The sequence below is a fragment of the Armigeres subalbatus genome, chromosome 2 (assembly GCF_024139115.2).
Source record: "Armigeres subalbatus isolate Guangzhou_Male chromosome 2, GZ_Asu_2, whole genome shotgun sequence".
In the NCBI taxonomy this organism is placed as follows: Eukaryota; Metazoa; Arthropoda; class Insecta; order Diptera; family Culicidae; genus Armigeres; species Armigeres subalbatus.
Window position 1 is genome coordinate 86,766,006 of NC_085140.1, and position 576,716 is coordinate 87,342,721.

General features: G+C 41.8%; 2 protein-coding genes and 1 long non-coding RNA gene across 9 annotated transcripts; 2 read left to right on the forward strand and 1 right to left on the reverse strand.

Moving 5' to 3' along the window:
* Positions 1-1,187: 1,187 nt before the first annotated feature.
* LOC134209733 (terminal nucleotidyltransferase 5C) lies at positions 1,188-290,068 on the reverse strand. Of its 7 annotated transcripts, none has more exons than XM_062685746.1 (4): positions 289,939-290,068; positions 289,746-289,851; positions 288,421-289,025; positions 1,188-3,544 (listed from the first exon to the last, which is right to left on the reverse strand). In XM_062685746.1, exons 3-4 carry the CDS (start codon positions 288,454-288,456, stop codon positions 1,655-1,657), a joined length of 1,926 nt encoding a protein of 641 aa, XP_062541730.1. In that variant the 5' UTR covers positions 288,457-289,025; positions 289,746-289,851; positions 289,939-290,068; the 3' UTR covers positions 1,188-1,654. The 7 variants fall into 7 exon arrangements, with proteins under 7 accessions (XP_062541730.1, XP_062541729.1, XP_062541727.1 ...); XM_062685745.1 differs by having other exon boundaries at positions 288,421-289,159; XM_062685743.1 differs by having other exon boundaries at positions 288,421-289,851.
* LOC134214679 (uncharacterized) lies at positions 215,631-216,934 on the forward strand. The gene is made up of 4 exons (XR_009979874.1): positions 215,631-215,843; positions 215,903-215,979; positions 216,037-216,104; positions 216,166-216,934. It is a non-coding gene; the product is annotated as an uncharacterized LOC134214679 (long non-coding RNA).
* Positions 290,069-343,496: 53,428 nt separating the features above from the next.
* LOC134214680 (uncharacterized) lies at positions 343,497-345,031 on the forward strand. Its single transcript, XM_062694002.1, has 3 exons — positions 343,497-343,754; positions 343,819-344,536; positions 344,592-345,031. The coding sequence occupies exons 1-3, from the start codon at positions 343,661-343,663 to the stop codon at positions 344,953-344,955; spliced, it is 1,176 nt and encodes a 391-aa protein (XP_062549986.1). The 5' UTR covers positions 343,497-343,660; the 3' UTR covers positions 344,956-345,031.
* The last annotated feature ends 231,685 nt before the right edge of the window (positions 345,032-576,716 follow it).

Below are 576,716 nucleotides of genomic sequence, written 5' to 3' on the forward strand. Positions count from 1 at the left end.
CACCAAACAGTTACGAAATTAATTGAATTTAGCAACGCATTGTGACTTCCGGGCACAAAGCGGTCGGTTCGGAACTTGCCAAACTGAAACCCTCCGCTTGCGTCCATAAAACTGCTGCCCTACAAAATGGAAACACACAAACCGAACTGCACGCACTCAACCAGCGATGTTTGGTCCGGTGAACTGAATTAATTTCATCATTTCCTTGCCATTGGAAACCAATTTCTTTAGTGCTGCAGTTTTCCTATTCGATTGAAGTCCTTGAGTTTGTACGACACCCATTATGCAATCGATAGTAAAAAAAAAAACTCCCATCAAAACCATACAAACAACCGTCGGATCAATTTTTGTTTTCAACACCGCAGTAACAAACTACAAACAATGGCGTCAATAGTGCGTGGATCGAAACGCTATTTCAAGATTTTTTTTTTCTACACTGTCTTCCTGGCTGTAAATAACTGTTGCTTCTGATGCTAAAGCCAAACGTGCATTGGTCGACGGCGACATTAGAAGGTTAAAACTTGCTTATCTTGTTGAACACCTAGTTTAAAAATTGCTTAGTTAGTGCCGTCGCCGGAAAGATTCAATCACCGCGTATGAGCTCTTTCGACAAATATAATTGTGTTGTTTTGTTTTTGTTTTGCTTGTTTGTTCACGGTTAGACTGTTAATCGTTTTGGTTTTAAATCGAATAAATTGATACAGACATTCACACATCGATACGCACACCGGAGAGGAAAAACAAATACGAATGTTTAATGCATTTTACAAGTGATTAATTGATATTGTGTGTGGAATATACATTTTGTTTTCTTCTTTTCTTGCTGTCACGAACGCATTCTCATAAATCATCACGTCAACGCACATTCTCACCCGTGTATTCATAAGTTTTTTTTTCTAAAGAGTTTTTGATGCTTCTACAGATTTGTACATTGTTTCGTATTTTGGTTGACATAAGTAGATTACATTCGACTTCAAACGAGCATACGCCATGTAAGGTGAGCAAATATGGCGTTTTTTTTATCACAAAGCATCGGTGTTTTCGTGTAAACAAATAGACATTCAAGTTCACTGGGAAGAAGGTTTGTGGGCAATTTTGAAGGGGCGATTAAATATTGCTTTACATCTGTCATTTTACATCCGATTGACGCCACTGTTTGGTTGCACTGTATCGATGGATTGAAAGTGTTTGTGTTGTCATTCGAAAAGCAGAAAGTGTTTTATTTCAGTGTTCATCAATTTGGGATAAACTTAAAACGGACGCAATTTACTTGTGATTGTGTGATTACACATTTTTCGACTCTACGATTGGTAGATCTCGGGAAGGAGGAGAACATGGGGTATGCTTACTGTCCTAATAATCATCTATCCGACACTAAAATATTAGTAAAGTAACGATCGTTGATGTTGTTGTCTGCATTGTAAACGTTGTTGTTGCTGCTGATGACGGTGCTGCCGGTGCAGCAGACGGACGAAGATGTCGACGGTGGCGATGTGTGCGACTGCGGTTCGAACGTAGCCACGATCGGTGTAGTGGTGACGCTGATAATCGATCCCACTAGGAGTGGTGTCGCCGAGTTGTTACAGTTGATGTTATTATTGATGTTGTTGTTGCTGCTGCTGCTGTTGTTGCTGTCGGGATCTGCAGCTCTTGATCACGTCGTCAGCCACGTGGCATTGCACGTGCAGAGCGTCGTCGGGATTACTGGAGCGTAGTAGATTCCGTTGGCGTAGAGTAGACCGGCTGGTTGTGGAGCAAGCGAGATGGTCTGCTGCTGAGGTTGAGTTTGCCCAGGTTGAGGAGGCTGCTGCTGCATCATGGCCTGCGGATGCTGCAGCTGCAGGGTTTGCGTCTGTTGCACGGCCTGCGCGTGGTGGTGGTGAATGACAGTCTGCTGAACTGGTGAGAGTTGTTGGGGCTGTAAGCTCAGTTGTGAGAGTTGTGTCTGGAGTGGCTGCAGTGACATTTGGGTGTGTTGCGGCACCGTACTCGTGGTTGTAATTATGGTTGCTTGTGGGTTCTGCGGATGGTCGCGGTAGAGTACCTGCATGGCCAACGTTTCGATTAACATCAGCGTCTGACGACGCTCGTGCCCCATTAGACAGACCGTACTCTGCTCAACGACATCGTATAAATGCATCAGGTACTGGTACTGTAGATGTTCCTCCACTTCGCCCCAGAAGTGGTTCCTCAGATAACTTTCCAGCTTGATTTTCTGCTGGTCAATGTCCGGAAAGTCGATGAAGAACCGTGAGCACATGTAACGCTCCAGCGTCTTGATCTTCTGTTGATCAACCGGCATATAATTCCTCACCAGCAAGTTGCAATACTTGAGCAGTCCACCACCTCGGATCTCCTCCGGTTGCCTCGTCGATATTAGCTTCTTCTGCAGATGATATAGAGCTTCCTGGAAATCGCCATACACCGACTCTCCAACGACGGTTGGGTAGAAATTCTCCGTAATCATGGGCTTTTCAGTACAGTCGTAGAACAGCAGCAACGAGTCCAGCACAATCTGGAACGAATCGACGCTAAACTCGAACTGTCGACGCATTGTATCGACAAACTTCAGCTCGACGTTCTTGTGCCCGGGCGAGTTACCCAGCGAGATCAGACTCCAGCGATCACCATCATTGTTATTATTCACCTTCACCATCTTGCCAACATAGGCTTCCTTGAGCGAACACTGCGTTATCCTCCGTCGAACCACACCTTCTGGTAACAGATCCAACAGCGACGAAAGAACGGCTGACTTGACGCGGTCAAAGTGCCGATTTGAGCTAAACTCCACAGCAAAGATCAAGTCCAGATCATTGTATGGCTGTGCTTCCGAAGCCAGCACGTGACTAGCGGCGCCTCCATTCAGGCGAATATCCTTCACGATCATACCGGCCCCACCGGAACCAATATCGGCTTCCAACTTCTCCCGTACGATGTTAACCAGATCCGTCAATTTGACCTCCAAGGTCGGGAAATTCCCGCGGCCGTGGATCGCCACGGGCTCATTCATAACATCGTTCAACTTCTTGACCTGCTCGAAAGACAGTACCGCTAGCCGTTGGGCCGAATTGTCCAGATTTTCGTACGACGATCCATTCTCGGATCCAGCCGACGACAGTCCCGATGAAGTGGACGCCGCCGAGGAGACGGCTGATGACGAGGAAGCCGACGAGTAGGAAGAAGACGAACAGGAAGCTAGCGAGCTGTTGGAACGCGGCGAAGGCGGTGGCGATACGAAGCCCGCATCGGAGTGGGCGTAGTTCAGTGACGTGTAGCTGCCATTGGCGTTGGTGTTGCTGTTGTGGTGGTGGTGGTTGTGGTTGTGGTTGTGGTGCGAGTGATGGCTCTGATTGTATTTTTGCGCCGACTGATGATGGTGATGGTGGTGCTGATGCTGCTGGGACTGCTGCTGTTGCTGTTGTTGTTGATGATGGTGGTATGAGTAGGTGGAGTTGTTGTTGTTGCTGCTGCCGTTCTGAGTCTGTACGTGATAGCCTTCCATGATCCGCCCGTTGTACGAGTCGGGAACTTTCAAAGTTCCACACTGAAAGAAAGCAGAGAAAAAATAATGCGGTTAGAACTCGGAAAAGGTCGAAAATTATTTAGACAAAATGTGCAAAAATGACTAAGTAAGTGCTGAAGATGTTTCAGAGCCAATCAAAACATGATTTTTATTTGTAGCAGTCAGTAGAAAACGGTCTCACAGTTGAGGTCAAAATACGTACCTGAAAAGATAGCAAAACGTAGTGGAATTAAATGGAAAGTACTAAACTCGTCTTAGACAGTTGAAGACATTCCACTAAAAGAGCTTGAATAATTTTTCTAACTCAAGTAGGTTATAACTGTAATAGGCTTTAGATTACACATGTGCATCCCGATCTCCAACCTTCACGATTATCACCTCCGCAACACCTGTACACAAACCACAACCGGTTTAAATTTGATCCACTTCGGGAGGTGTGTCGCCTAGCGCATCGCTGGCCACGAAAGCGAATGAATACTATTTACCAACGTTTCACTTTCAGTTTATTGCGTCGTACCCAGTCCCGAAGGAGGATGCAAATTTGGCTCAATGTCCAAAATCTTTCGCGCGCAGAAACGCAATTCGCGAAAGACCTTGAAGCGGAGGAGCCTTCCGTCGTCGTTCGCATTCACGCTGATCAGAATTTCCTCGAACGTGCTAACTACGGTTGCTGTTTCGCTGTCTCATCAAGTGTTGCGCTGCGCGTCATTGGTGGTGTGCGTCTTATCCCGTCCGCCCGGCACCTAATTGATTTGTGGCGACTTCCTCCGGCATGGCACTTTTGGGTTATTTCGGTGAGGTGGTTTCGCTTGTTACGAACTAATTTTGAGGCAGTTTTGTTTTTGGAAATGAGTTATTTCGGTGACCCATGGGAACCACAATTAGTCCAAGGTCGGTTGCCTCAAACCAGCCCACGGTGTGTGATTCTCAATTAGTTAGCGGTGGTCGTGGGTATGATCGGATATGGCCCAAGACGGAGGTGCCTAGAAGAAGGAGGCACACTTCGAAGGCCGATCAAATTGGAATTACATGGAATTGGATCGGGTTCGATGTGGTTTAATGAATATCTAATGAAGCGGCTGCGGTTAGGTGTTCGATTTCATCATTGCCTCTCGGAGTGGTGCGGTGCTAAACACATTGTTCGAAAATGCCGGGAGTTTGTTCGTCAGAATGTGTGTGCTATTGAGAGATGGAGTGATGCAATAAATTCAAGCATGGTGCTAAATCGAGTAATTCTATGAGGAAACAAAATGCGGCACTGGGTTTTAACACCGGACTGAAACACGCTTCCGTAGCATTGATGGCATGCGAAAATAAGGAATTATTTAGTATTGTTTTCTTATTTTGCATTGCTACGGACTACTTGACTTTTGATTGCATAAGAAGCTCGAACGAATACAAATGAATGTTAATATTGTGATTTGACCTTCTTTTAATGATATTCTTGAATTATTTTCGTAGGTATTATCTTATCTACAGCATGAGAAAGGTACCTTCACCTCTTTGAGTTTTTCTTAACTCATACTGAAATAACGAGGCTGGTAATAGTTCTCTAAATGTATCCAATGCTTTGCAATCGATGATGACATTGTAGACATAAACAGAATCAAGACTCGTAATAATAGCCTTGAGATTTAGAAAATATTCGTAAATTTTGTCTGCAAACATTGTTTATTAGGTTCGGGGAATGCAAAGGTTTGCTCCAAAATTAATTCCCGCATCTGATAGGAAGGTTTGGTTTGTTGGATCATACATACAGGTTTTTTAGGATGCGAAAGGACTTGTTTTAGCAGGAATCTGCTTATCAAAGTTTGTCTACTTAATCTAATATTTGAAGTAACCAAAGAGGAGCAAGATTTTCCTGTAAATGTCTTCATATGTTATCGAACCCAAAAAGTATGATACACAACTGAGCCTACAAAATAATTGAGAGAAAGCAGCCAAAAATATTAACATCGAACAAAAATATCATCGAGACAGTCAAAAAGAGAATAAAACCGTGGATGACGAATGCCACTAGGCCGATCATACGATAAGACCGACTCCCATCTGACCGAAAGTCATTTGGCAGAATAGGTCATTTGGTCGAACATGTCATTTGGCCGAATAGGTCATTTGGTCGAATAGGTCATTCAGCCGAATATGATATTTGGCCATATGCGTCATTCGGCCGAATAGGCCGTTTTACGTCTCACTTCTCAACCATCATTCCTCACTTCTCACAGCAAAAGTGAGAAATATAAAATTAGAAATAATAAGTGAGAAGAGAGGCGTCTCTATACTTACTTCAATTTCCACACTTTTCACAGTTAGAAGTGATAAGTGAGAAGAGACGTGTCACTAATCATTTCTCACTTATCACTGTGAAAAGTGAGTAGACACCTTACTTCTCACTTCGCACTACTTACGTTTTCCAGTGATAAATGAGAAATGATAAGTGAGAAGTAAAAGACTACTCACTAATCATTTCTCACTTATCACTATGAAAAGTGATTAGTGCGAAGTCAGATGTAAGACATCTCACTGCTCACAGCAGACGTCTCGATTCTCACTAATAATTTCTCTCTTCTCATTTCTCACTGTGAAAAGTGAGTAGTGCGAAGAGAGGAGTGAGACGTCTCATTTCTAACTTCGCACCTCAAGAAACGTTTTACTTCTCACTAATCATTTCTCATTTCTTACTGTGAAAAGTGAAAAGTGCTAGTGATTAGTGCGACGTCTCACTTCTCACTCTCCATTTCTCACTTAATACTTCTCACTGTGAAAAGTGGGAAGAACGAAGTAAGAAGAGAGACGTTCGCAGTGAGAAGTGAGAAATAATAATTTAGAAGTGAGGCCTCAAATGACTTATTCGACCAAATGACCTGTTCAGCTAAATGACATATTCGGCCAAATGATCGGCGGCCTAATGGTATATTCGGCCGTAGCACAGCCATCGTGCGGTATTTGTCATCCGTATTGCGAGTTTTTGTGAGTAATTTCCTTCAGTCGAATTCAACCACCGCCACCAGCTTGTGCACTTGCTTCAGACATTCTGTACTTGTGACCAACACTAGATGATACTCATCAAACAAAACCACCAGATGTCACTCAACTGAACCACCGTTGCCCAGAGCCCGCCGAGAAGTTGTTCGGGAGAAGTCGTGCCCATCGTCAAAATCACCGACCCATCTCGACGAAATTCCACAAAAATGAACCGAGGCCGTTATTACGATTTCTTAGCGAGATCCAACAAAGCCCAGTTCAATATAATTAATGATCAAATCTAATCATAAAACTAGCATCTGACATCAAATTTAAACCTAAGTTCTAAGATTCCAATTTTTGAATTAATTCTGGTAATTAAGCTCCAGATCCAATCATCAATTTAACTCGTTAAATCTAATCGCAAATTGAATCTGCAAAACAATCTAACAATCCAAGCAATCCAATCTACCAGAATATCTGAATCCAAATTCTTTATATACATCCAGGTTTTTTTTTACACGGTTTGGATTTAGTCGTTTAAGACCTTCAGCGTCAATGAATCAATGAGTTAACCCCAGTTAATCAGACATATCAACTCTTCAGCTCCAACCGACATTTCACAGGAGTCTTGTGGAATCAGTCACCGATGAGTCGTTAGCCTCGAGCTCAAGATGGCTACTCTGGTCCACGGACGAGGATTCCAGAGGGTGAGGCCACGTACCGAACCTCTTGATGCTCGTTAGTCAATCAAGCGAGACGAATCGCAGGTCTCGTTGGCTACACGAGCGTGTCGATTGGATTTTTCCACAATAATCGAGCTGTCGGATAGCATACTCTGGAGAGCAAACATCAACATTCCAAGGACAGGCTAGCCCCGTGTCAGAGCGCCCTCCACGGGTGGAGTGGCACGACCAAGAAAACCGTGAAGTCCAGACGCAAAGCGTTTTGTGCTCTGAGAAGGGCTGATGAGTGTCTCTTTCCCGACAGCCCCAAGCCAAACCATTCGGGAGGCGACAGATAAATCGTGGACGACAACAACCAAACTGTGAAGGTGCATCGGATAAAGGCGAAGTAAATGCATCACTGATCATCGACGACGTAACTAAGCGCGATCCGGCTTGTTGCAGATGCCCTGGCGGACCTTTAACTGCAGTCGATACTGAAGTGTCTACCAGCCGCAGGAAGGATAGCACTACTTGAGGCCCTACGGGCATAAATAAGGAGTGGATATCCTGCACCCTCCCCAAACAATGGAAATCTTGCTTGGTAGTCCCCATCTCGAAAAACCATGCATCGACTAGTGACACTAGTAGCTACCGATGAAAGAGGCTTAACAACGTGATAGTGAACATCATGGAGTGAATGAAGAATAGGCAACTGACTGAGTTTCACGATAGTACCAGTAGACTGAATAATAGGAAACATACGCTCCGCTCTGGTTATGAAATTAGCACCTACTTTACAGAGCTTGGTCAGATCCTCAATGCGACGATCATGAGGCCATCACAGGGAGTTGGCTTCGATGGATATATCAAAGGCTTATAACCGATCGTGGAGGCCTAGTGTTTAAAAAAAACTGAAGCTTTGCGAGATTTCCGGTAACCTTCTCTAGTTTGTAGAAAACTTCCTTAGATCGCTCCTTCCCAGCTGTGAGCCTTATCATCAAAAACAGCGAAGGAGACAAGCAGAGTCCTTCAAGAGACGCTTTTCCTATCCGCGAAGAAGGTCTTCGTTAAGCTACCAAAGGGCATGTTCATATTGATATACGCTGACGACATCCTCTGAATAGTGACCAGGAAACAATAGGATACCAAATACCCGCCGGTAAACATCGTTGGGACCATCATTCCCACTGAAAGGACCGTCAAATTTCTGGAAGTTATTACTGACTAGGGATCCTATATTAAGAGATGTGCGAATACTTTTCCAGACGATTTAGCAACGCTGTTACTTTCGTAAACAAACGCTGCCAGCACTTGCCGCAGTGAAAAATGTTTAGGCTTGCACATGACTTTACATTCGAAGACACTTTTTGATTATTTTATCTATCCTCTAGCAGTGCATTTTCGCTAAAATTAAAGAGCAATACGAATGAACACGATATAAGCTGAGACGAGACCTGCAAAGAGGAAAAAATGTAACTTCAGCTGCTGCCAGTCAACTGCTGTCACGAACTGTCAGGTGCAACCAGCAGCTTTTTAAGTGAAAGTATTGGTATCCCAAATAAAATATTCCACATCATTTTTGTTTTACCAAGACTTTTTTACTTTAACGAGTATTCCAAACCTTCCGTTTAGCTTGTTAATAATCAGTAATAAACCTGTGTTTTGTTCCCGGTATAAAAATGCTTATGAAAATGAATTAACTATTTCGTGAATTGGATACACTTTTATTGTGCTCAGAAGGGTCCACCTGGGGCTTAGGTGAAACAGTCAAGTAAACAGTTGAAACTCGATGGTCAACTGTGATGAAAAGAAGAACAAGTGTCAAAACAAGAGAAAAGAAGCAGCGTCTTTGCAGGTCTCGTCTCAGGATATAAGGCATCAACTAGACAACTTTTTCTTACGAAAGCAAAACAAATTGTTTATTCGATAAAACTTTTCATAAAATCTATTTCACCAAAATCGCAATACCTTTCGATCTGCAACAATAACGATGTTCATTTGGCTCAGATTTTGACAGTTCTCAGTGTTCGATTGGCTCAAGATGGCCGCTTTCGCATATCTCTGAATGTAGGATCCCTATTACTGACAGGCATCTGACTATCCGCGATCATTTCAACCGGATCCAGAACGGTTGTCAGACGAGAGTAAACATGCTGAAAAGCATCAATCGTCGGCGCCCTCGAAGTGATCGAGCCAAACGCTGGATAGTTGCCTAGGCTTTGTGAAGCAGGCGTACGTCTGTTCCGATATAAAGCTACCATAGCAAGATATTTGGAAAAAAAACTCAAAGGTGCAGCCCAATCGGGTTGTACGCAAATGTGACGTTGAACTACGTAGCTGTATGTAATGTACAGGTTTTCGACTATTCTATGCGATGAGACCAAACCAAGCGTTTTTCAATCTGCTTTTGTTGTTTATCCTATGCTCCTGAGATTGAATGAGCATTACGAAAACTGGTGATGTATATAATTTTTGGACCAACATTTGAAAAGGAAGATAAAAATAAAATTTTCAAATAATCGAGGATGAACAACACGCTCACGATCAAAGCGTTCACATATTCAAATTATCAATTGATAAGAACTTGTTAGAGAATAAGAATCGTTCGATAATTGTATCTCGATTGGAAGCATTGGTAAATGCTACTTTTGAACTTGTTTTCCTACATAACACCAAAACACAATGCCAAACATCCGATTGAACTTCATTGCTGACATTAAATTGGTATTACATTTAATAACATTTGGTTTAAAATTTGAAAAGCACAACACTGGCAGATAGTGTACAGCTGCAACCTTCGCCGACGCAAACTGCAACGAGACTAAGCACCCGTCACTAAGTCTGTCTAAGCCCCTGGTGGCTCATTACAAATAAAGCCCATCGCGAAAGCTGGGCTGTCAACGGCGTTTGGTGGTCATTCTATGCAGGAAGTCGGAGTCTCTACAAAGAAGTTTGACAGTTTATTGATAATAATTATTATTCCTTCACGTGAGTTGCGTCGGACTTAGCGTTTACTCCTGCAGACACCTACGAATCAGCAAAAACGAGCCAAAGAAAGTTTACCAGAACGCATTCACTGCAGCAGCGAAGAAGATTCGGGTCCGCCACGTTAGGCATAATGGACGTTAGGCATAACGGACGTTAGACATAATGTATGTTAAGCCTGACGTCCATCATGCCTAACATACTTATGCCTAACGTATGTATTCCTCACGTACTTACTAACGTACCTAACGCCCCAAGCTTTCGAGCGAAAACGCACGTTTAAGTTAGCAGAAACGAACTGCACCAGCTAAAAGCCCTGCAATGGCGGACATAAGAAGCTTTCAGTTAATAACTAAAGAAATGCTAATAGATTGCAAATAGAATAGTTGAAAGCAGGCCAAGGTCCAGTTGGAATGTAGTGCTATGGAAGAAGAAGTTTGCGATGCACTTACGAGATTGACTGATTCACCGAAACCGAGTGCTAAACTGTTAGCAAATTTTTAATAGTAAATATTATCATACATAGATATTATAACACACTAGAGTCAGTTTTTACGCAGAGGAAATAGGCCGCGTAAATTAAAATAACGTGAAAGAACGCGTAAATCCCAAAATATGTCTGAATGAACCGCGGAAATCCAGAAATTCGAATAAAAAAATCGCATAAAAAGCGATGTCTGTAAAAATAACCGCGTAAAAGACGACTTCAGTGTACATCGGGTATGAAGCGTTGACTCATCCTTGATCGAATGGACCAAGAAAATTGAAAATCCATGCAGAAACGGGTGAGATATTAACGATCAAAGTCTATCATATTTTCGTGACGTTTTTCAATTTTTTGCAATCGTAAAGTGTACCCCAATATAGAAAAGACAGACGTAGTTCTGTGTGTGTGTGTCATCCTCTATCCCTCACCCAGCTGGGGCGTTGGTCAAGTAGTACTACGAATAATTTGATCATATCGCATGTTCCGTAATGGTGCCCTTTTTGTTATGAAGACTAGTACTACAAAAAGGAATCACTTATGAGGCAAGGAACCTCAGGAAGTGTAGGGAATGGGCTGTACTAGTTGTTCATAACAGGTACAGCAAAACATCACAAGGACGCCCTTATTCGCACTAACTACTCAGGGAGTAGAAGGTCAAGAAGAGCCACCGTTGCTAACCAAAGCGTGAACCGGATATCTGGGACTCCCACAATATCCGCGGCAATAGTAGCAAACGATGCCCTGTGCGTATTTAGTAGTCAATGATATGATTTATGAAGCATCAAAAACATAATAGGGTAAGATGGTGTAATTCACCCCGCGGGTGATTAGGGGGTCTTTCATACCTTATTACCCTAAAATAGAATAATTAGAACTGACTCACCAATGAAATTTATCCTTTCGTTGTTAGCAGCTTCGGAAGAACTGCCAAATGGTGTCATTCAGCCATCTTAATCGAGACACATCCCCGAGCCGACATCCCGTCTTTGGAAGCATGCGCTGAATCCGAATACGTCTTTGAACATGTTGAGGAAGTCTCGATACCCAACGATGGCAGCTGACTGCAGATCATCATCATGGGCACTGCTTCTCCAGAGGACTAACGTCTGGATTTTGCGTCCAGAAATTCTAGCACGTTGGAATTCTAGCTTGGAATCCGGCGTTGCTTATCACGAGTGCAATCAATTCGGCTTCAGAAAAGACAGACGTAGTTCTACGTCAAAAAAACCAAGGCAGACAGCAACATCTGTAATCCCAAAGTAGACTTCGCACTAAAAACCACGGCCCAATTCGAAGCTCGAACCCTTTTTGGGAGTAAACAGTAAACAATTACGCAGCATCAAAAATTCGATTTACCGTCGATTCGTCTCCAATTCGGCTGTCCTACTGTCGACGATAGCATCCCACACATGTGTGGCAGTGAAATTGTACTTGGTGTGATTATGAAAAGGCAATATCTAATGAATTAGAAAGCATCAAAGTAGGCTTGACATGAACAACAACGGAGAGCCACCAAAATATCAACCAAAGCTATCGTGGTACTTTGCCGTCAGTCAAAGGCATGTGGTCGTGGTCAACTATCACAGACTGGAGTGACAGTTTTTCCAGCAGACTTTCCGCTCTCCTAGCAGCATGACAATCTCCATTTTATGTGGCTTTCTGTTGTTGTTCCTGTCAAGCCTACTTTGATGCTTTCAAATCCCTTAGATATTACCTTTTCATAATTCACACCTGGGACATTCACACCAAGTACAATAGGGCACTGCACGGACTGCTTTGTCTCTTTCTCACTGCAAAGAAATTTGAAAACAACAAGGCCAGTAAACGTCAAATTCCCTGAAGAAAGAGATTCGTTCGTGCAGTGCCCTATTCCACTGCCACACACTACTTGCAGATACCCTTTTGTGCAGGCGAACTTCGGATAGCAACCTCACACTGTTGTTGGTTCCTGTCCATTAGATCTGTTCACCATTTTCAAAAGTATTCCAGATTCAAAGTGCCACCCCTCTATTTCAATCTACTCGGTGCCTTGAACCGTGAACCTCTTGATCTGCAGGCCCTGACAGTACCGCATAGCTCACTCTAGATCCATACCAGTGGGTCGAGAATACTGGATGACATTGCTCATAAATCATGGTCAACTTTGTTTTAGCATGGGGGAATGGTCTTGCTTGACTACCCTGTTCAAACGTTGATTATTTCATGAAAACTAAATTACTACATGCCGAAGATTTTCTTTCAGAATAAAGTGATGTATGGACGAAACTTTCGCAGCATTCGAAGGAAATGGAAGAAAAAATTGAATTGGACACATATTGAAAATTTATACTACCCCCAGAAGCACCTACAATTATTTTTCTGGTTTTCAGGCATTTTTTTCAGCTAAATCTAATAAAAAATCATAGAATAAGCCTTCTAAACATCCAAAATCAATGATAAAGTGGTAGATAATAGTTTATAGAAACTATCAACGACTAATCCTTTTATTATGTGGAGTTAAATTGATGCATTCAGACGACATTTCTACGAAAAAGTCTGAAAAATCACAAATCTCGTTTGATGCACCTCTAAATCTCCATGGATTTGGCTGAAAATTGGTCAGGAGACTCCATTTAAGATACTCATTGAAATAGAGGGGTGGCACTTTGAATCTGGAATACTTTTGAAAATAATGAACAGGTCTACTGTCCATAGTGGTATCCGGCACAACGAGGAAAATATAAATTATAAAATTCCTGTCCCGTCTTTCAAGTTGACAGAACCACTATTAACATCGAGAACCCCGCGATGTCCCTGCGAAATGTCTCGGTCGACGAAAGAAAACTCATAAATTTTTAAATTGATATTTGCCTCTTCTACACAATAGAAATGGACGAAGCCTTCTTCTTCTTATTGGCATTACATTCCCAAACTGGGACAGAGCCGCCTCGCAGCTTAGTGTTCATTAAGCACTTCCACAGTTATTAACTGCGAGGTTTCTAAGCCAGGTTACCATTTTTGCATTCGTAGGGGAAACTGGACACACATGATCCCCGGGGACACATGATCCCCCCCTGTTTTCTCGAAAACTAATCACATTTTTATACCAGTGATATGTTCAAATGAATCCGTTAGATAGAATATTGAATCTGAGTAACATTTGATATTAGTTACTTTATGTATATGAGTTTTAGAGAGGTTTTATTATTTAAGCGTTATCAATCCTTTTTTTTTTTTTTTTGAAGGAAAAAAGTTTAATAACTTTGAATATTTCCAATCCAACCGTACCAAAATTTTTACTGGACAAAGTTTTATTATTGTAGAATTGAATAAATTCTTTCAATTAACTATTGCTTATTTTCCATTGAATACAAAAATAAAACAAGATAAATACTCAACATGGACACACTTGATCCCCCACAGTTTGGACACACTTGATCCCGATATTGCATATATTAAGGCGTTTGTTGTATACCGTCGCATATTATTGTATTGTATGTAACTAATTAATTTGTTAAAATTCTTTTCTAGTTAAAAAGTATAAATAAATTTAATTTCCCTTTAATTTTGTCAATCAGACAATACACGCGCAATTTGAATTTCTCAATAGGCTTATTTCATTAACCAGAAAAAAGTGTAGTTGAACATGAACATACTTAGTTTTGATTAGTTTTATTAAATGCATTTTAACATTATTTTCAATGAAAAAGAGTGTAAATTAAGCTTTGAAAATACTCAACAAATCACAGGGCTTAAAATCAGTATTGTTCGATCTGGTATTAATTTTTTTTCCGTTTGAACTAGGAGAAGTTTGCTTACAATCACCATTTATTTGTAAATCTTCTTAAAGAATTTTTAATAATAGGCTCATTCAACATCTTTTGGTCAGTCGTTTAAGAGAAATCGCATTTGTGTAATAATAACACGCACTACAAAAATGATGATGCGTGACAGTACCATATTGATGTATGAAGTCATCATCCTGGTATGATCACGGTTGTGGTATTGATAGTAGTCTGGCGATCTCGATGTACCGTCGTCGGGAGAGGCAATGGGTCAAATAGGGGTGAGAATGGGTCACTGTTTCAGCTACTTAGAATGCTTGTAGAATAGATTGAATGCATCTGAGGACAAGAAGACCAAAATATAAAAGTCCTTTTTGAACAATTTTGCTCTACTACCTCTAGACTGCCAGTGAGAACGATGACCCATTCTCACCCCCAGACCCATTGTCACCCCCGATGGCGGTATCACACTATTTTTTTATTGGTCTCAAAACAGGTACTCAAGGATATTTACCATTGGCCATGGCATTTGCAGTGTGGCCAATTTTCAGAGATTTAATAGAATAATTAGATTCTAAAATTACAAAGATATATTTATGTATTGATCAACCATTTTTGGTATCATAACTGTATCAATCACAAAGAGAGATCCTCTTGGGAACATCATGGTTGTCGTGATATGACTATAGTCTTACTGTCTTTTAGTGGAGTGAATGGTTTGCAGATAAATCATCATCACCATGCAAATTTTGTTGCTATAGCAGACATTCTATCTGTCACTATTACTCTATTTGAGAACTAAAATACTTGCCTTGCTTAATACTAACAATATTTAATTTTCGCACGACTGATATTAAGGCAGACTATGAAGAATTGTTAGGATTTGAGACTAGACCAATTCAACCTTTCATTAGACTTGGAAGAACCTAAATATGTTCAGCTCATACAGGGATCAATTTCCCCATATATGGGGATCAAGTCTCCCGCAAGTTTTGAAAATGCCAAATTTTCTATCTTTTGGCAAAATCGATTTTTTGGTAACTTTCAATGACAAATAATTGCTTCCAATGACGTTTTTGAATAGCTTATTAAATTCTTTATCAAGTCCTCCAAGAAGCGTGCAAATCTGTGCATGTTACATTGAGAAATATCCTAAACAAAAAGTGGGGATCATGTGTGTCCAGTTTCCCCTATATCATGAGGCTAACACGATGATACTTTTATGCCCAGGGAAGTCGAGACAATTTCCAATCCAAAAATTGCCTAGCCGGCACCGGGAATCGAACCCAGCCACCCTCAGCATGGTCTTGCTTTGTAGCCGCGCTTCTTACCGCACGGCTAAGGAGGGCCCCTATGGACCCCGAAGCCTATGGACCTCGATTTACGTTGAATCAACAAACTAAGCTAAGACATCCACGGATTTTACACCACTTTTTTTGCGATGGATCCTTTATGGTCTGAAAGTTTCTAAATATAATAAAGAATAAAAAACGCTCCAACACGTGAAATTAATCTTTCAGAAATAATTTCGATCTTACTTTTAAATTCCAACTCAAATTGAAATCTGCCAAACAAAAATCATCCTATCGCCGTGATGTCAGTGGAGTTAACTTCGACAGTTATTCATGAATATCCCTCCAAATTTAATTTTGGGGTTCAACCTCCAAACTGTGTCTCGGTTTCCGATCTTCAAATTCAATAATTAAAACTCAATAAACAATTCCTTTTTAAATTTGAATGCCTAAGTGTAATCTGCAAATACAATCACCTCAATTCGTCAAATTCATATCAATGTGATAAATTTGATTAACCTGTGTGAGTATGCGAATTAATCTACACAACCATTCTCCGATTCATAGGATGGAAACCAATCTTCACATCTCATCACTTCAAAACTCGTTTTATGACAAACGGAGACATTCCATTGAAAGCTTTAAAAAAATATTCCACTTAATCTTTATATCCAACTACCAATCCGAAACGGTAAAGACAGTAGCCATCGGGAAAGTAAGGGCACTGCATGTAATATTCGTCGCGAACAGGAGAAAAAAAATCTGTTTGATATTCGGTGGATCGTATAACGCTTGTATTGCGCTTTGATCTTCCATAGTTTGCAGTAGCACTCGGGCGCGTCGTTTCGGTCGCCCAAAACGCGATTCTCCACAGTTTGCATGCGCCACAGGGAGTGCTTTTTTCTCGTCGCAAAGGTATTCAATTAGTATTTTATGGCATAGATCCCCTATAAATGTAAATATATGAACCATATTAATCTCTTTTGTAGCTAAAACGATATCCTATCCCAAGACAATCGTGGAGATGCAGAGTATACACTCGGTCTATAGTAGCACCGAGAGTCGCACTAACAGTTCTTCCCTTCCTATATGACCATAAGGACGTGGCCGGCGCAATTTTGCAAGTTCTAGTCAACCACGGAGTAGCAACTACGAATTGTGCGGTCATGCTTGCTTAATTACCTATCCGAAACTGTAAATTAAATACCCTAACAAAAATCCCCCAATCTAATCACAAACCAAAATCTACGTAACATTTTTTTAAGATCAATTACTACATTAAAATACCAGATTAGCTCTGAAAGTTTAATCTCAACGATGTAGTATCACAGAAAGTAGATAATACAGTTGTTAATGAAAATCTTAATTTCTATGCTCCTACTCGTCAATTGAGGGATAGATATCTGTTTTATATTAACAACCAAAGAACTAAGGGTCTGTCTCATTTGGAGATGTTCATCCAAGAATTCCCTGGAGTTTAGGCCTTGAAATCCACACACGTAACGAATGGCTTGTTATCTCGTATTGAAAATAGTTCATGCCCCTTTGAACTATTTAACCAAATGAAAAACGCCTTCTATAGCTATTGCTATTCCGGAGGTCCAAAAAATTCTATGATGTAGGTCTCGGATATTGACGCGTAACTAAAAATCTCTTTTTTTCATGGTGTATGCTCTTTTTAATCCATACGCTTGGAGCCACCTTCAATAACCGTTCCGTTCCAGGTCATTCAAGGAAAACTTGAAGTATGGGTCTTAAACACTTAGCTAAAGAACAGTTTTCTTCCCTGGAGCACATGACATAAGTTCTATGCGCATAACCAGGAGTATCTAATAAATTAAAAAAAAAATGGTCGATGCTTTTATGATCCATAGAAAAAAAATACACCTTAAACTATTGTTACATCCTAGTTCAATCAAGAATTATCTGAAGTATGGGCTTTCAGCTCCTTGAGAGCTGTTAGCCTTTTTTGATCGTTTATGCTGATTGTGATCCATAGAATTGAATTGAATGAGTGTTCAACAATTGTTTTTTTTTGACGTAGGACTACGTCTGTCTTTTCTATATTGGGGTACACTTTACGATTGCGAAAATCAGGGACCGTCACGAAAATATGATAGACTTAAAACTTAAATATCTCAGCCGTTTCTCGATGGATTTTCATTTTGTTGGACCATTCGATCAAGAATGAGTCAACGCTTCTTTGTATTTATATGAAAATAGTGATTTTCAACTATTTATTGTCGAAAATTGATGAAAAGTTTAGAAATAGGTAAACCAACCAATCACGTACATGCATCACTAGCACAGACATCAAAAATCAATCACTTGCGGGTTTGGATCTAATCCTCAGTTTGAACAAGATTTCACGCAGAGCGGACGCATCAAAGCGATCGCAGCGGAGCGGACACAGCATCACGGAGGCGCTGGTAACATTTTCAACGGAAATCCATCGCATTGGTGGTGGTCTTCGGTGTGTTGCTGCAGATCATTCAACCTCAACGAACCAGCATTTTATATGAAGAAAGGGTTGACTATAAAAATAGCACTGTTGCGATCCCGTGCCGCCAGTGGCGATGCTTTTATTACATTATTGGGAAAGCGCATTGGGGAAAGAAAATTGGTTCTTCTCAGGACTAGCATTTTCTGAACAGAAAGGTTTAATTGCAAAAATGGACTGTTTCGATGGCATCGGCGTTTGGCGTGGAAACTTGGTTTCTGTTAGTGATTGCATCCATTCAACTTTACGGGCTTAATTTATTGAATACAAGAAAGCTGCTTTCCGGCGCGCTACCCATTTTGATCGGGATTCCGCAAAGAGCGCACACTACGAAAAGGCATGTAACATTATGTCATTTAAGACCGACATATGCAAGCGAACCAAAAGACGCTTTATTGCGTTCAAATTAATTTTTACAAGGCTCTGAAAATGTGTATCCTAAATTTTATACGGGTAAAAAAACTAGTGTATGTAGCAAAAATGGTAATGCCCAGCATGTGCAATCTAACACCAGATCTTGTGAGTGGGAGTCCCGTTCGATACCACTCTACCATTCCTGCTGCTTGGCAGAAGGGAGATCGCCCAACAGAGTGCGATTGATCGAATGCGAATCAATCGAACTCTGCTGTGCCAAAGGCTTGCTTGGCTAAAGCATTTGATGAGTTTGATTGCCTTACGTAAGCGGTCGCGTGTACTTAGACGACTAATGACGGTGAAAGACCGACACTTGATTACAATTAATTGCATATTATTCGGCAACTCGGCCGTACGAAAACCATTTTTTTTGTTAAATATCTTGGCTGTGCATATGCACAGCACATGTTTCGAAATGGACAAATTGATATGAAATTTGCGAAAAAGAATCCACGTGTCTTGGAGGGACTCGAACCCTCAACCTCCTACTCTCTAGATAGGCGTGATAACCCCTACACAACAAGACCACTTAAAGGTCACAACAAGACCACTCAAAGGTCACTCGGATTCTGATGGCTTTTCCGCAAACGTGACCGACTTGTAAGTATTATTGTATAATTTTTATCCGCTCACAAATTCAAAAATAAATTTGAACAGTTTTCTTGTTCGTTAGCCAATTGATGAAGAAATTTGTTAATCGTATAATTGATGCTTGTTATCATTAGTTTTCTGAAAGGGGTCGTACACTTATTACGTAAGCAATTTTTCTGGGTTTTTCGACCCCCCCTTCCCCCCATGTAAGATTTTTTTCATACAAATGAATTTTTATTTATATGGAGCGTAAGATATTGACCGACCCCTCTCCCCCCCTAAGTGCTTACGTAATATGTGTACGGCCCCAAAGGACGTTTTAGTTGAGTAGTTATTCGACGAATAGGCTCTTGCACCCTCACAGCAAAAGCGCACACGCAAATGACCTGCGCGCCCGCTCAACTCAATGAACTTGAAACCGCTTTACCCGGGTCACACTGAATGGGCGCCGCAATCCGATCGATTGCGTAATGTTGTCGCTGTCGTTAATTACGGGCTAAAAACCTGTCGGACAATCTGGCTTACTGGTTCACTTGATTGGAACTGGATCACCCTTGGAGCTGCTACACTGACTGCTGGCACTGGAACTGGCTGGTTGGATCGAATTAACCGGCTATTGATTGGTCGGTTCAGGCGCCCACCGACGACCGACTCCGGTGACCCAGTCTGACTGTCGTCGTCGTCTCCGTCGTTGGTGTCCGGTTTGTGTGTGTGTGCTTTGGCTGACTTTACTTGGGATCCGGTGTCATACATAATGTAGATTGGCTGTTGTCGGTCGGCTTCCATGCTCAACACTTCCCCGCCTTGGTTGGGTTGGATTCTCGAATCGATTCGGGCTTCCCTAGAGCCTATAACGACGCGTGTGCTAGAATTGTGGAGGGGTCTATTAAAGTAGGGTATTATTACTTTTCTATGAATTATGCATGGGGAAAAGGGTTGCCGCATGAAGCAGGATGGAAGATTCGAAAAGGTCTTCAGTTCTCCAAAACGAAATTTATTAACAAGCCTTTGTCAATTTAATTGAGCTCGATTGCGCGGAAGCGCCTGCCAACGGCCAAATATATCTGAACTAGCGCGAATGAGGCATTCGACACGTGTTCCGAGCGGCGGCATTGGGCTGAAATTCTGAGAACCGAAAACATACCGAATCGTGCTTATTACACATTTGTGAGGGCCATTCCGCGGAGACGTGACTTTGAAACTTTGATCGTTCTTTTGAGCGTTCCCGCTTGGGGGGGCCAAATCCCAACCCAAATGGATTGAATATTGTCATCGTCGCAGTCGAGTCGCCCGGCTGGGGTTGCTGCTGGAATTGATTGCGTTTAAAGGCCCCCCCGATGATGAAGACAAGGACACGTCTGCGACTACCGGATCCGTCTGTGTTGTTGGGCCTCCTCGATGCTGGCTGCGCCGTCAGACGTAGATCAATCAATTTGTTACATTGCGACCATGTCATCGACGACGACGATGGTATTTGATTCGGTCCAATTTCATTTTCGATTGACATTCGAAGGACGAATGTGTGTTTGATGCCACGATTCGGTCAGTGTGAGTCTAATTTATGTGTGAATGGAGAAGCTAATATCCGCATCTTGGGGATATTTGCTAAACTTAATTGCGCTTTGGAAAACATCCGTTTCAGAAGCGGTCAGGTTTCCTTTGGGAACGGTCATTATTAAAGCCTCAAGCGAAAAGTTGAAAATGCGCGACTTTTCATACACACATAGACGACGATTGTTAATAACCAAATAACATGAGATGTTGATTATTAACTTCGGTATCATAATTGAGATTAATTTCTCCGACGTCGAAATGTAATCCACCAAATGGTCTTATGGAGTCCGTTTGACGCGATGTTATTCTGCATTTTCTTAAAGTAAGCTTTATCACTTGACCCATTGCGTTAAACGCGTCAATTTGTGTAAAATCTCGTTTTCGTACATAATTTGCCGTACCAGGTCTCAAAGGATTATGTCTTACATGGCTTAGGAATAGATGGACTTATTATGTGAGGGCACAACATTTACATTTACATCTTCCTGCAACACTTTGCATCTGCCAAACGCCTGGGTCCTTAGTTCGTGATAAAACTTTCGTTCTTGAAGCTTGTACCGAACACATTGCAACAACGCTCAAGTGATTTTTCATACACCAATAACAAAATTCTGAAATTTCTGAAATTTAGCGAAAAGTTCCTGAATTTCAAATATGAAGTGAATTTATAGATTATTTATATATTATTATATATAATTTAAAAAAAGTTGAGCACAAATGAGTTGAAAGATACTTCATACTTTTTCAAAAGAATTAAAGATGTGTCAGGCGCACGGAAACGTTTTTGAATTACCAAGGAAAATTAATCTCAATCAAGAGTAATAATTTCACGAGTTCGATCACTATAATCGATCAATCAATCAACTTTGGGAGTTTCCAAAACAATGTAGAACTATTGCAATTAAAATGAAAATTCGGACTCCCAAGGAAAAATGTACCGTATGTATTTCCTCGGGAAATTCTTCTGAACTTACTCAAAAAAGATCTGAAAATTCTTCTGGAATCTTCGGGAAAAATTTCTGCAATGAAGCGGAAAAGTCCACTGATTTCAACCAAAAAATTTTATGGTTTTCGCGAGATGTTTTTTTGTTTAGGGGAAGTGTTTAGTGCCTAATTTGGCCAACCCTGGAAAATGCATATTTTCCAAAAACTATCGCTTAGTTTCAACAGCAAAGAAGCATAAGGGATATATCTCCTGTTAAAGCTAGTGAAACCCTCGGAAATTGCTTTATTTTATGCGAGAAACCGTCCAAATCAGGAACATGGCTGAAACTGGTACAGTCACCCTAATTTGAAAAGGAATTCTTCCTAATTGCCCCCATAATTTCGGTCATTCGGTCAAAAATTTTGTTCGTCATTTGGCAAACAAGCAGATTGGTCAAAACGTTTAGCAGCAAGGGCCATTTGTCCGAAAATGTCATTTTGTCGAGCGAGTCGTTTGGTCGAAAATGTCGTTTGGTCGAGGAATAATGAATTTGAAAATTTTAATGACAATTTAGAAGTGAGAACCACTTATTATTGTCCAAAGTGAAATGTGAGAAATGCATTGATAAATGAGAAATAGAAAAATAGGAGTGAGAAATGGCAAGTAAAAAGAGAGACAGCTTACTTCCCGAGCAGCACACGTGTTGCACAACAGTTTCTGTGACTCTAATGTAACCGAAATTAGTCGCATTTAAGTTGCTGAACCAAATCGCTGTGCTGCTAGGGTTTTCATTTTTTATAAGCAGTGAGAAATGAGAAGTGCTATTTTTTCCACTTCCCACAACTAATGTATCACTTCATGATAATCACTTGGTAGTTCTCATTTCTCACTTCTCATTCCCAATATTCGCTGCAAGAAGTTAGGAATAAGAATTGGAAAATGAGAAGTTACAAGTGGGACATGAGAAGTGAGAAGTGTTATACCTGGAATTTCTCTTCTCATTATATATAGAAATAAGATGTGAGAAGTGAAAAGTGATACATTTCACTTCTCACTAGCTATTTCTCACTTCTCATTCCTCATTTCTCATTTTTCACTTCTCTTTTCTCGCAGTAAAACGTAAGTGAGAAATGATGAGTGAGAGGTAATAAGTGAGATATAAAACTTCTTAATTCTCACATTTCAGAATCATCTACAGTCAAACTTCCATGAGTCGTTTTCTTTGACTTGATACTGACTCAGGCAAGTAAGTCATGCCATATTAGGTAATAGTATCTGGGTCCCTTCGAGAAGCTTTTCAAAGGTTTTCTATTCCACATCTCGATATTTGACTGAACACCCCGTTTGATTTTGACTACATTCAGTTTTGGTAACAAAGCCATTCGATTTTGGCAGCACAATCTATTTTTTATTTTTTTTGGTAATGGTTTGCACCCTTTATTAAAGAGATTTTCAGCCCAGTGCTGGCTCCCCAGTCAACACATAATCGTATATGATGCAACATAAGATGTTAAAGTGGAAGCGATATACGTACACATTGTATGGGGAAGTACCTACATGGCCTCCACTTTAACATCGTATATGACATCCTATACGAACTTGTGTTGACTGGGTCATCGCTTTGAAATTGTTTATAAACCGCGTAAAGTCATTTTCCGCCTAAAAATCTAGCGTGAAAAAGAATTACGTTGAAAAAATCGGGATTTTTTTTTCAATAAAAATGCTTAGATCCTTAAATCCACGTAAAAAAAGTGTCACAGTTTGTACAGTGCATAATAAGTAAAAAAAAAAATGCAGTAAAATAAACTCTCCCCAACTCGATATTTCACCTTACTCGAAGAAATTCAAAGTCCCTAGAATCTAGCATACTGCTTTCGCTCCGTAAGTCGATTTTATAAGTCAAAGTAATTTTCCAATGCGTTTTCACCTCGCTAACTCAATGTTGTCAAAAACGGTTGATTTGCACGACATGCAGGGTGACATAAGTGAAAATAAATTTAGATTGTGAGTAGTGAAAAGTGAGAAGTTGGAGTGAAAAATGCGAAGTGAGAAGTGGAAAGTAAGCAATAAAAAGTGAAAAGCGAGAAAAGGAAAGTGATAAGTGGAAAATGAGAAGTACAATCAAAATTTCATGAGACGATATTGAAGGGATAATCGACTCAAGGAAATATCGAGAAGTGGTATAGAAAATCCTTAGAAAGCTCTTGGAGGGACCATTACAGTAACCCAGAAAATATATTTTTATGTGGCATAATTTGCTTCCATGAGTCGATATCGAGTCATAGAACAACGACTCATGGAGGTTTGACTGTATAAAGCAAGAAGTGAGAAGTCGAAATTGAGAATTGTGAAGTGAGAAGTGAATCGAGCAGTGGTAAGTGAAAAGTGAGAAGTAAGTAGTAAGAAGTGAAAAGTATGAAGTGAAAAGATAGAAGTGAGAAGTAAGAAGTGAGAAGCAAGAAGTGAAAAGTAGTGCTAAGTGTTAAGCGAGATTTGTTCTACCTTATTCCCTCTTCCTTCCACTTTCTTTCTTTTTCCTCTTTCTTTCAACTTTATCTTATTTCTTTTTCTTGTTTCCCTCTTCCTTAGAAATGGAAAATGAGAAGTAGGAAGTAAGAAATGAGAAATGAGAACTGAAGACCAGGAGTTAGAACTGAGGATCGAGGAATGAGAAGTGAAAAGTAAATAGTGAGATGTGAGAATTGAAAAATTGTGAAATAAATCCTTTCCAATTTCTTTAGTTTATCTACCTCTTTTCTTCTTCTGTCTTCTTCCTTTACCTATTTGCTTGATCTTCCTTATTCTCTCCTCCTTTTACACCCTTCCTCCTTCTTTCAATGTTCACCCTCTTCAATTTTTTTCTTCTTTGTTTCCTCCCTCTTCCTTCTACTTTTTTCAGTTTTCATCTTTATTTCTTCTCCTATCTCCTTAATTCCTTCTATCTCTCTTCTTCTTCCTTATTCGTTCATCCCTTTCACTATTCCATCATCTTTCTTCTTACTTTTCCTTCGTCTTTCTTTCTTCTTACTTCTTTTTGTTTACTTCTTCTTTCTGTCTTATATCTCACCACTCACATCTCGCTTCGTGCATCCCAATTATCCTTCGCTCTCACTACTCATTTCCTACTTCTCACTTCGCAATTTTCGCATCTCACTTCTCACTTCTCATTTTCACTTGCCTTCGAACACTTCATTTCTCACTTCTCAGTTCTCACTGTTCACTGTTTACTTCGAACATCTGACTTCTCCCTTCACATAATAAAGAACCCTAATGGCATAGTTCTGGCTGATTTAGTTACCGCAACTTATATGTGACTCAAATTAGGTATATATGAATCATAAAACCTCTTATATGGCAAGTGTGCTGCTCGGGAAACAATATTCACTATTCGGCTAAATGACGTTTGGCCAAATAACTTTTCCGGCCAAATAACCTTCAACCATATTTTTACTTGCTATGAAAAGTATTTAATATTTTGAGATAAAAAAATTAATATATTCTCTATCACGCGCCTCCCTAATTCGATGGTACCTTCAATATCGAGTAAGGGACAGTTTACTGTATCATAAAAAAAACAAGTCCACTCAATTTTGGCAACATTCGTTTTCGCCAACATGTTGCCAAAATCGAATGGGGTCTGTATTACTTACATCTCCCTTCTCACTTTGCACATTTTACCATTCATAGTGATGAGTGAGACGTAACACTTCTCATTTCTCACTTCACTTCTTTATTATCATTATTTGCTTTACACATTCATTATTGTGTGACAAAACACCCTTTTTTGGTCATATGACTCGTTTAGCAAACGACATTTTCGGTCGTATGACTTGTTCGGCCAAGCGGCATTTTTGGTCGGGGAACTTGTTAGGCCAATTGGCTCTTTCTGCCAATCGATAGTTCAGACCAAACAGCATTTTCGGTTAAAAAACTTTTTCGGTTAAATGACAGGTCCAGTTGAACGACAATTTCGGCTATATGTCCCGTTCGTATATGGTAACGCCAATTGACATTTGCGGCCATATGACCCATTCGGCTCTACGGCATTTTGGCCAAATGTCTTGTTCGGCCATGATGCCTGGTTGGTTGAACTACTTTATCGGCTAAACGTCTTATTCAAAAAAATCCCTTCTGCCAAACGTTCAATACGTCTGATTGGAATTCGGCTTTAATCTTACGACTTTAATCTTACGACAAAGGTTGATGACTTCGTTTGACCTAACGACAATTCGACCAAGTGACATTCGGCTAAATGGCTTTCGGCCGATTGATTTTAGGCCAAACAATTCTTTCCCCTTCGTTCCAATATGTCACACTTTTCAGAATTTCTCCAGTCCCTAAGCGTGACGAAACAAATTCGATTGTTTTTGAAAAAATAATCATTCAGGTAAATTTTAAAGCACGATGTGTTAAATTATTATGTTTTATATATTTTATGCCCTTCCCTTCTTTTTTTAGTCCTTTTTCTTCTTCTCCTCCTTGGCGTTATATTCCCCATAAGAAACGAAGAAATGTTTTATGCAATTTGCAATTGACTATCAATTCGAAAAAAAACATTATCGTCCTTTACCCTCTGTTGCATTACGTGATTGAACAGGCCCTTTAAAAAGTGGGGATAAATTTTGTTTTTCATACTTAACCAAAAATAATTTACAGACCCCATCAGATTTTGGCAACAAACCATTCGATTTTCGCAGCACATTTTTGTAACTGAGTAACATTCTCGCTGAGACCGGGCCACTACTTGCACAAGATTCTTAAAAATGCCTAAATGTATGTTCATTCAAAAGCTTTCAGCGAGTATATTGTGGATCCGAGTTAAATTCTTTAGAAAGATGGACCCCTCGTTATTTATACACGAAATCACTTTTATGGACCCCTCGATTTTAGTCAATTCTTGACTCACCAAAACTGTCATAACTCCAACATTTCTCAACCGATCTTAGAGATCAGCATATCGTTGGAAAGAGGAAGAGTGTGCAATAATAAAAATGGAGGCAGCCATATCGAATTACAATACAAAATATTACAAAATTTTCCCCAAAATATTTTGTTTTTCCTTAAAAAAGATCAATGAAAAAAAATTAAAAAAAAATCTGTATTTAAATCTACAAGAATTGAATGAGTATCATAGCTCTGCATCCGACTGCAAATCACTGTTTTTCGATGTTTCTGCATACATTTTTGCATATAAACATCCAACGAGTTTAGCACCGCCCAAACGTTCACCGATTTCGCTGAAATTTTGTCCAGAGCATCAGGGCATCAAATGGAACTGAATAAGAGGGTGGCTCATGAAGTTTCTTTTTGAGCCACACTAGGGGCCATCTATGGAAAAATATTCAATTTTATTGCTTACTAGTCAACCCGGCAGGCGTTGTCCTGCATATTAGGCAAAAATACGCGTTGTGAACTGCCCATGTGAAATTTCCATACGAATCTTAGTTTTAGTTTTTCACGATTTACTCAACCTTATTCGTGACTTTTGCATGAGGAAATATCATATAAACCCGTCGGAAACGATAACCAACATTCTTGCTGAAGGAACGAAGAAAATCCATCCAGCCGTTTTCGAGTTATGTGGATACGAACACAGACCATTTCATTTTTATTATATAGAAGATTATGGAAATTTTCATATTTTTTTCATTGCTCTTTATTATTTTTTTTTTCGTCGAAAGTTTTTATTTTTTTTGTAGAAAAAAAAATGTGGAAAATTTTGTGTTGATTGTTTATTGCTAATATTGATTTGTATTGTATTGTATTGGAAATTTTGTATTTTTTTCTAAGGAGGAACATTTTCATTTCTTTATGTAAAATACTTATTTAAAATAGCAATTTTTGCTTTTTGAAGTGCTAATTTATTTTTGTTTTGTAGATTTTTTTCAATTGTTTGTAGCAATTTTGTATTATTTGTAGAAATATTATATATTGGTAATTTCCTATTTATTATGCAAAATTTCTATTCTTTTAGGGGGTTTTTAATTTCGTCTAAAAAAATCGCGTGAAAATTTTTTTTTAAAGAGATTTCAAAATTCGCATTAAAAACTGAGTCTTGTGGTAAGTGAAGAAATGTTAATATCATTGAAACCCATTTGATTTTGGAAACATAAATGTACCGAACGTGTTGTATAAATTAATTAATTAAATAATTGATAAATTACAATAAATGTACCGAACGTTAAAATCAAAAGGCATCTGTCTTCTTCTTCTTCTTATTGGCATTACATCCCCACACTGGGACAGGGCCGCCTCGCAGCTTAGTGTTCATTAAGCACTTCCACAGTTATTAACTGCGAGGTTTCTAAGCCATGTTACCATTTTTGCATTCGTATATCATGAGGCTAACACGATGATACTTTTATGTCCAGGGAAGTCGAGACAATTTCCAATCCGTAAATTGCCGAGGCCGGCACCGGGAATCGAACCCAGCCACCCTCAGCATGGTCTTGCTTTGTAGCCTCGTGTCTTACCGCACGACTAAGGAGGGCTAAAAGCATCTGTATTTTTATAATTTTTGCTGCTCACATGGCATACAGCTTTGAGATCTAGCTTTTAATCATGCAATCAACAAGTAAAAATAGGTCCAAAAGCTGAATTATACAACCTGAAGGTTTACGGCAAGTACTAATGCAATCCGTCTGTTGTCTAATACCCGTCATAGTACCGAAATTTAATAAAAGCAACATTAGTTTGTTCAACTTCGCCATGTCAACAACGTCATCTAGAGTTTTAATATGATGAAAATATATCAGAAGTGAATGACAGAAATCGTACCACGTAGGAACACAATTCGAAGAAATTCATTGCGTAATTTTAGCGCACTTGGATTCCCACCGTGGTCGTCAGAACCGCCGTAAACTGTCGAGTCATGGATTCGGCAAGACTCACGATTAAGCGTGACGCTCGCTGGTAGGTAGTTGACGATGCTTTCGTAGTTGCTATTAATGATAGCTGTCGAACCTTCTCCGTCATGTCCTCCGAGAAGGGCCGCGGCGTCGCGACCGGTTGGTTGGATGCGAGCCGAGTCAGTCAGTGTGGGTATTTATCATACATAAGGTATCTGGCTGCGGTCAGAGGCCTGGGTGCGGTCTGAGGCCTGCCTGCCTTCTCGCGCTTAAGCCAATTATCGTAATCACCGTGCTGTGAATAATGGATTAAGTAACTCTTTCGGGGTAGGCAAATATGTACCGACTCGTTGACTGACTAAACACAAAGAACTGGAAAGGGTCTTTGTTCTGATGAAGCTGTTCGTAATGCATGTAACATGTTTATTCAACCCGGTTGGTATGAAATTCTTTTATGAAATAAAGAACTATGCTTAATTTTAATAATATTTGAAAAGACTCTACGATGGATGATTATTCAGAGAAGTTGATAAACCAAACCTGAAGATTTTATGTATAGTGTTTAAGCTATCTCTCATTAGGATTCACATCTATGCTTTAATTGATTTGAATATCCTTTTCCTATAATGGTTACTATTGCAATGTATATAAAACTAGTTGACCTGGCAGACGTTGTCCTGCACAGTAGGCGAGAATGCGCGTTATGAACTGCTCATGCGAAATTCCCATACGAACTTTAGTTTTAGTTTTTCATGATTTTCTCAACCTTACTCGTGATTTTTGCATTAAAAAATATCATATTAACCCGTCGGAGACTATAACGAACATATCTGCTGAAGGAATGAACAAAATCCTTCTATCCGTTTTCGACTTATGCGGATACGATCACAGATCATTTAATTTTTATTATATAGAAAAAGGTAATTATTACGAAAATCAAAAACAATAGAATTGTTAATTTATTGATTATTACTACAATACCAAATCCAAAGAGAGGAGTTTATTGCGAACTTAGAACTTTCTATTTGATTAACCATCGGTTACAATCAAGAATCCACAAAATTGTAAACTTTATCCATGAAAACACAGAAGCAAAATTTTCATGACATCATGAATCATTTTATTGTTTCGGGGAATGAATCAGTTCCCATGTCATCGGTGTAATAGGCATCCACTTCCCAAATATCTATTATGTCATCTATTATATTCAGTAAAATAGTCCTAAGACAATAAACTAGAGTCAAACACGCAAAATAAAAATAATTACGATCGAAATCTATCAACAGGTGTGCGCTCACCTTTTCGAGCCATTCAACATGCGACAATATAGACCGTTGGCTGCTGCGGTAGCCACGGTGGTATCACAAACGAGCAAGTTGTCATGCAACGCAAGGGGCGTAACGCCTCTATAGTGTAGTCGAGTGAGCTGTCAATCAACCAAAGCAACCCTGGCGCGCTGGTTGACATTGAACTTGGAACTCCATCCGATAGCCGAGTGCTCTCACAACCGAAGGAGGGGCGGGGGACCCGTGGGTCACGTGTGTCTACTTCTGCGAACTCTAATCCGGGGTGTCCGGTGGTGACAGATTTGGAGCAGCACTTCAACACTTTCGTTTCTTTGGTGGACGAGACAGGTTTCATGGAAGGAAAACAAATGTACCGTGGCGAGGCGATAGGTAAATGGAATGGCAGTGTTTGCTGAACAACGGACGAAGACGATAATTTATGGGAATACCCCGAACGATAAGAAATGTGTTCCTCGGAATGTTTGCTATAATAAAAATCTTAGATTGATCCACCTAGCAGTGAAGGTGTCGGTCAATTTTTAAAAACTAAGCATCAAAAAAGTTTCGAGTTACATCCATCGGAACACAACCTCACGTCCCTTTGGGACTTCTATCAAAACATCAAATGACCATATACCCTTGCCATGCATCTCAGAGTGCACGAAAAAAAGACAAATACGGGACCCAAACTGCAAAGTAGACAACATTAGCTCGGATGTTTCTGTTGGAACGATGGTTCGCACTTCCAAGAATTGTTCGCCCCCCACACACTGTTTGATGATCTGAATTGAATTCTTGATACGGCGTGGAGTGGAACGCAAATAATTGGAGAATCCATGGCACCACGAATTTACTGCTCCGAATGTGTTTCTCGGAATCTATACGATTTGAAATAATGAGATGGAAGTAAGATACCGATACACATTACCACCATCATGTTCGGTTAGGAAGTAAATTGAATCAGCATCCGTGGAATCTATCATTTCGAGTACGTTTTTGGTTTAGCAAGATTGATGAAATGTGCTGTTTGTTACGTAGAAATTTTCTTTAAAAGAGATTACGGTTAGGTATTAATGGTACACCGTAGTTAAAAGGCATCAAAGTTTTTAATTACCATGTAAATCAACTGCTACGATTGGACGACAACCGCAAATATGTCTGTTTGAAACTATAATGTTAATAGAGAAAATAACCTCTTGGCCCAAGGTTATACTACCCTGGGGCACTCCAGAAGGGTTAGAGAAAATAACAGTTTCTGCGCTTCCTATTTTGACACATATCATACGATCGATGAGAGATGTATTGCGCATCTTTTCAAAATTTTCCATTTTGCGGATTCCGCAAAGTTATTCCGCAGCTGTCAAAGTTCTACCGCCAGCTTGAAAATCTTCGAAACACTGAAACAAAATCCAGATATTTGGTGTTGTCATCGTAGAATGCCATGCAAAAAATCTGAGTAAAAGTATGAAGTGACATTTGCGGTAGTTTTTAAGTTGAACCGTAAAAGGGAAAGTTATCTCTGGAACAGCAATATCAAACCAGGAAACCACATTGTGTGAACTTCCATGCTTTGTCAGTCTATGCTATGATCAACTATATGAAACGATGGCTGCTTTGAGATTGGTGTAGATTGCATCCACTTGTTCATGTTACGAAGCCAGTGCGACACTAACTCGACTAAATTAGGAATTGACGTTGATCTTTTGGAACAAAATTGCAACTGAGATGTCGTGATATATTGTTTTTTTATAGCTTGCGAACAAAGCATTGCAAGCTAAGAATAAATTCGATCAGGCAGGAGTCACCAACTTACGTACTCGATGTTCTCTTCGGAAATAGAGAAGGAATATAATCAGGTGTAACAGTTTCAAATGCATGGTTTCGGCGTTTTAAATGCAGATTCAATATATAACCTACTCTTTTATCTGCAAAGACTGAAACTCGACAACACAAATCGACAAAATTTAGTCACAAAATGGCCGTCGAATCCTACAATTCACATTTATCTGCACATGTCAGAGGTCAACGATCCTGAATTGAATCATCAATTGATGTAAAACCACATTTCTTCTTCGTCGAGAGCGTAGCTATTTCCATAGGATGATGAATACGTTTGTAATCTCAATCCTCCGTACCTAAAACTGATGACGAATATGACGTAAAATATTTTTTTTGCTTAAATTAGGTCGATACAAATATTTAAAAACAATTGAGTCTCCCCCCTCGTTTTTATGACCAAAAATATTTTGAGGGGGCAAAAAAAATTCGGACAATTTTGAGGATTTTTAATACATTCTTTAACAAATCCGGGCAGTGAGTGCGTGATTTCTCGTGTTTCGGACAGCAGAACGATCGCGCGATCGGCCGGAATCTTGTGTTCTGCATTGCGCGGCCGGTAATAAAAATCAGTTCAGTGCGTGATTTCTTGTGTTTCTGATTCTCCAGTAATCAGAGCGATCTGCCGGTCGTCGAAATAAAGTTTTGCTTTGTGCGAAAAGCAAAACGATCGGCTGGTCACCGAAATTTTCATCTGCATTGCGCGGCCGGTAATAAGATTAGCCATCGAACAAGTAAGTGCAGTGCGTGTTTCAGTCGTCGGGAAAGAAATAAAATATCTATCTCGTGTTCGGTGGCTCATGCTAATGTTACGCGCGTTCGAAAAAAAAGCGCGTTCTTCAATAGTTTGCTGTAGCCATCGAGCAAGTGAGTACAGAATGCTGCGCTTCCATGCGATCGTCCAAAACGCGAATCTCCTCAGTTTACATATGCCACCGGGCGTGCATGTTTTAACTTTTAACTCGAATTAGTGTTGTTTCCCATCCCATAGATCGTATCGCTTACCATAGTGAATCCAGATAAATTATCCTTTGTAACTAAAACGATATCCTATCCCAAGACAATCGTGGAGATGCAGAGGTATACTCGGTCTCTAGTAGCAACGAGAGTCGGACTAACAATCCTTCCATTCCTATATGACCGTGAGGACGTGGCCGGCGCCGTTATTTATGTTCTCTGTACAATTTCGCAAGTTCAGTCAATCACGGAGTAGCAACTACGAATTGTACGGTCATAATGCTCATGCTCATGCTCACGCTCATTCTTTAACAAATCCGGGCAGTTTCATTGATTTTTTCCATTTTAATATTTATTTTTTTACTGACCCCCCTCCCCTTCCCTTGACCTTTTGGAGACCAGTAGGACATAATTTAAATAAAATATTTGTAACGGCCTTACTAGTTTTTTTATTTAATTCATTGATCTTTAGACAGGATAGGATAGACCCAAATTCGATAAGTTATTATCACATGATCCAGGTCTTCCAAATGTTTCATGAAGTCTAGGCTTTCAGAGCTCCACGCATAAACTAACATCTATAGCTATTTTTGATATAGTTGGTGCTCTCATCATCATCAGACATCAATATTCCTAGTCCAAACATCAATATTCTTCAATCAAATTGGACATGCCTTCAACATGCTCCATTCCAGGCCATCCAAGAATTCGAAGAACTGGAGTACAGGCCTGAAGATAAATACAATTAACTAAAAATCTGCTTGCTCCTTTCAGAAAAGCAACATGCTCTTAGTGAACATTTGAACCAAATTGGATACCACTTGAATGCATGTTCCATTTGAAGCCATTCAAGAATTCCAAGAATTACAAGTACAGGCCTTAAATTCAATAAGAAAAATCTATTTGCTCCTTTTGAAAATGCAACATGCTGATCGTTTCAACCAAGTAGATTCCATTCAACGCCAAAGTTCTAAGAGCTGGAGAACAGGCCTTAAGATCAATACGCATAACGATCTTTTTTTGTAGGAATTCAACGGTGCTTTAAGTTATTGTTTAAATTAAGTAGGATTTGGAGTAAGCGTGATGACCACAAGGCCTAAACTCCAGTTAAATTTTGAATGAACTAAAAAAACTCAACGGTGCAGCCCAATCGGGTTGTACGCAAAGGTGACGTAGGTCTACGTAGCAATTCGAAATTGATGGTATTTGCCATAATAATTTGTGTCGTTTTATTAACATCGAGCAAACTGCTCGGAGGCCAACTGAATCAAGAACTCGAATAGTTGTTCCAGTTGGATGGACTTTGAGTCTCTAACCGTGGAATAACCATGACTCGTCGGCCGCTGAAGCCACTCGACTGGCTTTCAGTCGGGGACATCACAATCCTTTTTTTGCCACGTACGCTTACATCGCTGGCGAAAACCAATCGTTGCAAATAAATACATTTGCGTTTGGTTTCACGCCACTTGTGATTCTGCTTATTTCTCCTTTATTTCGGCCATTTTTGAGGATGGTGTCCTCCATAAAGGTCTTTATACAAAAGAAGGTTGATCCGACAATCCGATATGAACTTTCTTCGAAGTGCAAAACTCAATCGTAACTAGCAAATTTGATAGCGCGGCGGAGGGAGATGATGCAATTAATTTGAACGGATGGAATCATTAAAAGCAACCAAACTACCACGCTAAACCCGATGTCGCCGAAACAGTCCATTTGTGCTCAGTCCAACTCTTTCTTTCCATAAAATGCTGGTCCTGAGAAGAACCAATTTTCTTTTCCCAACGCGCTTTTACAATAACTAACTGCATCCATACGCTTGTCGGCACCTTGCGTTGAAATTGTCTGACCGCCACTCGTTGAATTTTCTCTAAGCTTCCACCATTTGGAATAAGTTTTCTGCATTGCCACTGCTACTCACGTCTTCGTGCTGCTGTGTCCGCTCCGCTGCATCAAATTTTGTCGAACCGCTCATTCCGCTTTTTCCGCGGAGTCCCGATCAAAATGGCTCGCGCGTGCCGGATAACAGCTTTCTTGTATTCAATAAACTAAGCCCGTTAGCCCCGCCCCTTTGTGATCTGTATGGGTGTAAATATAATGTGCACTCATAACGATTAATGAAGGGGCGGGGCTTATGGAATTTCTTCATTAGATATAAGAAAGCTGCTATCCGGTGCGCGCGAGCCATAATGATGGGGATTCCACAGACAATGTCGGAGAATGTTATTTGCCACTGCCTTGTAAGCGGGAAAAAATGCAACAAAAATAAATAAGAGATTTAAAAAAATAGATTTTACGTAAAACAAATCAAAACAAGGCACGTTACAGTTTACAAATATGCAAGAAAGGCAAAATATTTTTCACGCTAATCACGCCATGATCTAACACATGAGATTCAAAATAATTATTACCAATGGCTTTGTCGTCATTTTTCAACGAATTATAACTGAAAATCCATTTTCCACTCGAAACGTTTGCGGAAAAGCCATCAGAATCCGAGTGACCTTTGAGTGGTCTTGTTGTGACCTTTAAGTGGTCTTGTTGTGTAAGGGTTATCACGCATATCTAGAGAGTAGGAGGTTGAGGGTTCGAGTCTCTCCAAGACACGTGGATTCTTTTTCGCAAATTTCATATCAATTTGTCCATTTCGAAACATGTGCTGTGCATATGCACAGCCAAGATATTTAACAAAAAATGGTTTTCGTACGGCCGAGTTGCCGAATAATATGCAATTAATTGTAATCAAGTGTCGGTCTTTCACCGTCATTAGTCGTCTGAGTACACGCGACCGCTTACGTAAGGCAATCAAACTCATCAAATGCTTTAGCCAAGCAAGCCTTTGGCACAGCAGAGCTGCTTCATACACTAGTTTTTTTTGGCCGTATAAAATTTAGGATACACATTTTCAGAGCCTTGTAAAAATTAATTTGAACGCAATAAAGCGTCTTTTGGTTCGCTTGCATATGTCGGTCTTAAATGACATAATGTTACATGACTTTTTCGTAGTGTGCGCTCTTTGCGGAATCCCGATCAAAATGGGTAGCGCGCCGGAAAGCAGCTTTCTTGTATTCAATAAATTAAGCCCGTAAAGTTGAATGGATGCAATCACTAACAGAAACCAAGTTTCCACGCCAAACGCCGATGCCACCGAAACAGTCCATTTTTGCGATTAAACCTTTCTGTTCAGAAAATGCTAGTCCTGAGAAGAGCCAATTTTCTTTCCCCAATGCGCTTTCCCAATAATGTAATAAAAGCATCGCCACTGGCGGCACGGGATCGCAACAGTGCTATTTTTATAGTCAACCCTTTCTTCATATAAAATGCTGGTTCGTTGAGGTTGAATGATCTGCAACAACACACCGAAGACCACCACCAATGCGATGGATTGTGATGCTATGTCCGCTCCGCTGCGATCGCTTTGATGCGTCCGCTCTGCGTGAAATCTTGTTCAAACTGAGGATTAGATCCAAACCCGCAAGTGATTGATTTTTGATGTCTGGCTAGTGATGCATGTACGTGATTGGTTGGTTTACCTATTTCTAAACTTTTTATCAATTTTCGACAATAAATAGTTGAAAATCACTATTTTCATATAAATACAAAGAAGCGTTGACTCATTCTTGATCGAATGGTCCAACAAAAATGAAAATCCATCGAGAAACGGCTGAGATATTAAAGTTTTAAGTCTATCATATTTTCGTGACGGTCCCTGATTTTCGCAATCGTAAAGTGTACCCCAATATAGAAAAGACAGACGTAGTCCTACGTCAAAAAATCCCGCCCTATAATTTTGACCAAGCCCGGTACGTTTGCTTGTCTGTGATAAAACGAAGGGTTTATACCTGTCAGGTAACATTTTGAATATTATTAAGATTATGTATTTGGTTTAAAATATTTTGATCGACTTATTTGCTTTTTGCCTTTCTCGTATACAAAGTATACACAGCAAATAATTTTGAAAATTCAACGACGTGTAAAATTGCAGCTTATCCCATCAAACGAATTAGCATTCGAAATTCAATAAAATTTTATTGAATTTTACAAGCAAGCACCGTTTACATTTATTTCGATTTAAAAGAATAGTGAGATCGATTGAATGTTACGTTTATTTGCATGCTCCAAATATGTGCATGAAAATACATTTAAAATCACAACATATTTTTATCTGTGTACGTAAAGAAAGGCTATATGTTCGCTCTACAAACGAACTTTTTATAGAAGTTTTGGAGACCCATAGTATTATATGTATACCAATCGACTCAGCTCGACGAATTGAGGTGATGTCTGTGTGTGCGTGTGTGTGTATGTGTGTGTGTATGTGTGTGCGCAAAATAATCTCACTCATTTTTCAGGCATTTATCTTTAACGGATTTTCTCGCAACAAGTTGCATTCGACGCGGAATCTTGTCCCATTGTTTCGTATTGAAAATTGGCTCATTCGGACTATGTGCTTCGGAATTGTGGCCAAAATATATTTCTTTATAAGAAAAAATCTCACTCACTTTTTAGGCACTTACTCTTAGCTGATTTACTCGCAACAAGTTTCATTCGACGTAGAATCTTGCCCAATTATTTCGCATTGAAAATTGGCCCAATCGGACTATGGGTTTCGAAGATATGTCCAAAATTCATTTTCAAAATCTCACTCATTTTAGTCACATATGTACCCTCAGCCGATTTGCTCGCAAGAAGTTGCATTCGATGCAGAATCCGGTCCCATTGTTTGCTGTTGAAAATTGGCTGGATCGGACTATAGGCTCAGAAGTTATGGTCAATACACTTTTTTTGACCAAAAGTGCGTAGAAATTACTCACTCGAAAGAAGCGAGAAAGGCACCATCACCGCTAGGTGGATTAATCTGTTTTTTTTTTTAATTTCAGCCAAACGGCATTCGGCCAAATGGCATGACAAAGTCTTAATATTGGAATGCTCGAAAGTGTTTTAGACGTACAGAATCTACCACACCCAAAAACAAATCCCACAATTATTGTATAAAATCTTAGCAAAGACAATTTTGCAAAGTTTTAATACAAGGCTTTTATTTGGAGTGTAAGGAGTGTCCTTAACGTCAATTTCCGGCTTCTGCTCATTGAGCAAGGTCAGACAATGACCATATTGCATATGTTTCGGGCCATTCCAACAAAGTCGTCAATCTTGAATCTTGATATGGTGGCAACACAGAGAAACAGACGTCTCACTTAGAACAAAATGCAATCAAAATCATCGTCACGAAAACATTGTCGCCCAATGCTAAAATCCCGGTATTGGTCAAGCGGCAACCAGATGGCGGTAGTGTGCAAACGTCAAACACAAGCAAAATCGATGAAAGCGCCATCGGTGGCCGATTGACCACCTACAAAAAGTTAAATAAACCGTTAAAAAGGTGTACGATGGAACATACGTTGAGTGAGACGTCTGTTTCTCTGTGGTGGCAAACTTCGATTTCCGGATGCTACTTTACGACAATAAAAATGTCAATACTGATCGATTTTAGGAATAAATAGTTTTAAAAACCAGAAATTCTTTGTCTTTCGTTGCAATATTTGCAACACCATACGTACGCCAATATTGAAGAATGACATAAAAAATTTGGGGTTGTATACAAGACACGACCGCTCGACGTAAACTACGTAAAACCAAATATAGTACACTGAACCAACTATGCCGCTCTATATAGAAGAGAAGGAACCATCCCACGACAATACTACCCAGCTTAGCAACATCTTCCACTCTATGAAGGAGTAGGGACTCCACTGTCTAGCGGCTGGGCCACCCCATTCATACAACCCAGTTCAATAATAGATAATACCCTAAAAGTAGGCAAGGATTGGGACGCGCTGTATAAGGGATGCATGATGCATGAAAGAACTAAAATTTTCAATAGTTTAGCGTTGATAATCAATAGTTTCAATACTACTAGCAAATTGGTGGAAAGTTTACGAATCGATTGATATATAAATCATTAAAATCCATTGAAAGATAAAGGACCTATTAGTGTTACAAATCTTACATGATTTCGTGACGGTCTCCAGTTTTGAAATTCTCATTTGACATCCTGTATCAGAGTCTTCCCCTTAGACGTAGTTTACGTCAAAATAGAAAATTATGGTGTCTAGACTTTTGTTGATCAAACAAAGACACCTAATCTAACAAATAAATGCAGTTAGGCCGTTACAAATTTAAATAATGTCCTACTGGTCTCTATATGGTCAAGGGAGGGGGGATGGGTTTTTCAATAAAAAATAAATTTTCAAATGGAAAAAAACCAATAAAACTCCTCAGATTTGTTGAAGAATGTTTTGGAAATTCTCAAAATTGTTATTTTTGGGCAAAAAAACGAGGGCGGGGGAGACATAATTGTTTTCAAATATTTGTATCGATCTAATCTATATAATAAAAATGAAATGGTCTGTGTTCGTATCCGCATAACTCGAAAACGGCTGGCTGGATTTTATTCATTCCTTCAGCAGGTATGTTGGTTACCGTTTCCGACGGGTTTATATGATATTTCCTCATGCGAAAATTATTAGTAAAGTTGAGTAAATCGTGAAAAACTAAAATTCGTATGGACATTTCGCATGGGCAGTTCACCGCGCGTTTTCGCCTACTATGCAGGACAACGTCTGCTGGGTCGACTAGTATTGAATAATTAGCAAATAAAATAAGGTACATTTTTTTTAAATCAGCGTAATACATTCAGCGCTTGTGAATTCATTTTGCACCTGAATGTTGTGTATGTTGAATGACAAAAATGGTGTAAAAAACTACAAAATGCATCGTTACTATCATCACTAGTTTAAAAAAATATATTTTTTTCTGCTAACATCCTTGTATCACCCAGCAAACTACGCATTGCATAAAAGCATGTATTCAAAACTACCCGGAAAGAGAATTGATACACTGCGATATTGGCTTATTAGAATTTGTAATCAATAGTCATTCTAGCCTAGAGCCTCATAACCGCACTCAGCTCGAAATTGGAAAATCGATCGACCCCTCAGACGAAGCGAGGACGACGATGCGACGAGACGCCATAACTAGTTCCAAGAAATTGAACCACCAGCGGCAACACCAGTTCAGTTGTGCGGGGTAATTGATATAATTGAACTCCTTCCTGTATTTACAATTGTTGTTTTATGTTTACTTGCGATTTGCACAATGGGCAGCAGTACTCTCCCCGACCTTTTTTTCTGTTTCTAGTTGCGTTGGCCGTGGGTGTTCCGAGACGATGCGACGCTACGCGGCATGCTGAATACTAGAGGCGATACGATTACTTAGCGATCGCAATAGGGAAAAGCGGTGTACAATGTAAACCTGTTTCGACGTTTTTTCATGTAGCATTTATTGTTCTGTTAATACTGTAAATGACCTTTACTGCCGCTAACCGCAAGTCAATCTTATCTGTATAGCGGCAGTTTATGTATTTACCAAAATATTTAAATGTTCTCACATTGTGTGAAAATTATTTATCGAAAAAGAAAATTATTTTCGTCTTCTTGCTCCATCGAGATACCAAACCAATCTACTCTACGCACACATCATCATCATCATCTACGTCGTCTTCCCCGCCGCTCCGTTTCCTGGGTTTATTTTTGGCATGGCAAACTTTTGAAAGGGCCCTCGCGAGATTGACGCACAAGAGCAGCTACATATGTGTTCAATTCGTTTCGCGAATCAATCGATGGATCGATTTGAAATTGAAGGCTTTTTTATTGTTTTGTTCGGTTTGTCGAAATCGAGACATAATCATCCCCCAGCCCGAATGAGCCAAGTCATCTCCGCTCACGTTCAAATGAATCGAGTGAAAGGAAGGCGTACCTCGAATTTCGTCATGATATAGATTTCCTACATGCTAATTAAGATCATCTTTTGGTTCGGAAGCTTGAAGTTTCAAACTATTCGACTTCTCGTCGGCTCTAGAGTACAGGCTTTGCAAAAGAGATGTATCTTTTTGATGTGGAGTCTCAGCCTCTATAAATTAAAACTGTTTGAGACTTTGCTTGAATATTTCTCTAAACTAAAAAGCAAAGAGATCAGCTATAATTTTAAAAGAACAAATATATTTTACGAACGGTCAAATTAGGAAGTGAAAAAACCGTCACATTCACACCTCTTGCACTTTCCGGTCGACCTTTGATCCAGTTTCGAAAAACAACTCCGAACCACAAATCACTCAAGACCGTCAACATTCTGTGGGTACGTCCGCCCAGGCATTCGGCCTCCCGAACCGGATACAAAAAAGCGACCAGTTCGACGACGACAACGCTGGCTGCTGAGACGTTGTCGGTCCTTGAGCAACAAATAATAACCATCATCGGTACACTGTCGGACTCATGTTCATGTACTTCTCCGCTTCGCCCCGCGAGAAGGTGTTCCCCCTCTTGGTGGGTCGATCCAACAACCGATTCGCTCGAAACTGTGGTTGTTATTAATGGGTTACTTCAGGCGACCCGTCTCTGCTGCCTGTTTGCACACTGTGTCGTCGTCGTCGGTGCAGCAAAGGAGGTAGAACCGCATGATGATGGATGGCTATCGTCGGGCCGAGTCGCACGCGTGCTCGGTCTCCCTTGTTCTTGGAGGGTGCCGTCGCGCTGTCACAGCAGAAGTAAGTAAATTGAATTTCGATACACTTGGCCCAGGTGGGGTCCCCGCAGTAACGGGAAGCTGAAGCACAGTGAACGGATGGAGGAGCTCTGTTTGCTCTATATTTTGTGGTTTACCATGAGAGCAAGGTGAGCTCTATTGATGGTCTAACATTGGTGGACGCATTCCTGTTCATTTGTATAAGATCAGAGTGCAGGGTGCCAGACTATTCAGTAGGTATGGTTTGTTGGTTATATTTTTTATAGTTTCTCGATTACGTATTATGTAAACTAAAATTTGATTCTAATTCAATTAGAATTCATACAAAGTTAAAGTATAATTTAGAAAGCACTAGCTTGAAATTGGATCAACTAATTTAATATTCGAATCTGTTCAAGGTATGACTTTATTATTAGCTTTCAAACAAAGCTAAACTAATTATATAAAAAACACACAACATAATCTTTGTGGCAATTCAAAAAAATCTCTCCTTAGAGAATCCTTACAGGGATTCAAGCAGAATCCATACAGGGATGCGTTCAAAATCTCTGTATGGATTCAAGCAGATTTTTTACAAGTATTCAAGCAAAACCTTTCTGGGATTCCAAGAAAATCCCTACGAAGGATTCCTCCGAATATTCCCAAAGAATCCCTGTGGGGTTCAAACAGGGGATTCGAACTAAATTTTTGCGAAGATACAAACATTATCTCTAGATGGCAACGATTATAACGATTACAACGATTACGAATCTGAGCAGAGTCGTTATGAAGATGTGAGCTTAATTTCTAATGGGATTTTTACGCTATCCTTACGCAAAATTTGGCAGATTTTTTACGGAGATTCGTGCAGAATCCCTACTGAAATGGAAGAGGAATCCCTACAAGGATTCATGCGAACATAATAAGAAAAATCAAGCAGAGTTCCTATACAGATTCAAAAACAGATCCTACTAAGATTCGTGCAGAATCCCTAAGTGAAATCGAGCAGAATCATGAAATGGACTTAAGCTTAAGCACTCTGTATCAGATTCCCAGCAGACTCAAGCAGAATCCCAACGGGGAGTCTGGCAGAATATTTATAGGAATTGAGGCAGAATTCCGCTATTCGAGCACTTTTCCTAGCAGAACCACACAAGAGATTCGAGCAGAATCTGTACAGGAATTCGAGTAGTATCCCCTCAGATATTTGAGCAGAATCCCCTCAATGATTCGAGCAGAATCCTCTAAGGGACTCGAGTAGAATCATCTAAGGTATTCGAGCAGAATCTCCTTCAGGGATCAAAGCAGAATCCCCTCAAGGATTCGAGCAAAATCTTCTCTAAATATTCGAACAGAAACTTCTTCAGGGATTCGAGCAGAATCCCCTCTGGCATTCGAGCAGAATCCCCTCAGGACTTCAAACCGAATCCTCTAAGGGATTCGAGCAGAATTCCTTCAGAGATTCGAGCAGAAACCCCTCAGAGATTCGAGCAGAATCCATCCAAGAAATCGAGCAGAATCCCCTGAGGAATTATAACAGAATCCCCTCAAGAATTCGAACAAAACCCCTCGGAGATTGGAGCAGATTCCCCTCAGAGATTCGAGCAGAATACCCTCAGAGATTCAACAGAATCCCTTAAGGGATTCGAGTAGAATCCCTAGAGGGATTTAGCAGAATTTCTACAAGAGATTGAGTAGAATCCCTTCAGGGATTCGAGTAGAATTCCTTCAGGGATTCGAGTAGAATTTCTTCAGGGTTTCGAATAAAATTCCGTCAGGGATTCGAGTAGAATTCCTTTAGGGATTCGAGTAGAATTCCTTCAGGGATTCGAGTAGAATTCCTTCAGGAATTCGAGTAGAATTCCTTCGTGGATTCGTGTATAATCTCTTCAAGGATTCGAGTAGAATTCCTTCAGGGATTCGAGCAGAATCCCTCCAAGTATTTGAGAAGAATCTCCTCAACGATTCGAGTAGAATCCCTACAGGGATTTAGCAGAATTTCTACAGGAGATTGAGTAGAATCTCTTCAGGGATTCGAGTAGAATTCCTTCAGATATTCGAGTAGAATTCCTTCAGGAATTCGAGTAGAATTAGTTCAGGGATTCGAGTATAATTCCTTCAGGGAGTCGAGCAGAATCCTTCCAAGTATTTGAGTATCAACGATTCGAGCAGAATCCCCTGGGGGATTCGAGCAGAATCCTTTCAGGGATTCGAGCAGAATTCCACCAGGGATTGAACAGAATCCCACCAGGGCTTCGAGTAGAATCCTACCAGGGATTTGACCAGAATTCCTTCTGCTATTTGAGCAGAATGCCTTCTGGTATTTTAGCAAAATTTCCTAAGGGCTTCAAGCAGAATCCACAAAGGGAGAACAAAAGAGAAATACCTCCAGAGATTCGAGCAGAATCTTTCCATGGATTCGAGCAAAATCCCTTCCGAGATTCAAACAGAATCGCTTCAGTGATTCGAGCAAAATTCCTTCAGGGATTCAAGCAGAAACACTTCAGAGATTCGAGCAGAATCCTTACAGGGATTCAAGCAAAACCCCTACAGCGATACGAGCAGAATCTCTACAAGGATTCAAGCAGAATCCTAATGGGGATTCGAGCAGAATCTCTATTGAGATTCAAGCAGAATCTCTGCAGGGATTCGAGCAGAATCCCCAAAAGGATTCGAGCAGAATCTCCATAGGGGAGTGAGCAAAATCCCTACAAGAATTCGAGCAGAATCTCTATAGAGATTCAAGCAGAATTTCTTCATGGACTCGAGAAAAATTTCTTCAGGGATTCGAGCAGAATCCCTTCCGAGATTCGAGCAGAATCCCTTCAGAGATTCAGGCAGAATCCCTCGAGGGATTCGAGCAGAACCCTATAGAAATTCGAGCAAAACCCTATAAGAATTCGAGAAGAATCCTCACAGGGCGCACTCAGGAATTCGTGCAGAACCCCCTCCGGGATTTGAGAAGAACCCCATAGGAATTCGAGCAGAACCCCACAGAGCGCACTCAGAAATTCGTGCAAAACGCCCTCCAGGATACGAGCAGAATCCCCTACGAGATTTGAGTGAAATCACCCTCGGGATTGGAGCAGAATCCCCCTCGGCATTGGAGCAAAATCCCCTCCGGGGTGCCAGCAGAATCCCCTCCAGAATTGCAGCAGCATCCCGTCCATGGCTGCTGCAGAATCCCCTCAAGGATTGGAGCAAATTCCCTTCAGGCATTCGAGCAGAATCCCTTCAGGGATCCGAGCAGAATATCCTCAGGGATTCAAGCAGAATCCGTTCAGGGATTCGAGCAGAATCCGTTCAGGGATTTGAGCAGAGTCCGTTCAGGAATTCAAGCAGAATCCACTCAGGGATTCAAGCAGAATCCACTCAGGGATTTGATCAGAATCTACTCAGGAACTCGAACAGAATTCCCTCAGGGATTCGAACAGAACGCCTTCAGGGATTCGAACAGAATCCCCTCAGGGATTCGGACAGAATCCCCTCAGGGATTCGAACAGAATCCCCTCAGGGATTCTAACAGAAACCCCCAGGGATTCGAACAGAATCCCTTCAGGGATTCAAGCAGAATCCCCTCAGGGATTCAAGCAGAATTCCCTCAGGGATGCAAGCAGAATCTTCTCAGGGATTCAAGCAGAATCCCCTCAGGGATTCAAGCAGAATTACCTCAGGGATGCAAGCAGAATCTTCTCAGGGATTCAAGCAGAATCCCCTCAGGGATTCAAGCAGAATCAAGCAGAATCCCCTGAAGAATTCGGGCAGAATCCCCTTAGGGATTCGTGGAGAATCTCCTTAGGGATTCTAGGAGAATCCCTTTAGGGATTCGAGGAGAATCCCTTTAGGGTTCCGAGGAGAATCCCTTCAGGGATTCGAGCAGAATCCGTTCAGGGATTCGAGCAGAATCCCCTCAGGGATTCAAGCAGAATTCCCTCAGGGATTCCAGTGGAATTCCCTCAGGGATTCGAGCAGAATTCCCTCAGGGATTAGAGCAGAATTCCCTCAGGGATTCGATCAGAATTCCTTCAGGGATTCGAGCAGAATTCCCTCAGGGATTCGAGCAGAATTCCCTCAAGGATTCGAGCAGAATTCGACTCGGACTCATGGACTCAAGTAGAATCCATCCAGGGATTCGAGCAAAATTCCCTCAGGGATTTGAGCGGAATCCTGAGTGGATTCTCCACAGGGATTCGAGCAGAATATTCTCAGAGATTTGAGCAGAATTCCCTCAGAGATTCGAGCAGAATTCTCTTTGAGATTCGAGTAGAATTCCTTCAGAAATTCGAGCAGAATTCCCTCAGGGATTCGAGCAGAATTTTCTCAGAGACTCAAGCAGAATTTTCTCAGTGATTCGGTCAGAATTCCTTCAGAGATTCGAGCATAAAGCTCTCAGGGATTCAAACAGAATCCCTTTTGGGATGCGAGCTGAATCCCCTCAGGGATTCGAGCAGAATCCATTCAAGGATTCGAGCAGAATCCATTCAAGGATTCGAGCAGAATCCATTCAGCGATTCGAGCAGAATCCCTTCAGGAATTCGAGCACAATCCCCTCAAGGATTCGAGCAGAATCCTTCCATGGATTCGAGCAGAATTTCTACATGTATTTGAGCAGGACATCCTTTAGGGGTTCGAGCAGAATCTCTTCAGGGGTTCGAGCAGATTCCCTCAGGGATTTGAGCGCAATCCTGAGTGGATTCTCCACAGGGATTCGAGCAGAATTTCATCAGAGATTCGAGCAGAATTCCCTTAGAGATTCGAGCAGAATTCCTTCAGAAATTGAGCAGAATTCCTTCAGAAATTGAGCAGAATTCCTTCAGGAATTCGAGCAGTATTTTGCTCAGAGACTCAAGCAGATTTCTTCCAGGGATTCGGGCAGAATTCTTCAGGAGTTCGAGCAAAAGCCACTCAGGGATTCAAACAGAATCCCTTTTGGGATGCGAGCTGAATCCTCTCAGGGATTCGAGCAGAATCCACTCAGGGATTCGAGCAGAATCCACTCAGGGATTCGAGCAGAATCCACTCAGGGATTCGAGCAGAATCCACTCAGGGATTCGAGCAGAATCCACTCAGGGATTCGAGCATAATCCACTCAGGGATTCCAGCAGAATCCACTCAGGGATTCGAGCAGAATCCACTCAGGGATTCGAGCAGAATTCTCTCAGAGATTCGAGCAGAATTACTTCAGAAATTGAGCAGAATTCCTTCAGGGATTTGAACAGAATTTTGCTTAGAGACTCGAGCAGAATTTTTCCAAGAATTCGGGCAGAATTTCTTAAGGGGTTCGAGCAAAAATCCCTCAGAGATTCAAACAGAATCCCTTTTGGGATGCAAGCTGAATCCTCTCAGGGATTCGAGCAGAATCTACTCAGGGATTCGAGCAGAATGCTCTCAGGAATTTGAGCAGAATCCACTCCGGAATTCGAGCAGAATCCTCTCAGGGATTCGAGCAGAATCCCCTCAAGGATTCGAGCAGAATCCTTCCATGGATTCGAGCAGAATTCCTACATGTATTTGAGCAGGATATCCTTCAGGGGTTCGAGAAGAATCTCTTCAGGGGTCCGAGCAGAATCCCTCCAGGGGTTTGAGCAGAATCGCTTCAGGGACTCGAGCAGAATTCTCTCAGATATTGGCGATGCGTTCCTCAAGGGATTCAAGCATAATCCTCTCAGGGACTCAAGCAGAATTCCATAAGGGATTCGAGCAGAACCCCTACAGAGCAGGATCTCTTCAGGGATTCGAGAAAAATCCCTTCAGGGATTCGAGCAGAATCTTCACAGGGATTTGAGCAGAACCTCATAGAGATTCGAGCAGAATCCCTACAGGGATTCGAGCAGTAGAACCCACATGAAACATCTCAGTGATTTTAGCAGATTCCCCTCAGGGATTCGAGCAGAATCTTCTCAAGGATTCAAACAAAATTCCTACCTCTGAATTTTTATTAGGGATTCAAATGAAATCTCTGCAGGGATGTGATCGGAACTCCTGCGAACATTCGAATGTAATTCCTGCGGAAACTCGAACTTTAGATTCGAGCAGCATCCTTTCGAAGATTCCAACAGAATCACGAACAGAATCGAACCGATGCGAAAGGTGAAGCAAATTCAGTGTTTCATGTCATGATATCATGCACTTGATGAAACCAAACCCTTTATCCTGATATAACACACTTGATTATGTTTTTCATGAGTGCAAAAGTTTGCCATTCCAAGCCTTTAATTTCACCCTTCAATTTTTAATTACAAAATTGGTAATTTATCACATACCTACAAACCTTTTTGACGATCTACGATTGCATTTGCATATTTCCCACATTGGTTGATTATCCCATAATAACCATCCGTACCGTATCGACACGTTTTGCTGATAGACACTTGATGGTATGCACTCCCAAAATAATCCAAACTAAATCGAATATAATATAAACAATTTTGGAAGAAATTGTATACAGAAGTCACATTTTGAACATAACATAAATGAGCTATAAATTTCAGAATGAATAATAAATAATGTAATAAATAATATCATAACAATTTTATTAAGTAAATAATAGTCTGTTCCATTGTCAAACTAAATATAAAGAGTGCAAGCTCAGAAAATTCTAACGTGCTGTAACGAAATCTCATTCATCTGCATTGTTTCTAGGAATAAAAGTCCCTGAAACATAACAAAAATTGGGTTTGAAGTAATTCAATCTGCCGTGTGGATTATTTTCAGCGTGCTTCCTCTAACGGGCCTCGCAGCTTTTATGCTCCCTCCCATCATTCCCGCGCACGACGCTACAGCCACCGTCGTTCCCCCAACTCACCGACGAATATGATTAGCCATAATTATGCTGCATATGGGTTGCTTGTTGCAGCAAATTTGCATAAGTACATACCGTCGCGGCGGATCGGATGGACGGACACCGATCGTTTGCACAATTTATGTAAAACTAACCTTTCATCCCCGTGCCTATGGTAGCTTGCGGCGGTGCGAGGGGACGATACATACGGTGGGAAAATTATTATCCATCAAAATGGAAAGTGTCGGGAAGGTGTTTACCGCGCCGCATCATTTGTCGGAATTCTTTGATTGAAAGGTGATGAAGCTGGGTGGGAAACAGCAAAATTAGGAAAACCTCATTGAAGGTTAAAAAGTAGTAAGCTTAAATCGGCTGCCTTATTAGTCATTCGATGACTAATTCATGAATTTTTGTAAAAAGATTCTACAGTGCTACAGTTTTAAAAAATTAGTTTGATTTGAAAAGATTTAGAACATTTAGCTTGCATGGAAATTGTAAAAGTTTTATCTCCAGTTGAAAATCCACAAATTAGGGTGAAGTTCTTAAATCTTTTGTATTACCATAATCAGTTCAAAATTGACTAAAAAATGTCACTTAAGTATCATTTACTTCGTTATTTTAATGCATCGGTGTTGTTATTTTAGACGAATCGTGGTCAACGAACGCCTCTGTTTCTTCAAACGAAATAAGTAGTAATTAACACTGATTATGCACGAGCCACAATAGACATGAACTGATTGCACCAAACGACAAACTCCTACTTCCCATCGCCTCAATTCCAAGAGCCCCATCGGTCCCGTTGGTCGATCGCAAAGCGTAATGAAGGCGTACCTCCGTCGAACGAATCGCATGCAACTCCGTTCGCCCATAGATCTCCGGAAGCAATCCACCGCGCGCACCCGTCACGAACCCAACTGGCCCAATTTCCAACGAGGCGACGAACCAACGACGACCAACAAGACCCATCGCGATCGCGTTCGGTTTCGGTGGCGCTTTACCCAGTCCCACTAATTGGACCGGTGCGGTGCGGTGGTGCATTGGCTCGCAAAGTTGTGCAGCTAATGGCTGGAAAACGGGAATCAGCTCGAACGGGATTCGCAATGAGGCGCATGTCGGTCGAGTCGAATCGCATTCGGTGGAAGCTAGGTTAGAAAGGTGATTACTGCCAGCCAGCCAGCTGAGCGTCGGAAAATGGGAAGCATTTTGATTAGGTTGCAGCGAACGTATCCGTTGGTGTGTGATGTGGAGTATTGTAACAAGGGTTGCATCCACGAATCTGATCGCATGGTGCAGCAAATACTGGAATGCGTCGGTGTTAAATGACCTTGATTTTGCCGAAAATAATCAGAGTGGACAGAGTTTCGCGTTAAATTTTCGTATTCATTGCCTGCCAGACGTGAATTAAATCTCGTATTTGGAAAGATGAGCTTGCAAATTACACAAAATTGTTTGCAAACGAAAACTTCAATTTAAATTTGAGTCACAATATGCTATTATTAATATCCGTCATTCATCATTCATCAATCCTCAGCAAATTGCATGACTCACTCATTATATAATCCGCATCTTCTTTCAATTCTGACCCCCCTGGTTGCTTTCGTTACGTCAATCCGCACTAATAAGCCCCCACTACAAATAACCTTCCACATACGTACGGGTACGACAGATAACGACCAATCAGAAAATAATGATAATAGACGGTGAATCATACCTGAGCTGATCTGGCCGATGGCGTCTGTTCTCTGTGCGCTAAAAGAAATGACTGGATGACCGGTGCGGAACAAATCGATTTTATAATTGAACCCTCCACGGCACGAATGCCCGGCGCCGTCAACGTTGGCGATGCAAATACCAACTGTGAATTAGTTTGTGACAACCGACTCGAAGGGGAAGCCGTTTGATTGATTGTTGCGGATCGAACAGAATAGTGTGGCTCCCGAAGGCTTAAAGGCCAATTTGAACCACCACCGGAAGCGTGGCTGTGTTCAATCGATTATATTTACCTGCAAAGAGAATAAAAGTAAGAAAGGTGTATTAGATATGGTTGGGAATCAAGGTTGAGAATAAAAATTACCACAAATAAACATATCTATTTTTGTGTTGATGCAGACGAAAACATTCTTCGGTTTTCGAACTCAAGTTTGACAACTTTTGCCCTTCAATGCAGTTACAACAACTAAATCATGCTTGATCAAAGTAAGCATATTCAGAACCTAGGATGTCAGAACTTTCTCCCTGAAGAGGATAAGGAGTTTTAAATGACTTATTGGCAGTGGCTGATTTTCTACCCGCCGCTGTCACATCCAGGCGCTATAGTATATGCGCAAAATAGCCAGCAAGAGTTAACCGCCAGAAATTTGTATGGCGAAAGTCATCTAACGCGGGTTTTCTCAAAATAAGAAACTTTTCATGAAAAACTATTTGGTACCAATTATGTAGGAAGGTGTCCGCTACCATGCCTACCAAATATTTTTTTGATGAAAGTGCTTAATTTTGAGAAATCGAACCTTAGATGCCTTTCGCCACACTGATTTCAGAAAGTTAACTCCTAGTGTGCCGCTGTAAGCACGCTCAAAGCAGGCGATTCATTGGTATTCGCCATTTAAGTCAGTATCATAAGACACATGGCAATATTTATATTTCACGTTTAAAAAAAGCATGGAAAAAATTGTGTTATTGCTTCATTTATTCATCTCAAGAAACTGCTTCACTGCACAAGATCGCATGTTTTGTAACATTTGATGTACATATTCGCCGACCATTTTCAAATGATGTTCTAGATTTAACCACTCTCAAAGAAAACTCTAGCGGGTGTCAGAATAAAATGTCGACAAACTTTGAGTCTCCTATGAAATATCCTATACGACTTTCAAAGAGATATTTTGACAAACTTCTAAGGAAAAAATCTATTTTCGAGATAATCAGCTCATGGCTATCTTAAACAAGAAAGTTGATCAGAACAATGTTTAGAACCCAAAAACCAAAAAACGCCAGAATGGAATTCCAAATAAAATACGAAAAAAATCCTAATAAGAATGAGCTTGAGCTTGAGCTTGATTGACTGCTCGTAGTTGCTACTCCATTATGACCAGATCATCTGTTCTTGCACAGGGAACCAACAGATGTTTGCTTAGGACTAGCACACATCTTCAATGTACAAGTACTGGTGATCTCATTTGTTAGGCCATACTGGCGCCTGCCACGTCAGAATGCAAGTCAATGTAGGGAAGGGGGAGGAAATGATGATGCAATCACTCGCCCGAATATACCTCTGCACTTGCCACGAGTTCATGCGGAATTTGTTGGAGTTTCTGGGTTAGGTTGGAGAGGCAGAGGTCCGTCTTGGTTAACGAGCTGCCAATGTGATAGATAGGAGAAAGGTAACTGATGGAATTTCTAATTGGATGTAGGAAACGAGCTCTATAGTTCATTTCCAATTCTAGCAGATTACTGTTAAAATACTCAAGTTGAAGGTATAGGAATAGTAATGGAAACGGTATGGAAGTCCATTTCCAGTTCTAGCTATTGCTAGAACATGAGAAATAAAGAGAAAGATACAAAGTAGGAGAATGGAACGGACCTGGGATTGAACCCACGACCTCCTGCGTATGAGGCAGAAGCAGTAGCCATATGACTACCAAGCCCGCTTCGAAAAAAAATCCTAATAAGAATTCCAAAAAATAGAGAAAATTGCAAAAAAATGTCGTAATTCTAAAGTTTTCAATCGGAAAATCGAGGACATTTGTAGATCATAAATATTTCTCTCGAACAATCGTTACAAAAAAAACTTTCTCTGAAAACCAGTTACGAAATTTTAAAAAAAATCCTTGGAGAATTCGAAAGAATTTACCTTCGGAAATTCGAAAAAATAGAACCTCGGAAATTCGAAAGAATTTTCTTTCGGAAATTCAAAAGAAATTACCTTCCAAAGTTCGAAGGAATTTCCCTTAGAGAATTCGAATGAAAACTCTTTTTGGGAATTCGAAAAAGTTATCTACCAAAATTCCAATGAATTTTTTTCCAAGAATTTGAAAGCTTTTCCTTTTTGAAATCAGAATGAATTTCCCTTCGGAAATTCAAATGAATTTCCCTTCGGAAATTCGGGAGAATTTCCCTTCGGAAATTCGGAAGAATTTCCCTTCGGAAATTCGGAAGAATTTCCCTTCGGAAATTGAATGAATTTCCTTCGAAATTGAATGAATTTCCTTCGAAGTCGAATGAATTTCCTTCGAAATTCGAAGGAATTTCCTTCGGAAATTCGAAGGAATTTCCTTCGAAATTCGAAGGAATTTCCTTCGGAAATTCGAAGGAATTTCCTTCGAAATTCAAAGAATTTCCTTCGAAATTCAAAGGAATTTCCTTCGAAATTCGAAGGAATTTCCTTCGAAATTCGAAGGAATTTCCTTCAAATTCGAAGGAATTTCCTTCGAAATTCGAAGGAATTTCCTTCGGAAATTCGAAGAATTTCCTTCAAATTCGAAGGAATTTCCTTCGAAATTGAAGGAATTTCCTTCGGAATTGAAGGAATTTCCTTCGAAATTCGAAGGAATTTCCTTCGGAAATTCGAAGGAATTTCCTTCGAAATTCGAAGGAATTTCCTTCGAAATTCGAAGGAATTTCCTTCGAAATTCGAAGGAATTTCCTTCGAAAATTCGAAGGAATTTCCTTCGAAAATTCGAAGGAATTTCCTTCGAAATTCGAAGGAATTTCCTTCGGAAATTCGAAGGAATTTCCTTCGAATTCGAAGGAATTTCCTTCGAAATTCGAAGGAATTTCCTTCGAAATTCGAAGGAATTTCCTTCGAAATTCGAAGGAATTTCCTTCGGAAATTCGAAGGAATTTTCCTTCGGAAATTGGAAGGAATTTCCTTCGGAAATTCGAAGGAATTTCCTTCGAATTCGAAGGAATTTCCATTCGGAAATTCGAAGGAATTTCCTTCGAAATTCGAAGGAATTTCCTTCGAAATTCGAAGGAATTTCCTTCGAAATTCGAAGGAATTTCCTTCGGAAATTCGAAGGAATTTCCTTCGAAATTCGAAGGAATTTCCTTCGGAAATTCGAAGGAATTTCCTTCGGAAATTCGAAGAATTTCCTTCGAAATTGAAGAATTTCCTTCGGAAATTCGAAGAATTTCCTTCGGAAATTCGAAGGAATTTCCTTCGGAAATTCGAAGGAATTTCCTTCGGAAATTCGAAGGAATTTCCTTCGGAAATTCGAAGGAATTTCCTTCGGAAATTGAAGGAATTTCCTTCGAAATTCGAAGGAATTTCCTTCGAATTCGAAGGAATTTCCTTCGGAAATTCGAAGGAATTTCCTTCGGAAATTCGAAGGAATTTCCTTCGGAAATTCGAAGGAATTTCCTTCGGAAATTCGAAGGAATTTCCCTTCGGAAATTCGCAGGAATTTCCCTTCGGAAATTCGAAGGAATTTCCCTTCGGAAATTGAATGAAAACTCTTTTTGGGAATTCGAAAAAGATTCCAAATGATTCCAAAATTCCAATGAATTTTTTTCCAAGAATTTGAAAGCTTTCCCTTTTCAAAATCAGAATGAATTTCCCTTCGGAAATTCAAATGAATTTCCCTTCGGAAATTCGAAGGAATTTCCCTTCGGAAATTCGAATGAATTTCCCTTCGGAAATTCGAATGAATTTCCCTTCGGAAATTCGAATGAATTTCCCTTCGGAAATTCGAATGAATTTCCCTTCGGAAATTCGAATGAATTTTCCTTCGGAAATTCGAATGAATTTCCCTTCGGAAATTCGAATGAATTTCCCTTCGGAAATTCGAATGAATTTCCCTTCGGAAATTCGAATGAATTTCCCTTCGAAAATTCGAATGAATTTCCCTTCGGAAATTCGAATGAATTTCCCTTCGGAAATTCGAATGAATTTCCCTTCGGAAATTCGAATGAATTTCCCTTCGGAAATTCGAAGGAATTTCCCTTCGGAAATTCGAAGGAATTTCCCTTCGGAAATTCGAAGGAATTTCCCTTCGGAAATTCGAAGGAATTTCCCTTCGGAAATTCAAAGGAATTTCCCTTCGGAAATTCAAAGGAATTTCCCTTCGGAAATTCGAAGGAATTTCCTTCGAAATTCGAAGGAATTTCCTTCGAAATTCGAAGGAATTTCCTTCGAAATTCGAAGAATTTCCCTTCGGAAATTCGAAGAATTTCCTTCGAAATTCGAAGGAATTTCCTTCGGAAATTCGAAGGAATTTCCTTCGAAATTCGAAGGAATTTCCTTCGAAATTGAAGGAATTTCCTTCGAAAATTCAGAATTTCCTTCGGAAATTCGAAGGAATTTCCTTCGAAATTCGAAGGAATTTCCTTCGAAATTCGAAGGAATTTCCTTCGAAATTCGAAGGAATTTCCTTCGAAATTCGAAGGAATTTCCTTCGGAAATTCGAAGGAATTTCCTTCGAAATTCGAAGGAATTTCCTTCGAAATTCGAAGAATTTCCTTCGGAAATTCGAAGGAATTTCCTTCGGAAATTCGAAGGAATTTCCTTCGAAATTCGAAGGAATTTCCTTCGAAATTCGAAGGAATTTCCTTCGAAATTCGAAGAATTTCCTTCGAAATTCGAAGGAATTTCCTTCGGAAATTCGAAGGAATTTCCTTCGAAATTCGAAGGAATTTCCTTCGAAATTCGAAGAAATTTCCCTTCGGAAATTCGAAGGAATTTCCATTCGGAAATTCGAAGAAATTTCCTTCGAAATTCGAAGGAATTTCCTTCGAAATTCGAAGGAATTTCCTTCGGAAATTCGAAGAATTTCCTTCGAAATTCGAAGGAATTTCCTTCGAAATTCGAAGGAATTTCCTTCGAATTCGAAGGAATTTCCTTCGAAATTCGAAGGAATTTCCTTCGGAAATTCGAAGGAATTTCCTTCGAAATTCGAAGGAATTTCCTTCGAAATTCGAAGGAATTTCCTTCGGAAATTCGAAGGAATTCCTTCGAAATTCGAAGGAATTTCCCTTCGAAATTGAAGGAATTTCCTTCGGAAATTCGAAGGAATTTCCTTCGAAATTCGAAGAATTTCCTTCGAAATTCGAAGAATTTCCTTCGGAAATTCGAAGGAATTTCCTTCGAAATTCGAAGAATTTCCTTCGGAAATTCGAAGGAATTTCCTTCAAATTCGAAGGAATTTCCTTCGGAAATTCGAAGGAATTTCCTTCGAAATTGAAGGAATTTCCTTCGGAAATTCGAAGGAATTTCCTTCGAAATTCGAAGAATTTCCTTCGAATTCGAAGGAATTTCCTTCGAATTCGAAGAATTTCCTTCGAATTCGAAGGAATTTCCTTCGGAAATCGAAGAATTTCCTTCGGAAATTCGAAGAATTTCCTTCGAATTCGAAGGAATTTCCTTCGGAAATTCGAAGATTTCCTTCGAAATCGAAGGAATTTCCCTTCGGAAATTCGAAGAATTTCCTTCGGAAATTGAAGGAATTTCCTTCGAAATTCGAAGAATTTCCTTCGAAATCGAAGGAATTTCCTTCGAAATTCGAAGATTTCCTTCGAAATTCGAAGGAATTTCCTTCGGAAATTCGAAGGAATTTCCTTCGGAAATTCGAAGGAATTTCCTTCGAAATTCGAAGGAATTTCCCTTCGAAATTGAAGGAATTTCCTTCGAAATTGAAGGAATTTCCTTCGAAGGAATTTCCTTCGGAAATTGAAGGAATTTCCTTCGAAATTGAAGGAATTTCCTTCGGAAATTCGAAGGAATTTCCTTCGGAATTCGAAGGAATTTCCTTCGGAAATTGAAGAATTTCCTTCGAAATTCGAAGAATTTCCTTCGGAAAATCGAAGGAATTTCCTTCGAAATTCGAAGGAATTTCCTTCGAATTCGAAGGAATTTCCTTCAAATTCGAAGGAATTTCCTTCGGAAATTCGAAGGAATTTCCTTCGAAATTCGAAGGAATTTCCTTCGAAATTCAAGGAATTTCCTTCGAAATTCGAAGGAATTTCCCTTCGAAATTGAAGGAATTTCCTTCGGAAATTCGAAGGAATTTCCTTCGAAATTCGAAGGAATTTCCCTTTTGAAATTCAAGGAATTTCCCTTTCGAAATTCGAAGAATTTCCTTCGAAATTCGTAGGAATTTCTTCGAAATTCGTAATTTCCTTCGAAATTGCAGGAATTTCCTTCGAAATTCGTAGGAATTTCCTTCGAAATTGTAGGAACTTCCTTCGAAATTCGAAGGAATTTCCTTCGGAATTCGAAGGAATTTCCTTCGAAATTGAAGGAATTTCCTTCGGAAATTCGAAGGAATTTCCTTCGAAATTCGAAGGAATTTCTCTTCGGAAATTGAATGAATTTCCTTCGGAAATTCGAAGGAATTTCCTTCGAAATTGAAGGAATTTCCTTCGGAATTCGAAGGAATTTCCTTCGGAAATTGAAGGAATTTCCTTCGAAATTCGAAGAAATTTCCTTCGGAAATTCGAAAGAATTTCCTTCGAAATTGAAATAATTTCCTTCGGAAATTCGAAATAATTTCCTTCGGAAATTCGAAAGAATTTCCCTTCGGAAATTCGAAACTGAACTGAACTGGATTTTCTGGAAGGTAAATGGTTCCGATCATACTTCATCTAGTTCATTAGCAACCCTGTAACCAGAGACCGGCGGAGTGAAAAACTGTCGAAATGGCAACACATGAAAATGTATTAAATCATAAAAATAGTATTGGCATCACATGAACTTTTTGTTTGCTTCTTATTGATGCAAAATCTAAACAAGTCCAATTCGAACCGCTTTTCACCTTTCTATTGGAAACAAGATGGCGTCTTTGCCGATCTCTTATTGTAGGATTTCCAATCTACATTGAGTATAAATATAGATAACATGAAAAGATCTCACCAGATTATCAGCAACAGCTTCAAGCACATAACAATTTCAACATGGTCGAACAAGACCAACAACATTATGATCATTCGCGAAAGAACTTCCGTTGGTTCTCAGCATTCATCCGCGTGGCACAGTACGAACCAAAGCCAGCCAAAATGATTTTTGAGGTTCAGACCTCGCGTGAAAAGTTCAACACGTCATTTACTTCGATCTCCCAACATTCCAAATTGACAAAACTGTAATTAAAAAAGATTTTGAAAACTATCCTGCATAAATATTTATGAATATTAGAATTAACAGTATTCTGACACATATAAAATTTAAAATTTTGACCATTGGAAGTAGATCAATTTTTTAGATCAGTTTTTTTTTTTGACAATTTCATAAGGGAAATGATCAAATAAAATTTCTGCTCACTCTTGAGGTAAACTTATTTTGAAACAAATTTTAAAATAAATGGTAAATTGTGTGAGCTCAAAAAGTTTCGCTATTTTTTGTCATACCTAATCGATTTTCCCACATCATTCCCATTGTCATACCTTGCAATGGATTCTTGCAAGTTTAAATCAATATAAATTGAAAATATCTTTGGTATTTTGAACTTAACACGGCTAGTGAATTCAATAGGGTTATTAAACTATCGAATCTTTTATTTATTTTTATACTTTATACCAGTTCAAAAATGAACCACAAAAGCAAAGTATTATTTATTTCTAACGAAGAGCAAATGTTTCACGACAGTTTCAAAAAAGCCGACTTCTTACCTGTTTCTGTATGGAAAACCCCATGCTATTCAGTGATGAGGGTTTTTTTTTTATCCCAATGATCGACACTTAATCCCGATTTAACACTGATTAAGAAAACCCGAAAACACTCATAAATTTAAATTTATAATCGGAATTTCCTAACCGCTTTCCTGTGTTCTAAATTTCACCATTCGTAACGAGCAGTCATGACCCCCTCGTCGGGACGGGTCATTAAACGAGATTCCATCTTATCGCATGACTGACCACAGGGCGGGTGGGGAGAATCCACTTGACAGATTAGAATGCTCCGTGTACTTACTTCGTCTATTCACCGCAAAATAACAAAACAAACAACACGATGTGATCGGACCGTCAAGTGTTTGTAAACAACCACAGCGCGAGTGATTTTTACTGCCACTTGATAATCTCACGAGTTTAGGAATGCGACAAGCGTGTCGTCGGAATTTCCCATCCAATACAAGAAACGAACCGTAGGCACGGTCAAGTTCTGCAGCGTGAGGGGTCACACACTTGGAATCCATAACGTGATATGATTAGAGCCCTGGGGCGTACAAAAATAAACACGATGCCAATATAGTCGGTAGCTCATATCGTGCACTTTGTACGCTTGCGACCACTATTTCTGTTCCCCTTGGTTTAAAAATAGTGCAAACAATGCGCCATCATCGCCCGGGATGATGGCATGTGACAACGGTTTACACGTGACAAATTGGATTACGGTTACCTATCCTACCCGTGTGTGCGCGCGGACTGGACAACTGGACGGAGTTTAACAGCACTTTACCTTTACAGCACAGGTTGCAAAATGCTGTGCCGCCAATTCCGTGAAGAGTTGTTTGCTCTGAACGCAGCTTTCCGGTAACGGACCGGCTTTATTACGTAAATTGTTACGTCGCAGATGAGGCATTCTTCAGCAGATTAAACAAGCTGTAACCAGCACCATTCGGTGCCATTCTGGAAAACATGACCTTGGCCATTAACATGGTACTTTTGCCACCTCTGCTGACATAATTGAATACAATGAAATGTATTTCAGGTGATTACACGTTCGCCGAAGGATTGGCAAATGAGTAGACAGAACAGAATATTTTCCTTTGATGAAAAGTTGCCTTATTTTATTCCAGTCTCATCCAGTAGCGAAAAGGCGATGTGCCACGCTGATTCACATTTCTCAACCTTGACCACAACCTCGTTGCCGCCCGAGGCGCAGTTCAACAAATTCCAAGGAATAGAGACCATCGCTCGCTTGTGCCTCTATTTTGGACACTCAACACGCATATAATTTGTAACGTAGAAACACAACCATCGAACGTCCAGCAAGACTGTAGACATTAGTAACGTTCGCGTCCATTCATGCGAACCGACGCACGTTCCCCGTCATTCGTCACTGGCTTCATTGAATTTCGTTGCTTTCTGGGTCGCGCACCCAAGATTCAATAGCGGAGAGTGTGAGGGTATGCAAATAACTAAGAATTGCACTGGCGTCTTGCCCATCGAATGAACTGCTGCGAACGTTTACGCTTTTGCTACTTCTATTCACCATCATCATCATCATCACCACCAGAATTACATTCATCTAGCAAAGGTCCGCCGTCGTTGTTAGTCGGGCAAGGCCCGCTTTTTTCTTCTACTTCGCTAGATAAGGTGAGTTTTGTGCCAGAAGCGATTGTTTGTTCAACAAAAAACAGCAATCGCAACGGTGTGATACTTTCCGCTTCGTGTTGTTTACGAGTTGAACTAAGCAAAATGCGACGAAAGTCGGAATGGGAATTATGTAAAAGCGGAGAATATCATAACAACTATGTCAACTTGGACTTTGTGTTCACATCACATCAAGACTGAAGAGTCTATTTCCTACATAGGTTGTCCAACTGTAGGTTGCAAGTGAAATGGGTTTGAACTCAGAAATAAAGGTCACAGAACTCAATTAGATGAGGCTAAGAACAAAAGGTCAATAGTATGTATGTTGTTTGAATTACGAGTCCATTATCCCAATATCTGATCAAAATTCAGAATTAAATCGTAGACCAAAACTAGTATTTAATTATTGAATTGATGTACTATTCTCGAATTGTAGAACAGAGACATAAAATATTCTAAACTAAACAAACTACTAAACTAAACAGGTTGTTACATTGAGGAATGTAGTGCCATCGTGTTTGCATATTATAAGATAATTAATTTAATCACTTATGTCACTGGTTTTGAACAAAACTGGCGAGACTAAAAATATTAAAATTGTCCAGAATCTTGAGAGAAAATTTCTCACTTAACTTTTCAAAAGGACCTAAGTAACATTTTTTCCATGAATTAATTTGAATAGCGCAATCAACAGAGAAACATGAAAGCTTTTGATTGTAGTACTCAAATTAATTCATGAAAAAAATGTTACTTAGGTCCTTTTGAAAAGTTAAGCGAGATTTCACTTCACTACTTCTGACTCCAACGTCAGCCACTCTATGACTTACTTTCCATGCAAATACATTTTTGCCTTCTACGAGACGCCTTACATGCAAATAAAATGTTTGCATCGACGAACATTTGTGATTCTGCTACCGACGACAATTTTCTGCCGCCTTCAAATGATTATGTTTTACACTTTGAAGAAAGTTCGCCTCAGCTTCTACCTTTTCTTAAATTAAATGATGTATCTGGTGTCCGATTAGCTTAATCTCCTTTTTATATCTTATGTAAAATTTCTGGTCCTGAAAACGACCGATTACCTTTTAACACCGCAAATACCAACCTATGCAAAAAGCGTGGATGGGCAACTTTGTCCCGAGGTGTTTTTAGTCCAATTGTCATGATTCTTTCCAGTTACAATCTGTAGGATATCAGGACTTCGTTAGTGACAACAGATTGCAAATCCATGAATTGGCCGCTGAGAACCAGCCGGAAAGATCCGTTCCACGCTTTTTGCAACACTTACAAGTCATACCGCACTGCGTGTTTGAAAGCCGTTCGAATTGAATCCATAAAACATTTTATGCCGAATGAAAATTAAATTATATTTTATCATTATGTGTTTCTAAAAATGCAGTTTGTAAAAAATGAGCAAAAACAAATTTTTCTTATACCGAGAAAACGGGGTTGGGAATTTGATGATTTGAGCAGTTGATGAGATATCCCTGGGGGAAACGAAGTTGGATCGCGGCGCAAGTGCGCTGCCAGGCTGAAAACCTGAACTGATAAATAATGACAAGTAATGACGATATATCAAACTTAAGAATTTAGGATTCAGGAATTGGATTTAGATTGATTTATTTATCGGCTTTATCGATCAGTCCTACTCAACCCTAGCGGCACAATCCAGACAAATCTGGTTGACAAACATCAGCCACATTACAATGTTCTCATTTATCCACATTAAATCCTACATTCAATTATATTTTTAACTCTATGATGTCTCGACTGTTAAATATAAGTGATGGGATTCGGCTTTACAGTCTCAAAATTGTTCAAACAATAATGTTTTAACTGCCCGACGTTTCGGCTGTGTTTGGCAGCCTTCTTCTGGGGGAAATTAGAAAACAGTAAAACTAATTTCCCCCAGAAGAAGGCTGCCAAACACAGCCGAAACGTCGGGCAGTTAAAACATTATTGTTTGAACAATTTCGAGACTGTAAAGCCTAATCCCATCATTCAATTATATTAGTTATCGTTTTTCTGAATACAGAGAAAACAGAAAGGATATGGGCAAGACAGGACCGGCCGACGTAAACTAAACAGGTTGGTACATTGAGGAATGTAGTGCCATCGTGTTTGAATGTTATAAGATAATTAATTTGATCACTTATGTCACAATCACCAACAGCAACAAAACCAAAATCAGAATCTTGCGAGGAAATTTCACTTCACTGCTGCTGACTGCCAACTGCCAACGAGACGCCATACATGCAAATAAAATGTTTGCATTGTCTCCATCCGACGAACGTTTGTGATTCTGCTACCGACGAAAATTTTCTGCCGCCGCCGAATGTTTTACACTTTAAAGAAAGCTCGCCTTAGCTTCTACCTTTACTTAAATTAAATGATGTTTCTGATGTCCGATTAGCTTTATCTCCTTTTCCTATAAATCCCAATTCATGTCAGACTCGATTATCTGGAGTATCGTTTTTTTTTTTTCAATCCGGATAATCGAATTCTCCGAATAACCGAGTCACCAGAATAAATCTGAAACTAAACAACAAGAAACTTTTGTTTTATTTTATTTGCAGTGGTGTAGCTAAAATTTATTTAAGAAAAACCCTGATTAATCCACCTAGCGGTATCGGTGACTTTCTAGTGTGTTTGCCATAACTTTTGAGCCCATAGTTCGATCCAGCAAATTTTCAATAAGAAATTATAAGAAGGATTCCAATTTGAATGCAACTTGTAGGTTGAGAATAAGTGCCAAAGATAGCTACACTATTTACGCGCTTTTTCTACAACAAATAGAAGTTTGGCGATTATTTCTGAACCCAAAGCTTGATCTAGTCAATTTCCAAAAGAATGCGATGAAACTTTCAAGTCCAAAGTCTGATCCATCAAATTTTCAAAAGGAAACAATGTTTCAATAGGAAACAGGATTTCCCATTGAATGCAACCAGTTGGAAGCAAATCGGATAAGCACCAAAAAAAAATGGGTTAGATTTTGTGCACTCCTCAATTCACTGACCATAGACTGGTCTTTACAATATCTATCTGGTGGCAATCGTGTTTCCGTTTGTTGCTTAAGATTTTCCCGTGGAAATTCATAAGAACTTCCGTGTAGCTTCAAACATATTTCCGGTGGAAACTCAAAAGAAACTTGAACTGAAATTTCTTGAAAATGCAGACCTAAATTGCTAGTGAAAATTCATATAAAAAAATACAAGAGATTCAGACGAATTTCTGAATAGGAAATAAAAGGAATTTTCCCTAGAAATTAGGAAGATCTTCTAATGAACATTCAGAAAAATTTCCAAACTATTCAGAAAAACTTTTCCTTAATTTTGAAAAAATTCAAGATAAAGTTGAAGATTTCCTCTGGTAGTTGGGGTCGCCGTGGATACAACAGACAATTTAGTTTTTCTGATGTTGTTAACTAAACCTAAGCTCTGCTTACCTAAATGGAATGTCTATAAATTACATAAGTGTGACAATCCATACACAATTTTATGATGATTGATTTAAAAAGAGTGCTTTTTGCGTTACGAAATTAATGGATTATACCTTGAGGGGGAATATTCTGTAGATAACTTTTCTTAGAAAACCTCCTTTTGTAAGAACATCGGTGCTGAAAACGCTTTTCTACTTAACTTACACATGGAACATGACTCATATTCCGAACACTAATATTTTAGCACCCTAAAACTAATAATCTCATCGGTTTGTCGTTCGGAGGACCAAGATTGCAAAATAATGCAAGATCCTATGAAGAAAACTACGCGAATATGGTTCAAATGGCCGTTTAAATGCGAGTGTTTGCGTCATGTTCGGAATTTGAGTCAGAACGGTACCCGTTAAATTGTATATACTGTCAGTGACAGTCTGTCACCCAGGCATTGAAAGCATAAGTGAAGCGGACGAGCATTGATTTGACTCAATCATAGCATCCTATGCCAGTGAGTGACCAGCCTTGCTCAGATAGATACCAAACAACGATTATGAGCAATCGTTGCTGTGTAAACAATGAGCAATAGGGCACTGCACGGACTGCTTTGTCTCTTTTTCGCTGCAAAGAAATTAGAAAACAACAAGGCCAGTAAGTGTCAAATTTTATGAAGAATGAAAGAGAAAGAGATTTTTCCGTGCAGTGCCCTATAGAGTTCACCAAGCCAAACTTGGTGTGGTATCCATGGAGGACTACGATTGCGACTTGAGCATTTGCGTTACGCTTGCTCTACTAGAACAAAATTAAAACATCAAAACACATCAGGTGTTCTGCTTTATTCACTCTACTTTCAAGTGGCTGGGATGGAGGAGAGAAAGTATGAAAGCCTCCCATGTAGTGTATTAGAGTTCAATTCTCATAGCAAAGTAAATTTTCCTAATGTCTGAAAAGATTTTTCTAACAGCGTATCGCAACAACACTCATTGTTAGTTTACCAAGTGATTTGCCTCGCTCAGTTGTCTCCCATTGTTGAGCGATGAAGATCTTTAAACATTGAATCAACGAACGCCAAATTTCAATGATCTAGAAAGCATCATCGATTAGGCCTTTGATCTGATTTTTTTCAATGCCTGCAGTGTCACCCAAAGTGACGCACCTGGTTTGTCGATTTGGATCGATGCCTTCTGGACCCTGAAGCTGCGGCACGTTCCCTCGTTTTTTAATAAATCAGAGAGAAACATTTGTTCCGGAGACGAGCCAGCCTCGGGCTGAAAGTCTCCTTAATAAAGAAACAAAAAAAAAAAAAAGGGAAACATCCATCACGGGTCGAAGAATTCAATACGCACCGGAACAAACTTAACGCCTGGCCTACATCAGCTCACCTGTTTTCAGTTTACTGCAGCTATCTGCATGGCGTTGTGTTATTTAAGTCTCCTTGAATGACAGTCCCCATCAGGAAGCGAAGTATGCATATAAAAAGGGGCCATTGACGTCTTTGACCGCTTGCAGGACTTTTGAATTGCCTTAGCCTAACTTGTTGAAAGGATCATTCCAGTTTTAGCACAAAAACCAGTCACTCTACCGCTCTCAGTTCATGGTTTTTATCATGATTATAAAATAGAATTTTTGATAACAATGATTGCAAGGATTGGAAGGATTGGAAGGCAAGGAAATGATCCTGGCATTTTATAGGGGAACTGTTCCGATTTCCATCTCACTGTACATATATCAATCTCATCGCTAAACAAAGAAATACGGCACCAAATTCTTCGCTTCTTTTTGTCAACATGCGTGCTCACTGCTGAAAAAAATCACAAAAATAATAGAGAAACCAAATTCATTTCCATTGCTTTGTTTTTGATGGGATGGAAATTGGAGCTATGAGATGAAGTGGCGAACCGTTCCCCTATTTATTCCTCGTTCCCTGATCGAAAAACGATATTTAGCACAGGTAACCCCGGGTAATCAGTAGTTTCTGAGACCAGTCAGAGCTGTGAATGGCTCATTTTATATTCATACTTCGCTTCCTGGTCGAAAACCATTAGAAAGAGCCTTCGAATGACTGGTTTTGGTGCTGAAACTAAAATGTCCCTTCCACAGGTTCCCTGGGGCCAATCCGTAGGTCCAGGAAGCGAACAGAGCCGTCAATGGACCATTTTATACTCATTCTTTGCTTCCTGATCGAAAACCATGAAAAAGAGCCGTCGAATGACTGATTTTGGTGCTGAAACTAAAATGTTCCACAGGTTCCCCGGAGCCAATCCGTAGGAGCCCACTACGGGACGTCAAAATCGTCATCGGTGTCATGATCGGACCGGATAGTCTGCACACCGTATCGAATGACAACGGCCAACGATGCATAAACTTTGCAGCCTCCCGCGGAATGGTAGTCCGAAGCACCTTCTTTCCCACCCAAAATATCCACAAGGCCACATGGAGATCACCTAACCAGGAAACGGAAAGCCAAATCGACCACGTTCTAATCGACGGTAAATTCTTCTCCGACATCACGAACGTCCGCACTTATCGCAGTGCGAATATTGAATCCGACCACTACCTCGTTGCAGTATGCCTGCGCTCAAAGCTCTCGACGGTGTACAAGACGCGTCGCAGCCGGACGCCGCGGCTTAACATTGGGCGGCTACAAGACGGTAGACTAGCACAAAAATACGCGCAGCAGCTGTAAATGGCACTCCCAACGGAAGAGCAGCTAGGCAGCGTCTCTTGAAGATGGCTGGAGAGATATTCGATCCGCCATTGGTAGCACCGCAACCGCTGCACTTGGCACGGTGCCCCCGGATCAGAGAAACGACTGGTATGACGGCGAATGTGAGCAGTTAGTAGAACAGAAGAATGCAGCATGGGCGAGATTGCTGCAACACCGCACGAGGGCGAACGAGGCACGATATAAACAGGCGCGGAACAGACAAAACTCGATTTTCCGGAGGAAAAAGCGTCAGCAGGAAGATCGAGACCGTGAAGAGACGGAGCAACTGTACCGCGCTAATAACACACGAAAGTTCTATGAGAAGTTGAACCGTTCACGTAAGGGCCACGTGCCACAGCCCGATATGTGTAAGGACATAAACGGGAACCTTCTTACAAACGAGCGTGAGGTGATCCAAAGCACCTGAATGGCGATGTGGCGGTATGGTGTTGGACCTGGAAGATGACGGTATGGTGTTGGACCTGAGAGCAAGACATAATTCTACCGGCTCCGGATCTCCAGGAAATACAGGAGGAGATTGGCCGGCTGAAGAACAACAAATACCCTAGGGTTGACCAACTACCAGGAGAGCTATTTAAACACGGTGGTTAGGCACTGGCTAGAGCGCTGCACTGGGTCATTACCAAGATTTGGGAGGATGAAGTTTTGCCGCAGGGGTGGATGGAAGGTGTCGTGTGTCCCATCTACAAAGAGGGCGATAAGCTGGATTGTAGCAACTACCGCGCAATCACATTGCTGAACGCCGCCTACAAGGTAATCTCCCAAATTGTATGTTGTCGACTAGCACCAATTGCAAGGGAGTTCGTGGGGCAGTACCAGGTGGGTTTTATGGACGAACGCTCCACCACGGACCAGGTGTTCGCCATTTGCCAAGTACTGCAGAAATGCCGCGAATACAACGTGCCCACACATCTATTCATCGACCTCAAAGCCGCATATGATACAATCGATCGGGACCAGCTATGGCAGCCAATCTAATGCACGAACACGGATTTCCGGATTAACTGACACGGTTGATCAAGGCGACGATGGATCGGGTGATGTGCGTAGTTCGAGTTTCAGGCATTCTCGAGTCCTTTCGAAACCCGCAGAGGGTTACGGCAAGGTGATGGTCTTTTGGAAGGGGTAATACGAAGAGCAGGGATTAACACGAGTGGTACAATTTTCAATAAGTCCGTCCAGCTATTTGGCTTCGCCGACGTCATAGATATTATGGCACGTAACTTTGAGAAGATAGAGGAAGCCTACATCAGACTGAAGAGGGAAGCCAAGCGGATCGGACTAGTCATCAACACGTCGAAGACGAAGTACATGATAGGAAGAGGTTCAAGAGAAGACAATGTGAGCCACCCACCGCGAGTCGAGCATCGGTGGTGACGAAATCGAGGTGGTAGAAGAATTTGTGTACTTGGGCTCACTGGTGACCGCCGAAAATGATACTAGCAGAGAAATTCGGAGACGCATAGTGGCTGGAAATCGTACATACTTTGGACTCCGCAAGACGCTCCGATCGAATAGAGTTCGCCGCCGTACCAAACTGACAATCTACAAAACGCTCATTAGACCGGTGGTCCTCTACGTACACGAGACCTGGACGATGCTCGTGGAGGACCAACGCGCACTTGGAGTTTTCGAAAGGAAAGTGCTGCGTACCATCTATGGTGGGGTGCAGATGGCGGACGGTACGTGGAGGAGGCGAATGAACCACGAATTGCATCAGCTGTTGGGAGAACCATCCATCGTTCACACCGCGAAAATCGGACGACTGCGATGGGCCGGGCACGTAGCCAGAATGTCGGACAGTAACCCGGTGAAAATGGTTCTCGACAACGATCCGACGGGCACAAGAAGGCGAGGTGCGCAGCGGGCAAGGTGGATCGATCAGGTGGAAGATGACTTGCGGACCCTCCGTAGACTTCGTGGTTGGCGACGTGTAGCCATGGACCGAGCCGAATGGAGAAGACTCTTATATACCGCACAGGCCACTTCGGCCTTAGTCTGAATAAATAATAACGATCGACAGCAGAATCATCTCCAGTCGCCACCGTACACTTGTATTGGACAAGGTATACAGGTAGAGCATCGTTATCTCCCTATCGCATCGTCCATTATCAGCGTGTGTGATAAGGAAAGCAGAGAGTAGATTTTCGGAGGTCAACCGATCTGATGGTCTACCAAAACGATCATCGTTGGAAGAAGGTCTCTCCGGCACCCAAGAGAACGTCGGCAGTCGCAACTAGATCACGGTCCGGGATAGATTACGTCCTGTATTCAGAAGGTCGATGCTTCTTAATTATATAGCTATAAGTGTAGATTAGAATAAATAAAGTCTGTCAAGTGTATAGACTAGTGCTTAATTATCGACAGAATAAATGTGTTTCAATGTATTTCATGTTGCTAACGTTGGAAGGAACTATTGTGCTACTTCGAAAACAGGAAAAGGCAATTTGGGGCAAATTTTGCCAGAACCATCGCCTGAATGAACGCACGTTCCTTTCCATCCACTTCTGCGGTGGAATTCTTCCTCCCTTATCTTGGAGCGCTGTAACCTGTACCTCATCATCGTGTTTAAGTAGCTCTTCTGGTAGTTAATCAACTCCATGGGTTCTTTAGTTTTCAGCCGGCCAATACCATTTTGATTTTTCCTGGAGATCCGGTGGTTCGTCATAATACCGTCATTGTTGTTTGCCACATCGTAACTTAGGTGCTCTTCGCACTGGCGTCGCCAGCTATTGTTATTTAGTGGGGCACCACTTGGCGCAAGAACAATAGCCTATGAGAACAATGGCGTGATTGCATCGTGTGATGCCGCACCTCTGTTTCCGCCAGTGGCTCTTCGTAGTGCTGCTGTCTCCTATGGATAACCGAACGCTCGGGCGTAAGAAGATTTCCATTTTTGTCAGGCTGTGACATGTGGCCCTTTCGTGAATGGATTAACTTATCATAGACTAGTCGTTATAAGCGCGGTCCAGTTGCGGGGTTGCTGCGGCCTGCTGACACTGGAGCTATCGTTAAGGAGAGATAGTGAGCGATAATATTTGGATATTACTTGCCAGATTTCAAGATTTCTTCAGTGGATAGTCGAGCCACGGATTCGGATTTTTGATCGGATCGCCTGATCCGGGAATACTGACCAGGTGCTAGCCGACTGTTCTCCGGCAACATTGGTTTTTACTGCGCACGTGGTTTGCCTTCGACGCTGATGTTTTTTTGATTTCTCTGGTCGAACGGGTCTTCTAGGGCCAGATAAGGTCTTCGTGATCCGGTATTGCTTGGCAGACGTCCTGGCTTCCGGAACGGGCAATTCTTGGTAGACGACCTGGTTTTTCACGTTCAGTCGCTTACTCACGGAAGAGGAGCTCATAGGATATTAAGCAATAATGAGCGAGGGCGTATACCCACCGGGCCTCACTACCGCTCGGACCGCCAAAACGAAAACTATCGTTAGCGCATTGATGGAGTTGCGCGTTGGCCACCAGTGACGGACCCGCCAATTCACCATTCACTCTCAGGAGCTACTGAAGAATAGTAAAAATCTTTCTGTCTGTTTTCACGGTCGTGTTACTACACTACTCCGCACTAGTGGGTGTATGAGTATCCGGGCCTTTCTTGCCTTTATCAGTAATTTTTTACCTTAATTCCTACTTTCATCTCTTTTTCTTTCTTCATCTCCCCTTTCCACTCTCTAACAGCTCTCCATATTGTTCCACTCTCTAACAGTTCACCATATTGTTCCAATCAGGCGGTATCAAAGTGCTAAGCGAAAAGTGAATAATGAGGGGTGAAAAGAAAAAAGTGAGGCGTCTCGCTTCTGGCTCCTCTTTTCTCACTTTTCACTTCGCAATTCCAACTTGTAAAAATAAGAAGTGTGAAATGAGGATTGACGAGTGTGAAGTGAAAAGTGAGATGTGAAAAATGAGGAGTCAGAAGTTAAACGTCTCCCTTCTTATTTCTCACTCATCATTATTCACTTATGGTTTCTCAATTCTTATTTCGTACTTTCACTCTTAAGGGGGGGGGTTTAAAAATCTACGTTTGTCTACGATGCGGGACGGGGGTTATACAGAGTCAACGTAGGCTTTTTCTTGTGAGAGATTGTGGTAGAATCAGTGTTTTAACGTTGACTTTCCAGTCTAAATTAATTAGGACTGCTAGTTTGGCGTAAACCGACGTTTCGATTCCAAGTATTTTTTTTTATTTGATATTCTACGGATTTTTCACTAGAAACTCATGAATATTTGCATTGAAAGTTCCTCGGGCTTGTACAAATTTGAACCGGTGTGGAAAAATATAGGTAAGCGGCATGACAGATTTTAAATAGCACTAGCGCTGATGCAAAAATGTCCGGGGCTGCGTGATGTAAAAAATTGTCGGCAGCGCGGCGGCGCACGCCTCTGAGAGGCATCGAATTCACCGGAAATTCCGCTATGTAGTTGACTTCAAGCTCTGGTTTCAGCAGTCATTGACAGAGGATTAAATACGATTCTATTTAAAAAAAAATGTTAAAAATCCATAACATTTAGTCCATATTGAACAAAGATTTGTAGTTCGTTCGTGAACGGCCATATTTTCCCATTGTTCTTTGTAACAATTGGATCTTTTTATATGTGGCGAATTTATCATGAATGGTATATGTACGTACAATGAATAATTTTAGTTTTGATGCGTTCCGTCATTAATTCTCCATCTATTTATTTGTGAACAGCCGAAAATGTAATAAGGGAAATCCATCTGTATCGATCAAATCCAACAAAAGGATCAACAAGCTTGAACGCCCATAAAACAAGAAATCCGGTTCGGTAGCATTGTTGAGTGTGAAGGCCTTGGGCGTAGCCCCACATCGTCATCGCCACCACAATTCAAGGTCGCTGAAATTGAAAACTGGTTGCGTGGTGAAGTGGTTCACTTGCCGTTGCCGACTCACTATCAGTGGTGTAGCTTATGCAGATTGTGGGGCTCTACATTATCCCATTTGGAACTAAACCAAAAGTTGTGTACAACAATGGCAAGGGTCTCTATCGTACAATCTCTGCATATGATTCAATGCGGAAATAAATGCTAAATATACTTTGAAAACTCTTATATTTAGCAAAAAAAAAGTTTTCTAAGCCCTTCTAATGTCACATATCATAGGAAGTTATATCAACTCTCCTCTGACTACTCCAGTGCGTCCGACATCGAGTCCAGTGTGACATTCTCATTTTGCTTGTGCTTTCTTGTGTGCGTCTTCCTGACTCTTTCATGATCAGCATTATAAGACGAATTTTTCACAGAGGTATCGGTTTCTTGTTTTTTTTTCGGCACATACATAGGTCGGTATTCCCGCCCAATTTGGTTGATAATTTAGGAGCCATAAATTGGAATTGGATACATTTTATGGATTGGTTGGGCTGAGGTAATTTTGTTGCTCGTCGAGTTTGGTTTGGGCACGGCATTGAAAGTGAAAATACCTTGGAGTTCGTCCAACCGTGGCTGTCTGGAGCCTGCTCAATACGATCAAGATTGGGATTCCTTTCGGAGGGGAATTACCTGAAATGGAAACAAAGAAATATGCGTGAGTCTAGGAAGCCAATTCAATTTCACACAAGTATTGTTTCTTATTACACAGATGACTAATCCACTGGGGGGGTGTAATCGACCGGAAACATAACAAGTCGTCGTCGTCGTCTTTCGGTTCGCAATAGATTTGTCGTCGAGTAACTTTGTCACATGTGCGGTAATACCCCATCGACTGACTGACTGGCATTCGAGATGTGTAGGACCCGGACGGGATGTTTGTAGAGGAAAGCAGTCTACTTACGCAGCATCCAGCGAGCAACAATTTCCATTTTAGGCAAATCTTCTTTTTCATCTTGCCGATCGTTATTACGACAGCCGACGAAAGGCTTCCTGTATGTACTGGGAAGTTTGGACTAAGCGCGATTCAGACTGGCTTACGCGGGATTGTGATTGGGACGGCAGCTGATGTGGAAAGCACGTGCCGTGGATCGATGTCCGGACAGATACGAGGAAAGACATGAATTTACATACACGATGATGATCAAACCAGAAGAGAGTGCTAAGAGCCATAGAAGTGCTAATATTTTATACGATGGATGGTTCCGTTTAGATGGAATAAACCGAAGATCCCAGTATGAATCATCATCATAAAAATTAACATTTGAAACGTGTTTTTTTGTTGACGCACGCGTTTGAAACAGAGACTTTTTTGTTCAGTTGCTGCAGGTGGAAAATCTCATCAAAATACTAAGCATTCATTTACATAAAAGCTAGTAGAACTAATGAATGTAAATTTTTTTTTTAAGTTTCATTCGACCAGACCAGAAATCCTGAACAAATGTTGTGCTCCATGGTGCACACAAATGCATCGAATTCTGATTTTCAAAGGACTTGTAACTTGTCCATTCCTAAATTTGGACTTTAGGAAAAAATGTTTAGTCCTACGAATATTTTCGTAATTTTCATTAAGGACTTTCCCAATAATTGGTGATAGGTTCCCTTCACAATCTCTATGAAGCTGTTTGCAAAGAGTTTGAGTAATCCTATCCCATAGCGGGAAGTACGAAAAGATCCACAATTTGATAATCTGCAGCCAAAGTTTTTTCTCGAACTCACTTCCAATTGAGCTTTCTAAACCAAGACGAGATCCCCCAGCATTGATTTATCCCTTTCAAACGTTATTGAAGTCAATTTAATTCTAATAAACCAATGGAATGTGCAACATCTCGGTGATAGTTATACGGACAAGTCCATCTTAGCAAATCGGTTATCTTATTCCTAATCCAAACGTTGTTGCTGATATTGTGTACCTGTAGGTACGTTATTTATAACCATAACAAACACAAAGCAAGAATCGAACCAAGTGCAAACCCGTTCGACTGATGCCATCACAGCCGGTCATAAGCCTCGCGGCATCACATTTGTCGTTCGATCAGTAGTCCCGAGTAGATGGACACTAATGTTAGATTACTTTGAATGATAGAAATTGGAAAACATTTTTTTCAAATGACAATCATATTGTCTGAAACCTCCAATATAAGTAAGGAGATGTGAACAGATTTGTTTCGAAGTATGATAAACTAGCAAGTTTCTGTCACTCAGGATTTTTAGTAGGAATTTTCATGAATGAATGCCTTTGTTTTCGAAAAAAAAAATAGCTGTAAAACGCTAAGAAGTGGTCTTCACCGTGCATGATTTGAAGAATAGTTCTGGATGCAGAATCCGTTAATACTTTGTTATTGTACAAAGAAAGATGAAAAACAAATTATAAATATTTTTCCAAGCTTCACCCTTTTTCACTCGGGTTAGAATCACTGGAGCTGTAACAACTTAATCAGATTTTCCCTCGCACTGCAACTGCTCTCGGCTTGGCTTGGCGTGGTTACAGAAGGTAAAACGCGCGTCTTAGCAGTCGTCTGTGTGATGGAACGTGAAAACAGCTGATTTCTGCAGCAGTAGCAGCAGCTTTTGGAGTGGAATGCTGTTGCTCGAATGTGCTTACATAAGTCGCATTGAAGCGGCGCGGCGACGGCGATGATAGACTGGAGGATCGTTCTTTGACTGGAGCTGTTGAGGACGACGGATGACGAACGTTTGGCCCCGCTGCAGAAGACGCGTGTTCGCGTGGATGGTTTTGTTCGACGAGGGGAAAACAATTATGGAAATGTTGGATAATGACAAGCATTTGGAATGGTTAAATGGATGGAGGGGGATGATGCCTAAATGGCAGTTGTCTCTTCCATTCGTGCTGTTAAATAACTTCGATTGGCTACGACTAAGATGATGATATGCGGTTTCATCACGTTCTCGATTTGGTGCATAACGTATTTGAACAAATATGAAACGTTTTTGCTCCGAAAGTAGGTATTCGTTGAATTTCTTAATATACAGATGTTGACATTGTGCTAGTGGAATTCGCTAGTAAAGACTGAGCACTAGTAGAAAGTTTAATCTCAGCACTTTTTCTTGTTACGGGACTCGGTATAAAAAATGTTCCAGAAAATCCAGAGTTTAAAAACAGTTTTTTTTGCAATTCCTGGTCACAATACTTGGTTTACAGTTGGCGTTTGAGTGATAAAACTGGGTGCTATAATGGAAAACCAGCATTAGAACATTAGTTACCTGACCACATTTAGCTAAATTGGCTTGGGTGAGTGTTCAAACAGTGTATTCTCTGTGTTACGTAATAAATGAAATCATTTGATGGGCACGACATCAAATTCTCCAAAGGCAGGTTTATCTATCGCCTTATGGTCTGTCGAACACACCATGGGGCACGATAACATGGAATCTGTTTGTTTTCTGCAGCAACATGATTTTTTGGCAAGATTGGTCATGTTAAGTAAATAAAATTGTAGCATTTTGGTACAGATTTATCATATATAAGCTCATTTTTCGTTGTTGCAAAAAATAGCTCGGCAAGCCTCGTTGGATAAACGTACAACTTGTGCTGAAAATCATCATCTTTTTGCAACTAGTTGCATAAACTACTAAATTCAGTACTTCATTATTTTATACCAATTATAATAACTGCATTATTGATCAATCAACAATGGTAATCATTGGACTTCTCTCGCACAAATGTAAAAAATGATAGACAAAACGTGTTGATGTCCAAGTCGAATTATAGAGGTTTGATTTCCAGAATATCGAATATAGTTAACTGTGTATAGTCTGTATTTCAAAATTGACCGAAAAACCCTACATTTGTAGCGATTTATTAGCATTTGAACTTTGAACTATGGTACAGGTTGCTGCTATTCAGAAACAAGTACAAGAGTTGTTCACAGTGGAATTAAGACAGAAAATCGATATTTTGCTGGTCAGTAAACTCGATCATTGAAATCAATTCCCATTTCCTCACAGTCAGCATGACCTATACTTGGTATAAAACACTAGCGGGATGATCGTAGACGGGATGTATCCACTACTGCGAATAACGGAACAAGGACTAACGATGTTTGTGAATTCCATCTTTCTCTACCTTCTATTGTGCAAGTAGACCTGTGCGCTGGTCTTATAATCGGCGGCGGCGGCGGCGGCGTGAACCGGCGTGGATGAAAAAATCAATGGCAAAAAAAATCAATTTTAACGCGGATTTTTGAATTCACGTGGTTTTGATTCACACCGTACGAATCGCCCGTATAAAAATCGACTTCAGTGGATTAAAATTGAAATATTCTATGTTTGTCGATCATCAAACAGCACATTCCATAGTAAATTACCAGCGACACTAATAAGTACCTGATCTCAAAATGTTATTTAAATTAAAATTATTTTATCATTCTCTGATTTTGATGAATCAAAATTTAACAACGAATCCTGCTTCACTTTTCGTATCCCTTGAGCAGTATTGAGAATTAGACTTCGGTGTCATAGGACTAATTTGTTAATATTTTTTCCAAAAGTTTTCCCAATTCAGGATTTTGATAAACTCCAGTCGATTTACTTCTCAATATATCTAAATTTCAGAAAAATTCTAACTACTATTCTTTGAGTTACATATACAATTGGGCAATGTTTGAGCGGCTGCGTATCTAGTATATTTAGAGAATTTGCAGGGCTACTTCGTTAATCTGGTGTGACCCTTAGATCCTGGAAGGGCATTCACGATGGAATCCACTAATGACAACCACAATGGACAGTTTACTCCCCACCTCGCGTTTTTGAATGCACAAATCTCAATCGATGATCAACATAACTAAAATGAGCTCTGGCTGAATATAACTTGGGCACGATGATCAACCAAATTGAATATTTTTCTTAAAAGTTGGTAAAATATGCCAAAAATGTTCTTCGTGGAATTCCTGAAGGGATTTCCGGAGGAAACTACATTTTTTTCTTTTGTAATATAAGAAATTCTGCGGAAACTCCATGAAGGCATTTTTTCAAAAACCATTAAGGCTCTCGTTGGGAAATTCCTTTAGTAATACCACAGGTAAAACCGTAGAGCAGCAGTTCTCAACCTTGGGTATATGTACCCCTGGGGGTACCTTCACTGGTCCTAGGGGGTCCCTCGGGCAAAAATGCATAATGGCGGACGTATTTCAATTCCAATCGGGGCTTATTGAAAAAGTTTTGATAATTGTGTATATTTTATTTCAAAACTGTGTCTTGTACATAATATGCATGGCGATCAGTAAATCAAAGCCAATTGAACCCTGCCCTCCTAAACCAGAACAGCGTATGAAGGGTTGCTGAACGAAAAAAAAAAACAATTGTCCTCAAAGCAAATTAAAAAAAAATTTATTGCAATCTACCTGATCTAAACAAAATGTTAACGAATATTTTAGAAACATGGTTTTGAACCAAAATCTAGAATCTACAGGTTAGGAAGCCTCCGTTTGAGAGGCATGAAGGCATCTTCATTTAAAGAACAGCTCGGTTGCTTTGTGGCAAGAGAATAAGAAGCATTCTTCTACGCTTACCGGAAGCCTTCTTCAGAGCGGCTCGAATGCCTCCTTTCAAGATGTTCAGAAGCCATCCCAGTCACAACAAGATTGTATATATTGCCGAATAAGATGCTAAGGTGGAGGCGATATAAGTACTTCCCCCCATACAACATGTACGTATATCGGCTTCACTCTAGCATCTTATGTTGAATCATATACGATTTTGTGTTGACTGGGTTTTTTCAAAAGGTTCGGAAGCCTCCTTTCAAGAGGCCTTTGTCTTCTCCCAAGAGACCCGGATGCCTCGTTTTAAGAGATTCGGAAACCTTTTTTCAAAAATCTCTGAAGGATCCTTTCAAGAGGGTCGGAAGCCTTTTTCAAAAAAACTTGGAAGCCTTCATTCAAGAGGCTCGGAAGGTTCTTTTCAAAAGGCTCTTTTCAAGAGGCTCGGAAGCCTCCATTGAAGAGGCTCGGAAGCCTTCTTTCAAGAGGCTTGGAAGCCTCCTCTCAAGAAGCTCGAAAACCTTCTTTCAAAAGGCTCGAAAGCCTCCTTTCAAGAGGCCTGGAAGCCTCGTTTTAAGCAGTCCGGAAGCCTACTTTCAAGAGCCTCGGATACCTCCCTTCAAGAGGCTCGGAACTCTTCTTCCAAGTGGGTTGGAAGCATACTTTCAAGAGGTTCAGAAGCATCCTTTAAAAATGCATAGGAAGCCTCCTTTTAAGTAGCTCAAAAGCCACCATTCAAGATGCTCGAAAGCCTCTTTATAAGGGGCTCAGAAGCCTCTTATCAAAAGGTGCGGAAGCATACTTTCAGAAGCTCCTTTCAAGAGGCTCGGAAGCCTTCTTTCAAAAATCTCGGACGGCTCTTTTTAAGAAGCTCGAAAGCCTGACGTAATCCCGAAGTAAATTTTAAGAAATATCCGAAGGAATTTCCGAAGAACTTTCTGGAATTCGTTTACGGAGGAGTTTTTGTAGAACTTTTTGAAGCAATTTCCTTAGGAATTCCTAGACGAATCTTCCAAGGAATCTCTGGAAGAAATTGCGAATAAATTACTGAGAAAAATTCCAAAGGAATTCTTGGAGAAACCATAGAATTACATCACAAAAACCAGTAGGCATTTTCTCTGAAATTCTATTAGGATTTTCTCCGTAATTTCCTTTGAGAATTCCTTCGGAAATTCCATCATAAAACCCTTCAAAAATACCTTTATCGATTCCTCTATTTTACCTTCAAAAAATATTTTAGAAAGTTCCTTTAGGAATTATTTTCAAAAATCCATTCAGATTCTCTTTTGGGAATCCCTTCAAAAGTTTATTTGGAAATTTCTGCACTAAACCCAATACAAATTTCTTCAAAAAGGCCTCCAAAAACTTATTTGTGGATTCCTCCAGAATTTTATTTCTTAAATAACAAAAAAAAGTACCGCCCGGAATTCATTCGGATATTCCTCCAGGGACTTCTTTAAAAGATTATTCGTATAACCTCCAAGATTTCTTTCGGAAATTTCTCCAGATTTTTTTTTATGAAATTTATTGAAATTGTTTGCGACGTTGTTACTTATTGAATTTTCGAAATAAAAAATCCAAAAATAAACAACAAACAAACAAATACTTAAGGCAAGATGAAGGTATTTTTGAAGAAATTCCTGCAGGAAGTACCTGAAGAATTCCCGAAGATTTTTTTAAAGGAGTTGCTGGAAGAAGTTCTGAAGAAATTCCTCAGGCAAAATTTGAATTATTTCCTTATGAATATCTAGAAAAACATTTTCCAGCGAATCATGAAATAAATGCCGAAACAATTTCAAAAGGAAAAATTTTCGAAGAAATTCTCAACAAAATTCCAAAGAAATTCTTAAAAGAACGAATGGAATATTTTAAGGAATTCCTTAAGGAATTGCTAAGGAAACATCCAAAGGAATTTCTCCAGAGAGAGAAATTCCAGTCTCCGAAGGAGATTGTAGGAATTCGTGGAAAAAAATCCGAAAGCATTCCTTAAGCAATTTCCGAAAGAAATTCGTAAAGGATTTTCTAAAGAAATCCGTAATGAAAATTCTTAAGGAATTTTCAGAGAAATTTTGTAAAGAATCTCCAAGGAAATACCCAAAAAAATTAGGAAGAATTCCTAAAGTAACCTTCTAAGGCTTTTTAAAAGGAACTTTTCGGAGGAATATCTGAAGGAATTATCAAATAAATTTCTTGATTTATTTCCGAACTAATTTCTGGAGTATTTTTCGAAGAAATTCATAAATGAATGTTTGAACGATACTTCTTCGAATATTCTCCGAAATTCCAGGAATTTCACAATAAGGCTTTTATAATACAGTATTAAATAATTTCAAGACAATAAAATTAGATTTAGAACTTTTCGTTATGTGCCCGACTAAATGAGGCCTTGGCTTAACGCATTTCAAAGATCAGATTAACAATTAGTGTATTCTAAATTAATGATTTTGTGTGTGTTACTTCTACGTGAAGTTAAACGATTTACAATGATATGGAAATGCTAATATCATCTTCCAAACTTAGACGCACATGTTCATGATAGAATTAGAGGCGAAAGTATGATAGTTCCGTTAGGATACGGCAGGCATGAAGAATGTTTTATAGAAGTCGATTTGAAAGCGAGCGGAGGGCAATATTTGTGATGGCACATTTCACACGACCTTCCTTCTGCCAAGCTCCCGTATGAAGGGGGAGGGAAGAATATCAGTGTGGAAGCCAGTGGAGATATATCAGCTTCCACTATTGCATAACACCAAGAATCAGCGATTTCGCAAACACACGAATCCAGTCTTTCGGAATAAAAACACTATCTACTGCTGCCGATTCAGGGCAACCTTAGACAAGTATCAAGATTTCTTCCTTTCTTCGAGATACATGTTTTAAAGACGTTCGCCATTCCAAGCAGATACTAATGGAGCTACGAGTGAAGTATCTAGCAGATAATAGTGAACATGGAAAATATTCATGTTTTGTTTGGAAACATATGCCGAAAGCCACCTGACCGTAAGTCATCGGCAGAAAATGTCATTTAGGCGAAATGAGCTTACGCCCAAACTTGTATCGCCGAAATGGTCCTTTGGCAGAAATGGCCGAAAATGTCGTTTGGCCGAACAACAGATTGCTTGAGCATGAGCATGATTAACCGACCACGGTTGCTACTTCGTTATTGGCAGGTCTGCTGCAATTACGCAGAAAACCAATAGATGATGTTTGGGGTAATGCCATCTTCATTGTGTATGAACTGGTTTCCCGAAATTGAACAATACCGGCGCCGGCCGTGTGCGAATGCAAATTTAGGGAATAGGTAGGGTGACGCTTTGATGGAAACCGACGAGCCATCCGACTTCCACAATAAATCACTGAGATACTGGATAAATGATGTGGGGTGGGTAGCACGGTTAGTTTTGATAAACGGACGCCGGTTGTAGCGTGTAGTTTGATCTAGATTAAACAAAAACACAATTGAACGCACACTATAAGCAATTGACTTATCGATCGCACAAAGCAGAACAAAATAATTCGATTAGGTCGATTGGCTGAATATGTCTTTTGGCCTAAAACGCCGTTTAGCCAAAATAGTCATTTATGAGATTTGATGGAAAATGTCATTTAACCGAAAATGTCGTTTGGCCGAACAGGTAATTTAGCCGAAAAGGTCAATTGGTCGAAAAGGTCATTTAGTCGTGAATGCCGTTTGGCCAAAAAAATCATACGACCGTAAATTTCTGGGTCATAACTAAAATATCGTTTGGCCGAACAATAGTGAATGTGGAAAATGTGAAGTGATAAATAATAATTGAAATAAGAAATCAGTAAAGAGTAGTGAAAAATGACGAGTAAAAAGTGATACGTCTTGCTTCTTACTTCTCACTCCTCATTTTTCACTTCTGCCTATCGGGAAAAGCGTGAAAGGTGAGGTGTGAAGTGAAAAATAAGTGAGACGACTCATTGCTTGTTTCTCATATCTCTTATAGCGATCCTAAACGCCATGCAATTATCGAAATCATTTTTCTTCTACATTTAGTAAATTTTTTCCAAATTTGTTTGGGAAATGAGAAGTGAGATGTCTCACAATTTGTTACAATTTTAGCACAAAAATAACAAATTTGTAACGGAATCTGATACAAAGTATATTGTTCACTATGCAGTTGGAAATTGTGACAGGTCTTGACAGATCTCCATATTGTGAATAACAATCGGAATTTTTTATTTTTGTCTGAACGTGATTATTTTTCAAGAACAAAACTAAGCCTATTACAAATAAGGCAACCCTTTCAAATTATATCAGCGTTGTGATAACTATGGCTGGAAGACTTCGCTAAATCCATTTTAATTGCCCACTTTTGGGAAATTCTATGTTAAGCATATTATGATAAAACCTTGTTACAAGAAAAAGACTAAAGGGTGTATTCGATGAAAATTGCACTCCGGAAATCTCCTATAACTTTTGAACCGTATGAGTAAAAAAATCCGTAAATTTGAGCAAATACTATTCATAGTGTGTTGTTTATATCTGAAAAGCTTCATAGTTATTCATACAGTGGTTCCAATCAAGTCGTCGGAACAAAAAATATCCATGAAAAAAGGTTGTGAACCTACAATCAAAATCCGGAGGCGTCCCCCGATCGATGGCTGAAAGCTTGGGATTACAAATACAACTTTATCTCGTGTAATAAGAGCCTTCAAGGAGCGTCTGAGTGTCCAAAGGAAGGATGATGGTGGTCCAATGGACAATAAATTGGCCAGGAAAGTGATACAACAGTTCGAGAAGTTTCCAAACATATCCATTCAAGATGTCGCTCACAAGTCCAAAGTATCGGTTGGTTTTGTGCAGAAAACCTTGAAGCGTGCTGGGTTACATGTTTACAAGGTGCAAAAAGCCCCAAACCGAAATGAAAAGCAAAACACCACTGCAAAAATTCGTGCCCGGAAACTTTACACGAAGTGTCTCACCAAATCGTGGTGCATGAATGTTGAAACTTACATCAAGTCAAGGCTGACTTCCGTCAACTTCCTGGACGAGAATATTTCAATGTCAAGTTAAGTTCGATGTTCCGGATGATGTAAGAAAGAAGAAGTTATCAAAATTGATAAAGAAGTTCCTTATCTGGCAGATGATCTGCGGATGTGGTGTAGTAAGCCCTCCAGTACGATTCACATCAAAGAGCAATTCATAAGAAAGCGCAAAGTATTCACTCTGTTTTGGCCTGATCTGGCGTCTACGCTCGAGAGATATGAGCCCACCAAATTCACCAGAACTTCGTCAATTGAAAAATTCTGGGCAATTATGAAGACGAAACTTCGTAAACATCCCACAATAATAAAAACAGAGCTGGAGTTGGTTGAAGATTTGGGTAATTACAACAAATTTTTTTAGAAAAACGATTGCGCAAAATTTGATGGGTTGAGTGAAAAGGGAGGTGCGCGCATTCGATTAAAACAAATGATTTAAATCATTTCATTCGTTGAAAATTACAAGAAAATCCGATAATCGGTTAAATTTTGGTGAGTAAATAATGTTTTCAAAAAGTATCAAAAATTCAACCGGTCAGCCCAGCACTACAATTCTTATGCTAAAATAAGTCTCCTGTCAAATTTTCAGCTAACTCGGATAAAATTTCGAGGTGGCTCAAGTCGATTTAGTGTTTTTGAGCTAATTTCAATTTTGAAAAAAATCTAACAAGAGACATAAACGTCGAAAACTATCGCAACAACCTCTATATGGAAGCTTTTGGTGTGCTCTACAAGTCTTGTGAACATTGCGATTCGTTCCGTTTACGTTTTGACCATGTTAAAGTGATTTTTAAGATTTTAAGCGCATAAAAATAGTGTTTCCCCCAAAAGTCGTTGTTTTACAAAATTCTTGAGTTTATGACAAATGATTGCTAGTTTATTATATTATTATTCCTCTTTTTTCCCTGGAAAGTTGAGTAATATAATTGCCCATGTGCGATTTACCGTTAAATTCTTTAAAATCAGAAGCTGAACATTTGTCATAAATTTGCACGCTGAGATTTCTTGTAACAAGTTGTTCAAACAAAGAAGCTTCGACATATATGCAGACATATGGTGAAATTAACAAAATTTGGAAGTCGTTTGTTGTAAGCATCAAATATCATATGACTTGATTTATGTTTTCTGTATACCGTGGTAAGTAGTTTAGTATTTGAAACACCCGGGCAAAGCCGGGCATTTTTTGGTAGTTATAAATACCACAATGTGTTAAATTGTGTTCCATTTTTGTTATGCTTTTCTAGTCGGGAGCAAGCGGAAAGTAAGTAAAGTGAGGAATAAAACGTCTCAATTCTCACTTCTAACTATTAATTTCTTACTTCTTATTTCTTCCTTCTCACTCTGCATTTCTTGCTTACCACACATAGAAGTGAGAAGTAAAGATTATTGATACGTCTCACTTTTCATTTCTCCCATTTTACATACAACTTTTTATTTCCAACAACACACTTGGAGAGAAGGAAAAAATGCGAACGAAGAAGTGAAACTTGAAATGGTCAAATAACATTATCGGTCATATGATCTGTTCGACCAAAAGAGATTTTCAGCCGTATGACCCATTCGATCAAACGACATTTAGGCTAGATATCCCCTTTTGTGATTTTAACCAAATGATCAGGTGACCATTTCCCGCAAAGATGCAGTTTAATCCGGAGATCGCAGAATTCCTCTAGGCATGACCAGCTACATAGAGCTAACAATCTAGGAATATTTTCCAACGGTAAACAGTTCGTGACATTTCTGCAAATCGTCCCGTTAATGTCTCTTAGCTTTTAAAATCTTACTGTTTGTGTGACGACTATTTCGATAGTATTTTAGTAAATAACGGCTACTCAGTAGAGTGTCCCATAAAACATTATATTTGAAAAGTCATGCTCCTCAAGCTCATCTGCAGCATTACTGTAAAACAACCCAAAATTTAAAAAAAGAGTTGTTGCTGTTTTTAGCACTTCTTGTCATATATTGGCTATATTCGCCACATTTAAAACTTCTTGTTGATTTATTTGTGCACCTTAATGAGCATCATTCATGGTAATTCGACAGATATTACCTCAAAAACCATTAAAATGAAAAAAAATCCTATTTTTTTTCAATAATTTTCGTAGAAATTCACCTCGTGTTCGAAAAATAATTTACTTCTCGAAGATTGTCAACACTTATTCAAAATTATTTTTAAAAGAAAAGTATTTGTGGAAGAATTTTTTAGTAAATCTTAAAAACCATGAGTATTTGCTAATCTATTGAAATTACTCAAACAATGCTTCATAACGCATGATCAAAAAATATGTTACGAATAAGAGACAATTTCCCGCGAAATTTATCGGTCATATGATAGCATAACACTAACCGAATTCCCCAATTCCCGCACGATAGTCAATACTGTCCACAGAAAAAAAAAATTTCATTTCAATGTGGCGAATGTGGTCAATAAATGTCAATTAACGCTTAAAACAGATCTTTTTCCTTCGAAAAATGCTCTGTTGGAACCTCTGAACATTTTTTTCGAATGCTCCAGGTGTGATTATCTTTCATTTGAGGCTTGAGCACCATGACTCTTCAAACATTGTGTTAGACAGTATTAAATTTAGCAAAACGAGTACTTATATTATTTACCCGACGTTGCGACACGGTGAATATGTCTTTGCAATGGAGAAAAATACTGCCAGATTAGGTGGCTATTAGTTATGAATTTTCATTCGAGAATTTTCAGTGGCTAGCTCAAATCGATTAATAAAAGCGGGCATATCACTAATCAGTTTAGTTCCAGGTTTACCACAGTTCGAACAAAACCTGTGAATTTTCGTTCAAGTCGATATAACAAATTGACCTCCGTGTTCAACAACATAAAGTTATAGGTTGAATTAAATTTACACGTGCTGTAATTTCTTGGTTCATATTTTTAATGGAAAATAAAAAATAGGGCCAACACAGGGAATCGAACCTCAGTTCGCAGGATGAGAGCCCCTCTAATGACATTTTGGGTTTATGCTGGTTTCATGACACTCTTGAAGAGTAAATTATGGTCTTCAAGAGCGTTATAAAACTTATAATGTTACTTGGGCCATCTTGTTAGCCACTAGTGTACTTCTTGGAAGCGAGCCGATCCAGGTATAACAGGTTAAGTGTTCTGGTGATTCAATTACTTTTCATCAGACTAAATGATAGCATAAGTTCACATGACACGGAATCTCTTTCGAGACCGAAATGTTGAAGGTTGAGGTTGCTGATAGCATCACAGATTTCTCGTCGGAAAGGCAAAAAAACGAGGTCAGCGATGAAATAATCATTTTGGTTGATGCTACTATGAATAAAACAAAAGATATTTTAGTTACTAGATAAAGATTGTCGCTGTCGTCGCTGTCCGGAACATCTTTTGTTGGCGAAGATAGGGGAGCTAAATGTCAAAGAAGGAAAACCCATACGATTTGACAGGTATGTACCACACATGTTCCGGACAGCAGAACAAAGGGAACCGAAGCGACAATCTTTATCTAGTAACTAAAATATCTTTTAATAAAACAGGTGCCAGCTACGGTTTTCACGAAATGCAGTGAAGTTTGTTTTGATTTGTTTTGACAGCCACGTACTCGCTCACCAAGTTTTCCGATAGAATCATGTAAAATTAAGATGTTTTCAATTGAAATTTCAATGATTTTATCATTTACATCACAGAAATTTAAAATTATGATCTGGTTCATATTTTGTTTCCGAATTTTACATTCGAATTCCGTAGTGGCTAATTTTCGTATTATTTTAACGCCGGCAGAGGTAACACGGTCTCTAAGTGACAAAGAGCAGGGATCGTATTTCTCACTCATTCTCATGAGTAAAGAATCCTCACTCAAGCAGATTTTCGCTGAGAAATCGATTTGCAGGAAAAGGTCTAATAATCATTTTTCTCTCCATATCCATGCCGCGAAAAGTTGATTTGCTCGTTATCTCACTTCTTTCATCTTTTTCGTACCAACACCGATTGTGAAAAGAGTAGCCTTTATGGAACAAACAACCTAACTTCTATATGCAGTCGAAATGGTGGTATGGCTAGAATGACCGCATCTCAACGCCATTTTTGTCGATGGTCTAGGTTCGAATCCCGTTCCGGTAATAATATTTTTATAATCCTTAATTTTTAATTCTCGCAAAAAGTGACATAAAAATAAAAATGATGAAACGAAAAAAGGATTTCATCAAGTAGGCATGATTTTCGTTTATCTTCCAGGTTCGTTCTAGAGAAAAGAGGTGTGAGGGAAAGATGTGTTTCACCACAAACTACGAAAAAAAGATTCTAATTCGACGAAAAATAGGAAGCCTGAAAGATCACTTATTATTAATAATTTCTCATTCCAATCTGTTTATAAGGGGTGGATGCATGGAAATCTGTCTCACTTTTATTTTTAATCGTTAAAAGTTTCATAAAAATTTATTCAGGTTAATATTGGCGTGGCAACGTTTAAACGACTTATTATCCACTTGTGTGTAAATTAATATTTGCGCTTGGTCATAAGGTCGAACGATCATTAGGCCATGAGAAGTGAGAAGTGGATTTTGAAAAGTGAGAAATGAAAAGTGAAAATGAGATAAGAGAGTGACAAGTGAATAGTGAGAAGTGGAAAGCGAAAAGTGGGTAGTGAGAAGTGAGAAATTAAAATTGAGAAAGGAAAAGTGAAAAGTGAGAAGTGAGATGTTAGACTTCTACTTAGAAGCGAGAAGTTGGAAGCAAGATGTGAGTAGTGAGAAGCGAGAAATGATAAGTGAAAAGAAACGAAATGAGAAGTAAGAACACAGAATTAACTTCTCACTTCTTTCTTCTCAATCGGCATAAAGACCATTGGGCCCAATGACCAGTCGGCCTAATGGCCTGATAACAAATTATGCGCGAACAACATGACAGATTTTTCCACTTTGGTCAATGTTTCAAACATAGTTTTTTTTAGTTTTTTTCATAGCCAATTCAAAATCCATCAAAAAAATTAGTTTCACGAGGAAGACAAAAAGATGCAGATGAAAAAAATATGCAACTTTGGGCAGCAAAGAAAATGCGGTTAGTCTAATCAAAATTGTGCAAATCTTAATCCCATTAACAAAATCATTAGCGTTTGTAATCTGGCACGAAGTTGAAATCATCTCTTTCTGAATTACTAAATTTCATAACTTTCGTAGCTAATAACAAAAATGAAAAAAAAAAATCTCTCTAACAAAGAAAAAAATATTTATGCAAATAACAACTACAAAATATTTCAGTCGGTATCTTACAATGTTAGAAGCATGATTCACAGTTAATAACGTTTTCCGTGGAACTGATGGGATTACATGAGTAATTCAGTAGCTTTAAGCTGTGATCCGAACTCAAGAAAAAGGTTGGACACGGGTTGTAAATGATGACCAATGACAAAACGCAATTGAAAAGCGAACTTGATGATTAGAAGTCATCTATTGTTAACAGTATTTTTTTAAAGATATTACTAGATGGCGTGGATTTAATTTAATCACAAAAAATATATATTTCAAAATTATTACATATTTCAATAAATCTCCTGAAAGGTACAAAACAAATCTGAGTTACGGGGTTCAACATTCGTAGCTATGTAATGATCTGAGACCAGTTTTTGACCACGAAGCGTGTTCAATGTCCAATGTCCATACCGATTAAAAAAGATTATCACTTAAACTGACACAAATAAATATCGCCTGTAATCTAAGGATTACCTAGCATAAGGATGAAAAGAAACCAACGCTCCAATTCATACTAGCAAAAACCTATGATGAATCACAAGGAATTAATAGAAGATAGTGGTTTTTGCCATTCTCGTACAGCAAAGTTGTATCGAAAGGTTATCATTTCACTCTAGAAACATATTTTTCATAGAAGGTTTTGACATCCATAGAATCAGCTCGATGAGCTGAATAAACGTCTGTCTGTCCGTGTGCATGTATGGCGGTGTGTGTGTGTGTGTGTGTGCATATCAAGTATGCATAGAACGTTACCAACTTTTCATCAAGCTTTCCTTCCGATTTCCACGCAACAGTTGCATTCGACAGGGAGCAAAGTGTAGTTAATCACTATTAGATTTGATAGCAAACGGTCATGGTGCTATGGGATAAATGGTGTATCGGACCATCTGGGCCAAATGCGAGAAATGCAGTTGTCACTACCAGGGTAATTAAGTTGGTTTTGATTCAATGTTTCAATCATATTTTGGAATGCGCTAAAACTATGACAGCTGCTGACGACCTTTGCGAGAACCGTAGGATGGAATATTTAGGAATAAACACGATATCATTCTAAGAAAATTATTTTGAGCTTTTTAGTGGAATGTCTTCACTTGTCATAAGACGAGTTTGTACAATCCCATGTAATTCCACCACTTAATTGTACCTTGACAGATACGTATTTCGACCTCAACAGGTACAATTAAGTGGTGGAATTAAATGGGATTGTACAAACTCGTCTTATGACGAGATCATTATGAAAATTACGACCGACCGGAGAATCTTAAAATGATTATAAGTTTTGGTATAGCTCTATGTTAGTATCTGTATTTTCTATAACATAACCAATGTTGCAGAAATTTTTCAAGCAAACAAGTTGGTAGAAACACTGATTATTTCCTGCATGATATTCTCCTAATAGAACATTCTTCATCCGTAGAAGTGCAATGTACCAATAAATCTTTTCCAACAGCTGTTGGTTTAACCTCCTACGTTGCACGCTGGCTTACGAAAACAAAGGCTGAGCTTATAACGATAACGAGTGTTCGTGATTAGGTACCGGCTTGATTACTGGACCCAGTGGCGGAAATTTTACTTGGATCATAAAAGTAAATCCCAATTAATGTCACTTTGCCTTCAATTTGATTGCTTACACAATTCCGTGATCAAGTGGTGTAAGCGTACGCACATTGCCCTATCAAACTTGGTATTACCGGTGGTGACGTCAAACGTTTGCTGAATCGTACGATAGCTGTTTCATTGGTACAAACGATGATCTAATAACGGTGGACAACAGTTGAAAAAAATATCGGGAGATGCAAAGGTAGTTCACGACCATAAAAATCAAATTGTGACTTCCGCTCGTTGATTCGGTTGAGAAATTCCGAGTTTTTTTGGTAAAAACATTGGGCCTTTCCGACCTGGAAGGTCACTTGTGCAATTTCCTACAGTAAGTTGAGCTCAATGATAATGAAATATCAATTATGTAGAATAGGCTACTGAAACTAGTGCTATAACTTTGGTATTAATGGAATTCAATCGAAGAAATGTTAGGCAGAGTTGTTGAAAAAACCTGCACATTAGAAGTCCACTTTAGAATACATTTTGGAATACAGTAACTGAAATAAATTATTGATAAACTACTAAATGATTGAAAGCAGATTTCAAAATGATTGAAAACTTCTAATTTGTTCAGAGCATGGTTCAGAATAAGTGATATTGAAAATCTGATATTTTTTGAAGACCCAGGGGCCAATCTATTAAAAGTGTTTATCGTCATCTGAACCTACAGAAACGGAGACGCATGGTGCCCTATTTTTTGACTATATTGACAGGATCTGACCCCACGCGATTTTGGCGTTGGAACAGCAACAGGTTCCACTAAGCTAGATTAGTTAAATGCCGCCTCCGACGCAACGTCACCCAGACGGCTCGTATGCAAAAGATGACGCACAAGTTCAAAGCAAATATATCGTTCGTCTGTTGTTGCAACACGTTCACGTACGAGCCCACCAGAATATATCGCTTCGAACATGCAAGGGCCGCTGATAACTGCTTCAACCAGCAGCCGCCAGCAGCACAGCGATATCGCCAGCAACAACAACAAAACAGCTGATAAAACAGTCGTGGTGGCTTGGGTCGTGAGATAAGTGGGTAATTGTTGAGCTGGCGGCTTGGAAACAGCTGTTTGGACTTGAACTTGACCGGATGAATGGAAACGATGGAGAGTTGGCAGGGAAATTGCGTCAGTTATACACGTTAAAACGTGTATTTTGAGCAGAAATATGAAAATTGTAAGCTTTTCTCGTTCATGCAACGAGTTTGATGCAGAATTGTATCAATATTTATTTATAACGTTTAATTACAGAAACTTCAAGTGATTCTCAGAAATTTATTGATTTTCTATTCCGACCAGTCCCGAGCGAAAGGAATTGCTGTCATTCCTGGAGAAAATTCACGTGCGCTCACTAAGAGGGTTTATTTCTATACTACGCGCGGAAACGTGACACACTCGACGAATTTTTATGTCGATTGCTCCTCTGTCTGATGGGACCTTTTGGTGCAGTCATCATTGGCGGCACGTTCTTTTGGTGGCCACTTGACTTGATCGATATCACATCCGCTACATTACAGTATTTAAGATACATTATTAGGTGCATTTGTGATTTGAGCTTGAACTCATTTTAGGAGGCATTTAAACTTGTGATTTTTTTTAGATTTTTTGAAAAAGTTACACTAGTTATTTACAATTGGATTAGTTGCGTTTTCAATATGCTTGCCGGACTTGCCAAAGAAAAAAAAAACAAAAATTCAAGCAGATGGATGGAAACCATCTGGATCTACTGTTTTGACTCAAATCCCGAACAAGACTCATATTCTGAACACCAACGCTAAAGCACTCCAAAACTGAAATTTCCATCAGTTTTACGTACGGATTTTCAAGATTACAAACGAATTCCATATCCTATGGAGAAAAATATACCTACAAATAAAGTTTAAATGGCATTTTTAAAACGAGTATTCGGAATATGAGTCATGTTCGGGATTTGAGTCTAAAAGGCAAAAAACCTGGGTGTACTGCATATCCAGGATTTCAACCAAAGAATGGAAATTTCGACTGGTATTCCAAATTTTAATTATTTGAATGACACTAACCGCTAGAACTTGAGTGTATTCAGTGGAATATCAATGTGTATCAATTTTCATCGGACTGTTTCGGTTCGGATTTAAGTCGCATTTTAGCAGTGTTGTGTTGTTTTTGTAATCGGTTTTTATATCTGGGTGTGATTGATTAACAGTGGACATTTTCGTGTTTCGGTTGAGGCAGCGGTGAATAGTATTGAGAGTAATATCGCGTTGTTAGTGTACCGTCCAGCCTCTGTTGTGGTTACTGTACCCAATTTTTGAGCGACCGTATTTCTGTTACAAACTGATAAACAACGTAGCTAGAGAATCTCCACCGTCGAAATGGACAGAAGGTCGAAAGGACAAAAGGTCGAAAGGACAAAAGATAGAAAGGGACAAAAGGTCAAAAAGGACAAAAGGTCGAAAATGATAAAAGGTCGATCAAGAAAAAGTAAATAACAAGTTTTGTGTATTCCAAAGGAATTTGTGAAATGCATTTAACTTCAAGCAGAAATAACACACTTATCTCATTAATCAAAGTTGAAGAATGAGCAATTTTCAAAGAAGGATTAATTACTATGAAACAATATTATGAATATCTAGATAGTTCTGTTAGAGATAAAATAGATTGTTGAATTTGGAAATGAATAAAACTTGTATAGATCGAGACAGAGTTGTTCTATACAGTTGGCAAAAAATTGTCCTTTTATTTTTCACTATTTTTAACAAATAAATAAAATTCATTCAATGAGTGCAAATAATAGATGGATATCTAGGTTTTCTAAATGTCATTTAAATCTGTTAAAACAGTGCACGCCTCAGCCACGCAGACGCGTGTATTTAAAATACATCTGCGTGTAATACACGCCGGTGTATTTGATGTGCGACATGCGCCATTTTGACAAATCGAAGTGACATTTAGAAAACTAAAATATCCATCTATTAGTTGTTCTGCCAACTGTGTAGGCCAACTCTGATGCGAGATTGATTCTCTCCGTTTCAGTTTGTTGTCATTTTCGACCTTTTGTCCCTTTCGCCTTCGAGTTTTTTTGTTTCTCCTTTTGTCCCATTCGACGTTTTGTCCCGTTCGACCTATTGTCATTTCGACCTTTTGTCCTTTTCGACCTTTTGTCCCTTCGACCTTTTGTCTTTCGACGTTTTGTCTTTCGACCTTTTGTCCTTTCGACCTTTTGTCTTTCGACCTTTTTTCCCTAACCTCAAAAAGCAACTGGCTAGACAAGGAAACGCATCTCGCCATCGACTCCGGCTAGTTGTCGACAACCCTCTCGCAACCACCTTCAAAAATGCGTCATGACGATGACGCGGCTACCAATCAGCAGCTTGGTGGTACTAAGATGGTGACTGAAGCCAGTGTAATCACTGTTCCTGAACCCGTCGAGTTGTTTTGGGTCTACCTCTCTCGTATCCATCCAAGCGTAGAACGAAAAGTGGTAGAAAAAAATGGTCAAGAAATGTCTGCCGGGTACAGATACTGTTATGGCCGTCCCGCTGGTACGACTAGGAGCCGACACGAGTCGTATGACCTTTATCTCGCACAAAATCGGAATCGATCCAAAGTTCCGCAAAATGGCTTTAAATATCGATACATGTCCGAAGGGAATTCTGTTCCGTTACTTCAAGGATCGATACTCAAAAAACTTTTGGCTACCCCGTCTGGACACTCCTACGATCGTGATCTCCGACGAAATTGGAACACCGCCGTTTTTGAGCCCTGCGTCTATTTCGAGCTACGTTTTTGGAGCTAGCTACGAAGTTTTTCGCAACACGACGACTAGCAGGGAAACTACCGTGTACATCTGTGTACATCTCTCCGGATCGGACTCGCGACTTGGATCTCATTAACACACACTGCCGATCTGTGTCTTCTGCTTCAGATATGGCCGCGGCTTGTGATGAGATTGTGATTTTGGGCGACTTCAACCTTACGAGCATTGCATGGACTCCTATTCACAACGGCTTCTTCCGTCCGGATGTGGAAAACTCCACGTTCCATGCAGGTGCCGTTAAACTTCTGATGGATAACTACAGTATCCCTACACTATCAAATCATCGGCGATGTTAACAAGGCCACTCAAATCCCACTATGTGAGGCTCAACCACGAATATAAGCGGATCAGTCGTTATCGTTTCCTACGCTATCAAAGAGTAAATGTACAGCGCAAAGAGACTGAATTTCCATCGTCCATGGTATTCAAAAATGAATCTGCAAGCACCCAACAAGGTATATGCAATCTGTCTGTTTGAAGCAGAGCTTAAAATATTCATCTTCATGAAGCAACTTCGGTCCGAATTTTGACAAACATCGCATGAATATTCAAAACATAGAATGACATAGTTAGACGACTACTCCACGAACTCATTCATTCGACTGTCACTGAATGTGTTTACTATGTGCAGAAAAAAACATTATTATCATTGTTTATGTTGATGTTTACCGCTGAAAGTGCCTCGCGGATGAAAATCGGATTCAGTCCTGTGTGATAAATCACCTTACTCATTTGAAACTTGTTCAGATTTCAGACAATTTGTCAATTGATATGTGATATGTGCATAAATATTCAATGACTAATATTCAACTGAATATTGACTGTCCAGAGCCGACTATGAATGTATCGGAAGTGAACTGACAAATGAAGAAAAATGGACTTCACTAAAAAATTTCGATTATTTTACACTCTGGTTCGAAGACAAACAACTGCCTGTTGAAGTCGTGACTAACGCTGTCAGCAACGTCCCATTAGCGAATCCATAGCAAGATGATAATGAGGTGAATATCGAAACTATCTCAAGAGCGATATCTAAGCTTAAGGCTTCATCTAAGCCTGATTCTGGCGGTGTTCCATCGATGAATCTCAAAAAGAGTATCACCTGTTTGATTGGATCCCTTCTTCTGTTATTTCAACTTTCTCTATCCAGCGGTACATTCCCATCTTGATGGGATACTGCAGAAATGTTTCCGGTCTACAAAAAGGAAAGCTATAGCGTTATGTAGACAACTACCGGAACTACATCGCTTAGTGCAATAGCGAAGCTTTTTGAGCTGGTTATCATAGACCCGCTGAAAACCCGCTGGACCCAATGCAAACAATAGCTGTGTTAGTTAATTCAACAATCGCCTTTGACAAACTTGATTCGCGCATTAGCACAGTTCTTGTTGCATAAAAACTCGGCTTGTTGACAACTTAGGTGCCAAAATTGAAATTAATTTCAATACCTTATTCAAACTGTCCCAAGCGTTGATATTTGTTTCCAAAGATGTATTTTCAGGTATTTAAATATTAATTTAATTCTAAATTGTTTTTCTAGGCTGATTAATGATGTTGATTCGTGATTAAAAATCCTGTTAGTGCTGGATAAATATATGTTCTTGAAACATTCACGAAACAAATGAGATGGCATCTGGTGTTCGTACTAGAACTCTTCCGGAACTATCTTCAGCAAAGGGGAAGGGTCATTTGGCCGAAACCCATTCGGCCGAATGTCACTAGGCCGAAACCCATCTGGCCGAAAGTAATTTGGCCGGAAGGGTCGTTTGGCCGAAAGGGTCATTTGGCCGAAAGGGTCATTTGGCCGAAAGGGTCATTTGGCCGAAAGGGTCATTTGGCCGAAAGGGTCATTTGGCCGAAAGGGTCGTTTGGCCGAATAGGACATTTGGCCGAATAGGTCATTTAGCCGAATAGTTCTTTTGAAAAGCGAAAAATTAGGAATGAGAAGCGGGACGTCTCACTTCTCATCCTTCATTTTTCGCTTTTCACTGTAAAAAGTGAGAAGCGCGAAATGAGTAGTGAAACGTCTCATTACCCCCTTCGCACTACTCAGTTTCCACAATGAGAAGTGAGACGTTTCTTTTCTCATTCTTCTTCTTATTGGTATTACATCCCCACACTGGGACAGAGCCGCCTCGCAGCTTAGTGTTCATTAAACACTTCCACAGTTATTAACTGTGAGGTTTCTAAGCCAAGTTACCATTTTTGCATTCGTATATCATGAGGCTAGCACGATGATACTTTTATGCCCAGGGAAGTCGAGACAATTTCCAATCCAAAATTGCCTAGACCGGCACCGGGAATCGAACCCAGCCACCCTCAGCATGGTCTTGCTTTGTAGCCGCGCGTCTTACCTTTTCTCACTCCTCATTTCTTATTTCTCGATGTCAAAAATGTCACTTCTCACCGTGTAAAGTGGGTAATGTGAAGTTGGTATTTAAACGTCTCATTACTCATTTCGCGCTTCTTACTTTTTACAGTGAGAAAAGAAAAATGAAGAGTGAGAAGTGAGAAGTCTCCCTTCTCATTCCTTACTTCTCACTTTTCAAATGAACTATTCGGCTAAATGACCCTTTCGACCAAATGTCCTATCCAGCCAAATGACCTATTCGGCCAAATGACCTATTCGGCCAAATGACCCTTTCGGCCAAATGACCCTTTCGGCCAAACGACCCTTTCGGCCAAACGACCTTTTCGGCCTAATGACCCTTTCGGCCAAATGACCCTTTCGGCCAAATGACCCTTTCGGCCAAATGACCTTTTCGGCCAAATGACCCTTTCGGCCAAATGACCCTTTCGGCCAAACGACCCTTTCGGCCAAACGACCCTTTCGACCAAACGACCTTTTCGGCCTAATGACCCTTTCGGCCAAATGACCCTTTCGGCCAAATGACCCTTTCGGCCAAATGACCCTTTCGGCCAAAAGACCCTTCCGGCCAAACGACCCTTCCGGTCAAATGACCCTTACGGCCAAAAGACCCTTTCGGCCAAACGACTCTTTCGGTCGAATGACCCTTTCGGCCAAATGACCCATTCGGCCAAATGACTTTCAGCCTAATGGTCTGTGCGGCCAAATGGTATATTCGGCCAAACAACTTTCGGCCTAGTGGCATTCGGCCGAATGGGTTTCGGCCAAATGACCCTTCCCCGTTCCGAATATTTTTGAAGATGCCGAAGTTTTATTTTCCGTCATATTTCCATTGGGTTTTTTTTTCATTCTATCGTTTTTTGTTCTTTGCCTTTGAATTGCTTTGAAAATTCCGCAAACAATTCCTTCAAGAATTCTAACAAGTATTTTTGTCAGGAATTCATCATGAAATTCCCCAGAAAATAGTCATTGATAACCGTATGAAACCATTCTAGAGAAATGAAAACAAACAGGAACCCAATTGAGAAATCCTTAAGAAATTCCTCGAGGAATGCATTTGACAACCTATGCTGTTTTTTTTTTCGGAAATCCATTCGTAAATTCCGCATCCAAATCTCTTAAAAAAATTACTTCGAACTATTTGGAGAATTTTGGAGTCCACTTATTCCTTCGGGAAATGTTCTAAATAGTCCCCTAGAGATTCTCCAAATGTTATGAACTCTTTTGGGAGTAGCTTAATAAATTTCTTTGGGAATTTCCAAGGATATTTCCACATATTTCCTTGTGTCTGCGGAAGAACTCTCAGTAAAAGTAATATTCCCAATCCAATTCTATTAGAATTCTCGATGCCGTACAGAGACTCGTTCCACAAATCCAAGGAATATCATACGGGAATTCCGACAGGAAGTCCACCGCGAAGTCCACCGAAGTATGGAATTAAAGGCAAATTTTTTTGATTAAAATCTAGAGCGTTTCAATGTTCCTCATGGAATTTCTTAGTAAATAACACAGGGAATTTGTTCAAGAAATTTTCCCGAAGGGATTCTCGAATCAATTACCGGGGGAATACCCGAAAGAATTCCCGATGAAATTCCAGGACGAATATCCGAAAGATTCACAGGACGTCCGAAAGGAATTCTCAGACGAATCATTGCAGCCATTCCAGACAGATTCTCGAAGACATTCTCGGACAAATTCCCGACCAAATTCCAAAAGCAATTTCTAGGAAAATTTGCGAACAAATACCCGAAGGATTTCTCAAGCAATTCCCGGAGGAATTCCCGTAGAAATTAAAAGATTAATTCCCATGAGTATTCTTGAAAGGAATCTTGGAAGGAATATGTAGAGAAATTTCTGGAAGAACTCTCAAAGGAATTCCTGTAAAAACTCTTGGAAAGATTTCCGGGAAAATCCCGAAAATTCTGGTAGGAATTCCAGAAAGAATTCTTGGAGAAATTGGCACAAAGATTCCCGGAGGAATTTCCAAAGGAACACCAGAAAAACAAAATTGCAAAAAGAATTCCCGAAACGAATTTCTGGAGGAATTCCCAAAGAACTTTTTGGAAGAATTCGCAAAGGAATTCGCGCAGGAAGTCCCAAAATTCTCGAGGGAGTAACCGGAGGAACTTTCAAAGATATTTGAGAAGGAAAAGGAATTTTTAGAGAATTCCAGAAAAAAAAACGAGAAAATGAAATTCCATATTCTCAAAGGGTTTTCCGGAGGGATTCTCAAAGCATTTCCTGGAAGAAATCTGATTCTTTTTCCCAAGGAATTCTTGAAGGAGTTTTCAAAGGAATTTCCAAAGAAATTCGCAAAAGAACTCTAGGAGGAATTTCTCAACAAACAATTTTAGCTGAATAAGCTAGTTTTCAGCTGAAGAAGAATATTGGAGTGGAGATATATCAGATTCCACACTGATACTCTTCCCTCCCCCTTCATACGGGAGCTTGGCAGAAGGAAGGTCGTGCGATATGTGCCATCACAAATATTGCCCTCCGCTCGCTTTCAAATCGACTTCTATAAAAACATTCTTCATGCCTGCCGTATCCTAACGGAACTATCAATTCTATACTTTCGCCTCTAATGCTATCATGAACATGTACGTCCTAGTTTGGAAGATGATATTAGCATTTCCATATCATTAGAATATTTTTGGTTGAATAAGCGCTCTACTAGCTTCAAATGTTTGTTTGGAATTCCAAAAAGTATTCCCGGAGGAATTCCCAAAGAAATTCCTGAAGTTTTTGGAAAGGACTACCTTGAGGAATTTCAAAGAAATTCCCAGAGAAGATCCCAAAAAAAAAGGAGAAAATTCCAGACAAATTTTCGAATAAACTCCCAGGGAAGTTCCCGAATGTATTCATGTAGAATTTTTGAAGGAATTTCAAGGAATGCCATGATGGGTTTCCTTAAAAACTACTGGACAAATTCCTAAAGGAATTCTCGGGGGATTTTCCAAATAAGTTGCCGGAGCAAAAGAATTCGTGTATGAAATCCCAAAGGAACTGTCGGAGGAATACTCAAATGAATTCACAAAAGAATTTCCGAAGAATTCCGGAGGGAACAACCGGAAGAATTTTCAAAGGAATTTCTAGAGGAATTTCCGGAAAAAAAATCTGAAAATGAATTCCATCGAAAATTCCTTCACGAATTCCTCCGTAACTTCCTTCGGGAATTCTTCCGGAAATTTCTCCGGGGTGTCTTTTGGTAAATCCTTCAAGAATACTTTCGGGAATACCGAAAATTCGCTCGGAAATCCCTCCAGAAATAATTTTGGGATGTCCTTCGGGAATTCATTCCTCCGCAAATTCCATTTGCAACTTTCCCGGGAATTGCTTCGGAAATTCTTCCGAAAAGTTCTTCGGGAAGTACTTCGGGAATTCCTTCGGGAGTTCATCCGGGAACACCTTCGTAATTACCTCCGATAAATCGTTCAGGAATTCCTAAGGGAATTCTTTGGGAAATCCTTCGGGAATCGGGAATTTCTTCGGCAATATTTCCGGAAATTTCTTCAAGAATTCTTCAGGGAAGTCCTTCGGGAATTCCTCCGTGAAATCCTTTGGGAATTCCTCTGCGACTTCCTTTGAGAGTTCCTCTGGTGGTTCCTTTGTGAATTCCTCCGGAAATTTCTCCAAAAATATCTTCGAGAATTTGCTTTGTAACCTCTAAGTGAATTCACGGCCAGAAGTTTCACAGCAGGCCGTTCAACGACCACTAACTTGTTGTGCCCAACGTCGTACGTCACGGATAGCATGCTCGCTCACACTCAAACGAACGTGATTTACACGTATCTCTCTGCAGCATTAGATAAGCTGAACCACAAATTGCTAATACCAAGCATGACAGATTTGGAGTCAGTGGAAATCTCCTCGATTGGTTTTGATCATATATGACCGAACGCCATCTGGTGGTTGGTTTGGGCGATTTGAGCGAACGACCCGCTCAAATGTCTAAATCCATCGTGAAAGTGAATTTAATGAACTCCTGCACAGGTCGAACAAAAGTTCATTTTGCGTTCATTATGCGACCAGCTCAAACGTCATAATTTCTTGGAGGAGTTCATTTTGCGATAGTCTATTAGGGTCACAAAAAAATCTTTTGATGTACACCATAAATAAACAAATAAACAAATGTTCAGTGTATACTCTTTGTTATTTACAGCTTTGTTTTACACGTCGTTTAACTAAAATAATTTGACTATTGAAAGTCAATCTCAATTTAAAATATTAAGTTTGATCCACTTATATCATGTTTATTATGTTGGTCTTTATTAACCACCAGTCATTTATAAAATCTGAGCTATTTTTATTGTTCTTCATGCTGTGTTTCTCTATTACTGACTATGTTTATTTGCTCATAACATATTACCTATTTGGTCATTCGACCTTCTCCTGAATTGCCCTTATTTGATTTATTATTCAATACAAACAGTATGGAGTGAACTTGATAAGCATTTTTTAATCGGCAACAATCATGTCGTAAAAAGCTAAATGACAGCTAATTGATATATGGAGCAAATTACCATCAAAAATGGCATCCGTCTATGGGGAACTGCCTTCTTAAAAATAAAAATTACATCAGCAAAGCCGCCAAGCCCAATCCATTTGTGATTTATAGCCCCCGAAAAGCTGCCACTTGTTCACCGTTTGCGTTGCCGACACAAACGACCCAGTTCACGAGGCTCATAATTTTATTTGGCGTACGCTGATTCTCAGTGAGACTCCCACACTCCTAATAAATCCTTCCCCCTTCGCCGCCGTCGCGTCGTCGTCAACGTCTGTGGAACAATTTGCCTATATTTCCATTTCCTTTCCAAATTAGGCGTACTTGAGAGCACACTCAATATCTGCCAAATAGTCGCCAACGCAACAATAATGGTAGCACACCTGTGTCCTGCCTGCGTCCGGATCATGAGACGATTTGGCTCACTGCGTAAGAGCTGTTCGAAGCATTATCGAACGAAACACACACAATTGTTCAACTGATATTGCACAAAGCCCATTCAGATCTTCATCAAAGATCTGTCCCGAACTGAAATTACATTCCTCGGTGACTCGGTCAGTTCAACTCCAAATTGCGTCCACTTGACGTCCACTATACTTCGCACGACGGGGACACAGTTGATTTGCATTATCTTCACGTCGTCGTGTCGGTCGGTTCACATATTTCTGAATCACCCCTTGTCACATTCCGAGCCTAATGATGAGACTTCCAGACGAAACCCACCACTACTATGCAGAAGGTAGCCGGCACCAGCTCCACCCGTTGCACCAGAACTGGAAGATGTCCGTTGTTTGACTTTGGAAGCACACAGCTCTGTAGTATTTGGGCGTGTTAGTTGCGTTTGAAGGTGGCGAGGAAAGCCAAAATTGGATCCGTCGTAGCACAGTGGGAAACTTACGATCAAGTGGGTGGTCAAAATAATCATGCTTGCACCGATAATAGATAACAGATCCAAAAGTAATGAAACTAATGAATCATAATTTGTTAGGGTCGGATAACCCTTCATGTATTCTTCAGATTATTCTGATTTGCTACAAAATGGTCTGACCTCTAGCTGGTTCAATGTATAAAGTTAGAACATTTCTCTAGTTCTTGACTACTTGAATCTGTTTACTGTATTCCGATAACTACATTTAATAACGAAATGATATTCGAGAAGTGGTGCTACGATTCCAAGTTTTTTTTTCACCAAAAACGCCCTAACTGTGCGTCGTCGTAAGGGTACTTAGTTGTCGTCTGCCCCGCGTGCGAATGACAGTCAGCTCGATTAAATGACTATTATTCGATCGCGTGTGGAGAATAACAAATGGCCCCAGCTATGGAGTCAGCCATTCAGGCAGTCGGCCAGTCAGTCAGTCACTCCGGCATTAAGCCGGTGGGAGGCCCATTGAACTAGTTTTCTCACACCGACTGACTGGATATTCGGAGACAGGCAAATCGCTCATACCCGGTGTCAGGTCGACAAATGGAAATCGTGGAGGTGGGTTTTCGGTCGGTTACTAAAAGCATGTTAATTTGACGTGAGAAATTGTGACGAGGTTATGTCACTGGATGATTGGGAAGTTAAGTGACATCGCAGGTGTGTGCTTTCGGTGATTGTAGTAATGTGGCTCGTAAAAGTGATATTTTTGAACCGTTGCCTTATTCGATAGGAGGAGGCCGCGTTCTGATTCGAGACTTGAACGGTCTATTAATAAGGGATATTAATGAGCTTAGGTTATTGGGGTCGATAAAATGTTTTTGTGGTTATTCGAGGAGGCAGTGATTTCATTAGATCTTTTCAAATTCTTTCAGTGATTCCTTTCGTAATCTTAAATAAATTCTATTCTATTGCGGCGATTAAGTTTGAACGTCTTCAAGAGTATTGACAGAAGGAAACGTATCAGAATGCATCCAGGAATTCAGTTTCAATCCTCCCATAGATCCCAATTTTTCAATAAAATTTCTGCTGTTGATACGAATTCATTCAAATTATTTGTTCGAATCTCACCAAGATCTTAGTTGGAAATTGTTCAAAAAATCCGTTGGAATCCTATCAAGGATTTAATTCGCATCACTTGAAAGTTTCGTGCGAATCTATTCAGGGGGTTTTAACAAATCTGTTCAGAAATTAATTTACAATCCATCTATAAATTTCTCCACAATTCTTCAGATTCTGTTACAATTCTGTTACAATTTTTTAAGTAATTTTGTACAAATCCCTCAATTTTTAAGGCATTTTCATGAACTAGATTACCTAAGCCGTAATGATAAATGAGAGTTTGAAGCATTATTGATTCCTTCCCAATGATTTTCGATGGCTGTAACAGAATAGTTGGAAGATCTTGATCAAATTCTTTTGAAGTCCTACTATCTTTATGACAACCTTTTTAAATAAAATTGTTAGAACCAAACCAGTTGATAGTTGATAGTAGCCCATCAAGTATCAAGCAAGTATCTTGTGTGGCAAGTATAATGATGGATAAACTATTCCCAGGGAGTTGAGAATGTTTCCCAACCTCAACCTTTGCTCGCAAGGCTAGCTGAAGACCTGTTCTTTAAGGCCCCCCTTCGAAAGATCTGGATTTTAAATCACTCTGAAACATTCTTCCAGTTTTTATTGTGAATTTTCTTGTGAATGCTCTCTTTTTTTCTCCAAAGTTTGGAAAAAAAAATATTTTTTAGAGTTTTAATACAAGTTCTTCGTCATGAATTTTAAACTGCAAGCAAATCAAAATGGATAAAAGCTCGATCAATGTTCGATCCCAATTTTTTACCCCAAAATTGTTTTTAATTCTTCCAAAATTATAAAAATGGATAAAATGTTGGATCAATGTTCGATCCCAAGTTTTTTTTCCTAAAATAAAATTGTTTTTAAATTTTGGCAGGTTTTTGGCAGGCATTGACAGGTTTTTTCCTATTATTATGTAAGGTGATTTTTTTTAAACTCGAATTCTATTATTCTATTAGAATTCTTTTAGAGATTTCTTTCGAAATCCTCCATTAACTTCATTTGAATTCCAGCAGCAATCACACTTGAACTTTATCAAAGATGTAGACAGAAATCTTTCAAAGATCCTGATCGAATCCTTAAAAATATATCATCGGAGTGTATCCAAGTATCCTCTTGAAAATGTTGGTCGAATGCTTTTTTCTATCAATAATTCTGTCAGAATTCTTTCCTCCGTCAGGAATTCCTCCGGAAGTTCCGTCAGGAATTCCTCCGGAAGTTCCGTGAGGAATTCCTCCGGAAGTTCCGTGAGGAATTCCTCCGGAAGTTCCGTGAGGAATTCCTCCGGAAGTTCCGTGAGGAATTCCTCCGGAAGTTCCGTCAGGAATTCCTCCGGAAGTTCCGTCAGGAATTCCTCCGGAAGTTCCGTCAGGAATTCCTCCGGAAGTTCCGTCAGGAATTCCTCCGGCAGTTCCGTCAGGAATTCCTCCGGAAGATCCGTCAGGAATTCCTCCGGAAGTTCCGTCAGGAATTCCTCCGGAAGTTCCGTCAGGAATTCCTCCGGAAGTTCCGTCAGGAATTCCTCCGGAAGTTCCGTCAGGAATTCCTCCGGAAGTTCCGTCAGGAATTCCTCCGGAAGTTCCGTGAGGAATTCCTCCGGAAGTTCCGTCAGGAATTCCTCCGGAAGTTCCGTCAGGAATTCCTCCGGAAGTTCCGTCAGGAATTCCTCCGGAAGTTCCGTCAGGAATTCCTCCGGAAGTTCCGTCAGGAATTCCTCCGAAAGTTCCGTCAGGAATTCCTCCGAAAGTTCCGTCAGGAATTCCTCCGGAAGTTCCGTCAGGAATTCCTCCGGAAGTCCCGTCAGGAATTCCTCCGGAAGTTCCGTCAGGAATTCCTCCGGAAGTTCCGTCAGGAATTCCTCCGGAAGTTCCGTCAGGAATTCCTCCGGAAGTTCCGTCAGGAATTCCTCCGGAAGTTCCGTCAGGAATTCCTCCGGAAGTTCCGTCAGGAATTCCTCCGGAAGTTCTGTTAGGAATTCCTCCGGAAGTTCCATAAGGAATTCTTCCGAAAGTTCCATTAGGAATTCTTCCGGAAGTTCCATTAGGAATTCCTCCGGAATTTTCATCAGGAATTATCCCGGAAGTTCCGTCAGGAATTCTTCCGGAAGTTCCGTCAGGAATTTCTCTGGAAGTTCCGTCAGGAAATCCGTCAGGAATTCCTCCGGAAATCCGTCAGGAATTCCTTTGGAAGAACCATTAGGAATTCCTGAAGAACAGCACCCGGTCTTCAGGAATTTCTTCGGAAGTTCCTTCAGGGACTCCTTCGGATGTTCCTACCAAAAATTTCTTCGGGAGCTCGTCCAAGAGCTCTTCCAAGAATTCCTTCCAGAGTATTCTACGGGAATACTCTCTTCTCTTTAGCTCAAAATTTCCACTAGGGGGTACTCCAAAAATTTCCCCGGAATTACTTCCGAAATTCACCTGATTTTTTTTTTAAGATTCTTCTTAGAATATCTACAAAAATTATGCGGAAATTCCTTTTTAGAATCCATCTGTAAATCATTCAAGAATTTCTCTCGCAATTTTCACGGAAATTTCTCCAGCAATTTCTGCGGACTATTCCCGAATATCTCTAGGTGCTACCCCTCTCACCCATAACCATTTTGCCAAATCACTCAAATCCCAGGTACGACTCCAACTCGACGACTAAATTCCGGAATTCGACATTCGGAAAGGATAAGTGGTGAAATTTCAGAAAGATTGAACAAATTTTGGGTCGATTTTCCGATGGGCATCAAAAAAATATCCAAAGAATTCTTAGAAGAGTTTCTGAAGAAAATCATGAAAGACTGAACTTAATGCGGACCAAAATACTGAAAGAATTCATTTGGTAAAATCCGAATTTTTATTTTCTATGAGCATTTCCTCAAATGCTTGAAGAACAATTCCCACATTGGAAACAAGATTTTTAAGTTTCCGGCCAAACGTAAGTTGTATAGCAAGGGATCTGATGGCCATGTTGGCCGGCAAAGACGTTTTCCCACCACGTTTTTTGCACTAGAATACAACTCTCAACACTAACATTCCTGTCCTTTTCCTGGACTTGGCCGGTGCTGTTCTTGTTCCAGATTTCTTCTGTTAAACCAGTCCAGTTCTGATGAATCACGGAGTAGCAACTATTGACATGTACAGTCAGTTTAAGATAAGCCAAGCTTAGCCAATTCTACAAGGATTCTGTTTGAATTATTGTATGGTTTCAATCTGTTTTCCATCTCATGATCGGAGTTATGATTATGGATATGCATTTGCTGGAAATCTTTATAGTATTTAGATTCACTGCAAATATAAATTTCGAAAGCTCGAACACATCTGCAAAATGATTCTTTTGCTTCCAGTCATTTTGTTCGTAGCTCATTTATTATGATTCTATTAAAATATTTTGTTGCAATATTTTCGAGTAGGAAGTGACTTCCACAACAAATATTATTCAAAGCTTTCTAAGGAATCTTTTTCTGTTTTTTTCTTTCTCAGAATTCTATATAAATCCCTTCTTTTGAGTTCTCAATACCAAAAATGGAATAGATTTTGATATTTGTTTCCATTTGTTCTTGTCCATTTTGCCCATTTATGCTTATCCAGAGGTTTTAACAAAATCCATTCAAATATCTTAAACGAATGCATTCGTGGATTATACATTAATCTTTCCGTGCTGCCAGGGATTTCTTGATAGATTTTTTTGAGATTTTCTGTTCGATATGATATTTTGTTCGAATACTTGTTAAGATTTCATTTGAATCTATCCAAGATTGGAATATTTTACTTCGTCCTGCAATTTTGTTTGAATTCCAGTACTGGTTGTGTTCGAGTCCATAAAGAATTTTTTTTTCGAATCTCGACGTTACAAATTCTATTTCCCGAGACGAGCCAGGCTAGGACTGAAAGTCTTATAAGTAAAGACATAGAAAATCTATTTGAATTCATTAATAAGGAGTTTGGCTGAAGGCATTCAGTCAATTGGCCAAATGAGACGTTTGGCCGATAATTCCATTTAGCCGATACATAGAGGGGCTTGGCGGAACAGATCATTTGGTCGGACACGTTGTATTACCGAAGTTGTATTACCGTTTAGCCGAACGGATTATTTGAGCAGCGAACGAGTCATAAGATCAAAAATGACATTTGTCTGAAAATCTCAGTTGGCCGAAAATATCGTTTGGCTAAAAGAAATGCCGTATGCCCAAAAGGCGATGTCCCACTTCCAGCGTTGTAAAATGTCATTTGCATTCGTTTGTATAATTTTCCCAGAACTTTTTTCAGAAGGTAGCTATCAATTCATGTTGTATGACGAACTTATAGCGGTTAAATGGGCCTACAACTTTGTCTAACGAGACTTTGCTGTAAATATGTAATCAAAATGTCATTCAAATGACATTATGTCAAATGACACGTGACATTTTGGAGAGTTTTCACTCTCCAGCCTTTGATGTTATACTTAGAGCAATGTACCCTTGGACAAAAATATAACCCTACTCAAGCGTTATGAGTACATTCAAAATTATGGAAGAAATTTTGCTTCTAAAGAAAGTTATGAACAAATTAGTCAAATGACATGCAGATGACATTTTACAAGCCTGCCCACTTCTCACTCCTCATTTTATACCGTGAGAATTGAGAAATATTTGCAAACGACATTTACGGCCGTATGACGCGTTCGACCAAACGACCATTTCGGTCATACGGCGTTTTCTGGCAAATGACTAGTTTGACCTAATGACATCTTTGGCCAAATGACATTTGCGGCCACATGACGCTAACGAAATTTTCGGCCGTGTGACTTGTTCGCTCATAAAGTCATTTTTGTTCAGCCAAATAACATATTCGTCGAGTGGCTTTCGGCTAAACGACCCTTCCCCATTAATATCATGCTTTAAAATGCTTAAGATAACCGTTTTCTTACAAAACACTATCATTTCAAATCAAAAAGTTGGATAAGGTTTTGTTATTCGATTACATTGGTTCTTTCGGAGTTTTAAAATTGGATTCTATCCCAATTCAGTTGTACAAAGGTGTTTGGCAGAAATCATTGATCATTGATCGAAACCCCAAAAAAAGCCAACGTAATGCATCCGGGAAGATTTCCATCATTATTTTTTTTAATGAAACTTTTCTGCGCTCCTAGCGAATGATTTTCTGAGACTGTTCTGCGAATCTATTTCTAAATAAAGAAAAAATGTACCGAGCTATCGGCAACCGTTATCAAGATCTCGACAATCAATCAATTTTGCCGGATTTCGAAGCTCAATTTTCCCCAAGCATTCTATTCATGTGACCTCAGTGTTTCTGTTCGAATCTCAAATTCTTCCTCAAAAATTCGCTTGGAAGGTTCTATCACCATTGCCGTAATTCCTCTGCGTGTGAATGTTCCCTCCGCCCTCTTCACTTTAACGTTCGTCAAACCACACCAACCCTCACCAATAGAAAGAGAAATTTTGCGTTTGACACACTTTTAACCACCACTTGATGGCGCACCGGACAGAGATGTTTCGATTTTTTTTTACCATTGTACGTATTGAGTCTCATGTTGATGATGATGGGCGCTCATTAACGGGGGGCCCGTATTTCGACACCTCACCACCACCGCAGTACCGCCCGTGGCCAATTGATGTGCGTTTTTCCTCGCCTCACTTTTCGTCACGTCTTGTAGACGCCATCGGCCGGGCCATCAATTTTCGTTTAGCACCCACTTCGAAAAGCGGGCGTTGCCAATGGCGGCGTTTCCATCGGTTTGTACACACAAAGTATTCGGTAGCCGGACGCTTTTCACTGTTTGCGAGGAAACACTTTGAATTGTGGTGTTCGGTTTAGGTTTCTGTTTTCATCGACAGCCACGTATCAAGTGTTGTGGGTTTTGCGAGGTTCGAGTGTTTCGGAATTCATATCGGTATGGATCATTAATCGAAGAGATCGGCTTGATTTAAAGTGAGACAAACGATTGAACAGCTCGTTTTACCGATGAGTACATAATTGATGGACTGATTCATGAGCTAAATGGTGATAATTGGTATTTTATGGACTATTTTAGGCGTGAAATAGTAACATGAGAACTTTACAGCTGTTTAAATTATTGACATCATTCAACAAGGAGTTAAAATGTGTGTTTTTTTATTTATTTATTTTTTCAAAATATGACATTATTGTTTAATTTAAAACTCCAAAGTACAAAAAATGTTCAATTTACGTTTGCTTCAAGATAATGGATATGTTTTACCTAATCGTCAAAATGAATATTGGAAGCATGTTGGCTCATTTACATTAACCGCCATTTAATTGCTTCGACATCTTGGTATCCGAATTTCCATACGCTGCAATAAACTTCAAGAATTTACCCAACAACTCCGTATCAGTCATCGACAAACATCGTTAAAGCTTCGAGCTCTATTTACATACACTCAAACCTGGCTGAACCGCGTGCTGATGTGCATCACTTAATGTAGGTGGCACACGGCGACACACCGCTTGGTCAACGACGACCACACGTCTGCTGTGAGTGATAATCAGATTCGCCCGGTCGGGTCGTTGTTGTGGTGTTCCGAGATTTGCAAACAATGTCGTCGCACGCGGGAGAAAAAAAATCAAACTCGGCTGTGACCTGCATCTCGGCCATTCAGTAGGGAGGGTGGACTCATCCTCCAGTGCCAGCGCCAGTGCGACGATGGCGGATGCTGCGCGCGGTAGTTAGTCAATCAGTCAGCCAGTGGAGCGCACTCTTAATTGGGGATAATCGGACTTAATTAGACGAGCAATTTCTCATATATCCGAGGATACCGAACTAGAACTGACTTAGGAATTCGCACGAGTCAATTCAATGAAGGCGCTTCGGTAGACCAAAGATTGTTTGCCGGTTCTGCCCCATCTGTTGGACAGTTGAAGATGAAGGACGAACAAAACTAATCAGTGAACCTGGTTCGGTAGTCGGTAGCTGTCAAATTGAGTGAAGACTTATAGAAATCAAAATGGATAAAGGCTTCTGAAATGATTCAAATTAACGTGTCTTAATAGTGTTTTTACAAACGAATACCTACATCGAAGGGTTTGTTTTTATTAAGAGAACATATTGTAAGGTTTTTAATGTGGATACCTCAAATGTGTCGGAAGAAACCCTTAGGGTATCGAAAATCAATTTTCCTTATTTTCAACTTAATTCATGAAAACATTCGAAAATCCCGAAATAAAATAGACAATTATTGTATAAAATCTGGGCATATACAATTCCGTAAGCTTTTTATACAAATATTGTATTAAAATAATACAAATCTGTATTATTTTAATACAATATTTGTATAAAAAGCTTACAGAATTGTATATGCCCAATTATTTTACAGTTTCTGTAGGGTTCTTATGCAGAACTGTATTAAAATCTGCCATCCCCTGGTTGGGTGTACCATGAAAATGTTAATAATTTTAAATCATTGCCAACAGATCGAAGATCCGGGTCGAAACGTTGGCAGTGATTTAAAATTATCAACATTTTCATGTGACAGGTTAGGCAAAATACCCGCTGGAACCTAGCAACCTTAGATATAAACAGAATTATCAAGAGTTTTGAAAAATGCTTATAGAGACATTCGGAGGAACTCGCCAAAAACGACCGAAAACCCACGAAAGGATTTGTGCAGAATCCTTGGAGTTATCTGAATAGAAATTAAGATAACTCAAACAAAATTACCAGAGCTTTTCTATGATTTTGAAGGCGAATAATCGTTTGTTCGAAAGTAATTTGGCTGAAAGCCTTTTGCTCAAATGATAATCGGTGATAATCATCTAGCCACACACGGCCGAATAGCTTATTTGGCCAAAAATGCCGTTTGGCCGAAATTAAAATTAAAAATTTTCCACGAAAATATAGTTTTGAATTTCCGAAGGAAGGTCTTTGGAATTTCAAAAGAATTTTTTTACGGGAACTGTTCATAATTTTTATGGGAAGTTTTAAGGAATTTCAAACAGGTATTCTTTGGAATTTCCACGGGAATTTTTAGAAGTTCCGCGGGTTATTTTTTCTCAGATGGACGTAATTGATTTTTGAAACAGCGAGTATGCTGTTCATTCAAACTATTTTGGTTAACTTATGTGCCCAGCAGAAAAAATAGATTAAGATCTATCTGGTAGTCACGTCAAATGTGCGAAATATGCAGAATTGAGAAAGTACTAACCGTTTCAAAACTAAAAGTTTAATACAGTCACGCATATTTGAAAAAAGTTCCCAGAATTGTTAAAAATGTGGTATTCAATGTGAAAATTTCCAAGGAAAATTCATCGAATACTCCAAAGGAACACACTTTAAAACACACTGAAAAACTTTTTTAGATTAGTGTTAGGTCACTCGGCACTTAAAGCTAATGAATTGGTAGTTCTCTAGACACATTGATCTGAGGAAAGCTTCTCAAAGTCTACAACTTGTTCTTAACTTTATTACCGTGACTTTCAGCCCGAGGCTGGCTCGTCTCGATATTAGCATAAAAAGTTTTTGTCACAACTTTATTTATCACACACCGAAAAAAAAAATCTTGGTGATCCGTCAACATTCCCACTTCCTAAACTCGTTATCGAATAATCGTAAAATATTTCGAAAACGAGGTATGTATATTGATTCATTAAAATATTACACTACTTCCACAATGCCATTTAAAATTGTTCAAACTTTTGAAGATGTAGAGGCGTGTTTGAGTGTAATTCCCAGCAAGTGGGGAAATGAATGGCGCCCTGCATTGGCCGAAAACACATCTAGTAGCGAAGTTATCACTAGACGAGCAGTCGGTACCTGGAAGCAACTGGGAAAAACTTAATTGCATAAAGAAACGAGAGTTTTCCTCCCGAACTGAAGCATATACTGAGATGGAGAAGATGGAAGGGAGCTTGGGATTTTAACATGCTCGCAGAAGTACAGAATCAATCACAAAAAAGCATTCCGGCATCGTCTAATTCTTCTGAGCAAATTGTGTTGTTGAATACAGCAGAAAGGGTAAGTAATTGAGGTTATGTCATCGCAATTTATTCTGGCTATCAAATTATATTTTTATATGGTTGATGAACCAAATGTACAGTTGGAAACTGTAGTCGAATTAGGTCCTTAAATTATTTATGTTGAAACTGGTGTGACTCTCGGAGGTTTGGAATCAAATGATTTGGTAGCAACTATTATTGCGAATCAGAAGCAAATTCTTAAAAATCAAGCAAAAATCATGCAGACCGTAGAAAAAGCGGTTACTCAGGTTTTCTACATGTCACAGGCCATCAATGAAGGAGCAATGGTTCAAAATACATCGACAACCGAATATATGGAAGAAGGATCGAGCCGTCACATTGGACACACATTGGAGTACCGTCTAAGACGAGTTAAGTAACCTCCATTTAATTCCACCAATTATTTCGATATCTTTGCAGATACGTATTTCGACCACAACTGTGTAGTCGTCTTCAGTGTCTCGTACATGACTCGACATACTCGTCTTAGACGGTTAAATACATTCCACTAAAAAGAGCTTAAAATATTTTTTTTGCAATTCCTGATCATAATACCTGGTTTACAGTTTGTCTTTGAATGGCCTAAAAAGGCCTACATTACCATACCAACTAAATGGGTGCTTTAACTCAAATGAGTTGCATAAAGTTCATTATAGCACTCAAATGGGTGATATAATGAAAAACCAACATCAGAACAGTAATTACATGACTACATTTTGCTGAATTTTCTTGGGTAAGTGCTCAAATAGTGTATTCTTGGCGCCTTGTAACAAATTAAATAGTTTGATGAACATGACGTTAACATTTTCCAAAAGCAAGTTCAACTTTGCTTCTTGGCTTGTCGAACTATGCAATGTGGCACGATAACATGAAATCTGATTGCTCTCTGCAGCAACATGATTAATTGGTAAGAATGATCATGAGGATTAAACTAAACTATACAATTTTGGTACAGATTTATCATTTTAAAGCCCATTTTTCGTCATTGCAAAAAATAGCGTGTGCAACTCGTTGCAAAACTCGATTTTTTCAGCACTCGTAGTATTTATCCAACTCGGCAAGCCTCGTTGGATAAACATACAACTCGTGCTGAAAAAATCATCTTTTTGCAACTAGTTGCACAAACTACTATTTTTTCCGACTTTGAAGTAGTTAGATACGATGTCAGAATCTTCCAGTGTAATGAACCTAGGAGCACGCGCGCAGGACATGCGACTTCCGGCTCCGAATCTCCAGGAAATCCAGGAGGAGATCGGCCGGCTGAAAAACAATAAAGCCCCTGGAGTTGACCAACTACCAGGAAAGCTGTTTAAACACGGTGGTGAAGCACTGGCTAGAGCGCTGCATTGGGTGATTACCAAGGTTTGGAAGGATGAGGTTCTGCCGCAGGAGTGGATGGAAGGTGTCGTGTGTCCCATCTACAAAAAGGGCGATAAGCTGGATTGTAGCAACTACCGCGCAATCACGTTGCTGAACGCCGCCTACAAGGTACTCTCTCAAATTTTATGCCGTCGACTAACACCAATTGCAAGAGAGTTCGTGGGGCAGTACCAGGCGAGATTTATGGGTGAACGCTCTACCACAGACCAGGTGTTCGCCATATGTCAGGTATTGCAGAAATGCCGCGAATACAACGTGCCCACACATCATCTATTTATCGACTTCAAAGCCGCATATGATACAATCGATCGGGACCAGCTATGGCAGCTAATGCACGAAAACGGATTTCCGGATAAACTGATACGGTTGATCAAGGCGACGATGGATCGGGTGATGTGCGTAGTTCGAGTTTCAGGGACATTCTCGAGTCCCTTCGAAACCCGTAGAGGGTTACGGCAAGGTGATGGTCTTTCGTGTCTGCTATTCAACATCGCTTTGGAGGGAGTAATACGAAGGGCAGGGATTGACACGAGTGGTACGATTTTCACGAAGTCCGTCCAGTTATTTGGTTTCGCCGACGACATTGATATCATGGCACGTAACTTTGAGAGGATGGAGGAAGCCTACATCAGACTGAAAAGCGAAGCTAAACGGATTGGACTAGTCATCAACACGTCGAAGACGAAGTAAATGATAGGAAGAGGCTCAAGAGAGGTCAATGTAAGCCACCCACCACGAGTTTCTATCGGTGGTGACGAAATCGAGGTGGTTGAAGAATTCGTGTACTTGGGCTCACTGGTGACCGCCGATAACGATACCAGCAGAGAAATTCGGAGACGCATAGTGGCTGGAAATCGTACGTACTTTGGACTCCGCAAGACGCTCCGATCGAATAGAGTTCGCCGCCGTACCAAACTGACTATCTACAAAACGCTTATAAGACCGGTAGTTCTCTACGGACACGAGACCTGCACGATGCTCGTGGAGGACCAACGCGCACTGGGAGTTTTCGAAAGGAAAGTGTTGCTTACCATCTATGGTGGGTGGCAGATGGCGGACGGTACAAGGAGGAGGCGAATGAACCACGAGTTGCATCAGCTGTTGGGAGAACCATCCATCGTTCACACCGCGAAAATCGGAAGACTGCGGTGGACCGGGCACGTAGCCAGAATGTCGGACAGTAATCCGGTGAAAATGGTTCTCGACAATGATCCGACGGGAACAAGAAGGCGAGGTGCACAGCGGGCAAGGTGGATCGATCAGGTGGAGGACGACTTGCGGACCCTTCGCAGACTGCGTGGTTGGCGAAGCGCAGCCATGAACCGAGCTGAATGGAGAAGTCTTTTATGTGCAGCACAGGCCACTCCGGCCTTAGTCTGATGATAAATAAATAAATCTTCCAGTGAAGAGGAAACTGGCGAAAAGGATTGAAATTCTATAAGAAGTTTAGTGCTTTATTTTTGAAACTGGTTGTGCTAGCAGACAAAGATTTCTCTGAAATGGACTGCGATAACCTTTTTTCAAGAGGATTATCGAAATATTAAGCAAAAAGTAGTGGCCAATAGAACGACTTGGAAACACCTTAACCGTCCCAAAAATCTAAAATATAAGGATAAAAAATCTAACAATATATTGGAACCAAGTGAGGGTCCATCGAATAATGTTTCATCTTCTATCGAGTAATTATTAGTGTTTTCAACGATTTAAATTGTGTTCGATTTTAATACAGGGCTTATTCAATTGAAGCAAATGAACACCTGCAAGTTGTTGAATATACATTTTATTGAGCACAATAAAAAAACAGTTCAAATTTTAGTATCATAGCGAATGGAGTAGCGCAATAAAAACAAAATCGTCTCTTCCTGGTATAAGAACGCCAACCATCTGACATTTTATGCTGCAAATGCCATACAATTTAGCAGGAGTCATATTTAATGAAATAACTTTAATATTTAATAATGAGGATCTAATAGGTGTCTCCAAGAGCAAATTTAAATGTTTCAATGGACTGCAGCTTCATTATTATCGACAGCATATTTCATTTCCACATTTTTTTTTAAATACCACTCATTTGTGCTATCATTTTTTAGACAACATCCATTGAATTCTACGTGTGAAAACCTAGTTTCAATGTTAGTTTCGTTAGTCTTGTTTTCTTTCAATATAAACCTTTTTAATTCAGGACTTGAAGATTTTCTTGGCAAATCATGTTCTGTAAATTCATAAATTTCATTAACCCTTCTCGCTATCTGAGACAACGCATGGCGTCCCGATCGAATTAAGGTTTTTATCTGATACAATTTACTTTCAAAGGAATACGCACTGAAATTTGTCAAAATACCAAAACACATCACGTCATCTACCAAATGACTAAGATTGTGAACATTGCTTGTTATGTAACCTTCGCCATGAATATCTCCGTAATATTCAACGTAACGCAACAGTAGTGTATGTGCCAAGTCTAGTAAATGAGAATACTATGCTCGTTCGATGAACAAAAAGTGACTGCACAGAATAATAATAGAAAATGTTCGTAAACTGCAGAAGATAAATATGACTTCAAAATTACTATTGATATGTAATGCAAAAACGTCCTATATCCTAATCCTTTTCAATGTGCCGGGTAATTTAATCCCGAACTTCTCTATGGGTTTCCGCTGGCATTTTTAGCTGTTGAAGCAGAACAGACAATTCAGAAACATCTTTAGCACACCATTTCGTATTGTAATTTCCGAACTTCCTATCATGCCACTCGATCAAGCACTTTTTCATGATTTCTAGGTCGATCAAGTGTAGCGAATCACCTAAAGGGAAGTCGTCGATCATATCGATTGGCAGTCGTAGTAGTGGCGAATCTTGCTTATGATGAGATCCATACCTACATCATGTCTCGAAAACCTACAACAGTCCCCTTATTACACGACCTAGGATGGTTTCCTTAGTCCCTTCAATCTACATACACTTGGGCTGTCTACATCTCTATAATCTCCCTATTTCGACATCTCTCTATCTCGATGTGTTCTGATCATATTTTGTTCATCATTTACTCTCCTTATGTCGATATGTTCAAATTTATAGGCTACTAGACCATCTTTGGACAATGACAAACACATCAACAACAGGAAATGACATTTGTTTTGTTGTCGTTTTTCATGGCAACGGGCTTTTTTGGATCTAGTACCTACCCATTTAATTTTTTTTCTCAATTCTTCGATCTCTCCCTATCTCGATGGTCCCTTAAATATCGAGATGTGGAGAGGCGGCTGTAGTTGCAATGCGAAATGTATGAATACTCCCCAACTGTAGTGCATTTTAGGCTCCCTTTTTGCGAATTAAAATCATCCTGTAACATGTTTCCCCGATAGCGAACACACTCTCCGTGGGAGTATTAAATATTTTCAGATAGTTTTTAATAGTTTTGCGCTTGAAATGACCACTGTTTTCCATTTTTCTCCTCTTATCAGACATATTGACATTTTGCACGCAAGATGGCTTTTTAATAATGATTCCGTGAGGATTGTCCTTAACACCCAAAAGGCCAAGCTCTTCCAGAAGGTAATTTTGAAATTGAAAAAATCGTAACTTTGTTCGCTTTTTACCGATCAATGTGAAATTTCGAGGCAAGGTCCAGTTTTTATTCTAGTTTCGATACCACTTAGAGTGGTGTCCAGATTCCGTATGGTTTTGGAATTATTCCAGATTCCGTTGGGGTACCCCCGATATGGCATTTTACAAACTTTTACCAAAAACAAAGCTATGCTAAATACGGTTCTATTAAGGATTTTTCAGATTTTTTGAAGTGCTTATAAGCGTCTCCAGGATATCCTCAAATGCCCCCGGGGACGCCGTAGAAGAGGACATTTTAGTTTTTAGCCCAAAACATGTCATGTAACAGCTCTTTCTTCATGATTCCTCACAAATAATCTTCTGGTACGTGTGAAAAGTCTGTAAGACCTCATTGGCCACTTCCAGAACCTCATGGAGTGCCCCGGGGGGACCTTCAGGAATGGGCATTTTCATTTGTTGACCCAAACTTGTCATGCGACTGCTCTATCTTCTTGATTTCTCATGAATAGCATTCTGGTGATTCCATAAAGGGCGATTGACCTCACTTGCCACTTCCAGAATATTACATGGTGCCCCGGGGGAACCTGTAGAAGAGGACATTTCCTACTTTAGACCATACGTATCGTGCGACAGCTCTATCTTCATGGACATTCACAAATAAAGTTCTGGTAAGGCTGTAAATTGTAACACAACTCATTGCCCACTCCCGGAACACCACTACAGGTGCCACCGGAGCAGATATGAACATTTTCATTTTTGCATTAAAACATGTCATGCGACGGCTCTATCTTCATGGTTTCTCACGAATAATCATCTGAAGATCTTATAAAGGACAATTGGCCTCAACTGCCACTTCCGGAATATCACGGAGTACCCGATGGGACCTGCATAAGGAGACATTATGCGATAGCTGTATCTTCAAGGCTTCTCGCGAATCATTCTCTAATGGTTCTATAAAGGACAATTTACCTCACTGGTCACTTCCGGATTATCACTGAATATTTGAAATATCGATAATTATTTGAAGCGACAGTAAGATTGTTTTAAAACAGGATTCCTTCAGAAGTAATTATTTCATTACAGTTGTGTAGCGACAAGCGAAAGGCGACTCGACAATATTTTTATTTCAAAAGAGGTTGTAACAAATGTTTTATTGACTGCTTACATTATATTACTTGCAATTACAAAACACATTTCGATGGTTGAATTTGACAAGAAACTAATTCTAGAGATTGTTTGGAAACGACTTGATTTTGAAAATTATTTGTGATTATTGAATATTTTAAACAAAAATTACTAAAACCAAAAAACATAGAAATTATTACTTGGGGATCTCTGAGCCTTCTACTAAAAGTTCGGGTTTGGAGCAGTCTACCATATGTTCTACCATACACCTTGATGTTCTACCATACGACATAATTGGCCAAACAACTTTCGGGTTTGTGGCTGAATGAAAATAGTTTTCGTCTGAATGACTTTCGGCAAAATAGCCGTTCCTATCTTTGGCCGGAATTCAATTGACGGATACCATTTGATCGGATGCCACTTGGCCAAAAATCATCTTTCCGAATTACATTTAACCGAAACGTTTATTGAAAAAAAGATTTGACCGAAAATGTCAAGCGATATATGGCCGGACTGGTAATTTTCCCGAACAGATCATTTGGCCAAAAGTGCTGTTTGATTGAAATGGTCGTTCGGCCGAATAGGTTATTTGACTAAATATATGGCTAGAAATTGCAGCCCGTTCGGCCAAATAGCTTTTATGCTAAACGACCAATGCGGAAAATGGAATTTCCGGCTTAATGATATTCGGCCAAACGACACTTTCGGCCAAATGACCTATTGGCTAGACGGCTTTTGCGGCCAAACTACTTGTTCAGTCGAACGACATTTTCTGCCGTTTGTCCATTTCAGCCTAATGATATGTTCGGCCAGATGGTTTTCGGCCTTAGGGTTTGTTCGAACAAACAACATATTTAGCCAAACAGCGCTTCCATGTTGAAAAATTGGACTTGAGCGTGAAATTCTTTAGAGTTTATAGTGAAAGTTCTTTTTAGCATTTACAGAAATTTCAACGAAATGTTTCCACGGGAAATTCGGCGAACTTCTAAAAATGTCAGTCTACGTGAAAAATTGTAAAACAGCTGCGTGACATATTTTAAAAAGCGGCGCACCGATGAAAAATGTCTAAGGCGGCGTAATGTCAAAAACCGTCAGCAGCATCGTGGCACGGCGGCGCATAGCTGTAGTCGTTGGGCAGTCATTTGGTCGAAAATGTCATTCTGCCGAATAGGTCATATGGACGAAACTGTCCTTTGGTCGAGAATATCATTTGGTCGAATAGATCATACGACTATAAATGTCGTTTTTTGGACGGGTCATATGGCCAAACATGTTCTCAGGCCGAACAATAATTAATGTAAGAAGCAGTACAGTAATTTCTCATTTTTAATAAGAGATGTCCCAGGGATTGAACTTATCATTTCATTATCATTTAGTATTCAACCAATAACTCATTTCAGAGTCGGAATTCCGAAAAGTGTCGTATGGCGGACTTCTAGCGCTGATTCCCCTCTACAACTTTGTCTAAGGGTACATTTCTCTATGTCTAATATTCACCGCGGGAAACGCTAGTATCATTTTATATACTAAATGATAATAACACCTATTATCATTTAGTATATTGAGCGTTCCTAGCGTTTCACGCTGTTAATATTTCTAGATTGCTTTGAGAATAGGTCGTATGTGCAAAAGAGAGGCTCTCTTTGTTCACGCTCTCTTTCGCTTGTACATAAGCTAGTTTTGCATATTTTGCCACATTTTCACTTCAGAACGCTAGACAAAGCTATAATCTTTAGATATCTGCCAAGAAATCTGAAGTAAACTTTATTATAGATCTGTAATAATCGAAAGAGAATGGAGGCAAAGAGAGACTCTCTTTTGCACATACGACCTTTTCTCAAAGCACTCTAGATTTGACATAGAGCAATGCACCCTTAGACAAAGTTGTAGAGGAGAATCAGCTCTAGAAGTCCGCCATACAACACTTTTCGGAATTCCGCCTCTGGAATGAGTTATTGGCTGAATACTAAATGATATTGAAATGATAAGTTTAATCCCTGGATGTCACGCGATGTTTACATATCTGGCCCTTTCAAATTGTATTGAAACGCGAAGGGTGAATAGCATGCCACAAAAATCTCAAAAAATATTTGTTCCGTGACAGTTCATGAAAGTGTGCAATATCTGCTTTATTTTTGTGTTTATTTTCACTTTCAATTCGGTGAATTAAAGAAGTATGATTAATTTATCGACTAGTTACTATTTTTCGCATGTATACATGTATACATAACATGTATACATACATAGATGTATCTATTAAAATAACTTAGAAATTTAAATTTTAAAATAAAGCACAACATCTTTTCATCACTGCCTTTCATGCGAAATTGATCAAAGTACCCAAGATTCTTTCATTTGGTCGCCTGAAATAGAAAAAGGCGCTTTGCTCTGTGTCTTATGACGATCACGACCTTTTCCAGTACTGGTAGGAAGTGAGAAGAAATAAAAATAAGAAGTGACACGTTTCAGTATTCACTTCCCACTGTTCATTTTTCTCTTCTCACTTCTCATTTCTCACTTTTCAATTTTCACACTGAAAAGTGATGAGTAGCGAGAAGTGAAAAAAGAAACGACCCATTTCTCTCAGAAGAAATAAGAAGCAAGAAATAACGAGTCAAAATATTTTTTTTTTGTGTCTTTATTAAAGAGACTTTCAGCCCGAGGCTGGCTCGTCTCCGGAGAAACGAGTCAAAATATAAGAAGTCTCCTTTTCGTTTCTCACTTGTTCACTGTGGAACATAAAAATTACTAAATGGAAAGTGAGAAGTAACACAAACACAAAATCGTATATCACAGCGAAAAAAAGTACAAAGTGGATGCCACCACTTTTACACCAAATGACATATTTTGCCAAATGAATATTTCGACCAAATAACCAGTCCAACCTAAAGGGAGCGTGCTTGATAGGCATATGGCTATCGCTTCCGCCTCATATGCAGGACTCAGGAGGCCATGGGTTCATGCTAGTCCCAAGCAAACATCTGTTGGTCCTCTGTGTAAGAACAGCTGACCTGGCCATAATAGAGTAGCAACTACGGGCGGCAAATCGAGCTTAAGGTCACTCCTGACGAAATCCAAGTTCCATAGTGCTCGCGTTTTCGGGGGCACATCACTCGATTCAGAGGCGGCGCATAACTGTCATTTTCGTTGAATTAGCTTTGCTGCGTCGCAGCATGCGTGAAATAATTAAAATGACAGTTGTGCGTTGCTTCCGTATCGAGTGGTGTGCCCCCGAAAACGTGAGCACTTTTAATCGGAATGACCTTAAGCTCAAATCACCAGTTCGGCCGTATGTCTTTTTAAGCCACATGGCATTTTCGGCCAAATGATTGACACCTAGATAGGGTTTGGACTATCGGTTTGGCTTAGTGATTTTCAGCCAAATGGCGTTTAGCCGAATTATTTTCGATATGACGGTCCGATGTTGAACACAACGCTCGGATTTGAATAGAATTCTTTCAGGAATTATGTTATTCAAGTAGAAAATTCCCAAATTCTAGTGAAATCCACAGAAAAGTGCCTGCAGAATTTACAGAAGTATTCGTTAGGAAATCTTGACATAATCCTCAGGGATGTTGGGAAAGAATCTTCAAAAAGAATCCAACGGAATTTTTAGAGGGATATATACCGTGATTGATGATTCTGGTGCAACACCCAACCATTCTTTATCACCCCAAAACATAACATCCATCTACCTAATACAGTAATATCCCGATTGTGTCACCCCCTGGTGAATTTTGGGGTGATAAAAGGTATGTGACAAAATTGGAAAAAAAATATTTTCATTTTTTTTTATTCATTCCACAAATATGAATCATTTTATGCCTTGGAAAGGCCAAATGCGTGAACGGTACCCGTTATTTCTTGTCGAAATTGCCTCCAGAATATTTCCCAGGTACTCAGAAGTCGTTCGTAATAAACTACAGGCTTCTTCTTCTTATTGGCATTACATCCCACACTGGGACAGAGCCGCCTCGCAGCTTAGTGTTCATTAAGCACTTCCACAGTTATTAACTGTGAGGTTTCTAAGCCAAGTTACCATTTTTGCATTAGTATATCATGAGGCTAACAAGATGATACTTTTATGCCCAGGGAAGTCGAGACAATTTCCAATCCGAAAATTATCTAGACCGGCGCCGGGAATTGAACCCAGCCACCCTCAGCATGGTCTTGCTTTGTAGCCGCGCATCTTACCACACGGCTAAGGAGGGCCCCAATAAACTACAGGCGGTGAATGTTATTTCATGAAAATCAATGTTGTTTTTGGTATTATTTACGAAAATAAAAAGAATGACAAATTTTTTTGGGGTGACAAAATCGGGTCGAAAACGTGACAAAATCGGGACGTGATAAAATCGGGTCGAAAACGTGATAAAATCGGGGGTAGACAAAACCGGGGGTAGACAAAATCGGGTCAGTACTGTATTTCCAAAATTCGATCCATTGATATGCAGAAAATAAAGACGAACAAAAATCGATCAATGCTATTAAACCCATATGATCCTAAGTGCACAATTCTAGAGACGATTCCAACAAAACTCGGATAAAATGTATAGAAAAAAATTTAAATTACATTATTGGAAAAAAAACATTTATTTCGTGGAAGTTGAAACGATATCTTCGAACAGGTAAAAGCCCCAAGAAGAAATGTTCGAGCAGCCCGTAGTGAACACTTGCTCTTGCTACAATTAGGACAAACTAATTGAGCGAATGCAGACTAAGTCTTTGTAGAAATTTGAATAAAAATTTCGAAGGGTTCGAGCAGTATCAAAAGAATTCTTAAAGAATTCGAAGGTTTGAACGTCAAATCGTCATAGAAGCGTGAAAAAATCTATTAACAGATTTGTACAGAATTCTTGGTATCAGCGTGTTTAAGAAACTATCTCTGCAAAGATTCGGATTCTAATATAATTCCCACAATTATTGGGTTTTAGCAGGACAGAATGTCTGAAGAGATTTAATCAAATATAAGAGATTCGAAGGAAATCCTCAAAGATTTGAGTAAAATTTATCAATCAATTATTATGAAACAAAAGTAGTAGAATTCTAAAAGAATCGCAGGCAGATTAGACTAGCACAAATAGATAAGAAGAACTCAGATACCATCTCCGCTCAAGTAGCGCAATCGTACATGTTTAATAAAAAAAAAATACATGAATGAACGATTGTGTCCAGTAGTTGTAATAAAAACTGAAAATCGCAAGAGGTCGTGCTTCCTACGAAAAACTAAAACGCACACATAATAGCAGCACAGACATGTAGAAGTAATTCTGATCTGAAAGCTGTAATACTCTACCTTAGGCCAAATGTTAGTTGGTCAAACGTCAAACGTGAAAAATGTAACATGAATACCGTATGTCGTTCCGTTCTTTTTGCCTTTCTCGTATACTAAGTGTTTTAATATAAGAATCAAATTGTAGTTATGCAAAACCGAATTTCGAATAATATGTCTGCCTATCTGTGAATAATGCAAGCCTTTTAAGTGAGAGGTTGCTTCATCGCGGCACCGTCATGGTGGAGGCCATTCATAGGTAAAACAGCGAAACGTGTTTCATTTGTTAGCCTACGCGGCACTTTTGCTTTCGACTCCAACCGGCTGCCGTTCAACCGTGATTAGCAAAATTGTGCAAAACCGTCCAACGAACGTCGACGCGCCATCAGAGCAGCTATGCGTCGTCGTCGTCGTCATCGTCGTCCTCAATTGCAAAACAGCTCGCTACCAACAAAAATGCATCTTTTCTACGAACTGAATTGAACGCGGTTCAAGCGGTGTGTTTCGAAAAGTTGCAACCTCACCTTGATATTGAAATGCATCAAACACGCCAATCACACTGCATGCGCGCGCGCGTGCGGTCACCTCGCCGAGCGGACGAACGAACGCAATCCAAGTGTTGGATCGGAGGGATTTCACAAAATTTCCTTTTGGTCAATGGACTGCGACGACCTGACGCCACGCCCGCCCGCCCGTTACTCATTAGCGGAAAAGCTGCACACACAACACGGCCAGTTGATGGCGCACGCGCGCGGTCACGAATTTGACTCGTCCAAAAAAAAACTGCATTTCGCTTATTCCGCACAATGAAGGTACTTAACCCAAAACGTTGTGCTGCGTTAGTGCCCAACAACCGAATTCCGGACATTAACGCAGTTTGAAAAGGTTTGGAGAGGTTACTCGGCACATCGAAAAAGAATTAAAAAAGTGGTATTTCAGCCGCGTCTTGGGGACGAACGATGACGATTGCGAAAGTGAAAACAATGGAGGCTATTTTGTTGCACTGTGACGTCGATTTCATAAGTGCGCAACGTTAGAAGCAAAAACACTAAATATTTTGCATTATTGGCCGGTTCCTGTACCTCTTGATACAATAAATACGACTGGGTTACAGCTTTGTTGAAATCGTTATTATGAACGGTTGAACTGAATTTTGTGCGTCCATTGCAATAATTATTGTGTTTTAACTAGATCAGAAGCTTTGTTCTATAACAATTAATTGGACGTGGTTCGATGCACGAATTCGGCTCTTTAGAGACGGTGATGCGCATTGCACTGAAATCAATAAGTTTTGGAACAATTAGCTTCCAAGAAATTGGAAACCGGATTTCGATACTGGCTGCGCAAAAGATCAAAGTTCAACCGACTTGATGAAGAATGACGTGAGAACAACAAGTAAGGGCTGCATGAGATTCCAGCAAAAATCATTGAGTTGACCCCGGATCTGATTCGCTGTGCTTGCAGATCATCCGGATTTCGGGTCGATGATGATTTGCAGAAACCAATATTCCATGGTAGACATCATAAGAAGGATTCTTACTTTTCATTTCAATAAAATGAAATCAAGCGATTTTTGGGCAGAACCACATTTTTTTCAGAATTAACATCGAAAGATAAACAAAACAACAATTCTCCTGAGGTACCGGGATTTTTTTTTAAAGTTTGCATTTGTAGGCCTGATGAAACCTCATAAAAACGCAGTACGATGCTTTTCCTTGCAGATTTCTGCTTTACGGAGCTTTGTCTGACCCAACTCGGGTTGTCACTGTGGTGAGGCAAAGATGTATTCTATCTGCTCAACTGTTTACCGTCGTAATCGACGAGATCATGGTGGGTGCAACCGGAATGGAATGGAACATCTGAACAACTTTGAGTTAGCAGAGTTAGTTTAATAACCTGTCCGAATGGTCTTCTACAGCTGGTCTCACCGTCAACGACAGCAAGACCAAGCCGTTGGATGTCAAAACAAACAACCTTTCCAACGGACGCCGGTCAAACAGCGAAGAAGGTCGCAAACCTTCAGTATCTCCGGCAACCAATTAGTGTCGGACGGGCCAGGACGGCGGAACCAAGATCGATATAAGAGCATGGATCCTTCCGCTTTTGTGAGAACGAAATTTAGTTACATTAAACTGCGTTCCAAATTCCGAATATTCATCTCTAATGTGGAATACGCCAATGAGACATAGTGGGTATCAGTAGAGATTACGTAGAAGCAGCAAGTATTCATCAACCGATGTGTAATTTTTATTGTCCGAACCCCAATGCCTCATACCAGGATCTTGAATGCTGTACTTCATCGCGGATGCCATCAAAAACATTGATAATGGTTTTAATCAAGGGCATACATGGAGGTTGGTTGGCAGAATATTACAAAAGAGCTTAGAAGAAATTTGTAAGCAAGAGCTGGATTGAAATCCAACCGGACATAGCCGGGGGCCCGTGGCAACGAGCCATCAACAAAGAAATGAAGAAAATTGATATCAATTTCACCTGAGCACAAGTCAAAGCTGTGGTGGCTCGGGACCCACGAGTCAGAGTTATGCAAGGAAATAGTGTCAATAAAAAATATTTAATGGATGCAGTAAGTTCCTTTGAACAGTTGATTCAAAAGTATAAGATTGCTAGTGTCACTCCTATTGATGTTATTTATGTTATTTGTAAAATGAAACATTTACTACAACACGATACAAAGTTAACAGCCAGGCTCAGCTTCTGGAAGCACAATTTGATAAAACATTATTAATGACTACAGCGCCATTATCGTTCTAGTACTAAAGCTTCTACTCTTTGAACAGCTTCCTAAGAAGCGGTGTGGACTTGATTTCCTGGGTTACTATGTTTGATGAGATGATGAATACATAAAGGTACTACAATCTGTCAATTTCTCGGATAAACCTTGGTTTTTTGTATGGGACAGTCACCGAGTACGTATTGTTTACCTGTTGCATTGAAAATGATTTTTTTCATTCCCTAGATAGTTTATCTGAAGGTTCTTGTAGCGAGGTTCAACCAAGGTTCAGAGATTAGCGTGGGGGCGAAAAAATCATTTTCAGTCCAAAACGTAAACTGCTGGCTACCCCATACAAAAATCCAAGAACTGGAACGTGAATTCGAAAGATTGGAACACCTGATTGAATTTATCTTGGTCCATCTATTGATGACGTGATTGAACCTTGATGTAAAAGTCCTGGTCGTACCTAACAACACACGAAAACAGAAAATCTGCAAATGCCGAATACATTATGTAGGGTTCTAGGGATAATATGGAATCCCGTTAATTTCACATGGGAAACGTTGTAATATTCCGAACCTAAAACACTTACGTGAATTTTGTTCAAGCACTACAATAGCTTGAAATCTGGGAAGGGTCGTTTGGCCGAAACCCATTCAGCCGAAAGCCATTTGGCCGAATGCCACTAGGCCGAACAAACCATAAGGCCGAAAGTTATTTGGCTGAAAAGATCATTTGGCTATTTGTGAAAAGGAAGAACAGGCGTTCAATGACATCAAAATGCTGCTTTCGAATGCAAGCGTTTTAGGTTTCTATAAGCTTGAAGTTGAAACTTCCGTGGTAGCCGACGCCAGCCTTGCTGTGGGAGCGGTGCTAATCAAGACGAATAAACTTGGAGAATCAAGGGTGATGTGCTATATTTGATCGAAATATTTGATACTGAACGTCGGTACTGTCAAACGGAAAAGGACGCATTGGCACTTGTATGGAGCGTTGAGTGATTTCAAACTTATTTATTCGGAAGGGAATTCAGACCTGATTCAGACCACGTCATATAAAAACAAGGCACTATCGATACGTATGCAGGGCCGGATTTATCCGCAAGGGGGCCCTGAGGCCAACTGCTTGTGGGGGGCCCAACATGTACAAAAAAGGTTGGTTTTGGTACATAAGATATGTGGGGGCCCGGGCCACGGATCCACCGAACCCCCCCCCCCCCCTAAATCCGGCCCAGCACGTATGTAAACATCAATTTTTACTGTAAGCAGTTGACGTTACTGCTATCGCTGTTCGGGACGAAGCAAGCCAACGCTCTACGATTTAGTTTGGCCTTCCTTTGCTCTCGTTCATACTGCGATAGCAATCACGTCACTTTTGAACTGTCATTTTCTTAACGAGCCTACCTATTCAGACTGACTGAAAAGCACTGACTTTTCTGTTTTCACACACTTCACGCCCCTGTGCTCGAATTGAGCGATGGGTGCTGCGATTGCAAGGATTCCGTTATACTGTGGTTTCTTTATCCGGTAAAGATAAATAATCTTGCTGATGTTTTTTCTCGCCTATCCATAGAGGTGGCTACTCCATTCCATGAGAGAGAAGAATTTACAATCAATGAGATAGTCAATGCTACTGTTTCAGCAATTCCTCTGAAATTGAAGAAGCTAGTAGGCTGGATCCAGACATTCAACAAGTTGTTGATTGCCTTAAATTAGACATAGTTGATGACCTTCCGTTATCATTCCGAACAATTCGCAATGAATTTTGCGTGGTGAATTAGTTCTATTCAGGATTGATCGCATAATTGTCCCACAAGCTCTTCGTAGACGAGTTCCTGAACTTGCACATGAAGGACACCCAGGCGTTAGGATTATGGAAGCACATTTGAGATCGTGTGTCTGGTGGCCGAAAATCGATCAAAACGTGGAAGACTTCGTTAGAACTGTCGGAGATGTTCATTGGTAGCGGCTCCCAATCCTCCGGAGCCAATGATTAGAAAGGAACTGCTGTCTCATGCCTAGGAGCAAATTGCCATAGATTTTCTGAGCCTTCGGAGCGAAACGGTCATTTGGCCGAAAGGGTAATTTGGCCGAAAGGATCATTTGGCCGAAAAGACATTTGGCCAAAAAGGTCATTTGGCCGAATATGACATTTGGCCGAAAGGTTCATTTGTCGGTTAGGACATTTGCCCAAAAAGGACATTTGGCCGACTTGGACACTTGGCCGAATAGGACATTTAACCAACTAAGTGATTTGAAAAAAGAGAAACTAGGAAAGGGAAGACAGATGTCTCAATTCTCATTCCTCATTTCTCACTTCTTAGTGAAAAAAGTGAGAAGCGTGAAGTAAGTAGTGAGGCGACTCACTACCCACTTCACACTACTCACTTTTCACAGTGAGAGAGAACTGAGGAGTGAGAAGTGAGACGCCTCACTTCTCACTCCTTATTTCTCTCTTCTCGGTGTAAAAAGTGAGAAGCGCGGAGTAAGCAGTGAGATGTCTCACTTCTCACTCCTTATTTATCACTTATCACAGTGAAGAGAGTAGTGAGACGTCTCACTTCTCACTCCTCAGTTCTCACTTCTCACTGTGGAAAGCGAGTAGTGCGAAGTGGGTAGTGAGACGTCTCACTACCCACTTTACGCTTCTCACTTTTTACATTGAGAAATTAGGAATGAGAATTGAGACGTCTCTTTTCTCACTCCCAAGTTCTCACTTTTCAATTGCCCTATTCGGCCAATTGCCCTATTCGGCCGAATGACGCTTCGGCCAAACGACCCTTTCGGCTAAATAACCCTTTCATTCAAACGACCCCCTTTGGCCAAACGACTTTCTGCCAAACGGTATATTCGGCCAAAAACTTTCAGCCTAATGGCATTCGGCCGAAAGCTGTTTGACCAAACGGTCCTTCCCCACTCGAACCCACCACGCTCGGCCGCTAAGTTGCGAAGGCCAACGGAGCACCTTCGTAGCTTAGTTGGTTCAAAGCACCAGTCTAGCGTACTGAGAGTCGTGGATGCGAGTCCCATCCAAGAAAAGTAGTTACCTCCAATACATTTTTCAAATCATTATCGTCCACATAATGTACATATTCATATCTAAGTTTCCAGAATATTGTAAATTACTTAAATCTTTTTGCCGTGATTTCTGTCAAAGTGACGTTGCCGTTGTTTACTAACAAATGTCACTTAAACGAAATTTCAGTTCTTGATTTTGTTGTGCAGATTTTGCCAAACTGCGCAAAGAAAACCTAAGTGTGAGTTGTAATAAATAAATAACATAACAATCGAACGCTGCTTATCAAAAAGATGGAAGGGAAAACGACTTCCGATCTCTCTCTAGGGAGCAACCATTGAAAGATGAGGTTTTTTTTTGGTAAAATAGGAAAAATCAAAAACGAAAAATTGCAATGGTAAGTAAATCGAAAATAAATGTTGTGAGAAAATATTCGATTGGCAAAGGGAATTGAACCCACATGCTTCTATTATGTACACGGACGTATTATAAGGAATTTGAGGCCTCCGTTATTTGCTAGTTATTGATCAGTCTATCACAAAGGCTACCGTTGTGTGGTTGTGTGTTTGGGAATCTAACTTCGTTGTCCACAAAAGATAATATTTACTTTCTACATAGTCATGAACCCAAAAAAATGAGATATTTTTATTTTTTTTCATTGCTCTGGCGGTTAACCTTCTCTTTCCCACGACTTTTTTCAAAGATTTCGATAGGAAGGAACCGCCTTTGAAAAAATGCAAGACCAAAAGATGTTTGGCATAGCTAAAATTTGTGGAAAACGAAAAAAAAAGTTTTTGATTGTAAATCAATAGTTACTTGATTGTTTTCAATAGTTTCACTATTTTTACACAAAATTGATTATATTTGTAGCCTAATCTATATATATAAAACTCAATGTTTGTATGTTTGTATGTATGTTTGTATGTATGTTCCAGCATAACTTCTGAACCCATTTACCGATTTTAACCAAATTTGGAACACACATTCTTTATCTTGAGGAGACGACGATAGGGGGGTTAGGCATGCTCTTTGGAAAAGGGGGAGGGTGTGGGGGGAGGGGTATTGCTTAGTTATCGGTCAACTGAGTGTAAATTCTGAACCCTTTGGCCGATTTCAACCAAATTTAGAACACAAATTCTTTATCTTAAGGAGGGGACGGGTCGAACATGCATTTTGGAAAAGGGGGAGGGTATGGGGGGAGGGATTTGCTTAATTATCGATTTACGCAGTTTAAATTCTGAACCCCTTGGCCGAATTCAACCAAATTTGGAACACAAATTCCTTATCTTAAAAAGGGGACGATAGGGGGTTAAGCATGCTCTTTGGAAAAGTGGGAGGGTGAGGGGGGAGGTGTATTGCTTAGTTATCGATCAACTCAGTGTAAATTCTGAACCCCTTGGCCGATTTCAACCAAATTTTGAACACAAATTCTTTATCTTAAGGATGGGACGATAGGGGGGATGAGCATGCTCTTTGGAAAAGGGGGAGAGTATGGGGGGAGGGGTATTGCTTAGTTATCGATCAACGCAGTTTAAATTCTGAACCCCTTGGCCGATTTCGACCAAATTCGGAACACAATTACCTTATCTTAAGAAGGAGACGATAGGGGGCTAAGCATGCTCTTTGGAAAAGGAGGAGGGTGTGGGGAGAGGGGTATTGCTTAGTTATCGATCAACTCAGTGTAAATTCTGAACCCCTTGGCTAATTTCAACCGAATTTGAAACACAAATTCTTTATCTTACAGAGGGAACGATAGGGGGGTTAAGCGTGCTCTTTGTAAAAGGAGGAGGGTATGGGGGGAGGGGTATTGCTTAACTATTGATCAACGCAGTTTAAATTCTGAACCCCTTAGCCGATTTCGACCAAATTTGGAACACAATTTCCTTCTCTTAAGAAGGGGACGATCGGGGGTTAAGCATGCTCTTTGGAAAAGGGAAGGGGTGTGGGGAGGGTATTTCTTAGTTATCGGTCAGCTCAGTTTAAATTCTGAACCCCTTGGCCGATTTCAACCGAATTTGAAACACAAATCCTATATCTTACAGAGGGAACGATAGGGAGGTTAAGTATGCTCTTTGAAAAAGGGGAGGGTATGGGGGGAGCGGTATTGCTTAATTATCGATCAACGCAGTGTAAACTCTGAACCCCTTGGCCGATTTCGAATTTGGAACACAAATTCTTTATCTTAAGAAGGGGACGATAGGGGGTTAGGCATGCTCTTTGGAAAAGAGGGAGGGTGTGGGAGGAGGGGTGTTCTTTACAAAAGAGGGAGGGTATGGGGGGAGGGGTATTGTTTAGCAATCGATCAACTCAATGTAAATCCTGAGCCTCATGACCGATTTGAACCAAATTTGTATCAAATATTGTCTGTCCTAAGGAAGCGATTTTAGTGGATGTGGTTAAGTAATTTAAAAAAAAGGGGAGGGTGTGGGACGGTGGGTATTGTTTAGTTATCGATCAATTCAGCATGACTTCTGAACCCATTTATCGATGTCCACCAAATTTGGAACCCATATTATCTGTCTAAGGAAGACTATATCAGACTGGGTATGAGTGCCATAGCTAAATGAGAGAGAGGGTATATTCATTAAACGAACAGTTTAGTATACCTTTTTTTCGCATAGGTCAATTCAAACCAAACACGTAAGCACGTAATCCCTACCCAAAGGAAACTATTATAGAGAGGCTGGAAGGGACTTTTGGAATGGGATATGGGGGGGGGGTTTGGTTATTGGGATTGGGTATTGTTGCTCATCGGAATAATTGTATGCCCAGTGAAAAGCAATGATTAATGTGTTTCCTTCTGAATGGTGGATGTGATTGCTTCTTCAACAGTAGGCATTTGCCTGGAATAAGGCAATGGTGGGTGTGATCCCTTCTTTAAAAATATGCGTTGCCCGAATATGGCATCGGCATCGATGAATGTTTTTCCTTCTTTAGAAATAGACGTTTTCCCAGAATAAGACCTTTCAAACCCAAGATCCCTACTTCAAAATCAGTCAATGTTTCCTTAAAAGTCTTCTTTTGATCAAATGATAAAGTATGAATAAGTAACCACAATTACCCTGTTGATCAATTGGTTTTATCATTTTCCGATTGTAAAAGAAAACTACAAACCAAACTGGCAATTCCGAGCAAGGCCGGGTACATAAAGCTAGTGAAATCATAAAGTTGTGCTAAATACTGCTTTTTGTTGTTCAAATAATTCGATGAATGCTGGAAGGTGCAAAATTTGATGGGAAGTATTTTTGTTTCAAAACTACATCATCCAATAGCGAAGACATAACTATATCCGGTGGATGCTTCATTTGGTTGTATTTCGCTTTAGTTTTCAAAAAACTGCCTTTTGCAACATTTTTTCCCAAGAGGGGAAATCGACGATTTACTTTCACGCTCTCTATTATATGTGCGAAATGCTCAATGCTAATGCTAATTGCTTGTCCTATAACATCGGTTGTGGCTAAAACTTTTTCAGCTAAACGACATTTTCGATCTTTCTGCCAAACGACCATTTTGACCAAAAAAGAATAAGGCCAAACGACATTTCGCTGTAATGTCCTATTCGCCCAAATGACTCAATCAGCCAAATGACATTTCCGCGAGTTGTCGTTTTCGTCAAAATGACCTATTTAATTAACACATTCAGAACATTTATGTTGCTAAAATCGAATGGTTTTTGTTTTTTCATGATACTTTACATTTCTTCACTTATTGTAACACTAGACACACTGTGACGATTTTTACGCGGATTTTGAAATCTAGGCGTTTTTTTTTTCAGGAATAGTTTTTAAGCGAATTTTTACCAATTTGTTTTACGTCGGTCTCGGGGTCTACCCAGTTTTTTACGCGAATTTTAAAATAAAAGCGTTTTTCCTTGAATTTTTAACGCGATTTTTGTACCATTTTTATTTCTTCTATGTCTGTTTAGGGGTTGAACCTGTTTTTTCACGCGAATTGTAAGATTTACACAGTTCATAAACAATTTTAAAAACAGAAAATAAACTAAAAAAATGTGTTGCCAAAATTCGAATGGTTTTGTTGTCAAAATCTAATGTTGCAAAAGTCGAATGTAGTCAAAATCAAATGGGGTCTGAATTTGATCAAATGACCTATTCGGTCAAATGACGTATTCGGCCAAATTACCTATTCGGCCAATCATCATATTCGATATATATATAATATATAATATATATATATAATGTTTCTGATGTGCTGCACAAAACACTTTGTGCCCAGCAGAGTAGCGTTTCATTTTAAACAGTCTGCTCCAGGTGCCTTAAAACGTAAATTGAAGTTACAAGTAGCTTTGTTGTTTATGTAGAGCGTTTGTAGGTTGAATCTCGAAATAGAATTGATGGTGTGATGGTTATAGTAGAAGTTTGCAAATCTCAAGGTCCATGGTTCGATTCCCAGTTGGTTTTTGTGTTAATATTTTCCTTAGCTTAGCCGATTTATGGCACTCTGACCATCCCCTTTCTTGTTTTTATGGAGGGCCTAGGTGATAACTAAATAATCAACTGTACAAGACTAACTTTATAATGCATTGGAATAGAAATCACCTTCAAGCTGCCATTGTCCTTTATAAATGATTGTCCGTGGTTTACCTGAAAAAAAAGAAGATAATAATTAGAAGAACAATAAAGAAAATTTTATGTTAAATATGAAAATTTGAATATTATCCATTCGTAGGCTTTAATATATTTCACACTAAGTTTTGCAATTTGGAACTCGGTAAAATGAGGTCTCATAATTCGAGCACGACGATACGTCACACCGTTCACGACGTTAAATACGTCAAATATCCCAACAACGTCCATCCGGAAACTACGCAATTTTCTAAACTTAAGGCTACGTTCCATCCCTACTAATTGTTAATGATAAGATAAGTTAATGATCAACTGTAAAATACCATACTAAAGAATTGCGGCTTCACAAAGTGTCATACACGACCAAGCCTGCCAATTAAAGGAACTAGTTGAAAAACTATGAGGCTCCATTGCAGTAAACTTTAATTTAGTTCCCTTGAACACAGAAAATAAATCTGGTTAGCCATTTATTTCTGGTAATTGAGAAACAAGTCTAAAAAATGGAAAAATGTCTGAAGAAAAACCTTCAAATCTAGATTGCTTTGAGAATCGTAAACGTTTAAAGTGATTCACACAATGCTGTGTTCCATTCGCACAAAACGGGGCTCTCCTGGAACAACACACATTATGAATAACTGCCATGTTACTCATTTTAGTGTAACTGACGGCTATCGATTTTCCTCAATTGTATGTTTTCAAGTTGATGTTAAACGAAGCCGACTTTTTCATACTAATTCAGAGGCTTATCCAATTGTGTCGATAACCAAAACAAAGTGCAATTATTATTTACGCATATTTTTATTATTGCTTTGTCATCGAAACAAGAGAAATAAGAGATAATAAGGTTTGGGACTTAACAGCTATTAGTGTAGTGCAAGTCTTGTCCAATAGCATATTTTCCAAGTCCCTGATGTCCACTTTTTCAATTTGTTTGAATTGATTACGGAGGAGTCTGTTCTTGAAAAATGACAAATCACGAAACAGAAAACGAAAGACAGGTTTACCCTTAAAAAGAGACCTTTAAAGACCGAGACGAGCCAGCCTTGGGCTGGAAGTCTCGATAATAAAGACAAAAAAAAAACCTTCAAAGACCCAAATGTCGAAAAAATACATAACTAACGTCGCGCGTACTTCTGACTCCGAGGGTTACTTTGGATTTTTGCTTTTCTAAAAAAATCTTATTTGAAATAGAAAGTTGCTTCAACTATCAACAAGTAATTTACGTATTTTACGTCATAGTTCTTGTTCCTAAATGTCCAAAGTAGCCCTCGATTTGGGCTACCTCGCATGACGGTAATCGTTTTGACAAATATTGAAAAGGAAAGCCAAAAATTCCACAAAATGCTCGAGATGATTTTTTTTTTAATATTTGTATAATATATATTATAGTAGTGGAATGTTGATTGATGTTGGATGGGATTTTATTGGTGAGATAAACTAGCTGAGCTTAAAGTGGATGATGTACACCCAACCAGAGATTGCATCATTTTATTGCAATCTCGCATTAGTTTCGTGTACAGTTTGCCATAATTTGCGACATATGCTCAGATTGTATTAAGTAAACGGCAGGCCATTGCATTAGGTCTCCGGCCACGAGAAAATAAGAACTGGTTATGTGTTAGTGTCTACATTGAATCTAATTTTACACTCCCCCATCGAGGAGTGCAATGCTGTATACTTCGACAACCTCAGCAACCATACAAAAAAATTCGGTCAAAGACGGGAATCGAACCCGGACCCTCCACCCTTAGCACATCTTGACTGACGCGCTAACCATCTGGACTATTTACCAGGTGAGGAACGACGTGCCCAAAGGCAATCATAATCCACGTTTCATGCTATGCGGATATGACAAGTGGAAGGGTAACAGGGATAGCAATGAATGATACGAGTGGAATAAGCATCATGCATATTTGTGTCCTTTTCCGTTATCAAGCTAAATGCAATCAGGAAGACTGTGTGGGTTAAAGTCATATTGCTGTACACGATTCATATACTTGTTCTAGGAGGAGCCAACGAGATTCGTTTGGATGTATTGATCGAAACCAAATAAACCGACTTAATGCAATGAGCTGTATTAACAAGTATGACATTCTCTGATCGGCTTGAATGCGAGATTTGATACAAAATGCTTAATACAAAGAATGTCACACAGAATTGTTTTGGGTGTACAGAATCAAAAGTTATCGCAAGCGAGCCACAAATATGAAATCGTATTATATTATTCTATCTATTATTAATTAACGACTGAATATATTGTTGCTGCAAGGATATGGCTTTTTCAGTTTCTGGGTTGATCAAAACGGCTATTATTTTGAATTGCCCGACGTTTCGACAGGATGTATTCTGCCTTTTCAGAAGTAAATTAACTGTCAACCGTTTTTTTCGTTTTGTACGGTTGACTGATAATTCTCTCTTAAAAAGACAGAATACATCCTGCCGAAACGTCAGGGAATTCAAAATAAAGCCGTTTTGATCAACCCAGAGACAGAAATCCATTTCCTTGAAGCAATATTATTCTACAATAGAAATAAGCAGAGGGCCATTGAAAAACACAACACGAAAATTGAAATGCTATTTCACCTAACGTCTACCCAGGAGCCACTAGGTTCATAATAGTTTTGATCGTCCCGTGGATTTACAGTGCGTTGGTATGAAAATCAGCTATTCCACATGCAAGAACATTTTTTTCATTTTGCAATTATTTTTTTATTTTGTGTCACTGAAGGGTACAAAATTATGTTTGGGCAAAAATGAGCACATCATATATGTAAGTAGCTACGAAATTTTTAAGTGATTAATGTAAAGCAATATAGTTACTACGGAGAAAAGTTAGCTAAGGTCTCTAACTTTCCATTGGTATTCATATCACTGCATAATACTAGATAGAATAAATAAAAGAAAATATATAAAATAATGGTCCCATATAGCATTTGTTTTGTTTACAATCAGGTATCCGTAATTTGCAATATCTGCTACATAGGCCTAAATCAAAATTATTTTAAATTTTCACCGCACGTTACGTTTTAGAAAATACTTTCATAAGTCCCAATATTTTTCCCAGAGCCACAAATTACCGTTTTACAACGGATTTTGATCATATCACTTTCAATCACTATAGTATACCAGTGTTGGTAAAATCACTCATAAATCTCAACCAACGAGCGCTCTCGTGCGAACGAAATCGCCTGCGATTTTAAAGCAATGCATCACGCTTGAATTTTTCATGCTAAAACTCATCATTTCACTCATTTGCCAAAAAATCATTTTGGTCTAAAAACGCATTTGAAATTAATTTGGGGGCAATTTATTGCTTATACATAAAAAAGTGTGTAATAATTTATGCGACAAACGTCAATTCACTGTTTTTAACGAAGGAGAACAAAAGAAAACCTACGATGATTCAAATGGATGATTCAACTCATCCATGAGTTTTTAGGTGCTGAGTTGGGTGCGTTTCAACTCATGCTTGATTTAAATCATCCATGAGTTTTGAGTTTTTACCAACACTGATCACTACAAACATTCGTAAGCCAGTCAAGAGATTTGTTGGGATTTAACGGATTTTTTTATAACTTTATTTCATAATAATCGAACATACAAAGATATCTCATATTCTTACCGACGTACAAAACCAACAGAGCTTTCAGCGATAATGCACTACCATATTTTTTCCCTACGTTTTCAAAGGAATATTACAAACAATCGAGAATCTTTAAAAACTATCAGAAAAATCCAGGGATTTTCCCACTCTTCAAACATTCCTAATATTGCAATTTTATGGAAATATTTAAATTGACAAGCTGAACATTTCGAATTTGAATAATAATTTTGAATTCAACTAAATTCCCGGTTATTTCCCGGATCTAACCAATTCCCGCTTAATTCCCGGTTCTCCTGGTTTTCCCGGTTCAGTAGCCACTCTGATTAATTATTATCGATGATGATTTGAATCAAAATTGTGCTTTTCTTTTTATTTTCACCCAGGAAATTTTAATATTGGGGATGCATTTCATTAGTTTTTTCTTTTATCGTTCTACAACTTTGCATAGGCTCGCAAAATCTTTGAAAACAATAGCCAACTTTTCTCACAACAGGGAATGTGTTATTACCAAGAGTTATCTATCATGGCTTCAGGTAAATCCAGACCCAGGGTATAAAAGATATTTTAGTTACTAGATAAAGATTGTCGCTTCGGTTCCCTTTGTTCTGCTGTCCGGAACATGTTGGGTACCAAGCTGTCAAATCGTATGGATTTTCCTTCTTTGACATTCACTCAGCGAACTGGACTAGCGAAATTCATAACTGGCGCCTTATGAAGCTTCGACTGAATATTACACCAACAGTGCTTTTTATACGCAGTTACCGTCCCAAGTCATTAATCGTCGATGGGCGTGTGGTCTACATACCGGTCTCCCGATCCCGACGTCCATGGTTCGAACCCAGTCTGCCGCACTATACTTTTTTTTAAATGTAAATCATCATTCATAAGGCATCATATTGAAATCCATACCGATTCCTTGTGGCAAATTTTCATGAGGCGTTTTATTGGAAATCATACGTCCAGTTTCCTCAGTGTTAAGCTCCACTATCCTCGCCAGCAAAAGATGTTCTGGACAGCGACGAAAGCGACAATCTTTATCTAATATCTTTTCACGGTATGTATACCGTGTATACAGAATCAAGGTAGGCTCGTAACAAAAATGACAGTTCAAGAGTAACGTGATTACTGTTGTTTTATAAATGAGTGCAAAAGAAGGCGTTGTTGGCTTGCTTTGTCCCGTGCAGGGATAGCAGCGACGTCATACGTTTACAACGAATTTTAATGTTTACGTGTGTGTCGATAGTGCCTTGTTTCTATATGCCGCGATTCTGACTAAACGAATACCTTCTTTAGAGCAAGATTACCGGTGGTGAGTTTAAGCCGTTTGGCAGCGCAGTGTCATTACTTGATACTTTACCGGTCACTACTAAACGCGTTGCGACTGACAGGTGACCAAATTTGGTAGCGCGACAAGAGCGCTGCTATTTAATTAGGTAACTGTCAACTGTCAAACTTCACCGGTACGGAATACAGCAACCAAATAGTAGTAGTAGTGACCTAAAGTAGTGACCGATACGGAAACGAGTGACGAAACTAAAATGAAAGCGCTGCGTTGGTGATTAAAATGCTCGCGACCGATAATGATGATCTTAATGACCAGCTTTGTGAATCGTGGTACTTACTGAAGTGTCGCAACATTAAAATAATGTCATGGTCAAATCTAAAATTCTCAAATTTCATCGATGATTTAAATCATGCGTGAGTCAAATCCCATCAGAATCATGACTCAGAAAATCGCTCATGATTCGAATCGCAGTTTGCATCTTTGCATGATTTTTACGTTTTCTTCATTGTCAAAATCCAAGTTTAATGCATTGAACTAGCTTTTTTCGCTTGAAATAATGGCTAATAAATTCTTATGTAAACAAAACATACGCCTCAATTGCGTTTTGACGCTTTTTAGAGCGAAATCAGTGAGCGAAGCGATGCGATTCTGAACGAGAAACTCAAGCGCAGAATCGCAAGCGATTTAGCTCGTGCATAAAGCCTGAATGATTAAGATTTGAGTATGATTCTACCAACACTGATAATCTGATAACGCGAAGTCGAAACTGCCGTGAAAACACACAAACATAAGCGACACATCATCGAAAATTAGAAAGAATTCTTCCAGAAGTTTTTCCAATAATTCCTCCGGAAGTTCCTTCAGAAATTTCTCCAGAAGTTCATCCAGAAATTCCTCCGGAAGTTCTCCCAGGAATTCTTCCGAAAATTCCTCCAGGAATTCTTCCGGCAGTTTTTCCAATAGTTCCTTATGATGTTCCTCCAGAAATTCCTCCGGAGGTTTCTCCAAAAATTTCTCCGGAAGTTCCTCCACAATTTTTTTAGGAAGTTCCTTCAGAAACTCCTCCAGGAATTCCTCCAAAATTTCATTCAGGAGTTCCTCCGGAAGTTCCTCCAGGAATCACTCCAGAAGTTCTTCCAGAAATTGCTCGGGAAGTTCCTGCAGGAATTGCTCCAGAGGTTCCTCCAGGAATTCCTCCAGAAGTTCCTCTAGGAATTCCTCCGGAAGTTCCTCTAGAAATTCTCACTAAATTTTTTTTAAAGAGTTCCCACGAACGTTTCTTAACAAAATTCCTTTGGAAGTTATTCCAGGATTTACTCCACAAATTTGTTCGAAAATTTGTTCAGACAAAAAATTCTCGGCGGAGTGGTTAATTTTTATTCGGCGGCGGCGGTGCAAGGAAATCGTCAGCGACGGTGGTGTGGCGTGGCGGAACCGGGAACTATCAGAAGAGTTTTTTGTGAAAAGATGGAAGGCTTTCGTTAAAAAACAAGATTTTCCCTTTAATACGCAGAAGAAAAATTCCAAAGGATGATCAAAATATTTTACCAAAGAAAAGCCGAAAAATGTTCAAATTAATTTTCCAGGGAATCCAGAAGACTTTTTCTTGAGAATCCGGTCATTAGCAATTACCATGACTAGGATCTCATCCCATTGTTCATTGTTCATATTCAACATGCTCACTCGGGCCCCCAATATTTTCTTCTTTTCCTAATAAACTAAACTTTGCCTAAACTTAACCAAACATCAATATTAAAACTATATAAAGAATTGCAACGATTAAATTACAAACCATTTAAAAAGCACCAATAATCAGCAGTGAGCACGCATTCTCGTAAAAGATCTCGTCATTTATTTTTGCATGCAATAAAGATAATCAACCCATCTTCTTTGAGTGAAGTTGTTCAAGCAAGGATTTTTGAATTGGAAAGGATGAATTTTACGGCAAAGGAAAAAGCAACAACAAAAATCATTAACACTTCCCCGGCGGAACAAAACCATTTTCGGCCTCGGAAACGAAATTGGAAAAAAAAACTCCCTCAAAACTGGGTCAAATTAAGAGGCCGTAAAACTGAAGAAGCTCTTGCTGTTATCGCTGCAGCGAAACGTAGCATTTATATAGCGATGACATTTTACGAGTACCCAATGCTGGCGACGTCTCGCCGGACGCTCACCACGCTCCATATGTCGGTTGGTTGTATTCGCTAACGTGCTCTTCCGTCGTCATCGTCGCTCTTCTCACATACCTAGCTATCGCAGACTTGAGCCGAGCCGTGCCCCATCATCAATCGCATGGCATGGCAACAGTATCCAGCACTTTGATAGTCGCCTCTCTGATCTGGCGAAAGAAACAATCGATGAACAACTACTGCGCGCGTAATTCGTCTGTCGATGAACCGAGGAGGCGCCCGAGTTGAACATCGATATTTTGTTTCAAATGAACTTTTACACAATGATATTTACCTATTTACTACGGAAGGGCTCAACAATTTACTATCAATCAAATTTACTGCACCGCAGTTATTAGTTCGTTTTGATATTGTGATCAAAAACAATTGAAGTTGGGAGCCAACTCGTCTACATGGACATTATATTCACCAAGGTTCCACCATTCAACACCGGAATCCAGTTTTGCTCGGGTCCTCTCCAATTACCCAAAGCTCAAGCAGCCTGTAATCTGCCATGTCTGGAGAGGTTATCTCATATTTTAATTTCATTTGACTACGAAGACGGTGAAGTCATTCGAGAGATTCAAGTGGCAATTTTCGGGGCGACGAAGACAAAACCAAAGTCGGAATCGGAGAATGAACATAAAAAAACACGTATTCGAAAAAAAAACAAAGCGGGCGCTTACTGCTTTCACTTTCCGCAGTGTGTTACCGCAGTCAATGGCGTTTCTTGCATAATATCTGTCAACACGTGTCGCTAACCTTGACATTTGCGTCCGATGGTGGTGATCTGTCAAATTATATTCACCATTGTCTACGGGGGGATTTTACCACCAAATTCTGCGAAAGAGTGTGTATTTATTTGAACAGATTACATTGCGCTCGCGTTGTTGAAAATAAAGTCGCGTGTTTGACAGAAGTTCATTAATGGTATTTTTTTTTTCCGTTGGAGGTCAAGTTCTGCTCGCTCGTGCGGGTTGAGTGGGCATTAAATTATCGCGTTCATCGTTTTTCGGTTATACTGGCGCGATAGCTGGGTGGCAGCACGCAGGCATGCAAATTTGAATGACAACAAAGGCGTTAACAGTCGGTGAGAGGCCCGCACAGTGCAGACGCTCACACATATGGTGGTTGGATGACGATTTTGAATAGAACGGGTCCGGTGTGAGATATTTTCTTCGCTGTGTATGCGAAATTAAGCTGCGATCGTTTGTTGCATGCGATTACCGCACGGATAGACGACGAAATCGCCGGTCAACGCCGAAGAGGCGGCGGTATTGATTCGGTGTCTATTTTTAAGCGCGGCGTACACTCCGCTAATCTCGAAAAGGTGAGTTTTTCGTGTTTCTGGTTACATTCGTTCACTGGTGGTGAAATTGTCCATTAATTTTCATCATCACAGTTGCGTATTTTCTGGACGATGGCCACCCGGCATGGATATTAACTATAGTATTTTACTTGATATGTATATGCCCAACGAAATTTTTTATGAAGACAACCATTATATGGAACCGAATCTACCAATTTCCAAAAACCGATCGCGAGTGCCGAACTATATATTAGGTTGGAGTTTCGATTTCATCAGTAGGTTGATGGAGACTTTTTTTGGATGTACAGGAGTCGTGAGATAGACTACCACCGATTGATAGTGGTTGCCTTTAATACATATTTGAAATAATTATTTAAACATGCATATAAACATTTTCATAATCAAGCCCATTATATATAAGAATTTTTAATTTTCATAAAGAAATATGGCACAGAGCCATTCAAACGATAGTTTTGAATCCATATCACCGAAAACTATCAGAAGCTGATAAACAGATTCCAATTCTGGTACTTGACTCCTTAAGCAACAAAACTTACAAACGATACTTTCAAGAATATTGGTTATTATTCATAATTGGTTGTCCAATTCATCAAATGCTTTTTACCATGTAACCAGATAAGACCCATTGACATTCCAGGACCGTTACGCCATTCGTAAAATTGAAAGCTATCTGAGTGAAGACCCCCACCATGCGAAAATACAACAATTTACTTTCCCATACATCATAAAACTGGCATCATTCGTTTATCGATAGCTGCCCATCAATTAGCGGAACATGAAAATTTCACATTTGCGCACAAAAATGGAGCACCTCCACTCCACTGCGGCGCAGGATTGCGCCGAACACGTGCTGCTCTGAGCGATGATGTTTACCCTTTGAAGTTGATCGTTTCCATGGTGCTGTTGTACACCCCTCCATTATGATTGATTGGTGAAAATTGATAATTTGTCGTCGACCCGTGTCGGTTGATTGTTCGGAAGTTGTCTCTTTAAAACATGAGAGCCAGAGGTGGGTGTATCTGGCGGTGATGTTATTGATGATGATAAAGCGCAAAGGTTCTGTTTTGGATGGAGAGTCGTTGCCACCGGTGTGGTGGGAGTAAACAACCGATCGATTATTACCAACTATCGGAATGAGTTGTGCGATCTAAGATAGGTAGGTGCTCTTGTACATTCTGATTCTGGATTTTAAACAGATTGGGAATTACTTACACTTGATTTGACATTGCATCGTTACTTTTTAATTTCAACGCTGCATTTTAGATTTCACAACCCCCTTTGTTTTTGTTAGAGATTTTTCGAAATAGAAGTCGAAGTCTTGAGAAATGCAAAAAATGTATCAGTTAACTGACGAAGAAAAGTTCCGACTCTTTTTTACGCTTAGGGCTTGAATCTCGATTATCGGTAAATACTCCGCAATTTGCTAGAAAATATCAAAACAAATCTTAAGATTTTTCACGAAAAATACTTGAAAACTTCCACTGGATACTCCTTTGACATTCCCAAGGAATTGTTTTTTCGAAATTTACATGGGAAATTTTTCGTAATGTCCTGGTTCTATATACCTATCATATATTCATCGAAATTTTCATTAGAGATTTCGAAATTTTAATGGAAAACGAAATTCTTATAGCTATGTATGTAGACGAGAAACTGATAGAATAAATTATGGCTGTTATTCCCTTTTCAAATGTTATTCTTGATTTACAGCCGTTCGATCTTTTCTACCATATGACATTTTCGACTAAATGACCCTTTCTACAAGAGCGACCATTTTGGATGAACGGCATTTTTGGTCAAATGTCATCTTGGGCTATGTGATCCATTCGGTCAAATGACATTTTGGCCAAACGGCCTTTCTGCCGAATGATTTGGATTTATCTAAGAGATTGCTTGTAAAGGGAAGAGATCCATTCAGAAGCTCTGTTTATGGTTTGGGATTTGTACAAATGAAACTAAATGTACGAGCGGAAATTTGTTTCAAAAAATGCATCCCAGTTAAGCAAGAATGCCAGAAATTTGTTTAATTTTCATTAAATGATAGAAAATATTAAAGTGCATTTTGATCTAAGAAGCACCCTTAAAGGACTATGTCCGTCTTTTCTACACTCAACAAACTGGGCTAATGAAATTCATAACTGGCCCCTTATGAATCTTCGACTGATTATTCCACCAACAGTGCTTCTTACACACTAAAAAATCGTGAGAATTACATGTTACGGAATCTTAATTATTATTTAATATTTGAAGACGTAAACACAAAGCAGACTGAAATTTACTTCTCTTTCAATGTATCAAATAATCATTTATCAACCGGATAATTATGATGGATTAGGAGATGTTTTGGATTTGGAGATGGTGTTATGACAGCCACTCAGTTTATTTGCAATCATCGCCTGCGTCGGAAGTTTGCTTATTATCGGTGCGGTTTGTTTGTTTTTTTTTCTTTTCACAAGTTAAATGTATAGTGCAATTGTTCGCTAGAAATCATCTTCGTTTGCTCAAACGTCCAGTGCGGAACAACAGAAAGCTTTCAGTGGGATAGGAAAAAAAAGAAAATCTGCATGCGTGCGAAGTGCAAAATGAAAATATGAAGGTAAATATAAAAACGTTTATTTTCAGAAGCAATTTTATGTAAATAAAGGGTTGAAACAAAAATGGCGTCTGTTCTTGTCCAGTGCCACAAGTGGCAACGCTAAAAATTTATTCTAAATGGTGACGTCTTGGCGAAAAATTATCAAGTGGCCGTCGGACAATAGCAGCACAAAGTAAAATTCCAGCGCAAGTTGCTATGTTAGTTTTTTAAAAAGGCGCATTTTGGCACGGAGCTAATGCAACGTACACACCAGTCAAGTAGTTTGACGGGCATTGACTCCGCCCCCAAGAAAACGCTTCTGTTGCTGCTTTGTTTGAACGTGTGTGAATTTTTTCGAACAACCATTTGACAGTTGGCGGCTCGGTTGGAAAAAATTAAAACGGTTTGATTTTGGTTTCAGCTGTCGGGGGCGGAGTCAAGCTTCGCTAAACATGTTTGAGCATTTGTAGTGAAGTTGCACAAACGCCCATATATTTTCTGATGGTTGGTGCTCAAGTTGGCGCTTCGGTCGTTCGTGTGTGATATTGTTGGTCGAATAAATTGATTGTTCGTGACGGTGTTGGTAAAACTTGATGGATGCTTGAATAAACGAGAGGTGGAGTCAATTTTGGTCAAACTGCTTGACCGTGTGTACGTTCCATAAAACAGTCCAGTTTGAAACAACCAAAATGTTGGTTGAATTTCAAACTAAAATTCTACTTGTATTCAAACCGATTTTGTTTGATTCAAACTTCATAAAAATGTCTAAATCAAACGGACTATTTAGGCTGTTTCCAACTGAAATTTATTGCCAAAATAACATTGATTATGGTTGAATCAAACCAACACGTTAGTTTGTATCCACATGCATTTAGTTTGTTTCTAACAAAATTTAGGTTGTTTTTATTGGAAGCAGAAATATTGTTTGACAGAAAAACAACATATGCATTGGTTTGAGCCATCGGCTAACATTTAATTTCACAAAACAACTAATTTCCATGTTATCGAGAAACATTGCACAGCTCGACAAACCATAACACGAAAACTGAACCTACCTATGGGTAGTTTTGAAACCATATTCATCAATCTGTTTGAGCACTCACCCAGACTAACTGAACAATTTGTAGTCAGTCATGTTACTGCTGGTCCATCGTTGGGTTTCCATTATAACACTCAAATAGGTATTAAAATCAATTTTACGCTCATTTGGTTGGTATGGAAAAGTAGGCGTTTTTTTACTTAAACATGATCCAGGTATTATGATCCGAAATTTCAAAAAGTCTTTATCCAAGCTGCAGTAAATCGTGAATAACTTTTAAACGGATAGAGATAGAAGGTTGCTATTTTTAGCAAAATATTCGTTATAAAATTCCCCATCTTTCTACGTATATCTAGTTTCGAAAGCATTATGCTGGATACCCGTTTTGGATGCATTAATAAAAAAATATTAAGAAAAATTAATCATTTTTGGGCATTTAAAGCATCAGTGAAAAATATATAGAGCTAAAACATGCGGTTTAAAAGTTTTACCATAAAGTATAGACCCTAAGTTAAATGTAAAAAATATAAAATGGATGGGTTTCATCGAATTTCTTTCCGATATACCGGTATTTTCGATGTTACCTATAAAAATGCACTTTTTCATAAAACGCGTCAGGGCCACCCCTAAACGTCATTTCCCAGAGTTGTCGTAGAACAATTTTTCTTTTGTTTTACCCTAAGCCTACCTTTTGTTTTACCCTACCCTCATTTGAAGGTTGAGCCCCCAAAATCCCAGACTTTGTCCAATTTTGGGACACCCTAGTCTATAGCCATGTAGCGATTTGAGATAAATTTTTCTCGTAAGATTCGGACCAGTACTGGAATAAGTCGTGATCGTCATAAGACAGAGAGTAAAGCGCCTTTTTCTATTTCAGGCGACCAAATGAAAGAATCGTGAGTTCTTTGATCAATTTCGCATGAAAGGCAGTCATGAAAGGATGTTGTGCTTTATTTTAAAATTAAAATTTCTAAATTATTTTAATACATATATGCAAAGAATAGTGACTAGTCGATAAATTAATCATATTCCTTTGATTCACCGGGTTGAAAGTGGTAATAAACACAAAAATAAAGCAGATATTGCACACTTTCATGCCCTGTCACGGAACAAACATTTTTTGAGATTTTTGTAGCATGCCATTCATCCTTCGCGTTTCTATAGACATTGAAAGGGGCAGATGTGTAAACATCGCGTGACATGTCTCATTGAAAATGAGAAATTCCAGTACTGATTCGGATAATCGTTTTGTTGGTATTAGTGGTTATAAAAGAGCATCTAGAAGCGTAAATCGGTTCTTTTCAAGACAACCAAATCCATAACGGGCTTGGTAGTCATATGGCTACTGCTTCTGCCTCATACGCAGGAGGTCGTGGGTTCAATCCCAGGTCCGTTCCATTCTCCTACTTTGTATCTTTCTCTATATTTCTCGTGTTCTAGCAATCGCTGGAACTGGAAATGGACTTCCATACCATTTCCTCATTTCCTTTACTATTCCTATACCTTAAAACTTGAGTAACAGTAATCTGCTAGAATTGGAAATGAACTATAGAGCTGTAGGATCCAATTAGAAATTACATCAGTTGCTTTCTCCTATCTATCACATTGGCAGCTCGTTAAGGTGACTTGCGGTGGCACTCCAATCTCTTTGTAGTTGTACCACAAAAATCATCAACTTAAGATTAGTAGTCGTGAGAAACTTGACTACCAACACCTACCAATCCACAAGGCAGACAAAAATAACCACTTTTTTGTTAACATCCGATTAATGTAAACATTGCATTAATGTAAACGATTTCAGTCTGAGTTGTACGCAGGATTACTCAATACGGTTTAACTATGACAAAAACTAACGAAATGTGTCCGAAAATCAATTGATTAGCTTTGATTTACGTTGATATTTATGTTTTATTTTTGCATGATGCTAGCTGTTTATGTTCACATCTCGTGACATTGTTGCCAGCTGTTCAAACACACCAATAGCATAATTGAAATTTACTGCGTTTTCTGTTTAATTTTCGTTCGTTCCGATAAGACGTTCCGAAGTAGAATAATGAAGATATAATTATGACATTAATAGATAACAGGTTGGAGAGAGATTTATCATTTTTTCGATACATTACATGTTTTCGCTCTGATTTCACAGAATTTCATGTTGACATCACTGCCTGCTGCGATAGGTAATGATCAATGACTGCTTGCATACGACGCTGCCGACGACGAGCAACCGACGACGTCGTTGGCATGCGCGGTGGGAAGAGAAATTTTTTTCACTTAGTTTTATTTTCATTGAATCGACGCCGAATGTGCACTAAATGATTCGATTATTTTGTCAATAAGTAGGTTTAGGTTCAAACTTAGTTACTTTTTCTTGTTAAATGGTGGTAAGGTTTGGTTTTTTATAATAAAACTAAATTGATCGGTGCTATTCGCAGTGAGGAAGTGGGTAATTGTAAGATTGTGTTGGTGAGCCGCAGGGTAGCCATTCTGAATGACACCGTAAGAGGCCTTAACCAAGACGGACCTCTGCCTCTCGAACCTAACCCAAAAATTCCAACAAATTCCGCATGAACTCATGGCAAGTGCAGAGGTATATTCGGCTTGCAGTGGGCGAGTGGTTGCATCATCATTTCCTCCACCTTCCCTACATTGACTTGCATTCTGACGTGGCAGGCGCCAATATGACCTAACAAATTAGATCACCAGTACTTGAAGATGTGTGCTAGTCCCAAGCAAACATCTGTTGGTTCCCTGTGCAAGAACAGCTGATCTGGTCTTAATGGAGTAGCAACTACGGGCAGTCAATCAAGGTCAAGCTCTTTTCAAGACAACCAAATCCAAAGAAATAGAGTTGGTTTGAGACTTTTTTTATGGACCTTATTTATTGGATCACAATGAAAAACTTGGGAAAGTGCATACATTAAAATGTTGATAAATGAGAAAACTTAAAGTTTTGGTAATCTGAATTGGCTTTTAGTTCAGTGAGATCATTCAAAATCAGAGCACTTTCCAGGGGACACTCGATGATTTGCCGCTCAATTTCTACAGACGCCATTCCTGTGAGTGCATTTTCTGTAGTTTACAGTCAGGTGATTTATATATACTGTGGAGAAAATTCCTCTCAATTTAAATATCTTCTGCATATACATAAGTGGTCCTGAAAAGGTTCAATTATCTTCTCTATCCTTTCGTTAGCAATTTTTTACGCCCTGATGAAGACCGATTAACATTTGATCATGTGTCTACAGCGGACGTCATCGTTGATATGAAGATCGTCGCGTTGCCGATGTTTACGCCGCAAATAACTTTTCTGCTAGAACCATGGCAACTATACCAGCACCAATGCCGATGCTGAGATGGCACTTCGACTTTGATGATAGGATCCCGATCTTGAACAATATGGCTCGCGCGCGCTGAAAACCAGTTATCTGGTATCCTATGAAGTGAGCTCATTGGCTACGCCCTTTTGTTAATCGTGTTGGATAAATTTATTATGTGCATGTGCGTTACGGTCAGCGTAGGGGCGGGGCAATGTGTTTGCCTTCTTGGATGCAAGAAAGGTGCTTTCTCGCGCGCTAGCTGTTTTGTTCGAGATTCCGTTGGGAGTGATCCCAGCATCGGCATCGTTGATGATGGTCGGCGTGGCTGCTGCAGAAGTTTTATTTCCGCCATTGGTGTGAGTAGCGCACCCTGTGGGATGGTTGCTGCATGATAATTTAACCTCAACTTGGGCGTATGCTGCGGTTTCCTGCAAATCATCGTATGGACGTCATCAGCAGTACTCAAATGAATTTTTTATGAAAATTGTGGTAAATCATCGAGTGGCCATTGTTGGCAGCAAGAGAAATATTCTACTTTGGTTGCAGTTAGTGATTATGAAAACGTATCAAGAAGCATAAATAGGTTATTTGTAATTGTAATTTGTAGGTTTATTTGTAATTTTCTTCGCAGTGAAGATGATTAGCAACGATGTCGTCGGTAGCGATCCAAACGATCGTCGTGATGTTATAGCGTCTGCCAATCAGTAATAGATAGTGAAATTTTCGCGCAAGTTTCGAAAAATAGTTTGGTTGTGAAAGCGCATCAAAAAGCGTAAATCGTTTCTTGTTAGAACCACCAGCTCGTACGGTTTTCTCTGTGCGGCCGATTAGAACAATGATAGTCAATACCGTTCAATTTTGCTTTCTACCTTCCGCTCCCCGATCAACTTTGATGGAGATCGCCGAGTTTGTGCGACAGTTGGATACTGATGAATCTCTTGTGGAAGCATTATATAAAACAGCGGTGGATCGTTCGCTGTTGGTGAAGTTCGTTTCGATGGATGCAATGAAGGAGTCGTTAATAAAGAATCGGGAACCGCGAAAATTCCACTATTCCAGTGACCGATTCAACTGAACGGATGGAACAATTTGAAATTCCCGATTTAATAGTGGAACGCGAGAAACTGGCAGAAACTATGAGTTTCAAGAATAATACAGATCGGAACTGGTTTGTGAAGAAGAGAATCATGGGCTACACGGACTCCTGCAGAAAAATGAGAGAGGAAAAGGATAAAAAGCAACAAGCGCAGTTTACGAGTCAGCGACGGGATCGTTTGGTTACTGAAGGATCGATGGACCGATCCCTACCAAATGTTTCTGAAACTTATTCGGAATAATTTAATCATATTATTTCTAATGTTTTCGGTTTCAAGATGAATTTTCTTCAAATCGACAAAAATTTCAATAACAATGGTTCTATAACGTACGATGGCCGTTAGCGATGATTGCGGCAAAAAAGTTATTCGCTGCTATAGTTTCTGCAGCCATTTCTAAGTAGGAAGTTAATGTTTTCTTACAAGATTTAGTCGTTTGGTTGTAACTAATATTTGGAAAGGCGCATTGTAAAAAATACACCTGATGATCCGCAATAGGGAAAGGCGCAAAAAAATTAAATTTTAATTAGCTAGCAAAAAAAAATTTGCAAATTTCTGATATTCTGAACTCTTTTTCAAAATAAAATTATTTTTCGCATTTCCAATCACAAACGTTAACAAACCCAAAGTCGGGAATGGTCGAGTCAAGTACGAGACACTGAAGACGGCCTTACTGTTGAGGTCGAAATACGTATCTGTCAAGATACAATTAAGTGGTGGAATTCAATGGGATTGTATAAACTCGTCTTATGACAGGTGAAAACATTCCACTAAAAAGCTCAAAATAATTTTCTTATCAAAGTAGAGTAAGTTTTTCTCCGAAATCACTATACAGTTTTAAAAAATCGGAACAAAAAAAGCAGCAACTTGTATGAAGTGTTGATTTTTGGCCATTTTATGTTTGTACCCAGTTGTGGGCCACATTATAATCCTTCCTAATCCAAATGTTTCTAGGTGGTATTACTAAGTAAATTTGATATATTCTATTTATTTTCGTAATTGATAATGGAGAAATGACAAAACAAGCTGAGCAATGTTTTGTTTTTGGGATGTGCTAGATCATACAAACTATCCTTGAGTCCAGAACTTGCAATCTACAGTTACCATGCCAGCTTTTTCATCGATCCAAGCTTGGATACGTAGTCAATCGTGTCCATAGCATATTCCACCAGACCAAGAGACATGCCGAGATGATTTTGGGATATCCTGGGTTATCCAAACGTCCTAGAGTCTAGAGCTTGCTATCTACAGTCACAGCAGTAGATTTCATAGGTAACCGTAGGCATTCAAAATGCCGTACGTGCGACTATAACACTTTCAGTGCAGACATGCTTTATACTGCCTCTATAATAGCTTTCTATTGCCGAAAAGGCGAAATAAAGTGCTTTCTCTGATAGTCTCTAATATATAGTACCAACCAGTAATCTTTTCAACCAATAATACCAAACGGAGACGGTAGCATCACGTTTTGTAATCTTTTCTTGAAATGTACCGTACCACGAAAAATTCTACAACAAATAAAAGTTTCAAAGTGCTATTTTTAGGGATAGAAAGCATTTGCAGGTTCGATGCTCTGATGAAAGGTCGTACCAGATGTTAGGAAAACTTAATAAAACTCAGCAGTGAACGACAAACGAACGGATCATACGTGGATGCGTCCGTCACGCTACTTGAAGGGGAAATAGTTTAAGTATATTGAACCACTGTAATCGAAATTGTGCAATCGGTATCCAACGGTTGTGTACAAATTTTCTTGTATTTGGTCTTCTAAGCAAAAGCACCTTAGCAAAGTAGTGCTAATTTTTCAATGTTATGTTGATTAGAAAATTTAACACTTATTCTAAATCTATTTATTTTATAGATATCCATAAAAGCTGCAAAAATCAAAATTTGCAAATCACGTAATATACATATTTGACAAACTGCATGTGTGACATTTTTGGTCAAAACAAGAAACGATCAAAAAAATATTGTTTGTTCCAAAATGAACTGAAACTGTGTCGTTTGCATTTATTTATGCACTTTGAATTTAAATTAGGGACCATTATTTGCAGTTCTCTAACCGAATGTACCCCAGGTTATTTAGTTTTGTCTATTACTGATAATGCTTATGAAATGCTCTCAATCACTATTAATTTGTCTTCTTCGTGTATTATATTCGTATATAAATCGTACTGCTATGATATGCTATGATAAACGTACCCAATTTTAACCAATGTATGGCAATTCGATTTGTCAACAAAACAATTAATTTCAAATCGATTGCATGCTAGAATGCATCACAGCGCTAATCCCATAGGCCTGGCATTTTCGTACAACACCTGTGAATAAATTAACACTTTTTATTGCCGTCCGACATAATCCGCAGCATTTATTGCCATAAGGTAAATTAGCCTCCCCGCGAGCGGCGCGGCAGTGGCAAGGCAAACCCATCTTCCGTCATTAATTACCGGAGGAAAAAATGGCAGACACTGAACCCAAATGCGCGGTGCCGTGTACACACCTGACACTGACATTCAAATGCGTGGGATGACAATCGTTAGGGACGTAAATAACATTATGCATACGTTCGAATCGCGATGCATCTCTTTTGTGTCCGAGGCGCGAAAAATCAAGGCCTTTCCGCCTTGAAATGTCGCGCACGCCAAACAAACGGGAAACGTAGCGCAGATACAGTGGCGAAGCATCCTCACAAGTCAGTCAGATCATTCCTGCGCGGACTGGATTGAATCGAATAAAATCACATGATTTTTGTGATAACAATAAATTATTTTTATAAATGAATAATCTACGGTAGATCTAAAAAAAAATTTAATTTTAATAAAATATATTCATTTACACGCTCAGAGGGAATAAAATCAGTGTAATGGTCTGATTTAAATGAACAATAATAGTTTTTTCTGTTTCAAACGAGGAAAATTAAGAGTATTAACAGCAAGAGTGACGTCTCATCACTGTAATTTAATCGGTAGGAATTTGATCGGTATGTAATCTTGTGTCTGCAAAGTTAAAGTATGTATTCATCGCTTATTCGCAGAGAAGTATTTTAAGGAAGTCGATGTTTTCTTGAGCTATTTTTAAACAGTATTACATTACAACGATATAACCCGACAGCTAACGAAAACAAATGTACGTGACACTATCGGAGCCGCAGCGTGTTTATGTGGGATATTCCCAGACACAAAATTGCAGACGAGATAGGAATAAAGCTCATGTTCGAGCTGTTACAAATTGATTGATGTCGTCAACACGAATACTGTCATCATCCCGCGGCAGAGAAGACAACATTTGTCAAAGCGATCGTGTAGAAAGGCACACGGCGGCGCACAGTGGGACCAATCCCAAAAAAGACGGTCATAAATGTTAGAAGTGAATAAAATGGTCTAGCAGGCCACATATTGTGATTGTTCATTGAATAGATGGTTCCTCTTCTCGGCATCAACGATCCGTAAGCTAAAGTACAACTATCGCAGCGAGAGGTGGGCACCAGTCGTCGCAAGCACGCTATAGTTCTCTAAGACAACGTGCTTGCACCAAGTGGTGTCCATCAAATATCAATGGCTGGCGCCGCCATGTAGAGTTCTCTTTCTATGAGCATTTCCACAGGTATTTAATTACTGATTTCAGCCGCCTCACCGCAATGCTAAGAAAAATTATTGAATTGTTAGAAATTGTAAACATATGAAATAGGTTTTGCTTCGTCCTTAGCCGAAGTAAAGCTGTAGAGGCGCAATTACTTGATATTACGGTAAAACTCATGATATTTTTACAGAGTAAGTTTGGAAAATTAGAAGTAAGGAATAAAATAAAATCCTCTCCCGAAATTATCCATTGCGACTAGACATAACATGACTTGATATCCTACTTTCATTATCAATATTTTCAAAATCTCAGAGCGCAGAAGCCTGAAGAACTAATGATCACGTGGGATTTCCTTAACAACAGTATGCGTGAGACAAGAACAAATGGTGCTAGAGGGACGTCCACATATTACGTTATCACTTATGGGGAGGGAGGGGTGGCTTCTGTTGTTTTCTTACGCACCATATAAATACAAAACAAACATTTGTATGAAAGGAATCTTACATGAGGGGAGGGAGAGTCGAAACCCCCAGAAAAAATGCTCACGTAATAAGTGTACGACCCCTAGACAATTTTTAGCTGATGTCACACCATTGCATTGAGGTAAATGAGAAGTAGAAAGAGAAGTAAAAACAAATTGTGCGTTACTGCACTTATCAAAATTGATTGGCAAGACCGAAAGGACCACCGTCAGTAAAACCGAAATAACTGAGCGGGCGGAGGGTGGCGGAACCTACTTTCTTCAGGATTGGATTCCTGACAAAAAAATGAAGCTACAGTGTGAATTTCATTGATGGGTACCGATGGGTACCTTTTTGAATTTTACAATGAATACAGCAAGAAGATAATTCAATAATAATTTTATACATAATAAAGACCGAGTACTTTCTGCGCGATCAAAATTAATTTACGAACGTTTAAGCTTGGCTTTATTAGTTTTAAGGCTACACTTTGTAATGGTGCCAAATATAATAGGTTTGGGCGATGTATACGTTGTGGCCAACATAATGAACAGTAAGATAAATGTTACAAGATTTAACAGAATTAAAAATCGACAACATGCTCAACTTGTATTAACTGTAAAGGTAAGATCCACCCAAATAAAATGACTCAAAACTATGTTTAGATCATCGTCAAGTATTCTACTAACAACCCATGACTCAAGTTATTAATTTGGATCATTTTGAAAAATCGGTTTTTGACCGTCTTTTTGAAGATTGGTCCTTCTGTGCGGCGTCGGCAGCGGCATCTATTGTATTATTGACAACAATATCAAAAAAAATATAAATAGCCCGGTGTATGACGAAGCGGCAAACACTCAACCTTGAATGCTTTCGGTGAAGCTGCTCGAGGGAGATTGTAACGAGAGCAGGAATTAGCGAAATTTAGCTTGAGTAAACGATGTAAAATCATGTCAATCATACCAAATCAGAACTCAAAGAAAAAGTTAAAAAGAGTCGATAATGGTCACAACAGTTCAATGGATGAAACTCATTTGAATATAATTCACGAAACCGGACATAAACCTCGAGTCGCACATGTTTGCAAGGCTCATAATCGTAATTCGAACGAATGAGGCTATCGTTTAAATAATACAAATGCGAGTATCGGTTTTTTTCAAGGTGATGTAACACAAGCAAATTACTCACTGGATGCAATCAGTTCAACTGGCCGAAATACGATAGACCGAAGCTGGAAGATGCCGTCCATCAATCATATTCATAGCACCTAATGGTTTACGAATAACGAGCAAAACGGTTGAGTCATCGCCGGTACGGACTACGTTCTCGGAGGGGATAATCAATTCATGTGATTACATATAATCAAATCGATATGGAGAGGTTCCTTATTTGTTCGGAAGCTATGATTTTTCTACCCTTCAGCTTCAAAGTCATAAAAAAATCCGAATAGGAGATGGGAGAAAACAAAGATGGTGTAAACTTGGATAGTTTTCAATGGTGCAACACAGGAGGATCACTTTAAACTGTATTCGAAAGTACAAAAAATATGTAATCAATATCTGATTGATGTACGATTATGTAAATATACATTTTCACAAAGAGGGATGAAAAAACCTGCGCACCTTCCACAACTGCAGGCAAGAATTGTGAATGAAGATGCTACGGTCTTCATGGCACGCTATTGACTTTGGTAATAATTTACAGGGTCTCTGGAGCATTATTGTTGGTTTACTTTTTAAAGTCCAGAAACGGGTTTGCAGCGAGTTTCAAGTTCAACACAAACAGGAATACTTCGTGAATTCTCTCATATAAATTTCAATTTACATAAAAATTGAAAATTACTTTATTTTACATTAGTTACTTTTTAACTAGTCGTTTAATCTCTATTCGAATTTCCTCGGGAAATTAATTTGAATTCCCTCGGGAAATTCATTCGATTTTCCTCGGAGAATTTCTTGAATTCCTTCACATTTCCTCGGAAAATTCCGTCGAATTTTCTCGGGAAATTCCTTAAAATTTTTCCGGGAAATTCCTTTGAATTTCCTCGGGAGATACCTTCGAATTTCCTCGGGAGATTCCTTCGAATTTCCTCGGGAAACTCCTTCGAATTTCCTCGAAAAATTCCTTCGAATTTCCTCGGAAAATTCCTTCAAATTTCCTCGGAAAATTCCTTCAAATTTCCGAAGGGAAATTTCTTCGAATTCCTAACGAAAAATTTCATCTTGTATCCGAAGGGAAATTCCTTCGAATTTCCGAATGGAAATTCCTTCGAATTTCCGAAGGGAAATTCCTTCGAATTTCCGAAGGGAAATTCCTTCGAATTTCCGAAGGGAAATTCCTTCGAATTTCCGAAGGGAAATTCCTTCGAATTTCCGAAGGGAAATTCCTTCGAATTTCCGAAGGGAAATTCCTTCGAATTTCCGAAGGGAAATTCCTTCGAATTTCCGAAGGGAAATTCCTTCGAATTTCCGAAGGGAAATTCCTTCGAATTTCCGAAGGGAAATTCCTTCGAATTTCCGAAGGGAAATTCCTTCGAATTTCCGAAGGGAAATTCCTTCGAATTTCCGAAGGGAAATTCCTTCGAATTTCCGAAGGGAAATTCCTTCGAATTTCCGAAGGAAATTCCTTCGAATTTCCGAAGGAAATTCCTTCGAATTTCCGAAGGAAATTCCTTCGAATTTCCGAACGGAAATTCCTTCGAATTTTCTTGGGAAATTCCTTCGAATTTCCTTGGGAAATTCCTTCGAATTTCCTTGGGAAATTCCTTCGAATTTCCGTAGGGAAATTCCTTCGAATTTCCGTAGGGAAGTTCCTTAGAATTTCCGAAAGGAAATTCCTTCGAATTTCCGAAGCGAAATTCCTTCGAATTTCCGAAGGAAATTCCTTCTTCGAATTTCCGAAGGAAATTCCTTCGAATTCCGAAGGAAATTCCTTCGAATTTCCGAAGGAAATTCCTTCGAATTTCGAAGGAAATTCCTTCGAATTCCGAAGGAAATTCCTTCAATTTCCGAAGGAAATTCCTTCGAATTCCGAAGGAAATTCCTTCGATTTCCGAAGGAAATTCCTTCGAATTTCCGAAGGAAATTCCTTCAATTCCGAAGGAAATTCCTTCAATTTCCGAAGGAAATTCCTTCGAATTCGAAGGAAATTCCTTCGAATTTCGAAGGAAATTCCTTCGAATTTCGAAGGAAATTCCTTCGAATTTCGAAGGAAATTCCTTCGAATTTCGAAGGAAATTCCTTCGAATTCCGAAGGAAATTCCTTCGAATTCCGAAGGAAATTCCTTCAATTTCCGAAGGAAATTCCTTCGAATTCCGAAGGAAATTCCTTCAATTTCGAAGGAAATTCTTCGAATTTCCGAAGGAAATTCCTTCGAATTTCGAAGGAAATTCCTTCGAATTTCGAAGGAAATTCCTTCGAATTTCGAAGGAAATTCCTTCGAATTTCGAAGGAAATTCCTTCGAATTTCGAAGGAAATTCCTTCGAATTTCGAAGGAAATTCCTTCGAATTTCGAAGGAAATTCCTTCGAATTTCGAAGGAAATTCCTTCGAATTTCGAAGGAAATTCCTTCGAATTTCCGAAGGAAATTCCTTCGAATTTCGAAGGAAATTCCTTCGAATTTCCGAAGGAAATTCCTTCGAATTTCAGAAGGAATTTCCTTCGAATTTCGAAGGAAATTCTTTCGAATTACGGAGGGAATTCTTTCGAATTTCCGAAGGGAAATTCCTTCGAATTTCCGAAGGGAAATTCCTTCGAATTTCCGAAGGGAAATTCCTTCGAATTTCCGAAGGGAAATTCCTTCGAATTTCCGAAGGGAAATTCCTTCGAATTTCCGAAGGGAAATTCCTTCGAATTTCCGAAGGGAAATTCCTTCGAATTTCCGAAGGGAAATTCCTTCGAATTTCCGAAGGGAAATTCCTTCGAATTTCCGAAGGGAAATTCCTTCGAATTTTCGAAGGGAAATTCCTTCGAATTTCCGAAGGGAAATTCCTTCGAATTTCCGAAGGGAAATTCCTTCGAATTTCCGAAGGGAAATTCCTTCGAATTTCCGAAGGGAAATTCCTTCGAATTTCCGAAGGGAAATTCCTTCGAATTTCCAAAGGGAAATTCCTTCGAATTTCCAAAGAGAAATTCCTTCGAATTTCCGAAGGAAATTCCTTCGAAATTTCCGAATGGAAATTCCTTCGAATTCCGAAGGAAATTCCTTCAATTCCGAAGGAAATTCCTTCGAATTTCCAAGGGAAATTCCTTCGAATTTCCAAAGGGAAATTCCTTCGAATTTCCGAAGGGAAATTCCTTCGAATTTCCGAAGGGAAATTCCTTCGAATTTCCGAAGGGAAATTCCTTCGAATTTCCGAAGGGAAATTCCTTCGAATTTCCGAAGGGAAATTCCTTCAAATTTCCGAAGGGAAATTCCTTCGAATTTCCGAAGGGAAATTCCTTCGAATTTCCGAAGGGAAATTCCTTCGAATTGCCGAAGGGAAATTCCTTCGATTTTCCGAAAGGGGAATTCCTTCGAATTTCCGAATGGAAAATTCCTTCGAATTTCCAAATGGGAAGTTCCTTCGAATTTCCGAAAGGGAAATTTCTTCAAATTTCCGGAAGGGAATTTTCTTCGAACTTCCGAAAGGGAAATTTCTTCGAATTTCCGAAAGGGAAATTCCTTCGAATTTCCGAAAGGGAAATTCCTTCGAATTTCCGAAAGGGAAATTCCTTCGAATTTCCGAAAGGGAAATTCCTTCGAATTTCCGAAAGGAAAATTCCTTCGAATTTCCGAAAGGGAAATTCCTTCGAATTTCCGAAAGGGAAATTCCTTCGAATTTCCGAAAGATAAATTCCTTCGAATTTCAAAAAGGGAAATTCCTTCAAATTTCCGTAAGAGAAATTCCTTCGAATTTCCGAAAGGGAAATTCCTTCGAACTTTCGAAAGGGAAATTCTTTCGAATTTCGAAGGAAATTCCTTCGAATTTCCGAAGGAAATTCCTTCGAATTTCGAAGGAAATTCCTTCGAATTTCGAAGGAAATTCCTTCAATTTCGAAGGAAATTCCTTCGAATTTCCGAAGGGAAATTCCTTCGAATTTCCGAAGGGGAATTCCTTCGAATTTCCGAAGGGGAATTCCTTCGAATTTCCGAAGGGAAATTCCTTCGAATTTCCGAAGGGAAATTCCTTTGAATTTCCGAAGGAAAATTCCTTCGATTTCAACCGTCTAAGACGAATTAAATACTCTCCATTTAATTCCACTATTTAATTTTCGATATCTTTGCAGTTACGTATTTCGACCACAACTGTGTTGTCGTCTTCAGTGTCTCGTACTTGACTCGACTAAAAGAGCTTTATATATTTTCTTTCGAATTTCCGAAGGGAAATTCCTTCGAATTTCCGAAGGGAAATTCCGTCGAATTTCCGAAGGGAAATTACTTTGCTAAAAGTATTTGAAAGTATTTAAGATCGCATTTGTTATCGTTTATTCTTCATTCAATCATAACCTTAGGAATCATCATCAAAGGCATATTCTCCAAACCACCTAACAATAATTAATTAGCATTTTGCCATCTTTCTCCACTCCATCATGTATTGGCTTCTCTATTATGCATATCGCAACAGTCAATGTCAAGCACTCGGCGGCGGGCGACGGTGACCTATAGCAGCACCACACTCCCCTAGCAGCACACATGTTCGACATGGGTTACTGTAACTCATATGTGACCAGATTTAGTCACAATCAAGTTGCTGCAACCAATTTCGTGTGACTTGTGCTGCTTGGGTCAGTATCGTCGTCGCATGAATCATCAAAAAGAAATATTTTCGCCCTGGCAGTCAGTGGTGCCTTCTTGAGTGCCGAGGGGAAATTCCTTCGAATTTCCGAAGGGAAATTCCTTCGGATATCCGAAGAGAAAGTCCTTCGAATTTCCGAAGGGAAATTCCTTCGAATTTCAAGGGAAATTACTTCGAAATTTCGAAGGGAAATTCCTTAGAATTTCCGAAGGGAAATTCCTTCGATTTCAACCGTCTAAGACGAATTAAATACTCTCCATTTAATTCCACCAATTAACTTTCGATATCTTTGCAGTTACGTATTTCGACCACAACTGTGTTGTCGTCTTCAGTGTCTCGTACTTGACTCGACTAAAAGAGTTTTATATATTTTCCTTCGAATTTCCAAAGGAAATTCCTTCGAATTTGAAGGAAATTCCTTCGAATTTCCGAAGGGAAATTCCTTCGAATTTCCGAAGGGAAATTCCTTCGAATTTCCGAAGGGAAATTCCTTCGAAATTCCGAAGGGAAAATCCTTCGAATTTCCGAAGGGAAATTCCTTCGAATTACCGAAGGGAAATTCCTTCTTATTTCCGAAGAAAAAGTCCATCGAATTTGCGAAGGAAAATTCCATCGAATTTCCTTGGAAAATTCCACCGAATTTCCTAAGGGAAATTCCTTCGAATTTCCGAAGGAAATTCCTTCGAATTTCCGAAAGGAAATTCCTTCGAATTTCCGAAGGGAAATTCCTTCGAATTTCCGAAGGGAAATTCCTTCGAATTTCCGAAGGGAAATTCCTTCGAATTTCCGAAGGGAAATTCCTTCGAATTCCCAAAGAAAAATTTCATCTTGTTTCCGAAGGGAAATTCCTTAGAACTTAAGAAGAAAAATTCCTTAGAAGGGAAATTTCCAATGGGAAATTTCTTCGAATTCCCAAAGAAAAATTTCATCTTGTTTCCGAAGGGAAATTCCTTCGAATTTCCGAAGAGAAATTCCTTTGAATTTCCGAAGGGAAATTCCTTCGAATTTCCGAAGGGAAATTCATTCGAATTTCCTAAGGAAAACTCCTTCTAATTTCCAAAGGGTAATTCCTTCGAATTTCCGAAGGGAAATTCCTTCGAATTTCCGAAGGGAAATTCCTTCGAATTTCCGAAGGGAAATTCCTTCGAATTTCCAAAGGGAAATTCCTTCTAATTTCGAAGGAAATTCCTTCGAATTCGAAGGAAATTCCTTCGAATTTCGAAGGAAATTCCTTCGAATTTCCGAAAGAAAATTCCATCGAATTTCCGAAGGGAATTCCTTCGAATTTCGAAGGAAATTCCTTCGAATTTCCGAAGGAAATTCCTTCGAATTTCCGAAGGAAATTCCTTCGTATTCGAAGGAAATTCCTCCGAATTTCGAAGGAAATTCCTCCGAATTTCGAAGGAAATTCTCCAATTTCGAAGGAAATTCCTCCGAATTTCCGAAGGAAATTCCTCCGAATTTCCGAAGGAAATTCCTACGAATTTCCGAAGGAAATTCCTCCAATTCTGAAGGAAATTCCTCCGAATTTCGAAGGAAATTCCTCCGAATTCGAAGGAAATTCCTCCAATTTCCGAAGGAAATTCCTCGAATTCGAAGGAAATTCCTCGAATTTCGAAGGAAATTCCTCCGAATTCGAAGGAATTCTCCGAATTCGAAGGAAATTCCTCCGAATTCGAAGGAAATTCCTCCGAATTCTGAAGGAAATTCCTCCGAATTTCCGAAGAGAAATTTCTTTGAATTTCCGAAGGGAAATTTCTTCGAATTTCCAAAGGTAAATTTCTTCGAATTTCCGAAGGGATATTTTTTTCGAATTTTCGAAGGGAAATTGCTTCGAATTTCCGAAGGAAAATTCCTTCGAATTTCCGAAGGAAAATTCCTTCGAATTTCCGAAGGAAAATTCCTTCGAATTTCCGAAGGAAAATTCCTTCGAATTTCCGAAGGAAAATTCCTTCGAATTTCCGAAGGAAAATTCCTTCGAATTTCCTTGAGAAATGCCTACGAATTTCCTTGGGAAATTCCTTCGAATTTCCTTGGGAAATTCCTTCGAAATTCTTTGAGAAATTTCTTCGAATTTCCTCGAGATATTCCTTCAAAAAATTCATCGAAAAATTCCTTCGAATTTCCTCGGAAGATTCATTCGAATTTCCTCGGAAAATTCCTTTGAATTTCCGCGGGAAATTCCTCACAAATTATTTTTATTTAAACTGATTTTTTTTTTGTTTAAACTGATAGAACAAAAAATACAAAAGAACAGAACTAGATACGGAAAGCAATGACATGGGACCCTTCTCTTTGCTCAATTTTGGACAATAAGGAGGTGCACTCCTTGGAAGACGAGGTGACTTGGAAGGTCATATTTGCGAGCGACAAATCGCATTTGTTTTCTCATGAAAGTTCGGTAGAAGAACTTGATTAGTTGGCAGCGGATTATAGATTAGACGCCTGTATTCCATTCTCTTACAGATGTCAAAACTCATGGTATGAGGGATTAAACGAGTTTCCATTTGAATTAAGTTTAATTCTACTAATGTTCGATTGTGATTCCTAAACGCACAGACGTATCGATTGGAATTTTAAATTGCAATCTCTTTATTTGCGGCAGATAACGAAAGGAAGTTGTGCGTGCCTAGAAGTACAAAAATCGATTTTCGACTCCCTCTGCATTGTGGGTAAAAAGTTAAAAAGCAGATGAAAAATGTGAGAGAAAATTAAATAGTATATAAGTTTTATAGAAGAAAATAATTAAATAAAATCTAACCTTCCAAACTATAAGTGAGAATTTGCGGTGCGTGTGCGGAAATGAAGTTGCTCCTATGGGTGCGAAGTGCACATTCTACTGCATCGACAAGGCCAAAGCTGGTTTTATCACGAGATCGAAATGTCTTCCGACAGTGGTTGTCAGCACCACCAACACCGGCGCCACAGGACAACTAAAGGCGAATTAGAAGTGCAAATATATGTGGAATCTTCAGCCGGGTCAATCGTCAATGAATATTTTAGCACCAGGTAGGGGGTTTTTGGAGCTGGGCGTTTTTTTTTTCGCACGTTCATTAGTCATAAGGAAATCGTGAAACTAGAGTTGATTCTCAATTATAAACCATGAAAATGTAAATCCTCATAGCGTCATTATACGAAATTCTTTCGACTTGTTTCTTCATATAATGTAAACACACTATCTATTTTTGGCAAGCAAATTACGTGGATAAAATTCTTTTTTATTAGAATTTACTGACTCGGTGAAAATTGTATATGAAATACTTTGATAAAAGTATTTAAAAGTATTGAAGATCGCATTTGTTATCGTTTATTCTTCATTCAATCCTATCCTTAGGAATCATCATCAAAGGCATATTCTCCAAACCACCTAACAATAATTAATTAGCATTTTGCCATCTTTCTCCACTCCATCATGTATTGGCTTCTCCATTATGCATATCGCAACAGTCAATGTCAAGCACTCGGGCGGCGGGCGACGGTGACCTACAGCAGCACCACACTCAGTACCGTCGTCGCATGAATCATCAAAAAGAAATATTTTCGCCCTGGCAGTCAGTGGTGCCTTCTTGAGTGCCACATTGTTGGGGCCTACCGCACTAACCTGGAAATGCTGTAAACATATGGTGCTTTTATATATGGCACTTGCGTCGTCGTCGTTGGTCCGTCCGGTATCGATTTGATTGCATAAGCAGCTGGTGCTGCTGCTGCTGCGGGCCAACGACGACGATAGAGACGTTGGCCGCCAAAACTCAAACGGAGCAGCGTTCTCTTCGTCGTCGGGCGAACTGCGAACGACTCACTTATTTTTACTCTGCTTGGAATGGAATGACCAGCACATTTTCACTTTCGTGTGGGGAATGTATTTTCATTGGTTTGTCACAGAGCAATATAAATTTTCTATGATTTTTCCATCATTTTCAGATTATTCCTATTTTATAATTTAAAATAATCTCTGTTCGTTCAAATAAATTAATAGCAACAAAGAAAGTAATCCATTATTTTTCACTCAACAAAAGCAATATAATTAGTTAAGAAATTGTTGCAAATTGATTTGCTCCAATCAATACTTTTTCAGGATCAGGAGGTGCTCCATTGTGCTAATTGAATGGTACGGCAATCCTAATCCAGGAAAATATTTTCCAGTTTTCTACTGCACAATGTTCATGTCATTCAGTTGTCCGTACAGTGTTGGGCACAATTAAGGCATGTCGGACATATCGCCACACCTTTTGAGGTATTTTCGCGGGAAATAGTCAGCTTTTGGAGTTGATCATTGGATGGACCGACTAGTGGAGAAATTAGTAATATGTTGTTCGATACTGTACCAATCACACGCACGTGTCCATTTCTACCTATACACATGTACACAGCGAATAGTATTGCGCTTGGGTTCATTACGTATGTAACACATTCTGCCTTCTGCCTACTAACTCAACAGTATCTATAAACGTATAGTCAGCCACTAGAGGCAACATACTGAACGGCAGCAAATCCGCAAGAGCTTTACGAATTCCAGCTGTCGAAGAATGCAGTACGGCTTCATGTTTGGAGCCATGCATGTATGAATGTACAATCTGAATACGTTGCCCCGTAGTAGATGGATATCAGCAACCGGGCGGGGGTTTACCACTGCCACTGCATCGTCGAATGTAATAAAAAATGCAAGAGCATTAAGATTAAATGTATATTGCATAGAAAAGAATAAATAAATTACAAAATTTGAAGAAAATGAAATTCGTAGAGCTTGTCTTTTGGTGTAAGATTGCGCCAAATCAAAATTGCATTAATATCACAAAGGAAAGTTTGCTGAATATTTAATTTACATTCGATTGTTTCAAAAGCACTACACTACACATACTACACCATTAATAAACAAGATTACACTTGAAGCTAACGCCCAGCTCTACTATGAGTACGCCTACCGGGAATCAACTGGTTCAACAATTCAAAAGCCCCAAGAGTTCAACGACCGATCTGTGAACCATTTTCAGCAACTACATGGATGCCAGTTAACTGCGCATTTCCATTAGTCGCACCATCCAGGGCTAAACGATCTGTCGCTGGGACTTTAATGCTTACTCCCAGCCAAGTACAATCGAATCAATTTCATCCACCACCGCAATCATTCCCAGCGATCTCCGGATGACGTCGAGAATGTGCTGCCGTTTCGTGATGCCCCACATTTGATATGGTCACGTCTCGCATGCAATAGTACGGAACCTAATAACAAACCAACTACGGTGGCATAGCACGGTGACCTGGAAGGGCTAAAACATTGAATGTTCTTTGCTCGACCTGCCCCTGAATGCACAATAGTACCATGTTCGCTTGGATTATTATGACTTTCGGCAAAGTTATCCTTAAAAAATAAGCATAGCTCTTTAGGAAAGCAGATAAATGTTTTGGAAAATTGGTATGGTTGTCAATTCAATAAAATGAGTCACACCACTGTTCAATGATCATTTGTCTACAGGATCTACTCGGGGAAAAATCCATTCCAGAAAATCGTCATTTGGCCGAACAAGTCATTTGGCGTCCCACTTCTTACTTCTCAATCATCATTTCTCACTTCGCACTGCGTGAGAAATGAGAAGTTAGAAATGATGAAAGAGAAGAGAGGTGACTCCTTTCATACTTCGCTCTTCCCACTTTTCACGAGAAATAATAAGTGAGAAATGAGGAGTGAGAAGTTGGACATCTCAATGCTCATTTCTCACACCTCATTTGTCACTTCTCTATGCAAAAAATAGTAGTGTGAAGATGAGACGTAAGACGTCTAACTACTCATTTCTATAACTCACTTTTCACAGTGAGAAGTGAGAAGTGGGAAATTATTTTTGAGAAGTGAGAAGTGAGACAGTGAAAATTGCGAAGTGAGAAAAGATTTGATTAAATTTTTACTCTTCATTTCTCACTTCTCACTGTGAACATTGTAAAGTGCGAAAAGAGAAGTAAGACCTCATCACACTCATCATTTCTAACTTCTCATTCCTCACTTTTCGCAGTAAGAAGTGAGAAATGATAATTGAGAAGTGAAAAGTGAGTGAGAAATAGTGAGAAATAATAATTTAGAAGTGAAAAGTGAGGGCCCCACTACTCCGAATGCCATAGCCCCGAAGACCATTACACCGAATGGGACTCTACCCCGAAAGGCCATTATCCCGAAAACATTTTGAATCTGTAGTATTTCATTATTATATTTAACACCAACAGTTATCGATGAATCGCGAAATGACAATCATTGCAAAGAATCAAACACATTAAAGATACTTGGAAAAATGCATTAAAGATTCTGTTTAACCAACAGTTTTGATTTTTCGTCTAATTAACTTGAACTGTTCTTCTCAAATTGTCATTATAACCTGAAAAAGTACTTTTTCACAAAATGGAATAAGAGAGCCTTCTTGAATAGAACGCATTTTCCCGGTATTAGACACACAGAAGAAATAATACCTTCCCTAAATGAACGCGTTAGCCCGGTGTAAGGCACACATATGAGATGATAACTTCTTTAAACCGATTCAATACGGATGGGTCATATATGACCCAAGACAAAAATCAGCTGTCATAAAACAGTTTTAAGAGATAGAGCCTTGCTTTCTTCAGCAAAAATGTTCAAAATTTACTGCTCCATCCAGGAAAAATATTGCACAGGTCAGGTTACGGCCAATACGATGATCTAGAGCATTCAAACTATCCTTGAGTTGAAATTTTGATGTTCATATTAATCAACACCATACTTTACCATATTCTTGTTAAATAATTGAAACTGAAATACTTCATGATTAAATTCTGTGCCTGCCCAGCGGTATAACAGATCTTTTTCAATATCTACGATACAAACCGTCCTTGAATTTGGATCCTAATATTCAAATCGATCAACAAGAAGATCTACGATGCCCTCACTATTTTTATGAGTTAGAATAGCTCCACAGTTCCTCGTTACACCAGACTTCACTCGACATCTACGACTCTCCAAACTGTCCTTAAGTATAGATTTTAATATTCAAATCGATCAACATGAGATCTTCGACGTCTCAACTTGTTTTATTAGTTGGAATAGCTCCACGGGACTTAATTACACCATTACAAACAAACTACAGAATTCGTTCAACATCTGCGACACTTCAAACTATCCTTGAGTACAGATCTTAGGGGCCGTACACATATTACGTAAGCACTTATGGGGGGAGGGAGGGTCTGTCAATATCTTACGCGCCATATAAATAAAAAATCTTTTGTATGGAAAAAATCTTACATGGGGGGAGGGGGGGTCGAAAAACCCAGAAAAATTGCTTACGTAATAAGTGTACGGCCCCTTAATATTCAAATCGATCAACATGAAGATCTTTGGTGTCTCAACTTTTTTATGAGTTGGAATAGCTCCACGGGACTTCATTACACCATTACAGATAAACTACAGAATTCGTTCGACATCTACGACACTCCAAACTATCCTTGAGTACAGATTTTAATATTCAAATCGATCAACATGAAGATCTTTGATGTCCTTACTAGTTTTATGAGTTTTTTTTTTGTGTCTTTATTAAAGAGACTTTCAGCCCGAGGCTGGCTCGTCTCCGAGTTTTATGAGTTGGAATAGCTCTAAGGTACCTCGTAACACCATTACAGCCACACCACAGAATGCGATCAATATCTACGACACTCCAAACCATCCATGAGTACGGATCTTAATGTTCAAATCGATCAACATGAAGATCTTTGGTGCCTCAACTTTTTTATGAGTTGGAATAGCTCCACGGGACTTCAAAACACCATTGCAGATACACTACAGAATTTGTTCAATATCTACGAAACTCCAAACTGTCCTTGAGTACAGATCTTAATATTCAAAAAGTTCAACATGGAAATCTTCGATGTCTCGACTATTTTTATGAGTTGGAATAGCTCATTTATGGTATCGTAGATATGCAGAGAATGCTATGATTTGTATATACTGATGTAATGATGTCCCGTGGGGCTTCACCAACTAACACCAACTAAGCTCGGAAACCTATGAATCACTCTGTTGGTCTTGTAGACCTCCAATATCTGAATTCAAGAACGATTTGGAGCACCGCAGGAACTCTGAGAATGTTGTGATTTGTGTATACTGGTGTAATGATGTCTCGAGGGGATGCTCTAACTATCACACAAGCTCAGGACCCTATGAATCACTCTGTTGGTGTTGTAGACCTCCAATATCTGAACTCAAGAATGGTTTGGAGTACCGTAGCTATTCAGGGAATGTTGAATTTCTTATATACTGATGTAATGATGTCCCGTGGGGCTTCTCCAACTAACACACAAGCTCAAGAACCTATTAATCACTCTGTTGGTCTTGTAGACCTCCAATACCTGGATTCAAGAATGATTTGGAGTACCGCAGGAACTCTGAGAATATTGTGATTTGTGTATACTGGTGTAATGATGTCCCGTGAGGTTGGTCCTACTATCACAAAAGCTCAGGACCATATGAATCACTCTGTTGGTGTTGTAGACATCCAATATCTGAACTCAAGTACCGTAGCTATTCTGGGAATGTTGAATTTCTTATATACTGATGTAATAATGTCCCGTGGGGCTTCTCTAACTAACACACAAGCTCGAGAACCTTTTGAATTACTCTATTGATCTTGTACACCTCCAAGATCTGAACTCAAGAATGGTTTGGAGTACCATAGGGAATGTTGTTTTTTTTTAAATACTGATGTAATAATGTCCCATGGGGTTTCTACAACTAACACACAAGCTCAGGAACCTTTCAATCACTCGGTTGGACTTGAAGACCTCCAAGATCTGAACTCAAGAATAGTTTGGAGTACCGTTGATGTTCTGGTAACACTGCGATTTGAAAAAAAAATAGTTCAATTATGTCTTAAGTACCATTGCCAACTTCATATTAGGATTGAGGCCCCGTAAAACGCTTTGTTGTTTATGTAGATTATCAAGAAGGGTTTGGAAGCCCTAAAAGATCTGAAAAAAAAATTTCCCCCCGTATTTCTACTTTTTTATGGTTTGCATTCGTTTTTGAAGCAGTATATCCAAAATTTATGTTGAAATACGATGAGAAAAAAAATCCGCATTGAATCGGTTAAATGAACGAGTTTGCTCGGTATAAGGCAGACAGAGAAGATGATGCCTTCTTTGAATGGAAGCGTTTGCCCGGTAGAAGGCACACGGCAGCAAAATAAAATCTCAATAAAGAATTAGAAAATTTCCATAAAAAAGAAAAGGTATGTATGTATGTATGTATGTAGACATCCACCATCCTGGCTTGAGTCTTGCCTTGCATACGGTTACACCCAACAGAACAGTCAAATTTAATTATAATTCTGTTTACAACGTTATGAAAACTCATATGTGAATATGTACGCTATGTGGAAGATATTAATTTGGAAAATGTATTAAAGGTAACCACTTTCCCTTCGATGGAACTCGAACCCATGACCCTACAGTACGCTAAACTGGTGCTTTAACCAACTAAGCTACGAAGGACCTCCGCAACAAACAAATATAAAATTTTCCCAAATAATGCTAAATTCCATTAACAATTCAGAATTTTCCACAAAATAAAATTAATTAGCACTTCTAAAAGCAAAAATTGCAATTACAAAAGAAAAATTTTCCATAAAAAAACCAAATGATCCATAGAAAAAAAAAAATACAAAATTTCCACCATTTTTTTTACAAAAGAATAAAAACTTATCCCAAAAATATAAAAAAAAGCAATAAAAAGTAAGAAAAAATTCTATCAAAAGGTAAAAGGTAATAAAATTTATGAATTTCTTATTTTCTATACACGCCCATTTCAAATCACTCAGAGACTGAGTGAAATTGTATTGCCGTCTCTTTTTTCTCACGGAAATCTTACTCAATTTTCGTAAAAAGTGGAACTACTCAAATTTTGAGTAGTTCCACTTTTTACGAAAATTGAGTAACTTTTCCGTGGGAAAAAAGAGACGGCAATACAATTTCACTCAGTCTCTGAGTGATTTGAAACGGGTGTGTAGACAAAAAACGGTCTAAGGGCTATAAAGGTCATCTTAGAAAAATGCTCAGTTTTATTCATTTTTATATTTATTTATGGAATTTTTTTTTTTTTCTATTTAATTTATTTGGTAGGCTCAGACGTCGTAAAAACAACTTAACGGAGCCAAAAACTCTTAATATAAAATATTGGAAATACAGTTAATAATATTTTTTTCTAGGCAGCGTAAAAGATGGGGTTTTTACACGAGGTGTTGTTCTTTTCTTTTGCTGCAGAATCCACTGTTCCTCTGTTTCTCGCTTTACTCGTGTCTCTAGCATTTCACTCGATGAATGGCTTTCACACATCGTATTCCTTCCTCCGCTTTCGATCGCATGTATTCTGTTATGTTTTTTCGTAGTCAGACTAGACACATCCATGACAATTTCATTTTCCTTCTGTAACACTTCATCACGCATCTCCTTTTCCAATCCAAGACCTGTATTGTCCGAAGAAACATCTTCCGTAACTACAGCAGCGTACGAAACGCTGTGGTTGATGCTTTCTCCATTCTCTTGCCGCTTCCTGGTATCCTGGGGTTGTTTCCTTTGCTGCTCCCGAGTTTTCCGCTTGGGACAAATGTTCATCCGGTGTCCGTCCATCTTGCATAGAAAACATTTGTCCTTGTTTCCGTCGTAAAATATGTTCCCCTTCCGATTCATAAAATGGAGTGATGAAGGGATTTCCTTCTTTACGTCCATATACACGCCACGTACACCTGTGTACGCATCGAAACAAAGCTCAGTTGGAAACTTTTCGCGGATAATATTCTTCACTTTTCCATACTTTGCTAGCACTGCAGCAAGTGCATGATCAGCAACCTCTGGTGGTAGATCATATACACGCACATACTGGATGAATTCTCCTGCATGAGACAAGGAAACCGCAGCATTTTTTTCCATTCGCATAATGAAATATCAATTCGTCGGAATTGGAAGTTAATGCATGCAGCATTGCTTCTTCCGATTTAAACTTAATAAACACGGATTTCTCCTGTGCTATTCTATACACCGCATCGATTTGGCCGCAGTCAGTGTCTAACATCTTGACAAAATGCACAATTTCGTTCATGTTTGGCTTCTCGCTGCCAATGGGGAAGCTAAACTCTATTGTGTTTCTTATTTCGCACATCGTGGAAACAAAAGCGATCGACTTGCCGTCAAGTGCAATGATGGAAATTTTCATATTTGTTATTGCTCTTTATTGATTTTTTCGTGGCAAGTTTTCAATATTTTGTGGAAAAAAAATATTTTGTGGAAAATTTTATAATTGTTTATTGCTAATTTGATTTATATTTGTTGATTTATGGAATTTTGTTTTATTTTTTTCTATAAAGCGATTTGGTCTTTTTATAGAAAATTTGTTTTTTTTATAATTGAAATTTTTGCAATCCGACTCACTGCAATGTGCATGAGAACGAGCTGTATAATTCACCCCCTGCCCTTCCGGAGCTCTTGAAGGGTGCCATACGTAGTTTATGTAACTTTTTTTTTCATGGAAATGAAGTATAAACTTGAATTAATTACTAATTCAGAGTACTGGCTCTTCCGTGTTAATGTACCATTAGGGGTAATGGCATTCGAGGTAGTGACTCATTCGGAGTAGTGTTGTTCCCCCTTCGGGATAATGGCATTATGGGTAATAGAATTATGGGTAGTGTCGTAGAGTCGAGACGTCAAAGAGCTTATTTGGCCAAATGACCTATTCAGCCGAATGACTTGTTCGATCAAATGACTTGCTCGGCCAAATGACCCCCTATGACAAATTATCTATTCGGCCAAATGACTTTCAGCCAAATGGTCTGTTCGGCCAAACAACTTTTAGACCTTCGGCCAAATGGCATTCGGCCGAATAGTTTTCGGCCAAGCAGCCATTATCCGATTTGAAAATGTATTCGAAGCACTTACAATCCATTTCCCAAACCAACGCTTCCACAAAATCTTCCACATTATGTACATATTCACATATAACTTTTCAGAACATTGTAGTTCTACAATACTGTCCAAACTGTCAATTTCAGAGCAACATGCAATTTTTGAACAATGATTGTTGCAAAAGTACGCGTACTTTTATTTTGAACCTAATCTGTCAAAAAAAAAATAATGTGATTGTCAGAGTGAGATATATTAGAAATTGGGCCATTCACTCCCAGCGTGCATTGATGACAGATTGACTTCTACAAAGCCAGAATCTCCAACACTAATGTCACTGTGTAGGATGTATAAAATAAAAGTTGGATTACCACCCACGTTGAAGCAAAACTGTCACAAACACTTTGAGAGGAATACTGCGGATACACGTACACTTTTATTCATTTGGAGAAGTCAATAACGGTTCGATTGTCAACATTGACTTTACCTCTTTCCTCGTCTGGCAACGAACGGAGTCGCAGGCTTGATAAGACAGCGCACAAGCGATCACACCAACGGATAGCTCGTTCGGCGGAACTAGGCCGCACATTTGGATCCTGCCAGATTGTTCCTGGTTGAAAATTATTGTTTTGTAAGTGTGGGCGTGATTAAGACGTTCTTTCTTCGGTTTCAACTTGTAGTGTCGACGACGCTCTGGAAGAGCGTCGGATTGAAAGTTTTTTCATCGGTTTCGACTTATGATGTCGAAGATGCTCTAAAGGGCGTCGAAATGAATGATTCGCTCATCGTTTTCGACTTGGGATGTCGAAGACGCTCTGGAAAATTGTCGGATTGAATGATGTTCCCATCGGTTTTGGTTTGTGATGTCGAAGGCGCTCTGGAAGAGTATCGGATTGTTGCAGCTTTTGATGGTGAAAGTTGTGTATCCAGTATTTTGCGCTCCATAGTGGCGGCCGTGAGTTACCCTAATTTGACGTTCAAGAGGTAGAAAACAATGGAACTCATCAAGTAGGCTTGGATTGCTGTTTCGGAACTTAATTGACAAATAGATCACAACAAACAATTCGGGAATAATGCATACCCTTCGAAGTACTGTTTTAAGAAAAAACTATCCTCAAAAGTTAATCGGTTAAATCCCGAAGATGTTGACAGATACCGAGAGAAAATTGAACATGTGGGTGGAACTGATCCGTATCTTTTGGAATGCAAACATGAATGTTTGCCCCTGACCGTTGATTACGATCGGATTTTGTTCTATCTAGTGTCTGAGCTTTCCTTCCGTACGGGAAATCCTATGCGTAACTGGAAATCGTTAGACTCGTATAAATCATTCGAAAGCGGATTTGTCAAAGATGTGACTGGCTGTAAGTTAAATGAAATCTATGCTGTCAAAGGTTTAGTAAGTTTGCCACAAAACTATTGATTCCTTTCTATCAAAAATTATTAGTGTTCGTTGCACTGCCGTCGGACGCATAAATGTCACATGTTACAAACAAGAAAAATGAGAAAAACGCCATTTGAAGTTTCAAAATACATTCATCCTATTATCGCAAAATTTTGCTTTTTCATTGACTTTAACCCAATAAACTATAGAAGAATATTCATATTCGTTGGGCCGGACTCAAACATTGCCAAAAACAACTATTTTTCCCACGTTTTTCAATCAAAACCCGAATGTGACACTTATGCCGCGAAATTCACTGGCCAGGCGAAAAATGTACGCATATTTGTCACACTGTGAACTGAGAGATAGTTGTTGTTAATTTGTTTTTACATTTCGCGAGCGACGATTGTATTTCTTTGGTGTGATTTTTTGCTGTCGGTAGAAGTGGAACCGGAAATGGAATATCCAATACAGACAATCCAGTGGCTGGAATCGGAAAAGGACTTCCTCGGGTTCGATTTAAAAAATGACACAGGTGATCGTGTTTTGTTTGCGGAGCCGGCAAACGTTCCATTACCGGTCCCAGAGGTTGACCAACCGATTCTTGACGGCAGTGGCGTAGTTTCTATGCCCTGGACAAGGACATGCACAACATCCTCAACGTCCAAAGGAATCACGACTGTCTTATCGAGATGATGGTGACAAAGTGCTACCAGGTGAAATAGTTTTTTCTGTGGATTTGCAAAAAGTTCATAATTGTTTATAGATTATATTCTAGGTCATACGGCTTCCACGGTTGGATAGGTTCAAGAGCATTAGCGTAAAGGCTGCTGATCTTTAATGAGAGCTTTGCGCCTGTTGGCCCCTACAAACGATAATTCCCATTGTCTGAGTGCATTTGGTCTGAGTCAGTTAATGGTCGCACTACCAAGAAAATCCTTAGCTGTTTTCAAAGTTATCATGAAGTACGCTGACCTGAAGACAATTATCTTTTAGTTGGATAATTGATCTTCGCAAAATAAGAACTGGTATTTATCCCATCACATTACTCTACTGATAAACAATAATGAAATTCAGATCAAGCGCATACTTTTGTAGAACTTTCAATCGGGACATACGTTTATGACCGATAACTCTTTCCATGCGGCGTTTGATTCCAAAATGCGTCATGAACATGTCGTCAGTTATGAAAACTTCAAGTCTGTGGTTGGCAATGCAAAGAACAATGTTGACGTACTTGATATGCAAGCAACTGACTTCTTTAAAGCTCACCGTTTTGGAGTACCTATACGTTGGCAAAAAAAGAAAACTTCTCTAATAAAAGTGTTTCAACCTGTTGTTACCGAAAAGGAAAAATCGTTTTTCATTGATCTTGTGTTGAAGCAAGAAGCTTCTGATTAATCTTTGTACTCGTTTCATACTTTCAATAAATTTTATCGCCATAACATGTCACAATAATTATGAGTTTTAGAAAAAAAAAAACGGGTTTGCTAAAGGGTTCCTCTTTATCACTTTTTTACAGGCCTTGAAAATTTAAATTATGTCACAGTTTCATATCGTCTTCTCCCAAGAGGCCGTTCACGTTATACTTGGAGAGGTTCTAGACAATATAATACCTCCCCTATTCTTTCATGGACAACCCTTCATATAAATTCTGAAAGTAGGGAAAGACCTTGCATGCTTACCAGCCACCCTTCTAAACTATCCACGTGGATTGTAGATGACCCTAAATGCATGGTATATTTTATGGACGGTCCTCAGGACACATCACGCAGTGCTATGTGTCTTTTTGTGTGATTGTTATATCTTTTTTTTTAGTGTGACCAATATGCTTCCATTTATCCCGGTGTGACAAGTATGCGTCCATTTGTGACAAATTGACTTCACATTTTTTTCGAGTTTTCTAGAATAAAACCTCTGTTTTGACAAAATATTTCGAAAATACGTATCAAATTATGACGTTGAACATCAAAACCTCAAAATTGTTAAAATGTAACATGTGACATTTATGCGTCCAACGGCAACAGGTTCTACACAGTATGAGCATTAATGAACCACCAGCAGAATGCTGGATATTAATCAGTGATATCGAAAGCGATGAAACCGAGCCTGGCAAAATTATGGCTGGGCATTGCGATTGCACAGCAGGGGCAGGGGAAACTTGCTCACATGTCGGTGCAGTACTTTATGCTTTGTCATATCTCAGAGAAATATGTTTAGGAAAACGTGTATGTTAGACGTTCACTTGATTTGATTTAAAATATATCTAAATATTATCATCGTAGGTTTCTGTGACAGAACTTCCTTCATACTGGTATCAACCTAGCGGAAGCGTTCAGGATAACTTGTATGTTCCAATTGAAGACATAGACTTTGGTAGAAAAACTGAAACAAGCTGTGATTTACAATTCTATGATTTGGAAAAATCAGACGAAGACTATAAAAAGCTTATTCGGGATCTGATGGAGTCTGGTGGAGATGTTGCTGTCAGTGGGTTTTTTTTAGAACGATGATGCTATCAATCCGAACGTTGCTTCTGAAACTGTCGTTGAAAGCTTACTATTTCAGAGATTTTATAATGAATCCAACATTCAAAAAAGCCGTCAAGAACTGGCCAATGTCGCCGGACAAATCGATTGGAAACTTTCTCAGGATGATTGCTATTTGATTGAAAACATGACTCTTGACCAAAGCTTCAATCCGTTATGGTTTAAGGCTCGATATGGTAGAATAACCGCCTAAATTTTTGGAAAATGTGTTAAAACAAGTATTGATAACCCATCTAAAACACTTTTGAAAGCAATTTTCACATTGAACACTTCTCAGGAAGTGGCAGCCACTCTTCATGGCAAAATCAACGAAGAAAAGGGAATAAAAGCGGCCATTAATGCTTTTATCTACCATAAACACTTCAATTTCAAACATGTAAAAAGTGGATTAGTTATTAATCCTAACTATCCTTGTTTTGCGGCCTCACCTGACCAAATATTTTTGTGTGACTGCTGTGGAAGAGTTGGCGTGGAAGTAAAATGCCCATTCCGGTTTGATAAACTTACTAGAGAAGAAGGTGTAAGTGTTTTAGTAAATAGGAAGTATCCTTACTTAATAAAAACTAATGATGGTAAACTTGCAATGAATCACAAGCATGACTATTATTACCAAATACAATTGCAAATTTTAGTCACTGCAGCTAGTTATGGATTTTTTGTTGTTTGGGCACCAAAATTTGAATTATTTCTTAAAGTGAAGAAAAACGAAGTTTGCATGCAAATTAGTATGGGGAAATTTATTTTTTCATTATACTGTTAATGATGTTTCCTCATTAAGCGCAGGTTAAAAGAAAACCTACAAAGCTAAAAGGGATACTCAACAGCTTTCACCCAACGAAAACCGCATGTTGATTAATCGTCCCAATAATTAGTAATCGATTTTAAGACAGGTTGCGAATCTTTAGTCATGATCGGGGCATCACTGAAATGTGCAGTGCAACATAGTAGCCTGAATTTGTGAGTGCTAACTTTCGCGCCACGAGCAGCAATGTTGCCTGTTTTGGAGTTACGCAATTAGCTCCAGAAAACCACGGTTTAGATTAAACTCGATTTCTAATTATTGGAACGATTAATTGAGATGCGGTTTTCACTGAGTGAAAGCTGTTGAGTATTCCTTTTAGCTATGCAGGTTTTCTTTTAACATGCGCTTGATGGGGAAGCGTCATTAACAGTATAATGAAAAAATAAATTTCCCCATACTAATTTGCATGCAAACTTGAAACGGCTTGTGCTAAATCAGTTTTAATCCAAATGAGCTCAAATTTTCAGAAGACACGCAGAACATGGTAAAGAATCAGATGAGCACTGTGGAGCAAAATCGATTTTTTGAACCACCCTAATGCTTATGTATCATAAATTTCATTATTTATTCACAATATCATAACTATTTATTAACAAATAAATAAACATTTCTTTTTATCAGTATGATGAAAAAATAAATTTCCCCATACTAATTTGCATGCAAACTTGAAACGGCTTGTGCTAAATCAGTTTTAATCCAAATGAGCTCAAATTTTCAGAGAACACTCATATGATAAAGAATCAGATGAGCGCTGTGGAGCAAAATCGATTTTTAAACCACCCTAATACATATCTTGGTTTGTTAAGGAAATGTTTATTTTAGCAGACATTCGCCTTCTAATGTTTGTTTACAAAACAAGTTACGCCCAAATCGCAAATCGATTCCGATTTATTTCCGTGTAAGTAATTCCTCAAGCATGAAACTCTTAATGGCAAAACTTTTTTTTTACTTATTGTTCTATACATTTATCCAGCATTATCATGGAGCCCTTCTCTATGATGTATTTATCACCGGGCTCACTATCAAAAAATATTATGGATAATTTGACTAATGAATAATTAAACTAAGAACTGTTACATATAATGTATATCCGTTCAAAATGTAAATAAGGTACCCCGGGGCAAGTGGGACCTAAAAAACGCTAGTTCAGCAAAATTGTTAACGCATACTTAGAAAACAGAGTATTTCAGGACATTAACCACGGATACATCATTATATGCTTCCGTTGTTGAAGTGTAGACGTGTTGTAAGCCATTTATTCAGTTACAAAAAATATTGGTAGTGGCAGCAATAAATTTACCTGTAGGACCCACTTACCCCTCCAAACGGGGCAAGTGGGACCTATTCTGCTTTATACTGTCGAGTGAAATTAATTTGAAGAATGTAGATATAATGTTCATGTTATTTCTGAGTCGTAGTATTTCAGATCATGGATGGAGGTTTATTGCTTGTCAGACTTTTCTTTTTGCAAAAAGAAAGGGAAAAAACAAGACAACAGCCGGTTTACTGTCTGTTTGATTGGCTGTTGTCTGGCTTTCCATTAGATTACTTTCTTACCAAATGCGTTAGATGGAAAGGATAAGCAAATCTTTGTTCACTTTTCGAATGAATGTTTCTCTATTTAGAACACAAATTATTCCTTAAATTAGAACTTCAAAAGTAACGTTTTTATTCAGGCAATGCGCAGTGTTGTAAATTTGTAATACATAGAACGAAATGGCAAATTTATGTCTAAATCACTTTATTTATCTGAAAATCTGTAAATCTGATGAAAATAAAAAAAAATACAAGACAAAACCTGTTGATCTATTGTAGAATAAATAGATTATTTGCACTGTAAACGGAGAATTTCGCATAGTTATAACCATTGCTCTTTTCCATGCGGGAGATAATTTTCAGAAAGTAAAATACACATTTGGTAAATCAACTGTACACTACTTCTTAACAACGAAACCAAAGATATCGAACTGCATCTGATTCAGTTCCATATGATATATGAGTGTCGGAGTTATTTTTCACAAGACAACCATCTAAAAACAGTTAAAATGGTACTATCGAAAATGTTGTTAAAATATGTCCCACTTACCCCACGTATATTAAAACTCAAGGGTAAGTTAAAATTGCAGATTTTGACATTAATCAAAACTTTTAAATCGTTTTCGATGTCACACAATTATTTAATTGCTCAAAATATTTACTTTCCACATCAATGATGAATTTTGAAACGACTATTTAGTTGGAAATCCATTGAAATAAAATAAAAGTAATAGCTTTTGCCGGTAGTTCAAAGTCATGATTAAACAATACCATTAGTATGGTGCCACAAATGGTTTTGATTCCAAATATTTTTGTGTCAGGTGAATTCGTTGATTGTTCTGCTTCATCTTTCTAGAACATTGTTACCATTAAAAACGTTCACCGATTAATCGGCAGCCATAGTACCCACTTACCCCGTATTTTCACTTGCCCCGGGGTACCTTAATACAGGGCCTTGAAACCTTTCATTCTGTTTTACTCTAAGAGGTGCAGGTCCAACAGAGACCATGCTGACAGTGTTCTGCAGAGGTTATACTCGATGTTCTACCCGTTGAAAAAATGTTTGCGATCATTTAATAAAATTTAACAATCTATTCATCAATTTCTTCGCCCCTCTTGTTTCTAGCAAAGACCTTTTCACCTCAAGATCGTACTTTTGTGTTAACTTTTGAACGTTGTAGGGTATCTGTTCCATTATTAATAACATGCTCTTATATCAATAACATTCGCAAAACGGGCAATTTAGGCTCAATTTGTGTCTTGTTTTGTTGTTATCCGGCTTGCTCACAGCTGAAAAAATCACAAAAATGAGGAATAAAACAAATTGTGCGCCAATTCTTTGTATTTGAATGGTATTGATTTAGTTACGTGGTATGAATTCAAGGAGCGGTAACCCTCGAAATAAAACTTTGTTTAACGTCAAAAGTTTCAGTTTTACTCTTCTTGGATCACCGTGCAATGTTGTCCAGTCGGATAAACAGATGCATTACTGAATAGCTCGTGGCCAGCGTAGATGATTGCTGTCAATTTAATTTGAGCACAGTGACACCGCACAAGTGTGCACTTGGTTGAACGTCAGATGTTCACCTGACGGATTCCCCGAGCAAAGTCTGAAAACATAACGAGAGCATATAGAAAACATATTTTGAATTCAACATCAAATTGAAATCATAACTTGTTTTCAAATATAAATCATCATGATTGACTACATATTTTGATCTCATTTTGCTGTAGATTTCTAAATTGTATGATCTGACATCAACTTGTGTACTTATTTTGTTATAGGAACCAATATCAAATTTAGTTTTCGATTTGCTCTCATCGATAGCAGGAATAGTTTTCGATTTGATGTCACAGTCAGATTTTTCTGCTATACATTTTGTTATTTTAACCGTTAAAACGACCAAAAAGATATCAAATTAAGTAATCATATTCGGCGATTTCACAACATCAAAACGAGTTATCGTTTTGCTCTCAAACTTTGCTCAAAACCGTGTTTGCTTCATGATTAGAATTTTGCCAAAAGGCTGTGACTAATTTGTGCGTCTACGCCATATGTTTTTTTGTTCGCCATAATTTGCCCGCCGCGTTCGTTATACACATTTCCAAGTGGGCAGTTGTTACATATGTTAGATTGGTTGTGCCGTCGTAATGATCTTTTTCCTGTAAGTGCACGTGATCCGCGCAAAAACAGGGACTTCCCCAATCGCCGAACGCCGCCGCCACCAATGACTGCGAATTGTGGCACTCGTAAGCAAAAACACTAAATACAGAAACTTGCATCACCGCACGCGCTTCGGCCGAAAGGAACGTGCTCTTGTTTTGTTATTTGTACCAGCGGGGTGTTTTTGATTATCAATGAGTTGGGCAGTATTCAAAACATTTGCCTTATTAGCTACCCAGGCTAATGAATTGGATTTTGTTAGGAAAGACACCACAAACCAAATTGCAAACGATATACATATTAGTCAAACATTGATGGAGAACCTTGACTTACTCACCTAGCGGTGACTTTGTCTTCTTAGTTCACACTGGGATTTTCATAAACTACAAACTTGATTCTTACGAACAAGTTATTCAGCCAAGATATGGTTTTCTCATATTGCATGGATTACAAATTCCTAAAGCCCTATAGCCACCCCTTACAAGTCTGTGGCGCACCTGTTGCGACTCTTCGCCAACCCGCCGTCATCGTCGTTCGTCGGTGATCTATGCCGTGTGTCCCTGTGTTCATGTCATACGCGCCGCGAGGCCCCAAGCAGTCCCATTGTTCTTGACAGTCGAGAAAACCATCTGCGGCGCTGCCAGCCATTTTGTCTACCTAATTGATATGTACCCCCATAGATCCCATTCGATCGTGCCATCAGCCAGCAACCACCGAGCCCACCGCACACGTGTGGCCGCGGCGATCGTCGGTGCTGCCGCCTAGCGTTTGACAAATTAATGTGCGAAAAAGTGATCGCAAAATTCCTTTCCGCTAGCTCCGCAGAGATTGTTGTTTGCCAATGCAATGGACCCCGAGGCGCAAAAAGGTTCTTGGCGCTGTACGCGCGGGCCAGCAGCGGCGGGTCGAGAAGTGAAACGACGCCGCACGGCGGGGGTGGTTAAGAACCCATTACCAAGATCGCGCGCAAAGAGCGCATTAATAGCGGTTAACCTTGGTGCCTTCCGACGCGTCGATGGTGACGGCGACGACGACAACGGCGACTGTAAAGTCACCGAGCGATGGTTTTTCCATGTAAAAACCTCAATTGTAAGGGTATGTGATGTGGGGGAGGGAGGCGTTCTTGATGGTTCGAAACAGAGCATTTGGGCATAATACTTATTGGTTTTCTCGTGCATCAGTATACACAGCGGGATTTCTGTTACCAAAATTAATCATTTTTAGTCAACCAATCTCATCTAAAAAGCTAATCACAGATTCCGACTGACAAGTGTATGTTACAAATTAGCATCATAGTCAAACAAATTTGACTAAAAATAGCTAAAAATACTGAATACCCTTAAATTATCGTCCACGATCGAGCAACGGAGAGCGTTGCGTTTCCAAGCCATATGCACTGCTCAGAAAAGGTGAAGGGCCCCCCCTAGCGGAAGCGGGTGAATGGTGCAACTGCAGAAGTCGTGCAGCAAAGTGCACCAACTAGCTATCAGCCAGCTTGCCAGCTAGTACTGCACTATGGGGCTTTTGAGCGAGGTTACGGCAGCTCGTCGAGTCGCGTCTCTGTTGGAATGTGGTGCCACTTCCAGCAAACACGTGAACACAGAAGGCCCAACTGCCTAATGGCGAAGAAGATGGTTGAGGGAAGGAAAACTTTCAAGATTTCGCAAAACGACCTCCAAACTCACTCAACTGCAGTTAATCGAACTGCTGCTGACTGGCTTAGCTTCGAAACTAGATTGAACATGAAACGCATACCGAGATATTAGTTTTAATTCGTGACTATGAGTGAGTATGATCGATCAATCGAGTTCAAATGGTATCCTTGTCAGACATCACGATACACCAAAATTCCGGCTGACCTAGAGCGCGCCGTCCACGGATTGGCGTCTGGCAATGATTGATATGACATACTCGTACTCGGGACGTAGGAACAATTACGATAAAATTACTTACAGTTAAATTCATTTCAGAAATTGGAAGTTGAAGTTGAAAATACCTGGAATTAGAGAAATATTGATTCAATTATTATATTTATTAGGTATAAGAGAAATACTTTTAAAAAATGTACGACTAAGAAAATAGCGATAAGTTTGACAAAAATAAAAGAAAATTTCAAACACTGGAAGCAAATCAATAGTGAATGCTTTTGTTCCACTGAACTCTACCAAAACATAGTACATGGTTTCGGGTAGAGATAGACGCTTGATGAGGATGTGTTTGAAGTTGTTGAATGAATTGTTTTCCCTGGAACGCTTGTGACATGTGGCAATGACGCTTCCCGATAAGTAAAATAATGTTTTGCTGCCGCGAATAGGACCTTCTACGGATTACGTAACCAGCTTAAGTCCTGCAGCATGCAGATGGAAACGATGACTCTATACGGAGATGAAGCGTGAACGTTAAAACAGGCGGACCGGGGAGCTTCCTCGGTTTATGAGTTCAAATTGCTATTTACAATACTCGGAGGGAATTGTGAATCATATAAAATACGGCAAACTTCAGTGGGTTGGTCATTTAGTGCGAATGTCTAAAAATAAAGCGAAAACAATATTCAACAAAGAACCGGATAGAGGCGATATTTGCCCCTAAATTATTCGAAATATATGCGAAAGTATGGTTGTTACGTCAACTATGAAATCATGGGAGCGATGAGATTTTTTTTAATATTCTTAACTCACGTTCAAAAATACGATTTTTGACAAGCAACACGGAAAAAATGTTTTGTTTGTATATGTATGCAATAAACTTGCGTGGAAAGTTTTTTTCTCTTGCCCAATAAAGAAGTTTTTTTACTAGACTTACCTGTGTTCGCATATTAAATGAACAGATAATAATCACACTATTTTAGAGTTCATATTAAATTCACAATTTTTATTAGTATAGCGACATGATTACCCAAAACTTTTGTTAACAATATTTGAAGCACTCGTTGCCAAAATACAGCTTACGATTTTCATTTCAACATTATAATTGCCCACTTTACGGCTTTAACAAACGATTTATAGCGATGCTGCATATACACGGCCTTGCTCGGAATCGCCAGTTTTTTCACAATCTTAAAAAGATAAAACCATTTGGTCAACAGGGTAATTGTGATATGGAAATGCTAATATCATCTTCCAAACTTGGACGTACATGTTCATGATAGCATTAGAGGCGAAAGTATAGAATTGATAGTTCCGTTAGGATACGGCAGGCATGAAGAATGTACGGGAGCTTGGCAAAAGGAAGGTCGTGTGATATGTGCCATCACAAATATTGCCCTCCGCTCGCTTTCAAATCGACTTCTATAAAAACATTCTGCATGCCTGCCGTATCCTAACGGAACTATCAATTCTATACTTTCGCCTCTAATGCTATCATGAACATGTACGTCCAAGTTTGGAAGATGATATTAGCATTTCCATATCATTGTAAATCGTTTAACTTCACGTAGAAGTAACACACACGAAATCATTAATTTAGGGTAATTGTGTTTTGTTATTAATACTTCATCATTCGAATCAAAAAAGGTAGAATTCACTTTTGAAAACATTTCCTTCTTTTTCAAGAGGCTCGGAGAACTGCTTCATGATATTCGGAAGCCTTCTTTCAAGTAGTTCGGAAGACTCCTTTTAAGAAGGCCGGAAACTTTTTTTCGAGAAGCTCGGAAGACTCCTTTCGAAAGCCTCCATTAAAAGGCGAGCTTTCTTTGAAGAGCCTCCTTTCAAGAAGTTCGAGAAGCATCCTTCAAAAGGCTTGGAAGCGTACTTTCAATATTCCAGGAAGCTTCCTTTTAAGTGGCTCAAAAGCCTCCCTTTGATAAGCTCGGAAGCCTCCCTACAAGAGGTTTAGAGGCCTCTTTTCTATATTCTGATGGTAGACATTTTTCGGAAATACGAACGAACGAAACGACAGAACTACTTCCGAGGAATCCATCAATAACTTATTGCAGGCAAACGCCTACATTCAAAGAAGAAATCCCTATTTGCCTGACAAACACCTACTTTAAATGAATTGATCAAATCCATCGTTGCCTCTATACGGGCAAACGCCTACTTCCAAAGAAGGAATCACATTCACCGATGTCTTACTCCGGACAAACACATATTTTTAAATCCGGTTTAAACCGACCGTCACCATCACCCCATCCACCTTGCCCTTATTCCGACCAAAACCCTAATTTTAAAAAAGAGATCAATCCCACCATCACCTTATGGGCCAAGCACAATGTATACGTTTGCGTGCGTTTTGACAGTTTTCCCATGTAAAAACTGTCGAAATGTACACAAACGTACCCATTCCGCAGGGCTCTTTATTCCAAGCAAACGCATATTTCTAAAGAAGGGATCACCCTGTACACCATAATGCCAAATAACCGTCAAGTCAAATGTCATTTACACGTCTCCCCTTATTCACAATGACCCCATATATAATCGTCCCAATATTGTTGGAAATCGGTTAAGGGATTCACAAGCTATACTGAATTGTTCGATTTTCTAAGCAATACCCAACTCCAATAACCTCCCGCATTCCAAATGAGCCTCCCAACCCCTCTATAATCGTTTATATAGAAAAGTGAATACTAGAAACGTAAAAAAAAACAGAAAATCAAATCAACCACGTTCTAATCGACGGTAAATTCTTCTCCGAAATCACGAACGTTCGCAATTACCGCAGTGCGAATATTGTATCCGACCACTACCTCGTTGCAGTATGCCTGCGCTCAAAACTCTCGACGGTGTACAACACGCGTCGAAGTCGAACGCCACGGCTCAACATTGGGCGGCTATAAGACGGTAGACTAGTTCAAAGATGCGCGCAGCAGCTGGAAGTGGCACTACCAACGGAAGAGCAGCTAGGCGCAGCGTCTCTTGAAGATGGCTGCAGAGATATTCGATCCGCCATTGCTAGCACCGGAACCGCATGCACTTGGCACGGTGCCTCCGGATCAGAGAAACGACTGGTATGACGGCGAATGTGAGCAGTTACTTGAGGAGAAGAATGCAGCATGGACGAGATTGCTGCAACACCGCACCGTGAAGAGACGGAGCAAGTGTACACACGAAAGTTCTATGAGAAGTTGAACCGTTAACGTAAGGGCCACGTGCCACAGCCTGATGTGTGTAAGGACATAAACGGGAACCTTTTTACGAACAAGCGTGAGGTGATCCAAAGGTGGCAGCAGTACGAAGAACATCGAATGGCGATGTGGCATACGAAGATGGCGGTATGGTGATGGACCTGGAAGAACGCGCACTGGACATAATTTTACCGGCTCCGGATCTCCAGAAAATCCAGGAGGAGACTGGCCGGCTGAAGAACAACAAAGCCCCTTGGGTTAACCAACTACCAGGAGAGCTATTTAAACACGGTGGTAAGGCACTGGCTAGAGCGCTGCACTGAGTCATTACCAAGATTTGGGAGGAGGAAGTTTTGCCGTAGGAGTGGATGGAAGGTGTCGTGTGTACCATCTACAAAAAGGGCGATATGCTAGACGCCGCCTACAAGGTACTCTCCCAAATTTTATGCTGTCGACTAGCATCAATTGCAAGGGAGTTCGTGGGGCAGTATCAGGCGGGTTTTATGGGCAAACGCTATACTGCGGACCAGGTGTTCGTCATTCGCCAAGTACTGCAGAAATTCCGTAGATACAACGTGCCCACACATCATCTATTCATTAACTTTAAAACCGCATATGATACAATCAATCAGGACCAGCTATGGCACCTGATGCACGAACACGGATTTCCGGATAAACTGACACGGTTGATCAAAGCGACGATTGATCAGGTGATGTGCGTAGTTCGAGTTGCAGGGGCATTCTCGAGTCCCTTCGAAACGCGCAGAGGGTTACGGCAAGCTGATGGTCTTTTTCGTGTCTGCTATTCAACATCGCTTTGGAGGAAATAATCCCAAGTAACAATTTCCATGCTACTTGGATTTATTTAATTCCTATAGCGGATTTATGATTGCAATAGCCATGGCTAGTTGCTCAGTTTTATTAGCGCTCTTATTACTATCAATAAACCTCCCATAAATCTGCTGAAAAAGCTTCAAACTTCAAATGCCGATTGATTTTATGACCTTCTGTACGGTTGTGATGAAGAGCGCAATAAGTCTTATTTTCAAAGCTCGATAAAAACCAGAATTTTTGGTCGTAATGTGGTCAAATGAATTACCTCAATAAGAATATTTGCATTGCAAAGAGTTTATAACGGTGTAAAAAAAGAGCATCATTTTTCTGATCGGAATTCATGATGGCCATATTGGAAAAAAAGAAGTATGTTTCAGCCAGTTAAATTTATCACTGAAATCCATAATTAGGTGATATTTTCATCACGTAGAACACTTTTCCTGGTAAATGATTGGAATTAGAAATACATCAGGGTGAAAAACCATCAGATTAAATGGATATTTCCGAAGTTGATATTATAATTAATTTCAATTTATTGCGCTTTTTGCACTTTATAAGAGTTTTGCGAGATTTTTTTCTCACAGTCATCTTTTTCTCACACTCAATACACTCAAAAAAGTTTGATTTTCCGTGTATAATATTTGTGTGTGAGTGCTTAATCTGAAAACAAATAGACGTTAAATCATGGCGGGCAGGGTTGGTTCGCTCTGAGGAGTATTCAAGAAAAGGTGTAAAAACTTGTCATTCTCGATCTGTTATCCAAGTGTATTGTGCAGAAATACACTTCATCTTTGTATAAAAGAGCGTGCGTCATACCCACTCTTCATCACACAAGCCCACAAGTGTAAAGAGTACAGGGAAATGGCAATTTGATGTATACTTAAATGCATACATTTAGGCTATGTTCTAAATCTTTCATATTAATGCATTGTTTTGAGCGCCTAAACATAGACCTTTTTATACACAATAGCATAACACACGCGACCGAAAACTTGGTCACTCTTTATCATGTTTCTCTTGGCTGAGAGATCTCCGGAGATGTTAGCTAGGATCGTTGAAGGGCTATTCCCGAAGCATGATTCACCAGACTGGCCTGATACACCGTATAGGTCGGTTGACGTGGTCCCGTTAGTGACTATCGAAGAGCTTATCGAAACCGCAAGAGGGTTTAAGCTCAATAAGGCGTCGTGTCCGGATTATATTTCGAACCTGGCCCTTAAACACGCAATTCTTGCAACTCCAGATATGTTCAGGAGCTGCCTCCAACGTTGTCTTCCCAGATCTTCCCAGATCGATGGAAACGACAGAAATTGGTGCTATTGCCCAAGCCTGGGAAATCCCCGGAAGAACCTTCGGCATACAGACCGATTTGCCTTATCGATGGAGCTGGTAAGCTGCTTGAGAGGGTTATTCTGAACAGATTGTCGACCTATACCGAGCGTACTGGTGGGCTATCAAACAACCAGTATGGCTTCCGTAAAGGTCGTTCCACCGTCGAAGCAATTCGATCGGTAACGGATACGGCCAAGATAGCGAGAGGTTTGAACAGGCGAGGTATTAGATACTGCGTATTGATTACACTTGATGTAAAAAATGCGTTTAACAATGCTAACTGGGTAGCTATTCCTGACTCGCTGCACCGATTGAGAGTTCCGGATAACCTGTGCAGGATACTGAAAAGTTATTTTCAGAATAGGGTGCTGATATACGACGCGGATGCTGGTCAAAAGTCGACCGTAGTGTCTGCTGGTGTTCCACAGGGGTCGATCCTCGGACCGGTTCTGTGGAATATTATTTACGACGGAGTATTACGCTTAAGTCTCCCGGCCGGTGTGAAAATAGAAGGCTTCGCGGATTGCGTAATGCTAGAGGTAACAGGAGACACTCTCGACGAAGTCAGAATGAAGGCTTCATACGCGATTGGCAGAGTGGCTCAACTCGAGGCGGTTGTCCCTTGCACACCACAAGACGGAAGTCGTGGTGGTGCATAACCGTCATGGGTTGCAGCAAGCGAGGATAAGAGTAGGGACCTGCACAGTTAACTCCGTGAGGTCTCTTAAGCATCTGGGCGTGATGATCGACGATAAGCTCAATTTTACGACCCACGTCGATTATGCATGTCAGCGGGCTTCATTGGCGATAAAATCTTTATCACGAATGATGTCCAACAAATCGGCGATGCATAGTCAAGTGCGTAGGTTGATAGCGGGCGAAGCATTGTCTATCATCCGCTATGGCGTACCGGCATGGGCCGTAGCACTAAAAGCCGAGTACAATGTAAAGACATTGATCAGAGTACACCGGCTGATGTGTTTACGTGTCGCGAGCGCATATCGCACCATATCATATGAGGCGGTGTGCGTTATAGCTGGAATGATGCCGATCGACATACTCTTAGAGGAGGATGTGGAGTGCTACAACGAAAGGGACTCGGTGCAAGTGCGACGTGTCAAGAGAGCAGCTTCGTTGCTTAAATGGCAAAGAGCATGGGACACCGTAGTCAAAGGTCGTTGGACCCACAGACTGATTCCAGATGTGTCCAACTGGGTTGATAGGAAGCATGGTCAAGTCAACTTCCACCTAACACAGGTGTTGTCTGAACATGGCTGCTTTAAAAAATGCCTACACAGGTTTGGCTTCGCAGATTCTGCGGAGTGTCCTGAATGTGTAGGTGAGGTAGAATCGGCAGAGCATGTGATGTTCGCATGCCCGCGATTCGAGATAGAACGCAATGCCATGCTGCTTATTAGTGGTATGGATACAACCCCGGACAACCTCCTCGAAAGGATGTGCCGGGAGGAAGTTATATGGAATGCGGTGAACACAGCATCTCGACAGATTATGTCGAAATTGCAGCGGTGGTGGCGTCTAGAACAAAACCAAAGAATGCAGTAAGGGGACCCGTGACGCATTGAACACTTTGCTCACCCCGACAACCAACATGTCGCCGGTGGGCTGCGGGGACCTCCGTATGTAGATATAGAGGTCATTGCGGTTCATGCGCGGTGGTTATTGTCGGGGTGCTCGTCTCCAACGTGAGATTATGATACGGACCGCTAGGTTACTATCATAGCTTGCGATCGACGGATGGTGACACCTCCTCAGGTGTCTGGATGCAGATTTCCGTTTACCCTTGCTAAAAAAAAAGTTTCTCTTGGCTTCAATCACACGCACGTTTGAACGCTCTCGAGTGTGAATCAATGCACTTTTCTTTACTTGTAAAATCTCTACACATTTCAAGACGAAGTGTGAGAAATGACCAACCCTGATGGCGGGAATCGATTTAGTGTATACGCTTACATGTGACTAACGAGTAAAGGGTTATTTTTGGGTGAATTTCAGTAACAAAAATCGATCAACCCGAAATGAGAGTGAGTGTGAGAAAAATAAGAGGGCAAATCACAATCTACACATAACTCTTCAAATTGGTGAAATCGGCAATATTGCGCAGAACTACTTTATTTTGCAGGCGCGTGGTATACAGTCTTATTTTTTACCTAGCTTTCACCATAAAATCGAACGCGCAACTTATTTTAATGAAAGCATGTTGGAAAACAAACCTGGATAATTATTATTATGCTGACATCCTCATCATAATTTTCGTCATCAGTCCATTTTGTTATTATTTCTCCGCAATTTTGTTTCCCTTTTTTTCAAACCAACATTTTTGACAGCTGCCGCAGTGGTTTAAAAAGGGTTTCCAAATACGCTTATAAGGGTTTTATAGTGGTTATCTAGAGAGGGCCACTTGGTCATATCTTACTCTTATAGTGGCCATCAGTAGGTTGTCGTGTAATAATGAGTTTTATTGTTAGTTCTTATGATTTGAACTTGAAAACCATTCCAGGAGTGGAATAAAACTTGAAATGTTACTTGGGATACGAATGGTAGGGATTGACACGAGTGGTACGATTTTCAATAAGTCCGTCCAACGATTTGGCTTCGCCAATGACATTGATATTATGGCACGTAACATTGAGAAGAAGGAAGCCTACATCAGATTGAAGAGGGAAGCTAAACGGATCAGACTCGTAATCAACACGTCGAAGACGAAGTACATGGTAGGAAGGGTGTCAGGCCATTATGCCGAAGGCCATTGGGCCGAAGGTCATTAATTCGAATGGCCATTTGGCCGAAGGTCATTAGGCCGAATGCCCATTAGGCCGAATTAGCAAGAAGAATCAAAAAGTTTAAATTAAAAAGTTCTTTCTTCACCTTACCCTTTCATCCTTCTCCATTCTTGCATTTTCCTTCTTCTAACTGTCTTCTTCATTCATCCTTCATTTCTTTCTTTCTTTTCCTCCTTTCTTCTACTTTCTTCCTCCATCCTCATTCCTTCTTCCCTCATCTTTCTTCCTTCTTCCTTCATTCTATTTCTTTCTTCTTTCCTCCTTCTTCCTTCTTACTTCTATTTGCTTTTTTCTTCCTTCTTCCTTCTTCCTTCTGCCTTCTTTCTTCTTCCATCTTTCTTCTTCCTTCTTCCTTCTTCCTTCTTCCTTCTTCTTTCTTCCTTATTCCTTCTTCCTTCTTCATTCTTCTTTCTCCCTTCTTCCTTCTCCATTCTTGCATTTTCCTTCTTTTATCTGTCATCTTCCTTCTTCATTCATCCTTCATCCTTCTTCCTTCTTTCTCCTTCCCTCATCCTTCTTCCTTCTTCTTTCTTTCTTTTCCTTCTTTCTTCTTTCTTCTTTCTTGTTACTCCTTCCTCATTCCTTCTTCCTTCTTTCTTCTGCGATCTTCTTTCTCCCTTCTCCCTTCTTCCTTCTTCCTTCTTCTTTCTTCCTTCTTCCTTCTTTCTTCTTCCTTCTTCCTTCTTCCTTCCTAATTTTTCCTTCTTCCTTATTTCTTTTTCCCTCTTCCTTCTACCTTCTTTCTTCTTCCTTCTTCTTCCTTCTTTCTTCCGTTTTCTTCCTTCTTTCTTCTTCCTTCATCCTTCTTCCTACTTTCTTTCTTCTTCCTTCTTTCTTCTTGCTTCTTCCTTCATCCTTCTTCCTCCTTCCTTTCTTCCTTCTTCCTCCTCTTTCCCTTATCCTTCTTCCTTCTCCCTTCTTCCTTCTTCCTTCTTTCTTCTTCCTTCTTCCTACTTCCTTGTTCCATCTTCCTTATTTCTTCTTCCCTCTTCCTTCTACCTTCTTTCTTCTTCCTTCTTATTTCATCCTTCTTCCGTTTTCTTCCTTCTTTCTCCCGTCTTCTTTCTTTCTTCTTCCTTTTTCCTTCTTTCTTCTTTTTTCTTTCTTCTTCCTTCGTTCTTCCGTTTTCTTTCTTTTATCTTCCTCCTTCTTACTTTCTCCTTCCTTCTTCCTCATTCCTTCCTCCATCATCCTTCTTATTTTTTCCTCCTTTTTCCTTTTTTTACTTCTTCCGTTCTACTTCTTCCTCACGTCGCGCTACTCACTTCTCACTTCTCAGTTCTCATTCGGACTAATGACCTTCGGTCTCATGAGCCAGCATCGATAGGAAGAGGTTCAAGAGAAGACAATGTGAGCCACCCACCGCGAGTTTGCATCGGTGGTGACGAATTCGAAAATGGTACCAGCAGAGTAATCGTACGTACTTTGGACTCCGCAAGACGCAAGATCAAAATCAAATAGAGTTCACCGCCGTACCAAACTGACAATCTACAAAACGCATTAGATCGGTAGTCCTCTACGGACACGAGACCTGGACAATGCTTGTGGAGGACCACCGCGCACTTGGAGTTTTCGAAAGGACGGTACGTGGAGGAGGCGAATGAACCACGAGTTGCAACAGCTGTTGGTAGAACCATTCATCGTTCACACCGCGAAAATCGAACGACTCCGGTGGACCGGGTACGCAGCCACAATGTCGGACAGTAACCCGGTTAAAATGGTTCTCGATAACGATCCGACGGGCACGAGAAGGCGAGGTGTGCAGCGGGCAAGGCCACAGGCCTTAGCCTGAATAAATAATGTCTCAAAAAAAAATATTTTGGATTTTTTTTTTCATATAAGTGTGGTCCACCTTAGTGTGTATGGATGGTGTCTATCGTGTTTTGGCAGCAAATCATCGATTGGCGTCAGAGCCAGTCATGTGAAGTTTTCTTTCTGGAGTCTGATTTTGGTTTATTTGTATTCGTGATTTGTAAAACGCACTATTAAATGCAAAACAATTGTTTTCAGAATCATCATTTTACACAAAGGAAATATTTAGCCGAGACGAATTACTAACAAATCATCGATTAGCGTCAGAGGCAGTTAAGTGAAGTATTTTTTCAAGATTCTGATTTTGGTTTCTTTCTGTTCGTGACTGGAAATGCCCAACAAAGCATTTTTTTTTTCAGAATCATCGTTTTACGTAAGAGAAGGTTTAGCTGAGACGAATTTTCTTTGAAGAGCAAATTATAATTTCTTGGCGACGGCAAAAAGTTGCCGCCGGTTTACTAGAATCTCAAGAATCACCAGAATTGCTATAGCAGAATCACAAGCGATCGTTGGAGGGAGACGCTTCAAAAATTGATGCTTATGGGCGTGAATTCGATAGCGTTTCCAGCAGCCTAAAACCAGCGTTAGTAAACATGCTCAGAATTTTATTATTATTGTCTTCATTCGGCCCATCTAATGGATTTCAAAGCTTAATATCTTACACTTTACGTAATCCTGCGTCCAATTACGTAATCCAAATTGTTCTTAGGCACTTTTGCATATATCTAACAAAAATTTAGATTTTAAAATAGCTGAAAATAGTTGGATTTTCCGAGAAAAGGTGTATTTAGTGACTTGAACTCGCAAAAGAAAACTTTTTAGTGGCTGACCAAAAGATAATGACCAAGCCACTAAAACCAACTCGCTACCAGGCCTGTGTTGGCCGCGTCAGCTTATGATTAGTAGACAGCAGACCTTTAGTTTTATGGTTCTAGCCTATTTTTTTCAAATATTATTTATAGTTTTTATCAAATTATATCACGCACATAGAATCATAACGGCGTAACTGTATTGGTCGATTTCTCTTTATCGACTTTATATTTCGCTAATATGTAACTCAATTGTTTCAATGCTTCAACCTTGTTTGTTGCTTCTGATGCAATCAACCTTTACCATGCCAAACTACTGAATCTTCGCAAACTACCCAATTCGTATCTACACTAATCGAAAACAACGATGAAGAGAAAACAATCAAGCTTTTTATATGAGCTTTCTCGGACGAATTGATTTTGTCACAATCACAATGAAACTTTAAATCACACCCCATGAAATAAATTCAGCATTCCTGCAGCTCGGCAAAATCTGCGTAGCTCCCAAGTAACATTTTTAGTTTTATGACGCTCTTGAAGACCATTATTTACTCTACAAGGGTGCTTTAAAATTATTATTAAACCAAAATGTTACTTTGGATGTCTACTCAGCAAAAATGAGACCTATTTGCTGATTTTCAGTAAATTATTTGCTGAGTTACAGCAACGAAACGTCACAGCTCGGCTGTGCGAATCTTGAAGAAAGTTCCAAAAATTGATGACATTCCGGTAAAAAAAAATCAAATTTGTATTATCTCATATATTTCTGATTAGCTGAAGCTAATTCTCCTTATTCCATAAACAGGTCAAAGCTGAAAAGGAAAACCCAATCTGTCGTACAAAAGCGAAGCAGTTCAAAGGATACGACCCATTCCATCATCTGATCCCCACTTGATGATGGTTGGCCGTCGCGTTGTCAGCGCGTTATTACCGCCGACGCCGACCAAATTCAATTAACGTCCATTTATAAACAATTAACACACTGCACACAATGAAGCCGATGACAGCACCACGATGAAGATGCTACATATGATAAGAAGAGTACATGTAGCGAGCTGGGATTCGGTACCACCATCGGCGAAAGGCACAATATTATTGCGTAGTAAACAGGTCCAATAATGTGGCGGTGCATTTGTAGTGTCCTTTGGGTAAGCATTGCAGGATAGGGTGTTCAAAAGTTGTTTCAAATTTCCATGGAAGTTTCTTTGGAATTTCCAATGGAAGTTTTTTCAAATTTTCAGAAGAAATTCTTACACTTCCATTGAAAATCCTTCTTAAGTTTCATTCTTCTGAAATTTGATTGATTTGATTGCGGTTTCCAAGGGAAATATTTCCTAGTTTCCAAATCCTCAGAATTAGTAAAGAAAAATTTATAAGAATGTTGGAATATTGGTTTATGTTGGACATTCTGTTGAAGTTCCTTTCTAACCATAAAATCTATCGATTTGAAAAATCGAATGTTTTGAGTCCATAGCATACTAATGGTGGCACATAACCACCATCATCAAAATTTATCTGCGTGTACAGTTCGAAATGCTTGCAATCAGGTTCACTTCTTGAGATCATCTCACCTCAATCAAGCTGCACTATGATGCGACGACGGCTCAAGCTGCCGGCTTGAGTAAGATTGATGATTGCATCCGTACGTGACCGTATGTGCGGCGCATTATGTCATCTGCAACCGGACCGCACCGGACCATGCCATTCAATGATTCCAATGTTGGTGGGCAAACACTTGACTGTCTGCCTGCTGCCTGCCCGGCTGACTAGTTTATGATTTATTTGGGGTGTTTGTTTGAATTTTCTTCGCCGAGCGGATCGTCTCGGATTGGGGTGATCATGTTTTGTGTTGTTGCGGGTTTCGATTTGATCGATGCTGGGGGAGTTCGGAAGGGAGAAGAACTGAAGCTGAGGTCGCCTCGGGCACGGATTTCGGGGATTCCTTCGTCGAAGGTTGCATCACGAATGTAATTGGACATAATGATCTTTGGCAGCAGCGCAGCAGCGGCGTGTAGCCAGCCAGTGTCGGGCGAATGACTCGACTGGGCTAGTGAAGCGATGAATAATGTGGAACGGGATGACCTTCATCAATTGGTGGATCGCGGTGAAAGGATTTTGTGGTGCTAACATCACTGCACGGTTCGTCATTGACATTTTTGCGAAATAGGATTATACTCGATAAGGTCAAGTAGATTAGCATCAATTTACTGTGTGAAGTAATTTTCCCATTTAAAATTACATTCGAAGCTTGCCGGATGGTTTATATGAGGATTGTTCTACGCTAGACAGGCATTCTTTGAATACCATTTACCGACACCAATGTGCAAATCGAGAGTTATAGAATAGACCCAATTCAGCCAATTCAGCGCATTGTTAAAGAATGCCCACATTAAATTTCGGGAAACCATCTTTTATTCTAGTTTTTTATATTTCACAAACCACTGAAACATCTCAATTTATTTACAGCTGAATCTTTCCTTTTCGGATGTTTTCATCATGTTTCAAATGTCGTATAAATTGATGAAATGGTGGAAAATAATTTGAACGTGTCTACAATGTAACGTGTGCAAATACCCTTTGAGGGGTTCAAAAATAGTGTTGAATTCATAGCTCATCTATTATTCCCAAAATGAAAAAAAAAATAGTTCAATGGGGCTATTGTCGAAAAACTGGATTTGGAGCCTATGAAGCGATTTAAATTTCTACTGGGAATACAAAAACAGAAAGTCGGTATCTATCCAATACACAATCGCAGTCTTCGACATATGATGCACCAACTTGGTAATAGTTCGAGGAAAGAGAAATACACCACACCAACAGTCCAACGTCGTCATTTCCGTAATCAATGCGCTTGTTTATGGGATTTACGCTTCGAAATCCCTTTTGGATATGGGGGGATGATGATGTTGGTCTCAGGCGGTCGGCATCCGCGAGTTCAAACTTCAATGACGACAACCTTGCTTGGTCACACACACAACTACACCAGCTGGTGGGAACCGGTGCGCGCAACAATTTGATTTTTCTAGAACCCACTCGGCGGAACTCGCTCTCCCGCAACGATGATGGATGGAAACTCATTTTCCGGAGCAGGAGATCCCGCCACTACTGACTGGTGGAGTAGCGGATGCTGCCGTTGACGTCGACGCTGGATATTTTCATAGTCAACCCACATGGGTGGGTGGCTCGCTTATTGATCGCGAGAGGTTACAGACCCTCCCGAAGCCTGTGTGTGCGCGAGAATCTCACTCTCTGACGATAGAAGGAGGAAAAATGAAAAATAGATAGAAAAAAAATCACGACACCACGCTTGAATATTTTTCCGTACCATATGGTAGCGTGGAATTGCGTTGTTTATTCATCGGAATTATAATTTGTTGGATGTTTGTTGATGTTGATGACCATGGGAGACGAATTTGGTTGACGAGCGATTTCTGAGAAGATTGTCTAAATCAAGACATAAGAAAAACACAGTCGGTCGATAAAGACGGGGACGGTCCGGCGACGGAGGAAAAGAATTACATGGACAAGCGTAGAGGTGACAGACCTTTCTCGAAATTCGATTAAAGTTGTGAACTTCGCTATAAAACAGCATCCCAGCGGTGAACTATCGCTCGATTGAACAGCTGAGACGGGTGAGGTGGTGTGACTAAAAGGAGGATCTGGTTTGACACCTTTTGGGAGTTTGTATTGAAGTTGCATTTAAAGTGGAGTGATGAAAAAGTGTAATCCGTTGTGCTACAGATTTTGCATAATAATAATAATAAGCGAACTCGATAATCAGCTTGGATTTTGTTCCCAAATTTTGCTATTGAGAAAAGCATTCAGAAACACACAAAAAAGGGGCCCTCCTTAGCCGTGCGGTAAGACGCGCGGCTACAAAGCAAGACCATGCTGAGGGTGGCTGGGTTCGATTCCCGGTGCCGGTCTAGGCAATTTTCGGATTGAAAATTGTCTCAACTTCCCTGGGCATAAAAGTATCATCGTGCTAGCCTCATGATATACGAATGCAAAAATGGTAACCTGGCTTAGAAACCTCGCAGTTAAAAACTGTGGAAGTGCTTAATGAACACTAAGCTGCGAGGCGGCTCTGTCCCAGTGTGGGGATGTAATGCCAAGAAGAAGAAGAAGAAGAATGTCTGAAGATATCGAAGCAATTTGAATTGAGAACACTGAGTACTGAGGAGCGATAATTGTCCATGAAGCTGGACACTCACATGGAGCATCACTACAGGACCCAACATTTATGGCGTTTGTGGACTTTTTGGAGAACCGAATGAGACTTCTGGATGCCGTACAGCCTATTACGGCAAGGTCAACAATATAAAGCCAACGGTCCAGTTGAAGCGAAAGAAATTGGCAGTTCATGCATCCAGAACGAAAGAACTGATCCATTGTGTCAATGTTTAGGCGAGCAGCATTTCAGCAAGTTCCACACTTTCGGACTGAAGAAGAGATTGGATTTTGCCAACAGCAGAATTGGTAGCAACTTCTTCACATCTAGTCATTGGGTGCATGATTGCAACTAGAGATGTACGCCACCGCCGACGCCGACAGTTTTGGAAACGCCGCCTCGAAAATTCCATACAATTTTCCGTTGAAATTTCGAAGCTAAATTAAAGAAGAACTTTGAGAGGATTGAAAGCGTTCGGTTGCTCTGTCTGTGGACTTACGGCTGCATTAAACTTTTCAACTGTGTTCATTCCATTCACTGTACAAAATAGAAGCTGTTCCGATTCCAATCTTTCCGTCAAATACAAAAGTAAATCACTGACAAGATGTTAGTTTACTCATTCGATTAAAAAAATAAAGCTGATATTTTCAATTGCGGTGCTAGATTTGTTTCTGGACTTAAATTTCAAATAAAACCAAACTGACAAACACGGTCCACCGTCTTCTCAAGCAAATGCGAAAGTGCCTAGAAACGGCTTAGTGATAGACAGCTGACCGAAATTGCAGCACAACATTTATTGAGGGATGGGCCGAAAGCCAGCTGTGCAATTTACCCCAGTAGACGCTGCGACTACGTACAGATGTCATGTGATACAGAAAACAATATCCGGCATTTCCGGACAAAGCATTCCGACCGGACCGTCGAGGTTAGTTTACTGAACAAATTGGTAGTTCCGGTAAAAAAAAACCTCGGGTTGTGAGGAATATCCAGATTGCTATGGACAAACATCTGCTCATCGATTCGCTCATCAAGATGATCGCGACCAATAGTATGTCTTTGGCTGGAATCGAAGGCTGGATCCCATAGCTTCAGCACTCAACATCACTCTAAATCGCCAAAATGTCAAAGTAAGCATACGATATGCAGCGCAGAACATTCGAACTGATTTGGCTGAGGAAATGAAGGGAAAACTGAATTGCCTTAAAATAAGTATGTGAAAAATAAATGAATAAATAAATATGTATTTCCATATTGTGGGGTTTGAGTAAAATGCCTTCAGCGTGTGTTAATAGATTCACACATCACCGTGTCAATCGGCGAGCAGCAAGCCATGACTTTGCCTCTTCTAGTCAGACCTCCGCGACGTGCACACGCATCCACGGAGAGTCGCTGTCATAACTTCGTTCCGGCAATTTAGGGTCACACATTTTGGCGATCCTGTCAGTCTATTTTTCTAGATCCTGTCGCTGATTTCATGAGGTGAGTTGAATTCAAGTGGCTAAATTGTGACGAGTGATATTCGTGATTTCAGATTTCAAAATCACAAGGCGCGTCTCTAAGACCGTCGGAAAATGGTTTGTGGTTTGCTAAATCACAAGACGCGTCTCGAAGACCGTCGGAAAATGGTTTGTGGTTTGCTAAATCACAAGACGCGTCTCGAAGACCGTCGGAAAATGGTTTGTGGTTTGCTAAATCACAAGACGCGTCTCGGAGACCGTCGGAAAATGGTTTGTGGTTTGCTAAATCACAAGACGCGTCTCGAAGACCGTCGGAAAATGGTTTGTGGTTTGCTAAATCACAAGACGCGTCTCGAAGACCGTCGGAAAATGGTTTGTGGTTTGCTAAATCACATGACGCGTCGTCGGAAATTTGTGGTGGCCCGTCTGAAAGACCGCTGGAAAAATGGTTTGTGGTTTGAAGAATATTAAAGCCTCGCCTGGGAGACCGTAAGAAATTGGTTTGTGGTTTGCAAAATTACAATGCGCGTCTGGAAGATCGGTGGAAATGGTTTGTGGTTTAGAAAACTATAAGGCGTGTCTGAAAGGTGGCCGAAAAAAATGTATTGTAGTTTGTGAACGGAAAATGGTTTACGATCTAGAATTTGGATTTGGATTGGATTTGGGTTGGATTTGGATTGGATTTGGATTGGTTGGATTGGTTGGATTGGTTTGGATTGGTTTGGATTGGATTTGGATTGGTTGGATTGGTTGGATTGGTTGGATTGGTTGGATTGGTTGGATTGGATTTGGTTGGATTGGTTTGGATTGGTTTGGATTGGTTTGGATTGGTTTGGATTGGTTTGGATTGGTTGGATTGGTTTGGATTGGTTTGGATTGGTTTGGATTGGTTTGGATTGGTTTGGTTGGTTTGGTTGGTTTGGATTGGTTTGGATTGGTTTGGATTGGTTTGGTTGGTTTGGATTGGTTTGGATTGGTTTGGATTGGTTTGGATTGGTTTGGATTGGTTTGGATTGGTTTGGATTGGTTTGGATTGGTTTGGATTGGTTTGGATTGGTTTGGTTGGTTGGTTTGGATTGGTTTGGATTGGTTTGGATTGGTTTGGATTGGTTTGGTTGGTTTGGATTGGTTTGGATTGGTTTGGATTGGTTTGGATTGGTTTGGATTGGTTTGGATTGGTTTGGATTGGTTTGGATTGGTTTGGATTGGTTGGATTGGTTTGGATTGGTTTGGATTGGTTTGGATTGGTTTGGATTGGTTTGGATTGGTTTGGATTGGTTTGGATTGGTTTGGATTGGTTTGGTTGGTTTGGATTGGTTTGGTTGGTTGGTTGGATTGGTTGGTTTGGATTGGTTTGGATTGGTTTGGTTGGTTTGGATTGGATTGGATTGGATCTGGATTGGATTGGTTTGGATTGGTTTGGACTGGTTGGATTGGTTTGGACTGGTTTGGATTGGTTTGGATTGGTTTGGATTGGTTTGGATTGGTTTGGATTGGTTTGGATTGGTTTGGATTGGTTTGGATTGGTTTGGATTGGTTTGGATTGGTTTGGATTGGTTTGGATTGGTTTGGATTGGTTTGGATTGGTTTGGATTGGTTTGGATTGGTTTGGATTGGTTTGGATTGGTTTGGATTGGTTTGGATTGGTTTGGATTGGTTTGGATTGGATTTGGATTGGTTTGGATTGGTTTGGATTGGTTTGGATTGGTTTGGATTGGATTGGTTTGGATTGGTTTGGATTGGTTTGGATTGGTTTGGATTGGTTTGGATTGGTTTGGTTTGGTTTGGTTGGTTTGGATTGGTTTGGTTTGGTTGGTTTGGTTGGTTTGGATTGGTTTGGATTGGTTTGGTTGGTTGGTTTGGATTGGTTTGGATTGGTTTGGATTGGTTTGGATTGGTTTGGATTGGTTTGGATTGGTTTGGTTGGTTTGGTTGGTTTGGATTGGTTTGGATTGGTTTGGATTGGTTTGGATTGGTTTGGATTGGTTTGGTTGGTTTGGATTGGTTTGGATTGGTTTGGTTGGTTTGGATTGGTTTGGATTGGTTTGGATTGGTTTGGATTGGTTTGGATTGGTTGGTTGGATTGGTTTGGATTGGTTTGGTTGGTTTGGATTGGTTTGGATTGGTTTGGATTGGTTTGGATTGGTTTGGATTGGTTTGGATTGGTTTGGATTGGTTTGGATTGGTTTGGTTTGGTTGGTTGGATTGGTTTGGATTGGTTTGGATTGGTTTGGATTGGTTTGGATTGGTTTGGATTGGTTTGGTTGGTTTGGATTGGTTTGGTTGGTTTGGATTGGTTTGGATTGGTTTGGTTGGTTTGGATTGGTTTGGTTGGTTTGGTTGGTTTGGATTGGTTTGGATTGGTTTGGATTGGTTTGGATTGGTTTGGATTGGTTTGGATTGGTTTGGATTGGATTTGGTTGGTTTGGATTGGTTTGGTTGGTTTGGATTGGTTTGGATTGGTTTGGATTGGTTTGGATTGGTTTGGTTGGTTTGGATTGGTTTGGATTGGTTTGGTTGGTTTGGATTGGTTTGGATTGGTTTGGTTGGTTTGGATTGGTTTGGTTGGTTTGGATTGGTTTGGTTGGTTTGGATTGGTTTGGATTGGTTGGATTGGTTTGGATTGGTTTGGATTGGTTTGGATTGGTTTGGATTGGTTTGGATTGGTTTGGATTGGTTGGTTGGTTTGGATTGGTTTGGATTGGTTTGGATTGGTTTGGTTGGTTTGGATTGGTTTGGATTGGTTTGGATTGGTTTGGATTGGTTTGGATTGGTTTGGATTGGTTTGGATTGGTTTGGATTGGTTTGGATTGGTTTGGATTGGTTTGGTTGGTTTGGATTGGTTTGGATTGGTTTGGATTGGTTTGGATTGGTTTGGTTGGATTGGTTTGGATTGGTTTGGATTGGTTTGGATTGGTTTGGATTGGTTTGGATTGGTTTGGATTGGTTTGGATTGGTTTGGATTGGTTTGGATTGGTTTGGATTGGTTTGGTTGGTTTGGATTGGGTTGGATTGGTTTGGATTGGATTTGGATTGGTTTGGATTGGTTTGGATTGGTTTGGATTGGTTTGGATTGGTTTGGATTGGTTTGGATTGGTTTGGATTGGTTTGGATTGGTTTGGTTGGTTGGATTGGTTTGGATTGGTTTGGATTGGTTTGGTTGGTTTGGATTGGTTTGGATTGGTTTGGATTGGTTTGGATTGGTTTGGATTGGTTTGGATTGGTTTGGATTGGTTTGGATTGGTTTGGATTGGTTTGGTTGGTTTGGATTGGTTTGGATTGGTTTGGATTGGTTTGGATTGGTTTGGATTGGTTTGGATTGGTTGGTTGGATTGGTTTGGATTGGTTTGGATTGGTTTGGATTGGTTTGGATTGGTTTGGATTGGTTTGGTTGGTTTGGATTGGTTTGGATTGGTTTGGATTGGTTTGGATTGGTTTGGTTGGTTTGGATTGGTTTGGATTGGTTTGGATTGGTTTGGATTGGTTTGGTTGGTTTGGATTGGTTTGGATTGGTTTGGATTGGTTGGTTTGGATTGGTTTGGATTGGTTTGGATTGGTTTGGATTGGTTTGGATTGGTTTGGTTGGTTTGGATTGGTTTGGATTGGTTTGGATTGGTTTGGTTGGTTTGGATTGGTTTGGATTGGTTTGGATTGGTTTGGTTGGTTTGGTTGGTTTGGATTGGTTTGGATTGGTTTGGTTGGTTTGGATTGGTTTGGATTGGTTTGGATTGGTTTGGTTGGTTTGGATTGGTTTGGATTGGTTGGATTGGTTGGTTGGTTTGGATTGGTTTGGATTGGTTTGGATTGGTTTGGTTGGTTTGGTTGGTTTGGATTGGTTTGGATTGGTTTGGATTGGTTTGGATTGGTTTGGTTGGTTTGGATTGGTTTGGATTGGTTTGGATTGGTTTGGATTGGTTTGGATTGGTTTGGATTGGTTTGGATTGGTTTGGATTGGTTTGGATTGGTTTGGATTGGTTTGGATTGGTTTGGATTGGTTTGGATTGGTTGGTTTGGATTGGTTTGGATTGGTTTGGTTGGATTGGTTTGGATTGGTTTGGATTGGTTTGGATTGGTTTGGATTGGTTTGGATTGGTTTGGATTGGTTTGGTTGGTTTGGATTGGTTTGGATTGGTTTGGATTGGATTGGTTTGGATTGGTTTGGTTGGTTTGGATTGGTTTGGATTGGTTTTGGTTTGGATTGGTTTGGATTGGATTTGGATTGGATTTGGATTGGATTTGGATTGGATTTGGATTGGATTTGGATTGGATTTGGATTGGATTTGGATTGGATTTGGACTGGATTTGGATTGGATTTGGATTGGATTTGGATTCCTATTTCTGATTCAAAAAATTAAAATCTATAATGCGTCAAATAGGCAGATAGATGATAGATTGGATTTGGATTGGATTTGGATTGGATTTGGATTCCTATTTCTGATTCAAAAAATTAAAATCTAATGCGTCAAATGGGCAGATAGATGCTTACTGAATAAATCGATACTGGCTGAGGAAATGAAAATATTGAAAGATAAAGTATAATCAAATTATGTATATCCTGTCTTTAGCATTATACTGCCTGTAATCGCACATCTGTCCCTTATGGATAGAAAACCCAGCAAATATGGGACAAATATGCGATTACAGGCAGTATAGAGGCATAACAGAATTTATTTCTCTTCGTCGAAGTTATCTTTTCATAAAATAATGTAGCAAATAGCGAAAGTTTACCGCTAGGTTTACCGAAGTAAGTCGATGAGCAAAAGCCGTCTAGTTTGATACTTACAATGCCAAATAGGTTTATTGCCTTGTCAGCTAAACAAAATAAACCGAATTAGTTAATTGAGCGAATAAGCCAACTGCTCCGATAAGCCGATAGCCGGAATACAGTAATCCCCAGTACATTGGGAAATAACATTTTGAATCTTATAAAGCATGCAGAAATGGGCATTTTGTGTTGAACCATCAATATCCTTAACCTAATTGCATAATACAGGTCGGACTCGATTATCCGGAGTATCGATTTTTTTTTCACTCCGGATAATCGAATCCTCCGGATAATCGAATCACTAGAAAAAAAATCAAATCTGCAATTAAATGACGAAAAAATTATGTTTTATTGTATTTGCAGTGGTGTAGTCAGAAATTATTTTGGAAAAACCCTTATTAATCCACCTACCGGTATCGGTGACTTTCTGGTATATAATGGAAAATAGTATTTTGCCATAACTGTTGAGTCTATAGTACGATCTGGCCAGTTTTCAATATGAAATGATGAGACAGGATTCCCATTCGAATCGAACTTGATGGTTAAGAATAGATGCCAAAAATAACTAGACTAGGGGAACTGTACCGGTTTTGGCCATGTTCCTAATTTGGCCAATTTTGCGAATAACTCCAAAAATAAAGCAATTCGGGAGGGTGTCATTAGTTCTAACAAGAGATAGGGTTACTGCTCCTCGATTTCTTCTCATAGCTCCGATATTGGTCTCACGAAAAACAAAGCAATGAAAAGGTATTGTTAGCAGTGAGCATGCATGTTAGCAAAAAGAAGCGACGAAATTAGTGCGGAATTTCTTTGTTTCGCTATGAGATGAATATATGTACAGTGAGATGGAAAACGGAACAGTTCCCCTAAATCCCTCACGATTCAGCGCTGCTTTTAACTGATCGATTATTTTGGAAAAATATGTATTTTTCAGGGTTGGCCAAAATAGGCACTAAGTTGGCCAAAACCGGTGCACTTCCGCTATTTACGCACTTTTTGTAAAAAAAATAGTATTTTGGCTATTATTTCTGAACCCAAAGTTTTATCTATTTAGTCAATTTTCAACAAAAAGCTATGAAACTTTTAAGTCAATTGCCCGATTTATCCATTTTTTCAATAGGAAACAATATAAAGGCTCTCCCAGACCTGAGTGATTTCATCGCCTCAACGGCGAAAACTATAGATAGTGGAATATATAGATGAGCGAAGATAAATCCTCTGTCTCCAAACGAACTGTCAAACGTGTCTTCAAACGAGCATGACGTCACTATTTCAATGGAAACGTTAAGGGCTGTGTCATATGCGCGTGTGCACGGGCAAAAAAATCGACTCAGCCATGCTTTCGCTCATCTATAGATTCTACTATCTATAGCGAAAACTAGTCGCGCGATTTTATCGTTGGGTCGTTGTAGGCAATGTTCCAGTTACTCTTCCACTCCAACGGCGACAGAATCGCAATCGCCAAGCGTTAGAATCGCGTCGCAATTTTTCGGTCACGTGTGTTAGGGGGGACCTTGATAAGATTTCCCATTAAATGCAACCAGTCGCAAGCAAATTGGATAAGGATAAGTGCCAAAAATGGGTCCCAATTCGCCGACCATAGATGATCGGTATATAATACTATGAATCCCCGAGACATCAAAAATATGTTTGTTTTTGGAGCGAACAAATAGCCTTTCGGTACACTTTGTGTCCGAGGGAGACAAAAAGGGGTCTTTTGAATCAAATATTAGGGCAATAATAGAGTTGTTCTACATATTTATTTTATTTGGATGAATCAATTAAACATGTCCACAAACTTCTCACTTCAAGAACTTTTCCGTGGAAGCCTCGCCACCATAGAACGATCCGTTTGGATGCATAACATTGGTTGCAGAATTCGCTCTCAATTTATAATTAACGACGATGGACATAAAGCATAAGGCTTTTTTATCATGAAGACATGAAAACAAATTGCTCGTCACCTGATACAAATGAGAGAAACGGGGCAGAGGAATATTTCCCCCATTTCCCCCATGTTGTGATAAAACGCTTCGTTCTAGTACAATTGCCATAGAGGATCAATTGCAAAACAAGTCAAAATGCTCCATCAGCGGCAATAATGTCCTTTCAATTGGAGTTTTTCTAAAGGAATTTATCTTGCAGAATATCATCCTGTAAGGAATAATCCATTAGTTATGTAAAGCCCTCAGTCCACTGTTTGTCATAATGACAAACATTTGTCAAGATGATCCGGACATCTACCAAACCGACTAGAAATCGACATGGATATCAGGCTGACTTGACAAATATTTGTCATTATGACAAACAGTGTACTGATAGCTTAATGCAAAAAATCGTGAATTTCCACGAGAAAATCTTCAGCTACAAACGTTTCTCGATGGATTTCCAATGATGACAGGTCCTTGCAATCTCTTCTTGGTAACGTGTTTCCGTTTGTTGCTGAAGATTTTCTCTTGGATATTTACGATTTTTGCGTTACGTAATTAATGGATTATTCCTTAAAGGGTGATATTTTGCAAGATAAGTTCCTTTAGAAAGCTACGTTCATATTTCTTCATATAATCTTATTTTGCATGAATATAACAGTATAATCATTTCAATTCATGAAGTTGATATACAAGCCTATAGTCAAATTTCAGTATACAAAACGACCCCTTTTTCAACTCCTCCCACAACCTAGATACGTCACATTGTTAAAATAATCATAGTGTATATTATCTTATTGAAAATAAAATTTAGAATAAAAAAAAATTTTATGAGAAATAATACTCCGGATAATCGAGTCTAAAATTCCGGATAATCGAACCCCGGATAATCGAGTCCCCGGATAATCGAGTCTCCGGATAATCGAGTCCGACCTGTAATTGGATTTAAAGACATGCCAGCTGTCGTTCGCATTACGACGAAAGTAAGTTTGACAAAATAATATCAGAATTTGCAATTCCCTCAATCAATACCGGCGAGCCAAAGTTCACGCAAACAAATGTATTTCAGATTGTGCAGTCAACCACTCAACCGACAACGATAACGACGTTCTGATCCACCAACGATCAATATATGTACATAATGTACGTGCACTGCACAGCTCGAATCAATGCTTTTTTAATGTTTTTCCCTTGGCAAGCGAAGCACAGATAATTTCTGCCACGCTGACACACGATGCGATGTCATTTTTCCGTGCAAGATGAATGTACGAGGGAGGGTGCGAAGTGTATCGCGACAACATGACGACGCTAGGCTGTGGAAAATTCCCGCCCGGCAACGTTTTTCGTCGCCGCGTTAATGCTCTCTGGCTGGATTACGGTTTGACGTCGTCGACGACGCACCGTCGCGCCGCCGTCAAAAACAAGAACTGAAAATGCTTGCCTACTAGACTGAATTTTCACCGTTTTACAATTTAATCAACAAGCTTCTCGGAAGTTGGCCTTGATTAGAGGCGCGAAAGTAGGCGACGAATATGCGCCTACGCACATACAGAGATGAAATTACATACAGATGAGTTTTATCGCGGATGAGCAAATAGGGTGACGAGGAAAAAATCATAATATCATGAATCTAGTTGAACTAAGTTTACAAAAAAGTTGTTTTCTAGAATTGGGAGTCTGCTTATGGAGCAAACACAATTCTACTTTACATGTCGTCAAACTCGAGTTAAAATTACTTTCTGACAACTCTGGCCACCGCAATGGTGAAATAAAAGCATCCACTATCTACCGGTCAGGCGATCGGGCGCACCGCGATGCAGTGGTGGCCTTTGACAGGAGTAAGAAAAACAACGGACTATTTTTAATCTACTCACTCAGCGGCATCAACATTCGTGGGTGCGAATGGGGCGGCTCAATTTCTAACGGCTGAATCACGCGGTCTGAGTGGTGAATGCATTTTTGAGGTGATTTTGTTTACGTGTATTGTGAGCTTCCTGAATGAATTCTAGACCAACATTTGAAAAGGGCGTAACAGCCAAATTTTATTCTTTCTGATTCTTTGTCTACATTGTCCGTTAATTTTGTTCACCAAGAACTTCCCAGCGCTTGGATCGAATTTTCCCGCGCCAAAAATTCGATACTAGGAACCAATTACTTATTTTTCGCCAGAACCCAACTCCTAAAACGGTATAGCCAGTACTGCGCTGTCTATAGGTTTGCTTTTGCCAACGGCTAATCTCCCCTTCACCCATCCATGGCCTATGGCGAGATGGCAAATGTTCGTTCAATCAATTTTCCCTTGTTTGTGCTGTGTGAGTGGGTGTTGGATCATCAATTTAATTATCGAGCTTGGGTCGCACCAATCGAAATACGCACACACGCAGCCATACCGTGGGAGTTTATGAGAAACGGTTCGATTACACTACACTGACTGATATACGATATTGTACCCCGCTATACAGTACCTTCAGGCACATTACGTATGGATCGGAGGAATTAATTGGGAAATCGATAGCGATCAGCTTGTTCCGTTTCTGTTTTTGCCCGCTGTCTTACGCACGTTTCACTACTGGTTATGACAGCGAGGTCGCTGGGTTGTAATGCTCACCTGTCTACCCTCCTACATGTGATGGAAATTAATATCGGCGAAGTGACATCAAGCAGGTTGCGTGTACTGACCTTATCAAACAGATGCATTACTGCAATTGAGCTGTTCAAACGGAATGATAGCATGGAAGCAGAACTAAATAGCATCGTAATTATTTACTCATAGTTGTATTTCAAAAGCAGCGAGCTTCCCTTCCTAGAGATTTCCAGAAAACCATCAGGTCATGCTCTGAAAACTTTTCAAAAAACAATTATAATTTTCCCGAAACCTTGTAAAAGCATCAGTCGAGTAAACTGGAAGCAACTTAATCTCCAGATAAGCTCCAAAAGCAATCTCTCCCTACACTGTTCAAGAAAAGTTTTCTACGAATAATTTTATACGAAGGTACCATAAGCAGGTAGAAATACTAAGAATTAATTTGGTAATCCAGCGCTGAAGTTATTCGTTTAAGAGAAAAAATCAATAATTAACCTTTATCATCTTTGTATATGAGAGAGATTTTAATTTAAGGAATATCGTTTTCAATGATTTTGCTCAAACAAAAAGCTTTCAAATAAAATATTTTTTTCTGTGTTATCGTAAAATCTGTTCAAAATAGACGGATTGGTTTTTTCATTGAATTCTTGCAGAATTTCTTAACCTCGCTCGAAATTTTTTTTTGCTGTGCCATTCATGCAGCGTGCTCTAAACTTACCAAATCATCTGGGTGTGATCATTTTACTCTAAACTCATTTCTCAATTGCGAAAACATTGATTTGCATGCTCCACTGAAGAAATGAAAACCCATGTTAAAAGCATCTCGTCAATCCAGCCATTGCTGACGGCGCCATTAGGACGACACACCTTCGTGCAACACCGCCAATCCCGTGCTGCATTCGCCATGGCACCGACCGACTGTTGTCGTGAGTGCTGACGGTGAACCATTAAATAGTTTCGTTGGAATAACCTGTACGGGCCATGTCGGCGTCATCATCACTCCTTGCCGGTTCCATTCATGTGGGTCAACCATCATCGAGTTGGTTTCTACTTTTGATTTGTATTTGCCGAATAGTAGACTGAACTATTTGTTAAAAAAAGAACTGGCAGTGCATTCAAGCCGCTGGCACTAAATTGAAGCTCCTTCCATTTTCAGTCGACACAATCATTTTTGTTTCGACTACAGACCGTCATGAAGATGCCTAAAAGTACTTATTGAGGTAGGATAGGGCTAAGCAGCTAATAATGCGTCACAACTAATGTTGTTCGTCATGAAATTCGATTTTATTTTCTTTCAAGGAACAAAAACCTCCATCCATTGGGTCGAACCAAAAGAAACTGTTTGACCCCAATCCACCCTATACGGGTACCGGTACATAACTACTCAGAGTGTGAGTGCGATGTGAAGTGTGCAAATCATGCAAACCGACAAAAGGAAAGGTGACGACCCCGGTGGACTGACACCCGAAAAACCCGCCCCAGCACGACGTCGCCAGCCATTTCGACGTGGTAGTGGATGACATCGTCACCGACCGGTGGTCGTCATTGAATATAGCACCATAAAATGTCAAGTGGCACTTCTCCGTGGCACAACCGAGGAATGCTTACGATATGAAAACTCCTGTACTTCGGAATGTTTGGGGAGGAAAGTTCGTAAGCTTGAAGAATTTGCCAATTGATGCGGGGTAGGAAGCTCAGTAGATAATCTGTTAATTAAAGTACGGAAGAATCTAAGAAGAAATTTTAATTTTGTACACGTGATCAAAGCTTAAAAAGCAAGTGTGCCAGATCTTCTTATTCTTCTTCTTCATTGGCATTACATCCCCCACTGGGACATTGCCGCCTCGTAGCTTAGTGTTCATTAAGCACTACCACAGTTATTAACTGCGTGGTTTCTAAGCCAAGTTACCATTTCTGCATTCGTATGTCATGAGACTAGCACGATGATACTTTTATGCCCAGGGGGGTCGAAACAATTTACAAACCGAAAATTTATTAGACCGGCACCGGGAATCGAACCCAGCCACCCTCAGCATGGTCTTGCTTTGTAGCCGCACATTTTACCGCACGGCTAAGGAGGGCCTTATCTAAAGGGTTAAAATCAATAGTTTCATTAAAGTAAACTGAATTTCACCTAAAAGATCATTCGGCTTTCGGCAAATTTATGACACATTTCGACATACTTCAATTTTCCTCAAATTGTTAGTTTTTCAATTCGAGCATTTTTTATCTAATGTTATTTTTTAGACAACATTAGATAAAAAATACTCAAATTAAAAAAATTAAATTTAAATTTCCTAATTTTTTATCTCCTATGATTGTTATTTAAAATATTAATACTAATTTATGTTTTTTTTTTTCTTTGAATGATGGAATAATATTATTTTCCAAATCGATTTTCAATTCAATGCCACCAAAACGAAGCCAGAAGCGCTGGAAATGCTTTATCGTGAAACTTTCATCGGCATCGGAGTAATTATCTCAACCCGAGTGCACTCCCTCACTCTCCCGTGCCAAATACGCGACACATCCGATACTAATTTCGAGCGCTGCCCGGCTGAAGTACAAACCAATTAACTAACGTAGGTAGTGAACGTCAAAAAGCAGGAACGTAGTTGAATGGACAGAAACTGGCGCAACCAAACTGGATCATCTCATCGTGATCATGACCACCACAGCTCCGCTGCCATCATCATGGCTTGTAACCATTGGGGACTAAATTTTGAACAAATGTAAGGAGAATAAACAAATCCATCATCACGCTGTTCTTTCCACAAAGAGCGGCAGTGCAATTTGGAGTCTTGAAGTAGATAAGAAGGTTTGCACATTCTCAGTACCTTCGAAATAGTCTAAACTACCAAGCATAGAGCACAGTATTCAGTGGTATTGAGGTTGTCAGATTATTTAGCCGTATACTACAATTACCTATCCACATCTCGCTGTTTGTCCATATGAATAAACCTGAGTTCAAATCTCTGTGATGATTCACAGAGATTTGCACCAGCGCACAGAAAGATTTGTGTTAAGAATATTTACTCAGATTTATTCAAATGGGCTGTTGAAGGAACCATAGAGATAGGGAGAGAACGAAGAATGGAAGCAACTATACTAGATTGTAAAAAATTGGCAATAAAGATGACAGCAAAGCGTGATTTGATATATGTTATTTTTCAAAAATGGTTTTGTGGCCTAGAAATTCGAGTCTGCCGACCTGTATCAACCTAAGGCGTAAAAATCCTGTACAAAATAAGACCAAGAGAATCGTAAACATAGTCAGTGATATTGTGATTCAGATGAACAGATTCTTCCGTAAAAACTCGAAAAATGATTTATGGAAATCTGAATGAGTTTCTACTTAGCTTCAAATTCACTCACTTGAATACAATAGTTTACCTGTACAAGACATCGAACCCGAACCCGAGACTGCATAGCCGAAAAATCTCAAAGTTTGAAATTTCTCGGTGAAATTTGGATAAATGTTCCAAGCAAATTCAAAAGAATTTTCGGATTTATTGGTTGTTTGGCAGAAGCTGAATTTCAAGTGGGCGCATTAGACGTGTGGTCGAAACGGTTAGTAGGCCGAAACCCGGTTTTGACTAAAGCGACATAATGGCCGAAATGGTCATTTGGCCGAAAAAGTCATTTGGCTGAATAAGTCATTCAGCCGCAAAGGCCATTTGGCCAAAATGATCGTTTAGCTAATTGCCCGAAATTATCATTTGGTCAAACAAGTCACACGGCCGAAAATGTCGAATGGCTGAACAGGCCATACTGCCGAATATGTCATTTGGCTGCATAAGCCATTTGTCAATCAATTGGTCAAATATGTCGTTTGGACAAAAATGACGATTGGCCGAAATGGTCTTGGGCTGGAAGAACGATTTTGCTGAAAATGTCATTTGGAAAAACGCGTCATATGGCCTAACATTTGGTCTAAAATGTCGTTTGGCCGAATATAGGGTGTCCCAGAAAGTATAAGCACGATTTTCAAACGCTCCTATTGTTTTCAAATAAATTTTAAATGACAGATAATAACTGAGCATCATTGTTTACATTGTCCCTCTGTGATTCATAAATGCCATTTGGTTAAGTTTTTGTGGAAATGCGAAGCTTTTTCCTTGAAAAGTGCAAACGGACTTTGCACGATTGATGCACTGAAAATAGAAGATAAGAGCATCGGAGCAGTTTGCAATGCGATTCGGAAGTATAGTGAGGAGTTTTCATTTCAGGGCATGAAAAAATCTGAACGAAAATCGGTTCCTATGAACCATATGCTCGATCGGAAAATCGTTCAATCTTTTCCCGTAAAAACGGAGCTTCTGTTTAAGATTCGGAAAAATCTGAGAACATCGAAAAATAAAGTCGACCGAACAAAACACAAAATGAACTACGGACTCTTAGGGAGCAGAAGAAGAAAAAAAGAAGCGAATAACATGCTGCATATATCAGAACATGGGCCCATAAGTTATTCAATAAACTTTTGTATGGAAGATCGTTTTGCAAGGCGATGATGATGATAAACCTTGTGATAAACCATGAGTGAAGTTCGATTATAAAATGCTTCCACGGTGCCAGTTCAACATGATCCGTGCTGATAAAGTATTGACGCAAGTTTATTCAGTAACATTCTGTAGGAAAGCAATAATTTTATATGCGATTTGTAAGTGTGGAATTCTCTAAAATCCATTTGTAGCGATCGATACAATAACAGTTGATGTGTACGTTTAGGAATTCTTGTAGCCGCGGTTACTGGACATTATTCGAAAGTATCTTAACCCAGTTCTATTTTGGTCGGTTTTGATATCAGTGTATCAAGCGATGGACATGGTAATCTCGTACAAAGCAAAAAAAATCGGAGATGGGTTCTCTAAATCATTCCCAGGAAATTCTTATTATAACTTGTTGTGCTTTGACAAAAGCACATTTGTGAAAGCATATTAAGGAAGCGGACTCCATCATAACTTTGTGAAAAAGATTGAAAATGTAGCCTCAATCATTGACAAACGGGCCGTGCTGAAGCTAATGGGTACCACCTGATCAAAATGCCACTCCATAGTCATAATGTTATTTTTAAATCGTGCTTATACTTTCTAGGATACCCTATAGACCAAGTCGTTTGGCCGAAAATGTTTGACGTTTTACTTCTCACTTCTAGTTTCTTATTTTTCGCTTTTCCCAATGACAAATCAGAACTGAAAAATAATGAGTGAGTAGTGATACGTCTCACTTCACACTCCTCATTACTCACGCCTTACTTCTTATTCCACATTTCTTACTTCTCACTCCCACTTTCCACAGCGAGAAGTAAGAAATGAGAAGTGGGAATTGAAACGTCTCATTCTTGATCAATCTTCACAATTCACAGGGAGTGAGAAATCATGAATCATCAGTTTTTACTTCTCATTTCTCCTCCACATTTCACAGCTAGAAGTGAGAAATAAGGAATATCCAGTGAAAAGTGAGAAGTGAGTCGTCTCACTACTCACTGCTCAATCATCTTTTCTCACTTCATACTTCCACTTTTCACAATGACAAGTTAGAAATGACGAGTGAGAAGTGAGGTGCCACATTTTTTACCCCTCATTTTTACTTCTTAATTCCCACTGTGAAAAGTGGAAGTGAGAAATAATGAAGGAGAAAAGATAAATCAGAAGTCTCACTTCTCATTTCCATCGATCTTTTTTTTCTAACTTTGCATTTCTCACTTCCACTTTTCACAGTGAGCTGTGAGAGGTAAGAAATGAGGAGTCAAAACCATATGACCCATTCGATCAAATGACATTCTCGGGCAAATGACCTATTCAGACAAACGGTCTATTCGGCCAAATGACCTGTAGGGCCAAACGACATTTTCTACCATATAACCCGTTCGGCCAAATGACATGTCACAATGGCCCTTTCGGTCAACGGCCATTTCGGTCAAACGGCATTTTCGACCAAATGAACTTTTCGTCCAAATATCTTATTCTGTCACTTGTCATAAGACGAGTTTGTACAATCCCATTGAAATTCCACCACTTAATTGTATCTTTACAGATACGTATTTCGACTTCAACAGTAAGGCCGTCTTCAGTTTCTCGTACTTGACCCGACTTTTTTTTCGATCTTTCTTCACTTGCAAATTTGTAATGAAGCTGGTTACTTTGTCATAAGTTAGGGTTACCATGGACTTCTAATATGAAATATAGAAAACAAATTCATCATTCATAATAATCAAAAGGCTTTTAGGATGCAGGCTAATTTCCAGAAGAAGCATAATGCCAACAGTAGGGCGTCTTCAGTGTCTCGTACTTGACTCAACTTGAAGAAAATTATCGCAGCTTACACTATTTATACTATGCGTAGGTATAATAATTTATCTAGGTACATTTACTACGGTGCTTACTTTTACACGCTTGTTGCGCTTAATGCTTAGGTATAAACTTGAAGAGCCAGAAGCTATTGTGAAAATTAAAACGAACTTCTCGTGGAAATCCAAATGAATGTCAGGAGGAAGTATGGATGAAATTCCCGTGGAAAACAAATGAATGTCTCGTGAAAATGTTCAGGATTTTTTAAAGAACTTCCTCGTAGGAATTAAAATGAATTTTACACGAAAGTGTCATGAAAATATTTATGATTTTTTCGAGGAAATGTAGAAGAATATCTCGTGGTAACTCGCAAGAACTTCCCGTGAAAAATCGGATGAATTTTCCGTGAAAAAGCAAATAGAATAGACGTGAACTTTATGAATCACTTGTTGATATTCTGATGACCTTTCTGCCAAAGTGCGGATGAATTTCCTGAGATTTATTTTTCCTTTTCCATAGATTTCCTTTTCTCATATAAATGAGGATGAATTCCTTGTGGAAACATGGATGGATTTCCCGTGAAAAATCGGATGTATTACTTGTGAAAATAAGGATGGTTTTTACGTGTATCGCGTGGAAATCCGGATGAATGTTATTGTGGAGATTCGGATGTACTTTTCGTGGGAATTCGGATGAATTTCCCGTTTAAATGCGTCTTAATTTTCCGTGCGATTTCAAATAAAAAATGCGATTTCAAAATTTCCCGTTGATGTTTGAATGAATTTCCTGTGGAATCTTGGATGAGTTTCTCGTGGAAATTCGAATGAACTTCCTGTGGAAATTCGGATTCACTTCTCGTGGAACTTCCCGTGACAGATCTACGCTTTGAATATTAGTTAATTTGAAGTTTGAAATAGAAGATTATCCGTAAATGTATTTTTTGAATATTTTATGCTGGACTACAACAATACAAGACACTTGATAAATCAAACTTAAGATTTAAACGACGTGAGAAATTTTGGCCCAGCGGAATAACAGGTTTCTGGTAGCATCAGTATCGTTGTGATGACGTTGCACATTTCTACTATTTAGTAACCATATGCAAACATTTCCTTCGTTATCGTACTGACTGTAAGAAACTGACACCAATTGACAAATTGATCCAAACTCCAGAACAGATTGGAGAGCCTAGAACATATGGTTTGGGTATATCTGAGCTGCAAATCATACGCTTGGGTTCTAAAGATTTGAACAGCCTAGAACACTTGGTTTGGGTATATCTGAGCTGCAAAACCTACTTGTGGGCTCTACGGACTTATATGGATATGACTGGTCTATTTCGGATAGCTATCGAGCGCAAATGACCTGGTAGACGCATTGATCCAAACTGCAGAATAGTTTGGAGAACCTAGAATATCTGGTTTGGGTATATCTGAGCTGTAAATCATACCCGTGGGCTCTACGGACTTGTATAAACTTGACTGGTCGATTTCGGATAGGTATTGAGCACAGTTGACCTGGTAGACCAATTTGCTCTAAACTTCAGAACACATTGGAGATCCTAGAACATCTGATTTGAGTATATCTGAGCCGCAAATCATACTCTTGGGCTCTAAAGATTTGCATGGGCATGACTGGTCGATTTCGGATAGCTATCGAGCGCGCTTGACCTGATAAACCAAATGATTTAAACTCCAGAACAGTTTGGAGAACCTAAAACATCTGATTTTGGTATATCTGAGCTGAAAATCATACGCATGGGCTCTACGAACTTTAATGGACATGACTGTTCGATTTAAGATAGCTATCAAGCGCAGTTGACCTGGTAGACCGATTGATCACAACTCCAGAACATCTGGTTTAGGCAAAACTGAGTGGTATATCGTACATATGGCCTTTACGAACGAACATGTACATGACGGGTTTCCATTGGCACGGGTTTTCGTAGTTTTCTTCGGCAAAATTTGCATATCATTTTTCATCAGTTATTTTTTGACACTCGTCACAGGCAGTGAAATAGCATATTTAGCGCTTGATGAATCGTGCACTTGTAAAACGCGTAATTTCTATCGAGCCGGAGTGTGTGAAATATACAATAGGCAGTTTTTATACGGAAGATACGTTCCATGTAAACTACGTATAACGCATAACGACATAATCTAAAATGGATTTTAGCTGTTTCCATGTGTTCCTGGACTTTTGAAAAACCACGTAGAAAAAACAACATGCACTAGAAACAAAAACAACATGCAAACCGAATGCACTCGTGTCTTCAACAGCACCCCATTCAAAACAGAAGCCACGCACAACTGTCATTGTCATTATTCCACGCAGACATGACACATCAAAGCTAGAATAATAAAAATTTGATTTATGATTCCGGGATGCTTATCCTTAAAATACATTTAAAAAAAACCGTGATGGAATGTGCTATCGCTTATCAGGCGAAACACATTGAATGCGCGCGTTATTGTCTTATTAATGCACATTTAGAGCCCGTTTGAATGAAGCACTGTTTTCGTTTTATGTTCTTGAAAGACTTGAAATATTGATATTATCAGGATTGATTGCCTTTTGAAAGGGAGACAGCGATAATTAGACCCACGATCAATACCAGCAAAACGAAGTGCATGATCGCTGGCAATCAACGTGTGTTCATTAGGGGCTGTCCATATACCACGTGGACAGGTTTTGGTCAGTTTAATATATCCCCTCCCCCAGCGTGGACAACTGCTCATATAAATTCTCAAAAGTTTGTATTAATCGTGGACATTCGCCATACGCCCCCTCCCTCCTAAACTGTCCACATGGTATATGGACAGCCCCTTAGTGGTGCTGAATGGTAAAATATTTGAAATAGTAGAAAAGGGCTGTCCAACGTACGGCCCGCGGGCCGGAAGCAGCCCTTGGCTCCATCTTTTGTGGCCCGCGGAGTGTGAAAATAAAACTTATTTATTGGCTCGAAAGCTTTTCTACCTGACTCGATATGCTCCTTCCTATTATTTTTAAATAAGTACTGTAAACCAATACTGTAGCGTAGCACATTACATTAAAATCTGGTCAAGCACGGAGTCGAATAATGCAGCACGGGCCAGTTTTGCTGTTAATGAGATTTTGGCAATACGGATGAAACCTTTCCAGGACGGAGAACTTGTTAGGGAATGCATATCGGCTGTTGGTGATATCGTGTGTTCTAAAGCAAAAAGCTCCTTCAGTAGTATTAGTTTCTCGTGAAGCACGGTGAATATTTAAAGTTCTCACATAATATTTGAAAACTACGTTACGTGAAAAGACCACCTGCTTCTGATTCTACCTGGTCACAAACAATTAAAATACTTGATGTAAAAATGGAATTAGCAGCTTTGATCTAATGAAGGAAACGACTACCGGTATCGACCTGGGGAAAGCTGGTAAGACCTGTAAGACCTTGAAAACTTAAGGCTTAACAATTAATGGACCTCCGGCAATGACGGAAAAGAACACTGTTGTTGTGACACTTATGAAAATTAAAGGAATTCGTTAATTTGTTAATCAATTGTTAATCAACCACAAAAGTTAAATTGAAATGTTTCAAATGGAGATAATTGACCTTAAATACAACAACCAGCTCAAATTTAAATTTCAGAACGACACATCTATTGTGAGATATTTCATCTCTTCAGAAGTACATAGCTGTGTGAACAACTCTTGTCAAGAATGAAAGCAGTGAAAAGTAATTGTTGATCTTCATTATCTGCTTGTGCAACTCGATCACCGATTGTGAAATCAATATGCGTCGAGTATTGGAAAAAAAGTCAATAATTCCATGTCTTGTTACGTGAAAAGAAAAAGAAAGTAAGCACAAAAAAAGATTATTCGAACGCAATAATATCGTGTTGAGGTTTTCTTTTTAAAAAAATTTGTAGTTTTGTAAAACTAAATGCCATTCTGAAAAAAAAATGTATTTTACTTTGGATGTTTTGAAAATGTATAAATAAAAGGACCGAATATTAGCTGGCCCATCAGTAAGTAGTCAATCTGAAAATTAGCCAGTGAATTGAAAAGGTTGGGCAGGCCTGTGGTAGAAGAATGTGTGTATTTTGCAACATTAGTGACGTGCGATAATGATGTTACCCGCATGGATATGGACGTTAAAGGAGGCTGATCGGATAGAGTGTTTGAGCATCAGGTGCTGCGGACGATACTCGGCGGTAAACAGGAGAACGATATCTGACGGCTGTTACGGATCACATCGAAAAAGTACACCGATAAGGAAAAAACTTGATTTCCGTGCAGGCGAGAATTAGTCTACCGTGCATAATCGCTGCTGCATGGGACAGTTGAATGAACGACGCTTGAAACGGAAAAGAGATCTGGGATTTTCTTGACAATCGCAACAGATGGAAATGAAACGATTTCCGGTGGGAGAAGTGTGTTGTGGTTAGGCCAGATTGGACGTTCGCTGGAACAGCTCCGCAGAGCTCGTGGATTCCGGGCAGCAACGAAGTGCCACGTGAGCGAGCGGTAGGAATCTCATAAGATTCTGGTCCAAAATAGCGAGTAGTGACCAATTCAACTCGTACGAACAAGGTAATTCCTCTGGTGGGAAAATCACACATGCATCGTATAATAGAGTTTCCCCTTCACAGGCCCAGTGAGAAATCATCTCACAGAATTGTCAAAACGAGACACCGGGGAAACCGCAAGGAGGTTTTTGGCAAGTAAGGTAATGCAACATATTATGCTCGCAAAGACGCGCAAACTAAGATCCTTTTCCACTTAGATTTGGATCTAGCCGGAGTTGCCACGACAAAGTCGATCACATCGAAACGGGAAGGCTCTCGCAAAGAGGTAAAACCGATTATTGAAGCCTAGTTTACACCCTTCCCTCACGGTGGAATGTTACTTTCAGGGCCTTCTTATATGAGTCGCTTTGCAGAACACCATTCACGTTCCGAGGCGTTCGGTCGATCCAGCAGCCATCTTGGCCCCAAATATTTTGCAGCATTCCTCCGCTCTCCGCCAATCTCGTCAGCAATTCAGGCCCAGCAAAATCAATCTCCTCCACACGACCTCCAAATACCGAAGATTCATCCAAGGCAGTCCGCATGCAACATCTCAAGTTAGTGACTGAACGTACATCGTCTGAGGCAGCGTGCAGTAGGTCGGTGTACGGTAGCAGTGCATGTGACTACAGCAGCGCGATCGCAAGTCGTCAACAGCTAATAGGACGAAATTGGCACCATTGGTGCGTTCGAAATTAAGCGCCCAGCGGGCGGTCTGAGAACGTTTTCCGCTCAGTGATTCCAGTTCGCGGTCAGAGAATCGGCGAGAACGAAGTCAACGTCATCGGCGGGGCCCCGTTCGTCGCATCGAAAGTGCATCCGTCGTCATCAAGAGGTACCTTTAGTTATAAGTAGAGATTAAGATCAACCGTTCATGAGCTGTGAATAGAAGATGTATAAGCTAAAACCCCAACACTACTAGACATTAATTGCCACACAACTAAATTCATTCAATCCACATTGACTGCCCGAGCACCTCACAAACAGAAAATTTGCTTAGCCGGGCACGAACAATCAGAGCAACAGGTCTCGTTCACTCAATGGCTTTTCTCTCTGTAGATTGGTGTCTTGTTCATTTGCTTGACAATCATGCAGAAGAATGACTACAATAAAACTAGTAATATTAGCGCCCAACTAAAAAACCCACTATTTGTCTTTTTGGTGGCAATCAATATCAGTCAACTTCTGTGATAGTCTTAAGTGAGTCGTGTAGTGTCATTACCATGGATATTCTTCATCTCTCGGATGATGAACTGGATTACGAGATCCAACTAAGGAAACAGGACCCCCGTAGCTGCAAAACAAGAAGAGAGAAGACTGGCAAATTGCGCACAATCAACGAAATCGAACGTTCAACCTTGGAAGTTCCAGAAACAGCGGACCATGTAATAAGCCAAGCCGAGCACGTGGACATCTGTCAAAAGAAACTACAAATCGTCTACGATCGTCTAATCAAAGCACTGGAGAAAGAGAGTTCAACAGAGTTGGCGATATGCAGAAGCAAACTGTTGCACTATAGAGGTAGGGTAGCTATGATCAACGACCAAGAGTTCGCATCATACGTACGGAAACTTGAGGAATACATTGAAACAGCACTTCAGAGAATCGTAGATTTTTTCAACAGCGTGACGCTGCTAAGTCCTCCAATATTGAAAGCAATGGGAGATGCCCCAATACTACCGGATGTGGAGGTGCTAGCTTCACGGCTGCGGAAAGCTAATCTACAACCGGGGCGTAACGAACAACAACAAATCAGTGCTAAAGCACCACAGGCAGCGAGCTCACCAAACGAGAAAAGTCTTCATCTACCAAGCTTCCCGCTGGAAAGTTCTCAACACAACCAGCAGAATCGAAGTGAAAACACGCCAGTATTCATTCCAGCATTTCCAACACCAACCATACAGAATCCGGCTAACGCTCAGGCTCCTCGATTTGCTAGCATTGAACCCGTAGACGTTCGGGATGAGGTAATACGCTACCTTTTGCAGAGCAGAGGAGATCCAGGACGTAATCCAGCCAACTATACACAACAACAATATCGCTCGACTCAGCCAATTCATAAATGGCCCTTTTCGTATGGTGGAGAAACCAACGCTATGCAGTTAGCTGTTTTTTTGAACCGAGTTAAAACCTATCCAGATACGGAAGGGGTAGACGAGGCATCGCTACTTCGGGGAGTCAAACACCTTCTAAGAGGACGTGCATTGGAATGGTACATCCGTTCATATCACAACTGCCCGTCATGGGAGCACTTCAAAAGGGAGATAAAGACAGAATTTCTTCCTCACGCTTACTCCCAACACATGAAGCGTGACTTGTACTGGCGGCTCCAGGGTCTGGACGAACCCTTCATCAAATACTACCGGGATGTCATGGCACTGTTTGAAGTGGTCGAACCGCCACTTTTAAATCAAGATCGCTTCTATATAATGAAGTCCAACCTAAGCCCGGAATTCGCAGCGATAGCATCAGCGTCAAGAGTGGAAACAGTGGAGGAACTAATTCGAGTTTGCAAGGATTACGATGAAGCTCGTACATACTCTCAACGCAGTCGGTCGTCACAAATTCCACGGCTCTCTGGCACAACGCAGGGAGGTAACGCACCACAGAGGACAATTAGAACACCGACCCTTGGATATTCATGGAATCGTACTCCACAAACAAATCCCCAACAAGTAAATTTGTTAGAAGAGGATGTAGAATCTAACGAGGAACCTTTATTCCCAGCACCACAATTTGAACAAGAGGAAACAAATATTCTCGACACATCCAGAACTGAAGATAGATTGCAAGAAGTCAATGCCATTGGAAGTAACGTATGGCAATCAAGATCATCCACGCAACCAGCATCACGACCACCTCCCACCATATCTTGTTGGCAGTGTGAGCAACAAGGTCATACATTTCCAAACTGTAGAAATCCGAAGACTTATGTATTCTGTTATCGTTGTGGAAAGAAAGGAGTAATATCGCGGAATTGTCCAGACTGTTTCACTAGGCTAGCACAAGCTTTACCTGATCGAACCACGGATTCGGGAAACGTTCATCCGGGGTTTGCTCAATGAAGGGGGCTGAAACTCTGGTTACTGCGAAAATTCCTTCCCTTCAACAAACTAAACATTTCCGCAACATAGCATCCATCGTATTCGATACATCGTCAGGAGATAACAGACCATATGCAGACGTAACCATGACAAATAGAACCATCCGTGGATTACTAGACAGTGGAGCCACATGCAGCCTGATGGGAGGCTCATTATTATCCATCGTTGATTTCTCTCTGTAGATTGGTGTCTTGTTCATTTGCTTGACAATCATCCAGAAGAATGACTACAATAAAACTAGTAATACGGCGTCGCATTAATCACGAGCTGTGCCAGGCGTATAAAGGGCTGGATATTGTTAAGCTTATACAACACCGCAGACTAAATACGATGGAATGGACACGTTGGTCGTATGCCGGAAGAACGTCAAGCGAAGACAATATTTTGTAGAGAACCCGGAAGAGGCCATTGGTTTCGTGAAAGGCCGACTACGCGATGGCTTTTTGCTGTTGAAGAGGACCTGAGGGCGCTAAACGTTCAGGGTGACAAAAAGCGATTGGTCCAGGATAGAGTCCAGTGAAGAAGGATACTACATTCGGAGTAGGTTCAACGAAGAGCGAAGCCCATCAAGTATTAAGTGAGTAAGGCCCTTCTCTTCCTTTCCTATTACTTGGCTAAAGGAAAGTTATTCCATATCTATCGTCAACAAAATTGTCTTCAACTCGCTAATGAAAAATCTGCTGCTAACGGAAAATATTCGAGAAGATATTATTAGAAACCTTTGATGTAAAAATTGGTAAGTTTGACACATACTGTAACACCGAACGGAACATTTTAAGCCTCCTCAAAATTTGTTAATATAATTTCTACTACTGAAACTGGTGGCAATGGTGGTCAACCCTTCCTGTATGGCCAGCAAAACGTAAAAAAAGTAAAAACGAATGATTTAAGTAAAAGTAAAACCAACAACTTAAACTGAAAATGCCACACAACATGCCAATCGGCAGAAAGATGAGACGCACGCCCAATCGGAATTGGTTGTTTGTTTGTGCTGCTGCGGCTGCCCGCGGGTCTAATGAAGAGCCAGCCGCACCAGCAGCACGAAATAACTGTGCCCGAACTGAAATTGATTGTAAAACAAAACAAAAAATGCAATTACAGCTATTTGAAGAAAGACTTCTTCGGTAGGTATTTATAAGGTGGCGGAGCTCGCTTATCAGTTTTATGAGCTGTTTGGCGAACATGAAATTGTGGTGGAGGGGGCAAGCGGTGGCAGAGCTAACAACGGTTTTTAAACATTTTCTGCTCATTGTGGAGATTAGAGCTGCACAGTCAGGCCAGATTCGGTCCTCGCACGATAACTCTCTTCCACTGTGGCCTGAATGTGCATAAATTTTCACGTTTTAACATTCGGATTTTGTTTTGTTTTTAGGAATCTTGAAATCCAATTGAAGTAAGATCGAAAATTATAAATCCTTATTGATGTAGACACTAAGATTGTTAATCCAGAATGGTCTTGAACAACTTTACTTCAACAATATGGACTTGGAGTAATTACTAATTATTAATTAGTGGTGTTGAGATGTGCTTACGGGAATAACCCACCCTCAGATATGAAAATTTTGATCACAGTCGGTAATCAATTAATTTACTGTTCTCTGAGTCGCAAAAACTGCCTCTGTGCCCAACCGTGTTTTAAACCGCGAATGTGTTTGTGGGGGCGATTTTGTGTTCGTGGTTCGATAACGTGGACAACTGATAAGCGGCGAAAAGAAGACCACTGACGGACTTGTTGTTGTTGCTTCGGAACGCTCCATCCATGCATCCATCCATCCATCCACTCGTTGCGCTTACGTTGGCAGTTGAACCGGATGGACACGGCCGAAGCCACCGACCATCACCATTGCGATGCGATGCAATGCAATAAATATGTTTTGGTGGTTTTGTGTACAACATTCTCTGACTGAGGAGGAACGATCGAAGGCGTTGTAACTTGTTGTAAAAGCCGAAGGTGGATAGCCGCGAGGAGAGAGGCTAATGAGCTGATGATCGCCGGTCGGTCGGTGCGGTGCGATTCGAAAATAGTTCATTCATAGTTCGATCGCTTATCGCCCGGGTCCGGGCCATAGAGCTGTGGAGAGTGTGGTTATTGTTGTGGTTGGACAACTGGCAGGAATTAGAGCTGTCCGGCGGCAGCGATGTTTGAATATTGAATAGAGTGCTCTCGGTGGGGGTTTCGTCTTGGCGACTTTGACCGAGGCCTTTTTTCCCTACATAGCACTGACTGACTGCTCGGGAAGTTCAACACAAAGCGAGGTTGTTTTGAACGATCGCGTTCCTCAAATTTGACCGCGAGACGAATTCTTATCAGTGACGGTTGTGGGATCATTATGAAATAGGTTTTGGTTGATAAGAGGATCAATTCGAATGGCGTTGGGTCAACTGCCTCATAAATGCTTCTGAGCTCGGATAGATTTGGATGATGTGAATGGTTGAATGGAAGTATGTTTGAAACAAGACAATTGACAATCCAAAATTTATATTCATCAAAAGTTCCTTTTGGAGATGAAGATTGTAATATTTTTTTTAATTAAATAATGGATCCATATTGCATCAAGAGTGAAATTGTTGAAAAAACAAACGCGGCGCAGCACATGTTTTGCTCCACAATGACACGATTCGTACATTAGAAACCTGCAAATGGACAACGGACGGGGGGAAATAAGTGCACTTACGGAATGCTTCTGCACAGTGAAGATATCGACACACCGCGCATCAATTGACGCTTGTCCGATTTCAATTAGAGGGCTTCCAGTCAGTGATGGAAAGAAATTCACTTTCTGCTTGGGCTTTTAGCCATGTTTTTGCTTTTTGACGAGTGAAACATGTGAAAAGACGTCACGGTTTTCTATTTTTACACTGCGGGAGGTGATCCTGTAACAATAGTAGACGTTTGGATTACCTGTAAATAGACAGAAAAAAAGAAATTATAATTAGATATAGTGTGTAAAAGTATAAGAGATATTTAAATGTGAGCAGTTTTTTTTGTATTTTTCTTATGATTTTTCTCATCAGTGGGCATAAACAATATACTTAGATACTCTTCTAAAATGCAGCCCAAGATTGAACGTTTCGCATAACATGACCACGATGAACCTTCTACCTAGACAACGTTTCCAAGAAATGTAATCCGAATTTGAGCAACAAGTCGGACGCCTTCATTGCAAAACATGAAACTAATTTGTTTAAACATCGCTATGAGGCAGCTAACGTCATTTGCATTCACCAATGCAATCTAATCGCTGTCAAAAGCAACACAGCCACCGGCAACGGATGGAGATGATACAATTTAGCATTTATAACAGAAATCTGCTTATTTCAAACCCCAATCCCCTTCTGTCTCATGTTTTGCGAACCGATGCAACTGCACCGACCGACATAAGAAACTGAAGCACATTCCAAAACCATTGCCCCCGTTCTCCGAACCGAAAGAAACCATTCTCACTGGATGTGATGGCAATCTTACCGGCATTGTCACCTGCAGCCGCACCGAACTCACAGACGTCTCACAACGCAACGGCTCGGCACGGTTAGGCCACCAAGATATCCTACACTACTGATGGGAATAATGACAGAAACAATCACGCGGCAAAACATTCATGTGCCGGCGCGCGATGGCTGAGGCTGCAAGGAGATGACCCTGCGCAATCGAATTGCATCCGATGAGACATTGCTGTCGAGTCGACGGCGGCGGAGGCCTCTTCACCTTTCCACAAAGAAGATGTAAAACGATATTTGGGCTGATGACATCGGTGCATTTTGGTAGCATCATTGCAGTAGTTTATTAATGCAATTTTAGCAGCATTGAATGCCAAAAAACAGACAATTTTCCTCTAGTTCGTGGTTTGTATTATCTATTCAAATCGTACATAAAGCATTCCTTTCTTGTAAAACAAAACACAAATCTTCACAGTGTCACTGAAAAAGCCTTTTTTAATTCATAAAATTAGAAATAAATGGGGAAGCGTCGTTTGGCCGAAAACCGGTTCCGACGAGTGTGACATATGACCGAAGGGGAACATACGACCGGCGAGCTGTTCTTTTTAATTCATAAAATTCGATTGGTCGAATAGCGTCATTTGGTCGAAATTGTCGTTTGGCAGAAAGAATCGTTTAGACGAACAGGTCATGTGACCGAAAATGTTGTTTGCCCGAACAGGTCATTTGGCCGAAAAATCCATTTGGCCGAAAATGCTCTTTGGACGAACAGGTCAAACGGCCTAAAATGCGTATGGCCGAAATGGTCATTTGACCGAATAGGTCATTTGACCAAAAATATTGTTTTGCCGACATGGTCATTTAGCAAGAAGGAACAGAGATGTGCACAGCCACCGCTGATAATGTTTAGCAATACACCGCCTCCGATGTTTTTAGGCTCGCCACTGTTCAAAATCTGGCAAACTACTGATCTGTAATTCCTTACGCCGGTCCATATTTGTTATAAGATTCACCCGCTGAAATTCCACGTTAGTGGTTCTATACTAAAGTTTGGCTATTCTGGTTCCGAAGAAATATTTTAATAAAACAAAATACTGTGATTTAAAAAATACTGTGTAAATAATTTTTTGTAGCTATAATCACAAAAAAATGTGGGCATTGCCCATTCTCATGGTTCACAATATTTCCTGGTTATCTGAAGGTGTCCCTCCAGAAGATCCGAAACAGTTGTGAAAGAGAACACACCATTTTAATGGGCCTTGGCTGCCATCCGTAAAAGTGATAAATTCATTGATATTGAACTATTTCTTACTCGAAATTGAAGGGATCATCGAATTAGGGATGTATCGAAATAGAGAACATTTATATTTTTTTCCAAAATATCAAAAAGTTTTCATAACATGTAGAAATATGTTTAGGGTCATTTGGCAGAATGTTATTTGGAGTTTGGACGAATGGGTAATTTAGTCGAACGCCTTTTGGCCGAATGGTTAAAATTGGTTTCCTTATTAAGTGAAGTGAGAAGTGAGATATTCGAAGTGAATAGTGAAAAGTGAGAATTTATAAGTGTGAAATGAGATATTTGGAGTGAGTACAGAGTGGTCAGAAGTGAGTCTTGAGAAGTAAGTAGTGAGAATAAGAAATGAGAAGTGACAAGTTAATGGTGAGAAGTGAGATGTGTTAGTTGTAAAGTGAGAAGTTGGAAGTGAATAGTGAAATAAGAAGCAAGAGATGAGAAGTGAGATATGATAATTGGGATGTAGAAAGTGGCATGTTCATAAGTGAGAAGTGAATAGTGAGATAAAAGACAGAATGAAGACAATATAAGAAAAAAGAAAGAAGAAGAAAAAAGAATGGAAAAGAAACAATAAAAAAGAAAGAAAAAGAAAAAAGGAAGAATAAGGAAAACGAAGAAATGAAGGAGAAAGGCCGATGAATGGAGTAAGAAGAAGGAGAAGAAGAACAAATTTAGAGGAAGAAAGGGAAAGCACGAATAAAAATTAAAGAAAAAGAAAAACAAAAAATAAGGGGAAAAAGGGAGAATGACATTGGAAGGAATAAGTATTAGGCTGAAAATATTCAATTTTCACCTAACTTTTCACTTCTCATTCCTTGGTTCTCACTTTTTACATCTCATTTCCCAGTCCAATCTTCTTACTGTTCGCTTCTCATTTCTCCCTACTCACTTCTCGCTTCGAACCTCTCCCTTCTCAATTCTGACTATTCACTTTACACTTTTTGATCCTCATATCTCACTCTTCAATTTTTATTTCTAATTTCTCATTTATTACATCTCATTTTTCACTAATCACTTCTAGCTTCTTCTTACTTCTCACTTTTTACCTTTCGCTATTCACTTTTCCCTTCTCCCTTTTCATTTCTAACTAATCACTTTTATGATTTTACTTTCAACTTCTCACCTCTCACTTTTCACTATTCACTTCACACTTCTCACTTTGCACTTTTCGCTCCTCATATCTCACTCTTCAATTTTTATTTCGAATTTCTCATTTATTTCTTCTCATTTTTCACTAATCACTTCTCGCTTCTTCTTACTTCTCTCTTTTTACCTTTCGCTATTCACTTTTCACTTCTCCCTTTTCATTTCTAACTAATCACTTTTATTTTTTTTTACTTTCAACTTCTCACCTCTCACTTTTCACTATTCACTTCTCACTTCTCATTTTCAAATCTCTATTCACTTCCTATTTCTCACGTCTTTTTTCTCATAGTGCGAAATGCAATTCTTACTACTCACTTTTCACTACTCATAAGTTTTTTTTTAACTTTTCGGCCAAACGACATTCGACGGCATTCGGCCAAATGGCCCGACATCATATATTTTGTCCATCTAAACTGGTTCTGGCAACATCGAGTTAGCGAGGTGAAAATGCTTTGGGTAATTACTTCGATTTAGAGAATATCTAGCAAGTGAGGTGTCGACTTACATCGAGTTAAGGAGAGTACACTGTATCTCATCACAAAAGAGAGCAAATTTTTCAAATTGCTTTTATTTTTGATCTCTGAGCAGGACCCGTTCCCTTGGACCAGAGTGGCCACCAAAGGTCAATTCGTGGAACTAATTCTAGAGGAGCGCATTTTTTCCAGAACTTGTTGTTGCCGTTTTTTAAGCAAGGAATATTTGTCGAAATATGTTCTCATGGACCTTAGTGACCATTCCAGTGACCAAATCCGGAGCATCTGCAAAAGTGGTCAATTCGTTGAACTCATTCAATAAAAGCGTAATTTGATATCAAAATTTGTTTTCTGTTAAAATTTTGCATTCTTAGTTTTGGAATAACCATAAAAGTGCTCAATTCAAGGCACTCGCTCTAGAAAACACGGTTTTATAAACATTCTATTATCGTTCATTGCGAAAGAAATGATTGTGATGATGAAATATTCGCAAAAGAGTAAAATTCATGACATTTATAACCAAAACACTGAAATTTGCGCTCAATTTTGATATATATTATATGACATGAATATGAATATGACATTTGGCCGAATATGACATTTGGCCGAATAGGTAATTTGATCGAACATGTCATTTGGCCGAATAGGTCATTTGAAAAGTGAGAAATGAGGTGTTAAAAGTGAGACGTCTCACTTCTCACTACTTATTTCCAACTTCTGGGATAAGTGAGTAGTGCGTAGTGGGTAGTAAGTCGTCTCCCCAGCAACACAAAATCGTATATAATGCAACATAAGATGCTAAAGTAGAGGCGATATACGCACATGTTATATGGGGTAGTTCCTATATCGCCTCCACTTTAGCATCTTATACGGCATCATATACGATCTTGTGTTGACTGGGTCACTACTCGCGCTTCTTACTTTTTACAATGAGAAGTGAGAAATAAGGAGTGAGCAGTGAAACGTCTCATTTTTCACGCCTCATTTTTCACTTTCCAACTGACCTATTTGGCCAAATGACATGTTCGGTCTAATTACCTATGCAGTCTAATGATCTGTTCAGTCTAATGTCCTATTTGGCCAAATATCTTATTCGGCTGTATGGCTATTCGGCCAAATGACCTATTCGAAAAAATGAACTTTTCGGAGAAAAATGACCTTCTCGGCTAAATGGCTATTCGGCCAAATGACCTATTTGGCTAAATGATTTATTCCGGCAAATGGCCTATTCGGCTATATGACCCTTTCGGCCAAATGACTTTCGGCCCAATGACCTATTCCGCCAAATGACTTATTCGGCCAAATGACCTACAGTCAAACATAGCAGGCATTTCCTCACACACTGTGCACAATGAGGAGATTTAAATACATACCACAGAGAGTGACGTTGAAACTCATTGAAATACTTTGAAGATCAAAAATATTTCGCTTTGAAAAATCAATCAACTATGTCTCACTTAGAGAGGCGGCATTTCAATGAAGTTTGGAGCCCCATGCAAAAACATATGTATAAAATAGGCGAAAGGATAATTGGAAATGTTTAATAGTTGCTTGGCGTAATTGATGGATCTTTTGAAAAACGATTTTTCATAGTATTGTGCAAAATGGAAAGTGTTTTGCAATGAAACTGTATAAAAACTTTCGTACGGCCGTTTACATTATTTTGATGGTTGTAGACAACGAAATAACTTCATCTAAGGTGACGGTTAAAAAATCAGTGTTTCGATGACCAACAAACAAAAACCAGTGATAGAGTTTTTTTTCCGCATGATGTTATCATCAAAAAGAAATACATATGGCACTGAAACGGAATTAATGAAACTTTACATGAGTTCAATGTTTTCTTTTTTTGTTGCAATTCTAGAACCTACACATTCACCAAGATAACCTGATGAAAAAAGTATTTAGAAATCGCCATTAACATATTTTAAAGCGACAGGTGGAGAGTAATAATGCTAGTAATACAAAAGCTTCTGAATATGTTTTACCACAGACAGCATAAAAGCCAGCAAAGCAAAAATTATTTATTACTATCTTATTTTACCTAAATATTACTAACAAATACGTTTACCTTTAGCAGTGTTTACTTCCGATCTGTTCGATTCAGCGTTCTAGCATAACTCATTGAGGAACACGGTGTGTTTATTTCATCATTTATCCTCAACTCTTCGTGCCTGACAAATGCATTCGCTGCAGAGTTAAAGCACAGAGAAGCCTCACTGTGTTGAGAAAGAGAAAAAATGATCGATAATCGAGACACTCTCTCTCCGGTCTTTTTGAGGAGTGCGATAGACACACACATTTCGACTACTCTGAGGAGTATGCCAGCCTTGTCTCCATGAGTGGATATTGAAGGGATCGTCGACTCATGGAAATATCGAGGAAATGATTTTTTAGAAATATTTTTAGTACGGCATAACTTGCTTCCATGAGTCGATATCGAGTTGAAGAACATCGGCTCATGGAGACTGTATTCGGCCAAATTACCTTTTCGACCAAATTACTTTTTCGGGATAATGGCCTATTCGGTCAAATGACCCTTTCAGACAAATGACCTTCTTCCTTATGGTCTATTCGGCCAAATGGTATATACAGCCAAACCACTTCCGGCCACATGGCATTAGGATAAACGGTATTCGGCCAGACGGCCCTTCCCCGCCTTGAAAAAGGCTGTTTGTTTCGGCTCAGTCCAAATAATAAGAGAGCGATCTTTTCATATAAAGATGTATCTATCGTGATGGTAGAAAAAAAACTGAAAGCTCTGCTCGCGATTACACTTTTCTTTCATACTTAATTTTAAGTCTTTTCTGCTTCCCTATTAGGCGGCCAATCAGCAAGCTTCTTGTACTCAGCCAAAGTGCCATCATTATCGACGAATTCATGGTGGGCTTTATCTTCCCGGGCAGAAGCCATGAACAGAATAACAAAACCTGATATAAACTTGATTGATATAGGAGATAAAAGAACAGGCAACAATATCAAAAATTTGCACCGAAATATCATTTAATATCAAGATATGCTATGGATAAAAACAAATTAATGGCACATGACATTGATCACTTATTACAAATAGCAATACTTGATCTCCTAATATTTCAGTGCAAAATTTTGATATAGTCGTCTAATCTTTTATCTCTTATATCAAACAGGTTAATATCTCATTTTGCTACCTTATCAACATTTGATATTATTGAGCTATTTTCGTTTACTCGGGTTTTTCGACATTCTTTGCATTAAGCGTGTGTATAGTCCAGATGGCTAGCGTGCCAGTCGAATAGCGCTAGGCTTGGTGGATGGCTCAATTCTCGTCTCCGGCTATTTTTTGTGTAAGTAAATAAGGTTAGCGAAGTGTATTGTTGACGCATATAAGGGTGGTGACTTGGTTCGGATCATTGTCGGCTCGCTTTGCCATGAATAGCACTTCTTGACGACGAAATGACGACACTATAACTGACTTCCACGTAACTTGTTCTTTATGTATGAATAAGATGGAATAATTTATTGGACTCTATGACACTTATTTATTTTATTTTGACTTAGGTTGGCTCAAACTGCGCGCGGATGACAAACTGTATGTCGCTTGGGAAACGAGTCTCAAGGAGTATTACTGATGCTAGTTAATTTGGCGGTTTTAGAGCACCTCCACGGGAGTCCCCATCTGGGTCCGTATCGCTATTTCCGGGCCCTATATAGCGACCCACTTCTACACCGGTAGTATCTAAACGGGAATGTAAAATGAGAACGCAACTCGAAATTAGCCGTGAGTTTCCACATTTAGCGCCCCATACTGGGTGGCTAAATTTCTATACAGGGTTGCTATTCTGTGAAACGTCACTTTAGTATTGATAAAAAATGCAGAAAATCTGTGATCTCATCGCAAAAGAAAGGAATACGGCACCAATTTCGTGGCTTCTTTATGTAAACATGCATTGAGTTCCTTTAAGCATCTTTAGCCCATCCCCCAGAATAGTTTAAGGATTTATTTCAGAATCTCTTGGATTTTTTTTATTGGACTTGTCCTATAATCTGCCCTATAATTTATTTCGGGAGTTGTTTCGAGGTGAATTTCCAGTAGGAAGGAAATCCAGAAGGAATGACTCGGAAAAATATAAAAAAAAAACTTGATATTATATATTTAAGTACTATGACGGGTCTTCAGTTAGCTGTGCAAGCAAAAGCGTAGAATTAATCCCAGTTGCCCTCCGGAGATGGCGAGTTCTATTCCCGATTCGATAAAGGTTGTTTTTGAGTGGGCATAGTGTATCCATTGTGCTTGTTACACAAAATACATACTCATGCAAAAGCGGGCATAGAAAAACTTTCAATTAATAACTAAGGAAATGCTAATAAAATACTAAGTTGAGCATCTAGCCCAGTTCTAGTTGAAATGTAGAGCCATTGAAAAAAAAAGATGACTTCTTTTAGCAACGACCGGACGACTAAAATAGAAACCACCGGTGGGAAGATGGGGCGCTATCCTAAAATAGCACTCGGGAAGGAGCGCTATTATAAGAATAACGATGAGGACTCCCGTGGAGGTGCTAGATTCACAATATTTTGGCGCGCAATACACATACACATATTTCATTGCTCAGTTATGTCGACGATTGTTATGAGCAAGCTACTACTACAAACTTTCAGGAAATTTCATTGTTGCCTTCTCAATGCAATATTTTTTGGCAAAATCCGACGAAGAACTTATTTTTTAAATATTTGTATCGGCTTAATTTATTTCTAACTATTAAAATAGAACGCACGAGAAAAGTTAGACATCTGTCGTGTAATGTCTTGTGAACAAGGATTGTTGATGAGCGCCAAATAGGACCAGGAATCTACGGAATTAATGTTGAAGCAATTTGGCATCGCCGGTCACAGAGCTAGGCATCTTCTTCCATATAATAAAAATGAGTTGAGATTTCCTTCCTGACGATTTAACTTGCGAACGGGTTGACCGATTTGCAAGATTTTTTCCCTAATCGATTCGTTTTGAGATTCGCAAGGTTTGTATATACAAAAAGTTGGTGAATTTAACGGGGAAATGTAAAAAGAACACAATTTTAGGTCAGTTGTTGAGAAAACAAAACAAAAGCAAAAAATTGATCTAGAGTGCGGTGCTGCAAATAGTTCATTGTGACATTTATAACTCCCGGGCAAAGCAGGGTTTCTTTCTGTAGTTTCTTTCGTTTTTTAAGGAGTGTTAAACCAGACAGCCATTCATCCCTAAGGACTCGCGCACAACACTGCTTCTTTTATAGACAAAGAAAATCTTATGGTAGATCAGCAGTTCTCAACCTGGGGTACATGTACCCCAGGGGGTACCTTCGCTGGTCCTTTGGCTCTATGGTCTTGGCTTTTTTATTTACCTCAAAGAATAAAGCGTAATGGCGAATGTATTACAATTCCAATCAAAACTTATTGATAAAGTTTTGATAGTTGTGTTTCTCGTCATTTTTTTTTATTTGCTCTATCGATTCTTTACATTATTTAGGTGATTTTTCCCAAAGAACCCATATTTTTTGATGCCTCTAAGTATTTTTAAAATTCTAAACAAGAATCGACTGAGATACAAAATTTTGACGGGAAAGGTCAATTGTATATTTTTTTTTATTTCAGAACTTTATCTTGTACATAATATGCATGGCGATTAGTACATCAAAGCCTATTGAATCCTGCCCTCCAAAACCAGCACAGTATATAAAAGGGCTGTGCGACAAATGATCAAAAGAACAAAACGCTGAATGAACAAATTATAGAAATCTTCAATGCAATCTACCTATTCCAAACAAAATACAGTCGGGATTCGCTGGTTGGGATTTTAATACTTGGGTCACTTTTTAGTTGGGCCTCCGCTGGTTGGGCCATGGCTCAACTAAAAAGCAACCGTACGTCAAAATTCAATGTAAACACGGAAAACGGGATTGGGCGTCACTGGACATCATTTGTGATGTTCAAGTCGATATGCACGTGTTCAAATGGCTGTCAGTTGGCCCAACTTAAAAATTAAATTCGTGAGTTGGGTCGAGGTCGTGGCCCAACCAGCGAATCGCGGCTGTATTGAATAATATGTTATCAACATTCTTCTAAACTAAAATCTAAATTCTGAAGGTACGGAAGCTGCCATTTGAAAGGCATGAAGGCTTTTTTTCCGAAACGCTCAGTTGCTTCGTAGCCAGAGAGTTCGAAGCATCCTTCTACGCTTCTCGGAAGCCTTCATGCAAGCAGCTCGAATATTCCTTTATAGAAATTCGGAAGCAGCCTTTCAAAATGGCTCGGAAACTTCCCTTCGAATGGCTCGGAATCCTCTTTTCAAGAGGCTCTGTAGCCTCCTATCAAAAGACTCGGAAGCGTACCTTCAAGCGATTTGGAAGCCTACTTTCCAAATGCTAAGAGGCGTCCTTTCAAGAGAGAGATCGAAGTGTGCTTTGATTCCGAAAGGTTGATTTGTTTTTCGCAGCAGTTAATTATTCTCTCAAAATTTGGTGAAAAAAGGAAGAAATTTCTAGAATTTATATTTTATTGTGTATTTAGACCAAAACTGTTTAAATGACGCTGATGAACTGGCAGCAAGGCCCACTTCCGACGAGATTTACACGGAAAAATAAAATAAATATGCAGCACTGCATGGTGTTATCTTTCATAAAATCGAGCTTGTTTTGTCGCTGACAACGTCGCTGGCACCAAATTGAGGTTTGGAAGTCGATATTCACACTTCCGAACACTCTTCCGACAATGTTTTGGTGGCAAATTCAAATTTTGTTTTGACGTTCATGATGTCGGAAGTAAGTTCGGAAGTAAAACGTCGGAAGTCGGAATACAATTTAGTGCTGGCGACACAATAGTGAGATTCAAAGTGACTTACAAAGAAAGCAATTTGTGACGAACAACTGCTGTTCCCCCTATCTACGACGGTTGGACGATTATTCGAGGTGTCCGCTGTAATGAGAACTTGGATGCCATTATACCCTAGTGTAGAGAAGTAAAGACAACTGCTTGACGGTTTGGCGTTCGGAGCGATGATGCATACTCTTCCACATTTTACCTGTTTCATCCAGAAAACTACAAAGCCATTTTTGAAGGATAGTGGTCAACGGTTTTAATCGGGCCTCAGCTATGATTTGGTGAGATCAAACTAATATTGTTGTACATGGTCTCTTGTGATCTATTTGAACTGTAGTTATGAATGTCGCCCATTTATTGAATTATCATAGAACATATTCATATGGCTATCATTTTTTCATCATTTCTGCTTCATATACAAATCTACGTTTCTATTCTTTCCTATCAACTCTGTTCGTTTTCTACTATGTGCTAATCTTTTTATGCATAATTTACATCACTTATGATTCAAATATCGAAATAGTTTTTAGATATTGTTGAAGAGCGTCATAAACAATAAATATAAGTTGATAAATCGTAAAGAGTGCAAGTGTGTTCGTATTTTGTGTTGGACACAGTACGCTCGCGCGGTTATCAAAATATCTGATTCTGCTGTGTGGACGAGTAAATTTGAAAGTGAAACAATCAGTTCAGTGCAGATTTGTTCGTGTTGTGTATTGGCATTTATATTCCTCTACCGCAGTTTGTTACGTAGCCAACATTGAAAATTCCGCACTTACAACCATAAGGAAAATCACGAGAAGGAAAAATATAGGTGCGTTCCACCCTGACAGTTCCATAAACGAAAAGCAGTTGAAAAGAGACTGCATCTTTACTACGAAAACACAACCAAAACATCAGACCTTCGATCCAGACGTGTAAGCAGTAAGCAGAACGATCGCCCGGTCATCATAGTTTTATTCTGCTTTGTGCGGTAAGCAGAACGATCAGCCGATCACCGAAATTTTGTTCTGCTTTGTGCGGCCTTTAAAAAAAAGTAATGTTTTCATCGATCAACTGCCACACTCCCTATCCCATATATCCAACATCCCAGTGATCTCTAGTGAAAGTGCAGATGACTCGTCGGCTTCTATTAAAGCGAGTATCACGTCAACAATTTCCTACCTATTCCCCAATTGGCCTGCATTCGGACATGGCCGGCGCTAGTATTGCTTATTTTTGGGTCACCAGTTCTTACATTGAAGATGATGTTAGTCCCAAAGTTCATCTGTTGGTTCTCTGTGTAATTACAGCTGACCTGGCAATAACGGAGTAGCTACCGTGGGCGGTCAATCATGCTCATGCTCATGCTAAGAGGCGTCCTTTCAAAAGGCTCAGAAGCCTTCTTTTAAGTGGCTCGAAAGCCGCCCTTGAAGAGTCTCGGACGCCTCTCTTCAAGAGCCTCGGAAGCCTCCCTTCAAATGGCTTGGAAGCCTCTTCAAAAGACACGGTAGGCTACTTACAAGAGGGTCAGAGTTCTCCTTTCGAGAGGCATGAAAGTTGCCTTTCCAGAGGCTCGGAAGGCTCCCTTCGAGTGGCTCGGGAGCCTTTTTCCAAGAAACTCGGAAGCCTCTTTTCCAAACGCGCAAATGCCTACTTTCAAGAGGTTTGGAAACTTCCCTTTAGAAGGATCGGAATTCTTATTTCAAGAGGCTTGGAAGCTTATTTTCAAGAGGTTCAGAAGTCTCTTTTTAAAAAGCTCAGAAGCCTCCTCCGCCTTTCAAGAGGCTTTGAAGCCTTTTTTCGAGATGCTCGGAAGCCTCACTTCGACAGGATCGGAAGAATCCATTCAAGAGGCACGGAAGCCTCCTTTCAAAAGGCTCGGAAGCTTCCCTTCACAAGGCACCCAATTCTTCTTTCAAGAGACTTGAAAGCGTAATTTCAAGATATTCAGAAGCCTCTTTTTGAGTGGGTCGAAAGCCGCTTTGAAGAGGCTTGAATGCCCTTTTCCAAGAGGCTCTGAAGCCCCCTTTCAAGGTCCCAAAAATCGCCTTTCAAGAGGACTGGAAGCCTCCCTTCAAGAGGGACAGAAGTCCCCTTTCAAGAGGCTCATAATCTTCCATTCAAAAGAGCCTCGTAAGCCTCTTTTCAAGAGACTCGTAAGCTTCCCTTTAAGAGGCATGAAATTCTTGGCTTGGAAGCGTGCTTACAAGATGCTCAGAAGCCTCCTTTAAAGAGGCTCGGAAGCTTCCCTTGAAGAGGCTCGGAATTCTTCATTCAAGGGGCTTGGGAGCATAGTTCAAAAAGCTCAGAAAGCACCTTTTAAGCCACTTTTAAGCCGCCTTTCAAGAGACTCGGAAGTCACCAATAATCAAATAATTCCTGTAGGAAGCTTGATGAATTTTGATAATTGATAAATTTTAATATAAAAAATAAAATAAATATTGATAAATTATCTTCGAATTGGAATATTTTAAGAAATAATGAAAATAGGACACACGCCATCATCCATCCAACTACGACAGAACCACTTCCTCCAAAATCTTGGTGATTATACGGAGCTCTAGCCAGTGCCTCACTACCGCATTTAAACAACTCTTCTGGTAGTTGGTCAACCCCAAGGTCTTTGCCGAAGACCCGGAGCTGGAAAACGTATGTCCTGCACGAGTGGTCCCAGGTTCGTCACCATACCACCTAAATTGTCTGCCACATCGCTATTCAGGTGATCTTCGTAGTGCTGCCATCACCTTTGGATCACCTAACACTTGTTCGTGGGAAGGTTCCCGTAATCATCCTCACAAATGTCGGACTGTGGCACATGGCCCTTACGAGAGCGGTTGCTCCGTCTCTCCACGATCTCGACCATCCTATTGGCGCTATTTCCTCTGGTAAATCGAGTTTTGTCTCTTCTGCGTCCGTTTGTTTCGTGTCTACCTCGCTTTTGTGTGGTGTTGCAGCAATCTCGCTCATGCTGCATTCTTCTCTAACTGCTCACATTCGCGTCATACCAGTCGTTTTTTGATCCAGTGGCACGCCAAATGCAGCGGCTGCGGTGCTACCATTGGCGGATGTAATCTCTTCAGCCATCTTCAAGAGAAGCTGCGCCTAGCTATTTTTCCGTTGGGAGTGTCACTACCAGCAGCTGCGCGTAGTTTCGGGCTAGTCTATTGTCTTGCAGCAGCCCAATGTTAAGACTCGGCGTTAGATTTTGACGCGTATTGATTCTGAAACCATCATTAAATATAAATTAGTCCACAATGCATTAAACTTGATGCTTGTGTGGTGTTCGAAAGAACATTTCATGCATAGACAGTCATTTAACATTTTATCTCTAGAACGCAAAATGCTGCTAACCCAAATTCCACTATCGCGGCCGCGACTTAGAATAATTCACGATAACTGCAAGCCCAAGTTCGCACAAAAATCGAGGAGACTAGGTTAATTGATCCAGTTATTATATTCTCGCTCGGTCGGAATATCGTTCAATCACCACACCACACCGCCTGGCAACAGGCGAACGAACCTGCTCACCTTGCCTGCGATTACGAGCTCATTTACATACACGTTGACGTTGATGTAACACATTTAGGTATCAGTCAGTTGTAATAAAAGCAGTCGTCCCGCCGCGCACCGTGGCATGGCACTGACTGTGACTGTGGGGCGCACATACCGCATTTCCATAGCCTTTAAGGTTACCCATAATATGTAATGCAAAGTAAGTAGTGCGCCGCACCACCACCAGCGTCGATCATGATCACGTTCGACCGATCGACCCCCGTCTCGCCGCCGTACCACACCTCCCCCACCGTTGCTGGTACCTCATTATACCTCACTTTTACTTTTCGTGGTTGGCTTTGGCTTGCTTGCGGCAGGCGAAGTGCATTTTTTCGAATCACTCAGTTTCATGGAAAATCCATCAAAAGTAGAAGGCCAACAACAGCCAATGAGTTTGAGTTTGTGTGTTGTCGGTCGGGGTGCATACGGCGAGCGAGCGATCCGAATGCACGATCGATCCAGTTGGATCGACCGCACCCTTTCCCCGGAGTGCGCGCTGATGGTCTCACCTTGCACGGCGAGTAGTGTTTCAAGAGTTTCCCTTGAGTTTGAGCGCGGTACGGTACAACGAGGATGGTGTCGATGTCCGAACTGCCGGTGTAGGATTTTAATCCTTGAAATTGCGGGAAGGGGACCAATCTATGCGCGATCGTTCGCCAACAGTGTGACCTATTTAAAGTACGACTGGTTATGCATCGGGCTGCCCGGAGCTAAGTGGATTATATTAACCCATTCCAATCCCATGGATTCGAACGTGACTTAAAACCATCGAAATTTTTTCCTGTTCCCTTGTGATAAATGTGCGCACGTGTGTTTGCGTCCGATTTTTAGTCCGTCTTCCGATTGTTCCGCCATTGTTGCTTTTTTCCAAACATTTGATTTAACCTGATACTTTTTGTCCACCGATCACGAATGGGCTGATACAGCAATTGTAGCTTACACGCCATCAATTCGCGGTGCACCTCCTCAAGCAAGTCGTGATCGATTTCCTCAGAAGCCGGATCCGTTGCTCAAAGCAGCAACAACACCCTTCGGCAGACCGCAACCACTCAAAAGTGTTCGATCAGACCCCGCTGCACTGCCCCATTAGAGCCAATCAGCGATCACCTGGCATTAATTGGATTTAGGAAATCCAATTTTCTGGCAAGTTTAATCGACTCGGTGACCTAACTTTGTGAAAATTGCACACCGACAGCGATGCGGTGCGTCACCTCGTCGCAAATGCACTCCTATACTGGGCATGCGCACGCAAATCAAGATCATTCCCGCGTGACATTCATTTGCATACCCTTCGGGTTTCACCCCGCGCCACTCATCGCCATTTGCGCGATCGTAGATTTGAGATTTGCGGCAGCAGTTGGGGTTGAACAAAAAATGACGGCAGTTCTCATCTATGACATGTGGTAGGTAACTAGTGCAGTGGAACACTGTGCGAAGTTCCATACCGACAGGTGGCCAATAATATTTAGCCTGGTGTCGAATTACACTGTGTTCTGATTTTGAGAAGATTAAACTCGTGCAGTGGTTTCATAATTCTTGTTTGCTTTAAATTATTGCGAATTCGACTCCTATTAAAAACTGGATCATTATTGACCTTTTTTCTCAGATGGCGTGTTAAAAAAATGACTCAATTAGCATTTTCTACAGAACTAGTTAAAGATATCTGTTTTCATTGCAATTTCGTTTTAAAGGTGAAAAGGCTGTAGCTGTACAATGTAATTTTCCCTCGATAGAAGTTTTCTGGAGGCTGGTACAAGACGAACATGTGCTGTTTATCTTGTCAATGACTTAATGACGGTCTTGGGGATACCGGGCCACAACTGTTCGATAAATGATTTCTTTCCCGGCATTTTGATAGATGATTTTTGGAATCTCAACAAATAATTTCTCCATTAGACGAATACAGCATTTAAATTTGTTTGTCCATAAACCAGTCTACTACACATACCTAAAAATTGTGACATCTGAATCATCCGAATCATTCAATAGGCATTCAAACCGTTAGATTCTCTATTTTTAGCGAATTTCACCAAATCAGATCCACCAGGCACATGACCCATTTGAACAGCCAACGGCCAACCTGCCCACCAAAACTGCCATTCATTCCAAAACAGAATGACCATCACTGAACCGCGACCATCGGAGTCAAACCGAATCAAACCGGGTGCAAATTTCCCTTTCTAAAATAATTGACCGCCATCGTGCCATTTCACAACTCATCGAAAATAACCCGCCGTCGCGTCGCTGCGCCGATGATCACCTTGACGGGCTTACATCACACTCATTGTAGTTAGTTGGTGCCACCACGCCACTTGCCCGAGCTTAGCCGAGCGATGAAGGGGGTTTGTTTTTATTGCTGGCCGGTCCGGCGGGATCTCGCTGAGCTGAACCGTGGTCAATAGAGAGACAGTGCATTTAGTTCCAAAACCGTGACTTGCAGTTCAACTGCTTGTTTTTTCTAATATAGAAGGAACGTGGCGATATGGTTTTCCATTCTGCAATATCACTTTTGTCGGTTGTCACGTCGATTGTTCTATGATAACGGTGACGACAAAAATAGAGATGGAAAAGCATTCAAAAGTATCAACAATTGCCCCATTCCGGCAGTAGAGATGCTTAAAAATTGGATTTAAGTTGTTGGATTTATTCGATTTGGATTGGGATCGGATTCCCAACAAACAATTAAAGCGGAATAAGCTAATTTTTTAGCTGAACATGTCTATTTTTTCTCTATAAACGCTTCACTCGTCTTCAATGTTTTTTGGGTTGGATTTGGATTGGATTTGGATTGGATTTGGATTGGATTTGGATTGGATTTGGATTGGATTTGGATTGGATTTGGATTGGATTTGGATTGGATTTGGATTGGATTTGGATTGGATTTGGATTGGATTTGGATTGGATTTGGATTGGTTTGGATTGATTTGATTTGGATTGATTTGGATTGATTTGATTGACTGATTGATTTGGATTGATTTGGACTGGATTTGACTGGTTTGATTGATCTTGACTGGATTTGGAGATTGACTTGGATTGATATGGATTGGAATTGAATTGATTTGGACTGGATTTGGGTTGACTTGAACCGATCTGGATTAGATCTGGACTGCATTTGGATTGAATTTGGAATGCATTTGACTGGATCTGGACCTGATCTGACCTGGATTTGATCTGAACCTGGATCTGGAACCGACCTGGACCGTATCTGGACCGACTTGACTGGATCTGGACTGACCTGGACTGAACTGACTGGATCTGGACCTTGACTGGACCGATCTGGACTGAACTGGATCTGAACTGACCTGGACTGGATCTGGACTGGATCTGACTGGATTGACTGACTGGATCGACCTGACTGACTCTGACTGACTGGACTGGACCTGACTGGATCTGGACTGGATCTGACCTGACTTGACCTGACTGGATCTAACTGGACTGGACTTGGACTGGATCGGATCTGACCTGGACTGACCTGGACTGGATCTGGACCGATCTGACTGGATCTGGACTGGATCGGACTGACCTGACTGACTTGACTGGATCTGGATCAATTGGATCTGGACTGGATCTGGACTGATCTGACTGACTGACCTGGATCTGACTGACCGATCTGACTGACCTGGACTGATCTGGACTGATCTGAACTCAGACCTGACTGATCTGGACTTGGACTGACCTGACTGATCTGGACTGACCTGGACTGGATCTGACCGATCTGGACTGACCTGGATCGACTGACTCTGGACTGGATCTGACTGGATCTGGACTGGATCTGGACCGATCTGGACTGGACCTGACCGACTGGATCTGGACTGACCTGGACTGACCTGGACTGGATCTGGACTGACTCTGGACTGGATCTTGGACTGATCTGGACTGGACCTGGACTGGATCTGGACTGGACCTGGACTGGATCTGGACTGACTGGACTGGATCTGGACTGGATCTGGACTGACCTGGACTGGATCTTGACTGACCTGACTGGATCTGACTTGACCTGGACTGGACTGGACTGATCTGACTGACCTGACTGGATCTGGACTGGATCTGACTGGATCTGGACTGACTGGACTGGATCTGGACTGGATCTGGACTGGATCTGGACTGGATCTGACTGACCTGGACTGGATCTGGACTGGATCTGGACTGGACCTGACTGGACCTGGACTGGATCGGACTGACCTGACTGGATCTGGACTGGATCTGACCGACCTGGACTGACCTGACTGATCTGGACTGACCTTGGACTGACTCTGACCGACCTGGACTGGATCTGGACTGGACTCTGACTGGATCTGGACTGGATCTGACTGATCTTGGACTGATCTGACTGGATCTGGACTGGATCTGGACTGACCTGACTGACCTGGACTGACCTGACTGGATCTGACTGACTTGGACTGACTTGACTGGACCTGACCTGATCTGGACTGATCTGACTGGATCTGGACTGATCTGACTGACCTGACCTGGACTGGATCTGGACTGGACTGGACTGGACCTGGACTGATCTGGACTGACCTGACTGACCTGGACTGGACCTGGACTGATCTGGACCGATCTGGACTGGATCTGGACTGACCTTGGACTGGATCTGGACTGATCTGACTGATCTGGACTGATCTGGACTGGATCTGGACTGACCTGGACTGGATCTGGACTGATCTGACTGGATCTGGACTGACCTGGACTGGATCTGACTGATCTGGACTGGATCTGGACTGGATCTGGACTGGATCTGGACCTGACTGGACTGACCTGACTGGATCTGGACTGACTTGGACTGGATCTGACTGACCTGGACTGGATCTGGACCGATCTGGACTGACCTTGACTGACTGACTGACCTGACTGGACCTGGATCTGGACCTGGACTGGACCTGGACCTGACCTGACTGGACCTGGACTGGACCTGACTGGACCTTGGACTGGATCTGACTGACTGGACTTGACTGGATCTGGACTGGATCTGGACTGGATCTGACTGACCGATCTGGACTGACCTGGACTGACCTGGACTGACCTGGACTGGATCTGGACTGGATCTGGACTGGATCTGGACTGACCTGGACTGGACCTGGACTGACCTGACCTGGACTGACCGACCTGGACTGACCTGGACTGGATCTGGACTGGATCTGGACTGACCTGGACTGGATCTGGACTGATCTGGACTGGATCTGATCTGACTGGATCTGGACTGACCTGGACTGGATCTTGACTGGATCTGGACTGGACCTGGACTGGATCTGGACTGACCTGACTGGATCTGGACTGATCTGGACTGACTGGACTGACCTGGACTGGATCTGACTGATCTGGACTGGATCTGACTGATCTGACTGACCTTGGACTGGATCTGGACTGACCTGGACTGATCTGGACTGACCTGACTGATCGGACTGGATCTGGACTGACCTGACTGGATCTGGACTGACCTGGACCTGACTGGACTGATCTGGACTGACCTGGACTGGATCTGACTGGATCTGGACTGACCTGGACTGGATCTGGACCGACCTGGACTGACCTGACTGGATCTGGACTGACTTGATCTGACTTGGATCTGGACTGGATCTGACCTGACTGACCTGGACTGGATCTGACTGACTCTGGACTGGATCTGGACTGGATCTGGACTGACCTGATCGATCTTGACTGACCTGACTGACCTGGACTGGACCTGGACTGACCTGGACTGGATCTGGACTGGACTGACTGACCTGGACTGACCTGGACTGACTGGACCTGATCTTGGACTGACTGACTGGACTGACCTGGACTGACCTGACTGGATCTGGACTGGATCTGGACCGATCTGGACTGACCTGGACTGACTGACTGGACTGACTGACTGATCTGGACTGACCTGACTGACTGACCTGGACTGACCTGGACTGGATCTGGACTGATCTGACTGACTCTGACCGGATCTGACTGGATCTGGACTGACCTGGACTGGACCTGGACTGGATCTGGACTGACCTGGACTGACCTGGACTGACTGACCTGGACTGGATCTGGACTGGATCTGGACTGACCTGGACTGACTCTGGACTGGACCTGACCGATCTGGACTGACCTGACTGGATCTGGACTGGATCTGGACTGATCTGACTGGATCTTGACTGGACCTGGACTGACCTGGACTGACTCTGACTGGATCTGGACTGATCGACTGGACTGACCGATCTGGACTGGATCTGGACTGGATCTGGACTGGATCTGACCGACCTGACTGACCTGACTGACTGGACTGGATCTGGACTGGATCTGGACTGGATCTGGACTGACCTGGACTGACCTGACTGGATCTGACTGACCACTTGACCTGGATCTGGACCTGGACCTGGACTGACCTGGACTGACCTGACCTGGATCTTGACTGACCTGACCTGGACCTGGACTGACCTGACTGACCTGACTGGATCTGACTGGATCTGACTGGACCTGGACTGACCTGGACTGACCTGGACTGGATCTGACTGGACCTGGACTGGACCTGACCGACCTGGACTGACCTGGACTGGATCTGGACTGACCTGACTGGACCTGGACTGACCTGGACTGGATCTGGACTGGACCTGGACTGGATCTGACTGGATCTGGACTGGATCTGGACTGGATCTGGACTGACCTGGACTGATCTGACTGACCGATCTGGACTGACCTGACTGGATCTTGACTGACCTTGACTGACCTGGACTGGATCTTGACCTGATCTGGACTGGATCTGGACTGAATCGATCTGGACTGGACTTGACTGACCTTGACTGGATCTGGACTGGATCTGACTGACCTGGACTGGATCTGGACTGACCTGACTGGATCTGACTGACCTGGACTGGATCTTGATTGACTGACTGGACTGGATCTGGACTGGACTTGACCGACCTGGACTGACCTGGACTGGATCTGGACTGACCTTGACTGACCTGACTGACCTGGACTGACCTGGACTGGATCTGACTGATCTGACCGACGACTGACCTGACCGATCTGGACCGACTGGACTGGATCTGACCGACTGGACTTGACTGGATCTGGACTGACCTGGACTGGATCTGGACTGACCTGGACCTGACTTGGACCTGACTGGACCTGACTGACCTTGGACTGACCTGGACTGGACCTGACTGATCTGACTGGATCTGACTGACCTGACTGGATCTGGACTGGATCTGGACTGACTGATCTGACCTGATCTGGACTGGATCTGGACTGACCTGGACTGGATCTGGACTGACCTGGACTGGATCTGGACTGACCTGACTGATCTGACCGACCTGGACTGGATCTGACTGATCTGGACTGGATCTTGACTGACCTGACTGGATCTGGACTGGATCTGGACTGACCTGGACTGGATCTGGACTGACCTGGACTGGATCTGGACTGATCTGGACTGGATCTGGACTGGATCTGACTGACCTGGACTGGATCTGGACTGACCTGGACTGATCTGGACTGACTGACTGGATCTTGACTGACCTGACTGACTTGACTGACCGGACTGACCTGACTGATCTGGACTGGATCTGGACCGATCTGACTGGATCTGGACTGACTGGACCGATTTGGACTGACTGGACTGACCTGGATTGATCTGGACTGGATCTTGACTGATCTGGATTGGACTGATCTGATCTGACCTGACTTGGACTGGATCTGGACTGACCTGGACTGATCTGGACTGGATCTGACTGACCTGACTGGACTGGATCTGACTGGATCTGGACTGACCTGACTGACTTGGACTGGACCTGGACTGGATCTGACTGGATCTGGACTGGATCTGACTGGATCTGGACTGGATCTTGACTGACCTGACCGACCTGGACTGACCTGGACTGACCTGGACTGACCTGACTGGATCTGGACTGATCTGGACTGGATCTGGACTGGATCTTGACTGGACTGGACTGACTGACTGACCTGGACTGACCTGGATTGACCTGACTGGACCTGACTGATCTGGACTGGATCTGACTGGACTGGATCTTGACTGACCTGACTGGATCTGGACTGACTGGACTGACCTGACCGACCTGACTGGACTGACTCTGGATCTGACCTGGACCGATCTGGACTGGATCTGGACTGGACCTGACTGATCTGGACTGACCTGGACTGACCTGGACTGACCTGGACTGGACCTGGACTGGATCTGGACTGACCTGGACTGGATCTGGACTGACCTGACTGATCTGGACTGGATCTGACTGACCTGGACTGGATCGGACTGACCTTGACTGGATCTGGACTGACCTGACTGGATCTGGACTGGATCTGGACCGACTGGACTGACCTGACTGGATCTTGACTGACCTGATCGGACTGGACTTGGACCGACCTGGACTGGATCTGACTGATCTGGACCTGACCTGACTGGACCTGACTGACCTGGACTGACCTGGACTGGATCTGACCGATCTGGACTGGATCTGGACTGGATCTGGACTGACTTGACCGATCTGACTGACCTGGACTGATCTGACTGGACCTGACTGACTGATCTGACTGGATCTGGACTGACCTGGACTGACCTGGACTGGATCTGGACTGACCTGGACTGGACTGGACTGGATCTGGACTGACCTGGACCGATCTGGACTGGACCTGACTGATCTGACTGACCTGGACTGGACTCTGACTGACCTGGACTGATCTTGGACTGGATCTGGACTGGATCTGACTGACCTGGACTGGATCTGGACTGATCTGATCTGACCTGGACTGACTGGACTCTGGACTGGACCTGGACTGGATCTGACTGGATCTGGACTGGATCTGGACTGACCTGACTGGACCTGGACTGACCTGGACTGACTGACTGGATCTGACTGACCTGGACTGGACCTGGACTGACCTGACTGACCTGGACTGGATCTGGACTGGATCTGGACTGATCTGGACTGGATCTGACTGGATCGACTGGATCTGGACTGGACTTGACTGACCTGACTGGATCTGGACTGACCTGACTGGATCTGGACTGACTGACCTGGACTGACTGGACTGACTGACTGGACTGACCTGGACTGGATCTGGACTGACTGGACTGACTTGACTGATCTGGACCGACTGACTGGACTGGACTGGACTGGACCTGACTGAACCTGGACTGACCTGACTGGATCAGGACTGATCAGGACTGGATCTGGACTGAACCTGGACTGACCTGACTGGACTAGGACTGATCTAGGACTGGATCTGGACTGGACTGACCTGAACCTGGACCTGGATCGACTGGACTGACCTGGACTGACCTGACTGGACCTGGACTGGATCTGACTGACCTGGACTGACCTGACTGGATCTGGACTGACCTGACTGATCTGGACTGGACCTGGACTGGATCTGGACTGACCTGGACTGGATCGACTGGACTGGATCTGACTGACTGACTGGACTGGATCTGACCGACCTGGACTGACCTGGACTGGATCTGACTGACCTGGACTGACCTGACTGGACCTGATCTGACCTGGATCTTGATCGACTGGACTGACCTGACTGGATCTGACTGGATCTGGACTGACCTGGACTGACTCCGACTGACCTGGACTGACTGGATTTGACTGGACTGGACTGACTGACTGGATCTGGACTGGATCCGACTGGATCTGGACTGATCCTGACTGATCTGGACTGGATCTGACTGACTTGACTGACCTGGACTGGATCTTGGACTGGATCTGGACTGACTGATCTGACTGATCTGGATCTGACTGGATCTGGACTGGACTGGACTGACTGACTGGACTGGATCTGGACTGACCTGGACTGGATCTGGACTGGATCTGGACTGGACCTGACTGGATCTGGACTGGATCTGGACTGACCTTGACTGACCTGGATCGATTTGACTGGATCTGGACTGGACTTGACTGACTTGGATCGATCTGGACTGACTTGACTGATCTTGACTGGATCTGGACTGACTGACCGACTGACTGACTGACTGACTGGACCTGACTTGACTGGATCTGACTGGACTGACTGACTGGATCTGACTGGATCGTGGGCCTGACTGACTTGACTGGATCTGGACTGACTTGACTGGTTTTATACTGATTGACTTGACTGGATCTGGACTCGATCTGGACTGGATCTGGACTGACTCTGGGACTGGATCTGGACTGATCTGGACTGATCTGGACTGGATTTGATTGATTTGGATTGATTTGATTGATTTGGATTGGATTTGGATTGGATTTGGATTGAATTTGGATTGGATTGGATTTGGATTGGTTTTAAATTCGATTTGGATTGGATTAGAATTTGGATTGGATTGCATTTGGAGGTTTTGATTTTGATTTTTTTTAAATAGATATTCAAAAAAATCTCAGACAAGCTTGATTAGCGAAACATCTGCTCACTTGCTTACTGTGTTCCATTGTACCAGAAGTCGGCGGAATGCGTTGGGGGAATCACTTCGGATCGGAATTCAGTCATCGGACGTCGCACAGAGCAACAAACTGGCAACGGCTGATTGCAAAAGCAATCACATTCATAGCTTCTCGGATCAGAAAATCTACCGACTACGATGACTACGACATGACGCGGCGACGACGACGACAACGACGTCGATGGTTGGCTTACAGAAACGGCTGGTAGTGGAGTGTGCAGGGCAGGGAAACAGCGACTAACTCTAAGCGAGAAGCATTGCTCAAATTCGTGTACTTAGTCAGCCGTTGAATTTGTACGAATCGTCGTCGCACCGCCTCTGCGCTGCCGCGGAGGAACGAACGAAACCGTTGGTCATCATTGCGCGCGATCGAGGCAATAGAGGGCACCGAGCGAGCGTGCACCGATACCGCGCCTTCTGTGCGCCGCTGCGGCCACCATTGCCGCCTCCACCGAATCGAATCGACATTTCTTGCAAGTAGCGATTTCGTTGTTTGTAAAGCGGTTGTTTTTATCCATTGCCGAGTGTTGCCCACTTCTATTGAATTGGGGGACGATGGTCTAATAAGCAGATGTTGAGATTTTTGAAGTTCTCTTCGATTGCCAGCTAGTTTGGAGATTGTAATGCTGGATTGTAAAACATTCGAATTGGATACTCCAACCTCGTTCACCCCTATAACATATTATTTTCGTCTATTTATATCCAGTAGGGATTTTCGAATCTTTAAAACATTGACTTTAAGCAAGAACGAAAAAACATTTAAAAAAAATTAAGTTAATTTTTATGACCTGTTTATACCACTTTTCAATACTGCTTCTTCGCAATGTTTGCACAGGCTCCCTCGCACACACACACTCGAAGTAAAGGGGCACCACTTCGGCCGGTACCAGTGATGATGATCGCCACCAAGTGAAGTAGGTAAAGTGCGCGACGATAATTTCACTTGAAAAATTAGAAAATTGCATTTTCCTTCAATCAGCCGGCCACTCAAACTGACTCTGATTGACTACTCTGCTGACCACCACCGCCGGTGGTTGATTTCATTTGTCAAAAAATTAGCCACCACCACCGCCGCCGCCATCGCCGTGGTGCGGTGTTGAGTGAAGGGCCGCCCGGTGAGGCGGATGGAGTGGATCCCCCGCAGGGTTTCCGCTGTCTTCGCTCGAAAAGGGAATCGGACGTTAGTGCGTGAGCAAAAAATTGATGGAATGAAAGTGAAACCATCATCCTCACACTGTTCGGTACGCTTTCGTGCTAACAAGCCAATTCGCCAACTGTAACATAATGTATCGTGAGGGTGTGCGGTACATGTGTCATAAAGACGGATATCCAAATGTATATTGGAACAATTTGCTTGCTTCTATCAGGGATTGACATAGAAATTACCTTCAACAGCATGAATGAAAATAGAAGAGTATTTGTAGAGCTTAAATTGTTTTGGAATTTGAGCATTAAATATTTCGATTTCTAGTAAAAAGGAACGTGAAGGCGTGAACAAAACACTTGTACGCATTCGAGGATTTTGAAAACTTAGTATTGGGCAAAGAGCAACTACTAAAAATTAGTTACTTGTGGTCATTTTTATTCACCGTGGATTTTGTAGTTGCTACTCCGTAATTGACCAGAGCAATCGCAATTGCATAGGGAACCAATGGATGAAAGCATGGGATTTGCTTTTCACCTCGTCCTCGCGGTCTATCAGGAATGGGAGGGAATTAATGATACACTCGCTACAAGTTCATGAGGATTTTTTTATTGGAATCTGGGAGTTAGGTTCTTTTGCGGAGGTTTTTGTCTTGATTAATGGGTTGCGGGTTGCCAATGTGATACTAATGAAAAGGTGGTTATATTGTAATTAGAGGCCGAAACGAGCTTTCGCTCTTTTCAAATTCTAACAGATAACTGATAGAAGTAGTCAAGTTTGTGGGTGTAGGATAGCGTTTGCTAGATCATGAGTAATATGTGAATAGATACAAAGTAGGATGAATGGAACGGGTGCAGGGTGAACCCACGACCTCGGCTTGTGAGGCAGAAGTAGTAGCCATATGACCAACAAGCCCGTCTAATAAATATTGTTTTAACTCGTTTGTGTCTATCTCGAATAAGGGGAAAAAGTAGCAGAATATCTGTCTTTCACATTCTCAGGGGAAGGTCCTCCGAATTTCCACGGAAATTCCTCCGATTTATCACGGTAATTTGAAGTAGGGTCATTTGGACAGACAAAAATCGTTCGGTTAAGTCATATAGCCGAACTGGTCATACATCCGAAACTGTCGTTGTTTGACCGAACAAGTCATACGGTGGAAAATGTCATTTGGCCGAATAGATCATACTACCGTAAATGTTGTTGAATAATAACGATTGGGAAGTTGTGAAGTGATTAATGGTAATTGAGAAAAATGAAATGGAAAGTGAGAAATGATAAGTTGGACAGATACGTCCAAATTGTTACTTCTCACTCTTCATTGAGAAGTGAGAGATGAAAATCCAGAAATGAGGAGTGAGAAATGAGAAACGCGACGTCTCACTTCTCACTCTTCATTTCTCATTCATTTCTCATTCATTTCTCACTCCCTATTTCTCACTTTCTGTCTTCTCTTTTAAATTGTCAACGAAAGCGGGGCGCCTCGTTTACCTGACAAGTAAGAGCACATGAGAACATTTCTCTAAGAACTGCTTACCAAAAAATAATCTCTCAACCAAAATACTGAAATACGATAATATTTATACCTACTTTGTTAACGCATGACTATTTCACAAGCCCTGAACCAACATTTTTCGGCTTTCTACCTTTCTCGTCAACAAATTTATCTTGTTTTATTGTCTTAGTAACTTACCTACAGAACCTATATAAAAAATAAAACAAATAATTGAAAAAGGGTTGGATTGTGAACCGGGCTGAAGAAAAAAATGTCAGTCCAAAATTAGACTTCAGACTTTTTTGAATTTTTCGGATTTGTTTTTTTACTATATAGGGAGAATGACGGCTTTGGCAGGTTTTGTTCCATTTTTGTCAGGGTTTTTTTTATGACTGATTATGCTCAAATTTGGCCTAAACATTATTTGAATATCAAAGAATATTGTGGCCAAATTTCATAAAATTTGGTCAACAAAACCCCCCCTGACAATAATAGAACAAAACCTGCCAAAGCCGTCTTTTCCCCTACTATTACTATAGTTTTATTAACCAGTAAAAAAATTTATAATAACCTTAACCCCTGTCCTTCCTTAAACATTGTAAACCTAACCTTGAGTCACCACGAGGACGTTGGCTTTTTTCCCTCTCTTACTAACTCAATAATAAGATGATATCGATCCTACATAAGACAAAGATCCGTGACTCCGTAAAGTGTTATACAAGGCTAAGCCTTCCAAATAAACGAAACCAGAAAAAAAATTGATAGAATTGATTAAAGATGTAAGTTGATGAGGTGAGCGTATGAAATTTTCTCGTTAACGTAATGTTTCTTCGATTGTATAGGCATTGTAAATAACACATGCCATATCACCATATCATCCAATATTCCATTTAAATTAAAATTCGAAATATTATCGACCTTTAAAAGAGATGCAATTTCACTTTGGACAACCTTTTTACCATAGGTTCCCGAGCTATTTATCCCGTCCCCAAGGGGCTAATCATGGGAGGGTCGTAAAAAATTCTAAATTCATACTTTGGTATCGGTTTTTTTTTGTCTTTATTAAAGTGATTTTTTAATTTAAAATTAAGTTCATCACTAAGTTTGGTATCGGTTATGTTATGGTTATGTTTTGGGCATGGATTTAAGTAATGGATTACTAGAATTATGTGCCGATCCAGGAATCGATGGCGGTGGCGCTCTCGGCGTCATGCTGGAAATCTTTTAAGCCGGCGACGCGAATCGACGTGGTAATATTTTATTGCATTTGATTGCCAGAATTTAAAAAAAAAACAAGGTTTTTCAGAGGATGTTCGTTTTTTTTCGAAAAAAATCCCTGCAAAGGGAACTCCGACCCTTAGGAAATTATTTTTAATTTCCCCAAGACAGGTTTACCTCGTACTTTTTTCCGACAAATTCTTCAAGATGTAACCGGAAAAATCTAGGAAATATTATTTGGCAAATTCTTCTAAATTACTTGAAGAAATTTTCGAAAGTTCCTCGACAAATTCTTACCTCAGAAAATTCTCCGGAAGTTCGTCAACATACTCTTTGGAAGGTTTTTGGAATCTCCTAGTCAAATTCTACGAAATTTCCTCGGAATATTCTGAGGGGAAAGGTTGTTTGGCCGAAATATATTCGGCCGAAACCCATTTAGTCAAATCCCCCCGAACAAATCATTAGACCGAAACACATCTGGCTGAAAATTATTTAGTCGAACGCGTCATAGGGGCCGTACACATGTTACGTAAGCACTTATGGGGGTATGGGGGATCCGTCATTTTCTTACGCACCATATAAATAAAAAATCTTTTGTTTGAAAAAAATCTTATGTGGGGAGAAAATGCTTACGTAATATGTGTACGACCCCATACGCCCGAATAGGTTATTTGATGTCTCCCTTCTCACTTTCCACAGTGACAAGTGATAAGTAAGAAATGTCACACTTCTCACTCCTAATTTTCCATTTCTCAATGTGAAAAGTGAGTAATGCGAAGTGAGACGTCTCACTACTTACTTCGCACTTGTCGCTTTCCACAGTGAGAATTGATAAATGAGTAGTGCGAAGTGAGAAGTGAGACATCCTACTTCTCACTTTGCATTAATCATTTCTCACTAGTATGTCGTCTCACTTCTTACTTTGCAGTACTCACTTTTCACAGTGAGAAGTAAGAAGTAAAACCATTTTACTTCCAACATCGCACTACTTATTTCTCGCTTCTCACTGTGAAAAAAAGGAGAAGTGAGAAAAAAAGGAGTGAGAAGTGAGACTTCTCACTTATCACTTTTCATTACTAACTTCTCACTATGAAAACTTCTATATTTTCGCAGTGAGAATTGAGACGTCTTAATGCGAAAAGTGAGAAGTGCGAAGTAAGAAGTGAGAAGACACAAACGTTTTCGACCGGATTTCATCACGTCCTGATTTTGGCACGTTTTTGACCCGATTCTGTCACCCCAAAAAAAACGAAAATTTTAGTGGTTCTTTTTATTTTTGCGATTAAAATCGCAAACAATAATTATTTTCATGATATAACTTTCACCGCATGTTGTGTTTTGTAAATAATTTCTGAGTACTTGTTAAGGTCTTTTCGACAAGAAATAACTAATACCACTCACGCATTTTACCTTTCCAAGGCATAAACTGATTCATATTTCTGCAATGAATAAAACAATTGAAAATCAAAAATTTTCCTATTTTGTCAAATTTTCGATTTTAACGCCCCAAAATCACAAGGAGGCCAAATAACCATTAAGGTCAAACGGCATTTTCGAAAATGACCTGTTCAGCCAAACGACCTATTCGACCAAACGACATATTCGGTGAAATGGCCCTTTCTGCTAAACAACTGTTTATAAGTTTTTTCTCTTATCTTTAACTTATTGTTCCGTGTAACACGAAGCTATGGCCATCCGGAAGATGCTCTATAACGAATCAAATCATATGAACCATAATTTGAGCACGACGCTACACTTGGCTACACCGCACCAGGCACTACGTCAAATACTCAGATGTGCAGCTGAAATAATCTAAAACTAAAACCCCTACCTCGTTCGTCCTGAATAAAGTAATTGCTCACCTTGACTCAACACGAGTATTTTGGTCTATGTCCCTTCCCAACTAACTGTTAATGATAAGATGATATACATTGTGTTTATATCATACTTGAGCATTGCGGTTCCGCAAAATGTCACACACGACTGAGCTGAGCTATATATGAAATGTTTTTAAAAAAAACCCTGATTAATCCACCTAGCGGTAATGGTGCCTTTCTCGTGCATTATAAAAATAGTATTTTGGCCATTACTCTTGAGCCCATAGTCCGATCTGCCCAATTTTCAATAGGAAACAATGGTAGAGTATCCTGCGTCGAATGCAACTTGTTGCGAGTAAATCTGTTAACGATAAGTGCATGAAAAATGAGTGACATTTTTTTACTCAATTTTTCTATAAAAAAAGTGGTATTTTGGCCATAACTTCCGAGCCCATAGTCCGATCTGACCAATTTTCAATAGGAAACAATGGCAGAGTATCCTGCGTCGAATGCAACTTGTTGCGAGTAAATCGGTTAACGATAAGTGCATGAAAAATGAGTGACATTTTTTTACTCAATTTTTCTATAAAAAAAGTGGTATTTTGGCCATAACTTCCGAGTCCATAGTCCGATCTGACCAATTTTCAATAGGAAACAATGGCAGAGTATCCTGCGTCGAATGCAACTTGTTGCAAGTAAATCGGTTAACGATAAGTGCATGAAAAATGAGTGACATTTTTTTCTGTAAAAAAAGTGATATTTTGGCCATAGCTTCCGAGCCCATAGTCCGATCTGACCAATTTTCAATAGGAAACAATGGCAGAGTGTCCTGCGTCGAATGCAACTTGTTGCGAGTAAATCGGTTAAGGATAAGTACCTGAAAAATGAGTGACATTTTTTTTGGGTGGGTGCGCACAGACGAACACACATACACACACACACACACACACATACACACAGACATCACCTCAATTCGTCGAGCTGAGTCGATCGGTATATAACACTATGGGTCTCCGGGCCTTCTATAAAAAGTTTGTTTTTGGAGCGATCATATAGCCTTTACCGTATACTTAGTATACGAGAAAGGCAAAAATGATCGTTTCGATCAAATGACCTATTCGGTTGTATGACCGTTTCGATCAAATGACTTTCAGTCTAATGGTTTTTTCGGCTAATTGGTATATTCGGCAAAACAACTTTCGGCCTAGTGGCATTTGACCCAACGGTTTTCGGCCAAACTGCCCTTCCTAATTTTTTGAAACTTTTCTCCGCCATTCCTTCGGAAAATTCTTCAGATATTCTACGGTAAATTTTTCGGACTTTTCTCGACAATTTGTTAAAAATTTCTTCGGCAAATTCTTCGGAATTTCTTCGCGAAGTTCTTCGAAATTTCCTCGGAAAATTACTCGAAATAAGCTCGTTGAAATCGTACAAATTTCTCTTTGGAAATTTTTAGCAATTTCTTCGGGAAATACTTCAGAAGTTCCCCGACAAATTTTTCGAAATTCCATCGGAAATTTCTTTGGAATATCCTCGGCTAATTTTTCGGGATTTCCTTGGCGAAATCTTCGAATTTTTGCTCGGGAAATTCTTTGCGATATTTTCGGAAATTTTTGAAGAGTTTCCGAACGAAGTTACGAAGTCAAAAACTGTCAACGGCGAAGGCTAGCACGGCGGCGCACATCTCCATAGAAAATAACTAACTTTGCAAAGCCTTTTAAAAGTTATGAAGTAACATTAAGATTCATTTTCCATTCATGTCCGTGAATTGAAAACAACGTTCAATTCTTTCTTCCGACAAAACATGCGAGGTATAAACATGCAAAATAAATCAGAAAGAGCTTACAAACGATAAATCAAAACCTAATTTGTTCAAACATTTAACCTAAAGATAATGGATTTCAATAATTCTCCTCTTAAAACGATTAAACTTTTTTTTTTCTCAACTTTGTTGATCAGAAATCTAAAAATACGAAATCTTAGTGTCCACATCAGAAATATAATCAAAAATTGCCAATAACATTTGTATTATTTCATTAATGTTATTCAATTCATTGATGAAGAAGAGTCATGCGATTTTACAAATTATTATACTAAATTCTCGTATAATAAGTATGCGTGAAGACTAAAGGTATATTTATTTACAAATCTATGGGTTTTGTTTATGATGGATCGTGAACAAAATTGGATTCTGCTAGGCGGGTTACATATCCAAACAAGTTTGGGAGGATTGTACTCCATTAAGCATAAAGTCGTTTGGCAAAATGTCGTTTGGCATAACGGCCGTTTGGCGTAATAGTCGTTTGGCATAATTGTTGTTAGAGCTGTGTGATTGATGGATAAGACTAAGCCTTTGTGCTTTGTTGTTTCTACGATGTGACCATTACCCAAGCAGCACAAATTGTTTCACTACTGAACATTTTACTGTGTTGCAACTATTCGGAAAGAAACAATCTTTACGTATGTGCCATCAAATATAACTCTCTTGCAATCTTAAAAGCGCAAGAGGTGGAGCCTACTGAAACATCCTTCGATTGCAGTACAATTGTAATAGTGTTGCAAAATACTACAGCGGAAAAAAATAAAATAAAAATATAAAACTGGATTCGATTTATGGATCTTGTGATTGATAGTCCTTCACTCTACCACAGCACCATTTAACACTTTGAAGGGACTGCTTGTTGACTCACTATAAAAACCATACGATTATGAAGTTTTGTACTCGGGTTTTGTGATACTGGATTGCACCATCACCGGAAAAAAATGTGAGTTGTCAAAACGTTGAACGATGCTAAATTGAACATGAAGACACACTCAACTTATCTGCAACTTAATTTAAACAAACAAATAAATTTTGAAAGACGCATTGAAGTTACATGGAAAAAAAAAAATGCAACTTGATGATTTTGTTTCGTGTTTGCAACATGAAGTGCAGTATTCTTGATTAGTTTGTTTCCAAATGTCAAACACGTACTGCTTTGCAATTTCAATGAAACATTGATCACAATTCAAACGTTTTTTGGCATCTTGATGCAACTTATTTGTGCTTTGATGTTTTTCCAATGCCTTTAATGAAACTGAATAGAAACAAGGTGTTTTTAGGAAGAACAACGGTGACACTGTATAAACAATACGTAGCTCTATTCGTGTGCTTTTGTCAGAATTTAGCGATGTAGCGACGGTTTTTGCTTATTGGACGCATGATTGTACGACGCGACAAAAGAAGAAAAAAATAAGGGAAATCTCATACGCTCATTTATAAACACATTATTTCTTTTTGTCAAGTTTAGTCACCATTGGCACCATATGCTTCACATCCCAATCAGACTGGCAAATGGCTTCTTCTGAAGAAGGGATCATAGCTTCGCTTTTCTCAAAACAGAGCAAATGCCAAAATTGAAAAAAGGAATCATATCCTCTATTGCTTTCTGCCGGGCAAATGTATCCCTCGGAGAAGATATCATATCTCCACTTGCTTTAAGGCTCAAGACCAGGCTTCGGAATTCTCACTCATATGAATGAAAACCTGCGATTAATCCATTAAGCGGAGTATGATTTTTCACGTTGCCCTGTGAAGAAGTATTCTCACACAACATTTTTATCCGGATAGAATGGCGGGTGATAAATTCGTGAGCACCGGATCGCCGGATAATTTAATTTTAATCCACAAATTTTCCTTCTCGTCGCCTTACCAGATAAATTTAACAAGCATATTTACAAAAATTTAGAACCGCAACGGGATTCGAACCCAAAACAATTTCAAAATATTTAGAGCGCCCACTATAACCACGCCACCACATGAATTGATTGAACGCGGAATAAAAAACTGCTATATTTAACCTTTTGCTTATCGTGGCGCATCGTCAGATTCAATCAGTTTGGAGAGGCAAAGTAAGCAGCATAAGGCTATCTGACGTTTATCATCTTTCTCTTGCACGCCCACAGGCGGGATAGGGTTTGTTTTCATACGGAAACGCTTCCGAAGCGTTTCCATATGAAAACAAACCCTATCCCGCCTGTGGGCGTGCAAGAGAAATATGATAAACGTCAGATAGCCTTATTGGATTTTCGCGAAACATGGGAAGAAGGATAACAATTTGCGCACCATCGCTTGTGCCGGAGTTTATCGCACTGTAATTTATCCGGAAAAATGCATGGTGGAGTGATCAGTTGTCACGTGAGTGAGTGAGAAATCCGAACCCTGCTCAAGACAATTTGGGTAATGGGAAGAGCTTTCTGAATAATTTCCCACCGGCGCGGCAGTGTGTTGTGCAACATCGAGAAATATCACAAACACTCATTCAAAAAATTCGAATTCATTTAGTGGTTTGTTGCCAATTTGTGTTCCCTCTTAAACCAAACAAATGCCTGAATTGATGGAGGAGTCTTGTCCACTTTTTCGTTCTGCCGGGCAAATGGATCATTTGAAAAAACGGATCATATCTCCCCTAGCCTTAAACTGAGCAAATGCCTGAATTGAAAGAAGGAGTCATATCCTCTCTTGCCTTCTACCGAGCAAAGGGATCATATCTACACTTGCTTTAATCCAAGTAAATGCCTAAATTGAATGAAGAAGCCACATTGACTTTCACTTTCTGTTGAGCAAATGGATCCCTCAAAGAAAGGATCATATCTTCTTTTAGCTCGTACTAAGCAAATGCTTGAATTGATTGATTGATTGTTTTATTAAACAGGTTCTCAGCCCAAAGCTGGCTCACCGCTTTTGCCTGAATTGAAAGATCAAATGCCTGAATCAAAAGAAGGAGTCATCTCTTCTCTTGGCTTGCCTGAATTGAAAGAAGGAGTCATCTCAAGCAAAAAAAAGTGTTCATGAATTCGTGAACTAACCCGTTCACGGTGTATTTTTTCGGGAACAACAGTCACGGATTTGGGAACACCAGTCACGTTTTCTGGAACGTTCTGGAAAACGTGACTGGTGTTCCCGAATCCATGAATTAAATCACGGTGTATTTTTGCTGGTTCAAGAATTAGGGAACGCTTTTCTTTTGCGTGACACTTGTCTTAAACCGAACAAATGCCTGAATTGAATGCTGGGCAAATGCATTCCTTAAAAGAAGGAATCATACTTTTCCTTGCCCTAAAGCGATCAAATGTCAGAATTGAAAGAAGGAATCATATCCTCTCTTATCTTCTGCCTAGTACACAAGATGGTAGGTGGAAAATGCAGATATAAAAACCAACCACTCTCTTATGATGCAAAAGCGAAATTAATTATAAAAAAATGTCAAAAGACGAGTTTGTACCATCCATTTTAATTCCACCACTTGGTTGTACCTTGACAGATACGTATTTCGACCTCAACAGTAAGGTCGTCTTCAGTGTCTCGTACTTAACTCCACTAAAAAGCTCAAAATATTTTTTTAAAAAGAAAAGACATATGTTGTATTGCTTCCGAAATTGATGATTACACAACTATTATGCCAAATGACCTACCACATTTGGGAGCCTCTGCTTTATACGGAGTATTTATTTATTATCTATCATATCTATATATTTATTTATTTACTTGTCTTCGAACCAATCGTACCGACAGATATTTCTAAATAATCATACTTCTTTTAAACATACACTTGGTCATATTATAATCAAAATGAACATAAACTTCATTAACAAGATCGAAAATTCTCAAAACCGAGCCATATGCTCTCCGAAGCAATTGAATTATCGCCAGTGTAACCTAACAAATGAGATTACCCGTTCTTGTACATTAAAGATGATTGCTAGTCCCTTGCAGACATAATAGTATGTTGCTTCTCTGCGCAAGAACAGATGATCTGGTCACAATGGCGTTGCATCTACGGGCAGTCAATGAAGCTCATGCTCAAGTTTTGTGAAGCATTCGAATTAATAGCTTCAATAATCCTTATCGCGATAATAATCGACACAATCGCCATTTTGATAAAGTCTACGTCCGACAGTTAAATAGAACGCTCAGTTCTACTAAGTTGTTTTCCCAAACTGAGCTCTACTGAACAACTCCTAACTGAACTAATGTTTGATCAAAATACACCTCCGTTGAAGGTGAGTTGACAATTTTGAAACTATCTGTTCGCTATTTTGCCGGTAATAGCCCCCGGTGAGGGTGACAGTCGAAAACTGACGACCGAACACTAAGTTGTTTAGTTTTATCGTAAGCGGCGGATCCGTAGATAGCTTTGCACTATGGGAATCGACATGATAATAATTGTCGATATTTATTTTACTAGTTTTCTCAGGAAAAGCAAAACACGGAAAATCTGAATGTATCATTCGCCGAGGATATTTATTGCAGAAATCATCTCATTCAATAGTCACAAAATTATGGACAGTCCTTTGTCGGTTCCCATAATGAATCGGCCGGCGGCGTGGAATGCAGTCGCGCGTCAAACTACCTATCTGCAATCCATAGAGATACAACGACGATGATGGTGAAAACCACCGCGCACGTTGGATGCTGCCGCTCTGACCGGGGGCACTAGGAAGAAGAAATTGCAACTACCGAGTGCTGCAACTACGACAACTACTCCGATGACAGTCTCAGTCAGTCAGTCAGTTACTATCCTCTTGGATGGTAGAACAAGGCTATTTCTGTCTCCTAACGACGGCGACGCCGGCCGCCGCCAAAGGGTAGGTTAGGTACAGCAGCAATTGCTGATGCCGATGCTGTACGTGGTGCGAATCATTCTCGTACTCGCACCACAAACACACCGCCTCAATAGTACTACATATTCCGTAGTCGTCGAACTTTGTTGTTTGCCCCGAAATAGAACGTAAAAATAGCAGTGCGCAGTAGCGGCGCATTTGTGGAAGCGGTGTGTTTTTCTTCGGGGCAAATTGTGTGCGCCCTGTAATCAGCAGCGGCGCGCGGTGGCATGACAAGGCTGCAACAACGCAACCAACGGAGGAAATGTCAAATTAGATAACGAACGCGGCGCACTCTCTCTCCCTGCAGGTGGCGAATGAAGTCTCCTACGCAGCATTCAACGTGATGCGATGGGGGTGACGATCTGATGTAATTAGCGAATAGAAGAGACCTGCAGAAGCGGAGGCAAGAACATGCAAAAGCTTTCAAGCCTTCACACCGGGTGGGCACGGGTGTGTGGGGTTCGTTCAGCAGCGGCGATGTAATTGCATTCTCGTCGGAATAAGAAAAATTCGACAACCCTGAAGCATGCGTAAATACCTGCAGAGTCGAGTTTGGCTTTCTGTGTCCGGTTACAGTGAGAACTTTACGTGCTGCGAATGATTTCGCTTTTGAAGGCTCAATGCCGAATCAAGCAGAATTTCATGGTATGTAATTAAAATAAAATATCGCATCTTCAGACTGATTTCAGATACACGAAACTCTACTGTGATGGTCTTTTCTCATAGACAGTTAATGCTTGTTCCAAAAGAATCGAATATTAAATTCTGATTTAATAATTTTGTTTTTCTGAAGGCAAAAAAGTTCACGCGAAAACAAATTCTGGATTTTTTTCCTTCAATAATCGGAGAGTTTCTTATGATATTCAATAGAAGTGCAAGTACAAAACCCAAGAAGAATTTCTCAAGGAAATTCAAAATATTTCGCTTAGTAATTAATAAAAATCCCCGTAAATTCATTTTATAAAAAAAACCCAATGGATACTGACCCAATTCGATTTTGGCAATTGCTTCTAAACCACGTAAATCACATAATCATCGTAATAAAAACTTGATATATCTCAAAATCGGCGTAATTTTTTTTCAAAAACCCTTAGATTCCGAACTCCGTGTAAAACATGTAATGCTTAAAGGATCCTAGATCTAAAACAGATAATTGTTCCAAATATAAAGTGTGAGCCATGAGAGCTAAGATTAAAAAAAATGTCACGGAATGTCGTGACATTAATGTCATTTGACACTGATTTGGCTGTCAAGTCGCTATTATCAGATTCAGGGAAATGGCATTTCCCGTCAACTCTAGTGCCACAATAAAGTGAAAAACCCTTTGCGTAAAAAAAAGTATTTTGGTGATAAATTCAGAGCCCATAGTCCGATTTGGCTAATTTTCAATGGACCGAATTCTGCGTCGAATGCAATCTGTTGCGAAGAAATCGGTTGAGGGGAAGTGCAAAAAAAGTGAGCTTAACTTTTTTACGCGCTTTTTTATTAGAAAAAGATTTTTGATCATAACCAAGCCCATAGACCGATCTGGCTAATTTTCAATAGGTAACAATGGATCAGGATTCTGCGTCAAATACAATCTGTTGCGAAAAAATCGGTTGAGAGTAAGTGCAAAAAAAAGGAGCTAGACTTTTTTACGCGCTTTTTTATGAGAAAAAGTATTGTTGCCATAACTTCCAAGCCCATAGTCCGACCCCGCCAATTTTCAAAAAGAAACAATGGGGTAGGATTCTGCGTCGAATGCAATCTGCAATTGCGAAGAAATCGGTTGAGGGTAAGTGCGAAAAAAGTGAGCTAGACTTTTTGCTCTTTTGATACGCGCACACACACACACATACAGACATCTCCTCAATTCGTCGAGCTGAGTCGATTGGTATATAACACTATGGGTCTTAGAGCCTTATATAAAAAGTTTATTTATGTACCGAACATATAGCCTTTACGTATACTTTGTATACGAGAAAGGCACAAATGTGTAGCATCATGAGAAAATAAAAACCATTCGATTCTGGCAACATAAACTTCCGAGCCTCTTGAAAGGAGGCTTCCGAGCCTCTTGAAAGGAGACTTCCGAGCCTCTTGAAAGGAGGCTTCCGAGAGCCTCTTGAAAGGAGGCTTCCGAGCCTCTTGAAAGGAGGCTTCCGAGCCTCTTGAAAGGAGGCTTCCGAGCCTCTTGAAAGGAGGCTTCCGAGCCTCTTGAGGAGGCTTCCGAGCCTCTTGAAAGGAGGCTTCCGAGCCTCTTGAAAGGAGGCTTCTGAGGCCTCTTGAAAGGAGGCTTCTGAGCCTCTTGAAAGGAGGCTTCCAGAGCCTCTTGAAAGGAGGCTTCCTGAGCCTCTTGAAAGGAGGCTTTCCTGAGCCTCTTGAAAGGAGGCTTCGAGCTCTTGAAAGGAGGCTCTGAGCCTCTTGAAAGGAGGCTTCTGAGCCTCTTGAAAGGAGGCTTCCGAGCCTCTTGAAAGGAGGCTCTGAGAGCTCTTGAAAGGAGGCTTCTGAGCCTCTTGAAAGGAGGCTTCTGAGCCTCTTGAAAGGAGGCTTCCTGAGCCTCTTGAAAGGAGGCTTGAGAGCCTCTTGAAAGGAGGCTTCCGAGCCTCTTGAAAGGAGGCTTCTGAGCCTCTTGAAAGGAGGCTCTGAGCCTCTTGAAAGGAGGCTTCCAGAGCCTCTTGAAAGGAGGCTTCCGAGGCCTCTTGAAAGGAGGCTTCTGAGCCTCTTGAAAGGAGGCTTCTGAGAGCCTCTTGAAAGGAGGCTCTGAGCCTCTTGAAAGGAGGCTTCCTGAGCCTCTTGAAAGGAGGCTTCCTGAGCCTCTTGAAAGGAGGCTTCTGAGCCTCTTGAAAGGAGGCTTCTGAGCCTCTTGAAAGGAGGCTTGAGCCTCTTGAAAGGAGGCTTCTGAGCCTCTTGAAAGGAGGCTTGAGCCTCTTGAAAGGAGGCTTCTGAGCCTCTTGAAAGGAGGCTTCCTGAGCCTCTTGAAAGGAGGCTTCCGAGCCTCTTGAAAGGAGGCTCTGAGCCTCTTGAAAGGAGGCTTCCTGAGCCTCTTGAAAGGAGGCTTCCAGAGCCTCTTGAAAGGAGGCTTCTGAGCCTCTTGAAAGGAGGCTCTGAGGCCTCTTGAAAGGAGGCTTCTGAGCCTCTTGAAAGGAGGCTTCCTGAGCCTCTTGAAAGGAGGCTTCTGAGCCTCTTGAAAGGAGGCTTCTGAGCCTCTTGAAAGGAGGCTTCCTGAGCCTCTTGAAAGGAGGCTTCTGAGCCTCTTGAAAGGAGGCTTGAGGCCTCTTGAAAGGAGGCTTCTGAGCCTCTTGAAAGGAGGCTTCCTGAGCCTCTTGAAAGGAGGCTTCTGAGCCTCTTGAAAGGAGGCTTCCGAGGCCTCTTGAAAGGAGGCTTCTGAGCCTCTTGAAAGGAGGCTCTGAGCCTCTTGAAAGGAGGCTTCTGAGCCTCTTGAAAGGAGGCTTCCGAGCCTCTTGAAAGGAGGCTTCCGAGCCTCTTGAAAGGAGGCTTCTGAGCCTCTTGAAAGGAGGCTTCTGAGCCTCTTGAAAGGAGGCTTCCGAGCCTCTTGAAAGGAGGCTTCCGAGCCTCTTGAAAGGAGGCTTCTGAGCCTCTTGAAAGGGGGCTTCCGAGCCTCTTGAAAGGAGGCTTCCGAGCCTCTTGAAAGGAGGCTTCCGAGCCTCTTGAAAGGAGGCTTCCGAGCCTCTTGAAAGGAGGCTCTCGAGCCTCTTGAAATGAGGCTTCCGAGCCTTTTGAAAGGAGGCTTCCGAGCCTCTTGAAAGGAGGCTTTCGAGCCTCTTGAAAGGAGGCTTTCGAGCCGCTTGAAAGGAGGCTTCTGTGCCTCTTGAAGGGGGCTTCTGACCCCCTTGAAAGGAGGCTTCCAAACCACATGAAAGGAGGCTTCCGAGCCGCATGAAAGGAGGCTTTCGAGTCGCTTGAAAGGAGGCTTTCGAGCCGCTTAAAAGGAGGCTTCTGAGCTCTTGAAAGGAGGCTTCTGAGCCTCTTGAAAGGAGGCTTCCTGAGCCTCTTGAAAGGAGGCTACCGAGCCTCTTGAAACGAGGCTTCCGAGAGCCTCTTGAAAGGAGGCTTCCGAGAGCCTCTTGAAACGAGGCTTCCGAGAGCCTCTTGAAACGAGGCTTCCGAGAGCCTCTTGAAACGAGGCTTCCGAGAGCCTCTTGAAACGAGGCTTCCGAGAGCCTCTTGAAACGAGGCTTCCGAGCCTCTTGAAAGGAGGCTTCCGAGCCTCTTGAAAGGAGGCTTCCGAGCCTCTTGAAAGGAGGCTTCCGAGCCTCTTGAAAGGAGGCTTCCGAGCCTCTTGAAAGGAGGCTTCCGAGCCTCTTGAAAGGAGGCTTCTGAGCCTCTTGAAAGGAGGCTTCTGAGCCTCTTGAAAGGAGGCTTCCGAGCCTCTTGAAAGAAGGCTTCTGAGCCTCTTGAAAGGAGGCTTCCGAGCCTCTTGAAAGGAGGCTTCCGAGCCTCTTGGAAAGGAGGCTTCTGAGCCTCTTGAAAGGAGGCTTCCGAGAGCCTCTTGAAAGGAGGCTTCCTGAGCCTCTTGAAAGGAGGCTTCCGAGCCTCTTGAAAGGAGGCTTCCTGAGCCTCTTGGAAAGGAGGCTTCTGAGAGCCTCTTGAAAGGAGGCTCTGAGAGCCTCTTGAAAGGAGGCTTCCTGAGAGCCTCTTGAAAGGAGGCTTCCTGAGCCTCTTGAAAGGAGGCTTCTGAGCCTCTTGAAAGGAGGCTTCCTGAGAGCCTCTTGAAAGGAGGCTTCTGAGCCTCTTGAAAGGAGGCTTCTGAGCCTCTTGAAAGGAGGCTTCTGAGCCTCTTGAAAGGAGGCTTCTGAGCCTCTTGAAAGGAGGCTTCTGAGAGCCTCTTGAAAGGAGGCTCTGAGCCTCTTGAAAGGAGGCTCTGAGCCTCTTGAAAGGAGGCTTCCTGAGCCTCTTGAAAGGAGGCTTCCTGAGCCTCTTGAAAGGAGGCTCTGAGCCTCTTGAAAGGAGGCCTGAGCCTCTTGAAAGGAGGCTTCCGAGCCTCTTGAAAGGAGGCTTCTGAGCCTCTTGAAAGGAGGCTTCCTGAGCCTCTTGAAAGGAGGCTTCCTGAGCCTCTTGAAAGGAGGCTTCCGAGCCTCTTGAAAGGAGGCTTCCGAGCCTCTTGAAAGGAGGCTTCCGAGCCTCTTGAAAGGAGGCTTCCGAGCCTCTTGAAAGGAGGCTTCCGAGCCTCTTGAAAGGAGGCTTCGAGCCTCTTGAAAGGAGGCTTCCGAGCCTCTTGAAAGGAGGCTCCCGGAGCTAATTGTTCATTCCTACTATCTATTGTGAGAAGTACGAAATGAAAAGTTAAAAGTGAAATGGGGAATGTCTCACTTCTCAAATCTTGCTTGTTTCTACTTGTTACTTTTCACTGATCACTGTGACAAGTGAGAAGTGGGACGTCCCACATTTCACTAATAACTCCGAATTCGAGCGAAGTTGCTGATGAAGCATATGTGTAGGTGCCAGAAAATACTAAATACCCATCCTACTTGGTTGGCATTGTACAAACAATACGAGTGAGGAAGTTGTTACTAAAAATAGATTGCAAAAGTTCGGCTATGTGCCTAGTGTTGGGAATTTGGTTTCATCAGTACCCGCTGAGCTGTGGAGGACGACGGAGGTCCTTCGTAGCTTAGTATAAGAAGCACCTGTCTAGCGTACTGGAGTCGTGAAATCAAACTCCACCGAAGGAAGTTATTACCTTCAATACATTTTTCGTATTAAATCTTTCACATACATTTCTCGGACAAATCTAGTTTCAGATATAGTAATTAATTACCACTCCGAGTGTTTTATACCCGAAATATAAGCAATTAACTTTGAATGTACTAATATGGACTAGTTAAATGCAATTCTATTGACCCAATTTGTTCTATCCTGTGCTGTTTGCTATTTGTTATTGCTGTGCGCGGTCCTGATTTTTTCGTAGGTTTAACTCATAGTTTTACTGACGCTAAAGGTCTTAACCGCATACATCCAAACGGTGTAAAAAAACCTGGGTGTAAATACAAATAAAGTGGATCTGCTGAAAACCTTGATTTTGAAAGGTAAGATTCGGAAATGCCAAATGCATTGATACAAGATCTCTGAAAAAACAGTTCATGCATTAAAAGTAGAAGCAACAAAATGTTGAAACTTACTTCGAGTTGTAAGTTTTCATAATAAATAATTAAAAATATATTCGATCTTCTGCACTGATGCATGGTTGAAATCAGTATTATCTATCGTTGTTCAAGCGAAAATTGATTGAAAGTTTAAATATCAGTACCTTAATCTAAAGTGGCGTTTCATCTAGCTTGAACAAAAAACGATTTGTTGATTGTTGAACGAACGAAGTTGATTGCCTATATTCCGGGGATTAAACCACCCGACTTGGACATTAATTTACAATGTTATGAAAACTCAAATGTGAATATGTACATTATGTGGAAGATCCCGAGTAGCACACATGCTGCAAGTTAGTTGCCGTAACTTATGTGTGACCGAATTTGGTCACATTTAAGTCACTGCAACCAAATCTGTTCAAAATGTGCTACTTGGGATAATGATTTGAAAAATGTATTGGAGGTAACCACTTTCCCTTCGATGAGACTTGAACCCACGACCCTCAGTAAAAACGACTGCTTTACTTCTTCTCCAAAGCATTGGAGTATGGAAACATGCACTAAACAAAGAACACGGTTATACCACAAACTTTTCAAAAATAAACAAAAAGATAGATGAGTTCAACTCCCGGTCCGGTGCCGAATATTTTTCGGTTGGAAATTTTCTCAACTTCCCTGGGCATAATAGTATCGTCATGGAGGTATCATAACGTATGCTACCAATGAAAATAAATACTAAGGTATGGAAATCCATATTTAGTGTGCGTGCCTTTCGTGTATGGCGAAAAAGCTTTCACTACTACATTCGAACGAGCTCCCATAAGAAGCCATGCAAATATGTACGTCACCATTTGCTGTTTACATTTTCCATCATCCACTAATACACTTGCATTTGGTCTTCTTCCTCACCTTCTATCTATTCTCATTGGTATGCTACAATTGAAGCTTGTTTTAGATACCTCGCTGTTAATAACAGTGGAAGTACTTAATAAACACAAAGCAGCGAGGTGGCAATGTCCCAATGGAGGATGTAATGCGAACAAAGAAGGAAAAAAGAAAAACAGCCAAGATCTTATCTTTATATTCAACAAGCGTCAATACATTAACCATCAGCAAATGAAATCAAAAGTCACTTGATCTGATCAGGTTTTGGTTGAGTTTTACTCCCAAACCGGTTCCGACAAACATTCGTATTGTCCACGACCCTGATCAAGGTCGTTAAAAATTTCTGGACATTGACATTGTGGAATGAAATGTCAGAAACGAATTACCCAACCATGAAGAAATGTGATACGACGACTTGAAACACAGCACAGTTCCAGCTCCCACCCGAAGCAATCAATTCAAATTGCTAAAAGATCAACCGGAGTACCAATCAGCATCATAAATTAAAGACCCGGACAGATAGGTACGCACTGTCAAGCTGCTCAGAAGGGATATAATAAATTGACCTCGCCCGATTCCGTATGGATAAAAAATCCCCTTTCTCCTCGCGCGACGACGACGACGACGCACACAACCAGTCCCAATTAAAAGATCAGCAGACGCTCGCGGTCCCATCGGGCAGGTAATGACGACGACGGCAGTCGTCAGCGCTTGGGCAGTGGCGATTTCAAATGCCTCTTGTCAAACCAGTTTCATCCCGGTTCCGCCCGGTTCGCCGGCACGCGGCGGGACGACCAACGTTTCTCCGATTGGGCTGTGGCGCGGATGATCGTGTTCTCGCTTCGCTGCTGCTGCTCCGTTCTTGGTCGGATCGATCGCTCAGATCTAGTTCCCTAACTCGCTCGCTCGCAGTATCCCGCCAGCCCGCCCGCTGCAATCAAAGCGGATTATTATTAGGCAGGTACTTATACCAAGTATAGGCGGTATGGTAATATTTGACATTTTAAACGCGGGCACCCCGGATCGGATCGGGTACGTCCGGTGTTGGTGGGTGGGTGGCGACGACGGGGAACTTGATTCAACTTGGTTGATGGAGGTCGGTGGTTCGAGACGCTCTCCGTGTGGTGCGCGGGGGTTTTATTATGGTCTTGCAAGTTCCGTGATCTTTAGAATCTTGTGCATTGAATGTTTTTTACTCAAGGGGACGAGCTGGTGTTGGGCTATGGGATGTATGGCTTACAAATGCCGAGGATTGTGCCAATTAACTAATTGATGCTGATTGATCGAACGATTTTTATATCCAGATGCTATTTTTAGAGTTCATAGCGCAAAATCCACATCAATTTCTTATTGTTTTATTCTGGCGAAGGACTACCTACATCTTTTATATTGATGCGGAAAATATGAAATACATTCGCTCGCAAATATTAGTAACATAAACATCGATTCTCAGCTACAACAGCGACATGTTAATTATTATCATGTGCAATATTTCACACCGATTCAATTAAATACGGATATAAATTTATTTACCGAACCACGGCCTTATTCTTTATTCGTGATTCTTCTTAAGCTTCGGTCGTAAAAACTACATCAAACACTAATTATCCATCAACAATCATAAAATCAGACTCACGGTATTCCCCCGAATGTGCGTTTCTGAATGATGAGAGTGGTGTTAGTACTGAATTTTTGGAACAGCGATATTCAAAAATGAAAAAACATATTTTTTAAAAAGACGATGAATCTCATGTTCACTAAATATCAAGTGAGTCAAATAATATTTTATTATTTATCTACAGAACATAATTCTGATGAATTGAAATGTGTGTCTAATATAATTTCTATTGCGATAATGTAGATTAGATTAGGTCTAATATCTTATTTCTAGAAACTAATACTTTTGAATGCTCTTAGCTCTAAAGGTTATTGCTACCGAACAAAAACACTGGATAAAATAGTATTATTTATTATTTAAACTCATTAAAAAAGAACGCTCATAAAAAAACCTAAAATCTTTGTAGATCTTAATATTAGATGCATCAATATTAGATTGCTAATGGTTCTACAAATGTCGTGAACAACATGTTCTGTTCAACGCGGAACTTCATGTGTCAGATAAATATCTTTGTCCAAACTTCATATACTTGAGAACAAGCAAATCACAACAATAACTTTGACATTCAACCAACCAAACTTTTTATGCGAAATCCGGATTACTATGATTGAATGTAATTGAATAATGTTGCTGTATGAGATAACAGTAAATATAAAATAAAAATGTCCATCAAAACCAAGTACAGGGCTCGATTCCTGTGGTAATTCTGTACCTCTGGACCAATTTAAAAAAAAATCCCTAGGAGGAATCTCGAGAAATCTTGATTTGAAGTTTTTAGTTAAGAAATTTCAAAAGAATCCATATAAGAATCCAAAAATATCACCAAAAACCCTGATTAATCCACCTAGATAGATGTCCTTCAATTCTTCTTGTACCTGCCGGGTCGGAAGTAACCACCAGCTTTGAAGGGTTGCTGTCCGGCATTCTTGAAATATGCCCTGCCCATTGTACCCTTCCAGCTTTAGCTACCTTCTGGGTACTTGGTTTGCCGTAGGGCTGGGCGAGCTCTTGTTTCATCCTCCGCCGCCACACACCATTCTCTTGCACAACGCCAAAGATGGCCTTAAGCACGCGTTGCCGTTATTAGAACCATACTTATTTAGAACTGAATTATCTTACCAAACTGACTTAACTATGTTTTTGTATGGCTAACTTTCTCGAGTTTAGTATAAGTGTTGCTTTCCATGTTTAATAGAATGAAAGGTAAAAATTAATTTTAATTTAGTGTTTATGTTCATAATGGAGAGAAGTAAGACCAGAGTTCGTGTAGAATAATGGTAGTTGGAAGCTGTTATTCTCGATCACAGCACTTATTAACCGATCTTTGCTGCCAAATCTCGTCAAAGTTCTAATCAGCGGACTAGAAAAAAGCATGTTTGATATGTAAGCCAAGACCTATTCCGGTACCTCTACAGAACTCGGAAACATGATACATAATTCAAGATATGGTACTTTGACGTGAATGGAAGCTGCAGCTTTTTCCAACTGCTAGCAAAGCCATCAATTGCTTCCTCAAAACCATGCTCGAGTTTCAAAGAGCTGTATCTTGCGTACACTTTTTTGAAATCATTCAGATCCTGCAGATTGAAATATTAATTAGAAAATTGTTAATGTTTAAGCAGAGTAACTTACCGTGACGTAATCCGAAAGATCGGGATTCTAGTGACCTCTATGCAATTTGTTGATGCCTCATCTGTACTTGGTTCACCCATAACTTTACTCAACATGGCACTTCTCAAGCAACTTTAAAATCGTATTAACTATTCCGAACTAGATGTGCAGTGGCGGAGGTAAGCAAAGGTTCATTTTGTTTCTTTATTAAAGTGTTTTTAAAAGTTCAAAAATTGAATATTTTATCTTCGTCGTAACCAAAAACCCAAAAGAATATACACAAGGCTTGTCAAATTCTTTCTTTCTCTTGTGCATTTTTCCTGATGTTTTCCTTGGTTCTCGGGATCTCATTCTATATGCCGAGCTCATTCTTAAAAATCGTAGCTTTTCCTTACCGCCATCTTTGAAGTCAGTCCGATGATTCTTTTGCGGGGAAATCTCAGAATTTGATAAAGCTCCGTCATTTCAATTGTTACAGCATCTGACAAAGATCTAACCTGTTATATAATGCTAAACAACTACACTACTTTAAACAAATCTTTAAGCTGTTGGTCTTTTCATCAATTTCTTCCATACTCCAATATTTACTTCTGATGCTCGAATACATTTGTGAATACAATAAAAAAAATACAAACTTTAATCTGAATGGCATTCAACAAAGAATCTGCAGACTGCAATTCATAAGTGGTTTTGAACGAGAGGTAGCATTCTTGAAGATAGACGGCTTCAACCCATACAAAAAACATACCTAAGTCAGTTTGGAGCTTAATCAGTTGTAAAAATTTATAATAATTATTATAATTACAATTATTTCAATTATTGTAATAAAGGCAACATTGGGGCCCTCCTTAGCTGTGCGGTAAGATGCGCGTCTACAAAGCAAGACCTTGCTGAGGGTGGCTGGGTTCGATTCCCGGTGCCGGATGTAATGCTAATGAAGAAGAAGAAGAAAGGCAACAAATGCAAACTGGTTGAAAACAACTTGGACCACTTTTAGGACGCCTTCGAAGGTATTTTGGGGATATTATTGATTTAAAATATAGATTCTTTTGAAATTTCTTAATTAAAAGCTTCAAATCAAGATTTCTCGAGATTCTTCCTAGGGATTTTTTTAAAAATTGGTCCAGAGGTACAGAAATACCACAGGAATCGAGCCATGTACTTGGTTTTGATGGACATTTTTATTTTATAATAACGGTCTACCGGCGCACCGTGGCGCTTCTACCATTCTAATACTTTTGCTTCTAATGTCTTATCAAAATCGCATTGGCTAGATTTCGGAGGTACGATATTTCTTCCGTTATCAATAATATGCTCATATGTCAATTACATTTACAAAATGGACAATTTCGGCTTGATCTGCGTCTTTTTTAATGCTATCTGCTGAATAATTCTGCCGAAAAAACACAAAAATGAGAAACAAAGCAGATTGTTATCAAATTCTTTATTGTCAGATTTTGTGACCATGTCCAACAAAGCAGATCGAACCACCTGCCAGGGGGACCTTGGGAAAAAAAATTTAAAAACGAAAAAAATTTTTTTTCCAAGATTGCAGCAATGCATTTAAATGACTGTAAATGCATATGAATTGATGGAAAAAGTAAAATCTATCCCCCTAAAGTGCTATTTCGACCTCTCTTATGTGTTTTCTTATTTTTTAATGTGCGAGAAAAGCACCACAAACGCTAGGTGGATTGATCTGGTTTTTTTCTTTTGTTGTAAATATAAAAACAATAATATTCGGGAAATGAGCTTAAAAATGAGAGTTTGCACAATGATAAAAAATTATTCTGAAAATTGAATTGGATCCGAATTACCCTTAAAACTCAACATGAAGCACCATATCAGACTATACCTTGCAAATTAGCATATCAATTAAGATTATGGGAAATTTGACGAAATACACGGCTTATTGGGTACTTGAGTTCACTTTGTTATCCGATTGAAACTGTATTTCTAATCCTAGTTTCCTAACTCGACTCTTCTAGGCTTCAGGACAGGTCATGAGTCAGGTCATGAAAATTACAGAATTTGAACTACTGTGCGAGTCACAGTTCGATTCTCGGTCCGGTGCAGGATGTTTTCGGGTTGGAAACATTCTTGACTCCTTGGGCATAGTGTATCTATTGTACTTGCCACACAAGATACAAACTCATGCAATGGCGGGCATAGGAAACTTGCAATTAATAATTAAGGAAATGCTAATAGAATACTAAGTTGAAAAGCAGGCCAAGTTCCAGTTCGAATGTAGATCCATTGAAGAAGAAGAAGCGAGTCACAGTTCAAGCTTTCGAAGCTCAAGGTCAGATGCAACAACCGTCTGTTTTCATACAATTAAGTTGTACTGAAAGACCTCAATCCATCAATCTAATATTGCAAGCGATATGTTGTGTTGTGATGAGCTCACAGCACAGGCGTTGAAATGCAAACAGTGCGGTTTCTACTTAAGAGTGTAATAATTAATAGAAAAATAACACTTTACAAGAAAAAGTGGTCTTGATTGGTTTTCCTCCATTGTGGGCTATGAGTAGGCGCAAAATGGCGCACAGCTCAAAGATCCGGTGCTGGAGCTGAAAAATGGTTAACGAAGAACCTACGAATTCTACTCGCTCTTCTCAGGTTATGATCGTCCTTTCAGAACAAGGCCTAACGTATCTTCACATGGTTTGCGTCCCTTATTGTTTTCGATTAATGAATCACCGCATTCGGCAATAGTTGACAAAGTATCCAATGCACATTGGGCCACGGAGCGGAGCTAGCCCGACAAAATACCTTGGAGCTTAGGGGATGCGTAATTTTGAGTTGGTGTCTTCGGAAGAGTGTCGTGTTTTGAAAAAATATGAAGTCCAGCGTCGAGCATTAGTTCAAATTTTCGCCGCATAGGTGGCGCTGCAATACAAACTTTTTTGTTTTACGGTTTAGAGCTTTGGTGTCTTCGGCAAAGTTGTAGAACGTGGAAAAATAATTGTAGTTGCCGAAGACACCTAAGCTCTATACCTTCTATTTGCAGAGATATAGTAAAAATTGTAAAGTTTCATCTTTTTTTCGATTTTCTTGGACTATTTACGAAAAATGTAAAAAATAACATATTAAAACCTAGTAGTTTGCCACAGTTGATAGTGCTCATGGTTTATGCAAGAGTTTTTGATATTTCATCAAGTTAAAAGAGAAATATTAACCTGAATATTGAAACATTAGTGGGTCAAAGCAAACAATTCATGGCTAACCAAGAAAACGAGTTTGCAAACACAAAACACTTCAGTTGCCTTCTATTATTTTTCCCAGACTTCAACTTTCATTGGACAACGTGACATATGAAGGAAAAAATAATAAAAATGACTAATCTACAAACAATTATGAAAATGCTTTTATTTGCTCACTTCAATAGTTGTTGCACTGATTCTAGGAAGAAATCTCTGGCCGTTTGAGGAAACTGTTTTCTCGACAATTGTTCGTATGGTGATACTGGATACTGATATACTAATTAATGTATGATATGTATAAACTGATTAAAACAACTTACCTTGAGCCATATCGATTATCGGATAAAAGCAAAAAAAACCCATTCGCTATAATGTTTAACAAGAAAACCACAATGTTTTGATTTTGAAATCTCACCTGCATAACCCTCGGTAAATATGTATACTAAGATCAACAGCATACGCTTTGCCTACTACGATTCTTAATTGATATGTTGTGGCAAAGATTTGCAAAACACGTTACCGTGCATCGATTATCAACATAAACTATAATTGGATTGTTTAGGGGTATATATGTTTCTACATATTCTGAATCTGCATAAAAAACTGAGCCTAACCCCAATTTTTCAGAATTTTTTGAGCCCCGGAACTATTTTTAATTTGCATTTTTAATTTATATGGGATTAAAAAATGTTCTTATGCTGCATGGGCCAACTGTCATTCTATGAATGTTAGTGTCATTCTATCGATTGAAAAGGCTTATTGTTTGCTGTATAAAAATGTAAATAAAAGGTTTACAAACAAAATAAAAATTTGTTCGAGATTAGCTAAGCATGCTTTTTATGTTAGACTATATAAAAATCTCATATTTTTCTTTGCAAAACAAGTAGGGCTGAATTTGTCGTAAACAAATATATATGACTAAAAATGTCAATAATGTTATGCGTTTAGATTACACTAACTCATTAAACTCGATATTTATCTGATGATTTGTACTGTGTGTTTTGTTACTCGATAAAAATATAAACTACTCTGATCGGTTCCTTTATCTTAATATGATAGTTTAATGTTTCGAATTCAATAACTTCCCTAACTCTATGATACTTTTATACCAAGTTACAGTAAAAACAACTCAAGCATGGACCATAACCATAATCAGTTAGTTCTGTCGCGTGTGATTAGTTTTTTTTTACAATTTTGGGTAAAATAGTGCGAGAAATATAAAAATCAATGAAATTTTACAATTTAAGCTATATCTCAGCAATTTGAAGACATAGAGCTTAGGTGTTTTCGGCGACTACAGTTATTTTTTTACGTTCTACAACTTTGCCGAAGACACCAAAGCTCTAAAACGTAAAACAAAAAAGTTTGTATCGCAGCGCCACCTATGCGGCGAAAATTTGAACTAATGCTCGACACTGAGCTTCATATTTTTTCAAAACACGACACTCTTCCGAAGACACCAACTCAAAATTACGCATCCCCTAAGCTCCAAGGTATATTGTCGGGCTAGCTCCGCCCCGTGGCCCAGTGTGCAATGTTTCTATAAGCCCAGTTGGGTACTGGAAAATCAATCTCCGTATTCTCTGATGAAGTTTCAAATAAATTCCTGCCATTTTTCTATGAACGTGCATAAAAAGACTCATGAATTAAAACGGATTGGTCAGTCACGTTTCCGGTTAGATAATCGGATGGCTTATGCGCCACTCTAAGAAGGAGACAAGTTTGCGTTGCCAGGGTTGAGACCTTCTTAGGGGAAGGGTCTCTTTTCTTAGAAAGAAAGCTGACTGTCTAACCCGAATACGCTCGTCGTATATCTCGTTTCTAAGCGGACACAACTAACGTTTGTATTAAAACCCAGATTAATCCACCTAGCGGTGATGATGCCTTTCTCGTTCATTATAAAATGTATCGAGAAATGTTTATTAGGGAGGTCAATTAATGGCTTAGCGTTGAAAAACGTAGGGGAGGAGGTTCGGTTGTGAGCACCCTTTTGAATTTTGTCTATAACTTTGGTTCTAGTTGGTATTATGTCTACATTTTTATACCAATGGAAAGCTAGACGTACAACCTTACTGCTAGAGAAGAAATTGGTTTGATTTCATCGATTTGAAACATTTTGTTGTCAATTTTGCAAATTTGGAATTTTTGGACATTTCAATTTTGTGGTTTGATTGTGGGTTTGGTTGTGAAAACCCGGCTAATAATGAAGAATAACAAATGAAATCCACCCAGTTTCAAAGAAAAAGAGTATTTAACCCTTATAAGGTATACGTCTGACGGTAGGGGTAAACATTAACTTAAAAATTGAATATCTCTGGCGTTTCTGAGCCGATTTGTATAATTTTTTCTCAGGAGAACCGGATAGGTTTCTAGATTATGACAAGTGACTTAAAATTAGGATTGGCCACTTGGTCCCGGAGTTATTCCGGATTGTAGTGGGGTAGTTTTCTTTCCTGGTGGGTATTGCCGAATGAGACTTTAGTCTATGCTGTTAAAATGACCTAATACTGTGATTGGTTAACTCGGGAATGTATATCGGACATGTTCTGCCCGTGATGGAACTTTTTCTAACCATTCTAGGGATTATTATCCCTTCCGGAACCGGCTATAAGGGATCTATATCCCGTGATGGCCAATGTGGAAAGGAAATTCCAAATATGACTTCCGACACATCATATGTCAAATTTTGCGATCAGGAGCTCGAAAGAGACCTCCAGGAATTGATATGGCAAAACATGGCCACATTGGCATGGTCCTAGGGCACCCGGAATCCGGTCCCGGTGGACCACTTTTACGAAAATTCCAAATATGGCTTGCGACACATCATATCTCATAATTTTGCGATCAGGAGCTCGAAAATGACCTCCAGGAATTGTTATGGCCAATCCTGTCCACATTGACATGGTCCTTGGGCACCCGGAATCCGGACCCGGTGGACCACTTTTGCAAAAATTCCAAATATGGCTTGCGACACATCATATGTCATAATTTTGCGATCAGGAGCTCGAAAATGACCTCCAGGAATTGTTATGGCCAAACCTGGCCACATTGACATGGTCCTAGGGCATCCGGAATCCGGACCCGTTGGACCACTTTTGCGAAAATTCCAAATATGGCTTGTGACACATCATATGTCATAATTTTGCGATCAGGAGCTCGAGAGTGAACTCCTGTAATTGATATGGCCTAATCTGGCCACATTGACATGGTCCTAGGGCACCCGGAATCCGGTCCCGGTGGACCACTTTTGTGAAAATTCTAAATATGGCCTGAGACATATCATATCTCATAATTTTGCGATCAGGAGCTCGAAAATTACCTCCAGGAATTGTTATGGCCAAACCTGGCCACATTGACATGGTCCTATGGCACCCGGAATCCGGTCCCGGTAGACCACTTTTGCGAAAATTCCAAATATGGCCTGCGACACATCATATCTCATAATTTTGCGATCAGGAGCTCGAGGGTGACCTCCTGTAATTGATATGGCCTAACCTGGCCACATTGACATGGTCCTAGGGCACCCGGAATCCGGTCCCGGTGGACCACTTTTGCGAAAATTCCAAATATGGCCTGCGACACATCATATCTCATAATTTTGCGATCAGGAGCTCGAGGGTGACCTCCTGTAATTGATATGGCCTAACCTGGCCACATTGACATGGTCCTAGGGCACCCGGAATCCGGTCCCGGTGGACCACTTTTGCGAAAATTCTAAATATGGCCTGCGACACATTATATGTCATAATTTTGCGATCAGGAGCTCGAGAGTGAACTCCTGTAATTGATATGGCCTAACCTGGCCACATTGACATGGTCCTAGGGCACCCGGAATCCGGTCCCGGTGGACCACATTTGTGAAAATTCTAAATATGGCCTGCGACACATTATATGTTATAATTTTGCGATCAGGAGCTCGAGAGTGAACTCCTGTAATTGATATGGCCTAACCTGGCCACATTGACATGGTCCTAGGGCACCCGGAATCCGGTCCCGGTGGACCACTTTTGTGAAAATTCTAAATATGGCCTGCGACACATTATATGTCATAATTTTGCGATCAGGAGCTCGAGAGTGAACTCCTGTAGTTGATATGGCCTAACCTGGCCACATTGACATGGTCCTAGGGCACCCGGAATCCGGTCCCGGTGGACCACTTTTGTGAAAATTCTAAATATGGCCTGCGACACATCATATGTCATAATTTTGCGATCAGGAGCTCGAAAATGACCTCCAGGAATTGTTATGGCCTAACTTGGCCACATTGACATGGTCCTAGGGCACCCGGAATCCGGTCCCGGTGGACCACTTTTGCGAAAATTCCAAATATGGCCTGCTAGCTACACATCATATGTCATAATTTTGCGATCAGGAGCTCGTAAATGACCTCCAGGAATTGTTATGGCCAAACCTGGCCACATTGACATGGTCCTAGGGCATCCGGAATCCGGTCCCGGTGGAACACTTTTGCGAAAATTCCAAATAAGGCTTGCGACACATCATATGTCATACTTTTGCGATCAGGAGCTCGAGAGTGAGCTCCTGTAATTGATATGGCGAGGGTGACCTCCAGGAATTGATATGGCCAAACCTGGCCACATTGACATGGTCCTAGGGCATCCGGAATCCGGTCCCGGTGGAACACTTTTGCGAAAATTCCAAATATGGCTTGTGACACATCATATGTCATAATTTTGCGATCAGGAGCTCGAGAGTGAACTCCTGTAATTGATATGGCCTAACCTGGCCACATTGACATGGTCCTAGGGCACCCGGAATCCGGTCCTGGTAGACCACTTTTGCGAAAATTCCAAATATGGCCTGCGACACATCATATGTCATAATTTTGCGATCAGGAGCTCGAGGGTGACCTCCTGTAGTTGATATGACCTAACCTGGCCACATTGGCATGGTCCTAGGGCACCCGGAATCCGGTCCCGGTGGACCACTTTTTCGAAAATTCCAAATATGGCTTGCGACACATCATATGTCATAATTTTGCGATCAGGAGCTCGGGAGTGAACTCCTGTAATTGATATGGCCTAACCTGGCCGCATTGACATGGTCCTAGGGCACCAGGAATCCGGACCCGGTGGACCACTTTTGCGAAAATTCCAAATATGGCTTGTGACACATCATATGTCATAATTTTGCGATCAGGAGCTCGAGAATGACCTCCTGTAATTGATATGGCCTAACCTGGCCACATTGTCATGGTCCTGGGGCACCCGGAATCCAGTCCTGGTGGACCACTTTTGTGAAAATTCTAAATATGGCCTGCTACACATCATATGTCATAATTTTGCGATCAGGAGCTCGAGAGTGAACTCCTGTAGTTGATATGGCCTAACCTGGCCACATTGACATGGTCCTAGGGCACCCGGAATCCGGTCCCGGTGGACCAATTTTGTGAAAATTCTAAATATGGCCTGCGACACATCATATGTCATAATTTTGCGATCAGGAGCTCGTAAATGACCTCCAGGAATTGTTATGGCTAAACCTGGCCACATTGACATGGTCCTAGGGCATCCGGAATCCGGTCCCGGTGGAACACTTTTGCGAAAATTCCAAATAAGGCTTGCGACACATCATATGTCATAATTTTGCGATCAGGAGCTCGAGAGTGAGCTCCTGTAATTGATATGGCGAGGGTGACCTCCAGGAATTGATATGGCCAAACCTGGCCACATTGACATGGTCCTAGGGCATCCGGAATCCGGTCCCGGTGGAACACTTTTGCGAAAATTCCAAATATGGCTTGTGGCACATCATATGTCATAATTTTGCGATCAGGAGCTCGAGAGTAAACTCCTGTAATTGATATGGCCTAACCTGGCCACATTGACATGGTCCTAGGGCACCCGGAATCCGGTCCCGGTAGACCACTTTTGCGAAAATTCCAAATATGGCCTGCGACACATCATATCTCATAATTTTGCGATCAGGAGCTCGAGGGTGACCTCCTGTAATTGATATGGCCTAACCTGGCCACATTGACATGGTCCTAGGGCACCCGGAATCCGGTCCCGGTGGACCACTTTTTCGAAAATTCCAAATATGGCTTGCGACACATCATATGAAATAATTCTGCGATCAAGAACTCGAAAGTGACGTCAAAGAATTGATATGGTCTAACCCGGCCACATTGTCATGGCCCTAGGGCATCCGGAATCCGGTCCCGGTGGACCAATTTTGCGAAAATTCCAAATATTGCTTGCGACACATCATATGAAATAATTTTGCGATCAGGAGCTCAAGAGTGACCTCCGGGAATTGATATGGTTTACCCTGGCCACATTGACATGGCCGTAGAGCTACCGGAATCCGGTCCCGGTGGACCACTTTAGCGAAAATTCCAAATATGGCTTGCGACACATCATATGAAATCATTTTGCGATCAGGAGCTCAACAGTGACCTCCGGGAATTGATATGGTCTAACACGGCCACATTGTTCTGGTCCTAGGGCATCCGCAATCCAGTTCCGGTGGACCACTTTTGCGAAAGTTCCAAATATGGCTTGCGACACATCATATGTCATAATTTTGCAATCAGAAGCTCGAGAGTGACCTCCAAGAATTGATATGGCCAAACCTGGCCACAATGACATGGTCCCAAGGCATTAGGAATCCAGTCCCGGTGGACCAATTTTTTTTATTAGACTCCGGTCCCGGTTTACCACTTTTGCGAAAATTCCAAATATGACTTGCGAATTATAAAAGAACATCTTGAAATTAGAATGACATTTGCAAAAAATACAAATATGACTTTCGATCATTGATATGACTCTCCAAACCACATTGCAAAATGATAAATTGGTTAGATCATATCAATTCCTGGAGGTCGCTTTCGAGGTCCTGATTGCAAAATTTTGATATATGATGTGTCGCATGCCATATTTGGAATATTCGCAAAATTGTCAACCAGGACCGGATTGCGGATGCCCTAGGATCATGCCAATGTGACCATGTTAGGCCATATCATTTCCCGGAGGTCACTTTCGCGCTCCTGATTGCAAAATTATGACATCGGATGTGTCGCAAGTCAAATTTGGAACTTTCGCAAAATTGGTCCAAGGGGACCGGATTCCGGATGCCCTAGGACCACGACAATATGGTCAGGTTTGGCCATATCAATTCCTGGATGTCACTCTCCTGATCGCAAAATTATGACATCGGATGTTTCGCAAGCCATATTTGGAATTTTCGCAAAAGTGGTCCACCGGGACCGGATTCCGGGTGCCCTAGAACCATGTCAATGTGGCCAGGTTAGGCCATATCAATTACAGGAGGTCACTCTCGAGCTCCTGGTCGCAAAATTATGACATATGATGTGTCGCAAGCAATATTTGAAATTTTTGCAAAAGTGGTCCACCGGAACCCGATTCCGGGTGCTCTAGGAACATGTCAATGTGGCCATGTTAGGCCATATCAATTCCTGGAGGTCATTTTTGAGCTCATGATCGCAAGATTGTGACATATGATGTGTCGCAAGCCATATTTGGAATTTTCGCAAAAGTGTTCCACCGGGACCGGATTCCGGATGCCCTAGGACCATGTCAATGTGGCCAGGATTGGCCATATCAATTCCTGGAGGTCATTTTCCAGCTCCTGATCGCAAAATTATGACATATGATGTGTCGCAAGCCTTATTTGGAATTTTCGCAAAAGTTGTCCACCGGGACCGGATTCCGGGTGCCCTAGGAGCATGTCAATGTGGCCAGGTTTGGCCATATCAATTCCAGGAGGTCATTTTCGAGCTCCTGATCGCAAAATTATGAGATATGATGTGTCGCAAGCCATATTTGGAATTTTTGCAAAAGTGGTCCACCGGGACCGGATTCCGGGTGCCTTAGATCCATGTCAATGTGGCCAGGTTAGGCCATATCAATTACAGGAGGTCACCCTCGAGCTCCTGATCGCAAAATTATGACATATGATGTGTCGCAAGCCATATTTGGAATTTTCGCATAAGTGGTCCACCGGGTCCGGATTCCGGGTGCCTAGGACCATGTCAATGTGGCCAGGTTTGGCCATATCAATACCCGGAGTTCACTCTCGAGCTCCTGGTCGCAAAATTATGACATATGATGTGTCGCAAGCCATATTTGGAATTTTTGCAAAAGTGGTCCACCGGAACCCGATTCCGGGTGCCCTAGGAACATGTCAATGTGGCCAGGTTAGGCCATATCAATTCCTGGAGGTAATTTTTGAGCTCATGATCGCAAGATTGTGACATATGATGTGTCGCAAGCCATATTTGGAATTTTCGCAAAAGTGTTCCACCGGGACCGGATTCCGGATGCCTTAGGACCATGTCAATGTGGCCAGGTTAGGCCATATCAATTCCTGGAGGTCATTTTCGAGCTCTTGACCGCAAAATTATGCATATGATGTGTCGCAAGCCATATTTGGAATTTTTGCAAAAGTGGTCCACCGGGACCGGATTCCGGGTGCCCTAGATCCATGTCAATGTGGCCAGGTTAGGCCATATCAATTACAGGAGGTCACCCTCGAGCTCCTGATCGCAAAATTATGACATATGATGTGTCGCAAGCCATATTTGGAATTTTCGCAAAAGTGGCCCACCGGTACCGGATTCCGGGTGCCCTAGAACCATGGCAACGTGGCCAGGTTTGGCCATAAAAATTCCTGGAGGTCATTTTCGAGCTCCTGATCGCAAAATTATGACATATGATGTGTCGCAGGCCATATTTGGAATCTTCGCAAAAGTGGTCCACCGGGACCGGATTCCAGGTGCCCTAGGACCATGACAATGTGGCCAGGTTTGGCCATAACAATTCCTGGAGGTCACTTTCGAGCTCCTGATCGCAAAATTATGACATATGATGTGTCGCAAGTCATATTTGGAATTTCCTTTCCAAATTGGCCATTACGGGATATAGATCCCGTAGAGCCGGTTCCGGAAGGGCAAATAATCCCTAGAATGGTTAGAAAAAGTTCCACCACGGACAGAACATGTCCGATATACATTCCCGAGCTAACCAATCACAGTATTAGGTCATTTTAACAGCATAGACTAAAGTTTCAGTCGGCAATACCCACCAGGAAAAAAAACTACCCCAATACAATCCGGAATAACTCCGGGACCAAGTGGCCAATCCTAATTTTAAGTCACTTGTCATAATCTAGAAACCTATCCGCTTCCTCTGAGAAAAAATTATACAAATCGGCTCAGAAACGCCAGAGATATTCAATTTTTAAGTTAATTTTTACCCCTACCATCAGACGTATACCTTATAAGGGTTAATTAGTCTTAATTGTCATGAAACAATAAAAAAAACCTGTGGGCTTCGTGGTTGTGCGGTTAGCGACGTCAATCATTTAAACGTATGTGCTATGGAGCGTGGGTTCGATTCCCGCCCCAGTAAAGAGAAAACTTTTAGTAATCGAGAAATTCTCCACTGGTCCACTGGGTGTTATGTGTCCTGTCCATTGTCTCGTGCCAGGTGTTAAGTGTTCAGTCTGTACGACCTCTGGTCGAAGACGATGTTCCTGTCTTTATAATCCACCAAGCAATGATGCCCTTCTCATGCATGAAGAAGGTTACGAAAACACTTTAGGAAGTTTTTTTGTCTTTATTAGCGAGATTTTAAGAAGTTGGATTTAACTTTTTCCATCAATTTACATATATTGCATTTATTTATATATATCGCAGACATTTTTTTTTAATTTCGCATGTTTCTTCTCAGTGAGGGGTCCCTAAAATAAATGAAAATTTGTCAACAACTTCGGAAGGCAATTTTAAATGGCAAACAATAAGACTGAATTCCCCTTCGAATGCAACTTGTTGCGTGTAAATCGGTCAGCGCTTAATTCCAAAAAGTGCAAATACAATGGTTAGATGCGCCTAAAAAAACAAATCTTCTTCTTCTTCTATCTATATAATAAAAATTAAATGATCTGTGTCCGTATCCGCATAACTCGAAAACGGCTGGATGGATTTTCTTCATTCCTTCAGCTGTTACGTTCGATATTGTTTCCGACGGGTTTATATGTCATTTCCTCATGTGAAAATAATAAATAAAGTTGAGTAGATCGTGAAAACTAAAATAAAGATTCGTATGGGAATTTCGCATAGGCCGTTCACAACGCGCGTTTTCGCCTACTACGCAGGACAACGTCTGCCGGGTCGACTAGTAATTAATAAAATTTATTATTACAATAAATTATGACTGAATAATTTGAAGAAATTACATAAAAATAAGTTTGTTGATAACCTCAGTGATATTGAACGATTTGTCAATAAAAAGAGGGTGCCCATAACCGAACCAATAAAGGTGCCCACAACCGAATTTAGCAGCGTTTCAGAAAAGTGATGAAAAAAATTTTCGAGCTAATATTTTGATGGTAATCGTTATTGAACCACAAAATAGACTAAATTTACCGTTTGAATGCACAAGCTGGATCTGAAGGATTTTAGGAATGATTTATTCTCCTTATTATATTTTGGGATCCCGCAGAATGCCCTAGAATGCCATTATTGCTTTTGTTCTAATTCATCCCAGTGACCTTATCCGTTTGTTAGATATCTTTCGTGGCTTGGCGTTGTGCTCCATAATAGTCTCAAAACTATTTGTGTGACCTCTAGCAAGGAATTTCTGCAATCTAGTATCTACTGGAGTACTTTCAATGTTTCCACAAGTGCGCCTCCCATTTAACTGATGGTATAAATGAATAACAATGCTTTTGAACAATAAAAATCTTTGAAATATTAAGCGACATAAAACATGAAGCCCAAACACTTGAATGCTTTACTAGTTATATTACCAAGTTAGCATCCATAATCCTAGGCATTTTTGCTTGAGCGAACTTGAGCTTGATTGACTGCCCGTATTTGCTACTCCATTATGACCTTGTCAGCTGTTCTTGCGCAGATAACCAACAAATATTTGCGTGAAAATAGCATGTGGTGATCTCGTTTGTTAGATCATACTGGCGCCTGCCACGTCAGAATGCAAGTCAATGTAGGAAAGGGGGAGGGAATGATGATGCAATCACTCGCCTACTGCAAGCCGAATATACCTCTGCACTTCCCACGAGCTCATGCGAAATTCATTGGAATTTTTGGGTTAGGTTCGAGAGTCAGAGGTCCGTCTTGGTTAACAAGCTGCCAATGTGATAGATAAGAGAAAGCAACTGATGGAATTTCTAATTGGATGTAGGAACCGAGATTTTTTAGTTCATTTCATTTTAACTCAAAACAGCTATGCAGTCTTTAAGGATTAAAACAAAATTTATATTTGTCCAACGTTTCGACACGGGGTTGGTGTCTTCATCAGGGGAAAAATATTATGTTTGTTCCTTGTCTAATGTTTGGTCTTACAATAACTGTCTGATTTGGATACTTTTGGTACATTACTTTGGAAACACTCAATTTGAACATTGATGACACTGTAAATAACACAGATTTTCTTTATCAAACCGCCTGTAAGTGTTTGGTTTTGTTAATTGTGTGTATTGAAGAGATTTTGTATTTTAATAATCGTGAATATGTATGACAGGATGGTTTTGTGTGAGTTTTAAGTTTTTTCCCCAGCAGAGTACACTTGGCGTACAAATAGAAAGCTATTAGGAGCAACCACCTTAACTGCTACCAACCACCCTCCAAGCTTTTTCAACCCATCACGAAGATTTGCAGGACACAGAGTTGGGAGCGGCCATGATGGCTTGCACAATTGGGAGGCACGAAAAAGGGATGGAGACTGTGAAAATTCGATGTGAGATGGGGTCATGAACCTTGTGGCTGGTTGGTCTGGGACAATTCGTTCACTTACCCGGCAGTCGTGAACAAGACTAGATGACAACAACACTATGTAAAGGGGTGATTCAACTATGACGTCCACTACTTTTTGAGATTTCTAGACCCCCCCTCTGTCACGCTTTTTTGTATACCTAGTACGTACTGCCACAAAATCTTAGACCCCCCCCCCCCTAAAACCTGTGACGTCATTGTTGAACGACCCCAAAAGTTTAAATTTAAACAGTTTCAATTTACCAGATTGTGAGCATAAGGAGGAAAATCAGGTAACCGCCCAACCCCATCTCCGGGCAACTTGTGGAATGCCTGTATTGTGATCGTGTTTGTGATACGTGATCTCCGTTTTATTCAAATTAGGACCCCTTTGTTCCACCGTGGGGTAGCTATTTCGACCGTTGTATTTGCGATACGGCCCCAGTATCCTGGGAGTCTTTTTGCCGTCCTAGAACCCCTTCGCCGGGTAGATTCCGGCACCATTATTCGCCGAAAACCGATCCGTCAACATATCGGTAGTCTAGGACGCGCAGCTGGATCGTCAACTGGATCGTGACCAGACATGGTCGAAGCCATCCGTAGAGACAAAAAGAGAGAGCAATAACGCGGAGAAGGAGAAGAAGTGGTTGTGGAGTGAAGAAGCGTCCGCCTTGTAAGGTTAGCTAGTGGATAAGGAAGTGGGAGAAAAAGAAGGAGTGTAGCTAATAAAGTTGTGAACATCTTTGAAAAGTGCTGGTAGGTTTTCGTTAATTCAAGTGCGAAAATTCCCTGTCCGACGGTAAATTTACGAGCGTGTACCGACCCTGAAGCAGTTGATTCGGAGAGTCTCGGAAGTGCTCCCGGTTGGCTAGACCAGCAACTACACGCCTCATTACAAACCCCCCTTTTTCCAATTTCATTTCCAATTCTAACAGCTCCTGCTAGAATAGTCAAGTTAAAGGAAAAGGATAGAAATGGAAACGGTTTGGAAGTCCATTTCCAGTTCTAGCGATTTTTAGAACATGAGAAATAGAAGCATGAGAAACATGAGAAATACAAAGATACAAAGGTAGCAGGAATGGAACATACCTTCGATTGAACCCCCGACCTCCTGCGAATGCGGCAGAAACAGTAGCCATATGACTACCAATCCCGTAAGGACTCCTAGGCATTTAAACGAAACTACTCTATTTGTGTTTTCACCCGATATGATCGAGTTCATCTTGCAGTTTAGCAGCATCATGAAAACAAGGTATTTCGTGAAAAAAAGCTGCAAATAATCTGCACAAAACGACTTGAAACACTTGAGTTGGTCGTTGACGTAATTTTGGGTACAAGAGAATTGAGAAGAGTCTTAAATGGCTCCCCTGTATTATACCAAAGTTTATTGAGATAGTGTCTGCATGTTCGCGCGTCTCTACAGTTTTGATGATGGCAGATGTGTAAGCAACAAGAGTTGTAGATGTCGAACGTTTGCAACAAAACCTTGCTGAACCTGTGAAAAACAGCTGATCACTGCTCATAACTGTGACGCTTCAGGAGATCTAGAACGAGCTCAAACAACTTTTGGAAGGGGAAGAAAAATTATGCCATCCCTTGTTAATTTGATATATCAGTTTTTTTTATCTTTCTTATTCACTGAGAAGACAAATGACTTCTTCCAGATTTTAGGAAAAATTTTGAAAACATGGAGTGATGATAAATTATTGATAATTGGCGACTTGAGAGAATTTCAGCTGCATTAAGGTCAAGGTTTTCTTCAATGCTGATTTAGTCGAGTTGACATATTGATGGTAGAGCTGACACTTGCTTCTTATCCAAATACATGGTTGATGAGAGACCTTTTTTATTTCGATTTTTATTTGAAACAGGAGGCTTTTAATTTAAAACTAGTTCACCACTTCCGTCGTTGAACGAGTTTCTTGTCCAAACGTTTATATCTGGGGGTATATACGCTATATTGCAATACTGTGTAAATTTTTTTTTTGTCAAAATCTCAAGAGCCTTCATTTTTTAAAGATCTTTGTTTGCCCAAGGTGGGCTTAAAGGCGAACAGCTAACTGTTTTTGAAGTGTATCTATTGCGCAAGTAATATGAGAAGTGAAAGCTTTAATCGCTGCATCAATGCTTGAACACAGTTTTTCAATCAATAGAACGATCGAAAAATGACATGCTGGAAAGCTAAACTTGAAATTAAATTTTTTTTTTCTGAAGTGATTTTAAGTGAAGTGATTTCTCAGATAGTTAGTGAGCTTTTTGAAGAATACAAAATGACATTGTGCCGTTGACGGCCTTTACGATTAATGTGATGTGCCATCTCCTAGTGCAGCTAACAGCCGGAAATTTCAATACCCTGAGTGTGATGAGATCGGAATTCATCTAATAACGATGGTGTGTTTAGCAGAGCTTCGGAAGTCGGAAGAACCCAACTTTACCTATGTTAAATGAACTGAAAACGGTTCTACCGCATGCAGAAAGATTTTTATAACCTTTACGATCCTAATGTTTGACCGACTTTCTTTGGTGGAAGTGTGTGATTCTGTTTTTACACGATTTACATTTTCTCAGTTTTGCACTCATCCCAAATGTTTAACGCATATTAATTACCATGTGATTTTTCTTTGAATTATCTAGGATTTTTTGAAACTTGTTGCAAAGGTTTTGGTGGCGAATTAAAGTCATACGATCAAAAATACGAGCGAAAAAAAGACCGAATAGAATCCTGTGTAATGAGATGATGATGATGACAAGTTGCATTTAGATTATCCTGTTCTATTATTTTCTATTGAAATCGACTGAATTGGGTCTATAAACTGAATTTCCAATTCAAGCGTATGGTCCATTCGAACAAATCGAATTCGGGCATCTGTCACATTAGGGCATTTGTGATAGGCACCCTTCATGAATCCATCCGTTACATCAATTACTTACAGACAAGTGAAACTATATGTCCAGGCCGGAGACGAGCCAGCCTAGTGCTGAAAGTCTCCTTAATTTATTTACATAAAAAAAATTTCTGTCTGTCTGAACCTTATAGACTCGGAAACTACTGAACTGATCAACGTGAAAATTTGTATGCAGAGGTTTTTGGGGCCGGGAAAGGTTCGTAAGATGGTTTGAGACCCCTCCTCGCTTTGGAAAGATACAAATGAAACACCAATTTTCTCATAACTCGAGATCTCATCAGAGAATAAATCAATTTTAGGCGAAACGAAGTTCGTCGGGTCTGTTAGTGAAGAATAAAAAAAACTATATTTCCCTTTACTTCCTAATTTGGGCAGGCTTGTGATAATTCTTTAGAATCCAGAAAACTTTTTTTTTTCTCTGAAAGTCTTACTACTTGATAAGGTTAGCAAATCGAAAAAGAATCGTATTAAGAACTCAATTCCCGAACCGAAATCAAATTGAATTCAAGTAGAAGTTCTCTTAGGGTACCCATACCCTTAGTGGAGGTAGCACCAATAGTGTAGGTAGAGGGGTTTCATGAGATTTATTAAAATTATACACTTTATGATGGTTTCAGTTGATGCGTCGTGCTTTACATATCCTATTAAATGCAACTTATTCTGATATTTCGCTAAAAAAAACCTATTAAAAACAATGATTTTCCTGAATAAAATTGACTCCCTTGCACCTATAGTGGTGCAATTGTACCAATAGTGGCGAGTCTCATAATAAATCAATGGATAGCACCACTATGGGAACCAAAATTAATTTTTATCGTCACCAAAAGAATAGTGTATCCATTAGTGGTGCAAGCAATATTAATAGTTAATGTTGTTAAATGACATGAATCTCATTTTTGTCAGCAATTCATTAGTTTATCTATTGTTTAAGATATTAAAGTTTTATTTTTCCCATTATTATCAATTTGAAAAAAACCATTTGTGGATCTACTAATACCTCCACTCCACTATTGATACCGCTACCCTAGTGACATCCGACAAAAATGAAACTACAAAAACCTCACTTTTTGCCAATTTTACTTCACAAAACTTCAAAATATGTTTCGATATTTGGTCAGTATCAATTAAAGAATTGATTGAACGGGTCTTCGCAATATTTCGAGTTTTTTTTTCGATTCGAAGATAAACCCATGACGTATCGCCTGATTTTTGTTTAAATATCATTAAAAAATTGGTTATTTCTCTTTGGATTATTTTTCTAAAGACAAACTGCTACGACTCTAGCCGACACTACTGTATGTCAATTCAATTTTGAACAAGTTAGGAAAGATTAACCTTTTCACTAAGATTGCTTAAAATTGAATTGATTCCACCGAATTATTCAACCTCCGAGAATAAGATACTGAAGAACATCTCAAGCTGAGTCGAAATACGCCGAGATACAAATAAAATGGTGGAATTATATTTTATTCACTTTTGTATTAATTGCGTTTTAGGTATGTGTGTATCATTCGAGAGACAATAAATAACTTTAAAAAAATGCCCATGTGATCAAATTGCCTTTATGCCCAAAAAAAAAGTCCCCCGAACACGAAAACCATCTGACTAAGATTACCCAACCGATATCTGTTTATCGCATATGCACAATACTTCCTTCTCATTGCATAACAACCTCCCGAAGCCGACTCATCGCGACACCCCATCAAGAAGCCGCATCTTCGCCGAACAACAACCGCAGAAAACAAGCCCCAATGACGTCACACGCACCCAATTTACAGCTGTGTCACTAATTGAGTGGGGGAAGGAGGCGTGGAACCGCTCGCTCTATTTGCGTTTGGTCCCAGTGTGATGCCTCCATCCGCGGAAAAGCTCGAGCGAGCTCTGCTTTCATCCGAAGGGCAAAAGCACGCCGTAAGGCGAAACACAGAAACACAGAAGCAATCAATAAAATAATAAGTAAATTAACACTTGTCACGCACCTTCTCATTATAGGGATTTATCCAAGCAGATATCATGAAAACAAATTTTCGTTGTTCCGATCCACAGGAAAAAAAGGAAGAAGAAGCCGCAACGAGTTACACTCGGATGCTGCTACGGTCGTCGCTGCTGCTGTTGATGATGGTAATGCTGCTGATGCGCACTACAGTTGTATTGCCGCTGCCACTGCTGTTTTGCACACCACAAAATCTCCTCCGGTGTATGCTTCTTTATTTACTACTTTGGTTAAACGGAATTTTCTTCTTTGCTCATGTAATTCTTCTCACTTTTCACTCACACTGGCAGCGCTGGCAGCAGACGACGCGACGGTGGAGCAAACGTCGGTTCTGTTGCCGTGCGACAGAGATTTATCGCGAGTTGCCGCAGCTTTGAACCGTATTCGTCGAACGGTTGACTTGCGATTGCACACCAATTCGATTGGTTTGCAGAATTCGAACGAGAATATCACTTTGGCCGAGTAGATTCTCACTTTCTGTACACACGCACTGATCGCCGTTGCGTTGCAGCTGGGGACAGTTTGCGAACTTTCTCGAAGGCTCTGATCACGTATCGAATGCGGGCCACGAACGTCTGCAACAGCTGATGGCTTGACGACGGCGAAAAGTTTTATCAAATTGCAACGATCCGTACCGAAACAGCTGATAGCTCGCTAAGATTCCTGCACGGAACAGCAGGGTGCTTCCCACACGACGGCAAATGTTTTCAGCTCTACCGGAAAATCTAATCAAACCGAAGTTGTAAAATAGAAAATAACACCTCGCACCGCCACTACGTAGAAAATCCCGAATTAGCTTTCCACAGACGGTTACGAACACACGCGCCGCCTACACGAAAATCTATGCCCGGTTATGGCAAAACGCGAACGCGCAGTTATGATGGATTTTACAGAAACGGAAAACAATAGCCGCAAGCCCCGCTCCAGCTGGCTGGTTCTCGATCGATCCGTACAAGTTGCGATACAGCGCAGCGCGTTTCGAAAAGCCTTCGATTTGTTCCACTCGGAATAGTTCCAAACGATTGATTTTTCTCCGCCGTCGTTAACCCAGCTTGTGCTCTCGGGTGAATACGGGAACGCCACGCGAAGATATCTTCCTAATATATCACATGCACTCCTCACTGTCACTACTGCTGCCTAGAGCCTATTCCCAGCTGCTCCACTTGTATTCGATGATCGGCTATGCGATCGCTGTTGCAGAAAGCTCGGAACTTTGCCCCAAATGGTCCTTCGATATCCCAAGTAGGATGTCACGCAATTGTCACACAATCAATGGCTTCTTCTGCTTCCCTCAGATAGTTCCACAGTTACCTCTCACTACACACTAATCCAGACTGTAGTGTTCCCGGAGGCGCCCTAATCGGTGACCGCTGCTACTGTCCAGCAAAACTGGGCTATTGGGAGACGATGACACACACTGCAAGTAGGGAGGTGGTGAACTGTGTGCTCGCTGCTGAGTGTGATTCAGAAAAAAACGCAACCAATTACGCTCGACAATACTGACTAAATGACTGACTGCAGACTGACTCGTATGTGAACTCGACTCCGCGGCTACGAAACAACGACTACGCGTTCGAACTGCAGCACAACTCAGGGCTACTCTCCGTCCGGCCCCCCAAATCATGGCCGTCGACGTCGGTGGATCCACGTTCCGTCGTTGTTGGTTGGGCGCACGCAGTGGCACTCATTCTCGCGCCGCGCGCTGGCTCTCTTTCTCGGTTCGATGTGCGCCGCGCGTCGTCGTCTGCTGCTGCTGAAGGTGAGTGCCACTCACCAATACTGCACTGCATTGCACCAGCAGCAGTAGACCTCGCGCGCGCCTGGTTGGGTTGAAAAGCGAAAGGTACGTAGGCAGCAACGGCTTGACAGGTAGAATATTGAAAAATGAGCAAAATAGGAATTCAATTTATGATTCAACTGGCGTATGTATACTGCTGGGTAATACTATCTGATCTGAATAATTATAAATTCTCAATTATTATCTTTATTGGTGCCACAAGAAAATAACGACCAATTCATTATTTATTGGGACTGAGTTACAGCTTCTCGAAATGCTGAGGAGTCCCTCTGAACTCAAATTAGAGATCGAATTCGTAACAGCGATAATTATTAATTTCCAAATCTTAAGTCATTCAATATTAACATATTCCGAACACTCGCGGTTTAGCCCCTAGAACTAACATTTCAAAAGGTTTTGTTAGGATTACAAACAAATTCAATACACTATGGAAATAATAAGGCGAATTATGTTGAAGGGGAAGAGAGGGCAATATGCTCTAGTTAAACAAAGACTGCCCTAATACTTTAGCTGTAACGATTTTCACTGGTATTTTTACGTCATGCAACAGATAAAATAGCTAATGCCATCTTAAGGTGATTATACAATGAAGCCAGAAATCGGCCATTTTGTAAACCATGTGCTTTTCTGAAATTTTTTCAAGAGCACGATATGAAAGAACCATAACTCGTATGGGGCTGAAATAATGGTAGATCGTTTGCTTAGTTATGCTGAACAATCATTATTTGAGTTTCGGCACTGTAGGAAAACTATTACGCCAGATTTGGGCTTTTGGAAATGTGTGTAGATAAACGTGTGATATATTTGATATTCACCACGGGCTTCATTCTATAATCACCTTAAAATAGTAAAAAAAATCTCAATTATATTGATAATATTCACATTTCCAAAAAGTGGTGATATTTCGTTGCCAGAAAACTCTTGAGGCAAAACGGCAGCTCTTAGGGGACAACGCGCCACGTGTAGGCGAATCAGCCTTTTGGTATGAACAGTGCGTGGAGATGCGTAGTACATTGTCTCACTAAAGCGTTTTGCCTTGCCGAAATGTTGGATTTTTCATCAAAATGTGGTTTGTTTAGAGGCGTGCCATTCAAAATCGAGTATTCGGAATATGATTCATGTTCAAACTCTGATTAATCCACCTAGTAATGGTAATGGGAATTTCGTCCATTAAAAAAAGGTTTTTGACCTTAATTTTTAGGCTCATAGTGCATGGAAAATGTGTGACTTTCATGCCTGCGTTTTGCGAATAAAAAAAAGTATTTTGGCCATAACTTTAGAGCGTGACGTACTTTGTGGATGGTCCCCAAAACGCAGGCGACAATTGAAAAATAAAACCTACCGAAAGATAAACGATCCGGATGATAGTTTTGAAGCTTACACTTAATAATATTCAATTGAAAATATTGGAAGGATTTAAAGTCAAAGATTGAATCACATTTCCTGGAATGATTTGAAGAAGGAGTTATAATATACTCGCTGGAAGAATTAAAAAAGACATTTTTAGAAGAAAACCCAGAAAAAAAAACCAGAGATTCGAACGGCAATGTTGTAAGACTTCGAACAGGATTTGAACAAAATTTCCAAAGATATTGCACAAATTCTACGCTATATTTGAACAAATACATGAGCATGAGCATGAGCATGATTGACCGCCCACGGTTGCTACTCCGTTATTGCCAGGTCAGCTGTAGTTACACAAAGAACCAACAGATGAAGTTTGGGATTAACATCATCTTCAATGTGTAAGAACTGATGACCAAAAAAATAAGCAATACCAGCGCCGGCCGTGTCCGACTGCAGGTCAATTAGGGAATAGATAGGAAATTGTTGACGTGATACTCGCTTTGATAGAAGCCGACGAGTCATCTGCACTTCCACGAGAGATCACTGGGATGTTGGATATATGGGGTAGGGAGTGTGGCAGGGTTCGTTTTGGTAAACGGTATGCCGTGTATAGCGTGTAGTTTGCTTGATGATAACAACGCTCATTTTTTTATGGCCGCACAAAGCAGAACAAAATTTCTTCAATCGGCTGATCGTTCTGCTTACCGCACAAAGCAGAATAAAACTATGATGACCAGCCGATCGTTCTGCTTACTGAAGAAAACATGTCAAGACGCGATTTAAACTTTTACTTTCTAATTAATTTACACACACGCACGAAGCAGAACAAAATTTCGGTTACCGGCCGATCGTTCTGCTTACCGCACAAAGCAGAACAATATTTCGATGACCGGCCGATCGTTCTGCTTACTGAAGAACACGTCTGGACGCGATCTCCGATCGTTCTACGTCCAATACAAAACACGAACACACTTGCACTCTTTACGATTTATCAACTTATATTTATTCCGTGGATTATCCCGCAATGAAAAAAATCTCACAAACCGACGCGCACTTCAACATTATCTATCAAGCACTCTACATTTTGTATCGCAACGGTTTCTCCTAAATCTTACCTCACCCTCCTTCAGCGTATACTAAATATTACTCTATGCATTCTTTATTTTCATCTATGACTATTCAAAGGAATGATGAATCTAAAACCCAGAACAATCCAACCAGCGGTGATGGTGCCTTTCTCGTGCTTTCTAGTAACGTGAGTTACAAGAAAAGCACATAAGAGAGGTCGAGCTGATTCGATCGGCATACAACACTACGGGTCTCCAAGCCTTTTATCAAAAGTTCGATTCTGGAGCCCTCCCATAGCTCCGACGTACACCCAGTATACGCGAAAGGCAAAAAGTAAAAAAATATAAATGAAATAATTGAGTGAGGGATCTCCAGTTTACCAGCGATCAAAGGCGTAGGGCTGGTAATCCACAAATGTCGAGTTCAAGTATCAGTCCAGTGTAAGCTTTTTTTCGGGTGTTTAATGATTGTAAAAAAGCTAAAACAACAATAAGATGAAAAGCTAGCCAATGTACATAGGATTCTGTTTCTACACGTTTTTTTAGCTCATGTTTTTGATCCTGTGAATTCAAATTGCCACCAAAATCTTTGCAACATGTTTCAAACAATCCTCAATAAATCAAACAAAAATCACATGCATGGTAACTAAAATGTGGTAAAAATTTAGGATGAGTGCAAAATTGAGAAAATGTAAACCGTGTAAAAACAGAATACAGTGTATTAAAATCTGCCGTCCGTTGGTAAGGTGTACACATCAACTTTCATTTATGTATGAATATAATACTACATATGAACATGAAAAAAAGATGATTTAAGATAACAATATAGACAACCACCTGCTTGAACCAATTAAGTCATGAACAATTTTGTATTAGCTGATATTCACGTAAAATAATGTGTAAGAACAACAGCATGGGTCGTTACATTTCTATTATTGCAGGTGCTTCAGATTCAGCCAAAACATTGAAAATCGAATGAAACTATTTTAGTGGATGGGAAAAACTTTGTAGCGATATTGTGTACCAACTATAGACTACATTTTCCAAACAATGTTCTGCTACAAGATTCTGAAGTATTACCAGGACATGGCGGAAGAATTGAAACCGATTGTGCGTATACTTCCATTAGTGATCTCAGCTATCAGAATCGTCCCGAAATCTCCTTAAAAATTTTAGCATTTTCTAGTTCAATAGCATAGGCCTTTTTTTCAGGATAGAATTTATGTGGATGACGGCGAAGACAAAAATAAATGTTTATAAATTTTTATCCTACTACGAATCTAAGTAAAAAAATCATAAAATAAAGAACGAATGATAGAAGCACACTTAGGAGTATTTCGTTACTAATGTAATTAATGCAATGATTATTATTGATCTGAGTTATAATACAGTTATGAGAGTGAATAGAGACAAATTTATGTATTGGTACGTATATCGAAAACGATCAATATATTGGATATAAACAGTGTATCACTCATAAATAAAATTTTAAAAATTCGGTCGCTTGTAAGATAAATAATAAAATACATTAACCCCTTTCTGGCGTAGTTCTACATAATTATTTTTCTACCATTTTGCATTTTTTTCAAGAATCAAAATGTGAAATCTCAACCTAAAGATCAACATTTCTTGAATTTGTGAAAGTAAATTGTACTCACCTTATTCCGTCAAGGTACTTACCGCCCACTTACGGACTTACTGGAATTGTCCATACAATCATAACTCCGGGCAGACGTTGGTTTGCAGAGCGACATGTGGCAATGTGACATCGACGAGAGGAGGTTATTCTTGTGAGCCAGCGTTCTCCGAAATTCGTTTCCTTTCTTCATAGTCGTCGTCGTTGTCGTACATAGAATTACTTCATCCTTCAAAATCTCGGCCATTTCGTTTTCGACGTTGTTGGTATCCTCTATCAGCAGTCACCGATGGTTATTCTAAGTCGAGGTAACTGATTCACGAAAAACAATTTCAATTTTAATTTTTTCATCCAAAAACCGGAAAAATTGATGCTTGAGAAAATTTTCGCGTCCGATTTCTTCCACGTCCTACTTCGATCTCCTCTACGCTATATTTGAACAAATACAGGATTTTTAATCACAATTAACTACTCAAGAATTGTATCTGAACTTCAACACAGATTTTTGTCTGTTTTTATTACTGAACGTGTTTATATACCGAAAATCTACTTTAACACGCCGAATACCGTGATCAGAAAATCATGGGAACTAAATGCTGGTTCTCATGCGTATTTTAACCGATTTTCACAATTCTATTCTAGCATTGACTATACCAAGTAAGTATAGTATACTATGTATGAACAATATGCTTCTTCTGGACATCCCTAGCGACTTCAAAATGACCTCTTTGACCGATGAAAGATGATATGCAAATTTTGCCGAAGAAAACTACAGAAATGCCAATGGAAACTAGTCATGTCCATGCCAGTTCGTAAAGGCCATATGTAAGATATTCCACTCAGTTTTTCCTAAACCAGATGCAGAACAGTTTGGATCAATGCGTCTACCAGGTCAACTGCGCTCGATAGCTATCTGAAATCAACCAGTCATGTCCATACAAGTCCGTAGAGCCCGCGCGTCTGATTTGCACCACAGTTGTATCCAGACCTGAAAATTTAGATTTTCCAAACTATTCTAGAGTTTGAATCAATTGGTTTACCAGGTCAACTTTGCACAATACATCTTTGACATCAGCCAGTCATGTTCATACAAGTTCTTAGAGCCCATGCTTTATACCCAAATCAGGTGCAGGAACTGCAAGAGGAATTTTAGGAACAACTTCCTGGAGGACCGCTTCGAACAAATTTCGATGGAATTTCTAGTTGAATTCCAGAAGAAACCCACGGAGGAATTTCAAGAGAAACTTCCGGAAGAATTCTAGAAGGAACTTCCAGGAATAAGTCCTGCAGGAACATCCTGAATAATAGTAGAAAGAACTTCTGAAGAAATTGACCTTTCCCTCAAAAAAATGTATTTTGTTTTATTGTCTTGGTCGATTCGTCGGCTTATTTTTCAATTTTTGTTTTAAATTTTACAAATACTTAGAGGCGTCAAAAAATATGGGTTGTTTGGGAAAGCTGACCTTAAATAAGCCAAGGAATCGATTGAGCGAATAATTTTTTTTGAAGGGGAAAGGTAAATTCCAGAATGAACTTTCGGAGGGATTCCAGAAGGAGCTTCCGGAGGAGATGCAGAGGCAAGTTCTGGAAGAACTCCAGAAGGAACTTAGGGATAAATGCCACAAGGAACATCCGGAAAATTCCGGTTGGAAAATTTTGATGAATTCCAAAAATAAAATTCCGGGACATTTTCAGAAGAAACTACCGGAAGAATGTCAGGGGAAACTTTAGGAGTACTTCCAGAGGAAATTTCCGGAGGAATTCAAAACTTGTTCCTGGAGGAACTTCCGGAGGTGTTCCTGGAGGAACTTCCGGAGGTGTTCCTGGAGGAACTTCCGGAGGTGTTCCTGGAGGAACTTCCGGAGGTGTTCCTGGAGGAACTTCCGGAGGTGTTCCTGGAGGAACTTCCGGAGGAGTTCCTGGAGGAACTTCCGGAGGAGTTCCTGGAGGAACTTCCGGAGGAGTTCCTGGAGGAACTTCCGGAGGAGTTCCTGGAGGAACTTCCGGAGGAGTTCCTGGAGGAACTTCCGGAGGAGTTCCTGGAGGAACTTCCGGAGGAGTTCCTGGAGGAACTTCCGGAGGAGTTCCTGGAGGAACTTCCGGAGGAGTTCCTGGAGGAACTTCCGGAGGAGTTCCTGGAGGAACTTCCGGAGGAGTTCCTGGAGGAACTTCCGGAGGAGTTCCTGGAGGAACTTCCGGAGGAGTTCCTGGAGGAACTTCCGGAGGAGTTCCTGGAGGAACTTCCGGAGGAGTTCCTGGAGGAACTTCCGGAGGAGTTCCTGGAGGAACTTCCGGAGGGGTTTCCTGGAGAAACTTCCGGAGGGGTTTCCTGGAGGAACTTCCGGAGGAGTTCCTGGAGGAACTTCCGGAGGAGTTCCTGGAGGAACTTCCGGAGGAGTTCCTGGAGGAACTTCCGGAGGAGTTCCTGGAGGAACTTCCGGAGGAGTTCCTGGAGGAACTTCCGGAGGAGTTCCTGGAGGAACTTCCAGAGGAGTTCCTGGAGGAACTTCCGGAGGAGTTCCTGGAGGAACTTCCGGAGGAGTTCCTGGAGGAACTTCCGGAGGAGTTCCTGGAGGAACTTCCGGAGGAGTTCCTGGAGGAACTTCCGGAGGATTCCTGGAGGAACTTCCGGAGGAGTTCCTGGAGGAACTTCCGGAGGAGTTCCTGGAGGAACTTCCGGAGGAGTTCCTGGAGGAACTTCCAGAGGAGTTCCTGGAGGAACTTCCGGAGGAGTTCCTGGAGGAACTTCCGGAGGAGTTCCTGGAGGAACTTCCGGAGGAGTTCCTGGAGGAACTTCCGGAGGAGTTCCTGGAGGAACTTCCGGAGGAGTTCCTGGAGGAACTTCCGGAGGAGTTCCTGGAGGAACTTCCGGAGGAGTTCCTGGAGGAACTTCCGGAGGAGTTCCTGGAGGAACTTCCGGAGGAGTTCCTGGAGGAACTTCCGGAGGAGTTCCTGGAGGAACTTCCGGAGGAGTTCCTGGAGGAACTACCGGAGGAGTTCCTGGAGGAACTTCCGGAGGAGTTCCTGGAGGAACTTCCGGAGGAGTTCCTGGAGGAACTTCCGGAGGAGTTCCTGGAGGAACTTCCGGAGGAGTTCCTGGAGGAACTTCCGGAGGAGTTCCTGGAGGAACTTCCGGAGGAGTTCCTGGAGGAACTTCCGGAGGAGTTCCTGGAGGAACTTCCGGAGGAGTTCCTGGAGGAACTTCCGGAGGAGTTCCTGGAGGAACTTCCGGAGGAGTTCCTGGAGGAACTTCCGGAGGAGTTCCTGGAGGAACTTCCGGAGGAGTTCCTGGAGGAACTTCCGGAGGAGTTCCTGGAGGAACTTCCGGAGGAGTTCCTGGAGGAACTTCCGGAGGAGTTCCTAGAGGAACTTCCGGAGGAGTTCCTGGAGGAACTTCCGGAGGAGTTCCTGGAGGAACTTCCGGAGGAGTTCCTGGAGGAACTTCCGGAGGAGTTCCTGAAGGAATTTCCGGAGAAGTTCCTGAAGGAACTTCCGGAGGAGTTCCTGAAGGAACTTTCAGAGGAGTTCCTGTAGGAACTTCCGGAGGAATTCCTAGAGAAACTTCCGGAGGTATTCCTGGAGGAACTTCCGGAGGAATTCCTGGAGGAACATCCGGAGGTATTCCTGGAGGAATTTCCGGAGGTATTCCTGGAGAAACTTCCGGAGGTATTGCTAGAGGAACTTTTGGAGGAATTCCTGGAGGAACTTTTGGAGAAATTCCTGGAGGAACTTCCGGAGGAATTCCTGGAGGAGCTTCCGGAGGAATTCCTTGAGGAGCTTCCCGAGGAATTCCTGGAGGAGCTTCCGGAAGAATTCCTGGAGGAACTTTCTGGAGGAATTCCTGGAGGAACTTCCGGAGGAATTCCTGGAGGAACTTCCGGAGGACTTCCTGGAGGAACTTCCGGAGGAGTTCCTGGAGGAACTTCCGGAGGAATTCCTGGAGGAACTTCCGGAGGAATTCCTGGAGGAACTTCCGGAGGAATTCCTGGAGGAACTTCCGGAGGAATTCCTGGAGGAACTTCCGGAGGAATTCCTGGAGGAACTTCTGGAGGAACTTCTGGAGGAATTCCTGGAGGAACTTCCGGGGGAATTCCTGGAGGAACTTCCGGGGGAATTCGTGGAGGAACTTCCGGAGGAATTCCTGGAGGAACTTCCGGAGGAATTTCTGGAGGAACTTCCGGAGGAATTCCTGGAGGAACTTCCGGAGGAATTCCTGGAGGAACTTCCGGAGGAATTCCTGGAGGAACTTCCGGAGGAATTCCTGGAGGAACTTCCGGAGGAATTCCTGGAGGAACTTCCGGAGGAATTCCTGGAGGAACTTCCGGAGGAATTCCTGGAGGAACTTCCGGAGGAATTCCTGGAGGAACTTCCGGAGGAATTCCTGGAGGAACTTCCGGAGGAATTCCCGGAGGAACTTCCGGAGGAATTCCTGGATGAACTTCCGGAGGAATTCCTGGATGAACTTCCGGAGGAATTCCTGGATGAACTTCCGGAGGAATTCCTGGAGGAACTTCCGGAGGAATTCCTGGAGGAACTGCTGGAGGAATTCGTGGAGGAACTTCCCGAGGAATTCGTGGAGGAACTTCCGTAGGAATTCCTGGAGGAATTTCGGAGGAATTCCTGGAGGAACTTCGGAGGAATTCCTGGATGAACTTCCGGAGGAATTCCTGGAGGAACTTCCGGAGGAATTCCTGGAGGAACTTCCAGAGGAATTCCTGGAGGAAATTCCGGAGGATTTCCTGGAGGAACTTCCGGAGGAATTCCTGGAGGAACTTCCGGAGGAATTCCTGGAGGAACTTCGGAGGAATTCCTGGAGGAACTTCCGGAGGAATTCCTGGAGGAACTTCCGGAGGAATTCCTGGAGGAACTTCCGGAGGAATTCCTGGAGGAACTTCCGGAGGAATTCCTGGAGGAACTTCCGGAGGAATTCCTGGAGGAACTTCCGGAGGAATTCCTGGAGGAACTTCCGGAGGAATTCCTGGAGGAACTTCCGGAGGAATTCCTGGAGGAACTCCCGGAGGAATTCCTGGAGGAACTTCCGGAGGAATTCCTGGAGGAACTTCCGGAGGAATTCCTGGAGGAACTTCCGGAGGAATTCCTGGAGGAACTTCCGGAGGAATTCCTGGAGGAACTTCCGGAGGAATTCCTGGAGGAACTTCCGGAGGAATTCCTGGAGGAACTTCCGGAGGAATTCCTGGAGGAACTTCCGCAGGAATTCCTGGAGGAACTTCCGCAGGAATTCCTGGAGGAACTTCCGCAGGAATTCCTGGAGGAACTTCCGCAGGAATTCCTGGAGGAACTTCCGGAGGAATTCCTGGAGGAACTTCCGGAGGAATTCCTGGAGGAACTTCCGGAGGAATTCCTGGAGGAACTTCCGGAGGAATTCCTGGAGGAACTTCCGGAGGAATTCCTGGAGGAACTTCCGGAGGAACTTCCGGAGGAGTTCCTGGAGGAACTTCCGGAGGAATTCCTGGAGGAACTTCCGGAGGAATTCCTGGAGGAACTTCCGGAGGAATTCCTGGAGGAACTTCCGGAGGAATTCCTGGAGGAACTTCCGGAGGAATTCCTGGAGGAACTTCCGGAGGAATTCCTGGAGGAACTTCCGGAGGAATTCCTGGAGGAACTTCCGGAGGAATTCCTGGAGGAACTTCCGGAGGAATTCCTGGAGGAACTTCCGGAGGAATTCCTGGAGGAACTTCCGGAGGAATTCCTGGAGGAACTTCTGGAGGAATTCCTGGAGGAACTTCCGGAGGAATTCCTGGAGGAACTTCCGGAGGAATTCCTGGAGGAACTTCCGGAGGAATTCCTGGAGGAACTTCCGGAGGAATTCCTGGAGGAAATTCGGGGGAACTCCTGGAGGAACTTCCGGGGGAATTCCTTGAGAATCTTCCGGAAAAGTTCCTGGAGAAACTTCCGGAAGAGTTCCTGGAGGAACTTCCGGAGGAGTTCCTGGAGGAACTTCCGAAGGAGTTTCTGGAGGATTTCCTGGAGGAACTTCCGGAGGACTTCCTGGAGGAACTTCCGGAGAACTTTCTGGAGGAACTGCCGGAGGAGTTCCTGGAGGAACTTCCGGAGGACTTCCTGGTGGAACTTCCGGGGGCTTCCTTAAGGAATTTCCGGAGGAGAAACTTTCGGAAGAGTTCCTGGAGGAACTTCCTAAGGAGTTTCTGGTGGATTTTCCGGAGGACTTCCTGAAGGAACTTCCGGAGGACTTCCTGAAGGAACTTCCGGAGGACTTCCTGGAGGAACTGCCGGAGGACTTTCTGGAGGAACTGCCGGAGGACTTCCTAGAGGAACTTCCGGAGAAGTTCCTGGAGGAACTTTCAGAGCAGTTCCTGGAGAAATCTGCACAGGACCTTCGGGAAAAATTCCTGAAGGAACTTCCGACCAATTGAACCAAACTTCAGAATAGTTTGGAAAATCTAGAACATTTGGCTCCGATGTTTTTTTTTCTTCAATGAACCTACGCCGAATGGAGTATCCTTCTCCATTGAATTCGATCCTGGGCGAATCGTTCCCAGTCGCCCAGAACATTGAGCGCCCTCAGGTCCTCTTCAACTGCAAGAAGCCATCGTGTACGCGGCCTTCCACGAAGGCTGCGGCCTCTTCCGGGTTATCTACTGAATATTATCTTGACTAAATATTAGCTTGACGTTCTTCCGGCATACGAACAACGTGTCCAGCCCACCGTTATCTGCCGTGTTGTATAAGCTTAACAATATTTAGCTCTTTATACACCTAGTACCGTTCGTGATTCATGCGACGCCGCCAGATACCGTTCTCCTGTTTACCGCCGAGTATTGACCGCAGCACCTTACGCTCAAATACTCCGAAAGCTCTCCGATCAACCTCCTTAAACGTCCATGTTTCATGGCCGTATAAAGGGACAGAAAGAATCAGAGTAGTATACAGTGCGAATTTTGTCTTCGTTTGCAGACTACGGGACTTAAGCTCGCTACGAAGTCCGTAATAAGTCCTTTTTGCAGCTGCAATACGCCTTTTCACCTCGCGGTTAATATCATTATCGTACGTCACTACGTCACTACCACCACCACTAATGAACATTGATTACCAGTGATCATGTACTTCGTTTTGCTAATATTGATCGTGAGTCCAATCCTCGCTATATCCCTCTTAAAAGGTACAAAAGCCTCTTCCACAGCACGGCGATCAATCCCGATAATATCGATATCGTCCGCTAATCCCAGGAGCATTTGCGATCTTGTGATAATGGTACCGCTTCTTTGCACACCAGCTCTTCTTATCGCTTCCTCGAACACTCTATTGAACTATTCGAGAGTGCATCACCATGCTTCAATCCATCTAAGGTAACAAATGACGTCGATATTTCATCCGCAATCCTTACACTTGATTTCGATCCGTCCAACGTTATACGAATCAGCCGTATCAGTTTCGCCGGAAAACCATATTCAAGTATAATTTGGCATAATTCATTCAGTTTCACTCAATCGTACGCCGCCTTGAAATCAATAAACAGATGATGTGTCTGCAAGTTGTACTCCCGGAATTTATCAAGGATTTGTCTCAGGGTAAACATTTGATACGTCGTTGATCGGCCATCGCAAAAACCTGCTTGATATTCGCCTACAAAGGAATCTTCAAGCGGTCTCAATCTGTTCAACAGAATATGGGACAATATTTTGTTCGACGAAATAAGGAGGGTTATTCTTCGGTAATTGGCGTACTCCACTCTGTGCCCTGTCTTAAAGAGAGGGCAAATGAGGCGGTCCAATTCGACATACTATGGTGCAGAACTTCATAAAGCTGCTCACTGCCATGTTTGAGAAGTTCAGCCGGGAGCTGGTCCTTCCCCGCAGCCTTATTGGTTTTCAGCTCTTTAATAGCTTTTCTAACCTCATCCAATGTTGGCAACTCCACAGCTTGTCAATCGTAGCTAATATTTATTCTGTTCACCGATGCACCGTCACTTCCACTATTCAACAACGTCTCAAAGTATAGCTTTCACATGACAGGTACAGTCAAACCTCCATGAGTCGATATTGGAGGGACCATCGACTTATGGAAATATCGAGATGAGGAATGGCAAATATTTGGAAAGTCGTTTGAAGGGACCATCACAGTAACCCAGAAAATATTATTAATATGACATAATTTGCTTCCTTGAGTCGATATCGAGTCATAGAACATCGATTCATGGAGGTTTGACTATACTTCGGTTTTATCTGTCAGCAAATTCCCTTCTTTGTCGTTGCACATGACGGGAGATGGCGCTGTCTTTCTCCGCACGCCATTGTCAGACTCATAAAACCTCCGCATATCATTCCGATTTTTCCTGCGCCTCACTAATCACTTGTTCTTCGCACTCTTTATTCTGGGTTCGTTTTTCGGCTGCTCTTGCATTCTTGTACCGATCTCTATTCGATCGGATATCCGACACCAACATTCGGCTTCTGGCAACGGTCTTCTCGTCTGTCACTCTCTGACACTCCACATCGAACCAACCCGTCCTGGGTCGCCTCTGTGCAGTGCCTACCACTTCTCGTGCTGTTGTGCTCACCGCTCCATGGATCGACTCCCATAGATCGTTGATATTGTCGCTAACGTTGACTGCACTTATCCGTGCGTCGAGCATCTGGCGGTACTCGGTCGATACTCCTTCTGCCGACAATCGATGGATATTGTAACGCATGGTTTGCTGTGATCTTTCGTTCGATACAGTTGACAACCGTGATCGAATTTTACTGACAACGAGATAGTGATCAGAGTCAATGTTCGGACATCCGATAACATCCGAGAAATGGCGCCCATCCACCAGAACATGGTCTATCTGGTTGCAAGTTTCACCATTTGGGTGTCTCCATGTGTGCTTCCGGATGTTCTTTCGTGCAAAGTAGGTGCTACTGATGGCCATCCCTCTGGCAGCAGCGAAATTTACTAGCCGTAGGCCGTTGTCATTGGTAGCGGAGTGATGGCTCTCTCTACCGATTATGAGACAGAAAAAGTCCTCTCTACCGACCTGAGCGTTAGTGTCTCCGATAACAATTTTCACGTCATGCTTTGGGCACTCTCCATAGGCTTTATCAAGACATTCATAAAACGTGTCCTTCACGTCGTCGGATTTATCGTTTGTCGGTGCGTAAACGTTGATTAGGCTGTAAGCACCTCCTGGTGAACAGACGCTCGAGTCGAGGCGTACCTTCTCACTCTAGCTGATGTCAGAAGGACAACAGTGTCCAGGCTGCACTACCAGCTAAGTACACAACCCTTAGCTGGCGGTCTTTTGTCATCGGACGACCCGTAGAAGCGCGAGATAGTAGCTTGTGGAGACCAGAGCTCTGTTGGGCGCTCCTTCCATGATGTCAACGCACCATTTTGCAGCCCATGTCGCTTATATTACGTTAAATAAAAAAGAGAGGAAGAAGACGAGCGAGGTGAGAATTATTACTTAACAAAAAATATTTTGTTTGTGCTGACGTACAATTTAGTTTAAAAGTTAGCTCGATCGACAACGATGTCGACCATCTTCAGGACAAGGTACAACGGATATAATTTTCAACTCTTTTGGCGATTGTGAGATTAATGAGTGTTATGTTTTGCGTCACGTTTCAAAGGTCACACGACCAAAAAAGCCGTTTGATCGAAATGACCGTTTGACTGAAAAGGCCATTTGGCCGAAAATCTTAGGTCTAGAAATTATCTTTTCGGAAAAAACGACACTTTCACTCGTATTACCCGTCCTACCAAATAACATTTTCGGCCAAATGGTATTTTTGGCTAAATTTCCTATTAGGCCGAATTCGACCAAATGGAATTCGGTCAAATGAGGTTCGGTGTAACGAATCTCTCAAATTTTAGCGAGTCATGCGTTATACAAATGAAAGTTATAGAGAAGTAATATATTGGTGCCTGATGGATTCGACTTCTGCGGTACGCGAGGATTCTTTTGAAAGAAGGGCGATTTTTTCCAGTATGCAGAAGCAAACGAGCGTGCATTTTGTTGAGTAGACATTGAATCGTGTTATATCTTATAAGTCGAAACTCATTTAGTGGTGCGATGAATTGATTTATGGCTACAGAAGGCCCTTCCTTAGGAAGGTTACGAGAAGCATCTAATTTTGAATTCGGCATCTGAAAGTTTAAACGAATCCTTCCCTGGAAAACCAATTTGAATTAAGACTAGTGTGGTTGACAGCATGAATAAGTCCGACTGCAAGAGGCACCTGGCGTGGGCTGGACCAGCAATCTCATCTTCCGGTTGGGAATGTAAACTGAATTTGTTACATGTAGAGCGGTAACGAACAACAAATATGAGTGAAATAAAACTGAGTGGGATGGCTTCCAGAAACGACTAAACTTTGTATCATTGCTGTGAACATGAAAGACTGGAGTAGGTAGTTTGGCAGTATAATTTACATTCGTGTCAGAAGCAAAACTTTCATATATCATACAATCTTATCATAAACTGCATTATTTATTATAACTTCCGTACAACAAATTAGTGAGTGTACGACAGAAATGAAAAATTGGTGGACACGGGACATGTATGATCATAATTGAAGTATCTAATAAATAGAACATTTATTTCCTACTTGACTTATTCGAAGATATGTCTCGTTCCTGAAACCTACCGGATTTAATCTTTCTGTCGAAAAAATCCGGAACAACACTGCCAGTAGATGATTGTTTTGCTTGTACACGCAAGAAAGTGAAAAAAAAAACAAAAACGGCATTGATAGGCGCAATATCTTCTTCCAAACACTAATACTTTGCGAACTGTTTGCCACAACAGGTAGGACTGTGGTCTATGACCTATGTTTGCAAAAACTGCACGTTCGAGCGAGCGATTAAGCAATTCGCGCGAGTTTGTGCTTTTCTTTGTTTGCTAGCAGTCGTTATTAATATTGATTGCGATGTCGTTTTCGTTCGAAAGTGAAGCGAGCTCGACGATAACCCCTGCTGGCTGCGCTGGTCGACTGGCTGGCCCGCTGGTGAACGAAAACGCAAGCAGTACGTGCGATGATCGGTCGATGTACCCGCGGATAGTCGCCAGCGCCTACCGCTGCTAGTCGTGTGCGCTTCTTGAGGCTTTGCGCGTTAAAGTTAAAGTAGCAGAGTGGCGACGGAAGCAGCAGGATTTGTCAGTTGGTGTTTTAACCGTTTTGTCTGTGCTCTGGGGTCAATATGACCCCAGGCCATTTTGAGTGGCTGCCATTCTTTTAGTTTTCATCCGATTCTCCTAATTTTTGGTAGTTTGATAAAAGTCGCCGAGATCTGTCTCCTAGATCTTCGTTCGAAAAATCTTGAAAATATGCGCTACAGTGTACTTTTTTCAAAAAACTTACGTTGTCTGTGCTCTGGGGTCAAATTGACCCCAAATTGAAATTGCTGTAACTTTCTTAATCTTTGGCCAATTTTGAATTTTTGGGGCTGTTTCGAAAGATAATTTAATCATCTTTCAGGTCGTTACCAAAGATTGACTATAGGTGGGCGGGTACATAGCGGGGAGGGGTTTTTGTAAAAAGGGTACAAAAACCAGTGATTTTTCATGCTTATTTTACTTATATCTGAATATCCTACCTATTTTGAACTGCACCTTTTCAAAAAGGTTATGCAGGAAGGCGTGGCGAAGCATTGATTAGTTTAGAGCTTGATCGCTAGGTGGTGGTATAATTGAATTCATTATTTTAGACTACTCAAGTATTTCCGATATACGGAATTTTCCTCATTGTAAATATTCTTATCGCACAAAATTGAAATGTTTGAAGATGACGTCTTTAACAAAGTTCGTCTGGTAGGAATGGACTATCATGGGACGGAATAAATAATTAGGAAATTTACAAATAGGCGGCGCTAGTGTACTTGCAATATTCTTGCATGTTTGAAATGTTGCTTTAGCTTGAGATCGCTCATACCTACACCCAAGTTGTATTCGGCAACATTGTTCAGGATGTCCAGGACTACAAAGCGGTGCTCAATATAATGAGTACTTCTTCCAAGATGCGGCGCTAGTGAGCTGTTATATTTTAGTATATTGTTCCATGTGAGATCTGATGTATTTTGGTTTGTAGCATTTTTGACAAACATGAATGTTGTGGTAGAGTTCATCAAAAGTTTCCTTCTATTCAACTCAACCTGCTCCAGCGATGCTGCAAATAATAGAATGTGTTCACAGAATATGGTTTAGGTCATCCGAGAAAACCCTGCAATTAAGGCCTTTGGGTCTACATGCGTAACCAAAGATCAGCCAATTTTCCGCCTATTAGTAAAATTCCCAATTATTACTTCCGTCACAAGACAGTCCATTCCCACAAGACGACCTTTGATCAAGACGCCATTTTAACAAATTTTAAATTTGTGCGATAAGAATATTTACACAATTCTATATATCGGAATTACTTGAGTAGTCTAAAATAATGAATTCAAATATACCACCACCTGGCGGCCAGGTTCTAAACTTATCAATGCCTCATGCCAACGCACACGCCTTCCTGTATAACCTTTTTTAAAAAGGTGCAGTTCAAAATGGGTAGGATTTTCGGATATAACTAAAATAGTCATGAAAATCACTGTTTTTGTACCCTTGTTCACTAAATCCCCTCCCGCGATGTACCTGCCCACCAATAGTCAATCTTTGGTAACGACCTGAAAGATGATTAAATTATCTTTCGAAACAGCCCCAAAGATCCAAAATCGGTTTAACATTAAAAAAGTTAAAGCAACCATTTCGGGTCAATTTGACCCCAGAGCACAGACAACGTAAGTTTTTTTGAGCACAGACAGAAGGTTAATTACCGGTTTAATACTGCCCGTTCCGTCCCCAATTCTTTTCATTACGTTCCGGATTTGCCAATTCTTGAATTAAACTATAAGGCTGTGACTCATTTCCCAAATTAAACTTAAAAGTGATTGTTCATTAATTACCCAATTACTCTGCGCGCAGCGCAATATTCATTTTGACAAACATCTAATCGTTTTTTGAGAGATGTCTTATTTTGTCTAATTGGACAGCACAACGACTATCAAATCCGGAAAATATTAAATTTCCCGCTGTCATTTTTACGTTTGGTTTGAGTTGAATTAGAGAAATAAGGCATAGCGTAGGACTTGAAATTAATTGGGTGACAATGAAGATCATAAAGATTATGCAAACATATGGAACTAGTAATAATCAGTAATGCCTTGTATGCGTAGAGTACACCCAACTTGTTAAATTTTCTAACAATTGTGTATATGAACCTACCAAAACCTGTATAAGAACTGGGCATATACGAAATTGTTAGATTCTTATACTGCAATCACCGGCCGGTTGGGTGTAGGATTGCAAATCCAAAGATGGCCTATAGTTGTTTTCGGGTTGGAAGCATTTTTGGCTCCCTGGGCATAGTGTATCCATTGTACTTTGTCCGATACATATTCTCTCTAAATGTGTAATTTAAAAACAGTGGAAATGTTAATAGTATACTAAGTTGAAACGCAGGACAAGATGGAATGGAGAGCTATAAAAAAAAAGGAAAAATAGATGCAGAAGAAGCATTTTATTGTCGGTTTTTAATTCATCTTAGTTGTTAATTAGTTTATCTTCAACCAATTTAAAACTATAATTATTACTACAATACTGTATCAGGGGCACAGAATATAGTCTCAATGCCCCGATTCTTAAGACATTTTAAATTTCTAACCTATTTCCAATTAATTTAATTCTTTCATACCACGTTGGCATTATTTCGGCACCAACATGCGATAAATTGCCAACACTAATTAATTTCAGCTGCTACAGATTGTACGGTAACCCAATTTGGTCGCACCACAGGCTGTCGTGTCGTCGTGATAAACCACCATAAAGGGTTGCTTGCGCTACCGCCCCTGCCTATCACTTCGAGCGGATTCACAACCTCCGGTTCCTGATTGCAAGTCGCTCGTCCATCGGCTGAACCCGAAAACAATGGAACAATCGGTAGCCGATATTCAAGGCAAAGTTTTCCTTCAGAACATCCCCCCCATTTGCCATGTGGTACGAAATTGACTGCTCGCACTCACGCGGTCCCCATCCTTCGCTGCAAATTTGCAAACCGTCCCATATGTGACGGTTGTTTGACGCCTTTCCGGCTGGTTTGCTGCGAAATAGCTCGACCCTTCCATTCCACTGGGCTGCCCCGGGAGACCTCGACAGGAATACTTTCGAGGACACCACCAACGGATTCCAGATTTTGGGTCAAAAAAGTGGAAACCGATTGTCGTTTTACCGCGCTGCCGCTCGCTGGTGCTGATTAAGACAGTCAGTGATGGTGAGTTCCAGTTCAGATTTCGAGAATGGAGAACCTCGCCGAGCGGGTCCCGTCGATATGGTGTCGTGCGCGCGCTTCGGACTGACCGAACCAAAGGAAGGTCAAAGAAGAACGGTACGTGGTGTGTGGTGCATGTATCTACAATCTACGCCTATTACCACTGCAGCTCGAGCACATTCTCGATTTTGTGTCGATTTGTTGGGAACATTCTCGAGAGTGAAGCTGCATCGCGGCTATCTCTGTGCTGTGCTGAAGCGTGAGTGGGACATAGTTACTCACTTGCACACTCTCACCGTCTTTTTGAAGTGTGGCCATCGAATGCTTAGTAGAATTTAATTTTATACTTTTTGTGAAAAAGAATAGACATACATTGAAAAAAAAAATTGTCCACAGTTTCAACAATTTAGAACTACTATTGAATTGTATTCAAAAACAAGATAAATAAAATCAACATAGCATCAACTGAATTGCTTATTATCCCTCGAGGACACGCACCGTTGTAAAAAGTACAACACTAGCGAAAAAAGTACGCTTGTAGTACACAACGGAGGCGTGACTGCATAAGTGATCCAGGACTAAACTAGTCCACGAAAGTTATACTAAGGCCGAAATGACTCGCTCAACCTGCTGTGTACATGGCCGTCAAACGCTTACCGATTTCTGTTTATGAAAAATAAAAACCCAGATAAATCCACCTAGCGGTGTTGGTGCCTTTCTCGTACCAACAAACATACTAAAAATTAAAAGCGAGTGTTTTTAGCGTGATTTGCGCATAAAAAACAGTATTTTAGCCATAACTTCTGAGCCCATAATCCGATCTGGCCAGTTTTCAATAGCAAACAATGGGACAGGATTCACCGTCGAATGGAACCTGTTGCGATTAATCCGGCCAATGTGTATCTACAAAACTTTTGTACACATACCGCCATAAACACATACATACATACACACATAACAGACATCACCTCAATTCGTCGAGCTGAGTCGATTGGTATTTGTGTTTTTATTTGTTTTTTTTATTCATCGGACCGCGACTACATGAAACTCTTAAATCTAATGGTGGTCAAACAATAAAAACACTAAAGACAGCCTAGCAAGCGGCAGCGAAATCTGGATGTAGAGATGTTAAAATCAAATTCATCGGACACTTCGTTGAAGCGATGGATCATGGCGACAATGGAACTGTTTGCAGCATAGTTAGTGGCTCGTGTAGCAGCGCTCGCGCTCGAAGCGTCCGGACAGGTGCGTATAAACTGATCCTCGACAGCAACTCAGGAGCATCGTATTCAGATGATAAAAGCTTGGCAATGAAAACACACTGAGCCACATTCCTCCGCTTGGCTAGAGTATCCAACCCGAGTAGACGACAGCGATCAGCGTAAGCAGGCAAGTTCAACAGGTCATTCCATATCGCTATGCATATCTGACGAATCTTCTTTGGACAGCTTTGACCCGGTCACCCCATACAGCCTGGTAGGGATTCCAAACAACAGATGCAAACTCTAGTATTGAGCGTACCAGAGAGACCAGTACAGTGCTTTGAAACACAACGGATCTTGGAACTCATTGGAGATTTTAAACATGAACTCAAGCTGGCGATTGGCTCTATCGATGGTATTTGAGAAGTGGCGGCTATAGGTAAGCTTTTCATCCAAAACAACTCCTAGGTCTTTAACATGATCAACCCGTTGAAGTTGAGAACCAGCAATACTGTAGTCAAACTGGATGAAATTAGTCGTTCGTCGGAAACCTATGACACAGCATTTCGGAATGCTCAGAACCATCATATTCCGAGTACACCAGTCATGGAAGATTTCGAGAAGGTTCTGTAGCTCATAGCAGTCAGTGAGGTCTCGGACAACAACATACATTTTAAGGTCATCGGCAAACAACAGCAGCATACCTCCACGTTGCAGTATAAGGGGTTACATCGTTTATGAAAAGCGAGAATAGCAAGCGTCCAAGGGTGCTACCTTATGGAACTCCAGGAAGGTTCGAGAAACAGTCGGACGAATTGTTTCCAATACTGACCGACATTTGGCGTCCAACCAGCCAGGTGCATAAAGCAAAAGAACAGCCCATTTTTTCTAGTTTTGCAAGCAGCAACTCATGACTAACTTTGTCGAAGGCAGATTTTGGATCGGTGTAAACAGCATCTACCGTTTTGACTCGAAGTCCGGACACCTAAGCACTGCTGAATTTTCAGTTCAATATTTCAAACGGAATTAGGTACTTGACACTGAGTGATAACACACCCTGTCAAGATTAACTTATCAAATTTGCTGTAGTGTACTGAAATAACATTTTGTATGCACGAAATAGCTAATATAATCAAAAACATTGAACATCGCTTGCTTCGAAATCCGGACACAGTATAAGGGATGCTTCAAATACCGAACAATTTTGCTTCGAATATCCGGACACTTCGAGTTTGGCTATATTAATTCTCAAATAGCCAATTTAATCCGTTTAAAGACAACTTGGACATAGCATTCATATGTCTCGATTAATATAAATCCGTAATGTAAGGTTTCTATACAGATTTGTATGGAAATCTGGCATCTCTCGGTTGTGTGTACCATCCGAAGTTTCTGCTCCGAGATTGACCAGGACTACAAAAAAACAGCATTTGAAACCAAGCGGGAGCATTTAACTGCAATATACAACATTGGGAATCTAATAATTTCATACAATCTCCCCCTCTCCCCTTTCAAGGTAGAACGCTTTTTGACATTTGACGTATCTCTCTCAAATTCAACATGGATAAGCTGCAATAGATCATGAGAATCATTAGATGACCAAAATTCTTTTCTAATCAATAATACCAGAAATAAATATGATAGGGGAAACCGTCTCATCGCGAAACAAACAAAAACGACACCAAATTCGTCGATTCTTTTTATCAACCGTGTCCATTGTTTAGATATACTTCTAAATATAGACATTAGTGGTATTTATGTCTCTTTTGAAGTCCGTTTCAGTTTGCTATTAGAAATCAAGGATTGAAAGGAGCGCTTGAAATAATGAATTCCTGCGGATAAATCCTGGCGTGTCTGAGAAATGTTGAGTTTTTGTTTTTTATTTGACGGTTGTCGTTCTCAACGTCTTTTTATACAATTCTGTTAAAAAGCTAGTTTTACGAACTTGGGTTTTTTTCTACAAAAATGAGAATGGTTAAAAAAATACTTTTGAAAACAACCTTTCACTAGAAACTGAAGGCAAGTTTGCTACTTGTGTACAATTAATAAAGTGATACCATTTACAATATGTGTATAAGTATATATCGATCAGCTGAGAGCAAACAATGTTCCTTTTGGGGTGTAGTAACTCAAATCTATTGAAATTGTAACTATGCTTGCTCATTACGAATCATTTGATTTCTGTTAACTTAACTGATAAACAGTTATTTAACATCATTTCAGCATGTCCGGAAATCGAAGCAATTGTAAAAACTTGCCTCGAAGTCCGGACATACAAAAAATGTAATAAAAATTATAAAGTTATGAATTTCCAAGCAATTTCTCTAATTCATGACAAAGAGTGCTGTCATACTATGTTAATAAATTACTAATACGCCTTGCAAATGATGGAATACAGAAAATATGAGCTTAGTTTTTCTAATGTTGAGTCTTAAGCTGCATTCTAAGAAAAACAAAATTCACCGTTGATTATGACATGCCTTCAACTTTTACCTCTAATTTTCTCTAAGTTTTTATCACAGATCACGGATAACTTACATTTGTTAAAATGGTTTCAAGTCTAAGAATCGTTCCCTGCATTGATAACCAAAGAAATACTTGTTGAGATGGTAAATAAAGTAAAACAACAATTGAAGTGTCCGGCTTTCGAAGCGTCCGGCAATTCGAAGCAAAACGGTATTTGGAATTTTTTACACATGTTTTCCATGCAAAACGAAGTAAAACTGGTAAGATTCGTTTCCACAGAGCGGCCGGAAATGAAACCATGCTGATAGGAGCTGATGTAATTTTTGTAGGAAGCGAACATTCTATCGTTCATCAGCGACTCGAACGGCATTTTTTACCCATTAACACATGTATCTTGACGAAGTTTTTAACAACGGATGATTTTTATGGATCATTTTTTACTTTTATTATTTATTGAGGCATTAATAAGCTATAACGTTCGCCTCGATGATGATGATGGATTTTAATTTATTGACGTAGTTTATTTTTGAACCTTTCTTTGTGTAGTCTACAAAAGTTTGAGCATCGCGCGCGGATTACAGATATGAATGATTTTGAATTTATTTATAAACTTGCATATTTCGAACTATTGAATCATGCTCTTGAATTAGTAGTAAGCCTTCTGGTAGATTATTTTGTATTCGCGGTTGTTCCGAAACTTTTGTTATCGACGGAGCGGTTACACAAGTTTTGATGTTTGGTTGTCGAACCTAATGATCCATGTTCAGATACATGTGAGTTTTAGATTGCGATATTGGTTTGTGAAAAGAACGCGATGTTTGGCGGAGCTTTTGAAATCTGTGCGAGAGGTTGTACCCTGCTCCTTTGCTTGATGTATGTGGCAGATGACTATTGCTCCGTGGATTGAGCATCTTGTTGAGCTCTTAGCCTTACCAATCAACAAAGGGGTTGTAGTTAAATGTTACCATGTCAAATCACCACACCTAAAAACAACGATACAACAGAACACTTTTAACTAATCGAATGTAATCAAGCGACATTCGATTGCGCCACATGCCCTATGAGTGCTCCGCTGGGCTCAAGCTGCTAAGATATGCGTATGCGAAGTCAATATCACCCAACCATTACCGCACACTTCCAACAGGGAGGACTCGTCTGATCATTTGCCATAAGATTACGCACATGCATACAAGAACCCGATCATATAACTCACTCTCTGATAAGAGATATCATCTCCCGTAATCACGAAGAACGATCCTGTCGGAGTAAATCCGATCGCATATCACACACGGCTCAGGTACATATGATCAATCTGCAGATAGGGAGCGACGATCAGATATAACTCGACTCCTGAGTAGATCACGCGCGCGTGGAACAAATATAACATTAAACAAAATTTAAAAGTGTTGCCTTTGCCCAGTGTGAGGATTTTGATGTAGTTTCTGTAAGTTGTGCTGACCTTGTTTTGACCTCTGACCCACTAAAGTGAAGTGTCTTTCTCAGCAGGAGAAGATTAAGTGGGAAATACGTCAGTAGCTCCGAAGTGGCAGGAGTAGATTATAGTTCTTGAGATCGGTAAGAGACTGATTAGATGAGTTTCACCATAATCCGAAAAATGTAGTGAAATTATCGTCTTGCTAATGTTTTATTTCGATGCCTATCATAGGCCTTTCTTCGACACCATGGTGCAATAGCATGCAGAAGGTGATGTTGTGGTGCGAGTTCGACAATGGCATGTCAAGCAGCGGGGTGGCCGGCATGGCGCCGGTAGTCTTTCTCCCTCTCATGTGTCCGGACACGATCGTGTGCCTAGCTATTGCCGTGGGATAGACGAAAACACACGCACTACACTACAACAAAACCCTAGGATAAGTCAAACATAGGCTAAGTTCATCAATAAATGTAAGTACACTCTATATGATCACCCCCATTTTTCTGTGAAACTAGAATGTCTCTTTTGAGTTGGAATGGCTCGGTTATTCGTGGGATGGTTCTGCTTTTCTCGAACCTAGTTGGTGCTGCGAATCAGGTGTTTGGATCGTGGGGTCAATACCAGTGGCATCCATTCTAAATTACATAATTCTTTGTCTCCGAGTCTCATACGCCCCCTTGGACTAGGGTCCGAGGGGTGGATGACAAGGTTTCACAAGTTTAGCTTTTGATGAGCTCCATGTATCACTACTGTTGATTACGAAAATTCTAGGTGTAGTTCTCTAGATCATTTTACCAATTTATTTTTGCTGTATAGTATGGAATTTTATTTTGGATTTTATATCTGTATATACAATCGGATCGTTTGTTTGCAAAACCGATTACATTGATCTTATTTAATTATCTTAAAGATAACTCGTCCAGCTCAAACCTTTGTAGGGGTATGTGGACCTTCATCATCATTATCAACTCTTTCGACTCCACTCCAAGTGATGTAATGCCACGGTAGTTTCTCACATCACGTTTGTCGCCTTTCTTGAAAACTGGGAACATAGTAGAGCATTTCCACTGCAGAAATTTACTCTGCTGGAGTGATAGGTTGAATAGTAGACAAAGTGGAACATCTAGAATATCAGAGCATTTCTTCAGCACGCCGATGGAAGAACGCTAGGTCCAGGAGAAGTGGGTGATTTGGTCTGACGTATCGCTGACAGAACCATTTGAACGTCTATATCAAAGACATCCACATCCACTACATTACTAGGAACTCCACGCACAGCTCTATCAGTGTCATCCTGAGAAGGCGAATAGCTCGAGAATACACTTGAGAAGTGTTTAGCGAAAAGGCTGCATTTTCTCCTCAGTATTCAACGCAATATCGTTATCGAGAAAAACACTTGATGGCAGGCCAGTTTCCTTCCTTTTAGAATTCACGAAATACCAAAACTTTTTAGGGTGTCGTCGGAGATTTTGTTGCGTGAGATGAACATAATGTTTGTAACGAAGTTTAATATACCGCCGATAATCATTGCTGGCAATGTTGAAGTTCCGTTTAGTGAAGGCACACCGTCGATAGGTATAAGCGCGAAGAGCTCTAGCGCGCACTCTTTTCAGGTTGCGTAATAGAGCATTAGTCCACGGTGGTTTCCTCGGAAGCTTTCGCCTCGGTACAGTGGCTGAAACGCAGTCACGTAGCAGACAGTTGAAGCGGTCTAGAGCTGATTCGATGTCCAGGCAGTCTAAAATATTCCAGTCAATACGGGACAAGCATTGTCGGAGCTGTTGAAAATCGGTTTTGCGAAAATTGAGTCGGTCGTCACTCATAGGTCCATCGAAACGTAGATTAAATCCGTGGTCAATTGATATTTCCAACGCAGGATGATATTTGTCAAGTGGCACAACGGCGTCCGGAGCCTCAAGGACAGTGCATTCATGCAGTGAATAATCATTGATAAACACCAAGTCGAGCATATTTGATTGAAAGTTGGAAATCCTGTTGATTTGGCTGTCCATTTGGAGTCCAAGAAAAGCAATTCCATCGACTAGTTGGCGACTAGCAGGTGTAGTTGTAGATAAAAGCGGATCAGGAAACGTATATCCATGGTTAGAGAGAGAGACTAGACAAATCCTGGTTGATTGAAGTCTCCAAGCAGAAGAACCACATCCGATGATAAGGCCAAAGCGGAGGCTAATTCTGTAGCACCAAGGTGAAGTTGTATTACACTGCAATCATGTCGTCGGTCGGGAGGAATGTACGAGGCACCGATGAAAACGCTGCGTCTAGAGAGACTAATTTTGGCCCAAACAGTCTCAATTGAATTGAATTGTTGGACGGCGATCTGGCAGGGAACAAGCTCATTGGAAACAGCAACCAGAACACCGCCACCACGCATTTTATTCATTATCAGGCTAAGGCCGGAGTGGCCTGTGCTGCACATAAAAGACTTCTCCATTCAGCTCGGTCCATGGCTGTACTTCGCCAACCACGCAGTCTGAGGAGGGTCCGTAAATCGTCCTCCACCTGATCGATCCACCTTGCCCGCTGTGTACCTCGCCTTCTTGTTCCCGTTGGATCGTTGTCGAGAACCATTTTCACCTGATTACTGTCCGACATTCTGGCTACGTGCCCGGCCCACCGCAGTCTTCCGATTTTCGCGGTGTGAACGATGGATGGTTCTCCCAACAGCTGATGCAACTCGTGGTTCATTCGCCTCCTCCACGTACCGTCCGCCATCTGCACCCCACCATAGATGGTACGCAACTCTTTCCTTTCAAAAACTCCCAGTGCGCGTTGGTCCTCCACGAGCATCGTCCAGGTCTCGTGTCCGTAGAGAACTACCGGTCTTATAAGCGTTTTGTAGATAGTCAGTTTGGTACGGCGGCTGTTCGATCGGAGCGTCTTGCGGAGTCCAAAGTACGTACGATTTCCAGCCACTATGCGCCTCCGAATTTCTCTGCTGGTATCGTTATCGGCGGTCACCAGTGAGCCCAAGTACACGAATTCTTCAACCACCTCGATTTTGTCACCACCGATAGAAACTCGTGGTGGGTGGCTTACATTGACCTCTCTTGAGCCTCTTTCTATCATGTACTCCGTCTTCGACGTGTTGATGACTAGTCCAATCCGTTTAGCTTCGGTTTTCAGTCTGATATAGGCTTCCTCCATCCTCTCAAAGTTACGTGCCATGATATCAATGTCGTCGGCGAAACCAAATAACTGGTCGGACTTGGAATCGTACTACTCGTGTCAATCCCTGCCCTTCGTATTACTCTCTCCAAAGCGATGTTGAATAGCAGACACGAAAGACCATCACATTGCCGTAACCCTCTACGCGTTTCGAAGGGACTCGAGAAAGCCCCTGAAACTCGAACTACGCACATCACACGATCCATCGTCGCCTTGATCAACCGTATCAGTTTATCCGGAAATCCGTTTTCGTGCATTAACTGCCATAGCTGGTCCTGATCGATTGTATCATATGCGGCTTTGAAGTCGATAAATAGATGATGTGTGGACACGTTGTATTCGCGGTATTTCTGCAATACCTGACGTATGGCGAACACCTGGTCTGTGGTAGAGCGTTCACCCATAAATCCCGCCTTGTACTGCCCACGAACTCTCTTGCAATTGGTGTTAGTCGGCGGCATAAAATTTGGGAGAGTACCTTGTAGGCGGCGTTCAGCAATGTGATTGCGCGGTAGTTGCTACAATCCAGCTTATCGCCTTTTTTGTAGATGGGACACACGACACCTTTCATCCACTCCTAAGGCAGAACCTCATCCTCCCAAACCTTGGTAGTCACCCAGTGCAGCGCTCTAGCCAGTGCCTCACCACCGTGTTTAAACAGCTCTCCTGGTAGTTGGTCAACTCCAGGGGCTTTGTTGTTTTTCAGCCGGCCGATCTCCTCCTGGATTTCCTGGAGATTCGGAGCCGGAAGTCGCATGTCCTGCGCGCGTGCTCCTAGGTTCATTACCATACCGCCACCGTTGTCTGCCATATCGCCATTCAGGTGCTCTTCGTAGTGCTGCCGCCACCTTTGGATCACCTCACGCTCGTTTGTAAGAAGGTTCCCGTTTATGTTCTTACAAATATCGGGCTGTGGCTCGTGGCCCTTACGTGAACGGTTTAACTTCTCATAGAACTTTCATGCGTAATTAGCGCGGTAAAGTTCCTCCGTTTCCTCACGGTCTCGATCTTCCTGCTGGCGCTTTTTCCTCCGAAAAATCAAGTTTTGTCTGTTCCGCGCCCGTTTGTATCGTGCCTCGTTCGCCCTCGTGCAGTGTTGCAGCAATCTCGCCCATGCTGCATTCTTCTCCTCAATTAACTGCTCACTTTCGCCGTGATACCAGTCGTTTCTCTCATCCGGAGCCACCGTGCCTAGTGCAGCGGTTGCGGTGCTACAAATGGTGCTACAAATATCTCTCCAGCCATCTTCAAGAGACGGCTGCGCCTAGCTGCTCTTTCGTTGGGAGTGCCACTTTCAGCTGCTGCGTGTATTCTTGGGCTAGTCTACCGTCTTAAAGCCGCCCAATGTTAAGCCGCGGCGTCCGACTTCGACGCGTGTTGTACACCGTTGAGAGTTTTGAGCGTAGGCATACTGCAACGAGGTAGTGGTCGGATTCAATATTTGCACTGCGGTAAGTGCGGACGTCCGTGATGTCGGAGAAGAATTTACCGTCGATTAGAACGTGGTCGATTTGGTTTTCTGTTTCTTGTTTAGACTCGGGACTCTCTTCGTGTGGGCAATGCACGTTAATGATGCTATAGTTGAAGAAACGGCCTTTAATCCTCAGCTTGCACATGCTTGCGTTGATTTGCTGTCACCAAATCACACGATGGCGCATCTTTCCCAGCACTATGAAGCCGGTTCCCAGCTCGTTGGTGGTGCCAGAGCTTTGGTAGAAGGTAGCCGCACGATGCCCGCTTTTCCACACTTTCTGTCCTGTCCAGCAAATCTCCTGCAGCGCCACGACGTCGAAGTTGCGGGGATGTAATTCATCGTAGATCATCCTGTCGCAACCTGCGAAACCTAGCAACTTGCAGTTCCATGTTCCAAGCTTCCAATTGTGATCCTGTATTCGTCGCCTAGGTCTTTGCGCCGATTACGTCGAGTCGCATTATCTCTTATATTGTTCGTAATGATTGGTTTTCCAGGCGGCTTATTGGGCCTGCGCAAACCTCCTGTCTCGTCGGAGGGCCGTCGTGTCAGGGCTGTTTAGCGTCCCACCTAACACCAGGAGGCGGAAAAAGTTTACGTAGTTGTAAAACATGTTTGAGCTTGATAACACGTTCAGAAGATGTTCCTTGCGCATGTGGTATTGTAGTTGTAATTCAGTATTTTACCATTGAGACTTCGGGCTGACAACCAGTAGCTTTCTATCTCATCGATTTGAAATTTGTATATACGCAGTTCCAAGTCTCTGAACATAGTCTCATATATATTCATATTGCGCACTTTTATTATTCTAACGAAATAATTCAATTGCTATCTCGTGGACCGATTTTGTGTCAGCATTTCTGGCAATACTGCTGAGTGGTTCGTTCTCGATTCTCCCATTCATTCGATTCAATTCTGGATTTTTCCAGTGCATTTCACTAGATTATGTTTATCCAACTTTTCAAAGCAAACTTCTTAGCTCCAATCACCTGCATAATACTATTCTAGAAACGATTATTTTACTGTGCTCTTCAATCGAGCGATTTGTAACATCATATCATGCGAGTAAGTTCGTTCAAGGTCCGAATCAAACGATTGAACATGCGTTTTTCATTTTCATCGGCCCGCAAGACCAAGCCACTACTCGCCCTGAAGCTCATATGTGGCAGGTTTGAAATTTGGATGACGACAACGACGACGCAAAGACGAACGAACAACTTGTTGGATCGCCAGCCCATCGGATTCGCCATTTGGCACCGCACGGTTACGCGCTTCGGTGGGCCAACAGTCCCAGTGGGTGGTAGGCTGAATGGGTTGGGTGGCAGGCGGTGAGTGAACGGTAGTCGATCGGTCTATCGGACCGGAGGCCGCCTTCGCGTGGTGAGCGCAAAAAAAACAAGCACTCACGAGAGAGTGCAACTGTGGCAGGTTGGCGTCGCGACGGGACACCACTCAAGTGAATGGCACCAGAAATGCTGGCTACGCTGCTCTTTGGTAGGTGTACAATGCACTAAACAACTCTTTTGGTTCGGTCGGAACTTGTGCGGCGCGGCCACAGAGTTGAGTGCTGGTGCAGGTGCAGGGTGCAGAGTAGCGGTGGTGCGACTTCATACGTGCGAAGGATTTGAAAGTGAAAAATTTTAAAATTATATCAAGAACGTTTCGTCCCGCTCGTCCGCTTCAACCGCCTTCAAAGCTTGTTTGAATCTATGGAATAGAGTTGAAAATATACGAATGCAGGTTTGAACAGTTTGAACTATTTGCTTTGAGGAATGGCAATCGTTGATATTGCGACTGTTCTGCGGATTTCGTTTTAAGTTTTTTAGTTGAGAGTTTAGTTTATTTATTAGAATGAAATGGATTAAACATTAAAATACAATATTTACTGAAATACTCATATCAGACTGGAAAAACCATTCATCTGCACAAGAACTAACCTATAGCAAGTTATTAATGAATGAATCTATTCAAATCTACAAGCACATATACAACTTTTAATTAATTTTTGTGAATCCCCTATACGTCTGAACCATTGGGAATCATTCATAATATAGGACCGTCATCCAACAGATAATGATCTTGATAACGCTACCAGCAAAGCCTATGTAGCGAAATCGATCCGGGAGAGTTCGATGGCTTCCACTGCTGCGGAGGAAGCGCGGGGGTGAACTTCCGGAGGGTCATCAATTGGCGCGATTGAACGAAAGTCGACCGATCGATAGCATTACGCCTATGTGGAACTTGACTTATATCATCTGACTATATCGATGTTTAGCTTCCTATCGAGGAGGAATGCAAAACTCTACTAGCGATGACATTTGCTTGCACTTCAACCGGTTCGATGCATTTGTTGGCACGACCCACACTTGAATGGCATATTTTCTGTCTGCTTTGTGGTAGTTTACTTGTTTATTGATGATAATCAATTCCCTTATTTACTGAATGTGAAGATCATGAAAACATTATAACTATTCATGTAATAATTGTTAAATTAAGATCAGTTAAAGCTAATGATACACATTCTTAATTTAAAGATAATTGCTGATAATTAGGTGTGTATCATGTACATCAGCGGTTCTCAACCTTTTTGTTGAGATGTGCCCCTTCGAACTTTTACATTCATTGAGCTACCCACTATTTTTTTCCACTGTGAATAGAATAATCATAACTATGATCGCATATCAGTTCCATCTTTCCTGGATTTCCTATTCATATGGGATAAATATGCGATTTTGGGGAGTATTGCTTTCCATAAAACCTCTTGAAAGGAGGCTTTCATGATCCTTGAAAGAAGAATTCCAAGCTTCTTGAAATCAGGCTTCCGAGCTTCTTAAAAGAGGCTTCTGAGCCTCTTGACAGGAAGATTTCGAGTCTCTTGAAAGGAAGCTACTTAAAAGGAGGCTTCCGAGCCTCTTGAAAGGAGGCTTCCGAGCCTCTTGAAAAGAGGATTTCAAACACCTTGAAAGGAAAATTAAAAACCTTTGGAAGGGAGGCTTCTGAGCCTTTTAAAAGGAGGCTTCCGAGCCTCTTGAAAGGAGGCTTCCGAGCCTCTTGAAAGGAGGCTTCCGAGCCTCTTGAAAGGAGGCTTCCGAGCCTCTTGAAAGGAGGCTTCCGAGCCTCTTGAAAGGAGGCTTCCAAGCCTCTTGAAAGGAGGCTTCCAAGCCTCTTGAAAGGAGGCTTCCAAGCCTCTTGAAAGGAGGCTTCCAAGCCTCTTGAAAGGAGGCTTCCAAGCCTCTTGAAAGGAGGCTTTCAAGCCTCTTGAAAGGAGGCTCCCAAGCCTCTTGAAAGGAGGCTCCCAAGCCTCTTGAAAGGAGGCTTCCGAGCCTCTTGAAAGGAGGCTTCCGTGCCTCTTGAAAGGAGGCTTCCGAGCCTCTTGAAAGGAGGCTTCCAGGCCTCTTGAAAGGAGGCTTCCTGAGCCTCTTGAAAGGAGGCTTTCGAGCCTCTTGAAAGGAGGCTTCCTGAGCCTCTTGAAAGGAGGCTCTGAGCCTCTTGAAAGGAGGCTTCCGAGCCTCTTGAAAGGAGGCTTCTGAGCCTCTTGAAAGGAGGCTTCTGAGCCTCTTGAAAGGAGGCTTCCTGAGCCTCTTGAAAGGAGGCCTGAGCCTCTTGAAAGGAGGTTTCCGAGCCTCTTGAAAGGAGGCTTTCAAGCCTCTTGAAAGGAGGCTTCCGAGCCTCTTGAAAGGAGACTTCCGAGCCTCTTGAAAGGAGGCTTTCAAGCCTCTTGAAAGGAGGCTCCCGAGCCTCTTGAAAGGAGGCTTTCAAGCCTCTTGAAAGGAGGCTCCCGAGCCTCTTGAAACGAGGCTCCCGAGCCTCTTGAAAGGAGGCTTCCGAGCCTCTTGAAAAGAGGCTTCCGAGCCTCTTGAAAAGAGGCTTCCGTGCCTCTTGAAAGGAGGCTTCCGAGCCTCTTGAAAGGAGGCTTCCGAGCCTCTTGAAAGGAGGCTTCCAGGCCTCTTGAAAGGAGGCTTGAGCCTCTTGAAAGGAGGCTTGAGCCTCTTGAAAGGAGGCTTCTGAGCCTCTTGAAAGGAGGCTCTGAGCCTCTTGAAAGGAGGCTTCTGAGCCTCTTGAAAGGAGGCTTCCGGGCCTCTTGAAGGAGGCCTGAGCCTCTTGAAAGGAGGCTTGAGCCTCTTGAAAGGAGGCTTGAGCCTCTTGAAAGGAGGCTTGAGCCTCTTGAAAGGAGGCTCTGAGCCTCTTGAAAGGAGGCTTCCAGGCCTCTTGAAAGGAGGCTTCTGAGCCTCTTGAAGGAGGCTTCCGAGCCTCTTGAAAGGAGGCTTCTGAGCCTCTTGAAAGGAGGCTTCCTGAGCTCTTGAAAGGAGGCTTCTGAGCCTCTTGAAAGGAGGCTTCTGAGCCTCTTGAAAGGAGGCTTCTGAGCCTCTTGAAAGGAGGCTTCTGAGCCTCTTGAAAGGAGGCTCTGAGCCTCTTGAAAGGAGGCTTCTGAGCCTCTTGAAAGGAGGCTTGAGCCTCTTGAAAGGAGGCTTCCGAGCCTCTTGAAAGGAGGCTGGAGCCTCTTGAAAGGAGGCTTCTGAGCCTCTTGAAAGGAGGCTTCCGAGCCTCTTGAAAGGAGGCTCTGAGCCTCTTGAAAGGAGGCTTCCTGAGCCTCTTGAAAGGAGGCTTCTGAGCCTCTTGAAAGGAGGCTTCTGAGCCTCTTGAAAGGAGGCTGGAGCCTCTTGAAGGAGGCTTGGGGCCTCTTGAAAGGAGGCTTCTGAGCCTCTTGAAAGGAGGCTCTGAGCCTCTTGAAAGGAGGCCTGAGCCTCTTGAAAGGAGGCTTCTGAGCCTCTTGAAAGGAGGCTTCTGAGCCTCTTGAAAGGAGGCTCTGAGCCTTGAAAGGAGGCTTCCTGAGCCTCTTGAAAGGAGGCTTCGAGCCTCTTGAAAGGAAGGCCTGAGCCTCTTGAAAGGAGGCTTCCTGAGCCTCTTGAAAGGAGGCTTCTGAGCCTCTTGAAAGGAGGCCTCTTGAAAGGAGGCTTCCGAGCCTCTTGAAAGGAGGCTTCCGAGCCTCTTGAAAGGAGGCTTCCGAGCCTCTTGAAAAGAGGCTTCCGAGCCTCTTGAAAAGAGGCTTCCGAGCCTCTTGAAAGGAGGCTTCCGAGCCTCTTGAAAGGAGCTTTCTGTGTCTCTTGAAAGGGGGTTTCCGAGCTTATTGAAAGGAGGTTTCCTAGCTTCTTGAAAAGAGGCTTCCGAGCCTCTTGAAAGCAGGCCCCCGAGCCTCTTGAAAGGAGGCTTACGAGCTGCTCGGAAGAAGGCTTCCGAAAGGCTTCGAAGAAGGCTTTTGCAACGAAGCTTCTTCTTCTTATTGGCATTACATCCCCACACTGTGACAGAGTCGCCTCGCAGCTTAGTGTTCATTAAGCACTTCCACAGTTATTAACTGCGAGGTTTCTAAGCCAAGTTACCATTTTTGCATTCGTATATCATGAGGCTAACACGATGATACCTTTATGCCCAGGGAAGTCGAGACAATTTCCAATCCGAAAATTGCCTAGACCGGCACCGGGAAACGAACCCAGCCACCCTCAGCATGGTCTTGCTTTGTAGCCGCGCGTCTTAACGCACGGCTAGGGAAAGCAATGAAGCTACTGAGCTTTTTATAGGCTTTGATAAACTGATCGCATCGCCATGCATATTATGTTTAATACAAAGTTTTGGAATCAAACATAAAACAATTATCAAAACTAATAATAAATTTCAAGGCTCAAGACAAATTGGGCGTTGAGAAGAGCTATCTGATTGGTTTACCACCGGCGATATCTTGCCTGTCTCTTTCCATCCTTCGAAAAAATGTGATTGTGATAGTGCAACACCGAAAAAAACCACAAACACTCATTTAAAAAATACGGATTTATGTAGTGGTTTGTTGCCAATCTTTGTTCCCCCTTAATTGGAATGGTGATATATCCGCCATGTAATACCAATAAGAAGGATGGATGTAGGATGTAATGCCATAAGAAGAAGAAGAAGAAGATATATGCCAATGATAAGAAGACTGCAAAAGCCTTGGTTGGTCATGTAGATAGTTTGGGTTGAACTTGAGAATGTTTTGGAAATTGATCACTGTCTCAACGATCAGGCTGACTTCACTTAACACGTACGTCCCCAACCCCCATATTACGACAAAACTCAAAATTCAAAACCACGTAGCTCAGCCAATTTCTAACGGATTCTCAAGCAATCTTCTGGAATCTATCACAAAATTCCTATAGTTTTAGGAAGTGAGGTCAATTTTCGTGCCATGACCATGGTTTCGGATATATTCCGGGGAGTACTGAAGTACATTTCGGCAATTTTCGATCGAATTGGCCAACCTCCGGGTACTTCCAGGGCCTGGTTCCCTTGTGGAAGTGGCCAATTTTCGTTCAATCTTGGAACCCATCTTGCGACATGTCAAACTGCATGATTTGGCAAACCAAGTACACAGGAATAAGTTTCGGCAATTTTCGATCGAATTGGCCAACCTCCGGGTACTTCCAGGGCCTGGTTCCCTTGTGGAAGTGGCCAATTTTCGTTCAACCCTGGAATGCATCTTGCGACATGTCAAACTTCATGATTTTACAAAACAAGTACACAGGAATAAGTTTCGGCGATTTTCGATCAATTTGGCCACCCTCCGGATACTTCCAGGGCCTGTTTCCCTTGGAGAAGTGGCCAATTTTCGTTCAATCTTGGATTCCATCTTGCGACATGTCAAACTTTATGATTTTGCAAAACAAGTACACTGGAATACATTTCGGCGATTTTCGATTGAATTGGCCACCCTCCGGGTACTTCCAGGGCCTTGCTTCCTTGGGGAAGTGCCCAATTTTCGTTCTATCCTGGAATCTTTGAAATTACTGGAGGAACTTCCGGAGGAATTCCTGGAGAAACTTCCGGAAGAATTACTAGAGGTCCTTAGGAATTCCTGGAGGAACTTCCGGAGGAATTACGGGAGGAACTTCCGAAGGAATTTCGAGAGGAACTTCCGAAGGAATTTCGAGAGGAACTTCCGAAGGAATTCCGGGAGGAATTTCAGGAGGAATTCCGGGAGGAACTGCCGGAGGAATTCCGGGAGGAATATCGGGAAGAACTTCCGGAGGAATTGCGGGAGGAACTTCCGAAGGGATTCCTGGAGACAAGGATGTTAATGATCATTCAATATTTGCGTTCGATCATTTAGCAGTTTGTTAATAACTCATTCTAGAAGCTGAATTTCAAAATATGTTGTTTTTCTACAACTCTGCCTAATGTTTCGTTGTTTGAATTCCACTAGTGACGGAGTTATAGCTATAGTTTCAATAACTTAGACTAAATGATAACAAAATTCCAATCATTTAGTCTAATTTACTGCAACTAGCGCTCTAACTCCGTCATTAGTTGCATTCTAATAACGAATCATTAGGCAAAATTGTAGAAAAACCTTCGCACCATACAACATATTTTGAAATTCAGCTTCTGGAATGCGTTATTGACAAACTACTAAATGATCGAACGCAAATTACTGAATGAACGTTAACATCCTTGCCTGGAGATACTTTCGAAGGAATTCCTGGAGGAACTTCCAAAGGAATTCCTTGAAGAACTTCCAGAGCTATTCCTGGAGGAACTTCCGGAGGAATTCCTGGAGCAACTTCCGGAGGAATTCGTGGAGGAACTTCCAGAGGAATTCCTGGAGGAACTTCCGGAGGAATTCCGGAAGGAACTTCCGGAGGAATTCCTGGAGGAGCTTCCAGAGGAATTCCTGGAGGAACTTCCAGAGGAATTCCTGGAGGAACTTCCGGAGGAATTCCGGAAGGAACTTCCGGAGGAATTCCGGAAGGAACTCCGAAGGAATTCCGGAAGGAACTCCGAAGGAATTCCGGAAGGAACTCCGAAGGAATTCCGGAAGGAACTCCGAAGGAATTCCGGAAGGAACTCCGAAGGAATTCCGGAAGGAACTCCGAAGGAATTCCGGAAGGAACTCCGAAGGAATTCCGGGAGAAACTCCGGAAGAATTCCGGAAGGAACTCCGAAGGAATTCCGGAGGAACTTCCTGAGGAATTCAGGAGGAACTTCCTGAGGAATTCGGGAGGAACTTCCGGAGGAATTCCGGAGGAACTTCCTGAGGAATTCCGGGAGGAACTTCGGAGGAATTCCGGAGGAACTTCGGAGGAATTCCGGGAGGAACTTCGGAGGAATTCCGGGAGGAACTTCGGAGGAATTCCGGAGGAACTTCCGGAGGAATTCCGGGAGGAACTTCCGGAGGAATTCCGGGAGGAACTTCGGAGGAATTCAGGAGGAACTTCCGGAGGAATTCCGGGAGGAACTTCCGGAGGAATTCCGGGAGGAACTTCGGAGGAATTCAGGAGGAACTTCCGGAGGAATTCAGGAGGAACTTCGGAGGAATTCCGGGAGGAACTTCCGGAGGAATTCAGGAGGAACTTCCGGAGGAACCTGGGAGGAACTTCCGGAGGAACTCAGGAGGAACTTCCGAGGAACTCAGGAGGAACTTCCGGAGGAACTCCTGGGAGGAACTTCCGAGGAACCTGGGAGGAACTTCCGGAGGAATTCAGGCAGGAACTTCCGGAGGAATTCAGGCAGGAACTTCCGGAGGAATTCCGGGAGGAACTTCCGGAGGAATTCCGGGAGGAACTTCCGGAGGAATTCCGGGAGGAACTTCCGGAGGAATTCCGGGAGGAACTTCCGGAGGAATTCCGGGAGGAACTTCCGGAGGAATTCCGGGAGGAACTCCCGGAGGAATTCCGGGAGGAACTTCCGGAGGAATTCCGGGAAGAACTTCCGGAGGAATTCCGGGAAGAACTTCCGGAGGAATTCCGGGAGGAATTCCGGGAGGAACTTCCGGAGGAATTCCGGGAGGAACTTCCGGAGGAATTCCGGGAGGAACTTCCGGAGGAATTCCGGGAGGAACTTCCGGAGGAATTCCGGGAGGAACTTCCGGAGGAATTCCGGGAGGAACTTCCGGAGGAATTCCGGGAGGAACTTCCGGAGGAATTCCGGAAGGAACTTCCGGAGGAATTCCGGAAGGAACTTCCGGAGGAATTCCGGGAGGAACTTCCGGAGGAATTCCGGGAGGAACTTCCGGAGGAATTCCGGGAGGAACTTCCGGAGGAATTCCTCCGAGAATTCCTCCAGGATTTCCTCCGAGAGTTCATCCAGGAATTCCTCCGAGAGTTCCTCCAGAAATTTCTCCATGAGTTCCTCCGGAATTTCTCCAGGAAATCCTCCGGGAGTTCCTCGATGAATTCCTCCGGAAGCTCCTTCAGGAATTCCTCCGGAAGATCCTTCAGCAATTCCTCAGGAAACTCCTAAAGAAATTCCTCCGGAAGCTTCTTCAGAAATTCTTCCAGGAGTTCCTCCAGGAATTCCTCCGGGAGATTCTCCAGAAAATCCTCTGGGAGATCATACAGGAATTCCTCCGGGAATTCTTCCGGGAGTTCCTCCAGGAATTCTTCTGGGAGTTCCTCCAGGAATTCCTCCGGGAGTTCCTGCAGGAATTCCTCCGGGAGTTCCTGCAGGAATTCCTCCAGAAATTCCTCTGGGAGATCATCTAGGAATTTCTCCAGAAGTTCCTCCATGAATTCTTCCGGGAGTTCCTCCAGGAATTCTTCTGGGAGTTCCTCCAGGAATTCCTCCGGGAGTTCTGGCAGGAATTCTTCCGGGAGTTCCTCCAGGAATTCTTCTGGGAGTTCCTCCAGGAATTCCTCCAGGAGTTCCTGCAGGAATTCCTCCGGGAGTTCCTCTAGGAGTTCCTCCGGGAGTTCCTCCCGGAATTCCTCCGGAAGCTCCTCCCGGAATTCTTCCGGAAGTTCCTCCCGGAATTCCTCCGGAAGTTCCTCCCGGAATTGCTCCGGAAGTTTCTCCCGGAATTCCTCCGGAAGTTTCTCCCGGAATTCCTCCGGAAGTTTCTTCCGGAATTCCTCCGGAAGTTTCTCCCGAAACTCCTCCGGAAGTTCCTCCCGGAATTCCTCCCAGAATTCCTCCGGAAGTCTCTTCAGGAATTCATCCGGAAGGTTCTCCAGGAATTCCTTTGGAAGCTCCTTCCGGAATTCCTCCGGAAGCTCCTTCAGGAATTCCTCCGGAAGCTCCTTCAGGAATTCCTGCGGAAGCTCCATCAGGAATTCTTCCGGAAGCTCCTTCAGGAATTCCTCCGGAAGCTTCTTCAGGAATTCCTCCAGCAGCTCCTTAAGGAATTCCTCCGGAATTTTCTCCAGGAATTCCTCCGCAAGTTTCACCAGGAAGTTCCTCCAGGAATTCCTTCGGAAGGTCCTCCAGTAATTCCTCCATATGTTCCTCCAGCAATTCCTCCGGAAGTTTCTCCAGGAATTCCTCCGGAAGTTCCTCCAGTAATTTCAAGGATTCCAGGATTGAACGAAATTTGGCCACTTCCCCAAGGGAACAAGGCCCTGGAAGTACCGCCGAAATGTACTCCATTGCACTTGTTTTCCAAAATCATGAAGTTTGACATGTCGCAAGATGGGTTCCAAGATTGAACGAAAATTGGCCACATCCTCAGGGGAACCAGGCCCTGGAAGTATCCAGGGGGTGGCCAATTCGTTCAAAAATCGCTGAAATGTACTCCAGTGTACTTCCAGTGAGTTGGTATCAATGGTGACGAAATCGAGGAGGCATTAGCTGTTGGGAGAACCATTTATCGTTCACACCGCGAAATTCGGAAGACTGTGACGGGTCGGGCACGTAGCCAAAATGTCGGACAATAACCCGGTGAAAATGGCACAATTAAGCAAGGTGCACATCGAGCAAGGTGGATCGATCAGGTGGAAGGCGATTTGGGGACCCTCCGCAAACTTCGTGGCTGACGACGTGCAGCCATGGACGGAGCCGAATGGAGAAGACTTTTGTGCACTGTACAGGCCACTCCGTCCTTAGTCTGAGAAATAATAATTATAATAATATCACATTGCCAATTCGTTAGCCAAGACGAACCTATGTCCTCAAATCTTACCCAAAGAAATGCAACTCGTGGCATCAAGTGCTGAGGTAGGGGAAAAGTGGGTAAAACCGACAAATTAAGCTATTATACTTATCCCCAATCTTTGAAGTCGTACCATAAATTTCATACAAGTATCAGCATCAGTTCATGAGGTTTCTCGACAATATTTCTCGATAAATTTCGATTTTCGATGAAAAAAGCAACAGTCCATTTTCAAGCAGAACCAGTTAGGGTGCGGGTAAGATCGACACACTATGCGGGTGAAAGCCGACATAACAAGTCGGAACGGGATCGAGCTTCAAAACAATTTCAAATAATGTTACAACATAATTGAAAATGTTTAACGACAAGTTTTTAGATATTTATGCTTTAAATTTATGTTTAGGGGCCACTCATAAACGATGGTTGAAAAATTGTTTATATTCAAAATCATATCATATTTTCTTAAGGTTCTATGATGGTTTGTATAAATGATATATAAATATTGATCTTCATTTAAGTATGAATTATTTTGATAAATTAATTATAGCAGAGATTTAAATAAGTTTATGGTGCAGCAAAGAAATAAAAATAAAAACAAATATTTCATTATTTATGCAAAAATGCGCAATTTCAAAGTCAACCATTTAAAAAAAATCACCATACAAAACGACTCTAAAAGACCCCCTGGAATGAGTTAAGGCTCCCCAAACACACGCGATGCGACTGTCACCGTCGCTTGGCGACTGAGATTCAGTCGCCGATGGTATGGCAGCGTAAATGGAACATTGCATGCAGCGACCCAGCGATAGAGTCGCTTAGATTTGGGGAAGCCTTTACTGGCAAAATAATGAAATTCTGACTGATCAGCAATATTATTGCATCTGTTTTGATAGAAATCTAAGTTGTTTTGACAATATCCTATAATATGTTTAACTACTGCAATAAAAATCATCATCCATTGACTTCTTGACACGATACCATACAAAAAGCTGTAAATGCTATTAAAATCGCACAATTCAATTTTTCTTAATACTTGATGAAGTATTGATAGGAAACAGCTGATAGAATGCAATTGATAGAATATTCCGTTAACAAACGTAGTCGAATCGAATACTTGAAGGACATTCTGTCAGTCGGTGACACCTTCCACAACTCGATTCGAAACTACTTACATACAGTATTAAAACCATCAATAACCAACATCTAAAGTTCCAATCCAATCCATGCCAAGAATGCCGTCTGATCTGACCTAAAAATAAAATACAATAAATTAGCATCAACCACTTGCGATCATTTGCCACAATCAGCCATCAATCTAAATTGATTATCGAAAGTCCTAATCAACACGAGGACCGATCGCAGCCAGAGCGCACTTGTGGGGTATTTGCTGAGGGTGGCGGAGGTGGCCCCAAACACCTGAAGCGCTCTGTGTAATGCACGACACCACCGCCGCAAAGCTGACAGAAGTGCGACGAATGCGACAAACAGCCGCCCAGCTCACCGCAAAGCGAAGCCAAACTAGACCCCATTCACTTTATTATCATTCCAGAGCGCGCTGGAAACCTTGTCGCCAACGAGGACAACGGCAACGTTTGAGCTTCGAACGGCGGCGGCGGTGGTGGTGGCACGCTCGATATTACCCAAGAAGTCCTCGTTCATCTACCGGATCAGCAGCCCTTGCACATCCCCTCCGTTTCCTCCCGGCGGTGGCAGCTCAGTGGGCTTGGTCGGTTCCGATGCGGATTCCGAAGTGAAGGCGCCGCGCGCGCACACTGACTGGGGCGGCTTAGATCAACACTGCCAACGCGAGGATCGTTTGGGTTTGGGCACCTCCCATCCAACGATAATTCAACTAGGGCGCTGCGCTGTCGTGCGCCACAAATATTGCATTCCAATCACCGCCGGAGAACAGGGGCTCGCAATTGATTCTTTGGAATATTCAATGGAAAGGACTAATGATGTATCAAAGTAGGGTTTCATTAATTTTCCACATACGCAGTGGTTTTAGTGTTTAAGGCGTTCAAACTATTGAATGGACATTTTCACCGTAGAAGTGTTGCTCACTTATTTAGCATTTGTATTGAATTCATTGAAACTCAGACAGATCCCGCGTCGTTGAACTTATTACGTCAAATCATCTCAATGTAACAGATTTTATTATTTGTATTTGTAAACCTATATTTCTGTAGTTAGTCACAAAGGTATCTATTTTTGTAAACTATGGCTGTATGAATTAGTTAGTTAGTTAGTAGAGTGTTGACCTGAAAATTGAGAACCACTTTCGACTTCACAGTATGAATGCTTGCTTGATTTTAGATTTTTTTTGTTAGTTCAACTTTGGTTTACCTTCAATTGAATTTATGCATATCATGGCTAAGTGACGAAGTGATTAGAATGTGCATTTGCCCGAGATTAATCATTCATGTTGTTTTCAAATAATTCAAAAGGTTATTCCATGCTTAAGATATTTAGACATATTTGGAAAGATTTGAAAGCTACAAAGAAGAAAAAAATACACCGAAATACATCGATGTAATGCTGCTGATGTAACTAAATCACACAGAATAAAAAATACCAATCATCATTGCGTTAAAATAAAATTATAATTATAAATAATTGAATATTACATGAAAACATATGCAACCTAGTGATTTGATTTGTTTTCCCATGAAGAATTAAAAATTTTCCTTAAAAAATGGGACATAGAGAAATCAGGGTATAAAAAATAAATGAATATAACATTTTAACAAATAATGTAAAAATTCCATCATTAATTAACAATTTCCCCCAAAACAAAAAAAAAAATATAACTTTTAAAAGCAAAAATTGCAATTATAAAAGAAGAATTTTCTATAAAATAATCAAAATGTTCCACGAAAAAAAACACAAAATTTCCATAAATACATCAATATTGGCAAATAACAATAACGAACAAAAAATTTAAAAATTTCTACAAAATAAACAAAAAAAGAGCAATAAAGAGAAATAGAGAAATAACAAAATTTTCATCAAAAATACAAAAAAGCAATAAATTGATGATATTTTCCATTGATTTTGAACGCTTTTAAAGAAGGGGTCAGCTAAGGAAAAATGCTCAGTTTTATTGCTGGTTTATATTAATTTATGAAAAATTGTTAATTACTAATAATTATTTATTTATGGAAATTTTGTTTTTCTTCATGGAACATTCTTCTTTTATAATTGCAATTTTGACTTTAAAAAATGTTAATTTATTTTTGATGTGTGTTTAATTATTTATGAAAATTTTGAATTATTTGTGGAAATTTTATATTTATTCATTGCTCATACTTCAATTTCTTCATTGGCAATATCCTATTTTTTCTAATTTTTTGGTGGAAATTTATATTTTAGTCATTTTGAATTCAGAAATGATGCCAAAAGAATACTCATCGGAGTCTCGAAATGATTCCAATCGGAGTCAAAAGGATTCTCGCCAGAATCCGGAAAGATTCCCATCGAAATCCCAAAAAAAACATTCGAAATTCCAAAAGAATTCTCATCGGAATCCCGAAAAGATACCTATCGGATTCCCCAAAGGATGCTCATCGCAATCTCGAAAGGTTACCAATCGAAGTTTCAAAATGAATCCAGCCGGAATCCCGAACGGATTCCCATTGGAATCCTGGAAAAATCACATCGCAAAGCATTCCCAACGGGAACCCAAAGGGATTCCCATCGGAATCCCGAAAGGATTCCCATCGGAATCCGGAAAGGATTCCCATCGGAATCCAGAAAGGATTCCCATCGGAATCCGGAAAGGATTCCCATCGGAATCCGGACAGGATTCCCATCGGAATCCAGAATGCATTCTCATCGGAATCCGGTAAGGATTCCCATCGGAATCCGGAAAGGATTCCCATCGGAATCCGGAAAGGATTCCCATCGGAATCCGGAAAGGATTCCCATCGGAATTCGGAAAGGATTCCCATCGGAATCCGGAAAGGATTTCCATCGGAATCCGGAAAGGATTTCCATCGGAATCCGGAAGGGATTTCCTTCGGAATCCGGAAAGTATTCGCATCGGAATCCGGAGAGGATTTCCATCGGAATCCGGAAAGGATTCCCATCGGAATCCGGAAAGGATTCCCATCGGAATCCGGAAAGGATTATTATCGGAATCAGGAAAGGATTCCCATCTGAATCCGTGAAGGATTTCCAACGGAATCCGGGAAGGATTCCCAACGTAATCCGGGAAGGATTCCCAACGGAATCCGGGAAGGATTCCCAACGGAATCCGGGAAGGATTCCCAACGGAATCCGGGAAGGATTCCCAACGGAATCCGGGAAGGATTCCCAACGGAATCCGGGAAGGATTCCCAACGGAATCCGGGAAGGATTCCCAACGGAATCCGGAAAGGATTCCCAACGGAATCCGGGAAGGATTCCCAACGGAATCCGGGAAGGATTCCCAACGGAATCCGGGAAGGATTCCCAACGGAATCCGGGAAGGATTCCCAACGGAATCCGGGAAGGATTCCCAACGGAATCCGGGAAGGATTCCCAACGGAATCCGGGAAGGATTCCCAACGGAATCCGGGAAGGATTCCCAACGGAATCCGGGAAGGATTCCCAACGGAATCTGGGAAGGATTCCCAACGGAATCCGGGAAGGATTCCCAACGGAATCCGGGAAGGATTCCCAACGGAATCCGGGAAGGATTCCCAACGGAATCCGGGAGGGATTCCCAACGGAATCCGGGAGGGATTCCCAACGGAATCCGGGAGGGATTCCCAACGGAATCCGGGAAGGATTCCCAACGGAATCCGGGAAGGATTCCCAACGGAATCCGGGAAGGATTCCCAACGGAATCTGTAAGAAATTCCCAACGGAATCCGGGAGGGATTCCCAACGGAATCCGGGAAGGATTCCCAACGGAATCCGGGAAGGATTCCCAAAGGAATCCGAGAAGGCTTTCCAACGGAGTTCGGGAAGGCTTCCCAACGGAGTTCGAGAAGGCTTCCCAACGGAATCCGGGAAGGATTCCCAACGGAATCCGGGAAGGATTCCCAACGGAATCCGGGAAGGATTCCCAATGGAATCCGGGAAGGATTCCCAACGTAATCCAGGAAAAATTCCCTACGGAATCCGAGAAGGCTCCCCAACGGAATCCGGGAAGGCTTCCCAACGGAATCCGGGAAGGATTCCCAACGGAATCCGGGAAGAATTCCCAACGGAATCCGGGAAGGATTCCCAACGGAATCCGGGAAGGATTCCCAACGGAATCCGTGAAAGATTCCCAACGGAATCCGTGAAGGATTCCCAACGGAATCCGGTAAGGATTCCCAACGGAATCTGATAAGGGTTCTCAACGGAATCCGACAAGGATTCCCAACGGAATCCGACAAGGATTCCCAACGGAATCCGACAAGGATTCCCAACGGAATCCGACAAGGATTCCCAACGGAATCCGACAAGGATTCCCAACGGAATCCGACAAGGATTCCCAACGGAATCCGACAAGGATTCCCAACGGAATCCGACAAGGATTCCCAACGGAATCCGACAAGGATTCCCAACGGAATCCGACAAGGATTCCCAACGGAATCCGACAAGGATTCCCAACGGAATCCGACAAGGATTCCCAACGGAATCCGACAAGGATTCCCAACGGAATCCGACAAGGATTCCCAACGGAATCCGGAAAGATTCCCATCGGAATCCGGAAAGGATTCCCATCGGAATCCGGAAATGAATCCCATCGGAATCCGGAAAGGATTCCCATCGGAATCCGGAATAGATTCTCATCGGAATCCTGGAAGGATTCCCATCGGAATCTGAGAAGGATTCCCAACGGAATCCGAGAAGGTTTCCCAACGGAATCTGAGAAGGATTCCCAACGGAATCCGAGAAGGATTTCCAACGGAATCCGAGAAGGATTTCCAACGGAATCCGGGATGGATTTCCAACGGAATCCGGGAAGGATTCCCAACGGAATCCGGGAAGCATTCCCAATGGAATCCGGGAAGGATTTCCAATGGAATCCGGGAAGGATTCCCAATGGATTCCGGGAAGGATTCCCAACGGAATCCGGCAAGGATTCCCAACGGAATCCGGCAAGGATTCCCAACGGAATCCGGCAAGGATTCCCAACGGAATCCGGCAAGGATTCCCAACGGAATCCGGTGAGGATTCCCAACGGAATCCGGTGAGGATTCCCAATGGAATCCGGTAAGGATTCCCGATGGAATCTGGAAAGGATTCCCAACGGAATCCGGAAAATATTCCCATCGGAATCCGTAAAGGATTCCCATCGGAATCCGGAAAGGAATCCCATCGGAATCCGGAAAGGATTCCATCGGAATCCGGAATAGATTCTCATCGGAATCCATAAAGGATTCCCATCGGAATCCGGGAAGGATTCCCAACGGAATCCGAGAAGGTTTCCCAACGGAATCTGAGAAGGATTCCCAACGGAATCCGAGAAGGATTTCCAACGGAATCCGAGAAGGATTTCCAACGGAATCCGGGATGGATTTCCAACGGAATCCGGGAAGGATTCCCAACGGAATCCGGGAAGCATTCCCAATGGAATCCGGGAAGGATTTCCAATGAATTCTGGGAAGGATTCCCAATGGATTCCGGGAAGGATTCCCAATGGATTCCGGGTAGGATTCCTAATGGAATCCAGGAAGGATTCTCGAAGGAATCCGGGAAGGATTTCCAATGGAATCTGGGAAGGATTCCCATCGGAATCCGGGAAGGATTCCCATTGGAATCCGGGAAGAATTTCCATCGAAATCCCGATAAGATTCCCATCGGAAACCTGAAAGAATCCCCAAGAGAATCCCGAAAGGGATCGTAATTTTGGAAGGATTCCCAACGGAATCCGGGAAGGATTCCCAATGGAATCCGGGAAGGATTCCCATCGGAATCCGGGAAGGATTCCCTTCGGAATCCGGGAAGGATTCCCTTCGGAATCCGGGAAGGATTCCCTTCGGAATCCGGGAAGGATTCCCATCGGAAATCTGAAAGGATTCCCAAGGGAATCCCGAAAGGGTTCACATCGTAATTTTGGAAGGATTCCCATCGGAATCCGGGAAGGATTCCCATCAGAATGCGGTAAGGATTCCCAACGAAATCCGGTAAGGATTTCCCAACGGAATCCGGGAAGGATTCCCAACGGAATCCGGAGGAATCCCAATGGAATCCGGGAAGGATTCCCAACGAAACTCGGGAAGGATTCCCAACGGAACTCGAGAAGGATTCCCAACGGAATCCGGAAAGGATTCCCATAGGAATCCGGAAAGGATTTCCATCGGAATCCGGAAAGGATTTCCATCGGAATCCGGAAAGGATTCCCATCGGAATCCTGAAAGGATTCCCATCGGAATCCGGAAAGGATTCCCATCGGAATCCGGAAAGGATTCCCATCGGAATCCGGAAAGGATTTCCATCGGAATCCGGAAAGGATTCCCATCGGAATCCGGAAAGGATTCCCATCGGAATCCGGAAAGGATTCCCATCGGAATCCGGAAAGGATTCCCATCGGAATCCGGAAAGGATTCCCATCGGAATCCGGAAAGGATTCCCATCGGAATCCGGAAAGGATTCCTATCGCAATCCGGAAAGGATTCCCATCGGAATCCGGGAAGGATTCCCATCGTAATCCGGAAAGGATTCCCATCGGAATCCGGACAGGAATCCCAACGGAATCCGAGAAGGATTTCCGACGGAATCCGAGAAGGATTTCCAACGGAATCCGAGAAGGATTTCCAACGGAATCCAGGAAGGATTCCCAACGGAATCCGGGAAGGATTCCCAACGGAATCCGGGAAGGATTCCCAATGGAATCCGGGAAGGATTCCCAATGGAATCCGGGAAGGATTCCCATCGGAATCCGGGAAGGATTCCCATCGGAATCCGGGAAGGATTCCCATCGGAATCCGGGAAGGATTCCCATCGGAATCCGGGAAGGATTCCCATCGGAATCCGGGAAGGATTCCCATCGGAATCCGGGAAGGATTCCCATCGGAATCCGGGAAGGATTCACATCGGAATCCGGGAAGGATTCCCATCGGAAATTTGAAAGGATTCCCAAGGGAATCCCGAAAGGGTTCACATCGTAACACATCCCAACGGAATCCGGGAAGGATTCCCAACGGAATCCGAGAAGGATTCCCAACGGAATCCGGGAAGGATTCCCAACGGAATCCGGGAAGGATTCCCAACGGAATCCGGGAAGGATTCCCAACGGAATCCGGGAAGGATTCCCATCGGAATCCGGGAAGGATTCCCTCGGAATCCGGGAAGGACTCCCAACGGAATCCGGGAAGGATTCCCAACGGAATCCGGGAAGGATTCCCAACGGAATCCGGGAAGGATTCCCAACGGAATCCGGGAAGGATTCCCAACGGAATCCGGGAAGGATTCCCTTCGGAATGCGGGAAGGATTCCCATCGGAATCCGGGAAGGATTCCCATCGGAATCCGGGAAGGATTCCCATCGGAATCCGGGAAGGATTCCCATCGGAATCCGGGAAGGATTCCCATCGGAATCCGGGAAGGATTCCCATCGGAATCCGGGAAGGATTCCCATCGGAATCCGGGAAGGATTTCCATCGGAATCCGGGAAGGATTCCCATCGGAATCCGGAAGGATTCCCATCGGGATCCGGGAAGGTTTCCCATCGGAATCCGGAAAGGATTCCCATCGGAATCCCGAAAGGATTCCCATCGGAATCCGGAAAGGATTCCCATCAGAATCCAGAAAGGATTCTCATCGGAATCCAGAAAGGAATCCCATCGGAATCCGGAAAGGATTCCCATCGGAATCCGAAAAGAATTCCCAACGGAATCCGGGAAGGATTCCCAACGGAATCCGGGAAGGATTCCCAACGGAATCCGGGAAGGATGCCCAACGGAATCCGGGAAGGATTCCCAACGGAATCCGGGAAGGATTCCCAACGGAATCCGGGAAGGATTCCCAACGGAATCCGGAAAGGATTCCCAACGGAATCCGGAAAAGATTCCCATCGGAATCCGTAAAGGATTCCCATCGGAATCCGGGAAGGATTCCCATCGGAATCCGGGAAGGATTCCCATCGGAATCCGAGAAGGTTTCCCAACGGAATCTGAGAAGGATTCCCAACGGAATCCGAGAAGGATTTCCAACGGAATCCGAGTAAGATTCCCAACGGAATCCGGGAAGCATTCCCAATGGAATCCGGGAAGGATTTCCAATGAATTCCGGGAAGGATTCCCAATGGATTTCGGGAAGGATTCCCAATGGAATCCGGGAAGGATTCCCAATGGAATCCAGGAAGGATTCCCAAAGGAATCCGGGAAGGATTTCCAATGGAATCTGGGAAGGATTCCCGTCGGAATCCGGGAAGGAATCCGGGAAGGATTCCCATTGGAATCCGAGAAGAATTCCCATCGAAATCCCGATAAGATTCCCATCGGAAACCTGAAAGAATTCCCAAGGGAATCTCGAAAGGGCTCCCATCGTAATTTTGGAAGGATTCCCAACGGAATCTGGGAAGGATTCCCATCGGAATCCGGGAAGGATTCCCATCGGAATCAGGAAAGGATTCCCATCGGAATCCGGAAAGGATTCCCATCGGATTCCGGAAAGGATTCCCATCGGAATCCGGAAAGGATTCCCATCGGAATCCGGTAAGGATTCCCATCGGAATCCGAGAAGGATTTCCGACGGAATCCGGGAAGGATTTCCAACGGAATCCAGGAAGGATTCCCAACGGAATCCGGGAAGGATTCCCAACGGAATCCGGGAAGGATTCCCAATGGATTCCGGGAAGGATTCTCAATGGAATCCGGGAAGGATTCCCAATGGAATCCGGGGAGGATTCCCAACGGAACTCGGGAAGGATTCCCAACGGAATCTGGAAAGGATTCCCATCGGAATCCGGAAAGGATTCCCATCCGAATCCGGAAAGGATTCCCATCGGAATCCGGAAAGGATTCCCAGCGGAATTCGGAAAGGATTCACATCGGAATCCGGAAAGGATTCCCATCGGAATCCGAAAAGGATTCCCATCGGAATCCGGAAAGGAATCCGGAAAGGAATCCGGAAAGGATTCTCATCGGAATCCGGAAAGGATTCCCATCGGAATCCGGGAAGGATTCCCATCGGAATCCGAGAAGGATTCCCAACGGAATCCGAGAAGGTTTCCCAACGGAATCCGAGAAGGTTTCCCAACGGAATCCGGGAAACATTTCCGACGGAATCCGGGAAGGATTCCCATCGGGATCCGGGAAGGATTCCCATCGGAATACGGGAAGGATTCCCATCGGATTCTGGATTCCCGAAAGGATTCCCATCGGAATACCAAAAGGAATCGCATCGGAATTGTTGCGTTTTCAAATAGCTTTTGGAAGCAAAATTCATAAAATTAGATTCTCTTAGCATGTGTAGAATAAATTCGTAATATATTTTATCAATTCGAAGCTCTAGTTTTTTTTAACTTAAACCTTGGGTAATAATAATCTATCGTTTTCCTCATGAAGAGTTGCGTTGCTAAGGTCAAAGCTGACAGCAACTGATGCCAATCCAACGTCATTCTTTGCTATTCTCCTAGCATCCTAGAGTGTTCTATATAGAGATGAGTGAATTGGGCTGTACAGCAAGGAAAAATATAAAGCTTTTTGTAATTCAATGGGTGGAATATTATATGTACAGTACCGTCAAATGGTGTAATGCAACACTTTAATTTGATCCCATTCAGCTGCATTTTTCATGGCTGTTCGTTGTTTTTTAATCTGATCATCAAACTCATTTTCAAACATATTTTCGCAGTTATGTTCAGTTTGAGTTTAGTAAACTTATTTTGGATGGATGTTGTGTATGGATGTTTCCTTATTCATATCACGAGATTGTTTTAAAACAATTGCTCAAAATACTTGAAGTTTTTTTCGATAAACTTTAAGTCTCAAAGTTTGTTTCATGTGGGGTGGCTGGTAACAAGCATGTTTTTCGTTCCTCCGATTCAATTCAATTGTTATTATTATTATTATTTTTATTATAGAGATTTGCAGCCCTCGGCTGCCTCATCTCATCCAATTGTAATTTATGGGATGTTAGATGCATGGCATATTCTACATGCCTCCATTAGGATATGGAATGGTGCACAAATATTTTTCGACTGCTACATTTGTAGTATACAAATTTGGAAATGCAAAATGTTGCATTTGACGGTACAAAAAACGGACGACTATAATAAGCGGATAGATGCTAGATGTAAACAAAGCTATACTGCCTATGATCGCATATCAGTCCCGTATGAATTTTCGTCGTTTTCGAGTTAGCACCTGTAACGGTAATTTTCATCATAGTATTATCGAATGGAACTGTAAAATAGTTTGTCTCAGATGAAAAATGACCGCATATGAGTTTCTTTTTCTTTGATAATGGGACTTCTATGCGGTCATTTTCAAGATGGAACAAGTAGGCTTAATGTTTTTTCCTCACTTTCTCCATTTGATGTTTTTTTCATATTGGACTAATATGTGGCCGAGGTTCTGCCAAATCGCACTGAGCGCCAACAAAAAAATACCCATTTTTCTACTCAAATTTTCGGTTAGCAGATTTAATTGATCACAAATCGTATCGGATATCCCTCAATCTCATAAATGTGGATATCCTACAACAAATGTACGTATAAATTGATATGGAATGATGTCCGTTTTATTTTTGCGAACAAAATACCACAAGTCAGTCAAAAAGCCGCTTGGTGCGATTTGGCTGAACCCCGACCATGTGATCATAGGCAGTATAGGACACCAACCAATTTCACAGATAGAAAAATCCACTGAAATTTACGCTAAAAATTATGCACATAAATGGAACGCCATTATTGGCGTAATTCCACACGGGATATAGCCTAAATGTATACAATATTTGACGTGAATCGTCGATATTGCATACAAGTTGTAAATTTGTTTTCTAATTTATTTGCAATGAAAAAGAGATAAAGCTCGTCCGAACAATGCACTATATAGAGAATTTTTGAAAATCTGGCTGCCACGTGTTGAAACGAGACGTTAAGGTGAAGGTGGGTTGAGTACCAAAACAAAGCTTTGGAAGTATTGGTACAATAAAAACTGTCATATACTGTAGTAGTATTGGTGTCGTATTTATAAAATAACAAAGAATATTAGTAGGGTGATTCAAAAAACGTCCCAGCTCCACCACGCTTACTCGATTCCGTCCCATGCTCCGAGTGTCCTCAGAAAACCGATTTGAACAAAAACTGGTTGAGCGCAAGCCGGTTCAAGTTTGTATGATACTACAACTAAACTAAACCTTTTATTACACTGGCTACGGCGCCTCCCCTCCAAACGCTGGCGAAAAGAGAACCCACATAGCTGAAAGCAACATTCCAGAGACTTCACTGAACGAAAACCGCACTGCAGGAAAGATCCATTGATTACGTAACGCAAATATAGCATTTTATACCCCACTCACCCTTATGTCACACTTTTTGTATGAAGCATCTGCCCCTGGTGCGATTGTGTAGACTAGACTAGACTAGAAGTATCTGCCCCTGGTGCGATAGATATCACAGACAAATTCTGGGTATTTTGTTGAATTGCACGTTTCACTGATGCCTTCTGAGAAGCCTAATTATCATGCGAAAGATTCGCAACCTCGATTAAAATCGACTCCCAACTATTGGAACGACCATTCAATATGGATTGTCTATGGAGTTGAAGCTCTTGAATATTTCATCCAGTCATATGATCTCCCCCCTCGCTAGCGCCCAATGACGGAGTGCCAGAATCAGAATAATGTTAAATTCAACCTCGCCATATCAACTGTCATACAAACCTGAAACGACTTGTGCACGGTAAGCCTCTATTCAAACCAGCCCAACCATTGGATGACACTCAAATTATAAATCATAATCGACTGAGCGTGGCGGAGCAAAATTATTTTTTGAACCACCCTACTTATTAGTTTGCTGCTGCCGGTGCCGGTGCACCGCGGTGTTTACATTCGCTCCGCGATCAGTTTTTAATCGTTTTTTTCGGGCAAAAATAGCAGTTTATATTTAGTTTTCGGTTTAAACAAGTGACAGATTTCGAAAAGTGATGTTTAATTTGCATTCCATCAACATTTCGGGCTGCTCATGTGCGGAGAAGTGAGTAAAAACTTGATTTTTTCCGTGCCCTTTGAGAAGAAGTGAAGTGCAGTGATAAACCCACCAAATCGCGAACGGCTAATAAATTGGCACGAAACTGTTAATTTATAATATTATTTGAGCCGAAATACATAGGACTCTTTGGATAAACATGTTCATTATCACGGGAAGTGAAAAATATGCTGTGAACAGGTTAGTAATTTAAATATTAAACTTTTGTTCGAAGCTGTTCGATGAATTCGAATGTTGGTGGGAGAGGAGTGCGGGAGGTGTGGGGTTGACCCGTAGAAGGTCCGGTGCCATATTGACTGCCATCGTGGTACTCTTCCAACTATGTCCTTAATGTTTCGATATCACGTGCTATTTGTATTGCAAAGAAATTTTGGCTCATCTACGTGAGCCTTGGAAAATGATCACTCAAATTTTCATTTTATTGCAATACACACAACACGTCCTTATGTATGGATATATTCAAGGATGTTATCGATCATTTAGTAGTTTGTCAATAACTCATTCCACCGGCCTAATTTTAAAATGTGTTGTATGGTGGACTTTTAGTGCGGAGGTTTTTCTACAACTCTTCGTAACAGATCGATGTTCGAATTCCACTATTAAAGGAGTTACGGTGCTAGTTTCTATACTTATACTAAATGATAACAAAAAATGCAATCATTTTGTTTAAGTTACTGCTACTAGCGCTATAGCTCCGTTATTATTGAAATTCAAACAACGAACTGTTAGCCAGAGTTGTAGAAAAACCTTTGCACTAGATGTCCACCATACAACACATTTTGAAATTTAGCCTCTGGAATGAGTTATTGACAAACTACTAAATGATCGAAGGCAGATTACTAAATGATCGATAACATCCTTGGATATATTTAAAAAAAAATAGGTTGTTAAATCTAGCAACCCTATAACCAGAGACCGGCGGAGTGAAAAACTGACGAAATGGCAACGTATGAAAATGCATGAAATCGTTTAAATTATACTAGCAGCACTTGAACTTTTTGCTTGCTTCTTATGGAAGCAAAAAGTAAACAAGTCGAATTGGAACCGCTTCTGACGGTTCGATTGGAAACAAGATGGCGTCTTCGCCGATCTCTTATTCTAGTATTTCTAGTTTAATCTACCCGTTCATTGTGAAGGTTGTCATCATCATACCACCCATTTCCGTATTTCAGTCAACTTAGCCGCGACTTTCCAACTCGCTTGACATGACATTTGTACCCTCCAGTGTTGCGAGCTTTCCTAGACCCTTCATAAAGGTCCAAAACAAGCCTCTTCAACAGGCAAACTAAATTCTCTGCGCTAGCTTCTGGACAACTGGATTCGGAAGAACTTAAAATGGAATCGAACTCATGTTACAGCATTATGAAGAGGCAATTTTCAAATGTCAGTTTGGTACTCTCCGAGCTGGATAGTGACGATTCGTTCAGTGGTAATTGGGGACAATTTATTCATAAGCAATTTGCACATATTTTAATGCCAAATTACTAATGCAGATATCCCTTCCAATATACAAAATTCAAGTGCAGTTCGTAAGCCCACCGATATTGAAAATAACAAAAAGGAATCTCAATTAAATATACACCCCGATGGCCAGGACAACCGTGTTTGTCCAGCGGAAGCCCGAATAGGAAAGTTAGTTACAACAAATATTGAAGGGAAAGAGTATGTACTGCCCTTCAAACTACTCTCAGAATGCGTAGCGGAACGACTTCTCACGAAAAATTCCCACAAACTGCTGAATGACAGTCCACCAGAAGGTCTCGATTTTCGCAATCCAACGTTAAGAGACGAGATTGTAAGTCTACTGTTTGCACCTGTTCAACAAGAGCTCGTGCTTAAGAAAACGAACCTTTGTGGGGACTATTCAGTCGGACCGACCTGTAAAGCTAAGTGTCACAGCGAAATACCATCTCCTAATACTAGTCGTGCTATCTCAAACCGTGAAGACAAACAAATTTTGAATAAAAGCCCCTCAGTCAGCTCGGCTAAGGTTCTCAAGTTGGATCGCACTCCTTTTCAGTGTCCCATTTCCAAGTGTGGCGACTTTGTGAGTGCGACTTTCTATTCATCCCATTTGAAAGTCGAGCATAGCGATTTGACTCTCGGGGGGCTTCATCCGGGCGAAGAACGCACTATCTTGGTCAACTTGAAACTGAACGTCCACGGCAGCAATCACTGTAATGCCGTTTACTACTTACACAGCAAACTACGGTATATGACATATGGAATTCTTGATTTTCTCACTGATTGTGTTCCTTTTATGCAGCGACTTCGGTCAAAGTGAGTTCCGAAATTTGGTCCCCGTTCTTCTGATGTCCTCCAAATTCCAGTTAATCGATTTGAAGCGGGACGCTCGACATGGGCAGCACGTCAAGCGATCATCGCAGGCATCAAAATCGTACTACGTGTTCTGGTTCACGGGAATCGTATCCGAGAGCATGAAGATCCATTACTCCCTGGAGATTGGTGCCAGGCAGTGGAACCATGGCTGGATCTATCCACTGTCAGGACATCAGGATCTGAAGAGTGTGTTCTGGTCTGGTGCTGGACTGATGTTTTCGCAAAAGTGGATCAATAAGTTCATCACGAGGCAGGATAAATTTCTGGAAATGCGATTAGTATTACGGTAGGGCTAACCAAAATTTATGCTTTAGGATCTATGTTTTCAACATGTAAGTACGTAAGGCAAAATTATACAAATTTATTCGTCTATAATAAAACAATATTTGAAAAAAATGTGTTACGTTGATTTCAAGCCAAGTGATTCCAATGATTTTTTTTAATCAACTTCAGAGTTCATTTAAAAAAAAAGTTCAATTTCCATGGAATTCCTTCAATGACAAGTTATCCTTGATTTCTACACAAATAGTTTTCAATTAAATTCTTCTGTATTTCTGCAGTAGTTCATTTGCCTTCCATGCGATTTTTTTTTAAATATTTCGAACGATGTCTTCGAGGACCACCCCATTCCTTACTTATGTGCCAGCTCATGCTTACAACCGGAATTGCAACACTCGAATTCACTTGGGGGTGTATATTCGGCCACCAGACGAGCCAGAAAACTGGATTTGCTACATCCCGGCTTCGGTTCTTTTAGCTGACCTTCGATATTTCTCCATTTTCCCGGCAAATTAGTTTTGTAGTAGTGATTTGCCTTCCGTTCTAGGGTTATTCTGAGGAGATTTCTTCTGTTTATTTTGATCCCTAAGTGAATCTCTCCCGCTATCCTGATTGTAGAATGTTCGCGAAGATGAAGTCGTACAAGTATCTCGTTTAGGTGTTCCGAAAACCTTAGAAAAGGCTAAGAAATCGGTAGCGTCAAGATCCTTTCCAATGGACATCAAACCTTGGCGTGTGGTGATTCGCTTTCCTACCCGAGTAGACGAGAATAGCTCAATAATATCAAATTAGATTAGATAGCAAAATAAGATTATGGACTTGATTGATATACCTAAGAGATACAATATCAGACGACAATATCAATATTTTGCACTAAATTTCATGAGGAGTGGAAATTATGCTATTTGTAAGAAGTGATCAGTATCATATGTCATTAGTTTATTCTTATCCATAGCATATCTTAATATTTAAATGATATTTCGGTGCAAATTTTTGATATTGTTGCCTGTTCTTTTATCTCTTATATCAATCAAGTCCATATCATGTTTTGTTATTCTGTTCATGGCTTCTGCCCGGGTACCAACGCTTTCCGACCATCGTAGCGTAGATTTGCCTTCAAGACCTCCACCTTCTCGAGGTCGGACATTGGAGTGCTCATGGCTAGGAAAAGCTTACTCATTTGAAGGTAATATTGCTGAGAGGACTCTCATTTTTGTTGGCGTGTCTGGTATATTTTTGTTCTGAGAACCGAATCCAGAAAGCGATGTCGGGATTCTCTTTTCAATTCGTCCCTGAGATAATTCCTTCGGAAGGTGTACCAAAATAGGGGTAGTTCATCGAGGAGAATCAAATAAGTCGGCTTCTCTGGCATCTTCCGAAATAGCTAACTGCTGGACATGGCTGAGGAACTCATTAAGTTCCAAACCATGATCAGTACTCGAATATTTCTTTATTTTCCGCTGAGAGATGGGCGTTATCTTTCATGGTCGAATCGTTGGTGGAGGGGCCTGTTGTGACCGGATATTTGCTAGATTTCCTTTTATCTTCCGTCATCTTTAATATTAGTAATAATCGTTTTTTGACGTTCATCATAAACCAGTGGCTGCTATGTTTAATACTTTCACTGTTCTATCCACCACTACATTGCCTCCCCTCTCTACTCTCTCTTGTTCAGCAATTGTTTAAGAACATGATAATAAATATCTTTGTATTGATAAATTTCCGAAATACAAGGTAGTCGAACTTAAATTGTTGGGGTTAGATTCAATTTTAATTAACTTGATTGTCATGATATCACGGGTACTTATTCGAAAAGACGTGTGTGATTTTGTAAACAAAGATTCAAACATAGATTTTTCCAACCTGATAGCACTGTTGAGTCCTTTTGTACCCGATATATATCGAATCTTTATTATGAAATTATGTTCCCTTGTATCTGTGAAAAATATTGATATCAAGTTATCTACACAACTCTTAAGCTTTAGGGGGGTCCCGTAGCGTAGTTGGCTACACATTCGCCTTTCAAGCGAATGGTCATGGGTTCGATTCCCAGCCCCTCCACCAAAATCCTCGTCAGTCGCCTGGATACGCAACCCATGCGGTAGCGTATTGGGGTGCACGGGGTGCACACCGTCACGGGTGCCTGATGACGACTGACAACTTGTTCTTCTCGGAGGCATTCCTCCAACGTAACCCGGATAAATGGCAACCGGACAATGCAACGATCATTGGATACATGACATCGACAAAACGAACACAATGGACTCACGATGAGATGAACCAGCAAGGACAACAACAATCGAATAATAGAAAAATCTAAAAATAGATTCTGTGTGGATTCTGGCTGCAGAACACCACAGTAGATCTCGGCACAGTAGTGGTTAAGTAACACAGAGTGCCTAACAAATAAATCAAGGAATAAAAAACTCTTAAGCTGCAATATTGAAACACGTTTAAAAGTTTCACGATGCATCATCAGTTTCGTCTTTCTATACACCACTATCTATCATAACTTAAAATAATATGTAATATCTGAATAATACATATTTGATTATTCAAATAACATCATTATTAATCAGTCCTTATTCTGCAAGCCAAGGCTATTGATTTGCATAACGAATCAAGTTGTTCATACATGTACTTTCGAAATAACAATGTTTCATTATTGGCAATAATCACAAATAGTAATATTTCATTGTCATCTCTTATTTACTGCAGTATTATACCACAGACAAACAGACGTAACTCTTCATATAAATTGTTCGAAAGATTATCGTCATTCGTTTTACAGAAAACACTACTGCCATCTATTATCAGAATCGCGAGAAGAACAGTCTATCATGATTGATTTCCATCTGACGTTTGCTCCTTACGCATACTTTTATATGAATCATCATCATCAGATCATCATCGTCATCGATGCAGAAAACATTCAGCAGCATGTTCACTAATAAAATGTCAAAGCGATTGAAGGCTAGCACCTCTCTTGGCACAATCGCATAGCACAGAGATGTATTTTGAATCACCCGTAAACACATGAGCGATGTTGAAATTCGAAGTGATACGTCTATTTGTCTGTGATTATACTATCGAAATCAGGATTGAAATATTGTGTATTCAGCTTCTTTAGAACTCTTAATTAAATACCCACTTGTTTTTCTTATTCTACCTATACTGTTAGGTAATAAAGTATTTTATTTTAAACAGTAGCATAACAACTATGATTTTAATCAGATTTCATGAGAATTTATTCCTTATCTAATCTCTTTTCACCAAGCCCATAAACGAAGAATCTACTGAACGTTATTCCCCCTCTCTAATATTTTTTTTCTTCAATTTGCTTAAAACATAGTAGAGGCCTTAATTTTTTTAATTAATTGCCGTTTTGTCGTGATAAATTTCATCCTCATTGTAAAATAATATTCACAATTAAATTATGGGAAAATGTTGCAAAGCCTAAACGTTTAGTATTCAGTTTTATCACTCAAATCTTCTTTACTACATGCTAGGAGATTCCAACCACAATATTTTAGAATAAATACTTTGACAATTGTCGAAGTAATAAGAATTTTATTATTTAAGTAACATTAGCTTAATAAATGTTTTGCATCGTTATTACAAGCTCGCAACGGTTATTGCAAATATGTATTCATTATTTCAATTGCTTCACTTATTTAATACAATATAAGCATTATATCGTACCGACTGCGCCTTTGAAGTGACCGGATATTTGATAATTTCTTTTTAGCTTTCGTCTTTCTCAATATTAGTTGGATTTTTCTGACGTTTATCATAAACCAGTTGCTGCTATGTTTTACACTTTCACTGCTCTATCCACCACTACAAAGCCGACAATGACAATAATGGGGGAGTTATAGGAGGTATCACTAGCGCAACTCTTGAAGGTATCGCACACGACTCGGTTGCACATTGAATATTGGAAAGGTGTGTACGTGTGTTTGGAATTTAACCCATTCGCCTAAACAAGGGTAGGCTAGGGCGGGCTTAGCCCTCCCTAGATAGTTCCGCCAAGAATTCCTTCAGAAGTTCCTCCAGGAATTCCTCCAGAAGTTCCGCCAGCAATTCCTCCGGAAGATCCGCCAGGAATTCCTTCGGAAGCTCCGCCAGGAATTCCTCAGGAAGTTCCTCCAGGAATTCCTCTAGAAGTTCCTCTAGGAATTCCTCCGGAAGTTCCTTCAGGAATTCCTCCGGAAGTTCCTCCAGGAATTCCTCCGGAAGTTCCTCCAGGAATTCCTCCGGAAGTTCCTCCAGGAATTCCTCCGGAAGTTCCTCCAGGAATTCCTCCGGAAGTTACTCAGGAAGTTCCTCCAGGAATTCCTCCGGAAGTTCCTCCAGGAATTCCTCCGGAAGTTCCTCCAGGAATTCCTCCGGAAGTTCCTCCAGGAATTCCTCCGGAAGTTCCTCCAGGAATTCCTCCGGAAGTTCCTCCAGGAATTCCTCCGGAAGTTCCGCTAGAAATTCCTCCGGAAGTTCCTCCAGGAATTCCTCCGCAAGGTCCTACAGGAATTCCTCCGGAAATTCCCCCAGGAATTCCTCCAGGAATTCCTCCGGAAGCTCCTTCAGGAATTCCTCCGGAAGTTTCTCCAGGAATTCCTCCGCAAAATCCTACAGGAATTCCTCCAGGAATTCCTTCGGAAGTTCCACCAGGAATTACTCCAGAAGTTCCTCCAAGAATTCCTCCGGAAGTTCCTCCAGGAATTCCTCCGGAAGTTCCTCCAGGAATTCCTCCGGAAGTTCCTCCAGGAATTCCTCCGGAAGTTCCTCCAGGAATTCCTCCGGAAGTTCCTCCAGGAATTCCTCCGGAAGTTCCTCCAGGAATTCCTCCGGAAATTCTTCCAGGAATTCCTCCGGAAATTCTTCCAGGAATTCCTCCGGAAGTTCCGCAAGAATTCCTCCGGAAGTTCCACAGGAGTTCCTCCGGAAGTTCCGCAGGAATTCCTCCGGAAGTTCCGCAGGAATTCCTCCGGAAGTTCCACCAGGAATTCCTCCGGAAGTTCCACCAGGAATTCCTCCGGAAGTTCCACCAGGAATTCCTCCGGAAGTTCCGCCAGGAATTCCTCCGGAAGTTCCGCCAGGAATTCCTCCGGAAGTTCCGCCAGCAATTCCTCCGGAAGCTCCGCCAGGAATTCCTCCGGAAGCTTCGCCAGGAATTCCTCCGGAAGTTCCGCCTGGAATTCCTCCGGAAGTTCCACCAGGAATTCCTCCGGAAGTTACGCCAAGAATTCCTTCGGAAGTTTCGCCAGGAATCCCTTCGGAAGTTCCGCCAGGAATTTCTTCGGAAATTTCGCCAGGAATTTCTTCGGAAGTTTCGCCAGGAACTCCTTCGGAAGTTCCGCCAGGAATTCCTTCGGAAGTTCCGCCAGGAGTTCCTCCGGAAGTTCCGCCAGGAATTCCTCCGGAAGCTCCGCCAGAATTCCTCCGGAAGTTCCGCTAGGAATTCCTCCGGAAGTTCCTCCAGGAATTCCTCCGGAAGTTCCGCCAGGAATTCCTCCTTTATTTCCACCAGGAATTCCTCCGGAAGCTCCGCCAGGAATTCCTCCGGAAGTTCCGCCAGGAATTCCTCCGGAAGCTCCGCCAGGAATTCCTCCGGAAGCTCCGCCAGGAATTCCTCCGGAAGCTCCGCCAGGAATTCCTCCGGAAGTTCCGCTAGGAATTCCTCCGGAAGTTCCGCCAGGAATTCCTCCTGAAGTTCCGCCAGGAATTCCTTTGAAAGTTCCTCCAGGACTTCCTCCGGAAGTTCCTCCAGTAATTCCTCCGGAATTTCCACCAGGAATTCCTCCGGAAGCTCCGCCAGGAATTCCTCCGGAAGCTCCGCCAGGAATTCCTCCGGAAGTTCCGCTAGGAATTCCTCCGGAAGTTCCGCCAGGAATTCCTCCGGAAGTTCCGCCAGGAATTCCTCCGGAAGTTCCGCCAGGAATTCCTCCGGAAGCTCCGCCAGGAATTTCTCCGGAAGTTCCGCTAGGGATTCCTCCGGAAGTTCCGCCAGGAATTCCTCCGGAAGTTCCGCCAGGAATTCCTCCGGAAGTTCCGCCAGGAATTGCTCCGGAAGTTCCGCCAGGAATTCCTCCGGAAGTTCCGCCAGGAATTCCTCCGGAAGTTCCGCCAGGAATGCCTCCGGAAGTTCCGCCAGGAATTCCTCCGGAAGTTCCGCCAGGAATTCCTCCGGAAGTTCCGCCAGGAATTCCTCCGGAAGTTCCGCCAGGAATTCCTCCGGAAGTTCCGCCAGGAATTCCTCCGGAAGTTCCGCCAGGAATTCCTCCGGAAGTTCCGCCAGGAATTCCTCCGGAAGTTCCGCCAGGAATTCCTCCGGAAGTTCCGTCAGGAATTCCTCCGGAAGTTCCGTCAGGAATTCCTCCGGAAGTTCCGTCAGGAATTCCTCCGGAAGTTCCGTCAGGAATTCCTCCGGAAGTTCCGTCAGGAATTCCTCCGGAAGTTCCGTCAGGAATTCCTCCGGAAGTTCCGCCAGCAATTCCTCCGGAAGTTCCGCCAGCAATTCCTCCGGAAATTCCTCCAGGAATTCCTCCGGAAGTTCCTCCAGGAATTCCTCCAGAAGTTCCTCCAGGAATTCCTCCGGAAGTTCCTCCAGGAATTCCTCCGGAAGTTCCTCCAGGAATTCCTCCGGAAGTTCCTCCAGGAATTCCTCCGGAAGTTCCTCCAGGAATTCCTCCGGAAGTTCCTCCAGGAATTCCACCGGAAGTTCCTCCAGGAATTCCTCCGGAAGTTCCTCCAGGAATTCCTCCGGAAGTTCCTCCAGGAATTCCTCCGGAAGTTCCTCCAGGAATTCCTCCGGAAGTTCCTCCAGGAATTCCTCCGGAAGTTCCTCCAGGAATTCCTCCGGAAGTTCCTCCAGGAATTCCTCCGGAAGTTCCTCCAGGAATTCCTCCGGAAGCTCCGCCAGGAATTCCTCCGAAAGCTCCGCCAGGAATTCCTCCGGAAGCTCCACCAGGAATTCCTCCGGAAGTTCCGCCAGGAATTCCTCCGGAAGCTCCGCCAGGAATTCTTCCGGAAGTTCCTCCAGGAATTCCTCCGGAAGTTCCTCCAGGAATTCCTCCGGAAGTTCCTCCAGGAATTCCTCCGGAAGTTCCTCCAGGAATTCCTCCGGAAGTTCCTCCAGGAATTCCTCCGGAAGTTCCTCCAGGAATTCCTCTGGAAGTTCCTCCAGGAATTCCTCCGGAAGTTCCTCCAGGAATTCCTCCGGAAGTTCCTCCAGGAATTCCTCCGGAAGTTCCTCCAGGAATTCCTCCGGAAGTTCCTCCAGGAATTCCTCCGGAAGTTCCTCCAGGAATTCCTCCGGAAGTTCCTCCAGGAATTCCTCCGGAAGTTCCTCCAGGAATTCCTCCGGAAGTTCCTCCAGGAATTCCTCTAGAAGTTCCTCCAGGAATTCCTCCGGAAGTTCCTCCAGGAATTCCTCCGGAAGTTCCTCCAGGAATTCCTCCGGAAGTTCCTCCAGGAATTCCTCCGGAAGTTCCTCCAGGAATTCCTCCGGAAGTTCCTCCAGGAATTCCTCCGGAAGTTCCTCCAGGAATTCCTCCGGAAGTTCCTCCAGGAATTCCTCCGGAAGTTCCTCCAGGAATTCCTCCGGAAGTTCCTCCAAGAATTCCTCCGAAAGTTCCTCCAGGAATTCCTCCGGAAGTTCCTCCAGGAATTCCTCCGGAAGTTCCTCCAGGAATTCCTCCGGAAGTTCCTCCAGGAATTCCTCCGGAAGTTCCTGCAGGAATTCCTCCGGAAGTTCCTGCAGGAATTCCTCCGGAAGTTCCTGCAGGAATTCCTCCGGAAGTTCCTCCAGGAATTCCTCCGGAAGTTCCTCCAGGAATTCCTCCGGAAGTTCCTCCAGGAATTCCTCCGGAAGTTCCTCCAGGAATTCCTCCGGAAGTTCCTCCAGGAATTCCTCCGGAAGTTCCTCCAGGAATTCCTCCGGAAGTTCCTCCAGGAATTCCTCGGAAGTTCCTCCAGGAATTCCTCCGGAAGTTCCTCCAGGAATTCCTCCGGAAGTTCCTCCAGGAATTCCTCCGGAAGTTCCTCCAGGAATTCCTCCGGAAGTTCCTCCAGGAATTCCTCCGGAAGTTCCTCCAGGAATTCCTCCGGAAGTTCCTCCAGGAATTCCTCCGGAAGTTCCTCCAGGAATTCCTCCGGAAGTTCCTCCAGGAATTCCTCCGGAAGTTCCTCCAGGAATTCCTCCGGAAGTTCCTCCAGGAATTCCTCCGGAAGTTCCGCCAGGAATTCCTCCGGAAGTTCCGCCAGGAATTCCTCCGGAAGTTCCGCCAGGAATTCCTCCGGAAGTTCCACCAGGAATTCCTCCGGAAGTTCCTCCAGGAATTCCTCCGGAAGTTCCTCCAGGAATTCCTCCGGAAGTTCCTCCAGGAATTCCTCCGGAAGTTCCTCCAGGAATTCCTCCGGAAGTTCCTCCAGGAATTCCTCCGGAAGTTCCTCCAGGAATTCCTCCGGAAGTTCCTCCAGGAATTCCTCCGGAAGTTCCTCCAGGAATTCCTCCGGAAGTTCCTCCAGGAATTCCTCCGGAAGTTCCTCCAGGAATTCCTCCGGAAGTTCCTCCAGGAATTCCTCCGGAAGTTCCTCCAGGAATTCCTCCGGAAGTTCCTCCAGGAATTCCTCCGGAAGTTCCTCCAGGAATTCCTCCGGAAGTTCCTCCAGGAATTCCTCCGGAAGTTCCTCCAGGAATTCCTCCGGAAGTTCCTCCAGGAATTCCTCCGGAAGTTCCTCCGGGAATTCCTCCGGAAGTTCCTCCAGGAATTCCTCCGGAAGTTCCTCCAGGAATTCCTCCGGAAGTTCCTCCAGGAATTCCTCCGGAAGTTCCTCCAGGAATTCCTCCGGAAGTTCCTGCAGGAATTCCTCCGGAAGTTCCTGCAGGAATTCCTCCGGAAGTTCCTGCAGGAATTCCTCCGGAAGTTCCTCCAGGAATTCCTCCGGAAGTTCCTCCAGGAATTCCTCCGGAAGTTCCTCCAGGAATTCCTCCGGAAGTTCCTCCAGGAATTCCTCCGGAAGTTCCTCCAGGAATTCCTCCGGAAGTTCCTCCAGGAATTCCTCCGGAAGTTCCTCCAGGAATTCCTCCGGAAGTTCCTCCAGGAATTCCTCCTGAAGTTCCTCCAGGAATTCCTCCGGAAGTTCCTCCAGGAATTCCTCCGGAAGTTCCTCCAGGAATTCCTCCGGAAGTTCCTCCAGGAATTCCTCCGGAAGTTCCTCCAGGAATTCCTCCGGAAGTTCCTCCAGGAATTCCTCCGGAAGTTCCTCCAGGAATTCCTCCGGAAGTTCCTCCAGGAATTCCTCCGGAAGTTCCTCCAGGAATTCCTCCGGAAGTTCCTCCAGGAATTCCTCCGGAAGATCCGCTAGGAATTCCTCCGGAAGTTCCGTCAGGAATTCCTCCGGAAGTTCCTCCGGGAATTCCTCCGGAAGTTCCGCCAGGAATTCCTCCGGAAGTTCCGCCAGGAATTCCTCTGGAAGTTCCGCCAGGAATTCCTCCGGAAGTTCCGCCAGGAATTCCTCCGGAAGTTCAGCCAGGATTTCCTCCGGAAGTTCCTTCAGAAATTCCTCCGGAAGTTCCTCCAGGAATTCCTCCGGAAGTTCCGCCAGGAATTCCTCCGGAAGTTCCGCAAGGAATTCCTCTGGAAGTTTCCCCAGGAATTCCTTCGGAAGTTTCCCCAGGAATTCCTCCGGAAGTTCCGCCAGGAATTCCTCCGGAAGTTCCACCAGGAATTCCTCCGGAAGTTCCGCCAGGAGTTTCTCCGGAAGTTCCGCCAGGAGTTCCTCCGGAAGTTCCGCCAGAAATTCCTCCGAAAGTTCTGCCAGAATTCCTCCGGAAGTTCCTCCAGGAATTCCTCCGAAAGTTCCTCCAGGAATTCTTCCGGAAGTTCCGCCAGGAATTCCTCCTTTATTTCCACCAGGAATTCCTCCGGAAGCTCCGCCAGGAATTCCTCCGGAAATTCCGCCAGGAATTCCTCCGGAAGCTCCGCCAGGAATTCCTCCGGAAGCTCCGCCAGGAATTCCTCCGGAAGTTCCGCCAGGAATTCCTCTGGAAGTTCCTCCAGGATTTCCTCCGGAAGTTCCTCCAGAAATTCCTCCGGAAGTTCCTCCAGAAATTCCTCCGGAAGTTCCTCCAGGAATTCCTCCGGAAGTTCCTCCAGGAATTCCTCCGGAAGTTCCTCCAGGAATTCCTCCGGAAGTTCCTCCAGGAATTCCTCCGGAAGTTCCTCCAGGAGTTCCTCGGGAAGTTCCTCCAGGAATTCCTCCGGAAGTTCCTCCAGGAATTCCTCCGGAAGTTCCTCCAGGAATTCCTCCGGAAGTTCCTCCAGGAATTCCTCCGGAAGTTCCTCCAGGAATTCCTCCGGAAGTTCCTCCAGGAATTCCTCCGGAAGTTCCTCCAGGAATTCCTCCGGAAGTTCCTCCAGGAATTCCTCCGGAAGTTCCTCCAGGAATTCCTCCGGAAGTTCCTCCAGGAAGTCCTCCGGAAGTTCCTCCAGAAATTCCTCCGGAAGATCCGCCAGGAATTCCTCCGGAAGTTCCGCCAGGAATTCCTCCGGAAGTTCCGCCAGGAATTCCTCCGGAAGTTCCTCCAGGAATTCCTCCGGAAGTTCCTCCAGGAATTCCTCCGGAAGTTCCTCCAGGAATTCCTCCGGAAGTTCCGCCAGGAATTCCTCCGGAAGTTTCGCCAGGAATTCCTCCGGAAGTTCCGCCAGGAATTCCTCCGGAAGTTCCGCCAGGAATTCTTCCGGAAGTTCCGCCAGGAATTCCTCCGGAAGTTCCGCCAGGAATTCCTCCGGAAGTTCCGCCAGGAATTCCTCCGGAAGTTCCGCCAGTAATTCCTCCGGAAGTTCCGCCAGGAATTCCTCCGGAAGTTCCGCCAGGAATTCCTCCGGAAGTTCCGCCAGGAATTCCTCCGGAAGTTCCGCCAGGAATTCCTCCGGAAGTTCCGCCAGGAATTCCTCCGGAAGTTCCGCCAAGAATTCCTCCGGAAGTTCCGCCAGGAATTCCTCCGGAAGTTCCGCCAGGAATTCCTCCGGAAGTTCCGCCAGGAATTCCTCCGGAAGTTCCGCCAGGAATTCCTCTGGAAGTTCCTCCAGGAATTCTTCCGAAAATTCCTCCAGAAATTCCTCAGGAAGTTCCTTCAGGAATTTCTTCGGAATTTCTTCCAGCAATTTCTTCGGAATTACCTTCAGGAATTCTTCATTTGAAAGTTCCTCCAGGGATTTCATCGCAAAGTCCAAAATTTCAGAAGTTCATTTAAAAATTCCATCTGGAGAAGCTTTCCAGGAGTTCCTTCAAAAGTTTCGCTGGGAATGCATCCTGAAGTTCCTCCAGGGGTTCCCCTTGAAGTTCCTTCTTGATTTTCTTTTGAAGTTACTCCAGGAATTCCTCCGGATGTTTTTCCAGAAATTCTTCCGAAGGTTCCACCTGAAGTTAGTTGGGAAGTATCTCTAGGAATTCTTTGGGAAGCTTCTCCAATAATTCTTCGGAAAGTTCTTCCAAGAGCTCTTCTTTGAACTCCTACAAAAGTTCCGGAATTCTTCCTGAAGGATCTTTAAGAATTTCTGTGGATATTTTTCTTCAGAAGTTTCTTCGGAAGTCTCTCAGACAATTCCTTCGGAAATTCCTGCAAGAATTTTCCGAAGTTTCAAATAAAACAAATGAGACAAATAAGACAAATTTAGTAAATAAGACAAATAGGACAAATAAGACAAATAAGACAAATTCCTACGGAAGTCCCTCGAGGTATTCTTCCGGAAATTCTTCCGGCAATTCCTTCGGGAATTCCTCCAGGAATTCCTCCATAAGTTCCTCCAGGAATTCCTCGTGCAGTTCGTCCAGGAATTCCTCCTGAAGTTCCTCCAGGAATTCTTCCGAAAGTTCCTCCAGGAATTCCTCCGGAAGTTCCACCAGGTATTCCTCCGGAAGTTCCTCCAGGAATTCCTCCGGAGGTTCCTCCAGGAATTCCTCCGGAAGTTCCTCCAGGAATTCCTCCGGAAGTTCCTCCAGGAACTTCCTCCGGAAGTTCCCCCGGGAATTCCGGCGGCGCTCAGGTCCCATAATATGATTTTCTGCAACATTGCATATAATCCACTTTTCATAGGATTTACATGGAATAACATGCATAAAGTACTTCATTGATCAGAAATACTAAGTCAAGCAAAAGCCAATCGAGGTGTTACATTATCATTATGCGATTTCTGTGATTTTTGAATGGATATTTAACAATGAATTCAGCTTTGGCTGTCCCATATCTGTGAGGGCGCTGTATAATCTTATTAAAATCATCAAATATTTTTCCTAAACATACACGTGTTTCACTCATCCGATATTGGCTGACGCTGACATTCGTTCACGAATGCTAATTGATTCCACGTGATTAATGCAATATCAATTGCATTTGATGATTCCAATTAATCAACCAAGTACCTCGTGTGTGACATGAAATATTACTTCAATCGGCATAAGTCACGCCGTAAACCGGGATGTTCCACAGTACCTTCTTCCTCGTAAAAACGCATCGCGGCAGGTTCCACCGTTATTGCATCCAAGCGTACACGATCGTTGTTGCTGGATGGTGCATCATCCTTGCACTTTTCGTACACAATGTAGGCACGATTTATGTTCCTGTAATCTCGATGAGCATCATACATCCTCCTACATGGCAGACAGGTGCGGATCTGTTGTGTGTTTGTTTTGCGCCTTATGGTATATCGTCCCATGCATGCATAGAAAGGAAATAAATTAAGCCAGAACGGCGATGCATTGATCTTTATTATTTCTGTGCTCACGAGTTGGTTTGTTCTATAAAGAGCTTCATCATCCAGCGCGCCGCGGTGTTTCGACAATATCGATGGGTTGAATGCAACGGCCTATTTGTTATTGAACTGAAACAAGACCTTGCTAAAATAAAAACAAAAAAAATCTAGAAATTAAGCAATAAATAATATAACACAAAACGTACCTAATAAACGCATAATTTCTAGAAAAACTAAATTGAATTTAAACATAATTTTGTTTTTGTTTTTTCCTGTGGTTAGAGACGTTCGATTAACCTTGATTGACTATTTTTTGCACCAATTGATGCTCTAATTTATAACGATTTATTTAGATAACAGAAAATTCTTTGGATTCTTTTCTGTGGGACTTTTTTAACATCCACTGAAAATTTGTCTAACATGAAATCCTTCGGAATCTTGTACTTCACAAACAAATTAATGTAAGATGTTACATGGCCTCAGTCTCCATGGTCGGCGGAGGAAACTCTTATCTGAAAAAATAAATTCAATATACGGTCTTGTTAGTGGAACAGCCAATGCCAAAACCAAACATATTTTTCACTTAATCAATGCGTCAATCCCTACATCGCAATAATTCCTCGGAACGACCTTCACCTTTTTCTGTGTTTCTTTTTCATCTCCCAACGATGAAAGATACCTATGCTCCACTGGTGGTTCCCTCACCCCCTCATCACGTGGTACTTTTCCGCATTAGTCTACCCACCAAAGATCGAGAACCCATTTTTTTGGTGAGCTCCAAACCATATCGCTGATCTCCGGAAGCTCTGTACTACCATTCACCAGAAATTGGTTCTCTTTCTGCGAACGAGAGACCGCCGGCACTGCGCAGCATCAATCTCACTCCTTGACCCCCCCAATCCGGCGGAATTCTGGTTCGCTCTCTCTGTGTGTTTCGGGCCAACGTGCCCCGATGGGATACGCACTGACGTCATCGTTTGCGTGGCAGCAGTAGTTCCTGATAGTGAGCGCCTCGCCATCTGGCGTGTGGGCGGAAGCTTACCGAGCGTGCAAACATCGCTTTTCTAAGTGCCAGACCAAATAGCGTGCTAAAAGGTTTGGAAAGCGCCACGGCAGTCAATGGCAAAAGAGCCTCCGCAGTCCGTACCCTCCCCCGGCCAGAAATAATTTCACTCAATGGGGGCTTGATGAGGTGATGACGTTAGTCGAGGGAAAAGACGTGAATTTCAATCAGTCCTCGTTTGGTGGAATTGGTTAGAGATGTTTTTGGGAGCCTAAATAGAAACGAACTTACCATTTATGTTGGCGTTAATTGCATTGATCCATGTTTTATATACATTTTTATGCTTATTGGAAAAGTTAAAGAGAAAATTGTAGGGACCTTGAAATGTTTACTTCGAAATTGATTCTACATTTTTGTAAGGAATAGCTATTAAAAACCTTCGAAATTTAGAATTGAATCGAACGAATTATACACAAAGGCGTAGCCGGTGGGAGGCAGGCCTCCCCAGACCCCAAACATACCCCCCCCCCAAATGGTGGGAAGATTGAACGGGTACTAAAATAAATTGCAAAAACATGTGCACTTTACAATCCAATAATATTCAGAAATAGGTGGTTGAAATTCAAAAGATTCCCAAAAACTTCTTAGGGTATCCAGGATTCATAATATGTGGAAGTTCAAAACAACTCGAAACATTTCGGGCTTTAGAATTCTCCTTGAAATCCTTCTAGAAGCTCCCCTGGGAACTTCTAAATTCCTTCGGAAAGTTATCCACAGATTCCTTTCTTATCTAGAAACCTTTCACAACCTTTTTTTTTAGAGAATTCATGAGAAAATTCTTTGAAGATTTCTTTTCTTCTCTCCAAGTTTTTCTAGACATTTCTTCAGCTATTCTTCCAGAAAAATTTCCGGCATTTCCTTCAGGAATGCATTCGAGAGTTCCTTTAAGAATACATACGGATTACGGAAATTCCACCAGAAATTTCTTCATAAATTTATGACGGAAATCCTCCGATTTCGCTCCATAATTTCACTTGTAAATATATCATAACTAGTGCAACGTCAAGTGATCATCATCATTGAAGATCACTCATCCCACTGTTTTTCGAACGGCTCTGGAGTCCCCCAAGGAAGCACGCTGGGTCCATTGTTGTTTTCGATCTTCGTAAATGACGTAACTCTTATAGTGCAGCGTGGAGGCCTGCTGTTAATGTTTGCAGACGATCTCAAATTGTACCTCGTTATTCGAAATCTGGCGGACTGCCAAGAATTGCAAATGCTCTTGGATTTATTCAAATGTTGGTGTGAGCGTAATATGATGGTCCTGGCTGTTTCAAAGTGCTACGTAACAAGTTTTCATCACACTGCCGAAACCGTGGTTTTCGATTATATTATCGCAGGTACAACTATTCAAAGGAGGCTTCCGAGCCTCTTGAAAGGAGGCTTCCGAGCCTCTTGAAAGGAGGCTTCCGAGCCTCTTGAAAGGAGGCTTCCGAGCCTCTTGAAAGGAGGCTTCCGAGCCTCTTGAAAGGAGGCTTCCGAGCCTCTTGAAAGGAGGCTTCCGAGCCTCTTGAAAGGAGGCTTCCGAGCCTCTTGAAAGGAGGCTTCCAGGCCTCTTGAAAGGAAGCTTCCAGGCCTCTTGAAAGGAGGCTTCCAGGCCTCTTGAAGGAGACTTCCAGGCCTCTTGAAAGGAGGCTTCCAGGCCTCTTGAAAGGAGGCTTCCAGGCCTCTTGAAAGGAGGCTTCCAGGCCTCTTGAAAGGAGGCTCCCGGGCCTCTTGAAGGAGGCTTCCAGGCCTCTTGAAAGGAGGCTTCCAGGCCTCTTGAAAGGAGGCTTCCTAACCTTTTGAAAGGGGGCCTCCGATCCTCTTGAAAGAAGCCTTCCGAGCCTCTTGAAGGAGGCTTCCGAGCCTCTTGAAAGGAGGCTTCCGAGCCTCTTGAAAGGAGGCTTCCGAGCCTCTTGAAAGGAGGCTTCCAAGCCTCTTTAAAGGAGGCTTCCAAGCCTCTTGAAAGGAGGCTTCCGAGCCTCTTGAAAGGAGGCTTCCGAGCCTCTTGAAAGGAGGCTTCCGAGCCTCTTGAAAGGGACTTTCGAGCTTTTGACGTAGGACTACGTCTGTGTTTTTTTATATTGGGGTACACTTTACGATTGCGAAAATCGGGACAATACGCATCTTAGATTACCAACAGCTCATAACCAAATTCAGAATCTTGCGAAAATTTTATAAGACTCTTAGAATTTGACATTCTCCGTTGGTCCGAGGTCCGTTGTCTGCTTCGGAATCCCGATCAAAATGGCTCGCTCGCGTAGTAGTAATAAAATTCTTCTTTATTTAAACATTTTTTGTTCTACAATTATGTTTAAACATGTACAGTGATCGGCCGGCTTGGCCCTCCAACTTCAATTTTAATTATTATTATTGTTTTGGCACTTCCTCAGCAGCAATCCTATAATAAACGTTTGCACCGGATGTATTAGTTATTGTGGTTCAGGAATCTTCTTACGATGCTGCAAGTTTCAAGAATCACTGTCTTTTGGATGCTATGGAGGTTATGAGATAGTTCCAGCTCTCCTAAGGATCTCAGAAGAGATTTCGGAACGATTCCGGTTGCTGAGATAACAATCGGAATTATATGCACGTCCTCCAGGTGCCACATCTGCTTCAACTCCTCAGCCAAGTCGTGGTTCTTCGTTATTTTGTTGGAGAATGTTGTTTGGACATTATGGTCTAGCGGTACAGCAATGTCGATGAGGGTTACCCGCTTCATCCTTTTGTCGTAGACCACAATATCGGGCCGATTGGCACGAATGAGGACATCCGTTATGATCTCGCGATCCCAGTACAGCTTCACGAAACTATTTTTCAGAACCGGGACAAGCACATATTTGTAGTAGGCGACAAACTGGTTAACCAAGTTGTGCTTTAAAGCAAGCTGTTGGTGCACAATCTTGGCTACTTCGTTATGACGACCTAGATATACTGAATCAGCTAAGGCTGAACACCCGGACACGATATGTTCGATCGTCTCTCCTACTGAATTGCACTTCCTGCAGCGGTCCTCCACGTTTTCGTGCAATATATAGTGCCGATAGTTCTTCGTCGCAATTACCCGGTCCTGGATGGTTACCATGAATCCTTCTGTTTCCGAGAAGAGTTCACCCCGCACCAGCCACGTATTCGACGCCGCTTTGTCGATATATTCCAGCTCCAGTTGATGGGGGTGCGTCCCATGCAACTCCTTCTGCTTCCACGATACGAACATCTCGTCGACAGATTTGATGTCGCAATTCAGCTGATAGTCCTCCTGCGCCAGATGCAGGGCACTGAATCCGTGGTCAGCTTCACACACAGCGCGATAGATTTCGTGGCGGTTCTGGCTTTCCACGAAGTATCTTCCCAACTGCTGGATCTGGGAAACACATAGTGTTTGTATATCGGTGACGCCTCTTCCTCCTACTGTACGTGGCAGGGTGACTCTCTCAATTGACGATTTTGGATGGCGCATGCGATGCTTAGTGAACGCCACTCGTACTGCTCGTTCTAACGCCTCCAAGTCAGACTTGGTCCACTTCACCACCCCGTAACTGTATGTCAACAAGGGCACAGCAAACGTGTATATCGCCTTCACCTTGTTGCCGGCCGACAAGAGGCTCTTCAAAATACCGTTGACACGATGCAAGAACTTTTCCTGCAGCTCTTTCTTGATCGTCGTATGGCGAATTCCTTTCAGTTGCAGGAAACCTAGGAACTTGTACGTTTCGCCTTCAACCATGTTTCGAATCTCCTCCTGTTCGTTGACGCGGAAACTGTCAGCATCCACCAGGTGACCCCGGTGTAGATGTATGGATCGACATTTATCGATACCAAACTCCATCCGGATGTCGTTGCTGAATACCGTTACAAGCCGCAGAAATTGGTGCAGCTTCTCCACAGATTCCGCAAACAGCTTCAAGTCCTCCATAAAGAAGGTGTGGGTAATGTTTGTACTCCTTTCCCCACTCTTCAAATGAAAGCCATAGTTGTGTTGGTTGAGTGCTCTGCTAAGAGGGTTCATGGCAAGGCAAAACCATAGAGGACTAAAGGTATCGCCTTGGAATATGCCCCTCCTGATGCTGAGAGTCCTGGACCGTAACACCTTTTCTCCGTCGGTAATGTTTAGGGATGTGCTCCACATCCCCATAGCGTGCTGCATTAGCCTGATGACGTTACCGTCTATCTTATACAACTGCAGTACCTTAAGGAGGTACTGAGTCGTATGCCTTTTTATAATCGATATACGCCATGCTCAGGTTTCTTTGCTTGTGGGTGGCCTGCCCAACAACGACTGCATCAATGATGACCTGATCCTTGCAGCCTCGTGTGTTACATCGACAACCTTTTTGTTCCTCGGTCATCAGGTTGTTGACGTCGCAATGGCTCTGCACCCTCCTCGCTATTACCGATGACAGCACTTTGTACAGACTCGAAAGGCACGTTATTGGTCTGTACTTGGCTGGGTTCAAAGTGTTCCGATCCTTCGGCAGAAGATAAGTGACACCCCTAGTGATGAATTCCGGTAGCTGCCCGGGGTTATCTAGTACCGTGTTGAAGCATTCCGCCTCCGCCCGTGGACCGTTGTGAGTTGTTTATACCAGATCTATCTTCTGCCATCCACACCCCATCGCCGTTGTGTATGACGGGGTTCTCCCATAGATTGGACCAAAACTGCGTGACTTCTCCAATCTCCGGAAGGCCCTCGCCAAAATCGGCTTTGTCGTTTCGGATGTGGTTGTAGAACTCCCTTTCGTTGATGTTGAACATTCGATTTTGCTCCTTCCTCTTCGAACATTCTCCATAACGTCGCAGTCGTTTAGCAAGAGCACTCAACCGCTGTACATGGGTGTCGAGGATCTCAGTTATGTTCGCCTCGGTGAGATCACGGAGTTCTGTGGGTTTCACAATTTCAGCAACATTCCGAACTAGCCTGGTTGATCGATTCCCCTGCTTGTACTGTGTTAATCGACCAACCTTTGACCGCAGTGTGGCGATGCGGGTCTCCAGACATCGCATCCACGCGGGTTTTCGTGCATTGGGGCGTGCGCGTTCGCAATCCCAACGTTCTTACAACAGCCACTGCAGCCGAATACACGATAAATTGCAGCTCCTCTAGGTTCTCCACGGTTTCCAAGTACTGTGGCAAAATATCCTGGTTAAGGATGCTTACTGTACTCGTCAACCGATAGGAGTACTGCAACTTGGGTATCCGGTGTCGGGACATGGGGTCTGTCCCACGGAACTGTGTAACTTCTGTGCCCATATGATTAGCTAGTTCGTCCTTCAATTGCTGTCGTTGCAATTCCACTGATGGTCCTGGAGCGGCGGGTGCAATCGAATCGCGACGGTTACTTGCGATTGACGCATCCAACCCAACAGAACTCCTTCTCGACGTATCGCTCGATCTTGCCTCCTCCTCCTCTCCTAATTCCCTCTGCACTTACCGCTTGATGTACTCTACGTCTTCTGGAGTCAGCATATTATGTGACATAATAGCTCTCTGGCGTGTGTACAACTTGTTCTGGTCAAGCTGGGGTGCAAACCGAGGGAACCTCTCATTCAACATCTCCAGCATCGCCGGTCTGCCGGACATATCCGTCTCCATCCTGGTGCAAACGTAGTAGCAACGGATCACGTACTGATTCATCTCCCTTGTCCACATGATCCGTTGCCGTCGGCGACCCGCTAACGTGAGTGATTGACGTCGATCAACGACAGCAACATCAGCAGGTGCAGCATTGCCTTGGTGATTTCTTCTGCTGCCGTTTCTGTTTTGCCTTGTCGGCACGGGCTGAGCCCGATGACTAGAGGGTCGCTGTTGCACCTCTCCTTCCTCTAGCCGCTGACCGCTCGCTCTGTCCCCCGTTCCAGGACCAGCTCCAGTAGGGGCTCCCTCCTCGGGCAATCGCATGGGTGGTATTCTTCTTGAGCGTAACTCCATATTTGAATGTGCTTTCATTCCCGAAAGCTACGGGTTCTGTAAAGTTATTTAATTCTTTACAGTGCTAAATAGCTAGGTTCAAGCGCCAGTGCTCGCCCGAGGGTGGTTTTTCATTGGTGCTTAGGAATTGGGCCTTCAGCTCCCACCTATTCGAAATGGTGGTTTTTCATGGACGCCCAGGGTATTTCACCTGAGCTCCCACCTACTTATTATTGTTACTATTATTATTATTTTTATGTTGTTACTTAATTTTTAAAATATAATGTATCATGACGGCCTTCAGGAGGCGCTAGTGTGTGTTTTTTTTTTAAATTTGATAACCTAACTACTATGTACACTAATCTTCTTCTTATTGGCATTACATCCCCACACTGGGACAGAGCCGCCTCGCAGCTTAGTGTTCACTAAGCACTTCCACAGTTATTAACTGCGAGGTTTCTAAGCCAGGTTACCATTTTTGCATTCGTATATCACGAGGCTAGCACGATGATACTTTTATGCCCAGGGAAGTCGAGACAATTTCCAATCCGAAAATTGCCTAGACCGGCATCGGGAATCGAACCCAGCCACCCTCAGCATGGTCTTGCTTTGTAGCCGCGCGTCTTACCGCACGGCTAAGGAGGGCCCGCATGTACACTAATATTTACAATAAAAATTTGATAACCTAGATTAAAACCAGCGCCTTAATTGGAGCCTTATCCGAATGCAAGCAACGGACCCTAAACTTTTCTTTACACTCACCAAAGCGTTCATGTAAGGTTTTTATTCCGGCCAGACGGTGGACCTCGGATGTTCTTGTCCTGGGAGGGGTGTTGAGGTTCATCCTCAGGAATTTGTTTTGGACCCGTTGAAGTTTGAGGTGGTGGGTTTTAGCGCAGCTCTCCCAGACTGGCATGCCATATTCGATCACAGAGAGGATGATTTGCTTGTAGACAGCAAGCTTATTTTTCAGGGACAATGACGACCGGCGATTGATCAAAGGGTACAGTAGTTTCAACAAAAGGCTCGTTCGCGTCAAAAAGCAACTTTCTTATATCTAATGAAGTAATTCCATTAGCCCCGCCCCTTCATAAATCGTTATGAGTGCACATTTTATTTACACCCATATTAGATCACAATGGGGCGGGGCTAACGGCAGGGTTGCCAAATGAAAATCTGTGTTTTTATCAAAAAAAACTATTCATCTGTATTTCTCATTTAAAAAAATCTGTATCAATATCTGTATTGAAATCAAACTGTTAAAATTGAGAGTTTCAAGTGACAAAAATTCAATTGAGTGGGCGCAAAGTGTTTCAATAAGGCCCGCAGACCCATAGTGTTATATACCAATTGACTCAGCTCGACGAACTGAGGTGATGTCGGTTTGTGTGTATGTATGTATGTGTGTATGTGTACAAATTTTCTAGACACACTTTTAGACCAACATGAAAAGGGCGTAACAGCCAAAATTTAATCCTTCTGATTCTTTGTCCACATTAGACTGGCCCAGATTACTATGGGGAGAAAAAAATGTTGTCGAATTCCACGGGGCACCCCCCAGGATTGTGTCTTTGGGTGAGAAAATCAATCTCTGAAAATTTCAGCTTAATCGCTTGTCGCATAAGCTGGCGCATTTGATTTGAAGTTTGTATGGGGATTTCAGCCAAAATGTATAGGAAAATACACCTCCGTCACTCATTCGATCTGGAAATTGTTTCTGATTGCTCGATTGACCTCAGAATTGCAAAAACGGCAGTTGGTATGCTACAGAAAAATTTCACAGAACATTGTATGATGATTAAATGAACTTTTATATAGGTTTCGGCTGATGCGATTCGATCAAAAAACCCAAAAATACACAAATCAGCTCCTAATAAATCAGCCGAAAATTATATAAAAGTTCATTTAATCATCATGCAAGGTTCTGTGAAATTGTTCTGTAGCCTACCAACTGCCGTTTTTGCAATTCTGAGGTCAATCGAGCAATCAGAACCAATTTCCAGATCGAATGAGTGACGGAGGTGTATTTTCCTATACATTTTGGCTGAAATCCCCATACAAACTTCAAATCAAATGTGCCAGCTTATACAACAAGCGATTGAGCTGAAATTTTCAGAGATTGATTTTCTCACCCAAAAACACAATTCTGGGGGGTGCCCCGTGGAATTCGACAACATTTTTTTCTCCCCATAGTAATCTGGGCCAGTCTAATGTGGACAAAGAATCAGAAGGATTAAATTTTGGCTGTTACGCCCTTTTCATGTTGGTCTAAAAGTGTGTCTAGAAAATTTGTACACATACACACAAACCGACATCACCTCAGTTCGTCGAGCTGAGTCAATTGGTATATAACACTATGGGTCTGCGGGCCTTCTATCAAAAACTCGTTTTTGGAGTGATCATATAGCCTTTCGGTACAACTTTGTTGTACGAGAAAGGCAAAAAGGTAAGGATCGTCAAAAATATTGGATAACTGATTTTAAATAAGTAAAAGGATCTATTTTAGGAATAATCATTTCGACATAAATTCTATTCTTGCATAAATTATGAATAATTTCTCGTGGAAGCGATGAAAATATATTATAAAAAATTATAACAAATCCATTGCTTTAAAAATGTGGAGCACTTGTGGAAATTGAATAAAAAATATCTTACATTTTTGGAAAAACTTTCCGAGATTCTTAATATGCAATCAGCGAGATGCCGGAAGTGTCACCGCCGAATAACACGTCTAGGAGCAAGAGCTCAAAATTCTTTACGCTTTAATAAATTTAACATTCAGATAGAACGTTAAAACTCTGATCTCATTGCATCGTTTATCTCAAAATTAAAATTTTTGTTTCATGATATACAGTTCATATATGTAGTTGCATGTGCAGTTTTTCAAACAAACGACCCAAAAGTTAGCTCTATAAAATAGTCAGAGTACAAATAGCACCGGAGTATATTGAATTGGCTGTGGCAGGCATAGTCAAAATAGGGATCAAATGACATTCAAAGATCACTTTTCATTCCGTAGTAAATGACCTGAAACGGAACTGCCGCTCACCGCTACCCACTTTAAACTATGGAAAAGGTTGAATGAAATTTCGAAAGATGCAAAAAAAAAGCCTTTGCTTTGAAACGGTCAGCCACGAGCGGTAAACATAGTCAATAATGCAACGCAACACCCCATCGGGGCTCGCTATGATTGCCCTTTTGGCGCGTTGGTTTTGACGCATTGTTATTAAAATATCACTCGCAGCTCGGTCGCGGTGCCACGCCGCCATGCCCACATGCCAAAGTTCGAATTTATCGTCCGCCTGTTGCCTTGGTTGTGTTTCTGGAGCAGTAAGTCCAACCAAATGCGAAACCAGCAATCTGACGACCGAAAACAACACTTTTACAAGAAAATGTACACTTTTGCGAGGCGTGTGCGTTGTTTAACATTTATTCTGCTGTTCGAGTCTTGATTCTTTTGTTTGTCGGTACGGAATGTTGTGTTTCACCGCTTTGCTATTTTGTCAATTATGGTTGGTTTATGTGGTCAGCATTTTGCTCGTGCTCGATCTAAATTGCAGAATCGGTTCATAAGGCTTTTGCATGGATACAGCAGTTAAAAATCACTTTTCGGAGATATGATAATGGTTTTGTTGTTTTAAGGCGATCAAGCGTTTAAAATCCCAATGCAAAATATTTGACATTGCACTGTATTCGATGTTCACGACACAGTGAACGCATCCTTGCTCGGCGTTCTGTAACTCGATATGCTCGCAAAATCAATGAGACTAGCTCGTTCATACTTATTTCGAAATTTTACCTCCCTTATCCAATGGTCATTCCAACATCGAGTAAAAGAAAGTTCATTGGGGTACTTTCCTATAAACTTCTTGAGAACCTGGTTTAAATGCCTATTCATGTCAGCATTCTACGAATTGAAAAACTGGTCACGTAAAAACGTCTAAAGTAACAACTATCCACTGCATCACTTCATTTAGGCTTTCAAGGTTTGGGATTGGTTTTCTACAAACCTTAAATAAGCGCGACATGATCGATAAAATTTTAACTCGACCTCCGCAGCCCTAGACAACAATGATGAAATATTGTTAAGCAGTGGTCAACACAGCACCAACAATCAAACATCCCGACCGGGCAGGCAATTAAGTTTTGAAATCGGTTCTTGTGCTGCCGCTGACTGCTGCCTTAGCTGCTGCAGGTTTTTCCAGTTTCAAGGCCTCCACTTCACTCCATTTTCCATGTACGACGGGTTTCGTGGCACGTTGAAGGTACCACTCAACAAGAACTCTGCGCCGCCGCACCCAAACTCAAGAACGCCAATCAGTGGCCGCAGCACACTCTCGTTGCTTCATTTTTTGGACCCAACCCAAACCGGAGCGCGAAAAATTGCCTACAATTACTTTTGCTTCAACGTGCCCGCCCAGATAAACGACGTCGATGTCGACCTTCGGGTGACAAGTCCGTTGAAAATCCAGCAAACAAAAAAAGAGAAGTGAACCAGATACCGGGTCTCCTTCCAGCCAATGGCAATCGACAGGGCCAGTTGGCAACAGACGGAGAAGGTTTAATCAGATCAGCCGCCTTGTTCTGGTGGATTGGCGATTGCACGTTCTTGCAAAAGTAGCCTTTTTAAACTGAACACATGCGATCAATCATTCTGGATATTCTACGATTTTTTTCTAAGTACATACCTACTTTTTTATGTATAATTGATTAAACACTTTTTGGACTAAATCGCTTGTTTTTTTTTAATTCGATTTTAGACGATCAAACAATCAAAAATTAGTTTCTTCCACCGTTTGTATAAAATCTCTACTACACAGTAGGTACAAACTATTTTGACAACAAAACCATTTGATTTTCGCAACATATAAAACATTTTTGCCTTTCTCGTACAATAAAGTTGTAACGAAAGGCTAGGAATTTTGCGCAGAATGTAAGAAATTTAGCTGGAGAGTCAAACAAGCTCTACTAACACGTGTTAATATCTATACAACTTGAAGCAAGTAAAAAAATTACTATTCTCAATGATGTCTTTCCTCATGTAATGGAAACTTGGTCTTATTTGAACATGAAGCAATAGTGTCCGCGTCCAGTACTCGGGGACACTTTTGTGAACTGTGAAAATTTTCACCAAAATTCATCTTCAAAATACATCGTCCAAAAAACGTGTTCAAATGATCTGATATAGTTCGTGTGAATCATCAATGATCATATTTTGTGTATTTGGTGTATACAAGTAAACATAATCCGGCACTGGGGGATCTCCCCATACATAACCCCAAGATAAGAATAAAGATAGCAAGAAAACTGATTTCGAATATGTAAAAAAGGGATAACTTTCTGAGTTATTTTAACATTCTCGTCTTCAGAATCGTTTTTGCCTTTCTCGTCCACAAAGTTGTAATAGGGTAAAAGATCCGATAGTCGTGGGTGTTCCTATAGTTGCGGTAGTGTTAATTTTACAAAATCTACGTATTAAACGCAGCAACCCATGTAGTCCATCAATTTGTTGACATGTCAGTAGACGAAATAAAAGAAAACAAGTTTGGATTTCTCCTAAAATCGGTAAAGTATCACTAAAATACCCTATCTTTTTCTTGGCTTTGCACCAATAGTTGCGGTAGTGTTCCCAAAGTTGCGAGTCCCGATAAAAACAATGGGATTCGCAACTATAGGAACATGAATTAAAAAATACCGCAACTATTGGAACACTGCACCAATAATTGGAGGTACTATTTTAGGTGGCAATAATGGATGCTGCTGTAATTACAACACTATCAGATGAAATATGTTCAATGATCTATCTATTACACTCTTGAGGTAAGTGAAATGAAGTATAGACTTGATGTGAAGCAACAAATAGTGGTGGAACGTGCTTAGTTCCTCCACTATTGGATCTTTTACCCTATGTAAACTCAAGAACGAAATTTTCATATACCGATCAACTTAGCTCGACGAATTGAGGTGCATGGGCTGCAAAATGGTGGGTTGACATCAAGGAAGGAGCGCCCAACAGAGCTCTGGTCCCCACAAGTCCCTATCTCACGCTTCCACGGGTCGTCCGATGACAAAAGTCCGCCAGCTAAGGGTTGTGTACTTAGCTGGTAGTGCAGCCTGGGCACTAGACTGGCCCAGGAAAAAAATGTTGTCGAATTCCACGGGGCACCCCCCAGAATTGTGTCTTTGGGCGAGAAAATCAATCTCTGAAAATTTCAGCTCAATCGCTTGTTGCATAAGCTGGCGCATTTGATTTGAAGTTTGTATGGGGATTTCAACCAAAATGTATAGGAAAATACACCTCCGTCACTCATTCGATCTGGAAATTGGTTCTGATTGCTCGATTGACCTCAGAATTGCAAAAACGGCAGTTGGTATGCTACAGAACAATTTCACAGAACATTGCATGATGATTAAATGAACTTTTATATAGTTTTCGGCTGATTTATTAGGAGCTGATTTGTGTATTTTTGGATTTTTTGATCGAATCGCATCAGCCAAAACCGATGTAGGTAACGTGACCCCGGTAAGGTAGCTTACTGAAGCCTCTCAAATACCACGAAAAATGGAGATAGAAGAAAAAGAGAACGTTATTTTTGGCAACCGACCCGGCAACGAAATAAGGACTATGATTGGAAACTCGGTACCTGGAATGTCAGGACCCTAAATGAACCTGGACGAGTGAGCCTTCTGGCTCGCGAACTGCAGAAGGTTGGAGTGAACGTGGCCGCTATTCAAGAAGTCCGATGGCCCAGATCCGGAGAACGTGAATTCCGAGCCGTGGACCCCACGACCAACACTGCATTCAACTATAACATCTATCACAGCGGCGGTGAAAAAGCAGAGCATGGAGTTGGTTTCGTAGTGATGGGCAAGCAGATGAAGCGAGTGATGCGGTGGAAACCCATTAGCGAACGAATCTGTGTGTTGAGGATACGGGGCAAATTCTTCAATTACAGCCTAATCAACGTTTACGCACCGACAAACGATAAATCCGACGACTTTAAGGACACGTGTTGTGAATGTCTCGATAAAGCCTATGGAGAGTGCCCAAAGCAAGACGTGAAAATTGTTATCGGAGACGCTAACGCCCAGGTCGGTAGAGAGGACTTTTTCCGTCCCATAATCGGTAGGGAGAGCATTCACTCCGCTACCAATAACAACGGCCTACGGCTAGTAAATTTTGCTGCTGCCAGAGGGATGGCCATCAGTAGAACTTACTTTGCACGAAAGAACATCCGAAAGCACACCTGGAGACACCCAAATGGTGAAACTTGCAACCAGATAGACCATGTTCTGGTGGATGGGCGCCATTTCTCGGATGTTATCGATGTGCGGATATTCAGAGGTCCGAACATTGACTCTGATCACTACCTCGTTGTCAGTAAAATTCGATCACGGTTGTCAACTGTATCGAACGAAAGATCACAACGAACGATGCGTTACAATATCCAGCGATTGTCGGCGGAAGGAGTATCGGCTGAGTACCGCCAGAAGCTCGACAAACGGATAAGTGCAATCAACGTTAGCGACAACATCAACGATCTATGGTAGACCTGTGCGCCGCCGCGCCACGCCGCCGCCGCCGACACTTATTGACGTACGCCGACGCCGGTCAAGGTGTCGGCGGCGCGCCATACGCCGGTTGGCTCCACGCCGCCGAATTTCGTATTTCACGCCGATGTTTGGCCAACACAAAAATTACATTATGCAGTGCGTTTGCATCTGCCGAACCAAGGCAACCTATCAAGCATTAATTAAATAGCTATTATACCTTTAGCAGATTTGTTCAATTTTATCCCTGTCACTTTAACACGCTTTGGCGTGTTAAATGTTAGGTCATCCAAAAACTTCTTGGCTACAAATCCACAAATCAATGAGCGTGGCTATTAACTTCTAATCTCATATGGAATAACCTCATTCTGGTCGCATTGGGTGGTTCATCATCTTTTTAATGGTTGGAATGTTACATATCTTAATTGGTCCAGTGCTTACACACTCAGTTTTTATTTATACAGCTCGGCAAATTCCACACAGCCGTTAGCCCAACCCAATAAAACTGATAACCCGGCAAAAATAACGTTTGTTAGCTGATTTTCGGCAAATAATTTGCTGATTTTCAGAAATTTTGACAGAAATCTTGGCAAAAAACACGTTTGTTGGGGCTTGGCTGTGCGAATCTCGGTAAAAGTTTAACAAATTGCTGAGATCCCGGAAAAAAATACATCTACAAATCAACACCATAATGAATGTTGGATTTGGATTCCCAGTCTGGTATGATTTTTTTAGCTTCCCTGGGCATGGAGTATCATTGTGTTAGCCTCTTGATATGCAAAAGCAAAACTGATCTTTTGGCTTCTGGAGCTGGAGCACGATTGGGCACGTGACCCAACAAATTGAACATTTCATTCATTTTCCTTGTAATTGCTAGAATTGTTTTAAAAAAATTGGTTTCGATTTACAAGGGTTAGACAAAAAGGTTGAGATAGGTAAAATTATGTCGAAGTTCAAATCATCATAACTTTGCGTACAATAATCCGATTTTGATAAAATCAGGACCATCAGAACCGGACGGTTTTCTAGTATACTGCTCCTCTGCAAAACCTAAGATTGGTCCTTGGCCACCGGAGATGTTCCGGGTTTTCCGGAGGTATGTTCAAAATGCATTTTTTCCACTGCTTGTCATTTTATTTGACGTTTACTTTCATCATGTTTTATGCTTTCTCCATAAACTAGAACTAATATGCCGGCCAATGGTTGCTGTAGATCGAGAATCCATGAAACCTACGCAGAGATATGTCCATTTCCGAAAAAACGGTTCCGGGAACATGATGAAATGATAACAGATCGGAATATTGCAAATATGGGTATCTATGTTCATGGCTTTGCGAGACGATGATTACAGAAACATTTCCAGAATGATAGTGTCCACTGCCACCCTTATAGCAGGTTCCAAGGGCCTTCCAAGAGGGGCCGGTTTTGGCACCGTCTGGAACTATGCATATATGGGTGTCAAAATTCATGTTTTCCCAAGACGATGAATATAGGATCTTTATTAAAGATACATTATGGTGACTGTAAGACTCTCTGGCCAATTTGTAACAGGTTCCGGGTGTTCTGCGAAAGTGACATTTGTTCAGGGTGTATGGCCAATCCCGTACCGATTTTACGAAAATGGCCATATCTTTGCGTATAACAAACGAATTTTCGATCTGCAGCCAGCATTGGTCAGCTTATTAGTTCTGGTTTCCAGGGAGAGTATAAAACATGATGGCAGTAAACGTCAGATAAAACGACAAGCAGAAGAAAAAATGCGTTTTTAACATATCCTCGGAAAACCCGGAACATCTCCGGTGGCCAATGGCCAATCTGAGGTTTTGCATGGGGACAGTCGAAATCGAATCATTCTATACAAAGTTAGGCTGATTTGAACTTTGACAAAATTTTGCCTCAGTTCAATCAAAGGTAATTGCCTATTTCCGGGGATTAAACCACCCGACTTGGACGTTAATTTACAATGTTATGAAAACTCATATGTGAATATGTACGTTATGTGGAAGATATTGATTTGGAAAATGTATTGGAGGTAACCACTTTCCCTTCGATGGGACTCGAACCCATGACCCTACAGTACGCTAGACTGGTGCTTTAACCAACTAAGCTACGAAGGACCTCCGACCTTTAACCAACTAAGCTACGAAGGACCTCCGGAGGTCCTTCGTAGCTTAGTTGGTTAAAGCACCAGTCTAGCGTACTGTAGGGTCATGGGTTCGAGTCCCATCGAAGGGAAAGTGGTTACCTCCAATACATTTTCCAAATCAATATCTTCCACATAACGTACATATTCACATATGAGTTTTCATAACATTGTAAAATTTTGCCTATCTTAACCTTTTTGTCTAACCCCTGTATTTCGATAAACAATTTCTTGATTTTCTTGAAATAATTTCCATGAAGTCCTGGAGGAAGTTCTGAAGGAATATCTGGAGTAATTCCTTTAGGAGGTCCTTTGGAAATTGCTCAAGGAACTCGGAGATAGGTATCTTAAAATTTGTCCTACAGTTTTGGAAGGAAATGGTGTTGGAAATTCCGAAGAAATTACTAGATTAATTTCCGAGGGAATGGAATGTCTTATGAAATACATGGAAAAATTCCAGTGGAATTGTCAAAATAATTTCCGAAGGAATTTTGTAGAAATTTTTAAAAGTATGTATGCATGTATGTGGTTATCCATCACCCTGGCTTGAGTCTTGCTCTGATGCGGCTCCACCCAATAGTACAATCGAATTTAATTACCATTCTGCTTTCAATGCACTTCTGTGTGAAGGGCAAGCAACGGAGGTAGCGGACCCGTAACCAGAGACACTTACGTGAAGCCCGCGGGATAGAGAGAATCTCCTTTCGGCAATGAATAGATTCGCAATCCTTTTTGAGTTTTCCGAGGGATGGCTTCTTTGAAGAAGGGCACGTCGAGTCCATTACAACTGTGGGAAGTGTACCCATCTACATGAGTAGAAATTATTAAAAGTATTACTAAAAGAAATTCTGAAGGAATTCTTTATGGAATGGTCAGTGTGAATCTTAAAAATTCCTTTAGAAATTTCTTAAGGTCCTAAGAAGTTCCGAAGCAATTCCTAGGGGGAATTCAAAAGAAAAGCCTGGTATCATTTGCGGAGAGTTTTTGAAGAAATTTTTGATCGGATTGCTGACGGAGTTTTAGAAGGTATTTTAGGATAAGTTTCTTGATGACTTACCGAATTAAATACTGAATATTTTTCCTAGAGAATTACTTAAGGTATTTATGGAAAATAAATCTGTAGAAATTTTCGAAGGAACTAGTGCAAGAAATTCCCAAAGAATTCTTGAGTATATCCGAATATCTGCAATCTCGATATTTTGGGAGTTCTTCTTGGCATGCAGTCTTGATTCTAAAGCCAAAACTGAGTTTGTTCTACTACTGTCCGGACTTTCGAAGAAATTCCTGGGGAACTATAGGAATTTCTGTGTACATACCAATAGCAATTTGTTCGGTAAATCCATTAAACATTTCTTCGTAAATTACTTTCAGAATTCTTTCGGATATTCCTTCAGAAATTCATTTTTTTATTCTTTATTATAGAGTTGATGTGATTTGGGGGGTCCCGTAGCGTAGTTGGCTACACGTTCGCCTCATAAGCGAATGGTCATGGGTTCGATTCCCAGCCCCTCCACCAAACCCTTGTCAGTCGCCAGAAGCGCAGTCCGTACGGTGGTGTTTTGGGAAACGCCGACACGGCTGCCTGATGACGACTGACAAAACTGTTCTTCTCGGAGGCTTTCCTCTAACATTCTTCGTTAATGGCAACCGAACAAAGCAACGATCACTGGATTCACCACATGGACAAATGAACACAATGGACTCACGATGATATGGACTGGCAACGACAACAATAACGAATTATGGACATCTAAAAATAGATTCTGTGTGGGCTCTGTACAGCAGAGTACCACAGTAGATCACGGCACAGTAGCGGTTAAGAACACAGAGTGCCTGCCAAATAAATATACGAATAAAAAAAAAGAGTTGATGTGATACTTTTGTGATACTTATATGACTGAAAGATCCGATATTAGTCAAACAAAATTTATTATGGAGGTTTTCAGCCCTGGTTCACCTCTTTGAAATGCATTTAAAAATACTATTAGAAAATCTTTTCAGGTTCTCTTTCGGTTATTCCTTCAAGAATTGAGTCGGAAATTCCTCCAGGAGATCCTTAAGAAATTCAATAAACTATACAAAATTCATACAAGAATAATTCCGGAAAGAATTCTTATTTGGAGGAATTTATAAAGGAATTTTCGAAGAAATTTCCAAAGGTATTTGAGCGTTAGACTTATTTTCAATTAAAAAAAAACACCTAAGCAAAGGTTCAAAAAAATTAAAGGAATTTACAAACGAAATTTTAGAAGATTTTCCAAAAGAATGTCTGAAGGTATTCTCGAAAGAATTCTTAAAGGAATTTTAAAAGAAATTTTCGAAGTGTAATACCACGCTCAAATACCACAAATACACTTACAGGAATTTCACTAACACTATGTATAAGAATCAAGAAATGTATTGTTAAACTTGATTTCGGCTCCGTAACGCTTCACGGCAAATGAGCATTCCAAATAAACGAAAGATTAAAAAAAAAATACAGGAATTTCTGGAGTTTCTACTAAAGGAATTTCCGGAGGAATGTTCGAAGGAATTCCTATAGGAAATTCAGAAAGAATTCCTGGAAAAAGTTCTAAATAAATTCCAGAGGAAAATTTCGAAAGAATACCAAAAATATCTTCTTAGAGTTTCCGAAGAAATTTTTAAGGAATTACTGGAAGAATTTCTATTAGAAATCCCTAAAAGAAATTCTTGAAGGAATTAAAAAAACTAAATCAAATTCCGAAGGCTTTCTCCTAAAGGGATTTCCGGATGTATTCCTCAAACAGTGTCCGTAGGTATTCCGATGGAAATTCATGAAGGAGTTTCCATGGGTATTTTCTAAAGAATTTTTAAAGGAATTTCCGAAGGAAAAAAGTTTTCAAATGAATTTCCGAAAAAAATCCCAAAAGACTCCGTAAAGGAATTTCCGAAGCAATCCCTAAAGTAATTTCCAAGGAATTTCCTGAAGGAACTTTTGAAGAAATTTTGGAAAGAATTTCCGAAGCAATAGCCAAATAAATTTTCAAGGGAATTCTTGGAGTAAGTTCTGAAGGAATTCATAGGGAAATTCTAAATTAGTTCACCGAATTCCTTTTTCGAATTTTCTGAGGAATATCTTGAGGAATTTCCAAACGAATTTCTGGATTTATATCTGAAGTAATTTCCACTGAATTTATGTGCTGTGATGCGGCAATATCCTAATGGAAGATGTTATGTAAACTTTTGCTGTGGAGACACAAGCTATAGCTATTAGCATGTTCACCCTATCAGTCTATCTGTAGCTAGCAATTGTACAAAAACCTAAAATACAATAAAAGCATGATAGGCCTTACTGCGTGATTTTTTTTTCTCAGCTTAAAATCATTCACGCCGATTCACGCCGCCGCCGCCACCGCCGAACATTGCTTACGGCGTGACGCCGCTGACGCCGCCGCCGCCGGTGTAAAAATGGCCTTACGCCGCCGCCGTTCACAAATACTTCGGCGCACAGGTCTATGGGAGTCGATCCATGGAGCGGTGAGCACAACAGCACGAGAAGTTGTAGGCACTGCACAGAGGCGACCCAGGACGGGCTGGTTCGATGTGGAGTGTCAGAGAGCGACAGACGAGAAGAACGTTGCCAGAAGCCGGATGTTAAGAAAATTATTTTGAGCTTTTTAGTGGAATGTCTTCACTTGTCATAAGACGAGTTTGTCGAGTCGAGTCAAGTACGAGACACTGAAGACGGCCTTACTGTTGAGGTCGAAATACGTATCTGTCAAGATACAATTAAGTGGTGGAATTCAATGGGATTGTACAAACTCGTCTTATAACAAGAGAAGCCGGATGTTGGTGTCGGGTACCCGATCGAATAGAGATCGGTACAAGGAAGCAAGAGCAGCCGAAAAACGAATCCACCACAGGAAGAAAAAAGAGTACGAAGAACAAGTTATTAGTGAGGCGCAGGAAAAAATGGAGCAGAACGGTATGCGGAGGTTTTACGAGTCTGTCAATGGCGTGCGGAGAAAAACAGCGCCATCTCCCGTCATGTGCAACGATCAAGAAAGGAATTTGCTGACAGATAAAACCGAAGTGGCTGCCAGGTGGAAGCAGTTGCCTACACTAGATGAGGTTAAAAAAGCTGTTAAAGAGCTGAAAAACAATAAGGGTGCGGGGAAGGACCAGCTCCCGGCTAAACTTCTCAAACATGGCAGTGAGCAGCTTTATGAAGTTCTGCACCTTATTATGTCGATTTTATGGAAAGACGAGGAAATGCCAGCTGGTTGGACGGCCTCATTTGCCCTCTCTTTTAAAAAAGGGCACAGACTGGAGTGCGCCAATTACCGAGGAATAACCCTCCTTAATTCGGCGTACAAAACTATGTCCCGTATTCTGTTCAACAGATTGAGACCGCTTGAAGAGTCCTTCGTCGGTGAATACCAAGCAGGTTTTCGTGAGGGCCGATCAACGACGGATCAAATGTTTACCCTGAGACAAATCCTTGATAAATTCCGGGAGTACAACTTGCAGACACATCATCTGTTTATTGATTTCAAGGCGGCGTACGATTCAGTGAAACGGAATGAATTATGGCAAATTATGCTTGAACATGGTTTTCCGGCGGAACTGATACGGCTGATTCGTATAACGTTGGACGGATCAAAATCAAGTGTAAGTGTTGCGGATGAAATATCGACGTCATTTGTTACCTTAGATGGATTAAAGCAGGGTGATGCACTCTCGAATCTACTGTTCAATATAGCGCTCGAGGGAGCGATTAGGAGAGCTGGTGTGCAAAGAAGCGGTACCATTATCAGAAGATCGCATATGCTCCTGGGATTTTTTTTTTTTTTTTTTTTATTTAGTAGTAATTGTCATCTGACATCTGATGTCTCAATGACTACAAGGGTAAAACTTATCACTGAATCTAACAAGCATACACATAATACATAATCATAATACACAAGAATTAAAAAACAGAACTTAACAAACTACGTTTGTGTCAAACGGTGTCTCGAAAGTGTGTTGTGAAAACTCGCTGTAGATTTGCTGGCGATAGATTAAAATCAAAGAGGTGGAACACTGCGTTGAAATTGGATGACATATATCGAACTGGATCATGCTGACCATATCGACTGTTTCGAGCACCAAGCTGAATGAAGTCCCTTCTCCTCAGCGGACGCATAGGAGCGTAAAAATTCATCTTACTAAGTATTGCTGGAGAGTCAAAAGCACCATTGAGGATTTTCGCTACGAACATGGCCTGTGCCACACGGCGTCGAACATTTAAAGTATCCAGCCCAAGCAGCCGACAGCGGTTTTCATATGGAGTGAAATGTTGGCCATCACGCCAAGGAAGATTGCGCAAAGCAAAGCGCACGAACTTTTTTGCACAGATTCGATCCTCGAGATCCAGGTGGCGATAAGGGCACCACCCAGTGACAGCAAACTCCAGTGTTGATCGTACAAGCGCACAATAGAGCGATCGCAGGCAGTATGGGTCACGAAATCCTTTGGCGATTTTCATTATGAAGCCAAGTTGTCGGTTTGCCTTAGAAATCACGTAATCGTAGTGGAAACGGAAGGTTAGTGCGTCGTCAAGTATAACTCCAAGATCCCTGATTTGTTGCACTCGCTCAAGAGCTATCCCAGCCAGCATGTAATTGTAAATAATAGGTTTTCGTTTTCTGCTGAACGTTATTGTCTGACATTTATGGATACTGAGTGACAAATGGTTTCGCTCGCACCACCCCTCTAAACGGGGTAAAAGCATTTGTAGTTTAATGCAGTCCTAAAGACTATTGACGACAATGTATATCTTTGCATCGTCAGCATAGAGTAGCCTCACTCCAGGTGGTAGCACCAGTGTCACATCGTTGACAAATATGAAAACAATAATGGTCCCAGATTACTCCCTTGTGGTACCCCAGATGGAGTAACGAAAGGATCCGAAAAAGATGATCCGACTTTCAAACGCAATTTTCTATCCGTCAGGTAGGATCTAAACCAATCCACGCACGCAGAAGAAACGCCCAACTTCTCCAGTTTACTAAGTAGAATACCATGATCAACACGGTCAAAAGCAGCTTTGAGATCTATATATACAGCATCCACTTGCCGCCCGTTATCAAGAGCCTCAATGCAAGTTGTTGTGATTCTGTCAAGTTGGTCGCGACCGATCTCTTAGGGAAAAATCCATGCTGGTCCGTTGAGATGTACTGCTTGCAGCAAGCGAAGAGCGTGTCGTTCACTATGATTTCGAAAACTTTCGAACAAGCGGAGAGAGTGGTTATTCCACGATAGTTGCTCACATCGCATTTGTTCCCTTTCTTGTGTATTGGGAAAAGGTATGCCGATTTCCAGCGCATGGGAAACTTTCTGGTTCGAAGCGAGAGATTGAAGATTTTTGCTAACGGTTTGATAAAAGCACTTGAACACCGGCGCAGCAAAGCAGCGGGTATCCCGTCCGGCCCAGCACGGAAAGAAAATTTCAGTTTCGAATCGCCCGGCACACATTTTCATCACTGATGGGAAGATGTCTAAATCCAGTACATCACGAGGAGCGTCGCGAGAAGCCTCAACGGCATGAGAGAGCGGAGCTGCGAAATCGTTGAAGGAGGTCTTGAACTGTGTAGCAAAGAGCTCGCATTTGTCAGCGGGAGTGTCAGCAGAGACACCATTCAGTTGCATTGACGTAGGAAGACCATCTTCGTTCCGTTTGGACCTAACAAATTTCCAGAATTGCTTGGGATTTAGACGCAGATTTCGTTGTGTGCGGCTGATGTATCGGGAATACAAAAACTGATTATAACTTCTGTATACACTGCTGGCACTATTGAACTGCTGCTTGTTGTACGTGGAACGATAATTGCCGTATCTACAAAGTGCAGAAGAACGGCGACGTTTAAGTATTCGTAATCTGTGGTTGGACCACGCAGGCTTCCGTGCAGGTCCTACAATCGGAACATGAATAGCAAATGCACGAACGATACTGTCGGTGAAAAAGTCCACGGCATCGTCGACGTTATCGAAAGAATTGATGCAATCCCAATCAACTGCAAGTAGCATTTCATTCAGTGCAGAGTAATCTGCTTTTCGGAAGTTATAACTGCTCGAATCATGTCCAGACTCAAAGGTAATGGGCGGCACGTACGACACCTCCAAGGTAAGCGGAGGATGGTTGACATCGACAGGTGTCAGCGGCTCAACGGCGGGGTGTGTTGTGCAACTTGGCAACACTGCATCATTAACCAGTACCAGATCAAGTACACGACCATTTGAGTTAACAATGGGATTGATCTGGGTCAATCCATGAAAGTTGAATCCGTCCAACAATACGCAACTGGATTCTGATAGACGAGAGCGTATCAAGTCTACTGATGGGTAGGAATTTTCACCCGAACACCACCGAATAGCAGATTGATTGTAGTCACCGAGAAGCAAGACCTTGTCGCTAGCTCTGAGAGTAGAAGTAACCGTTTCGATAGAATCTAGATGGCGTTGAATATCATCAAGATTGTTCATACGATCAGGTGGCAAGTACACAACCCCAATGCTGATAATGAAACCGGTCATATTGACACGAACCCACAACTGTTCAAGGGTATCACTGACGACAGCAGATTCACGAACACAATTGAACTTTGCCAAAACTGCAATGAGTACACCACCACCACGGGTTTTACGGCTATTCCGAGGATTGCGATCAGTTCTGAACACCGAGTAGTGGTTTCCAAAAAGCTGTGCTGAATGTATGACGTCATCCAGCCAAGTTTCGGTTAATACAACGACATCGTAATCTTCTTCGCATACCGCCAAAAAGAAGTCATCGATTTTGGTACAGAAGCCCGCGAACATTCTGATAGTAGATACGCAGACCACTGTTTTCGTTGCTTGATGCTCGTTGTTGGTAGGTCCCATCACCTGCCAGGCCTTCCACAAGGTTGGGGCAACTGTGCGTACAGGTGTACGATCGAGAGGATATTCTGGTGAGTGAGGCGTTGCTGCGCGTGGGCTGGAAGCAGGACTCTTTTGGAGGATGGACCGAACGTATTGAGAGCGTACTTGCCTGATAATCGCTGTTGGAAGGTCCCTCACCTGCCTCAAACACAGGGCCAGGACGGCTGATGATCGTAGGCTGGATGGGCTCGACTGTGATGAGCGGATAGGGACCTTCCACAAGGCTGGGGGCAAGTGTGCGTCCCGGTGTCCGATCGAGAGGATATTCAGATGAGAGAGACGTCGCTGAGCGTGGGCTGGAAACAGGTGGCTTTTTGGAGGATGGACCGAACGTATTGAAAGCGTACTTGCCTGATAATCGCTGATAATTGCGGAGGATATCGATATTATCGGAATTGATCGCCGTGCCGTGGAAGAGGCTTTTGTGCCTTTTAATAGGGAGACAGCGAGGATTGGACTCACGATCAATACCAGCAAAACGAAGTACATGGTCGCTGGCAATCAACGTAGGTTCATTAGTGGTAGTGGTAGCGAAATGGTGCTGGATGGTGTAAAATTTGAAGTGGTGGAAGAATTTGTGTATCTTGGAACATTAGGGACAATGATGTTACCGGCGAGGTGAAAAGGCGTATTGGAGCTGCAAATAGGGCTTATTACGGACTTCGTAACCAGCTTAAGTCCCATAGTCTGCAAACGAAAACAAAACTCGCGCTGTATACTACTCTGATTCTTCCGGTGGCTTTATACGGCCATGAGACATGGACGTTAAAGGAGGCTGATCGGAGAGCTTTCGGAGTGTTTGAGCGTAAGGTGCTGCGGACAATACTCGGCGGTAAACAGGAGAACGGTATCTGGCGGCGTCGCATGAATCACGAATTCTACCAGGTGTATAAAGGGCTGGATATTATTAAGCTTACATAACACGGCAGACTACGGTAGGCTGGTCACGTTGTTCGTATGCCGGAAGAACGTCAAACGAAGATAATATTTAGTAAAGAACCCGGAAGAGGCCGCAGGCTTCGTGGAAGGCCGCGTCGTACACGATGGCTTTTTGCAGTTGAAGAGGACCTGAGGGCGCTCAATGTTCAGGGCGACTGGAAGCGATTGGCCCAGGATCGAGTCCAGTGGAGAAGGATACTCCATTCGGCGTAGGTTCATCGGAGAGCTGTGGCCCATCAAAATAAAAATCAAAAATCTGTCGATTGAGTCTTTAAATCTAAATCATTGGATGGCGATCTACTCACAACTACAAATAGCGTGTAACTGATCTCTGACCAATAAGTGCACATTCTTGGTCAAACATAAAGATACTTTTTCTGAAAATGTGAGAATTGTTCTACAGGATACTAAGGAATTGCTGTTTGGAAACCCCACCAGACTTTCTCTCGCATTTCTGTGTGAAATTATTTCATTACATTATTTGAAATTTGTTTGGAAATTCAAAAATGTTTCCCTTTGAAAATTCCTTATGAACTTCATTTAAAAAAAACTTCTTGTTTAAGAATTTCTCCTAGATTTGTTTCAGATACTCGCCTAGGAATTCCTCTCAGAATTTCTCAAGAAAATACATCGAAAAGTCGATCAATCATTAATCCAAAAAATCCTTCTGGTACTCAAACCAGGAACCCTATCGCGAATTTCTTCAGAAATTATTTCAGGATATTCTCCAGGAAATCATTCAGATATTCCCACAAACGTACTTCCCGGAGCAGTTCTTGGAGGAATTTTCTGCAGAAAGTTTGAGCAATTTCTTTGGGAATACCGAAACGAAATTTCGGGGATTTCTTGAAGAAATTTCCGGGAGAGCTTATAAAGAGATTTCTGGAGGAATTCTTGAAATAATTTCCAGGGAAATTCTTGATGGAATTTTTGGAAGAATTCAAAGAAACATTTCTGGATGAAAAAGTGTGAGAGCTTCTAGAAGAATTTCTGGAGTTATTGTTTTCAATATTGCTGCGAATCCCTGGAAAAATTGGATGATTTTTTGTAGAAATTTCAGTGGAAGTACCCGCAGAAATTTTGAAGAATTCCAGCAGGATCTTCCGGGAGAATTCCCTAAATAATTTCCAGAGGAGTTTCAAAGGGAATATTTCTACGTAATTCCAAAAGAGTTTTGACGACATTTTCGAAAGAATATCTGGATAAATAGCCAGATGAATTTGCAGACGAATGCCTCCTGAAGATAAAAATAGCTTAACAATTTTCTGGGAGAACTCTTGGAGATTTTTCGAAAGTGAGTGGCTACCGAGGGCTTCCACATTATTTTCTGAAGAAATTCCAAGGGAATTTCTGGCAGGACCTCAAAGTAATTATTGAAGAGATCTTAGTGGAATTTTTGGAGTAACTCCGGAGAGAATGTCATTACATGTGAAACTCTGAATGGTAGTTCTGGGAAAGGAGACGTGGAAATTTCTAAGGGAATTGCTGAAGAAATTACCGAGGAAATAAGCGAATTTCATGAGTATATTTGAAGGAAATAACGGAGAAACACTTGGCAATAATATTTTTATAACAATTCACGGACGGCTTTACTGTTGAGGTCGAAATACATATCTGTCAAGATACAATTAAATGGTGGAATTCAATGGGATTGTACAAACTCGTCTTATGACAAGTGAAGACATTGCACAAAAAAGCTCAAAGTAATTTTCTTAACAATTCACGGATAAATTTCTGGAGTATTTCCTATGAGTCCTAGTCGAATTTTTAGAGACATTCTTGGAGGTACTTCTGTAGAAATTCCTGGAAGACATTTAGGATGAATTTTCTGGAGGAACTTCCGGAGCAATTACTGAAGAAGCTTCCAGACGAATTCTTGAAGGAACTTGCGAAAGAATGCCTGGAGAAACTTGCGGATGAATTCCGGAGAAATTTGTGAAGGAACTTCCGGAGGAATTCCTGGAGGAACTTGCAGAGGAGTTCCTGGAGAAACTTCTTCGGAGTTCCAGTAAGACGTCTTAGAAGAATATTATTTATTTATTTATTTATTTATTTCGTCAACCGACGTAGACTAGTACATATACAATATACATGTTTTTCTTTATTATCTTAATGCTATAAAAACGGTATTATAGTGTATAAAAATAAAAATAGTTTGGTTAAGTAGTCTTTAATTTTGGGATTTAATGTAAATTTAGATGTGTAGGTTTCGAATTGTGACAAAATATGTTTTTAGGTTCTGCCGAGACATTGTAAAGTCAATAGTCTCGCAGTGTTGATTATAGATGGCCATCATCTGATTGAGAGGTCCGAATTTAGCATAACTTGTACGGCAGTGATTAATTAAAAATGTATGTCGATGACGCAGTTGTCGAAATGGTGTGTAGAAATTTAATTTCGATAAAATGTTTGTTGAATCAATACGCTGCGAAACTATATCGTTAATAAATGAAACCATTGCAGTTTCACGACGCTCTTCCAAAGACTGAATGTTTATAAGCTTGCACCGTGCCTCATATGATGGAAGTGGGAATGTTGTCCAACCTAATTTACGAAGAACAAATAATAAGAATTGTTTTGTACTGATTCTAATCTTTCTTCGTGTGTTATTGAAAATGGAGACCATACAATGCTGCAATATTCCAGTATCGACCTTACATAAGCAATATATAATGTTTTAATTGTGTATGGGTCATGACTCATGAAAGTTATAGCAGAAACGTTTTATAAAACCCATCATATTATTTGCTTTATGAATAATGGTGTTGTAATGGTCGATGAACGTTAGTTTGGAGTCCAAGATAATTCCTAAATCCCTAACTCTATCGCATTTCTCTACAACCTGGTTTCCTAATGTAATTGAGAGATTTGATGCTGTTCTTTTTCTGCTGAATGATATAAGGTTACATTTTTTTACATTCAGTTGCAATAGGCTTTTATTGCACCATTCGTAGAATGTGCATATTTCGTTCTGGAATATGTTGAGGTCATTTTTATTCTTTGTTTTTTAAAGGTATCAATTATTTCAATTCGATGCCTACACATATCAAACGTGCAACGACATTATCACAGTTTAAGAGACTTTGTGTTTCACACGTAAAAGCTGCCTTTTAAGCAGCTACTTAGTTGACTTTTTATAATTCAATAAATTTTGTATCTTGACGAAGTTTGACCTACGGATTGTTTGTTTGGACAATTGTATTTTTATTTATTGAGGCCCTGATAAACTGTTTTGTTCGCCTCGATGATGATGATGGATTTTATATATATTGACGTAATTGTAATCTGACCTTTTTTTGTGTAGTCTACAAAAGTTTGAGTCTCGCGCGCGCAAAGCAGATATGGATGATTTTAAAAATTTATGTACAGCCTTGCGCATTTTCAACTGTTTGAATGATTCTTCGGATTAGTAATGGGCTATCTGGTAGAGTTTTGTTCCCGTGGTTGATACCGAAACTTTTGATATCGACGGAGCGGTAACACAAGTTTTAGTTTTGTTGACGACTTACATTATTAATTTTATTGATGCTTACGAGTGATAAACGTGGTCTTGTATAAACATGAAACGCGATTCTTGCTTGAACGTTTGAAATCTGTGCGAGAGGTATCACAAGTTTTGCATTTTAGTATAAGCTCGAAGTATCACTACCGATGCTTATGAGAATCTGTAGATGAAAACAACAGTTTTTTTAATTTACATTTTTTGCTGGATAGTAATGAAAAGTTATGTAATTCATATCTGTGATGGTAATCAGATCGTTTTTGTTTTTTGCAAATCTGATTAAATTGTTATTATATCATTCAATTAATTATCTTAAAGATAAATCGTCTAGCTCAAACCTTTGTAGGGGTATGTGGCGGGACCATCATCATCATCATCATTCCCTATTTCCAAAAAGAGCTTCATGTCATCTGCATAGATTAACACTTTAAGTTTGTCAAGAATGAAGGAAATGTCGTTTACATATATTATGAATAATAGAGGCCCCAAATGAGAGCCCTGGGGGACACCGGAAGTGTCTTGAATGGGTTTTGATCTATTGTTGTTAAATTTTATAATCAATTGGCGATCAGTTAAGTAGGATTCAAGTCATTTGAGTAGTCCCGGCTCAATTCCAGTTCTTTTTCAATTTGAATAGAAGCATGGGTATATCTATTAGAAGGTACTCTTGATTGAATCTCGAGTGGAATACAGAGATGAATTTTTGGGGTTAGGGACAAAAGGTCGAAAGACAAAAGGTCGAAAGGACAAAAGGTCGAAGGACAAAACGTCGAAAGACAAAAGGTCGAAGGGACAAAAGGTCGAAAATGACAAAAGGTCGAAAGGGACAAAAGGTCGAAAGGACAAAACGTCGAACGGGACAGAAGGTCAAAAGGACAAAACGTCGAACGGGACAAAAGGTCGAAAGAAAAAAAATATCAATGAGAAATGCGAGAGGGATAAAAGGTCGAAATAGACAAGAAACTGAAACGGAGAGAATCAATCTCGCCTCAGAGTTGGCCTACATAGTTGATAAAAAATCTGCTCTTTTATTTTTCATAATTTTTAACAGTTAAACATAATTCATACAGTAAGTACAACTTAAAGATGGATGTTTGAGTTTTCTAAATGTCACTTTGATTTGTCAAAATGGCGCACGCCGTACATAAAATATACCGGCGTGTATTACACGCAGGTGTATTTTTAATGCACGCGTCTGCGTGGCTGAGGCGTGCGCTATTTTGACAGATCAAAGTAACATTTAGAAAACCTAGATATACATATTTGCACTCATTGAATAAGTTTTATTAAAAATAGTGTTGAAAAGTTAAGTGAAAGGGAGTGAAAAAAAAATAATGAAAAATAAAAGAGCAATGTTTTGCAAACTGTATAGGACAACTCTGTCTCGCGCAATACAGGTTTTAATTCAACAATTCAGATATTCATAATATTGTTTCATAGTCATTACCCCTTCTTTGAAAATTGCTCATTCTTCAACTTTGATTAATGAGATGGGTGTGTAATTTCTGCTTGATGTTAAATGCATTTCACAAATTCCTTTGGAATACACAAAATTTGTTATCAACTTGTTCTTGATCGACCTTTTGTCCCTTTCAATCTTTTTGTCCTTTTCGACTATTTGTCCCTTTCGACCTTTTGTCCTTTCGACCTTTTGTCCTTTCGACCTTTTGTCCTTTCGACCTTTTGTCCTTTCGACCTTTTGTCCTTTCGACCTTTTGTCCTTTCGACCTTCTGTCCCTTTCGACGTTTTGTCTTTTCGACCTTTTGTCTTTCGACCTTTTGTCCTTTCGACCTTTTGTCATAGATTCGAATTTTTGAAGGAACTCCTGGGAATGTCGAATAAATAAGTAACTGATAAAATTAACAAAATTAATAAAATAAAAAACACTATTTCATCAAATGGATTTATCCTCATTCTAGTAACACTGCTAAACTGAATTAAACAATCAAAAATCTAGTTGCAAACTCGGTTTTGAGAAACATTATCCACATGATGGAATTAGTTTACACCTCCGTGGAAGAAGCGTAAGAAGCAGCAATCTGCGTTGCCGCAGGTGCAACCAGAGTGGAAGGAAAAGTGCCCGCCTGTGTTTGTAAAGGGCGATCCGCCGGATTTGCGCCTGGAAATTCGCCTACTGATCACGAAGGGGCTGAAATGTACTTTTCGGTTCTGCAGCGAGGGTGTGAAAGTAATGCCCGCTAACAAGGACCATCACCAATCCATCGTGGAGTTTCTTCAGGTCCACAAGTATGACTTCTTCACTCATAACCTTCTCGGCACGATGCCGCTCGAGGCTTTACGAAAGGTTGTCCGAAACGAGCGGAGTTCCTGGAAATCCGAAGTAAAGCATTCACCAAAGCCCATCCGAAGAGGAACCGTGTTCCAGTAATCGACGAGGTGAACCTTCCTGCTATCACGGCTCCCCGACGAGCAGTACCAGTACTTCCACCGTTGCAACCGCACAAGCGACTGGCCGCAGCAGCAGCATTGATTCAAGCCCCAGCACGACCAGCTCCATTCCCCAGCAAATGGCCCCCGCTTCCTCCTCCTGGATTCCGTCGGCAGCCGGAGAATCAAACTTAGCCGCCAGAAGAATCTGCTCCGCTCTACACTCCGGAGCAGCTTATGCCGATCTCTGCACAGCTCGCCACTCGGCTGCGCGGCTGCAAGGTCTTCACTCTTGGCATGTTCATTATTGAAAATGGCTGCTAGGGTGGGCCTGGTCAACTGGAACGCTTGCTTGCTCCTCGAGGAGAAGGAGGTCAACGTGGCGTTCATCACTGAAACGCACCTTAAACCGGAGGTGAGCGTCCACATCCCGAACTTCCGCATCGTGCGACTCGTCCGGCCATCCAGGGGAGGTGGTGTGGCCATCGCACTTCGATATAACATCAACTGTCGCCTGCTGCCAAGCTTCCAGCTGAGCATCATCGAGGCCATCGGTGTCGAAGTGACTACTTCCGTCGGCACAATCACGCTCATCGCGGCGTACTGCCCAACTCAAACTAAAGCCGGCGATAGTTCATCGGCCGCCATTCGGAGGGATATCGTCAAGCTAACGCGGAGACATTGCCGCATTGCCGGCGACCAAACATCAAGCCTGGGCAACAGTCGCGATAATCGAAACTGCACCATCTGGAGCAACGACATGGAGGAAGGCCACTACACGATCCTGAGCCCGGATGCCCCCAGTCGGCTGAGTCGATCCGGCGTCCATTCGACAATCGACTTGTACTTCACCAACATCACCAACGACCACGTATCGTAGCCGGTCGTCTACCAGAAGCTCAGTTCGGATCACTATCCGGTGGTGGCGGGAGTGGGCTCCTCGGCATCAGCAGTTTCGGCGAAACTACCACCGAGTCGACTGGGGCCGGTTCCAAAGGTGCGTGGACAACAACGTCGACTACGAGGCGTGGCCGGTAACGCCAGAAGCAATCGAACGGCAGCTGCGTTCCATCGAGGAGGCAATCTCGGTGGCCCGAGAGCAATATGTACCGACGCACGGCTCGGCATGTAAGCAACACCCTAAACATCGATACACTCACCAAAGATTTGATTCGATTGCGGAATGTCACTCGCAGGCAGTTTCAGCGTACTGAACTGCCTGCCCAAACAGCACAATTCGGTCTGATTTGATTACATCAACTCAAATATGACCATAATTAGTTGTATATGGGGATTGTACGACAATTCCCCGAATAACAATTCCCCGAATGCAATTTCCCCGAATGCAATTTCCCCGAATAACAATTCCCCGAATGTACCAATTCCCCGAATGTAACAAATCCCCGAATGTAACATTTCCCCGAATTCTTTTTGAGTGCGGCACAAGGGGATGGGTATGCCGATCCGGAGGTTGCGAGTTCGATTCTCGGTTCGGCCTAAGATGCTTCAGGGTAGGAAGATACGGGAAAGCTTTCAATAACTGTGTAATTAATAATAGAACACAAAGTTGAAAAACAGGCCAAGTTTCAGATAGAATTTAGAGCCATTTAAGATGAAGACAATGCACTGAAAGAAGGCTATGCTTTCTATGAATGAACGCATTTGGTCTGTATAAGACGAAGTGAGGAGATAATGCTTTCTATAAAATAATAAGTTTGCTCGGTATGATGAACGCATCTGCCCGGTTTAAAGCCAAGGGAATGTCTTCTTAAATAAACGCGTCTGTTCAGTATAAGACAACGGTAGGAGAGAATGTCTTCTTTAGATGATAGCATCACCCGGTATTAGGGGAAAGGAAGTAATAATGTCTTCCTCAAATGAACACATTTGTTCGGTATAAGGCAAAGAGGATAGGTTGCCCCTTCTTTAAATGAATTCTTTTGTCTGGAATAAAGTGAAAGAATGATACAATGCCTTCTTTAAATGATCGCGTCTGTCCGGTGTAATGAGAATGGAGGAGATGATGCCTTCTTTAAATAAACTCGTCTATCCGGTATAAGGCCTCTCGAGACAGAAATTCTGTCTGCAATAATGCAAGAAGAGGAAATAATTCGTTTATTAAGCAAGTAGCTCGCTTACCAGGTATAAAAAATGAATTATATGGAGCAATTATATGTTTCAAACCTGCTGCTATACTACACCACACTTATCTAAGAAAATGCCAATTTTTTAATATAGCATTCTGAAAAATGGGATTCTTCCAAAGGTCATTCTGAAAAAGGTATAATCCATCAAAAGTCATACCGCGAAAGTTACAGTACGCCTAACACTATATTGAGAAAATGAATTCGGCAAAATGTTTTTCGGTGATATATAATACATTCAATACATATGCGTAATAAGGGATCTTATATTTTTTTTCCTTATTCTGGCCGAATTCGCCTGCATCCAAATAAGAGATCAGATTAGCCCTTATTCTCATGCTCAATTTATTCATCCATCATTTCCTTACTTTGTAAAAATGCCTTTTTTAAAGAACATCCCCCATTATCATATTCAGGGCAGATATATGTTATTAAATAACGAATAACATTCATTATCTGGTGTAACACCCACTGAAGAAGGGACACATTTACCATTGCATTATTCCGAGCACATACATTTTTTTCAAAGAAGGAATCACATTCACCATTGCCTCATTCTGGCAAACGCATTTTTTTTTTGGTTTACGAGAATTTTGGTTAAGTCGAGTCAAGTACGAGACACTGAAGACGACACCACAGTTGAGGTCGAAATACGTATCTGCAAAGATATCGACAATAATTGGTGGAATTAAATGGAGAGTACTTAATTCGTCTTAGACGGTTGAATACATTCCACTAAAAGAGCTTAATATATTTTTCTGGTTTACGAGGATTTACATCTACCATTACCTTATATCTTCGAAGAAGGTTTATACGGGACAGAAGTTTTATTCCGAAGATAGGAAAAATATTTACCAAAAAGCTTTCAATCGAAATTGCAGTTTGATACTATTTTAGGAAAAAACTACCCTAGAAAACACTGACCTCTGACATCTTTATAACTCAACAACACATCTTGGAGCATCAAGAACATCAAATACTACCAAAGGCTATTCAGCTGATAATCTCCAATAAAACACTCTTGAACGTATCTTTGAACGCTGCGTTTTTTCGGACGCATACAATGGGTTGCGAAGATGTGTTTGCAAGAGATATTTTATTTTCGGGGAATTGTTCCATTCGGGGAAATGTTACATTCGGGGAAATTGCATTCGGGGAATTGGTTTTCGGGGAATTGTCGTACAATCGTCTTCAGCAATATTGTTCAGAGTATCTTGGCGGTTCTTCAACTGATCCAAATAATTCTAATTTTTTGCTTGAGATGGCGCTAGTGAGCATCCAAACTTCTTCTGCATAAAACATCAATCTGTATCTCAAGCACCTGATAAGTTAGCTATATGACAAAGTTGTTCAGAGTATCTTGGCGGCTCAACAACTGATCGAAAAAATTCTGAATCTTTGCAAGAAGAGGCGCTATCATTCCCAGTGCGGCATTGGACTGAGTCAGACGCAAAAAGTTAAAGTTTGTATCTCTTCACGCGAATCACTCGAAAAAGTGCGCTTTTGTTATTCGGCGCGGTGTGTTTTATTGCCGAGTTTCGCAAGGTGAAATCCTGCCGGCTAGAGGAAGCGGGCTGCATTTGGTAAATCGCCAACCGGTGATCAGTGCAGTGCCGTGAATATTATTGGATTGGCTTCTATCACCATACGAGGACGGTCGTAGGTAGCAGCGAAGCAGCGACGAAAAGGCTAAGTACCTAAACGCTTTTCATTGTTCGCATATCATACCACGCTTCTGTTCACACAGCGTGGAGTTGGCTACACTTTTTCTCGAACAGAAAAAATCGGGCAGTGCAGAAAGAGTGGGCATTAGCCTGGTTCAAAAAATTGTTTTTTTTCCTTAAATAAATTTATTTAAGTTTTTTTTTTCGCATACATGGACGAAGCGAGTGGAGGCGATTCGCCTTCAACAGACAATGTTGTTCGCACGCGATTTTACCAGGCCACATCACCTGGTCCCTGGGTTGTTTATTTCCGGCAGAAAGCGAAAAGCCTTGATTTTCTAGGCATCAAGCGTGATTTGACGCGTCGTTTTCCGAAAACTGATTTTCATCAGATTAATCGGAACAAACTACGTGTAACCGCACCTACATATCAGGATGCAAATGCAATCGCAAAAGACCAACTGTATAATGTAGAATATTTAGTTTATGTGCCCTCGCGAGAAGTCGAAATTGAAGGTGTCATAAACGCAGCGAGCCTGACTTGCAAGGATGTACTTGCAGGAAAAGGTCGTTTAAAGAATGCCCTGCTATCTACTGTGGATATTCTGGATTGCAAGGAGTTGCATTCAGCTACCATGGTAGATGGTAAAAAAGTATTTTCTAAGTCTGGTTCGCTTCGGGTGACGTTCGCCGGTTCGATTCTCCCAAAATATGTAGATATTGAAAATATGTTATTTCCGGTGCGGCTTTTTGTGCCAAGGGTGTTTAATTGTACCAACTGCAAACAGTTGGGGCACACTGCCGAGTTTTGCGACAACAAGCCCCGTTGTGGCAAATGTTTTGAGAAGCATAGGGAGGAGGCCTGCCAACAACAAGCAACAAAATGTGCTTATTGTGGTTTGGATCCTCCCCATGGTTTGCAAGAATGCCCGGTGTACAGAAAGCGCACCCAAAAAGTGAAGCGCTCGTTGGTACAGCGCTCCAAGCAGTCGTATGCGGAAATGGTAAAGTCGCAAGACACATCCGCAACTGCCAACGCAACGGCTGCTGTTTCAGCTGCCGTTCAAGTTAGTGATTTTTATGATGTCATTTCCATTGACGAATCGGACTCTGACGTAGCCGATATGGATGATTCTGCGGAGGTACACGTACCCGAAAAGAGGAAGAAACTGTCTTCCCAGGATTGCGCCGTAAGAAAACAAAATCATCCCTAGAAGCTTGCCGAAATCTGATGGTAATGGGGATTATTTAAAATTCCGAAGCAGCCTGTCTATACTGCTCCTTTTGACCCATGTTGCAGTAAGACATTCCCGCCATTGCCTAAAACTGATGTTACAAAGAAACATCAGTCAAGGAATATCTCTGAGCAGAAAACTGCTACTCGCACTTCCAAGAAAAGAATCTCGTCCAAGCGAGGATTGATATCCTTTAAGGACCTTGTGGATCGTATTTTGAACTTATTCAATATTCCGAATTCATTGAGGCCAATCATTGACCTCTTTATTCCAACAGTTGAAAGTTATCTGAAGCAATTGACTGTTTCATGGCCCCTTCTTGCAGGACTTGTATCTTTCGATGGATAATACGACCATACAAGATACAATCACTGTGCTGCAGTGGAACTGTCATAGTCTGAAACATAAATTGGACGTGTTTAAGTTTTTAATTCGCAACTCCGATTGCGATATAATTACACTCTGTGAAACATGGCTTTCTTCTGAAGATGAAATCAACTTCCACGATTTTAACATTATTCGCCAAGATCGGAATGATCATGATGGTGGCGTTCTTTTGGGAATGACTAAATGTCATACTTTCTAGAGAATCGCCAGTCCGACTGTTAATGGTTTAGAAATCGTCGCTTGCCAAGTAAATGTGAAGAATAAAGACCTTTGCATAGCTTCAGTGTATATTCCCCCAAATGCCTCACTTAATCGTCGGCATCTTTGGAGCGCAGTCTCTCTTTTATCATCCCCAGTTTTAATACTGGGTGATATGAATGCACATGGTATTGCATGGGGCGAAACTAGAGACAATAACAGAGCGCCTATTTTCTATGATTTGTGCGACGATTTCAACTTGAATATTTTGAACACAGGCGAAGTAACTCGAATAGGACCTCAAGGTCAGGAAAGTCGAATAGATCTGTCTTTATGCTCTAATTCACTATCATTAGATTGCACGTGGAAGGTAATCCAAGATCCCCATGGTAGTGACCACATGCCGATAGTCACCACAATCAAAAGTGGCTATCAACGATCAGTGCCAGTAAATGTTCCTTTCGACCTCACGAAAAACATTGACTGGCAAAAATTCATAGGCGGTAAAAATTGGTATTGAATCAACTGATATTCTTCCTCCACTGGATGAGTATCGATTCCTTACTGAATTGATTCATAAAAGCGCACTAGAAGCTCAGAAACGACGCGTTCCAAGTACATCTGTCATAAGAAGACCAGCCACTCCTGGATGGGATGATGAATGTACTAAGTTGTATTCCGAGAAATCTGATGCCTTCAAGGCTTTCCGTAAACACGGAAGGTCTGAGCTTTTCGAAGAGTATTTGAGGCTTGAAAGAAAGCTCAAAAATCTTCTCAAGGCTAAAAACGTAGCTACTGGCGACGTTTTGTCGAGGACTATCACGAGAAACCTCAATGACAACACTTTGGAAAACGGCCCGCAACATGCGGAACCGCATTTCCACCAACGAGAGTGAAGAATACTCCAATCGATGGATATTCAACTTCGCAAAAAAGGTCTGTCCAGATTCCGTACCAGCAGAACCGCTATTTCGAGAATCAGTAGCTGATCCCGGTTCTTTGGGTGGGCCATTTTCAATGCTGGAACTATCTATGTCTCTTCTTTCATCGAATAATTCTTCCCCGGGATGCGATAACATTAAATTCAACCTTCTGAAAAACCTCCCTGATATCGCTAAAAGACGATTACTTGACCTGTACAACTGTTTCATGGAGTACAACATCGTACCCCCAGAATGGCGACAGGTGAAAGTAATAGCTATTCAAAAGCCTGGGAAACCAGCTTCTGATCACAATATTCTTACCGACCGATTGCTATGCTATCATGCATGAGAAAATTATTGGAGAAAATGATTCTTTCAAGAATCGACCATTGGGTCGAAAAAAATGCATTGCTTTCAAATACTCAGTTTGGTTTTCGAAAAGGTAAAGGAACAAATGATTGCCTAGCGTTGCTCTCTTCAGATATACAGCTGGCCTATGCGCACAAGGAACAACTGGCTTCAGTATTCTTGGATATTAAGGGCGCTTTTGATTCAGTTTCCATAGAAGTACTGTCGGAAAACCTGCACAGTAGTGGAATACCAGTCATTTTAAATAATTTTTTGTACAATTTGTTGTCAGTTAAACATATGAATTTTACTCTCGGCACCCTGACAACTTCCAGAAATAGCTACATGGGCCTTCCCCAAGGATCATGTTTAAGTCCCTTGCTTTATAATTTCTATGTTAAAGATATTGACAATTGTTTGGAAGGACAATGCACGCTCAGACAACTTGCAGATGATGCCGTGATCTCTCTAAGAGGTCCATGTGCAGCTGTCTTGCAAGGACCATTGCAAAGTACCCTGGATAATCTGACTGTTTGGGCCAGACATTTAGGGATCGAGTTTTCACCGCAAAAACTCAGTTGGTTGTGTTTACTAAGAAGCGGTATCCTGCTCAACTGAAACTCAAGCTGTTGAATGATGACATCAACCAATCTTTATCTTCTAAATACCTTGGGGTCTGGTTTGATTCCAAATGTACCTGGAAAACCCATATTGATTATTTGATAGATAAATGCCGGAAAAGAATACATTTTCTACGTTCTATATCTGGAACGTGGTGGGGTGCTCACCCGGAAGACCTCATCAAACTCTATAGAACGACTATTCTCTCTGTTTTAGAGTACGGCTCTTTCTGCTTCCTCTCAGCAGCTGATTGCCACCTAATTAAATTGGAACGTATTCAATATCGTTGTTTGCGTATTGCTCTCGGCTGTATGCATTCAACGCATAACATGAGCCTGGAGGTGCTTGCTGGAGTCACTCCTTTAAAGCACCGTTACTGGGAACTCTCACTTAGAATACTGATCAAATGTGGGACAAGTAACACACTTGTCTTAGAAAATTTCGATAATATGCTTGAACTGATTCGTCAGTCAAGATTCCTGAGGGTCTACCTCAACTACATATCGTCAGATCTTTGTCTTCCATGTTATAATCCACCTCGAGTTAACTTCATCAACGACAGTTCCTCCATTGAATACGATCTGTCCATGAAACACGCTATTCAAGGAATACCAGATCATCTTCGACAAATATCTATTCCTCCATTTTTCTGAAAAATATGAACATGTCAATTGCAACAACAGATATTTCACTGATGGTTCTCGTATCAACGGATCCACTGGCTTTCGTGTCTTCAATGTAAATTCAACCACCTTCCGAAAACTTCAGGAACCGTGTTCGGTTTATGTTGCTGAGCTGGCAGCAATTAACTTCGCTTTGGGGATTATTTCCGATCAGCCCGTAGACCATTATTTCATCTTCTCGGATAGTCTTAGTTCTATCGAGGCACTCCGGTCGATGAAACCAGTTAAGCACGCATCTTACTTTCTTACCAAATAAGAGAGCAGATGCGTAATTTGGTCGAAAGATCATTCAAGATTACCTTTGTATGGGTCCCATCCCATTGCCTAATCTATGGCAATGAGAAAGCGGACACGCTAGCAAAGGTGGGCGCACAGGAAGGTGAAGTTTATGATAGACAAATCTCGAATAACGAGTTTTTCCCATTAGTCCGTCAGAGTACTCTTCAAAATTGGCAAATGAATTGGTCACACAACGAACTTGGACGGTGGCTATTTTCTATAGTTCCTAAAGTTTCTGCGCGAGCGTGGTTCAGAGGTGAGGACTTGAGTCGAGGCTTCATTCGCGTGATGTCAAGGCTTATGTCCAATCACTATTCACTAAACGCACATCTCTACAGAATAAACCTTGTCGATAGCAACTTATGTAGGTGCGGAGCCGGTTACGATGACATCGATCACGTAGTTTGGTTCTGCTCGGAGAATGACGCCTCCAGAGAGCAACTATTGGATACCCTTGTGGCCCGAGGTAAACAACCCTACAGGGAAATAAGAGGTGTTTTGGGAGATCGCGATGTGGTTTATATGCAGTCCATCTATGCCTTTCTTTGCTCGGCTGATATCAAAGTCTAATGCCCGTGTTTATCTCTCTCTGTCTCTGTTTTTCTGTTCCGTGTACCACGAAGCCCTGGCCATCCGGAAGATGCTCCCTGCTGAATCAAAATCGAGCACGACGCCATGCAAAACCGTCTTCAACGCAAACGCCCGGATGAGCAGCTGGAATAACCTAAATCCAAATCCTTACCCCGTCCATCCTGAATTAAGTAAAATATAACCTTGAGTCACCACGAGTATTATGGTCTATGTCCCTTCCCTACTAACTGTTAATGATAAGATGATACAAATTATAAAGATATCATACTTAAGAATTGCGGCTCCGCAAAGTGTCACACACGACTGAGCCTACCAAATAAATGAAATGGTTAAAAAAAAAAAAAAATGAAGAGGCGCTAGTGAGCATTCAACTTCTTTTGCATAAAACATCAATATGTATCTCAAGAATCTGATTAGTTAGCTATATGGAGTCTTCAGCAAAGTTGTTCAGAGTATCTTGGCGGCTCAACAACTGATCGAAATAATTCTGAATCTTTGCATGAAGTGGCGCTAGTGAGCATTCAACTTCTTTTGCATAAAACATCGATCTGTATCTCAAGAGCCTGATTAGTTAGCTACATGGAGTTTCCAAAGTAATTTCTTAAGAAATCTCAAGGAATGCCTAAAACAATCCTCCAAAGAAATTCCTAAAATAATTTCCGATGAAAATTTTGCTAAAATTTAAAAAAATTTCTGAAGGAAATAAGGAAGGTAAATGAATTTCAGATGGAATTTTTACATAACTTTTGGAGGAATGCTTAAACATTTTCTGTAGATATTTCAAATGAAATTTGCGTTTTCAGAAGGTATATCCGAAGGAAATTTCGAAAGAATTTCTGAAGGATTTTACAAACGTAGTAAGCAATTCCTAATAGAATTTGCTAAGGAATTCCAAAGGAAATTCCTAAAAAATTCTTGGAGGAAGTCCTTAAAGAATACCTGAGGAAAGTTCTAAAATAGAGCTTAGAAACCCTTCTTTGAATTTAATTTTTGGAGAGATATCTTGAGAAATTTGAACATTTATTCAATTTCTAGATATATTCCTAAAAAAAATCGAAAGAATTTTCAAACAAATCCCTTGATAAATTTCTGAACAAAATCTCAACGGAATGTCCAAAGGAATTCTTGGAGAAATCTTAGATTGTCGGAAATTTCTTAAGGAGTTGTTTAAAAAATTCGGATATTTTTTCAGGATTTTGTTCAGGAATTCTTAAGAAATTTCGTCCTAGAACTTTGCAAAGAAATCCAAAATAAAAAGAATTTGTGAAGGTTTTTTTTAAGAATAACGAATTTCCCAATTTAGCACGACAAATGCTGGGTAAAGCGTACCATTGGTACTTCGCGCACCAGACGGAATAAAATAGACTCCATCTCGCGGTCCTTAGCCTCTTACCCAGCAACTCCTATCCCTACCTCCCCGTGGTGCTGGCTGGGATACGAGCAACCTTAGGGAAGATCGGAACGCAACGGAAACCACTTTTTATACGGCGGTTGTTTGTGTTGCTGCAGTTTTGCTCATATCCGGTAGAATAATGTCCAATAATGTTTTCGGCTGGTTCGGATGAGTTTCCAAGCAAACGACATTCCCCAATGGGACTAAGGACGATATAAGCTTTTTGAGTTCGAATTGCCGAGGAAGTAGTGTTGCTTAAACACTTCCTCATAATAACAGGCTAACATAATAACAAACTTTGAGAGGATGGAGGAAGCCTACATCAGACTGAAAAGCGAAGCTAAACGGATTGGACTAGTCATCAACACGTCGAAGACGAAGTACATGATAGGAAGAGGCTCAAGAGAGGTCAATGTGAGCCACCCACTGCGAGTTTCTATCGGTGGTGACGAAATCGAGGTGGTTGAAGAATTCGTGTACTTGGGCTCACTGGTGACCGCCGATAACGATACCAGCAGAGAAATTCAGAGACGCATAGTGGCTGGAAATCGTACGTACTTTGGACTCCGCAAGACGCTCCGATCGAATAGAGTTCGCCGCCGTACCAAACTGACAATCTACAAAACGCTTATAAGACCGGTAGTTCTCTACGGACACGAGACCTGGACGATGCTCGTGGAGGACCAACGCGCACTGGGAGTTTTCGAAAGGAAAGTGTTGCGTACCATCTGTGGTGGGGTGCAGATGGCGGACGGTACGTGGAGGAGGCGAATGAACCACGAGTTGCATCAGCTGTTGGGAGAACCATCCATCGTTCACACCGCGTAAATCGGAAGACTGCGGTGGGCTGGGCACGTAGCCAGAATGTCGGACAGTAATCCGGTGGAAATGGTTCTCGACAACGATCCGACGGGAACAAGAAGGCGAGGTGCACAGCGGGCAAGGTGGATCGATCAGGTGGAGGACGATTTGCGGACCCTTCGCAGACTGCGTGGTTGGCGAAGTGCAGCCATGGACCGAGCCGAATGGAGAAGACTTTTATGTATTGCACAGGCCACTCCGGCCTTAGTCTGATGATAATAACAAACTAATAGGCTTGTGAAATGTGGAAGGAGAAAGATCGACTAGACCGTCAATGCTTCATTATCGTTGTCTATATTAGCGATGAACTCTAACAAATAAGAAAAAACGCTGGAGTGTGTTTTCAGCGCGCGCGCTCATGTGGCTCTGGTGTACATATTTTTTGACAGTTCCCTCTATTAGTTGAACTAACTTAATTAAGACTATAAAATCGTTTAGATGGAGTAAAATCAAGGAGCAGAATTTTTTGCCCTGAGTGTAGGACAACACTGCCGGGTCCTTTATCCTATCGGCACAACTTTGTTGTACCAGAAAAAAAAACCAAATTCGTCTCCCAATATTGGAGATCAATCTTTATTGCATCATCATCTATCATATTAAATTCTTCCCATTCATAGCACATGTGTCATTCGAAACAAAATAAACGATGACGATCGATCCAGCGATAACATCAATACTTACCGCCTAACAAGCGCTTCCGCTGGAAGTGAAACCGATTTTCAATTAGAATTACAAGCCATTTCACTCTGCGCCGGTCGCTGCTCTCCCGTCACGTGCAGCAACTGCGACCAGGCACCCTGCTTCAGTGTCAACCTGTTCTAGAAGCTTTACTCAAATACGAACCACCCGGACCGATATGACTGCCCACCAAGACGATATCGTGTCGACGATGGAACTTTTTGTGTATCGCTTCTAATTTATCATCGTTGTCGCCGCAATCAGCATTGCATTGGGGCTGCGAGGGGTTGCACACGTGCTTTTGCCACACCGATGATGGGATGAGGATCCAAAACAGTTCCATGCACTTCAGTGTGCCTTTGAATGCATCGCCGCAGGTACATTGGGTATCTCCGGATCTTAATTTGTGTAATTATTGTTTATTGGCGTTTTCCTGTTGAGAGCCAATACACTCATTCGAACTCAACTGATGATGCGACGTTGATCAACAGTTTTGCCAGTTGTTTTGATAAGCGGGATGAACGTCATCAAGAATGGACGGATGAAATTCCATGCGTGGACAACTGGCAGTCACGGATACAAACCCTCCAGTGCCCAATTCCCAAACAGCGTGGCTTTGGCGAACTTACAATATGGAACAATTTCGAAGAAAAATGCCGCCGTTTTATCAATGACGTCGCCACCTGTTTGCGTGGGTAGCAGCTGGGCTCGGGGTGATGCTGCTACTGCGCGCTACGTGTCATTTGTTTCCGGCTCGGTTCCCGCGGGAGAGCTACTGTACGCGAACGGGGCAGCTCTCGAAGAGAGCAACTCTGCTTGGAGATGAATGGCCGTCGTCGTTGACACTTGATTCACTTTTCTCAAATGGCGCACAAGCACGGCCCTGCGCTTCTACCCGGCGCTCTGGTGGGTGACCCCATGTTGAATTCCATAGATGGGAATTTCATTCATAAATATCCGTGGCGCACGAGCTTTCCCAAGTACGATGCTCTCGTTTTAAAATAGTGCTAGTTCCGCATTGAGTTTCTTAAGAATGAAAGAAATTATCGATTATTTTTTCGAAATTTTTTTTTCTGAGGCTATTCATATGAAAATCGATATCATGTGCATTATACAACCTCGCAATTGCAGGTAATACTAATCTCATAAAATATGCAGACACCCAGTTCCATCAAATGAAATGAAGCTATTTGAATTTTCCATGAAGCTCAAACAACTCGTTCAAACATCCGCATATCCATCGATCTGTTTGTTGTATTGTAACCCAGAGTAAAGTGCAATCACGAAACCACGTTTGTACACCGACGGCAGGCAGACCACAGATACAAAAATGTGTTCTCCTAAATAACGTGCGATAACAACACATGAGAACACATTTGATAAGCACAGCTCTTCTCTTCAAATGCAATAAAAAACGGGTCATAGGCAGAAGTGTATTGTAAATGTGGTTTTATGCAAACTCGTTTCCTCCCACGGGTGGACTTTATGGTTTATGATGGGTACAATATTTGCTGTCTGGGAAAGGTCATCTTTTTCATGAGGTTAGATTTCCAGATGGAATATTTGTTGTTATGATTTCATTGAACGAATATTTTGGTAGAAGTTTGTTTGGGTAACCAAATCCATATGATGGAGCCCGGTTTATAAAATATGTTTGGTATATCATTACATTAATAGAATTAGCTAAATTTTAATAGCCAAACACATAAGCAGCAGCAGAAGAAAGGTGGAAAAATTTATATCATCACAAATACTGCCCTCCACTCACTTTCACAAATCCTCTTCTAAAAAAATCTTCATGCCTGCCGTATCCCAACACTTCTATCAAATCTGTACTTTCGCGAGTTATTGTTTGGATATAGTGTAGGCCACCAAGTTGAGTTTGGGACTTTTTTTGAGTATAACATTCCCTGGCACGGCAAATGCTGGGTAAAGCGTACCATTGGTACTTCGCGTACCTGAAGGAATAAAATAGACCCCATCTCGCGGTCCTTAGCCTCTTACCCAGCAACTCCTATCCCTACCTCCCCGCGGTGCTGGCCGGGATACGAGCAACCTTAGGGAAGATCGGGTAACCAACCCCGGTGGGAACTATGGTCGTATGCTGACAGGGAAGGGGGGGTTTGCTCCTCTTCGGAGGTGCAAATCTTATTGAGCGTCTGTTCTCCATGTCAGGATCGGCTCACAACAGCGTCTGTTCTCCATGTTAGGGGCGGCTGATCATCGTCCGAGTGCCAGCGAGGGACTCTAAGTGAAACTGTGCACCATGGTCCACCGGGAATAAGGAGGAATGGTTCTCCGGAAATTTGGGGGGTTTGGTGTCAGGCTCTACAAGCCAGCCTCTAAAAAACATTAGCAACGAACAATCAACAAGAGAGTACGGACCGGAACCATCGGCGAAGACCACTGCGACGAAAAGGGACTAGCGATTGGAAACTCGGTTCGTGGAACTGCAAATCTCTCAACTTCATCGGGAGCACACGCATACTCGCCGATGTGCTCAAGGACCGTGGATTCGGCATCGTAGCGCTGCAGGAGGTTTGTTGGAAGGGATCAATGGTGCGAACGTTTAGAGGTAATCATACCATCTACCAGAGCTGCGGCAACACACACGAGCTGGGAACAGCTTTCATAGTGATGGGCGATATGCAAAGGCGCGTGATCGGGTGGTGGCCGATCAATGAAAGAATGTGCAGGTTGAGGATCAAAGGCCGGTTCTTCAACTTCAGCATAATCAACGTCCATAGCCCACACTCCGGAAGCACTGATGATGATAAGGACGCATTCTACGCGCAGCTGGAACGTGAGTACGACAGCTGCCCAAGCCACGACGTCAAAATCATCATATGAGATTTGAACGCTCAGGTTGGCCAAGAGGAGGAGTTTAGACCGACTATTGGAAAGTTCAGCGCTCACCGGCTGACGAACGAAAACGGCCTACGACTAATTGATTTCGCCGCCTCCAAGAATATGGCCATTCGTAGCACCTACTTCCAACACAGCCTCCCGTATCGGTACACCTGGAGATCACCACTGCAGACAGAATCACAAATCGACCACGTTCTGATTGATGGACGGCACTTCTCCGACATTATCGACGTCAGGACATATCGTGGCGCTAACATCGACTCTGACCACTATCTGGTGATGGTTAAACTGCGCCCAAAACTATCCGTCATCAACAATGTTCGGTACCGACGACCGCCGCGGTACGACCTAGAGCGACTGAAGCAACCTGATGTCGCCACTGCATACGCGCAGCATCTCGAGGCAGCGTTGCCGGAAGAGGGTGAGCTCGATGGGGCCCCTCTTGAGGACTGCTGGAGTACAGTTAAAGCAGCCATTAACGACGCAGCGGAGAACAACGTCGGGTATATGGGTCGAAGTCGACGGAACGATTGGTTCGACGAAGAGTGCAGACAGATTCTGGAGGAGAAGGACGCAGCGCGGGCGGTCGCGCTGCAGCAAGGTACCCGGCAGAACGTGGAACGTTATAGACGGAAGCGGAGACAGCAGACCCGCCTTTTCCAAACGCCGCCTGGAAGAAGCGGAGTGCGAGGAGATGGAACAGCTGTGCCGTTCTCAAGATACACGCAAGTTCTATCAGAAGCTCAACGCATCCTGCAAAGGCTTCGTGCCGCGAGCCGAAATGTGCCGGGATAAGGATGGGAGCATCTTGACGGACGAACGTGTGGTGATCGAAAGGTGGAAGCAGCACTACGAGGAACATCTGAATGGCGCTGAGAGTACAGGCAGTGAAAGTCAAGGCAGCGGAGGAGATGACTACGTCAGTTCAGCGGACGATGGAAGCCAACCAGCCCCCACCTTGAGGGAAGTTAAGGATGCCATTCAACAGCTAAAGACCAATAAAGCAGCTGGTAAGGATGGTATCGGAGCTGAGCTCATCAAGATGGGCCCGGAAAAGCTGGCCACTTGCCTGCACATACTGATAGTCAGAATCTGGGAAACCGAACAGCTACCGGAGGAGTGGAAGGAAGGGTTATATGCCCCATCTACAAGAAAGGCGACAAACTGGAGTGTGAGAACTTTCGAGCGATCACCATCCTTAATGCCGCCTACAAAGTGATATCCCAGATCATCTTCCGTCGTCTGTCACCATTAGTGAACGAGTTCGTGGGAAGTTATCAAGCCGGCTTCGTTGACGGCCGCTCGACAACGGACCAGATCTTTACTGTACGGCAAATCCTTCAAAATGCCGTGAATACCAGGTCCCAACGCACCATCTGTTCGTTGATTTCAAGGCGGCATACGACAGTATAGACCGCGTAGAGCTATGGAAAATTATGGACGAGAACAGCTTCCTGGGAAGCTTACCAGACTGATCAAAGCAACGGTGGATGGTGTGCAAAACTGTGTGAAGATTTCGGGCGAACACTCCAGTTCGTTCGAATCGCGCCGGGGACTAAGACAAGGTGATGGACTTTCGTGCCTGTTGTTCAACATTGCGCTAGAAGGTGTCATGCGGAGAGCCGGGTGTAACAGCCGGGGTACGATTTTCAACAGATCCAGTCAATTTATTTGCTTCGCGGATGACATGGACATTGTCGGCCGAACATTTGCAAAGGTGGCAGAACTGTACACCCGCCTGAAACGTGAAGCAACAAAAGTTGGACTGGTGGTGAATGCGTCAAAGACAAAGTACATGCTTGTGGGCGGAACCGAGCGCGACAGGGCCCGCCTGGGAAGCAGTGTTACGATAGACGGGGATACCTTCGAGGTGGTCGAGGAATTCGTCTACCTCGGATCCTTGCTAACGGCTGACAACAACGTTAGTCGTGAAATACGAAGGCGCATCATCTGTGGAAGTCGGGCCTACTACGGGCTCCAGAAGAAACTGCGGTCGAAAAAGATTCGCCACCGCACCAAATGTGTCCAAATGTTGTCCTCTACGGACATGAAACATGGACAATGCTCGAGGAGGACTTGCAAGCACTCGGAGTATTCGAGAGACGGGTGCTTAGGACCATCTTTGGCGGTGTGCAAGAAGACGGTGTGTGGCGGCGAAGAATGAACCATGAGCTCGCCCAACTCTACGGCGAACCCAGTATCCAGAAGGTAGCTAAAGCCGGAAGGGTACGATGGGCAGGGCATGTTGCAAGAATGCCGGACAGCAACCCTGCAAAGATGGTGATCGCTTCCGATCCGGCAGGTACGAGACGGCGTGGAGCGCAGCGAGCGAGATGGGCAGACCAGGTGCAGAACGACTTGGCGAGCGTGGGGCGTATCCGAGGATGGAGAGATGCGGCCTCGAACCGTGCATTGTGGCGTCAAATTGTTGATTCAGTGTTATCTGTTTAGATGTTAACTAAATAAATGAATGAAATTCCCTGGAAGGTTAACAGACACAGTTTGGAGCTCGTTCAAGCTGTCTTTTCGCATAGATTCTACGATTTTAATCTTTCAAAGTAGTATTTCTTGTCTCTCAGTGGCTCGAAATATGATAAAACTTGTTCATCACATCGTGTTCAACCACACTCATTACATCTCCTGGAAGTATGACATACATCGCCATATAATTTATATGTTCTGGGTCTTCCAAACTATTTTTGAGGTGCAGACAACAGTTATAGCAGTGTTTTTTTCATTATAAAAACTTTTGATACGTATTCAACTATATCCATTGCGTATTCTGGAAATCAACAGACATCGTAGGATAGTTTTGGATATTCTGTCTCATCCAATCTATATTTTTATCAGGGACTACAAACTTGTTCCGTCTGAGGACGTTGGTAACTCGAGATGTTGATGTTGAGATTTTCGGCAGACTCAAGTAGCCGGTGATGAATAGCTTTTTCGAATAGCTAGGATAATCCTGAGAGAAGGCTGATGGGACGATAACTTTTGGGTGAGGAAGGATCCTTCCCAGGCTTCCGGATGGCGATGACTTTCGCTGATTTCCATGACGAAGGGAAGTAGTTGAGCCGGAGACACTGATTAAAGATCAGCGAGAGGTGCTCAAAGAACGGAGCACTCATGTGTTTGAGCTCGAGATTCAGGAAGATTCGAGATTCGAAGCCTGGGGCTTTCTTGTTCTTCGATGATTTGATATAGGCCGTCAATTCGCCAGCTGAGATCTCCAACTCCTACGAAAAGTCGTTGGGAATCAAATGGAAGTTGTTAGCATGCTCGTTGACGGCTGCTTCGTGTGGACTGACGATGTTCTGCCCAAGAATGTGTGAGCTGACGAAGTGACGACCTATTACAGCAACCTTCTCTGCAGGAGTTATCAAGCGATCCTCATAGCCATTATTCTCTAGTGGGCTCAAAGGTGGAATGGGCCGAAGCTTGGATTTTAGTATTTTGGTCATTTTTCAGAACGGCTTAGCATAATCTGGGAGAGTGTGGATCTTATTCGAGAAATCGTTTTTTTAGGTCCACCATTCTGATATTTTTTTTATTCGGTTGCAGCGTGCCTTAAGCTCATCCGAGCAGCACACATGTTGTATAGAAGGTTCTATCACCCATATACGATTGTACGACAATTCCCCGAAAACCAATTCCCCGAATGTAACAATTCCCCGAATGCAATTTCCCCGAATGTAACATTTCCCCGAATGGAACAATTCCCCGAAAATAAAATACCTCTTGCAAACACATCTTCGCAACCCATTGTATGCGTCCGAAAAAACGCAGCGTTCAAAGATACGTTCAAGAGTGTTTTATTGGAGATTATCAGCTGAATAGCCTTTGGTAGTATTTGATGTTCTTGATGCTCCAAGATGTGTTGTTGAGTTATAAAGATGTCAGAGGTCAGTGTTTTCTAGGGTAGTTTTTTCCTAAAATAGTATCAAACTGCAATTTCGATTGAAAGCTTTTTGGTAAATATTTTTCCTATCTTCGGAATAAAACTTCTGTCCCGTATAAACCTTCTTCGAAGATATAAGGTAATGGTAGATGTAAATCCTCGTAAACCAGACAAATATATTAAGCTCTTTTAGTGGAATGTATTCAACCGTCTAAGACGAATTAAGTACTCTCCATTTAATTTCACCAATTATTGTCGATATCTTTGCAGATACGTATTTCGACCTCAACTGTGGTGTCGTCTCCAGTGTCTCGTACTTGACTCGACTTAACCAAAATTCTCGTAAACCAAAAAAAAATGCGTTTGCCAGAATGAGGCAATGGTGAATGTGATTCCTTCTTTGAAAAAAATGTATGTGCTCGGAATAATGCAATGGTAAATGTGTCCCTTCTTCAGTGGGTGTTACACCAGATAATGAATGTTATTCGTTATTTAATAACATATATCTGCCCTGAATATGATAATGGGGGATGTTCTTTAAAAAAGGCATTTTTACAAAGTAAGGAAATGGTGGATGAATAAATTGAGCATGAGAATAAGGGCTAATCTGATCTCTTATTTGAATGCAGGCGAATTCGGCCAGAATAAGGAAAAAAATATATAAGATCCCTTATTACGCATATGTATTGAATGTATTATATATCACCGAAAAACATTTTGCCGAATTCATTTTCTCAATATAGTGTTAGGCGTACTGTAACTTTCGCGGTATGACTTTTGATGGATTATACCTTTTTCAGAATGACCTTTGGAAGAATCCCATTTTTCAGAATGCTATATTAAAAAATTGGCATTTTCTTAGATAAGTGTGGTGTAGTATAGCAGCAGGTTTGAAACATATAATTGCTCCATATAATTCATTTTTTATACCTGGTAAGCGAGCTACTTGCTTAATAAACGAATTATTTCCTCTTCTTGCATTATTGCAGACAGAATTTCTGTCTCGAGAGGCCTTATACCGGATAGACGAGTTTATTTAAAGAAGGCATCATCTCCTCCATTCTCATTACACCGGACAGACGCGATCATTTAAAGAAGGCATTGTATCATTCTTTCACTTTATTCCAGACAAAAGAATTCATTTAAAGAAGGGGCAATCTATCCTCTTTGGCTTATACCGGACAAATGTGTTCATTTGAGGAAGACATTATCACTTCCTTTCCCCTAATACCGGGTGATGCTATCATCTAAAGAAGGCATTCTCTCCTACCGTTGTCTTATACTGGACAGACGCGTTTATTTAAGAAGACATTCCCTTGGCTTTAAACCGGGCAGATGCGTTCATCATACCGAGCAAACTTATTAATTTATAGAAAGCATTATCTCCTCACTTCGTCTTATACAGACCAAATGCGTTCATTCATAGAAAGCATAGCCTTCTTTCAGTGCATTGTCTTCATCTTAAATGGCTCTAAATTCTATCTGAAACTTGGCCTGTTTTTCAACTTTGTGTTCTATTATTAATTACACAGTTATTGAAAGCTTTCCCGTATCTTCCTACCCTGAAGCATCTTAGGCCGAACCGAGAATCGAACTCGCAACCTCCGGATCGGCATACCCATCCCCTTGTGCCGCACTCAAAAAGAATTCGGGGAAATGTTACATTCGGGGATTTGTTACATTCGGGGAAATGTTACATTCGGGGAATTGGTACATTCGGGGAATTGTTATTCGGGGAAATTGCATTCGGGGAATTGTCGTACAATCCTCTCCCATGTTACATTATTCTAATCCTGGATCACCGTGCCTGGTGCAATAGTTGCGGTACTGCCAAATGCGGATCGAAAATCTTTCCACTAATCTTCAAGAGAAGCTACGCGTGATGTACAACGGCGAAAGTTTTGGAAGTCATACTGCGGTGAGTGCAGACGTTTGTGATGTCGGAAAAGATTTTATTTTATATATTTTTTATCGATTACCGTGGGGCATCGAAATCCGTACACTTAAGCACCTTAGTATATGAAAAAGTCATTAGAAAATAGGAATAGAATTTAAATAAAACGTTTGTCATTGACACAGGAGAATGAAGGCTTCTGCTTTTGAAGTGTTTCACATTTACTCATTAAAAACTACGAAAAACATGATAAAATAGTGAATAAAATCAACTACTCCTGACTCGAAATCCGTCCACCGTGGACGGATTTCGAATCAAAGCATCAAAATCCGTACAGCTACTTTTTAACTAAATATTTAAATTGAAGCAGTCTAATTGACTAAACTACCACTGTAAATAGTTCGATACGCACCTTGAGAAGCGACCCCTTTGATTGTATTCCGCTGATCTCATGTAATGATTCGCAATTTGCCATTAAAACACAGTTACTTATGGTGCAATTATGCTCTATCCGAGAACAAAATGGCGGCAAAAACTCTGCGTTTGGTGGGTGGCGATTCGTTTTTTATTTTTGTTGTTTTAATTTCAAACCCTTCTTTTCATTTCTTGACCCTAATAGCTTACTGCCAAGTATCTGAACAGGATAAGATAAATTATATCTACATTAATTACCTTTATCCCCTTTAATTTATTGATATCTCATGAGGTGGACGGATTTAGGTGCTGTACGGATTTCGGTCCCACACGGTAGAATGTGTTCGATTTGGTTTTCTGTTTCTTCATAAGGGGATCTCCTTGTAGCCTTGTGGATATTTTTGTGAGGGAAGAAAGTGCTTCGTATTTCTAAATACTTCCCAATAGAGACGTGTTTTCTTCAGTAGTCAGAACGATTGGCCGGTAACCGAAATTTTGTTCTGCTTCGTGCGTGTAAGTAAATTAATTAGAAAGTAAAAGTTTAAATCGCGTCTAGACATATTTTCTTCAGTAAGCAGAACGATCGGCCGGTCATCATAGTTTTATTCTGCTTTGTGCCGTAAGCAGAACGATCAGCCGATCACCGAAATTTTGTTCTGCTTTGTGCGGCATTAAATATAAAAAAGAGCATTGTTTTCATCGCTCAAACAACACGCTATACACGGCATACCGTTTACCAAAACGAACCCTGCCACACTCCCTACCCCATATATCCAACATCCCAGTGATCTCTCGTGGAAGTGCAGATGACTTGTCGGCTTCTATCAAAGCGAGTATCAAGTCAACAATTTCCTACCTATTCCTTAATTGACCTGCATTCGGACACGGCCGGCGCTGGTATTGCTTATTTTTTGGGTCACCAGTTCTTACACATTGAAGATGATGTTAGTCCCAAACTTCATCTGTTGGTTCTCTGTGTAATTACAGCTGACCTGGCAATAACGGAGGAGCAACCGTGGGCGGTCAATCGTGCTCATGCGTATTTCCAAATACTTCCTAATAATTCTTCAATCTTAAACTTCAAGACGACAGTTCAAACCAACGTGAGCTAGTCTTCGTGTGTGATCAAATTATCACCCATATGCATACAAAATCCTACTAGCAAGTCTTCTAATTTCTTGCATCATTATGTTGTGGCTGTCTGTAGTTGATATTCAGATTCGATTCACTCCAACCATGACCCATGACGTCACTCCACACCATCATCCAATAGATACTGTTGCAGCACTACATAATATGCAATCATGTCCAATCCACTCCACAGATTCATTTGCTGTGCATTGACGTGGGAGGTTAAAATCCTGGCTCCATTCGTGCTTTGGTTGGCCACCCGGATGTAGCCGGTGTTGTGGGTGCACGGAAAATCCCTACTCGACCAACTGGAGTACCTTCTGTGCGCATCCCTGCTTACACTTTCTATAGCAGGGTTTCTGTTTGCGAGGAACCCGGTGCTATCCACGACGGAATAAATTATCCTCCGCACAACGTCGTTGACGCCTATATGTTCAACGGGTGGAACGAAGCCATGAATGATGCCCACAAAAAAACGGAGAGCATGGACGTTCTGCATTCAGTCTATTTTTAGCCACAAAAGAGACAAAAGCGCGTGGGTGGTTTAGGAAATGGGTAACCCAGAAGAAAACTTGGATGATACTTTCTCTTGCTCCTTGTCAAAAAAAAATACCAAGGACGATGAACAATGAATGCTGAGCAGTTCAACGCAAGCATGATATATTGTATCTGAGATCTAAATTTGAAACTGACGGCAATAATCGATTTCACGGTTAACCCCAATCAAGTGTATGAAGCAAATTGAATTTCCTTATCCAGTGTTATGCATACGTGTGCGTGGGATGTTTTCGATGCAAGAAGGGAAATCTGGCGTTCAATCGAATTCGAGATCGGACTTTTGAAATGGTTACGGAAGCAAAATGCGACGGTTTCCCATACGATAACAATCAAAATCATCGAACAACATCGATGCATCGATCGAGAAATGAGGATGGGTACTAAAACCAGTAAACTGCGTAGATTTTCTCCATCACCGCACTGACGCCGGCTCCGGATGGCAACAACGAAACGAACGGAAGCGATACGCATCCATCCCACCTCCAACCCAATGAGCGGTGAACTAGTCGACGCTTATCGACATGTCGCCAGTCGGCCTGCCAGTTTGTTACAATCTTACAACATTCGTTGCCCTCCCACCCCACCGGCTGATGTGACCCTTGCGATGCCGGTCCATGGACCGTGGCAATAATCTGAAAATGGAGCTACCAGCTGATGGCGATGGCTGAAGAGTCGGCTGGCTGGTATCAAGGATAAGGCCAGACCCGGCGGACGTAGGCGTAATTCGAACGAAATAAATTGACACTTACACAGAGAGGCCGAGACAGCGCCGACGATTGCGACCGACGCCGGTTTTCTGCCTGATGTTCATAATCCGGAGCCTATAGGAGCGTGAAATGTGCGTCTAAATGGGTAGGAACAACGTTGTGGCCCAATTACTCATCATCGATGTGTTATCAGCAGTATGGAATATATATTTGCGAAGGTTGCGACGTCTACCGTTTTTGGTTTTTTTTTTCGCATTTTCCGATCGACATTCTGGAGCAAGGTCACGTTTCTCATTCAATCATGATTTATTTTCGGCTATCTATATCAAATGGACATGAAAATACGTTTACATCACATTCCTTTACTCCTTATTGAGCTGATAACAGAACCCCATAATTTTCAAAATCAGCAGATGTACCATATACTTTCAACAATTTTGGAACCATTGGTTATCTTATTAGTACTGAACTATTAAATTAGCGTACGATAAAGGTTTTATCACATGCGCAAAATTCGAAATCACGTAAACAGTAGTTTCTGTGCAACTAGTTGCAAAAAGATATTTTTTTCAGCACAAGTTGTATGGCTATATATATGACGAGGCTTGCCGAGTTAGATTAATAGTATGAGTGCTGAAAAAATCGAGTTTTGCAACGATTGCACACTATATTTTGCAATGATGAAAAGCTTGAATAATTAAATAAATATATATTAGAGTAGTGCGCAGTTATATGGAAACACACAAACAAAAAACAAACACAAACCCTAATTCACTGTGCCAAATATGGGCTTGATCGGTTGTGTCCTCGCTTTCCGCATCGCGTTTCAAATTTATATGAAGATTAGTAAAACGTGCTTTTTAACATTTTTGCCTTTGGCGACTTCAATTGATCATCAATCACGTGACTCAATACGTTAGTATATAGTCTGAAAGATGTCGACAGGCTTTGTCCAAGAAGGTTCGTAGCTAGAAGGTCCACGAAAAATGTTATTACGCTTCGAAAATTGATTAATCAAACAATATGCAAGAAATAAGCCAGCACTATCGGCTATGATTATCGGAGGGCAAAACCCGCATCTTCCTTCTATTCGGAATTTTTACTTTGTAAAATCATTCAGAATAACTCCCATTAGCTTCAAAGCTCTATAAGATCAATAATTAAATTGCAAAAAAAATTGATCCACGTAGTTCGGCAGTCCTGGCGATTTTTTTGCATATGGTTTTAAAAACCAATCTTCAAAGCGTTATAACTGTTTTCGTAGACGTGCCAGCAACGTATATTCTTTAGCAAAGTTTTTCTGCATCCTTTGTGTTATACTTTAACGTAATGTCTCACTTGGTTAGAAGTAAAAATGTAAAAATATTCGTTTTCTCATACAAACTTCAAACGCGATGCGGAAAGCGAGGACACAACCAATCGGGCTCAAATTCTGCACAGTTGTTTGATATCCAGAATGGATTCGAAATCAATGGTTTTTGGAAGAATAACCATGACGCCAGTCTGGGTCAGTTCACATGTTCATTCTTTGCCAACAAATCAAGTAGGTGAAGTAAAATGTGGGCTATGTTGGGCTATGTTTTCTTCACCTACTTGATTTGTTGGCAAAGAATGGACATGTGAACTGACCCAGACTGGCGTCATGGTTATTCTTCCAAAAACCATTGATTTCGAATCCATTCTCGATATCAAACAACTTGCAGAATTTCAGCCCGATTGGTTGTTCCTCGCTTTCCGCATCGCGTTTGAAGTTTGTATGGGAACACGAATATTTTTACATTTTGCATAGCCTGTCCATCCATGAAGCAATAAATAAACCTGCGTATGGAGAATTTTGAAGTACAGTCCGTCAAATATCGGTATTTCTCTCGCGAACTTTGTTAAATATAATGATGGAACTCCAAAAAAGAATTACCGAATCTCGGGAATTCATTGAACTGTTTGACAGTGGTTCTCAAAAAAAATTGCCATGGTTCGGTTGATGAAATAATGTAAGTGATTCTAAAAGAAACTTTATACTGTACTTAATATACATATAGCCATCAGTTGATCAACGACTTTTGAATCCTGCCCACCATAACCGGCACAGTGTACGAAGGGCTGAGAGACAAAAGATCAGAAGGACAAAACATCGAATAAACAAATTTAAAAATCTTCATTATAATCTACCTGATCGAGACAAAATGTTGAATATTTTTTTAAGAAAATGCTTCTGAACAAAACATTTTAATTTGAAGTATCGGGAGCCTCCATTTGAGATGTAAAGCCCTTTTTTTCGAAAAGCACTGTAGCTTCATTGCAAGAGGCTTGAAAGTGTCTGCGAACCCTACTTTCATGCAGCACGTAAGTTTCTAGAAGCTTCTAGAAGTCATCTTTCTAGAGGCTTCAGAGCCAACTTAAAAGAGGCTCCGATGCCTGCTTCTAAAAAGATCAGAAGCCTTCTTAAGAAGCTCGGAACCCTTTTTTTAAGAGACTAGAAAGCCTCTTTTCGAGAGACTCAGAAGTCCCCTTTCGAGAGACTCGGAAGCCTTCTTTCGAAAGGTTCAGAAGCCTCCTTTCAAGAGGCTCGGAAGCTTCATTTTAAGAAGATTGGAAGCCTCCTTTCAAGAAGCTTGGAATCCTCCTTTCAAAAAGATCGGAAGCCTTCGTTCAAGAGACTCGAAAGCCTCCTTTAGAGGCTCAAGAGTCTCATTTCAAAAGGCTTGTAATCCTCCTTTCAAGATGTTAGGTAGCCCTCTTTCAAAAGGCTCGAAAGCTTCCGTTCAAGAAGCGTGGGAGCCTCCTCTCAAAAAGCTTGGAAGCGTCCATTCAAGAAGCTCGGAAGCCTCCATTCAAGAAGCTCGGAAGCCTCCCTTCAAGAAGCTTGGAAGTCTCCTCTCAAAACCTTAAAAGCCTTCCATCAAGAGACTCGGATGCCTCATTAAGAGGCTCGGAAGTCTCCTTTCAAAAGGCTTGGTAGCCTGCTTTCAAGATGCTCGAAAGCCCCTTTCAGGAAGCTCGGAAGCCTCCTTTCAAGAAGTTTGGAAGCCTCCTTTCAATAAGCTTGGAAGCCTCATTTCGAAAGGCTCGGAAGCTTCCTTTCAAGAAGCGTGGAAGCCTCCTCTCAAGAAGCTTGGAAGCCTCCCTTCAAAAAGCTTGAAAATCTCCTCTCAAGAAGCTTGGAAGCCTCCTTTCAAGAGACTCGGAAGCCTTTTTTCAAGAGATTCGGAAGCCTCATTTAGAGGCTTGGAAGTTTCATGTTAAAAGGCTTGGAGGCCTCCTTTCAAGATGCTCGGAAGCCCCCTTTCACGAGGCTCTGAAGCCTCCTTTCAAGATGTTCGGACACCTCCTTTAAGAGACTTAGAAGCCTCGTTTTAAGAGGCTCGGAAGCTTCCTCTCAAGCTTCCTTTCAAGAGGCTCGGAAGCGTCCTTTCAAGAGGCTCGGAAGCGTCCTTTCAATAGGCTCGGAAGCGTCCTTTCAAGAGGCTCGGAAGCCTCGTTTCAAGAGGCTCGGAAGCCTCCTTTCAAGAGGTTCGGAAGCCTCCTTTCAAGAAGCTTGGAATCCTCCTTTCAAGAGGCTCAGAAGACTCCTTTCAAGAGGCTCGGAAGCTACCTTTAAGGAGGCTCGGAAGCCTCTTTCGAGTGGCTCGGAAGCCTCCTTTCAAGAGGCTCAAGCCTCCTTTCAAGAGGCTCAGAAGCCTCCTTTCAAGAGGCTCAGAAGCCTCCTTTCAAGAGGCTCAGAAGCCTCCTTTCAAGAGGCCTCAGAAGCCTCCTTTCAAGAGGCCTCAAGCCTCCTTTCAAAGGCTCAGAAGCCTCCTTTCAAGAGGCTCAGAAGCCTCTTTTCGAAAGGCTCAGAAAACTCCTTTCAAGAGGCTCAGAAGCCTCCTTTCAAGAGGCTCAGAAGCCTCCTTTCAAAAAGGCCTCAAGCCTCCTTTCAAGAGGCTCAGAAGCCTCCTCTCAAGAGGCCTCAAGCCTCCTTTCAAGAGGCTCAGAAGCCTCCTTCCAAGAGGCCTCAGAACCCTCTTTTTTAAAGGCTCAGAAGCCTCCTTTCAAGAGGCTCAGAAGCCTCCTTTCAAGAGGCTCAGAAGCCTCCTTTCAAGAGGCTCAGAAGCCTCCTTTCAAGAGGCTCAGAAGCCTCCTTTCAAGAGGCTCAGAAGCCTCCTTTCAAGAGGCTCAGAAGCCTCCTTTCAAGAGACTCAGAAGCCTCCTTTCAAGAGGCTCAGAAGCCTCCTTTCAAGAGGCTCAGAAGCCTCCTTTCAAGAGGCTCAGAAGCCTCCTTTCAAGAGGCTCAGAAGCCTCCTTTCAAGAGGCTCAGAAGCCTCCTTTCAAGAGGCTCAGAAGCCTCCTTTCAAGAGGCTCAGAAGCCTCCTTTCAAGAGGCTCGGAGGCCTCCTTTCAAGAGGCTCGGAAGCTTCCTTTCAAGAGGCTCGGAAGCCTCCTTTCAAGAGGCTCGGAAGCCTCCTTTCAGGCAGTTTGGAAGCCTCATTTCAATGAGCTTGGATGCCTCTTTTCAATACACCCAGAAGCACCCTTTCAAAAGGCTCGGATTCCCTCTTTCAAGAAGCTCGAAAGCCTCCTTTCAAGAGGCTCGGAACCCTCTTTTCAAAAGACTCGGAAACCTTCTTTCAAGAGGCTCGGAAGCCTCCTTTCAAGAGGCTTGGAAGCCTCCTTTCTTTCAGGAGGCTCGGAAGCCTCCTTTCAAGAGGCTCGGAAGCCTCCTTTCAAGAGGCTCGGAAGCCTCCTTTCAAGAGGCTCGGAAGCCTCCTTTTAAGAGTCTCGGAAGCCTTCTTTCAAGAGTTTTGGCAGCCTCCTTTCAAGAGGCTCGGAAGCCTCCTTTCAAAAGGCTCGGATTCCTTCTTTCAAGAAACTCGGAAGCCTCCTTTCAAGAGGCTCGGAACCCTCTTTTTTTAAAAGGCTCGGTAGCCTCCTTTCAAGAGGCTCGGAAGCCTCCTTTCAAGAGGCTCGGAAGCTTCCTTTCAAGAGGCTCGGAAGCCTCCTTTCAAGAGGCTCGGAAGCCTCCTTTCAAGAGGCTCGGAAGCCTCCTTTCAAGAGGCTCGGAAGCCTCCTTCAAGAGGCTCGGAAGCTTCCTTTCAAGAGGCTCGGAAGCCTCCTTTCAATAGGCTCGGAAGCCTCCTTTCAAGAGGCTCGGAAGCCTCCTTTCAAAAGGCTCGGAAGCCTCCTTCTAAGAGGCTCGGAAGCCTCCTTCCAAGAGGCTCGGAAGCCTAATTCTAAGAGGCTCGGAAGCCTCCTTCCAAGAGGCTCGGAAGCCTCCTTCAAAGAGGCTCGGAAGCCTCCTTCCAAGAGTTTCGGAAGCCTCCTTTCAAGAGGCTCGGAAGCCTCCTTTCACGAGGCTCGGAAGCCTCCTTTCAAGAGGCTCGAAAGCCTCCTTACAAGGGTTCCAGAAGCCTCCTTCCTTCTTTCAAGAAGTTCGAAAGCCTCCTTTCAAGAGGCTCGGAACCCTCTTTTCAAGAGGCTCGGAAACCTCCTTTCAGGCAGTTTGGAAGCCTCATTTCAATGAGCTTGGATGCCTCCTTTCAATATACCCAGAAGCACCCCTTCAAAAGGCTCGGATTCCCTCTTTCAAGAAGCTCGAAAGCCTCCTTTCAAGAGGCTCGGAACCCTCTTTTCAAAAGACTCGGAAACCTCCTTTCAAGAGGCTCGGAAGACTTCTTTCAAGATGCTCTGAAGCTTCCTTTCAAGAGGCTCTGAAGCCTCCTTTCAAGAGGCTCGGAAGCCTCCTTTCAAAAATCTCGGAAGCCTCCTTTCAAGAGGCTCGGAAGCCTTCTTTCAAGAGGCTCGGATCCCTCCTACTAAGCGGCTTAGACGTCTACTTTCAAGAAGCTTGGAAGCCTTCTTTCAAGAAGCTCGAAAGCCTCCTGTCACGAGGCTTTGAATCCTCCTTTCAAGATACTCGGATACCTCATTCAAGAGACTCGGAAGCAGAGTAGAAATATTTCACAGTCAATGCAGTGAAAAACATGGATCTCAGTATAATCTGCAGTCGCCTTCATCGCCGCCGTGGTGAGTGTGACTGGGTGCAGCCGAAAAATCATTTCCAACACCGACCGTTGAATTTCGCATTCAGCCACTCATAAGTCGCTCTGACAAGCAGCTCAGTTCACGCCTTACCGTATGACTGTGAGTGGCCCATTTAAACGCGTGGTGAATTTTTTCAATTGGCTGGGTGAATGTGTACATATTGCTGTGGTAAATTTCATCTTCGCGGCGCAGTGGGTGATGTGAGTTCTGTTGTTTACTTTACTGCCTCTCCGGGAATGTGAGGTTGATTTCAAAGCAGGAAGAAAATAAAAAAAATATATAAAAAAACATCATCGTCATCCAGTGCTGCCGAATATTTACAACCCTGCTCGGAAGCCTCCATTTAAGAGACTCGGAAGCTTCCTCTCAAGAAGTTTGGAAGCCTTTTTCCAAGAAGCTTGAAAGCCTCCTTTCAAAAGGCTCAGAAGCCTTCTCTAAGAGGCTCGGAAGCCTCCTTTCAAGAGACTTGAAGGCCTTTTTTCAAGAGGCTCGGAAGCCTCCTTTCAAGAGGCTCGAAGGCCTTCTTTCAAGAGGCCCGAAAGCCTCATTTTAAGAGGCTCGAAGGCCTTCTTTCAAGAGACCCGAGAGCCCCCTTTCAAGAGGCTCGAAAGACTGCTTTCAAGAGGCTTGGTAGCCTGATTTCAAGAGACTTGGAAGCGCCTTTCAAGAAGTCTAGAAGCATCCTTTCAAAAGGCTCGGATACCTTCTTTCAAGAAGCTTGGAAGCCTTCTTTCAAGAGGCTCGGAAGCCTTCTTTCAAGCGGCTCGAAAGCCTCCTTTCAAGAGGCTCGGAAGCCAACTTTCAAGAGACCCAGAGTCATCCTTTTAAAAGGCTAGGATACTTACTTGATACTTGATGGGCTACAGCTCTTCGCTGAACCTACGCCGAATGGAGTATCCTTGTCCTCTGGACTCGATCCTTGACCAATCGCTTCCAGTCGCCTTGAACATTGAGCGCCCTCAGGTCCTCTTCAATTGCAAAAAGCCATCGTGTTCGCGGGCTTCTACGAAGCCTGCGGCCTCTTACGGGTTCTCTACTAAATATTATCTTCGCTTGACGTTCTTCCGACATACGAACAACGTGATCAGCCCACCGTAGTCTGACGTGTTGTATAAGCTTAACAATATCCAGTCCTTTATACACCTGGTACAATTCATGATTCATGCGACGCCGCCAGATACCGTTCTCCTGTTTATCGCCGAGTATTGTCCACAGCACCATACGCTCAAATACTCCGAACGCTCTCCGATCAGCCTCTCTTAACGTCCATGTTTCATGGCCGTATAAAGCCACCGGAAGAATCAGAGTAGTATACAGCGCGAGTTTTGTTTTCGTTTGCAGACTACAGGACTTAAGCTGATTACGAAGTCCGTAATAAGCCCGATTTGCAGCTGCTATACCCCTTTTCACCTCGCGGGTAACATCATTATCGCACGTCACTAATGTTCCAAGATACACACATTTTTCTACCACTTCAAATTTTCCACCATCCAGCACCATTTCACTACCACCATCACTAATGAACCCGCGTTGATTGCCAGCGACCATGTACTTCGTTTTGCTGGTATTGATCGTGAGTCCAGGATACCTTCTTTCAAAAAGCTCGGAGGCCTCTTTTAAATAGATCCAGAAGCATCCTTTCAAAAGGCTCGGATACCTTATTTCAAAAAGTTTGGAAGACTCTTTTCCAGAGGCTCGCAAGTCCCCTTTCAAGAGGTTCGGAAGCCAACTTTCAAGAGACTCGGATACCTCTTTTCAAGAAGCTCGAAAGCCTTTTTTCAAGAGACTTGGAAGTCTTCTTTCAAAGGTTCGGATACCTTCTTTCTAGAAGCTCGGAAGCATTTTAAAAGGCTCGGAAGTCTCCTTTCAAGATCAAGAGGCTCAAAAGCCTCCAAAACTGCTCGAAGTCTTGTAGGAAGCATGATGTACACATACTTGATACTTGATGGGCTGCAGCTCCTTGATGAACTTACACCGAATTGAGTATCCCCCTTCACTGGACTTGATCCTGGACTTGATCGCATCCAGTCGTCCTGAACTTTTAGCGCACTGAGGTCCTCTTCTACTAGAAAAAGCCATCGTGTTCGCGGCATTCTACGAAGCCTAGTGCCTTTCGGGTTCTCTTCTGATTATTATCTTCGCTTAACGCTTTTCTGGCATACGAACAACGTTTTAGCTCACCGTAGACTGTCGTGGTGTTTATACCCTTTATTCACCTGGTATAACTCGTTTACCGCCGAGGATTGGGTCAAAATTTTAGCCAAATCGATCAACGTTTCTGCGGCACTAAAGTCAATGGAAGTTTATATGGAAAAAATGTTCCATTCAGGTAAAGTTATTAGCATTTTACTGAAGTAAAGTAGCCATGGAGCGAGTAAGTACAGTGCGTGTTTTAGTCGTCGCGAAGTAGTTAAGATATCGAATCAATCTTCGGAAAAATACGTTAGATATAGACACGCGTTTTCCTTCTTTGTATCATCATGAACATGGCGTCATTCGCGTTAGTCGCTTACCAAGGTGATATTCAATAGTTTTGCTTCCCATACTATTTCTTTCCAGTGCGCTCATGGAGATGCAGGGATTTCTCGGTCTCTTGTAACAATGAGTGTCGAAATAATTTTCCTCCCATTATCTTAACAGACTGTGAGGACGTGGCCGGCATCTTTTTTGGTCAGTGCCTAATTGTTGTTTCGAAGCCACTCACGACTAGCAACTACGATGAGTACAGTGAATCAATCTAACAGGGCTGACAATAGTCATCGTCATAGCACGAAATGCCACAGTAGCGACGAGGTGCAGTGTCTTCATTGCTACTTCACACATCGTCAATGACGCGCACGACGTTAGCTTTCGTCGTGTAACCAAATCGTCATGACGACATCGAAGAACGAAGACTTCATACCGTTATTCTTTAAACGGCAGCTGCCATGCGAAGATTTTTATTAATCCTTTGTAATAATGAGTTTGAAGTGACGTATTAAAGCGTTATGAATGTTATCAATACATTTATGTTATCAAGTTCCTACTATTTGTTTATTTGAGACGCCATTATGTTTTTAACTAGTCGGTCTATAATGACGTACAATCAATTGTGTGAAGAAGTGACGACGAAAATCGTCATAACTTTTGGTTGCGCGACTATCGTCGTGGTACGCATGCGGCGCGAAGAAAACGAATAGGTGTTGCGCTGTGCAATGTTAAGACGAAGACTAAATTTTTTCCGCTTTCTTCATACGACGAGAATGACTATTGTCAGCCCTGCAATCTAAGCTAAGCTAAGCAAAGTTCTTAGCATTTTACCGAAATGTTGGATGAGTAAATTTATTATTGTTCTAGTATAAAAAACGAAATTTGTTCAAACCACACTTCAGAGAAATGATAATAACTTCACCGGGTGAACTCTAATCTTCTCGCGGTTTTTTGCATAATATTCTGGATTAAATTCTGTAATAACAGAATGAGTGTCATAATTCTTCATCGTAAATGGCTCTAGCTCCAAATAACTGTCGACGTTTATGCATTTTTTACATTTATTAACTTTCAATGAGTCTAGCACCGTAAAAACGTGGACCGATTTGGATGAAATTTTGTCTAAGACATCAGGGCACCAAATAGAAAGTAGTAAGAGGACGGCTCATCTAAAAATTTGAAATAAGTTTTTTTCATACTAATTTGAGCCACTCAGTTGAATGGAAAGTTTCATGGAACGAAAAAGGAAAATTTCAAACAATGTTTTGACGAGCCTTATATTCCGTTATTTTTCAGGGCCATTTTTCATATTATGTATTATGAGATACGCCTATTTTTATTTACAGCGAAAAATAGGCGGTTCCTGAATGAATGCAAAAGCTCGAAGGGGTACATGTCAAGAAAAGGGTTGAGAATCTTTGGTTGAAAGCAGTGGTGGAAATTGGAAAGTCAAGACACCGAATTTCGGAAAGCAAAAAAATATTCAAATTGTCCGGTACTCAATTCGTTCGTACCAAATTTGGGGACGCGTATAATGCGTTTTGCATCTAACTTCACCAAAATAACGTTCGGATTAATACGGAGGAACGAAAAACATGCTTGTTGCAAGCTACCCCATATATGTATAGGGTAATTTGCAACACAGCCTAACACTTCAAGTTTACGCTAAAAATTTCAAATATTTCCAGCAATTGTTTTAGAACAAAGTCGTGTAGCAAATAAGGAACTATGTCACTAAAAATTAAGCTCACCCGTGCTCTTTTAACGGTTTTTGAAAAAAAATTCTAATATTATACGAAAAGGAAAAGTGTTTTTTTTTTTGCGGAAACTAGCAAACCCGACGAACTTCGTTTTGCCTAAAATTGAATAACCCTCTAATTTTTTACATTCGCAATTCATTTGGAAGAAAATTAATCATTCAATTCTCCAGGGGAGGTGTCTCGTATCACCGTAGTAACGATTCTTGTCTTTAAAAACCTCCATATACCAAATTTGGTTCCGTTTGCTTGATTAGTTCTCGAGTCATGCAGAAATTTCTGTTTCATTTGGATGTGAGCCCCCCTTTCAGATGGGGAGGAGTATCGAACCACCACAGAAATATTTCTTTCAAAACCGCCACATACTCAATTTGGCTTAAGTTTCGTGATTATTTCTCGAGCTTAGAAATTTGTGTTTAATTGGTATGGAAGCCCACCTTTTCAAAAGGGGAGGGGTCTTGAACTATCATAAAACCCTTTCCCGCCCAAAAAATCTCTGCATACTTTTCAAGCATGTAGCTTGAAAACGATATCATCACCATCATAGAACTAATCAATAGGGTAGGCAATTGAAAGTTTTGAGCAACAAGGATTTGTGTTTTTATTATGGAATAGATAAAATACTAAGAAGGGCTATGAAGCGTCTTTGTTTACGGTGGGGCGTATTGCCCAGGCACTTTTTGAAATCCACTTTTTCACGACTTTCAAAAAAACAGCTTTAGGTATTAGGTGTTCTTAGTAATATTTTTATAAGACTACTCACAGGCAATGCATTTGCGACTTCTTGGACTACCAAATAACACAAAGTTTGCATAAATTGTGTTGAAAAGTAAAAAGTTATCAAGGGGTGTTGCCTTAGGGGGAAGGGACATATTATTCCGTCTTAACCTAGATACCTTTCACGTAAACGTAATTTTTTTTCCTGTAATTAATTCTAAGTTTGAACATTACATAAACACTAATCTACGATGTAAAGAAGATGACACCGACCACTCGTGCTTGAGAATTTATTGAAATGTTCCTCCAGATGCAACTAACTTCGAAGCCTACATATATTCATTTGCGGCTAACTAGGCTCGATGGAAAATCTAAATGGTTTTGATCACAGATCTAAGCTAACTACTGCACTTGCCGTTTACTGACGGGCCCGGCTATTGCTGCTGCGAACGAACGAACGCGGACTAAGTGCCCTATGCAACAATGTTGCATCCAACGCAGCAGCAGCAGCACCGCCACGGTAGGCTTCAAAGCTAGGTGAATTATTTATTATGTTTCAATAGATACACTTTTCGACATTCTCGAGTCCTTCTAGCCGGCAATTGGAGAGACATTTATGTAAAATCGGTTGGCAGTTTTGCGTCGGTCGTGCAGCAACCCCCTACAGGGAGGTGGTTGTAGCTTCATCTGAGCGTGCTAGCGAATGGCATCCACGGGCTTGCTGGCGGAACCCTATCGATAACACTGGGTGCGAGTTTAGAAAGCATGAAACGCGCTTTTGCAGTCACGATGTCTTGTTTTCATGAAATACTTTAAAATATGTTTGTCACTTTTCTGATTAACAACAAATCAACAACTCGAACAAGATACCGCGTATCAGCCCAAAACATTTTGCCGAAAAACCATGATTGAAATTTAAATTGGCGAAAATAATTTTAGTTCAAATTTCTTGTTTCTACTTGTGTTCAAGTAGATAATAATGGTGAACCATGGATGTGAACCATCGAACAGGAACCGATTTTCTCGTATTTTATTACGGCGCATCCTGTACCGACAGCAAGGATGGCTAGAGGCTTGGCCTCATCAATCCCCCATCCCCCGAATGCAGCCTATAAGAGTTTTTCACCACTGCACCACTCGAAGTTAAATTGAAAGCGTAAATATATGAACAATCTAATTGGGATCTGGTTCAACCAATAAATCAAACTCTGGGTTCCCTAGAACTAGAAGAGGCGGTTGACGGGCCAGGGGGAGGGGCATCACCACAAAATAGTAGGGGAAGGCTGTTTTGACTTTTTGAATGCATGTTAGCTGAGAAAAAAACAGAACACATCTAATAGCGGAGTCGTGCGGCGGCATACAAAGTATTCGAGCCGTTCGTTACTGGGTGATGAAATTGGTGTAATTAATAGGAATCCGAAGCGCGCGCATGCTCGATATTGCCATTTTCGGGGCGGGCGATGATCGAGTTTGCGGGCAATTTGGCTGCGCCTAGTCAGGTGGAAACGCCTGGGAGGTCGAAGACGATTAACCGCTTCAATGCTGGATAATTGTTGTGAAATGTTGTCAGATTCTTGGTTTAATTACAATGTTTTAATTTGGAAAAGTTGAATAAAATGTTGCGTGTCGGAACGGAGAACATTTTGATCAAGGTTTTTGACGTAATGAGTTAATAACATCGTCGCTGGCGTTGAATTAGCGTCAGTTCAATTAAATCCGACAAAAAACACTATGGAATGTCATCTAATGCCTTTTTGATCATTGCAGGCAAAAATGTTGACTTCATAAGACGAAGAATTCTATTCAACCATGAATTTCTCAATTCACCTTGGAAGGAAATCGCCCAATTTGGATAGGACTAGACAATTTTTCGAAAAAAAAACAAAATTGTTTTGTCGTATTTCTTTTTTTTTTTAAATAGGCATCCCGTTGATTACTTAGGTACTAAAATGTTTCTTGCCTGCCACGAGTTGCAACAAACACGAGCTCCTAATGTTTTAAAAATCAATAATCACTGGCGGCGCAAGAGTTCTGGTAATGGTGGGGCACCAGCATTTTTGGCATAATTGATTGATTTATAATTTGGCGTTAGCAGTAAGACCTTTAATTGGAGGCGTTACGAAATTTTAGTGCATTTTATCGTCTGTAATTAATAAAATCATTAAGATTTTTTAGGAACATTTTTCCTATAATTTCCTATTTCTGTGTGACAGACTGTAATTGTGACAGTTTGGGGGGAGGGAGGGTCGTTTGGCCGAAAGCCATCTGGTCGAATGCCAATAGGCCGTACAAACCATTAGGTAGATACCCATCTGGCTGAAAGTCATTTGGTCGAATAGGACATCTGGCCGAATGGACATCTGACCGAATAGGACATCTGGCCGAATGGGACATTCGGTCGAACAGTAAATCTGGCCGAATAGGACATCTGGCCGAATGGGACATTTGGCCAAATAAGAAAATAGGCAGAATAGATCATTGCACCAAATGAGACATCTGGCCGAGTAGGGCATTTGGCCGAATAGGACATTTGACCAAAAGTCCCATCCGGCCAAATTACCCTTTCAGACAAAAGAATTTCGGCCAAAAGGAATATTAGGAAAAACAACTTGTGGTCTAGTGGCTAGAGGTGTGTGCCGGCCCGATATTCAGCGGCGGTGTTGCTCAGCATTTTGGTCGGCGTCGGCGGCGGCGGCATAAATAGACGTGGCTATTTTTATTACGTTTCTTTAAGATCATTTTTTTTTACTTTTTCGGGATATTTCTCTTTTGAAAAATCCTTTAAGATTTTCCAAAATATTCATTTGGAAATTTTATTCGGATTTTCCACGAGAATTATTTTGTAGTTTCGATTCCAATTATTTTGTAGTGAATCCCAAAGAAAATTGTTTGGAATGGAATTTACATGAGAAATTGTTCCAAATTTCTACAGGAAAATATACACGGAAATTTCCTGTCGAATATTTTTCGAAATTTACACCGGAAATTCTTTATAATTGTAGAAGAGTGTGGCTAGTAGAATGGGTGTTTCAACTTTGGCTTGCTCTGTCTAGAATAATTAAGACGGCCAGTTTGACATATCCATCGTTAGAACAGAAAATTCGTTAGGATATCCGCGAGAGACTCTATTGAGTTTTCTAGAGAAATTTTCACGAAAAATTCACCGGAATATAAATGGAAAGCTCTTTAGAATTTCCGCGGAAGGTTTTAAAAAATGTTGATTTTAATAATGATAAAATCATTGAAATCCAGCTGAATTTTTTTTCGGAATTTCTTTGGATTTCTAAGAGTAGTACAGTAGACGTTCGATAACTGCAAGTCATTTAACTGCAATGCTTTTCAACTGCAATTCAATAGTTGCAACAGCTTTGCAGTTATCGGACCACTGAACATCAAAACGATGTCAAAGTCGATGATAACTGCATTGCCGTGTACAATCAGGTGCACTTCTATTGCATCTGACGCCGACTGACAACTGTTTGATGCCTAGAATGCGTTGCAAATAGATCGTTTGGCCGAAATGGTCATTTGGCTGAATAAAATCGTTTGGCATTCAGTTCGGTTCGGCTCGGGTGAATGGAATTAGGCTAGATGGCTTTTGTCTACTATCGACATGAAAAAGTTATGGAATTTTGTTCAATTTTCATTTGACAAAAAGGCCATTTCGCCAAACGAGTTGCCATTGACCATTCGCCATATGCTAAATAACATTTTCGGCCAAATGACCAGAAGACATTTTTGCCTAATAACTTCTGTGGCCAAACGATCGTTTCGGCCAGACGACTTGTTGGGGTAAACTGATTTTTCAGTTCTGCCCACGAGGGGGGTTTTGGACATAATACCCCCCCAAGAGACAACATTTTAGAAGAATTTTTTTTAGGGTAAAATTATGTTCAGAACACCCCCCCCTTTCCTGGCTACGCCACTGGTACTTTCCCCAATCGAATTTTTCAAGAATTTCTTATGGACAATGCAAAAAAACAAAGAAAATCCTTAAAAAGTTCGAGCTATTTTCCATTTTTCGGGTCTTAAAGCCCTGCCTCGTTTATGATTGCAAACGATAGTGTATCGGTCAAGAATACTTGAACTATATTTTTGCGTTTAAGTCATTTTAAGGGAAAGTTTGGGTTGAGCCACTTCTGTTGCTGAAAGGCATCATTTCAGAACAAACATCAGCCCAAAACGTCATGCCCATATATCAACTGTCAAAGGATAAGTCAAGTGCCCTGCGGTGTTTTGCTAGTGCGTTTGAAAACAAATTATACCTCTTTATTCTGTACGTCAAACAAGACCGAAAATGTCGAGGAAGCATTTTCCATCTATTTTTAAATTTCAAATTGAACGGTTTCCCTTCAACTTCTGAGTTGGAAAAAATCTGACGCGCTCAGGATGATTAGCTTCATCGTTCCCTGAAAGAAAATCGAATATCAATTTTTCATTTTAGGACCCAATTCCGAAAAATTTCTAGTAAAAATTCCAAGGAGTCCACTGCGGATATTCTAGAAAACTTTCTATTTTAACATTGGCTATGTCGAACTAGTCAGCACTACGAGGAACATCTGAATGGCGCTGAGAGTACAGGCAGTGAAAGGCAAGGCAGCGGAGGAGATGACTACGTCAGTTCAGCGGACGATGGAAGCCAACCAGCCCCCACCTTGAGGGAAGTTAAGGATGGTATTCAACAGCTAAAGACCAATAAAGCAGCTGGTAAGGATGGTATCGGAGCTGAGCTCATCAAGATGGGCCCGGAAAAGCTGGCCACTTGCCTGCACAAACTGATAGTCAGAATCTGGGAAACCGAACAGCTACCGGAGGAGTGGAAGGAAGGGGTTATATGCCCCATCTACAAGAAAGGCGACAAACTGGAGTGTGAGAACTTTCGAGCGATCACCATCCTTAATGCCGCCTACAAAGTGATATCCCAGATCATCTTCCGTCGTCTGTCACCATTAGTGAACGAGTTCATGGGAAGTTATCAAGCCGGCTTCGTTGACGGCCGCTCGACAACGGACCAGATCTTTACTGTACGGCAAATCCTTCAAAAATGTTGTGAATACCAGGTCCCAACGCACCATCTGTTCGTTGATTTCAAGGCGGCATACGACAGTATAGACCGCGTAGAGCTATGGAAAATTATGGACGAGAACAGCTTCCCTGGGAAGCTTACCAGACTGATCAAAGCAACGGTGGATGGTGTGCAAAACTGTGTGAAGATTTCGGGCGAACACTCCAGTTCGTTCGAATCGCGCCGGGATCGCGCGTCATGCGGAGAGCCGGGTGTAACAGCCGGGGTACGATTTTCAACAGATCCAGTCAATTTATTTGCTTCGCGGATGACATGGACATTGTCGGCCGAACATTTGCAAAGGTGGCAGAACTTCACACCCGCCTGAAACGTGAAGCAACAAAAGTTGGACTGGTGGTGAATGTGTCAAAGACAAAGTACATGCTTGTGGGCGGAACCGAGCGCGACAGGGCCCGCCTGGGAAGCAGTGTACCTTCGAGGTGGTCGAGGAATTCGTCTACCTCGGATCCTTGCTAACGGCTGACAACAACGTTAGTCGTGAAATACGAAGGCGCATCATCTGTGGAAGTCGGGCCTACTACGGGCTCCAGAAGAAACTGCGGTCGAAAAAGATTCGCCACCGCACCAAATGTGTCATGTACAAGACGTTAATAAGACCGGTAGTCCTCTACGGACATGAAACATGGACAATGCTCGAGGAGGACTTGCAAGCACTCGGAGTATTCGAGAGACGGGTGCTTAGGACCATCTTTGGCGGTGTGCAAGAAGACGGTGTGTGGCGGCGAAGAATGAACCATGAGCTCGCCCAACTCTACGGCGAACCCAGTATCCAGAAGGTAGCTAAAGCCGGAAGGGTACGATGGGCAGGACATGTTGCAAGAATGCCGGACAGCAACCCTGCAAAGATGGTGTTCGCTTCCGATCCGGCAGGTACGAGACGGCGTGGAGCGCAGCGAGCGAGATGGGCAGACCAGGTGCAGAACGACTTGGCGAGCGTGGGGCGTATCCGAGGATGGAGAGATGCGGCCTCGAACCGTGCATTGTGGCGTCAAATTGTTGATTCAGTGTTATCTGTTTAGATGTTAACTAAATAAATGAAAATGAATGAATGAAAATGTCGAACTAGTCGTCTTAATCTAGATTCAGGAAGTTAACGTTAATGCATCCCTTCTTCAAGTCACAAGCTCCTACAATGATGAAGGATTTTCTGTGTACATTTTGAAAAGAACAGAAACTCAACAGGAACTTTCCGTGGATATCCCGAATATTTTCCTGTAGAAATTCTGAACAACTTCCCGTGAATATGCTGATGAGATTCTCATGTAAAATCCGAAGAATTTTTGACTGACATTCCGAACAATTTTCCTTGGGAAATCCAAAGAGCTCCACTTGGTAATTTCAAGAATTCTTGAAACTTAAAAGTTGTAGATCCCGTGGAAAATCTGAGAATAATTTCAAAATTAATATTCTAGTAAAACCTTTTTTCTGAGAAAGTTGGTCAGATTATTCCGGCAATATTCAAAATATTCTTTCGTTATTGTCTTGGAAATATCCAAAAAATACCAATTTAGCCGAACCAACGACACCATCGGTCGAATGACCATTTCGACGCTTTCTGCCAAACGACCGTTTCGGCCAAAGACCATATTAGGCCAATTAAGCTAGTCGGCCAACTATTATTTTCAGGCAAATGAACTGTTCGAACAAATGACATTTTCGCCCAATAAACTTTAGGCTACTTAGGGGCAAACCACGATGCGACGCAACGCGACAGTGCAATTTGACAGCAATTATTCTTTTACGTGAGTCGTGTCGTGTCGCATCGCTCGTCGCGTTTACCCTGGCTTGCCCTTTAGCTTTCTACCAAATGGTCTATTCGGTCAAACTACTTTCAGCCTTGTGTTTTCTTTCAAATGGCTTTCTGTCTAATTTTTAAATTCTTTGGATTTCAACAGAAAATCCTTCGCAATTTCCATAAAAGTTTTTTCTTAGTTTTTATGGAGAATTTTTCGAAATTTCAATAAGAAATTGTACATCCAGGGTAATCTGCACGTAATACATATGTTAACACTAACAGATTGTGATCAGCTTACTACTTAATTGTGATTCATTTGTTCGGTTTATCAAAATTTGTTAAGTGCGTGCTGAGATAGCGGATCATCGTCGGTATATGGAGTTTTGAAGAAAATCATCGGTATCTTCACGAACAATTCTCTGGAGTTTCAACATGATATTGTAGGGATCAATCAGGAAATTCTACGAACAGGAAATTCTACGAAAATGTCATTGAATCTTCGGAATTTACACTAAAAATTCTGCGGACTTCTTCAAATTCGAATCGGGGTGGAAAATTATATGGCAAATGGCATTCGGCCGAATGGTACTCGTCCAAACAGCCCTTCCCCTTGCAAACCTAACTTGTGAATATTTGTACTTTGTACAGTTAACTCGATAATTATCGATAAATCCACGATTATTCGATAACGATATCGTTAATTCAACGCTCACTTTATCGTCAACGATGCATCATCGTACTACCGTTATCGTTACCAAAGTTGGCGTTAAATTAACGACGATAATTTATCGATTAACAACCCTGCCTCGGATGTTCTCAAAAATTCCTTAGGAATTAAAATCCGACATTTTTTTTGTAAATATCTTAAATAGGGTAATTCGCCAAATGTTGAACGGCTAATTTCTTCGCCTATTGTTGAACGCACGTGTATTTCTTATGGGAGTTCAACAATAGGCGACAAAATTAGACGTTCAACATTTGGCGGTTTCCCCTAATTGTTTGGGAAATATACCCAAATTTTTCAAAAAAAAATATATTTCCTCCTCCGGAATTTCCAGCAAGAATTCTTAACGGGATTTCCAAAAAACTCGTTAAGGTATTTCCTATATTCTAAAAGTACTCCATGAATTTATTTGTACATTCCTCCAAGAACTCTTTCGGAATTTCATCTATGGATTTTCTTAGAAAATCCTTTAAAAATTCCTTCGGAGATATATCCAGATATTGCTTTAATAATAATTTCTTTGGCAAATCCTTTACGAAATCTTTCAGGAATTTCTTCAGAAATTGTTTTAGACATTTTTTTATTTCCTTTATGAATTCCTTTAAAATTCCTTTGAAAATTTCTTCAAAAATACCTGAAGAAAATCCTTCGTAAATTCCTTCAGAAATATCTACTGAAATTGTTTTAGTAATACCTTCGAAAATTCCTTTAGCAATTTCTTTGGCTCGGAAATTGATTTAGAAATTTCTTCGGGATATGTTTCAGGAAATCCTTCAGAAATTCTTTTGAGAACTTCTCCGGGAATAATTGAGAAAAATTACATCTGATTTTTTTTTTTATTTTCTTCGGGAATTCGTTAGAAACTTCTTCCAGGAAAACCTTCTGAAATTCTTCCAAAATCCCTGCAATAATTATTCCGGAAATATTGTTGGAACAATTCAAGAAATTTATTACAGAATGAAATAGGAAACACTGAAAGGAAATTCCGGAAGAGTTTCTAATGGAAATTTCAAAGGAATTTTCTGACGAAATTTCCATACGAACTCTTATAAAAAATTTCTGAGTGATTCTTAAAAGAATTTCTGAAGTTATTTCCGAAAATTTTTCAAATGAATATCTGAGACTTATTAAATTTCCGAAGGAATGTTCAAAGGGATTCCTAAAATAAAATCAAAAGAATTCTTGGATGATGTTCTAAGAAAGGGATTTCTTAATGAATTACTGGAAGAAATTATTCGAGAAATTCCCGAAATGATTGCTGAAGACATTTCTTAAAAAAGTTCGAAGATTCCTAAATTTCCGCAGGAGTTTCTAGAGCAAATTTCAAAAGAAATTTTCGAAGGAATTATCCTACGGAAATTTCGGAAGGTTTCGGAAGGACTTTCGAACAAGAAATTCTTCAAATAATTGGTAAAAGATATTTCAAAGAAGTTGTCAAGACGCAAATTTTGAAGGTATGACTAGGCGAATTAATTCCTGGGGGTATTTTTACGGAAAAATGTGTGGAGGACTTTCCGAACGAACTTTTGGATAAATTCATGAAACATCACCTGGATGAATTCTGGAGAAATCTCTGAAGCAACTCCTGAAGTAAATTGCTAAGGAATGCTTGAGAATATCCGAAGAAGTATGATGATGGATCGAATGGAATTCCGATATTTTTGGATTTTTTTTTATTTTGGCATAAAATCTTAATTCCAGATTCAAAACAGTGTTTTGTTTTATTACTGTCCCGGTTTTCAAAAGAATAGGTATTTGTTTGAAAGCTCCATTGGCTTTTTTTTCGTGGATTCCGTTAATAATTATTTAGAAAATTGTTCGACAATTCTTTCAGAAATTCTTTTCGAAAATTTATTCTGGAAATTCCATCTAGAGTTTATTTGGAAACCTCTCCTGAAATACGTTTGAAAATTCCTCCAAGAATTTCTTCTACGATTTCTACATAATTAATGAAATTTCCCCTGTAGATCATTTGAATGATCTTCCAGGGACTCTTTCATAAAACCTTACAAAAAGCCTTTGTAAATTTCTTCAGAAATTTCTTTAGTAAAACAATGTAATATTCTTTTCAAAAGTCCTGTAGGGATTGTTCCGGAAATTTTGTTGAAAGAATTCTTCAGAAAAATCATTGAAGGATGAAAAAGGAAATCCTAAAGGAACTTCCGAAGGAGTTTCTAACTGAAATTTAAAAGTACCTTGAGAAATTTAGTAAGAATTTCTAAAGATTTCTCGAAAGAATTCTTGAAAAGACTCCTAAATGAAATTTCCGAAGGATTCCTGAAATAGTTTCTGAAGGGTTTTCTGGAGGGATTAATGAAAGAATGCTCAAGAGGAATTCCGGAGAAATTTCAAAATAATCTAAAGGTATTCCCGGAAGAGTTGCTAGAACAATCCGGATGAATGAGCAAAGAAATTCCTATAAAAATTTTTGAAAGAATTCCTGGAGATCTGAAAAATTTGTTGAAGAAAACTTCAAAGGAACGCCAAGAAATTGTTACTAGAGTTTTCAAAAGGATTTCTTGAGAAAATACTGGTAGAATTCTTGAAACATATTCCGAAGAAAATCCTAAATGAATTCGTGAAGGAATTTCGGAATGACTTTCGGCTTTTTGCCTTTCTCGTACAACAAAGTTGTACCGAAAGGCTATCATTTCATTCCAAAATCGCACTTTTTAAAGAAATCTCGGAGAGCCATTATGTTACCAATCGATGCAGCTCGTCGAGCTGAACAAATCTCGCTTAACTTTTCAAAAGGACCTAAGTAACATTTTTTACATGAATTAATTTGAATAGCGCAATCAACAGAACAACATGAAAGCTATTGATTGCAGTATTCAAATTAATTCATGAAAAAAATGTTACTTAGGTCCTTTTGAAAAGTTAAGCGAGAAATGTATGTCTGTCCGTGTGTATGTGTGTGTGTGCACACGAAAACCGAAAAACATTAGCCACTTTTCCATATAGTAATTCTTAACCGATTTTCTCGCAACAAGTTGCATTCGACGCGGGACAAACCCTAATTGATCACTATTGAATATAATCACGATCGACCATTATGTTCAAAAGTTATGAAGAAAATGGTGCGTGAACCATAATACAGCGTTTGCAAGAGCCGTAAGGTAGGCAATTATTTATGATGTGTATCACACAAAGGTAAAATCAAGGTTAAGAAAATTATTTTGAGCTTTTTAGTGAAATGTCTTCACTTGTCATAAGACGAGTTTGTACAATCCCATTGAATTCCACCACTTAATTGTATCTTGACAGATACGTATTTCGACCTCAACAGTAAGGTTGGTTGGTTGTTTGCCTTACAGCGTTTGCAAGAGCCGTAAAGTAGGCAATTATTTATGATGTGTATCATACAAAGGTAAAATCAAGGTTGAGAAAATCATTTTGAGCTTTTTAGTGGAATGTCTTCACTTGTCATAAGACGAGTTTGTACAATCCCATTGAATTCCACCACTTAATTGTATCTTGACAGATACGTACTTTGACCTCAACAGTAAGGCCGTCTTCAGTCGAGTCAAGTACGACCTTACTGTTGAGGACGAAAAACGTATCTGTCAAGATACAATTAAGTGGTGGAATTCAATGGGATTGTACAAACTCATCTTATGACAAGAAAATCAAGGTATTTAATCGAGAAAGGCATCATCGCCGATAGGTGTAATAATCTGTTTTTTGGGCAAATGCGTTAATACCATTCGGCTGGTAGTCCTGAAGGTGCGCAGCAGAACGCAGTACAGCAAACTTCTGATGATGAAGCAGCTACACGACGGAACACCGGTAACTGTCATTGAATATCCTCATCTAAATATCGCCAAATGCGTAGTGTCGTCCTACGAAACCATCGACCTCCCGGACAACGACCTCCTCAACGAGCTCCGTGACCAGGGTGTCCGGGAGATCTATCGCATAAAGAAGAGGACCCGGGACGGTGAGCTGACAAATACACCCGCTATCATTTTGACCATCGCAGGAACCACCATCCCGGAGTACATCAACTTCGGATGGTCCCGTTGCACAACTCGCAACTATTACCCGAATCCCATGCGATGCCTCCGCTGCTGGAATTTTGGTCACAAGGGCAAGAGATGCCCCAGCACAGAGCCGGTTTGCGGGAATTGCGCCAAACACCACACGACCGGAGCATCGAACACCCAACGACCAGCAGAAAGTTCCCTGCTTACGTCAAACAGCTCGAAGTCCAACGTATCAAGGTTGACCGGGACTATCGTACCCCTAGGCCCGGCGTGAAGTAAAAGCTCTCTCTGGATCAAACCAAGCCGGATCCTTCGCAAAGGTGACACCGTCGAGCAAGGACAGTGAAATTGAAGGACTCCGAAAGGGCTCTGGGGGGAGCACATCTCCGCCACGAACTTGGTCCAACAACTCTTTTTGCCCGCCGCTTGCGGGTTCGGACCTGCAATGCCATCCACAACACTAGCACTCCAGTGGAACATAAACGGTTATTTCAACGGTTTGGCTTGGAGTCGTTGGTGTCTAACTCGGCCCCGGTAACCATCGCTCTATAATAAATCCTCCAGGTTGAAGTCGAGCAGATCTATAGGTCAGTTGCAGTGGGAATCCTCCAGGAAATTCCCACCACGGAAATTCTCATCGACGCAGACTTCCCAGCCGTCACGTTGAGAATCGGATGGCCGCTTCCGATAACCGTAGTATCCGTCTACCTCCCTAGCGGAAAGTCGTCAAATCTTCAACACAAATGGGTGAATATTCTCGACAACCTCCCATCCCCCGCAGTCGTTCTGAGCGATGTAAATAAACATCTTGAGGCAGCCGTACCAGCAACGCCAGAGGAAAAGCCATCGTCAACGCCGCAGCCGATACCGGATTCGTGTTAAATGGCGGCACTCCTACCTTCCGCCGAGGGTCTACGGCGTCGAGCGGACCACGGTTTCGAGCGGCAACGAGAATAGACTTCTCTGGTCTACCGATGTGATGGAGACCCAAGAGGTAGCGACCACATGCCAATCCTCCTGACCCTCGATAGCGCCCCACCAAGATCACCCGCAGGCCACGGTGGGTATATGGCGATGCTGACTGTGGCAGTTTTCAGAGGGAAATCGAACGCGAGCAAAGATCTCAGCGCCCAAAACCATCCACGTTTTACCTGTTCGACACTCTCCCATTGTTCTTATGCAATGCAAATAGTGATGTAAAGTCTAGCTCCTTGGTGCAACGGTACTAAGAAGGCAGTGAAAGCCAGACGCAAAGCCCTCCGAGCGCTGCAAAAGCCAAAAAAGACGTCCAGCCGACGACCCACGCCTCGACGAAATCCGCTCCAGCTACCAGGCTGAAAGATACAAAAAAAAATACAAAGATACAAAGGTAATTGCCTACATTATGGGTGAAAACCCGGTACGTTATAAACGATGAATTCTTATCCATAATCAGTGTTACCACAAGTACAGATTTATCTGAAAAGGTACAGATTTTTTGACGAATTTCGGTACAGATTCTGTACGGTACAGATTACAGATTTTTACCAAAAAGTACAGATTGGTACAGATTTTTAACAAACCAAGCCTTATGAAAGTAAATTTGCTTCGGATAATCATTCTCCAACGATAAATATTGCAATTTTCATTCGAGATTTTTTTAGATGAGAACAGTAGGTTAGTTATCACCGGCGATAACTTCTCATCAAACGATAATATACGCAAAATTATCATCCAATATAAATCCTACTTATACCAACTAAATATTAACAGTGCCGTTAAACATTGTTTGGCGTTATGGCTCCGCGATAGGAAGAAAAATGAGTTCAAATACTAACGATAAATACTTCAACTGGTAACACTGACATTCTATTATGGTTTTATAGCATACTTATAGAGTAAATCGTTGTCTCTAGGAGTGTTATTACCCAAAATTGTTACTTGGGATGCAGGAAAAAAATATTGAAGATTAAACGACAGGTGAAATAGTATCTAATATTGAAAATATGAAATGAAATTACTGGGAGTTACTACTTTAAAGGTAACCAAAAATATATTAAATATAACTTATAGCGATATGTTTTCATGAGCAATCACTGGAATTCATAAAAATGCTTTTCCACGAATGAATTTGTTTGCATCGCTTTATTGACTTATAATTGTTGTATACTCATGGGTAATTTCATATGCTGTCTGGTACAGATTTTGGAACAGATTTTTGAAGATTTTGGTACAGATGAAAAAATTAGAAGGGTTGTGTAGAAGATACGACCGCACGACGTAAACTACGTATAAAAAACCGGTGCATTCAAATTCGAAGTAAAATACCACTAACAGGGAGTCCACTGTTGAGTATTTTACCTTATATAATGTCGTCATATTTCCATGTGTGTGGGGCGAGACAGCCCTGTTGTATACCACTCTATACTATATGCTGTACGGCATACGTCTTGGTGTTGGTGACGAGCAAGCAGCCAAGTCAGTCCCTCAGTCAGAGCCCTCAGTCAGAGTCCAACAGTGATCCGAGTAAGGCGATACCTTCGACGAGTGCAATAATGCGCAATGGGTGATTTCCTGGCGCAGCAGCAAGCCACACATTTGGCGACAGTGGCAGGTTTTACTGCTCATTTTTTGTTAGTATCAAGTGGAATAATGTTAAAACTAATGTGCCTGATAAAAATACTGCGTCATGGAAATCACCCACTGCGCAATCTCAGAAGAAAAGGTAAATTCCAGAACCAAGAAGGATGTTTGCTTTTTGCAGTGTTTACGTGGGGACCGGTGCTCCAAATTGGGAGAGACGCGGTTGCGTAAATAAGTAAAACGGAGAAGATTCGAAATTGTTTGCGTGTCTTTAGTGCCGCAATGGCGTTTGGCAAAAAAAATGGATTGATTGGCGAGTTTGGAGGACCGCCAAGAAAAGATTGTTTTGCGAGTTTTGAGGATCGCAATGGCGAGTTTGGAGGACCGCCAAGAAAAGATTAATTGTTTTGCGAGTTTTGATGACCGCAATGGCGTGTTTGGAGGACCGCCAAGAAAAGATAAAATGATTGGCGAGTTTTGAGGACCGCAATGGCGAGTTTGGAGGACCGCCAAGAAAAGATGAATTGTTTTGCGAGTTTTGAGGACCGCAATGGTGTGTTTGGAGGACCGCCAAGAAAAGATGAAATGATTGGCGAGTTTTGAGGACCGCAATGGCGAGTTTGGAGGACCGCCAAGAAAAGATTAATTGTTTTGCGAGTTTTGAGGACTGCAATGGATGGCGTGTTTGGAGGACCGCCAAGAAAAGATGAAATGATAAACGAGTTTTGAGGGCCGCGATGGCGAGTTTGGAGAACCGCCAAGAAAAGATGAATTGTTTCGCGTGTTTTGAGGACCGCAATGGCGAATTTGGAGGACCACCAAGTAAAGATGGAATGATTTGCGAGTTTTGAGGACCGCAATGGCGTGTTTGGAGCACCGCCTAGTAAAGATGATTTTTTTTTTGCGGGTTTTGAGGGCCGCTATGACATGTTGGGAAGACCATCAAGTAGAGCTGAAATCATTTGCGTATTTTAAGAATTGCTGTGGTATGTTTGGAGAACCGCCAAGTAAAGATGAAAGAATTAGCGTGTTTTAGTACCGCAATGGCGTGTTTAGTGAACAGCCAAGTAAAGATTAAATGACTTGCGTGTTTTGAAGACCGCCAAGCAAAGTAAAAATGATTAGCGTCGTCGAGTCAAGTACGAGACACTGAAGACGACCACACAGTTGTGGTCAAAATACGTATCTGCAAAGATATCGAAATAATTGGTGGAATTAAATGGAGTTACTTAACTCGTCTTAGACGGTTGATGATTGGCGTGTTTTGAGGACCATAATGGCGTATTGGTAAGCTCGCTAAGTGAAGCTTGAATGATTTGCGTGTGAAAGAACTGAAATTTCGTGTTAGGTGGACCGCCAAGAAAAGTTGAGATTTTTTACGTGTTTTGAGAACCGTAATGGCGTGTTGGGAAGACCGCCAAGTAAAGTTGGAATGATATGCGAGTTATGATGACAGCCAGAAAAATTGAATAGCTGACGGTTTGCGAGTTGGAACACAGTGTTAAAAGCACTAGAAAACACAAAGCAAGTTTCTGAGGAAACAACAATGGGGCGTTGATCCTAAAGTATCATGCTTTGTTTTAACCGAGGTTTTGACAAGGCAAGTAATTTGATCATTTCAGTAAAATTCATTTGACTTGCCAAAGGTTGAACATGTTCAACTTTCTTTTCGTGCAAGTGAGTTGAACCGAGGAGTTTAGATGTTCAAGTCAAGCGACTTGCTCAATTCACTTCCGTAATCTAAGCTAAGTTCAAGATTACCAATGACTCACCTGGTCGCGTATCAAATATCTAGTTTACCTCAGCCTAGCAGCCAAAGTACCAGTACCATAAGTGCCAAATCGATGTTGGTGATAAAACAAAACACACACTACAATATAATGCATAATAATCTGCCAAATTCAGCTTATTGTAGTATGGTTCTACTGAACCACCGAATAAAAAAAAATGCGAATAAAAAAAAACTGCAAAGTCACGTTGTAAGAAAATAATATTGATGTTGTGGATGCCGCAATGACGCTTTTGAAGAGCCTTGATTTCAAATTGCAAAATAAAGTAATGTTTAGCAATTGTGATATCCCATCTATGGCTCTGCATTTCAACTTCGTATTCTATAAGCAGTGACAATCCTACGTCCAACCATGGTGGTTAAATAATACCCAGATCGCTGCCCAGATCTTAATATTGGAGTCCTAATGTTTTGGAAAACTTGCTCGCAAATTTGAAGAAATGGATTATGCTTGAGTTTTAATTCATGCGAAATCACGATGTTTCACTACAAAAGCGAATAGAATTAGTCGAGGCTTTTGTCTTATGAGAAGAACACTGCATTAACAAAGTAGAGCCTGAGCATGATAACCCTACATGTCGTAGTTGCTACTCTGTGTTTTACCAGAGAGCCAATGGCTAGGGCATGGAATTCGCACTGAGCACCTCAATGTGCTCAGTTCAAAAGCTCTACACTTCTGCACTCGCCACGAGAATATTATTGGAATCTAGGGGGAAGGTTCTATGGAAGAGGCTCATCTTGATTAACAGGTTGCAATGGATGCCAAAACGAGCTTTCTTTCGCTCTTTTCGATTTCTAACAGTTACGGCTAGAATTAGTCAAGTTGTAGATAAAGAATAGAAGATGGAACCGTCTATTTCTAATCTTAGCGATTGCTAAAACATGAGAAATATATGGAGAGAAAAAAGTAGGAGAATTGAACTTGGGATTGATCCCACGACCAGCTGCGTATGAGGCAGACGTAATTATCATATGATTACCTTCCCTTACATGTTATGAGCACACTACAGAATAGAATACTAAAAATAAATCTGTATCGTTTTGTTATGTTCGTTTGCTATGGCATTTAATGCACGAATGTGAACTTTCCGATAAACTAACAAGAATAGTTAGGGCGACGTTGGAAAGGGGAAAAACGAGTATTTCAAATTACACGAACGCTTTCGATCATTTCGGGAACATTCAGAGAATTACGCTTTGGTATGGAATAACTCTATTAGTATGATTTGTATAAGGACCGTTTAGCTATGTCGGAATTGGTGATTTGACACGGAACGACAAGATAGAGGAAACCTGCTACAGTCATGGCCACCTGGAAAACGATGTACATGACAGGAAAATACATAAAAGAAGACAATGTAGCTGCACCATCAGTTTGCATCGACGGTGATCAGTCTTGTCTTGAGATGTATTTATCATTCAGATACAGTTTCATATAAAAAAGAATTTGATATTTCGCTAGCTCTGATGCTCCCTAAAATATCGTGTCAAATTTGATCAGTACTCGTAATATGGCACATATAGTGATGTCGATCACTATTTTTAGAGAATGTGCGTGTGATTGAATTACGGAAAAAAAAGAGCGGATAATAAACGCAGAATTTGCTTATCTGCTATATGTGGCCGATAATTTTGCTTGTGTAAGGAATGAAGGCTTTTGAACGAATGCGAAGATGCACAAGATAGTGGTGCACTGCTAGCGTGTTTTGTCGATGCGAGATAGCTGGTGTTTATGCCATCATAGCATGCAAGATATAGGCTAGAAACCCAACTTCGAACGAAGTGCGTTAGATTCTCATAAAATTGCACTAAAAAACGCATCATTTAGTTTGACAGATCAAACTCCGAGAGAAAGTTCGTTTCAGAAGAAGTTTGGAGCTGAAACTAGGGCGGTTATTGTGTTCGCGTACTTTGTTTGACTGCAGATCTACGGAAACGGATTCAATACCAGCGACGACAGATCCAGTCCGTTTTTTCTTGTTTCGCGAATGACATTGTCGGCCGAACATTTGCAAAGGTGGTGGAACCTGAAACGTGAAGCAACAAAAGTTGGACTGTTGGTCAATGCATCGTAGACAAAATACATGCTTGTGGGCGGAACCAAGTGCGACAGGACCCGCCTTGGAAGCAGTGTTACGATAGACGGGGATACCTTCGAGGTGGTCTAGATATTCGTCTACCTTGGATCCTTGCTAACGGTTGATAACAATGTTAGTCGTGAAATACGAAGGCGTATCATCTGTGGAAGTTGGGCCTAATACGGGCTCCAGAAGAGACTGCGGTCACCACCGCACCACCATGTGACATGTACAAGACGCTGATAAGACCGGTAGTCCTCTACGGACATGAAACATGAACAATGCTCGAGGAGGACTTGCAAGCACTCGGATTATTCGAGAGACGGGTGCTTAGGACCATCTTTGACGGTGTGCAAAAAGACGTTGTGTGGCGGCGAAGAATGAACCACGAGCTCGCTCAGCTCTACGGCGAACCCAGTATCCAGAAGGTAGCTAAAGCCGCAAGGGTACGATGGCAGGACATGTTGCAAGAATGCCGGACAGCAACCCTGCAAAGATGGTGTTCGCTTTCGATCCGGCAGGAATGAAACGGCGTAGAGCACAGCGGGCGAGGTGGACAGACCAGGTGCAGGCCTCAAACCGTGTATTGTAGCGTCAAATTGTTGATTCAGTGTTGTCTGTTTAGATGTAAACTGAATAAATGAAATGAATGAACCAGCGACGAAATTCGGAAACGCATCTGTAGGGATTGAGACGGGAATGGTAAATGACATAAACCGAATAAAGGGCATATATATTAGCCATTAGCATTAGCCCTAGATGGGAAAGTGACAGATGAGAGAGTGGAATATTTGGTAGGAGGTCGTGGCACTCGTGGTGTTGAGTTGATCTGCTTCGCTCAGCAGCTGGAGATTGACGCGCCAAAATTGTAGTAGAAAATCGTACTTACAACCAACTACAAAGTGCGATGGCCCTCTATGGGTTGAAGACCAGGAAGACCAACGTACAAATTGAATCTTGGAGCATATGAATGAGGTGAATGAACAAACGTTGGAGGAAACTTCATCTATTGAAACCGGAAATATCTGTTCGTTGCCTGAATATAGGACAATATTCCGTAGAAAATGGTTTTCGATTTCCTTGGGCTTTGAATGGTGCCTTCGGCAAATAAATCTTTGTAGTGGTATTTTTACCGAGTGTTTTATTAAATATAAGCTCAATAATACATTTACAATAAAAGAGAAAGCCAAGGACAAGTTATAATTGTAAGAGACTAATAAAAAAAGCCGGAGAGAAAGGGGGATGTGTGGGGCGAGACAGCCCTGTTGTATACCACTCTATACTATATGCTGTACGGCATACGTCTTGGTGTTGGTGACGAGCAAGCAGCCAAGTCAGTCCCTCAGTCAGAGCCCTCAGTCAGAGTCCAACAGTGATCCGAGTAAGGCGATACCTTCGACGAGTGCAATAATGCGCAATGGGTGATTTCCTGGCGCAGCAGCAAGCCACACACCATGTTTCTACTTTTTCTTGAGTTTTATCGAGGGTCAACACAGAAAAAATAAAGAACCTAAAAAAAAAGTTTAAAGCACTCAACTTTGAGTTCGAAGTTCAAATTTTTAACTCAATAGTAGGTAGTTTTCCCACTCCCTCTCATGAATGATATTATAAACAAAGAGAGCTGCATCGACCCAACGTGTGCTGTTCCGTGGAAATTTGAGTTGTTTTCATCATAGTCTCGAGTGAGTGAAAATAACATAAATTTGAGTTGGTGAAACTTCATAGTGGGTGAAAATTCAATACGGGAGTAAAGGCAAATTACTCACCGGATTTTTTCGCATTTAACTTATTTTTGGCTTCTTCCACGCAAGGGCGGATTTGAGTGAAAGGAACCATAAAGTGAGTTGTTTCGCGGTTCCGTGAATGATGAAGGAAGCACTCCTATTCATACATCATGCATAATTCAATAATAGATAATAGCCAAAAAGTAGGCAATTACTTATGATTAAAACGCGCTATGTACGGGATTGATTGGTTCTGAAATTTTTACTGGGTATAGAAAAATTGAATTTTCCAATAGTTTACCGTTGATAATCAATAGTTCCAATGGATTTGACAAATTGCTGGAGAGTTTTCGAACTGATTGATAAGAAAATCTCGAAAATCCATCAAAAGATAAAAACGCTATTAACGTTTGAAATCTATCCTAATTTCGTGACGGTCTTGATTTTGGAAATTTTCGTTTTACACCCTGTATCCGAGTCTTCCCCTTAGACGTAGTTTACGTCAAAAGATTTTTGAGGCCATGGTACAGATAAAAATGTGGCAACACTGTCCATAATGTAGGCAATTAACTTTGATCCAGCAATGTATATTGAGCTTGGTTCAAGAAATACTACACTGAACCCAAACATCCTCACTAAAACGACTGAAAAGTAATTCGTTCTCGCCCCTTAACTATTGTCATTCATTATTCGAATGATCGTCATCCAACTGCACTTCAACTCGGATGACAAGCAACCGTATGAAAAACATCCAATTATTGATTCATTCATAAGATGATTATCGAACCATATAATGATCAAATGATGTAAATCTCAATTTTGTATTATTAGCAGTAGCGATTGGTAAGTCAAATTAGTTAATTATCAGTTTTGATGGTATTCGAAAAGAAAAAAAGCAGTTCTGGTCATAATTGATTTTCTATATAATTTTCTGGGAGTATCTTTACACAACTGGCATGTTTATATTCTAACATGATGCAAATTACATATATTATTCATTTAATAAATAATAAACCATTCCACGTCGAGCATCCGTGCGAGACGGTTGTAAGTCCGCGTACGGTCTGCTTCTCATTCGGTTTTTTCCTGAAGTACAGGTAGTGGTTTTTTTTCCGAAAGTGTTTTGAAGCATAGTGCTTGAGTGGAAGTGGTGCTTAGCTGTAGCAGTTAAGTAGCCATTTCGTTGGTTTTGCAACTACGCAAAACTTTGCAGTTTATTCGGCGTCCATCACAGGCGCAGGCATCATCGTCCCACGCCGACAGTCATCATCCATCGTGCGTCTCCACCAACACAGACGCCGCCGTCCTGCCACCATCCATCCACCCAGTTGCAGTGTTGGGTGCGGCGAGAACACCAACAATAGCGTGGTTCGCTTCGACCGCATCACCGGCGAGTGTCCATCGAGCTAGTGTGTGCTGCCAGAACTGTTAGCCGGCAACACAGCAGTGTGAACGCAAGTATTTAATTGAGCTCCCTCTCATTGTTCCCCTCTCTTCTCCATCTTATTGGAATAGTTTTTTTCCTTCTTTTTTACTCGTCTTCCCCTCTGTCCCAAATCATTATTTTGTTTGTGAGTGTGTGTGTTTTTTTTTCTGCCCTTGTGATAATTGTTAAGTTTTAAAAGAGATTGTGCCTCGCTGCAGCGGCGCATTTCGTGTCCGCAATGCGCGAAGGCGAAGTTGGCGGGGGTACTTCGTATTCCATGTCAGATGTTTCGTTGCATTCGGGTGTTCCAAACCAAAACGAAATGGACACCAGCAACGGTAAAATTTCCTCTACGAGCCCCCGTCCCAAGGTCTACCCTCACGACTCTAGTGGGCCGTATGTTGTTTTCTTTCGACCCAAAGGCAAACGTTTGAATATCAGCCAGATTAGCAAAGATCTGGAAAAGCGATTTTCGTCTGTCACGACCATTGACATGGTTGGGTCCAGTAAACTCCGTGTCACGGTCAGTGATCGCAAACAGGCCAACGAGATTACCACCTGTGAGCTTTTCACTCTCGAATATAGGGTGTATTTACCGTTTATGACATGCGACGATTTGAAACAAGGTTTCGGTCGTTTCAAGAACGTTTCTTTGCCTCCTGTTGCGATACTGGATTGCAAACAAATGTATTCGGTGTCGCAGGAGGGAGAGAAGCGGAGTTATTCCCCGTCTGACTCTTTCTGCGTCACTTTTTCCGGGTCCGCACTGCCTGACTACGTAGTGATTGGCAAACTTCGTCTACCTGTTCGGCTGTATGTACCGAAGGTGATGAATTGTGTTAATTGCAAGCAGCTGGGCCACACCGCTCAGTACTGTTGCAATAAACCTCGCTGTGCATCATGCGGAGAGAAGCATGTGGAGGGAGCGTGCAAGACGGCACCGAAATGTGTCTATTGTAACGAAAGCCCTCCACATGCTCTTGAAGCTTGCCCAACGTACATACAGCAGCGAATCCACCAGAAGCGGTCTCTTCAGCAACGTTCTCGGCGAAGTTACGCCGAAATGTTGAGGAAGGCCGCTCCTCCACTCGTTTCTGACACCATCTACTCGTCTCTTCCTTTGGACGATCAAGGTAGCTCTGACTCCGAGGTTGGAAATGGGGTTCCCTTTGTTTTCAATGGCTCAACGAGGAAGAGAATAAAACAGAGCCAGCGACCCTCGAAAAAGCCTAGAAAACAGCCTCAAAGTGAGCCCCAATCCAACATGGTCAAATTCAAAGCGGGAGGAAATACTCAAAAACGATCAACTTTTGTGGTTTCACATCGGGATGATCGAGAGTTTCCACCGCTTCCAGGAACATCTAAAATCCCAGATACCCCATTTTTTGCGATTTCTCAGCCAGAAAGAGAGCATACAGAGCGAGCAGAAGAACTCCCGAGCGCTCCAATGTTCACACTTTCTGGCATCGTGGAGCTCATCCTCAACTTCTTTGATGCTTCCGACCCCGTGAAGAACATGGTCAAAACTGTTCTTCCTATTCTGACTCCTCTCCTGAAGCAGCTGGCTTCGAAAATGCCCTTCCTCGAGTCATTTGTATCCTTCGATGGCTAACTTAGTCAATAAGGGTAACATGATTTCGATTCTACAGTGGAACTGTCGAAGTATTCTTCCAAAATTAGATATTTTTAAATTTTAGTTAACAAATTACAATGCGATGCTTTTGGTTTATGTGAAACATAGCTAACACCAGATGTGAACCTTTATTTTTCTTATTGCAACATAACCCGCCGCGATCGGGAAAATGGATATGGAGCAGTGCTTTTAGGGATCCAAAAGCAGCATTCCTTCTATAGAGTTGATATTGCTCCGATGTCAGGCACCGAAGCTATTCTCCTGAATATATCTTCCACCAAACACCGCGATATCTCACAGAGATCTCTCGCACATTTGATCGGTAATGCCTGAGCCACAGGAGACTTAAACTCCCACGGAACAGACTGGGCGAACTGTACGACGACAACCGTTCAACATTTATATACGACTTCTGCGACGACTTTAATTTTGAATACAGGAGAATTAACACGACTGGCTCCTCCAGCAAGAGATAGCCGTCTAGATCTTTCCATTTGTTCGAGCTCATTATCGTTGGACTGTACTTGGAAGGTGGTCCAAGATCCCCACGGTAGTGATCATTTGCCGATCGAAGTTTCGATTTCCAATGGACATAAGCAATCTGCTTCCATCGATCTTTCATATGACCTCACGAAGCACATCGATTGGGGCAAATATGCGGACGCCATCAGCGATGGCATACAGTCGATAGAAGCACTTCCCCCGCGGGAAGAGTACAAGTTTCTATCGCAGTTGATTCTTGAAAGCGCTCTTCAGGCACAACGTCGGCCGGTGCCAGGAGCTTCGGTTCGTAGGAAACCCTACAGTCCGTGGTGGGATATCGAGTGTACGCAACTTTATCGCGAGAAATCCGCCGCGTTCAAAGAATTTCGGAAACACGGGGCGATCGTTCTTCACAAACGATACACCGCGCTCGAAATCCAGTTCAAGAAACTGGTCAAAGTGAAGAAGCGCGGATATTGGCGCACTTTTGTTGAAGGTTTATCGCGCGAGACTTCAATGAAAACTCTGTGGACCGTCGGGAGAAGAATGCGCAACGCGTCGTCCGTAAACGAAGATCGTGAAAGCTCGTCGCGGTGGATACTTGACTTCGCAAAGAAAGTTTGTCCGGATTCGGTACCGGTGAGGCAAGAGCTACGTGATGCTTTTGCAGACAGGGATGATATGGATCGTCCCTTTTCGATGATTGAATTCTCACTTGCTCTCCTTTCATGTAACAATTCCGCTCCAGGGATGGATAGAATCAGGTTCAATTTGCTCAAAAACCTCCCAGACGTCGCGAAGAGGCGCTTATTGAACTTGTTCAATCAGTTACTGGAGTGCAACATTGTTCCGGATGATTGGAGGAAGTGAGGTGATAGCCATCCAGAAGCCCGGAAAACCCGCGTCGGATTGTAACTCGTATCGCCCCATCGCGATGCTGTCATGTCTTCGGAAGCTGTTGGAGAAGATGATTCTCTTCCGGCTAGACAAATGGGTTGAATCGAATAGTTTGTTGTCAGATACACAATTTGGTTTCCGCAGGGCAAGGGAACGAACGACTGTCTTGCGTTGCTTTCTTCAGAAATTCAGCTTACTTTCGCTAAAAAAGAGCAAATGGGCTCAGTGTTTTTGGACATTAAGGGGCTTTTGATTCAGTTTGCGTCGATGTCTTATCTGACAAACTCCACGAGTGTGGACTTTCACCAATTTTGAACAACTATTTGTACAATTTGTTGTCAGAGAAGCGTATGAGTTTTTCTCATGGTGACTCGGCAACTTCACGAATTAGCTACATGGGTCTCCCCAGGGCTCATGTTTGAGCCCCTTCTTTAATTTTTACGTCAGAGACATTGATGAATGTCTCATGCCAAATTGCTCGTTGAGACAGCTTGCAGATGATTGTGTTGTATCCGTTTCTGGGGCCAACATCGGTTGATCTGCAAGGACCATTGCAAGATACTTTGGACAATTTGTCTACTTGGGCTACGAAGCTGGGTATCGAATTCTCTCCGGAGAAAACTGAGATGGTAGTCTTTTCAAAAAATATAAGCTGGCAAAGTTCCCGCTCCAACTGATGGGTAAGACAATCACTCATAGCTTCTAAATACCTCGGGGTCTGGTTCGACTCGAAATGCACCTTCGGGAAGCACATTGTGTATCTGACACAAAAATGCCAGAAACGGATCAACTTCATGCGATCAATAACCGGAACATGGTGGGGAGCGCATCCCGAAGATCTTATGACGTTGTATAGAACAACCATTTTGTCGGTCCTCGAATACGGTAGTTTCTGCTTCCAGTCCGCGGCTAAAACACACATGCTGAAGCTTCAAAGGATTCAGTACCGCTGTCTCCGTATCGCGTTAGGATGTATGAATTCGACACATACAATGAGCTTGGAAGTACTTGCGGGAGTACTGCCACTAACAGATCGTTTCGCGGAATTATCGCTCCGGTTCCTCATCCGCTGTGAGGTTCTCAATCCATTGGTCATTGATAACTTCGAGAAGCTGCTCGAACAAAACCCTCAATCTCGATTCATGAGTATTTACCACTGGTACATAACGCTGGAGGTAAGCCCTTCTTCGGTAGATACCAATCGTGCTAACTTCTTAGACTCTTACAGTTCCTCTGTTACTTTTGATCTGTCCATGAAGCAGGGGGTTCATGGAATACCAGACTTTCTGTGTGCGGAGGTTATACCTCCATTATTTGCAAGCAAATACGGGCACGCCAGAGAGGAAAGAAGCTTTTTTACAGATTGTCAAGATTGATGACTCCACTGGTTTCGGTGTTTTCAACGTTTTTCATAGCGCCTACTTTAAGCTCAAATAGCCTTGTTCCGTGTATACAGCTTAGCTAGCAGCTATACACTATTCACTCGAGCTATACACTTTTCATCTTCACCGACAGTCTAAGTTCCTTGGAGGCTGTTCGGTCAATGAAACCGGTTAAGCACTCAGCGTATCTTCTAAATGGGATACGGAAAGCTTTGAGTGCCTTATCACAACGGTCTTACACAATCACCATGGCTTGGGTCCCTTCTCATTGCTCGATCCCGGGAAATGAGAAAGCGGACTCTTTGGCTAAGGTGGGCGCTATGGAAGGTGATATTTACGATCGGAAAATCACCTTCGATGTTCATTAGTTCGTCAGGAAACCTTGAACAGCTGGCAACAGAAATGGACAAATGGGGAGTTGGGTAGATGGCTGTATTCAATTCGCCCGCAGGTGTCGAAGCGTCCATGGTTCAAAAAATTGAATATGGGACGAGACTTCATTCGAACCATGTGTCGTCTAATGTCCAATCACTACACTCTAAATGCACATCTTTTCAGAGTGGGGCTCTCGGAAGGAAATCTCTGTGTTTGCGGCGAGGATTATCAGGACATCGATCATGTCGTGTGGGCGTGTGAGGAGCATCGTGGCCCCAGATCTGCGCTAACTGAACATCTCCGGGTCCGAGGAAAACAACCAAAGCCTATTAGGGAAGTGTTGTCGGGCCTTGATCTCGAGTACATGTCCCTGGTCCAACAATTTTTGAAAGTTGCTGATGTAAAACTGTAATCATTGTCTGCCCATTCCCTTGTCTGTCGTACCCCATATCGAATGTCTTCCTCTTGTTGTACATTTCCATGTCTGTCGTTAATCCCTTCCGTATGTCTTCCTCTCGTCGTTGTCTCCCAAAAAAAGTTTGTTTGTCCCGTTACAGATGTAAAAATGCGAGGAATGTCAACTTTGTGAACATCAGCATAGTAATTACTTAAGCACCCTAAAATCCTTTCCTTTCCTACTGTATTATTGTATTCCCTAACCTCGACTAAACCGCGAGTCTTTCGGTTCCCCAAAACTAACACTATGTATAAGAATCAAGAAATGTATTGTTAAACTTGATTTCGGCTCCGTAACGCTTCACGGCAAATGAGCCTTCCAAATAAACGAAAGATAAAAAAAAAAAAAATAATAAACCATGTCTAAACAAAATCTACCGAATCTGCAATATACGTAACAGGGAAAATTAAATGCTAATCCAGCCCCTCTCCTTGTCGTTTTGCTGCATTGTGTTTGGGGCTTCGTATCACAGTAGGGGTGGTGGGGGTAAATTGGACACCCTAAGGTCTGCTGCTGATTATCAAGTGGCTATCAAGAATTGGTATTGTTCAATGCAGGTGTGTCGAAGCTTATCTTACTGGTTAACAAAGCCTGTTGTGAAAAAAATTTGAACAAACATTTAAATATGTTATTTTGATCATTTAACATTAGTCCAAAATAGTTCAATTTTATTTTGGGCGGGGTAAAATGGTCAGGCGGTGGGGTAAAGTGAAAAATATTGTAAATAAAGCAAATTAGTCGATCAAAATATTTTAAACTAAATACATATTCTTAATAATATTCTAAATGTTACCTGACAGGTATAAACCCTTCGTTTTATCACAGACAAACAGACGTACCGGGCTTGGTCAAAATTATAGGGCGGGAATATTTTTAATATTCAATTGACCATTGCTCAGTGAAATATTACCAGGTTCTTTTGGTTTTGGCATGGTTCGGCAGGAAATTCATCTTATTTTTGAAAAACGGGTGAAAAATCATGTTCTGGCCGCAGGAGAAATTCCAGATTATTTTAAAGCAACTCAAAAATGCTAGATTTTTTGCGCCTATATTATTCAAATGGATGGAATGTTGGCCTTTGTTATACTCTTTTACAGAAACTAGAGCTTTTACTGAGCTGATTGATATATGGATATCACAGATCGGATGACAAACATCGGAGATATGGATGTTTCCATGAACAAGGTGCGTTGTATGGAAATATTCGCTAAGGAATGTAGAAGTTGTACGAAAATGTGTATGTGTAGCGTAAATGACCAGATCCTCCTTTTCTTCACCCCCTGGTTGATGAACCCACTGTCAACCGAACCGATTAAGATTGAAAATTGAGCTAGTTTGTCTCCATTTTTCTGTCAGAACATTGCCCACTTTACCCCCAGGCGACATGACCAATTTACCCCATAGCTACATGTTTTTCAAACAACACCTAAACTAAGAAAAACAATTAAAAAACTATCTTCCATCAACCAGTTCCGCTTCATAACAAGCAAAATGAACGATGTGAACGATATTTCGGTTTAGAACTACTAACTCAAAGTTTTCATGGCTTAAATGCAACAGTGCCGAAATTACATCAAACTAGCATTTTGTGAAAGCGCGCAGAATTTTGCTAAAATCTAGCTGCTAAATAGATATTTCATGATTTGAAATAGCTCGGAGAGCATGAAATGCTTAATTTATGGTGTAGCATGGAAAATAATACGATAAATTCATAAACAGGGGATAAACAAGCCGTTACCCACTTTACCCCGCCTGTTCACTTTACCCCCGCTACCCCTATTCTCCGCTAAATCCTTTCTTGGCTTCTTGAAAAAATCGACGGAACAAACCAGGTCTTGGACTGATTGGTTGCTGAAGACAACTAGAGATCGACCGGGACTCATATGCCACACAACGTCTCTTAGCATGAGAATTTTTCTGCAAGTAAAATATTTAACGAAAAAATAAGCCAATTTTTAAGCTTGAACACCTTAGCTTTGTACTTACCATTGATCTGTTCGATTCAAACATTCCGGTAAAAGCGAATCCATGGTTTCACGAAGGTTTGTGACTAATGTAAATCAAACAAAAAGAAATCATCACTTTGTTTCCTCCAAATCATTATTCCTTGACTATTACCTCAAAAATAATAGGCCAGCAAAAAATAATTGAAAATTTCAATATTTCAACCGCTGCGCTGTGATGAAACCTTCAACAAGATTTATCTATAGCTGCCAGATGCAACTTACAAACGTTTATGAAATATGGCGTCATAATCGATTACCACCAGTTCTTGAAAAACATATCGTGGAATATTCAGTTCATTATCAAATGAATTGCGTTGAAGGGCATGCTCAAAACGTTTATCGCTTGTTTTCAGGATGAATTCCAGATACTTTTGCGTCATACGATAATGAGATGATTGGTAATTCGGAACCCGTATTAAAATCACCCGCTTCTCGGCTGATTCTTGTTTTGAAATCAGCATTAATTGTCATTCGCTTTGGTTTGCCATATGTTTTCGGTAGTAGTCATTATACCGACAAGGGTAATGACGAATCAGTCATTTCAAGGAGGATGAATTGGTTCAGTGTAAAGGTGGCTAGTTCCGATTTTTACGGTTAAATTTTTACGTTTTGGGGTCATTCAACAATGATGTCACAGATTTTGGGGGGGGGGGTCTAAGATTTTATGACACTGCATATACTAGGTGTACAAAAAAGCGTGACAGAGGGGAGAGGGGGGGGGTGTCTAGTAATCTCAAAAAGTAATGGATGTCATATTTGAATCGTCCCTTTGCTTTTCTGAGAAATTTTTTTTGTACATGCTTCTATGTTCATCAATTATTTCTTTGAAACAAATCATAAAAGTAAGCATATTTCCATGTCATATCATTTGTTATAATTATATTTTCAATATTTATGTGTTTTTTTCTCAAATGCCATACATTTTATTTCATATTTCAAGAGATTTATTGATAGATACAGAGTGAAATTATAGACAATTTCGAAGGACAACATATATAATGTTCACCTGTCATAAGACGAGTTTATACAATCCCATTGAATTCCACCACTTTATTGTATCTTGACAGATACGTATTTCGACCTCAAAAGTAAGGCCGTCTTCAGTGTCTCGTACTTGACTCGACTCGAGTCGAAGTCGAGTCAAGTACGAGACACTGAAGACGGCCTTACTTTTGAGGTTGAAATACGTATCTGTCAAGATACAATAAAGTGGTGGAATTCAATGGGATTGTATAAACTCGTCTTATGACAGGTGAAAACATTCCACTAAAAAGCTCAAAATAATTTTCTTATCATATATAATGTTGTTATAATTTCGATATGAAATTAAACTGGTCGAAGATACATTTTCATCGAATTGTCTAATTATAACACACGTTATTTTAAATAACAACTATTGATATAAGTTGAGTAAAAATTTAGAGATGCCTTGACGCTCGCGAAGCGACAAAACTGCCTTCCTGGGGGCAATACACAAGGAATGAACAAGCGAAACCTTCCTCACGGAAAGGAAATCCAGTAATGGTATCCATACCGAAGAGCCAAAGCTCAGCAAACCAGGAGGGAAGCTACCACTCCATATCCCTAACAAATGTCGACTCTAAAATCGTGGAGCGGTTGTAAAACGACGGCTAACACATTTCCTAGAAATAACAGCTTTTTAAAATGATGTTTACGCGCCTCTTGAGAGCAGGCTTCCGAGCCTCTTGAAAGGAGGCTTCAGAGTCTCTTGAAAGGAGGCTTCAGAGTCTCTTGAAAGGAGGCTTCCGAGCCTCTTGAAAGGAGGCTTCCGAGCCTCTCGAATGGAGGCTTCCGAGCCTCTTGAAAGGAGGAGCCTTTTGAAAGGAGGCTTCCGAGCCTCTTGAAAGGAGGCTTCCGAGCTTCTTGAAAGGAGGCTTCCGAGCCTCTTGAAAGGAGGCTTCCGAGCCTCTTGAAAGGAGGCGTCCGAGCCTCTTGAAAGGAGGCTTCCGAGCCTCTTGAAAGGAGGCTTCCGAGCCTCTTGAAAGGAGGCTTCCGAGCCTCTTGAAAGGAGGCTTCCGAGCCTCTTGAAAGGAGGCTTCCGAGCCTCTTGAAAGGAGGCTTCCGAGCCTCTTGAAAGGAGGCTTCCGAGCCTCTTGAAAGGAGGCTTCCGAGCCTCTTGAAAGGAGGCTTCCGAGCCTCTTGAAAGGAGGCTTCCGAGCCTCTTGAAAGGAGGCTTCCGACCGGATGAAACTCCAGGCCACTGTCAACAATGTCCCCAAATGGAGTCAATCAGTCGGTTTTGTGATGTCGGCTAACAAGTGCGTGAGATTCCACATCTGCCAAATCAACCATCGGCCAAATCGGCCGGCCCATCGAGCTAAACGGAGCAACCATCCCGACCAAGAACACGGTCAAACTCCTTCGAGTCACGGTGGATGAACCTTCGACAAACACTGCCACAGAACCCGGGAATCCTTCAAAGTAAGGCTGATCTCTCGGAGAAGAACACAGAGTGATCGAGGTCTGCGCCTCCGGTTAGTAGTTGCGGTTCTTACCAGCCACCTACTATACCGACTCGAGCTCACGTCGATAAACCTGCCCGAACCCATGTTTTCCCTTGCCCCGGTCTACAACCGAGCTGTTAAGCTGGTCTCGGGACACCTCCCATCAACACCTGCGGTCATCGCATGCGTCGAAGTCTGTCTCGCCATCGCACCGCACACCCCAACTCACAACCTAGGTTCTAAAGAATACCATCGCAAATGCTCATTATGCCGTTGCCGGCTAACCCTCTGCCACATGCTGAACGCCTACCCACTTCGTGAAGAAGTCAGAAAAACAAACAGCATCGATATCGCAGCCACATCCCTGAGAAACGACGCCGTCAGCGAGCTGCTGCTTATCAATTTCTTGAACGCCTGCAACATTTTCGACTCCGTCTAAACGACCAGGCAACCCCAAAATGACAACTCGAATGGAAACGACATACCTGTACCCCACAACCCATGCTCTACGGATGACTGTCCAGACCCTCGTGATGACCCTCGTCCAGAAAGCATACCACTTCAAATATCGAGTCCCCCGGGGCCAAACTTAGAATAAGAAACTTTTTGATGTGCTCTTAATTTTTTTTGGCGACAAGAGGTGAGCCAGCCCAGGGCTGCAAACCTCTCTAATAAAGACATAAAAAATGACTTTAACCACTAACTGTTTATCATAAAAAATTAAATTGAGTCATTGATCGTTAATCATATTCATTATTGTTATGCATCTTATCATTATTATTAATAACTAGTTGACCCGGCAGACGTTGTCCTGCACAGTAGGCGAGAATGTGCGTTCCGAACTGCCCATGCAAAATTCGCATAGGAATCACAATTTTAGTTATTCACGGTTTGCTCAACTTTACTCGTAATTTTCGCATTAGGAAATATCATATAAACCCGTCGGAAACTATAACGAATGTTTCTGCTGAAGAAATGAAAAAATCCATCCAGCCGTTTTCGAGTTATGCGGATACGAACACAGACCATTTCATTTTTATATATAAGAAGACTAGTCGACCCGGCAAACGTTGTCCTGCATAGTAGGCGAATTTTCCATACGAATCTTAATTTTAGTTTTTCACGATTTACTCAACTTTATTAGTAATATTCGCATGAGCAAATATCATATAAACCCGTCGGAAACGATAACAAACGTAACTGCTGAAGAAATGAAGAAAATCCATCCAGCCGTTTTCGAGTTATGCGGATACGAACACAGACCATTTCATTTTTATTATATAGAAGATAATAATAATCTTAATGATCTTAATAATAATCTTAATTATGAGATTTATCGTGTTTAATCATTATTTTTTGTGGAATTCTGTGTGCATTTACTAACGCTCGATTCAAATCGCCCTTGAGTTTTGAGTTTTCCTCAAGCTGCAGTCGCAGATTTGTTATTGGTGTTTAGTGAAAACTGCGACGCCCGAGTGCACTGCCCCATAGTCCGTTCTAAGGTTCTAACCCACAGTGTTGCATCAGCCCTAAACAGCTCGACCAACCGTCATGAATTAAGTCATTAAAGATTTTTGAGTTGCTACTGAAAGACACATTGGACAATCTTTGAGTCCACATCCGTCGTGGTAGGCCAACTATGTTAAGTCTTGGCCAAGATCAACGTGCGTCCCAAAAGGAAACAGCGTTCAGCGAGTGTCGTGTGTTGGTAAAACACTAATTGCACTTAATGGTGCGAGATGGTTAATACGGCATCTAATTTGTGCACGATTATTGTCAATTTAACCAGGGTGCAGCAAACTAAAAAAAAAAACTTTTCCATTCCGCACCGCGCAAAATTCCAAACATGTGAGTGTGGAAAACTTTTTTTATTTGAACCTGTGATTCCCAACACTCCTGTGTGTCGAATAATTGAATATTTCCAATTTTTCAAAAAATAGCCGCCCTCTACTTCGGAGTGCTCTCAGAATAAAATCAACATGTAAGTCATGTGTCACCCCAAACGCTAGCAACCGATTCAAGCTATTCGAAATCAGTCATGTTAATTATGTTTTTTTTTTCGAACAAGCTCCGGCAAGCGGTGGAATCCGATCCCGGAATGTCGTTCTCATTGCCAAACCTCGTCGCGTGACTGCAGCAGCCGTTGCACTAGAGAGCAAACTTATTTCGCAACATCCATCACGACACACCGCCGACCAAATGCATCGTCGGTGATGATGAGAAGAGGCAGATTTAACTCGAGTACACTTTGGCAATCAAGCATTTTTTGGTCTTTTGTTGCGCCAACCACGGGGTGAGACCTTCAAAACTAAACCTGAGGGTTCTTTTGGTACCCCAATTACGTGCAAATTTCTATAATTGATGGCGAGAGATAATTTATATATTTATGTCGATAATGAAGCGAATTTAATTATCAAATTCGTATTCGTATTATTGAATAAAAATTTTACATTTTGTAAAGGAATTACCACAACTCATATTTATTTACAAATGCTATACAGTTTTTCTGTTACTTATTATTTGTGGAATATGATAGGGGGAATGACGGCTTTGGCAGGTTTTGTTCTATTATTGTCAGGGGGGTTTTAAAAGCCCAAGTAAGAATGTTTTAGTTTTTTATGAAGAACATTTACGAATCTGGCGAAGCACCATGCTTTAGTGAGAAACAGCTTCTCAGTTTTAGAAACTCAAAAGTTTCATTTCCGTTTCAAGGGAAAAACAATATGCCACATAAATGACTTTTCGAACATTCTGTCATAAGACTGTAGAAATAGACTAATGACAGGAGATTTTCTAAAATTCCGCAAATAAGAAAATTTACAATATTTTCTATATATCTACATAAATAAAAATGAATTTAGTTGGCTTTCCTGACGATTTAACTCACGAACAAATGGACCGAATTGAAAGATTTTTTCCCTGATCGATTTGTTTCCGTTTAAATTGGATTTGGATTGGATTTGGATTGGATTTGGATTGGATTTGGATTGGATTTGGATTGGATTTGGATTGACCTGGATTGATTTGATTGATTTGGATTGATTTGGACTGGATTGACTGGATTGATTTGGACTGACCTGGACTGGATCTGGATTGATCTGGACTGGATTGGACTGACTGACTGACTGATCTTGGACTGGACTGGACTGATCTGGACTGACTCTGACTGACCTGGACTGGATTTGGATTGGACTGGATCTGGACCGACCTGGACTGACTCTGGACCGATCTGGACTGACCTGGACTGGATCTGACCTGACTGACCTGGACTGACTTGGACTGACCTGGACTGGACCTGGACTGACCTGGACTGACCTGGATCTGGATTGGACTGACCTGACTGATCTGGATCTGACCTGGACTGACCTGGACTGGATCTGACCTGGATTTGGACTGACCTGGACCGACCTTGACTGATCGACTGGACCTGACCGACTGACCTGGACCGACTGACTCGACTGGACTGGATCTGGACTGATCTGGACTGACCGATCTGGACCTGACTGGACCTGGACCTGGACTGATCTGACTGGATCTGGACTGGACCTGGACTGACCTGGACTGGACCTGGACTGGATCGACTGACCTGGACTGACTGGACTGACTGACCGATCTGGACTGACTGACCTGGACTGGACCTGGACTGACTGGGACTGATCTGGACTGGATCTGGACTGGACCTGACTGACCTGACCTGGATCTGGACTGGATTTGACTGGATCTGGACTGACCTGGACTGGATCTTGACTGACCTGATCGACCGGGATCTGGATTGACTGGATCTGACCTGGACTGACTGACTGGACCTGGACTGGATCGACTGACCTGGACTGACCTGGACTGGACCTGACTGATCTGGACTGGACTGACCTGACTGACTCTGACTGGATCTGGACTGACCTGGACTGACTTGACCTGGACTGACCTGGACTGGATCTTGACCGGACTGACCCTGACCTGGACTGGACCTGGACTGACCTGGACTGGACCTGGACTGACTGGACCTGACTGGATCGACTGACCTGACCTGACTGGACCTGGACTGGACCTGGACTGACCTGACTGGATCTGGACTGGATCTTGACCGACCTGGACCGATCTGGACTGACCTGGACTGACCTGGACCGACCTGGACTGACCTGGACTGACCTGACTGGACCTGGACCGACCTGACTGACCTGACTGGATCTGGACTGACCTGGACTGGATCTTGACTGACTGACCGATCTGACTGGATCTGGACCTGATCTGACCTGACCTGGACTGACCTGGACTGACCTGGACTGACCTGGACTGACCTGACCGACCTGGACTGACCTGGACTGACCTGGACTGGATCTGGACCGACCTGGACCGACTTGACTGGACTTGACCGACCTGACTGGATCGGACTGACCTGGACTGACCTGACCGACTTGACTGGATCTGGACTGGATCTGGACTGACCTGGACTGACCTGGATCTGATTGGACTGACTGGATCTGGACTGACCTGACCTGGACTCTGGACCGATTGACCTGACTGGATCGGACTGACTGGATCTGGACTGACCGACTTGACCGATCTGGACTGGACCTGACTGACCTGGACTGACCTGGACTGACCTGGACTGGACTGACTTGACTGGATCTGACTGACCTGGACTGACCTGACTGGATCTGGACTGGATCTGGACTGACCTGACTGGATCTGGACTGGATCTGGACTGACCTGGACTGGATCTGACTGACCTGACCGACTGGATCTGACTGACTGATCTGGACTGGATCTGGACTGACCTGACTGACCTGGACCTGACCTGACTGGATCTGGACTGACCTGGATCTGACCTGGACTGGACCTGACCGACCTGACTGGACCTGGACTGACCTGGACTGGACTCTGGACTGACCTGGACTGACCTGGACTGGATCTGACTGGATCTGACTGACCTGGACTGGACCTGGACTGACCTGGACCGATCTGACCTGATCTGGACCGACCTGGACTGGACCTGACTGACCTGGACTGACCTGGACTGGATCTGGACCTGGACTGACCTGACCTGACTGACCTGGACTGGACTGACTGATCTGGACTGACCTGGACTGGATCTGACCGACCTGGACTGACTGACCTGGACTGGATCTGGACTGGACCTGACTGGATCTGGACTGACCTGGACTGGACCTGGACTGGATCTGGACTGATCTGGACTGACCTGGACTGACCTGGACTGGATCTGGACTGGATCTGGACTGGATCTGGACTGACCTGACTGGACTGGACTGACCTGACTGACCTGGACCTGGACCTGGATCTGGACTGGATCTGGACCGACCTGGACTGGATCTGGACCGACTGGACTGGACTGACCTGACTGGACCTGACTGACCTGGGACTGGATCTGACTGACCTGACTGATCTGGACTGGATCGACTGACCTGGACTGGATCTGGACTGACCTGGACTGATCTGGACTGGATCTGGACTGACTTGGACTGACCTGACCGACCTGGACTGGACCTGGACCGGACCTGGACTGGATCTGACCGACCTGGACTGACCGATCTGGACTGACCTGGACTGGACCTGACTGGACTGGACTTGACTGACCTGGACTGACCTGGACTGGATCTGGACTGGATCTGGACTGACCTGACCTGGATCTGACCGACTGACCTGGACTGGACCTGGACTGGATCTGACCTGACCGACCTGGACTGGACCTGGACTGGACCTGGACTGACCTGACTGGATCTGGACTGGATCTGGACTGGATCTGGACTGACCTGACTGATCTGACTGGATCTGGACTGACTGGATCTGGACTGGACTTGACTGGATCTGGACTGACCTGGACTGGATCTGACCTGGACTGACCTGGACCTGACCGATCTGGACTGACCTGACTGACCTTGACCTGACTGGACCTGGACTGACCTGACTGGACTGGACTGATCTGACTGGATCTGGACTGGACCTGGACTGGACCTGGACTGGATCTGGACTGGATCTGGACTGACCTGGACTGGACTGGACTGATCTGGACTGACTGGACTGACCTGGACTGGATCTGGACTGACCTGGACTGGACCTGGACTGGATCTGGACTGACCTGGATCTGACTGACCTGGACTGACTTGACTGATCTGGACTGGATCTGGACTGGATCTGGACTGACTGGACCGACCTGGACTGGATCTGGACTGGATCTGACTGACCTTGGACTGGATCTGACTGGATCTGGACTGACCTGGACTGACCTGGACTGACCTGGACTGACCTGGACTGATCTGGACTGGACCTGACTGACTGGACTCTGACCGACCTGACTGACTGACTGACTGGATCTGGACTGGATCTGACTGGATCTGGACTGACCTGGACTGACCTGGATCTGGACTGGACTCTGACTGGACTGACCGACTGGACTGACCTGGACTGGACTGACTGACCTGACTGATCTGGACTGGACCTGACTGACCTGACCTGGACTGACCTGGACTGATCTGGACTGACCTGACCGACTGGACCTGGACTGGATCTGGACTGATCTGGACTGACCTGGACTGGACCTGACTGGATCTGACTGGACTCTGACCGACTGGACTGACTGGACCGACTGACCTGGACTGATCTGGACTGGATCTGGACTGACCTGGACTGACCTGACTGGATCTGGACTGGATCTGGACTGATCTGGACTGACCTGGACTGACCTGGACTGATCTTGACTGACCTGGACTGATCTGGACTGATCTGGACTGATCTGGACTGACCTGGACTGATCTGGACTGGATCTGACTGACCTGGACTGGATCTGGACTGACCTGGGACTGACCTGACCTGACTGGACCTGGACTGGATCTGGACTGACCTGACTGACCTGGACTGGATCTGACTGGATCTGGACTGACCTGACTGACCTGACTGGATCTGACCGACCTGGACTGACCTGGACTGGACCTGGACTGATCTGGACTGACCTGGACTGGATCTGACTGGATCTGGACTGGATCTGACTGGATCTGGACTGATCTGGACTGACTGGACTGACCTGGACTGACCTGACTGACCTGGACTGGATCTGACTGACTGACCGATCTGGACTGACCTGGACTGGATCTGGACTGATCTGGACTGGATCTGGACTGGACCTGGACTGGATCGACTGGACTGACCTGGACTGACCTGGACTGGATCTGACTGACCTGGACTGATCTGGATCTGGACTGACTGACCTGGACTGACCTGGACTGACCTGGACTGATCTGGACTGACCTGGACTGATCTGGACTGACCTGGACCGATCTGGACTGACCTGACTGATCTGGACCGACCTGGACTGACCTGGACTGACCTGGACTGGACCTGGACTGGATCTGGACTGACCTTGACTGACCTGGACTGGATCTGACTGACCTGGACTGACCTGGACTGACTGGATCTGGACCTGACTGGACCTGGACTGACCTGGACTGGATCTGGACTGACCTGACTGGATCTGGACTGACTTGACTGACCTGGACTGATCTGACTGACCTGGACTGGATCTGGACTGACCTGGACTGGATCTGGACTGACCTGGACTGACCTGGACTGACCTGGACTGGATCTGGACTGGATCTGGACTGACCTGGACTGGATCTGGACTGACCTGGACTGACTGGACTGGATCTGGACTGACCTGGACCGATCTGGACTGACTGGACTGACCTGGACTGGATCTGGACTGGATCTGGACTGACCTGACTGGACTGGACTGGATCTGACTGGACCTGGACTGACCTGGACTGGATCTGGACCTGACCTGGACTGACCTGGACTGATCTGACCGATCTGACTGACTGGACTGGACCGACTGGACTGGATCTGACTGGATCTGGACTGACCTGACTGGACCTGGACTGGACTTGGACCGATCTGACTGGACTGGACCGACTGACCGACCTGGACTGACTGGACTGACCTGGACTGACCTGACTGGACTGGACTGGATCTGGACCTGGATCTGACCGATCTGACCGACCTGGACTGGACCTGACCGATCTGGACTGGACCTGACTGGACTGGACTGACCTGGACTGGATCTGGACTGACCTTGGACTGGACTTGGACTGGATCGGGACTGACCTGGACTGATCTGGACTGACCTGACTGACTGACTGATCTGGACTGGATCTGACTGGATCTGGACTGACTGACTGACCTGGACTGACTGGATCTGGACTGACCTGGACTGATCTGGACTGACCTGGACTGGACTGACTGGATCTGACTGGATCTGGACTGACCTGGACTGACCTGGACTGGATCTGGACTGACCTGGACTGGATCTGGACTGACCTGACTGACTGGATCTGGACTGGATCTGACTGGACTGACTGGACTGGACTGATCTGGACTGACCTGGACTGGATCTGACTGGATCTGGACTGATCTGGACTGGATCTGGACTGACCTGGACTGGATTTGACTGACCTGGACTGGATCTGGACTGACCTGGACTGGATCTGGACTGACTGACTGACTGGACTGACTGGACTGACTGACTGACCTGGACTGACTGGACTGGATCTGGACTGACCTGACTGGATCTGACTGGACTGACTGGATCTGGACTGACTTGGACTGGACTGATCTGGACTGGATCTGACTGGACCTGACTGGATCTGGACTGACCTTGGACTGGATCTGGACTGGATCTGACTGACCTGGACTGACCTGGACTGACCTGGACTGACCTGACCGACCTGGACTGGATCTGGACTGACTTGACTGGATCTGGACTGGATCTGGACTGGATCTGGACTGGATCTGGACTGACCTGGACTGACCTGGACTGGATCTGACTGACTGGACCTGACCTGGACTGGATCTGGACTGATCTGACTGGACCTGGACTGACTGACTGGATCTGACTGATCTGACCGATCTGACTGACCTGGACTGGATCTGACTGGACTGATCTGACTGGATCTGGACTGGATCTGACTGACTGGACTGGATCTGGACTGACTGACTGACCTGGACTGGATCTGGACTGACCTGGACTGGATCTGGACTGGATCTGGACTGACCTGGACTGGATCTGGACTGGATCTTGGACTGACCTGACTGACTGGACTGACCTGGACTGGATCTGACTGATCTGGACCGACCTGACTGATCTGGACTGACCTGACTGATCTGGACTGACCTGACTGACCTGGACTGGATCTGGACTGACCTGGACTGACCTGACTGACCTGGACTGACCTGACTGACCTGGACTGACCTGGACTGGATCTGGACCGATCTGGACTGACCTGACTGATCTGGACTGGATCTGGACTGGATCTGGACTGGACCTGGACTGGATCTGACTGGATCTGGACTGGATCTGACCTGGACCTGACTGACCTGGACTGACTGACTGGACTGACCTGACCTGACTGGATCTGACTGGATCTGGACTGACCTGGACTGGATCTGACTGGATCTGGACTGACCTGGACTGGATCTGGACTGACCTGACTGGACCTGGACTGACCTGGACTGACCTGGACTGGATCTGGACTGGATCTGGACTGACCTGGACTGACCTGGACTGACCTGACTGGATCTTGGACTGGACCTGGACTGACCTGACTGACTGACCTGGACTGACTGACCTGGATCTGACTGACCTGACTGACTGGACTGACCTGGACTGGACTGGACTGGACTGGATCTGACCTGGACTGGACTGGACTGGACCTGACTGGATCTGGACTGGATCTGGACTGACCTGGACTGGATCTGGACCGACCTGGACTGGACCTGACTGGATCTGGACCTGATCTGGACTGACCTGGACTGGATCTGACCGATCTGGACTGGATCTGGACTGACCTGGACTGGACCTGACTGACCTGGACTGGATCTGGACTGATCTGGACCGACTGGATCTGGACTGACCTGACCTGACCTGGACTGACCTGGACTGGATCTGACTGACCTGACTGACTGGATCTGGACTGGACCTGACTGACCTGGACCGATCTGGACTGGACCTGGACCTGACTGGACTGGACTGACCTGACCTGACCTGGACTGACTTGACTGGATCTGGACTGACCTGGACTGGATCTGGACTGGACCTGACTGGATCTGGACCGACCTGACTGACCTGGATCTGGACTGACCTGGACTGGACTGACTGACCTGGACTGGACTTGACTGACCTGGACTGACCTGGACTGACCTGACTGGATCTGGACTGACCTGGACTGATCTGACTGACCTGGACTGGACCTGGACTGGATCTGGACTGACTGGACTGACTTGGACTGACCTGACTGACCTGACTGGACCTGGACTGACCTGGACTGACCTGGACTGATCTGGACTGGATCTTGGACTGATCTGGACTGATCTGGACTGGACCTGGACTGACCTGGACTGGATCTGGACTGGACTGGACTGGACCTGGACTGACCTGGACTGGATCTGACTGACTGGACTGGACCTGGACTGACCTGGACTGACCTGGACTGATCTGACTGACCTGGACTGACCTGGACTGGATCTGGACTGGATCTGGACTGACCTGGACTGATCTGGACTGGACCTGGACTGACTGACTGATCTGGACTGACCTGGACTGACCTGGACTGGATCTGGACTGATCTTGGACTGGATCTGGACTGATCTGGACTGGATCTGGACTGACCTGGACTGATCTGACTGGATCTGGACTGATCTGGACTGACCTGACTGATCTGGACTGATCTGACTGGATCGACTGGATCTGGACCGATCTGACCGATCTGACTGGATCTGGACTGATCTGACTGATCTGGACTGGATCTGGACTGACCTGGACTGATCTGGACCGACCTGGACTGGACTGACTGACCTGACTGGACCTGGACTGGATCTGGACTGACTGACCTGGACTGGACCTGACTGGATCTGGACTGACCTGGACTGACTGACTGGACTGATCTGGACTGACCTGGACTGGATCTGGACTGGATCTGGACTGGACCTGGACTGATCTGGACTGACCTGACTGACCTGGACCGACCTGGACTGACCTGGACTGACTGACTGGACCTGGACTGACCTGGACTGGATCTGACCGATCTGACCGATCTGGACTGACTGGACTGACCTGACTGGATCTGGACCGATCTGGACTGGATCTGGACTGGACTGACCTGATCTGGACTGGATCTGGACTGATCTGGACTGACTGGACTGACCTGGACTGACTGACCTGACCGATCTGACTGACTGACTTGGACTGACCTGGACTGGATCTGGACTGACCTGGACTGGATCTGGACTGGACCTGACTGGACTTGACTGGATCTGGACTGACCTGACTGGATCTGGACTGACTGACTGGATCTGACCTGACTGGATCTGGACTGACCTGACTGGATCTGGACTGACCTGGACTGACCTGGACTGGATCTGACTGACCTGGACCGACTGACTGACTGATCTGGACTGACCTGGACTGGATCTGACTGACCTGGACTGGATCTGACTGATCTGACCTGGACTGGATCTGGACTGATCTGGACTGACCTGACTGGACTGGATCTGGATCTGACTGATCTGGACTGACCTGGACTGATCTGACTGATCTGGACTGGATCTGACTGGATCTGGACTGACCTGACCTGGACCTGGACTGACTGGACTGGACTCTGACTGACCAACTGATCTGGACTGACCTGGACTGGATCTGACCGGATCTGACCGATCTGACCTGGACTGGATCTGGACCTGGACTGACCTGGACTGACCTGGACTGACCTGGACTGGATCTGACTGGATCTGGACCTGGACCTGACTGGACCTGGACTGACCTGGACTGACCTGGACTGGATCTGACGACTGGACTGACGACTGACCGACTGGACTGACCTGGACTGACTGGACTCTGGACTGACCGACCTGACTTGGACTGACCTGGACTGACCTGGACTGGATCTGGACTGACCTGACTGGATCTGGACCGACCTGACTGGATCTGACTGACCTGGATCTGACTGACTGACTGACTGGATCTGACTGATCTGGACTGGATCTGACTGACTGGATCTGGACTGACCTGGACTGGATCTGGACTGACCTGGACTGACTGGACTGACCTGGACTGGATCTTGACTGACTTGACTGGACCTGGACTGGATCTGACTGACCTGGACTGACTGACTGACCTGGACTGGACCTGACTGGATCTGGACCGATCTGGACTGACCTGGACTGGATCTGGACTGATCTGACCTGATCGATCTGGACTGGACCTGGACTGACCTGGACTGGATCTGACCGACCTGGACTGACCTGACTGACTGACTGATCTGGACTGATCTGGACTGACCTGGACTGACTGACTGGACTGACTGGATCTGGATCTGACCGACCTGACTGACCTGGACTGGATCTGGACTGACCTGGACTGACTGGACCGACCTGGACTGGATGACTGACTGGACTGACCTGGACTGGACTGACTGACCTGGACTGACTGGACCGATCTGACCGACCTGGACTGACCTGGACTGGACTGGACTGGATCTGACCGACTGGACTGACTGGACTGACCTGGACTGACCTGGACTGATCTGGACTGACTGATCTGACTGGATCTGGACTGGATCTGGACTGGATCTGACTGGATCTGGACTGACCTGACTGGACTTGGACTGATCTGGACTGGATCTTGACTGACTGACTGGATCTGGACTGACCTGACTGATCTGGACTGACCTGGACTGACTGGACTGACCTGGACTGGACTGGACTGGACCTGACTGGACCTGACTGACCGACTGGATCTGGACTGACCTGACTGATCTGGACTGACCTGGACTGACCTGGACTGGATCTGGACTGGATCTGGACTGACCTGGACTGACCTGGACTGACCTGACTGATCTGGACTGACCTGGACTGACCTGACTGGATCTGGACTGACCTGGACTGACCTGGACTGACTTGACCTGGATCTGGACTGACCTGACTGACCTGACCGACTTGACCTGACCTGACCTGGACTGGACCTGGACTCGACTTGGACCGAATCTGGACCGATCTGGACTGACTGGACTGGATCTGACTGACTGACTGACCTGGACTGACTGGACTGACCTGGACTGGATCTGGACTGACCTGACCTGACCTGGACTGATCTGGACTGGATCTGGACCGACCTGGACTGGATCTGACTGGATCTTGACTGGATCTGGACTGATCTGACTGACTGGACTGACTGACCTGGACTGGATCTGACTGACCTGACTGGATCTGGACTGACCTGGACTGACCTGATCTGACGGATCTGGACTGGACCTGACTGACCTGGACTGGATCTGACTGACTGGATCTGACTGGATCTGGACTGACCTGGACTGGATCTGGACTGACCTGGACTGACCTGGACTGGATCTGGACTGACCTGGACTGGATCTGACTGGATCTGGACTGATCTGGACTGACCTGACTGACCTGGACTGGATCTGACTGACCTGGATCTGACTTGGACTGGACTGGACCTGGACCGATCTGGACCTGGACTGACCTGACCTGGACTGACCTGACTGGATCTGGACTGGATCTGGACTGGATCTGGACTGGATCTGGACTGGATCTGGACTGATCTGGACTGGATCTGGACTGACCTGACTGGATCTGGACTGACTGACTGACCTGGACTGATCTGACTGACTGGATCTGACCGATCTGACTGATCTGGACTGACCTGACTGGATCGGACTGGATCTGGACTGACCTGACTGGATCTGACCTGACTGACTGACCTTGGACTGGATCTGGACTGACCTGACTGGATCTGGATCGACTGACCTGGACTGGATCTGACTGACCTGACTGGACCTGGACTGGATCTGGACTGATCTGACTGATCTGGACTGACTGGACTGGATCTGGACTGATCTGGACTGGATCTGACTGATCTGGACTGACCTGGACTGGATCTGACTGGATCTGGACTGGATCTGGACTGGATCTGGACTGACCTGGACTGATCTGGACTGGATCTGGACTGGATCTGGACTGGATCTGGACTGACCTGGACTGGATCTGGACTGACTGGACTGGATCTGACTGGATCTGGACTGGACTTGGACTGATCTGGACTGGATCTGGACTGGTTTGGACTGACTGGACTGGATCTGGACTGGATCTGGACTGATCTGGACTGGATCTGACTGGACCTGGACTGACTTGACTGGATCTGGACTGGATCTGACTGACTTGGACTGGATCTGGACTGGATCTGACTGGATCTGGACTGATTTGGACTGGATTGACTGATTGATTTGGATTGAATTTGATTGATTTGACTGGATTTGGACTGACTGATTGATTTGGACTGGATTTGACTGATTTGGATTGATTTGGACTGGATTTGATTGGATTTGGATTGGATTTGGATTGGATTTGGATTGGATTTGGATTGGATTTGGATTGGATTTGGATTGGATTTGGATTGGATTTGGATTGGATTTGGATTGGATTTGGATTGGATTTGGATTGGATTTGGATTAGAATTTGCCACGATTTTTCTCCTCTGAAACAAAATTGTGATATTAAAGCACGACTCAATTGGCGTTTAAAAAAATCAGATCTGTATCTCTTTATCAGATCGATTCAAAATTACCGAAACCTCCTATATAAGTTATTTTATACAGAACAACTTTTGTTCCGGTTGTTTCGGCAAAAATTTGCAAATTAATTATGCATTTTTTGTGAATGTGCATTCCAAGATGCTCATCACGATATGTTTTTGTTTTTGTTAATGTAGGTATGTGCTGACAAATGTGCAGCGAATGATGAAATGCCAAACGTTCTGCGTGATGTGCAGGATGTGTTGTAGTCCCACAAGTACACAGGATCCGGTCCATATGAGCCATTTAATATTTGACTCAAAATAACAAACGATTATCTAAAATTCCTCTGGATTTCATGATTGATTATCTTGACAGCTCCCTTGAAACCGCATCTCTAACCAATCAAATGAAACAACCCGTTAAACAGCATCTTAATGGCAGTTAATGATCGTACTCGCTTCAAAAGTTCAACTGGTCTCAATCGAGAAGCTAATCCTCTCGCGGAAGCTGGAGGCCAAGCTTCAAAAGTTGATGACATTTTAAATCCATTATGCCGAGACTCGGATGGAACTGAAGAATCCTATGATGCAGTTATTCCTGCATCATATCGCATGCCAAACGCTTGCCCCCAACCTTGTCCGGCTCACCATCACGCCAAAAAATAATTTGCAATTGAGTACAATTAAAGTCCACATGCCGACCATGGCCTTATCGTAAATCGATCTATAATCGATAGTGATTGCTTGTCACGCAATTGATACGATTTAATTGTACAAATAATATTAAAACTGTGGAACCTATTCATCATCCGCCTTTGCCTTCGTCATCATTCCATTGGCATTCCGTTCCGGATCGTCGGGTTAGTGCCAAAGAACTTCATTCGCGGTTCGGTTTCCGCTGTTCTACGATGTCTAATTCAATCAACACCTATGAATTCTTAATGACACGCGAGTGTTCTCCCCATATGGGTGGTTCATTGGGTTTTTGAAGGAAACCAGAAACCTTGCGCCACATTTCACACTTTGTAATGGAAGGCAACATCCGCGTTAGGCTCAAGTAGCAGCGATTTTGTTTTGTTTAATAACATGAAACGGATTTGCACTTGTCAGCTGTGCACCCGGACACCGATCAATGATGGATGGAACGAAAATTATAATTATGGAGCGGGCCCTTACGTTCGACAGACGAATTTTTCACAAAGGCGACCTTCACGGTTCCGCTGCGTTCTTTACGCGGGTCGTTGATCATGATGAATTTGGAGGAGCGAGAAAGTATGTGGTGTTAGAGGATGGAGCAAAATCAAGAAGGCCTGAGGAAATAACAAGCATAAACTGTATAATTTTAGGGTGAATAAAATAAACGGAATAGACACGTATTTTGTCAACTTCTAAACCATATTGTTATTCTGGAGCATTTTATCCTGATTTCTTCATTGATTATTTTATAATTTTTTATGGAAAGTTCCTAATTATTCATGGAATTTTTATATTGCTTCCTGGACGAAAATACCTGCCGTGGTGCGAGGTAACATTCCGAATTGTCAACAATTCAAAAATTCTAATATTTCATGCTTCTTCCTTGTGAAGTATTTGCTGCACAGCAAATAGTTTTTTTGAAAATTCAACGACGTGTAAAATTGCAGCTTATCCCATTAACATTCGATATTATATCAAATTTGATTGAATTTTACAAGCAAGCACCGTTTACATTTATTTCGATTTGATAGAATATTGATATCGATTGAATGTTACGTTTATTTGCATGCTCCAAATATGTGCATGAAAATATATTTAAAATCACAATATATTTTTATCTAAATCAAAATCCTGAACTGGAAATAACTTTTGAGAAAAGTTATTAAAAGAATAAGTCCTGTGTCACCGAAATCTATTTCTCAGCACTGCTCAGGGATTACGAGAAGTGAAGCAGAATTTATTGAATTTGATCCAGCAAAATCTGGGAGTAATAAAATGGTTTTAATTTATTTTACTTTATTAATTTATTTATAATATCACAATTTTACCTGGAGTCGATTTTTATAAGGGTGATTCATACCGATAAAAAAACCGCGTTAAAATTATTTTTTTCAGCCATTGATTTTTTCATTCACGCCGGCGGGGCAAAAGAGTCCACCACGCCGCCACCGCCGTTTATATGACCGGCACACAGGTCTATTTCAAATATGAATTTTGGTCGACAATCTTGGATTTCAAAATGGCGTCAAATATCGATTTTTTAATACTGTTTATCGATCTCGATTGGTAGACACCCATATTGCATGGTTTCTTTGTTGAGATCACAATGAAACTGCTCCAAACATGAATGTTGGTCGGCCATTTTGGATTTCAAAATGGCGTCAACAATTGATTTTTGAATTATGTTTATCGATTACGATTCAAGACGCCGATATTGCCTCGAGTTAGGGATGAAACGATACCACGAAAGTATCGATACTTTTACTTCCAAGTAGTATCGTACAAAAGTATCGATACCACTAAATATCGAATGAAAAGGATCGATACATACTCGTATCATATGATAGTACTCATATTTTTGAAATAAAATTTTATCACTGTCAAATATTCATCCATAATTTATGTTGTGCGGAATACTAAGCACTTTTCATTACTATTTTTTCATCGATACCATAATTCGCTAACCCCGAGAGTGAGGTGGACCACATTTATATGGAAAGTTGAAAATCATGTTTGCGAGAAGTTTCTCATCGAAAATGAAGTTTTTTGCTCCCAGAAGCCACTGTAAAACAATCAGCCAGATCCGTCAAGTCTAAGTGGGAGCTCAACAAGCATGAAATTCATATGGGAAAAATCGTTAAAAAATTAAATTAAAATTAAATAATTAATCGTTAAAAAATGTTCTTAAGATGCTAATCTCTTTGATGCTTTCTTAATGGGACTTTTGGAACATGACTTCAAATATTAATACTAAGCTGAGATTAGATTGATTGAAATTTTATCAATGCTCCACAATTCACAAGTGAAGCATACGGAAACTAAAATATAAAATAAGTTCGCTTTTGTGAGTTTCAATAATAATATATAGCAGTTTTCACAAATTGTTATTGAGCAGAAAAAATGAATGTCGGACATGGATAGTATTTGACATAAGTGAAGAACTGATCAAAATATCAAAATTCACATAAATAAGGGAATAAAAAGTACTTGGTATCATTCACTCCTTTTGAATAAAAAAAATATTACGGAAAAATACGAGTCTTTTTGTATTATAATTATGATCACTAGATTTTGAATGAGGTACTCAATTGATTCAAGTACTTCAATTCGATACTTACTTGGTATCGGTTATCAAAGTATCGATACTAAAAGTACTTGGTATCGAATCAAAGTATCGAGTATTTACTCGTATTTACTTGTATCGATTCATCCCTACTCGAGATATACAAATGATCTTTAAAACCATCATTCTTCCAAAAAATATTTTTCTTTAAAAAAGATCTAGATTTCTTTTTAAACCGCGTTAAATCTGAAATACGCTAAAAAAAACTGCTTTTTCTAAAATCGACCAAAAATCTTTTTTTTTACAATTGTCATGTGTTCTCCGACCTTTTAGAAAAATTGCGTAAAACTACTTTTTGGAAAATCCGCGTAGAAAAAAAACATGTAAATCACAAAATCCGCATAAAAAAGTCGCGTAAAAAGCGACCCCAGTGTATAGAATTAAGTTTTATAAAGAAAAAGTTTTATAAACTAAACTATATTTGATCGTGCTAAAAAAATTAGTTTGTTTTTAAAACTTAATATTTTGGCTAAACTTTTGAGATCATTTTCAATCCAAAACAATTTAAAACGCAACTTGTTTCAATAAATCGGTCTAAATGCTCGTTAATTTAATGAGCCTTTGGCTATAACTTCTGATCCCATTGTCCGAACAGTTTAATTTTCAATAAGAAACAATAGAACAAGATTCTTCGCCAAATGCAATTTGTTGCGAGCACCGAGTTAACGGTAGGGTAAGACGATATAATATGCCCCCCCTAAGACAACTCCTTGATAACTTTTTACTTTTCAACGTAATTTATGCAAACTTTGTGTTATTTGGTAGTCCAAGAAATCGCAAATGTCCGTGAGTAGTCATAAAAAAATGGATTTCAAAAAGTGCCTGGCCAATACGCCCCACCTTAACCAAAGACGCTTCATAGCCCTCATTAGTATTTTATCAATTCCATAATTAAAAAAAGGTTACAAATCCTTATGTGCTTGACAATAAAAAACCAACGTAAGTCCATTTAAGCAGGTTGGAATTACATTTCAATAGTTTCCATATAATTTGGTTGCAACTGCTCGCCGCGCTTGTGTGCAGTTGGTAAGGGCATATTGTCCTGCCTACACTGGGGCGTTTTGACCAGTGAAACCTATTTTTGAAAAACGTTGCATTTTTGAAGATGGAAGCAATTTTATATCATGGTTTATCTGAGAAAAGTTATTTGGTTGCCCAACTGAGTGTTCCAGTGCAAGTTTTGCGGACAGTATGCTAGCGTCGCTCCTGAATGTTAAGCAAACAAACATTGAAAGTTACATCAAAGCTGTAACTTCTCGTAATTTTCAATTATTTTTATAGCGTAACACAAAAATACTCCCATTTTCACATGGGATGATGGTTTTACAAATATTTATAGGTATTAATTGATTTTGACCCTTATAGTTTTCAAAAAATCAAAGTGGGGCGTTTTGGCCAGATGGATCACATTGTCAGCTACAGGCAAATCCTGACCCATCGAATACCTTCCCCAATATTCAACTCCGTGGTGCTTATGAGGGTGTCGTTAAGTCGGGGGCCTCTCATTAAATAAATACTACATCAACACCCCAAGTTACGGTGAAGATGGGCATGGCCAGGAGTAGTAATCCTCATGATTTTGTGATTTTTAAACTAGATTGAAATCAAGGACCACGCCCACCTTGATTTCTTGATCTGAATAAGGATTTCAAAAGAAAAACATGAGTATCACTAGTGTCCAATCAACGAAGTACACCGTAACTATGCTATGCTATGCTAGTACCAAAAAAATTTGCAAGACTTTTTGCGCACATACACACATAGACATCACCTCAATTTGTCGAGCTGAGTCAAATGGTATATAACACTATGGGTCTCCGGGCCTTGAGCATGAGCATGATTGACCGCCCACGGTTGCTCCTCCGTTATTGCCAGGTCAGCTGTAATTACACAGAGAACCAACAGATGATGTTTGGGACTAACATCATCCTCAATGTGTAAGAACTGGTGACCCAAATATTAAGCAATACCAGCGCCGGCCGTGTCCGAATGCAGGTCAATTAAGGAATGGACAGGAGAATGTTGACGTGATACTCGCTTTGATGGAAGCCGACGACTCATCTGCACTTCCACGAGAAATCACTGGGATGTTGGATACATGGGGTAGGTATTGTAGCAGGGTTCGTTTTGGTAAACGGTTTGCCGTGTGAAGCGTGTAGTTTGATGAAGTTTAAACAAAAATACAATCGAACGCGCACTGATAAATCGACTTAACAACCGCACAGAGCAGAACAAATTATTTCGATGATCGCACGATCGCTCTGCGTACTAATACAAACATGATAGAACACGCACTTAATTTTTAATTGTTAAATCATTTAATTACCCGCACAACGCAGAGCCAAATATCTCAATGATCGCGCGATTGTTCTGCTTCTTAGAAGAAACACAATCCGACGCGCATCAATATTACACTGGCTAATTAATGTATTCACCTATACAAAGCAGAACAAAATATTTCGGAGATTGCGTGATTGTTCTGTATTTGTAATTTAATTTACTCGTTCGCACCAAGGATGTTAACGATCATTCAGTAATTTGCTTTCGATCATTTAGTAGTTTGTCAATAACACATTCCAGAAGCTGAATTTTAAAATATGTTGTATGGTGGACTTCTAGTGCGAAGGTTTTTTTACAACTTTGCCTAATGGTTCGTTATTAGAATTCAACTAATAACGGAGTTAGAACGCTAGTTACAGTAACTTAAACTAAATGATTGGAATTTTGTTATCATTTAGTCAGAGTTACTGAAACTATAGCTATAACTCCGTTACTAGTGGAATTCAAACAACGAATTATTAGGCAGAGTTGTAGAAAAACCTTCGCACTAGAAGTCCACCATACAACATATTTTGAAATTCAGCTTCTGGAATGTGTTATTGACAAACTACTAAATGATCGAACGCAAATTACTGAATGATCGTTAACATCCTTGGTTCGCACAACACAGAACAAAACATTTTGGTGATCGTTCTGAGCGCTAGATGCTCCCACTATTAGGGGGTGGTCCCCCAGCGCACATATGCGAAAAACTCTCACTTAAACCAAGTGAAAAAAGTGTGCGTATAATGGTTATTATTTTCGTGTGGATTTATCAATCGAATTATAGAGAAGGAAACGAAAAAAGTAAATCAAAAACCAATGATGTTTGAGAACATTGATTTGAATAGTATTATTAATTGTTTAATGTATGTATGTATTTATACCGAATATTGAGCATCACCTCTCGGATTCTCAGTTATTTCCCATAAATATACTTTTTGTGTAAACAGCTAAACATAAACTCACAGCATGATAAAGTGGACTAGAACATGAACAGGTGTTTGGAATTGGGACAGGTTTGTCGTTGGTGGTCGTTATGGCGAACGATTTGATGTGAGTAAAACTTTTGTCGTAGGATTACGTCTTTCCGGAACATTGGGGGGTCATTCTGCAGTTTCAAATTTGAGACCGTCACGAAAAGTGGTCAGGAAGTATGGGCTAATAACTCAGCCGTCTTTCAACCGATTTTAAAGATTTTGGTGTTAATCGATCGACGAACTTTTTAAGATTTTGCTCAACTATCGATAAAATGCATTCAACTATCGATAAAGTGCTAAACTATTGAAAAATTGAATTTTACTAGGCACTGAAAATCGGTAAACCAACCAATCGCGTATGTGCATCGCAAGCACAGACATCAAAATCGTGCAACCTACGGGCTCGACTCCAATCCTCAGTTCAACTAAATTTTCTCGGAGAGCGGGCACAACGATGACGCCCGTAGCAGCAGTCTCAGCAGAAAGTGGAACATCGAGAGGCCATCGCCAAAAGCATCAATCTTCGGACTATCGTTTAGTTGCTGTTAGTGGCGCATTTTGAAAAGAAAATCAGTTCTTCTTAGGACCAAAATTTTATGAGAGGATAGAGTTGATTGCAAAAATGGCGGCGATTACGGTCCCCGCATACCAGTGGCGTCACTGAAAATGTTTTCTTAATAGTGACTATTTAGCAGAAAAGTGAAATTTTTACGCAAGATACGGACTATCGTTTGTTTGCTATGAATGATTAGAAAGGCGCATTGTGGATCAAAATCGATTCTTGTCAAATGTACTATTGAGAGGTAGAGCCGAAATATTTTCTTCAAAGTGCACATCATAACCGCTTGGCGACGGTAGAAAGTTGGAATCTGCTATCTATTAAAAGTGCGGGAAGTAAACAATGATGACGTCTCACATCATTGAGTTGCGTCAAATGAGATTTTCCCAAGATTCTGATTTCGGTGTACTTGCTGTTTATTATTGGAAAGGCGCGTCATTGGAAACAAAATCATCTTTTTACACGAGAGAAGGTTGAACCGAGACAAAAATCTGCAAAAAATGCAAATCATAATCGCTTGGTGACGGGCAAACAATATATTAGAATGGATGACGTCTATCATGTTCCAGCGGCAAATCCTAAATTGTCTGACAGTGGCATCAGTAGTGGAAATTCATTACAAAATTTTGATTTCTGGCGTGCACGGTACAAAAATTCCTTGGCTAGCTCGACACGTACGAAGATGTCGTTTATGAGGCTGTTTATAATACTCGACGCCTTCGATGAGACGCCCTTGATGATGTTTCTCCTCAGTCTTTTCAGCGCCGGTGATTTCTGGTTGGCGCTGCGATGTAATTGTCCTGCCGATTTTCCGAGAAAATCAGACTTCGGCTGGTCAGAATACGTTTGCATGGAGCTCGAGGCCCCGCCCCTTTGAGAGCCGTATCATTGGCATCGGCTTGCTTGCTCCGCCTTTCTTTCGTTCGATGCCAATGCATTCGTACATAACCAGGGCCTCTCTTCTACTTCTTTTTCTTTTACTTCTTCAAAGTGCAAATTATAATCGCTTGGCATCGGCTTGCTTGCTCCGCCTTTCGTTCGTTCGATGCCAGTGCTTTCGTACATAACCAGGGGCTCTTCTTCTTCTTCTTCTTCTTCTTCTTCTTCTTCTTCTTCTTCTTCTTCTTCTTCTTCTTCTTCTTCTTCTTCTTCTTTTACTTCTTCAAAGTGCAAATTATAATCGCTTGGCGTCGGCAGCAGCGCAAGCGCTCTTCGGAGGGGGATGCTGTGAAAATTGATTCGCATGATGGTGTATATCGCGTTTTAGCGGTAACTTATCGAGTGGCTGACATTGGGGTCAGTAGTAATGAAATGAAATTTTCTCTAGATTCTGCTTCGGTTTTGTTGCTGCTTGTGATTGCGAAGGTGCATTACTGAAAACAAATGGATTCTTTTCAGAATCATAATTTCACACGAGAGAAGATTGAGCCGAGACAAATATTTTTCGAAGTACAAATCATAAGCTTTGTTGCTGCTTGTGATTGGATAGGCGTATTGTGGAAAACAAATTGGTTCTTATAATAACTATCATATTACATGGGAGTATTTTGAGCTGAGACGAATTTTCTGAAAAGTGCAATTCATAATTGCTTGAGAGCAACAGAACAACGCCGTATTTAAATAAATATGAAAATTGCTAACATTTGAGTAAATTTTCAATCGAATATCATCTCTAATCCCAGCACCTACTAAACAGGGGTATTCTTGAAATAAACATTTTCTCACCAGGTTCAACTTGGCCACCAAATATTCATGGAGGAAGTTGTTGTTAAGGCTGTTGTTTACCGATCTACTGTTTCTTTAATACTCTGCTCATAGTTATAAAGCGAAATGAGTTTATAGTAACAATCGGGTTTTCGCCCATTTATTTCCAGGATATGCGACATGCCGAGGATATTCCAACCCAGATTGAATATACAGCCCCATCTTCAAAAATCAGCACCAAGAAACATATTCACATCTTCTACACTTCACGTAATCCTACGTCCAATTGGCGGTCGTGTCTCGGATACAACCTTCAACTTTTTTATGATTCTTTAATTGTTCATCCATCACGAGGATAAACAATCAATCGCTCAAAGTGAGCGAAAAATGATAAAAGTTGTTCATAAAGTTCATTATTCATGAAAGTTGTACTTGCTACGTCCACGTAGCGTTCTCCCGCCGCGTTCACGCAAGGTACCCAGCATCAAATGGAGTAATGCACACGTAAACGTGTGCACGACTACACCCGACGCTGGACACCCCGCGCGGACGCGGCGTGCACGCAGCCTGAAAAAACGCCACTTTGGCATCGGCCCTAATAGTATGATCATGAAGCGCTCAGGAATGGATAACCGATTGAAAATGTTTTGTATTTTTTTAGGATTAGAAAATTATTTTGAGCTTCCAGTGGAATATCTTCACTTGCCACTAGACGAGTCAGAACCATCCTACTCAGTCCACCAAGTGGTTAAGTGGTGGAACTAAACGGGACAGCACAAACCCGTCCTATGGAAACTGATTTTTTTGTTTAACGCTTTGGAAACAAACTTGTTATGATAAGACCAGAAGATTTTAAAAATCAAAATATGTATAACTTGACCGATGAATCGAATTATCACACATTTTGTTGTCGATTTATTCTGTAAATGCTAAATGTTATTTATTCCAAACTTGAAGAAAAAAATTAAAATGTTCATTGCATAACGCATGATTCTTGCTGTTATCTGTAGGTTAAGGAAAAATAGAAAATTTGCAGTTGTAATTTACCAGTTATATATCCGCCCTGACTTTGAATAGTGTTACAATATTATGATGGAGAAGTCTTCTTCTTTTAGCTATTGGATTAAGCTTGGAAATTTAATTGGAAAGATCTTACTTGTTGATTGTTGACTTGTTGAATTAATTGGAAAGATCTTACTTGTTGAATGAAAGTCGCCAGGGATTTTTGCAATCTTTAACCAAGAGGTACATGTTTCTTTATCATTGCGTAGTCGGTACGTCTCCAGTCGGTACGAAGTAGACCGATTCCATTAGAAATGACCGTCTTCGTTATTCATGTTACCACACTTTACACTTTACACTACACCTTAAATATTCCTTAAATAGCCTATTAAAACCTGAGAATTGAAACTAATTTAAAAAAAAGTTGAAGGTTGTATCCGAGACACGACCGCCAATTGGACGTTGGATTACGTGAAGTGTAGAAGATGTGAATATGTTTCTTGGTGCTGATTTTTGAAGATGGGGCTGTATATTCAATCTGGGTTGGAATATCCTCGGCATGTCGCATATCCTGGAAATAAATGGGCGAAAACCCGATTGTTACTATAAACTCATTTCGCTTTATAACTATGAGCAGAGTATTAAAGAAACAGTAGATCGGTAAACAACAGCCTTAACAACAACTTCTCCCATGAATATTTGGTGGCCAAGTTGAACCTGGTGAGAAAATGTTTATTTCAAGAATACCCCTATTTAGTAGGTGCTGGGATTAGAGATGATATTTGATTGAAAATTTACTCAAATGTTAGCAATTTTCGTATTTATTTAAATACGGCGTTGTTCTGTTGCTCTCAAGCAATTATGAATTGCACTTTGCAGAAAATTCGTCTCAGCTCAAAATATTCCCATGTAATATGATAGTTATTATAAGAACCAATTTGTTTTCCACAATACGCCTATCCAATCACAAGCAACAACAAAGCTTATGATTTGTACTTCGAAAAATATTTGTCTCGGCTCAATCTTCTCTCGTGTGAAATTATGATTCTGAAAAGAATATCACAGCATCCCCCTCCGAAGAGCGCTTGCGCTGCTGCCGACGCCAAGCGATTATAATTTGCTCTTTGAAGAAGTAAAAGAAGAAGAAGAAGAGCCCCTGGTTATGTACGAATGCATTGGCATCGAACGAAAGAAAGGCGGAGCAAGCAAGCCGATGCCAATGATACGGCTCTCAAAGGGGCGGGGTCTCGAGCTCCATGCAAACGTATTCTGACCAGCCGAAGTCTAATTTTCTCGGAAAATCGGCAGGACAATTACATCGCAGCGCCAACCAGAAATCACCGGCGCTGAAAAGACTGAGGAGAAACATCATCAAGGGCGTCGAGTATTATAAACAGCCTCATAAACGACATCTTCGTGCGTGTCGAGCTAGCCAAGCCCGCCGTTTCGGAGGGTTCCAAAGTCGTCACAAAGTAAGTCAGCACCTAGTGAATGAACGAGGAAGTAGCTTCACTTAAAACGGCCCTTTTCAGGGCCACAGTCTCACTCAAAGAGGAGAGGAATTTTTGAACCGTGCACGCCAGAAATCAAAATTTTGTAATGAATTTCCACTACTGATGCCACTGTCAGCCAATTTAGGATTTGCCGCTGGAACATGATAGACGTCATCCATTCTAATATACACAGGATTTTGTTTTTACACGATTTTTTTTCGCTCGTATTTTTGATCGTGTGACTTCAATTTGCCACCAAACTCTTCGCAACATGTTTCAAAAAATCCAGAATAAATCAAAGAAAAATCACATGATAATTAATATACGTTAAAATTTTAGGATGAGTGGAAAATTGAGAAAATGTAAATCGTGTAAAAACAGAATCCAGTGTATTGTTTTGCAACGTCTCCATCAGCTGCTACAGCCAAAGAATTTTGCCCGTCACCAAGCGATTATGATTTGCATTTTTTGCAGATGTCTCGGTTCAACCTTCTCTCGTGTAAAAAGGTGATTTTGTTTCCAATGACGCGCCTTTCCAATAATAAACAGCAAGTACACCGAAATCAGAATCTTGGGAAAATCTCATTTGACGCAACTCAATGCTGTGAGACGTCATCATTGTTTACTTCCCGCACTTTTAATATATAGCAGATTCCAACTTTCTACCGTCGCCAAGCGGTTATGATGTGCACTTTGACGAAAATATTTCGGCTCTACCTCTCAATAGTACATTTGACAAGAATCGATTTTGATCCACAATGCGCCTTTCTAATCATTCATAGCAAACAAACGATAGTCCGTATCTTGCGTAAAAATTTCACTTTTCTGCTAAATAGTCACTATTAAGAAAACATTTTCAGTGACGCCACTGGTATGCGGGGACCGTAATCGCCGCCATTTTTGCAATCAACTCTATCCTCTCATAAAATTTTGGTCCTGAGAAGAACCGATTTTCTTTTCAAAATGCGCCACTAACAGTAACTAAACGATAGTCCGAAGATTGATGCTTTTGGCGATGGCCTCTCGATGTTCCACTTTCTGCTGAGACTGCTGCTACGGGCGTCATCGTTGTGCCCGCTCTCCGAGAAAATTTAGTTGAACTGAGGATTGGAGTCGAGCCCGTAGGTTGCACGATTTGGATGTCTGTGCTTGCGATGCACATGCGCGATTGGTTGGTTTACCGATTTTCAGTGCCTAGTAAAATTCAATTTTTCAATAGTTTAGCACTTTGAATGCATTTTATCGATAGTTGAGCAAAATCTTAAAAAGTTCGTCGATCGATTGACACCAAAATCTTTAAAATCGGCTGAAAGACGGCTGAGTTATTAGCCCATACTTCCTGACCACTTTTCGTGACGGTCTCAAATTTGAAACTGCAGAATGACCCCCCAATGTTCCGGAAAGACGTAATCCTACGTCAAAAAAAAAATTAAAAAAAATCTGTGGGTCTCCGGGCCTTCTATAAAAAGTTTGATTTTGGAGCGAATATATAGCCTTTACTCGTACTTAATGTACGAGAAAGGTAAAAAACTCATGACTAGTTAACCATAAGTGATAGAAATAAGGTTTCTTCAGCAAAGTTGCACACAATTAATTATTCTACAAGTTTGTGGAAGATGGCACCAGATACCATCATAGATGTATCTAAATCTAAAAGTTTGAACGCAAATATGTTTGTCTTGCTAGATTCGGTTCTGTGACCATTGTGCAGTGTATTACAGCACACCCGGATACTCGTTCAATTAATTTGAAAAACAACTGACCCCGATTGATATGTAGAACTACTAACTCCTCCAGACCACAGTTAAACACCACTCCCAGAAAATCCTGCTGCCCTTCACTCTCGTGGTTGTTTATCCTCATCTGACTATGTATTGCCTCTAGTTAGTTGCCATGAATCACGCATGCGTTCGTTCGGTTTCGTATCTCGTACAACCATTCCTAGCAATAACCTTGATCTGTAATAGCGTGCTAATGGGTGCCTCGGTTGGAAGATATTCGCCGCATAAATTAAAATTCCCGTCAACGTTGCTGATCGCATTTACTTACAACGGTGGAATGCATGGCAGAACATTCTTGCATATCGCATCCATCGATCCGCGTACTTTAGGTGAATAGTTTCACTCTAAGATACAGATAGAAATAAAATATCAATTGGCATATTGGTTTCATTCTATACAATTCACAACGATAATATCTTTTTGACAAACACTGTCCTGCTTAGAGTTGATAGATCATAATATTCTCATTTTTAATGTCGCCGGTTTAAGCCGGGGCGAAGGTATTCCTTACTTCAATAATGTTTTTAATGATTTTTTGTCGATAGCCGCAGCTAATTGTTTTGTGTTCAACAGTTTGTCACAATTAATTACACCACGCAAACGTGAGCTTCTTCGCTACATCGAAGGGAGGTAATTAGCAAGTGCGCCTACAAGCGAATCGCGTTGTCGCCGATGTTGGTTGATATTACCTCTCATAATTTATGGCACTCCGTAGACGGATGTGCGCGCGCGTCGAGCACCACTTTTTGGTCTGGTGTAGGAAGATAGGCCATTTAACAGCAACCGAATTTGCGATTCGCGATGTAAGCGGTGCTGTAATCTTTTGGCGACACGCTGATGTAAGAACGTGCCTACATAGGTTCAACGGAGGCGACCACTATGGAACACAGTGGCGGGCATTCTGCAGAAACGTGGGAATATGCTTGCCTATACGGCACTCATACTGGTACATGCTGCTGGTGAGATAATTAATCATAAGCACCGAGATAAACTGCTCACAGGCCGGTGAAAACAGTGATCCGAGATCGAAGATTAATTGATTGATTGTGTCGGAACGTGTAATTAAGGGAATTGGCCCTGTATAGTGGATGAGGGCAGAAGCAGGTACCTACCTGTGTGCAAAAGTGGCATTTGGCGGTTCTGCTGCAATCGTTCCTGTACTCTCATGTGCAGGCTTCGGATTTCTCACTCACTCACGCGACAACAGATCGATCCACCATCCATTTTATCCGGATAAATTACAGTGCGATAAACTCCGACACAAGCGATGGTGCGAAAAATTGTTATCCCTCTTCCCATGTTTCGTGAAAATCAAAATGCTGCTTACTTTGCTTCTCCGAACTGATTGCATACGACGATGCGCCACGATAAGTAGTAGGTTCAAGACAGCAGTTTTCTATTTGCTTTCAATCGGTTCGTGTGGTGGCGTGGTTATAGTGGGCGCTCTATACATTTTAAAATTGTTTTGGGTTCGAATCCCGTCGCGGACCTACATTTTTGTGAATATGCTTTTAAAACTTATCTGGAGAAGTGGCGAGATGGAGAATTTGGAGGCCCAAAATTAAATTATCCGGCAAGCCGCCGCTCGCGAGTTTATCGCCCGTCTTTCTATCCGGATAAAATATTGTGTGAGAACACTTGCTCAAAGGAGAATTTGGAAAAATTGCACTCCGCTGTTGGGATCAATCCTGGGTTTTTATTCATATGAGTGAGAATTCCGAAGCCTGCTCATGTGGCAGCCAAGCGATTTGCGACATTTCATTCAACCACACCATGTTCTTATTTCTGTTTTTCTTATTGGTTGGACTTGGTGATGCAAATTTATCTACTTTGCAACATTTATAAATGACTAAATTATAGAGAGCGTGAAAACGATAGGCATCTGTGAAGGCATTCCACCGTGCGATAATGATTGGTTTGAGAACGGCAAATGGCTGATCGCGGTTCGATCACGGTCCGTAGGGGGGGATATGGGAGGAAAAACTTGTGAAAAATCATTTAAACAAAAAAAAATTGCTCCGTCGTAGTGAACGCGATAGAATAACGGCAACCGTTCAGCATGCGGTTGAAATGGAAAGTTAAAAGGCTGCCGACCGACCATGATGTCGTGATTGCTCTTTAGTTGGTATTTCCTTACTGCGGTTCAAACTGGGTGCAAAGTTTACTGAAGCAATTCATCATTCCGTAGAATCAACGGTAGGTTGCAACTTGCAATTTGAAATGACAGCATGAAGGTTATTCAAATTATGGTTTCCCCTCTCTATTTTCAAGCTTAGTAATCTAATCTGTGGTAGGGATTTGGAGAAATAGAATGCATTTGATCATCGCAAGAGAATATTCATTAAAACATTAATTATCCGGATGTATGTTTGTTTGAGTTTAGGTTATGTTATGCTTTACAATCAGAGAAGTAGACCCTGAAACATTGTTGATCATAGATTGAAACAAGATTAGATCGAAATAATAAAAAATGTTTTACGAGTTTACACGTCCGTAAAAGGCCTCTTGATTAGTTAAGAGCCTCGCACAATGGATACGCTTAAGCGAGATAGATCAACTAGGTCTTAGCGCCGTACGTTTTGACAGTTTTTCCATGGGAAAACTGTCAAAACACACGCAGACGTATCCATTCTGCGTCGCTTTTTATGGTTTCATAGAAGGAATTTTGCTTTTGTTTGTACGGTGTCAGGCCATTTGGCCGAAAGGGTCGTTACGCATAATGCTCATGAGAGTCATGTAAAAAGAGAAATGTGTAGTGAATAGTAACAATTGCGAAGTATGAAATAAGATGTGAGGATTTAAGGAGGGCCCTCCTTATCCGTGCGGTAAGACGCGCGGCTACAAAGCAATACCATGCTGAGGGTGGCTGGGTTCGATTCCCGGTGCCGGTCTAGACAATTTTCGGCTTGGAAATTGTCGCGACTACCCTGGGCATAAAAGTATCATCGTGTTAGCCTCATGATATACAAATGCAAAAAATGGTAACTTGGCTTAGAAACCTCGCAGTTAATAACTGTGGAAGTGCTTAAGTGAACACTAAGCTGCGAGGCGGCTCTGTCCCAGTGTGGGGATGTAATGCCAATAAGAAGAAGAAGAAGAAGAAGAAGATAAGAGACAAGAAGTGAAAAGTGAGGAATGAGAAGTGTAAAGTGTGAAGTGGAAAGTGGGAAGTGTGAAGTGAGAGGTGAGAAGTAAGAAATGAGTAGTAAAAAAAGATGGGCAATGTGAGAATGAGATGTGAGGTGTGAGATGTCAGAACTGAAAAAGAAGCATCTTAAAATGAGAAGCAAGAAGTAAAAAATGATTATAAGATATTCAGTTGTTGACTTCGACTGCAGTGTTAATTTTTGAGATTTTTCGGCTATGCAGTCTGGTTTATCAGAACAATTGTTTAAATTTTGTCCAACGTTTCGACATCGAGTTCGATGTCTTCTTCAGGAAAAAAAATTGATTGCTTAAAAACTAGTTCTGATAAACCAGACTGCATAGCCGAAAAATCTAAAAAAATATGAGATATGATTATAAGATTGTGATTCAAACGCAACCGACTGTTATTCAATTCTGATACACATAGTTGGATAGAGAGAAAAGGTGTGAAATGTTGCCAAAGCAAATTCGATGGATACGGGGAATTGACCGATATCCCATCGTTATTAGCTGGTTATGGAACAACTTCTCGCAAGGGCAGCTGTTGTATAATTGGTAATACGTTCTCAATATCTCATAAAAACACCTTAAAAATGGCAAACTTAACTATGTGTATCAAAACTGAAAATCTTTTCCAAAAAAAAGTAAAAATCTTACTTCCCTCACAAGTCATCAAACAAGATTTATTATAAGATATGTGTAGTGAGAAGGAGAAAATTAGAAACGAAGAGTGAGAAATGAGAAGTAAATATTGAATAATGAGAAAAGAGAAAGGAATAGAAAAAAGTTAGAAGTGATAATGGAGAAATGAGGAATTGTTAGGTGGAAAATAAATCCTTCTTCCTTCATCCGTCTTGTTCTTTGTTTTTGCCTTTCTCGTATACTAAGTAAGGTATACTGGGGGAAGTGGAAAAGGAATAATCGATAGTTTATGTTTAAATTTTTGTAATACCAGTTTGTATGATCTAAATGCAATTAATCATTATAGGGCATCAAAACCAGTCCATTTTGTACCAGCTGTGTGGTAATTCATACCATTTCGGTCGCTTGAAATTTATGGAAATTGATTTAAAAATTAGGAGTAGCTTCTTCCTTCTTCCTTTTTCCTTTTTCCTTTTTCCTTCTTGTTTCTTCCTTCTTCCTTTTTCCTTTTTCCTTTTTCCTTCTTGTTTCTTCTTTCTTCCTTCTTCCTTCTTCTTTCTTCTTTCCTTTTTCCTCCTTCTTCCTTCTTCCTTCTTCCTTCTTCCTTCTTCCTCTTCCTTCTTCCTTCTTCATTCTTCCTTCTTCCTTCTTCCTTCTTCCTTCTTCCTTCTTCCTTCTTCCTTCTTCCTTCTTCCTTCTTCCTTCTTCCTTCTTCCTTCTTCCTTCTTCCTTCTTCCTTCTTCCTTCTTCCTTCTTCCTTCTTCCTTTTTTCTTTTTCCCTCTTCCTTCTTCCTTCTTCATTCTTCATTTTTCCTTCTTCCTTCTTCATTCTTCATTTTTCATTCTTCCTTCTTCATTCTTCCTTTTTTCTTTTTCCATCTTTCTTCTTTCTTCTTCCTTCTTCCTTCTTCCTTCTTCCTTCTTCCTTCTTCCTTCTTCCTTCTTCCTTCTTCCTTCTTCTTTCTTCCTTCTTCCTTCTTCCTTCTTCCTTCTTCCTTCTTCCTTCTTCCTTCTTCCTTCTTCCTTCTTCCTTCTTCCTTCTTCCTTCTTCCTTCTGCTCTCTTCTGGTTGCTCGGACGAGTAGGCTGCTGTCGATATCGTTGCCCGTAGTTCTCTCCAGATAGCTAATTAATTTGCTGAAGAGGTGGCCAAGTGCCGGAATGTTAGTACGCTGGCTTTGGTGCAGTGTCTGCCGGGATCGATGGAAGAAGTCCGGTGATAATCATGAAAGCCGGGTTGAATGTTTGTGCAAGTGTAGTGAGGTCGCCTGGAAGGTTCATACTTGTCAATTCCAACACGTAGAGGTATCGGCTGCTGATGCAAGTTTTGGCGACTCACAGTCGTTCATGGCGGTCGCTCCTAGTCCTTCCTCGGGAGATGAATTTGAGCAAGTTGATCCTGGTCGAACAATTGCTCCGGACCCGATTAAGGTGATTGTTCGCATGATTCCAATGGTCTGTCTGAACCATGGACGAAAATAGGTTGAAAAGGGACACGCTAACTTTCACCTACTCAGTGACTAAGTATAATTATATTGCCCTCTCTTTTCTTCCCACGGAAATTTTACTCATTTTCCGTCCTGCGAGTAATCCTGCTTTTGATGGAAATTGAGTAAAATGTCCGTTGGAATAAAAAAAGAGACGACAATACAATTTTACTCAGTCTGACAGATGAGTCTGAGTAGATGAAAATTAGAGTGGAGTCGGTGGTGTAAATCGCAGACGTTCGTTCCCACGCATATTTCTGCCGACATTTGATGTCCGGCGGACTTAGCTCATCTCGCTACATCGTTAATGGCAGCTTGGATTTTTCTCCTGTTGGATTTGGGATTTTCCCCAGTCACGATTAGGAGGATGTTGTCCGCGTAAACCAGGATATAGATACCTTCAGAAAGTTTGACTTCGATAATCCTCGCCAACCGCTCCGGGGACCGTTCGGGGGGCGAAGAGCCCCTTTGGTCTTAGCCATAACGATCTTATAGGCGTCACCCCACGGATTCGCGTTGGCACACAGGTCACACAGGTTGTTGAAGCACGCTCTCTTGCTACTCTTAATGGCCTTGTTAAGGGCCAAGCACTTCACGGCGGACCGCTCTTACCTCCTCGTGGCGGGCTCGTTGCGTCCTACGTCTAACCGTGAGGCAGGCTGATCGTAGAGCTGCAATCTCGGCACTCCACCAGTATGCCGGGCGTCTGCCATTTCTTGGCAGGGCTTTCCTCGGTATAGTAGCATCGCACGCGCGTGATAGGACAGCTACCAGCGCATCCTCGCTTCGCTGTCGAAGTGATTGGTCTTCCACCCACGTAGCTAACAGGGATCACCCGCCCTCGGATGCTGCACACCATAGTTGATCTTGAACCGAATTGCTAGGTGATCACTATGGGTGTAGCCCTCGTCTTTGAGACCAGACCAGGACTGACAAACGTTACATCTATCCATGACTCGGCCCCATGAGCTACTGGCGCCGCACGGTGCCCCCAGACGCGAATATTATCGCACTTTCATGAACCTCCGTAGTTTTCTCACGAAAAGAAAGCTTAGAGCACCAGGAAAAGGATACGGGGTGTTTTAAAATCTTTCATCGGTGAAATTTTAAATATGCCCTATTTTAAAATTGTATGGTTTTTCCCATATACATACATGTTTGCTGCAAAATAAAAATAAATATATAGTGCTTTTCTTTTCAATAGTAATTGAATCAAGTATTGTTAAAATGCCAGTAGCAATACGAAATCTTCCAAATAGATGAATGTTCTTCGACATTCGGGCAATGTGCCCAGCCCACGTAGGTCTGTCATACATTAAGATTGGTCGAACTATAAATCTGAAGGACCAACAATGCGGAACGCGTAAGTTTTCGCTCTTAATTGCACAGTTTACTCTCCAGATTAGACAGTCCAATGTTTTCATGGTAATAAACCCACATGTCAAGAGACGTTATAATATTGAGTAAGTGATATTTATTCATTTGTTTATTTATTAAAATTATCCAACTGACTTCAAATGTCTAAATGAATATAACTTAAACTTATTGTTTGCGGCCAGTTGTACGGAAAATGTCTAGTAACCGATGGCGAAACACGTCAACTAATAAGTCAAAGTCAAACATGTCGAAAAATTCGTTGAAGTGCCGACTGATAGATCGTATGGCTCGTATAGTGCATAGTTGCTAGTCAGTGGTTCAAGATACATAAATAGGCGTTGGTGAAGAGGTCTTTCAGGTGCGTACAGATTTAACTACAATAGTAGTGCTGGACAATCGATGTGGCCCGTAAGCAGCTTTCCAGCAAACGTAGCTTGAGTGGCGATCCGCCTTACCTCTAGTAGTTCGATGCTAATCAAACGACATCGTTTCTCGTACGGTGGCAGGTTTGTCAGGTCACGCCACCTTAAAGGATCACGCCATATGTTCACAATAGTCATGAAGATCGATCACGGAAAGCGCCGCAACTTAGTTTGTGTTCTGTGTTTGAAAAGGAAATCCTAATAAAAGATGTTTGCAAAAGCCAAATCACTATTGCATTATCACGATAAATTCTACGAATTTTATTGGATAATAGGTATTTAAAGAAAAGTGTCACATGTAAACTTAATAAATTTCCATAAAATATTCGTTTTCCTAATGCATCAACAATTGTAAAAGCCTGAGTACAGATATGTAAAATTGTATGATTATAATAAAAACAATTCAATGGTTACAAAAATCCAGCAGAAGACTCAGTACCTATGCAATCGGTACACGGTAAGCTTAGCAAGTTCTATTGTTTAACATTGAAAATATCGCGTTTCAATCAATCTTAAACTTAAACGCTCAATTAAGAGCGAAAACTTACGTGTTCTGCACAGTTGTTCCATTAGATTTATAGTTCGACCAATCTTAATGTATGACAGACCTACGTGAGCTGGGCACATTGCCCGAATGTCGAAGAACATTCATCTATTTGGAAGGTTTCGTATTGCTACTGGCATTTTAACAATACTTGATTCAATTACTTTTGAAAAGAAAAGCACTATATATTTATTTCTATTTTGCAACAAACATGTACGTATATGGGAATGTATATGGGAAAAACCATACAATTTTAAAATAGGGCGTATTCAAAATTTCACCGATGAAAGATTTTAAAACACCCCGTATCCTTTTCCTGGTGCTCTAATCTTTCTTTTTGTGAGAAAACCACGTAGGTTCATGAAAGTGCGATAATATTCGCGTCTGGGGGCACCGTGCGCCGTTATTGACTAGCACTGCGTCGAGTTTTGCAAGCGCCTCTATTAACGTTTGTCCCCTCTGATTGATGCAGCGGTTGCCCCATTCCACTGGCCAAGCGTTAAAATCTCCCGCTATGACGAACGGGTATCAACCTTGTAGACCTTGGAGAGATCCAAGTGCGATAGCTCCATATGGCGACCAGCGTTCTCGGATTTGCCCAAACGATGCAAAACACGTACTTATACCACGGCCGCTCACGGCCCAAACGAAAGGCTTACTGCCGGTTATCAAGGTGGCAAGGAATTCTTTGAGCCTTCTGTCCGCCATCCGTTTCATTACCTTTGGGGCTACGTTGGTTAGCGTGATGGGCCAGCGTCGCAGGAGGAGCAACAGTTTTTTTCAGAATGGAAACAACCAGGTTGGCCTTCCATTGTTTCGGTAGGGTTCAGGACATCCATTCGTTGTTTATCCCCTCAAGTAGGGCTAACCTCCCGCTTCAGCATCGGGTATCATCCGGGCCTTCGAATTTTCCGTTTCCCTTCCGCAAAGTGAACTACAGCTCTGTGAGCGAGAAAATTTGTTTGTAAACTTGGTTGATGTTAGAAAAAATTCTGGAACGCCGATAGCTATGTTGCCGGATCCATGTACTTTTTCCTTAAGTGTTCTGGATTTATCCGGTAGGACTACTGTACTGTTTGAAGTGGTTGGCTGCAACCAGTATCGATTGGCTTTTTTTTACTTTATTTTTCTGAATTTTGATACAGGGATTATTTTTTCACTTGTCTAGTAAAGCCAATGACAGATGGGCGCTTGGAGAAAAAGAGGGGGCTTGAAACGGAGCCTTCATCAGGTCCAATCTAGGGACCTTCCAGAAACAAGCTTTATTGTATTATGATAACAGATTATATTAAGAAAATTATTTTGAGCTTTTTAGTGGAAGTTCTTCACTTGTCATAAGACGAGTTTATACAATCCCATTTAATTCCACCACTTAATTGTACCTTGACAGATACGTATTTCGACCTTACTGTTGAGGTCGAAATACGTATCTGTCAAAGGTACAATTAACCTTCTTCGGATATTAGGAAAAACTTACGAATCAGATATTAAGGTCATATTGACCCAGAAATGTAAATGCTTATAAAACAGTCAAATTATAACCGAATTACAAAGTTTATATACCGTTCGAAAGATAAACTCATCAATTCTATGGATATGTGGTGATATGCTGGTTCTGGAGACAATGGCCACCGGGAAACGACTTCCATGGGGACCTTGTCGGTTGTATAAAAGGAGCATAAAAATCGCTTCACATATATGCCTTTCGATCGCTAATTCTTCATAGATTCTCTTAAAACGGTAATGTATGGTCCATGAGAGGGCTTCCGACGAAAGTGGCCACTCCTGGTACATGCAAGGTGCCCCCGGGGAACCCGCAGGAGGGGACACTTCCGTTTTAGCACCAAAATATGCCATGCGGCGGCCCTATCGTCATGATTTTCCACACAATAGATGATTATTGGCCACTTTCGGAGCCTACGAGGTGCCCTCGGGGAACCCGTAAAAAAGGAAATTTCCGTTTTATCACCAAAACATGCCGTGCGGCGGCTCTTTTGTCATGATTTTCCACCAAACAGATGGTTACGCGCTTGAAATCGATAAGTGACCACATTGGCCACTCTTGGAACCTATGAGGGGCCCCCAGGGAACCCGTAGGATGGGACATTTTCGTTTTAACACCGAAATATGCCGTGCGGCGACTGTTTCGGTGTGTTTCCCCACCAAAGAGATGGTTTTTCGCTTGAAATCGATAATTGACCACATTGGCCACTCTTGGAGCTGATGAGGTGCCCTCGGGAACCCGTAAAAGAGGACATTTCCGTTTTAACACCAGAATATGCCGTGCGGCGGCTCTTTTGTAATGATTTTCACCAAACAAATGGTTATGCGCATGAAATCGATAAGTGACCACATTGGCCACTCCTGGTACATGCAAGGTGCCCCCGGGAACCCGTAGGAGGGGACATTTCCGTTTTAGCACCAAAATATGCCGTGCGGCGGCTCTTTCGTCATGATTTTTCACAAAATAGATGATTATGCGCTTTAAATCGATAAGTGACCACATTGGCCACGCTTGGAACCTATGAGGGGCCCCCAGCGAACCCGAAGAGAGGGACATTTCCGTTTAAATACCGAAATATGCCGTGCGGCGACTCTTTCGGTGTGTTTTCCCACCAAAGAGATGGTTATTCGCTCGAAATCGATAAGTGATCACATTGGCCACTCTTGGAACCAATGAGATGCCCTCGGGGAACCCGTAGAAGGTGACATTTCCGTTCTTCTACTGAAATGAATAAGTGACCACATTTTCAATTTTGGAACCTATGAAGTTCCCCCGTGTGGCTCATAGGAGAACACATTTCCGCGTTTACTCTCACTCACTTAAAATTGATTAGCGACTACATTGGCCACTTTTAAAACCTATGAGGTGCCTCCGGAGAACCTGTACAAGGAGATACAGTGAACTCTCTCTTACTCGATATTGAAGGGACCATCGAGTTAGGGAGGTATCGAGATAGGGGGTACATTTATATTTGGCCGTGTGCCGCTTAGCCGAACAGTTGAACTTTGTTTTCTGTAAGTGAAGTGAAAAGTGAGATGTTCGAAGTGAATAGTGAACAGCGAGATCTGAGCAATGAGTAATGAGATATTCTAAAAGAGAATAGAGTAGTGAGAAGTGAGTACTGAGAAACGGAAGTGAGTAATGAGTAGTGAGATGTGTGCAGTAACATGTGAGTGGTGGAAAGTGAGAAATGAAAAGTATTAAGAAAGTGGGGAGAAGTGAGATGTGATTGTTGCGAAGTGAGAAGTAGGATGTGAATAGTAAGAAAAACAGAAGCAAGGGGTGAGAAGTGAGAGATGGTAATTGGGAAGTGAGAAGCAAGAATTTGAGTAGTAAGAAGTGAATGATGAGATATAAGACAGAAGTGAGAAGGGAGACAGAAGAAGGAAGAAAAAAAAAGAAAGAAGGAAAGAGAAACAATTCCGTTCCTCATTCCTTCACTTCTCACTTCTTATTACTCCCTTCTCCCAACTCACTTCTAACTCCTCATTTCTTACTTCTCACTACTTACTCTTATTCTCTCTTCACACATCTCCCTTCTTACCTCTCTTTTCCCACTACTCTCTTCTCATTTCGCTCTTCTCCCTTCTAACTTCTAACTATTAATTTCTCACTTCTCACTTCGGACATGTTATTTCTCACTTAGCACATCTCACTTCTCATTTTTCACTTCTCACTTTAAACTTATAACTTCTTGTATCTTACTTCTAACTTCTCGATTCTCACGTACTACTTTTCACTTCTAGCTTTTAAATTTCCACTACTTTTTCCTTCATACTTTTAACTTCTCACATCGAACTTCTCACTTCTAACTTCTCATTTCTTACCTTTCATTTCTCATTTCCTTAGTTCCTACTAATCTCTTCTCATTTCTTACTTTTCACTTTTCACTTAGAATTTCTTACTTTCCACTTTTACCTTTTTTCTTCTCACTAATCATTTTCACTTCGCACATCTCACTTATAAATTCTTTTAACTCATTTCTGCTTCTCATTTCTTATTCATTACATTTCACTACTAACTTTTCCTTTCTCCCTCCACTACTCACTTCGTACTTCGAATTTGTCACTCCTCATTTCTCACTTCCCACTACTCACTTCTCAATTTGCACTTCTTACTTTTCATTTCTCACATAGAATTTCTTGCTTCTTACTTTTCACTTCTCACTTCTCACTTTTTTTTTTTTTTTTACTAATTTTATTTGCTAATTATCTAATACATGCATTCATCTCTTAGACTAGGTGTTCCGTGTTTTCTTAACACTATCATCCTTATTTGCTATGTTATATTTTTAGTTATTATTAATACATTTCAATTGCCTCTGGCAGTTAGATTTTTTCCTCTGGTAGAATTGAACCATGTAGGAACTACAATGTTTTCTACTTAAACTAATCTTAACCTATTTTATACTAAGGGTACAAGGAGTTAATCGATGCAATAGAAGATTGCAACGATTTTTGTCTAAAATTGGAAATTATTTTGTTGGACATTTGTTGCAATGTCTCAATATTAGAAATTCTATGCAGTTCATTGGTACTATACCACGGAGGCAACTTCAGAATCATTTTCAAAATTTTATTTTGAATCCTCTGGAGTGCCTTCTTTCTGGTATTGCAGCAACTAGTCCATATTGGCACAGCATACAACATGGCAGGTCTAAAAATTTGTTTGTAAATCAAAAGTTTGTTCTTAAGACAAAGTTTTGATTTTCTGTTTATAAGTGGATATAGACACTTAATATATTTGTTACATTTGGCTTGAAGGCCTTCAATGTGATTTTTAAAAGTTAATTTTTGATCTAGCAGAAGTCCTAAATATTTAGCTTCGCTAGACCAATTAATTGGAACCCCATTCATAGTGACAATATGTCTGCTAGAAGGTTTCGAATAAGAAGCTCTCGGCTTATGTGGGAAAATTATAAGCTGAGTTTTGGAAGCATTCGAGGAAATTTTCCATTTTTGCAAGTAAATGGAGATAATATCCAAACTTTTTTGTAATCTACTACAAATGACACGAAGGCTACGCCCTTTGGCTGAGAGACCTGTGTCATCTGCAAACAAAGATTTTTGACACCCTGGTGGTAAATCAGGTAAGTCAGAAGTAAAAATGTTATACAATATGGGCCCCAGTATGCTGCCTTGGGGGACACCAGCCCTTACAGGTAATCTATCAGATTTAGAATTCTGATAGTTTACCTGCAGTGAGCGATCTGATAAATAATTTTGGATCAGTTTAATAATGTACAGCGGAAAATTAAAATTCATCAATTTTACAATCAAACCTTCATGCCAAACACTGTCAAATGCTTTCTCTATATCAAGAAGAGCAACTCCAGTCGAATATCCTTCACATTTGTTGAGCCGAATTAAGTTCGTAACTCTTAATAACTGATGAGTGGTTGAATGCCCATGGCGAAAACCAAATTGCTCATCAGCAAAAATAGAATTGTCATTAATATGAACCATCATTCTATTTAAAATAATCTTTTCAAACAGTTTGCTTATTGAAGATAGCAAACTGATTGGGCGATAACTAGAAGCCTCAGCTGGATTTTTGTCCGGTTTCAAAATTGGAACAACTTTGGCGTTTTTCCATTTATCTGGGAAGTATGCCAATTGAAAACATTTGTTAAATAAATTAACCAAAAAGGATAAAGAGCTCTCAGGAAGTTTTTTGATAAGTATGTAGAAAATACCATCATCACCCGGGGCTTTCATATTTTTAAATTTTCTAGTAATAGATCTCACTTCATCCAAATTAGTTCCCAACGAAGGGTCAAAGACATTATCTTGGTTGAGAATGTCTTCGAAGCTTCGTGTAACCTGATCCTCAATTGGACTAGTGAGACCTAGACTAAAATTATGGGCACTCTCGAACTGCTGAGCAAGTTTTTGAGCCTTTTCGCCATTTGTTAATAACATTTTATTTCCCTCTTTAAGCGCTGGAATTGGCTTTTGAGGTTTTTTAAGAATTTTCGTTAATTTCCAAAAGGGTTTCGAACTGGGATCCAACTTCGAGACATTATTCTCAAATTTGGTATTTCTCAGAATAGCGAAACGTTTTTTAATTTCATTTTGCAAATCTCGCCAAATAACTTTCAACGCGGGATCGCGAGTTCTTTGGTATTGCCTTCTCCTCACATTTTTAAGACGGATCAGTAGCTGAAGATCGTCGTCAATAATAATGGAGTTGAATTTAATTTCACATTTAGGAATTGCAATGCCTCTGGCTTCGACAATTAAATTTGTCAAAGATACGAGAGCATTATCAATATCACTTTTAGTATCGAGAGGAATATCAGCATCAAAATTCCTATCGATAAACGTTTTGTATAAATCCCAATCAGCTCTATGTTAATTAAAAGTAGAGCTGATTGGATTATAAATGGCTTCTTGTGAGATTTCAAATGTCACAGGAAGATGATCAGAGTCAAAGTCAGCATGAGTTACCAATTGGCCACACAGCTGACTTGAATCCGTTAAAACTAAATCAATTGTAAAAGGATTTCGACTGGAAGAAAAACATGTTGGTCCATTGGGATATTGAATAGTATAATATCCCGCAGAACAATCTTCAAATAAAATTTTACCATTGGAATTGCTTTGAGCATTATTCCATGAACGGTGTTAGGCATTGAAGTCACCAATTACGAAGAATTTTGATTTGTTGCGAGTCAGAATTTGAAGATCAGCTTTCAACAAATTCTTTTGCTGCCCATTGCATTGAAAAGGCAAATAGGCTGCAATGAAGGAAAATTGACCAAAATTTGTTTCAACAGAAACTCCCAAGGTTTCAAAAACTTTGGTTTCAAACGAAGAAAATAATTTATGTTTGATACGTCTATTGATGACAATGGCGACCCCACCACAGGCGCTGTCAAGACGATCATTTCTGTAGATAAAATAGTTTGGATCTCTTTTAATGGAGAGTCCTGGTTTTAAATACGTTTCAGTTATAATGGCAATATGCACATTATGAACTGAAAGGAAAAGAACCGCCGCATGACATATGTTGGTGTAAAAATGGAAATGTCCCCTTCTACGGGTTCCCCGGAGGCACCTCATAAGTTCCAAGAGTGGCCAATGTGGTCACTTATCGATTTCGAGCGCAAAACTATCTGTTTGGTGGAAAATCATGATGAAAGAGCCGCCGCATGGCATATTTTGGAGTTAAAACGGAAATGTCCCATTCTACGGGTTCCCTGGGGGCCCCTCATAGGTTCCAAGAGTGGCCAATGTGGTCACATAATTATCTATTTTGTGGAAAATCATGACGAAAGAGCCGCCGCACGACATATTTTGATGTTAAAACGGAAATGTTCCCTTTTACGGGTTCTCCGAGGGCACCTCATAGGGTCCAAAAGTGGCCAATGTGGTTATTTATCAATTTCGAGCGCATAATCATCTATGTTGTGGAAAATCATGAAGAAAGAGCCGCCGCACGGCATATACTGGTGCTAAAACGGAAATGTCCTCTCCTACGGGTTCCCCGAGGGCACCTTGCATGTACCAGGAGTGGCCAATGTGGTTATTTATCGATTTCAAGCGCATAACCATCTGTTTGGTGGAAAATCATGACAAAAGAGCCGCCGCACGGCATATTTTGGTGATAAAACGGAAATGTCCTCTTTTCCGGGTTCCCCGGGGCACCTCATAGGCTCCAAGAGTGGCCAATGTGGTCAATTATCAATTTCAAGCGCATAATCATCTATTTTGTGGAAAATCATGACGAAAGAGCCGCCGCACGGCATATTTTGGTGCTAAAACGGAAATGTCCCCACCTGCGGGTTCCTCAGGGGCACCTTGCATGTACCAGGAGTGGCCACTTTTATCGGAAGCGCTCTCATGGAACATACATTATCGTTTTTAGAAAATCTATGAAGTAATCTTTTTTTGTGGAGTCGTTCCTGTTGCACTTTAAAATACTTTTTTCATGTCAGATGCTTCATTTCCACAAAATATTAAAAGTCAAGAAATTTCAGAACGATCGGATTATCAAGTAAAAAGTTATTCTACTTTGAAGTTTCGTTTTGGGTCATATTGACCCCAACATCTTACTAAGGTTAAGTGGTGGAATTAAATGGGATTGTACAAACTCGTCTTATGACAAAAGAACAGATTATAATTAAATGTAACAGAATACTTAAAACTAGGATCATCTATCCAAAACCCAGTCGTCTCCTCTACTGGAGTCCAGCTACTCTACTGGATTTATAAAACACAGGATCTATCGATAAAGGTATGTTGAGTGGCTTCCTAAGCTCTGATTGGTGGTGTTTCTATGGCTGAAACGTTGAAAACTTCAACTCTTTTGCTCATACCCCTTTGTTTCGTTCACCATTAACATATACTAGGGAAACGCAAAACATCCTGGACTACAGTCCGGACAATAGGGTAGATTAGATCGACTGTTGAAGTTAGAGAGCATTTTCAATGTTTCGGGAAAAATGTTCGATATTGTGCAGTGACATCAGAAGATATATCTTCGGAAAATAGCGATTTCTAGCACCATTGCGAAAGCAAACCAAACAATTTATGTGGAAAGAGAGGACGAGCAAGTTGAATAAGGTGGAAGCCCCTCAGTTGATCATAGAGCTGTAATTAATTAATTGATCACTGAGAGGGGTGGGGCTAAAAACCCCTAGAAAATACCAGGAGAAGCCTGTTCGCTTCCGAGGGTGGGACTTACATGTGGGTTAGGGTGCCCGGGAGGCCCTAGATGGCAACTAAATTTGCTGATATAGCCCTCCCACGGTGCTCCCCTGACCGTTATTAACAAAAAAAAATCTCCATCTAAACTTATACTTGGAGCTGAATTTTGGGACTATACTGCGTCTCTGGACGAAGTTTTAAAAAAAATCGTAGGGCCCGTTTTGGAGTTACGCCCTTTTTAAGACGTAACTGCATGATTTGAAAAAAAAAAAACAATATAATATCTCGTAAAATGCATATTTTTCAACTTCCAATGAGTCGTCAGCTCTAAAAGTAGTTTCTATACTACAATGATGTACTAGCTTTTATTCAATGTATTAAAAACAGTAGGCATATCCTCGTCGAAAATGTGTTTATTAAAATTGGTATCGATAACGGAGGTAGATTATCAAAATAACACTCTCCCTGGTTTCAAAAATTCCAGATCAAAACCAAAGTTTCAAAATCTGAAACTCGTACATTTAAGGCTAGTGGTGACAATCGGCTACAAGTGCTGTCTTTGGATCCACACTTGCCTGAAAAAATCGAACCTTATTGATATGGAACAGCTTGTTAAAATTGAACGATTTGGAGTACATTATTACAGGTGCCCTCGAGATTATAAACCTGATAATATGAATAATGGCCTATTCCTAAATAAATTCCTGCCTACATTGTAAGGCAAAAAACTCGAGAGCGGCGTTCCCAGGACAATTGGAAATATCCTAGTTGACTAGTTGACCCGACAGACGTTGTCCTGCATAGTAGCGCGTAGTGAACTGCCGATGCAAAATTTCCATACGAATCTCAATTTTAGTTTTTCACGATTTACTCAACCTAACTCATGATTTTCGAATGATAAAATATCATATAAACCCGTCGAAAACTACAGGTATACCTCAATTATATGGACTTTTTTGATGCAAAAAAGTCCATATAATCGAATTTTCCATATAATCGAAGCAAATTTTTTTTTTCTCGAGATTTGTGTTACACGATGAAATAAGTCTTAAAAGTTGAAAGAAAATATCCATATATTGCCTAACAATCTAATCCGCATATTTGGGCTCATTTTATGATAACTCAGTAGATGATGATTTTTTATAAGAATGTAACCTATTTCCAGCCGCTAGTTTCTAAGATTACGTTAGTGATGAAAACTTCGTCAAGCTTAATGTGAACACACTAATATACTTGTTCACGAATTCTAACTACAGTGCCTTCCTGTTTTAGCAACAAAGTAAACACTGAGTGGTCGAGAAAGCTATATGTTCGATTCAAAAACAAGCTTTATATAGAAGGACTGACACTGACTGTCCTCCTTTGATTTGATCGCAGCAAATTGAAACTGATGGAAAATTTTGTCCTATTGTCTCCTATTGAAAATTGGCCGGATTGGACTATGGGCTCAGAATATATGGTCAAAATGCATTTGATTATGCAAAAACCGCGTTAGAAACAGTCTCTCTTTTCTGACACTTATCTTTAAAAGATCTCCTTGCAATAAGTTGCGTTTGATTGATATTCTTAAAAAGAATTTAAATGATTGTAAATAAAGGGTTCTATCCACGTATCAGTGTCATTTTTACAAGAAGCAATTGACATTTCCCGTCAAAAATTCTCGTTTTATTGTCTCAGTCAATTTTTTGACTTATTTAAGTTCATCTTTTTCACAGAACTCATATTTTTGGAAGCCTGTAACTATTTTTAGAATCGATAATAAAAACCGGAAAAGTGCCGCGCGTTTGGAATTGGCCTTAATTTAATTCAAAATCGGGCGAATGTTTGGCCAAGCTTGGAAACCAGCACTTTTCGTCAAAAAGTATGGCGTCAAAAAGTAGGGGTTCTTTGGGAAAGTTGACCTAAAAAAATGAAGAATCGATTGTGCGGATAAAAATTGTCGACGGGAATGGTCAATTGCACAGTGCACCTACACCTGCTAAGTGGAATATTAAAGGATGTCAAATAAATTGTTATGGCTATTTTGGACTATTTTCGTATATTAAAGCAGGGCTGTATTTTGCAACGGGTTTTGAAATTCAAAACGACGTGTGGGTACATAGATGTTAATGCATCATTCGCCCTTCTATACTTAATTCCATGCACCAAAAGCAGAAAAAGGTTGGAAGCAAAGATCTAACAGCTAAATATGGCAATCTCATCTCATCACTTGCTCCGCATACTGTCAGACTGACAATTCACTTTCACGTTTTCGTATGGCAGAGATCACTAAAAATACGCGTTATTTTTCACCACCTATTTGTAAGGACGTGGCCGTGGCTGTTGCGGATTAAAGAATTGTATATTTATCATTATATACAATGAAATTTGCAACGCGAAAATGGTAAATCAATCAAGTCAATCGAACATATGACTCAGAGTGCACTTCCATATATAACATCAAAACATGCTTTATGGGCCATTATTTGCCTCAATGTACCTTAATAAATATAGAATCAATGTAAAATATGACTTACAATATTCAACATCTTTTTAAAACCCCAAAACTCAAAAATAATTGAGCGAAAAAAAAATGTCCATATAATCGAAGTCCATATAATCGAGGGTCCATATAATCGAGGTATACCTGTATAACGAATGAAACTGCCGAAGGAATGAAGAGAATCCATCCAGCCGTTTTCGAGTTATGCGGATACGAACACATACCATTTTATTTTTATTATATAGAATAGAGAAGATAACTGCGGCCGCGATAAAGGTTCTAATAAAAATCGAAAAAGTCGGTCATGCTACATAAAAATACATCTCATTCCCGGCAAGGACAGTGATTCAATATAGATGAACTGTCCTCCTCTTTCACTTTACAGTGTAAAAACGAGCTGGGCAGATTTAAGAATTTTTAGAGTAAGGTTATGTCTGACACCTTAAAGATGCCTTAAGCGTACAAACAGCTTCACTGGGCATATCACGATCTTCTGGATGCTGCGTACATTTTTGAAAAATGGCGGATTTGATACATTTTGTTGACGTAAGCTTTAGTAAAGAACAAATTAGCTTACTGCTCCTTAAATTCATATCAATATCAATCAAAAACAAAGAATTGAAATTGCGTTGTTTCTCATTTTTGCAAGCAGCAGTAAGCATGCACGAGAGCATTAAAAAATAACACAGATCAAGTCGAAATCATCCATTTTGCGAAAGTTATTGGAATATGAGCAGTGACGGGAAATGTCATTTTGATGTCATGAGAATAATTTGTTAATAACTTTTTTCACATGGTATGTACAATTATGTTTTCATTTAAACATGTATCCTTCAAAGGACCTTAAAACTTTTTCTAATATGTCATTTCTCTAAATCTGAAATTGGCGGCGTTATTGGAGCATGTTATTAATAATGGAACAAATATCTTATGTGAATAACATCTGTCGTTTTTGCTTAACGGTTTTGAAGCATTTTCAAAATGTTTTTCAATTCTTGCTTTTCATATGAACTTTCACCTGGATTCTATGTCGCGATTGATAAGCTCGTTGTCTATTGGGAAAGTTTGGATCTTCCGAAGACCTCCAAATATCATATCACAAAGTTTCATATGAAAGGATTTTTAATACATTCGGCAGGGATGGCACAATGAGCATATATCGGTTTCCGTCCACATCAACTTTAACGCCACATGTAGAACCATAACTTATAACATCAGAACATCCAACTCTTGCAAGCTGAAATTTATTGCAAAAAAAGGACATGTGTACATTTAATATTGTCCATTTATTATTTAAACGTTAAGGGATAATCATACTTAGTGGGCTATAGAATTGAATGTAGAATAAGATGAAACTTATCTTATTTTTGAAATGTTCTTTGATAAACCTCAGAATTTTATTGGTTGTAACAAAAAAAAAAGTCTATTTTTATCGTTGACGACATCTTGGAAGTTGAGAAATATGTATTTGACGAGATGTTATACACAGAATTCTGTTTTACACGATTTTGTTTCGGTTGTATTTTTAATCGTGTAGCTTGAATTCACGACCAAAATCCATGCAACATGTTCCTAAAACCCCAGAGAAAAATCAGATGGTTATTCATATACGATAAACATTTTAGATGGAGGCGAAACTGAAAAAAATGTAAATCGTGTTGAAACAGAATCTTGTGCATTTCTTCGATATATGGTCGGGGTTCAGCCAAAACGCACCAAGCGACTTTTCGACTGACTTGTGATATTGTGTTCATACAAGGACAACGGAAATAGTTTCATATAAATTTAAGCATACATTTGCTGTAGGATATCCTCAGCTATGGGATTGAGGGTTATCCGATACGATTTGCTATCAAATAAATCTACCAAACGAAAGTGTGAGTGGAAAAATGGATAATTTTTCGTTGGCGCTTGGTGCGATTTGGCTGAACCCCGACCATATGTCAATTACGGCTTAAAAAGGGCGTAACTCCAAAACGGGCCCTACGATTTTTTTAAAAACTTCGTCCAAAGATGCTGTTTGTAAGAACCACCCTAACCAACTTATTCTGGTTCAACCGCACCGCAGCAGGGACTGTCTGCTTACCATTGTTCTCCGAGTAGCTCGACGGTCGGCTACATCAAATCACTTTTGCTTTCGGTGAGGATTCAGTGACGTCATTGATGCAGGTGATGGACAGATCGAAGGTAGAACGACGATCATATGGATGCTGAGCGGGAGAGTGTTTCGTGGATTTATATTCACCACCCAACGTTCGGTTGGAGATTTGAATAATTTGTAGTTGTAGGTAGAGAGAAGACGAATAGTAACATCCAAGACATGATCGGGAACGGTCCTGCGTGACCCCATAATAGCCCATATAAGTGTGAATTGTTAGTGTTAAGGCAAAATAAATGTAGTTTGTGTTATGTCGCGATAAATAAAGTAGTCTTTATGTGAAGTGATTGTGTTGTGCTCTGAACCCTAATATCACCGGCAATTGTAACCGCCAAAAAGACTTTTTCGCCGCCAGTCGACCCCAATGTGTCTGGCCCTAGGAATATCAAGCACCAAGAGAAGGCTTCCTCGGAACGAATCGAGCCCGTCGAGCCACCCCAACCACACACCCTTCATCAACGATCGGTTCAGGTATTCTACAGATGCAATATAGCCCCAGAATCCAGCTCCAGGTATAAGTTTTGATGGAGATTTTTTTTTTGTTAATAACGGTCAGGGGAGCACCATGCCTCCGTCTTTGAGGAAGCAGACGAGTGCTGCTAGGCTGGTGATATAACCAGCCAAAGCGTCCCGGATACTCGACGGGATTCCGTAGATGGATCGAGGAACGTCGAACTTCAGCACCGGCAAATCACATGTTCGTCGAAATTCAACACCCCACAAATTTCGCAAACAGTCCAGAATGGACTACCGCCGAGGCTATGCGAAAAAGGGGTGTGGCCGGTGCGAAGACGGGAGATGATCTTTTGATCGCTGTGGCTGGGCATGTCATTCCAGGAAACTGTTGACCCCTTAACCTTCCGTAGCTGAGTGGAATTGGAGGCCACCCACTGGGTGGAGATGGACGCTGGCAACCGCGCGTAGAATCCGATCCCCTTCAATAAGGAGAGTGATCCTGTGATTTCCGGCAGTCGAGGCAGACAGAACGCAGTGGCAAAGTGGCAAAAAGCCTGCCTCGGCGCAAGCAGACTAGTCAGGTCAGCACCGGTCGATGGAGACGCGAGTACTTTAACAATTTTGCGGCTGGGGATGGAGTGTTTTCCCAACTTGATGCGCGGTCCTAACAGTTGATGTCTCCATACGGTATCGCGTACGCATTTGCTGGCGGTCATCTAAATCCTTTCAAGGTGGCCCAACGAAGGACGGCTCTTGCGGAAAATTGCGCTCCAATACGAGTGCGTCCAGGACGACGACCAATAACATGTCGTCGGCATAAATTTAAACGTAAACGTTCGATGGTAGGAAGCGAAAGATCCCGTTCATGTCGAAACAAGGGCTACCTTGTAGACGAACTTCAACAACTGGAATATCCTCGTTCTACTCTAGAACGTCAAAAGAGATGTACTGAAGGACCCCTATTGCCACTAAATGCCTGATGTTGACCCCTACCTTAGTAACCCACTTGTATCTTTCTCCAAGGGAGTGATAGAACCGGAGGCTACACGGTTAACCTTATGTAGGCCAATAACCCAGGGGGCTGTTGTTAATTAACAGCTTAAGCTGACCTCTGAGGGAAGAGTTGAGGTCGCATAGGATGCGAACAGACTATCATGATCCGAGCAGGCTGAGGGTAGGGGCATATTGGTAGAGTTATGGTGGTCCATGGGGAGATACCATCTTGAGTATCAGAGTTGTGGCCCTCGGTTGTGCCAGGGGTGGGGTCGACTACCGGAAAATTTGGACAGGCTCTTCTTGTTATCTGCGTCCAAGGAGCTAGACTTTACTAAGGTGGCGCATATCAGCGCTGCGTGCCACTAGTTGTCTCTTTCACTCTCCCGCTGATCTTATGTAACGCAAATAGTGACGTCACTATTTGTGTTGCATAAGATCAGCGGGAGAGTGAAAGAGACAACTAGTGGCACGCAGCGCTGATCTGTGTCACCTTAGTAGTCTAGTTCATTGATCTTCGTCCACTGAATGCCGTTCCGGTGGGGTCTTGGCGTTCGGTCTACCGGCGCCCCGACTATCCAGGGCACCACACTTTGCTTCTTCGTCCGCGGCCTTCATCGGGTGCTGAAGTCGACCCGAAGGTTCCGGGAGGGGTATGGATTCCGGTGCTGAGACGCCTCGATTATCCGAACTAGGCGTTAGCTCAGGGGAGATGGTAGCGATGCTTTGGAAACTGAGCTGCTGACAACGGCGTTGAAAATTATGGTTTTACTTTGCAAGAGGGTTGTCATTCTTTTTGTTGTTTAACCGCATAGCTTTTGGGATCATTTGGGTCAAGTTGGTTAGTTACTAGAATCATAGATTGGGTTTTTTTGCTCATCTAGAAGAAAACCGGCGATATGGGTGACCATTCTGAAGTTAGACTGGTGGAGATCTGGGTGTAGGAAACAGTGGTTTTCCAGAAGAGGGACCGACTGGATCGGGTAGGTGGTCGGATTTATGAATAACAGGGGGGATATTGTCAATAGCGAGGGCCTCTTGGGCTCGGGTAGGAGCTTTTTAGTAATCCTATCGGCTAGATGCTCCTTTAAATGAACCGAAACTTTGGGAATGATTAAAAACATATTCCCTCTAAGACTGTGAATAAACTTAATAGGGAAAGACAAACAAGCTTTATAAGGGAACGAATTTCAACTATTCGGCCAATTTGTAGACACGGTTTGCAATAATTGTCTACGTAGATCATATAGTATACACTTTATATAGCATACAATGAGCAACATCTGATGAGAGATGAACCCTCTGAATTATTGCCAAGGAGAGAACTTTTACCTCATTCAGAGGTCACTTCGGTCTAGGATAATCGTCGTGTTAATCTTCTTATTGAAATTGCCTCTGATGGCTGTCCGTAAATGTCAATCTTGATCGTTGCAAACTATGGTAATATATTCACAGGTTAACTAGCTCGCAAATAATCACCAAAATTTATTTAATGAGGATCCTACAACACGGCATCGATGACAGCAGAATTACTTACCATTAAGATTTGGACCCCACCGTCGACGAAACGGTGAATGTGTCATTATACAATCGGATGAACGATTCGGCACAGACGGTCATTTATGCACGCCATTCTACAACTGATGATCTTCGAAACGTGCTAAAGTTTGAGCCGCATGCACAATTTTCTCAACACACAATCAACAAGAGCTAATTATAATTATAAACGCCGTCCAACTTTCCAAGTTTGGTAAGAGTGTCTTGCGCGTGTCACAAAATTGTCGATCGCTCTACTAACGAATATAAACATATACTTAGTTTTGAATATTTGTGCAGGATTGTTTAGTTCTTATCAATAAAATATACGATTAAATTTTTTTTGTATTGTCGTTTATACTATAATTGCTTGAAATATAATAATGAAGGAGCTTTGCTGCAATTAAACCAAATCTAATGTAATGTGGCAGCTTAATGCAGTAGCATAAACTGCCACGCGTCAGTCAATTAAAAGTCCAAATTTCAGAAGTCGTTAGACTCAGTTGTAAATTAGTATTAACACTCGTAAAACCACACTTGCCGCGATCATTCTCTTTGGCTTGCCCAGATCCGCTACATTCAAATGCGTCTGAGCTGAGCTTTCGTGAACATGCTAGCCCCCGACGATACTGCGAGTAGAGATCCCTCAGTTGTAATTATGTGAGATTTATTGCACACTTTGGGCGATTCGTACTGAACGGGCGGTGGAAACCATTACCAAGCAAACAACCACCGATGTACGTGCGGTCAGATCTAATCATGCGCGAAAACAGTTTACGTTTAGGTGCTGAACCTAACGAGATCGTTTGGGTTGGACCACTCGGCTAGAGTGCCAATATGTCCGTATAAAGCACCACTACTGATCATAGATCAGTGACCAATAGGTCGTACTTTAAATATGATCAGGTTCTACGAATAAGTAACGATAATGACAGCCGCTGCTGGGCCCACCGTGTTCTGCTAGATTGGTTTCTGTCAAGGCCAAGCGGTGATTGTATTCGCTTGCAGTAGATTGACCAACATTTGTTTGGAAAGTACGTGTTTTGGTACGCAAAAGTGGCTACCCTCTCGACACAGGTTTGGTATTAGACCATTAATTCTTTGTATGTTTAGATCGTCACTTTTTCGCCTTTCTCGAACAACAAAGTTTTTTTTTGTAACTCTTGTAACATCGTGATGTATGCCCAATAGGTGATTCAAATTTTGACTTTTTGCCCCAGAAAGTCCCAAAACGAAAACCCTTTTTTTTTAATTGAGTAATGCTCACAAAATTCTAAAGCTTATATTGTATAGGAAAAAAAAAAATCACTACTATACCACTTCTTTTAATCGCAGCCAAAAAATAGACGCCAAAACCAAGGAAAACAAGCCTACGGAAAAAAAGCTTCTCTGATAAACTTTTGAAAATTCTCAGCACATATGGTCCATTTTGCGTCCGATCGTCGAGGGGTTCTGAAGCAAGCCATTGAGGGATTCTGAGGCAAAACGTCAAAATGCTCCGAATTAAATATTCAAGGGATTCTGAAGCAAAACGTCGAAGTATTCTGAAAAAAAACTCGTCAAGGAACTCCGAAACAAATCCTCGAACAAACTCGAACGAGCAATTCCGAAGCAAATTAACAAGAGATTCTTGTTAAGCAAATCCTCCATGAGTTATGAAGGACGATAGCGAAAGAAATCCAGTGTGAATTCTTCTGGATTCCGGTTGGAATACTTCGATAATTTGGAATGAATTCTTTAGAGATTCCAATGAGAGTTCTTCTCGGATTCTGATGGAATTTCTTCTCGGATTCGTATGAGAGTGCTTCTTGGGTGCTGATGGGAATTGTAGAGATTATCATGCTGCTAGGCAAGCGGAAATCTGCAGGAAAACTGTCACTCCAGTCCGTGATGGTTGACCATATGTTTCGACTAGCAACCCTATAACCAGAGACCGGCGGAGTGAAAAACTGTCGAATTGGCAACGTATGAAAATGCATGAAATCGTGAAAATAATACTGGCAGCACTTGAACTTTTTGCTTGCTTCTTATGGATGCAAAAAGTAAACAAGTCGAATTGGAACCGCTTTTGATGGTTCGATTGGAAACAAGATGGCGTCTTCGCCGATCTTTTATTCTACTATTTCTAGTTTCGACTGCTGGCGAATTACCACGATTGCTTCGATTGATATTATGGTGGCTCTCCGTTGTTGTTCGTATCAAGCTTACTTTGATGCTTTCAAATCAATTAGAGATTGCTTTTTCATAATTAACACCAAGTGCAATTTGACTGCCCCACAGGAATCTTTTTCAGAAATGAGAAACAAGCTACAAGAGAAACATTTGTCTTCCACTCATTTCATTATGATATGGTGAATATGGGAGATAACTCTTTTGTCGTCAAACTTTTTCAGTAATTCATTATGCTATATGTTGAAAATTGGGTTTAGGGTCATTTGGCCGAATAGTTGAAATACACAGGATTTTGTTTTTACACGATTTTTTTTTCGCTCGTATTTTTGCTCGTGTGACTTCAATTTGCCACCAATATCTTTGCAACATGTTTCAAAAAATCCTAAATAATTCAAAGAAAAATCACATGGTAATTAATATGCGTTAAGCATTTAGGATGGGTGAGTGTAAATCGTGTAAAAACAAAATCCAGTGTACGTCATACTTTATTTAAATTAACCACCAAAAGGCTTGGCTATCAACTGATTTATGGAGCAATTGACTTTTATATTTAATGTTTGCTCTTGAACATCGTTTATTTTTAATAATATTGAACAAATTTCTAACGTAAATGAAAAAGTGTAATATGTGATGAACGTCGTGGACACCGAATACCTTAAAATATTGTGTTAAATACCACATATATAAGTAACATGACATGACCCGCACTATTCCATTAAGAACACGGACGTATTACCAATTATACAACAGCTGCCCTTGCGAGAAAGCTGTCCCATAACCAGCTAATAACGGTGGCACATGAGTCAATTCCCCGTATCCATCGAATCCTACTTTAGCAATATTTCACATCTTTTCTCTCTACCCAACTATGTGTATCGAAATTGAACAACAGTCGATCGCGTTTAAATCACAAACATGTGCTTCTGCCTGTCCTATTGTGGCGGGTTTGCTTCTGCTACGACAATGGAGGCTTGTTTGCAGCCGTTTGATCATTTATACATCCACTTAGAATTCATTTGTTGATCAAAATCATTATCATATCAGGGGGGAAGGGGAATTTAATTTTTTTTTTGCTCTTTTTTCGTTTCAGAGAGCGAGCAAAGGCGCTTAAACCTAGGCTATTAGCCAGGGCAAGGCTAATACCTTCGCCCCATCCGAGGAAAATCATCGGCAAGGATAATGGGGTGACATAAATTTCTTAACAAAGTCACTTCCAACGTATTTCCACAAATTTTCTATCATTTGCTTATAATGATACTCCTAAACCACATACCCTACCCACCATCCAATTCCTTGACATCTATGAGGGCGTCGGTGAGTCGCTGGCCTCTCGTTAAGTAGATGTCATATCATCATTTCCTTCCCTTTCCTAGTAACGGAGAAGATGGGCGTGGCCGGCAATGATAGCTTTCATGTTTTATCATTTTGGACCCCCAATTGGATTTCCATTGAATCCCAAATGGAAATCCATAAGCAATTGGGGTAAGAAAGGTAAAGAATATACATGACAACTATCAGTATGCAATCTACGAAATACTCCGTTTCAACGCAACGCATTATTTATTTATTTATTCAGACTAAGGCCGAAGTGGCCTGTGCGGTATATAAGAGTCTTCTCCATTCGGCTCGGTCCATGGCTACACGTCGCCAACCACGCAGTCTACGGAGGGTCCGCAAGTCATCTTCCACCTGATCGATCCACCTTGCCCGCTGCGCACCTCGCCTTCTTGTGCCCGTCGGATCGTTGTCGAGAACCATTTTCACCGGGTTACTGTCCGACATTCTGGCTACGTGCCCGGCCCATCGCAGTCGTCCGATTTTCGCGGTGTGAACGATGGATGGTTCTCCCAACAGCTGATGCAATTCGTGATTCATTCGCCTCCTCCACGTACCGTCCGCCATCTGCACCCCACCATAGATGGTACGCAGCACTTTCCTTTCGAAAACTCCAAGTGCGCGTTGGTCCTCCACGAGCATCGTCCAGGTCTCGTGTCCGTAGAGGACTACCGATCTAATTAGCGTTTTGTAGATTGTCAGTTTGGTACGGCGGCGAACTCTATTCGATCGGAGCGTCTTGCGGAGTCCAAAGTACGTACGATTTCCAGCCACTATGCGTCTCCGAATTTCTCTGCTGGTGTCATTTTCGGCAGTCACCAGTGAGCCCAAGTACACAAATTCTTCTACCACCTCGATTTCGTCACCACAGATGCAAACTCGCGGTGGGTGGCTCACATTGTCTTCTCTTGAACCTCTGCCTATCATGTACTTCGTCTTCGACGTGTTGATGACTAGTCCGATCCGCTTAGCTTCCCTCTTCAGTCTGATGTAGGCTTCCTCCATCTTCTCAAAGTTACGTACCATAATATCTATGTCGTCGGCGAAACCAAATAGCTGGACGGACTTGGCGAATGGCGAACACCTGGTCCGTGGTGGAGCGTTCGCCCATAAAACCCGCCTGGTACTGCCCCACGAACTCCCTTGCAGTTGGTGCTAGTCGACGGCATAAAATTTGGGAGAGTACCTTGTAGGCGGCGTTCAGCAATGTGATTGCGCGGTAGTTGCTACAATCCAGCTTATCGCCCTTTTTGTAGATGGGACACACGACACCTTCCATCCACTCCTGCGGCAAAACTTCATCCTCCCAAATCTTGGTAATGACCCAGTGCAGCGCTCTAGCCAGTGCCTCACCACCGTGTTTAAATAGCTCTCCTGATAGTTGGTCAACCCCAGGGGCTTTGTTGTTCTTCAGCCGGCCAATCTCCTCCTGGATTTCCTGGAGATCCGGAACGGGTAGAATTATGTCCTGCGCGCGTTCTTCCAGGTCCATCACCATACCGCCATCTTCGTCTGCCACATCGCCATTCAGCCCGAGCAGCACAAGTTAGACAAAAATGGTTGCAGCAACTTGATTGTGACTAAATTTGATCGTATATGAGTTGCAGCAACCTATGTGAAACATGTGTGCTGGCTGGGAGGTGCTCTTCGTAGTGCTGCCGCCACCTTTGGATCACCTCACGCTCGTTCGTAAGAAGGTTCCCGTTTATGTCCTTACACATATCAGGCTGTGGCACGTGGCCCTTACGTGAACGGTTTAACTTCTCATAGAACTTTCGTGTGTTATTAGCGCGGTACAGTTGCTCCGTTTCTTCACGGTCTCGATCTTCCTGCTGGCGCTTTTTCCTCCGGAAAATCGAGTTTTGTCTGTTCCGCGCCTGTTTATATCGTGCCTCGTTCGCCCTCGTGCGGTGTTGCAGCAATCTCGCCCATGCTGCATTCTTCTCTTCCACTAACTGCTCACATTCGCCGTCATACCAGTCGTTTCTGCGGGCAGCAGAGACTATGTCCAAGGGCTTGACGATCCCTCCCCAGGCCATCTGCGAGTTGTGGGGCTTTCCTAGGATGTGGTGGGGTTTGACAGTGGGCCCTGTTAAACCTCTATAAAAAGCTGCATGTATCCGCAAGTAGGCCCCACCAAAGCGACCGTGTGCCGCTCAAAGCGCACAAGCCCAAGTCCTGGTGTTAGGTGGGACGCTAAACAGCCCTGACACGACGGCCCTCCGACGAGACAGGAGGTTTGCGCAGGCCCAATAAGCCGCCTAGAAAACCAATCATTACGAACAATATAAGAGATAATGCGACTCGATATAATCGGCAAAGACCTGGGCGACGAATACAGGATCACGATTGGAAGCTTGGAACATGGAATTGCAAGTCGCTAGGTTTCGCAGGTTGCGACAGGATGATCTACGATGAATTACATCCCCGCAACTTCGACGTCGTGGCGCTGCAGGAGATTTGCTGGACAGGACAGAAAGTGTGGAAAAGCGGGCATCGAGCGGCTACCTTCTACCAAAGCTGTGGCACCACCAACGAGCTGGGAACCGGCTTCATAGTGCTGGGTAAGATGCGCCAACGCGTGATTGGGTGGCAGCCAATCAACACAAGGATGTGCAAGCTGAGGATTAAAGGCCGTTTATTCAACTATAGCATCATCAACGTGCACTGCCCACACGAAGGGAGACCCGACGACGAGAAAGAAGCGTTCTACGCACAGGTGGAGCAGACATACGATGGATGCCCACTGCGGGACGTTAAAATCGTCATCGGTGACATGAACGCAGGTAGGAAGGGAGGAAATGTACAGACCGCTCATCGGACCGGATAGTCTGCACACCGTATCGAATGACAACGGCCAACGATGCATAAACTTCGCAGCCTCCCGCGGAACGGTAGTCCGAAGCACCTTCTTTCCCCGCAAAAATATCCACAAGGCCACATGGAGATCAACGCAACGCAACGCAATTTGGCCGAATAGTTGAAATACGGTTCCTTGTCAAGTGTGTGAAGTGAGTAGTGATAAGTGATTCATTACTCGTAATCTGAGTTTAATGGCATTCGGCCAAACGACATTCGCCCAAATGACCTGACACCGAAAATGATATTACTGCCAACTAACTTTTCAAAGGGCTAATTTTTTTTTCTAGAAGGGCTAACCCCTCCCTTATTTACGCCAATGCCTGAGAGTCTGGAAAATGATAACAAAAGTTTTTATTCATTGCAAGGCACAAAACCCGTATCGGCCTGACTGAAGAAAAAACTAATTGCTGCCAATTCTTCATTTTTTGAGGTATTGGCCTGGTTCTATCACTGTTCTGTTCGTACGGATCCCTGAACTCAGAATACATGTTGGAACTTGTGACGTGGTCCTCCTATCCGGAGTTATTCCGTGGTTCACTAAGTCAGATGCAATCAATTTGTCCACAACTGCCCTTTTTGGCGATAGCAGTCCATCAAAATGTCACGTTTTTCGTCTCTATTAATACCATTTCGGTAGATTTTTATATAGGGATTATAACATAATCAAAAATCATAGTGAGACCTATTCCAGAAATGGCCAACAAGACGTTTCTTCGAAGTGACCCTTTGGGAACCGTCCCCAAAATGGTCAGTCCAATTTTTTGCTCCATATTAGCAATTTTGGTATCAAACTTCAGCATTTTGTAGAACAAGTTGGATTATAACATCCGGATATGATTCTGGTCATGTTGGCGACCCTAGGTGTGTGGCGTTGGACAGGCCTATAAACACGAACAAGTCTAATATACTGTTCTTCAGTCACATGACAGATCGTAGCAGCCATCGCATGCAAGAGACATATTCGCGGTCAGTCAATTCTTCCTTCATCACGAGGTCAGTCGCGAGTGCAAGCAATGTAAACATGATGGGTGATTCGTATGTGCGATGTTGAATTGCACATTTGGCGATCCTGCCAGGAGTGTGTGCTGGCGTTGCTTATGGAATCACCCATCATGTTGTGTAAAGATGTATGCTAAGCAGTTTCGAACGAACTTCACGGGAAGCCGAAAAGAGGTTGGTGCGGCGAAGCACTTTTTTGCATCGGTAAGAAGTAATGGTTTCGTTATATTTGTGTGGATGCCGCTCTCGGGCTGGGAGCCGCGGACTCGAGAGATTCTAATTTTCAAAATGTTTTGCTACAGGCCCGCAACTCTCCTCTCAGTGCACACATTGCGATTTTTTCACGTGGGATTGTCATTGTGTTGTTTTTTTTTAATTAGTTACAACTATTTCTTCGATTTGCCGCATTGCATAAGTGATTGGCGCGAATGTAAAATAATACATACCGTTCACTTATTGAGTTTTGTTGGTAGTTAGCTATAAGATATTTTATGAGACGTATAGCGGCAGCCTGATTAGTTACATTTAAGGTTTTGTTTTGATATGATTCTGCTTGAACATTCCGGTAGATCCGAACACAAAATGATGTTTGTAACGTTTTACTTTTTATTAATGTTTTCTTCAGCATTTTATACCTAGAATGTAATGACAAGAATAATCAAGCAGCAAACAGGCAAAACTGACATTTCTAACAGAAAACAAAGAAATGCTTTGTGAACAATGATAATGATAAAAACCTCAATAGTATGAGTTTATTTTCACGTATACTGTCTCAACTGCGCTCAGAATGCGATTTAGATGTGTATCTATGCGAAGAACACTTTTTTACAGCTTATAACGGAGATTTTCTGACAATGATTTTTGATGTTTTGATTTTATCCATCGACCCAGCCGTTGGGTGCTGTTCTTGGACATTTGAAAAACATCGGATGTTTGGGACGTTTATGTGCTGGCATTTTATGGTTTTATGGTATGTAAAACAGAGTAACTTTCGTAAGGCTTTCTTTAGATTAGTTAAATAGAGTAGTAGAAGAGTAGAGTAGGATTTGTTTGTTGATGGATTATTCCAAGTGTGCGATGGGTGAAAGATGATTAACTTCGGAGCAAGGCGATATGAACCGGTTTAAGTAAGGCTTTTTAAATTAAAGTATGATTATCAATACACACACAATAAAATTATTGATAAAATGAAAGTACCGTTGAAAAAGTATAGGAGTGATTTTCAGTAAGACGAATGAAAATTTGAAATTTACTTTTGAGAAAGAGTTGTTCCATAAATTACTATTTACAAGTTCCATTTTCAAAACTATGTGTTATGTTCAATGTTGTTGTTTTCAGAATTTTCTTCTTGATTGCAATATTTGAATTTATCGAAAATATGCAATCGCAATGCTCCTTGTATCTGAGTGTAGTGAAATCGAATGATACTGTGACATAAAATATCTGCAATGCCGTGTGGATAGGATGTATTGTGCTTAGAAAGCAATATTTCCATTAGGTGAATTTTTTTGGTGGCATGTGGTGCCAAAAAATCGTTAAATTACTTTTTGAATGTTGTTGATCTTTCTGTTGAAAAATTTAAGCATGTTAGTTCGTTTGATGGTATCTTGGCCTCAACATTACATAGTTACGAAGAGCTCTAGGACGGGCGTTCAGGTTGATAAGCTCAATAAGAACCTTCGAATCAACCCTGCCTTGTACGACGTCAGCAATGGTCAATGATGACAATGGTGACGTCCCTTCTAACTTGCAAAGTGTCAATGTTGATCAGGCGACAGCGGCTCTCGTAGCTTGGTGACCGGAAAGGGTCACTTCAGGGCAGCCTCCGAAGTGCGAATCGAAGAAATCGAACGGATTCCAATCGTTCCCAGTATGGGCTCCAAATGGCTGAATAGTACTTTAGAGTGGAGCGCACTAAAGAGCAATATAGCGGTTTCAAGCAAAATATGTCAGAGAAAGTTTTAGCGATTCGAAACACAACTGCAAGAGCTCTTGAAGCCTTATCGACGACGTATGCGATGTGCTGCTTGTAAGTCAGTTGTGAATCCAGGATTACCCCGAGGTCCTTCACGTGATTCACGCGCTCAATTGTCGTTCCTCTTAATTCATAATTATACATAATCGGCTGTTTCTTTCGAGAAAAAATAATAGCGGAGCACTTTGCCGGGTTGATCACCATTCGATTCAATGAACACCAATTTGCGACATGGTCGAGTTGGCGTTGCAGGTCTACGCAATCTGCATATGAGCGGATCATCAGATAAATTTTAAGGTCGTCTGCATAGGACAACCGTGGACCTTCGATAACATAATTCACATCGTTGAAATAGAGCAGAAAGATCAATGGTCCCAGGTGACTGCCCTGCGGAATGCTAGAGGTGGCACTAAACATAGGTGAATAACAGTCTTCTAAAGTAACCGTTAGTTTCCGATCCGTAAGATAGGAACGGAACTAGCTAAGAAGATCGTTGATTCCAATTCTCTCGAGCTTAGCGATTGCAATCTCATGGTTCACCTTATCGAAAGCAGCAGATAGATCGGTGTAAAAAAACATCCGTTTGAGCTCGTTCTAGTAAGCTGTCGGTAACATACGAAGTTAGGCTCAGTAGATTTGTCGTGGTGGATCGACCGACAATGAACCCATGTTGATCATCGCTCAGGTAGTGCTTACAAAGGAATAGCATTGGATCCATATGACAAGCAACTCAAAATATTTTTGAAACAGCGCTCAATGAAGTAACGCCCCGGTAGTTATTGACGTCACGCTTGCTGCCTTTTTTGCAGACCGGAAACATTTGCGCCTTTTCCCAGCATGACGGGAACAAACCGGTTGACAGAAAAAGCTAAAAAATGCATCGAAGTGGAGAAAGCAGGGAAACGAAGTGTTTCTTGAGTAATGAGGACGGAATCCCATCAGGGCCTGGACGGAATGAGGATTTCAGTCTAGGGATCCTACATTCAGAGATATGCGAAAGCGGTCATCTTAAGCCAACCGAGCATTGAGAGCTGTCAGAATCTGAGACAAATGAACATTGTTATTGTTGTGGATTGAAAGGTATTGCGATTGTAATGAAAAAGATTTTACGAAAAGTTTTGTCGAATAAACAATTTCTTTCACATTGGCAAGTTGATGTAGTCTAGTTTATGCATGGTACTTTGCTCATTTGTATTGCACTTTTATTTTAGTGATAATGCACAGTTGGACGTTAGATAACGAAATCTGAAAATGCCATTATACGCAAAGTCATGTTCGAGCTCCAACATTTTGTGCCACGGCAAGTGCTGGCAGCGTTTGTTTACGAATGTTACAGCGTTGCTAAATCGTCTGAAAAAGTATTCGCGCATCTCTTAATATAGGATCCCTATTTCAGTCTGGTTGCGGCATTGGAAATCGTCGTGTCTGAAACATCCACGCTGCTTAGTGTCTGATTTGTGATCGGAACATTCCCTGCGGCAAGTGAGATGTGATCGGCAGGGTGTTCTTCATTTGAGAAAACGCTGGCAAACTTAGCAGAGAACAGGCTACAGATATCTTGTTGCGTCGAGGCCGATACGTCGTCCAATACCATAGATGAAGGCAATCCTTTCTCCTTGAGTTGTTTATTTACGTTATTCCAGAAAGATTTTGGATGTCATCGGAGCCTAGATTGAATTCCCTGCTCGTATCGGTGATAAGAGGTCTTACTCAAGCGTTTGTATTCGTAGTTGAGCCTGACATAGAGTTGTTTCAGCGGGAGTGTACGATATTTGGTAAATCTTTTGAGTGCGGCCTTCTTCATTCTTTTTAGCAAACGTAATTCATTTGTCATCCAAGGAACGCGGGAGCCATCGCGAACAATCTTCTTCGGGACATGCCGATCTATAACATAAGCCAAGACGTGCGAGAAAGTTTGTGCAGCGAGATTGACGTCGTCTGAATCCAGAATATGCTCCCAATCCAAATTAGACAACACAGCTTCTATACTACGATGGTCTGCCTTACGAAAATCGTACGAAACTGCCGATGAAGTGATGGAGAATTCAAGAGAACCATAATTCTTGACTGCGATAACTAATGCGGGATGATGTGGAACGAGCTTTACTAATGGTGCGGGTGCAGATGAAATGAAAGGGGCAGCGTCGAAGCCGTTAACAAAGCAAAGATCCAAAATGCGATTGTTGTCATTAGTCACGTTGTTGATCTGGGACATATCTGCAGAATTATAGCTGTCAATAACGTGATGGCTCCAGGGTGAAAAGTAGAGAGTGCATGATCTGGACAGAGGAAACCACTATGAATGGGAATCCAAGCGACGCCGACGTCCCCCAATATCACAATTTCGTCACAAGAGGCCGCGTTGCTCGACACAGTACTAACTGACCGGCAATGTGCATCGATGAAGATCTCGAGTACGGTCTGGAGGATTGTAGACAGCACAGAGTAACAGGTAACGGTTTTTGAGTGCGATGGATACCCAAACCTGCTCGACGGAAGTCCAAGCGTCATCCACGATGGCTTTGGCCTTTAGTCTCGTCCTAACAGCGACAAGCACTCCTCTTCCTATAGCTTTCGCGCTGTTGTTTGAGTTGCGGTCACATCGGAATACCTCGTACCCGTTCTCGAAAACGTAACCAGAAAGCGTTCTATAATCCAGCCATGTCTCAACAATCACGATGATGTCGTAGCATTGGTCTAGAGCGGCTAAATAATAGTCTTCAAGACGACTATTCATCCCTCCAACATTTTGGTAGTATATGTTGACATCGGAATTCGGGTACTCGGATCATGGACCACTGGAAATCGAAACACTATCAGGTAGGGTAACGATTGCACGCTCGTTGTACTTGCCTGACGATGGAGTTCGAAAGACCTCATCTCCCACCTCAGACGCAGGACCGGGACGGCTGTTGGTCGCTGGCAGGAAGGGCTCGACTGCGCTGAGAGGGATAGAGGCTTCCTCAGAGCTAGCGGCAAGATTGCATCCCGATGTCCGACTTGAAATTTCCAAGTGAGGTTGGCTGAACGAATGAATGAGGGCGAGAAACGGATCAGAAGCGGATCAGAGTTCCGTGGTGCTGTGTACTTGTCTGTAGACAGAAGTCGGAAGACCTCATCTCCCAACTCAGACGCAGGACCGGGACGGCTGTTGGTCGCTGGCAGGAGGGGCTCGACTGCGTTGGGAGGAATAGAGGCTTCCTCAGAGCTTGCGGCAAGATTGCGTCCAGATGTTCGACTTTAAGTTTCAAGTGAGGCTGACTAGATATAGAATCGTAGTTTATTCCGAGTTCGCAAGACGTACTGCTGATCCGTTTTTCGGGTTGAGTTCGAAAGGTCGGACAGAATTCATTCCGGCCAATACCATGAGTCGCTGACTTCGCTAGTTGCAGATTTAGGTACAGTCACTTGGACACGAAAGAACAAATCGTTGATGTGCTTTCCACGAGGAACGAGCTATGTCACATTTACAACGGATGAACTGGTGTTGTAGATATCCATTACGTACTTCTTCACGTCTTCTTCATTTGGGTCTGGTTTGAAGGGAGTATCGTAGGAGGACTCCACATCGTCAGTGGCAGCGTCACTGTTCGCCACTTTCAACATCACGCGATTCGCATCATTGTTGCTGGAAGATGCAGATCTTACTTGAGCAGCGGAATGCCTAGAAGATGTTCCGCCCGCACTCATGTCACTTCCGGCTAACTGAGCAGATCGGCAACCAGGGTTCGAATTAGATCAAGGTGCAGTATTGGTAGTGGGAGCAGGGATGGAGACGTTGATCCTTGGTTTCTTTGACAGTACTGTTTCAGAGCTGGACAACGATCTGAACCCATTTGTTGTTGGAACCAACAACAATTTTTTCCGGAATGTGAGCAATGGAACTGTTGATCTCATCTAGGACTTCGAAGAAGGAGGTCTCTTCACAGGATCTAGATCTGATAATCGGGTCGTCCAAAACGTCGTCTAAGTTGAGCTCATCGATACTCTGGAGGAATGTGGTTTGATCGGTTACATTCATTGGTTTGGAGGGGTTAGGGACAAAAGGTCGAAAGACAAAACGTCGAAAGGACAAAAGGTCGAAAGACAAATGGTCGGACGGACAAATGGTCGAAAAGGACATAAGATCGAAAGGGACAAAAGGCCGAAAGGACAAAAAGTCGAACGGGACAAAAGGTCGAAAGGACAAAACGTCGAACAGGACAAAAGGTCGAAAGGACAAAACGTCGAACGGGACATGAGTTTGAAATTGACAAGAAACTGAAACGGAGAGAATCAATCTCGCACCAGAGGTGCCCTACACAGTTAGCAAAAACTCTGCTCTATTGTTTTTACAATTTTTAACAATTAAATGAAATTCATTCAATAAGTACCACTAATAGATGGATGTTTGAGTTTTCTAAATGCCACTTCGATCAAATTAACCGGCATGTACTATACGCCGGTGTATTTTAAATGTTTGCGCCTGCGTGGTATAGGACAACTCTGTCTCGCGAAATATTCATTTGTTATTCATTTGTTATTAACAATCTTTTTTATCTATTTTAGAACTATCTAGATATTCATAATATTGTCTTATAGTAATTACTCCTTCTTAGAAAATCGCTAATTCTTCAACTTTGATTGATTAGATGAGTGCGTTATTTATGCTTAAAGTTAAATGCATTTCATAAATTCTTTTGGAATACACCCAAATTGTTATTAACTTGTGCTTGATAGACCTTTTGTCCTTTTCGACCTTTTGTCCTTTTCGACCTTTTGTCCCTTTCGACCTTTGTTCTTTTCGACCTTTTGTCCCGTTCGACCTTCTATGCTTTTCAACCTTTTGTCCTTTCGACCTTCTGTCCCTTTCGACGTTTTGTCTTTTCGACCTTTTGTCCTTTCGACCTTTTGTCGTTTCGACCTTTTGTTCTTCGACCTTTTGTCCTTTCGACTTTTTGTCTTTCGACCTTTTGTCATAGATTCGGTTTGGAGAGCTGGGATCCGTAGATCATCTTGTTGATTCTACATAAATTTTCTCCATAGTTACCAAGCCGGGTGTCCATCGAATCGGTACGAATAAGTAATTCTCGCAAGGCTCTCATGATTGCCTTTTCACGATCGTAAACAGCGGAATCGAAATTGAGGCGGCATGATTCACAAAACTAGATTAATCCAATTTTAGCTACAAATGCTGCATAATGCGATTTAGTCATTCCCACGCAGGTTAAATGAAACGCCATACCGCAAGAACCTCCGCATGCGATTATTTTACCAGCCTCCAGCACATTCGATCATACAGAAAGCCTCTGGAAGCATAAAAAACAGCCATTTTCAAAATACCACAGACTATGGCAATATGGGTTTCAAACTTCAGCATTTTTCAAAACAAGTTGGATTATAACATCTGGATATAATTCTGGCCATATTGGTCACCCTGGGGTCAATTCCGAGGTCCTTGGGGATGTCTCAGGGGCTTAAAAGTCGAATATTTTCAAAATATCTCAAACTCAAAATATTGGCCACTCTGGAGTCAGTTCCGATGCCCTTTGAGGTGCCTCTGGAGGCATCAAAATCGGCCATTTTCAAAATACCACAAACTATGGCAATACAAGCATCAAACTGCAGCATTTTGCAAGACAAGTTGGGTTATGACATCTGGATGTAATTCTGGCCATATTGGCCATCCTGCGGTCAGCTCCTAGGCTCTTGAAATAGCTTTCGAAAGCATCAAAATCGGACATTTTCAAAATACCACTATGGCAATACGGGCATCAAACTTCAGCATTTTGTAAGAAAACAAATGACAAAATGGCAGCAATTTGATTTTTATCCTTCACTCAGGCCGATACGGGTGAAATGCTGATCCAACGATTAAAAAATAAATGTCATAAGTATAAATCTCGTTTTACTTTTCAAAAGAACCTAAGTAACATTTTTTCATGAATTAATTTGAGTACTGCAATTAAAAGCTTTTATGTTGTTCTGTTGATTGCGCTATTCAAACTAATTCATGGAAAAAATGTTACTTAGGTCCTTTTGAAAAGTTAAGCGAGAAATATAAACAAAGCGTCGCAAATTTAGCATTAGCTTCCTATGATCACTGGCCAAGAAAATTTTCACTGGAGGCGCTTTCAATTTTCCCAGATTCCAAATTTTTCTTACAATGCGTAATACTTTATGGTTTTCTAAAACGTATTTATAGAATTGCTAAAATATACCTACATTATACTAATAATGTATTTATAGAATTGCTAAAATATCGTTTTTATATTACAGGCGTTATAAAAAAAAATGTAAAATTTCATGCTAAACTGTATTCAGATGGGCAAAACGAGTCTGTGTAAGATAAACAACCCACGAAATTAAGTAGCACCCTACAGATGACAACATTTAGCACTGAATGCAGCACCATACGTTCATCTCAATTAACCTCTTCCTTTCACTAAATAAAAAAGGCAAATTGGTAGTCTACCTCTGCACTCTTCTGCTTGCGGTGAGTATGATCCAGTATAATTTATGTCTCGTCATCATCACTGTCATTCAGTGGCACCGGCCAGTGTACAGCATCTTCAATATGTAAACTTCAGTCGCATGCCCATATGTTTTTCTTTTGCATAATAGTGCACCCATAGCTCGCATCGTAGCTGAAGGCTCTTTCGGCTTAGCGCCGTGCCGGTATGGCCGGTACAGCAAGTGGCAAGGATTTCGACATAAATCTTCAAATTCCTCAAGTCCAAACAGCTGTCCGACTATCACCTGCATTGTTGCAACATTCTTCGAGTGATGCTGCCCATTAATGTTGCTGTTGCACATGCACCGCACATTCTCTCCAATAATGCATAGATTTCCAATACCAGGCTAATTGATAGAAAATTGCGGGGCACTCTTGCAGTTACATAATCGCTGATATTGTCGCAACCGACCGACTAATGGATGCAAACTCATCTGATTGACCGTAACAAAAATCGGTCCCGGTTGTTGCTATTAGATACTGCACTCCAATCCACACCTGTTTTGCAGCAGTTCCATAAGCATACTCAACGGTCGGTGGGGGTCAAACTTTTCCGATTTGCTGCGGCGGCGCGGTATTGTCCACTCTGGGGGCAATAAATGGTTACACTTCAACACCCATGATTAGAACTACCGTTCACTCAGAACCCCTCTAAACCAGTTCAATGTGTCAGTGTCAGGTTGGGTGTCGACGACAACTTGGTTCCTAACGCCCATACTCCACCGATCGCTTTCAACTACAGCCAGAATGAAGACTGCGACCACGCACGGTAGCAGGTTTTCATATTAAAGTTGACTTAAATTGTGAACAAAATTGAAAACTAAATAATAGTATTATTCACGGAGAGTTGAACGACGAAATTCAAAAGTTATCAATTCCGGCCATTGACATGCGTGTTGATTAAATTTTCATAGATCACAATGTTTCATAATTATGAGTAGTAGCGTTGTCACATGTAAGTATGAATTTGAAAATTAAAAATCGCATCAGATAAAACATCCTGTTGATCGTTGTATTTTCAAATAAGACCTTTTTAAATGCCTATTAATAAGTCATTGAACTTCAGTATGTATCGTAGTTTAAAAATCCAAAAAAAAAACTATGTTTCCAATGTAATCGAAAAATTCTCTAAGAGAATTCCAGCGAACCATTAGAGCTGCCACTGTGCAATGTGCGGCACAAACTTGCATGTCACTGGAACACCTGGTCACTATTCCGTCGCGTCGTCGCGGTCATTGGGAGTGCAGTTCTCCCCAGCTTCTCCGCACACCTCCCCATGATCAGCGGTTCCATTGCAGCAATCGATCGGCCTGATCTGGTGTGATCTGCTGCCTTAGCACTTGAGTTTAGGTCTCGTGAACTTTTCACCACCGTTCTCCTTCAACCTGTTTGGATAATTGTAAGCAGTTTGTAGTGCTGTGTTTTACTTACGGTCAAAGCTTTTTTTCGTTCACTTCACGCGATAGTCAAAAGCGAAAAATCAAGTTTTAAATTTATGCATTCGGAACATTTCATTAAATTGCTACCGCTGTAACTGGGATTGAAGTTGTTCGGCACTCGCTATCTGTGCCCTCCGGCTGTGGAAGGCAGGATGGGTATTGGTTGAAACTGGGAGAAGATAAGTTGATATCACCATTGAATGACGACTGCGACGGTTTGAACAAATGAAACGATATTAGGTACACTGGTTTTTGCTTGTTTCTGGTGTTTGGAATTCACCTTTCCGTCCCTGACGTTTGTTTTAAGAGCTTTCAAAAACTTAAACTGCTGTGGAAACTACATTTCTTGACCGATTCCTTCACAACACGTAGTATTCGATCTGGAAAGATCTCCATTTTCGATTCATATTATTGGGTCAATCCTCAGAAGGGTTCCACAATTATTCCAGAATCCGTTGGAGTCAGTCGTTCCCGGAAAAAAGTGGCCATTTACAAATTAAAGTCAATACAGGTCGTGCGACACCTCAAACTTCATGATTTCACAAAGCAACGATGGAAGTGACATTTTCAGGGTTCTTGAGCCACTCGGGTTCAAACCGGACACATCGGCCATAATGCAGGAGACTTCCGGATTAGCCACTTCCTAAATAGATAAATAGATCCCAAATAAGTCGTGTGACTCCTTGAACTTCATAATTTTACAAAACAATGATGAGCCCGGAGTTGTGGGCGATGTAACAAATGGATTCAACCTGAATACTTTGTGAAATGAAGTGTCATGGAGTTTGAGGTGTCGCACGACCTGTTTTGGCTCAATTTAAAAAATGGCCATTCCGGAGGACTCGGGCTCGAGTGGACCAGGAACCTTGAAAACGTTTCCCTCAGCAGCAGAGGCGGGGCCACGTTCCAAGACGTGGGTAGGACAAAAACTGTATTACCAAATCTATAGAATTCTTTTAAAGAGTTTCAGGTACTTTCCGGAGATCCTCTCGGGTTTCAAGAGACTTTTCCATCTTCAGATAAGTTATAAAACTCCCTATGACTATATTAAGACAATCATACAATCATCATACTACTTCATTTTTGCTATCTCTGCAATTGTTTTCTCTTATTCTTGTTTAGTTTCTCAATTTTTGGAGACGAGCGCGGCAGTCTACTGAATACAGCTTCTGCCTCATAGACAGGAGGTCTGGCAAAGACTACATCACATAATGTGGCAAAGACTACATCACTTTTTTAAGTGAATCCTTGATGTACACTTCTGTTTATCTACCCTACATAATTATTCGAGGCAGCAGGGATTTTGTCCAAGGGCTTGACGACCCCTCCCCATGGCCACTGCGAGTTAGACCGGGACCATCGTCCCTAACCCCTAATCCCAAGGCGTCAAGCGACCCGTGCCGAGGGGATGCATGGCCAGGGGGGTGAAATAATGAGCTAGGCCTTTAACGGAGCCTGTGGGGTACCTGGGCACCCTCCACAGTAATTGTCCCTTACCGCGTCATGCTGGGCTCTGGCGTGGTGGACCTCTTTTCCCGAGCAACTCGTGGGACCAAAATGGAAAACCAAGTCAATTCTTCAATTACTGGTAGTAGTGTAGGTGACAACCCCTTCGCAAGAGGTGGGTTGTTCAGGTCTCCGCCTAGGAGCCCAGAGGCAATAGTCGGCAGCTCAGTGCGCAGCGCTAGCGTGGGTCACTCAACCTTCCTCTCGGCTAGAAAAACGCCGGTAGAGGTAATTGACGGCCCATGGCTTGTGGAGGCGATGAACCGCAAACGCGATGGGCTTTCGGCCTTCGAGGTGGCGACGGAACAGCTGGACGCCATCATCGACTTTGCGTCATTGAAGCATAATATCAGCAAGGACCTCAAGAGGAGCTTGCAGAAACTTCGAAAGTCGATGCTGGACGCCAAGCTGGAGAGGGCGGTCGGGACGGCCAAGTGTAAACCCGTGAAATCGGTGGTGCCAAAGTCTACCCAGACTGAGGCTCATAATTTGCGGGTACGTCGGGGGTGACTGCTCCAACGGAGCAGACACAAAAACGGGGGAGACGGTCTCCAGGGGATGGGCTCCCTGGGGGCCGCTCCAAAACGCGGAGGGTTACTACCCCGAACAAGGGTAGTGGGGCTGGGAAGCTGAACCCCGGTCAGGTACCTCCAAAACCAGGGGAGGAAGGACCTGTAAAAGTCCGTCCACTCAGGAAAGACGGTGGTAAGGGGTTACGGCAGGCTGAAAGTTCTCAGCCGCACCAGACCAGGGAAATAGAGGGGAATGACGCCTCCTGGACCCTGGTCAAGAACAAGAGGAAACGGAAGACGTCAAGGGCCGAAAAGAAGGCCCAGGGGAATGAGGGTAGCAATAAGTCTAGGGTAGGCGCCAATCGCTCCAGGGGCGATGCCCTAGTCATCACGGCGGACGAGGCTAAGTACTCGGATGTTTTGAAGGCGATGAGGAGTGACGTCAAGCTCGGTGAACTCGGCGCCGACGTACGTCGAATAAGACGTACCCGGATGGGCGAGATGATACTCGAGCTGAAGCGGGGCGTCTCGCAAAAGGGCGCTGCCTACAAGAAGTTGGCGCAGGAGGTCCTAGGCGAGACGGGTTAAAGGTTAAAGACCTGGACGAGATCACTGAAGTCGAAGAGCTCGTCACGGCACTGCGGCGACAATGTGAAGTGGAGACGCCCACCGCAGCCGTTCGGCTACGGAAAGGTCCGGCAGGGGCGCAGGTAGCATTGGTTCGGCTATCTGCAGCGGACGCCTCCAAGGTAGTCAAGTTAGGGAGCGTCAAGGTGGGATGGTCGGTATGCCCTGTGGGCATATAGGAACAACCCGAATTTTGCTTCAAGTGCCTGGAACCGGGGCACAAGCAATGGGACTGCAAAGGCCCTGACAGAAGCAATCTCTGCCGACGCTGCGGATTGGAGGGACATAAGGCAAAATGCTGCACGAACCCTCCCAATTGTTTGATTTGTTCCAGCAAAGCTGTGAACAGCAAGCACCCCATGGGGGGTTTAATGTGCCCGGCGTTTAAGCGTGCTGCAAAATCAAAGTGCAGGTAACGCAGCTGGCTTGCTCGGCCTCGCGCGAGTGTTTGGTGTGCGCAGGTTTAGAGGAAACGGCGGAACACGTGTTGTTCGTGTGCTCACGTTTTCGCGCAATGCATGACCACATGCTTGCCACATGTGGTCTGGACACTACCCCGGACAACCTAGTTCGGAGGATGTGTAAAGATGAAGTTGGCTGGAACGCCGTTTTATCGGCTATCGCCCAAATCGTCTCAGAGCTACACAGAAGGTGGCGCGTGGACTCAAGGATGGCTAGTTCAGGCGCAAATAAGAGGTGGTCCAAGAGATCGGAGTCGGCTTCATGGGTCATACCGGTGGTCATTCTCTGTGGTCGAACTCGATCCTTTTATCGAATAAGTGGCCGCGTGAAGAACAACATGGTATCGTCGTTTTCGCGGCGTTGGTCAACCGGGCGGGTTCCGAGCCCGAGGTCGGAAAGGTGTCCTCGTCAAGGGTGGGGCAGGCGTAGGCACCGTGTCGGCAAGTCCCTCTGTGTGCTGGCGAATAGGCCCTATCGCAGAAAGGTCAATTTGGGGTGCACGCGGCATCATCATTCTTGATACCAGTCGTGCAGAGGGAAGCAGGCGCGAAGTCGACCCTGCCCACCTTCCGAGGACATAGGGCGTGGTAAGGCCACCTGGAAAGCCGGCAACGCGCTGGCACGATACCATGGTGTTCTTCTAAAAAAGCGAGTTACGATGTTCGGTGCTACAAGGACACGCAGCTAACCTCGAGGGTGCGTTGTGCACTGGCCCCCCTTTGAAGCATTACTTTCTGGTTGTACCGAAGGGACTATGGGCTTGGCGGCAATGGAAACGGTTTAGCGGGTCGGGGATGTAGTCCTGCCTCCCTCGGTGATCCCAAACCCCGCACTTCCTGGTCAACCCAGAATGTCTGTTGAGCAGATTCCCCCTCCATTGTTTAGGAAGAAAAAAAAAGCCCTACATAATTAACGTAGTATTGCGTAGTAGTAGCAACAATAACTACACACTAACAAGTTAGCAACATATCGAAAGGAAATCTTTAACTAACATTCTCTCCTTTCCCAACTGACTGGCGCTGTAGTTATTGATCTATATTTGAGTGCTGCTGAAGCGTGTACATCCAGAATAGGTGGTAAATGCCAACACTTATTCAGTTGGATCGTAGCGCAATTTACACCAATTCCGATAAATCAACCATTGACAAGTACAGCCAAGTTAATCTAAGATATATCCTTGTATAGATATTCTACTTTTATTCAATTCGCCTGTAGCTATGTCTATTCTTATGAAATTTCAGAAATTCACTGAGCCTCCCCGAACTAGCAATAATTACGTACTTGTAGCAAATTTTCAACAATTTTATGGAAGAGCAAAAACTATTAGAAACTTCAAAACTTCTTGGAAAATCTCAATACATCATTGAGCACTTTTTGGAATAGAAAAAAATCTTCATAGACCCTGAAGAGCCTTTTATAATACATTTCTCTTTTAAAATCCCGGAAACCTTCACGATTGTCAGTTTAGCCTCTGATAAACTTTTAAGCCTCTAATTAACTTTGAAACGTAAAAACGATATTTGTTTATATCTAGAAATTGAAACAGTATTAGATCTTTTAGTTATTCTTATGGTATATTCCTACCATAATCATGGGTGGGACAATGCTTCGACTGTCCTCCCCAGGTATTTTCATGCGTAGGACATGTCCTACTTGTCCCACCCACTCCCGGCGCCACTGCTCAGCAGAACCGAAAAGCATGGTCGACCGCAGAAGTTGTAGTTCGAGAATAACATTTACTATCGGTAGGATTCCGGGAGGTTTTATATCAAAATCCTTCAAAAAGGTCACATAAAATTTGGTTTTCTTGCCCCAATTACATATAATCCATTCTACAAGCATTCTAAGAGTCTGTCTTATTTGGAGAATTAAACTTAAAAGTGACAGTCCGAAAATTAAGAAATTACCCGGTCATAAGAATGGTTGGTGCTAGCCATCAATTCCAATAAGACAGCGATGTAAAATGATTCGATATCTGTCAAAAGTAATCTTGCTCTGCGAGCAGGGTTATTCGATAATTATTGAAATGTCACTTTTAAGTTTAATTTCAGAGACAGACCCTAAGTACTTGAAACAGTGATCAATTCTCACCCCATTTGACCCATTGTCACCCCCAACGACGATATTTTAATCCTATCGGAAATACATATTCTCAGTCAAGTTCATATTACTATTTTTTTTCTACTTCCAAGTATGCAGAAATTGGCTTGCTATACAGTATTCAGTTGATTTTGATATGAAAGTATACTACATCAAAATAATTTTGAATATCAAAATAATTTCATTATCAATCAATGAATTATTGGCAGTGGCTGCCAACATCCAGGCGCTGCTATCGTATATGAGCAAATAGTCAGCATAAGGTAACCGCCAGAAATTTGTATGGTGAAACACATCTAACCTGTTTTTTTCGAAAAGGGGAACTCTTTTGGGGAAAAAAATTTGATATCAGTTATGCAAGAAGATATCCGTTACTACGCTTATTTGGTAAGCTTAAGGGTATTTAATCTCGAGAAAATCATCTTTAGACGCCTTTCGCCATAGTGATTTCAGAGAGTTAGCTCCTAGTGTGGCGCTGTTAGCACGCTCAAAGTGGGTGATTCATTGAATAATTTCCAAATAACGCTGCTCACACAACAAGATTATTTTGGACAGGTTATTTTACCGGTCTTTTTGGAAATCACCTGAAATTTTTATGACCAGTTGATTTTTGATATTCAAACTATCACTAAAGTTTGATTTCATTGTAAATCAGGAAATAAGACGCAGCTCAATAAATCAATTTTTTTTTTCAAAAAATCCAGAAACTGCTGCTAGAAAAAATTAAAAACTCCTATTAAAATTTCTTTTTGTTTCGGTCTGAAATTATTTCATATTTTCATTTAAAAATTCAATAGTTTTAAATCGGAAACTCAGAAAGATTTTTTTTTATTTCTTATAAACTCACTATGAAAATACTTCAACTTCTTGAATTTCCCGTGGAATTTCTTCAGAAGTTATTTTAGTAATTCCTTTGAGAATATCTTCAAGAGGACCATCAGGATATCCACCAGGAATTCATCTAAAAATGTCTACAGTGATTTAAGCCAGGAATTCCTTTTCAAATTACTCCTAAAAATTTCTTCAACGAGCCTTCCATATTTTTTGTTGTCGAGAATTCCCCCAGGAAGTCCATTGAGAAATAAATCATAAATTTCATCAAGAACTCTCCATGAATTTATTCTATAATTTCTATAAGGATTGTAACCAGAAACTAATTCGCGAATTTCTTCATGAGGTTTTTAAAGAAATTCTTCAGGATTTGCTCTAATAAATCACCTAAGAACTCCTTTGAATAATCCCATATAAATTCCTTTGGGAATTCCGTCTGGAGGAATATACCAGAGCAATTCCTTGGGGATTTTTTTTTAATTTGCCTTAATTAATTCCGCGGAGAATTTCAAAATAAATTTTCGAAGCTATATTCCGAGAAATAGAGAGATTTATAGAAGTATTCTTGAAGTAATTTCTACGAAAACTCCTGGAGGAGCTGAAGAAAGAGAAGACGGGAGAATCGCCGGGAGAATTCGAGATATACGCACTTTAACAGAGATTCAAAATTCGGTAACTTATTTTACTGAAAAGATCGGTTATTTGAAAAACTACAAATGTTTCGTTTGAAAAATATAACCGATGAAAATGTAAAAGAGCTGTATCTCTAAGGTACTAAGCCTAAATATCGGTTGATGCAAATAAGTTCGGTAAACGCGGTGGATGAAATCTTATTCAGCCATATTTTTTTGCACACGGTTCCATTCTTGAAGTCTTTCGTGAAACATCATGGAGGGAACTGGAATTGGATAGTTAGTATTTCTTAATAAATTTCGAAATCCTGCAGAAATTAGTAAAAAAATATCCTGAAGAATTTTGCAGGAATACTGGGAAGAATTCTTGGAGGAACTTTCCGATGAATTCCTGGAGAAGTTTCCCGAAGATTTCCTGGAGGAACTTTCAAATATTTCATGGAGGAACTTCCGAAGGAATTCCTTGGGAACCTTCGCAAGGACTTCTTTGAAGACATTTGGAAGAAATTCATCGAGGAATTTCTGGAGGAGTTTCCGGGAGAATCCCAATAAACTTTCGAAGAACTCTGGGCGGATCTGTCTGCGGAATTCCTGAAGGATCTTTCTGAGGAATTCCTGAAGGAACTTCCGGAGGAATTCTTAGAGGGACTTCCGGAAGAATTCCTAGAGGAACTTCGGAAGGAATTCCTAGAAGAACTGCCGGAGGCATTCCTAAAGGAACTTCCGGAGGAGTTTTTGGAGGAACTTCCGGAGGACTTCCTGGAGGAACTTCCGGAGGAGTTCCTTGTGGAACATCCGGAGGAGTTCCTGGTGGAACTTCCGGAGGAGTTCCTGGTGGAACTTCCGGAGGAGTTCCTGGTGGAACTTTCGGAGGAGTTCCTGGTGGAACTTCCGGAGGAGTTCCTGGTGGAACTTCCGGAGGAATTCCTGGAGGAACTTCCGGAGGAATTCCTGGAGGAACTTCCGGAGAAGTTCCTGGAGGTACTTCCGGAGAAGTTCCTGGAGATACTTCCGGAGAAGTTCCTGGAGGAACTTCCGCAGGAGTTTCTGGAGGAACTTCCGCAGGAGTTCCTGGAGGAACTTCCGCAGGAGTTCCTGGAGGAACTTCCGCAGGAGTTCCTGGAGGAACTTCGGCAGGAGTTCCTGGAGGAACTTCCCAAGGAGTTCCTGGAGGAATTTCCGCAGGAGTTCCTGGGGGAACTTCCGCAGGAGTTCCTGGGGGAACTTCCGCAGGAGTTCCTGGAGGAACTTCCGCAGGAGTTCCTGGAGGAACTTCCGCAGGAGTTCCTGGAGGAACTTCCGCAGGAGTTCCTGGAGGAACTTCCGCAGGAGTTCCTGGAGGAACTTCCGCAGGAGTTCCTGGAGGAACTTCCGGAACTCCTGGAACTAGAAGTTCCTCCAGGAACTCATCCGGAACTCCTGGAACTGGAAGTTCCTCCAGGAACTCATGCGGAAGTTCCTCCAGGAACTCCTGCGGAAGTTCCCCCAGGAACTCCTGCGGAAGTTCCTCCAGGAACTCCTGCGGAAGTTCCTCCAGGAACTCCTGCGGAAGTTCCCCCAGGAACTCCTGCGGAAGTTCTCCCAGGAACTCCTGCGGAAATTCCTCCAGGAACTCCTGCGGAAGTTCTTCCAGGAACTCCTGCGGAAGTTCCTCCAGGAACTCCTGCGGAAGTTTATCCAGGAACTCCTCCGGAAGTTCCTCCAGGAACTCCTCCGGAAGTTCCTCCAGGAACTCCTCCGGAAGTTTTCTTTTTTTTTTTTTAATTCCTCCAGGAACTCTTCCGGAAGTTCCTCCAGAAACTCTTCCGGAAGTTCCTCCAGGAATTCCTCCGGAAGTTCCTTTAGAAATGCCTCCGGAAGTTCTTCTAGGAATTCCTTCCGAAGTTCCTCTAGGAATTCCTCCTTCCTTCCTTCCTCCTCCTCTAAGAATTCTTCCGAAAGTTCCTTCAGGAATTCCTCCAGAAGTTCCTTCAGGAATTCCTCAGAAAGATCCTTCAAGAATTCCGCAGACAGATCCGCCCAGAGTCCTTCGAAAGTTCCTGCTGGGATTCCTCCGGAAGCTCCTCCAGAAATTCCTCTAAGAATTTCTTCCAAATGTCCTCAAAGAAGTCCTTGCGAATGTTCTCAAGGAATTCCTTCGGAATTTCTTCCAAATGTCCTCAAAGAAGTCCTTGCGAAGGTTCTCAAGGAATTCCTTCGGAAGTTCCTCCATGAAATATTTGAAAGTTCCTCCAGGAAATCTTCGGGAAGCTTCTCCAGGAATTCCTCGGAAAGTTCCTCCAAGAATTCTTCCCAGAACTCCTGCAAAATTCTTCAGGATATTTATTTACTAATTCCCACGGTAGTTTATCCAGGAATTTCTTTGGAAGTTCCTCAGGTAATTTCAAGCAGACAATGTCATTGGCTGCAGGATTTCGAAATTCATTAAGAAATACTAACTTATTCAATTCCAGTTCCCTCCATGATGTTTCACGAAAGACTTCAAGAATGGAACCGTATGCAATATGGCTGAATGAGATTTCATCTACCGCGTTTACCGAACTTATTTGCATTAACCGATATTGTGGCTTAGTACCTCAATAACCGATCTTTTCAGTAAAATAAATTACCGAATTTTGAATCTCTGTTAAAGTGCGTATATCTCAAATTATCCCGGCGATTCTCCCATCTTTTCTTTCTTCAGCTCCTCCAGGAGTTTCCGTAGAAATTACTTCAAGAATACTTCTATGAATCTTTCTATTTCTCGGAATATTGCTTCGAAAATTTATTTTGAAATTCTCCGCGGAGTTAATTAAGACATACTCCAAAAAAGTCATCAAGGAATTGCTCTGATATATTCCTCCAGACGGAATTTCCAAAGGAATTTTTATGGGATTATTCAAAGGAGTTCTTAGGAGATTTCTTGAAGCAAGTCCTGAAGAATTTCTTTAAAAACCTCATGAAGAAATTCGCGAATGAGTTTTTGGTTAAAATCCTTATAGAAATTATAGAATAAATTCATGAACAATTTTCGATGAAATTTATGATTTATTTTATATTTATTTTTAGGAGCCTCAGGAGCGCGCGCACTGAAAATACACTGGAGTATTTTCACTGGAGTGTATTTTCAGCGCGCGCGCTCCTTCTGCTCTGGTGTGCATTGTTTTGACAGTTTGACATGACATTTAGAAAAATCAAATATCTTTCTATTAATTACACTTACTTAGTTAAGACTATAAAATCGATTAGATGGAGTAAAATCATAGAGCAGATTTTTGCGCACTGAGTGTAGGACAACACTGCTGTCGGTGAAAGCAAAGATGGCAAGAAGCAACAAGATACCCGACGTCTATGATTTTACGGAGACACGATAAGCGCCCCAAAAGAACAAAAATCGAACTAGTACACCGTCAATTTTAATCAATCATCTCCCGGAATCCTACCGATAGTAGATGTTATTCTCGAACTATAACTTCTACGGTCGACCATGCTTTTCGGTTCTACTGAGGGAAACGTTTTCAGGGTTCCTGGTCCACTCGAGCCCGGGTCCTCCAGAATGGCCATTTCCTAAATTGAGCCAAAATAGGTCGTGCGACACCTCAAACTCCACGATACTCAATTTCATAAAGAACTCGGGTTGAATTCATTCCGATGTGGCCACAACTCTGGGCCCATTCCGCAGGAGTTCCTGGAGGAACTTCCGCAGGAGTTCCTGGAGGAACTTCCGCAGGAGTTCCTGGAGGAACTTCCGCAGGAGTTCCTGGAGGAACTTCCGCAGGAGTTCCTGGAGGAACTTCCGCAGGAGTTCCTGGAGGAACTTCCGCAGGAGTTCCTGGAGGAACTTCCGGAGGAGTTCCTGGAGGAACTTCCGCAGGAGTTCCTGGAGCAACTTCCGGAGGAGTTCCTGGAGCAACTTCCGGAGGAGTTCCTGGAGCAACTTCCGGAGGAGTTCCTGGAGCAACTTCCGGAGGAGTTCCTGGAGCAACTTCCGGAGGAGTTCCTGGAGCAACTTCCGGAGGAGTTCCTGGAGCAACTTCCGGAGGAGTTCCTGGAGCAACTTCCGGAGGAGTTCCTGGAGCAACTTCCGGAGGAGTTCCTGGAGGAACTTCCGGAGGAGTTCCTGGAGGAACTTCCGCAGGAGTTCCTGGAGGAACTTCCGCAGGAGTTCCTGGAGGAACTTCCGCAGGAGTTCCTGGAGGAACTTCCGCAGGAGTTCCTGGAGGAACTTCCGCAGGAGTTCCTGGAGGAACTTCCGCAGGAGTTCCTGGTGGAACTTCCGCAGGAATTCCTGGAGGAACTTCCGCAGGAGTTCCTGGAGGAACTTCCGCAGGAGTTCCTGGAGGAACTTCCGCAGGAGTTCCAGGAGGAAGTTCCACAGGAATTCCTGGAGGAACTTCTACAGGAGTTCCTGGAGGAACTTCCGCAGGAATTCCTGGAGGAACTTCCTCAGGAGTTCCTGGAGGAACTTCCGCAGGAGTTCCTGGAGGAACTTCCGCAGGAGTTCCTGGAGGAACTTCCGCAGGAGTTCCTGGAGGAACTTCCGCAGGAGTTCCTGGAGGAACTTCCGCAGGAGTTCCTGGAGGAACTTCCGCAGGAGTTCCTGGAGGAACTTCCGCAGGAGTTCCTGGAGGTAAGTTCCTGGAGTAACAAGGAACTTCCGGGGGAGTTCCTGGAGGAACTCATATGATATTTGATGCTTTCAACAATCGACTTCAAAATTTTGTTAAATTCATCATATGTCTGCATGCTTTTAACATTGAGTGCATTGTAGTAACAAGTGAAATCGAAGCTTCTTTGTTTGAAGAAATCTCAGCTTGCAAATTCATGATAAATGTCGAACTTCTGATTTTTAAGAATTTAACGGTAAATCGCACATGGACTTCGCACATCGCAAATTTCCAGGGAAAAAAGAGGAATAATAATATAATAAATTAACAATCATTTGTCATAAACTCAAGAATTTTGTAGAACAACGACAACGACAACGACGAAACAGTATTTTTATGCACTTAAAAGCTTGGAAATCACTTTAACATGGACAAAACGTGAACGAAACGAATGGCAATGTTCACAAGACTTGTAGAGCACACCAAAAGCTTCCGTATAGAGGTTGTTGCGATAGTTTTCGACGTTTATATCTCTTGTTAGATTTTTTCCAAAATTGAAAATAGCCCAAAAACACTAAATCGACTTGAGCCACCTCGAAATTTTATCCGAATTAGCTGAAAATTTAACAGGAGACTTATTTTAGCATAAGAATTGTGATTCTTGGCTGACCGGTTGAATTTTTGATACTTTTTGAAAACATGAAGAGGTCTAATAACCATTGAATCTATGACAAAAGGTCGAAAGACAAAATGTCGAAAGGACAAAAGGTCGAAAGACAAAAGGTCGAAAATACAAAAGGTCGAAAGGACAAAACATCGAAAGGCACAAAAAGGTTGGAAGAAACAATATCGAATATATCGAAAGGGATAAAAGGTCGAAAAGGACAAAAGGTCGAAAAGGACAGAAGGTCGAAAGGAACAGAGGATCGATTAAGTACAAGTTGATAACAAGTTGGGTGTATTCCAAAGGAATTGCCTTTCATTTAACTTCAAGCAAGAATAACACACTCATCTCATCAATCAAAGTTTAAGAATTATCAATTTTCAAAGAAGGAGTAAGGCCGTTACAAATATTTAATTGACTTTTTGTCCTACTGGTCTCCGAAAGGTCAAGGGGGGGATAATAAAAAATAAATATTAAAATGAAAAAAATCAAAAAACTCCTCGGATTTGTTAAAGAATGTTTTGAAAATCCTCAAAATTGTCCGAATTTTATTTTGTTGCCCCCTCAAAATATTATTTTTTGGCAAAAAAATCCGAGGGGGAGGGAGACAAAATAGATTTTAAATATTTATATCGGCCTAATTGCTATGAAATAATATTATGAATATCTAGATAGTTCTGTTAGAGATAAAAAAGATTGTTGATTTGGGAAATGAATAAAACTTGTATTGCGCGAGACAGAGTTGTCCTATTATATAGTCAGCAAAAAAATATTCTTTTATTTTTTACTATTTTTAACAAATTAATAAAATTCATTCAATGAGTGTAAATAATAGATGATTATCTAGGCTTCACTTCAATCTGTCAAAATAGTGCACGCTGCAGCCACGCAGGCACGCGTATTGAAAATTCACCGGCGTGTAATACACGCCAGTGTGCATGATGCGGCGTGGGCGTTTGACAGATTAAATTGACATTTAGAAAACTCAAACATCCATCTATTAGTAAAAATTTGTTAAAAGTTGTGAAAAATAAAAGAGCAGAGTTTTTGCTAACTGTGTAGGGCTACTCTGGTGCGAGATCGATTATTTCCGTTTCAGTTTTTTGTCTGTTTTGTCCTTTCCTCCCTTTCGACTTTCTGTCCCGTTCGACGTTTTGTCCCGTTCAATGTTTTGTCCTTTCGACGTTTTGTCCATTCGACCTTTTGTCCCTTTCGACCTTTTGTCCTTTTCGACCATTTGTCCCTTCGACGTTTTGTCTTTCGACCCTTTGTCCTTTCAACCTTTCGTCTTTCGACCTTTCGTCCCTAACCCATAACCATTAGTTCTATCTTTTGTTCTTTCGACGTTTCGTCCACTCAACCTTTTGTCCTTCGACCTTTTGGCTCAGATTTTTTATTAAGATCTTTTGTTCTCTCGACCTTTTGACCCTTCGACCTTTTATCCTGTCAACCTTTCAACCTTCGATCTTTCGTCCTTCGACCTTTTGACTCAGATTTTTTGTTTCGATCTTTTGTCCCTTCGACCTTTTGACCCTTCGACCTTTTGTCCTTTCGACCTTTTAACCTACGAAGTTATGTCCTACAACCATTTTTTCTACCTTCTTTTCCTTCGACCTCTTGTCATTTCGACCTTTTGTCATTTCAACCTTTTGACCTTCGACCTTTTCTCCTACAACCTTTTTTTCTACATCCTTTTCCTTCGACCTCTTGTCATTTCAACCTTTTGACCTTCGACATTTTGTCCTTCGACCTTTTGACCCTCGACCTCTTGTCCTACAACCATTTTTTCTACCTTCATTTTCTTCGATCTCTTGTCCTTTCGAACTTTTGTCCTTTCGACCTTTTGTTCTTCTACCTTTTGACCTTCGACCTTTTGACACAAATTCACCATATTTGAAACATGCCGATAGATCTTTGGTTACGCGTGTAGATCTAAAGGCCTTACTTCAGGGTTCTCTTGGATATACAAGAACTTATGCTAGGAACACAAATCCCCAGTAGGCATCAACATCAACGTACACTCGATATATACATGTATTTATCCTTGTTATAACTTTGTATATATGTATTTTTCCCTGACTTTGAAAAATAATTTTAGTACAATCAAAGTTAATGCCTATATTCCGGGCATTAGCCGCCCGGAGTGAAAATTCATCACTATGTCAGAAACTATTAGAGAAAGCACCTGTCTGGCGAACGGGTTTCGTGGGATCAAACCCCGCCGAAGGAAATGCTTACCCCCCAATACATTTTTCTAACTAAATCTTTCATATGTTGTGCAATTGCACAAATCGAGCTTCAGACATAGTGAATAATTTTAATTTGGCTTGTTATTCCAAAATAATTCAGCAAATTGCCATAAGCATTCATATAGTGATACATCCCTTATGGAGTCTAATTTTATCACCTAGAATCATTATTGTTATTCTTTTTAGAGTTAATCGCGTTTGTCGTTGGTTGGTGCGTATGCATTGATCAAGCTGTAGTTGAAGAACTTGCCTTTAATTCTAAACACGCAGATGTGATCACTTACTGGCCTCAGACGCTGCTGCTTACCAAGCACTACGAAACCAACTCCATGCTCCCCCTTCTCGCCGCCATTGCAGTAGATGTGATATTTGTATGAAGTGCCCGCAATTGGGTCAACTGTGCGAAATTCCCGTTCTCCTGTTCCTCGCCGTCGGGCCTACTGAAGTGCTGCAACCTACACCTTCACCTTTTGTAGTTCTCGAGCAAGGAGGCCACTCGTGCAGGTTCCAACAGGTTCCTAACTTTCAAAGTACCGAGTGTTCCAATCAGTTTCCGACATCTTACAGCGGCAAGATCAGAAAATTAAGAAAACATGTTCATACCTACATTTCGATTCATATATTTTTGATATAATTTCGATTCACAGACAATCGGCAATGAAAATATGTGGTAGGGACACAGCAGTTATTTCCGTGCATCTTCGTAGGGGCTAAAATCAACGAAAGCAACGTCTATTTGCTAGAACTCCACTATAGCAGATCGTTTCTCCCGAGCTTACGATTTGTTTCGGATGAGTTTGGCAAAAAAAAAGTCTTTTTTATTGATCTTCGAGACTATATGGGAGACTAATTCTAATTTCTAATTTCTAATTTCCACACAGCCAAAAATAAATAAACAAACGAGATTTCCACACAGACTCTGTAAGAAATAAAGTATTTAACTTTACTGATGTATGACAGTCCTTAAATTATTACTGCTATTGATACACAATCGATTTTTGGAGTGCTGTTAAAAATCGAATTTTAAAATATTCCGGGGAAATTGATCCCTCTCCAAGAACTAGCTTTGATAAAATTAGGAAGGTGCCCTCATATTTTTTTAAAAATATTTTTCCTTAAAAATACGTGGAATTTTTGAATTGCTGTGCGTATACATGAACGATTTTTGTTATTGAATTCGACAGCACATGCAATTTTAAAATTTGGGGGGACTTGATCCCCTTTCTCTGATATCTACGCAATAAATATTTTTTCCTGCCAACCCTTCATCAAATCTGTCAAATTTATAAAAAAAAAACTAGAAGCCTGAGAACAGATTTATATTTTTTTGAATTTTTTCGCTAAATTTTTGTATGACTGACTAATGGGGGATCAAGTTGAGGGATTGAGGCAATAACTTCAAATTCAAATATCCTAAAACTTTGATGGAATGTTGACATTTTCATCAGTACTAATCATATGCATATTTATGGTTTTGTGTTGTGAAAAAACGAAAGCATTTGGTCATTGCTATGAAAAGTTGTTTAAATTTTGCGTTGCCAATAAAAAATCTTTAGGAAGTTCAAAACATACAAACCACCCTGCAGAATGAATAAGGTTGTCAATCCAAAAAATAAATCACCACATAAAGGTCATTTGTCTAGAGGATCTACACTGAAAAATACGCTAGAACAAAACTACTTGAGTTCTCGATAAACAGGGGGTGATCAAGTCTCCCCGGGGATCAAGTCTCCCCACCTTCCCCTAGCAAAAGAAAAAAACCCTGCCTTTAACCTACTCTGAATTTTAATCAATTGTCGAATGGGCTTGCATAAAAATACGTATTTTCAACAGTGATCTTTGTCATAAATTGAACTCGAAATTCTGTTTTTGAAAAGGGTATGCAACTCATAATCCAATAACAATAGTCCTTTCACAACAATCCGGTAAAAAATATCTTCGGTTGCGTTGATAATTTACATTCGGTCTACTACAGTGCACCTCATTTCTCTTAAAACTCTAATCCTATTCCAGATGTACATTCGCATTCAGTGTGTTAAGCAAGGCTATCATTGACTGCCTTCTGAAAATTGTTGTCAAACCTCGGCTTGGGACAAGTGGCACAAACGTCTACCAGATAGCATACCGACGAAATGTCTCTACATGTGAATCGTGTTCGGCAATTAAATATGTTGATGATGAATGTGCTCCACGCAGGTTGACACCTTGCTCTGCGTACGCCTCGGCACGCGAAAATAAATAAAAAGCCCAAACTGTATATCGCTTCAAGTGCTGCTATTGAGGACAGGAAATCCTATGTCGATATGGCCGGAACCTGTTGTTTCGAATGGCTTAGATAGAATCAACTTTTCATTCTTAAATGTCACGTTAGCTTTATTTGAAGTACATAATTACATAATTAAATGCACCGGGAACAAGTAAATATTTGCTTGAATAGTTGAGGCATTGCAAACGTTCGTAAAAACATACTCCGGTTCACTTGTTTGAAAACATTTATATTTTTTCAGCTGATCATGCTTCCCGGTCATTTGCAAACCATGCTTCTTCCACTCTGATTCTGTGAGTGCAAATTGCTCTGACTATGTACAGCGAAGATGGTGGAGTTTCGCTTAGTTTATGGAAAATAATTATCACGAAAGTAATAAATAACCATACGTGATATGTCGTTTTTCTAGTCCTACATATATGTACATACAAACATCTAGATTTGTTGAATTCAATTTGGTAATAAAGGAGCATCGGCTAAAATATATTCTGCCAAACTGCATGTTTTAACTCAACCTCCTCTATTGCGGAATTCCAAACAATAAGCACAATCTATGTACTGACCTATCTCACAGCAGTGCAGCGATGTAGTGCTTTGTTTGGACAAAACTTTCGAAGCCATTAACCCCAGTATAGAGTTTGTATACAAAAATAGTCGTATCAATCATCATCCTTATTGTAGGGATCACGCTTCCATTTAATGAGGAGAGATCCTGCTGATAAGCTCATTGATAAACGAAGGAGATAAAGAGGACGTGATGGATGAGGACCAGACATCCCGTGACTACATCATGGATTATAATTACCTGTTGACCTGTTATTGATTATGAGTAGATTAACACTAGTCAGCAGAACAGGATCTCACTGATAACTGAAATTAATGCTTCCATTTTCATTCCACAAGGTCTAGTACTGATATATTTTAACAATTTTCAAAGAAAGGGTACTTTTGATGCACGATTGGGACAAGACAGAGCTAAGAACAATGTTGTTGGTGTGCTCGTAACGATACATTTGTTCGATGTTTATTCCACGTGCATGTCTATTTGTCTGTGATGGCATTTTCATCCATGCCGTTTGACCTATATTCTGTCCAGAAAAGTTGATTGACGAGAATGACCCGCACATATTACCTCGATAGACACGACGCTTGGTAGCCGCTACTTTAGCACGCATCGATATGTGGTTGAGAATGCTGTAGAGGTACTACCACCAACCAGGTACCTGTACTACAGCAAAATACTATACAAAAAAACTTAAAACAACATTCATCGTACCCGTTCGAACGCCAGATGCTGATGCAGTATAGGCAAACTAAACTACTCGCGAGAAAGGCACCAGAAGAATTATAATGCGCGATGCCAATGAGCGAACGGCGGCGGTGCGGTAGCCTTGACATAACTTTTGCGTATATGTAGTGCATAATAAAGTGCGCCAGTGCCAGGTTTTTTGCTGGCAACACTTAGGTTTTTTTGTGCGGATTGTGCACCAGCTATGATTATAACTTTGTTTGATTGAAATAGTTAATAGTGGTTCAAACATAGTACAACTTTTCTGGGAAGTAGCTGCTTCCACTTTGGGTAAATGCAAATAATAGGTTTATTGCTCAATGCTCTTAGATGGTACTTTGCTAAATTAAAAAAAAGTAATGGAAGCTTTACATCAATCTGCGTAGCGGGGTGGAAACAATTTCAACGTAAACAATTGTAATTGTAATTTATTAATCATTGTAATTTATTAATAACCTGCTGGTAACACCTTATTCCAGATCCAAGAAATGCAACAATAATTGATGATAATCAATTATTGATGATGCGATTCAGGATGCAAGATGAAGTTTACCAAATACACTAACCTAAGGGTCACTTTTAAACGAAGTTACGTGAAGTGGTCCGTACAGCCTCTTACCCAGAAACACCTATCCCTACATCCCCGTGGAGCCGGCCGAGATACGAGCAACCTTAGGGAAGACCGGGTAACCAACGCCGGTGGAAACTATGATCGTATGCTGACAGGGAAGGGAGAATTTGCTGTCTGTTCTCCATACTAAGAGCGACTCACAATGTTAGGGGCGGATGATCATCGTTCGAGTGCCAGCGAGGGACTCTAAGCATTTGTGCACCATAGTCCTCCGGAAATTTGAAGGTTGGTGTCATCTCTAAAAAAAAACAAGCAACGAATAATCAGTGATAGAATACGGTCCGGAACAAACAGCGAAGACCAAAGCGACGAAAAGGGACTAGCGATTGGAAACTCGGTTTGTGGAACTGCAAATCTGCATCGGGAGCACACGCATACTCGCCGATGTGCTCAAGGGTCGTGGAATCGGTTGAGGATCAAGGGATAGTCAGAATTTGGGAAACTGAACAATAACCGGAGGAGCGGAAGGAAGGAATCATATGCCCTACAACAGCAGTTATCAACCTTTTTCTTGAGAGGTACCTCTTGGGGAACGTCCACAAATTACGTAACGCTTAGAGGGGGGAGGGGGGGTCCAGTGAAGTGTGACAACTCATACAAAAAGTTCAGACGCTTCATACAAAAAGTGTGACATAGGGGGGAGGGGGGGTTGAAAATTCCCAATTTTTGCGTTACGTAATTAATGGATCTTCCCTTGGTTCTGAACCTCTTGAATAGCGGCTTTCGAGCAACTTAAAAAGATGGTTTCCTTTGCATCTTGAAAGGACGCTTCTGAGACTCTTGAAAAAAAAAGCTTCCAAGCATCTTGATTATTTCCTTGAATTAAGAATTCAAAGTTTCTTGAAGCGATGCTTTCTAACCAGTTGAAAGTAGGCTTCATAGCCTCTTAAAAGGAAGCTTACGAGCCTCTTGGAAGGAGCTTTCCGAGCCTCTTGGAAGGAGCTTTCCGAGACCTATGAAAGGAACGGCTTCTTGAAAAGAGCCTTCCGAGCTTTTTGAAAGAAGGCTTCCAACCTATCAAAAGGAGGCTTGCGATCCTCTTGAAAGTAGGCTGCCGGGCCTCTTGGAAGAAGGCTTACTAGCCTCTTGAAAAGAGGCTTCCGAGCTATTTTAAAAGGAGGCTTCCGAGCCTCTTGAGAAGAGGCTTTCAAGCCTCTTGAGAGGAGGCTTCCGAGCCTCTTGAGAGGAGGCTTCCGAGCCTCTTGAGAGGAGGCTTCCGAGCCTCTTGAGAGGAGGCTTCCGGGCCTCTTGAGAGGAGGCTTCCGAGCCTCTTGAGAGGAGGCTTCCGAGCCTCTTGAGAGGAGGCTTCCGAGCCTCTTGAGAGGAGGCTTCCGAGCCTCTTGAGAGGAGGCCTGAGCCTCTTGAGAGGAGGCTTCCAGGCCTCTTGAGAGGAGGCTTCTGAGCCTCTTGAGAGGAGGCTTCCAGGCCTCTTGAGAGGAGGCTTCCAGGCCTCTTGAGAGGAGGCCTGAGCCTCTTGAGAGGAGGCTTCCGAGCCTCTTGAGAGGAGGCCTGAGCCTCTTGAGAGGAGGCTTCCAGGCCTCTTGAGAGGAGGCCTGAGCCTCTTGAGAGGAGGCTTCCAGGCCTCTTGAGAGGAGGCTTCTGAGCCTCTTGAGAGGAGGCTTCTGAGCCTCTTGAGAGGAGGCTTCCGAGCCTCTTGAGAGGAGGCTTCCGAGCCTCTTGAGAGGAGGCTTCCTGGCCTCTTGAGAGGAGGCTTTCTGACCTCTTGAGAGGAGGCTTCCAGGCCTCTTGAGAGGAGGCTTCCAGGCCTCTTGAGAGGAGGCTTCTGAGCCTCTTGAGAGGAGGCTTCTGAGCCTCTTGAGAGGAGGCTTCCTGAGCCTCTTGAGAGGAGGCTCTGAGCCTCTTGAGAGGAGGCTTCCAGGCCTCTTGAGAGGAGGCTTCTGAGCCTCTTGGAGAGGAGGCTTCTGAGCCTCTTGAGAGGAGGCTTCCAGGCCTCTTGAGAGGAGGCTTCCGAGCCTCTTGAGAGGAGGCTTCCTGAGCCTCTTGAGAGGAGGCTTCCGGGCCTCTTGAGAGGAGGCTTCTGAGCCTCTTGAGAGGAGGCTTCGAGCCTCTTGAGAGGAGGCTTCTGAGCCTCTTGAGAGGAGGCTTCCAGCCTCTTGAGAGGAGGCTTCTGAGCCTCTTGAAATGAGGCTTCCTGAGCCTCTTGAAAGGAGGCTTCTGAGCCTCTTGAAAGGAGGCTTCTGAGCCTCTTGAAAGGAGGCTTCTGAGGCCTCTTGAAAGGAGGCTTCTGAGCCTCTTGAAAGGAGGCTTCTGAGCCTCTTGAAAGGAGGCTTCTGAGCCTCTTGAAAGGAGGCTTCTGAGCCTCTTGAAAGGAGGCCTGAGCCTCTCGAAAGGAGCCTTCTGAGCCTCTTGAAAGGAGGCTTCTGAGCCTCTTGAAAGGGGGCTTCTGAGCCTCTTGAAAGGAGGCTTCTGAGCCTCTGGAAAGGAGGCTTCTGAGCCTCTTGAAAGGAGGCTTCCGAGCCTCTTGAAAGGAGGCTTCCGAACCTCTTGAAAGGAGGCTTCCGAGCCTCTTGAAAGGAGGCTTACGAGCCTCTTGAAAGGAGGCTTCCGAGCCTCTTGAAAGGAGGCTTCCGAGCCTCTTGAAAGGAGGCTTCCGAGCCTCTTGAAAGGAGGCTTCCGAGCCTCTTGAAAGGAGGCTTCCGAGCCTCTTGAAAGGAGGCTTCCGAGCCTCTTTAAAGGAGGCTTCCGAGCCTCTTGAAAGGAGGCTTCCGAGCCTCTTGAAAGGAGGCTTCCGAGCCTCTTGAAAGGAGGCTTCCGAGCCTCTTGAAAGGAGGCTTCCGAGCCTCTTGAAAGGAGGCTTCCGAGCCTCTTGAAAGGAGGCTTCCGACTCTTCATACATTGTGATGGTTGTGGAAGGGATGATTCAATTGGCTTTAGTTTATTGATCGCCTTGCATGTTATGTATAAAACAAAGCTTTGAAATACAAAATTCACAATTATCGAAACTGTATTAATGAGTTTCGATTGGAATTGTAATATGTCCGCCATTACGCATTTTTGTCCGAGGTACCCCCTAGAGCCAGCGAAGGTCGATTTAAAGGCGGCATACGACAGTATAGACCGCGTAGAACTATGGAAAATTATGGACGAAAAGCTTTCCAGGGAAGCTTACCACACTGATCAAAGCAACGGTGGATGGTGTACAAAACTGTGTGAAAATTTCGGGCGATCACTCGACACTCCGAATCGCGCCGGGGACTAAGACAAGGTAATGGACTTTCATGCCTGTTGTTCAACATTGCGCTAGAAGGTGTCATACGGAAAGCCGGGTGTAACAGCCGGGGTACGATGTTCAACAGATCCAGTGAATTTATTTGTTTCGAGGATGGCATGGACATCATCGGCCGAATATTTTCAAAGGTGGCAGAACTGTACACTCGCCTGAAACATGAAGCAAAAAAAGATGGACTGGTGGTGAATGCATCGAAGACAAAACGCATGCTTGTGGGCGGAACCGAGCGCGACAGGGCTCGACTGGGAAGCAGTGTTACGATAGACGGGGATACCTTCGAGGTGGTCGAGGAATTCGTCTACCTTGGATCCTTGCTGAAGTGTGATAATAATATTAGTCGTGCATCGTCTGTGGAAGTCGGGTCTACTACGGGCTCCAGAAGAAACATCAGTCAAAAAAGATTCACCACCGCACCAAATGTATCAGTGGTAGTCCTCTATGCACAATGCTCGAAGAGGACTTACAAGCACTCTGAGTATTCGAGAGACGGGTGCTTAGGACCATCTTTGGCGGTGTGCAAGAAGACGGTGTGTGGCGGCGAAGAATGAACCACGGCAAAATAAATTATAAAACCAAATCTGGATATAAGGCTGAAAATTTCGAACCTATGACAAAAGGTCGAAAGGACAAAAAGGTCAGAAGACAAAAGGTAAAAAGGACAAAAGATCGAAAAGACAAAACGTCGAAATGGACAGAAGATCGAAAGGTCGAAAGGGACAAAAAGTCGAAATAGGAAAAAAGTCAAAAGGGACAAAAAGTTAATTAAGAACAAGTTGATAACAAGTTAGGTGCATTCCCAAGGAATTTGTTAGAAGGATGACTTAATAGTAATAAATATTGTCTGAAATCTTGCAAATACTTATTACTTTCAAAATTATACTTTTTAAATAACTACAAACTCTGGAAAAAAATTCAAAATTGAATAACAATGGAAAAATATTATCAGACAAAACGTTAAAGAATGAGCAATTTTTAAAGAAGGAGAAATTACTATAAAAAAATATGTTTAATCATGTATTGAATCCATAGCAAAATGAAAATAACCACTGACTTATCATCAATGTAAACACTCACGGTATGCAGCATACAGTGAGAGAAGTTTTTCGTAAATTGTTACGGTAAAGAACTGATTCGATGGGCTATAATGTTTTAAGCATATTTTTATTTATTTATAAGTTTAGGGAACATAGTTTTGCTTTTGCGTTACCCATCGAATTCATGAATATATTGATGGTTCTGTTCGAGATAAAAACGAAAGTTGATTTTGGAAGTTGCATAAAAGTGGTATTGTGCGAAATCAATTCCTTCATTCAATTCCTTTTTTCTTCCGACTTTTTGTTCCTAACCCGAAAACGTCATTGTCATAACCCCAAACTGTCATTCGGTTAAAAATGTTGTTGGCCGAACATGTCATTGGGCCGAAAAAGCCTGTTGGAAGAAAAACCCGTTTGGCTGTAAATGTCATTTGGCCGAACGGTTCGTTTGAATCTTGTGTGGCCGAGCGTGAAAAGTGTTAAGTGATTATCAAGAAGTTAACAATGAAAAACGAGAAGAGAAAAATAAGAAGTGAAACGTTTCACAACTCACTTCTCATTTCTTACTCTTCATTTCTCACTTATCATTGCAAAAAGTGGAAAGTGCGAAGTAAAAGTAAGAAATGTGAAGTAAGGAACGAGAAGTGACTAGTTAGATGACTCACGTCATCCCATTTTCCGCTATTAACCTCTCATCTGTTACTTCTCACTTCTTATTTCTTCCTTCTCACAGTGAGTAATGAGAATGTGAAGTGAGGAGTGAGAATTAACAAGTGCGGAGTATAAGCAGTGAGAAATGAAATGTGAGAAGGGCGTTGTGAGCCATCACACTTCTCACTCTCTTTTTCCAATTCTGAGAAGTAATAAATGAGAAATCAGAGGTGAGAACTGAGACATTTTCGATCATATGACTTCGACAAACGACATGATGATTTGTTCGGTCAAATTACATTTTCTGACAAACGACCATTTCGATCAAACGGCATTTTCCATCTTTTCCAATTTTTAAAAGGGCGAAACTGCTTGTGTAAACAAAAGCTTCTCACGTCGCTAGTGGGCTAGTTTGTACCCACCCACGCAATCCAGCACCATTTAATTAAAGAAGAGTATTCGCTGCTTCCATTGGATTGCGTGGGTGGGCACACGTTTTTGCCCTTTTGAAATGTTGGTGCCAGTGGCACGATATTTCTGCCGAATGATTATTTCGGTCAAACGACATTCCCGGCCGTATGTCCTTTTCAGTGAGATAACATTTTTGCTAAACCGTTTTCGGCCTAATAAACTTTTCGGCCAGATAGAATTTGGTTAGATAACTTTCGATCAACCGAGATTTCGTCTATTATTTTCTGAAGGAAATGTTATTTTCGAGGAAATGTCATTTCCAAATCCATCCGTCTCCAGATAATGACAGATAGCAAGTACCTTTTGCTATGCATAGTTAAGCCCATGACGGCTTTGATTGAAAAGGTAACCTGTTCTAACTAGATAAATTTTTCTGCCATCAAAACTTCTTTTTCCCACGCTACCTATATACGAATCCTCAAATCATGGCAGCTTACAGTGGTTATACCGTCACAAGCCAACCCAATCGAACCGAAGATGGATGTCATGTCACCTTTTGGTATACCATATCATGTGTGTGGCCGACGCCACCACCGATCACCGAAGCTTTCAAATTCAATTATAATCACATTTACTGAAAACATTTCACATTCGCCGCATCGGCACGGAGGAGTATAACGAGCCCCCCACTGAATCGGCCACAGTCTTAATGCAATAAATTATTTTATTACCGCCTCTGATAGACACGGCTCGGCACGCTACCTCAGAAGACCGTCACATGTGTTACCTTTCAGCGCAATTCTGATTTAATGTCCCTTTTGGTCAAATGTAGTACCATGCAGAATTTTAACGAGACTCACCGTAGGCACTTTTTATGCTCAAAATGATGCCACTGGATGTTCAGCATAACTACTGACCAGTTACGCGTTAAATGGAAACATCATCCTATAAAGTTGACTTATGTCTGCAGAAATAATCGAACATGCCACATGCATTGGGCCGAAGGCAAAAGTGAATGGGGGTCGTCCGTGTCATCAGGTGCTGCGAACGGCGGCGGTGATTGGACGATACCCACGGAGCGTTCAAATTTACGACATGCAAAGTGAACGTTAGCCCAACAGGTCACCTGCATAACGAAGATGTTGTATGTGCTGAACTTCATTATGAATAAGATTAAAACTGCTTTCTGAAATAGCACATTCGATAATGATTGCCGGCGAGTATCCGAAGCTTCTTTCAATACAAAAATAATTCCTCTTCGCTGGGACTATCATGCTGATCTATCTCGCACTTTACAGGAATTACTGACATGTAGACACGAGCAATAGTCCGTACTGCAGATCCCAATCTTCCTGCAACTATCCTGGACCGAATCAACCGAAAATCGAACTCGCCGTCTCCGGATTGGAAGTTCTACGCCTTTGCCCACAAGGCTAATTGGAGATTTGAATGCTTCTCAAGCGTTTTCCATTTGTTTATACAAACTACGAAAAAGACACGACTGTACTTTAAATAAACTAGCTGATATTTATCATATTATTAGAGCACGTTTTCTTCCGAACTCAATGCGATTGCGCGATTATCAAATTGGTTGATTTTGCTTAATCAATGTGTAAACTTTTCACGTCGCGGCATATATAAAGTAAATATATAATGCTTGCTCGATTCTATAGTGTGAGTTTCGTGGTGCATTGTGTAGAATACGAAGCATATTTACGCGTGAATTCGTAACTTTGACATAACTTCGTAAAAAAAATAATTATACCAATACCATACCATACCAAAGTGACTTCCTTTAAATAACCTTCTCATCAAACCAAGTATCACTTTCCAGTGGCGCTCACGAACCTTACTGTGCTTGGCTTACTGAAGTTAGCATATCAACGCTTGTTAGGTGAGAGAAGCATAAATTTCTCACCAAGATGGCCCGTGATTTATTGCAACCGAAAGGTGCTTCGAAGACGGCATACACCAATTGTATGTCCACAATAGTCTATATGCACTATGCAATTGCTTCAATATCGTTTGCAGTGTTAAATACATTTAGTCGTTGAGTAGCAAGAGGTTCTAATCTATCACCCTTTCACTTAAATAAGATTTAAAACAACTCTTTCCTACCTGTTTGGAAGGCGATTCTAAAAAGAATCTCTTCTGTCGAATGTGCAGTGGATCCTTTCGCAAGACGAAGTGGCCTTAATCGGTCACCCAAACGACCGCCGGGAAGAGGTGATGGTGAAGCTTGTGGTGGGATAGAGGTGGTGCCGGTCGAGGTAAAAATGGACAGGTCCTACTCCAACCAGGGTCATTAAGTCGGTGATGAAAAACCATTAGAAAACCGGGGGCCAGAAAATGGAGGTGCTGAAGCCCGCCGAGAGAGGGACGTGCAGATTGCCGACCCAAAGGAACAGCAGAAAACAGTGCCACCGTCCAGGAAGGTAACTGAAGTTTGCCTGGAGCATGACTTGCCTTGTAGGGAAGTCGTGAACTCCAAAAAGGCGAAAAGAGCGAGAGCGGAATTGAAGGCGTCGATGGCAGTGCCCGTGAAGAAAAGGGTGCTACGCAGATGTCCTAAAGGCTATGCGATGAAAAGCTCACTAGCCTAGGTGAGGATGTCAACTGCATTCGTAGAACGTAGAAACGCGAGATGATCCTGATCCTCGTCCTGAAGCGAGATGTTGCGCAGAAGAGCTCTGCGTATGAAAAGTTGGCAGAGGAGGTACTGGGTGATGGGGTTCAGGTTAGAGTCCTATGTCCAGAAGAGGTCCAGTACCGCGGTCTGGACAAAATAACTGAAGCCGGAGATCTGTTGGGCAGACTGAAGGGTGGAGCTGGAACGCAGGTCTCCTTATTTCAGGTTTATCATCTGGCTGATGCCAGAATGGTGCTGGATAAGGCCAAGCTGAAGGTGAGTTGGTCCGCATGCCCGGTGGGCATAATCCAACAACCTCAAGACTGCTTTAAGTGCATCAGTTCCGGACATAAGTCGTATGACTGTAAAGGCCGTGATTGGAGTAAGCAGTGCCGAAGGTGTGGAGCTGTAGGTCAGAGAGCTCACACCTGTCAAGGCGCACCGAGGTGTTTGATCTGCACCCCCGCCGTAGACAACAAACACCCACCCGGAAGTCATGCCAGTCCAGCCATGCAAGTAGCTCAGTTAAACTTAAATCGCTGCTAAGCAGGCTTGTAATTATTTGGCAGCACTGGATGAAGGTGATGTTTTTTATTTAATTTTTTTATTTTCTTTCTTTTTTGAAATCGATCTCACATTCCCGAAGAGGGAGAGAAATAAACAACAGAAATTACATCACCCAGTGCGCCACGAATATGAAATTCACCCAGCAAATGACACAAAATCACCACGCGTTCATATGGACCACTCCCATTCATGCAGTAACGCACGAACTGAGCAGCCTGTCAGAGCGACTTGTGTTGGGTTGAACGCTAAATTGAATGATTGGTGCAGGAATGATTTTTTGGCTGCCCTACAGTTGCACTCACGGCGGTGGCGATGAGATTGATCGGTGAATAAGTATAAGAATCGGTGTTTCACTGCATTGACTTTGACATATTTCAACCCTGGCTGCTAGCCATACAACAGGCAGTCCACGAGAATAAAACTGATATCGCTTTGCTGTCCGACCTAGATTGCATCCCTGTCGGAAACGGCAGTTGGGACTGCGGACAAGTCCAGAACAGAGGCCATTTGGACTTGCGGGCGGTAGCCCATCCAGAAGATAGTGTCTTCTCCTGATTATGAGGGTTTTGTTATAGCAAAAGTAAAGGGAGTTTACTTTTGTAGCTGCTTCTATCCTCCTAGCCACTCAACTACGAGACACTGATTGAATGAGATTGAGGTCGAAATATGTACCTGTAAAGTTTACAATATGGTGGTATTAAATGGAATAGTACTAAACTCGTCTTAACACAGTTGAAGACATTTCACTTAAAGAGCTTACTAATTTTCTTCTGAAAGGAGGCTACCGAGCCTCTTGAAAGGAGGCTACCGAGCCTCTTGAAAGGAGGCTACCGAGCCTCTTGAAAGGAGGCTACCGAGCCTCTTGAAAGGAGGCTTCCGAGCCTCTTGAAAGGAGGCTTCCGAGCCTCTTGAAAGGAGGCTTCCGAGCCTCTTGAAAGGAGGCTTCCGAGCCTCTTGAAAGGAGGCTTCCGAGCCTCTTGAAAGGAGGCTTCCAGGCCTCTTGAAAGGAGGCTTCCAGGCCTCTTGAAAGGAGGCTTCCAGGCCTCTTGAAAGGAGGCTTCCTGAGCCTCTTGAAAGGAGGCTTCCAGAGCCTCTTGAAAGGAGGCTTGAGCCTCTTGAAGGAGGCTTCCAGGCCTCTTGAAAGGAGGCTCTGAGCCTCTTGAAAGGAGGCTTCCAGGCCTCTTGAAAGGAGGCTTCCTGAGCCTCTTGAAAGGAGGCTGAGCCTCTTGAAGGAGGCTTCCGGGCCTCTTGAAGGAGGCTTCCAGGCCTCTTGAAAGGAGGCTTCTGAGCCTCTTGAAAGGAGGCTTCCTGAGCCTCTTGAAGGAGGCTTCCAGGCCTCTTGAAGGAGGCTTCCGGGCCTCTTGAAAGGAGGCTGAGGCCTCTTGAAAGGAGGCTTCCGGGCCTCTTGAAAGGAGGCTTCCTGAGCCTCTTGAAAGGAGGCTTCTGAGCCTCTTGAAAGGAGGCTGAGCCTCTTGAAAGGAGGCTTCCAGGCCTCTTGAAAGGAGGCTGAGCCTCTTGAAAGGAGGCTTCCAGGCCTCTTGAAAGGAGGCTTCCAGGCCTCTTGAAGGAGGCTTCCGAGCCTCTTGAAAGGAGGCTGAGCCTCTTGAAAGGAGGCTTCCGAGCCTCTTGAAAGGAGGCTTCCAGGCCTCTTGAAAGGAGGCTTCCAGGCCTCTTGAAGGAGGCTTCCGAGCCTCTTGAAAGGAGGCTTGAGCCTCTTGAAGGAGGCTTCCAGGCCTCTTGAAAGGAGGCTTCCAGGCCTCTTGAAAGGAGGCTTCTGAGCCTCTTGAAAGGAGGCTTCTGAGCCTCTTGAAAGGAGGCCTGAGCCTCTTGAAAGGAGGCTTGAGCCTCTTGAAAGGAGGCTTCCAGGCCTCTTGAAAGGAGGCTTCCAGGCCTCTTGAAAGGAGGCTTCCGAGCCTCTTGAAAGGAGGCTGAGCCTCTTGAAAGGAGGCTTCTGAGCCTCTTGAAGGAGGCTTCCGAGCCTCTTGAAGGAGGCTTCCAGGCCTCTTGAAAGGAGGCTTCCGGGCCTCTTGAAAGGAGGCTTCCTGAGCCTCTTGAAGGAGGCTTCCGGGCCTCTTGAAGGAGGCTTGAGGCCTCTTGAAGGAGGCTGAGGCTTCCGGGCCTCTTGAAGGAGGCTGGGCCTCTTGAAAGGAGGCTTCCTGAGCCTCTTGAAAGGAGGCTTCCGAGCCTCTTGAAAGGAGGCTTCCAGGCCTCTTGAAAGGAGGCTCTGAGCCTCTTGAAAGGAGGCTTCTGAGCCTCTTGAAAGGAGGCTTCTGAGCCTCTTGAAAGGAGGCTTCTGAGCCTCTTGAAAGGAGGCTTCCGAGCCTCTTGAAAGGAGGCCTGAGCCTCTTGAAAGGAGGCTCTGAGCCTCTTGAAAGGAGGCCTGAGCCTCTTGAAAGGAGGCTCTGAGCCTCTTGAAAGGAGGCTTCCGAGCCTCTTGAAAGGAGGCTTCTGAGCCTCTTGAAAGGAGGCTCTGAGCCTCTTGAAAGGAGGCTTCCGAGCCTCTTGAAAGGAGGCTTCGGGCCTCTTGAAAGGAGGCTCTGAGCCTCTTGAAAGGAGGCTTGAGCCTCTTGAAAGGAGGCTTCTGAGGCCTCTTGAAAGGAGGCTTCTGAGCCTCTTGAAGGAGGCTTCCAGGCCTCTTGAAAGGAGGCTTCCAGGCCTCTTGAAGGAGGCTTCCGGGCCTCTTGAAAGGAGGCTTCCAGGCCTCTTGAAAGGAGGCTCTGAGCCTCTTGAAAGGAGGCTTCCGGGCCTCTTGAAGGAGGCTTCCGAGCCTCTTGAAAGGAGGCTTCTGAGCCTCTTGAAAGGAGGCTTCTGAGCCTCTTGAAAGGAGGCTTCCAGGCCTCTTGAAAGGAGGCCTGAGCCTCTTGAAAGGAGGCTTGAGCCTCTTGAAGGAGGCTTCCAGGCCTCTTGAAAGGAGGCTGAGCCTCTTGAAAGGAGGCTTCCGAGCCTCTTGAAAGGAGGCTTCCGAGCCTCTTGAAGGAGGCTTCCAGGCCTCTTGAAAGGAGGCTTCGAGCCTCTTGAAAGGAGGCTTCTGAGCCTCTTGAAAGGAGGCTTCTGAGCCTCTTGAAAGGAGGCTGAGGCCTCTTGAAAGGAGGCTTCCTGAGCCTCTTGAAAGGAGGCTTCCGAGCCTCTTGAAAGGAGGCTTCCGGGCCTCTTGAAAGGAGGCTTCCAGGCCTCTTGAAAGGAGGCTTCCGAGCCTCTTGAAAGGAGGCTTCCAGGCCTCTTGAAGGAGGCTTCCAGAGCCTCTTGAAAGGAGGCTGAGCCTCTTGAAAGGAGGCTTCCAGGCCTCTTGAAAGGAGGCTTGAGCCTCTTGAAGGAGGCTTCAGGCCTCTTGAAAGGAGGCTTGAGCCTCTTGAAAGGAGGCTTCCGAGCCTCTTGAAAGGAGGCTTCCGGGCCTCTTGAAAGGAGGCTTCCAGGCCTCTTGAAAGGGGCCTTAGAGCCTCTTGAAAGGAGGCTTCCGGGCCTCTTGAAAGGAGGCTTCCGGGCCTATGGAAAGGCGGCTTCCAGGCCTCTTGAAAGGAGGCTGTCGATCCTCTTGAAAGGAGGCTTCCAGGCCTCTTGAAAGGAGGCTTGAGCCTCTTGAAGGAGGCTTCCAGGCCTCTTGAAGGAGGCTTCCAGGCCTCTTGAAAGGAGGCTTCCAGGCCTCTTGAAAGGAGGCTCTGAGCCTCTTGAAGGAGGCTTCCAGGCCTCTTGAAAGGAGGCTTCCTGAGCCTCTTGAAAGGAGGCTTCCAGGCCTCTTGAAAGGAGGCTTCGAGCCTCTTGAAAGGAGGCTTCCAGGCCTCTTGAAAGGAGGCTTCCTGAGCCTCTTGAAGGAGGCTTCGAGCCTCTTGAAAGGAGGCTTCCAGGCCTCTTGAAAGGAGGCTTCCGAGCCTCTTGAAAGGAGGCTTCCGAGCCTCTTGAAAGGAGGCTTCCGAGCCTCTTGAAAGGAGGCTTCCGAGCCTCTTGAAAGGAGGCTTCCGAGCCTCTTGAAAGGAGGCTTCCGAGCCTCTTGAAAGGAGGCTTCCGAGCCTCTTGAAAGGAGGCTTCCGAGCTCGTCCGATTTTTTGGTATAAGAGGTAAGGTAAGGTAAATTGGGCTGCAAAATGGTGGGTTGACATCAAGGAAGGAGCGCCCAACAGAGCTCTGGTCTCCACCAGGGATGCCAGATTTGAAGACATGTCTTCAATTTGAAGACATTTGAAACTCTGTGAAGACATTTATTTCATGAAGACATTTTGAAGACTTTTTAAAATATTTGAAGACTTACCTTCTTGTTTAAAGATACTTGAAGACAATCAATAAGCCAGCGAATAGAAAATATAATTTGAACTTAGAAATTTTGTGACTTCTATATGCAGATCATACACTACTAAAAATCCACACATATTTATTGGCAAAAAACCATAGATTTAACTTATGATGTATATCAGCGCACACATAACCATTCCCCACGCGAACAACTAATAAAATATATATCCAAATAAACTTTATGCGTGGTCTCGAATTAGCAATTATTTAATTTATGTGTGGCTATATATCGATTATATTAGGGTGGAGCTATTGCAAAAATTTATAACGGCGACACATATATCTTATACAGATATTTTTGGCAGTGTATAAATATTTCAAAAGTTATACATAATAGACTAATCTATATATATATATATATATATATATATATATAAATGAAATGGTCTGTGTTCGTATCCGCATAACTCGAAAACGGCTGGATGGATTTTCTTCATTTCTTCAGCAGATATGTTTGTTACCATTTCCGACGGGTTTATATGATACTTCCTCAAGTGAAAATTCCGAGTAAGGTTGTGCAAATCGTGAAAAACTAAAATTAGGATTCGTATGGAAATTTCACATGGGCATTTTCCGCCTACTATGCAGGACAACGTCTGCCGGGTCGACTAGTGTTTCATAAAATTTCAAACGTAAAAACACATTTACCATAGCCGGTTGATAAGGTTGACAACTGCAATACATTTTAGTAATGTGCTGGTTAAAAAACTTCCGATGGCAGCATTCGTTTAAATTTTCCTTGGTAGCGGTGGCGTTTTCGACGTGTCTGCTAAAAAGATGTTTCGATCATTGTATCAGAACGCAATGACCGATCTAATTTATTTCAAATGGCAAAAAAAAATTTACTATAAGTTGTTAGGCTAGAATCATTTTTTTTTTAAATTTATTTATAATTCATCTGATCTTTTCGGTATTCCCAGAATAACCGTCGAGAAAAAGAATAAATTTTGAAGAACTCGATGATTTTTCCGTGGATTTAAAAAAAAAATAATGAAAATTCATTTTAAAAAATTAATTCGTGTAAAATAAGGAGAATTGGGTTTCAAAGCCCTACCTCGTTTATGATTGCAAACGATAGTCAGGAATACTTGAACCAAAGTTATAAAAATTCTGGTGAAAGTCTAAATCAGTAAAAATAATATTTTTTATTTAGGACATATTAAGGCAAATTTTGGGCTGTGCAACATTTCACAACGAATGAACCATCAGCCCAAAACGTCAGGCCCATATTTTAACTGTCAAACGTTGAGTCAAGTGCCCTGCGGTGTTTTGATAGTGCGTTTGAATCATATTATTCCGTACGTCAAACAAGACCGAAAATGTCGAGGAAGCATTTTTCATCTATTTTAAAAATTTCAAATTTAACAGTGTTTCTTTCGATTTTTGAGTCAAATGGAAAACTGACGCGCTCAGGATGATTAATATCGATTCTTTATTTTGGGGCCCAGAAAATCGTGTAAAATAAAGAGAATTTCACATTAATAGTCCGAGGAAAAATTTCAAGAGAATTGAATTTGGAAATTCTTTTCAAATTATTTTGAAAATTTATAATAATTTCAGTATTGGCAATAAAGGAATTCCGCAAAAATTTAAACGAGAAATTCACCTTAATTTTCACAAAATTATTTCTAAGTTCTTGCAGGAAAATCATCTGAACTCCTACAAAGAATTCATGTTTATTTCCACAAGAAATTTGTTTAAATTGGTCTGTCTTTCTGTCTTTCAGTTCTGTCTGAAAGTTAGGGGATGTCTCTTCTTTTTACGGAAATTTTCCCAGGAAATTATTTTCATTTTCTCAGAAAATTTTCTTTAGTTTCCATAGAAAATTCTTACGAATGTCGACAAGAAATTAAAATTGTTCTTGAGTTAAATGGATGTTTCTCAGAATAACCACCGTAAATCATTTTTATTTGTTCAGGAGAACACTCTGAAAAAAAATCAGAGGAATTTCCTAAAAAAAAAACGCCAAAGACTCAGTAGAAAGTTCAGGGTAAACTCGTTACAGTCCCTTGTTGAATTTTTCCTTGAATTCCTTTGATATTTTTCCAAGAAATATTTTTGGGCACTCATCCAGTATTTTAACTGGGAATCCCTCTGAGAATATCACCAGTAAATACATCTCTGGTATTCTTTCTGAAATTTTCCATGAAATTCCTCCAGGAGTTCGTGCATCAATTTCTTTGGAGATTTTTCAGAAAATTTCTCCAGTTTCCTTTGGAAGTACCTCTAGCAGCTTCTCCATAAGTTCGTCCAGAAATTTATTCGTTAGATCCTCCAAGAATTCCGTCGGAAATTCCTCCAGTCACTCCCTCAGAAATTCCTCAGTTTGTTTCTTTCACGACTTTCTCCAGCAGATCTTCCAGGAATTGCTAGCGAAGCTCCTGCGGGCATTCGTTCGAAAATTCCTCTAAGAATCCTTGTCCTCCAGTAATTCTTTCGGAAATTCCTGTGCAATATTCCTGAGCAATACCTCAGGAAGTTCCTCCAGAAAGTTATCCAGAAGTTCTTCCGGAAGTTTCTTCAGACATTTCTTCAGAAACCCTTTCAGTAATTGCTCAGGAAAATCCTTCAGGAAGTCCTCAGGAAAATCCTCCAGGAATTCTTCAGAAAAATCCTTCATTAATTCTTCCAGAAAATCCCTCCGGAATTTATCATGTAATTCCTCCGGAAGTTCCATGAGCATTTCAGCATCCGGAAGTTCTTTCAGAAATTTATATGAAAGTTCCTCCAGAAAATTCTTTGGATGTTCCAATCCTATGGAAGTTTCTTCAGGTATTTTACGGTGAATTTTTCCGAATCCCTACAGGCAATTCTTCAAAAATAAATTCAGAAGAATTCCACAAGGAAATTCAGTTAGAAAAAAACCGTTGGAATTATATTTAAACACTCATTAGAAAATCCATAGGGAAAGTCATTTCCCTCACTCATGAAGATTTAAAAGAATATTCTCTTGAATTCTATCAATTTGAGTGTGTAAAAATAAACGATACATAAAACAAGGAGATGATTGAAATTACAGATCTATTGGATTTTGAAATTTTTTCACTGATATCACAATTTTGATATTGAAGACATTTGAAGACATTTTTACTCAACTGCGAAGACATTTTAAAATATCCCCTGGCATCCCTGGTCTCCACAAGTCCCTATCTCACGCTTCCACGGGTCGTCCGATGACAAAAGACCGCCAGCTAAGGGTTGTGTACTTAGCTGGTAGTGCAGCCTGGGCACTGTTGTCCTTCTGACATCAGCTAGAGTGAGAAGGTACGCCTCGAGCGTCTGTTCACCAGGAGGTGCGGCCTAAACAGCGTCTGCCTGGGATCCAGCGGCTGATTAACGAAATGCTGTATCGCGTCAGCTATACCTAAGGTGGCAGCCCCATCATCGCGATGTAGGTAACGCGACCCTGGTAAGGTAGCTTACTGAAGCCTCACAAATACCACGAAAAATGGAGATAGAAGAAAAAGAGAACGTTATTTTTGGCAACCGACCCGGCAACGAAATAAGGACTATGATTGGATACTCGATACCTGGAATGTCAGGACCCTAAATGAACCTGGACGAGTGAGCCTTTTGGCTCGTGAACTGCAGAAGGTTGGAGTGAACGTGGCTGCTATTCAAGAAGTCCGATGGCCTAGATCCGGAGAACGTGAATTCCGAGCCGTGGACCCCACGACCAATACTGCATTCAAGTATATCATCTATCACAGCGGCGGTGAAAAAGCAGAGCATGGAGTTGGTTTCGTAGTGATGGGCAAGTAGATGATGCGAGTGATGCGGTGGAAACCCATTACCGAACGAATCTGTGTGTTGAGGATACGGGGCCAATTCTTCAATTACAGCCTTATCAACGTTTACGCACCGACAAACGATAAATCCGACGACGTGAAGGACACGTTTTATGAATGTCTTGATAAAGCCTATGGAGAGTGCCCAAAGCATGACGTGAAAATTGTTATCGGAGACGCTAACGCTCAGGTCGGTAGAGAGGACTTTTTCCGTCCCATAATCGGTAGGGAGAGCCTTCACTCCGCTACCAATGACAACGGCCTACGGCTAGTAAATTTTGCTGCTGCCAGAGGGATGGCCATCAGTAGCACCTACTTTGCACGAAAGAACATCCGAAAGCACACCTGGAGACACCCAAATGGTGAAACTTGCAACCAGATAGACCATGTTCTGGTGGATGGGCGCCATTTCTCGGATGTTATCGATGTGCGGACATCCAGAGGTCCGCACATTGACTCTGATCACTACCTCGTTGTCAGTAAAATTCGATCACGGTTGTCAACTGTATCGAACGAAAGATCACAGCGAACGATGTGTTACAATATCCAGCGATTGTCGGCGGAAGGAGTATCGGCTGAGTACCGCCAGAAGCTCGACGAACGGATAAGTGCAATCAACGTTAGCGACAACATCAACGATCTATGGGAGTCGATCCATGGAGCGGTGAGCACAACAGCACGAGAAGTGGTAGGCACTGCACAGAGGCGACCCAGGACGGGTTGGTTCGATGTGGAGTGTCAGAGAGTGACAGACGAGAAGAACGTTGCCAGAAGCCGGATGTTGGTGTCAGGTACCCGATCGAATATTTTTTTTTTTTTTTTTTTTTTTTTAAGTCTTTATTAAAGTGATTTTTTATGTAACAATAAGTTCATCACTAGCCCGATCGAATAGAGATCGGTACAAGGAAGCAAGAGCAGCCGAAAAACGAACCCACCGCAGGAAGAAAAAAGAGTACGAAGAACAAGTTATTAGTCAGGCGCAGGAAAAAAATGGAGCAGAACGATATGCGAAGGTTTTATGAGTCTGTCAATGGCGTGCGGAGAAAGACAGCGCCATATCCCGTCATGTGCAACGACCAACAAGGGAATTTGCTGACAGATAAAACTGAAGTGGTTGCCAGGTGGAAGCAACACTTCGAGACATTGTTGAATGGAGGAAGTTACGGTACCTCGGTGAACAGAATAAATATTAGCGACGATGGACAAGCTGTGGAGTCACCTACACTAGATGAGGTTAAAAAAGCTGTCAAAGAACTGAAAAACAATAAGGCTGCGGGGAAGGACCAGCTCCCGGCTGAACTTCTCAAACATGGCAGTGAGCAGCTTTATGAAGTTCTGCACCATATTATGTCGAAAATATGGGAAGACGAGGAAATGCCTGCTAGCTGGTTGAACGGCCTCATTTGCCCTCTCTTTAAGAAAGGGCACAGACTGGAGTGCGCCAATTACCGAGGAATAACCCTCCTTAATTCGGCGTACAAAATTATGTCCCGTATTCTGTTCAACAGATTGAGACCGCTTGAAGAGTCCTTCGTCGGCGAATACCAAGCAGGTTTTCGTGAGGGCCGATCAACGACGGATCAAATGTTTACCCTGAGACAAATCCTTGATAAATTCCGGGAGTACAACTTGCAGACACATCATCTGTTTATTGATTTCAAGGCGGCGTATGATTCAGTGAAACGGAATGAATTATGGCAAATTATGCTTGAACATGGTTTTCCGGCGAAACTGATACGGCTGATTCGTATAACGTTGGACGGATCGAAATCAAGTGTAAGGGTTGCGGATCGACGTCATTTGTTACCTTAGATGGATTAAAACAGGGTGATGCACTCTCGAACCTACTGTTCAATATAGCGCTCGAGGGAGCGATTGGGAGAGCTGGTGTGCAAAGAAGCGGTACCATTATCACAAAATCGCATATGCTCCTGGGATTTGCGGACGATATCGATATTATCGGAATTGATCGCCGTGCCGTGGAAGAGGCTTTTGTGCCTTTTAAGAGGGAGACAGCGAGGATTGGACTCTCGATCAAAACGAAGTACATGGTCGCTGGCAATCAACGTGGGTTCATTAGTGGTGGTGGTAGCGAAATAGTGCTGGATGGTGAAAAATTTGAAGTGGTAGAAGAATTTGTGTATCTTGGAACATTAGTGACGTGCGATAATGATGTTACCCGCGAGGTGAAAAGGCGTATTGCAGCTGCAAATAGGGCTTATTACGGACTTCGTAACCAGCTTAAGTCCCGTAGTCTGCAAACGAAAACAAAACTCGCGCTGTATACTTCTCTGATTCTTCCGGTGGCTTTATACGACCATGAGACATGGACGTTAAAGGAGGCTGATCGGAGAGCTCTCGGAGTGTTTGAGCGTAAGGTGCTGCGGACAATACTCGGCGGTAAACAGAGGAACGGTATCTGGCGGCGTCGCATGAATCACGAATTGTACCAGGTGTATAAAGGGTTGGATATTATTAAGCTTAAATAACACGGCAGACTACGGTGGGCTGGTCACGTTGTTCGTATGCCGGAGGAACGTCAAGCGAAGATAATATTTAGTAGAGAACCCGGAAGAGGCCGCAGGCTTCGTGGAAGGCCGCGTACACGATGGCTTTTTGCAGTTGAAGAGGACCTGAGGGCGCTCAATGTTCAGGGCGACTGGAAGCGATTGACCCAGGATCGAGTCCAGTGGAGAAGGATACTCCATTCGGCGTAGGTTCATCGAAGAGCTGTAGCCCATCAAGTATCAAGTAAGTAAGGTAAATTATGCATGGCTAGTTCATACCAATTTCTGTTAACGAGGTCGTCACTCCTGCTCGTGTATCAATGGGGTGGATTGGTTGCAGATAAATCATGATCAGCATCAGTTCAATCAAAGGTAATTGCCTATTTCCGGGGATTAAACCACCCGACTTGGACGTTAATTTACAATGTTATGAAAACTCATATGTAAATATGTACGTTATGTAGAAGATATTGATTTGGAAAATGTATTGGAGGTAACCACTTTCCCTTCGATGGGACTCGAACCCATGACCCTACAGTACGCTAGACTGGTGCTTTAACCAACTAAGCTACGAAGAACCTCCGTCGGCCTTCGCAACCTAGCGGCTACTGAACGAGCTCGAGATTCCCATATTGGACGCATAGTCAAATCACTCGCAATCCATTTCTCAAGCCAATACTTCCACATGTGTATTGTACACGTCCACATTAGAGGAGCGTGAGTATTTAGAATGTCTGAGGCTATACCAGGGGTATAGCAAAAGTCAAAATCACCGTATCAAACATGAAATACATACCTAGATATGTTTACTCTTTTATTCGTTGACTTACACAGATTTATAACTTAAAAATGATTTATTCCTCTGAATCGTGTAGTGTAGAATCGTGTGCACGCCAAAAAAACGAGTCGTTTACAGGAGTTAACCCAGTTGAAACTCATGGAAAAAGGTCAACTGAATTAAGCGTGCACAAACCGAAAATGTCAGAATGCCCAAAACTGTCAGAATTTCCAAAAGTGTCAAATTCATGTTTACTACGGTGCATCTGTATGGGGTTGACAGCTGCGCTATATCCCTGGGCTATACGCATTCTTCATCAGCAACGGTACTGATCAAGTGAGGTTGTGTAAGCTCAGGCCGACGGAGGTCCTTCGTAGCTTAGTTGGTTAAAGCACCAGTCTAGCGTACTATAGGGTCATGGGTTCGAGTCCCATCGAAGGGAAAGTGGTTACCTCCAATACATTTTCCAAATCAATATCTTCCACATAACGTACATATTCACATATGAGTTTTCATAACATTGTAAAATGATCAGCATGTCAACTTTGTTGATAATTCTACCTGTCACTATTACTCTATTCGAGAATCAAAATACTTGCCTTAAATAATATTAAAATTATTTCATTTTCGTACGACTGTCTTTACGTTAGATTATAAAGAATTGTTAGAGATTGAAAATAAACCTATTTGGCCTTTCATTAGACTTGAAAGAACCCAAATACATATGTATGTTCAACTCATAAAGAGATCAATTCCCTCCGATACGGAGATCAAATCTCTCGCAAGTTTTGAAAATGTCTATCGCATGGGAAAATCGATATTTTGATTACTTTCATGAAAACATAATTGTTTCCAGAGATGTTTTTGAATAACTAATTAAATTGTCCATCAAGTTCTTCTAAAAAGATATAAAGATAAGTTACATCGATAATATCCAACTAATAAAGTGGGAATCATGTGTGGTTCGCCCTATCAGTTTTTTTTATTTCTCAGGATTTCTGCATAGTTTTATGTATGGTATCATAAATCATAGTGTAAAGCAAGAGTTGACAGCTGGTTGAGCATCCATCGGATTGTAGTTCTACTTTCGTAACAAATTTACGCATTCAAAAATATATTCAAGTACATATTATTACTGTCACTCTAAATTGAAACCGTTGTCGTTACCTTTTCTGTACGCCATCGTCTATCGAGCCATCAACCATATGTGCATTCGTTTATCCAGTTGGTCGGTGCTTATTAATGCTTAAGATTGTAAGACTCAGTTCTTTAGCTTGGGCACAAACACAAACCCCGTTTCTGCTCGATAAAAGGGAAAATGTGTTCTATTGTTATGGAGCGGAAATGACGGAAAACAAAAAGACGCTCATTCGAAGTGCATTAATTCCACTGAATTATCATATCTCGTAAACCGTAACAACAAATATAGCGTTACGACGACCAAGTCAACAACCCAAAGTTAGATAGAGAATTTGTCTGGTACTTTTATAAAACATTTCACTGGTTGGTTTAATCAGGCCATTATAAACCTTAGAAATTTGACATACATTGTTGGACAACTAAATGAGCCACTAGTTTTCTACCAATATCTACCAATCCGTCAACTTAAAGGTTGTATCCAGCTTTTTACACGATAGTGCCATAATGCTTTGATTCACCCCTTTTGACACTTGCTGTGTCCACTATAATTTTCCACTATAATTTGAAAAAATGTATCTTAGCAATCTGTGACTTTTCAATGAAAACATTAAACTGTCATATTTTGGAAATTGGATAAGTTTCTAAAAATGGTTTTTATATTCCAATCAATTGTTTCTTTAAAAACATTCTTATTTCTTTTACTCAGTTTAGGTGTTCATAAAAGACAACATCGGCATGCTCTTGGGGGCACGGATCTCAATATTTTTCCCACTGTTTTTAGTTATTGCCCATCTACCGGCATCAGTTTTCACTATGATATCTTACTGCATAGGTAAAATTATTCAGAAAGGTGGTCGGCAGTTGCACTAATGTCGGACAAGGATTTTTTAAATTCTTTATTGACATGCAAGATCCATTGATTATGAAGGGCGAAGGGGAAAGTAGAGCAGTCTGAGATTATCTCAAGTTCCACACAAAAAGATTGTATAAGTGTGTATGAACAAGTCACACCATGGGACATATAGTGGGATGAAATCCTCGCAAAAAATTTGTAATTAGTGTATCGCTTGTTGCTCATTTTAAGAAAAGATTAAACAAAATAATCAGTATACTTTAAGACGATACTTTTTATACGCCAACTAGTATCTAAACCGAAATAAATTTATACAAGTAATAAAAGCTGTCCACGTTAAAATTTGAAAGATGGGTGTCTGAAATTTGGCGTAGACAGGCTTTACGGGGACAATGGTGTCACATGGTGATGCTAATCATGCAGGCAGACCTTATTGAGAATGGCTCATCGTCTGATCAGCAATTCCCAGAAACTATAACATCGCCGAACACAAATTGGGAAAGCTTTGGGCTCAGTGCTCGCATAGTGGTGTTTTGGCTGTTGCGAAACAATCTGGACCTATTTTTTGTCCAGTGCTTGCAGCTGTTAATCGTATATCACCTGAACAACCTGCCTAAAACCATTAAAATTCAATATATCATAGCCGCCGAACATCTTGAACCTGCTCATGTCGGCAATATATAACAATCTTTATGGCAACATTGTATATCCTTTGTAACCTGTGCTAAAGTGATCATTCAGATCACTTCTGTGTCTACTGGTCTACTGTGCAATCAATACTGTGGGGTGCTGTGGGGCAATTCGAGTCGATCTAATAGGACCATGGTCTCGTTCTTCTTCGATTTCTTCGTATGGAGTTTCCATGTCTCAGCCATAGAATGATGATTCGTATTTTCCATTTAACATCTGAAGCCCTAGAAATAATGAAATTAAATAATAAATATATCCTCGAAAACTTGCGCTTGTTTTTCAAAACATATGTTGATCTTAGAAAATATGACAGATCCTTTAAAAAAATATATTTCACGGCTACCAAGATGCCCTGCTTCGAATTGAGTTCACGGCATATGTCAAATTTGAGTCACCCCTTGTTAATTTATGGCTAGCGTAAAAAGCTGGATAGAAAAATGTTCCTAACATACATTATTATTTGCAAGGTTCAGAAGTCATGTACAAATAATTCATAACTTGGTGTTTCGGATAAATGTATATTCTCTATTCGAACCATACATAACAGCGACGTCTGAAACATGGAACATGTACGGCAGAAAAGTCCATAGAAAAGTGTATGTAAAAGTATATTATCCAATATTTGAACCATTTATTGATGTTTTGGAGCATCTCAGAATACTAGTTCCCCGTGAAAGTAGGCACTTCTGGATGAGCGCTGAACTCTGGATTACTGCGTGTCAAAGTTCATGATTTTGCAAAATTAGGTCATAAGACACAGTTACCTTGGTGTATAATATTTGAAGTAAAAACGAAATCGGCTCTCCTACTGAGGAAAATGGACGTATGGTGGTTTTCAATCAAACGCCTTAGGGTCTGTTCACAAATTACGTAACGCAAAAATCCGAGTTTTTGACCCCCTCCCTCCCCCTCGTAACAAAAAGTAACACTTTTGGTACCCCCTCCCTCCCCCAGGTAACGCGTAACTGTGAAAATTTTAAAGGCAGATTTTTTTTCTTCGCTGAAGTATTTGGGTTGTAGTATTTTTTAAACACTGTTAAGTACGGCACATGATCAAAAATCAAGAATTTCAAAAATGCAGCTAGATGAAACGAAAATAGAATTTGCGATCATAACCATTTACATAGTTTAGCGGAACTGTGGTGTCGAGAAATACAATATTCGCTTGGTATTTTTACGCATATCAGTCCCGCTATGTCAGCATGCTTGATTTTGATAATGACTAATGTTCGATAACGATAAACAGCAATTACTTTAATCAGTGATTAAAAAAAAGACATTCAAATAATTTTTTTTTCGCGTTATGCGTAACATTTGGTAGTACCCTCCCCCTCCTCTACCTTTTAGTGTAACAAAGTATAACGCAAGTTGGACCTCCCCCCTCCCCCCAAAAGCGTGACGTAATTTGTGAACAGACCCTTATGAAAATTTGCCACAAGGAATCGGTATGAATTTCGATATGTTGCCTTATGAATGATGATTTTCATTTGAAAAAAAGTGAAGTGCGGCAGACTGGGTTCGAACCATGAACGTCGGGGTCGGGAGGCCGGTATGTGGACCACACGCCCATCGACGCTTGATTACTCTGGAAGGTAACTGCGTATAAAAAGCACTGTTGGTGGAATATTCAGACGAAGATTCATAAGGCGCCAGTTATGAATTTCGATAGTCCAGTTCGCTGAGTGTACACCAATCAAGCTCAAATTTCTACACTATTTTGGTCGTACGGCCACGGAACTGTTGTGATGCCTATGAACAGTCATTGAACAATGTTGTCTAAATAGTTTAGAAAACGAACTCCGACTTGAAATCATCAAACGACTCTAATAGGGTTGAAAAACTCGTTCTGAGAGATATAATGATTGGAGCGTTTTTTTTGTGTGGGAATTAATATTGATACCATGTCTCAGATAAGTTGTAACAATCAAAAAATAGTTGAATACCGTTGTTCTATGTTACACTGAAAACCATGAAAAACACCCATAAGTTCAAAAATGCACATCGTTCAACAGCTGATGTCATCAATAGGTCGACTGATTATGTTAGCCCTTCTGGGCTGATTTCAATTTAAAGTGATATGCAGCGTCCAGCCCTTTTCTCTTCTGATGATTTCTCCAAAGGGCCCCGCCATACATACCAAATAACATGTCTGATTGGCTGTGCTTAACTTTGCTGCAGTGCATTCAATCTACGGCTCTGTTGCCAGGTGCCTACCAACACCAACCATATGTGCAACCCAAATCGATAAACGGTTTCGACAGCGAAAAAATTAAAACAAGACGTGCGCCTACCGTGGAACGTGATAGCAATGCAATGTATTTTCCTTTCGGTTCGATTTATGTATCATTTTTCTGCCCAGCTCCGTGCCAAACCCTCCCCACGAATGCATCGCCGGCTCTACGAGCCCCGCAGCACCACAGAAGTGGCTGCTTGTGTGTGGGGCTGCACACAAAGTGCACCTTAATTAGCCGCACAGCAGATCCTCGCACCCCGTCCCTAAATGGTGGCACCTAATAGCTCCCAACTAAGTGCAATTGGCTGCGTTCTTGCGTTGGTTGCACACACTCTAATTTATGCGGTGAACCGCACGTTCTTCTGCGAGTCAACGATGGCGGCCACCGACACCAAACATTCGTCGCCCTACAGCTACATATATTGACTGGCGCGGCGAATTAAGTTACAGATGCATATATTGGCGATGGGCGATTTTCAATCGAGTTCTTAGAGATCGACAGTCTCCAGTCGGATAATCGACTATATGATTAATGCAAAATAAACGGATTTAAATATTATTATTTTATTTATCCTTTCACTATTCTTGTAGGACGTAGCTGAACTGAAAGGCTTATTCAGCTTTCAACGCTTGCCATAATGGCGACTGCTCTGAATAATTCTGTTAGCAATTGCTTCTGACGCCCAACTAATTCCGACGCTGAACCGTATTCAGCAACTAAATTCAATTTGTTTATAGAATCTGATAGAAGAAGAAAGCCCTGATTAATGTTGATGTTTTTCTTAGCATTAGCATTGAGAAATTCGCACAAATTCGTAGTACCACCACCATCAAACCAAGACTATTGTATAATAGTAGCATCACTTTCATCCGTTACCACAGATATTGATTTGGGACTAATCACTATCTCTTAGATGGAAGCAATGCACTCTCCAATAGTCGAGATCTGTGTTGCGCTTCTTTGGAACAAATTATTGATCAGTGGCTCCCAACCGGAACCCACATCTCTTCTGATTGGTGTTTTTCGTCAGTTGGAAACCAAAGACACAAAGGTAGGCATCATGCTGGCACCTGGCCGACCACCCCCACCAGGGGACCCAGGGGGACCTGGAAGTGGTCAAAGCGGCCTTGGAAGCTAGGTGCTAGGTGATTTCACCAGGCTGCTGCTTCCCAGTTTTATGGATCCAGAAGGTATTGCTGGGCAGTTACAGTACGTACAAATGGAAGCCACCAGCGGATCGTTACCGCAAGATCCGTTTTTATTACGATTGTCTGTGGAGAAAGCCTTAGGTGGCCCCATATTCGGGGGTTTCAAGGATAATAATGAATAAGTTACAGGACAATACGCCACTCCGGATTAGCGAACACTCATCTCTAAAACAGTTTTGAGAGAGAGTTTGTAGAGCACGAACGTAAAACAAAAAAAGTGTTCTTTAATCGCTAAGAAAATCCAACAAGTCTGTCTGGCCTGTCCATCAAAGTCGTTAGTCCGTCAAGGTCGTCTAGTCCGTCAAGCTCTGATGTTCTGGTGTTCAAAGTCCGGATCCGTCACACCAAGTTCTTCAGTCCGCCTATTCCGTCCAGTCCGTCCATTCCGTCCAGTCTGTCCATTCCGTCCAGTCCGTCCATTCCGTCCAGTCCGTCCAGTCCGTCCAGTCCGTCCAGTCCGTCCAGTCCGTCCAGTTCGTCCAGTCCGTCCAGTTCCGACTGGACGGACTAGTCCGTTAGTTCATCAAACTTGTTATTCAAGAATTCATTCTGCGTGAAAATCCGGATCGTCAGTCTGGGTCGTCCAGTTAGGCCCACCAAGTCCGACCAATTGCCACGTCATGGAAGACAGTGGGCAGCAATCAGGACGTAATTAGACTAGGCGATGATTATCTCCAAGAGCAGCTTGCAGCACAAGGAGGTACGGAGGATTACGCGACGGAGGGTTACGGAAGGAACGCGCGCAAATACGGCCAGTATTATTTTGACCATCCGAGGAACAATCATCCTGGAGTACATCTCCTTCGGATGGACAAGATGCAAAACTAGGCACTTCTACCAATCACCAATGCAATGTTTCCGCTGCTGGGAGTATAGACACACTGGCAAGCGATGTACAAATGTACATCCGAGCGATCAAGAGCAAAGCACCACAGAAGATCAAATAGGAAATAGCATAATCACAAAGGATGCTATCACTAGGACCCCTTGCACGGAAGATCCCTACTGCAAACACTGCAAATCCGGTGACCATCCAGTGTCTAGCGGTGACAATCCAGTGCATCTGAGTTGACAATGACGTATCGTACCCACAAGCGCGCCGAGAATTTGAAGCTCGTCAAAGTGCCAGCACCAATAGTGCCACGTTTTCCGGAATTGTCAACGCTAGCAAATATGATGAAACTCATGGGCTCAGGAATGCCATCAAGAAACTCCGTGCGGACTCGGACGCCAAGAACAAGCGGATGGCAGAAATGGAACCAGCTCTCCAGATCCACTCTATCGGTCGTACCGTGAAGTGAAGGAACACGGGACAATCGGTGAACTAGTAAGGTAGGTATCCAGTCTCACCTAAACTGTTAAGAAGCTGCAGGAATCTTTGTTGAACAGAGACACCTTGATTGTCGAGCAGAACAAAATCATCGCAGAGCTTAGAGCCATGGCAACTTATCTTAGGAAAAGTTTAATATCACCCCATCGGGAGCTTCATCGCTATTCAAGCCCGTCAACTGTTCCGAAGACAATAACATCCCCAATACATACATCGAAAAACACCTCAAACTGGATCACCGACCTGGACAGTGATCGCCAAAAAGAATGGTCCTCAAAAACGACGGAAGATATTATCAGTGACAACATCTCGGACGACTCAAAGAAATCTCGAAACTCCAAACTGTCTAATGCGACCCGAAATTCCATTCCCTCAAAAAGACCACTTACTTACTATGACAGTGACGAATCATTGATTATCAAACCAAAGACGACATCTCGCAAACGAGGAGGAAAAAAGGTACCGTCAAATGGGGGGAAGATGATCATTGAGGCGAAGATGATCATTTGATATGTCAGTCAAAAGTGCTCATTTTTTTTATGACACGGTAGTCAATAATATTATCCGTTCAAGTAATGTTACCGTTAGGTAAAAAATCCGAGTTTTTCGATTATAATCATTAAAATGTATTTTGTGGAAGAAAGAGAGAGATAGTCATAAATGACGCTATTTTCGTTTCAAATATTGACTTCATAGACTTCTTTACGTAGTAAATTCAACATTCATACAAATAACCTATTGTATTTTGACTACTAGGCAGGCTTCGGAATTCTCACTCATATGAACAAAAACCTGCGATTAATCCATTTAGCGGAGTGTGATTTTTCATGGCCCCCCTGTGAGGAAGTATTCTCACACAACATTTTTATCCGGATAGAATGGCGGGTGATAAATTCGTGAGCGCCGGATCGTCGGATAATTTAATTTTAATCCACAAATTTTCCTTCTCGTCGCCTCATCAGATAAATTTTACAAGCATATTTACAAAAATTTAGGACCGCAACGGGATTCGAACCCAAAACAATTTTAAAATGTTCAGAGCGACCTCTAAAACCACACTACCACATGAATTGATTGAAAGCGAGGGGAAAAACTGCTGTATTGAATCTTCTGCTTATCGTGGCGCATCGTCAGATTCAATCAGCTTGGAGAGGCAAAGTAAGCAGCATTTGATTTTCGCGAAACATGGGAAGAAGGATAACAATTTTTCGCACCATCGCTTGTGCCGGAGTTTATCGCACTGTAATTTATCCGGATAAAATGCATGGTGGAGTGATCTGTTGTCGCGTGAGTGAGTGAGAAATCCGAACCCTGCTACTAGGTCATAATGATTTTAGTAGAGCTGTCTTGATCAACTTCACCCCAAACCAGATTACTCAAAAAATGTGTGATAATTTAATTTATTTTAATAAATGCGAACGCATTTCAGAAAACTAAAGTTGTTGATTATTGCAACGTATAGCAGTACATGTTTTGAAAATATTTGTTTCGATTTAAAATGTAAACACACATTTTATTGCATGTTTTGTCTTAAAAATGATCATCTTCCCCCCAGATGACGGTAGTTGAAAAAAATAAAATAAATGAACTCCTCTCAGTCCTACAAAACGACAAATCTACATTATACAAAACAATTCCAAAAAAGGACCATTACCACCTGATACTCCTCAATCTCGGAGTACCGCGGATAAACAAATTCAGGCTATGAACATCGATACGCTAGAAAATCCTTCGAAGAACGACATGGTGGGGAAAAAACCCCGAGGCGCAGCGCTTACAGAAGTTGCCGTCTGCTGCTCAATCCTTCAAACCCTAGGCTTCAAGTATCCTTCTTTCCTCCCCTAGGACTGGAGGCTACAAACTCCGTCCTGTACGACCAACTTCATGAAATCTGTTACGGTCCTTCTACCGTTCATACCTCAGGTTGTTCACACTCTTTTTTTGGGACACCTAAGCTTTTAGAAAAAAAAACCTTGTGCCACCTTCTACATATTAGTGATTGGTCTTGTTCGCCAAAGCTTCCACTCATATTTCGGCAATTCCTTCTGTCGGAACAACTATCTTGGAAAACGACACCAGTGGATCACCAAAGAGATGAAAAATCATTCGGTTGCAATCTGTATATCCACTGATCTGCCCATAGTAGAGTTGCAGTTAGATACCGACCTTCCAACGCCATTTGGGCCCAATCGGGAAGCCTGTCCTACTGACCGCTATCAACGCCAAATGGATGTCGGGAACTATGCCGGAATCATGGAAACAAGCCCAAACGATCAAAAAAAAAATCTGACCGCCAACCAAAAACTGGATGACCGACAGCACGGGTTCCGCTCGGGATTTGGTACCGGATCTTACCTTGCAACCCTTGGGCACGCTTTAGATGACGCCGTCAACAATGGTTGCGTTGCGTTGCGTGGTAACGGAGTATTTCGTAGATTGCATACTGATAGCTGTCATGTATATTCTTTAACTTTCTTACCCCAATTGCTTATGGATTACTATTTGGGATATAATAGCAACCCAATTGGAGGTCCAAAGTGAAAAAGCATGAAAGCTACCATTGCCGGCCGTTACTAGGGAAAGGAAGGAAATGATGATATGACATTTACTTAACGAGAGGCCTGCGACTCACCGACGCCCTCATAGATGTCAAGGAGTAGGATGGTTGGTAGGGAATATAGATTAGGAATATCATCATAAGCAAATGATATAAGTTTATACAGACGTTGGGAGCGACAATGCTAAGAAATTTACGTCACTCCGTTCTCCATAGTGTTGCTACTTCTTGGGATGGGACAAGGTATTAGACTTGTCCTGGCTAATTAGCCTAAATTTAAGCGCCAATACTCGCTCTCTGAAACGAGAAAGAAAAAAAAAATTACCCACCCACCTCCCAATACATGTCAATAGTCACTTCCCTAATTGGTTACAGAAGAAACTTCGGCAAAGATAAAAATCATAATTTTTGTCAACAAAAAATACAGATGCGAATTTTAACCATTTTAACATGATTTTTGATAAGAAAATTATTTTGAGCTTTTTAGTGGAATGTTTTCACCTGTCATAAGACGAGTTTATACAATCCCATTGAATTCCACCACTTAATTGTATCTTGACAGATACGTATTTCGACCTCAAAGGTAAGGCCGTCTTCAGTGTCTCGTACTTGACTCGACTCGACTAGTCGAGTCAAGTACGAGACACTGAAGACGGCCTTACCTTTGAGGTCGAAATACGTATCTGTCAAGATACAATTAAGTGGTGGAATTCAATGGGATTGTATAAACTCGTCTTATGACAGATGATTTTTGAGCTGTACCACCAACAGGCGGTAAGAGTATTAGAGCTATCGCTGAGAGTTACACTAATACTTTTGCAGAGGATAAAAGAGACAAACAACATACAATCGGTGGTGATTAGATCGGAAAGCTCTCTCCTTCGTTAAAAATTTCTTGCATCTTAAAGACTATAGAATTGATTTGTTTAAGGTGATTATAGAATGAAGCCCGTGGTGAATTTCAAATTCACCACACGCTTATCTACATACGTTCATACGTTTCCAAAAGCCCAAATCTGGCGTAATAGTTTTCGTACAGTGCCGAAACTCAAATTATGATTGTTCAGCAAAACTAAGCAAACGATCTTCCATTATTTCAGCCCCATACGCGTTATGGTTCTTTCATCTCGTGCTCTTGAAAAAATATAGGAAAAGCACGTGGTTTACAAAATGGCCGATTTCTGGCTTCATTCTGTAATCACTTTAATCGCTGACAAGAACTAAGCCAAAATTCGCATGGGCCATGCCTCCAGAACGTAGATCACCAAATTAGAACCGTAGAATCGATGTTACTCCTTGGCGCATTCAAAGAAGGCACCTGATTTGAAACAGGTTTGTATGGAAACATTATGGCACACAAAAAATGGATTTCATTTCACTCTCGGCCGGATGATTGTTCGATACTAGCGTCGTTTCTTTCACCAGAAAACGATTTCGATTCCAGAGTGTCATAAACCTCACCGACCGCATTAGGTTTTCAAATAATCAAGAATTAGCCATTAAGGTGATTATATAATCAATCCATGTGGTGAATTTTATATTCACCACCCGGTTGTCTGCTCCTATTATCAAAAGTTCAAATCCAGCGTAATAATTTTCGTACAATGCTGAAATTAAAGTCGATTGTTTAGCATAAGTAAGCAAACGATCTATGGATGTTTCATACCCACGGGCGTTGTGGTTCTCTTAATTCGTGCTCTTGAAAAATCACTAGAAAAAGCACGTGGTTCTCAAGATGGCCGATTAGTGGCTTTGTTGTATAACCACCTTAATTCGAACATGACCTGCTCTGCGTCATCAATATGATCAGAATCACATCACTTCATTTCACATCACTAAATGGTGGCTTAGCACCAGCCAAATTCACGAAGTTTTCAGCCGAAACGGATAGAAAAAAACTGTCATGATGAAACACACTACCGTCCGCGCGCAAAGCTTACTTCGATCTGACACCGTCAACTATGGTTAACACTCCGAACTCGCCTCCCTCGATCTGGCAAAGGCTTACAACCGGGCCTGGATGCCCGATGGACTACGCAAATTAGTCTCATGGAAAGTATCCGAAAATATCCTTCAGTTTATAAAAACTCAAAGGTACAGCCCAATCGGGTTGTACGCAAAAGTGACGTAGGACTACGTAGCTATACGAAATGGATGGTATTTGTCATCATAGTTTGTTTTATTTGATATTTCACTCTCGTATAAGCTCTTTCTTCCTCATCAATTAATGGTGGCCCTGATAAGAGCCGTTTGTTTATGGTTTCGATGGGAATCTGTGAATTCCGGTTATTTCTAGTGGATGCTGAAGTCCATTTCTCCTGCTTCATTTGATAGATCCTGTAAACATTTGATAGATGAGCTTCTGTAAATAAATAAAGAAACAAGGTAAAATTATTCTCTATTAATTTCCATTTATGAGATTATCGTACGAATGCCATTAAAATTGTGTAATAAGAAGTTTTCTGTCTTCGATGAATGCTCTGTAAGCGAAAATAAGAAAAAAATCATACCATTTTTGATCGATCAGTCGTCGATAAATTTGAAAAGCCGAGCAGCTTCCAGCAGGATGGACTTTACGTCTCCAAAGATGGAAAAGGGATTAACACGACTCATCGGCCGCATCGCCGCTGAAGCCGTTCGTCTGCCATTCAGTGGAGGCCATCGAAATCTCAGAAGTCACCATCATCAAACATGTCCAAAAAGAAGGAAAAATAAGCCGAATTGGAAGCGGCACCAAACCAAACGCAAATATATTTATTTGCAACGTTCGGTTTCCGCCCGCGGTGGAGGCATACGTGTATCGTTCACTATGGCGCCGGTGAAAAAGTGAGAAAAAGTTCAAGAATTGATTGCAAACAGTCCTTTTCAGGACTAAAACTATTTATCCAGGAGGAGGAATTGACCATTGGAAAAAATGACAAACTTTAAGAGTCCCATGAAATTTTCTCGCAAGATTCTCAATTTGGTTATAAGATGTTGTTTATCTAAGATGCGTATTGTTGCGAAGAATAACAACAGAAATTTGACTCAAGACGAAGTTTCTTCATATTACCAAACATTATCTCTTGGCATCTGTTTGTCCAAGCGACATTCACTAATTGGTAGTTGCTGTAGGTAGATAGTTTTCACAAAGGTGGCGTCTTTATTGATTTTATACTAAAGAAAGTTGATCCGACTATCCGAAATAAACTTTCTTCAAAGTTCAAAACTCAATCGTAAATAGCGAATTTGATAGCGCGTCGGAGGGAGATGATGTAATGAATTTTAATGGATGGGATCACTAACAGCAACCAAGCTACCACGCCAAACCCAATGCCACCGAAACAGTCCATTTTCGCAATTAACTCTTCCTTTTCGTAAAAGTTGGTCCTGAGAAGAACCGATTTTCTTTTCCCAATTCCCATTCCAACACCAACTGCATCCAATCGCTTGTGTAAATTTGCAGCATTGCCACACTGCCACCCACTTCGTGCTGCTGTGTCCGCTTCGCTGCATCGAATGTCGAACCGCCTTCTATGGAATTCCGATCAAAATGGCTCGCGCGCGCCGAACAGCAGCTTTCTTGTATTTAATGAATTAAACCCGTAAGCCCCGCCCCTTTGTGAGCTGATATAGTGTAAATATAATGTGCACTCATAACGATTAATGAAGGGGCGGGGCTAATGGGATTACTTCATTAGATATAAGAAAGTTGCTTTACCGCGCGCGCGAGCCATTTCGATTGGGTTTCCACAGACAACGGACCGTTCGAAGAATTATGAATTCTAAGAACCCAATGAAACTTTCTCGAAAGATTCTGAATTTGGTTATGAGATGTTGTTTATCTAAGATGCGTATTGTTGCGAGGAATGACAACAGAAATTCGACTCAAGACGAAGTTTCTTCATATTACCAAACATTATCTCTTGGCATCTGTCTATTCAAGCGACGTTCACTAATGGGTAGTTGCTGTAGGTAGATAGTTTTCACAAAAAGGTGGCGACTTTATTGATTTTATACAAAAGAAAGTTAATCCGACTATCCGAAATAAACTTTCTTCTAAGTTCAAAACTCAATCCTAAATAGCGAATTTGATAGCGCGTCGGAGGGAGATGATGTAGTGAATTTTAATGGATGGGATCACTAACAGCAACCAAGCTACCACGCCAAACCCGATGCCACCGAAACAGTCCATTTTCGCAATTAACTCTTCCTTTTCGTAAAATGTTGGTCCTGAGAAGAACCAATTTTCTTTTCCCAATTCCCATTCCAATCACTAACTGCATCCAATCGCTTGTGTAAATTTGCAGCATTGCCACACTGCCACCCACTTCGTGCTGCTGTGTCCGCTTCGCTGCATCGAATGTCGAACCGCCTTCTGTGGAATTCCGATCAAAATGGCTCGCGCGCGCCGAACAGCAGCTTTCTTGTATTTAATGAATTAAACCCGTAAGCCCCGCCCCTTTGTGAGCTGATATAGTGTAAATATAATGTGCACTCATAACGATTAATGAAGGGGCGGGGCTAATGGGATTACTTCATTAGATATAAGAAAGCTGCTTTTTACGATATGCGCGAGCCATTTCGATTGGGTTTCCACAGACAACGGACCGTTCGGAGAATTATGAATTCTAAGAACCCAATGAAACTTTCTCGAAAGATTCTGAATTTGGTTATGAGATGTTGTTTCTCTAAGATGCGTATTGTTGCGAGGAATGACAACAGAAATTCGACTCAAGACGAAGTTTCTTCATATTACCAAACATTAACTCTTGGCATCTGTCTATTCAAGCGACGTTCACTAATGGGTAGTTGCTGTAGGTAGATAGTTTTCACAAAGGTGGCGTCTTCATGGATTTTATAAAAAAGAAAGTTGATCCGAAATAAACTTTCTTCAAAGTTCCAAACTCAATCGTAAATAGCGAATTTGATAGCGCGTCGGAGGGAGATGATGTAGAAAATTTTAATGGATGGGATCACTAACAGCAACCAAGCTACCACGCCAAACCCAATGCCACCGAAACAGTCCATTTTCGCAATTAACTATTTCTTTTTATAAAATGTTGGTCCTGAGAAGAACCAATTTTCTTTTCCCAATGTTATTTTTCCAACTAACTGACACCACAATTTGTCAAAAATTTTGATAATTTGGTGCGGGATCGCCACAGTGCTATTTTTATGGTCAACCTTTTCTTCATATGAAATTCTGG

Coding starts and splice junctions, on each gene's coding strand:
- LOC134209733 (XM_062685746.1), bottom strand. CDS start 288,456: ATGATATCTGCTTGGATAAATCCCTATAATGAGAAG. Junction 3,545..288,420: donor TAAATCCCTATAATGAGAAG/GTGCGTGACAAG, acceptor GCTTTCTTTCAG/TGTGGAACTTTGAAAGTTCC.
- LOC134214680 (XM_062694002.1), top strand. CDS start 343,661: ATGGAATCGAACTCATGTTACAGCATTATGAAGAGGCAATTTTCAAAT. Junction 343,755..343,818: donor TAGTGACGATTCGTTCAGTG/GTAATTGGGGAC, acceptor TTACTAATGCAG/ATATCCCTTCCAATATACAA. Junction 344,537..344,591: donor TACTTACACAGCAAACTACG/GTATATGACATA, acceptor CCTTTTATGCAG/CGACTTCGGTCAAAGTGAGT.